The sequence below is a fragment of the Meleagris gallopavo genome, chromosome Z (assembly GCF_905368555.1).
Source record: "Meleagris gallopavo chromosome Z, MGAL_WU_HG_1.1, whole genome shotgun sequence".
NCBI lineage: Eukaryota > Metazoa > Chordata > Aves > Galliformes > Phasianidae > Meleagris > Meleagris gallopavo.
The window spans coordinates 71,131,932-71,578,386 of NC_139435.1; the positions used below are offsets into that span (position 1 = coordinate 71,131,932).

At 38.8% G+C, this 446,455-nt stretch overlaps 2 protein-coding genes across 8 annotated transcripts; one reads left to right on the top strand and one right to left on the bottom strand.

Moving 5' to 3' along the window:
- Positions 1-42,951: 42,951 nt before the first annotated feature.
- On the bottom strand, positions 42,952-441,894 carry PRR16 (proline rich 16). Of its 7 annotated transcripts, XM_085212856.1 has the most exons (5): positions 205,770-206,285; positions 106,713-106,777; position 106,167; positions 95,400-96,730; positions 42,952-44,784 (listed from the first exon to the last, which is right to left on the bottom strand). In XM_085212856.1, exons 1-4 carry the CDS (start codon positions 205,929-205,931, stop codon positions 95,987-95,989), a joined length of 972 nt encoding a protein of 323 aa, XP_085068982.1. In that variant the 5' UTR covers positions 205,932-206,285; the 3' UTR covers positions 42,952-44,784; positions 95,400-95,986. The 7 variants fall into 7 exon arrangements, 6 of the variants coding, with proteins under 6 accessions (XP_085068982.1, XP_085068981.1, XP_085068979.1 ...); XM_085212855.1 differs by lacking the exons at position 106,167; positions 106,713-106,777 and adding an exon at positions 47,727-47,895 and having other exon boundaries at positions 95,854-96,730; positions 205,770-206,523; XM_085212853.1 differs by lacking the exons at position 106,167; positions 106,713-106,777 and having other exon boundaries at positions 95,400-95,742; positions 95,854-96,730; positions 205,770-206,523.
- Positions 55,672-62,961, top strand: LOC109365015 (rho GTPase-activating protein 32-like). Its single transcript, XM_085213481.1, has 10 exons — positions 55,672-57,629; positions 58,333-58,476; positions 58,755-58,857; positions 58,951-59,083; positions 59,600-59,682; positions 60,042-60,149; positions 60,516-60,661; positions 61,153-61,348; positions 61,685-61,830; positions 62,019-62,961. Exons 1-10 carry the CDS (start codon positions 57,464-57,466, stop codon positions 62,426-62,428), a joined length of 1,635 nt encoding a protein of 544 aa, XP_085069607.1. The 5' UTR covers positions 55,672-57,463; the 3' UTR covers positions 62,429-62,961.
- Positions 441,895-446,455: the final 4,561 nt, after the last annotated feature.

Genomic DNA, 446,455 nt, shown 5'->3' on the forward strand with positions numbered 1-446,455 from the left:
CTTTCTTCTGGACTTTTATAAATTACTTCAAAATACACAGGGAGGAAAGGGCAGCTAATGGAATTGCAACCTGATGGACAACAGCAGCTTCTATTTCTTGAATGAAGAAACGTGAAGAAAATCCCTTCATTATATAGATGCCTACACAACTAGAGCTTTCATTAAAACAAACATTTTTTTTTCCCTGCTTTCCTTAGTGATACTGGACATTCATATTAAAACAAACATGCTTAGTGTAGCTGCAGGGAAAGAGCTGGAGCACAATTATTCTGAATATCGTGCTGTTTGCAGAACTCACGTAACAAAGCTTGACAGACTTGATCAGACTTAAGTCCTTTGTCACTGAGAATCTTGTCCCTGTCCACTGATAGTCCTGGTCTCCTTCTCCTCTGATAATCTTCAGATGAAGATTAGTTCAGACAGGAAAAAAAAAGCACCACAAATTAAAAAAATATATATATGCAAAAGAAGAATGCTTTTTAACACATTCATCTTTGGAAGTATCTATATTATTTAAGTATAAGGTTTTGCTGGTAGATAACTAAGGGCAAAAGAGGATGAACTGCATGAGATGAATTTCTCATTGTTATGACTGATGTCAGTAAAATTTCTTCTTTAGCATATAAAAATATGGACTTCTGCTACACTAACAGCAGAATATACTCATTTTTCAGTTGTCTTCCTTTCACTACTCATTTTTCAATTCTTTTTTTTTTTTTTTTTCAACTTAGCCTACTCTATTCTGCTCTTTTGCACATATGCTTGCCAAAATAGTTGAGAGTTAATAACTGGTGTAAAAAGCAGCTGGGCAGTTAACAGGACCACCTCCTACTTTCAAGACATCCCCTTTCTCTGGCAGCCATCCTACGAGAAATTATTTTTCCAAGATTGTTTTCTAAACATATTCACAGCCCGCTGAGTTTTCTGTGTCTCTGACATTGATGACCTGAGTATGGCAGTGGGAAATTCACATGAAACATAAGGACAGCCAGCTGTTCTCAGTTACATGAGAAACAGGAATCCGTATCATCATAGCTCTCCAATCTAATTCAAGTCATCTGCCTTTACTGACAAACAGTGCATTGAGCACCTGAACAAGAACCTAGAGCTTTAGGATTGTTCCAACCTAAGGCTTTCTTCTTCTGCACAGATATAAGAAAATCTGACAAGTTATCTAACAGGAATTAAAGCGTACTTGTTATGCTTTCTTACACTGTATCACAGGTTTCTTTCTGAGCTGACAAATCTTCTCTTTCCTTATCCAAACCTTAAAAATACATACATTTCTAGAACTCTTAAATTTTAACTACATTTCACTCATTTGACAAAAATGAGTCATTTAAGAAGCTAAAGTACCTGTTTTTTAAGATCACGTTCATTCCACTGTTACACTGCATAGCACCATACTTGATTTTGTCGTTGCTAATGTCATTTAGAAATAATAATGGGCTGGATTCAAGCCTAAAGTCTGATACGTAGATCTCTGCATTATTTTATTTAAAGTTACAGACATTCAGTGCTGCCAGAGTAAGATCTATGGGAGCACCATGGAAATTACACAGAACATGTTTACCTCGAATATACCCACGACAGCAAAAATTGGCCCTTAATCAAATGCAGAAAGGAAGGAAAGAAGGGGAGAAATTCACAAATAGACAACACGTGTAGAATCAATGATAAATCCTGCAAATGAATTTAACAAGACATTTGGAATAGTTATACATTTTACTCATGAAAACTCTGTAAGGTTTATGTGGAAAAAAAAAAACAATATTTCAGCATCTCATGCTAACTGCTAACTTACACAGGTTTATACTTTGGGGTAATTAATCTAAAATAGGATTATCAAAAGAATTCATCACCTCTTTTCATTATTTCAGCATATGAATTCCCAAATAATTAATTACTTTTTCCCCTTCTTTATGTTTTCTGTGTTGTTACCTTCAGTCTGATGAAAGTTAACAGGTACTTCTACAACCTACTGCTTACATGTTTGCTTCAGAAAATGGAACAGAAGAAGGTCTTTGAAAGCAAGATTAATTAACATACGTGAGGGCAGACGTCTTGAGCCACGTGATGATACTGGTGAGTTCTCAATTTCTCCATCCGTCCCCAGGAAGTTTGTATAAGAGAAGTGTAAGAGGCTAAAGCTCTGGCATACCCTGCCTACTCTCAGTACCTTGCCCAGACAGCTTCTGCGGAAGAACTGAGAAGGCAGACAGGTTTACAGTGAAAACAGTCCAATGACAACAACCTACAGCGGGCTGGGATATATCCTCACTCTCAGACCCTGTGAACAAGCTCTCTCCACCTGTCTTCTGCCACCACCATACTTATCTGGCCTGCGTGGAGGTGAGATCAAGAGATAAACTGGAAGGAAATCAAACCTATCATCAGCACTGAGTTACTTTCTGCTGGTTTAGCTTACTGAAATAGCTCAGCTGAATGCCACCAGCTGCAGAAAGAATTCAGCTCCCTGCACGCTCAGCCAGCCCTTCCTGCAGCTGGCATCTGAACCTGCACTCTGAGGAAGCAGTAAACTACAAAACATGCGGGACTGGCTCACTGCTGTAAGACTTCACTTGTGCAGCAGTGCTGCCAGCACGTCTCAGCGCAGTCTTTCTGACCCATCTGTGCCATCCCAAACCTTACCACACGCAGGCTCACCACTGCTGCCCTCCTCCTAGCCTAGCTACAGTTTCAAATCTCCCTCATCTTAAGCTGGAGAGTTTCAAAAATAAAGTAAATAAAGGAAAATGAAAAGTGGAGCATTAACAATTCCTTCATTTTTTTTTCTGTTTTCTATTTAAAATGACCATGTAAATCAAAGATATTATTTTCTGGAGAATTAGTGTTAGGTTTGACATTAAAACTGCGTTTGTAAGAAGTCATGAAAATCTCTTTCAGCTAATCAAAATGTTAAGCACAAGGTATTTAAAATGCTCTGATAGTAACATCCAATAACACACATATATGTAACATCCAAATCGCACACATGTATCACATAAATTCTAATAAATATGAAATGATCTGTGATGTAAGAGTCTGTGATTTTTTTCTGACATAACTTAGGACTTCATGTGACAATGAACTTGAGCAAGCTGTATCAGTTTCAAAATAATACTGAGATGTTCTTTCTACAGGGAAAAGAAATGTATCAAGGAAGAACTACAAAGCCTGGATCTGTGCACACACAGAAGCAAGGGGAAAATCTGCATCACTGCCACTCATACCTCTGATCAGTTCCAAGTCACTGCTGACTGAAAATGACAGCACGTATCACAGTGAATGACAGTGATGTGGAAATGATGAGAGGGAAAGCAGTCTGTTAAGGGAATTTTTTTCCCTTGCAGTACTAATTTCACATTTATTTGTATTTTTACGTGAGTTGGCATCCAAGCTCTCACTTCTTTTCTGATGTGTTTTGCATCACGTAAAACAAACAAACAACAAAACAAAACAGGAAAGAAACATGGGAGTGAAGGAAAAGTCTGGCTTTCTGCGATGACATTTGAAGTGTAGCACAGCATAGAACAAAGTGCTAGGAATTAATTTATGTTGAGACTCAGTGTTCTCCCAGAGACTTTTCCCCATTAAATCCTCCCAGCAGTGTGCCAATGAGCTCAGTGTTGCTGGTTCTGAGAAGTATCATTTAAACTCCCTTAAGGAGCTCAACACAGACAAGGTTTTCCATCCCATCTGTATCAGTACAGTGCTTGCTGTATTGCTCATAAAAGGCCTAACCAGAATTTTATATCTCTTTCAAAACAAAGGTATCCTTTAAAAAAATGGTTAACAAGTGTACTTTGAGCATCATAACATTGAGCTGTTTACAGAGAAATCAGGGATTGTAAAAATAGAGACCTCAGAAGAAAAACTGATGTCCATCTCATTCCCCCATCAACAAGTCGGAGGTAAAAGTACAGTAAGTTATTTAAGAGATGTAGGACCAGAGAGAAATACAGAAGAAGCAGTGCAGTAGTTCAGGCACTGAAGCAGTAGCAAGGGAGATTGGAAATGTCAGCTCTTTATTGGTCTTCTTTGTCAGACCAATCCTTTTTCTAATGAAACAGTAATGTATGAAGTTATCCTGTCCATTACAAAGCTTGTTATGGAAATCTATCAGCAAATCTTTCAATGATCACAAATATAAGAAAGTGTAATAACTCTTTACAAAAAAGAATTAAGAATTTGTTTTTCTAAGCGATAATTCTGTAATATTTGGGAGCCCCAGAAAACGCACGAGTGTTTTTACACATGTAGGCAGCAATGCATGACAGCATCCCTCAGAGAATTCGGGGCCTCCTCAGCTGTCTTTTTTAAAAGCTTAAGTTCAGAACACAGCGTATCCTTCCCCTGGAAGTTACTGTCCCTTTCCTACCTATTTTCACCGTGTTTAACAACAACAACAACAAGTCTACTTGCTTTTCCTAGTCCTTCCATTCTCTTTAATTATGAGCTTACTTTCACCGAAAAAGTTGAGCAGACTGCAGTCGAATTTGCACATCATTTTCACAGCAGCCTTCTCCCTTAAGCTTTCAGACCCAGCTGTCAGGAAAAAGGCAAACAAACATAAAGCACCTTGGGCACTAACTTGAATGAAAGGACCTAAGCTTTTGTATTGTTTTTGTTAACTGTACTTTGATTAAATATGGTTTTGTTTGTTTGCTTCTTTTTGAGCAACTGGAAACTAAGCATTGTTGTTGGACAGGAGTTTTCTAAGAGAATATGTGATCCTTTCTCTTTCAGCATAGAGCAACAAGTCGCCCAGGTTACACTGAACAGGTTGCCCAGGGAGGTGGTGAAAGCCCCATCCCTGGAGACATGCAAGGTCAGACAGGATCAGGCGCTGAGCATCTGGTGGAGCTGTAGATGTTCCTGTTGCCTGTAGAGGAGTTGGACTGGATGACCTTTAGTGGTCCCTTCCAACTCAAAGGATTCTAGGATTCTTTGTCATCAGACAAAGCAGCTGAAAGCCAACACGCACCCTGGACTGCTGTAATCTATTTCTCCAGCACATGTCAAGCAGCAGACACTGGTCAATGGTGGTAGAATTTTCAACAACAAAATTAATGTGCATTCCTATTTAGACCTCAATCAAAAGAAAATCTCCTTTCAATTCAAACAGAAGAATCTATGGATTTTGCACTGTCTGCTGTAAGTAAATTTCAATTCAGACCCAGCATGTATATATTTGTATGGTTTTGATACAGTAAACAGAAACTCACAAAAAGGGATTTCAGGGGAACCTCTATTGTAACTATAGGTAATCAATTCATGCCCTGTGGGAATAAGATACTATCCATGTGGCCAGCAGGGCAAGGGTGGTGATCCTGTCCTTTTACTCTGTGCTGGCAAGGCCTCCCCTGAAATACTGCATTTAGATATGGAGTCCTCAGTACAGGGGAGACATAGATCTGTTGGAGTATGTCCAGAGGAGGGCCACAAACGTGATCCAAGGGATGGAACACCTCTCCTATGAGGACAGGCTGGGAACTGGGGCTGTTCAGCCCCGTTTACCATTTACCATTATTTGTCACAGCTGAAACGAAACTGCAGGCTGGGCACTGGACTTTCTCCAAGTGATTCTCAGATCTAAAAAGCTCTTTCTCTCTCTCTATATGTATACATATGTATATGTTTGTACATTATACTTGTATTCCATTTGTAAGATAATTACAGTATCACAAAAAATATATTTACATTTTACAGTGATACAGTGGAAATACTGTGAAAGTTTACCTTCTCATGCTTGAAACATAAAAAGGGACCATGAGCTTCAAAAGATTTTAAAAAATAATGTGGACTTCTGGGCTAATTAGGAAGTTCAGGATCCATTCCACATCAGAATACATTTATGATAAATACTGAAGCGGTATATAAGAAGTGGTATATATTTTTCCCTCACTGTTTTCATAAAGATGTGATGAGATATATTTGCAAAGAGAAAAACAGTGTCTAGGACAAATAAGGAAAAAAATAGAAATACATGAGAATTTGTAAAAGAAGATAATTGCAGATGGTTTCAACAGTTTTACTCTAAGGTGAAAATGTGACAAAAGAGATTAGATATAAAATTAGGTTGTGATGTACAATTAGGCTGTTGTTTTATTAAAACAAAACAAAACAAAACAAACAAACAAACAAAAACACAACAGACAAATGAAGTCCTGAGCTAATGTTCACTAGTTAAAAGGAAATAGATCTTACAGAACTTGAGGATAAATAACTAATATTTTTATCAGCCAGGAGAAACAAGGTCAGCCTCAAAATGCCATAAACAACGTACAATCTCTAGCGCCATCTATTGGCAGTCCTGAGAATGTTTCTTAGCAATAAGCCTTAACCAAATACAGCTAAGATAAAAGTAGGAGAGAAATGTGGCATTTTGGCCCTAATGTGTCACTAACATCAGTGGCACCATTCACCCCTTTATTACACAGAATTATTACCTACATGGAGGGTTCGTTGAGATATGAGATACTGCAAAGGGGGAGAAGAAACCAGTGGCGCTAGTACTGGATACAGGTGAAACATTCTCACACAGAAGAGAAAAAAAAAGGCTAAAACACAGAATTGTAATTGCCTTTGCAGCTCTCTCCTTATAGCAGGGAAGATGGAAAAAGAAAGCATGCTTGAGAACTAACAGAGATGTGCTAGTGAATTGGAAAGTGGTCCAAGCTAAAATACATCACAGAGACTAGTGGCAGCAGCAAGTGTCTACCTGCAGATTTCTTTTTTTCAGCTAGACTGAAAGTGCCTCACTCTGTCCTGACAGATAGGACAGAGGTTGTAAAAAGTAAAGTAAATCTAAACTAAATTAGATTTTGGAGCCAGTGACTAGAAATTGTAAAACACTGGGCAATAAAAAGGAGAAGGCAGGCAGATAAATAGGATTATACTTATGTGGCAGTCTATCTTAATTCTATCTGTACTGCTTCTGGTAGTAGTCATGATTCTGGGCCGCTTTTGAGAGTCCCACAGATTACGAGACTTTGGTAGGGTCTTTTCAGTGCGTTACAGAATCAGCATCCTTACTGCAAAATCTCATGGGAGATGGCAGCTCTCCAACTTACTGCTCACTGAGTTTATCATGGCTCAGTGATGTTGTAAAAGAAGCCTAGGTCTTACAACTTTTTCTCATTGTTTTGTCTTTTCTTATTTAACCCATTAAATTTTATGTATTTTTTTTTTTAAATGGTGAAAAAATTAAATACAACAGTATTTTATCTTTGCCAGGAGGGGCAGCTGAGGGGTGAGACGCTCATGTGAAGTCACTGGTCCAATCAGTCCTCAGTACTTAAGCAATGTAGAGCAGTATCCAGAACACAGTGACACTGACAAAAGAGGCTGAGTAATTTATCCCAAAATAAGATCTAGTCTGGTGCTTTCAGTCCTACCTGAGTGGGCATAGGCAAGGGATAAAGACAGATCTTCCACACAGTGATCAGGTATCTTAATCCATAGAAGTTTTTTTTTCTCCTTGATTTATTTTCAGACTAATGCCTAAACATGGACCTCTCTTTTTTTGTTTTCCTTATTTTGCATTTGTTAAAATTTTCTCACTGCACTGCATTGTTTTTGGAATTACTGAAAATGTCCTTTGCATTGCAGAGGACATCTTACTACAATTGTTTTTTTTTCTGCAAGAGAAAATGGAGACTTAATCGTGACAGCTTAGAAAGAAATGAACTTCTCTACAGCCCCCAGTTTTTGGTTTGCCTTCACAGATCCATCCATGTAAACTGTCCCAGAGATCATATGAGTTATTAAACATTGTCTGCATACGTGAGATGGTTTGGATGATAAAGAAGTCTGGATGAGGGCATGCACTCTACATCCTTTCACCTTGCTGTTGAGAAGTACTATGCACAAATCAAATCCCTTTGTTCTCTTCCTTACCTGAAGCAGGACTGCATACAAATCAAAAAGAAAAAGGCTTGATTGTGTATGAAACTTGTTCATGCACTCTAATGACATTCAAAACTACTCTGATACACTTTCTTCTTTTGAGAAAATTTAACATTTTCAAATAGGTATATCCCAGTGACTAGGGCAATGAGGAGAAAGAAAATGAGACAGTGTTTAAGAGAAAGTGTAAAGTAAAATGCCATTCCCTAGACGTAAAAGCTATTCAGAAACATCATTTTTAAATACAAAAATGAGAAGGCATTAACAATAGGTCATGTGTGGAAAGAAGCCAGAAGGTCAGTAGAAGCAATAACCAAACACTTGTGTCTATAATGATGGACAACAGACTCTCTTTCTGCATTTGTTTCAGCAAGGAAATCCCCAGGCCTTTATATATTTTTAGGAGATAAAGTAAAAAATAATAAATGGATGGTTAACTGAACACATAGCAGGTCAGATACCACTAAATACAGTCACTGAGAGCTTGGCAATTACACAGCCACTGAATTTAACTTTTTTTGACAATACCACAATATTTTGCACTTTGTTAGAAACAGAAGTCCTGTTATCCTTAAATTACCTGTATGAAATAAGGAAAAAAATAAAAAATAAAAATAATGGGGTGTTCTAAACTATACTGGAGATTACTCTGGCATGCAAAAAGTGATAGTTTGCTCCACAGAAACAAGCTGCTATGAAAAGAGTTCAAGATCTTAATAAATAAATACATCACCTACAACCTTTATATCATTTCTACTGGAAGTTTCAGCAGGCTAAACACACACGCATGCACACAGAGGTTGCTCTGAAAATAACGCCTTCTATTTAGTTGTAGAAAAACTACAACAGATAAAAAGAATACAGTACTGCTGTTTGAAAGGGCAAATTCTCACTACAAAACACTATTTTTTAACATTGTCACCATCATTAGCTGTGCTTTTTTGCTAAGGACAAACGAGAGCCTGCATGCCTTGCTTGTAAGCATCTGTATGGCCATGCAGAACACGGCTTATCTTGCATGTTGCTGTTACCACTGATGAAACACACAATCCACACCTCACTTTGCTGACATCCACCGTTTGGTCTCAATAAACATTCAGTAAGCATTAATGAATGTTCACTGGGGGAAATTTTTTCCTCATCTACAAAGATAGATCTATATACATGCATGTATATTAAACACACACACACACACATATCTTTAAAACAAACTGACCTCAAATATTAAAATCCAAAATCTCTACCTTAATTTCAGTTGGGATGGAATTGTTTTCTCCAGTGTCTGGTATGATGCTCTGTTTTGGCTGTAGGAGAAAAACAATGCTGGTAACACAGATGTTTACAGCTGCTGCTAAGCAGTGTTGTACAGAGCCAAGGTCATTCACAGCAAATGGCCCATGGAGCTGGGAGGGAACAGCATTGGACAGCTGACTGAAAGTGTCTGAAGGGATGTTTCACACTATATGATGTCATATGAAAAGAGTTCTGAAGGGGGTGGGAGTTCATCTCTGCTGCTGCTCAGGGGAAACTGGGCATCAGTCAGGGAGTGGCAAGCAATTACTTGTGCATCATTTGTTATATATATACATACGTCATAATTATTACTCTTATCTCTTTCTCTATCTTAGTCAATAGTTTTATCTCAACTCACAAGTTCAGCATTTTCTTCCTGATTCTCTCTCTCCCCCATCCCACTGGGAAGTGAGGAGTAAGCAAATGACTTCCATGGTACTGAGCCACTTGTTGGGTTAAGCCAAACAATCTCTCATGAGATTTTGGGTAGAACTGTTGAAACTGCACTCTGATACTATCATGATACTATAATGTGTTCTGCCCGTGTTTTTAAGAGGGAGTTTGAAAAAATACAGCCTTTTCTCCTTCCTGGAATTTTACACCTCTATAGGTATGCCAAAACTTTGCTCAAAAAATAGTGATTAGACAACACACAGCGGCAGCACGAGTTTATGAAAGGCTGGTTCTGCTTGACCAACCCAATCTCTATTTGTGACCAGATGATCCGTCTGGTGCACGAGGGAAAGGCTGTTGATGCAGTCTACCTAGACTTCAGCAAAGCCTTTGACGCTGTCTCCCACAGCATTTTCCTGCAGAAGCTGGCAGCCCGTGGCTTGGACAGGAACACCCTGTGCTGATAAAGAACTGGCCCAGAGAGTGGTGGTGAACAGAGCTAAATCCAGCTGGCGACCGGTCACCAGTGAAGTTCCGTGGCTGTGCAGAGTTGGGGGTTGGCTTCTTTTCCCAGGTAACCAGGATTTAAAAAAAAAAAAAAGAGAAAAAATTAGTATGGTCTTGGTCTTGGGAGTTTCGCCCTCTCATATTCTGTGACTGTTTCTGTAATATTTTCATGTACCACTAAAGAAAGAAATCCCAGGTTCATCACAGTCTGTTCAACATCCCAGATCAGCTCAGCAGGACGGATCAACAAATTCCTTTTTACCCAATTAAGATCCCCTACAGCATGTTCTCCAGCTTTATTTGAGACCCAGATGTAATGAATACTAGGGTTTTAAGAAGCGGGGTTATCCCTAGATGTAAGTCCGTGACAGGGGGGGCACAGCGCCGGGAAAAGGAAAAAAAACGAAGGGCTCGGAACGGTTTGCCGCGAGCCGGCCGGGAGAAGGGGGAGGGCAGAGAGCGAGCCGATAGTTTGAACCAAGAGAAAACACAACGGCAGCGATCTGAGCAGGAGCGGCAATTCACTGCACGAACCCAACCCAACCAAACGAGAGACACGAGAGGATCCAGAATGCCAGTCAAACCACGGCAGTGGGAGGGAAGCGCGTGCTGTGCTCCGCGGCGAGCTGAGACGGCTGAGCCGGGGCCAGAGGGAGAGAGAAAGGCAGCCGCTCGGGTCCTGTGCGCAGCTCCACCCCACTGCCTCTGCCCGCCAGGTCCTCCGGGGATGCCACCTCCCCTCCCCTCCCCTCCCCTCCCCTCCCCTCCCCTCCCCTCCCCTCCCTTCCCCTCCCCTCCCCTCCCCTCCCCTCCCCTCCCCTCCCCTCCCCTTCTCTCCCCTTTTTACCTTTTTCCCTCCTTCCCCCTTTCCCCCCCCCCCCCCCCCCCGACTTGTGAATCACTCTGACCCACATGCAGGCCTTGTTGAAGCTCGTGAGGTTGGCATTGGCTCATCTCTCAAGCCTGCCCAGGTCTCTCTGGTTGGCATCCTTTCCCTATAGTGTGTCAACTGCATTACTGAGCTTGGTGTCATCTGCAAACTTGCTGAGGGTGCACTTGATCCCATGTTGCCTACAAGGATGTTAAATGGCACTGGTGCCAGTACTGATTCCTGGGAAACACCACTTGTCACCGATCTCCACTTGGTCACTGAGCCATTGACCGCAACTCTGTGAGTGGGACCATCCAGCCAATTCCTTATCCAGCAAGTCCTCCATCCATCAGATCCATTTTTCTCCAGTTTGGTGACCAGGATGTCATATGGGACGGTGTCAAACGCTTTGCACAAGTTGAGATAGATAATATCAGTTGCTCTTGCTTTATCCACTGATGCTGTAACTCCATCATAAAAGGTCAGCAAGTTTGTCAGGCATAACTTGCACTTGGTGAAGCCATGTTGGTTACCACTAATCACCTCATCTTTATTTTAATGTGTCTTGGTAGGCCTTCAGAAGGATCTACTCCATGACCTTGGCAGGCACAGAGGTGAGACTGACTGGCCTGTATTTCCCTGGATCTTCTTTTTTTTCTCGTCTTGAAAATGGGGGTAATGTTTCCCCTTTTCCAGTTCCAGCAGGAACTTTGCCAAACTGCCACGTCCTTTCAAACATGATGGATAGTAGCTTGCCAACTGTATCTACCAGTTCCCTCAGAACCCGTGGATGGACCTTGTCAGGTCCAATGGACTTGTGCACCTTCAGATTCTTTAGATGGTCTTGAACTTACAGCAGGCAGATCTTCCTTCTCCCAGTTTTTACCTTTGCTTTCTGCCACTTGGGTGGTGTGGCTAGAGCCTATACTTTTGAAGTCTGAGATAAAGAAATCATTGAGCACCTCAGCTTTCTCCATATCCCTTATGAAGTGGTCTCCAGTTCTCTTGTGGAAAGGGTCTACATCTTCTTTCACCTTCCTTTATCACTGATATGCCTGTGGGAATACAAGAAAGACTATTCAGAGCAGAAGCTGTGGAGCAAAATAAAGAGCATGAGAAAACAACACAGAGAACAAAGGACATATCCAGAAGAAGAGAAAAACAAAGTCAAGTAAGCTGCATGATGGTTGCATGATGACAACTGATTGGAGGAAGAGCGTATGGCCAGGAATGACTCGTGGCTCTGATTGGGTAAGCACCTGTGTGCACAGTTAAGGAGTGTTTGCGGAATGTTTTGCTAACATGTAAAGGTGAGTGGGAAAGTTAAAAGAGAAAGCTTGTGAATGTATATAAGGGATGTTAGAACCCGTAACAAACGATTTGGAACATTCACATCTGAGCTGGCGCCTCAGACACTGCATGTATCTGTAGAATTTCTTCTTCTTCCCCTTTGTGTCTCTGACTAGATTTAATTCTATCCAAGTTTTATCTTTCTTAACCTGAATCCTGGCTGCCCAAACAGCTTTGTAGTCCTCCCAGGTAACTTGTTTCTGTTTCCACTCCCTATCAACTTTCTTTTTGTGCTGACGTCCAGGAGCACTTGATCCACAGAGGCCTCTTGGCATTCCTGCCTACCTTCCTCTTTCTCTGCTTCTGGGCTTGGATGATATGGTCCTTGAATACTGACCAGCTTTCTCCAGCCCCTATTCCATCCATGGCTTTATCATCTGAGCAAGCAGTTCCCTGAGGAGTTCAAAGTCTGCTCTCCTGAAATCCAGAGAAACAAGCTTGCACCCTCTTTGATACCCTAAGAATCTTGAGCTCCACTGTTTCATGGTCACTGCAGCCAAATCTGTCCTTGACATTCACGTTACTCACTGTCCCCTCCTTGTTGTTGAGGACAAGGTCCAGCATAGCACTTTTTCTCCTGGCTTCCTGTATCCCTTGAAAGAGGAAAATATCACCAACACATTTCAGGAACCTTTTCAATTTTTGGTGCGCTGCTGTGTTGTCCCTCCAACAGATATTGGGGTGGTTGAAGTCCCCCATGAGGACTATGTTTTGTAAATGTGAAGCTGCTCCTACCTGTTTATAGAGGGCCTCATCCATTTGGTCTTCCTTGCTGGGAGGCTTGAGGCAAACCCATGCTACAATGTCTCCTTCCTCTATCTTCCCTTTAACTCTAACTAAGGGTTAAATTCTCTGTCAGCTCCTCATCCATCCCCAGATGGAGCTCCATAGACTGCAATTGGTTGCTGATATAGAGGGCACGACCCCCCTCCCCTTTTCCCCTGCCTGTCCTTCCTGAAGAGCTTATATCCTTCTACTCCCACATTCCAGTTGTAAGAGCCATTCCACCATGTCTCAGTGATGCCAACTCTTCTTGCTTGTTCCCTATGCACTGCGCATTACTGTACAGGCATTTGAGTTGGGCTCTTATTGAGGCTGATTTATCATTTGATCCCTTATTCTCCACTTCAGGTGCTGTCTTCCTGGCCTGTGACCAACTCTGTGCCCAAGGCATCCATTACCATCATCAGCCTCAAAACGGAATGGGTTGACGATCCTCTCCCCTAGCGACTCTAATTTAAAGCCATCCTGACTAAATTGGAAAGCTTGCTGCCAAAGGTATTCCTCATCTGAGAGATGTCTGAGAGATGAACCCCATCCGTGCTGAGATGACCAGATTTCCCAAAACAAGTTTCATGGCATAAATGCATGAAGTCCCGTCGTTACACCACTCCCTTAAACATTTACTGATTTTCTTAATTCTGTCAGTCCTTTCTCTCCCCATTCTTCTAACCTGGTAGATTTCCAAGAAGACTACCTGTGGTCCTAAGTCCTTCACTGCTGCTCCCAGCTCCTTGTAAGTCTCTCAGTCAGCCGCCATATGAGGTCCTCCACCTGGGTACATCTCATGCAGGCAAGGCTGCTGCTCTTCCCTGCTCCAGGAGCAAGTTCCAGACACTTCCTGAAGAGCAGGATCTGCATGGATGCTTCAGCATCTCTGGGTGGAGGCACTGGTCATGTCGAAGGCATGTAGGTCATACCCCCTGCCAAAGCTGCAGCCTTCTGCTGGTGTTGAGTGTTCACTGCTCTGCCTCGAGAGTCAGTTGGAATGAGAAAAGAAAAAAAAAAAATTACTAAACAGTAAATGAAAGTGAATGAATTAATTAATTTAATGATATGAAGTGTAGTATACCTGTTTTAGTTTTTTTTTTTTTAGGATGAAAGAATTTGGTTTATGGCTTGAAATTTTTCTGCAATTACTTCATAGTAACTAGTGACAAAGATATGTCCTCGTTTTTTTGGTCCTTCCCTTCAGTATTTTCCACAATAAAGACATTGAAGTTGTTTTCCCAACAATAAAGTAAACAAATGTTTTGATTTTTTGTTTATGTTTTTTTGCCAGGATGAATCTTTATCACTTTCACCTTTTCATTGGTCCACTTCTGCACTGTCCTCTAAGCAAGGAATTTTGTTCTGGTACACAAATTGACCTTTCCAGCTTGAAATTAGTAGCAATAATCCCTTTTAATGTCATCAGCCTCTACTGAGGAATGTGCCTCAAGGATTTGTAACCTGTTCCTTGCCTCAGCTTTGCCTAACCCCTGCTCCTTCAGTCTCTTTTCGAAGGTGATGTATTGAAAATCAACTTTGAGATTTACCCCATGCCCCAGACCACAGTTCACGTCTTCTGTAGCGTCAGCCAATATTCTTAATATGGTGCTGTCCATAAAGTCAATGGGAGAGTCTTCCACCTCATTTCCCGGATCACTACTGAAAACGCTGAGCAGTACAGGCTCTGTCATGGACTCTGGCACTTGTAACTGGCTGCCAACCAGTCTGGTAATCACAGGACCGAGGATTATGACCAGCTGAGCCCAGCAGACAAGCTCCATTTCAGCCTACCATCAATCCATTTCACAATTCCCTGATTTCTCAGTTTTCAGATGAGAATGCTGTGGGACATGGGCTCAAAAGCCTTTCTAATGGTAACGTATGCCCTCCTGCCTGCATAACCAATCAGTGAAGGCAATCAGACTCGTCCAGTATGATGTGCTCTTAGTAAAACCTTGCCGAGTGCAGTTCCTGATTGCATTCTGGTCCTTTGCATGTCTGAATAAGTGTCATAATAAAGTGTAAGCTGTGATGCTCCTGTTGTCTGACTGACAAGCTCATAGCTACAGGTGCTTGATTCCTGATTTGATCGCCTGTCGTTGTTTTAATTGTGTTCAAATTCATTTCTCTAAATGGAAATCTGACGACAGCGACATTTATGGAGCAGTTTATTAAGAAGACACAAACCAGACATGGAATGGAAAGGGAGACGAACTGAAGAAAGTACTTGAGATCTACCTGCAAGAGAAGGAGCAACAGACACAAAGCCCTGAGTCACTTGACATAATGACAGATGACCAATGGCTGATCAGCTTCCCACTAGCTATGGTTGATACTTATTGGTTCTGTGTGCGAGATCGTTCTGTTGCTGAATTTTCTCATTGCCTTTGGTTATTTGTAAAAGTCCATAATCTCATCATTACTTTTAAGATTGCTTTTTCTTCTGAGTTCCTCAAACTTAACCAGATTGAGGAGTCACATTTACATTGTAAGTTCTGACTGATCATCACAAAGCTCAACACTGCACCTACTGCAAGCCTCTGCTCTGCTGCACCCTCCTTGCCACTTAGTGGCATGCAGGCTGCACTCTGCTTCTGTACCCTTGTGAGCAATCTGTACCTTAATTTCCAGTGAGCAGTGCTACACCTTCAGTAATTACTCCACAAGCAGAACGCGTACTTTAAATAGTAAGCTCTGTGTGCAGAAATCCCCATTTTTTTTAGAAATGTGCCTCTAAGGAACCTCTGTCCTCTCCTGTGTACTTCAGTAACTGTAAAAGTCTATGGCCAGCCTCAGGGCTTCTCCAAAGAGCTTTCGTCCACCTGTGGGGTGGTGGATTGGAGTAGGTGTATTACTGAAACGCAGACAGCAGTGACCCACTTCTCTTGCTTCGGTTTGCACACACCAATTTGTTTTAACCAGTTGGCCTTGGGTGTCTTCATCTTCCCTGTGTGGTTCACTTCACGTTTCCTACTGAGCTTCTTCAAGTGGGAACACTGAATCTGCTTCTAACAAGGGATGAAAAGGGCCTGATTAATCAGAACAAAGATATCACCAGGGTTCTTATCTCCTCATCAGATATCTGCACAGACCCATGGCTTACCTCGGAGACCAGTTCCTTTCTCACCTTTCTGCTCAAGCTTCTCCAGACCTATATAGGTAATGAAGTGTGTCCTGCTTTAACCCAGCAGGCAGCCAAGCCCCACTCAGCTACTTGCTCACAGCCCCAGCACAGTGGGACGAGGGAAAGGATTGGAAACAAAGTGAAGCTTGCGTGATGGTTTGATGAGTGAACAGGATGGTGTTAACTTTTACGTTGCTGGGCAAATAGTGCACTGGCAAACCGATCAGCTCACAGCTTTTCCCCTTATTTTTTACAGTTTCATACTCTGTAAAGAGGGATTTCATCTGGGTGTTCTGCAGTCTGAGGAGCAGCCCTTTTTATCTTCCTGGAAAGATGAATGTCCAGAGAGAGCTGGGCCAAACTTCAGGAGTTTAAACAAAGATTCTGAATATGTTGCATCTATTAAAACGACTGTGGTCTCTTCCCTCATTAAAAGAACTAACTGCCAATAAACGGACTAGAATACGATAGCTTTTCTCTTATGAAGCTCTACTTTTTAACTGCTCCTGAAAATAATAGCAGGTCCTTTCCTTCCTCAGTCTCTCTCTCTGTAAAGTGCAATGTAAAAATACATCCAGATGAATGAGATATTACAAGTCAAATCTTTGCCAATTGATTTATGGGTCCCTAGATTGCATGGACAGACAGCAGGACAAAAGAGGAGCATGCAGGCTGTTTGGTTCTTCTGCAGTTGACTCTTGTCTATCATACCAATGACTGGCCTTTATAACACTCTCATTATTTGACTTATTTGTGGATTCCATCAGTATTTCTTCACCTTTCCCCCCTCTCCTCCCCCCTCCCCTTGGCTCTCCTCTCCTATCTGTCAAAATAAGACAGAGGACCCATTCCAACTTTTCACAAAATTCTCATCATTTCACAAGAGCAAATAAACTGGAAATCTTTATAGACTAACAGGGAGGCCAGGGTTTGGGTCTGTCATATTTTCACTTTTACTTCTGTTATCACTGAAGCTACATAAGTCTCACGAATTACTCTTTTCAGTGCCCTTGCTTGTCTCATGCATCTTCTATAAAAAGATAATTTCAGTTTTTGGACAAGCTTTACTGAAGGCATTTTCAGACAAGTCTTAGCTAGCAAGTTCGTATTTACTTAAACTTGAAAAATTAAAAATGGAAAAAGAACAAATCCAGCAGAGGAGCAACTCTTGATGAACTGCAGCACAAATCTGGGTTGGAGAGGTTTTGCTGGCTGCTTCTCACAGTGAGCGTGTTGATGGAAAAAAGGTGATGATTGATTTCTACTGTCACAAAGGAAAAACCTGCATTGCTGAAAAAATGGAAAGGGTGAAATAGTGTATAAAGCATATGTAGGAAGATGACAGGAACAGCCACAAAAAGATTATTTTAGCTACTTTTTGGGACCCATTTAAAATATTTCATACTTGTTTCAGTTTGGTGAACAATTCAGAGTGTTGTTTTGCTGTTCCCAATCAACCTGGGTTAGTAAATGTACTGCAAAACAAGAATAAACAAATATTTATTCTATTTTAAACCAATTCTGTTCAGTGTTATTTAGAAGTAACTCTTTGTCAAGAATAAGCATTTCTTCTATTTGAAGAAGGTAGCTGTTCATGTATATCTCAGTTTCCTGCTTGATCATAAGCATATAATTAGAAATTAAATTACCTCTAATCCTAGCTGATTAGTTAAAATTATGAAACAAACTATACTGGAATGGTAAAGAATTATTACATGGTTCAGTAGAATGTAGCCATTTTTCAGCAGTTTATAAATAGTAAAAAACTGTAAATTCTGAAGATAGATAAACTTTTCTCTAAGGTTTAAATGAAGGCAAGTCTTCATGTTTCTTTTCCAATTTCTGTTACAGTCTTTAATCTTGTTTGTTGGTATTCTCTACGTTGCAGGCAGAGTAATGGACCGCCTTCTGCAGATTCATTGCTTGATCCTGAAGAATCCAGACTCTCAAATCCACATAGATCAAAGTCATGCCATGCCAGATCAGACCTAAACTCAGGAAATACAGGTGAGCTTAAGAATTACATCTTAACTAATAATCCCCAGGTCTCAACAGGGCTGTAAAAACGCCCCGTGTCTGGACTCAAACCAGATTACTTCTGACAGCTCAGTACTTCTGCTTTATGTTGCTGTGCACTTCTCAGGCTAGGTTAGAGCAGATGAAGCCCATCCTCCATGGAAGTCCTCACTGACACTGTGTTGCTGTCACTAGGCTTAGTAAATCTGCCTTTCTTATTTTATTTTGGAGGACTTCTCAGCATTCAAAATCAATCACAAAGAAGAATCATTTCAACTTGCCTTGAAGCCAAATTGTAACTCACCCATTTCTCTGCTGCTAATCTTTGTATTTCGTTTTTTTTTTCCAACCCTTCCTTCAACATCTCTTTTAACAACTCTTTTATACTGCATATGTGGCAAATTACCCACCAAAATGAATATGCTTTCCCACATCTGCATTCCCACGTTTGTCATGCAAGTTCACAATTATCGTCATTACTCTTTCCCACTGATTAAATTAATCCACATTTAAGGGCCCTCTCCTCATCTTTTAAGGAGTCAGAGATATTATTTTTCTATGGGCAGTATAGTTTTAAGGCATTTTTTATACTGGTACGTATAGGCTTGCTGACTGTGTCTGTGCAGCACAGACAGTACTTTGTAAGCTGAAGCTCAGCTGTGTTTTGTGAGCCTAAACAGACTGTACAACCCTATGGAGAGTGCCCTTCTGTATTTGTGCTGTGCTACTTGTTTTGCTGGAAGTGACACTTTACAATGGACATTTTCCTTCTGGCACTTCTATTTCATGCTGCACAATTTTATTTTCTTACAGAGCAGTGAGAGATACAAAGCATTCATATATTCAGATGCTGAGTTGGTTCAATACCATTAACCAAAGGATTCTCAGTTAAACACAGTTTTTCAGCAAATTAGCTCAGGAACAAGTTTTCTCTAGAGAACTGTTGGCATCTAATTTGGTACAAATCAGTGATGCTCTGACTTCAACATTTGTATTATATTTCCTTTATCTAATAGAGTTTCCTGGAACTGCAAAGATTTTGATATAGCACTGTTTTCCTCAGTACACTGGTACTGCACCAGTGTGATTAAATACCTTCAAATATTTAATAAAACAGAGATTTGACAACATTCATCATCTTCCTTTTTCTCTCCCTTTTGGAACTAGCTCTGTTGTCTTATCCCTGGTTATTGTGTTGCTTGCTACTCGAAGTCTAGGGGCTATATGTCCCTGTTTGTTTTGTTTGCACACTTTCCTGCGCCTCGTACACTGCTGTCACTTATCATGATGGCAGTGCTAGCAGAAGATGGCCTATTTCATTTTGATGTGTCACTGCACCTCAATTTAAATTCAGAGAATATAGCTCATTTTCTTTGGGAATATGGATTTTCCTATCAGATAAATGTAGCCTGAAAATCCAGAAAGATTTATGGAAACCCGGGCTTACTATAAATACACTTTCTAGGAAAAAAAAAAATAAATCAGATTAACTCATGTAAATCAGATTAAATCATGAGTAAAACAAAAACAAAAACAAAAACACAACCGAACTCTATCAGTTTAGCCCTGTGGATCGTTCTAGTTGCAAAGTGCATAATTCTCAGTAGCACTGAGAAGTACTCAAAGTACAATTTAGGATGAGTTGAGGCACAATCCTTTGTGTATTCATTATCTCTGTACTGATTTCAAATGCTCATTACATTAAAATACACTTAAAATAAAGGAAAATTGCTATATGCATTATTTCCAGTCTTCATTCCTCTTCCCAATCATACCCAGCTTGTGACATTTCTGTACAAGGAATGTCTGAGATTTAAATAGATTTTATCAGCATTTTTTTAATGTTAACTGATTTTATGCAACTTTGCTAAAGAAGTAGAGATAGGCAATGACATAAACTGATAAGGACGTTTTGACTGGAGAGATAGGTCATTTTCCATTGAATACTGTGTTGTTTTGATAGGGAGATGTGCAAATTTGGGAAAAGTACACTGGCATCACAAAGCTTTGCATCTTTTTGGCCTTTTTTTTTCTCATGGGACAAAAGCATTTGATTCACTTGCCAGAATTTTCTCTACTTACTACTACCGTTGAAACAAGTGACTTCAGTGAATAAAAGGAAGCTAGATACTAAAATTAATTAAAAATTACAAAACATTAATTAATTAAAAATATGAGTATTGGAAAAACCACTGTGACATTCTGCTAGTTTAACTTTCTTTGGGATGAACCATTCAAATTATAGTCACGTTGAAGCTTCAAAGGTTGGGATGTCGGTGCACTAGCAAAGCGGTTGTTTCCCCATTGGAGAAACCAGCAATTCTTGCTTCCCAACCTACCTGGCAAAGTAGCTGCCGCACACACAGCATCTCAGGTGTGTGAGCAGCAACACAATTGCGGCATTTGTGCAAATGTGACATTCTGAGGCCTCGACAGACCCCAGAAACTTCACAATTTTGGGCTCCTGCCCAATGACGGGTTTGGCTGATGGTGGTCAAGAGTTCAAAAAGCGAGGCATGCAGGTAGCTAACACAGTTCCATCAGCCTTTTCTCAGCAGGGAACCAGATATGATGACACATTCAGAGTGTAAAGCTCTACAGAAATAAGCGGTGTATTTACAGAACCAGTAGAAGCTGATTCTGTGAAAACTGACTTAAAACAACAGATGAGGATATATTTTATTTTTCTTCAGGCCTTCAGGAAAAAGTAATATCTATGCTTCCTTAAAGCTACCCAGATTTGTATGTCACTTATATGACATGACATTTATATGACTAGATTTGCATTTTTCTGAATTACTAGCAGTTGCTGTTCAATCTTTGGTCTTTGAGGTAGAGATTTAACAGATGGTTTGGATTTTTTCTAAGTAAGTTCTCATGGCTGGCTGCTATATGGAAAACTAACCAAAACCTGAAATACACATGCCTTGATGATAAACATAAAACATACAGTAAATTAATCTTGAACAAACGCCTGTTTGGCTTGGCTTGCTGAAAAGCACAGAAATAATAACAAAGGACCTTTGATTAGAAGGCCATGACCAGCCACCTGACTCACCTTAATGATGCCTTCAGACTGAACTCCTGTTTCCTTAAGAACTCTCTCTCTATTGCCCATCCTCTCACATTCTGGTAAATATATGTAGGTCACTCTCATAGTAGTGCCTCCTATTTATTTTCATGGAAACTACAACAAATACAAAGGGCAGCACAGTAATACTGATAGAGCATACTCTCAGATACAAATCAATATTTTTCAACGTAGTACCACCATTAGCTCTGCATTTTCACTAGGGATGAACAAGGGCCTGAATTCTGCTCTTGTAAAAATCTGCATGGCCATCTGCAGCATGGCTTGTCTTTCATGCTGCTGTTCACTTCTGCTGAAATGCACCACCCACCACCTCACCTTGCCTACATGCACTGTTTGGTCTCCATAATCATTCAGTTAGCACCAATGAATGTCAAGGGGTACAATTATTTTCTGAAGAGTTCATTTCCACGCCTTTGCTTCACACTGACTTCCATGACAGCTGCTGTTTTGTCAGACTGCACGTGGCAACAAAATGCAATGGAATATTGGTGGGAATCTTCAGCCACACCACCAACATCCACCTCTGATGTCATGGGCCAGCATAATAAAATAGGAAGCATTGCTTTTGGAGCTGCCTTTGTAGTATATCACCTAAAACCATGAGAGAAATTCAGAGCTCTCAGCAGGATGACTATCCTCATTTTCTTGATGATAGACAATATCCTAGGTGTGAAGACAAGACAGAACCAATGACATTGCTCCTGGTTCATTCCTGCTAAACAATACTTTTCAGAAGTGATATCGTTTAAGTCTGGAAAACAGCATTCTTCACTGAAGTACACTCCATTAAAAAATAAGAAAGAAAAAAATTCTCTTTCTAGTCCTTAACACGATAAAATGAATGGTATCATTATGAGTCGCAAACACTACTTCAACACAATTAAGAGTGTAAGCGAATGAACTTATCCACTGACCTGGATTGTAAGAAGCTGTACACTGCACAAAAATGAGTGTAGATGCAATGTTTCATCTCCTCACCATAAGAAACTACTGCGTTCTATAGATACCTCAACTTTCAGATGAACATTCTGCAGGAGAATTTGTGGTCACACAATCAAAAAAAAGGTGTTCTGACTGAGACTGTACTGTGACTACTGCTTAGTTGACAAAAGGCTGAAAAGCTACGAAGTTGCAGTGTCTGTTGTCAGCTCAGCTGCTGAATATTGACTACTGACATTCAGAATAAAGTGCATAACCTCTAACCAGTTCACCATTCAGAGCTGAAACAGGGATGCAAAATTTCCTTTCTTCCAACCATAATAGTTGATGTGCCAGGGAGAACCTCCACTATAACAACACAGAAAGAGAAGTCAGTAAGAACTCGTTCCAAAGCCTACTCACAAACTGGTGGAAAATGTGTGTATGAGGATGAACCATTCATCTTTTTACAAGCCTGATAGCTATCATATGATGAACCAGATTTATTTCTTTTTAGCATTCTGCTGATAACTTCTGCTGAAGCTACTGTGCTCTAGCATAGATACATATTTTTACTGCTCAGATTCCAAAAGAGGGATTATTTGATGGACATTTATTTCCGTATTTGCATCTTCAAATTTTTTAACATGAAAAGGAATGTCAGGCAAGTATTCAAAGTTGCATAAGTTAACTTGAAGCAACATTCAGCAACTGAAATCCACAAGGCATACCAGAACCTTACAGTGAGTTAACAGTACACAAACTACCCAGAAATACTCTATGGATGTATTAGTTTCAGATGGGAGGGAATTGTTTTTTTCAGTGTCTGGAATGATGCTGTGTTTTGGCTGTAGGAAAAAAACAATGTTGGTAACACCAATGTTTATAGCAGCTGCTAAGCAGTGTTGTGCAGGGCCAAAGCTGTTTGCAGTGAAGGGTCCACAGAGCTGGGAGGGAATGGAATTAGGATAGCTGACTTAAACTGTCAAAGAGATATTACATATGCTATGACATCAGGTGGAAGGAGTTTTGAGGAGGGTGGGAGTTCATTTCTTTCTCTTTTGCTGCTTGAGGAAGCTGGGCGTTAGCTGGGGGGTCACGGGCCCCTGCTTGTGCATCACTTATTATATACTTTCATATATGTATACAGACATAAGTGTTATCCTTTTCCTTTTCTGTATTTTAGCAACTAGTTTATCTCGACCCACGAATTCTACTTTGTTTTCTTGATTCTCTCCCCCATCCCACTGGGAGAGGAGGAGTGATGAGCGACCGCATGATGCTGAGCCACCTGCTGGGATAAACCACAACAATGAACAATTTCTTTCAGATACCTCAAAAACAGTATCACTATAACATATCTACCCATCTATCTATTCTTTTGAAGAGGCAGAGTAAGTGAGCAGCATGGTGGAGCTTAGCTGTCTAACAGTGTGAAACCACAGATAAATTAATGGTCACTCAAAATGCCAGTGTTTGGAATTCCTTGAAGATGACACATATACAGTGGTGCCGCATGACTGAAGGGCTTTTGAGTTCACTTGCAACAGCTGAGGTCAAATTACTTTTACAGCTGACAAAAAATAGTGAGCTCTTATTAGAAGAGTAAAGTAAGGGAACATTCAGTGACAAAAACCAACCAACCAAATGGCAAAACTAAAGCTAGAAAGCCGGAAGGGTTTTTCTTTATCATACTGTTTCCTACACCATTTTCATCTGAGTACCTTCAAAGCTTTCCTCATTTACTCTTAAGACAGGTAGATTTTGTACCTTCCAAATAGATATCTCTTCCTGAGCTGAACTGTGGTTTATAATATAATTCTATTTGCAGGTCAAGAAAACAGTAGTGATAAAAGCAACTGTCTTTCAAAATCAGTAATCCTGATTTCTATTTCTTGATATTCTCTTACTTGCCATGTAAAAACACAGCCTTAGAGTTATATTATAAAAATAATAAAACTCAATAATAATAAAATCTGGCATCTAGCTCTCATTGCAGGAAAGTTAAATACGAGATAGCAATTAGTATTGATTTATTTCTGAATAGTAATGGCAAAGCCATCTCCATAAATGAATTTCAATATATATTGCCTTCAGTATTTATATAGTCTGATTGAGCTGAAGCCAGCAGTCTAGTTACTGAAGAATACAAATATATTTAAGCCCAATGCCAAAATAAACAGAGTAATAATTACGTTTCTTTGTTTGTTTGTTTTCAGTTTTTTGGTGGTTTTTTTTGATATATATATATATATATTTGGAATTGAGGTTCGAGAAAAGTTCTCATTGTGTGAACATGCTTGTATTCCCCTCCTGCCTCATCACTGGCATTCTGAATGAAATTCATTCATTAGTTTTTCCCACTTGACCATACATCAGTGCTGCCTAAAGCAGCCTTCATAGTCTGTTCCTGAGTGCTGTCACTGCCCTTCCATTCAGTTTCTTCTTGTGTGCAAGGGCATTATATACAGAGTGTATGAAGGCATAACCTTTTATACTTGCCTTCATTTTAGACAGACTTATTTGTTCTTCTCAATCTACCTTCAGTGAAGGCTGTTAGCACACTGGCCCCAGTAATGTTACCCTGAACTAAAATAAAGCTCAAATTTTACTCAGTGGATGCGCAGTGATGGGTTTGAGCCTTCATGATTTTCATTTGAGTATTTATTTCCATAGGAGAAGCTGGGGAAAAAAAAAAAAAAAAAAAAAAAAAAAAAGGTGAACCAGAGATATAAGAGCTGTTTGCCTGCTTTCTGTGAAACTCCCATGCTCTGGGCAGTCAGCCCACCATAATTCCAGGTGCTCATTGCAGGTACGTATGACACGTATACTTTGAGAGAAGACTCGTCTTCATCAGCAGCAGTCTTCTCTGTTAATAATAATTTGTTTCTCAAAGTAAGACAACACTTATTGCACTGCACACACCCCAAGTGCTGGCTGAAGTAGCAGTTTGCCTTTTGAGAGCAGAATGAAGGTACTGGGTGGGACATTCCATGTAGTCTCTTTTTTTTTTTTTTCCAATGAGATTCATTTTGTACGAAGAAAGGAAAAATAAAGCCAAGGTTTCTTCATCATGGACAGAGGCAAGGAGGTCTTTTCTTTGCCATAAAGAATGTCCATGTAGTTCTCAATATAAATAAGTTTTCAGGAGAGTGCCCTGATTTTCAATAAAATGTTTGAGTATAGGCAACCACTCCTTCCATCAGAATGTAGTGAGGCACCTGCAGGGCACTCCCTTGGCAAATGTTCATGATAATATGAACTCAGCTGATAAGAGAAGGATGTAAATGTAATCAGCGTCCAAGAACTGGATGCTCAAAACCAAGTCTGCCAAATGGGAAAACAGCCAGATGATAAAGAGACTGCAGGCACAAAGGAGCCAACCTGAAAAGAAGTATAAGAGAAGCACGAAAGTTGACAACCGAAAGGAGAGCTTGGGAAGAGCAGTCAAGAAAACCACACCTGGTCCTTTCACGGCCTTTGCCACAGCAGAGCAACATGTAGATGCATGTGGCACATTCTCTGCAGCTGTGTGTTAGCAGACAGCAGAAGCAGGTAGGTGTGCTTTCACCTGGGGCACCCACAACTCCCACAGAGTTTTTTCCCGTCCATGGATTCTGCTCACCCTCTGTACAAAAATATCTGTGAATAAAGTATTTCTGTTGGATTACTCCTCATTGTCTGTTCTTGTTTCTGTGTTCTCAGTCTGAAACATCAATCTTCCATATAATGTATTTATACACTAAGATGTATTTCTCAAGCAAGGGAGGTCTCTCTCTATATTAAAGGTGTTCCATAAATGCTGTCTGGGTTGAAACCAGGGCATGGTGACAGCACAGTGCAGTGTTAACTGAAAATACAGCAAATACATTTATGCATTTTGATACATTGGCTAAACACAGTCCTGTGAGCAGCAAAAATATACAGCCTTGCTTTATGCTTTGATACGGGAACTTGAGAACAGGTTTCAAGATTGCTGAAAAAATCATCAATTTTATGGTATATCTGCTACTCCATTTTCCATTGACATAAATACATTACATGAGAATTTTCAAATAGAATGTATGAAATTGCAATAGGATGTGCAACTCAACACTGTGATCACATCTCACTACCAAACTTTTATGAACCCTCTGTTAACAGAGAGAAATATCCCTCACTTCATAGCCATGCCTTATTCAAGCCATTGCTTTTTGGCAGTATGCACTGTGAACAACTGTTTTCAAGGATGAAGCACAGGAAGAGTAAAATATCCAAAATCTCTGACACTTTGGGAGCTTATTAACAATTGCAACCACTGCCATCGAACCAGCCTGATGCACTAGTTTCAAAAAAGCGAGGTCAAATATCCCATTAGTTCAGATTTGTTTCTTATTTAATCCTAAATATTAAAGTAAGTTTTGTTACATACACAGGCAAACTATACCATATATTTTATAAGGGCTGCTCTTAAAGTAATGACTCCTATTTTGTTATGTTGGCCCATGATGTCAGAGGCAAAAGTTGGTGGTATGGCAGTAGAGGTGGAAACTCTCTCAGAGTATCCCACTCCATGTTGTTGCCATGCTGCAAATGGCAGCAGAGGGGAGGGGCAGTCTGACAAAATGATATCTGATATTGAAGTGAACACGAACCAAAGGTTTAGCATTGAATTCCTCTATATGGAAAAAATGACGTGCGTTGACATTCATCAATGCTTGGAGCATGTTAATGGTGACCAAATAGCAGATGTCAGCACAGTGAGGTGATGGGTGGTGTGTTTCAGCAGTGGCAACAGAGGCAGTGGTCACCTCCACTGGTGCAGATGTTTTTGATCACAGCATGCAGGCTCTTATTCGTTGCTGGCAAACATGCATAACTAATGGTGGTGGTCATGTTCATAGAATTAGAATAAGAGAATGGCTTGGGTTGGAAGGGATCTCAAAGGTCATCTAGTTCCAACTTGTGCCCCAGACAGGGTCATTGTTACTGAAAAATAGTGTTTTGTAGCTGAGAATATGTTCTATTAAATGGTGTCATTGTGCTTTTTATATTGGTTGTAGTTTCCATGGAAATAAATAGCAAACATTACTTTTGGTGCAAGCTACATATATGCAACCCAAGACAATCCCTCTTCACTCAGTGCAGCCCAGGCAAGTCAAAAGGTTGGACACCATGAACTAAGACTTACACTCTTTATGCATAATCATCAGGTATCAGAAGATTATGTGTTCCAGTAGCAAAACAGGTTATTCCTTAATTTGGAAGTGCATACAACTGTGATGCTTGAAAATACATTCAATATTCAGTTTCAGTCCAGATGCTGTAGGACTTACGTTAGGGCTGTGTTTAACTGTTATGGGCACAATACTTGTCCCTGTAGAGCCTCTTCCCTTCCGAACTCTTTTCCTCCCCACTTCTTATATACATTTGAGAGCATAAGAATGTCCTCTGAATACCTGGACAGAATCACTCACATTGTCTGCGCAGGAAATGAAATTAATTGTAGTGATTTGCTTGTAGCAATAAAAATATCACACATCATATGAGACATCTACTCTACAATAGCCTTTTTTACAAAGATTAAGACATGGAAAGCAGAGACCTTGCAGCAAACTTAAACCAGATATTTTGTGGTAATTTCCAAAGAAATTTTTCATTTGTGAAGACACAAATCAATATTAGTATTAACAACAGACCTAAAAAAACAATACTGGTGCTTTGGGACTCACCTAGCTGCCATTATTCTCCTGTGCTTTTTCAAGGCTAAGACCTTTTGTGGTTTAGGGCTACGAAAGTCTGTGGGGAAAAAAATAGTTTTAAGTCCACTTAAGCAAGTAAGTTCTCAGTATCCATTATACTTAATTTATAGAATTTTGCAGTACTTTCATGATACCAGCATTTTGCCATTATAGGAAAAGTAAAATGTTCTCTATGTGTTCAAAAAATAAATTTTCATTTTTTGTTACATTTGCCAGCTACAACATTTTAGCTGTGCTTTATCATTGCTGCAAATGTCTTTGAGTGGTTTGAGTATGTCATTAGCTCACTAACCACATTCCTCCAAAAAGCATCATTATCACTGAAATAACTGTTATGGATTCAGAGGAATAAAAATCACAGAATCACAGAATCACAGAATCACAGAATTGTAGGGGTTGGAAGGGACCTCTAGAGATCATCGAGACCAACCCCCCTGCCAAAGCAGGTTCCCTACACCAGGTCGCACAGGTAGGCGTCCAGGCGAGACTTGAATATCTCCAGAGAAGGAGACTCCACAACCTCCCTGGGCAGCCTGTTCCAGTGCTCCGTCACCCTCACCGTGAAGAAGTTCTTACGCACATTCGTGCGAAACTTCCTATGCTGCAGCTGATGTCCGTTTCCCCTCGTCCTATCTCCACGTACCACTGAAAAGAGACTGGCCTCACCGCTATGGCCGCCACACCTCAGGTATTTATAAACCTGGATCAGGTCCCCTCTCAGTCTTCTTTTCTCAAGGCTAAACAGACCCAGTTTACTTAGCCTTTCTTCATAGGGGAGATGCTCCAGGCCCTTCACCATCTTTGTGGCCCTCCGCTGGACTCTTTCCAAGAGATCCCTGTCTTTTTTGTACTGGGGAGCCCAGAACTGGACACAGTACTCCAGATGAGGCCTTACCAGGGCAGAGTAGAGGGGGAGGATCACCTCCCTCCACCTGCTGGACACGCTCTTCTTAATGCACCCCAGAATGCCATTGGCCTTTTTGGCCACGAGGGCACACTGCTGGCTCATGGCCAACCTGTCGTCCACCAGGACGCCCAGGTCCCTCTCTGCAGAGCTCCTCTCCAGCAGCTCATCCCCCAGCCTGTATTGGTGCATGCAATTATTCCTCCCTAGGTGTAAGACCCTACACTTGCTTGTGTTGAACCTCATCTGGTTCCTTACTGCCCACCTCTCCAGCCTGTCCAGGTCTCGCTGAATGGCAGCACAGCCTTCAGGCATGTCAGCCAATCCTCCCAACTTCGGATCATCAGCAAACTTGCTGAGGGTGGCCACTATCCCCTCATCAAGGTCATTGATGAAGATGTTGAACAAGACCGGACCCAGCACAGACCCCTGGGAGACACCACTGGTTACAGGTCTCCAGCCAGACTCTGCACCACCAACGACGACCCTCTGCGCTCTGCCAGTCAGCCAGTTCTCAACCCACCTCACTGTCCACTCGTCTATCCCACACTTCCTCAGCTTTGTTATAAGGATGTCGTGGGAGACAGTATCAAACGCCTTTCTAAAATCAAGGTAGATTACATCTACCGCTCTTCCCCCATCCACCCAGCATGTGACAGCATCATAGAAGGCCACCAAGTTGGTCGAGCACGACCTCCCCTTGGTGAACCCATGCTGACTACTCCTGATAACCTCCTTTTCTCCCAGTTGTCTGGAGATGGTATCCAGCACAAGCTGTTCCATCACCTTTGCAGGGACAGAGGTGAGGCTGACAGGCCTATAATTACCTGGATCTTCCTTCTTGCCCTTTTTGAAGGCCAGAGTGACACTGGCTATCCTCCAGTCTTCAGGGACCTCCCCTGTTGTCCAAGACCTCTCAAAAATGATGGAGAGCGGTTCGGCAATGACCTCCACCAGCTCCCTCAGCACACGTGGATGCACCCCATCAGGTCCCATGGACTTGTGGACCTTAGTACTGCCTAGGCGCTCACGCACGTCCTCTTTCCTAACTAAAGGGAAGTCTCCCATTCCCCAGACCCTCTCACTAACCTCCAGGGTGTGGGATTCCTGCAGGGGAGCCTTTTCACTGAAGACAGAAGTAAAGAAGGCATTCAGTATCTCTGCCTTCTCAGCATCCCCCGTTACGAGGACCCCCCCCTCACTTAGTAAGGGGCCCACATTCTCCCTAGTTTTCCTTTTGCTATTAACATACTTGAAGAAGCCTTTTTTATTATCCTTCTAAAAAAATCTAAGGACTCAATGCTTCTTGGTTATACTGAGACTCTTAATTCTAATTGATGTTAAGCATATTCAGTCTTCAGATTATTGCAATTCATACACAAACACTCTCTAAGAAGTACTTATCTTTGGAATTGCAGTATGATCAAGTTCCAGTAAAAATCACTGGCTATATTTCCAGATTGGATATTGGAAGTAGACAAAAAAAAAAATCTTTGTATAACCTAAAGGAATATTGTTGTAACGTTTATGCTCCACAACATTATTGATTCATTAATGCTGCCTGAGGAGTGCTCCTGACTGCAGTATGTATCATGTCTAATGCTTGATTCCAGTACTTGTTGTCATTCAGCAAGATATTAAACAAAATGAATTGCTCATGGCAGTATGATAATGAAGATAAATGTCAAAACTGCTTAATTCAAAACTAAAAAACCCAGCATCTAAACATGCAAACTCTGTGCCAGCAATCTTAATGCGGCTCTGATATCATGTTATCTAAAACTTCCCAACATTAGAGCTGTATTTTTCAGCTTTACATAGATATAAATATATGTGTATGCAGCAAGATTAATTATCAGCCTGGGTACTGGGTCTGGCTGAGGTGGAATTAACATTCCTCAGAACTCGCATAGTACTTCAGACTTTTGAGTAGAAGAGTATCAGAGTGGAGGTATCAGCTACAACCCAGCAGTGCTGGCACAGCATCAAGGCTGTGACTCCCTCTGCATCCATGCATGGCCTTGGTTTTTCTCTCATTAAACTACATTTTCTCCTCCTATTTTGCCTAGGATGGGGGAGAGAAATATCTTGCTGAGCATCTGGTAGGCAACCTAAGTAAGCCCACAGCATTAGTAGCATTGTGTTGTGGTGGCCAGCTCAAAAAGGTGAAGAATATAATTTGAAATGATTGAGCAAATAAAACTTAGTTTGGTTTAAGAAGAAAATTAAAGAGCAAACGAATAAATAATACCAAAACCAACCAACCAACCAAATAAAACTGACAGAAAAAGTGAGAGAGAAAATCTAGGATCTGATTAATACCCAAACAGACAAGAACGTCTGTGGATTAGTAGCTGGTCCAAGTGACCTTTGTATCTGAGAAACAGATAACATCTCAGAGAATGAAATATTTCTATTTATTTGTATCACAGAATTAAAAGAGGATTCCACATACCAAAATAAATGGTAATTGGTAAATTCAGAACATTTTAATCCACCATAGGTGAAATTTCAAAATTCAAAATAATAAAAAGTACTTTCCTCTGGTAAACTGATTGCTTCTGTGAAGATGGAGCAGTACACGAACACACAGCAGGATAACAGCAGATGCTGGCTCTAGTCTTTTTTTCTGGTAGGTTTCTCCCTACATCCATGCAAAAACACACTTTTTATCAAAGACAAGGACCCAGAGAGTACAAGAACAGAATATATTTCCTCTGCCACTCATAAATTTGAAAACTCCCCATGTCTTTTAGGTTTCTGCCTGGAGCCCCAGTTTTCTTTCCCTAGAGACATCATTAAGTTGTACTTCCTGTTTCAATCCAAATTTAAATATCATCCATGAAGGACTACAGCGATGACCATTTTATACTAATGAGACTCTGAAAAGTCTCTGCTGAGATTTTTTTTTGCACAGAAATACAATTAAATTACATCTTCTGACTAAATACATATGTCTCTATCTCTGCTTTGTCAATAGGATTCCTCCAAGAAGAAAAAATATAACAGTTTCTAGGATGGGTTCTAGAAAGAAGACTTATTAAATATTAATGCAGGCAAGTAGAGAGGATAATAATAGTATTTGTTCAAATGCAATGTGTAATGATTATGAGAATTTGTAAAGTTGATATGTTCTATTGCTCTCAGTAGACATTTTCTTTGTAGCATCTGTGTAGTTTCAGCAAGGCAATTAGTTGTGGCAAATATGACAATAGGGCATTTGAGTGCTTTAGTAAGGAAAATAGGATTTTTTTGCTGCCTCTTACAGAAGTCTGGTATAAGACAGATTGCCCGTTGCTCTCACTGTTCATGCTTACTGAATCTCTCCATAAATTACTAAATTATTTCAAGTATGACCATTCAATATTAGCCATAACTCATTTCAGCAACCTTCTTGAATCACGAGGTTTACTGACAGTTTTCATGTCTTACATTAAAGTAGGATTCATCTCAGTTTAATATTGAATGTCTAATCTAAATCATTCACACTAGTGGAAGGAGCTACACTTAAAAGAGAATTCTAACTCTCACATAGTACATCTCAAGTAATATTTGGAAAACATTTATTGTCAGCCATTTTTGTACTTACATTTCACCAACATCGTGAGATCATGCTAGGAATTAGCCAGGCTTGTTCTTTCTTAATTCAGGACCAATCTTACATCTGACCACATAAACATTAATTACTCATTTTGCTGTTGACTAGAACAAAAGGACAGTGAAGAGGACAGAAGGTCTTCTTCTTAATTAAAGTAAATCCTTTCGCATTAAGCTGGCAACAGAAAGTAGAATTAAAGTGGGAGCAAATTATCGCTGCACTCAGAGCAGGGCATACATGCTTATTTTCACCCTTCCAGATATCCAGATTAAGTAGAAGTGATAACCAAGTCCCAAGCAATTACTTTTTTTCTGTCCTTTGTAATGATTTTGTCCACACAGATAATCATCTACTCTCCTATGTACATAGGCTCAGCACAAATGAATTAAAGTAAATCCAGACAGCGTGTCTGAACAGTTCCTTGCTTGCCTGCATGACAGACTGCTATGATCTCAGATCTTTGAGCAGATTCATCAATACTTGATGTTTCCAAATTTCACTTTCTTGTAAACTTTTCCACAGAATTTTGATTATAGCTTATATATATTTTATAAGATCTGACAACCAAATATTTTCTGCTTAATTCACCCTGTATCACCAGGTAGCTTCTTCAGTAATATTCATGTGTGCCATAATGAATACTGCACAGATCTCTGAAATCCTGACAAGAACATTGGAAGAGTAACTTTCACGTTTACTCTTGGGCTTTCACTCACCTCCCTTTACCATGTTGCTTGCTCCCAATTGATGACTGTAATATTATTATTCAAATCTGCAGCCTGATATTCCATTTGACAGCTTTCTTCCACTGTCACCCCCATAGGATGGTCACGTAGATCAGACCTCTGTGAAACAAACTTTCCTAAATCTTTCCTGACAGACGACTGTATGCTTAAAGACCTCTAAGGATGAAGATTATAAAGCCTCCAGTTCTTTCTGTTTTAAGCTCTCTCCTCATATCCAGCTTGAGCAGGTTCTTGGTGCCATTTAACAGTAGTCGTGCTCAGTTCCACGGCGACGGTGATTCCATTAGACTGAACTATTTGTCTTCACGGAATATGTTGGTAATGACTACTGAAGGAAGGTAGGCAGAAAGAAGAGGCAGGGGAGAGGAGAGGTGTGTGTTATGTAATGGAAATCCTTGACTGACCCAGTGTGAAATCAAGCAGGAATATGTGAAGATGCTCATGGTCCTTCTGATGCTGCAATAGATGTTTGCAACAGACCACCTGGCCAAGATGATGATGGTTCTGGGGCTAGGCATTTTTCATCTGAGGATATTAAACATCTGGACATTTGCTATTGCTTAAAAAGTCTCTGGCAGGGTCTGGAGGGCAGTGATGATGATTTTCACAGAATCACAGAATCACAGAATTGTAGGGGTTGGAAGGGACCTCAAGAGATCATCGAGACCAACCCCCCTGCCAAAGCAGGTTCCCTACACCAGGTCGCACAGGTAGGCGTCCAGGCGAGACTTGAATATCTCCAGAGAAGGAGACTCCACAACCTCCCTGGGCAGCCTGTTCCAGTGCTCCGTCACCCTCACCGTGAAGAAGTTCTTACGCACATTCGTGCAAAACTTCCTGTGCTGCAGCTGATGTCCGTTTCCCCTCGTCCTGTCTCCACGTACCACTGAAAAGAGACTGGCCTCACCGCTATGGCCGCCACACCTCAGATATTTATAAACCTGGATCAGGTCCCCTCTCAGTCTTCTTTTCTCAAGGCTAAACAGACCCAGTTTACTTAGCCTTTCTTCATAGGGGAGATGCTCCAGGCCCTTCACCATCTTTGTGGCCCTCCGCTGGACTCTGTCCAAGAGATCCCTGTCTTTTTTGAACTGGGGAGCCCAGAACTGGACACAGTACTCCAGATGAGGCCTTACCAGGGCAGAGTAGAGGGGGAGGATCACCTCCCTCGACCTGCTGGACACGCTCTTCTTAATGCACCCCAGAATGCCATTGGCCTTTTTGGCCACGAGGGCACACTGCTGGCTCATGGCCAACCTGTCGTCCACCAGGACGCCCAGGTCCCTCTCTGCAGAGCTCCTCTCCAGCAGCTCATCCCCCAGCCTGTATTGGTGCATGCAATTATTCCTCCCTAGGTGTAAGACCTACACTTGCTTTTGTTGAACCTCATCCGGTTTCTTACTGCCCAGCTCTCCAGCCTGTCCAGGTCTCGCTGAATGGCAGCACAGCCTTCAGGCGTGTCAGCCAATCCTCCCAACTTTGTATCATCAGCAAACTTGCTGAGGGTGGCCACTATCCCCTCATCAAGGTCATTGATGAAGATGTTGAACAAGACCGGACCCAGCACAGACCCCTGGGGGACACCACTGGTTACAGGTCTCCAGCCAGACTCTGCACCACCAACGACGACCCTCTGCGCTCTGCCACTCAGCCAGTTCTCAACCCACCTCACTGTCCACTTGTCTATCCCACACTTCCTCAGCTTTGTTATAAGGATGTCGTGGGAGACAGTATCAAAGGCCTTTCTAAAATCAAGGTAGATTACATCTACCGCTCTTCCCCCATTCACCCAGCATGTGACAGCATCATAGAAGGCCACCAAGTTGGTCGAGCACGACCTCCCCTTGGTGAACCCATGCTGACTACTCCTGATAACCTCCTTTTCTCCCAGTTGTCTGGAGATGGTATCCAGCACAAGCTGTTCCATCACCTTTCCAGGGACGGAGGTGAGGCTGACAGGCCTATAATTACCCAGATCTTCTTTCTTGCCCTTTTTGAAGACTGGAGTGACATTGGCTATCCTCCAGTCTTCAGGGACCTCCCCTGTTGTTCAAGACCTCTCAAAAATGATGGAGAGCGGTTCGGCAATGACCTCCGCGAGCTCTCTCAGCACACGTGGATGCACCCCATCAGGTCCCATGGACTTGTGGACCTTAGTACTGCCTAGGACCTTAGTACTGCCTAGAGTTTTTCTAAGTTTAGAGGAGTCCATCAGGAAATCATTCTACTACATCTGTTCAATGAGAGGTAGAAATGGTAGTGAATGTGATCACAGATGGTAGCTTGGAATGCACTGACCACAAGACTGAGACTGAGATTTGGAGGAAGGCTGAGGAAGTCAGCTGTAGACTCTGGACACCAGGCTTCAGGATAACAGATGGCGGCTTATTTGGAATGTTGCTGGGGGAAGATCTTCTCAGAGTATTCTACCAGGGTGCACGGAAGAGCTAGCTAATTTTGAAAGAAAACTTAGTTGGAGGTAAGGATCAAGCAGGAATAAAGGCCATTTAAATCAATGGCCACCATAAGTAAGCAGACAACCTGAAGAAATGCTAGAATATATCACACAAGAAGCGAGAACAAGGGCAGGAGACAAAGAAAAACTCTTAAAGTATTGCTCAGACAGCTGAGGATGAACATCGCAAAGACTAAAAAACATTTAGAACTAAAACTAGGTAGGGATAGAAAGTGTTAACAAGTAGATTCTCACAAGTATGTCAGCATCAAAAGGAAGCACAAAGAAAATAAAAGCTACTGAATAGGAAAGACAGTTGACTCACATACAGAAAACATGGATTTATTTATTTATTTTTCACGTTAGTCTTCACAGGCAAAACTTTTTAACTTCTGCATCTACCAGTCTGGTTTTGAATGGAGATAGAAAAGAAAGCAACAAGTTAGGTACAACTTAAAGAAGTTGTAACTGTTCCAGGATGGAAAATCATGTCATACCACCTGAAGTTGTTGGAGGAGCTGGATGCAATTACTGCACTGCCACATTTCATCATCTGTAAACATCTCCATAAATCAAACAGGTCCTCAGCAAATAGAAAAAGACAACCATTACATCAATGTAGAAAAGAAAGAGAGATTAAAGGAACTCTGAACTAGGCAGCCTCACCTTAGACACCAAAAAGATCACAGATGATGTTCAGCTGGAATTACATTCCAAGCACTTGGAAGACCAAACAGTGACCAGGAGCAATACACACAGATTTACCAATAGCAAATCATCATCCACCAGCCTAAACAATTTCCACAGTGACGCATAATATCAGTACTGGTTTCATATTCAACATCATAGGATACTGAATGAAAATACACAATGCAAACAACATACTTCTGGACAACACTTCACTAAAAGGATTTAAAATTCAAGTGGGATTCTAGGAAATGTACGGAGTGACCAAGAGAAACTGCATGAATTTTAGCAAGCACAAGGACCAGTCTCTGTAAGTGAAGGGGAATAGCTGTGGCTGATGCAGACTGCCTGGCCCAGCGGGCAGGAAGGTCTGGGCTCTGAGAGTTGATGGTGAATGCAAGCCAGTAGCATCCTCTTTCTTGCCTGCTGCTGGAGGAACTTTGCACAGTGCTCAGCAGAAGTCTATCCCATGGTAAGGGATGTGAAGTGGTGGATGAGAAGGGGATGGATGAGATGCGATTTTCAGTCTAGCAAAGTTAAAGCTAAAGGCCATATTTGAAGTGCAGTTATAAAAATAGCAGAGCTAGGCTCTTTGCAGCAATAGCAGACTGCTACGACATGTAGAAGACTATGCCGAGATGCTGACCTTGAACTGTGAGTTGGGTAGATCAAGCTGGATGTACGAAAAATTTCTTCACTGTGTGGGCAGTGCAGTACAGGGCTGTGATTCACATTGGAGGTGTGGGCACTTCATTTGGGGGAACTGTGAAGACAAAATTGAGCTTGATCTGCCATTCAGTTAGTGATCTCACCTCCAAAGGGAAACTGAAACTTTCATACTGAAATCCTTTTCAACTAGCATTTTTATCACCCCTCAGACTCTCTGTGGACATAGTTATGTTGACTTGCATGCCCCCTCCTCTTCTCAGAAAAATGTTTCAAGGGTTGAAGGCAGAATGACATACAATTTATCTATAGTCATTTATTAATTTGCATTTATGTAAGCCTCAGTTTCAAGAACCTAACAATGAGTTTGACGTTCCCACTGCCCTTCTCGATGTCCCAATTTAGTTCTTTTAGTTATGTGAGCCTCCCAAAGCATTTTCAAATCATTTATGACTGCACCTTTCAAAAACAAATGGAATTTCACAACTTTTTTTTTTCTTACTTTTATAAGGATTTCACTTTTGCCCCTCTACATTTTAACACTGTTTATTTCTTCTCCCCTCTGTACACTAAAAGAAAAAAGTGGATACACTTAAAATCTTAATTAGGACAGTAACAAAAGCTAATGTCCTCTCCACAGTGAGAAAAGTCAAAATTATCCAGAATAAGAACAGATTAGTTATGTAGTGGTGTTCCCCCTTCATTTCAATTCCATCCTAGTCTAATAATCACCTTGTTCATTTCAAATATACCCACAACCAGGTATGTGGAAACACTTCTAATTCATTCCCCTGGTGCTATACATCAGCTGTTATTTTTTTCTTAGGAAACTGTTTAAATTGACTACAGCAAATTTTCAGCACCTTTTCTTTGTCTTTCCAAAGAAATACAAAGAATTTACTTCTCCATGAAATAAAATTTTTACAAGCTACATTAAAGCTAGCCCATTAGAATAAAACCAGAATGCAATATCTGCTTCTCAAAGAAAGGGACAGAACATATGGTCAGCAGGTAGCAAATTGCTAGCTGATGAGTTCAGTTAGTTTTATAATGTCAGAGATGACAACTGCAGTTCGAAAAGAAAGAACAAACTAGAGGCTTCCATTAGCAATATGAAAAGAGATAGCCTTACACAGGAACGAGAAAAAAAAAAACAAACATTTTTTCTAAAGATAGATGAAAGACAGTTTTAATGCCAACTATAATGTCTTATTTCAAAAGTAGCACAACTGCAACAGTGACACACAGAAGTACTCAATATTACACTCATTAAATTATAATAAATAAATCTGATTTGTATAGTTTCTCAGCTACAAAAGTTAAGAAAAAGTCTTTGGAAAAAATTATTTTTATTACTTACAATCAATTACTAATGGGAAATCTCTCTAAATTGAGTAAAATAATAAGCGGTCAATGCAATTCAGTTGCATTACACACCGGTTAAACTTTACATTCTTTTGTCTTTTGGGAATAATTAAAAAAATTAAAGTGCATGAGTAAAGCTTACACTGTAAGGAACATATTATTTTTCTCAGCTGCTCGTAGCTAGAAATGCTTCTTCATGATATCCTTCATTACTGAGCCAGAAGAAGAATCATTTCATGTATTAGCTCCTGATGACTGCTTTCCCTCTGCTTCACACAGCCTCTCCTGAATCCCACAGACTGAGCAGATGCAATGCAAGGTGCTAAGTGACAGATTTCTATGCTTTCACTCCACATTACTTAAACAGTTCCTTCTTTCTCTTGATCCTGCAAACAGCCGACTTTGCTTGGTGCCCAGAAGCGTTCGACCTCTGATACTTGATTATCACTGTGACTCACTCTTCGAAGCTCCTTGTGTTTGATTACACTTTTTTAGGTGAGGATAAAATTGATTACATTTTTTCCAGGTGAGGGTAAAAACTGCACAAGATATTAAAAAGTTAAAATATCATGGCCAAGCATATACCTATAGATTGATGTAGTTGTGCTCGCTTCTTTTCTTTGTTGCTTTCCTAATAATTTTCAACTGTTTGCCTGTGTTTTCTGAAATCTTGTTAAGAACAGCACTAACATTTTCATTAAAAAAATAATTGCAAAATACAAATTTAAGAGAAACATGTTAAATTAATACATTTTTCATATAGATCACTTTTTACGTGTACCTTCGCTGAACTTCAATTGCCATTTTAATAACCTGACATTTAGACCACTCATACTTACCACGTTTAATAACTTAGTATGATCAGCAAATTTATGAAATAATTATTAGACTGACAGCTTATCCACATGCTCAAAAACATTTTGAAAAGCATGGATCCCAGTACATGTTCCATGTAATATCATTGGTGGCCTTTTTCCACTGTGAAAACTCATCCTTTCTTCTCCTATTATTTATTGTTTTTATCATTTTTTATGATTGCGGAAATCTCCTCTCAGTCAGCATCACTGTTTTCTCAGGAGTGTTTGGCAGATTTTGGTGTTGCTGAAAACCTTCTAGTTCTTCAAATAATGTATTACTACAGTTTCTATTGATTTGCCCAGAGCAGACTTTTTGGTCCGTATCCTTCCCTCATCTTCCCTCAAATTCACCTTAAAATTGGCACCATTATTTGCAGTCTCACATCTCTACAGCTCTCAAATTTTTAAACAATTAACTTTACCACACTTACCATTTTAATTATTTCACCTGAGTACTTTCAAAATCTGTGAGTAGATACCACCTATTTATGAAATTTCCTTCATGGTGTTCTGTACCACCTCCTAACAGCGCAAAATGAGTTTCCTCATAGCGAAACATTTCTGTTCAGCAGTTTCCCCAAACTCTTCCACCGTGAGAGCAAAACTAAAATATGAAAACAATTTTGCTGCAATAATTTCTTCTAAATGTTTCTGTTTTCCTTCATTATCTTTTGAGATTACATACTCTCTGCCAGACTTTCTGCTGCTTGTAATTGAGGGAGAGGGTTTCTTGACCTCTGTATTTCTCAAAACTGTTAACAAAAACAGATCTTTTATGCATCTTGCAATTACTTTGATGTGCCTTGCTGTGGATATTATTTTCATATTTACAGTCCTTCACATTTTCTTCGTAAGTCCCCAGCTCTCCGAAGAACACTTTTTTGCTTCAACAGCCTCTGACAGCATGCTGCCTAGACACAGTAGCTCCTTTCTGCCCTTTCTCAATCCTTTCTCACTAAGCAGGATTTATTTCTTCTGTGCCCTCAATTCAGTATTTTAAACTGCCCCATCTGTCCCATCTGCCATGACATAACTGTCAGTGAATCCTTCCAGATTCTTCCTTAGCAGGAATTCCCATTTCGATACATAACTCTGCTTTCCAAAGTTACCCACAAGTACTGGGAGATTTACTGGCTTCTGCAGTCCCATGAAGATACTGAATCTAGTTAGAGAGTCAGCTAAAGTACGCTGCACCACATCCACCTACCTTCTGCTCCTTCTTTCACCGGATCCTCAACCATCCAGTCCATAACAAAATCAATAATGCAGTCTCTGCAGCTCTCCAAGAATTGTTATTTTTTTTTCCTTTTCCTTGTTTAGAGCACTCTGTTTGTTATTCTCTGCAGACTTTTTTTTCTCTATATGAGTCAATCTTGTCCTTCCAACTTGTCCCTACAGTTTCTCCCCGATACACGTATCAGCTCCAACAGCATGCTCCACTTCATCTGTTGCTGTTTTTCCACTCTTAGACTCACTTGCGATTTTGGTTTAAAAGTCAGTCCTTCTTTACAGCCTCCTGCATTCCCGAGGTCCCTTTAGTTTCTTTTATAAGGATGAACCTCATCCTTATACCATTTTTGCCTTTACAGAAGAAAATATTCCCTCTCAGCTGCTCTGTACATCAGAGACAGTCACTGAAGAGATCCTGGGCTGCTGCACCCATGTTGTCAAACACCTGCTGTTAAATAAATCACTGTTAAACTTACAAAAGAACAATGGTAAATCAGCCAACATAAACTGTCATTTCTTCTCTCATCCACTCCATAATTTCAGTCACGTTAAGGAAGAGACTTGAACTTACTACGTCTTCCCAACATCCTTTAAATTTTCCCTTGGGCAAAAGCTCTTGCCTCCTGTCCTTGTGCCACTGGAACTCAGTGAACCCTTCTCCCCTCACTCCTCCTCACTGTGGCAGGTATGCTCCTGTACAGTCATCCCAGGCTGCCCCTGGGTCTGCCAGGTGCCTTCTGCCTTCATCCTACAGCTGCCATCCTTCCCTCCCCAGGTACCAGGGCTGCCACAGTTACCCTGAGGCACAACATCACTGGAGAGCTTCAGTGAGGATGAAACACATTTCCTCTATAGTAAAAAAATCCGTTTCCTGGTGGTATGCATGCCATGTGACATCTGGGGAGACTGCTTCGATGGGGAGGATACTTCTGTAACATCCCATCCAGCACCAGATTTATACAGTCCTTGGTTTCTGCTTTACAAAATGGTTATTTATACACAAACTTCTGTCTTTCTCATTAAGAAAAAGGAATTGATGATGGTTCTTGTGTTTAAAATAATTCAGCTGCTGAAAGAATTAGATGATCTTACTGTCATTATGAAAAAGGCCCTCAGTGGTAGCCATTTGCAAAAGCCTTCTGAAATACTGGTAGCATTTTATTTTCCTCTTTTGAACTATTGTCTCAGGGGAGCTTCTGCATAGCATGCAGGCATCGGCTCCATGTATGTCACAATACTGAAGGCTTTGTAATTTAATTTGCAAAGATCAAGAAATCTGGATTTGCCCCAGCACAACTGATAGCAAAATAAAGACATAATATGTACATGTGCATGTGCAAATGTGCTAAAAATTACTCTCCAGTAGGAAGGAGCTGAAAAGTACAACATGAGATTGATGAAAAGCACCATTTGCAGCATCTAACTGTATCTGTTTCTCAAACTGGGCCTCCATTCTCTTCTATATACACTACTTTTGCAATACATTGTGTAAAAGCTTTCCTGGGACAAGGCCACTGTTTTTCATATTTGATGCATTTTTCTGAAGAAAGTTTCAGGTGAATTTTGTACAGTGAGATTTTCACACAGGCGCTGGTCTAGAATTCAGCAGAGCAGAAAAATATTAGCGAGTAGTTATTAATTATTTCATAACATTTTTATTGGATTATTTTCAAATATGGATGAATGCATTCTGTTCAAAAAAAGGAAAAAACAAAAAATAACCAAACCAAAAAGCAGCTTTTCCAAATATTACTAGACAATAATGGAAGTGCTCAGTTCTGTCCCTTCATTAAGATATTCAGTATTAGTCTGAAAAACAAGATACCACCACCATTCTTCAACGAATACAAAGGCTGCATTTATCAACTGTACTGGTGGGAATTGACCGCTTGATTTCTTTATAAAAAGGATTCTTTAAAAACATGAGAAGAACCCAAGTTTTGCGAAATGAGACAGGCTACTATCTCCTCAATTTTTACATTTGATGATTTCAAGACCCTTCCTAAAAGCAATCTATGGCTTCATAGTCACAAAAAGAGTCTTTCTCAAATACATATAATAAAATGAGCATCTCTTGCATTAAAAGGACTGTGGGCACTTACTTCAGGAAAGCTGGCATTCATCAAAAGGCAGTTCTGTGAAAACATGCACACAAAGACACACACCTGTACACTACATATCACAGCAGAGCAATATATTTTAAAAATATTTGCCCATTACTAGTTTAAACAATGGGCCGTAAAATGGCTTGGCTATTCCATTGTTTTTTGTTCTTGAAAAGACAGCTTTCTCTTAATGAGCACTTAACAGGTTCAAATGAGCAATGGCAGTAAAGAAAACTTATTAGGACAGCTTTATGAATCAGTTACTGGATTGAAGGTGAATGTTTGAAGTGAACTGGGAACAACGTGCTTTACTGTGCTCTGAAAATCACACACAAGCTAACAGACTAAGAAAAAGGAAAATATGTACTTTTATTCAAAACAGCTCTAGCACTGAAATGTTCAATAACTTCATAGCAAAAGACCACAGTACACGGAAACAATGACAGATAACTGTGAACTGCAGATTGTTCTAAAGAACAGCCTCGTATGCCGCAACTACTTAAACTGATTAAGTGGTGTGGCCTTGCCAACGTGCTAAAACAAACGAAGAAACAAACCAAATAAAACCTAACAAAATCAAAAAACATGACAACTAAAAGCAGTTTCTGGATAAGGTGAGACGCTGGATAAAAGCTCTCTCTGTAATTTGAGAGGCCACGCTCACTAGACTACATTTCTTTCATTTTTAAACACCCAAATCTTCACTCGCGGAAACTTACTGATAATAAAAAATCTATCCCATCATATATCTATATTTCTTCGCGTGGATATTAAAATAAACTATGTTCTGAAATTAAGAGTTAAAATTCCTCCTTTTGTTTTCCATACATATTTGCCTGTATAAATATACTTCGTCATTTTACAAATTACAATATTTATATTAAAGCTTTCGGTCAGCAAACCATCACAGCTTCACATGAACAAACAATTTCTGTGTTTTGGTTCTGCCTTTACATCATTTTTGGAGATAATGAAAACCAGCCCAAATGAGTGACTGCTAACAATATAAACAACACATTTATTTAGAAAAATAAACCGAAAATGCTGCTTGTCTGTTAGAGTTCTCCATGAAGTATAGACAAATGGCTAGAAAATCTGTATGCCAAATACGTATTACAAATGACTTTGTCTCTTTAACAGTAACTGGAACAACAATGTCAGTGTTCAACAGGAACAGATAGGATGTATAATTGAATAGATTAAACTCCTTGCAACAATATGATAAAAAAAAAGGATGCTATTAAAAAAGATTATATCCCCGTTGTAGACACACCTTATCACGTTGATGATTTTTCATATATATACATATATATATGTATGTATATGTATTTATTTAAACCTAAGAAAGGACCATAGTCCTTCCAGTGAAGAGATCCCCATAGTGAAAGATCGCACAAATGTTTTTCTTCAGTTCTAACTTTTATATTCCACCTTTTGGAGCCCCGGCAAAGTACAGCTCGTTGTGGTCAAAAAGCTCCTGGGGCTGTCTGTGCAAATGGTGGCACACACCATTACCCTGATGGAAGTGACAGTGCAAAAACTTGAAGTGCATTGAGATGCAATCTTTGACACCTGAACTTTTTCAAAGTTGGGTGGAGGACAGGAGACAGCATCCTTTGAAGCAGTTTAATGTCACCGATGCCCTGTTCCTGTATGGCTTTCAATATGTACAAGGAATGACAGAGGTCTTCTTTCGCTGTAGACAACAAATTCCCCTGTTACAGTAAATGCATTTATATCCCATTATCACCTACGTGCTTCATTTCTCCTTTTGGCTACATATAGAAATATTTTTGGATGCTGGCTTGAGCCGTGAAAAGCTCATCAATTGTTACTCTGGTTGCTCAGCACAGAACTCAAATGCCAGGTTCAGAGAGCTGTTTCTGAACTGGGGTGAGATCGTTAGTCCTCTATTCTTTGCTCCCACCAAGTGGAAATTTAAGGCTGTGGCTCTTGCCGGGACTCCGCTTGCAGCTATCTGATCTGAGACAGAGGACTCAATGCAAATTTCACCCACGACTCATTGTGCTCTGACTTGAAGGGCTTTCCCATGCTCCATGGAGGGGTGGGTTCCTGGTTACTTTTCAGATCTGGCCTGCAAGAAGTCACAATGATGAATCTAATATGCAAGAAATTAGCGGACGTGCCTCCAGATATAGATATTCCTTCAAGCCTGAAGGTGCTGTGAAAAAGAAGACAAGGACAAAGTTATAAAACCACGACTTTAAAATATAAAGTTAGTAGAAAACAAAATAGTTTTGAATGATTTTTCCACTTTCCAGGAGTTCAAAGTACTGTAATATTCTGGAACTTGACCTCTTACAGTTTATTACTGATACAGGCCTTATTTCTCTGCAGCAGTCAACGGGTTTAACTTCATAACTTTATTTAGAATAACATTAATTTATAGAACCTGAGAAAACGATCATTACGGTCTTGCGTCCTGGACTATATGTGGGTGTTAAAGTGATGAATTTTTGATTATTACCTTTCTTAATCTAGCTAACCCAACAATTCAATTTAACAGTATGCCTAAGAGCTTAAAACCGAACCAGAACTACTGAGATTTTAATATACGAGGAACAAAATATCATGCATTTGAGGAACTTTTAAGACTTCAAATCTAATTTAGCCTATGAATCTGGATTCTATTTTCCATTCTCAAATTAAATAGAAAGTGAAATTCAGCAGGAGGTTATAACCTGACAGATAAGTTTCCTAATCACTAAAATACTATTCAGCATTTTGATTCAGGTCTTTCACCATCTCTTTTTCGGAAATGGCTTTAATTTATATAATGCACTAAAATGATCCTTGAGAAAGAGAATAATACTTCAATCTAATGCTGAGGCTCAGTGTATTTACTTACCAGACAACATAAAGCACTGCAAAAAAGTGGGGCCGTGGGATGCTTACCAGCTGATAGATAAGGCAGAAATTTGGATTATTTTATGAACTCACGTTGTCTGAGGGAAAGAATGAGAAATTCCTCTTCCACCTGTCGTGATTTACAGCTAGAGCTACCCTACTGTGAGGGGAATGAAAATTATTTCTTTACCATTACAAATGGATTTTATAAACCTAGCCTTTCACTCACATCTCCTCTTCTTTCATATCGACTGGACTGCTTTGTTTTGATAAGGATGGGAAAAGAGGTGAGGCAAGACAAGGTGAAGCAAGGCAAGAAAGAAAAGAAAGGAAATAAAATGCGAAGTTGGCATAAATTGAGGCTTTTTTTCCCAACAGTTGAAGCAGTTAGTCAGAAATACTGTCTGGATTGCTGCACCAGCCCAACAATCTAACGGCCACGGTATAATAAATCTATGAGAAAACTGGCTTGGGGTGGCAGAATTTTTTTCTTAATCAACTACACTTTGGCTCACATCATTAATCAAAAAGATGAATATCTTATGTATCCGCTAGCAGTGTATTTTTAAACGAAGGACTCTTCATATCAATGGAAACATATCTATCTTCAGCTATCACAATTTCTTTCTGTAATTGTATCTTGGTCGAATGATTTGTGTATGTTAAAACCTCATAAAAATCACAAAGATAATGGTATCGCCCTAGAATTCAGTTTAACATGAAACAGGATGGATACTGTACAAAAAAGCATGCATGAAAAAGCAATATTAATAATCAAAAGAAATCAATACTGCAAATATTTCTTGTTCTCTGTCAGAAGACAGTTCTTCCTCAAACTTATTTGGAACACAACACAATGCTGAGTAGTTGTAGGTGTAAAGCAATATGTATCTTTTTGCTTCTCTGGGTTGCAGTTCATGAAATTACTTAGTAACATACCCACAAAGACTGAATATTATAGCAGACGTACCTCGATTCCCGTAGGAACTTTCTAATTCAGTCGCCAAATCACATCATTCATTCCCAGTTGTACAACCGTATGACATCCACCTAAATCTCATCAATAGTCTACCAAAGAAGAAAAGTTTGCCTTTTGTTTTTTAATGGTATCTTTGCTAAACTGAACAAACGGCACTGCTAAGAAAAATGTGATGTGTGTCTTTACACAACATAAATAATATATCCAAATTAGAAGATTAAGTGAAGAATTCAGAAGCTGGGCAATGCCCGCATTAAAAATAGAAAAAGCAGTTCCTCTTGCCACCTCAGATGGATGAATGATAAATTAATTAATTAATTGTTGCCCACCATCGTGCAGATGAAGAAGCAAGGCACAGAGAAAATAGGTCAGTTATTGAAGAAATATGTTCTGTTTTTTATTGCTATAGTTTTTACTATTTCGATAGGAGGCTCTATATTCGAACACCCACATTTAATTCGTCATTACAAAATGCCTTCAGCCTTATCAGTATCCTCATGATGCAAACTACCTGACTTTACAAAAGAGCAAGGGCAGAGACAGCCTACAGGAGACTGCTTTCTCACTTGTACCCATTCTTCATCCCTTTCTTTGGCTTGTCAGTCTTAGCCTTGCATCTGCAGCTCCAATATGCAGTTCCAAAAACAGGAACTGAAAGAAATCACTGTAATTGTTTTCCTCACTTAAAACCAGATACTCATACTTCTCAAGTTTACTTTAATTCTATGCCAGTGTTACTCAAATAGTCTTTCAGTCTTCCATTGTTTGTCAGTATCCACTGTTTTTCAGTTTTCTTGAAAACTAAAAAATCACAGATGAAAATTCAGTCAAGAATTTATTCAATTTAAATTCAAGTTCAAATGAAATCCAAATAAGGTACTCAATTTTAACAGAAGAAACAACTTCAAAGTAGAAAGATAATCAAGCTCAATTTATAATATTAACGATTAATAAATGTGCTTTGATTTCGTAGTGGCAGGACAGAAATATGCCAAACAAGTGATAGAGAAGTTATTTATCAAATTTTAATTGACAAGTGCATTGGTGACTGCCAATGATGGCAGAAACTGATACTGTAAATGTGAACTTCTGTGCTATGTCTAGCCCCTTTTATTAAGAAGAAGAGAAAAGATTAGGAATCAGCTTCAAATTCAGTCGAGAGAGAGACTTAATACTAAGTTATATAAACCTCGAATCATTCTCATCTGGACTAATTAAAATCTCCATGATGTGAGCCAAACTTGCACTGACAGCATGAACTGAACATATGCTGTTACCTTGCATAAGCGTGCTGGCGCTCAGAGCACCAGCCAGTCTATGAGCTTCACTCACGTGTTGACAAGTGTGAGAAAAAGCAATCACAGAGCTACAAACCCTCCTGAGTTGCATGTATTTTCTGGATACTGGTAAGCAGTAGCAGCATCTGGTTCAGCTTCTCAGTTACACCTAAAAGATATGGAAATATTTACGTCCAGATATGGAATGTCTGATCTGTTTACATTCAGTTTTTGTTTCAGGTCAGGTGGATTACTGTGCCAATTCCTTCAAAAGAAGGAAGAATTATTGAGAGGGAACAGAATGCTTTTGTAGGCCCTTTCTTGGCTGCCCTCCATGTCCAAAACATATATTCTGTGACCTTCAGAGTATTATTTGAGGTACAAATTGAAGCAATGCATTTCAGAAGACACACATTTTCAGTCACAAGCCAGATAAAAGTGTCTGTGTTTTGTGATTACAGGAACTCTCCAAATGCCAGAACAATGTTTTCACCAGGTGTTTGCTCCTCCATCAACATTTTAACCATATAAGCCACTGTTAGTGTTTTGTTTGTTGGTTTGTTTCTTGCCTGTTTTATAGCACTCTGGAGACATCCATGACAGTAAAGTCTTTAAAACATAAAAAATGCAGAATTTCAACAACTACACCACAACACTTCTTTGTAATCCTTCCGATTTCTTTTTTTTCCCCAAAGCTTCAGAATCTGTGTGACAGAGTTATCCTCCTACCATTTCAGCCTCTAAATAATTTATTTGTCAAACAGAAAACACGAATTCCTAATTGCTGATTGGATTTCTTTTTCTCTCAAAGATTTTAAGAAGATTGTGAATGGCACGCATGCAAATGTAAAACATCTGCAATTATTCATTTCCAGTTTTTTTTCCCTAGCAAAACAGTTTTGTCCATGTTCTGACACCAGTATTAGTTTCTCCAGCAGTCTCATTCTCACTGCCTTGCTGATCTTTTCTTATGGGATTAAGTTATCAAGTCCTGGTGCTCCATCCCCAGGGCTTTCTATCAAAGCAGCTCTAGCAATAGTTCTACAGATCCAGTCCTAAAGACAGATCTGCAGACTGTGTCACAAAGTATATGACGAAGGCATCTCTTAAATGCACTCTTTGCTGAACTGAACACACACTGCTTCAGTCAAGTGTTAATGAAAGTTGGCTGTCTTTGTGTGTTTGCACAACAAAATGGCCATCAGAATATTGGCTTTGAGAGCTGCTGCTACTCAGCTACACATGTATATAACACAGGAGGGCTGCTCCAAAAGTAACGCCTCCTCTTTTACGATGCAGGCCCATGCTATCAGAGGTGACTGCTGGTGAGATGGCAGCAGAGGCTGAACCTTCCTACAAACATTCCATTGCATTTTGTTGGCAGGCCAGCAGATGGCAGCAGAGCTGCAGTTTCCATCGAAATCAGTAGCAGGCCACTGAAAAATCCATGGAAAAAGCACCATGCAAGGAATGCAAGGAGCATTGTCTTTGCCAACTACTGAACAAAACATTGCAGTGTTTTTCTCAGTAATGTCCCAGACATTTCAGATTGGAGAGAAGGAATTTGGGGGACTGACAGTGGCAAATTAAGCCTCTTTTTTTCATCCTCCACAGAGCTAAAATCGGGGTACATTAGGGTAAGCCAGGAGTTCTGCCCAAACCCCAAAGCATTAACTCCAAAGTGCTAAAGTGGAAAGACTGGAAAAGTGGAGAAACTGTTGTTCATGCATCCTGGGAAACTCTAGCAGCTTTGTGCCATGGTAAGAGGCCCTTTCTCCAGCAAGATAAGGACACATCAATTTTGCTAGAGAAGTGAGATCGTGCTTTCTTGGGAAGGAAAAGAAAAACATAAATAAAGTTAAACATTCCTCAGAAATATTTTTGGCTGAGACTTTTTCAATTCACATCTTTAACCTTTTGAAACGTTTTTATTATTTGATTTTTTTTTTTTTTTACATGACTTTTTTTCCATTTACATTCAACATTTTGGTCACTTATCTACTTATCTGTTGGTAAAATGTGTCACTGCTTCAAAACCACGTCTAAAGACAGAATCAGTTATGCCAAGGATGAAGACACAGCTAGAAAGCCTATTTCTTCTTCCATTAGTTTTGGGCTTGTTATGATACAGCCTTCCTGAGACAAGTGCTCACAAAAGAGTTCTGGGAGTGTCTGTTTCTCCATTTTCTCTCCGTTTTCTAGAACTCAGAACAGCTGTGTTCTCAAATCAGGACATTTGGACTCCATTTTCTCTTCCGTCTGACTACTATGCACTGAAAAATCAAGAGTGAATCAAGAGGAAATCAGCTTCTCCATGCTTGTGCATGATACAAGATTTGAGCTATCCTTCTCAAGACACTCACAGATGTCACTTACAGTCAGGATTCTGATGCAGACCTGCTGAAACAGCCAAAGCAAGGTGCATTAAATGCCTGCTTATCAATGCCTCTAGTAGAACGCATTCCTATATCTAAATATGCACAGAAACGTTTATGGACTTTTAATTTTTTGTATATATTCATGTATATTCCATGTATTTAAAATAGATAATTATATATGATTTATGCGATTTATATCATTATATAATTAATGTATTTATAATATGTGCATACATGTATGAATTCTGTTCTTCTTCTACTGACCAGGGTTAACCAAATGCTGGAAAACACTCCCAAGTCTGCCAACAGAGTGCTGTTCACAAGGTCCCATCCAACCCCACAGTTCAAGTGGACAATGCAGTTGTGACAACAGCAGCAGGTGAGCTGCTAAGGTGGAAACTCAACCTTTTCAATGTAACAGCTGGGTAACTTGTGTCTCTATTTTAATCATTTTGCCCTTCTTTTGGCTCTCCTTTTCATGTGAGTCAAAGTATTAGAGTTGGAATGTGTATCTGTGTCAAACGGAGGTAGAGCAGAGATCAGAAGAAGAAAGAGATGCAGAAGATGGCTAAATTCCCAGCAGAATTAACTTTCTGTTTCTAATGATCAGTGAGAAATTAGCCAGTAGCACACCTGAGGAACTGCCAATCGAGGTTTATCCAGCTAGCTTAACACAGGTGACACCAGCAAGCAAGTACTGCAATAAAAATACTAAGCATGAAGTGCCTTTTGCAAAGAGTTGCCCAAGAATTTCAGATCAGTATATACTGCTGGGAGGTTTTTGTCAGGCCTGTAGCTATTTCATCAAGGATTCATGTAAGTATGCTGCCATCATTGCCCTCCACTTCTTGAGGGTGCCTTCATACATTGCAGTTGTTGCAGACACTCAAAGATGTGCAAGGTTTGATAGGTAAAAGAGCAACTCCCTCCTTTTCTGTGACAGTGTTTTGGGTGTTCCTTAAAAAGTCACATTTAATGTGTTAGACTCTTAAGTCAGTCAAGAGAAAGTCAGGAGGGTTTTGTTTTCATTTTCAGAATGTAGATGTTGTTGGTTGTTTTCTTGTTGTTGTTGTTTTTTTTTTTTGCAAAACTAAACGTCTTAAAGAAATACAAATAGTTTGAAAACCATTCTTCCCAGAATACATCTTCCAGTTGACAGGAATAGCATTTCTTATTTAACCTGGAGCTAGAAAGGATGGATAAGGGAACAGGCAGCTCTACATTTTCTTATTTAAAAAAATATATATATGTAGCTGAAAGGAATCGTGTAGTACATAATGTAGCTGTCAATATATCTGGTTTTTTTTTTGTTGTTTTTTGGTCATTTATTGATCTTTCTTGTCTTTCAGATTAATCAAGCAAACCACCAGCTCTGCAGAATTATCCCTACTCTGCAAGCCAAAAATTCTTCAGACACATCAGAAGATATCTGTAATACCTTGGCACAGCCTTTCTCCAGATCAGCCCATGGAGGGCTGAAAAAACTCCTGATTCCAGCTGACAACGAGCTGCTTTCTCACAGACATTCTACAGGAACTGTTCTTGCCTTTGTCATTTGGCACAAGCGTTTTCCTGCAGAAAATTAAACATACATTCCACTGCCAGGAAGATGTGGAGATCACCAACACTGCGTTGCCTCTTTCTCCCCAAACCTGCTGACATGACTGAAGGTCCCAGCACTTGTATGGCATCTTGCTTGACCAATATACTCACATTCACACTCTGCACTATAAAACGAAAGAAGTTTGTGTCGTGGTGCTCGAGAGCAGAGAATCCTGTTCTCAGCTGCCACAGGATGAGGAGCTCACAGCTGAATCTTGGGCAGAAAGCCATCAGGGGAAGAAGGGCCCTGAGGCTCTGCAGCAATGAGGAGGGTGTACTGCAAGTTTGTGCACAGCTCCAGCCATGTGCAACTGCTGTTGAAAAGGCAGGTGTATCAGAGATAAGCACAGTTAATCTGTCCAGGAGGTGTTCAAAGTGGTGCCTTTTCATTTCAGGAATCCTACAAAGCAGATTTTAGAATGGAGTTACGTTGGTGTGACACAGCATGACATCTGAAACAGAACAGAACATTTCAGGGCTTCTTTGGAAGAAAAACAAAGGAAGTGAAGATGACTTCACTGTTTTTACAGGTCTTCTATGGATCACAGAATAGAATCATAGAATCTTAGAATCACTCAGCTTGGAAAAGACCTTAAAGATCATCGAATCCAAGCACGACCCAACCATCCTACCCTAACTCTAACAGCCCTCTGCTAAACCATGTCCTGAGCACCACATCCAAAGGGCTTTTAAGCACAGCCAGGGATGGTGACTCAACCACCTCCCTGTGCAGCCCATTGCAGTGCTTAGCAGCCCTTTCTGTAGAGAAGTGTCTCCTGATATCCAGCCTAACCCTCCCCTGGCACAACTCGAGGCCATTTTCCCTCGTCCTGTCACCTGTCACTGCCCGTAAGTCCAGACTTGAATGAAGCAATGTTTTTTGACAAACTTCATGATAACTTTTTTTCTAATTCATATCTCATGGCGTACAGTGTCACACACAACCAGGTGGGACAGTCAAACACAAGATGAGCAACAAGGCTTATCTCTGCTTAGCCTTTGAGGAACTTTATTTCTCTCAGTCGTCACCTAAGAAATCCCTGATAAGCTTCAGCAGGAAGAGGGGATTGTTTCACAGGCAAGAGACTACCTGAGTTTCTGATCTCGGATCATAAGAAAAATTCAAAATCCTAAAGCATCTCAGTATTAAAACCTTCATCATATCTATCAAATATGCTCAAAGTCTCGGCTCACAAGCATTTGAATCATGTGATTTAGACAAAACTCTACTGGCCATCGACAGGCCATGACCACGTATCAGCAGTTGAGAGGATAATCTCACTTGTGTTGAGTTGGCCTTCAGGAGTAAGGAAATCATCCAACGCACACAGCACTGCTGCATTAAACAGAAACGTGTCCCCTGTTAAGGACTCTGACAACACAATAGACTTGGGAGCAAAGAGAAAGTACAGCCCACCGAATCCATAATTTGGATAATCCCCTTGCAAATAGCTGACAATCAACGTTGTCCAATCACAACAGATTCTTTTTGTTGGTGCTCTGGACTGCTGGAAAGGTGAGGTACATGATTTGGAATTCTTGTCTGGTTAAAATAACAATGAAAAATACAATGGATTTCATTGCCTTTGCAAAGCCAAAAGGAACTGCTTTGGCAAGATGAAACTATTTTCTAAAGATAATGCTGAGAAACCTACTCATCCTTCATATAATTTCTACTTTATTTGAAGTTATTTAGAAGCCTTTTAACTCTTAACGCTAAAGAGGAATCAAGAGGAATGCAAAAGTTTTCAAGTGAAGAAAACTGGAATAGATTTCTTTTATTTCTTGCTTGTATTTACATTTCATGCAAAAAGTTTCCTGGGCAATTAGGTGATAATAACGCCATGACAATTTCTCCAGTAATCGGCTGAAGTAGAATTCCAACCGCCCACTGAATGATCTCTGGGGTGGCCCCTTCCAACCTTCTGTGGTTGTGTCTGCTGCTGTTGTCTCACGACCTGTTGCTCATGGGGAAGATCTGCATGTTGTGCTACCAGGATCGCACAACATTGGCTGGAATGAGGGCAGGTGCAGTGCATGAAGCGTGCCTGCATTGGAGCGCTTGGGCTTTGCCTGAGGAGGTCGCTTGTTGCACCTGTGAACCAACTGTGAAAGGGGTCCTGTGGATTTCAGATCCAACTCTGAGCCTGTGGGCATCATCCAGGAGTTGGTGTAGGGGATGAGGCAAGGGAACTCGGGGTAAGAAATTTAGAAAGCAGCCTGGTAGTATTTCTCCATCAGCAGAGGGGTGGCCAGCAGGGACAGGGAGGTGTTTCTCCCATCTCCTCCTTTATTTCCTTACAGGTGAAATAGATATGTGCTGTACCCTGCCCTTGAATTAAAAAACAAGGACTCTAGTATGGATTTTATGTAGGCCCTGCCCTGCAACGTATGCTGCAGGGAGGAAATGTCCATCCGCCCGAGAGTAGGAAGGCCCTCCAGAGGGACGGACTGAGGCCAGTTGTAGGAGGCTCAACAAGAGCAAGCGCCAGGTCCTGCGCTTTGGACACGACAACCCCGTGCCAGCTTCTCCAGGATTCGGCTGAGGTAGAATTCCAACCGCCCACTGATTCTAGAACGTTGGGGTGGGGGGTTGGAATCTTCTGGACCTGTGACCAGTGCTCTTGCCTCCCCACCCTGTCCGTCATGGTGGAGCAGCCTGGTGGCCCCTATGATGTCATAAGCGGCTGGAATGAGGGGAGGAGCAGTGCGTGCTGCGTCCCTTCATTGGAGCGCTTGAGCTCTGCCTGAGTAGCTCGCTTGTTGCACTTGTGCACCAACTGAGTACCTTTGTTTTTGCATCCTCTTGTGCAGCATCTTGTAGGTAAGCTGAGACAGTGTGGGAGAGACGGGTGGGCAGTGAGGGCTTGAGAAGTGCTGGCTGGCGGAGCTCATAGTATCGTATTGCTTACTCTGGTCCATCAGATGTAATTTTCACCCAGTCCATGCATTCCAAAACAATCCATAAAGGTGGCATTTGTCCCATGGATTTTCCCTCGTCGCCTTTGCTAAATTGTGCAAGCTCACTGACTGCCTGTTTCTCTCTCCTCTCCCCCCTCTGCCTGCTGGTTTGGTGCAGCTTTTGCTCGTGGAAGATCAGAGCAAAGTGACAAGGAACGGCTGCGGATTCAAGGAATTTATCTACCTCGTTCTGATCTCTTGCCAGGTATGTGCCATGTTTTGTCCCCCCACATGCTTTAGCAGCCTGTCGCCCCGTGTTTAGTAACACAGCCTCATCGCCCCGTGTTTAGTAACACAGCCTCATCCAGCTTTGATGGGACATGGGTCCCGTGTGGGTTTTTTGCCCTTCCCCTCCAGCTCAGCCCTCAGAAGGATGCTGTCTGTGGTGCTGTGACCAGCTGGGCTTAAGGAAAGCAATCCCTTAGGCAAAGAGTCCTAGCCCCAGTGCAGCCTTGTGCAGAGCTGCACAACGTGATCCAGGGCCACAAGCATGCGTGCTTCGGCTGTGTGAGTGTGCTGCCCGACAGCTGTGGGGAGCACAGCAGAGATGCAAGCAGAGGAAATCCACGTGCAGGGCTGCGGTGGGTGCTGGTGGTTGGGAGATGAGGGCTGGGGAGCAGATCCACCTCCAGCAATGATTCCTCTCACTGCCCTGCTACTGCGCTGTCACAGTGCCCTGGGCAAATGCACCTGCTGCTTTGTGCCAGAGTCCCCATCTGCTAGCAGAGGGATAGCACTTGGTAAAATGCTGCCTAATGGGCTGCCACGTTTGACTTGACTGAACAAAGTGGTTGTTTCTAGAACATCTGCCTATGCCAGTGGGTGACTGAGGGTAGTTCTGAAGAAGACTCTCAACACTGTGGTGTGTGAGCAGAGAAAATACAAGTGTGTTTCTTTTCAGTTCCAGCTTGTTGTGCCTGCTGGGATGGGCGTCGCGTGCAGCGAGATCAGCCGTGGGCCTGACGTGGCATAGATGGAGGTAGAGTATGAAGCTAAGGTTGCTCTTTGTTCCCTGACTTGAGCCAGCAGAGTGAGCTGTAGATGAGCTGTCCTGCTTTTCAAGAGAGAGAGAATCCTTGCGACTCTATTGGTGTCACTGAAAAGCTGCCCTCAAAGCTTTCTTTCCTGGCTACGGGCATCTAGATGGCCATGAAAGTCATAGTAGCAACAGAACCAGATCTGGCGTAACAAACATGCAGGAGCATTGTCCCCATCCTGCCTGGATTTTGTCACCCAAAGACACAGTGCTGTTCCCATTTTCACCAAGTTAAAGGAAGGTGGCACTGCTAGTGAGCCAAGGACTGGGTCGGTGGACCAGCTCCTGTGTCCAGTCCATGGCTGAGGTCTCCAGGCAATGGGTTACAGGAAGTGAGCAGACTCTTATGCTCCTCTTTGGCTTGCTTTGTGCTTGCAGTGGCACTGTTTGCACCTTGTGAACTGCAGCCGTAGCTTTGGTTTCCCTCTGAACGGTCTCCTGGCATCTTAAACAATCGACCTTCCTGGACAAAGAGCGCAGGAAAGGATGGGGCAAAATGGGCAAGGCCACCTGTCTGGGTCAGTGCCATTGCTGATCAGTCTGGGTAGGGAGAGATGCATCTTGGCATTGCCTGGCGAGCGCCTGCTGCACACCAGGAAGAGAAACAACTGTTCCTAGACTTGCCGTTCCTTCCTATGTGCCCATGATAAGGACCGAGTGCATTTCCTGCAGCTTTCTCTGCAGATGTGCTCCTCAGCCTGAAATCCTCCTCGTTTGTCCTCAGCTCCTCACCGTGGCCTGTGCTCTCTGTTGCAGACTGAGACCAAGGGGAAGCCCGTGCTGGTCCATGACGAGTCATCTGTGAATACTCCAGCTATTGCTGCTGCCCATGCCATTAAAAGATATGTCGCCCAGGCACCGGATGAACTCTCCTTTGAGGTAAGCAGTTCAAGGCGTTCCTTGATGCCATGTACAGAAGAGCATCAGGTGTGAAGGCATCAGCAATATTCTCTGACACCTTCAGAATGATTGGTGAGATGAAGCCCAGAAGATTTGGTTCCAGATTAGACTTGCAGTGGGTTGGATGCAGGGAGGAGTTCAGCCATCTCTGAAATATGGCTTTATTTGGCATTTGAATCTTCTGATCAAACAGATACTGCCCAGTATTGTAGCCTGGTCCCTGAGCAACAGCAGACCAGTGTATGGAGTGTGTAGATCTGTTCAGGAAGCCCTGCAAACTTATGTCTGCGGTTTAATTGGAACTCTTCCATACCCTGCTGCTTTAGAGAACCATTTTGTACTGAACAGCTGTATTCTGTGTGTTGTGTAAGGTAGTGACTCTCCTACCTCCACGTTCAGTTGTACAACGGTAAATGCTTTGAGAGCTGCACTGGTGCAATTGCTCTCCAGCTTGACAGCATTTGGCAGTGCAGGAGAATGCAGTCATTTGAGCTGTGCTTCCTCTCAGCCGTGCTGAAGCTGGGATTGACGTTGCAATCTCTTGCAGGTGGGTGACATCGTGTGCATTATTGATATGCCAGCAAAGGAGCTGACCCCCTGGTGGAGAGGCAAGCACGGCTTCCAGGTAGGCACGAGCTTCAGATTTGAGCATGCAACTTCAGTAAAGGCAGGAATCTCAGCTTAGAGCTGCTCTGCCTGCACAGGATGGCTTCTGCACGTCAAAGGTTTCCCTGTGTCAGTGCCAGAGGACCTTGCCTTTGGCTGCAAATGTTGAAAAATTATTATTACCTTTATGCAGGCCATTGTCTGCTGGGTAGTCTTACAGAGCAAGACTATCAGGCAAGCACGTTCCAAGGAAAATGTTGTGTTGCTTTTGGTTTAACAGTTCAGACCTGGGAAATGCTGCATGCAATAGTTGGCCTCTCTTTCTGTTCTTGTTACAGGTTGGATTTTTCCCTGGCGAGTGTGTGGAACTGATTACTAACAAAGTTCCTGAGGCTCTCGTCAACTCAGTGCCAAAGCCAGGTACGGATGTTACATTTGATGGTGCAGGGAAGCAAAGGGGAGTCTTTTTTGGGGTGTGTTCTGTGTGTAATACCTCCCTTATCCATCCCACGTTATCCTCTGTGTTGATGATCCTTCGTGCATACCACGGGGTGTATGGCAGCTGTTTTGTAGGCAGTGAGAATGAGGGAGGGCAAAGGCAGTTCTCCTGCAAGTCAGGATGAGGCTGAGAACAGCCAGCGTCCCTGGTGGACAGATAGAGGTTTGGCTGTGCTAGTGATCCACTTGATCAGAACGTGGCTTTTCAAGACGATCCTTAATCCCCAAGTAGAGCAAGCTAAGCAAGAGGAGTGCATTAAGCTCCATTGGAACGCGCAGACAGGTGGCCCAATCCTCCCGTGTTTATGACTGGACTTGGGGAAATCCTAGAAACCTCGTAGAATGTCTTGGGATGGAAGGGAATTTAAGAATCATCAAGCTCCAACCCCCCTTCCTCAGGGTGGGCTGCCAGCATCCACATTTAATGTGAGACTAGACCAGGCTGCCCAGGGCCGCGTCCAACCTGGCCTTTGGCTCCTCCAGGGATGGGGGATGGGGAAAACCCGTTTTTGTATGTACTTGTTGGTAATGTTCTTCCCGTTTTGACGTGTCGGATGTGTTGTGCTCGGCCTCGTCCAACTGAGCCAAACCTGGAATGACCTGGTTTCTCCATTTTGTTGTGCAGCGCCAAAGAAACGCGGCAAGCTCATCACCTTCCTTCGTTCCTTGGTGAAGGCCCGCCCAAAGAAGCCGAAGGAGCGGGAGGTGGAGAAGGAAGGGGTGTTTGGCTGTGACCTGGGAGAGCATCTTCTCCGCTCTGGTCGCGATGGTAAGGAACAGCCCATTGCTGAGATCTTCCTCTGCTGGGAGTCTAAAGATGAAAGGGAGATCATATCTAGCAGGGGGCAGGTTGATACCAGTGGAGAAACGAGTGGTGGGAGTTGATGGCTGAAGGATAAAGTGAGGCGAATGCTCCTAAGAGACAAGCACATTTGTATTGGCTTCACCCAAGCCTGGCTGGGCTTAGTGGATGGGACGTGACGGGAGCACAGGCTGAAGCAGGACTTGACTCAGGAGCTCCACTAAGCGCTGGCACGTGTTCTTTAGTCCCCCAGGTCCTCCAGAGCTGCGCCGAGTTCCTTGAGCAGCATGGCGTGGTGCAGGGGATATACCGCCTGTCCGGCGTCGCGTCCAACGTCCAGCGCCTCCGGTAAGAGTGCTGCGACTGACACAGCTGGACTGCAGGTGGGCTGGCTTTTACTTGCTTTCCTCTTTCTCACCCATTTTGTGTCCTCCTCTCCAGCCATGAATTTGAGACTGAGCAGATTCCTGAGCTGACCGTCCGTGACATTCACAGCGTGAGCTCCCTCTGCAAGATGTACTTCAGGGAGCTCCCGAACCCTCTGCTCACCCACCAGCTGTACGACAAGTTCTCGGTAAGCACAAGGCAACGTCTTCCCTTGACCTCTTCCCTGGGCCTCTTGGGAGATGGCTGCAGCAGTGCCCCAGCTCTGAGGCCCTTTTTCTGTTAGCCCCATCAGGTTGACTCGCATGTCTTTGCCACGTCCTGCATCGTACTGATGCCACTTTTGGTGGTCCCAGGAGGTGGTTATTTCCACATTCACACTGCTTGCGAGAATTCCCACGTGGTTTTTTTTTTTTGCTATTCCCCATCTATTTATAGAACAGGAATGGGATGAATAGCAAAGTGTACTTGGAGATGAATGCCCACTGCGAGGAGCTGAGCTGCCCACCCAGGCTGTAAAGCGGCCCAGTGCTTGGACTCCTTGGCCTCGGTGGCACCAGCTGCGTGCCGCTATGTTCCCCAGATGTCTCTTGGGAGGCATAAAATGTGCCTTGGTGCTGCCCAACAGCACACTGTCCCCATATTTCCCCACCCTGTGGCAGGTTTCTAGCCTGATTTGTCTAACTCCCTTTCTGTACTCTTCCAGGGTGCTGTTTGTGCCGCTACAGATGAGGAGCGGCTGGTGAGAATGCAGGACGTCATCCAGCAGCTGCCCGCTCCTCACTACAGGTCAGTGCTGCCCTCAGCCTGCTGAGCTCAGCCCTGCTGCACTTCAGAGGGCACTGGTGCCATTCCAGGCTTTGTGTCACGCTGCAACACGATGCCTGTGTGTGCTGAAGCGGTTGAAGGCTACACGGGGTGAATTTATTGGCTCAGTTCCTGGGCACGGGGGCACGCTTGGTGCAGCTGATGGCTGCGGCTGTGCTGTGCTGGGCCTTGGTGCTGCAGCGTGGCACTTAGTCAAGTTGGATCTACTTGGTCTTCAGTGACAGTAGCAATAACAACAACCAGCATGAATTGAGGTTTGCTTTGTGAATGGCAGCACGGCGTGCTCCTTGGTGCTGAACATTGCCTCTCTTGTTTTCCAGGACACTGGAGTACCTGATGAGACACTTGGCTCATCTAGCTGGGAGCTCCTCCATTACCAACATGCATGCTAAGAACTTAGCCATTGTGTGGGCTCCAAACCTCTTAAGGTAAACTTCTGGTTCTGTTTCAACACAACGCTTCCATCTGTTCTTCAGTTAAGAAAAGCAGTCCTCCCTTTCTCTCTGTTAAATGTGCTCTTCTCCTGTAAAATCTGTAGTAAGTGGCTGACAGCAGAGCAGGAGCCTGGACTGTTCTCCAAGCCCACGGGCACAATTTCTAGATGACCATTCCTGCTCTCTTGCTTAGATGGGACTGGTGTGTCCTTGATCAGCCAGGAGAATCTCTTCAGTGGCATCACTGCTTGCCCACTGCGGAAGTCTCCAGAGCCCACTTTGACAGCTTAGGGCTGCAGGAATTCAGTCTTAGGAAAATGATCTTGGAGAAATGACTTCTAAAAGCTGCCTTTTCTACAGATCACAGCGGAATGAGTCTGCCTGCCCCAGCGGAAGAGCTGCCTGCATGGAACTGCAGACAGAGTCGGCTGTGGTGGAATTTATCATCAACCACACTGACATCCTCTTCTGCTCCAAATCCAGCTCAGACATGGCAGATGGAGCAGGTGAGTGTCTTCCTGCATGAGCTTTATCTTGATCTGACACCCTGACCAAATGCAGGTCTTCTCCAACATTTTTGAAATATGCTTTTACTATTGAGGGGACAGCAGACTTCTGGGCTTAGATTAGAATATGGCATCCAGTTGCTGGATACTGAGAATGCGCAAACCCAACCTTGACAAGAAGAAAACCATCACTGTCATTATGTTTTGCACGCAGGAGAAGCTTGATGAAAGTGTGGCAGCGAAGCTCTCTCAGTTCCCTGCCCCCATTTTCTAGGGATTTTGTTTGCCTGTTTTGATACAGTCAGCTGCTCTTCATTATGACTGCGTCCTTTGCCATAAACACACCTCTGACCGCATGGTTATTTTGAGCTCCTCTTCTTCCAGTGGCTCGGATAAGCAAGTCTGAGAAAAATTCAGCACCTCCCCCAGCACTGTGATGGCTGTGCTGCTGCTTTCTGATCCTCGCTCTTACCTGTGCTTTTCCCTTACAGGGCATGGTTCTCTCTCAGGGCCCAAGTCTGTCTCTTCTGCTGCCACAAAGCTGCTCAGCCTGGAGGAGGCACAGGCACAGAGGCGAGGCCACAGCAGCTCTGCCATTGTGCCAGAGAGCGGGGACATAGAAGTGGAAGAAGGCCCTGCAGCTGTACAGGGCAAATTCCACACAGTCATCAGCTTTCCATCTGAAAGGTAAAGAGGACTTCCTTTTCCAGCACCTGTCATCATTGTTTGGGTGGGTTTTTATGTTTTTTTTTTTCACCATTATTTCTAGTGGCCAAACTTGCTGAAACTAAGTTACGCTAATGGTGAGGTTTTCCAGATTTCAGGGCCAGGTGCCTGACTTCAGGCTGAGCTATAGGAATGGAGCTATCCTCAACTGTTGGACACAGAGAGAGTTCCTAAGTTGTGTTTCTGCAGGAACCAGGCAGTGCTAGGAACAAACAACTGCTGCCAAGAGCTCAGTGCAGCTCTTCCCTCACCCTGTACCACGCACGACTCACAGCATTCGCTCTTTTCTCTCTCCAGACAAAATGCAGCCAGCACGAGGAAGGAATCACCAGCTGGCTGTTGGTGTTGCTGCTTCAGGCGCAGAAAACCATCCTCTGGGACCAAACGCCACCTGCAGCACAATGCCAGGGAGCCCTCAGAAACAGAAGTCGCAGTCCTGGCAGGTAAGGGTGCAAATCCAGCTTTCAAAACCCTGCTTTTCAGGAACACAGAATTCAAGCTTGCAGTGCGCTTGTATCTCCTTCTAGCGTTCAAGCCCCTGCCTAACAGCTTCAGTTCACCCCTGACCAAGAACCACTGTCATAATTCAGCTTGTGAAAGTTTGACACTAATCCTTGTGTATCCTTTCTAGGTGAATCGAGCCCTTGCCAACCCACAAGATCCAGGGCAAGTAGCATTGATGCACTGTGTGCTTCCATCAGTGGAGAGCTCCTAGGAAGCACGAATCACTGCAGTTCCAACGGCAGTCTTCTATGTAACATCAGTGATGGACAGAAGGAGCTCATCCATGTTCATGTTCTGATTTCTCCCGGCTCAGCTGAGGATGCTGACCTGAGCCTGCCAGACACCACAGTCACCAGCCTGGCTTGTAACCCAGTGCCTCTGCAAGGCAGCCCATCCCAAACAGAGGCTGAGAGCAGCCAGGAGCAGGTCAGCATCAGTGAGGAGGAGCAGAGCCTCTTGGAGGGGGACTTACCATCAGCCCTCCAGTCCCAGGCACCGGACAGCAGCACTGAGAGCTCTGAGTCGCTCTCTCCATGACAAGAGAGGATGAGTCCCATCTTTATTCTGGACCTCTCACGCCCTCCTGTCTTTTACATAATAATAAAAACACACTTATGCTCAATCATCGCCTTGACTGCCTGTGGAGTCTTCATTCACACAGATTGGGATGAATGCAACAAACAACAAGGCACCTCAGCTTGCAACGCTGAGGCTGTGGGGTGCATGAAGCAGAGCTCCAGGTTTCTTCCCATTTTGTCTGGCTTTGGGATGTCTGCAGCGAGTGCTCCGCTACCATTTGGTCTGGGAGCAAATAATCTCTAGCATCCTGGATGCTGCTCATGATAATCCCAAGCTTCCTGGCTGTGGCTTTGTGATGCTTTCCGGGCCTTCTGATGCATTTTGATGCTTTAACACCTCTCTCCTCCCACCGTGTCCATTCCTGGTTCCCAACCTACGAGCTGGCCATGCAAATCATCTCCAGACCTGTCATCTTCAGAACGCAGCAGGAGGAGCTCAACCTGACCAACATCTGCCCCTCCCCGGCTTCTCACTGCTCAGTGGCTTGTACATATATATGTATTGTATGTATATGTATGGAGGTCTCAGGGTGGAAAAGGTGTCCAAAAGAACTCACCTGAGACAGTCTCCTCTCCTCTAGGCTGAACAAACTTAGAGATTTTGCTCTCTATTCTCTTCACTATCTTTCGCACACTGTTAACTCAGATTCAATTTGCCATCAAACAGAAGCCCCAGATCCATTTCAGCAGGATGAAATCATGTGATTTAAAAAAAAAAGTTTGGTGGTTTCTTTTTTTTTCATTTGTATTTGCAAATCTCACAAGTCTTTGCAAATCTCACAAGACTCACAACTCAGTCCTGGCTGGCTAGTCCTGAGTCTGTGCTCATCTGGAGTGATTTGGTTAACAAAACAGATACTTCAGACAGTAACAGAAGCTCAAAATTCAAGTACATACCATTAAGCTCTGCTGATAATTCTGCTGAGGCAAAGGTTACTAGCAAATGTGCTGTGCAGCACTTTGCACGTTAAGCACAGGCCTCAAATACACTGCTTGCATGGCCAGTGAAACACCACCAACTACAAGGCCAGTGATTCTTTGAGCAGGTCACAAAAGGGGTTTGTCATTCTGATGGGCTGCCTTGATGTTGAAGCCAAGAATAAAGCTGGATCTACGTATCTCAGTCATATATACAAATGTCTGTTGCAAAAGTGTGATTTCAATCCAGGGTGGGAATGGGCTCTACAGATTGGAACTGTGTTTGAAGTATTGAACCTGCTGTGTGCCCACTGAGTTGGCTGAGTACCTCTCCAATGCTGTTTTCCAAGCCACAGTCCAAACCAGGGCAGCTTGCAGCACTGGAAAATGAGTTACAAATTTGAAGCATTTGAGGCCATTTGAAGCATCTCTTCAAGCACTTCTTCATCTGCCCAGAACAGAAGGCCAGAATCAGTGTTAATTCTTTTTCAGGCAGCATGGGATTTCTACCTGCCTCGGTATGCAGCAAAGACACTTGGCTTTGGTTTTATATTTAATGCATCCAGAAATGGCCTCCTCTCACTGAACCAGTCAAAATTATTCTAAGTACTTCATGTTAATAAGGATTTTCTAATCTTTCAAAGTCTCTGCTTAACAAAGTTATATATAAAAAATCCAAAACAAAACAAAACAAACTAACTAAACAAAATGTTTTCAAAATATATTTGTAAAATAGACTTTTTTTTCTACATTTTTTTTCTTTAATATTTACTATCTTTCCTATGGTTTAAAATCTATCCCTTAAGCCTTCCTTATGATTTTGTAGCATGCAGGTTATGCATTTGAAACAAAGCACATTTTCACTTGCATCATCCCAAAGGCTAATGTCAACCTGTTTGCAGCCACGATCTTGCATGGAGATGATCTCTACTCATAAGGGTCACTGGAAATCACAGCAGGAGCTGTGGGAGGTGTTTGTGTGTCCCCACTGCCTTCCATTACTCTTTTAAAGTAACGAAGAGCTAAGAAGGATAAGAGTGAGCATCAGTGCAACAAATAAAACTGAAAAAGTCCAAAGACCTCCAGAAGCTCTGTTGGCCCCTTGCATCAGAGCTAAAAAGAGTCTGGAAGACAGTAAACTGTTACCTATGCACGAGAAAGAGAAATAAAACAGCCCAGAAGAGTAGACTCTTTTGGCTATTCAGATTTATATTCTTTCTCTGCATTCCTTCTTGTCTCTTAATGCTAAAACTTTCAATAAATAAGCACTAATCTTAACTTAGACAAAACTCTACTGGCCATCGACAGGCCATGACCACGTATCAGCAATTCAGAGGATAATCTCACTTGTGTTGAGTTGGCCTTCAGGAGTAAGGAAATCATCCAACGCACACGGCACTGCTGCATTAAACAGAAACGTGTCCCCTGTTAAGGACTCTGACAACACAATAGACTTGGGAGCAAAGAGAAAGTACAGCCCACCGAATCCATAATTTGGATAATCCCCTTGCAAATAGTTGACAATCAACGTTGTCCACTCACAACACACTTCTGTGTTGATGCTTTTTTCTGGACTGCTGGAAAGGTGAGGTACTTGATTTGGAATTCTTGTCTGGTTAAAATAACAATGAAAAATACAATGGATTTCATTGCCTTTGCAAAGCCAGAAGGAGCTGCTTTGGCAAGATGAAACTATTTTCTAAAGATAATGCTGAGAAACGTACTCATCCTTCATATAATTTCTGCTTTATGTGAAGTTATTTAGGAGCCTTTTAACTCTGAATGCCTAAAGAGAAATCAAGAGGAATCCAAAAGTTTTCAAGTGAAGAAAACTGGAATAGATTGCTTTTATTTCTTGCTTTTATTTCAATTTCATATGCAAAGATGTCTTCTGGGACAATAAATAGGGATAATAAATGGAATAATTTGTATCAGTAATTAAACGTACTTGCTTACTGCTTACAAAGAAATACATAACTTATAAAGTACATTCGCTAGATGAAAAACAAGGCATCAACCCATATGCATTACTAGAAGCAAATATATTGCACTTGTAAGCCATTTTACCTGTCACACAGTGATTTTCCAATAAGAAAACAAAGAAAGAAGTATAAAAAGCTCCTTGTGCTGTTGGTATGTGATTTGCCAAAGCAATTACAATTGAAGATGAGTATGGTGAAAGCTCACTGCTGATGTCCTGATGACATGGAAGCAAGATGGGAGAAGATGGACAGAATCAAAGACTGCGGCCCTGCATGGGAACAGAAAAGCTAACTTCCAGTGCAGGACACAAGAAAAAAGGACAGAATTTGGAGATTTCTGCTTTCCATTTGGTGTTCAAATTAGAAAATAAGTGTTCAAATGCTGGCACAAAGCAGGACCAAAGTGTATGGTCATGCTTGCCGAAGCAGCAGCTCACTGCCAGGGACCCTGACAAAGAAGTTTTGGGAGGAGGCTTCGGATGTGATGCCCCCAATCACAGAGTGCCTGCAGCAGAGTCTTTGTAAATGTCAGGCAAGCTGAAGAGGGCACATGTTTTGTGGAGGCTGCAGAGAAGGAGTTCAGACTATGCTTCAGGCATAGGATGGGGTGGATGAAATAAGAATACTGTCTTCTCAGTGTGCTACTTTTTGCTTTTCCCAAACTGAAAAGAAATCCGCAGCACACCCTCCTCTCTGGGAACACCTTCATCTACCACAGTTTTGAGGAAGCTAGGGGTACAGCCATGAGCAGAAACAGGACATGCTTCATTCTCAAGGAAATCACAGAATCATGGAATCATTAATGTTGGAAAAGACCAAGTGCAACCATCAGCCCATCACAAGCACGTTTACTAACCACAACCCTCAGTGCCATACCCACATGTCCCTTGAGCACCTCCAGGCACAATGACTCCACCACCTCCCTGGCAGCCCACTCCAGCACCTCACTACTCTTTCTTAGAATTTTTCTCCTAATATCTAATCTGACTGTGTGGGTTCAAAATGCCCCAGGCAGAGGAAGAACTTAATTTGGATTCCTCTTACATTTAGTAGAAGAGGGCAAAGGAAAGGCAGTCTACAGACACTATCTCCTCCAGCAATTTGTAGATCTAGCACATCTGTCCCATGCTTTATTTATGAGTGAATGAAATAGAACATTTGGACTTGTGTCAGCTAGAGGAGCTGACTGCTGAACTGAATGGAAGATTTCAGTTTTTCATTTTAGCCACAGAGATAAGCAATCATGTCTTAATTTCAGTCTGAGTCAGAACACGCTGGTCTTCTTTTCAGAGTTACAATTAAACAATTTGGGCCCTGATGACTTCAACTGTTGAAAATAGTGCAGCCTAGTCAACTCCATGGATGGTGACAGCAGTAGAAATGTGAAATTACTACCTTCCCTTTTCTATTTAACGATTTAGACTCTAAGGTTAGTGTTGCTAGCTAGATTTGTCATGTTTCTAATTTTATTAGAAATGTAGCAGCAGAGCTCCACAGATAGCAACCAAAAGATGTGAATCTTCTATCTTGTATGTGGGCTGAATTCTTAACTGTACACTTTTTAATAAAGAAGATTATTTTGTATGCAAGGATTTTCTACAATAGAGATTAGTGATGTATAATACTTTCCACGTATCATCTTTCCTCCGTTATCACACGAATTGCTCCCCTAAACAGGGAGGTTTGATAAAGGCAAACTAAGAGTTATACCTGAAAGCTACAGTAACTGATAAGAACACATGAGCTGAACTGAAATGTGATTTCTCTTCTAGAGGTTTTATTTCAAATACAAGTATTCTGCTATTCAGATAGAAATTCCTTAATAAGTCTCTATGTAGAAGCAATTAGCAATGGCTCCATTTTACTGCTGCTATCAAATCACATAAATACAAAAACTGAGAAGGTAATGTCTTAGATTTTTTTTCCTTTAAAAAGACAAACAGTTGAACTAAATACAAATAACTGCAAGTGAAGGAGATATAATATTTAAGCCAGCATTTAGTGAAGAAATGCTTAAGGAATTTAAATTTAATTATTTTAAAGTTATTATCTATACTCCCAACTGGACTATTGAAATTCATACAATAAGATTTGCGGTACTTTCAAGAGGTATATTTTCTTTATCCTCCTACGTATTTATCACTTTATTATGATTTCAATAAAATCAGCTGAATGCACAATTTAAAGTTATACTGATTATTTTGAAGCCTTTGTGGAGTGACAACATCAGTGGGCATTGGGCAACTGCTGTGGTCTACCTGTACTTGTGGAAGGCTTTTGATATGTTCCCACACTGCATCCTTATCTCTAAAGTGGAGAGAGATGGATTTGAAAGCTGAATCATTCTGTGGATAAATAACTGGTTTGATGGTCATAGTCAGAGGGTTGTTATCAACGGTTCTGAGTCATGAGTGGTGTCCCCTAAAGGTCCATCTTGGGACTGGTGCTCTTCAACATCTTCATCAATGACACAGACAGTGGAAACAACACACAGAGGGTGGTGACGCACTGGAACAGGTTGCCCAAGGAGGCTGTGGATGCCCCAGCTCTGGAGCGTTCAAGGCCAGGCTGGATGTGGCTCTGAGCAGCCTGGTCTGGTGGTTGGTGACCCTATACACAGCAGGGGGCTGGAACTACATGATCACTGTGGTCCTTTTCAACCCATTCCATGGGTTCTGTGATTTCATGATACAAGTACCCTCAGCAAATTTGCTGATGATACCAAGCTAGGTGGTATAGTTGGCAGAATAGAAGGGAGGGATGCGATCCAGAGGGACCAGGCCACACTTGAAAAGTAGGTACATGAGAATCTAATTAGGTTTAACATGGCCAAGTGCAAGGTGTTGCACTTGGTTGGAGGCAATCCCAAAGATGAGTACAGACTAGGAGAAGAACTCATTGAGAGCAGCCATGCCAGGAAGGACTTGAGAATCCTGATGGACCAAAAGCTGGGCAAGAGCCAGCAGTGAGCTCTTGCAGACCAGAAGGGCAACTATATTCTGGGTGGCCAACAGGGCGAGGGAGGTGATTGTCCTGTACTCTGCCATTCTGGATTGAGGCCCAATCTGGAATACTGTGTCCAGGGCTGAGGCACCCAGTACAGGGGCAATGCAGAGCTGTTGTAGCAGATTCAGAGGAGTGACACAGGTCAAAGGGCTGGAGCATCTCTCCAATGAAGAAAGGCTGAGGAAGTTGGGCTTGCTTAGCTTGCCAGAAGAGAAGAGTCTGGGGAGACCCTGTTGCAGTCTTCCAGTACTTAAAGGGAGCTTACAGGCCAAACACAGATTGACTCCTTATACAGACTGATAGTGATAGGACAAGGAGGAATGGCTTAAAACTAAAAAGGGAGAGATTAGGTTAGATGTTTGGAAGGATTTTTTAATTTAGATAGCCAGGCTGGATAGGATCCTGGGCAACTTGAGACAACAGTTGGCAACCCTATGGCAGAGGAGCTGGAACTCGATGGTCTTTAAGGTCTCTTCTCACCTGAGCCATTCTATGATTTTGTGATGATGGTAGGGTAATACGAAGACAACATAAGACTTTCCAAATCAGACAGTAAAATGAGTATACGAGGGCTGCTCCAGAACTAATGCCTCCTATTTTATTATTTTGGCCCATGATATCAAAGGTGGACGTCGGGTTATAGCAGCAAAGGTTGAACCTTTAAACCAATATTGTTACATTTTGCTGCCATGTGACAGATGGCAGTCTGAGAAATGATGCCTGGCATCTAAGTGCATATGATGCAAAGGCGTGTCACTGAATTCCTTCATGCAGGAAGAAAAGACTTTCACTGATGCTTGCTGAATGTTTATAGAGACCAAACATTGCATGCCAGCACAGTTGAGGTGGTGGGTGGTGCACTCCAGCAGTGACAACAGTAACATGAAAAGCAACCCACATTCTGGATGGCCACACAGATATTTACAAGCATGGAATGCAGGCTCTTTTCCATTGGTAAGGAAAATGGATGGCTAATGGTGGTGACTATCTTGAAAAATATATAAGATTTTGCTCTACCAAATAGTGTTACTGTGTTCTTTAATCTGTTGCAGTTTGCATGGAAAGAAATAGGGGGCATTACTTTGAGCAGCCTACTTAAGTCCTTTCCCTTCACTCTATCAAAATAGCTGCTAGTCACCTTGCCTAGTTAGATTTATATTTATAGATATATTTATAGATTTATATTTAGATATTACGTCTTTCATTTTGAGTGCAACTGTAAATTTCAAGTAGATAAAGTGCCAGCAACCTGTCTGAAGATAAGAATTTCCATATTTGTTCTATTATAAAGATTACATGTACATATTAACGACTGTATTCCACTGTAAATGCAATAACTTGTGAGACCAGCAGCACAGCAATGATGAAAATTTCTGTATTAATGTTCCATCATTTATGCTTTAATAAGAAGGATTTCCTTATACAGTTCTTCTTAACTAAAATTCATAGAATTCATACAACTTGTACAATTTACAGAATTGATAAAATTCTGATCATATCAAGAGGGCTTAAGTTGGTTTGTACTTACAGTAATTCCCTGCATTTTATACAGGAATTGTGTTCACACCAGCTTCTCTTTTAGAGATGCTATGCAATACAAGTAAAGAATTTCCTCTGTCTGTATTTGAGGCACATGCAGGACAGGTAGCACCTCTCTTGTAGCTTGCTTCAAGATGAAAAGAAATAATTTACAACTATGCTCTCTGTAATTAAAAGCCTGGAATAGTTTTGTCTTACCACCTTATCTATAAGAACTCAAAATCACGGACTATCTGAAGTTCTTATTTCCTAGAATTAATTCACTTTCACCATTCAGCTTTACTCTTAAAGTGATTCTCATTAGAACCCCAAACCACTGCTTTTACTGTTTTCCACCTGACCCTGCCCATTTCCATGGGAGCAAAAGCCTATGTGCTATAGCCACTCCTACTGGTGACCCTGAAATGAGAAAACTGCTGAATTATTTACCATAGATCGGATGTGTAAGCAGGATGGAGCCATAATTTGGCCACGACACTCGTTAAAGATAATGATCCTCACCTAAGCACCATTCTTGTCTAAGCTCAGTACTTGTTGTAGGCTCAGTACTTGTTGTACTCGTGAGCCAGACCAGCAGAGATGTAATGAGATGAACACAACAATGGAAGTTGTCTCCAATACAGTGGAATTGAATGCACTTTAAAAAGCATACAGCATACAGCAAAATCGTGTTATGCTGGAGAGGGAAATGTCTAACAGTAGGGAAATGAAAATATAACAGAATATAAGATGAGAAAAACCCTGATGGGAGAAATCTTATTTTGTATTGCTTTACAACCCATTAAGACTGAACATATATTGATTATACAGATATACTGAACGTACAGATTTTGCCCAATCAAAATGAGTATTACCAAATTCCAAATGTTGAATGACAATTCATAATGATGAATAATTTCTAAAAAACCAGATTCTTTACATACTCACCATAAATTCCCAAAATGCAAGACAGTATATAAAAATAAAATGATGCATCATTATGTTGTTCTAATTTTTTATAGCCATCAACCGCCTGGAAGATATCTCTGCAATTCATGATCCATGACAACTCATTTAAACCACACTGATAAATGTTCAAGAAAAAATAACCACTTTTTCACTAAAACAGAGCAGTGAGGAGCTCTGCTCTGTCAAGATGAAGAATAGCAAGAAGGAGAACAAGAAATATTTGACTTTTTTTTTTTTTTTTTTTAATTCCTAGATGTAGTCTAGGTTTTCCAAAGTTTTATAAAATTTCTGGTCTGAATAAGGTACAGAATTACGAGTTTATCTTAGAAGGGTCCTTCAGAATTCATCTACTCATATCTTATGAACTACAGTAAAATACAGTTGCAGAAGTGACAAGAACACAACACAAAATTTAAAATTACTATCCTGAAAATCCATGTGCTCAGTAGTGAATACAGGAGATGCCTTTTTAAAAGGTGCATCTTGCAATCTATATGTTCTGGTGCATTTTTTTTTTAATTATTTTTATTTTTTTTCAGATACACAAAAGCATTTGGCCTGACATTCAGAATTGACTGGGATTCAGCAACAAACGTTTTCCCATTGGATTCCCTTGTGAGCACACCTTCTCCTAGTCATGATTGATCAGGTCGGGTCCACCTCCCAGAAAAGAAGGCAGGTAGAAGAAAGAGGGAGGAAAGAGAAAAGAAAAAGATGGAAAAATATTTTAAAATACCAATCTGCTAGTGAGAAATGCAATGTGCGTTTCCCTTTTGTGACTGGCCTTGAACTCCAGTCTTCTACTTAGAAGTGCACTATGATTACCAATCACAAATCACTCTTTAGCATGGGATTTTGCCTACTTGTTTTGCTGAATCTGTAACTTTTGGAGAAAATAACACATGAGTCATTGGAGAAGAAGGAGCATGACCGCAGCTAATGACTCACTGCAGGTGATGGAAGGATTCTGATGAAAAAGGATTATAAACAAAGAAATAAACATTGTACTAAAAGTGAATTTGCTCATTTTTATCATGATACTGTGCTACTCAAGAAGACTTTGACAGCCACCCGAGGGCACTAAGCACACAAATTATAAGCAAAAATGCTCCAGCAGGATCTGAAATAGGATGAATTTTCCAAGTGTATCTGAAAGCCTCTTCCTTATACTTAGTATACTTCAAATGCCACAAGGTCTTTGAATTTTTAAAAAGAAAATTTCAATATGACACCTGGAATAAGGTAACATATGGAAAAAGCCAAGTTGTGTGAAGGGATAAAAATGAAAATGGGTTTGAATAAATACCTTCTTCTGTGCCCCTCCAGGCTTGTTCTGCATGCGGTCTTTCTGGTGGCTTTCAAGAATTCAACAACTTTCAAAAAGCAACTTTTTTTTTTTTTTTTTTTTTTAAAACACTTGCTCCTTGGAGATCACCAGAGCAACACAGCTCTGGTGTTTTCTGCTTATTACAAGTTTTCTACCCACATAACTCAGATGTCTTGCTCTGCAATGCCCTTCACTCTTGTCCTTGGAGGCACAATCTTTACTCACTCTCTTATATTTGCAGTACCTACACAGTACCCAAAAGTAAAATAAAAATGGACAGACAGAATAACTATACTAGCTTTTACATAGATACACACAGTGCCCTAGCTCAATCACTGTAATTTATCCCATGAAAATACACAGAACAACTCTGCAGGCTCATTACAGACTTAAGTCCAAATAATTCATAGCATTGCCTCCTCATTTTGTATTCTTCTTGACTGCTTTGATTGGTAATTTCTTCAGCATTTGTAAGATACATGGAAGGTAAGCAGTTCTTGTAACCCTCAATAGGTCGTTGATTATAGTGATGCAAGACAGCAAATAATCCTATCCCTCTGGATCCTCTTCCTGAATTGATTGAACCATGAATAACTAAACAGATAGATCCATACTATATCTATAGATGCAAGCAATAGAAAATACGAGATATTCTTTGCCTCTGGTGGCTCCTTTGGATAAGTCTTCCAAGTAACTGAAACCTTGAAAAAAGATTCTGGCTTGAGGAAGCAATCAGAAAAGAGATTTCATGTCAATCAAATGCCAGTACAACGTTAGGGAATCAAGACTTGAGACTTCACAACATTTCCATCTATTTCTGTTCATCTGTATGTGTAAAGAGCCTGAGCAGCTGACCCTCGTTATTTAATCATCACAATTCACCACCTTTCACCTAATCTGAACATTTTGTGATCTGGCTTTGGAATTACCTTATGCACTTGTGCTTTTCATTCTCTGCAAGGCTAACCAGAATGAAAAGTAAATGAATAATTTCATGAAAAATTATCCTAAAGGATCTGCCATTACTTCAGAAATAAAATTACAATGATTTTGATCTGTAAAAAGAACAGATAGCATCTCCATGCTGCTCTTTTGCCTGTGGTACTCAAGACAGCAGTATCTGCTGGTGGTACTGGAATGTAGAGTTAATATACACACAGTAATTGTAAGTGTCCAGCATTTTGGAAAAATGCTGACTTGCTATAGAAAAAAAATGGACTCAAAATCACCAGCTAGAATGTGATGTTATGTGGCCACAAGTTTCCAATAAGGGCAGATACAGAGAACCCTTTTTTTTTTTAATCTGACATGATATTTTACTCAAGCCTTGAATGCTGCTGTGACAAAAGAATGCTCTTTGAAAATTTTATTGGTAATCAGAAAAAAGGAAATGTTTCTCATAAAAATATTCTGCTATAAAAGCATCTTTTTTTTGATCATGCAACTTCTTAAGTAGTAGCCATTTTTCAAAAGCCACATCTAATCAGTAACTCATCACATTACTGATGCTATGAATTCAGTGTTACAGTATGCTGTTAATTAATCCTGGAGCAACAGAATTCACATATGTAAGCTTATGCACTAAGAAATGCAAAGAAAGGCATGACTGCGCTCAGAGATATTATTATGTGAAAGCTCAAGGAATATTAAATTATAACACTGTAATTAAAACTAATGAAAATTCTGGTGGATATACTCCCTGCTCAAACTATAAACAGTGACATATGGCACAAATTACAGAGACATAAATGATAGCAGCATAGTGCTTTCATTTCAACTGACAAAAAAACAGAAGATTAGGAATGTATGCAGTGATGGGAGGACTGAAACAGGTATGAAACTAATTCAGTGAAGGGATAGACTCATACACTTAAAAGTAGTTATCCTTACAGCAGGAAAAAGAATTCTGCTAAACGTGACTTCGAACAACACTCAATGTTAAGAAAGACTGAAATAGCTTGCAAGTTTATTTTTATGAGGGAAACTCAGGCTCATAGGAAAATACACAACTTAACTTGTCACCTTTCAAGCCACTTGAGAAAGTGAAGACCACACAATCCAGATCCACTGCACACAAGGGAAGACTAATGTAGGTTTCTCCTGGTAGCCAAATCTGAAACAGCTTATGGCTTACATATGCATCAATAACTACTATTCACAGTATGCTAATCTCTGAGCATTAAAAAATAATTTACAGCAGAAGTAATGTGTTTCTATGAAAAAATGCTAAAGGTTGTTTTCATGTACTCTGCTACTACTTTTCTTCTGAAAAACAAGAAAAAAAAAAGGAAGGTGAAAGTTTGAATGTTTGTACAACACTACTGATCTAACTGATCTCATGGGTGTAACTCCCATTTTCCTCAGGTTTCCACAGATTACAAGATTGTTCTCCTTTAGATAGATGGGAAAATGTATTGATAAAGGAGCTTAATAGAAACACTGCTTTTCCTTTTGTTCGTGATAGGAAGCAACTGTTTATTTGGTGACTTCTCTGTCAATGTTAAAATGTTTGTACGAGTTACGATTGCACTTAGATTTTACCTGGCAGCACAGTGAATTGAAACACACGACATCAGTCCTTCATTTAGCTCATGCCTCTTTTCCACCTGCCCTCCATGATTTGTCAAACCATGGCTCACTGTGCTATCTACCTTCCTCATTATTTAAAACTTCTCCTGCCTTAGGTAATGGATTTAAACATCATTAGATAGTTCAGGCCTAGGGGGAAAAAAAGCAAAACAACCAACCAAAACGAAACATCCACAAGCAGAAGAAATCATTGCAAACAATACAGCACAAACATGGTTTCTTCACGATACTGCAATATTTCCTAGCTGTTCATATGCAACTTCGAGTAGAAATGAAGATTTCTGCAAAATTCACACAAGAATACAAGGAAAGAAATCTGATTAGAGAAATGTACCTTGGAAGAATTTAGTAAATGCTGAAAAATAAATAATAAATTAACTGTGAAATGCAGAATTATTTCTGGGATTTTTCAGTATTGGTGTTTGGCACAGGAAGGATTCTAGATCCCATTAACATGTTCAGCTTCAGGGATTCTTTGCAAAACAAAGCCAGTGAGTGCAATTACGCTCCTGAAATTTATACAATGCATTTTTTTCACTTTTGATACGTGTATTTATATTCAGGTCTGTGTTTTGATTATAAAGATTTTAATATATTTTTTAAAATGCCTGCCTGCTGGAAATTTTTCAGAGGATATATATGAATTTTACGTGTGAAATGGAATTAACTAAAAAACATCTACTGGTATGCATAGCAAGAAAGTAGCAGCCTGTTGTGGTGCACTGGGGCAGAAGCTCAGAGCACACAGATGGTCACCAATTCGTGAGATGAGGGAGAGGACTGGGGACAAAACAGAATGCATGGGCTGAGATAGCACCTATTTACTGAGATGGAAAGGGAAATCGAAATAAATAAGCAATAGAAACTATATAAATGTATACATACTACACAAGTATGTGGATACCAACATCTGATAAGTCATTGCATTTTTGAAGAGAACCAATGACAGAATTGCCAGAATACTTCTGGTCAGGAAAGAGCAGCAGGTAACTTTATGCAATAGATGTCAGGAGCCAGAGCCAAGCAGAGCTCACCTGCACTTCCCAATCACTTTATGGTGAAATACAGACATGCCACACTCTGAACACGGTTTCATGAGGTGCTTGCAAACTTCTGTTTCACATACAGGAACTACACTGCAGGCTTTAAGTTTTCTCCAAATAGGAAAAGATCACTCCCTTTGACAGCTCTGCCTAGGGAATCTTTCCATTAAAACAGACAACATAGTAAAAATTTAAAATTTGGACTTCAAATGTTCTGAAAGCATTTTGAAATATGTTACTTGAATGCAGCTAGTTTCAATTAATATTTATAATTAAAAATATTTATAAAAATATAATTATATTTAAAATATTTTATACCTTACCATCCTCTTCCTCAGCTGCAGAGTTTGGTCCCCTTTTCCTAATTACTATGTAAGCTCTTCCAGACAAGTCTATAAGAAACGTGTGCATTTTCAAGAGACAACTGAGTAACTGTTCTTAGCTAATGTGAGTCAACCTTCTTTAAATCTATGACTCCTTACAGTCCTACTTACTCTTTCTTCTTCCAGTGCTGGATTTGCAGGTTTAAAGTAAAAAGGTTGCCCTGAGCTACAGCTGTAACTATCTAACATGAAGACAACAGCTTGAAACCTAAAGCAGACTCTATAGCAGAAAGCATCTTCATGATGAAAGACAGTCGTTAACCTCTCTGTTCAAAGGGTGATTTAAAACAGCAGGGCATGAGGCTTCAAACTCTGGGCACCACTTACAGCAGAGCAGAGTGAATATTACATGTTCAGGCACATAGAGCAGTGTGTGAATTTGAAGTTGTGACTGTTATAAAATCAAACTATATTTTTAGAATGATTCGTGGTGGTTCAACTGTAATTTCATTACTGTTGCACATTTAACTGAAGTGTGCAATGTTTCAAGGGGAGAAAACAAACAAACAAACAAAAAAAACCCCACAAAATTCTGGATTTATTTATCACTTCCAGTCTAGCCCATTGCTTTCATGAAAAAAAAGAAAATTCCTCTTCAATCAATTAAACTTAAAGCAGATAATAACTTCATAAATTTTTCATCTGATTTATTTTACATAATGCTTCATCTATGTTTAAAATATAGAATTTGTCAATTCATATGAATGTCTACTACAAGCAGGAATCCATCACACAAAATGAAATATTAATACTCTTCATATTCCTTTCTCAAGAGCTATTTTTTATGAAAACACATAAAGGCAGTCTCAGAATGCACTTCCAAATAAAGGTTTCTCTTTTTGGGAAGAGACACAAACAATGGTAACAGTCTATGCCTAAAGCTCATAGGTGAGGAGGACCAGTTTTCTTCCACCTTATCAGTGTCAGGGTAGCATGTTGGAAAAGCAACACAAATGATGCACACACAGAACATCTGGCATTTTTGGCTTTATTTCCTCTGGATGTGAAAAAGCAGCAGGCTTTCACTCCCAGCGTATTCATAGCTTTGAGGAATTCAAATCATGCATACTATTACACTGCATGTTGTCAGTTGTGCTATCTTAATGATCAAAATGTAATTTTCCTTGCCTAATGAAAAGTAGAAATATCAGCTCAGTCAGATTACATTCTTGGTTATCTGATTGTGGTCAGTGGTAGTAGTTTCAAATGCTTGTTAAGAAAGAGTGACTTGAAATATTGTACAGCTGTCTAGGTTTCACCTTGTCAGGGATCTGTGGTCCTAATTTATACACAGACTGACCTCTCACAGAGTTTATACCCGTGATACATGTGGTACATTCATCCATCTGGTCACTGACACTACAAAAGAATCCTCATTCCCTACAGAAAATGTCTGATGTATTTCTATGACTGCTTGTCCTTCTGCTTACAATACGAATTAAGTAGTAAGAAATTTGGATACCGTTTTAAGTCTAGAGCCAGCTGCAAATTTGAAGCATTATCTAAAACAAAACAAAACAAAACAAAACAAACAAACAAAAGAAACAAACCAAAAAAACATTTCACACGTTCTCACCTGTCTTAGTTTCAGCTGGGTCAAAATTGTTTTCTTCAGGGTGTCTGGTATGATGCTATGTTTTGGTTCTAGGAGAAAACCAATGTCGATAACACACTGATGTTTATAGTTATTGCTAAGCAGTGTTGTACAGAGCCAAGGCCATTCCAGTTTCTTAGATCTTACCAGTGAAGGGCTGCGGTGACACAAACAGCTGAATTAGGGCAGCTGACTTAAACTGGTTACAGGGATGTTCCATACCATATGACATTAAGCAAAAGGAGTTTTGAAGGGCTTGGAGTGCAATCTTCCACTGCTCAGGATGTGAGCTGAGCATTGGTTGGGGGGTAGTGAGCAATTGCTTGTGCATCACTAGTTATATGCATCATATAGATGTATTTGTCATAACTGTTATCCATTTCCTTTTCACTGCCTTAGTAAATGACTTCTATTTTGCTTTTTTTAAATTCTCTCCCCTGTCCCTCTGGAAAAGGGAGAGAGAGTGAATGACTGTGTGGTGCACAGCCACCTGCTGGGTCGTACCACAGGATCACCATAAGCAGTATATAGTCTCAAATATATTTCAAAATTTCAACATTTGACATTTCGATTTATTTAAAAAAGTGATTATTTATCCAAAATGTGCCAACATCAGCAGTCAGAGAAGAAAGTCATTTTAATAAATAAAAAAGAATGAGGAATTTGCACTGGTGTAACAGGTGACCAGTAGCTACTGATCTAATCCTGGTGACAACTAATCAAGAGCTATTGGCAACAGTGACATCTGTCTATACTGGCCTTGCTACCAAAGGATAAGCTATTGCAAGCATTGAGTGTAATGATTATGAGCAGTATCACTTATATGCACGTTAGCATGAAAGAAAGCCCTTAAACCAATGTTATATAAGAAATATACTTTCCTTATATAAGAAATTTCTGAACAAGTCCCTATATCTTACTATCAAACCTCAAAATAGAACAGTAATTGAATGGACAATAAGGTCACTTAACCTTGCTTCTAGAAATACTGGTATCACAGAAACATGGAATCACAGAAGTTGGAAGGGACCTCTGGAGTTCATCTAGTCCAACACACTGCTAAAGCAGGTTACCTAGAGTAGGTTACACAGGAAAGCATCCAGGCAGGTTTTGAATACGTCCAGAGAAGGAGACTCTACAACCCCTCTGGGCAGCCTTTTCCAATGCTCTATCCCCTTTAAAGTGGAAGTGTTTATTCTTATGTCCAGATGGAACTGCCTGTATTACAGTTTGAGACTCTTGCCCCTTGTCACATAGTGAGCACCACTATTAAGAGCTTGGCCTCATCCACTTCATATAAATTTCTAAGTATTGATAAGTTATCCTCTCAGTCTTTTCTGCAGGCTGAACAGTCTCAGATATCTCAACTTTTCCTGATAAGGGAAATGCTCTGCGCCTCTCATCATCTTTGTGATCCTCTGCTGGACTCTATCTAGAAGATCTGTCTTTCTTGAACCAAGGAGGCCAGAACTGGACATGGTACTCCAGGTATTGCCTCACAAGAGCAGAGTAGAGGAGGTGAATAAAGTTCCTTGACCTGCTTGCCACACTCTTTTTAATGCACCCCAGAACCTCACTGGCCTTGCTCACAAGGACACACAACTGGTGACAATCTCCTGTCTGCCAGGACACCTAAGCCCTTTGCTGCTCAGCTACTTAGATCATCCCCTAACTTGTACTGACGTGTGTGGTTATTCTTCCCCAGGTGTAGGACTCTGCAATTACCCTTGTTGAACCTCACAAGGTTCCTCTCTGCCCAACTCTTCGGCCTATCCAGGTCTTGCCAAATGGCAGCACAGTCTTCTGGTGCATCAGCCACTCTCCCTAGCTTTTTATCACCAGCAAACTTGCAGATGGTGGACTCTATCCCTTCATCCAGGTCATTGATGAAGATGCTGAACAAGACAGAGACCAATGTTGTGTAGGGAACACCACTAGCTCCAGGCCTCCAGATATACTCTCTGCTGACCACAAGCCTCTGAGCTCTGACAATTATCCAGTTCTCAATCCACCTCGTTGTCTGCTCATTTATTCAACACTTTCCAAGCTTTCTTATGACGATGTTACGGGAGTCAGCGTCAAAAGCCTGGCTGAAGTCAAGGTACAGAAAATCCACTACTCTCCTCTCATCTATCCAGTCATGAAGGCTACCAGATTGATCAAGCAGGATTTCCCCTTGGTGAATCCATGCTGGCTGCTCCCAGTAACATTCTTTTCTTCCATATGCTTGGAGACGACATTCAGGATAAGATTTTCCACCACCCTCCTAGGGATGGAGGTGACGCTGACTGGCCTGTAGTTTCCCTAGTCCTCCTTTTTGCCCTTTCTGAAGACTGGAGCGGCTTCCTTCCACTCTTCAGGCAACTCTCTTATTTTCCATGGCCTTTCATTAATGATAGACAATCGTTCAGCAATCACTTCTGCCACAACCCTCAGCAGGCATGGATGCATCTCACCGAGGCCCATGGATTTGTGTATGCTGAGTTTGTCTAGACAATCTCTGACCAAGGAGAAGTGTTCCTTTTTCCAGACTCTCCCTGTTAGTTTGCAGTTCCCAAGGTCACTGTTAGTAGTAAAGACTGAAGCAAAGACAGTAATTTCAGTAATACTACGTTCTCAGTTTGCCCAGTGCCAGGGCACCCATCTCATTCAGCAGGAGGCATACATTTTCCACGATCTTCCTTTTGCTCTTAACATACTTAAAGGTGCCTTTCTTGCTGTCTTTGATCTCCCTTGGCAGATTTAATTCCAAGTGGGCAGTGGCCTTCCTCTTTGTATCCCTGCATGTCCTAAATTCCTTTGAGTGGCCAGACCCCTTTTTCATTTCCATTTAAAAATTTTTCATTTCCCTATCTGTTCTTTAAAATCTACTATAAATCTCTGCAGCTTCTGAGCACTCAGCACCGATTCCCACTCAAGAAACTCCTCCATTCTCTTTTAAGGTACACACGTGCTTTTTATGTACAGACATACCAGCATGTGTGCCTGCATCTATGTGTAGGATCTCTTCTAGTAAGGATCCTCCCAACACATTTTTTCAGATTGCCTGTGGGAAGTTCCACATTACTAAGTCTTGCGTTTGACTCCTACCTACGACTCAAAAGCTGGACACCTGTCTGTACCATTCATCTCATTACCAGACCTGTTGTAACAACTATCAATATGAAATGCATTATTTACTCTAGCAATTGGTAAGTGCACTTTAGAAATAATCCTATAACCTGCCTCTCAACACTGAAAACTTACTTGGGCTCAGTACACTATCTAAACACTTAGATTCCCTGAAGTCCTGTAAGCACAGTCCTCTTCAAGCTGAAGTTACAATAAGTAAACTTAATAAACTGGCACATATTCAGTGCTGGAATTGCTGTAATTCAATTGACACACAAAGCAAGACTGTAAGAAAAATTAATAAATGGGTTTCAACTCTGGCAATTCACAGCTCAGCAGGGCAGTGAATAGGAGGAACTATAAGAGACACTTGACTTCACATGCATACATCTTTTTCATCTGAAGAAGCTACTAAGAGATACCAAATCTCTCTCTTTCCCCACTCCCCCGTTGCACTGCTTCTCGTCCCCTTGTGTTCATTATCAACTGCTTTGCCCAGTAGCTACTTCATAAATGCATGCTTCTAAAAATGCTTTCTGACATCTGTTTCCAATTCATCTTTTTTCAAGCCCTTTTCAAACTCCATATCCTATCATAAGAACAGCGGGCCAGATTCATCCCTGATATAACCAATATAGCCACTAGCTCTATGAAGAGTTTTGGCCTTGTCTATTCAGAAGGTTAATGTCTGTCATTCCGAAAATTACATTTCAATGCAATTTTCTCTTAAATGTCATGTTCTACATGATGCATAAGTATTTATCCTGAAATTTGTGTTTTCTCTCAGGACTACCTCTGTGGATTTTAAAATAGGTTACCTATTTCATGCTGCACTTCCTTTATTTGAAGCAATGCTTCTAGATTATGTTAGTCAGAAAAGTTCAGAAGAAAAACTTCCTGACCAGCTACCTCAACCCACAGGCACTGTAGGCCTCCAAACATTAAAGAACAACCAAACCCATAAAACCACAACCAAACCAAAGGAAAAAAAAAAAAAAAAGCCACCAAGTAACAAACAAACAAACAAAGCTAGTGGCATGCACATCTAGATGCAGAACTAGAGCAAATGATGTGTGTTCAAAAGAAAAACAACATACAATAAATACTTGATAATCTTATACACAAAGTAGCCTTCCAGAAAGAAGTGCTGCAAAGAAAACACGTATGAATCACCTATAAAACTAGCCCAAACTGGGATCTCAGGCAGTGATTATGCAATTAGACTACCTTCTTGCTGAGCCTGCCACTTCTTCAAACTCTCTTTGTTCTTCACTTCTACTGCAGACTCCATTTTTTCCTTTGCACTGGCATTTCTTCCCTTCATGGCTTCTTGCTCCTACCTCTCCAGAGTTATCCACTTTTCAGCCCTGCAAACTCATGGCTTGAATTTAACAATGGTCATTTGGCTGTCATGACATCTGGATCTTTCACTCTTTTTCTGTGCTGTAAATCAAGTTTTGAAGCTTTTGGAAGGGCTTCTCTTGTCTGATTTGGCACTTTGTTGCAGTGAGCAGCCCCTCAACAGCTCTAATGCTTGGCAATGCCTTAAGCCCAGACAACTGGCATTTAATAACCTCTGACACGTATTAAAGAGAGTCAAATAATAATTATACAGTAAGGTCTTCTGTCTTAATAAAAGTAAAAAATAACAGCAAAAACTTGAACTTTCTTGCTCTGCACCTTTGTGTATAGATATGCACAGAAAGAAGTGCCTATAAATGTGATTATTTTAAATTTTTAATGTCTGAAACAGTAACAAGCTCTTCTATTCAAGTTGAAGCCTTGGCTTTTATAAATGAATTATTGAAGTGGCATTCTAAAATGCTGGAGAAAACAGAGGCATGCCATAATAGCTAGGGAAAAGAAAACACATTTATAATTTCAATACTGTGCCAAAATACTTGCTACTGTACATGTTGAGGAAAGCTTCTAATGTAAAATGAATGTGGCACCTGCACTGTGGAGGCTGCCAAAACACTCTCTGACAGTAAGCAAAGATGACGAATCGTGAGTAGGCAAAAATTCTTATTTTTTGATAACTCAAGTCACTTTAAACTCTTGGGCTTAGAAAGATATGAATAAATAATGAGAAATGACCAAAAAGTTCTCCAAAGAAGACAAACAAACTTTTCAATATTGTACACCACATGAAACAGATGGTTAGAGATAAACAAGTTACTGCAATAAGTGGCTCCAAACTAAGAAACCAAGCTGTAAAGTGCCCAGTTCTAGCCTGCAGCACATGAGCTGCTGTGTACTCCCAATAGCTGAGATCCTGTCTTTTTCAGGACCCTGCTGGGAGCAGGACATGACATAAGTTCTTGTCCTCACCCACTCACACTGTCATTTACCACCAGACTTTGAAAAAACAGCCAGGAAGGCTATATTCATTGTTAATTCATGCACCCAAATATTAAGTCTTAACTAATTAGCTGCAGCAACAATATAATACTGTTCATAAACTCTGTTTCTACTGTAGCATCTTTTGCAGTGCGTAACAACTGCATTTGTCTGATCTCAGTTTTACTTTGCTTGCACTTGGGAATTCCTCTGTAGATATTAAAAGAGAGCAACGACAACAACAAAAACCCTGTACAACAAAATTAAAAAAAGCAAGTTTGACCTCAGATCCCTTTTTCTGAAAGGAAAGAAGCAGCTCTAATTTGGAAAAGCCTCTGTTACTGTACCGTAAATAAAACTGTATATTTAATTTCATAATCAAGCTAGAATTAGGTTGAAAGTTTCTGAAAAAAAAAATTTCCTTTATGCCTTCTACTTAGTCCTTTAAACAGCATTAACTGAAAAGTATAACTGTGTGAAATTAAAACATGAATAAACAGCTTGTTTGATTTCACTTATAGTATATTTGAAAACAGACCCAGTATGAGCTGTTTCCCTGATCAATAGGAAATTATCCTACCAGGATAAGGGCTTGATGTTAATTTCTCCCTCATTCTGATGGAAGCATATCAGATTTACCAAAAGAAAACAAAAACAAACAACTGGAATCAGAAGTGGTCTGAAAACAGTACTAAGCATGGAATGTAGCCTGCTAGAATAGAATGCATTCACATATCAAGCACTGCCAGTGCTGATGAGATTTTGTTCCTGGTTCTACTTTGTCTATTCTAATTGCCATTCAGCTTTCATTCGTTGGAACAGGCCCAGAAAGCTCTATTTTCCTTAGATTTAGTGGTATTTAAAGAAGGAAATGTTATGTAATGCAAGAACAGTTGAAAGCACAGGTTCTACTGTGGTTACTCAATCTAAGTGTGGGGGTCTAGATGCACTCAGGGTTCACTAAACTTTGTTCCAACAGTGCCAAACCTGGGCAAAGGCCAAGAGCAAAGCAATGCAACTCCTCCTTCCATTCCTGTGCACCAGTTACACAGTGCAAGTGTTGGGTGTGTGGCTCACAGCTAACCACGAGAGAAGTCAGTGACACAGCTGTGAGACCATCTCTCACAGGAAGGCACAAACCCATAACTCTAATCTGAGGGATCAGATTGCTTTCAAGCATAGACAGTGGGATCAGATGTATTGTTCGTACTCTTTCCCATCAGTATTGACAATGTAGAGTGAGACAAGATTGGTTTATCTAATACACAATTCCCCCTTGAACACAGAATCAGTACAACAACTTCCTACCCATAATACTTTTATTTTGTATTCCAGAACCTTCTGGCAGCATTTATAATAATCTCTGCTTTTTATTTCATTTTAAGTCTTCCACACAGAGATGAGATTCTCTTTGAAAATATGTCATACAAAATGCAGTTGCTGAAAACTCATGAAGTATTCACTTGAACAAGATTTAAGACTCACTCCATGTCTGAGAGAGAAATAATTAATCTCCTGCATGTAAGGTTAATGAAAGCGATACAAACCTGTTAAAAGAGGTGCTACTATATACAAATTATTTTCTAATATTTTCCCTGCCTCAGCCTGCATGTTCACATTGTTAGACCATCACTGAAGCTTGTTAGGATGGCATTATTCTTTCCAGAAGTCAGTGAGTCATTTGTAATTTCTTTACAACTTTAATTACTGTTTCCCCAGCCTTAAAAGAAGTGACTGAAAAATATGTCTTTGTACAGCTGCAGCCAAGTATCAGTATAAAGAAGAGGGATAAAATGAACAATGCTGGTAAAATGCATTAACACTACGAAATTTATAAGTTGAGCTTTAAGTTCATATGAAGTTTTGCTTTTAAGATCTACTGTTCAGCTTTAACTTTTGCCTTGTTTAATACATCAGCACAATTCAGACTCTACAAGCTGTTTCCTGCAAGAAGAAATGGCAAACAGCTTTAATAGATTTACTCTCAAGTGTGAATGTGATCAAAATTGATCTCAGATTGGGCTGGATTCTAACTACTCGGAACAGCTGCTTTCTGTATTTTGCTCTCAGTGCTGGTATAATGGGCTTGCTGTAACTTAAAACTAAATGATAATAAAGCAAAATGTAAATATATGTTTTTTAAGTTGAAGTCAATATTAACTATTGGCATTCAGATGTAGATGCTGCATTCATATTTTTCTGGTGGCATCTCATCTCATCTGCTAGGACACAATACCATTCTCCTCTGACATTTTCATGAAAATGCATGTCGTTCAACATAATCTAGTTAAATATTTTTCCTAATGAAAATACTGCTTTGTAATATTGTAAGGAAATGGTCCTGTTAGTAAGATTGTTTCTGTAAAATCCAGTTTCAGATAGTTTTCAAACAGTACAGAGCTCATCTCCAAACAGTGTGTTATTGCAAGTCTGCAAGTTAAATGTATTGTTGAAATACTACTATTGTATTTAAAAATCAGCTCACCTCAGGGATAAAGATAAATGATCGGTCTCTAAGGTATTCAGAATCATGATTCAGCTGCTTACTCAGATTTTAAATTTATACATTAAAAACTATGAATCAGCAAATCTGATATTCACATGTTTATCACTAGGAGGTGTAACTACTGAAGAGTTTTAGAGAAATCTTTCACAGAGTGGTATTTTAATTTCTCAGCAACACATTACGACCGAGGCTGCAAAAAGTTAAAGTTTGGAAATGAATGCAACATCAGTGTTTGATGTGAGATAGCCTTAGATGTCAGCATTTAATTAAAGGGATCATTAGGTCTGTGTTTAATTTAACGTGGATGTAATCTTAGTGCCTAAAAGGAAAGGAAAAAAAAATCTTTCTCCAGTTGTCCCATTCCTGTCCATATATCCACACCCTACATTGCACCACCAGACTTGTGAAAAAACATTTTTCATGCACCCTTTGTCTCCCATATGCTTCAATGCCTCATCACCAAAATGTTTGTGGTTGATTCATTGTAGGGGCTGGCACAAGAATGAGTAGTGAAGGCAAGTTTGGACTGTTCTTATGAAACAATGCTGGGTCAAATGCATAAGCCACATCAGCAAAGGGAATTGAGGAGCATCTGTCTACGTTCACATCCACAGGCTGATTTCAAGCCCAATTCCAATGCAGCTGAATAGCACTTCTGGCTGCCAAAAGTCACTACAGTTGATATCCACTGCAGGTTTTACACAGATATCAGAAAGATGATTGGTTCTGAAGTAGCCATTCCAAAAGGTAGAGGGGATATCCATGAAGGGCATGCAACTCCTTCATTTCAAGTCACTGCACAGGTAGAAGCAATTCATTAACAATGCACTGAGTTCTGCCTGTGTTTATAATCCAAATATTCCATTGCTTCTTGCAAGCTCAACTGCATTTTTTTCATCTCTCTTGCCAACAACAAGATTGCATTGCTGTAAACATCACAAAATTACATTTTTATCTGTCTTTTAATAAAAAGCGTACCTGATTTTTTAATGGCTAACAGGGAGCATTTAAATTTCAATCTCTCTCACAAATGTATATCTCAGACATGGTGTGACTGCTTATAATAGAAGTCAAATTTTAATTTTTAAACTTCATAGTGTGAATTAACTATGTTTCTTCATAGGTTGCTCCACAGCTACATGCCTCACTGTAAAGAATGCGTAATCTGATTTGTTAACTTGGACAACAGTACCTGGATTTTTTTTATTAGACTAATGGGCCCTCTGTTGTTGGAAACCTTATTTCCATTAAGTTACTGAGACTCTTTCTAATATCTTACACTTATATTAAAAAGATTTTAATGTCCAGGAAAGTTACAAGAATACAAAACTCCCACTTCAGCTTTTTTTTTTTTTTTCCATGAGTTTTTTTTAATTACTTTTTCTGAAAATCAACTATAAGGACATCCTCCAGTAACAGCCTTGTCAGATCTTGGCACTCTCAGACACAACTTTTGCTTTTCAACTTGTTCACTATCACGTAAGTCTCTAGGAATCACTGCTTCAGTAAACAGCCATTAACGTGACCACATCTTAGCCAAAAGGCCAGGCCATATTAAATTCCAGTTCTCTGTTGAGTGAATCTTTCTCTATACTGAAACAGAACAGTTCTCTGCTGAATACATACGTTGCTTGGAAAGCAATGCTTCCTATTTATTTCCATGGAAACTACAAGGGATACAAAGAGCACAATAATGGTATTTGATAGAGCAAATTCTCATCTACAAAACATTATTTCTCAACATTGTCACCATGACTAGCTATGCATTTTTGCTAGCGATGAACAAGGGCCTGCATGACATGCATGTAACCATCCGCACAGCTGTCTGGAACGTGGCTTGTCTTTCACACCGCTGTTGCCACTGCTGAAACCACCCACGGCCTCACTGCGCTGACATCTACTGTTTGACCTCCATAAACGTTCAGAAAGTATCAATGAATGTCAATGGAAAGTAACTGAATATTGGTGGGATGGTTCAACCTTTACTACCATACTACCAACAACTGCCTATGTCACTGTGGGCTGGCATAATAAAATAGAGGGCATTACTTTCAGAGCAGCCCTTGTACTTTCTTTGATAGGCAGTAACAGAGAATGATTGCCAAATGCAAATGTTTAGTAAGCATCTACTGTAGTTACCACTCAGCATACTATTTCTAGTTTTGCTTGAAAGCCCGCAACGCTTCGATGCACATCTAGAATACTCTTATCCCTATCTTCATCTAACTCTGGTATTGTGACGTTTGCACTGCGTTAATAACTTTCTCCTAGAAGTACGTTTTGAACTAGTGAAGATGATAGAAGATTGGAGATGTTTGCAAACCAAAAGAAGTAGCTCTTCACTCATCTAAAACAGCAACATTACCAGCTACAGTAGTGCCACTCTGCAAGGACATAGCTGTGCATGTATCATGACTCTAAAAGGCCAGGCCCGTTCTGACAAGAGCCTACTTGAAAAGAAACTCTCTCTTCCCCTCTGGCATTCAAGGGATGATGTCAGAATCTTTATTTTGATACATATTTCAGGATGAAAAGCACTGGTCACACTGGCGTGAATATTTTCTTCTGTGACAGAAACATCAAGCAAGCCTTCAAAATGGTAAGATGCAACATGGATTTGATCTATGACCATTTCAATTTGTGACAACCACAAATATCTGGTTTTAATCATGTGCACAGAATTAAACTTGTTAACAGCTCAGTCAATGCATGCTAAGAAGAAGAAGATAAATTGTTTGCTCCCTTGTTCAGCTTTGACTTTTTGATCAGAAGTGTTTTCAGCTAAAATTGAGAGTATCTGGATAATAATTAGGACATACCTAATAAATTTAGCAATATTGATCAGCACTGCATTAAGAGAGGTCGACATTATCCTCGTGCTGCTATGCATTTGTGGAGAAAAAAGATGAAAGAAGAAAATGAAAAGTACAAAAGCCAAACCTTCAGATTACCTAAACACTTTGTAATCCTGTTAGAATTGAACCCGAGGCTAAGCAAACTGCAAGGTTTGTGTCTTGTAGTAAACTCAGACACTGATCTCTTATTACGCAGATCTGCAGACCCATCTGGATATACAAAGGATACTGAAATATAATGGCTCATGACTGAGACGTGTTTCTATTGTTTTGCAGTCCATTCTTCCACAAGACAGGATTTAAAGCACGTTACCACATTTGTCTCTATTTGCTATGTATTATTATATCTCATGTTTTCCATGCATTCATTGCCGAGTTCTAAATTCATTCTGCAGCTCGTAACAACTACAGCTAATTGTAAAAGTTCCATTACAGGCCACTTCACTGTTTGTGTTCTTTCTCTACCTTCAGCCCTAGCCCAGGAACAGACTTTTAATAAGGGTACCACCCTTACTGCTCACCCACGTCCTGAACAGCAAACTGACTTCTAATGCTTTCTTTGGACTGTGAGATAAACAGAGATGAATCATTTCAAACACTTTCTTTTCTAGATAATTTATCAGCAGATTTACTTATGAACATTTCAAAAAAAATGCTGTACTTTGAAACTTCTGGAAAAAAGGAACAAATGTTCAAATAGAGGTCAGCTGTGCCATTTCCAGCTTCCAAAGAACTGCCTGGCTCTGTTATTTCCAATTCTATTCGCGCTTTACTCAGCGTTCCCACTGTGCTAGGCTCAAGGACGTACATATCTCCACGTTACAGATAGACAGATAGATCTGTCAGCTTCTTACAGCTTACTTCTGTTACTTAAAAGCCCATAATGATTTGGATTTTTTTTTTTTTTTTTTAAGAACAAAGTAAATAAAAAATGCATCGAAAGAATGTAAAGCAAAATTAGTCTTTCCAATAATTGATTCAGCTGGACTGGCTTAACAGCACGGTATGAGGAAGCTGGTTCACACAGACATAGATAAACTTGGAAGCTGCGACCACTTCATCTCCTTCGTACATTTCATCACTACAAATCTATGTACTGAAAATGGGAAACAAATGTATTTTCTGCAGCAGCAATTACTAAGTAGCTGCATATATGTGCCACTTTGTATGACTTTTTATGCAATATTTTTAAAGTCCTGTTCTGTAGTTTTCTCATATGAGTAAATAATTGCTATTGTGGGAATTCGTGAGGTATTTCCTAACAGATACTTGCAAATGTAGTGTTTACCAAGGTGGATGTCACTGTGGACTGTTTTTTTTTCTTTCACACAAAGCAGAAGGAAACAGGAACATACTTACAGTGTACATAGAGCTTTTTGTGTAGTACCAGAAGACCCTGTGATGACTTCTTTTTGTTTTTCTTCAGAGGTAATGTACAAAGAGGTAATATGCAAAGAAAACAATAACAGGAGTAAACATTCGTTAGTTCTTAATGACTGCTGAACTAAGTGTTTTAACTCATGTGGGTTGGAGGCCCAAAAATAACTACACAAATCGGAACCAGGTGATCACATAGAAACTGTGAATCCAAGAGAAAACAATCATCCATTAAAATTTTAGCATATGATAGTAACTGCTTGGTAACAGAAGACAATGTAATTTGGTACTCCAATACAAAACCATACATTGTATTTGAAAAAATAGAACAAAAATAAAAAACTTGAAAGCGATAGAGATTGATGAAGAAGATATTAGATATTATTAAAACTGGAAAGGAAATAAACAACTCTATGAAAAGTCCAATCGGTGCCTGAATTTTTCTTTCTGATGATTAAAATGGTTCAAAATTGCATTTCAAGTAATAATAACCACACTTAAAAACAAACTCTGGGATTGGTGCAGTCATCGTCATGCGGACACAGCTGAAGAATGTACTTAAACATCCTTCCTTTTCTGTTCATAATTTGCATTTTATTTTTTCCTTCATATGTTAATTGCTTTTCTCCTTTTATCGCTTGTAAGATTGCAAAAGAGGTCATCCACAAATGCAGGTAAACAGCATCAAGGGATAGATCTGAGATCAGAAAACTCTTATAAAAATATAATTTCATATTATGAACATAATTCACAGCCAACTGTGAAACAGACTGTGCTCTGTTCCTTTGAGAGTCTTAGTATATGAATATTTCAGGATAACAAAAAAAAAAGAAAAAATCCATCCCTCAGCAAAGGACAACAGACAGCAATTTCTGGAACCCTTGCACCATCAGCTCTGCTCTTTGTTTTTCCCCAGTGAGGCAGCAGAAGTGTTTCTGTGAAGCACTGTTGTTGAGTGGGTGCTGGGTGTAGTTCATGACATTGAATTTCTTAGTGGATCAGACCTGATGTCTCTCCACATCTTTCTCACTACATGTCCAGCAGGAGCAGGGAAGTGACTGTCCCTCTGTACCTGGCACTGGTGAGGCTGCACCCAAGCACTGTGTTCAGGTTTGTGCCCCTCACCACACGAAATAGATTGAGGGTCTCGAGAGCGTCCAGAGCAGGGCAATGAAGCTGTGAAGGGATTGGGATTGTTCAGTCTGGAGCAGAGGAAGCTCAGGGAAGATCTCATTGCTCCCCGTAATCCCCTAAAAAAAGGCTTTGATGAGGTAGGGGTCAGCCTCTTCTCCTGGATAACAGCAATAGAACGAGAAGTAGCAGCCTCAATCTGCACCAGGTGAGGTTCAAGTAGGATATTAGGAAAAATTTCTTCTCAGAAATAATAGCAAACTCAGGCACTGGAACAGAAAGTTCCCATGGAAGTGGTGGGGTCACTGCCCTTGGAGGTTTCAAAGAAATATGGAGATGTAGCACTGAGGTTTAATAGGCATGTTTGTGATGGGTTGGCGGTCAGACTTAATCCTAGAGGTCTTTTCCAACCACAATGATTCTGTGAAAACACAGAGCAAACTAGCACAGCCACAGCCACAGCTGCTAACAAAACTAGGATAACACAGCCCAAATGACAGCTGTGTGTGTGATGCAGGTTCCTCACAAAATCTGACAGGCCCCACAGCACTGGGACTGCCACTCATGAACAACTGTGGAAACACAAAGGGAGCTGCAGAGCTGCAGAGGCTGATGTGAGCAGCAGGACATTTGGCCATTTACCCCAGCAGCTTCTGCATCAGATAACAAAATAACTAACCATATATCAAATCCCTTCAGATCAGGAACGTCAGCAACTTGCACAATCTTTGCTGAGCTCCCCCCAGATGGATTGGTGCAGGTCTCACGTACCCAATCTTACCTCATTCTAAGCTTGATGCTTTAATTATTACTACTAGTTTCAAATGTAGAAATACAACTCCAAACTATACCAGTGTTTGTTTTACCAGTGGTTAAATATTTTTCATAGGCTCTCCAACCAAGTGTGGAACACAACATGAAGAAAAGCTGGGGATGAGAAATGCAGCCTCTGAAAAAATATGTGCACAACATTCATGGCTACTTTAAAAGTATATCAGCAGAGAGAGGCAGAAATCACAGCATGGCCATATCTCCGCATGTTAAATTACTGTTTGTAGTTTCACTGAAATAAAAGCCATCATTAGAGCATGGTAACAAGGAGATCTCAGGAGGTCTAGAGGGCAAACACAACTCTCTCTGGTAATTAAAGAATTCACACTGTAATCTGCTTGCTTCAGAACCAATAATCAAGTCATGTGAAGGAAGTAACAAGAGCTGTACTCTACTGCATGTAACATTTCAACTAAAATACTGATTTTATCACCAGGAAAGGAGATTGAAACCTTGGAGGTGTTTCTTGTTTCTGTGGACAATGGACAATGATCAGCAAATCTGTGATGGAGGGGGCAACAACTCCAAAAGACAGAGAAAAGACAGAAATGTTTATAAAGTAATAAAAAGATCAGCAGTCTTTTTTAAGAGTCTTACCTGAGAGCCTTAAAATGGATTGTGTCCTTAACTTTAGTGCCCTGATGTTCCCTTCTTCCTGAGCATCCCTGTGCTAGCTGCTTGTTAATAAATGCTATTATTACAAATTAAGCCATTTACATTGCTCATTTCCATCTTTCTAAGCTTGCCACCTCAATTAAATTAATAGAAAACACTTCCTCACTCTGCCCCTGAGATACCTAAAACCAGACAATTCAGAGTTCAAAATACCACCGGGGAATCAAAGCAGAGCAGAACACTGAAATGGTGGTAAACATGGCATTAAAGATCTGAATACTGTTACTGGATTTTCAGTTCTTCAGTACATAAAGCATAAATTTCAGTACAGAAATACAAGCTACTACCATCTCTGCCGAACATTAAATATCACCCCAAAGATATTGCCTTTAAGTTTCTAAGACACGTAACTGCTGTCTGGCTCTGGTTGGTTTATTGTGTTTCTCTCAAGAGTGAAACACGGTGTGTTAGAGGTGTTTAAAGATGGTTCACAGAGATTACATTCCTAATTTAAATGCGGAAACCACTTCTAGATGAATGAAGTATTGCATTATTTCTTAAACTGTTTTAATTGGAGTTTTCCAGACAGTGCTGCGTAAGTTAAACGTTGATGCCCACGCTTTGCAAGTTTACCTGCTATAGCCTGAATTTTATTCTGCCACGTTAATGTGTTCAAATTGTTCTGCTGATAAAAATACTTCACAGTAGGACAAAGGCCAGAGATGTTCTCATTAGAACATAAGAATTGGTTCATCTCTGGCAACATGATGAACAGAAAACAGGCAACATGTTGGTTCATTAAAGAAAGACTGGATTAGTAAACATTGCAGAAAAAAACACTTTTTTTTTTTTTCCCCCCCCCTGGCCACAAGCAGCATTGCATTTGAAAAGCTGCATACTGTGTTTAGCACAGTACTCTTTTTTTTTTTTCTGTTAAAATGCACAAATAAGGGTCGTAGTTTGCAAAAGGGTACGAAGGCTGCTTGGTGAAATAGAGAACAAAGAAGGGACAAGGTGAGAGATGGAACATGCAGGAGACCAAAACTAAGCATGGAATATTTCAATCTAACCAGCAGAAAACAAAACCCAGTGCTGAAAATTAAATATCACTTAAGATTTCCTTACCTGAGGAGTGTAATCAAAACAATGCAATGAAACAGACACTTGGATGTACATCAAAGCATAGCCATACAGCACAGTACCAAATCTGGAGATACCAGAATGTTGTTTCTGATGAGCACAGGACATATCTCAGAGCAGAAATACTTGCATGGCCATCAGAGACCAGTCCATACTGTGAAACACTGAGACAAGTGAGGTAGGATGTGCAACTTACTGCCTCTCCTACGACTATTCTGTTATTTTCCCAAATTTAACATGATACAAATATTTTATATTAAATATGGAATGCTTGACTGGAATTATCCAATAAATTCTTGTATGAGATAGTTATTTTAAGAGGGAAAAAGTTATTAAACTACTTAAAAGATTTGGCATATGCTCCCCACAGGAGTGATAAAGGCATCGCAACAGCCAAAGTTTTCTTTTCAGAATAGAAACCGTAGCTCTGCGATGTAGGTACGTGGATGAGTCCCCACACTGTTCTGATGACTTCAAATGCAATATTCCAATGGGCCAGGGAAGGCATGAGCTGAATCCATGCAGCAGAACCCTCACCCAGGCAGTACAGGTCTCAAGCACACACTACAACTAGTTGCTGCTTTCTCCTGCCTGGGCTCTAGTTGGTAGCAGCTCCCGTAAGATAAAATGTTGTCAAACAATGCAGAGTGCAAAGTGCATCATGAAAAGCATGTGGGGAGCACTTGGTGAATTCATGACTAGGCACTTGCAATGATGTCCTTGTTCTGCCACTTCTATACAAATAAGGTATAGTGTCAGATCCTAGATGAGTATCCACACAACACAGAATCCTTGATCACTGTAGAAGTTTTCAAGAGGTTTCAATATGTTAACGTTTTTGTTCTGATTATTCCTATTATTCTGGCTTAAATACTGTAAAAATACTACCATCTGCACACAAGGAAACTATGCATAGCTTGATGATGGGCTTTTAGTTTAAATTCTTATTCTTTATTACCTTAAATTCTTATTACTGCATTCAAATAGAAATTTTAATTGAAAAAAAAAAAAGAAAAAAACTGTTTTCTTTCATAAGACCTTAGAGAAGCCAACCTGGATGAAGCCATAGAATATGTTTTATAATTCAATGGAAAAAAAAACATAGTGCTTTTATACAGCATCTGCTGCCAGGCCATTTGAGAGCTTAATTAGGCACAATTTTTGTACATAACAGATTTATAATCACATCTTCTTCACTGATCAGACGGGTTTTAACTTCAGGTACCAACTATTCTCTTTGTGAGAACAAAAGAATGTCCTTTCATAAAATAATTTAAAACACTGAGGAATTTTTTTTCATCTAGTAAGGATATTAATTGAGTTCACCATCAAAATGTGATGGCATGTAAAATATCTTGTTTTGCATGTTAATGCTTTGTAATTGGTATAGAGCTTTTCAACTTCAAAGCTCTTTAAACGAATTAAGTGGATGTCTCTGAAGACCTTAGGCAAAATTTTCTTTGCCTTCAAAAAGAGATTTGCACCAGACAAAAGCTTTGTAAAAAATGCAGGACACGAGCGAGATAAAATATTACGATTGCTTTGCAGATGGAAGCAGAGGAAGCACAGGGGAACTGAATGGGACAGGGACTCCTGCTCTCCTGAAAGCTCTGTCTTTCTCCTGGTTGTGGCACACTGAGCAAGTGAGAAACACAGTGCAAGATGATTTTGCTCTGCAAAGACATATCGACATACCTTTCAATTACTTCTTTACTCCCTCATCAAAGGTCAAGCTGCCTGAAATTCCGGTGATTGCTTCCTATTGAATGGCTCCACACACAATGCCTTCACTCAAGCAATGAGGCAGAGGAGAATGTCTTTGCTAGAATTCAGTCAAAAGTGTTATCTGCCACTCCACTTTGTTTTGTCAAATGGCATTTTAAAGCACAGTGGCTGGAAACAGAAAGCTTCCCAGAATTCAGCAGCAATGCTTACTCCACTAAGCTGGACAGACGAAAATCTAACAGGAATCAGCACTCTGTACTTTCAAACTGATCTTTCTTTCCACTTCCTTTTAAACGATGCTGCAGATAGGAAACTGCAACAGAAGTTTACAACCCGTCAGCTAAATCATGTGTATTTTTCAGCATCCTTTTCAGCCATAAAGGCATTTTATGGTGACCAAAAGAAAATTCTTCTCTTTACTTACCGTGTGATTTTTATGCCACTTCACTGGATACACTGGGAGTAATACACTGGGTCTTTTTATTGCTCAAGTAGAAAGTGCTTGTTACCTATCTATACATACAAAAAAAAACAAAGTTTTTTTCAAGTGGCATACATCACACTGTTGTAGTGGTCGACTTCCTCAAGATGGTCTTCTGGGGTTTTGCTGCAGTTTGTGGAGGCACAGTAACAGGTCTCGGAGGAGGAAAGCTGTTACTGGAACTTATCCCCAGCCCTCCATTTTCTAGAGGAAACGGAGGCAGCGGAGGCGGTGGGGGTGGCAGAGGAGGGCACTGATGAGGCAGCGCTCTCAGAAGATGGGCAGGCTCGCTGTGCAAGTGCACCTCCCTGTTTTTAATGTTATATCGAACGTCACAGTCTGGGCAATAGCCGTGATACTGCACTTTTTCACTAAATCGTACCCGTTCCCTCGCTCCTGCCTGAGGACACCGCTCTTTCTCAGGTCTGTGCATTAGAGGTGGAATCGCGACACTGTCCAAATTACTGTTTGGTATACAGCACAAATCCCCATTTGGGATATGGCTGGGTCCATTTCGTGGCAGGGTACCATTAGTCTTGACAGGGTTGGCCGAAGGGGGTGGCCTCAGAGGCTTTTCACACTTGACAGGTGTCAGTCGTGGAGGGGGGGGAGGCGGATTTGGCTTCCGCAGCACGGTGAGGATAGCAGAGGAATGCACAGGCGGCTTGATGAGTGGAGTACTGCCCCGCACCTTCACCTTCTCCAGGCTGGAGGCTGTTGTGCTGCTGGAGCTGCTGTTGAGTGTGTCTGTTTTGGAACTGTCTGTCATCTCATCCTCCAGCTGCAGGTCAGATGTCAACGTGTCGATCTGGTCAACCACCTACACAACAATCAGAGCAAAAACAGTGAGAAAAGTATGCCCCAGCAAAGGCACAGAAATACAGAAGCAGCCTCTGCTGCTTCTTTTTGTCCTTCCCAGATCCCAAGTAACACATTTTTTAAGCTGTTTTTATTTATTTTTTTTTCTACACATCATAACAATAATAATAAGGAGGGGTACTTTGCTAGCTCAACAACTGAATACGGAAGAAAGAAATCCTGAAACAGTCTGGAGTGAAATTCCATTTCTTTCCCTCTAGGGTTTACTTAGCAATACCGCTGCTCATGAAACGTAAACCTTCCAGTGCAAAAGAAGATTGAACGATTTAACTTCAGCTTATACATGGTGCCTTCTGAAATGAATCTGCTGCAGAGTATTTTTTTTAGCTCCAGCCTTTCTCACAATCTAGGTGTTTGCATATGCATCCCTATCTCATTGGTATTATGCAGCTACAATGTAAGGCTTGGTTAACTGTTTCCGGAATATTTTTTTTAACATAAATAAGGTAATGAGATGCAACTATCCTCCCGTATAAGATTGTGTTATCTGCTCTTATGAATTTTACTTAAAACCTGTTATGCTCTGAAGTAATCCTGAAATAGCATTTACTGCAGAAGAAAGGAAAAGTAGCTTTGTTTTCTAAGTTACAAGCATTTATTAACTCGTATGTTTTATTCTATAACCTCCTTTTACCACTAATTTTTGCACTTTGTTCACTTCTACAATGCGTATCTCTCATAGTCTTCCAAATTCCTTCTTCCACTCACTTTTATATAGGACATGCAATATAGGTAACCAAAATTTGTCAAGTGACAGTCAAAAGCCCTTCCTGAAAACTGATTTTAACTCAAAAGTTGAGTTAAAATTAAGTTGAGTGACCAGTTTTAATCTGAAGATAACTAAGGAACAGCACAAGAACTAAGTATTTCCTCAAATGATATAAATAACATAATCACAGGCGCAGAAGTGTTATTAGTTAACTCCATTTCAGTAACAAAAAGCTCACGCCATTGATCGGGGTCCCCATGGTGCATCTGTGGTGTTCTGGAGGGAGGGCCTAAGGCCTCCCACCATCCTCCTCATCCCTTTCAGTTTTTCATTTTGACTTCTTGCTATCATTAATTTTCTCATAATACTCTTGATTTCAAATTAAGCCTATTTCTGGGGAATACAGCCATACTGTAGACTAAAAAATGGCAAAAATTATTACTGGAGGCAGGAACTCCACTAGCTCAGGTCTGTATTAAGTTCTGTGCTCACATCAAAACTGTAAATAATTAATATAAAAACTCAACAGAATGAAGGACCCTTCCAGATTCCTGGCTTTATGCTGTAACTACAAGTTGGATATTTTTAAATCCGTAAAAATTTATATGCAGCAACTCACTCACTTTATAGAAAGAAGTGCACTCTTTCTTCCCATAGAGAGCAAAAACGTCTTTGAAAAAAATTCCCATTTCTATCCAAGAGACAGAATTCATTTATACAAAATTCAGAGCCCAATACCTTGTTTCATTTCATTTTCTATTTTAGCCAGATATGTAATTCACCAGATAATTAGGATTTAAAATGTTTGTCTAGAAGATGCAAAACATGGTGGAATTCTGGCTACGATCACATATCAAACACATCCTCCAGGGTATACTATGTAACTCCTTTCAGAAATTTCAAAACAAGGGCAGATAAACTAAGTCTGTGCTAAGGCAATGTAAGAATCATAGGAAGAAAGAGAGCTTAGAGGAGAAAGAACTCATCACGTTGCGTGGTATATGTAAACAAGGCATAGATAACTTTTCAAAATGAAAGGGAAAACAACAGAAAACTCATTTACTGGGCAAAAAATTCAAGCAAGTTTCTTCAAGTTTAGTATGGATCTTTGTCAGTATTATGATCTGTCTGATCTGTCTATGATATAGCCGTACATGGCTAAGTATCCTACTGAATTTTATCCTGGAGTAGGTGTGGCTTTTTCTCTTGAGAATGAGTTGATGCAATATAATCCCAAGAAAATCACTGGAAAGGAAAGAAATAAAAAAGAATCACCAAAAAGCTGTAGGAAAAGAGAGAAAGGAGAGACATACCTGTAAGGATGCTCACTAAGGAGCATTTTAAGGCTTTTACATGGGACCACAGATTGGCCTATATTACAGTATCAGATTATAAAACGTGCTAATATCTGGATTTCTTTTGCAATTAGTTATTCCAATAGAACTTTTTTCCCTCTAATTTCTGTAATGATACTTCCCTCAGAGTATGAGATTATAACCATACAGAATCACAGAAAAAAAAATTACTTATGTGAAGAAAAAGACAGCCATGGGCTGCTGATGTGGTTGATGCAATTTTAGCTTTAGATATTTCACAGAAATTATCTGGATAACAAAAAGACTCTATACTGGCTTCATGCACGATTTCCAAAATTAAATTCTCAATAAAGAAGAAAACAAAATATGAGAATTTATTTTAATTATATTTTAACAACAAATTTTTTTAATTATATTTTAACAACATTCTAATCATTTTATTTCCTGTATGCCTGTAGAACGGGTCACAAACAACAGCCTCTTTGCTTTAGAGCCTCACGTGTGCAACACTGCACAAAATAAATGCACTCCATGCAATGTAGCTCTAGAGAAATAGAAGTTAGTATTTATTATTTTGAAAAGGAGACAGTGAAGTTGCATTCCACGGTCGCTATGAGGATAGAGATTATACATCACATTTATGTGATAATAAAATGGTATAAAATGGCAGATCCCAGTGATGAGAACATTTGCATTCAAACTACTCTTCTGACAATGCAAAAAATTTTCTCAGGAGTAAGACGATAGTCTGGCCTTATGAACCATTTGTAGATTTAAATAACTGCAGACTTTATCCCCTGCCCTCTGGGCAACAGTGTAGTAGACCACAGAAATTTTCTGTCACCTATTCTTTGCAAAACATAAGAACAGCACAAAATGGCTCTGACATGATGACACAGTTTACCTGTCCAAATTATTTACCACCACAGGTTGTGATTCTGTTTACTGTTATTTCCCTTCCTTCTTCCTTCCTTCCTTCCTTCCTTCCTTCCTTCCTTCCTTCCTTCCTTCCTTCCTTCCTTCCTTCCTTCCTTCCTTCCTTCCTTCCTTCCTTCCTTCCTTTCTTCCTTCCTTCCTTCCTTCCTTCCTTCCTCCCTCCCTCCCTCCCTCCCTCCCTCCCTCCCTTCCTTCCTTCCTTCCTTCCTTCTTTCCCTTCTTCCTTCCTTCCTTCCTTCCCTCCTTCCTTCCCTTCTTCCTTCCCTCCTTCCTTCCTTCCCTCCTTCCTTCCCTCCTTCCTTCCTTCCTTCCTTCCTTCCTTCCTTCCTTCCTTCCTTCCTTCCTTCCTTCCTTCCTTTCCTTCCTCCCTTTCTTTCTTTTTCTTTCTTTCTTACTTTTTTTTTTTCTTTTTTTCTTTCTTTCTTTCTTTCTTTCTTCTTCTTTCTTTTCTTTCTTTTTCTTTCCTTTCTTCTTTCTTTCTTTCTTTCTTTCTTTCTTTCTTCTTCTTTCTTTCTTCTTCCTTCCTTTCTTCCTTCCTTCCTTCCTTCCTTCCTTCCTTCCTTCCTTCCTTCCTTCCTTCCTTCCTTTCTTCCTTCCTTCCTTCCTTTCTTTCTTTTCATCCCAGAAGGAAAATTCAAATAAGAGGAAAAAGTAACGGATGTCATATAAAACTGCAAGCTGAAAGAAAAATAGTTTCCATTTCACAACACACTTCCTATGGGAATCAGAGAGAAAATATTTAGGGAAAAAAAAAAAAAAAAGCTGCTCCAGTTGTGCAGAATCTGTTTTTCATTCTGTGATAAAACAGAACTTGATTCAGCTGTGGAAGCATGGGGAGCCATCCTTTTCTACCCGGAGGGTCTCCTCAGCCTTTAAGTGGATTTGATGCCTACGCTTGCCCTGCTGGTATTATCCTGTGGTCTCAAGCTTTGTAGGATCCCAAACTTCTGAATAAACAAGAACATCAGCTCAATCCTACTCACTTTATGTGTTTTTATTGGACAGAATTACATACTCAGTAGCATTTGAATTGGATTTCTAACTAGCTAACTCTACAAAATTGATTATTGATTATTATTGAATGGCACCAAAATATTTCACCCGAAATCTAAACTTTTAAACATGTCAAAGTCTGCTTAACAGCACCGCCTTAGAAATAGATGAGGAGTTTCTGGATATTTTTTTTCCCCATGTTTATATCTTTACCATATAATCAGCAGAAAGATCAATTGTTTGGGTGAAGCAAATTAAGGAAGATTTATCACGGAACTGCAGATTGATTTGGTTTGGAAGATTCCTCAAGGTCCATGCAGTTCCAAATCCTGTCATGGACAAGGCCACCTTACACTAGACCAGGTTGCCCAAAGCCACACCCAGCATGGCCTTGCACGCTTTTAGTTTCTCTGGGCAACCTTTTCCAGTGCTTTACTGTCCTCATTACAAAAGGTATCTTCCAGCTATCCAACCCAAATCACTGCTTTCAGCTTAAGATCACTGCACTTTGTCCTCTCACTACACACCTTAATGGTCTCTCTCCATTATTTTTATAAGCTCCCTCTAAATCTTGAAAGGTCACAATGAGGTCTCCTCAGAGCATTCTCTTCTCCAAACTGAACAAGCCAGGTCCTACAGCCTTTCTTTGTAAGAGAGGTGTTCACATTCATCTTTGTGTCCCTCTTCTAGTCCTGCTCTAACCTTCATCATCTCCTTCATCTCTAGTTTCCTGGCCATAAATTAATTTACAATAGCCACTGAGAACCAGCACTGCCTAACAGCAATTAAAAATTCACATGTTAACAAGAAAAAAACAACACCTGAGGTTTTAAGCAGATGTGGTGTAACAATCTAATTAGGAAACAGTCAAGTGCATTGATGTACCTGTGTTCCTAGTACACTTAACTTTGACGAGTAGACTAACATTTCTTTCAGGAAGGCTCTTTGCTGAATGCCTAACGAGAAGAACAGTTCCACTGTTATGGAAAATTCAGAGTTGTACAACTACAGCAAGATCATAAACCTTTGCTAAAGCAATTGGATAAAACCTCTGTTGAACTGCTTATCAGTGTATTAACTTCAAATATTTTAAAATATATTTTTAAACTTCTAAAAATACACTTTTTTAAAAGGTTGTTTTCAGAAAACCAAGCTAACAATTTGCATGCGAAAGAGTGTAGAAAAGCAATTTAAAAGATAGTAGGGTAATTTGGGGTATCATCATGATATCAACAGAAGACACTAAAGATGCTTGAGATGTTTCACAACGCAAAATACAACATTTCTTTGCTTTCAGGTTTGGATTAGATACAGAGAACTAAAGAATGAGAATTAAATGAAGCCAAAAGGAAAATAACAGACTGTGGTTGGATATGAAATTTATGCTTAATTTTACTGGAAGACTTTAGAGCCAAACATCTGCTAAGTAAATGCTATTAGTAGTATTAATTAATGATGAAAACCAAAAGAAATTTGTTAGAAGTTGATCAAAGAGGCTGTGCAGAAATTAACATGGCACTCCATAGAGGACACGAATAAAATAAATACCTGTGTAGGAACTGACAAGCAAGTATTGGGAAGAAGAAAAGCAAACACTGCTTTATACTAACAGCTTGCCAGGTGGTAGTTACTAAGAGCAGGATTATTAGATTTAAAGACAGCAATACAAAGTAAAATAATGATTGCACCATGGAAGCATTTCAGAAATACAGAACGCAACTTGAATAAGGTGCAATTAACCAGTGGGTGAATGCTGTAGATAAGAACTCTGAGTGAACCAACAGCATAAAGAAGGCCAAAGGAAGAAGAGACAGTCATTGGAAAGTTTATGTCACAAGGAGCTGCCATAAAACACTTCAGTTAATGGCCAAAGTTTTAGGGACGTTTGTGAGAAACACTGCACAAAATGCTCACGCTCGTAATTTTTACAGTTTGTACCATAGATAAAATCTATAGTAAAATAACACGATTTTATATTCCCACTTCAGTAGAATTAAATGTGAGTATGACTCATGTGACTCTTATAACACAGAATGGGACTGCAGATTACCACTTAGTGAAAACTTTCCTTCCTGCTGTCTCCCTCTTGGAGGATCTAGAATTTTAAACTACTTAGAGACTGTGCAGCAAACATCATTATATGGAGGACATACCAGTCCTATGCATGTAACTTTCACTGAAATGTTAAAACGACAAACTCCCCATCACCAAAAAATATAAGGAAAAAGAAAACCAAAACACTGAAATCACAAGGAATTTGTAGTGAAAAAATATCCAGCAGTGAACTCCCACCTGTTAAAGTTATTGAACATTTATATTAAATTGCTTTAAAATATAGAAAGCACAAAGCATAAGTTTCCCACTGAGCTAAATTGCATCCACCATTTAAAGCAACTGAAAATCTCATTCAAGAAATTGTCTTCAGATTACCAAAGCAGCCAAAGCAGCTGTTCTGGCCCAACATTTCCACTGCACAAGTTTTGTTTGGCTTTTAACTCTTATAAGTGCTAAGGAACTGAATATCCTAACTTGACTGGACCAACACTCAAAACTCTGAACTTCTTACTCAGTGCCAGTGAATTAAGGAAAGTAAGAAAGGTAAAAAGTTATGTGCCTTCATGAGGTGTTGAATTGTCAGCTGCAGATTTGACCTTGCTATGCCAGGTTCTCCCTGCTGATAATAGATGCTTTTCTACAGCCTTAGACAATTAGTGAGGACAGAAGGTCTCCTGTTCTCCAAATAATGTCGTTAGCTATCCTATCTCTGGAGTGCAAGGTAGCAGGTTTGGACAGTACGACTACAAATTAATGAAGAAGCAGCAGATTGGTGAATGGAGTTGTGGTCGATGAGACGACCAGCCAGAGCCAGCCAAGAGTCCTCCAACTCTAGTCCAAGAAAGCAACACGATGACCTTCATCAGAAAGACCACCAAGAGCTACACATGTGTAAAAGAGCTGAGACTTGGGGCGAAGGGCAGATGTCAATCATTTTGGGGATTCACTGTAATAACCCAGCCTTTTCTTGGACATCTAATGCATATGTAAGCAGCTTGCTCTTTTAAGTGTGTGCTTTTCTTGCCATCCAATATGCAGGCTAGGTGGGAATATGTCCCCTGCATCCGGCGTATGTGCAGAGCTGATGAAACATACCTGCTTTATGACTACTCTGTGGTTATATTTTCATTTCTGTACGTCAATATTCCCATTGTAAGAATCAAACTAGTTAATAAGAATAAAACACGACAGAAGACGCGTATGGTTTCATTTAATTCCTAACCTTGTATTAGAAAAGTGTATCTTCAATTAGTTACAAACTCTTTTTGCAGTGCTTCTCTCTGTGTGATTATGCAGCATGCATGCACAAATGTATATTTATCTACTCAGAACTTTATTATCTCCTCACAATAAATGTTCCACTGGGTTTGTTTGTCCTCTGATTTAAAGGCAGTTGAATGTTCAATGAATACATAAACCACAGCTGAATTCAATCCACCACTGAAAATTATTTTACTATTTTTCAACTCTTGGAAACTGCAAACTGCTTTTCAGAAAGGAAATACACCCTTAAAGATTCATAAGATCACAGAACTTCAAAATTACAGTTTTTTATAAGGCATCGAGTCTCCATTTTCACTTTTTTTGGTATATTCTTCGATGCTTCATGTGAATTTATGAGTAAGATTTCTTTTTTTAAAGATGACTTGCATGCTTACAAGCTAGAACCTAAAAAAGAAGCTGCATAAGCAAAATGGGAACGGTACTTACCTATGATATTACTTCTGAGATGGAAGAGTTGTAATCCACATATTACTATTTAATACTACACTACAGCAATATACAGCTATGATATTTAACATTTCACCATTTTCAACATTTTCGTGTTTTTAACATTTTAAAGTCTTGCAGAAAAATGAATAATTACAGATGGATACTGGTCTGGATTATAAACCAGTGCAAGACATGTTAGATCATTAGTCTAGCATAAGTTTTTATTTGCTTTCTTTGAACTAAAGGAAGATACTGGTAAACAGATCAAAATTTGGTGATATTCTTCAATTACAAACAAGTATAATCAAGATGTTTTAATTTTTATTTTTAATAACAGTGAGAGCATCAATATTTCCCTCTACTGTTTTAGCTGTGTAACATCAGAAGAACACTTCTCTGAAGTATTTGTAATTCCAGCTTCAGCCATCCATGTTCACATCTTTTGCACTTGCCACAACTAATGCCTGCCATCACCCCTAGTGAATGCAACTTCAAGCCCAAGGGGAAACTGAACCAAAATTAGAATGGAAATATATTTATGAAGTTGCATAGCAAAATAATTACAAATAGAAACTAGAAGAAGAGCCATACATGCAGAGAATGGCCTACTTAGTACAATACTTTGAAAAAATGAAAAAAAAGGAGATGTCTAGCCAAGACTACAGGAATAGAAAGTCACACAGATACATTTTTTGCAAGACCTTATCCTAGCCTTAAATTAACTTCAGTCTCAAGGAAGTCTTAACAGATTTTGCATTTGATAGATCCTGACATATTTATCTGCCATGAACACGCCTATCTGTGCTTGATCCATGTAAGCTCTTAGCATGCACAATATCCTGCAGACTTCCACCTTGATTAAAGGGACATTTCACCTATTCCTCTTTCTGCTTGAGGAAAACGCAGAGGCTTTACAGACAGTGTGCTTCATGGACTTGCATAATACTTAAACTGCATCTGTTTTGTACAAAAATCCAAAAAACAGATATGCAGGACTTCTGAATCCTAATTATTTTTTTTTCTCACGTACTAAATACTTGACAAAAACGTATCTAACACCAAACAACATAGCAAACATCTTCAGAACAAAGAGTGACAACCTTATACAAGGAAAAATAGATTCAATCAGCTGTATTCATCCAACAGTACTTCTTCAACCACTACAATATGTTATACATGAAAAGTCTTCCAGTGTATCCAGTACTTCCAGAAGTATCATAGTATCTGAAGCAGTACTAATAAATAACTGTGCTGGTTTATACTAAGATATTCTAGCATATTGCTTGGAATTAGCCTAATATTTGAGCTAATTCACACTTTTGGGAAGACTGCAGCTCCAGCTTTCAGGGGACAAGTCTTAACAGCAGCATCACAGGTACTACCACGCCTCCACTGCAGCACCAGCGAAGGGCACAGTTAGCATCACAGTCATGTTGAATATTTATCTAAAAGACCCATACCCCTCTAAGCAAACTTATATGCATCCCACCTCTACAAATAACAAAAACATTAATAATTATTTACTAAGACAGAAAAGGAGATGGAAATAGTAGCAGTGATAATTTACGTAGATACATTTACAAAATAAGTGATGCACAACACAACTGCTCACTTCCCACTAACCAGCACCCAATCAGTCACCAGGCAGCAGCTACTCTCTCTCCAGACACAGTTTTATAGTTTTCATATGATGTCATAGGTTATGGGGTATCCCTTTGACCAGTTTGAGTCAGCTGCCCCAGTTCTGCCACTGGCAGAAATAGTGTGAGAAGCTGGATCTGTGCAGTACTGCTCAGTAATAACCAAAACATCAGTGTGCCATCAACACTGTTTTTCTTCTTGAGGCAAAGCATAGCATCATACCAAGCTAGGTAGCAGTGTTAAACACAGTTTTTGAAGATCAAGTTCCAAAAGCAGCAAGTCAATCCGGCACAGCTTGCTCTGAACATCCTAATTGGATCTTCTAACTGGAAAAAAAAGGGCTTTTAAGTACTTGAGAAAGGAAACGACAGCTACGCAACAAAATAAATAAATAAATAAATAAATAAATAAATAAATAAATAAATAAATAAATATTCACAGAATCAGAGAATCACAGAATTGTAGGGGTTGGAAGGGACCTCAAGAGATCATCGAGACCAACCCCCCTGCCAAAGCAGGTTCCCTACACCAGGTCGCACAGGTAGGCGTCCAGGCGAGACTTGAATATCTCCAGAGAAGGAGACTCCACAACCTCCCTGGGCAGCCTGTTCCAGTGCTCCGTCACCTCACCGTGAAGAAGTTCTTACGCACATTCGTGCAAAACTTCCTATGCTGCAGCTGATGTCCGTTTCCCCTCGTCCTGTCTCCACGTACCACTGAAAAGAGACTGGCCTCACCGCTATGGCCGCCACACCTCAGGTATTTATAAACCTGGATCAGGTCCCCTCTCAGTCTTCTTTTCTCAAGGCTAAACAGACCCAGTTTACTCAGCCTTTCTTCATAGGGGAGATGCTCCAGGCCCTTCACCATCTTTGTGGCCCTCCGCTGGACTCTTTCCAAGAGATCCCTGTCTTTTTTGAACTGGGGAGCCCAGAACTGGACACAGTACTCCAGATGAGGCCTTACCAGGGCAGAGTAGAGGGGGAGGATCACCTCCCTCGACCTGCTGGACACGCTCTTCTTAATGCACCCCAGAATGCCATTGGCCTTTTTGGCCACGAGGGCACACTGCTGGCTCATGGCCAACCTGTCGTCCACCAGGACGCCCAGGTCCCTCTCTGCAGAGCTCCTCTCCAGCAGCTCATCCCCCAGCCTGTATTGGTGCATGCAATTATTCCTCCCTAGGTGTAAGACCCTACACTTGCTTGTGTTGAACCTCATCTGGTTTTTTACTGCCCAGCTCTCCAGCCTGTCCAGGTCTCGCTGAATGGCAGCACAGCCTTCAGGCGTGTCAGCCAATCCTCCCAACTTCGTATCATCAGCAAACTTGCTGAGGGTGGCCACTGTCCCCTCATCAAGGTCATTGATGAAGATGTTGAACAAGACCGGACCCAGCACAGACCCCTGGGGGACACCACTGGTTACAGGTCTCCAGCCAGACTCTGCACCACCAACGACGACCCTCTGCGCTCTGCCAGTCAGCCAGTTCTCAACCCACCTCACTGTCCACTCGTCTATCCCACACTTCCTCAGCTTTGTTATAAGGATGTCGTGGGAGACAGTATCAAAGGCCTTTCTAAAATCAAGGTAGATTACATCTACCGCTCTTCCCCCATCCACCCAGCATGTGACAGCATCATAGAAGGCCACCAAGTTGGTCGAGCACGACCTCCCCTTGGTGAACCCATGCTGACTACTCCTGATAACCTCCTTTTCTCCCAGTTGTCTGGAGATGGTATCCAGCACAAGCTGTTCCATCACCTTTCCAGGGACGGAGGTGAGGCTGACAGGCCTATAATTACCCGGGTCTTTCTTCTTGCCTTTTTGAAGGCCGGAGTGACATTGGCTATCCTCCAGTCTTCAGGGACCTCCCCTGTTGTCCAAGACCTCTCAAAAATGATGGAGAGCGGTTCGGCAATGACCTCCGCCAGCTCCCTCAGCACACGTGGATGCACCCCATCAGGTCCCATGGACTTGTGGACCTATTAAATTCATATGACTCACAATGAAAACTGCAAGTTAATGGAAAATCAGTAATTTTCTCTATATTGTTGTCCTGATGCTTTTTTTTTACTCTTCAAGCTTGGGGTTGACAGCACAGATAGCCTGCAAGACTATTTAAGCTCATGAAACAATGCTCTTTTTCATTCTGAGAACACAAAAATCTACCATATATTTTATCTCTAAAAATGGCTAACACAAAACCATGATAAGGAGAGTGTCAAACTACTTTAATATTTGGTTTGAGTACATTTTTTCCCTGAATTGGTGGAATTATAAATTACATTCTTAGAAAAAAAAGGATTTCATGCCTCTATTTTTACTCTCTTGAGGAAGAAAAAAAAAAAAAAAGGATGAAGCTGGATAAAATTACATACTTCACAGTGAACGTCTCCTGTTTAATATAAAGGATGCATAGGATACCAGAGCTTTAAGATTTCAGTGTGTCCTCTGAATTAAAATCATCTTTCTAAGTCAAAGTTTAGAAGGTGCTACTTACTACTTACTAATTCTCTCTAAAAACAGGCAGCAATTAAAAATGGCTAAGCGTTAACAAAAACTAAGGAATGTTTGGTCTGCACATCTGCATTACTGCTAATGTTTTCTAAATAAAAGTTTCTAAAACAGCTGGTAATGTAGCACTACAAAATATCAGAGATTTTAGTCCCTATGTAACAATCTTTGCTGTAAACATTGGTACACACTAATTACAAATACAGTGATTTGTCTACCATACATCACCCTAATTTAAATGAATGCTAAGTATTTCTTGAAGCTCATAATACTTCTCTGATCTCATGCTGCTTCTCAAAGCATGAAGCTCCTTAAATTACAAGCATTCCCAGGCTCTTAATGCTCACCATGGAGACTGAAAGGTCCTCTGTATGATTAGAAAAATGTGTCCAATAGAACACATACAACAGTTTCCTAGGTACACTATTCAGAGACTCTAATAACAGCTACTCAAACCACACTAAACAAAAACAAGCACAAAAACTTTCAGTACTACATCTACAATAAAATAATTCCAAACTTTGCCAGCTTTAAAAACCCAACAACTTACTGCCACCACCTCACCAGAAATAAATATCAAACATCCTCTTGTTCTAAAAATGAAAAAGAGGTTCCCCAAGAACAGCCTCTGTATCTTCTTGGAGAACATGTGTTAGACTCGTGGATTTTTTTGATTAAAGGATTTTATGAGCATTTTTATGAAAAACTGCTCTGAGCCTAGATGGCCTCCCTACTATAATATTTCACCAGAATTTCTGTGACAATTCCAAAGCCACACTTAAGAACAAATGCAATGTGTCATGAATTTACATTAATCTGGAAGCACTAATTCTAATCCTGTTGTACACTTATTAAAATACAGTTTCAACAGAGCTGAACAGAACTGGCAGATTCAGCTCAGTAGACGTATTTCCCACCAGTTCTTTTGGCTTAAACACTACCCAAAATTTCACAATCCAGTAAGTTCCATTCTAATTGAAAATTTGGACACATTCAAAGTTCAAAGATAATTTTAGATGAAATGACACCATCTGCTTTTTACAATGGGAGAAAAACAAAACAAAAAAAAAACCTAAAGCAGGAAGTTGAAACACTCTGTCATGTGTTACAGCAACAGAAACAGTTCCTGCTCAAGCAATAGGTTGAAGCACCTGACATGACAAAAGTAATATTACTGATGGTGATGGTGATTACTAAGAAGCTGCATAACTACAGCAGCTGAACTGTCTTGAATTGTCAAGTGGATAAGCTAGTTTTCTTTTCTTGCTTTCCCGGTGATCTACTGGCACATCTGGAATTAAATGTCTGCAGATGTTGTTCCAAGAATGAGAGAACAAGAGATATTTTAATATAGGTCCTAGTGGAGCCTTCTTGGTTCAATGGACTTTTTTTCATTTGGATGTACTAAACAGCAGGAGACTGCCCATGCTTAGCTTATGATGCTAGTAAGTAATAGCAACAGATTGGCTGAACTCTGCTACTAGCACTTGCTATAAACCACGTAGGTGTGGAATGAATACTTGGTTGCCTTTGAATTATTATTTCTTTTAAGTTAAACGATTTCTGCCAATACTGCATGTTGTGATTTAACCTGGCAGGTGCTGAGCACCACACCATCATTTGCTCCCTCCCTCTCTTCCCAGTGGGACGGGGGAGGGAATTGGAAAAAAAAAAATCCACAGTGTAGAACTCGTGGGTTGAGATAAAACTATTTACTAAAATAGAGAAAACGAAATTGTTATGAGCATGTATATATATAAATGTATATAACAGGTGATGCACAAGCAATTCTGCACCACCCCAAGACCAATACCCAGCTTGCCCCCAAGCCGTGGTGCACAAAGCGAGATGCATGCACACTCCCTTCAAAACTCCTTCTGCTTGATGGCATGGAACATCCCTCTGGTGATGGGAGGGGAAATCCCCAAGAAATCTGTAGCTTAGGCTGAAGGAGATAATTGCTTCAGTGTGCCTGCCAAATCACAATACTATGGATGCTTTTTATAGGACATGACTAATACGCTTTTGTCCATACAAGACCATTAGCTCATGTTCTTGGCTCTATTACTTGGTGTTGCAGTTCTATTTCTGGTTGAATGTCAGGTAGGTTATCACACAGAAAAACAGAAGCATTCTGCTTTTGCACAGTCTGGGAAGAAGAAAGCTCTGACAAAAGCAAGGAGTCAAATCCAGACTTACTTGACCTGTTTAAATATGAAGGGACTCCAGACAACTTCACTTTCACAAGGATTTTATGCTGTAAATTATTATAACGTTAGTAAATTCAAGTTCTGAGCAGCTGCTCCTATTGGGATGGAAGCATAGACTAAGACACACCTACATTCAAAACACTCAGAAAACAAAGATGCCATTTAACTGCTTGAAATATCTCAAATATTAAGAAGACACCAGGGCCTGTGTTATAAGAAACTCATGCTCTAAGCGGTGCTGAGCAAATAAACAAGACTTTGGCTTTTAAACATTCTCACCATTGAGGCATCACTCATTTGCTTGGCTGTTGCTCCCAGAAACACTATGCTGTTTTCACTGGTCATGCCCCTCTCTTGCATGCTTGATTCAGATGCCTCTGCATTTGAGGCACAGGGTTCCCTTGGGGGTAGACACTTTTGCTGGTTTGAATGAAAAAGAAGTGCTGCTTATTGGATATATTCATTAAAGGCTGAAGGTGAACAGGTCTGCATCCTTCTGCAGGTGAGTAGTTTCACTGCAGAGAGCTGCAGTAGTGAACTGTACTGATAAATAAAGCAGAACACCACTGCCAAGCAGATTTGACACAGTGAGTGTGCTTTGGGCTAGGGAACAACCTCTGTCCCAGACATGCAGGACAGCAAGCTGCCATCAAGATTCAGTCCAACTAATGCAGATTTCCAACAAGGATAAGGTCAGTGATGCATATCTTGGCACAGTCTTATACTTAGCCTTCGAAGACTCATTCTGTTTCTTGGCTTCTCTGCTCAGCATTTCCAGTTGAGTTAGCATATTAGTGGGTAAGCTACAGAAGATGTATCTTAAAATTATGGATAGTAATTACTTTTGCAGTGACTATCGCAATACAAGGAAAATTTTAACCAAACCTCACCGAGAAGAAAATCAAAAAGCAACTTCACTTTTCCCGTATCCTCTTTTCACATTATTTCAGGACAAATAGTTTTCCTTTTTCTCTCACTCTTTTTTAATACATAATATGCAAGTAGAACAACGATGACTCAAGTTAATTAAGCAACCCCTCAAGTACTAAATAATTTGATTGCCACCCACATTACTAATCAGTTTTGAAGAGTCCTTATGTCCAGCCTCTACGATTTCCCATTCCTTTCTGGTAATTGTAGCACTTGCAGAAAGAGGAATGAAATGTTTTGTACCTATTATGCTGAAGTGGTCCTTACATGTAAAGAGTGAGATTGTTCCAGTGCTGCTGGCAGGATACGAAAACAAGCATTAGGAAGACTGATTAAATGCTTTTTTTTTGCCACTACTCACAAAGGTCACATTGGTTTGGCTTGATTTCAAATAAAAATGGTGTCCTATTATTGAAAAGAACATGACTGGGAAGGCTGAGAAGATGTCACATACAACAGAACTTTGGTACCTGTATAAAACTCATTTGCTGTTGCTGTATGTACATAACCAGACAGCACTGAGCAAATCAGCAACTTGTTTTCTGAATTATTAGTGAAAAATTACACGAATATCCATAAGCTTTATGGCTACTATTATTATTTGACCTTGACACAGAATCTTAGTGCCCAGGTTTGCCCCTTTAGCTATGCAAATATAAGATGCAAAAGTATTCATTTGGGATTTAGTCTCAGGCTTGCATACTATGGAGTATGTGTATATAGATGTAGATATGTTCTTAATATATGTAATATAAGAAAGTGTTACAAACTCTGAAAAACACACCATCAGTACTTGAAAAATAAAGCAACCTAGAAATGGTGAAAGAAAAACTAAGTTCTGCAAATATCTCTAAATATTTAATTAAATGAGAGTTGCTGGTGTTCCTGGAATGTCAAGACAGCACTCTTGCAAACACTGATCAGCATATGGCACTTCTTAGGGTCTTATACCTTGCTGAAATTCAAGCACTGCTCATATCTGCTTAAATATTCAGGAATTGATTTAAATCACATGTCCTGCATACCAGATTTCATTAGGAAAGTGACAAGACGCATAGAGTCTAGATTGCTGTGACCCTCTGAAGCCATCACATCTCCATACCCACTTCACTGTCTATTTGCAAGGTTACTTACACTATCCACTACGAATTCTCCAGTCCTGTATGCCCTAGCTTAATTTATCTGCTGGTTCCTCTATCTCAAAAGATCCCGAGCCTTCTCTGGTAGTCGTAACAAAAGGTAAGAAAAACAAAGATCTCTTGACAAAAAATTCTTCACAAATTCTCCATAAAGTAAACTTCTTAAATTTTTATTTCCAAACCAATGTAATCTCACCTACCTGAGAATCACAGAATCACGGAATCGCAAGGTTGGAAACGACCTGCAAGATCACCTAGTCCACAAGCCTCTAAACCATAAATCACACAGCTCTTTCCAGAACTGACATCATTTAACTTCTGACACTGAGTTTCAAGATGCATGAAGATCTGCATACTCACTGGCTGCACAGCACACTGGAATCTGTGTCTAGAACTCAATTGGCTGTTTTTAAGTCATTATCGCACAATGGACTACCAGCATTTTTTCTGGTGTATGAAAATAAGGAACAGCATGGTATCTCAGTGACTAGTAGAAACAAAAATAAACTGCACAAGCGTGCCTTCATTTAAATACGGATAATGCACTGAAATAAATAAAAAATACACACCTGTTGCATCCATGGACACAACCACAGTAGAGAGATAACAAAGAAAGTGCAGCACGAGCTCAGCTTATTCCAAAGCTCACATAAGTGTGAGTTGCCCTACGAAATTCAAAAATCTAAACTTCTTGGGACAGTTTAAGAAAAACATCGGAGTGCTACTTACATTTTCTGTTATATTAAATATTAAAAAGCAATCGATAACTGGGCACTAAAAAGCATTAATTGTCACGTACTTCACTTATAAGTAGATGGATTTCATTACAGAAAGTAAAAAAAAAAATTACACTTTTGATATGGAAATGATTGAAAAAAAGGTTGGAAAGTGTCCCACTAATGGAATCACTACCACTTGAAAAGATAACAATTACACATGTGTGAGTATATGACTGATAGAAGATTATACTGTGGATCTAGACACAGTAGCATTAAAGAAGCAGTAAGACAGTTTTTGGCGATTTTTTTTTGTCCCCTTGCCACCTCTTTTTAGATAAAAAAAAGTCAGTAGTAAGGATATTCCTACTGTAGTGAGTCAGTCAATATTCAAGTTGCAGTTATGCACAGACTATCTAATTGCAGTTTATAAGCTTCCTAGAAAATTAGGATAAATTGGCCGGTACCATAGAGACGTGACAGCTAAAATATTAAATCTGTTAGCACTGCAACTCTAATATGATTTCTTTAAAAAAAAAATAAATAAAGATATGCGCATTACAGATGGTGAAATATGGACTTTGTTTTCTTCTTAACAATATCAATGTGTTTTGTTTTTTTTTCAGTTAGAACCTGATTCCACATAAAAAAAAAACTAGGATTCTCACAGCCAACAAATACAATCTGAAATGCTAGCACAGTTACCTCAAAAAAATGAAGAAAATACGGAAAACACGATGGTGGTATATAAAAAAATGCAGTAAGAATGGGAATTTAGAAGCCAAGATGTGGAGATACACAACATGCTCATTCATGCCAGTGGTTTTTACTGGTGGAGCATGAGGAGGGAACTTCAGAGCAAAAGGATTTACTTTTTTTCCCAGTGTTGTAGTCAAGGATGAAGTGTAATTGGAAGCAAACAAACAAACAAACAAAACAAAAACAAAACAACCCAGTAATACAGTTCTTCCATTCTCTTTAACTACGGTGGTAGAGCGACCTTTCATCCCTATCTAAATTCTGCTCTATGAAAACGAGAATGCACGAACATATAAACTCATAAATCCAGGCTGTGGAAATGAACCTCCTGAAAAAAAAGAATTGAAGACAAGCTGCTGTAATTAGATTCATATTTTAACCAGGAGAGTCTACTGGTTGCTGAACATACAGATGTTTGTGTGTGTGACATGATGGTGAAAATGCACAGCTAATGGTGGTGACTGTTGAAAAACAGAGTTCTGTAGCTGAGAATTTGCTCTACCAAACAGTGTTATTGTGATCCTTGTATATGATGCAGTTTCCATGGAAATAAATAGGAGGAATTGCTTTCAGAGTGACCTACACATATTTAAAAAAGAAAGTTTTACTTCTGTCCAGATTTCTGCATGGCTCAGCTCTTCCATTTGCTCAACTCTTCCTCTCATTAAAATGAAAGCATTGAAAAAAAAATACAAACAGAAAAGAGGAAAAAAGAACAGACTGGATCTTCTAAACTCTTTGCTAAACCCAGACATTATACCCCACCTTCCAATTCTACCCATTCTAACAAAAGAGGAGGTAAAAATTAGTTTTGATATTTGCAATATCAAAAGCTAGAAGAGAAATAATTTTCCTTATGAAAAATGAAGACATACAGTCTTCTCTTCATGAGCTATGAAATATTTTGATGAAAGGAGCAACATTCAATGAAAATCAAATTAAATTCTATTTTCTGCTGACCCACACTGCCTTGCCAGATCTTTTGTAATATATTACTTGCAGATACTGCAAGCCTCCATTGTACTTTTATCGCACAATTTTTAAAACCTTACTTTGTTTTGATTGACGTGTGAACAAAATTAAGCCCATATACCACGATCTCAGTTATCTGATATTTCACACAACTATTTGTTTTTCAGATCTTTCGCTGTTATCTTAGGCCAACCAATTTCTCTGCAGTTAGGGGACTACTACAAAATATTTAACATTTGAGTCAGAACAAAAGTAATACTGCATTAGTTCAAAGCATGTCTGACATTTTCATTGGCCAGCCTTTGAAACAGCTATGCTGGTTAAAAATCACTTCATGAATATACTATAATAAAAATACATTTTTCCCTTGAGCCATCATACCATTAGCTGGCACAATCTAGCGTGTTTGTAAACCATGGACACTTGCTGTTAGCTACCATTGCCAGGACATCAATATTCCAGGTCACACCACTGAGAGGTACCAAAGAAATTGCACCAATCATATTAAACTATCCATCTAAATTTTCATATTCAGTAGCACCACGCATGTGCATCATTCACATTTCCCAAAGCTTAGTAACCACTTGTTGTAAAAAACTCAAAGAAATAGGCTGTCTGTGTTTCACAACAAGGTACACAACAGACACGACCTTCAAAGTAGTCAGGGTATCATGAAATGGTAGATATTTCTTTTGCTTTCCACTGGACAGTAAGAAGCATATACATAAATGCATCCTTTTATCAGAGTGCAATATACCTCGTTGTCTTGGATGTCTGATGCCTAGGAACGCTGAAATACACAGCATGATTAGAGAAAAATGATGTACAGTTATCATAATAGTCTGAAATTAATGATACTATACATATCAGCCAGTCAACAATAAATCCATATAATTTCTTTCTTACTATTGCAAGCATATTACCAAAAGGATGATGGAGAGGAGACTTAGAACAACAAAACTCTGTGACATGTTCACCTTCAAATAAAACTTAAAAACAAAAACAAACAAAAAACAATCCTCTTCAGGTTTTTAGGAATCACAGAATGGTTTGGTTGGAAGGGATCTTTAAGATCACCAAGTTCCAATCCCCTTCTATAGGCAGGGATACTTCCCTCTATACCAGTTTGCTCACAGCCCCATTGTGTCTGGCCTTGAATGTTCTAGGTAGGGGGAATCCACAGCCTTGAATCCATTACTGTTAGAAATGTAAAGAACTGTTCACTGCCTGAAGGCAAAATGACTGCAAAATGTACTGTGCATCCCTCACAGACCAAAACCTCCACCTCACCACACTCACCTGCACCTCTACCAGCACTACATACGTCAGCCAAGTAACAGTCTGGGGAAGAATATGGCAGCCATGTCTGAGTGCCAACCCCACGCACCCTAGGGCTAATGTGGCAACATCAGACACTGAGTTTCAGACCAGTTGCATGGATCAACAGCCTGATGTAGAATTTTTTTCTGGCCTGAGCGCATTACCCAAGCCATGACCTCTTCTGCCACCCAGGCCATGAGTTAGAAGTGCTGTGCCAATTGTGCCAATGAAAGAGAAATCTTGTGGTTCCCACTCTTCTCCACAGCTAGCTTCTCTATTGAGTAAAGCTGCCACTGTACTAGCAAATCCCTTGCAGCCACTAAGACAACAGTCATAGGGAAAGCACGAAACTTTATTATAGCTTTGGAGGAACTTCAAGAAGTCATGCGTGTGAAATGACACGTAAGGCAAAATTTGCAGTCTTGCAGTTGTTGCAAACCCCGTGATGTGAGGAATACCACAGAGACCAACACTGCTCCCGCCGGAGGGAATTTTAAATACTAAAACAGAAAACTCTTCTAGCATGCCAAGCGTTTCACAACGCTCCTTTTCTTGTTCTCCAAAGCAAGTTTTAAGCCCATGCTCTGGCCACCATCCTTCACGTTCCATCAATTTTCTTTGTATATTCAGGAGGTACCAAACTGGTACCTCACTGTACTTTCTCTTGCACTGTAAATCTATCAGTTTTGGGGGACATAGCAATGCTTTTTACATCTCCATAGCTCAAGCTTAAGATTTGTTCTGAGTGAGAACTCTGTAATGGCATTTTTTACAGACTTTTGAAACCTTTAGAAAAGAATTCAGCTGCCTAAAATGAGAGAAGCATTCACTTATGGGAAAGAAAACTTCTAAAAACATGGTCTGTATTGAAGAGTAACAAGCAGATCGACTGTTTTTTTTTTGTTGTTTTTTTTTTTAATGACCTAAAAATTACTTTATTTCTAGATATACATATATATAATTACACAATTTTTATGACTAGTCATCCAAGAAATTGTACAAATTACAGCTTTGTTTTAATCTGTTTATCATATGAAATAATTTTCCCCATGAGAAGAACAGATGTATTTCCATTATCTTGGTTTACTGGGTTTAGATTCAAGATTGCTTCTGATTTTTCTGCATCTTTGTTCTAAATGCTACTTCTGATATAATTTTGTTTTGATTGACTACATGAACTTCACAGAAAGAAAAAAAAAGATGACTTCATGCTGATCATTGCTTGTAATTCTTCCTCCTGCTGCATAACTTTATTTTCAAATTTACGTCAACTTTAATGAAAATTAGTTATAATGTAACTGAAAGTGAAGTGCAAATGCATTTAAGGGAGATTTTCTGTAGACAAAAAAGACAATTCTAGAAAGTTGCATTTGGGCTTAGACTATTTTTATTCACACTCAAGAAGTGATTCCACTGCCTATAAAAGAGTCACAGATTTATGCAAGTGAAAATATTTCTATAGTCAATCTAAGCGTTTGCCCAGGCACTTTTCTTAGAGAACGACAGAAAAATGAACACCAGAATATAATACGTCTGCTTATAGAAGTGACTGCCTAATGCTATATTTGAAAATATTACAATCTAGATTTATGTCTCTGCAACGCTTCTTATCCTTCAGAGAAGTTTTACATGAAGACTAAAGAGTGCTCAGAACTATAAGGAGGGATGTTCAAACACTAATTAATTTTTTAATACACATCAATGGTCATATGGGATCTGGGATGTGGCTGAAAATGAAGCAGATTATCCCATTCACACAAAATACTACAAAAATACGTTCACTATTCATGTTTGGATTATCCAAATAGATAAAAAGAACTGGCAGCTGAGGGAAAAAAAAAAAAAAAAAAAAAAAAAACCAGTTGTTAAAAAAATAAATAAATAAGGCTTTATGCTGAGTCTTGAAATTCACAATTTCTGAAGGATCAAATACACCTAAGTATCATCTTTTATATACATATATATATTCCAAATCGGATTGCAAAATCTGCTCTATGAGGATAAGGCAGCTGAATGAATTCAAGGAGATAATCAGCAGCTTCAGAGGGAACAAGCTTGTGAGCGGGGACCCAGTAAAGGCTGCTCCAATGGATGCTCTGCAAATGAACCCGCGTCTTCACAGACACTGCCTGAACCACCAGAAGGCCTCTGAGCACTCACTGTAGTAGACAACGACCACAAACCTAAACAATCACCAGAAATCCCAAAATCCAATTCAAATATTAACAGAAGGGAAGGAAGTATGGTGGTTACTGTGACAAAATGAGAAGATTTCGGATGGCTCCAGCGCCAGAAACTGGGAAAGAGGCTTGGAAAGAGGAATGGAAGGGTCTGGGCTCTACACAGGAGCTAGAACTTTTTCAATGTTTGTCTATGTGCATCCCATCATAAAGAAAACATGGAAATGTATGCTGTGAGGTTAGCCAAGGAGAATGTAAAAAGCACTGGAAATAGGAGTTGTTTACAAAATAAGCCTGATAAAGCATTAAAAAAATCTTATGCAGTAAAGTGCATGAACATTGTGATGCAGGAACATCACAAATGACTTAAAAAAAATCTGATTTTCATAGGCTGAGGAGATAGTTCAGTGTTGATTTTTACACGATTACTTATAGCAGTATAAATTACTGCAATTTGCATGTTTAGATCAACATACTGAATTCACAAACAGGCATTTATTCATTTATAAATACTTGTGATTATATGTTACATATTTACCCATGAAAGTTCATGGAAAGAAAATTCAACAAGTTAATCTGTAGAAATGCAAAGACTATTAGTACATAATCTCTCTTGAACACTCAAGTTGCAAACGCCAGACAAAATTTCTCTGTCACTCATAGGCAATATCTGATTATTGCTCACCATGGGAAAAATAACTCAGTCTTCTTTTATTAGTTCTTGGTATTATTAGCCTTTTCAAGCTAGAATAGCAGGCTGCAACACCACCGTGTTAGAAAACAGCCAACTTCTCCACTCAGACATATCCCCATATACAACTGCAAAGCGTGTTGTGTCAGATTTCCCTGGCAGAAACTTATTGCAGGAGTAATCTTTAAAAGTTCTCTTTAAAATCTGCCTTTTTTTTCCCCCCCCAACATGCTTTTTCTCTAATCTTACATATTATAGAGAACATTACACTTTGTGAATCTTCAGTACATCAAGCTGAAATGTACACATTTACCCATTTACACTTTTCCTTTCTTCTTCCTTCTTCCTCTGCCAATGAAAAGGAGATGTTAGAAGTCCAGAGGGAGGCTTCCTCCACAGGATGAGCAAATCTCCAATCCTAATATGCTACTAAGGTAGCTTACTCCTGCTTCTTCCGAAAAGAACTAGACAAAATGAAGAAGTTCAGCAGCAAGATGAATCCAACTACTGGCAAGAGGAGACCACTGAATGAACTCCAAGTGTGCTGGGTTAATGTGCACATTTCTGGTCCTTCACTCCAAATAACACAACGGAACTAGGAGAGGTAAACAGGTAATAAACACAAAATGAACCCTTTGCACGTACACACACACACAAAAAGAAGAACAAAACCCTTGAACAGACTAAAAGATTCTTCATCTGGGAAAAGCTGAAGGAAGACACAATCACATGAAACTGCTGTTCCCCAGCACCTTTTTATGAGTGACAAATCATTTTCCTATTCATGATCACCAAAGATGAGTCATGTGCATAACACAAAATGTGAGGAACATGAAATCAGACTATTAAGACGCAATTTCAAGACACAGCATACCTGGAACTTTTGTTTTGACTAAATCATTCGTTGTTATATATGTGTTCAGCATGTTCTCCACTTTCACTAAAGAAGTCTCAGGAAAAAATAAAAAGTGACATGTAGGATGCTACAATTAAACTGTTAGCTTACCCTGTTCATTCCTGACAATCTATCATCCTCTCACCCCTCTATCCAGAAAGGAAGAATCCTGAGTTATCGAACAAAGCTTGGTTTTCAGGGTAATAATGAAGGAAATATAACCCAATGCTTGACCTGGTAGTGGGAGTCATTTCAATATGAATAAATGTAAAATCATGCAAGGGTAGGAATGAATAGCCAAAACATGAGAAGAGATGCAATTGGGACAAATGGAAGATAAGAGTATCTTCTCCAGATGACACCTCTTTGATCTCATTCACAGAAATCTAAAAAAAAAAAAAATTATTGTCAAGAGATGATAGAATGTCAGAACACTTACTGATTGAATTGATGTGTCCAGCTGCCCCTATCAACAGCACTCCTTTAGCACACGCAACCTAGAGACAGATGGCCATTAGCTTACAGGGAAAGGCATGTTTGGTTATAAATTTAAATTGTTAAAGCTGAAGAATAAAACATACTTGCATGAAATTAAAAATTACCAACTGATTCTCTGCTTCTGTTGGACATAAGACATAAGCAGCTCTTCAAGAAGAAAGTGTCATTTCAATTCATCTGCAGTATAAAGCACATTCAGAAAAAAAATCTTACTCTATGAATACTGGAACAGGCATTCAGGGCCAGGCTGGATGTGGTGCTGGGCAGCCTGGTCTGGAGGTTGGAGACCCTGCACATAGCAGGGGGTTGAAAGTAGATGATCACTGTGGTCCTTTTCAACCAAGGCCATTCTATGAGTCTATGATTCTACGAATACTCCAAAAATACTATTCAGATGCAAGAGGAAAACTACTCATAGTACACTGCTTTATTATTGTGCCTTTCATTCATACAGATTAAGTCCTGTCCTAAGGGAATGCAATTATCCTGGGTTGACACAGAGAAGTGAACATATGTTTATTTTTTTCACACACTTCCGATTGGCTGCCATCAGAATTAAGTGATCTCCTTGCACAAAACAGCTTGCCCTACTAGTTTTTTTTTTTTTCTTTCCTTAATTAAAAAGAGGAAGTTGAATGAATAAAATGGTGAAAGAGGTATTATATTCAAGTAAACCATTAAGCTGTTTAATACTAAATGCTGCACTTTGGAAGATACACTTCTGTACATGCTCCACTCATAATGTATGTGATAAGTTACTTGAATCCCTATGGCCTTTCCTTTCAGGTTTCTATCTTTTTCCCTCCAAAGGAAATTTTTTTATACAGAAAAGGGCTTGGAAATAACTGAACACTGGAAATCTAAAACCAAGTTACCATGCTCATCTCACTTACATGGTACTTATTTAAAGAAGGAAAATATTTAATAATAAAATGTCCTTACTGAACTAAGACAAATGAATCTAATTTGAGAAGCTTTAACTCTGCATAGCATACCCTTTGCCTGAAGTTCCCAGAGAAAATACGATACAGAGACTATTCTGTGCAATGCTGTCCTTTGTCCCAAGGCAATGCATACATAGAACCTTCTACCTCTGAAGATTCTTGTCTCTGTGCAACTGCCACCCCAACATTAATCTCAAACAGGGAAGCATCAGCACATTTAACAAGAAAGAGGTCCCTCCCTGTTTCTATTTAAGAAATATGAAATTACTTCTTTCTCCATAAAGAATTAAAATAACAACTGCAAGTGTGTTACAGGCTATTGCTGTTACAAGGATAGGCAACAGCTATGTGCCATTTCCCTTGTGGATTCAGTTCCAAGAAACAATTCTCTGGTACTGTTCCCTTAGTAATAACATTATTTTCGATGGAGCTCATGCACATAAAGCAATAAGGCAGAGGCCTCAGCTTTTGTTTGAAACAAATGTCAAGCTATAGCAGTTGAACCAAGGAAAAAGATTACTTAGAAATATCAAAAGGCGATGTTATATTATGGATGACTTTAAAAAGAAAACATAGGCAAAATTGTATACAAATCCACTTTTATGAATCCGCACTTTTCCTCATTTTGCACTTCCTATACCTGAAAATACATGCAGAAATACAGAAAGTATAAGAAAATATCTTGGGATTTTTAATTTGCAATCAAAAGCCATAGATACCAAGCTCCACAAATTTTCCTGAGTATAAATTCTTATATATATTGTATCGTTTTCCCCAAATCAGTATTGTTTCCCATTTAACTGATAGTAACTGCAACAGAGGGCTAGTTTCAGCTATCTAAGGGAAAGCTGAAAGGTCAGATATGCCTTTTTCTGCCTTCTCACACTAAACTCAACAGCACACCTGCCACAATGGAGCTTATAAAATGGTTTCATCAGAGAAGAGCAAAAATTTCCTCATAACCTTTTCATTTAGAATTTGTGACAGAAAGAACGTTGGTGCTCTAATTACCTACTTCCTAATGCAGCAAATGAAAATGCAAATGAAAAACAGCAGTGCTTAATAACAATGATGAGATGTCTAGGAAAGAGCATGGGAGCCTGCATACCAGTTCACTCCTCTATTTTAAAATACTAACTGAAGTTACAGGAACTGAAGTTACAAGTCCTCAGGGATCCGTCCTGTGACCAATGATCTTAAACACCTTTATCAATGACAAAGACAGTGGGACTGAGTGCACCCTCAGCAAGTTTTCTGATGGCACGAAGCTGAGTGATGTAAGAAGGGATGCCATCCAGTGGGACCTGGACACAATCAACTGGGGCCCTGAGCAGCCTGATTCAGTGCTTGGCAGCCCTGCTCCTGGCAGAGGGTTGGAATTGGATGGGCCTTGAGGTCCCTTCCAATGCAAGCCATTCTATTATTCTGTGAATGGAGGAACAGTTTGCACAGCTAAATGTGGCCTGGGATAATGCGAGACTTCTGAAACATGGCTAGAAATCTGGCATTCTATATAAAACGGTGAAACACAAGATGATGACGTGAAGAGATAAATACACTCTGAGTCTGAATTAGGTTTAATTTCCTCTCCTCGGTGTCTCTCACATTTTCTGGAAAAGCAGTAATATCAGGCCTTCATCTTACATTTGGTAAGCTTCAAGCTACTCTCTCAGTTGAACAGCAGTAGTTCTATGAACACAATTGCTGTATTTTTTCCCACTTCCCCATTGTGCAGCAGTGTGTAAGGAAAGCATTCCTTCTGAAACTTTTATTACGCATCCTTAGCAAGAGGAAAAAAAGAGAATTAGTAGTCTACTTAACGAAGCCTCTGAGTAATTCCCCTCGGCTAAGCGTAACAATTATTTTTACAATAATATGTTATTCCTTTTTTTGATGTTTCAGTTCAGTTTCAGTTCAGTTCAGCTGAGTAAATCAACTTCTAAGAGAAAATTATTCACCTGCATTTTAAATATCACAATTTAGTAATGCTATCTTATGGGTGACTTTTATGGAAAAGGAGGAACAGAGTGCCTTGTACAAATTCTCCCTGGAGATAATTCAGATTACAAACCAAATGAAAAAACATATTAGCTATGTAGTTCATTGGTATCTTACGTTGAATTAAAAACCTTTACAGTACTGTATTTTGATGCTTCTCTAGCTTGTAGTTCCCTTCACTTTTAGTTAACGTGCAGTGAGTTCCATCAATATCCCAACTATAGTTGGAAAAAAAAGCAAATACCATAGTAATTTGATGAAAAGAAACACATCTTACTCACCCGGAGACAGACATTTTGACCATTTTCATCTGTGGTAGGAAAAGCATGACATTTCCAATCATATGACGATCACTAAAGTACTCAAATCAAACAGATAAATTCAAACTGTAAAGTCTTGCTCAAATGAACTGATGATCATAAGCATCTTAGTCCTTATTCATGTGATACTGAAGGCAAGATAACAAAAGTGCTGTCTTCCAGGCTGAGAACTCCTCAGAAATACCTGCTCTTTCTATTATCCCAGTTTGCCTGTAGCGTTGCTTTCCTCAACTCTTGTGAGAAAGCAACATCTTTTTTCTCTAATCTTTTAAAAAGAATGCCCTCGAACTTGAGTTTCTAAAATAACAGATAGGATCTGGGTCTTCTCAGCCTGGGGAAAAGAAGACTGAGAGGGTATCCCTCCTTTTAGGGAGGTGGGAGGCAAATGGATGAGGCCAGGTTCATCTCGGTGGTAGCAACAGAATGAGGAGTAATGGCCTAAAACTTGAACATAGGGAATTCTGTACTAACATGTGGAATAACTTATCTATCATAAAAGTGACAGAGCACTGGAATACGTTGCTCAGAGAGGTTGTGGAGCCTCTTGCTATGGAGATATTCAAGACCTGTCTGGACATCTACCTGTGTGACCTACTGTAGGGAACCTACTTTAGCAGAGGGGTTGGATTCTCATCTCTTGGAATGGAGCTCCACTCCAACTTCTGCAATCTTGTGATTTTCTGAAGCTAGGCTAAAGAGCTTCTCAGGACTGTTGTCTCCTTTCAGAGGTTGCCTATGAATACAGAAATATGGCTATCCACATAAAGGACTATCAGACTAAACAGGAATGCAAAAATTGATAGTAAAAACTTCAGCTATATTAAGCACTGTAACTACAAAGGCCAGAAGTTTTTAGCTTGCACTAGAATCAACAATCTTTATATGCCATTGTAAAATTACCCAATTAATTTTTCATGCGCGGAAATAAAATGCCCCATGACTCTTTACTGAAAAGACATTTTTAATTTAAAAATTTCAAGTGATGTAAGTGAACACATATATTTATAAATGAGGGCTGAAGGCAATTATCATCCTTGATACGATTTATCATTTAGTATTATGTATTATTTGACCTCCACAGAGAAGTTAGCTATTCCAGTTTCTGGAATTAAAGGCATGACCTTCTAATCAAATAACATTAAACAACTTCAGTTTCTCCTCATAGCTGCAGGCTATTCTAACAAATGGATTTAGAAGACTAGCAACTAATTTCTGCCAGATGCCAGAGGAAAACAGGCTGTAATATAAATTCAGATTATTTACTATTTGCTCATGTTTACGTTTACATGAACAGGGAAGCATATTTTCAAGACACAGTAGATCTCCCTGCATCACATAGCCACTATACTGGGGCTGAATATCACTTTTTCTTCTGTTTCAGCTGATGAAATGACACAAACTTTGCCTCTCCCTCTGCTGGCTTTTGGCTTGTTGTGCAGCACTATCCACTTGAGATAGTCTCTCAATGCGTAAGTATACGCTCTGAGACTTACGCAGCAGTGTAAATACATGGACTAGAAAAGCACAGGACCAAAATGTAATTTCTTATCTCTGGTCCTATCTGTCCTGAAGTACGTTTACAGAAGGAGTTTGATACTTCCAAGCAGCCCGTGTCTTCCTATTCTTCTGGCTATTCTGCATAACTTATCTTGCAAATGAAGTCTTTCTTTCTGTTCTCTCTTCCCCACTTTGTTCTGTAGTCCATGTTCTTACGTTTCCCCCCACAAAAATGATGGAGCTCCTGTCCTCTTACTTCTACTTTTAAGAGAAATTCCTCTCATCCAATTATCTTCTACATTATTCTTCTTGGATGGGAGATTTTACATTTGAAAACCTGCTTTGCCAGCACCAGTAGTCAACACTGTGCAGCACTTCTAGCTGCACAGAAAATAAATTAAAATTAGCAGCTTTTTGTGAAAACTATAAAATTTAACACATCTAACCAAAGGCCACAGACTGACAGATGGAAAAAGTACTGAAATTGTAATGTAAACAAATGTTGCAAATATGCATTCATAATTATTAAAAAACAAAACAAACAAACAAAAAAACACCCACAAGGAAAAAAATGCAGTTAAATAGCAAAGGTAAGGAGAGAGATTTCAAGTATAAGACCTCAAACATACCCTTCACCTTTCTTCAGACTAGTATGAATTTCCAGCTCCAATCCCAGCCATTTAGGAGCCAGAGACAACAGGGAAGTTTTACCTTCAAAGTGCCTGCTAAAGACATGCACTGGTGGGCCATCTGTGCTGCGAGGTCACAGAGCCGGGGGGAAAGCAGCTCAGCAGAGGATGAATTGGAGGTTATAATGGACACCAACGTGGGCACAAACCAGCAGCATGTCCTTACATCAAAGAAATCCAGCACCTTCTGGGCTGCATGAGCTGGTGCTGCGAGCAAGTCTGGGGAGGAAATCCCTCCCCTCAGCTCAGAGTTGATACATGTGGATCCAGTGCTGGGCATTCAGTACAAAACAGCAGGTCTTGCTGTGATTTTGGCTTGATTTTTTCCTTCCTTTCTTTTTTTTTTTTTTTCCCCTGTTCCTGCAAAGTATTCTCATCAACGTGGCAGGAAATGCTGCCTGGTTGAACAGCAACTTGAAAGATGAAATTCTAAGCACTTCTTCTGCAAGAACCGAAGGATTTCAAACTAATTCTCCTAAGTGCTTTATTCTTCTAAATATAGTTTTAATGCTGTTATTAGTACTAAGTGTTCAAGAAGCAACACTGTCAAATGTAAGCCTTTCCATGTAAGTTTTGACTGAAAATACTGTGCTGTTATACTGCTAGGAGCAATGTGTCCCATGCCATTAGAGGCACAGGCTCCCTTTACATACACTGTAGTAGGCTGGAAGTGACCTAGATGCACTGTTTCACACATGGCCTTAATCAACTATGATAACCACGAGAGGATACCCCATAAACAGGGCTGGGAACAAAGTTGTGTTTTTTTTACACTGCAGAACAAGACAGGTAGAATCAGAAAACATTGAGAAGTTAAGGCATGGCTGGCAAAAAAAAAAAAATCATGCTAAATTCTAATGGTGCCACCCAACAACAGCACAAAGGCAGTGGCTATTAATTAGATATTCACTATTAACTGCCACTGGAGGCAGGTTCTTGAACTACATATGATCTTACCCACCGTACCTGTTCTTACGTAACTTACAATATATCAAATTTGAATAACATTAGAGTTGGAGAAAATTCATTAAATGCCAGCCATCTCAACAAGAACCCATGCTCTTCCACTTCATATCACATCCTCTAGATAAAAAAAATGTTAATGTTAATCTGAAAGGCACCACTGATGTGCTCTACTACTCAGCATTTTAGATTAGTCATAAATTTAATTTTCTCTAACCAACCTGAACTGACAAAATGCCTTCTGACTTACTGAAAGAAGTATTTTCCAAGGATTAGCATTGCCTAGAATCTTTTTGATACTGGACTATATGTTTATAAGACCTAATCTGACTCCTGACCTTGTTTCTTAATTTTTTAAAATAATGCTGTGTGCAGTCATCTTCACCACAAGAGAAAATTATTTTCATTTAATACTACTTTGCAGAATTCAATAGACAATCAACCTATAGTGGGACATAGAAATACTAGAAGGAGACTAAATTCTTCCAAAAAGCTGACTATTCAACCAACCTAGTTGGTTGAATAAAGGAAAATAAAAACAACAGAAACTTGAAATTTCTCTAACATCAGTGCTATTCCATTTAGCTTAAAGATAAGACACTGTATGCGACATCTAGGGATCAGACTTTATGTCTTCATTTATTCTTACTTATTTGGCCCAGCACAAAATGTGATGTAGCCTTTAAGTACAATTAAGCATTAATATGAATCTGATAATTTATTTCTCAGCTATGTATATAGAAATTCCATGTACGTGTTCAGATTTAGAGATATGGGAGTGTTATGATAGACACATTTTAGGATGATTAAAGCATCATCTTCAGCAGTATGCTTGTATTGCTATCCCTCAAAATGATCACAGTTTCTCAGTATTGAAATTTAACTCTTTACCATTTCATTTCAACAGCACAGGAACTCCTGTAGGCTGAGATATACCTGTGAGTTCTTAACACATAACCAATAGCTCTATTAGCAGATGACATGAAAATACCGTTTGGGCATACTTTCTTCCTTTCCACGTGGTCTAATTTTTTCCTTACCAGAGATCATTCAACTGACTTCCAATGTGCTTGCTTTGAAAGATCATCTTGATAATCCTGTATGAAATTCTACAGCCACTGGAAAATAATCCATCCTGATTCAAAATTACTGGACCCATCCTACTGGAAATAAAGAAGAGGTGTTCCATGAGCTGAATTAAATATCCTCAAAAAAACTATTTCCTCATGAAAATGTAAAAAAGACACAAGAGCACAGAACCAAAAAGCGGTATTGGCCCCTAAGTGTAACAGCACAGGTACAGGAAGATTTTACTGGAACTATCTTTGTTAAAGATCTTCATCGAGAATCAATTAAAAATAAATTCTGAGTAAATTTTGTTTTACGGTTATTACTTGCTTGAGATTGATTGCGATATTCCTCAGATGTTTATCACTCTAATAATTGGAGGCTTCTTTAATATGTAAATATCTCTTGCTCTCCATGTCCCTGCTCTGGTGCAGTTGCTCCAGTCCTTCCTTGTATCACATCACCTTCTGGGCCGTGCCCATTTTTTCAGTGTCTTTATCATGCTGGGATACTCAGAACTGGACACAGAAATTCCAGATGTGCTCTCGTACATGCTGCAGCACTATGACCCATTTCTAGCTTTAAGGGTGCTTCTTCATACTGATCAAAGATGCGCTTCCCTTCAGATATCTGTCTGTGACTGGAACCCAACGTTAAGTTTAAAAACAGAACTAATATGTATTACTAGGAGTAATTTGACAGAGCGAGAGAGGAGACTGGGAATTATGCCAGCTGTTGATTCTGAGAAAAATAAATCATGTCTATAGAGGAGTGATAAATACGAAGACTCTTCCTCAAGCATGCCTGCCAAACGGTATTTATCAAAGTAGGTTTGTCAAGGGAAAAAAAAAAAAAAAGAGAGAATAACAGCAGTATACACCGAGTGTTGTAGAACCGCTGTGATTTACAGAGGCAGACAGCATTACCCCTCCTCAGAAATCAAAGGCAACTGCGAGAGTACTGCTCTTATGGCTGCAAATTATTTTTGGGAGCAGAGGCCTCAAAGAGCACTGTTGACCAAACAAAAGAGCTTCAGAGGCATTATGAGCCAGCAAGTTTTTCTAACACTCTGTTAAGGTTTTTTGTCAGCAATCCACATCATAACATCACACAGTGCACCAGGAGTTAAAGAGTAAATGCTGCAGTTCCATGGATTGTTGATATTTCTGGTCTCTTGGTTCCAGAAGACTTCATTTTTCCATTTCCATTTTCCAGTAGGAGGGAAAGATAGAACTGACCGGGAGTCATGGGACTGTTCTCTTTGCTCCTTGGCCAGCTTGCCTACAGCATTAGGGTGAGGACTTTGGTTTCACAAACTCTCGTTTTATTTATAAACTTGAATTCTAATCATATTATGTTGATTATGTTGTATTATCTCACATTCTCCTACAGTATTTAGTAAATTAAGTTTTCCCTAAGGTTGTTGCTGCTGTTTTTCTCATCCAGTCCCATCTCTTTAACTTCCCCCCCTGCTTCCCAGGGTCCACGGGTCCCTTTACCCTCCTGGTCATGGAACGAGGCTAAACTATGACACACTCAGCAGCTTTCATGGTTTTTTGAAAGTGTTTTGCCATTGTTTGGTATGTATGACACGAAGGTCGCTTAGCTAAGAATCTCTGTAACTGTTAAGTACTATCATGTTCTTTCAAGGTTATGTGCTGAGTACGGTTGAGCATATGACAGCTCTGTTACAAGGGGCAGAGTTCAGGTACTGTTTTAAGAAATGCTGCAGATGGCAAAGACTTAATGGTGAGGTCTGCTATCCAGCAAGAAATCACAAGAAAAACAGAGCATCTCTGCAAAGGCACAACACAAAGGGATAATTCTCTCAGAGAGCTGTAAGTAGAGACACAAATCGTTTTCAAGAGGAGAAATTCCTGGGTAGCAATGGCACATTGACACAGTGATTTTTTAGGAATACTGTTTTTCATTTTTGAAAATATCTATTTTAATACTATGTTTTTCTGGGTTCTATATGTTCTGGAAGCATTCAGAAATTGAACTGTTCACAATTCACATCAGTAATACATCGATTATTTAAAAATATATTGTTAGTAGACTGTGTCATGTTCTGTAATTTACAGTACTTTTTGCAAGAGCAGTTGATTTGTTATTGGAATTTCAAGTACAGTTCTGTGCAGTGATGGACAAAGTACTTATAACAGCATAACAATATCCATCTGTTCTTCTTTTAGCGTCTAAAAATGTTCTTGAGGATAGAAAGAAATTTTTTTCAAGAAACTAGACCTTGGTAAGTGCCATCTCTATTGGAGATTTTAAAACATTTAGTGCTGATCAACTTTACAGCAATGACAACGTTAAGCTGTTGGCATTAAAAAAAGGAGTGACAACTTGGTGGAATAATCTTTTTTCTACATTTCAAATAGGAGTGCATGCAAGTCACTGGCACCTCTTCCATTTATGAGCACTGAGATTTAAAAATAATGAAGCAACAACAACAACAACAACAACAACAACAACAACAAACAAAACACCATACCATATTCCAGCATCTTTCATTATCTGCAAATTCAGTTTTATGCATTTAATTTTCACTTTAGTCCATTTAATATTTACACTGTTGTCATGGTTTCATGATTTTTCATTATCGGTATTCCACATCATAACATCATGCAATGCACTGGGGGTTTGACTGCTCAAGTTCCGGGTGCCTGTCCAGAGGAGAAGAGCAGCTACGTTTCCCCAGGGGGCTTTGCGGTCAGCGAGGAGATATAACTCCCGGCAAGGTCACCTGATGCTCTCTCTTCTCTGCCTGCGCTTCTCGCCTGCGCTTCTCTGCCTGCGCTTCTCATCTCAGCGTTGTGGTAAGGCCGATCCACTATCAATTTCACATTCTCTCTCCTTATAAAATTCTGTTGATACCATATTTAGTAAATTACTTTGTTTTACCTCAGATTGTTGCCACTGTTTTCAATTATTTCGGGGTCCCTTATTTTCTTTTTTTTTCCCGGGGGCGCGGATCCGCGGATCCCTCCGCCCTTCTAGTCACGGAACCGGGCCGAACCAGCCCGTAAACCGTTGACATTCTTGGTGGAGAATGCGGGCAACAGTTGCTTTTTAGCTTTTTGAACAAATCTCTCTCTCCGCTCTCAGACAGCTTCATTGGGAAAGTTTATCTGTTTCACCAGTACTGTCTGAAAGCGTGACCTTGAAAAGTCCAGGCGGACGGCCAATACTCTAGGATATTTGTAAACTTTGAGCCTTGCTATCTTGTTTCTGTAAAAGAAAAAAAATGCTTTCTCTACTGAAACTGCCTTTTAAGGGGCTGCATGCCACTGTCTCTTCTTTCTTAATGCTAAAAACATACTGGGCCTTAATTAAGTTCACCACTTTGCTCTATGGAGCAATAGGTATATATAGCCAATTGAAAACATGGATGGAAATAACTATGTGGCATCTGCATATTATGTGGCATACCATTCCAGAGGGAGCTGCTAATTTTACAGGGTTGGGGATTTTTAAGCAGGTTTCCAGCCTCTCCTTTGAATTCTTTATGCGGATTTTCAATGCTCACCTGATCACGTTATTAATCTCCGTGAATGTACTGCTCACCATTTCACTTATTATTAGTATTTATTATATTTTGAGGAAGTCTGCCCCAAAACCAGTAAATACTGAGTGGCAGGGAATGTGGAGAGGCCTGGGTGAGACTTTAGAGAGATGGAAATCTTCGGTGTCATGGAACTTTACTCCAGAACACCTGAAAGACCCTGAAAATTTAAACAGATATTTGAGACAGGAATGTCATGGCTCAGGAAGATCTGAGGAGGCCCAAATTGTTTGGGGCCTGGCTAATGCTTACCGGGCCTTATTCAATACTATCCTGGAGAGGGAGAGAGTTTGTGAAATTGAAAAGGAGAGTCTCAGGGAAACAGTGCAAAATGAGCGAGAGAGTATCCTGGTCGAGAGAAACAGCCTCCAATCTGAGAGAGATGCCCTCCGAATTGAGAGAGACTCCCTGCAATCCAAACTCAACAGTCTTCAATCTCAACAAGACACCCTCCAATCTGAGCTAGATACTCTCATAATCGAACGAGACAGGCTCCGAGCTGAACTGGAGGATGAGAGCATTGGAACTGACCAACCTGATCAACTACAGGAAGCACCACAATTGATGTCACTTGCCCCTGTAAGAGGACGGAAAATGAAACGAATCTCGACTCAGTTAGAAGAGAAGAAAGAAGAGGAGAGAGGTCCAGAGGAGTGGCTCCAAGATCCACAAGAAGCACCCCTAAGTCCAGGGGAGGGGCCCTCAGTAAGACCACGGTCACCGGCGCCAATGAGGGCAACAAGAAGTCCCGAAAGAGTAAGAGGTGAGCAAGATATCGTTACCATTGTTGATCGATCTCTGAAAATGAATGAAATTCGAAGTCTGAGAAAAGACTTTTCACGTCACCCAAATGAGCCTATTGCCACTTGGTTACTTCGATGTTGGGACAATGGGGCCAACAGTGTGTGGCTGGATAGTAGAGAAGCTCGCCAACTGGGTGGCGTTGCTAGGGACTCAGCCATTGACAGAGGTATTAGTACATGCCAGAACCAGGCCTTTACCCTCTGGAAGCGGATGTTGTTAGCTGTAAAAGAAAGATACCCCTTCAAAGATGATCTGATGCCTGAGAAAAAGAAATGGGCTGATATGGAAGAAGGCATCTGTTATTTAAGAGAATATGCTGTGGTGGAAATGCTACATAGCCCCGATTTCATTCCTGACGAGCCAGACCAAGAGCATGATCCCGAGAGAGTCAGGTGTACACCAAACATGTGGCGTACATTCACAAAGACCGCACCAGAAAGGTACGCCAGCACATTTGCAGCAATGTATGGCAGAGGGGAAAGAAGACCCCTTATAAGTGAATTGGTTAATAAACTTCAAGACTTTGAGTTACATTTAAGCCCTCTGCGAGCTTGTGTTTCAGCCATTACAAAGGTAGCTGAAAAGCTGGACAGAATGGAAAACAAACAAGAAGATATAATAGACAAACTATCAACCGTGCCTGAAGCTGATAAATCCATGGAGGTAACGGATACATCAAATGGGGACCAGAATCCCCAAAACAGCCTATTGGAGGGGCTGATCAACTTGATTTCCTCCCAGCCGGTGGCATCTAATGTCTCAGCTATCAAAAGAAGACGTTCTCCTGCTCGAGCAAGTGACAACAGTAAGACCACATCACGTTTTGCCTTGTGGCATTACCTACGTGACCATGGAGAAGATATGAAGGAGTGGCATAAACAACCTACTCCTGTACTTCAAGCACGGGTAAGAGAGTTACAAGACAAATCAACCACCAAGGTGAACTTCTCTAAAAAGGTGATTGCTCCAGTTGCTGCAGACAGTGAAGGTAACAAATAGAGGGGCCCTGCCCCCAGCCAGGGGGGGGAAAGGGATAATAGAGTTTATTGGACTGTGTGGATTAGATGGCCTGGCACATCAGAATCACGAAAATATAAGGCCCTGGTGGATACTGGTGCACAGTGCACTCTAATGCCCTCGAGTCACCAAGGGACAAAATCAATTTATATTCATGGGGTGACTGGAGGTTCCCAAGAGCTGACTATGTTGGAGGCCGAAATCAGCCTCACTGGTAAAGACTGGCAGAAACACCCTATTGTGACTGGCCCAGGGGCTCCATGCATACTTGGTATTGATTACCTCAGAAGGGGATATTTTAAGGATCCCAAAGGGTATCGATGGGCCTTTGGAATAGCTGCTGTAGACACAGAAGGTGTTAAGCAGTTGTCTATTTTGCCTGGCCTGTCAGAAGATCCATCTGCCGTGGGGTTGCTACGAGTGAAAGAGCAACAAGTACCGATTGCTACAAAAACGGTGCACAGACGGCAGTACCGCACCAACAGGGATTCCTTGCTCCCCATTCAGAAGCTGATTCACCAACTAGAGAATCAGGGAGTGATTAGCAAGACTCACTCACCTTTTAACAGCCCCATATGGCCAGTGCGTAAAGCCAGTGGAGAATGGAGGCTGACGGTGGACTACCGTGGCCTGAATGAAGTCACACCCCCATTGAGTGCTGCTGTGCCAGATATGTTAGAACTCCAATATGAATTGGAGTCAAAGGCAGCCAAATGGTACGCCACCATTGATATTGCTAACGCCTTTTTCTCCATTCCTTTGACCAAAGAATCTAGGCCACAGTTTGCTTTCACCTGGAGGGGCATTCAGTATACCTGGAATCGTTTGCCCCAGGGGTGGAAACATAGCCCAACCATTTGCCATGGGTTGATCCAAGCTGCACTGGAACAGGGAGGTGCTCCTGAGCACTTACAGTATATTGATGACATCATCGTGTGGGGCAACACAGCAAAGGAAGTTTTTGAGAAAGGAGAGCAAATAATCCAGATCCTTCTGCGTGCTGGTTTCGCTATTAAGCGAAGCAAAGTGAAAGGGCCTGCCCAGGAAATTCAGTTCCTAGGTATAAAGTGGCAAGATGGCCGTCGTCACATCCCAACAGATGTGATCAACAAAATCAGTGCCATGTCTCCACCCACTAATAAGAAAGAGACACAATCGTTCCTGGGTGTAGTGGGTTTTTGGAGAATGCATGTTCCAAACTACAGCCTCATTGTAAGCCCCCTTTATCAGGTGACACGGAAGAAGAATGATTTTATGTGGGGTCCTGAGCAGCAGCAGGCTTTTGAGCAGATTAAACAAGAGATAGCCCGTGCCGTGGCCCTGGGGCCAGTACGGATGGAACAGGATGCGAAGAACATCCTCTACACTGCTGCTGGAGAGAAAGGTCCCACTTGGAGTTTGTGGCAAAGAGCCTCAGGAGAGACCCGAGGCCGACCCCTGGGATTCTGGAGTCGGGCGTACAGAGGGTCTGAAGAGTGCTACACTCCAACTGAGAAGGAGATCTTAGCCGCGTATGAGGGGGTTCGGGCTGCTTCCGAAGTAATCGGTACAGAAACACAGCTCCTTCTGGCACCTCGACTGCCAGTGCTGAACTGGATGTTCAAGGGAAAGGGTCCCTCCACCCATCATGCTACTGATGCCACTTGGAGTAAGTGGATTGCGCTGATTACGCAGCGAGCGCGGATGGGGAATCTCAACCGTCCAGGAATCCTAGAGGTGATCATGGACTGGCCTGAAGGCAAAAAGTTTGGAACACCGCCAGCAGAAGAGATATCACGTGCTAAAGAGGCCCCACCATATAATGAACTACCCGAAAATGAGAAGACATATGCCCTATTCACAGATGGATCGTGTTGTATTGTGGGGAAACACCGCAGATGGAAAGCCGCTGTGTGGAGCCCCACACGACAAGTTGCAGAGGCCACTGAAGGAAAAGGAGAATCGAGCCAATTTGCAGAGGTAAAGGCTGTCCAACTGGCCTTGGATGTTGCTGAACGGGAGAGGTGGCCAATGCTTTATGTTTACACTGACTCGTGGATGGTGGCAAATGCTCTATGGGGGTGGTTACAGCAGTGGGAGCAAAACAACTGGCAAAGAAAGGGTAAACCTATTTGGGCTGCTGACCTGTGGAAAGATATTGCTGCCCGAATAAAGAATATGGTTATAAAGGTGCGTCACGTAGATGCCCATGTGCCCAAGAATAGGGCTACTGAAGAGCAGCAAAATAACCATCAGGTAGACAGAGCTGCCAGAATTGAGGTGGCCCAAACAGATCTGGACTGGCAGAACAAGGGTGAATTATTTCTAGCCCGATGGGCCCATGAGACCTCAGGCCATCAAGGGAGAGATGCGACATATAAGTGGGCTAGAGACCGAGGGGTGGATTTAACTATGGATGCTATTGCGCAAATCATTCACGACTGTGACACGTGTGCCACAATTAAACAAGCCAAGAGAATGAAACCTCTCTGGGAGGAAGGGCGATGGCAAAAGTACAAATATGGGGAGGCATGGCAGGTTGATTATATCACCTTGCCACGATCTCGTAATGGTAAGCGTTATGTGCTCACCATGGTGGAGGCAACAACTGGGTGGCTTGAAACCTATGCAGTACCCCACGCTACCGCCCGAAATACCATACTAGGTCTTGAGACACAAGTCCTGTGGCGACATGGTACCCCAGAAAGAATTGAGTCAGATAATGGGACTCATTTTAAAAATTCTCTTGTAGGTACCTGGGCTAAAGGTCATGGTATTGAGTGGATTTACCATATTCCCTACCATGCACCGGCCTCAGGTAAGATTGAACGATACAATGGGTTGTTAAAAACTATGCTGAAAGCAATGGGAGGCGGTACATTTAAGCACTGGGAGAAGCATTTGGCAGAAGCCACCTGGTTAGTCAATACCAGAGGATCTATCAATCGTGGTGGTCCAACCCAGTCCAGCTCCCTACATACCGTAGAGGGAGATAAAGTCCCTGTTGTACATGTAAAGAATATGTTGGGAAAGGCAGTTTGGGTTATTCCAGCCTCTGAGAAGGACAAACCTCTTCGTGGAACTGTTTTTGCCCAGGGACCTGGGTCCACTTGGTGGGTGATGCAGGAAAACGGGGATGTTCAATGTGTACCGCAAGGGAACTTGATGTTGAGGGAGTGCAGTCAGTAATTCCTAGTGCGTGTGTTTATATTTTGTTTGTATATATTAAGCATGATGTAGTGATGTGGAATAAGGGGTGGAATGTCATGGTTTCATGATTTTTCATTATCGGTATTCCACATCATAACATCATGCAATGCACTGGGGGTTTGACTGCTCAAGTTCCGGGTGCCTGTCCAGAGGAGAAGAGCAGCTACGTTTCCCCAGGGGGCTTTGCGGTCAGCGAGGAGATATAACTCCCGGCAAGGTCACCTGATGCTCTCTCTTCTTTGCCTGCGCTGCTTCGCTTGCGCTTCTCTGCCTGCGCTGCTTCGCTTGCGCTTCTCTGCCTGCGCTTCTCGCCTGCGCTTCTCTGCCTGCGCTTCTCATCTCAGCGTTGTGGTAAGGCCGATCCACTATCAATTTCACATTCTCTCTCCTTATAAAATTCTGTTGATACCATATTTAGTAAATTACTTTGTTTTACCTCAGATTGTTGCCACTGTTTTCAATTATTTCGGGGTCCCTTATTTTCTTTTTTTTCCCGGGGGCGCGGATCCGCGGATCCCTCCGCCCTTCTAGTCACGGAACCGGGCCGAACCAGCCCGTAAACCGTTGACAACTGTATTAGTTTTAATGTTTCAAGTAGTACATTAGCTTCAATGTGTCCCATGAGAGCTAGACTGACAATCAGGAAAAAGAAATTCAGACACATTTTATAAGGTCTCTAGCCATTTATATTTGCAGAAAGATCATATGAAGCACAACATACGGTTTTTCAGATGAGTTCTATTAATGTAGCTTCACAGGATGCTGATAGCCAGCACGAAATTGGCTAGTTTCAATAAGAACTATAATGCAGCATGTCAACAATAATTTCTGTGTTAAAAATAAAAAATAAATAAAACTCAAGCTAATATTGCCATATAAAATCGGTGTGGATGAGATAGGAGGCAAAACCCCAAGGTTTTAATTTGATTTACTTCCATTTTGCACTAGAAACATGCATGGTCCCTTTTTTATTTAGTCAAAGTCTCTCATAATGCTCTGATTCTGCCATGCCAATGTGATTCCCTAATTCGGTATCTCACCTCCTGAAAAGCACATCCTTCGTTTGCAACTGATGTAAGCCACAATGTGAAATGCACAGCTTTCCATCTAATTAGGCTTCCAAACTTCAGACTGTTATGGCGACTGAAATATTACCCCATTTCAGCCTTTGAAAGCCTGTCCTGGAAGATGTTAATTTAGGGGGAGAAAGTTTTTAACTGCTTTGGCACATTTATGGCTCAGCACCTCTGATTTATCCTTTTCTCACATTCTGAGTTTACTGACGTGGAAGCACTAAAGAAAAAGTCTTATGTCACATTCGCATAAAACCTGTAGGCCAGAATCCCAGAAATTAATTTCAGAGGTATTGAACAATCTGGCATCTCCACTTCTACCTTCAGCCCTGCAGTCCTCACCATTAAACCTATCACCCAGAGCCATCAGGCATGATCATACCGAAGTTTGAAATTATGTTTTAGGATTTTTAAGAAAACACATACTGTCAGATTTTAAGCGAAGTTTTGTCATGTTTCCCATAGATGCTGGTTAACTAGCAATGACAGAAAGGAAAATAACAAAGAGAACATACAGGAATCTCTGAGGAAGGCCTAGAGCTACCAGTCCTTAACTTCAAAGATAATATTTAAGAGTAAATATTTGAGAGCAAAGCTTTTTATTAACTGAACTTCGATAAGGAAACACAACTGCTACTTCTGCCTTCTGTTCCTGAAATAAATTGTGTTTTCAAAGGCAGCATCTCAGAAACTTAAAAACTATTTATCTAATCATTTGGAAGATGATTCAGTGTTACTGTCACATTGTGTTTGTTTTCTTTTAAATCTCCTCCAACATTATCCTTATATTAATATTTCAAACGAGTAAAATAAATCCTTTTAAAATAAGTATATTTTATTCCCGTTCTGCTTCCTGCTTCCTGTTTCACAGGAAATTGAGAGTCACAACAGCAAAATCCTTAACGCTGGTCTCACAAAAGCTTCAGTAAGTCAGAACAGAAGAGCTCACTCTGTAAAAACCCATGACAAACCATCTACCACACCTTCACAATTCATCCCGTTGGTACGGGAAAGTATCAAGAGACCTTAGGCTTTCCTCCACCACGAGGAGATCTAGAGCAAACAGTGTTTGTGCATTTCATTAATGACATTTTTTATCTCATACTCAAGGCTCTTTTGCCACGTAAGAGAATCCATACATTTGAAAGCCAATTTAGTTCTTGTGCGTTTCTGATAGTATGATTTGTATAATAACATCAGCTAACTTGAATAACGTTGACACATCAAAACTCAGGGTTCTGAGATAGACTTTTTCAGATATGAGAGGTGTTTTATTTTTAAGTGTTACCAACTGCCTTGTATAAGCATGCCTGCCCCATTTACACTTGGGCTAAAATGTGACTCTTTTAGAGCAGCCTGGTTAGCTGATTCTAACACATGAAGAAACTCTCTGCCTGTTTTCCCTACCCCAAGCACTTAATCTCTTTCTTCTTATATCAGTAGATCCACTGGTACAATGCAAATACAGTTTTAATGTACTGTTGGATGCAAAGCTGTTTTATAGTAACAGCCCTCCTAGGTCAGACGTGCCCTATTTTACTGAAACAGCGTTTCATTAGAAGGTTTTCAGAGAATGGTAGTTTAAACAATATGCTTTATTACTCTAGGGCACTCTCTTTAATGGCCATACTCATTTAGGAAAGAAAATTCTGGTAAAATGTGAAAAAGGAAGAGAACCAAGCAAATGGAAGGCAGAGATATCGTGGAACAAAAAATAATTCAGAAATTCCATATAGGGGAAGGAGATCTAAGTCTCATCACGTGTATGAAATCCTGGTTATGGGCAGGATGGCTGAGGAGAGACAGAATACACATGCTGGGAGTTTGTTACTAGCACAAAGAAAATGAAATACATGATATATATTATATATGCAATTAATAAACAATTTTAAAAACAGACATACATACAAAAAAAAAGAAAAAAGGAAAAAAAAAAAAAAGGAAAACAGATCCCTTGTAAGGATTACATCCAAGTACATTCCAAAACAAGCCATTCTTTGATTCTGTGCTATTGGTTTACAAAATTATTAAACCAAAGTTATACTACATTAACTTAGTGTAAGAAGCTTACAAAATTTCTTAACTACCCAGTACGAATTTTGTGTTCAATCCTCTCCCACCTCTAATCTCTTCTTTCCAAGGCTTCTCCCTCTGCACAGAGGCATAACAGCATCTGTACACTTCAGTATATAATGAGAAGTTAAGCCTACAATTACATAAGGCATGTTTAGGATTATTTAGCCTAGAGACCTACTAATTTAATTTTAGTTTAACATACTTATGAAAATACTGTAGCTGAAAATAAGTAAGAAAAATAATGTAAGTAAGATTTTAGATGTTGGAAGTCAGCATGAATGAAGATAAAAACATAAACTCATCATCAGTATTTTTAATCCCTGTAGGGTTGGGCTCATTTTCAGTTTCAGACAAACTAAAGCATTAAAAAAAAAAAAAAAAGAAATTTCACCAAGTCATAAGAATCATAAAGTCATAAAATAGCTTGAGTTGAAAACAACTTTAAAGGGCATCCACATCCAACCCCCCTGCCATGGGTTGGTTGCCCCCCACCAGCTCAGGCTGCCCAGGACCCCATAAAGCCTGGTCTTGAACACCTCCAGGGATGGGGCACCCACAGCTCTGGGCTGCTGTGCCAGCTTTTACTCTGAGTAAAGAACTTCCTCTTAATATCTAATCTAAATCTCTCCTCTTTGACTTTAAAACCATTCCCCCTTGACCTATTAAGCTTGAATTAAAAGAATATATAAATGCAATCTTCAGCTGTGGTTTGTAGCATTAGGATATCCAAATTCTTCACTTCTAAGGTCCAGCACAAGGTCTATGACTTGGTTTGCATAACTGCTAGCCTTTTCTGAATCTTCTCCTAAGCTAGCTTGGAAGCTAGCGACCTACTCCCCATTCCCTCCTGTCTGGCTTTTAAGCATTTCTAGATTCTCTCTGTTCAGTTTTTTTATTCTTCATTGTGTTTTTGTCTTTCTGCCCTACCTTGGAGCCAATATTAATAAGGGTTTTTTATATCTACTTCTTTTTACATCAAACATGCTTCTATATTCCTGTTTAATAAAAATAACACAACTTTAGTGATTCACATCTGTTGTGTCTACTGTCTTTGAAGCTGGGTTGCAAACTGGAAATTGCAAAGAGCCTTTTCTTATTACCCTACATCTACCACATTATTCAATCTCTTCACGTTTGGCTTTCATACTAATTCAGAACTTCTCCAGCAGCTAAGAATTCTTTATCACTGTCACACAACAAATTACTCATCATATGAAATATGCATTGCACATGCTTTGTATTGTTGCTCTGTAGCCCTCATGACTGCAGTACTGCCACTGTTAGTCACTGACTTTGATTCTGAAAGGCCCTAGGACTTTGCCTGAGTAAACACTGGCTTGTCTCAGGTGATTTGACTCTGAGAGCAATTTTTTTTTTGCATTGCCTAAATGCCTGCCATCTATTTTGTTTTATTTTTAATAACCTCTGCATAATAATGTAGTACAACCATAATTCTTATACAGCTATATGGAAGTAAATACTTATGACCCTGACATAACAATGTCACATATAAATAAAAAAAGAAGAAAGGAAAGTGCCTTGAAAATGCAGACACAGGATAAAATACTGAAGAGCATTGGTACTAAATGGTTAAGGGGGGGGGCACAGAATGACAGTGGAAATTGCATGGCCTAGCAATCAGCTATTGGCATTGCAAACCTGGGAACCAGGTAAAACTTTTTTTGAGAAATAACAGCAGGAAGAAAGATCAGCTACCTAGAATGTGTGAAATCCACAACAGACAGCAAATGAAGATGTACGATGAAGTTACAGATGAGTGAGAATAAGGCTGGCATTGAGGGTACTGGAAGAATCCCTTAGACCTCACCAATACCATATTTCCTGTAGTAGAAGGGAAGAACAAAACTCAGTATCCAATGTCAAACTTCTCCTAGCACAGCGTGAGGGTGCTGTCATATTGCTGCACCCTCACCATCCAGCCAGAACTGACCTTAGGAATCACCAACCCCTCATTAGCGGGTGAGCATCAAAGAGACAGGCAGGAGAAAGGGTGTCTGTAAAAATTTTAACAGCATTATTGATTGTGTTGGCCTGCTACAGAATTCAGTATTATTTCTTCAACTGAATACTTTGTTTTCCTTTTTTTAAATAGGCTAAAATAACTGCTTTTAAGACTTCGTGTGAAGTCGTTCTCTTGCTATCAGGTTCCCAAATCTTTAAACTAGGGAAGAGATTGGTACTATTTCTGAAGGATGGAAATTCCCTAGACTTTGAATAAAAATAGCAGCCATAATGGTAAGCTACTATATAAAATTTAACCACAATTCATATTGTCAGTTGCAAAAGTTAGAGTGAAAACAGTGTAAGATCTCAGCCAATATTGCTAAAATTATCCCAAATTGTTGCACTTTGTGGCAAAAACGAGGGCCTGAATGAAAATGAATGTTGAGGATGTTGATCACAGTACTAACTGCTAGCTTGTCAATGCCAAGTTTAAGGCTATCTTCTGTAAAAGGGTTTCACAAGTCATCTGACAGCTCAACAACTGAGGAGGAGGCCCTTTGACAGCTAAGAACAGCTCTGCAGCTACAGTCTAAACACAGGTGTGACCCTTGGGAAAGGAAAAGCTTATATAAAAATGCATGGTCTGGCAAACTGGCACTCCTATACTTTCCTATTCTAAGTTACAGCACAGCATGGAAAAGGTGGCAAGACTGTTTACTACTAAACAACATGGAATCCCAGAATTGTTTGGGTTCAAATGGACCTTGAAGATCATCTAATTCCAACCCCTTACCATGGGCAAAGCTGCCACCCACCAGATCAGGCTGCTCATGGACCCATCCAACCCAACCTTGAGCACCTCATGAGATAGAACATCAACAGCTTCTCTGTGTCAGAGGCTTGTCCAATTAGAACCCAACATCTAACCTAAATCTCTCCTATTTTAGTTTAAAAACAATTCTTCCTTGTCCTACCACAGACATTCAACCCTGCTCCCCCTTCCCTACCCCCTGCCCCAACTGAGAAACTCCCCTAAAGTACTGGAATTCCACCCCTGAGTCTTCTCCAGGCTGAACAAGCCCAGCTGCCTTCACAAGTGGTGTGCTCAAGACCTGTGAGCATCTTTGTGGCTCTCTTTGGATTTATTCCAACAGCTCCAAATCCTTCTCATGCTGGGGACACCAGACCTGGATGCGGCACTTCAGATGGGACTTCTAGGGCAGAGCAGATCACCCTCCTGCCCAGGATACCTCTGTCAATAAAGCTGTCCTTCTGCATGTGCACATTGCTGGCTCACACCAAGCTTTTTGGTCCACAAAACGCACAGCACATATGAATCAGTAATGAACAGAAGACTCATCCACTATCACTAATACCCAAGCAAACTTCACACAGTCCTACAGAATGAATACTCCCAAGCATGGCCTGGGATAGATAGGATAGGTAGAAGATAGAATAATCATCTCAAGGGAGCAGCTGAGGACCCAAACCCTCTAGTTGATGGCTCCAAAGCAGTCTGCAAACACATCAAAACACAGCTGAGGTCATCTCCCTTTCACGTCATACAATGTCTGGCAGTGATTAGATCTTCTGTTCTCCAGTTTCCAATAGTGCCTTTTAGATGTCTCTAAAAGGTTGTCAAGAGTTGGCAGACAATACTTGTCAGGATATTTAAAGCAGATAGAGCTGCTTTAAAGACCATCCAAGAAAGGTAGAAGTCACAATCCCTTAATGCAGAAGGAATCACCCCTTTCCAAGGATCCTTTCCAAGGATCAGGCTCATCAAACAGTCCAAAGGAGGCAACCTCCAAGTAGAGATGCTTCCCTTGTGGCTGCCAGCCCTTACATGAGGTTAGGGACAGATGGACCCTGGGTCCACCCCTCCTGGTCACAGAGGTGAATTGCTTCCATATGTGCTTCTAGGACTGGCTGTGCCCCTTCAGCAGGCACACCATCACTGGTTCAGGCTGTGAACTAACCATTCCCATACAATATCATATACAAAACATGCAAACTTACCCTCAGTATTCTACTACAGGCTATCTAAGACAGCTTTCCCTTTAAGACATAAAGAATAGTCCTACTGAAAAGGCTGGAAGTATCCCCAGGAGAGTTAAAATAGGTCACTTTCATCCCTGTATACATTTTGGCTGTAATTCAGAACAGTTCTTGGGCAGGAGTATGCTGCCTGTAAACATATGTATGACCACTGTCAGTCGTCAAATCATGTTCTACCAAGGATGGGGTGGGAATGTTAAAACACAATGCAGTAAGAATTATTTTTCATTACCATAGCTGCAGGACTCCAGGTATGTACAGGAAGCTGTGTTGCATTAAAAAGACCCAGAGGCAGAAGCAGCAGCTTGTCACCAAGAGTGGAACATGTTCACATGAAATTCCATAATTTATGGAAATACTGTTACAAGATACTTTCCACCAACATCAGCAAGAACAGATGCTAAGTGCTTTTATCACTGTCTGTTAAGCTGCTGGACAAAACTGCACTTAAGAATAATGAAAATGATAAATTCCCTCATCACTCCTTTGGGGTCTTCTTCCCTGCAGTTACTACTGCAGCTCACATGGATGTAGCCAATTCAGCTTCAAAGTAAAGTTGCTCACAAGGTCTCCATGGTAACACACAGCTTAGTTTTTGCTAACCATCTCCCATGTTAATAAGTCAGTTATATAAAACTTGGGTGGCTTTTGCACCTGCACTGTTCTGTGTGCTGGTATGGCTCCATTGTTTGCAGAACACAGACTAAAAGAAGTACAAGCCAAAAAGGTTATTAGACATTTACCAGTCTAGAACAAAGAAAAAATAGATGCTGTCTCACTTTAAACCACAATTAAGCAATTCATTAATGTCTTGCACAGTGTTTTTTGATGACACCTTGTAGCTCTGCTGTCCTGTGAAACAGGATCTGGACAGGCTGATTGCTGAGCTGAGGCTGATGGGATGAACAGTTGGTCTAGCTGATCTTGGAGGTCTTTTCCAACCTTGGCAATTCTATGATTCTATGGAACTAGTGGGGATGCAGATTCAGTGGAGGAGGATTACCACACTGCATGCTTTTCCACTGCTTGCAGATTTTATCAGAAATCAATCTGAAATTGGTCTATGCCTTCAAGTTATTCAACTTGTTATTTCCAGAAAAAAAGTTCTTTATTCTGTAGCGTAAATGCAGTAACCAGATGCTGCTGATGACTCAAACCTCATGTGCTATCAAACCACACTGTTATCTGCTTGCAGCTCCTGCAGCTTTGGCACTTACAAGATCTTCCAGTCTCCCTTGTACACTCCAGAAACCATTCACTCCCAGTACAGTATTTCAGCTTCATCTGGAGAATAAGGCCACATAAAAAGAAACTACGACATTTCACTGTCTACAGCTGTGCTACACTTGAAGGATAAAGGATGTATTTGCTCGTCTGCAGGCTTGCCATTGCAGTGGTTCCTCTCTGACTGTGTCATCTGCTAAACATTCGTACTTCTCACATCAGCCAACATATCAGTCTCTCGTAGAGGCTGGAAAAGTATAAATGATAAGCATTCAAGAATACTGATAAATATCACTTTCTGATATTTTGTACAGACAGAGGTCCTCTAGTAGAAGAGAATTTCTTAATCTACATGCAACAAGCTGCTTAATGTTAATTCAAATATTGCTTTAGATCATAGCATCTTTCAGAAGAACTGCAAAAGTTACACTGAAAGAACAACTTAAAAATCCTGAAGAATCCCCTGAAGGGAAATTTGAAGGCTGAAAAGGAGAATAAAAACAGTGATCAAATTTAACAGTCTGCCTAGCTATATCTGTTTTGTTTTGTTTTGTTTTAATTATAGTAATTGTTTTGTACAGTAAGCAGTACTCATTATTTTAGCTTCAATATTTGCTGTCAGCAATAGTACTTAGTTTTAGAGCTGGATGGGTGAAATCTAGATTTTTCTCTTTTTAAAAAGTCAAATGCCATTTTGAAAAAGTCATTACAGGAGAAAACTTTAACAGTTCCTCCTGGTTGCTTTAAAATTAATTTATATATATTTTTGGTAAGACTACCAGGTCATTTTATTTCTACTGTTCAAATGCAAGATAATAAAGGCACAAAGCTGAAAAACTGGAGCCAGACCTCTTAAATACCTGGCTGAGAGCCTAGAAACTCTTCCACTTAATTGTAGGCTTTCAGATATGAACATAAGAGTCCGCAGACTACGAATGCAAGCTGTGCCACAGCAGAGGTTACCAGGCAGCTCTTTTCAGGTACTGCCATCAACATCATGTTTGTAAATGCGCCAGCTTCCATTCTGTGCTAAAATAACTTTCGAAACACCATGCATCTATTTGGATATGAACATATTAGTCCTACAGAAAGCTATTTTCCACCTGGAAAACCTACAGTCTATTTCTCTGGTTATATTTTCATTTCAGGAGTGAAACAGTCACATGTAAACTAAGGAAACAAGAAGGAAGAACAGTATGACATCATTTCACACTACCACACTGCTGGACAGAACAGAAGAACCAGTGCTGTCCCAGCATTGCCTTGCAGTAAGCCCATCAAGTGGGGAACTGTCATACTAAAGCTTCTTCTTGAGCCACAAATAGGACATTGTGAACTGTGGGACCCAGCTTTGATCATTTATCATCCTTCTTAAAAAAAAATGTGTAAATGTGCAAGGGTTTGGCAGCATCTTCCTATCTTCCCAGTAAATTCTGAAACAAAAGATTACAAGAAATCAAATCAAAACAAACAAACAAAGAAAGGAGCAAGACTTCCTTTGCTAGATTTATTTGTGAATAAAAAGAAAGAACTTATCAAAATGCAAAAGGCTAATCGTGCCATACAGAACAGCTTATTCTTAGGAATAGAAATAATATGATCTGGCAAACCTGACTGAACTTTGAAATCAGTTCTGATTAAAGCAGGTCAGACTCAATAACCTCCCCTTTTTGTCTCCCCCTGGAGAGTAAAACATAAAGACAGTTACCTTCAGCAAACAAACTTCTATAGTCTCAAAGGACTGATAAGCAGGATCTGATGGGGTGAATGAATGAAGGAAAAAAAAAAAAATCTTTGTTTCCTAAATAACATAAAAAGTACAAGCATGTGAGTTCAAGGGAACTAATTATGAAGGCACATCAAATGAACTAGAACTCTTCCCTTATTCAGGTGGAACTCAAAAAGGAATTATTAAAGAATGAACAATAATTTAAGTGATCACGTAAGTATGTAAACAATGGCAATGGAGTTGTATATACCAAATCACAAGGGCCAAAGATTAAAAAAAAAAAAAAATCCATAATTGACAGATAGGATACAGTAAATAGAACAAAGAAAAATCTTAAAAACACTAGCATATGGAAAATCAAGGAAATAGTTGATCCATTGGCCAACAGCAAAACTTTAAAAAATGTGTAAGCTGAGAAACGTAATAAGCTTCATTCTTAACCAATGAAACAAACAATTAAAACAACGAAGAAATAAGAAGCCACTAAATATTAGCTAGTGTCTGGAATCTTCTCTGCTTATCTGCCGCTCATCAAGTTACCCAGGCCCGACGAAATATCATATTAGAACATCCAGGGAATTTCCTGCACTAATGAGGTAGACTTTTAAGAACTGTTTTGAAACCTCCCAGTGCACGGGAAAGAAAGAGATGAGTAGAACGCCTACTGTATAACTGTACAGAACTGCAAAGTAGGAAATTACTGGAAACACTTCCTTAAGACTGCTGGAAGAAACAGTCAAACCAAAGAGTTGCCAATACAGAAAGAAAACATCAGGGATATGAATAATATCCAAGGCTGACTTGTCAAGAACAATTCAAGTCAAAACAAATCTAGTTTGCTTTTGCGTCAGGGCACAAGGTATAATGGATGGGTAAGGCATAAGGATGTAATAACTCCTGGCTTTTACCTCGTACATCATCCTCCTAAGCTAGTTAGGAAAACACAATCTGGAGCAGATACAGCTAAATTTTATAATGCTTTTCTGCACATTTGCTTATTTGAGACTAAACTAGCTAGTAAAGGAACTTATTTTGCATGGCACTGTCACATTTTGCAATGGATCCAGTGGTGTGTTTACTAGGACTTGCTGGATTCTGCTTCTGTAAGCCCCAGAGTCACACTTATGCTCTTCTTCTCATCTTCCCAGGATGTTTTCACTGCAGGGCTCCCATGGCAGAAGCAGGAGACCGAAGCAAACAGTACAAGATGTCATAGAAGCTTAATGCCAGAAATACCTCTGCAATTCTAGTGCTTTCCCAAATTCTTTCTTCTGAATCCAGCTGTCCTTCAGGCTGAGGACAGAGCCTGAATACCAGACAGATAAAGCACAATACAACCTGCCACCACTTTTGAAGCATACAACCAAAGAGAGGCTTGCCTGCAGATGAAGTCATCCCAGTACGCAGTGACAGATATTTTCACCAGATATACTGTATCAAATAAAGATTTTTTTCCATGTACATTCACTGTTTATGATACTTGATAAATCAGCCTAACTGGAATAGTTCCCTTGGGTTCTGTGATACTCTCAGACTTTTGCCAAAATTACCCTACCCTGGTGGACAGATTAAAGACTTAAATTAAGATTTAATTTCTGTATTAATTGTAGGAAAGCTTTGCTTCCACACAGGATCAACTTACTTGTTGGAAATTTCAAGCCCCTATCTGACTTGGTGCCGTACAAATTTTCATAATTATATTTTTTCCTTCAATAGAAGACTTTGGAAGACTTTCAAAACATAAAAATAAAAAAAAATAATTAAAAAAAAAATCAAAACAATCTAGAAATGGCTGTCTGAATTTGGAGACCATAAGAGATGGTGCAGGAGATGTGAAGTTGGACAGACGGATAAAAAGAGCTTACTTAGGGGGTGAGAGGATGTACAAGATCAGAGCAAGGACAGACAAAAAAAAAGTACAAAAAGAAAGGATGGAAGAGCAAAACAAAGTTGCTGTTGTTGTTGCTGTTTTTCATTTGGCAGCTGTTGTTTCAATTTAAAACAGAAGATGGGAGCCTCCCTTCAAGCATGGGAGGTTCATGGGCTGCATTTTAGCCAGCTCACTCCCACCAGACAGATGGACCCCCTCAGTTCTGCTCTGTGGGACCCCCCACCCTGAGCTGATGGACTGCCCTGGATTTGTTCTGTGGGTTGAATTATTCACAGAACAGTGGCATAGCTTACATTCACTTAAAGGATTTAAAAAATTGATATACAATTTTTCTTCCTCAAACAGTCAATGCATTTGATAACCATATGCTGTCGTCAGATTAATCCATTTACTGTGAATCATTATTCCTCGTGACTGTTTTTTTAATTAACGAGATGCCAGAAGTGGTGAAATCTGAAGAGGTTTGATCCTTTCATGCACTCTAATCAGTTCTAAACATTTTGCTGCGTAAACCTGCTAGCAATTTTTTGTTTGTTTCTTTTACATCATAGAAAAATGGAACTAGCAGGGGGTGGGAAGGGTTGAAATGAAAGATCTATTAAAGATTTAGAAACACTGTCAATCAGTGATACTCTAACTGCAACAAGGAAGAAAAAAATTGTTACTCCAGATTAGAAAATCTTATAAGGCACTCCTGACACACTAGTAACATTTCAAAACTGAAATAGGATTGATTCAGAAGAGTCTCTCTTAAATTTCACTGCCTCTGTAAGACTAAGTATCAACTTTCTGCCTGATACAAGACCAACACCATCTGAAGATATGCCCTAGAAATTTCACTGCCGAAGTACTTCAACTCTTAACTGTAGAGAGGCTAATTCAGTTATTGCACTGAATTTTTTGGTCTTCATTGAAATTGCTAAACAATTTATTTTTTCCAAAAAAACGGCAAATTCTCAGATATAGCCACTAGCTCACAAGAAATTAAAAAAAAACAACAACAAAACAACAAAAAAAAAACAAGATTCATCTGGAGGTCATCCAAACTGAAATCCATGGTGGGATGAATATCAGCCAGCAATGAAAGTGAATGGGATCCTGGAATGCATCAAAAGAAGTGTGGCCAGCAGGGTGAGGGACCCTCTGCTCTGTGCTGATGAGACCTCAGCTGGAGCACTGCATCCAGATGTGGAGTCCTCAGTACAGGAGAGACATGGAGCTGTTGGAGTGCATCCAGAGCAGGGCCAGAAAAATGATCCCAGGGATGGAACACCTCTCCTACAAGGACAGGCTGAGAGCTGGGGATGTGCAGCATGAAGAAGAGAAGGCTGCAGGAGATCTGAAAGCAGCCCGTCGGTATCTAAAGGGGGGCTATAAGAAAGAAGGGGACAGATGCTTTAGCAGGGTCTGTGGTGATAGGACAAGGGGAAATGGTTTCAAAGTAAAGGAGAGGAGATTTAGATTGGATATGAGGAAGGTTTTTCTGATCAAGGTGGTGAGGTAGTGGCATGGGCTGACCAGAGATATGGTTGGATTCCCCATCCCTGGAGACATTCAAGGTCAGGATGGATGGGGCTCTGAGCACCTGATGGAGCTGTATGTGTCCTTGCTCACTGCAGGGAAGTTGGACTAGGTAAACTTTAAGGGCTCCTTCCAACTCAAATGATTCTATGATTTAAACTACCAATAAGTTATGCACAATGATCAATCACTAAATTTAATAAAATTACAATGTCTATCTCACCATCTTCTTTTTCTGCTGCCTACTTTTCTTTTCTACAGTTCTGTTTCTTATCAGAATTGTACACTGCCTAGTGCAGTAACACTGAAAAAGTCAAAGAGAGACTGGAATATTTGAAAACAGTTTTCAAAATTTTCTGCAAGGTGTCCCTGCAAAGATAACTGACTGGGCTGATCCAGTGCTCTACACGTTGAAGAAGTGGAGAGAGTAATCAGCTTAAACTACTGCAATGAAAACTCCATTAAGAAAATCTTTGTTAACAGTACAGACAACAAAAGATTATACCAACCAACAGAGAATTTTGTATAATCAAGATCATTTGAGATCTTTGTAGAGAACATAATTTCTATCCAGACTTTCAACACAAAATTGGCAAAGGGCATCTATTAAATTTCCTTTCTGTTTTCAGAATACAAAAGCTATATTACTTAGTTACCTGGGAAGAATGGATCTCCAAAAAATCATTTTCGAGTAGCAAAAGTTTGTTGTTGGTAGTTTTTTCCCCATTCTTTGTTATTGGTTTTTATAAAGATGACTTGGTTTGACTTCTTCCTAGAAGCTGGTATGGTTCTGTAGTTTGGATTTAGGATGACGCTGATAACATTCTGATGTTTTAGTTATTGCTGAGCAGAGCTGCACAGAGCCAAAGAGAGGGAGGCTAGAGGGCACAAGGAGCTTGGAGGGGACAGAGTCAGGACAGCTGACCTAAGCTGGGCAGAGGGCTGTTCCATACCATACAGCAAAGCAAGATGGCCAGAGGGTGTTGGCCATTGCTCAAGGACTGTCTGGGCATCAGTTTCCCAGGTATATGAGCAATTGCATTGTGCATCATTTGATTTATTCTTTTTCTTGATGTTGCTGATAGTTTTTCTCTTTTTTTTTTTTTTTTAACTTTCTTATTAACTTTCTTACTCTTTAACAGTATAAAACATGCTTTAGCATTTCAACATCCCTTAACTTCAGCAGGCCTACAACTCACTCAAGTTGCATACATTACTAACAGATACTATCTTGTAAATCAAATTTTTAAGCATTCTCCAGTTTGATTCTTTCAGACACTAATCCATAAAAGATGGAATAGACTGGATAGGTGTTTAGGTGGATAGCTGTCACCTTGTTACATTCATACATTCATAAGTAACTATATCATTCATAAGTAAGTACTAAGTAATGCAGATTATTCTCAACTGCATCCTATAATCCTCCAGACAGGAGGACATATTTGCTCATGTACCACAATTTTCCATCTATTCTCTTTCCAGTATTTCCAATAATCCTATCCTTAATCCCACTGTCTCTGGGGTTTTTGCACTGTATGCTGCTCAGCAGCCTCCCAGCATTGGTTGGCAAACCTCCCAGCTCAGTGGCCAGTGACAGTGACAATTTCAACGAGGAAAGACACAACTCTCTGCTAAGGCATTCTACATCAAGCATGAATGCAAGCAGTCATTAAAAATTACCTCCAGTAAGTGAGTGGGAAGACCAAATGGAGGCTGCTGAAGCCTGCTAAGCTTTCCCTTGGCTGCAGCCTATCCATTCTTTCATCCTTTTGTTGTGTTCCAAAATACTTGTAAAGCCTCCCACCAGCAGAAAGCAATTATCACTGTTATTTTTAGATAAAAACCTCCCATACACTTCCTGACGTTTTCTGAAAAAAAGAGATGCCTCTTCTGTTTATGAGAGGAAGCACTCATACTAGGAAGGAGTTGGACATCCAACCTGTGATCGGAGACAGGATTTAAATACATGCAGTATCAGAAGCATTTTCACTTCACCCATTTATCTCCCTTTGTCCTGAGTGCAAGCTGTTGCAATCCCTACCTAGATATTCCTCATTATCCCACAAAGAGCATGAGGACTCACAGCTACAGCTTCCTATTTGCTTTGTGTAGGAGAGCAGATCACGGAGATCCTGAGACTCCATGCACACATACAAGCCCTGATCCATCACTTGGCATGACAATAGCTAAGATAAAATTCACTTCAGCTAGATGAACACAAGTAAATTACCTCTAATGCTCATAGAGCATATGTACTGCACATGAGTCTCTTCATCTGTGATATCTTTGTTGGCTCTGTCCTTACCTACTGAAATTGTATTACACATCTGTGAAGGCAATGGCCTCCAGGAACAAAACATCTTGAGAGACAATAAAATGAAAAAACAACTTAAAGGTTCCATTCAAAATGAAAGACGTGAAGTTTGTTAGATGGACTTACCACCCAATAGCTCGCTCAATTTTCTGCAAAAGATTATGAAGCCAGTGGTCAATAACAAACTCACTGTGACAATAAACTGCGTCAACTTTTCACACCAGGGTCTGCAAAATCTTTTTTCCTCACCTTTATTAGTCAAACAATGCATACTACCAGTGTTCTTTAAACAGAATCAGACTAATCCAAAGCACTGAAGAAAAACAAGAAAAATCATGACTCAGTGGATGCAGAGTACTAAAAAGAGAGAGAAATATAGATCAGTGCATGTAAATCTCTTCCCCTCCTTCTGTCAAACTGGGAATCTCAAAATATTTATTTTGAAGGATAGACATCAAATATTAAGCAGCATCTTCCATCTAAAACTAAACAAAGCAAAACATAAGTAATATTTTCCCTGCAACACTTAAAGTAATAAAATCTGACTCAGCTTAATCACTGGTGTTATTTTTACAAGAGAGCAAACATTTTTAATTTCTCACCTTTAAATCTTATTCAGTAAAGGCAAGTAGGATGCTACTAACTGCTTAAGAGACCAGTCAGGGAAAGTTGCTCAATCAGGTAGAAGTGAAGCAGTGACAGACAGCAATTTTCCCTCTTGGGATAAAAATAAAGAGCAGAACTCTCCATGCCCAGCTTGAGCAAACAGCTTTTCTCCTCAGCACACTTTCCTTCTCAGCCAAATTTCCCTTCAGCTGTTTCAACATCCTTTAGTTGTCTAGCAGGAAGGGTAAATACCTCTGCTGGTACAGATAACTAAATTGGCAATCCATACAGGCTCAGGTAAAGCCACTTCCTCAGATGCATGCATTCACCAAATGCACTTATTTTCGTAAGTGCTCTAGGAAAAGCTTCAACAAGCAACAGTAAATGTTTTGGTGCTTACATTCTCCTTTCCCTCTTGCATTTGCTCTTCATAATTTATACTCTTACATACGCTGTACCTAAATACGCTGACTAGAAAAAACTGGCAAGAAAGGATTAAAAAAAAACATGTTCTGAAAATGGTTGCAAAACACAATTTGATCACTTATTCCAAAAGCTGTGCCTCTGTCACACTCCAGCAACTGATAAACATTAGGAGTTATCTAATTATTGTCTCTGTGAAAATTTCTGTTTTATTTTCTGGGGGTAGAGGGAAAGGGAAAGCATTCAATATTTTTTCAAGTATAAAACATAGATTTTCCAGAAAATGCAAGAAGAATAAAAAAAAGATTCTATTTCAACCATCATGAGTCCCAAGAGAAAGGGCATGTCTTTCTATTACACAAATGGTGGAAAAGCTTTTGCTTCAATCATAATAAAGTTCAAAATACGAAACAGATGGCATGATATTCCAGCACAGACTCGATTTAGCTATATATCTTGGCCATTCACTGGCAAAAGCGACACCTCAAAAATCAAGACTAAATAAGATAACCCAGTTTAAGAAGAAGAAAAAAAAAAAAAAAGCCCAAGAAAACAGATTTCCAACTTGCTGATCCAATTCACGATTTACTTTTTTATCACCTCCTCCACACCACAGCTATGTCTGCCTGTCCTTTGATGCTGTCCTGTTTTCATCTCTCAGTTCACGAGCTCTGTATTCTGCCCTTGTTTCCCTAAACCCAGGCTTGTTCCTATGGGGCCAATGGGGCTGCAGTTCCCCTGATTCTCTTCTAGGGATAAAGGATTGGCATGACTGCTCATAGAAGTTGTGGATACCTCCTCCTTGAAGACATTCAAAGCCAGGTTGGATGGGGCTTTGATCAACCTGATCTAGTATTAAATGTGGAGCATTGCACAGTGGGATTGGAGCTTGATGATCCTTTGGGTGCCTTCTAACCCAAGCCATTCTGTGATTCTATGACACTGGTTTGGTCAGTGACTCACATAATGGATCTGCACTCATTTTGCTCCTCTACAGGGAAGAGATTCCATGTAAGTGAGGGCTCACATCGTTTCATAAGATCTTTTCAATTTTATTACATAGAGTAATTATTTACTCTGTATAGAAAGAGCAGTCCCCAATTTCATTGGTAAGCTGCATTTTATATCTACAGGAAAAGCAAGAACTTAATCACATTTTCATATTTTTCTCACATATGCTTTTCCAATTCCATACTAACGTTTTTCACGTCATAGCAAACCTTCACTCATTTTCCACCTAGATTGCTTAAAAAGCTGAATACTGTTCTACAAATGTCACGTAATTTACTGTGATTTCAACAGGAATTCTTCATAGGAATGATTTGAAAGATAGAACTAATTAAGATTAGAAGATGTATCTATCTTTGAAACTCTAACTAGCTGAAGAATCAGACTATTCTGATTAGTAATTCTGATTACTAATCTTAGTTCAACATTCGTAATTCATTGCTAAAATACCACATGTTTATCTATTATTGAAAAACACTTAAATGTTGTACAGATATATATATACACAAGTAGAAACGTAACATGAAGAAATGACTGGAAATACAAACAATGCAGCTGACCTCCTACCAACTGTCTCCCAAATATATTAGAGTACATAAAATATAACACTCAAACTGCTTGGTTGTGGTATCAGTATATCATTTTTCAAATTCCAAATTACTCTCATCCAGGCACTATGACACCATACTCTTTTATTCCACCATATCAAATAAATATGTAAATAAATAAGTCCATCGACTCACAGTCTCCTAGGAATAGGAATAGGACTGGCAGAATTAACTAAATTGATTGCTTCTACTTTTAATGCCATCTGTAGCTGTACTAAAAGTATTGAATTGCCTTGAGAAAGCAACAAACAAAAACAATCTATATTAAACTAGTTCTTTTCTCAAAACAGCAGATCAGGCTTTCATCACTTTAAATAACAATTTTACATGTCTTATATAAATTGAAGTCTGCAAAAACAAGTTAAGGGTTTTTGTTTTATAATTTACACATCATTTGTCTTAAACATCATCAACAAAGTTAGCCTTCTCTCAAAGCAAACTTCCCTTTCTTTGATAAATCAAAGGGACAGTTTTATTCAGCTGGTGAATAATTAGGTGCCCCTCAAAAACAACTTTCTACTTTGAACATTATGATCTTAAATATACAATATGCCAACTTTCAGCTTGTTCTCCCTGAAGCTGCAAAGATTAGTCTGTCTTTTATTCACAGAATGCGAGAGCAGATAAACCAATCATCACTGTCAGCGAGTTTGTGGAGTAAAACACAACCTGAAACCTTAGCCCACCTTAGAAAACTCCCTAAACTTCTCCACTGAACAAAATGCTACAATGATGTTAGCTCTCACTTGTTGACGCTCCATAACTTTCAGCTTCTTGCCCACCAACTGAGAGAATGAAATATAACGGCCTTCCCCTAAATTACAGCACTGCATCATCCCTCTCTAGTGTGAGTTGTATCTGATTTCTGAATAAGTCACCAAGCATTCTGTTATCACATAACAGGGATTCTATCAGCCTTTTAAACTACCTAAATTATGAAGCATAAATAACTAGTTTCTCCTTTCAGAAGAACGTCTTATTTTGAACTGATGGAGCTTGACATCAGGTTTCAATCTGGTCAAAAAGAATCATACCCTAATTCTAGCAGCAACCTTATTTTGTGAAGCCCACCCTTTTCTAAAGTTTCATTAAAATGCAGAGTAGGCTATGGCTATTGGTCTCTAATCCAGTTCAGCAGAACTCAGTTGGAGCAAAATCCATTATTTGAAAACTTCCTCCCACAAACTGTTTTACCTGGCTTTTTCTGTCTGTACGGCTATGACCTGTTGTAGTTTAACCTGGTGACCTAAGAACAAGCTAAGATTAAGACCTAGAACTGGTTGTTTTTGTGTCGCCATCACAAAACATGATCAAAAGGGGAAGGGCATTCATGGCTACTCAGATGCATATTTCCCAGCTAAGATTAAAATCTTGAACCAGCTAGGTTGCACATAGAGATTGCTGAACTTTTGGAAGAAGTGCAGTACTCTAAAACCAGCTGTAGAGCTAAAAATTTCAGGTCCTGAGCCTTATTTTGTTTTATATTTTAGACATGTTTCATATCCTACAAACATCCAGACTCCTGAAATCAGGAAAAGAGTGAGTTTGTGTTTGGTGTTCATGAATTTTATTTCTGCTAACCGCTTTCCAATTATGCTCATCACCTATTTGCTGGCAGTGACCAATCTGAAAGTGCAATCTAGACGGATATAAACAGCAGTCAGCTAACACAGTATTGCATTACACGCTCTAAATCTTCTGCGAGTGATATTTGCCAGTTAGGAAACCCCTAAATCATCAACTTCCTTGCTTCTGAGAAGTATGACATCTGCTAGAGCATCTGTTCATACCAGGGCTCTAGTAGCTAAGCCTGTGTAAGCTGAGAAGGTTCTCAAAGCAATGTTTGCATGCTGCTTAACAGTTTCTCCTGGGAATTCAATCAGTTTTCTTATTGAAAATGAATTTTTTTAAGGTGAAATAATGAAGTTCATGATTAAGGAAGTAGAGGTGGAATTAAATTACTGTAGTCTTATACATGCTTTTTCAGCCCTTTATATTTTACCTAGACATGCTAGCTTTGTTACAACTTCACTAGATTCTGAGTTGAACAGGGAAGTGGAGTCATCAAACAGAGATAGGACAAAGCAGAATGGTTTTATGCTCAAGGAGGGAAGATTTAGATTAGCTGTCAGGGGGAAGTTCTTCACAGACAGAATGGTGAGTTGCTGAACAGGCTGCCCAGAGAAGCTGTAGATGCCCCGTCCATCCCTGGAGGTGTTCAAGGCTAGGTTGGATGGGGTCTAGTACCAGATCTGGAGGTTGGTGGCCCTGCATGTGGCAGAGAGGTTGGAGCTTCATGATCCTTGGGGTCCCTTCCAACCTAGGCCATTGTACAATTCAGTGATTCTCTAATTTTGTTTAGGTCTCCAGAAAAAAATAAGAACTGTCTAATGACTTCACTCAGGCCCTGCTCAGTCAACTTATTTCTTGAACACCAACGTATAGGTAAGAATTTCATAAAATAGAAGTCTCTATTGAAATACATAAAGTAGTATAGACAAAAGTATTTAAAAATCATATTGTTTAGGCATGTAAGTGAATGTTGTTCCTAATGCTGATCCATAGCAAAACTCGTGAACAACCAGATAGAGACAAAAAGGCAACTCTACACCACATAAGAAAACTCACAGATGTTTTTAAAGGCACCTGAAGAAACTGAGATCCTGAGGTACTATGAAGTCACATAACATCAGCAGAACAAAAGCAGTCCACAGTTTTGCCTTTTATGACTTCATATGATGGTATATAAACCACTCAAATGCCTACCTCCAGTTCATAATTTATATTAAACAACTTCCTACTTACCCATAACTAGTGAATATATTACTAGCTTTAGTCAAAACCTCCCACTATATATTCTCTAAATCTTTTTGTCTATTATATCAAACCATTTTTTAGGCTTTACTGGCTGTGACTGATGCACTTCAAATTTCAGGCATTAAGTTTCTGGTTTTATGAGGATGACAAAACAAAAATCTCCTCAAAGTACATGAAAAAGATAAGCTCACAAAGAGCTTTTTCATAAATCCATTTGATTTTAAGAATTTGTTTTTATTAACTGCCCAAGGAACTCAAATCTTAAGATTGAAAATGTCTAAGAATTGTCTTTAAAGGCCATGTATACTAGTGCAAGTTAAACATTCTCATAATAACTCAGCAACTACCTCAAACTGTAGCATTCAGTGCAAACAATATTTTAAATATCTTTTGAATTATGCATATGTAAGAGATGATGAGAACAAGTATCAGCATTTAGGTTTTTTCCCAAATAACACCTACAATCAGATTCATAGAGCTGATATATTACCTATCTTAGCTGTGTGCTCTGGTAATTACAGGAGCATATGCTACATTTACATAGTTTACATTCAAACTCATTTAAACTAGGTGATTTAGCACCTTGATTCTATAAGGTTACAGGGATTACAAATATCAACATAAATAAAGTTAAAACTTCCACACAGCCTTTCCCTCACTTTGTTTTGCTTAGCTACTGCAACTGTCTGAGATTATCTTAATAGGTGTTTGCTAATTATTTGTCATTCCTTTAATGAATTTAAAAGCTCTATTGCAAAAGAGACTGTGATTGAATTTCTTAATAGATCATGTGCGGCTACTTAACGGTTATGAAATACCACACAGACAATTAAGCTATGGTTTTGTTTGTTTGTTTGTTTTCAATTTGGTTACAGGCGACATCTTTTCAGTCATTCTGTACCTTTTCTCCATGGATGCAGGACGACATCTTAGCAGGATTTGACTAAGTAAAATCCATCTGCAGACTACTAACATGATGGTTCACCTGTCAACATCCTTCTGAAGTACTAAGGCCTGAACAGCAGCCTTCAAGTTGCTCCCTAGATGAATCTCACAACCCAGCATTATAAATCATCGCTACATGATCATTAGTGTAATAGGTGTATGATCATTAGAGAAATATGCCTCTTGAGCATAAACATCTCATTAGCAAGAGATGCAGCTTAGATAAAGCATTATGAGAATGTATTATGTATTCACCTTTCCTTGTTTAGAAGCATGGTGTCAAGGCCTACTAGGACACAAACTTCCTTGGTTCCTCCTGGAGCCCTGTCCAGTCTGGAGGCAGCATCCAAAGAGAGAATGTAACCAGATTTTTCTGCCTAATTGTCAAATAAATTTGTTTATACAATGACATAAAAGCTGGACCCTGTTGTAATGACTCTGGAGCCCTCACCTACAAGTGGATGCACTGCATAGGAGCTCCCAATTGCCAGGAAAGGCTCTCAAACATTCACTGCATCTGGGGCTCCCCAGTGACTGTGGATCTGGATAACGTTGAAGTATGGAGGGCAACTGGTAATGTGTCTTAATCACTGTTGCTGTCCTCGTGTAGTAATGGTTAGGTGCACTGCCTTGCTCTGTATTACTCTTGCTGTATCATTTCATTTATTATCTCATTGCTTTCAAGTTAAGTAAAGATTCTTTAACCCTGTGTCTATGAGCTTTGTGCTGACTCCATCCACCGCCAACACCAACAAGCATTGCCAGGGACTCTAAAATACAAAGACTGATGAGGCAGTTTGTGTCAATTCATACTTATGATATCAGCTTGTGCCAATTGCTTTAATCAGGATCACCAACAAAAAAAGCACTGGAGTTCCAAAATACTACTATGTTTCACTTTCCAAATGAAACATTTTCATAAACAGTAATAAAGCAGCATGATACGAAAGCACTTAATACAACACTGTCCTCTGAAACTGAGTATAGATGGTCCACGTGAAATGCCATTGCATTAATATGTATAATAAATAATTTTAGGATACAGTGAGCTTTTTTTAATGTTAAGTGATAACAGGCATGGAAATAACTCAGTTGAAGCATTTTCCAATTTACAGAAAATAATTTTATCTTTTACTACAGTAAAAGAGCAAACAATGACAACAATACAACAAATACACACACACACACAAAAACAGTTCTTGATTTAAGTACAGTAAGTTTAAAAATACGGAAATAATTACATAGTCTCTTAAAGCAATGCTCCCTACTTATATCCACAGAAACTATAAAAGTAGAATGCACAATAATACTATTTGGTTGAGCAAACTGTCAGCTACAGAACACTAGTTTTCAACACAGTCATCACTATTAGCTATGCATTTTCACCAGCAATGAAAAAGAGCCTACATGCCAAACTCGTAAAAATCTGCTCCAGTAGAGGTGACTGTTTCACAGCTGCTATGACAGCAGTCCATCTTTCATCATCCCAAACAGATGGAAGTCAGAAGAGGCCAAATCCCAAATAAACAGTGGGTGTGGTAGGACAGTGCTGCCAACACTGGCAATGTGCCACATTGTCTTCAAAGTGGTATGGGGCTTGGTGTTATCATGTTGCAGGAGAAAAGTCATCTTCTTCTCTGTTCTGACTCTGGAAGTTTTGAGTCTTCAGCTTAGTCAGTCGTGACGCAGCAGTCAAAGCTGATGGTTTGAGTGGGTTCCAGGAAAATACAGAAGGATCACCACTTTCCTGTTGAGGCACTGGCACAGCTTTCCAGAGAAGCTGTGAGTCCTATCCCTGGAAGTGCTCAAGGCCAGATTGAATGGGGGCTCTGGGCAGCCTCATCTAGTGGATGGCAACCCTGTCTGCAGCACAGGGATTGAAAATACATGATCTTTATGGTCCTTGTCAACCTAAGCCACTCTGATTCTATGACTCCTATCCCAGAAGACAGTGCACATAACTTTACCTGCTGAGAGCTGCATCTTAAACTTTTCATCTAATGGGGAATTCACGTCAGCACTCCATGGACTGCAGTTCTGACACCAGCTGTAACAGTGACACCATAACTCATTACTAGTAATGATGCAATCCAGAGAATTGTTACTTTCAGTCTCACAGTGGTTCGATAGGTCCTTACAAACCTGTATACAATGTTCTATCCATTCTTTGTGACCAGTCATATGATGCACCTAGCACATACTTTGCAATATTCCAATGCTGCCAACACTATTTCTAACATATTGAAGATTGTATTCAGCTCTATACACAGTTCTCCGATCACAATCCACCAATTCATGCAGATGAGCTGATTGAGACACTCCATGGTGCAAAAGCTGTGCGTGGCCAACCGGAAAATGGCTTTATCCCAAATGGAGCCTCTCTCCCTTTGCTGTACATAAAGCATTTCCTTTTCTCTATTATTTGAGACACACTGACCTCAGAGTTGACTCCTGTGACCCCATGATGCTTACCCATTTCTAAGGGATGCTCATGTCCATTACTTTGGTCGTCTTTATGGGCCTACTACTGAGGTGGTCAGATTTTTCTGAAAAGGTTGATTTTCTCAGACCATTTGAGACCAGCATGACCCTTTTGGGATCAGTTTGATGCCTTTGTTAGAGGTGATTTTATGAATATGTATGTATATACATATAAGTAGTATGTCCTAGTATTGATAAACTTAATAAATTTAATAAGTATAACCTATCATAAATGTACATGTCATAGCATTGATAAGTTTGTAATTCACAGTACGTTTATTTACTGCAACAGGATTATTGATAAGGTTTTCGAACCTATAAATATCAATATTTTCAACTACTTTAGAACTGAGTATTATATCCTCCTGAACACCAAAAGACTTCAGAGACTGTTATGGAAATGGTGATCTTGAGAATTTAAGATACATGATTTTCACTATGATATTTTTTTCTTAACAAATAGAAATGCAGTGCTGGTAAATGACATACAGCATTTATTTGAATCCATTGCTTTGAGAAGCTGAAAAGTAAATATTCAGCACACCACTAGGAAAGACTTCATTTCAGCAACAGCTTAGATATGAAGCCAGAACTAGTGGATGGTGAAAACTTGGTGTATGCACAGGAGGATGGCCAGAACATCAACTCCTACAAAAGAATGTTACTATTCAGCACTTACTAGAATATCTTTAATACTCTGCCCATTTGGGGGATTCTTAATGTGAAAGAAACATCAACAAACAAGAGCAGGCTCAGCAGAAAGCCCTGAGGTGACTGGGGCTGGAGTAATTGACCAGGATCTGCTGGGCCTCGTGAAGAGGCATCACTGGGAGAACCTATGAACATCCCCAGTGCTTCCGCAGGGCTGCTTTGAAGCTGAAGCCAGGACCTTCTCTGCAGGGCACAGCCAGAGGGTTGGAGCTAGCACAGGGAAGCCTTTCCCCCGAAGCAGAGGTGAACAGAGGATGTGCAGGCTCCTTCTTGTCTGCACAACCAGATCCAACCCCAGGGCTGGTCCTGTCAGCAGCAGCTCTGGGCACCAAGCCTCTCTCCAGCTGCATTCCACAGGAGTTATCCTACAAAAGGCAGCCAGACTGGTAACCAGTTCAAGCACTTGGTCACAGGCAAAGGCTGCAGCAGTGAGAGGCAGTACACAGAATTACCTTAGACTTAGCAGCTCTGAAAAACTTGGAAGAGCCCAGGAAGAGCTTTCCCTGGCAAGCCTACCATATCACCACTACAAGACACACGACTTAATGATGACCCAATAGTAAAAAACTACATTTCTGCTTTCACTTTTACAAGAAGTTACAGTGCTTATAGCACTACCTCTCTAAATTGCATTGTGCTCACCATGCTTGATTGCAGTATTTTATATGATACTCTGCTCTCAGACAAAGGCTTTGAAGACAAACAGAAGAGGAAACTTGTGTCCTTATAACACCTCAAGCACTTCAAGATCCCCCCAGAGTCCTCAGTTTATGACACAAATTATAGAAATTGAAAAACCAAGTTGTTCAACAGCTAGTCACACAGGTTAATTACAGTAATAACAAAACAGTCATAATAAAAACTGCATCCTAGTGACCAGCTGCAGCAGAAGCTGCTACATAACAGGAATGCGCATAAATAACTCTATCCTGTAATAATTTCACTGCTTTAGACAACAAAATAAATAGGAGCCGTTCATTTTCATAGGCATATAAAATCTGAATGTTTTATCCAAATCCTGATTATGTCTTTTTCATTTGCTTGTAATCTTCACTTTCACATGCGGTAAATCACACCATGCAAAAACCATCCTAATCTGTTTTACCAGATCCTATTAAGTCTGCTAATGTTTTCTCTTTGAAAAGCAACCTAAAATCAGACACAGTGTTCCAAAGGAATAATTTCTAACATATTCCTTTCATATGTTAGTTTCAAACCACCTCTTATGCATCTAAGAATTCTACTTGCATTGTCAGCTCCTGTTGCTGTGTGTAGTTAATGCTCAGATCAAGCTGTGATGTTTTCACTGCAGGAAAGAGTGTTGCTGCAAAGTACCGCAATTAAAACACTGGTATCATAGAATCACAGAATCACAGAATCCTAGAATGGCCTGGGTTGAAAAGGACCACAATGATCACGTAGTCTCAACCCCCTGCTATGTGCAGGGTCGCCAACCAGCAGACCAGGCTGCCCAGAGCCACATCCAGCCTGGCCTTGAATGCCTTTTAGGGATGGGGCATCCACAGCCTCCTTGGGCAACCTGTTCCAGTGCTTCACCACCCTCTGGGTGAAAATCATCACAGAGAACAATCCATGCCCAGATGTGGAGATGAACACATAAACACCTTTGCTGCAGAGGCAGGCTGTTTGTATTTTACCCATTTTATAAAACCTTATCACTGTGGCATTGAAATAACACTCCGGTATACTAAATAGTGTATCACCTCTGAAAACACAATTCCACAGATTTTAAATTAAAAAGAAAACAAAGAACAAACAAACAAACAAAAAATCACAACATTGGTAGGAGGGCATGAAACACTTTCAGATTTTGTACATCTATGACTACACAGATACTTGTTTGGGCTGAAGATTTCTCTTCTGCTCTTCACCTGAGGGCTTGTAGCTATTAATCTCCCTGCTACCTCAGAAGTCTCTGCACTGCACTTCTCTTTACAACACAATCTGCCAGCATCACTACAGACCCAACTATATCCCATTTCTCTCTCCGAATCAGTACTGCTTACTTACACCTCAGATTACGCCCAGTATACCTCAACATGCTCCACTCTTTGAAAAAAGAAAAAAAAAAGGTTCTTACAGTTGTATTGACTGCAATGCTTAAGACATATTACATTAGTGCTGAGACAATTTATAGAAAGCCTTTGTAGATGAGTGGAAGATAAAAAAATATATAAGTCTGAGGGGAACGCTACAAAGAGGACTGATCTATTTTAAGTAATCCACTAAAAATATCTTCAGAATGGCTGCTGACTACATGAAAGTCATTAAGTATTCAGAAGAACATAATACAGCAGTTAGAAAGGAAATATACAGTCAGTTGAATTATGATTTCCTCTGGCATGATGTTAATTAATTATCAAATAAACATCAGCACAACAGTTTGCCTTTCTTATATATTTTTTTAAAGATCAGCTTTCAAAGCTTATGACTTTTTACAAGGCATCTTCCCTAACCTTCCACTTTTAACACCAGCTTTCATCCCTTTCGAGCTCAGGTTTTTAAAGGTCACAATTCCCTATTATCAAAAATAAATAGAACTGTTATACTTTGCACAGCAAAAAGATAGGGGAGCTGGCACTGGCGTGCTGGTAATCCTCAAAATATTTCACTTTTAAATACCTTCCTTTGTATCTAGCCTAAGCACAGATAGGTTGACAGTGACCTCCCGCCTTTCAGCTAAACTGAGATCAGTACTTTACAAATTCTGTCACTCCTAACTGTCGGCTTTCCTTCTGTTTTTGTTGTTGTTGTTGTTGTTTTCTAAGTGAAAAACAAGTGACAGAGCAAGCACTTTATTCACTCTTCTCAGACACTTGCATAAACGTGCGTGACAGAAATGCACTGTCTGATTCAACTTTGAGACCCTCAAGGTTTTCACTCATGCAGAACATTCTAAAACAACCACTCAACAGGTGTCAGTATCTTGAACATCACATGCTGTGTGATATGCTTTCTTTTTCATGATGAGTTTAAGGTGCTTATGTTCTGCACAGTAAACTCAGTTATGTGCTTCAATGTAATTATTAACAAAGTATTTTTACAAGTTCCATTATAACAAAAACTTGGAAACTAACAAGCTTTGGAAATACAATGATTTCAGGCAGAACTTAGTACCTCACATATAAGTGTGCACATGTGATTGTATGATATTAGTAGATTTTACCTGAATGAGTTTCATATAGATGATTTTACACAAATGTAAATTTGTTATTAAGTTTGTAAATTTGTAATTAAAATGTAATTAATCTGATAAAACATTTAGGCAGTCCAAGAGTTTCTGTAATTATTTTGTTTGTGTAATGTCTTTGAGAGAGTCTTATAAATATGTACCAATTAATTTGTAGATCAATACTATGTCTAATCATGGGGAGTAATGATATAAAGTAGATATTCCATACACTTTACATGGACAATTCTTTTCACTGGGGCTTACTTTATGATTATTTTGTCATAATAAATGCAATTCATACTTTGCAGTGTTGAGAGTAAACATGGAAAAATAATCAACACCATAACTTGAGAACTCTGCTATTAGTAAATAAGGAAATTGCTCTGTAGTTTATAGTTGTAAATACATCCGTGCTTGGTTGTGTAACTGCAGAGCTACCGTGAGTGTCACCACTGCTGTCCGAGATATGAACAGATGTATTTGCAAATGGATAGAAACTTTCCCACCATTTTATTGAACACATAAAACATAAGCCATTAGTGTAAGAAAGAGCATTTTTTTTAAGATATGAAATGAAATACTGTTTCATATCCTTAAGAAATCAAGAAAAGGTGTGGTATATATATTAATATTCCTCCAAATTGACATTTGTTTTACAAAAGTATCACTTAAAGCACCTATTTTAGGAATTATTTTAGTAAATCAAAATCAAAACAAAATAGTGGGTGAAGCAGCTCATATAAATCCATAGTATATTTTTTAGGCTTGCCTGACATGACCCACTTTCTGTTCCTAAATCAATTTCATGCTCAAGCTGTGACACGGGTAATCCATTCAGATATCATCTACATAGCCAAAAGGTATAAAGGAATCACTTGGGAAAAAAAATCACCAGGAAAACTTTAGCATGTGGTTTGCTGCTGAACAGGCTCATAGCAGACAAGCCTAGTTTAAGCATAAAGACCTAATCTTTCTTTTTAATTTTTTTTGATCCACTGTGGGCTTGAACATCCTCATGGGTTAAGGCTCTGAAATTCATTGAATTCTTAGCACAATTTGTACACGTTGGGATGTGCAAGTTTTCCAGTTACCCCCTCACTTCCTTTCCCCTTTGTTTTATTTAAGATAAAAAGAAATACACTAGAAAACAGGACTGTGAGGTCTGATGGTATTCAGTCCCAACTTAGAAGTAAACAACAGCAAAAAAACCTGGATAAAAAGACTTTAAAGATAAGTTTCACATCAACAGAAATGACATCTATCATGGTGCAACTCTAGTTTGTCAGCTTTGAATGCATTTTATGTTATCTAATTTTAGCTTTGCAACAGTCAGTCTTTTAACTTCAAGAGGCACTCACATGTTGGAAAACAAATTAAGTTATGCTTGTTTGCCAAGCTTCCCACTGTCTTGCCTTATAAAAAACAAATGGGACTGAATATGTAAAAGGCTAGATACCTTACTGTTTCAGAGACACTCCAAAAATGCTTTTGCTTACAAGATTTTTCTACAGAGTGTAACATGGCAAGCAAGACATAAGTATGAACGGCACAGCTGATACACTGGAGGGAAGGTCCATCCAAAGAGACCTGGACCGGCTGGAGAAGTGGGCACATGAGAACCTAATGAGGTTCAATAAGGCCATGTGCAAGGTGTTGCACTTGGGTCACTGCAATCCCAGATATTTATACAAACTGGGGGAAGAACCGCTTGAGAGCAGCCCTCTGGAAAAGGACTTGGGAGTCCTGGTGGATGAGAAGCTGGACATGAGCCATCAGAGTGCACTTGCATCCTGAAGGCCAACTGTGTTCTGGGCTGCATTAAAAAAGGGGTGGCCTTTTTTGGGAGGGATTGATTTGGGAAGGGAGGTGATTGTCCCTCTCTACTCCGCTCTTGTGAGGCCCCATCTGCAGTACTGTGTCCAGGCTTGGAGATAATAAATACTGAAATCTATCAGCAAAGTTTGTTCTGGAACAGACCCTGAAAATAAAGTATTGAAATATTTTGTAAGTTGAATTTTGTTTTTCCCATTTATACTACCAAACCACCAAACCAAAACCACACAGTCTTTCCAGATGAAATAAATAGTACTTCCCTTATTCACAGATCTCATACTCTATTAAAAAGAAAAAAAAAAGAAGAAGAAAGAAAGAAAATTAAGAAGCCTGCACCCCTTTTAGAGACAGGATAGAAAAACTGTAGCTAAACAATCAAATTAGAAAATGAAATAAGCAAGTTTCAACACTGCATTATACTTATGGTTGCCTCTTAATGAGAAAACGTAAGGTCCTATCATTTTCTAAAAATATTTCCAAATAATTTCCAGTTTGCAAAAACAGCAACAACAAAAGACCAACCAAACAATCAAACAAAAGAAACTCTTCTCTTCCTTCTAATAGATAGAGAATAATGGTGCCACCAAAATCCAGGAATTAAACTTGCCAACTTGCAAACAGGTTAGAAAGTTGACATTACTTTACTGCAGCGCTGAATGCATGTTGGATTTGTCCTCCTGGCATACACACACAGGAGTTGGAGCACACAGATTACATACAATCAGTTTGTGAATATTCATACAGTTTGCACAAAGTGGCCACCTAGATTCTAATGTTACGCATGTGCTCTGTTAATACAGAGTTCTTGCAAAGGGGGGCTTTTGTGGTCATGAGGCTCCACCAGGAGGTACTATCCATGCAAAATATTGTGTGCTAAATAGGCCCATATTTAGTCAAGAACTTATTTATTTACAAAAAATTGATCCCTGAATAAGTTTCTAATTAGGATGTGATCTTGTTGTGATGCCTGTATTATCAGCCCAAGCACGGTACAGTGTTCCTCCTCCAGGCTTGTGGGATGCTGAAACTCTGCTTTCAGGCTCAGACATCCTGCTTATCTAGGATAAACAAACCTCCCCTAGACAGAATGTTATTTTCTTGAAGGCTGTGAATTAATTGCTGAAAGCTCTGTGTTTTTTGCCAGGTATCAATGGAAGGGGCAATAATGCATTTCTTGGTGGTGCTGAATGAATGGCACCTGTTGCCACAGATCTCCTCCAGGGCTTCCTATAAAACGTGACCTGCAAAACTCCTTGGGATCCTGTAGTCTGTGCAGTGCAAAGTGCCACCTTAAAAATTCACTCTCAACTTTCACACACAATGCAGTTGTGGGTTTGCTGTATCTTAGGACACCTTGTGCTAGATCAAACTGAAATCCAAAAGTGGCTCGATTCTATCCATATCTATATTTTGTATGACAGAAGAAACAAGGGTCATCAAGGCTCATCAAACAAAGATCTGAGAGTGCACAGACCACCCTGGCATGTGTGCAGTGGTGAAACGGTGAGCAAATAAATAGAAGGGAATAAAGTAATAGCAAAGGGAAGGACTGACATTTAATTTATCCAGGTTCCTTAGCTTTATATCTTTTGATAATCTGTTTTTATTTTTGTTGTTTTTGTTTTTTTTTAAGTCAGGTTTTTCTTACAAAATTATGACAACAAAGATGATTCATAGACAACTCACTGAAAGAAATCTCAAATTTCTCAATTAGTTCCTCACAATAAAACCCACGCAGCAATCAAGCATTAGCCCTAAATATTTATTACTCTCAAGAAAAATAATTTCTTCTAAAAAATTATCATTAATAGTTCTATATCAGAAGCATGTATACGTGCATCAAAAAAGGAAATCAAATGATGCATGAGAAATACTAAATGCCTCCCTAGAGCTTAATAGGTAGCTGAAGATACTTACCATCCCTGAGAAAAGGTCAAAAGGGAAGGAAATGAGGAAATACAAGTAATGTTAGGAAAATAAATATATTTTAATTATTGTTGCTATCCTTTTCTTCTCTTTCTTAAAGTAGCACTGAACATCTCCGAGTAAGACATGCTAAGGAATACATGGCTACAGATAGGTGTCCTTCAATTTGTATCTGCTATTCTGCCTCTAGTAATATTTCTTCTACATAAATACATGTGTAAACACATTTTCCTTCACTACCATCTCACCCATATGTATCCTACATCAATGAATTATCAATATCATCTTGGATCTTTGTCATTTTTATTCTACTTCATTCTCTCCTTCGCTGAGAAAGCAGTGGGCATGGCACAGCTGCCTAGGGCAGAGCTAAATGAGCATTTGGGCAATGCTCTAAGACTTAGGGTTTGGATTTTGGCTGGTCCTGCGTGGATCCAGAAGTTGGACTCCATGATCCTTATGGGTCCCTTCAGGATATTCTATGGTACTGAAGAAAAAAAAAAAAAGAAAAAAAAAAAATACCATGCAAGAACCCAGCACTCCACACTGCTAAGACAACATGCTACTTCAGGATCCATATGGACACCTACCTGTATCACCTACTGTAAGGAACCTCCTTTAGCAGTGGAGGTCCCTTCCAACCCCTGCAATTCTGTGATTCTTCATTTGTGGCATTTCAATAGAGCTGAGGAGGAGGCAGTTTTCAGCTAATTAAAACAAAACTGTCATCATCACCTTCTAACCCCTTTCTGCACTGGACAGAACTATGACCTTTTGAAATTTTTCAGGAAAATGCAAAGTGCAGGATACTCAAAGAGGAAACAGAAGGGGCAGAACGTTTCCATTGAGACCCTCCAGTCAGGCCTACTTCAAGTATGGAGTCCATTTTCCTAACACTTCAGTCAAAGGATTAAAAAATTACCCTGTGCTGTACACAAGTACCACGATCAATAAATTATTCTGAATTTTGCATAATTACAAGGTATTCCACCTCAGACATAATCACATTTCTTGAAGGAGTGTCGAAATTTGTTTATTATTCTCAAATGTGTTTTCAGAGGGCAGAAGTTTTAGAGGGTGGGAAAAAAAAATAAAAAAAAAATAAAGAAAACCCAAAAGAATTCAAATTCATAGCTCCAAGGTGATATCCTTTCACCAAGATTATGTGACCACCAGAGAAGTTGCCTTAATGCTTCCCCTGTCTGAGATAGCATCTACTTCTAGTTTCATTCAAAAATGAAGAAGGAAACAATTTTTCTGACAGTTCTTTCTCCGACAGTAATGATCCAAACCCCTGCACTCATGCAACTTCTGAGCCAGAAATTGGGTCACTGTACCTCCTTGAACCAAGTATTTCTGTGATTTAAAAGTGGCTTATTTCTGTGTTTTCAAAAATTCTGATTCTTCTTTCCAGGTAGTATCAGAAAAGCATCCATTCAAAAATAAACAAACGAACAAACATTAAAAAACAACTCTCTTTTGCTTACAAATTAGAACACGTTTGAAGAAACACCTTGGTGTTTTCCTTATTTTCTTCCTCTCAAATAACACTCTCCTTTTGTTTTAACTACTCACCTACCTCATATAAGTTTGGAAATATTTCACCTGTAGTACTTAAAAAGAACACTTGCATAAGGATGTTTGCCTCAAGATAACCAATTTAACTGCAGTCATAATTTGTTGGTTTTCTTTTTCTTTTTTTTTCTTTAAAAAAAAAAAAAGAGAAGTAGAAAGTTTTTTAACCTTTAATTTTTTAAATATATTTAGATTAAATTTAGTTCAAAGAAAACGCCAACCATATCATTATCAAAAAAGAGCAATGAAGTACCTCAACATGCCAGAGGAGGAATTGTCTGTCTCTTAAAGAAAAAAATAAATGTGACCTAGAACTGTCAGTTACGTAAATAATAATAATAAATGCATGGAAGAGATTTGTTAAGTGCTCCCAAGAGATAGTATATTTCCTAAATCATCCTGGATTGATATGAAGGCAAGAAAGAAAACCCGAATGGAAATGGGGAAGCGCCAAACATAAGACAGTGGTTTAAATTACTAAGGTCAATGGCATCTGAGACTATTTAGCCACACTGTCTGACAATAAATGGCAAACTTGCAGATGGTGCCTAAATTGAAGCTTCGAACACCACTTACAACACTATCATCATTTCCAAACCACTCCAGAAAGCTGAAAAATATTTCAGAAATGAATGTTTCTTCTACAATTGCAAGCTGGACAGGAAATGGGAGGAAAAGAAATGTAAGCCACATGCTAACACATATTAACTCTAGACAAGTAGTGAGAGGTTTATGTCTCCAAAATCATCTGGGCCAGTGAGGCCACCAAAGTTGTTTGCAAAGCTGTGTTTGCACTTTAATCATGTTCTTCCTTTTCCCGTTTTTGTTTATCCCCACCTCAAGCTAGATGAAACCTTTGAGGGGGTGGAAAAAAAAGCCATTTTCCACAATATACTCTGCACAGAACCAAACCACGATCTGGAAAAGAACAATTGCATTTCAAAATAGTTGAAAAGCAAGTATTTCTAGATGACATATTTTTATTGGTTTATGCCATTAATAGAGTTCTTAAAGGTATTTTTTCTTCAGGAGTCACCCTGAGATGCCAGCGAGCGCTCAGAAAGGAACAAGTTCATCAGGGTGAAGAGTACCTGCCTGGATTTTCTGAGCGGACAACTACAAACAAACAGCAACACGAGCAAAATAAAACATATCATCCAGCTTCAAAAATGACAAAAATTGACTGTAATACTGAAAATGAAACAAAGCAGTGGGGTTTTTCTATTTATTTAATTTTTTAAGTATGATCTGATAACACACTCAATGCGAGACTCCTCTCCGGGCTTCTAATAAACAAGAAAATTCACTCACACAACATCAGCATGCTATTTGTTTTGCTTCCTCAACTCCAAAATTGTTGTAAATAATGTTTTTTCGTACGTAAATTTGTGTTAGGATAATTTTCCATGTCATTATACACGATAGCCTAAACTTCAGCCAAAATGCATCCTATTCTACTTATGCGGTCCGGTTAGATTTCAGGAGCTGACATGCAGCACCTGCAGTATGTAAGCCAAAGGACAGCAGTCTAAAAGCTATTCTTAGTGTCACTAAGTCCAATTAAAGCTTCAAGTCAACCCTTAGACATTTATAGCTACAGCTCCTTAAAAATGACAAGTAGCTAGAAGCTGTCACTATCAGAAAATATGGTTACAAAACAGGTAGCACTTTTTCACTATGAATCATAGGCCTTTATGTGAAGCTCACTTCAAGTTATTTCAGAAAGGAATATAAAATAGTATTAAGCCGAATGGTTTTAATTCCCTTAACTAGTAAATGACACATTTGAATTACAGCACAGAATGGAAACTGAATTGAAACATTCTTTAATATAGTCTCTTCTGGTAAGCTATGTTGTAAGTTTCCTGCTCTTCGGCCTCTAAATGAATGATATATAATAAATTTTATAAGGCTTATACACTATATCACAAAGTTTACAATTAGATAACATTGGAGAATGCTATAACAAAGACATTTTTCTTTCAATTCATACTATTAAAGTTCAAGCACAAGATTTTATTAAAATATACTCACACATACAAAAAAAAAAAAAAAAGAAACAAAATTTCCCTTCAAATGATAATAAATTTATAAGGGATGACAGAATGGCTGAGGTTGGCTGAGACTTCTGGATCAACCTCATCCTGTCCAGAATCACTGCATGTTGGCCACACCGCACAGCTTGGTGCCATCCCCAAACTCGCTGAGTGTGCACTCCTCCCCACTGTCAGTGTCACTGATAAAGATATTGAAGAGCACTGATCCCAGCACTGGCCCTGAGGGATACCACTGGTTGCTGATCTCCATCCAGACACTGAGCCAGATTTACACTACATCACTCTGTGCCTCTTTTGCAGCAGTTTGAATTTCCACTGGTAGATTTGGAGACTCAGGATTTTCTCTACATTCTCTTCTCAATCCTGAACTGACAGTATCTTGCTAAAATAACATAGTATTCACTTTAAAGAGCTGCTATCAGCGTATGTTAGTGGTCCCTAAAAATACAAGAATGTCACATTAGTTCTCTAATTTGAATGTGAAGTCAAAATAGAAACTGAGAAAAATTATATTGAGAACTAAGGCACAGGCTTTGTGCAGAAACATGAAAATAGATTTTGTTGATTATTACTGCATTAAAATTCCTCTCCATAAACACACTGATGCATTACAATAACTTCAGAAATGTCTCCAATTTAATTCCACAACTCATTCTTATCAAATGAAAAAAGGTACTAGGCTGTAGTTAGTAGTCCTTACATCATTGTTTTCTCACCTTGCCATATAAGTTCTTAACCAGCCTCAGTAAGACATCAATGCTCCTCAGTGTATTTACACATATAATGCTCAAATGCCTCTATTCAGATATGGAGAACATTCAGATCTGTGCACCGTTTTTGACTTTCATAAGTATTTATTAGTTGGAAAAGAAGAGCCATAAGAGCGGAAACATAGAAAAGGAGTTATTAAAAATTAGCATAACTTACCACTGACACTATGGCAGAATTCAAAATCTGTAATGTTCAGCTATTTTACTAATTACTGCCCTCCTCCAATATTAGGAGTCTAGTGACAAAAGAAAAAAGAGAGGGAGAAGGAAAGGGAAGAGAGAGATGAAGAGTCAGAGAATGCAACATACTCTTTTATTTTTTTTCCCAGATCATTAGAAAGCCGCCTTCAAATCCAGGACCTTATTGTAACAGTTACTACTTGCCAAGTTTCTATGAACCACTCTCTTTAAGTGGAAAGGGAATAAGGAGGAAGAAAGAAACCATTCTTAGAAGTATGCTCTACCCTTTAACACAGGTCTTCTTGACATTAGCTGCCAGGAACTTGCTTTTGTTTCCTCAGCTTTTTACAAATAACAAGTTATGTCATGATAAATCATATCAGCCTGCATCAGTCATTCAGTAAATGCACTGAAAATCTGAAAAAGACTTTTGCCCTTAAACCTATGATCAGAGAAGTAAAGAATTCAAAACACATTTCGCAGTAAGCAAAATTAAAAATGAAAATGAAAATCACACCTGCTTTGTCCTGGAAAAAAAAAAAAAAATCTACTGCATTATCGACCAAATTAATTCCTGGGATAATTTTGGTTATTTACTAGTGCAGAGCATAATTCGTGATGATTGTCCAAGAAGGAAATTTCAATGTTTTTCTTCTTCTTTTTAGTCTTCTGATAAGGAGGAAGTGCCTCAAAACTCGTCTACAAAAGCAATAGATTTCATCAACCAATCAGTGCACAGATAGAAAGAAAACATATTGTTCTGTGTACTACATGCTCTAAAACATTCTTCCCACCAGCTTTCTAATTAACACCCCACTACAACCTACTCTAAGAGTATTGCTTTCAAAGCTTAACTAGAAACTTTGCCTAAAAAACCTGGCATGCCATTGGCATAAAAGATACATTTCAGCTTGGAGAACCATAAACAGGAGCAGCTTTAGAATAGATAAGAGTGTAATAACATCTTTAGGATCTACACCTGGAAAGGGAGAAGGCAAGGCTAACTAAACTAAGCTCTCATCACCAGAATCTTCAGATACTTCCTATGAGACATGATATGATCACAGGTCCACATTCTTCTCTTGACAGATCTCATGAGGTCAACTCTGACAACTTCATCCAGATGACACTGCTTTAAAACTCTTAATCCTGACAGATGCTCTTAAGTTCACCTTCCTCCATGAAAACTCAATGCAAGCACTTGGAATTATTTATTTGCAAGGCAGGGGGGCATGAGAGATCAGTACCCAAAATACTCAGTGTGGTACTAAATTAGAAGAGGGACTGAGAAGACTACTGCAAAAATTTGCTACCTGTTCTAACATATGGGATGTCACAGGGGAGTTCTGGTAAGCACATAACAAATAAGGAGCTCAAATAAATCCTTCAAACCAAGAAACCAGGCTCCCAAAAGTCACAGTACCTTAAATATTAGTTTGATTGTTAGTTTTCTGCTCTTTATGCCATTCTAAGTATTGCTCAGTTAGACAGTAGAGAGACTGCTATTGCAGTTTAACTCAGCAGGCAGAGCTGGGTTAACACCACAGAGCTACAATAATTCATGGGATGATACAAGGACAGCTTAATAAGAAAGGCAGGGGGGAAAAAAAAAGGAAAAAGAAAACAAAACCACCAACAAAAATAACAATAAGAATAAATCAATCAAGTGATGCACAATGCAATTGCTCATATACCCACTGACTGATACCCAACTAGTCCCCAAGCAATGGGTAACAGACCCCTCTCTGGCCAGCTCCCTATTGTTTATTGCTCAGCTGTGCCATATAGACCATCCCTTTGGCCAATGTGGGTCAGTTGTCCTGGGTCTGTGCCCTCCCAGCTTCTTGTGCACCCTCAGCTCCCATGCTGATGGGACAGTACATGAAGAAAAAACAGTCCTTGGCTCTGTGCAGCCCTGCTCAGCAACAGCTAAAACACTGGTGTGTTACCAGTGTTATTCTGTATCTGAAACACAGAAGGATACCTGCTACTAGAAAGAAAATTAACTCTATCCTAGCTGAAATCAGGAGAGCTGCTTATAAGAAGGTTCTGTAGTTTATAGTATTTTGGTAGGTACATAATAGGGGAAAAAAGGAAAGATAGATGGGTGTCACCTGTCCGCTAAGATTTCTGGCTTTGCTGGAGAAGGCTGTAATTAAACAGAAGGAGGTGAGCCTTCAGTACCATTTCTAACGTAGAGTTCTTGTCATGTTGCAATCACTTGTACTCAGAGGCACATTTTGCTGCCACTGACAAATACTGGTTTCCACTTTTCAAGACGAAACGATCAATGATGGAGAAAGGGCCACAGTACAAGAAGGTAGCTACTGCATACTTTGTGTGTTTCACTCTGAAAGTAATGCCTTTTATTTCCATGGAAACTGTAACAAAGTGCACAGTAAGCAAATTCTCAGCTATGAAACACCGTTTTTCAACTTAGTTACCGCCCTTAGGCAGAGATGAAAGAAAGCCTGCATGCCATGCTCATAGAAATCTGCATGGCCATCTGGGACAGGGCTTGTCTTTCCCGTTGCTGTTACCACAGATGGAACGCACCACCCACTGCACCACTGTGCTCATGTCCACCGTTTGGTTTCCATAAACCTTCAGCAAGTGTCAATGAATGTCAGTGCATACTATTTTTTCTGCGTGGAGAAATTCAATCCCACACCTTGCTCCATATGCACTTCCATGCCAGACACCATTCTGTCAAACTGCCCCTCTGCTGCTGTCTGTCACACAGCATGGAATGGAATGCTGACAGGAAGGTTGAACTTCTGCTGTCACACCACAAACATCTGCCTCTGACATCACAGAACAACATAATAAAACTGGAGGCACCAATTTTGCAGAAGCCCTTGTGTAGCATTTGTTCACTGTGCAGTGCACTCTGAGTCTCACATCCTACTGAGCAGTTTTCATAATCACTATAGACAAAAAAAAAAAAAAAAAAACTGTTATGTTCTGAATGTAGAAAACTTGTGAAAGACACTGCTGACTGCAAGGGGTGAAGACAGTTAACAGCAGCTGTACATAATATTACAAACATCCTTTTCTGAGTCATTGAAGAGGAAAAACTTGCCTCATCTAGGATTTTCCAAAGTACTGTTGCAAAGAATTCTCATCTGCCACGTCTTTTCAAAAGAGGTTCCTCTTTGTATGCCTCCACTGGAATTGCTTTTTCAAGTAGCACTTCTTTTATGTTCCCATCTAAGTCAACCACTGACTAATTTCAGTTAGGAAGTCCTGGAAGCAGGAGTGGCAATAGCAAGGTTTCTGTAATTAACTTAAAAGAGTATATTTACAAGTAAGAATTTATAGGCTTTCTACAATTATATCTCACAAACATAGAGTTCTAATTAAAGTCATTCTCTTCCTACTGTCTCCTGCAAAATATGTGAAAGGCTGAACTAATCATGTGGAGTAAAACTGTTTTCTTGTGCTTCCAATTAATACTCACCCATTGACACTGGTCTTAACCTGATACTCACAGGCCACTGGGGAACGTTCTGCAGTACCTGGTGCAATATGGTCCAAAGAAAAGATTGAATAATACAAGTCATTTTGGATCACAAAGTATTTCTGGGAGTAGCCTGTAAATTTCTTTATCTGGTTACTGAGAGAGTCTATTCCACTTTCCAGCCTGATTTTTTTTTTTTTTTAAGTAGAAATGCAAATACTTGCACGAAATCTAGAAAGACTATGGTTGTTCCTGATGCAAAACTAGGCAGCTGTGCACAGACTCTCAGCTGTTGTTTACAGTTTTGTTCTTCTTTCTCAACTAAAATATTTTGCATAAAGAGCTTAACCAGGTGGAGTCAGGTTCAGTTCTCACCCCCATGCCATTCAGTCCCTGCAGTACTCCAGGTCAGCACTTCCCCTGAGAACACACACTGTATCATTCCCCTCACCACAATATAAGGAATTCAGTGAATGCAAAAACAAAACAGTGTATTTGTTCAAAATAAAATACTTTGTGTGTATTTCTCAAGTGAATGGGGCTCAAGGACTTTCATATTAAGGTTTGTAATTATAATTGCTTAACTATTTCTGAACTTTCATTATCATGCTCTGACTTTGCCTTAGCTGTAGCATCTCCCCTTTTCCATTACCCTAGGAATTTGTCTCTTACAATGATGATTTTAGGTCTTTAAGATCAGTGCACTATCAAATTCGCACCAGGTAAAAAAATAATAATAATTAAAAATAATTTTTAAGAAGTAATACGCCATCTTGGAAACAAGCATGACATTACTGCTCTTCTACCTTTTATTTTCAGCTCTTTTCCTGTTAAGACTTTGAATATAATATCATTAAGGAGGTTCATATTGAGAGCTTTTTATGTTCAGCCTGGTTGAAAGAGTAATTTTGTACTAATCACTACAATCTTCCATCTCTGCAGATTTCATTACGTCTCAGGAGAGTGAGAATAAACTTCACGATCCAGTAAAATCTCTTGGCTCCCAGGGTAAATGCCATCACAATACACTGGCAACTCAGCGACCTTACTGAGTATAAAAAAAAACGAAGAAGTGTTGCAGGAAAGTTTGAGTTGTCCTTCTGAAGCTGCACCAAAGCACTTACCCAAATCTACCCCTTACAATGGCAAATTAAAACCAAATCCCTCTTGAACCCAGCATAACTCAATAATAATAATAATAATAATAATAATAATAATAATAATAATTTTTAAAAAGCACTTTGCATTAAAAGAAGTAAAATTCATAGCACTGCTAACTTTTTAATTAAAAAAATCATTTGCTCACTATGTAAAACTTCAAGAAAAATTATTGATGGAACAATTATCCTGTTAGCGAATGCCAACGTAAAGACAGGAGGCAGCAGAAAAACACATGAATCTCACAAAAAAGAAAAATGTCAAGTATCAGCCCGATTAAGTATTGAACCTGTGCAATTCAGCTACTCACTCAGTACAATTTTCATTAGAAATGAAAAGCAAAGGAAATATCCCGTGGTCTCTATTTTGCTTTGGACTGGATTTAAAATATATTCCATTAATGCTAACAAAGAAGCGCCTCTTTCATAAGATATTTGATATTTTTTACACATAAGGAGAATCCTTTCCCCTCCAAGCAAAGAAATAAACAAATAAACAACAACAAAACCCAGCTTTATCTATTCTGAAGTCATCCAGGAGATCTAAGTACCTGAATATGGTTACAGGTTTCCTTGGACAGGACAAGGACTTTGCACTACACCTTGCTCCCTGTTGTTCTCTACATGTCTCATTGTTTCCATGGAAATCAATTGGAGGTATTACTTTCAGAGTGACCCACATAGTTGAAAATAAGGTAAAACTTTACAATTTACTAAATGCAAGTTTACCTTTACACTAATTAATTAATTTATTTTTTTTTTAAAAAAAGGAGAATGTAGTTCCTCTATCAGTAGGAATCAAGTCAATTCTAGCAGTAGATTTAAACTCTTTCTTCAGCCATTCCTTTGCTGGTTGGATCTATCAGCTTCTGTAGATTTAGATTTAGGAAGCTGTGCCAAATACTGAAACATACCCCGTGTCCTTACTTTAATTTTGTCCATGCAATTCCGCAGAACAAACTGCAGCACTTCATACTTGAAATGAATAATTTCTCCTAAGAGCCATAAGCCATTTCATAACTTAATTTGAATTATGAATGAACTGCCTTTGAAACCAGCCCTAAACGAATTACACTGTGTGGGCCGTGGTGTAGAATTAAGACCCTTCCGCACATTTGCTTTAGAACAGAATCATGCTTTCCACACAAAATCCTTTGTTTTCTAATGGCAAGTATAATATCTTAAGTAACTGTGAAGAGAATTTCCTGACGTACTCTGCTCCTACACTGCAGAGGTAGGAGCATTACAGCAACACCGGCAGATCTCATCACATGCAAGAGGTAGGCTCCGACATTTAATGAAGGCTATGAAGCAAGAACTTAAAACTGAAAGAAGTGACTTGGACTGCATCAAACTTCCAACAACTACCATGCACTCAGGATTTTGTTCTGAAAAATGAACAACATGTATCAGCTTTCTGCAGTATTTTCTTAATGAATGAGCAGTTACAACCACGGGAGGGGGTTGAGGACAATCTCATTACTGCCACTTGCTACAGCCATTTAACCCACTAGCCAGAAATTAATGGGAGTGACGGATTAAACTGTTAGATGTCTAGAGACATACAAAAAGAACCGTGCATTGTCCTCACTGCTGGTCAAATTTATTGCATCTAACTGTTCTGATAGTTGTTGGCTGCCTCCTCCTCTATTTCTTTTTTATGTACCCAGTCTCAGAAAATGATACTTTTTCGATTTAAATCTCTTCCCAACAGTTTTGTACAGGCCTTCTGTTTCAATCACCTCTAGCAGTTTCTACAAGTAGAAGACCAGACAACTAGGTTACGCCTAACACTGAAGTTAACTTCACACAGATGATATTTTTGTCATCCTCCATCTACTCCAACTATTAAGAGAGTTCTTTCTAGAGAAGCTCCTTTCTCCCAGTGCTGCTCCTGCTTTCTCTCATCCGTTTGTGCTTGTAGCAATTACCACGAAACATGAACAGTGACACATTTTAATACAAGCTCATTGAAGCACCACTTTGGAAAAGAGCTCAGAAGGTGCAGCAGACCTATTTTGTTTAAAATCTGGGAGAACAAGATTTTTTCATCTGGAGTAAAGCAGTCACAGAGCAGCCATTTTAAGCCATTTGGAGTATGTTGGGTAGGTTTGTAACTCTGACTTCCCAGTCTCCAAGCGGGAAAGACCGTTGGAAAGAAATGGCTTAGGAAGGAAAGGAAATTCTGGCAAGGGGAAAAGTCTTTTGTTTAGTTTTTTGCTTGTTTGTTTTTTCTGCATTGAAAAGCATAAACAAAGGAAGAAAGAAGTAGTAGGGAGCAATTAATGCAAGCCAACTGAATGGCTCTAGAGAATTCAATAATCATGAACTACATTGTAAATACATTATCCTTATGTACACAAATACTAAAAAGATCTTTTTAATGGGTTCTCTAAGTGACCGTCACTTCAACCTAGTTTAGCAACTGCATATGTTTAAAGTACGTTTTAAATTGAAAGTCAGTTTTCTAACTGTGTAATTATCATTTTATATCATGATGTAATTCGTAATTTCAGGTAAACGGGTTCAAATTATTATATCTAATACAACATTAAGAACAAAATCCTTATGTATAATACTTTAAATGCAAACATTCTCCCCCTGCCGCTCTTTTTTTCCTTATGGTTAAATACTTACTCCAGGAAACACTTTAAGAACAAACTCAACAAAAAAAATTTTGTCCAAATTCTGGCAATCTTTTACACAGGACCAGATTTGCCAGAGGAGTGTTTTCGAGCAAAAAGCAGGACAAAAGGGAATGTAGGGGTCACACATCCCCAGAGATCAGTCTCCAAAAAGGGACTGCCTGGGAGAGATTGCTCCTGCTTGCCCACCAGAACACCCTTGCTTTTCCACGTATCTGTTATCTTACGGACAATTTCATTCAGTATCAGTATGTAATCACCATGATCCCTTGCCCTTTTTTAAGCTGTACCAGCGTTCAGCCCAACTCTACTGGCACAGAAGACACAGCGTATTGGCTTATGAAATGTTATTAACAGTGTTACTTTAAAATCACAGTGAACTGTTGCTCCCTCTTGACAGGAATGTGGTATAAGGTGATGCCAACCTTGTTTCAGCCCAACTGCAATGACGCATTCATCTTTTAAAATGATTTAAATTTTATCACCTTACACAGATTTCATCCTTATTGCTCCTGTTCATACATCAATGTTTTCTTTTTCAGCACAACACGACTACTAAATTAGAGAATGAGAAACTGAAAAAGTAAATCCTGGCAGCCTTTTGCAATCAACACTAGCAATTCTAGTGCCTTAAATCCTAGTATTCCTGCATATTTATTCAGCACAGTCACCAGGCTTCATTTCAGTAGCTCAGAGTACAGCGGACAATCCCAACAGATATGTCAGATATGTAACACGTTGTAGAAGCAAGACACATTTGAATACAGCAAAGCAATTTGTTAATGTATTATTTGTAGAAACTACCCACTCACTGAGAATACCGTTTAAATGGCACCATTTAAAAAGCAGACAGTGATTTTATTTGGTAGCTTCCCACCATCTTGTTGTAATGCAACCATCTATTTGGAAGACAGATCTGATAGATGTTCTGAGTTTAAGATTTCAAGCTCCTGAAAAGGAAAAAAAAAAAAATTGCAATAATTACACGTAAAAGCATAGGGAATTTTTTTTTTTCCATTGGTTCTATTAAAATGTAATTAGTGCCTGTGCAACCGCCAAAAAAACAGCAATTAGCATTGTCGTGTAAGAGACCACTGGCACTTAATCTGGTTCATGAAAACCTCCGATGCACTGCTGCTATCGGCCTGTCTACCTACCTGAGGAACTCCATTAACACAATACATAGGCATTTTACCATCTTCAGGGCAATTATTTTTAAAACACCCTGGTGAGTTCATGGAACAAATGCACAGATGAGGAGCTAAGGTTAGGCTATAATGTTAGACAGCATTTCATTTTCCAAATTCTTTGTAAGGAGGTATTTCCAGATGCACTACATTTTTAATAAAACCTACAACTAGGTCAACCAAGAAAAAATAATTAACTTCTGGGTTTCTTTTCCAGAATTAAACCCATTTTACACATCAAAATGGTTTTCAAAAAATACCTATTACAGTCATAAAGGCTGAACCAAGGCTTGTTTTGGAATGCTTGCTCCAAAAATTCCCACTTACAGTTGTATGTAAAACTAATTCTCCTTCAGCTATTACAACTTCATAGACTGTCTTTTTAACACCTGAACAGACTCAATAGGACGGCAAAGGTGGAAAAAGAAAGTAGAAAAATTGATGGTGAGCACATCAAAGAGTGCCACAATGCTTATCTACAGGTGACTGGAAGCTCAGAAAGAAACCATATTAAAAAAGAAAAGCCAGTAAGACAGAACATCTGTATTTGTGCGTGGTTGTGTAGAGGAAGAAGAGAGAGCAATTCACTCAAGTCATTATTATGCCAAATGCTGTTTTGCTTTTAGAAGTCTAAAGTTGAACCACTTTTGCGATGCAAAATAAACAAAAAACTGGTATAAACTTTTTCAGTTTCAACTACTGACTACGGAATAATCATGACCCGGTGATAAGTGGCACAGAGTCTAGACAGAAGCCAAGATAGTCATTAGCAGTCTACTCCAGGAGTCAGCGTGGTGTGTTTGACATTTCCATTAACAATCCAGAAGATGGGGCAGAGTGTATCCTTTCCAAGACTGCAAATGACACAAAAGCAGAAATAGCTGACGCACCAGAGGGGCTCACTGCCATCCAGAAGGACCTGGAAGGCTGGGGAAACAGGCCTGCTTTTGAGGAAAAAGAGCCCCAGGCTCTTCTCTTCCACCAGCTTATCATGGTAGCAGCTCTTGGTGCCTTGTTCTTGCAGCCACTGCTTGTGTTCCATGAGGCCTGCCTAGCTCAGGCACCTGGGGACCCTGCAGGCCACGCTCACAGCAGTAGAAGTCAGCAATGGGGGGACATGTCCTCCTGGGATGACTGTAGGGCAAGAACTGGACCTTGAAGAGCCGCCAGGGCTGTGGCCACAGCCTGGCCCTGTGTTGGCATGGAGCACAAGTCAGCCCAGCCACAGAGCTGGGAGTGCTCATCACTGAGGGACTGGGGTGTTTCTTCAGCCCCTTGTTCCACCAGCAAAAGATTGTGGCTGATCTCTATCTTCCAGTGTGTGACACGCTTTTCCAGTTGAAGCCTCAGCACAGGAGAGCAGCTCCTCACTGTCAGCTCCCCAGGCCTCCACGTTGCTCACTGTTCATGGCCAAGCCATCAGATGGAAGTTGTCTCATTTGCAATGACACCTGGGGTGGCTTGCCCATTGCCTTAACATGTCACAATCAGTTCTGTTTTGAATGTCTGATCCTGTGGGTATCAGGTTCCACCACCTTCCCAGGGATGCTGGTGAGGCTGAATGGCCTGCAGTTGCTCAGGTCCTGCTTCTTGTCCTTTTTGAAGTATGGAGTGATAATGGCTTTCCTCCAGTTTTCAAGAACTTCTCCTGTACTCTATGATCATAGATGACAGACAGTGGTTTGGCAAATACTTATGCCCACTCTCAGCACTCTCAGATGAAACTTGCTGGTGCCCATGGATTCATGGGCATTGGTTTTGGTTAGACAGTCTCTGACCAGGCTCCTTCTCAACCATGTGGAAGTCATCCATTCTCCAGACTGTCCATTTTAACCTTCAAGGCCTGGGACTTTCAGGAGGTACTCTTATCAATAAAGACTGAAGCAAAGGCGGCATTCAACAAGTCTGCCTTCTAAGTGTTTTCTGTTACCAAGGGCACTCACCTCATTCAGCAGTGGGCTCACATTCTCCCTGGTGTTCCTTTTGCTTGATACACTTAAAGAATCTCTTTTTATTGTTAACCTCCTTTATCAGATTTAATTCCAAAAGGGCTTTAGCTTTCCATGTAGTCCCCTACCATGCTCTGACAATGTTTCTATATTCCTCCCAAGCGGCCAGACCCTTTTTCCACATTCCAGAAACCTACTTCTTCCATTTGAGTTTTCCATGAGTTTCTAGCTTGTCCATGCAGGTCTCCTGATGTTTTTGGTTAGTTTCTTGTTCTCAGGTATGCACCAATCTCAAACTTGTAGAAAATGGCACTTCAGTGTTAACCAGTGCTCTTGGGCCCCCTTACCTTCTAATGCTTGAAGGACAAAGTTGGCTCTCCTGAAGTGTGTGCCTAGCAGTGCTGCTTTCCCAACAAATATTAGGGTGGTTGAAATGCTCTATGAGAACCAGTGCCTGTGAGGCTACTTATAGCTGTGTGTTAGAAGGCTTCATCAACTTTCCCCACCTGATCAGGAAGCCTGTAGCAAATACCCAATACTGTCATTCTCATTGGCCTGCCCTTTAATTCTCATCCAAAAGCTCTCCGCTCATTCATCACTCATTCCTAGGTAGAGCTCAATACATTCCAGTTGTTGTCTCCCAAAAAGAGCACTCCACTGCCTTGCCTTGCTGTCCTACCCTGTCCTGCCTTTCCTAAATTGTATATAGCCATCTATGACAGCATTCCAGTCATGTGAGCTGCCCCATCACATTTCCAAGATGACAAGAAGATCATGGCCTTGCAACTGTACACAGATAGCTATTTTTTTTTTAATTTCTCATACTGGGTATGTTGGTACATAGGCACTTCAGAGAAGAAAATGGAGCAGAAGATGCAGGCTTCCCTAGAGGGATGCAAGGGGAACCCCTATAGCAATACACACCCTTGAGGCGTCTGGCCTTCTGTCTCTTGCCATGGAGGGCAGCTAAGGAACATTTACCACTGTTCTGGTTGGCCTGGATAATTTCCCAGTCATTTGCAATGGCATGAGCATGGCCACTGTGGACCCTGCCCTCAAGCCCCTCAGTTTAAAGCTTGTCTGGCAGCTCCTGACAGCTCGCCCTGTGGTCTCTGATTTCAGGATCTCTCTCACACATCCCCCACATGCCGCAAAACACACCTGCACTGGAGCTAAGCACCTCAGAATGAGAGAGAACAATATCCTTGATGGCTTTACTTAATTTAAATTCCAGTGAAAAAATATAACCAGTCTGTTTTCAAAATGTTTTCAAAACCCTTTCTTATGAAATGTCTACAGTGTGCCCAGGATCAACCACAATGAGGGAATAAAAGATTTACTTTGAGTGTCAGAGTACCTTAAAAAGCTATCATTGATCAAAGTTAACATTGGAAAAAGACTGCAAATTTCTTCAAGAGCATGACTAATTTTTTTAGTGGAAAGAATTTAGATTATCTTTGAGCAATAAGATAAAAAAAAGGATTGAGATTTAAGCATCATCTCAACAGTACAAATCAGTTGATTTAGACCATTTAAAATTGATGTTCACAGCAACTTTAATCGATCATAATTGAAAATAAACTCATTAGATTCCACATACTCTGAAATACCTTTAAATAATTAGCTGCATATATCTGATGCCTTTGTGATCAGAGAGCATTATGTGAGCACTGGAAGATCCTTCTACAAAAGATAGTGCAGAATGAATTATGTGAACATAGAATAATGAAAATACAATGTCAAAATAACTTCCTGGATATACAGTCAGCTTTTTGGTGATATTTTCTCCTTCGATGCATGCAGATTATGACCGTGGTTCAACTGAAAACAGTTTACAGACACACACTGTTCCACTTCCCCACAACTCAGATGGTTAATTTTAGCTAGCTGTTGATTCATTTTGGAATCACAGAATCCTTAGGGTTGTCCAGCTCTCCTACAATAAGCAGGGACACCTACAGGTAGATCAGGTGCTCAGAGCCCAATCCAGCCTCACCCTGAGTGTCTCCAGGGATGGCGCATCCACCACATACCTGGGCAACCTATGCCAGTGCCTCACCGCCCTCACTGTGGAAGACTTTTACCTTACATCAAACCTAAATCTATCCTCCTTAGATCTGAAACCATTTCCCCATGTCCTATCAAAACAAACCCTGCTAAAGAGTCTGTCCACTTCTTTCTTACACGCTCCCCTGTAGACACTGTGGCCGCTGTCAGGACTCTCAGAGCTTTCTCTTCTCCAAAGTGTACAGCCCAGCTCCTTCAGCTTGTCCTCATAAGGGAGCTGTTCCAATAGGTCTGTGTCACTCCTGTACTGAGGATACCACATCTGGACACAGTACTCCAGGTTAGGTTTCACAGAGCAAAGTGGCAGGATCACTTCCCTCACCCTGCTGGCATTCGACCCCACAGTTGACGTCATGTGCAAAGATTTTAGAGAATCGGTCCCCGCACTGACCCCTGGGATACAGCACTTCTCACTGATCTCCGTCCAGATATTGAGAAATTTTACACAAAGCATCTCAGAACATATCATTTTAATACCCTATTTCAGGGATTCCTTTCCAGATGTTGGTTTCAATACAAATTATGCAGTTCTCTTGGACAAACTAATGTAAAGGTTCCAGCTCTTTAGTGTTCTTTCCACCAAAAACTACCACTTAAAACTTCAAGTTGAAACCATTCCAGTTTTGGTTGGAACTCCTAGAACATACGCCTTATAGTCCAGGTCTGGATGGCACAGTACTTCCAACGTAATCCCCACCTTAAGAGAGAAAGAAGAACAGTAAGAAGATCCGGTAGCTAATTCAATGGAAGAGTTTCAAAAATAATCTGGCTCTCTACCTGTGCCTCTAACACATAGTCTCATGATACTGTATGAAATCTGTAGTATCAGAACTGTATCTGTCTTGCAGCTGTGTATTCCTTAATTTTCTGGAATCTGACTTGAAACGCTCTTGAATATCTTACGTGCCAAAGACAAAGCAATTACAGCTTTAGTCAGTACTCTTAAAAATGAGGTCAGTAGTATTTCACATTTGGTGCCTTTCAGTCTTTTATTTGTGAACTGGAGGTATTGCCCACTTTAACAATGTGTTGTGAAAATAAATTTGTTAAATACATATGATAATGATGCTTATTATCTGTTAACCCAACAGGAACTTAATCCTCCAATCAAAAAGCCCTGAACATCATGCAGTGCAGAAGGCAGGGGCAACTACACTACTACACCAAGTAATTATAATGACACTGTATCACACAGCCACATATAACAAGCATGAACTATCATTAAGCACTGTCACTAAGGCAGGGTCTCACAGTAAGGGAATGCAATTGAAAACTGCATCAACTCCAATAAAGAGGCCATTTTGAAGATAAATTCCTTTTTTTTTTTTTTTAATGTGTTTTATCTCCTAGTTTAAAAGCAAACCAAAAGGGAAAAGATAAATAAGATAAATCTCATTTGAGACCTTCCTGATAGCTGAGTCACGCAGATCAATATAAGACTGCCAATAGACCAGGGGACAAGAAAAATGACAGCCATAATATGTAGGATCTTACACAGCAGTTGGATCCTTTACTAGAGGGTTTTGCACATTCATGTATAGAGAGACGCTAAGATCCCAGGAGCCTTTTCACTCTGTGGTCAAAGAAAAGAGACCTTAATACACGATTCTACACAAATATCTCCAATTTGATACCATCCTTCCAGACCCCTCAAACATGCACCTGGCTGGTCATAGCCTTGTCAGGCTCTCCGTTTTTCATTCATGGCCATTTTCCCATTCCCCCATGCCAAGCTTTCCTTTACACATTAAAAGAAAGTCTGCTTATGTGCACTGTAGCATCCTCACCTCAGATTACTCTCAACCTGCTGGCAAACCTTCTCCTTTCAATTTAGGTGTGTGCATTTCTGCCAACTTACCTCAACAGAGTATCATTACTTATCTGTGAGTGGGAAAAAGAAAAAACGTCTCTGACTTACAAACATGAGTCATAAACTCAGACTTGTTACTGCAAATCAGAGGGGGCACTTACATGCCCTGGTCATGTCATCCAGGCTTCCATGATTAAAAACATAGGATACAATTCTTAACAAATACATGAAAGGTCAAAATAACTTTCAAGCATGACCAAAACAATGATTTTTTTCCCTATGCTTATTCATCTGAACAATATAAACCACTTAGTCTAAAATAAAGTTTGAAAAAAATACCAGCATGATGCAGAACTCAGCAAAGAACATTTCTCTCTGAACTATTTGGCAATAACAAAAAAGTTACAACCAACCAAAGATGGTATTTTATAATAGGAAGCACCTGGAAATCTAGTAATATATTACACTATCTCAAATGAAGACAAATTAAAAATAATTCATCAAACCAAGTAAATTATTTAAAATACCATCTTATACCCTTGAGAAAGTATCCAGACATTTTAAATAGTGCTCCTTTCACATAAATATATGCCATAGCAAATCAGTCCTTCAGACATTATCTTACTTCACTAACAGAGTATGTAATAGCATGCAAAGACAAACATTTAATGTTACTTCCTCTCACTTAAATCACTAGCTTGACCTACTAGCCCTCTTGCTTTTGTCTTAGTATAACATTCCTCAGAGCTTGAAGAACATTACCATAAGTCTACTGTCAGAAGAGAGGAGAAAGAAAAAAATCTGCAGGAGATAACATCCCAAGTCAGCCAAGGTGTTACTCTAGCTGTAATTTCTCAACAGATGAAACCTAACATTTTCTAGTCAAGAAAGACAAGAAACATTAAGATAGTTATCTCCTCTGCTGAGGGAAATATATATCTGCCATAAGACAAACTAGGCCAGGGCACCTAACATTAATTAAATAGGAGCATCACTCTGTTTTAAAACAAAAGGAGAATGTAAGTGATGTAAACAGCTTCTGTTTCCTTTACAATATGATAACACAGGAAAAAAAAAAAGGAAAAGATCTTTTGAAATATGGTTTTGCAAAATAATTAAGTTCTCAGAAAACAGTCAGAAAATGTAGATCTAAAGAATATGAAAGATAAGAAAGACTAATTTCAATCAAAACAGGGATAGGAAGGTTATATTTCCTCAAAAGAAGGAAGAGTCTAAATTGATAAACAAATCTAATCCATGTTATTGATGTACAAAATAAGTTCATGCAGAAGAAGAGATATTCAAGAACTATTTCTGATGAATGATGATGCCAGGGAAAAAAAAAAGTATGAAAGAAAAAGATAAAACAGGTGGGAAAAAAAAAAAAAGGATTATTAGGTATTACATCAAGTTTTATAAAATCACCTTCCAATGGGAAGAGTAATAAGAAAAAAAAAAAAAAAAGCTACAAGAGCTGCTCCAAACGTAATGCCTCCAGTTTTATTATGTTAGCCCACTTCAGGTGTGGATGCTGGTGGTATGGCAGTAGAGATTGAATCTTCAGCTGATATACCATTCCATGTTGTTGCCACGTGACAGATGGCAGCAGAGGGGTAGTCTGACAGAATGGAGTCAGAATGGAAGTGCATGCAAAACAAAGGTGTGGAATTGAATTTCTCCATGTGGAAAATATGGCACCCACTGACACTCATGGGTGCTTGGTGACTGAACTGTTGAGGTGAGTGCAGTGAGGCAGTGGGTGGTGCATTTCGGCAGAGGTGACGGTGATGTGAAAGACAAGCCACATTCCAGATGGCCATGAACAGCTGTCACATTATGAAACAAAGAGAGTCTCAATCAAGATGTAGATCTCAGCTTGTAAAGTGATGTACACTGTCTTTTGGGATAGGAAAGGGGTGATCCTTTTGGGTTCCCTGGAGCCCACACAAACCATCAACTCTGACCACTGCAATGAGACACTGTGAAGCTGAAGGCTCCAGCTTCCAGTGTCAGAACGGAGAAGAACAGTTTTCTCCTGCAACACGGTAACACCAGGCCTGTACCAGTATGAAGGCCAGGGGGCACACTGCCAATGTTGGCTCACTGTCCTACCACACCCACTGTTTAGCTGGAATTTATCCCCTTCTGACTTCCATCTGTTTGGGATGCTGCTGCTTCTGTCAAATTGTGATCACCTCCACTCGTGCAGATTTTCAGGAGCGTGGCATGCAGGCCGGTGAAAATGCAGAGTTACTGCTGGTACAGGTATTGAAAAACAAGTGCTATGCAGCTGGCAACCTGCTTTATCAAATAGCATTATTGTGCTCTTTGTATCTGTTGTAGTTTCCATAGAAAAAAATTGGGGACATTAATTTCAGAGCAACCTACATAGATCTACTTAAAATGGAGTTAGATAAACCTTAAGAAACACTATGTGATCTGCCTGCAACAGAATGATCCTATATTCAGAAACTGTTCTTAAAAAATATATATAGAACAGCATGGAAAGTCATGACATTTTAGATAACATGATAAACTGAGTTTACGGCTCCAACTTCATCTCACCATTCTAACTGGAAAAAACAGTCAATAATGCCTTTTTTTTCCCTCATCTACCTTCTTTGCTGTCAGCATCCCTCTCTTTTCTGCCTTTCATTCTTTCTACATTTTATGAGTCCTTCATTCTAGCTCAGCAGTTCAAGCATCTCAGACAGTTAGACGAAGAAGGAACAAAACTCACAAATAATTCTTATTCCTACTCCTTATAGATATGGTAATTTTCACTACAAATGTGCAGGAGTAAATCTTGGTAAGCGAAGCAAGCACGAGCCGCAGAGCCCCAAAAGCAGACTGCAAATCAAGCTGATAATACTGTGTCAACATGCATTCAGACATATTTGTAGAACACTGCAAAACTTAATAGAACTGTTAAAATCTTGCTGAACTTAAAGCAAATGTTAGCCTTCTCATTTGGGAAGTGGACAACTCACTTTCAAAATTTCTTCCCCAAAAATGTACAGATTGCAATTTCTTTTCCAATAGCATGCATAACGCAATGATTCAGCAGACCACACAACTTGTCTTGCAAATACTTTCACTTAGCCTGTGACTCTCTACGGAGCTTTTACAGAGTCGTTATCCCTCAGATATGGTTCAGAAATAACTAAGATAATTTGTTCTCTTTGATGTCCTTAAAAACAATCATTCTTTCAAAGAAATCTCTTTCTGTGGAAACAGAACCAGGATGTGCTGTCTTAAAAAAAGGAATTTTTTTAGGAAAACACCTTGTGTATTATCTGCAGCCGCTTTACCAGAGGATGTACATGCATGAACAGAGAAAATTATGTATAGCACATGCTCAGCTCACAACAGTAAAGTTTTGTAAGTAGTTGAAACAGAATATCACAGTGCTCTGTGTATGTTAATTTCTCATACACATAGAATCATAGAATTGTTTGAGTTGGAAGGCACTTCAAAGGTCATCTAGTCCAACCTCCATCCAATGAAGAGGGTACTCAGAGCCCAATCCAGGCTGACCTTGAATGCCAGGGATGGTGCATCAACCACATCCCTGGACAACCTGTGCCAGTGCCTCACCATCCTTTAGATACTGACAGGCTGTTCTCAGGACAACTCACAGCCTTCTCTTCTCCAGACTGCACAGCCCCAGCCCTCACAGCCTGTCCTTGTAGGAGAGGTGTTCCATCCCTGGGATCATTTCTGTGGCCCTCCGCTGAACATGTTCCGACAGCTTCATGTCTCTTCTGTACTGAGGACTTCCCATGCAATACACCAGGTGAGGTCTCACTAGTGCAGAATAGAGGGGCAGGATCACCTCCCTTGCCCTGCTGGCCACATTTCTTTTAATGCAGCCCAGGATATGGTTGGCTTACTGGACCACAGTTTGGTGTCATCTGCAGGTGTACTGAGGGTGCACTTGGTCAATAGGAATGCAATAGGGTGCACTCTGCCAAACAGGAATGTCAAATGCAACACAATAATCAGAAACAGAAATAAAAAAAAGGGTACAGCCAAAGGGAAAGGATTTTGTTATAAATCTCCTTAAATCTCCTATAAATCTCCTATAAATCTCTTATAAATCTCTGCTATTACTAAAATTTTAGCAAAATTTTATTGTCATTGTTTGTTTGCCTATTTGAGGATTTTTATCCAGACTAAATAGTTCAAATTCACAAAAAAACACTGTTCTGTTGCTTCCTAAATCTGTATTGCATTGCAGACTACAAAAACATCACCTTCATTGGAAGAAAACTTTAAAGGTCACACATTAGCTACTAATCTATATTAGAAGAAAGTAAGATGCTAATAAGGTCTTGTCCTCATGCTACGTGCAAAGTATAAAACAAAGTTCTTCCAAGAACAATTACTTCATGGCATTTTGCTGGACTGTAGTTACTCTACAGAAACCCAGTTAGCAAATAATTCTATTGGAAACAGACATTTAAGACATTTAGTTACTGTAAAATCCAGTGGTTATTTCCATTTGATCAAGATGTAATCGGAGTAAATCAGCATTCCAGTAATTTGCTTTTTATGCCTAAGAAACCATACATAGAAGGAAAGCATATCAGATCTGTAATTCGCACTGATAACAATGATGCCTTATTTTACATTAATTTAAATAAATTAAGCTGAGAATTATTGAGCTACTGAAGTATTGAAGTACTGAGGCATCGAAGTACTGAATTATTGAAGTACTTTTCCCAAGCGTGAACCTGGGAGAAGTATTTTGCCTGTAAGAACAAACTAGTTATTAAAATAAGAATTTGATTTTTAGAAAGTTAAGTCTCACTCCCAATTCCCTATAAGCCTTGCCACTTTTACAAGGGGTAGCTATAAAAGAAATCAAAATCATTTGAGAATGGCTGTCACAAACTACTATGATATTAATACCGTACCAAGAGAAGTTACTGTCAGAAGTGGTGAAAACTAAACAGAAGCATGCTTCATGTTTACCAAATGAACCACAAGATCTTCAAAAACATTTTTTAAAAAGGCAAAATCCGTAAGTTTATTATAACTACACCTAACCTCAAAGCACAAAGTATCAAGAGGGTTGTTTATATATTTGCTGAAGAAAGAATTTTTCCAAGGGGTTATTTATTAGCTTTTGCTGTTAGTACTCTTCACTGTCTAACATTTGTTAAACAATCAATCTCCAGAATAACTCTTATTCTAATGCAATTGTAGGTTTGCAGCAGACTACCAAATTATGGAGGAAGTAACTTTCCATGCATGCTACACATTCTGTTGAACTATTAAAAAAGTGGTATTCTTTCTTTCTTTTTTATTATTTTTAAGAAACTTGAAGTAAAGATTCAAGATATTAGATAAGTTGCAGCTCCTAAAAATGGTACTCTGCAGCCATTCTTAAGATGCAGGTTTACCATTAGGTTTCTTATTCTTATAGACTTAGAATCTTGCAACTGATACTAGTCAACAGAAGAATCCAGAAGACCTTTTAAAGCTTTTTTAGGTTTTAAGGGACTGATTTTCTTGAAGATTTTGAAAAACGTTTCCATATGCTACCCAGCATGTAAATGTAAAATTACTACCTGTGTAGTTTTACACTACAATTCCTTGGTGAATGAAGAATTTCAGCCTTAGATAAAAGACCTGTAACCTTGCAATACTTACGGATTATTATCCTTACAAGTACTATGGTTTTACCTTCTCCTGACATAAAGAACATTCTGAACCCTTGAATCAAACACCAACTTCTCACACATACACTTGGAAACCCCCAGAATGACTGGCACTAGTTAAGGACAAAAGGCTAGTGACTGAGTTAATACGAGGTGGCACAGCTTTATTAAGATCTAATTAACTTTACTCAGTATAGACCACCTTAGGGACAGTGAAAAAAAAAGTTCCTCAAGACAATCTGAAAAAAAGAGGCAGTGTATGTACAGTCTGTTTTAAGTAAAAAGCTCTCACAGTGCACTTTGCATAGTTTTTTTTCTAGCTTAACCTCCTCAGCACCTAAACTATTCTGATTTTTACTGCAGAAAGTATCCATCCATCCAATTCTACTTTAAAGATTGCTCTGTGTAATAATATAGCTTGGGGTTTTTTGCATGTGTAATTTTTACTGTGAGTTTTATTTTTATTTGTTTTCCTTTGTGCAGCTGTATTGTCTCATAAACTTTTCATTTACACTTTATTTTATATTACACTAATCACGCTAAGTTAACATCACAGCTCAGACAACTACGCAGTATCACACCACAGAAGATTCTGCTTTTAGATTTATGATAGCTAATGAAACTAATTATTTACTGATGTATTTTCACATGATTTGAAGTGCTTGCAATCCAACCATAAAAAAATGTATGAAATTTGCTATCATCTAAGCACTATCTGAAAAATAAGTGAATCCAAATCACTTGTCAGCAGGTAAAAACAAAAATTAGTAATCCCAAATTCCTCATTCTCTTGCCTCAACATAGTCTGGTCCAATCCAGACTCCCAGTCTGGTCAAACCATCCATTTTCTGTAAGCCTTACAGGACCATAATACCATTTGCACTTGAATTTCAAGAAACAGAAATTACTTCATTGGCTAAGGTAAATAAGTTCGTATAGTTTCCTACGCTAAATAAAAGATACGAGCTACCAGACACCATGATCACGCACAGGACATTTCTTTATCCAAATGCCACTGCTTCAATAAACCTCTAACTTCCCATAAAATGATTGTCCTTCAAGCAATCCAAGTCCAATAAGACTTGATTGTACCAATGGTACAGATAGTATTACAGATAAAGCTCAATAGCACTATAGTAGACTATAAGCTCTTGTAAACTTAGCCCAGTCAAATTGCCTCTGAAACTACCAGGAAAAACATCAGGACCATATTCTAGTTGGAAACTGAAAATCATTTATTACACAAAATAGCACTACAGTGTTTTGAGGAAGGATGTGGTGAATTTTAAATATTCTGGATGCTGAACTAGGAAGCTGGAAAACTATTAGCTGAGACTAACATTCACTTCAAATTAGAAGTTTTTTGCTTGTAGTAACAATCTAACAGCAGAGCTTTCTGTTGCTATACTTTATTGGAAATTGAGTCAAAAGTAGGACTAACACCTCTTTGAAGTCCTGCACAGGACAATCTCCTACTAGCATGCAAAGGATGCATGAGGAGAACCATCTTGTTAGTATGTTAAAGAATCATCTGAAGTTTTTAAGACCATCGTTAGGATTTCAATATTCCTGAGCCTGTTTTCAAGAACAGACAGACCAGCATGCTCATTTTTGACAGCCTACACGTGTCACGTCCTTCCTGTAAAGAACTAACATGTCATTTTGATAGCTGATGACAGTGACATGGATAAAGGGCAGAAGTTGCAGCAACGCCAGAAACTGCAATGATGGAAAAGCGAAAAGGGGCTAATTAAAGAAAAGGAAGAGTTCTGTGGAAATGGAAGAACTAGTATGATGCACAGAATTTGAGAAATCAAAGCAAAAATTCACATATGCAGAAGCTGGAGAAGAGGAACAACAATAACCTGGATGGTTCACATCATTTGAGTAATTACACTGGGTTTTCCAGGACAATCTAATCTGGAGGTGGGGAAAGGGACATATCATAGTCTCATGCAAGGATTTGACAGATTAGTATTCTTGTAAGAGCTGCAGCCCTTACTTCCTTTCACAAATGCCCAATGATATACATAGCAGCCACAAAATCATTAAAGTTCAAAAATCATCAAGTCCAACCCTCAGCCCACCAAACCCCATTAAACCATATACCTCAGTGCCACATCTCCGTGTTTCTTGAACACCTCCAGGGATGGTGACTCTATCACTTCACTAGGCAGCCTATTCCAGTGCTCCACCACTCTTCATATAATTTTTCCTAGTATCCAACCTGAATCTCCCCTGGCGCAGATTGAGGCCATTCCCTCTCATTCTATTGCTAGTTACCTGGGAGAAAAGGTTGATCCCCACCTCACTACAGCCTCCTTTCAAGTAGTTGTAGAAAGCAGCAAGGTCACCTCTGACCTCCTCTTCTCGAGACTAAACAGTCCCAGTTCTCTCAGCTGTTCTCCGTAACATCTGTGCTCCAGACCCTTCACCAATTTCATTGCCCATTTCTTGACACACTCCAAGTCCTCAAATGTCTCGTAGCGATAAGCCCTGAACACAGTACTGGAAGTCTCACCAATGCTAGGGACGATCACTTCCCTAGTTCTTCTGCACTAGTTCTGCTACAATAGTTCTGATCACACTATTTCTGATACAAGCCAAGATGCCTCAGCTCAGCAATCAGCCTATCCAGATCCCTCTGTAGGGCCTTCGTACCTTCAAGCAGATCAATACTTCCTTCCAACCTAGTGTCATCTGCAAACTTATTGAGGGTGCACTCAATGCCCTCATTCAGATCATCAGTAAAGATAATAAATAGGGATAACCCCAATACCGACCCCAGGGAGAACACCACTAGAGACCATCTGCCCGCTGGTTTTAATTTCATTCACCACCATTCTCTGGGCCCGAACATACAGTGAAGAATAAACCTGCCCAAGCCATGCGCTGCTGGCTTCTCCAGGAGAATACTGTGGGAGGCAGATTTAAAGTCTTTGTTAAAGTCCAGATAGATTTCCTTCATCCACCAGGCAGGTCACTTCGTCATAGAAGATGATCGCATTAGTCTCTTGGTGTCTGCATCCACTGTATCCATACATGGACTCACACTGCAAATTTGTTATTTATTGTTGGTTTTGAAAGCAAGTAAAATGCAGATTCAAATCACAGACAATGATAAGTGAATAATCTTTTACTACTGCAATTTAAATGAAGAAACATAGTATGTATATCACCTTATCACCTTACTTTATATTTTCACATTAAGAAATGTTTATTAAGGGAAGCTAATGTTAACATAGCACTTTAATTCAATATATATCTGAGTATTTGACACCACATTTGGAGTACAAGATAGATATGAACTCACTAAAACAAAAAGGAAAACACTGGGAAGATGATCAAGAGACTGGCGCATCCAACCTGAGGCTTATTTCAATGTATATAATTCTTATTTCAGTGTATATAAACAGTTGATAGGAGGAAGCAAGAAGACAAAGACTGACTCCTCCTCTAAATGAGAGAAGAACAGGCAACAGGCACATCTTGAAACACACTGTTCCTGTGAAGGTGATTCAACACAAGCACAGGTTGCCCAGAGAGTTCCATTCATGGCAATATTCAACAGTTAACCAAAAAAGATCTCAAGCAATCTGCTCTAGTTGTCTCTAGACTGGCTTGGATGATTTCCAGAGGTCCTCTTTCAACATCAACACTCTCCAATAAGTAGTGAACTGTATTATTTTAGATGGACAATTACTATTCCATTAGTATATGCACTTATAAGAAATTAGAGAATTAATGCTGTGAACATATTATTTTCACCCATTTCTAACAAAACAGAAGAATCTCAATGAGAAAACATGCAAAAAAAGAATTATTCTTTGTTTTTCTTATGCCACAGTAAAGAAATAAATATACTGATTTTGATTTTTCATAATAATTGATACAGGCGGGACAGTGAATGACACGAGTGCACACCAATCACCTGTTATAGAGATGCAAGCTCAACATGTTTTATTAATGTTTTCAGTTTGGGTTTATTTCCTTAAGTTGCCTGTTTTAATACACTTTCCATTAAAGTAATTTACAAAAACAGGGTAAGATGTTATTAGATATCAAAACATGACTTCAAGCATAATACTTCAAGCTCACTTTCTGTAGTTCACTGGAAAGGATAAACCTTCCTCCTCATTGGGAAGGCTTTGTCTCCCCATATAGGTTCTAGAACCCTGTGCAGATAGTCGCACTTTAACCAAATGATCAACTTCTGTCTTTGTTCTAGGAAGTACAAAAATTGTCTTACTTACAACAAAAACCACTACAGTGAAAGTAAGGATGTCCTACTCTGCGTCCACCTTGGAGCAATTCACTGAAAGATCTGTGGACACTCTGTGGCTGAGAAGAGTATAATACCATCACAGATGAAAGACTAGGATTGCACTGCATTGCTATCAAAAAAGTTTTGCAGGAGAAAAAAAAAAAAAAGAAAGGCGTTTCAACAATGGATGATTTTTCAGATTACTGAGAAAAAAAAAACTACAATGAAATCTGGAAGGGATTCAACACCAGTGCCCTCAGTCTTCATGATGCGATGTGGCACATGCTGCATGAAACAATGGATGGATGAGTTTGTTAACCTTTAAAGACATATGAACATACCATTATTTTTGCAAAAGCAGCAACTGACAGTACTGCTTCTATAATTTCTTGTCACCACTGCAATCAGTTGTAGTACAGGAATTTCAGATCAACAGGAATGCCGACGGCTCAGCCACCCACCCGCCCCACTCCAAGCATCCAACATGAGCACAGCAGCCAGAAAGATGCTGCAGGATTTTCTCAACCCTTTCACAAGTAGCAGAATAAAACAAAGACTCATGTAGGTACAGTGTCATGGTTCTATGAATTTGTTATCAGTATTCCACACCGTAACATCATGTAGAGCACTGGGAGTTAAAGAGTTTATTCACCAGTCACACGGACTGCTGATTTTCTGGGTACCTGGTTCTCAGAAAAGAAGAACTACATATCCCAGAGAACTTTTCACTCTTTCCATCTTCTGTTCAGAGGGAAATATTGAACTGCTCACAAGTCACAAGATGTTCCTCTCTCCTTTTGCTGCTTGCCTGTAGTGCATGCTCCCTAGCCATCTTGCCCTCAGCATTAGAGTAAGGCCTTTGGTTTTGGACACTCTCTCTCTCATCTTAGTTGATTTATGAGCCTCAATTCCAATTATATTCTATTATATCGTGTTATCTTGCATTTCTGTATCTTCTTTAGTAAATTAGTTTTCCTTCTCAGATCATTGCCACTGTTTTGTTTTTAGGCCCATCTCCCTATCGACTTTTCCCCTTTTTCCCCTTCTCCCTTTCCTGGGGTGTGGGTCCATGGATCCCCACACCCCATTAGTCATAGAACTAGGCCAAACTGGCCTGCAAACTGTTGACATACACATAAGATAGCTGGTATTATCTTGACGTTACCTGCTGCTGCTGCAGTTTATTTGACAAGAACAGCAGCACATGTGCAAAATAGACACATTTGCTCTTCCTGTCTGACTACAATAATCCCCTTGAATATTTCAGTATGGCAACACCCAAACACGATATGCATGAGTTACTTGTGAGGCTTCTCAGCATTCACTTCGCTGTCCTTCCAAAGAACAGGGCTAGCAAGAACTATAAGCCACCAACATTTTGCAGTTCTAAATGAGATGAAAACTAGAAGAGGACAGTGATGCAGTTCACAAAGATACTACGAATTAGGCACCAAGGGAAAGTACTCCTTAAACTCAAGGACATGCGCATTTCTCTCCCACTTCCCCCATAAGGAGAATACATTTGTTGAGTACGAAGTGACTGGAAGAAGTAACTTGGCTATAACCTCCTGACTCAGAAGTGGGAAGAGTGTTCCAGAACTTGTTCCAAAATGTGAGTAATGGGAACAGAAGTATTGTTTAATTTTCAGAGGCAAATGGCAAAAGTCTGCAAAATGTCAATGACAGTACTCAACGAAAACACTGTTTTTGCGTGACACTTATAAATAAATAAATATATATATATGGCAGCAACTGATTCTTCTGAATTCTGAACTTTTAATAAAAATGAAGAAGACTGAAATTAAATTCTGCTTCCCCAAGACTTGTTTTTGTTCCCACTGAAGTCAGTCTCAAAAGCCTGGCTGCAACAGACCAGACTTCCTGCCTTACTACTTATGTTTTCTGTATCATGGTCAGTAGTGCCCAGATTGGGTGAAGTTCATATTTCAGCACAAAGATACACGTTTTCACTGTGGTACTGTTTTTATTTGAAAACTGGATTTATATATGCTCTATTTAGCTCATGGTTGCACAATACCCATTACTATCAGGAGCTTAGTATTGCATAAAGGGAACGAAGTAGCTGACATGAGTGTTTAGGAAAACAAAACAGCTAGCACAAATTGACAGCATGCCCTCTGTCAAGCCTCTTGATATTAATAAGTGCTCTATATTTATGCTGGTTATTCCTTTCATTGTGGTACACAAAAGCTTATTGGTACCTTTGATTACAGACACAAAGCAATTTCACAAAGTACCAAATCATCTAGTCAGGTTCTGGCAAGCTTAAAACACTTTTAAAGTTAGATAGTTACCTTTTAGCGCTATTAACTTTATTGACACTGTTTACAAAATAATCTTACATAAAAACAGCCTGCTTTCCTCTATTTTGTGTAACTGCAGAAATGGTTCACAGAGCACAAGAAATGAAAGGAAGGGAAAATTATGATTCATTTACCTGCAGTGAGTATTTATGGCCCTGTATGGACCCCTGGGCAGATCACAACAAAGCTGTGTGCAGTGCTTTCTTTACATAATGAATCTTACTCTGTACTTACAATAAACATCCAGCTAGGATTCGTGGCTGCATCAGTCACCAAAGACTGCAATGAGAAATCAGAAAAAGAGTCTGATGCTGAAAAGAAAAGCAAGGTTTGGATTAGGCAATGCCAAATGACAGAAGGTGCCTTGGTCCTGGTCTATGAACTGGACCATAACTCCAGCTACAGGCATGGAAATACTAAGAGAGCTTCAGTGTCTCCCATAGATACTGCCCCATACAGAGCATGTGTCTACCGGAGGAGGGCACACTCCATTTAAGAGTGCTGGCATCCAGAAGCTGTATTTAAGAAGGGCATTTTCTGGATTCCTAACAGTAGGAAGAAACACGCTTAACAACCTCTGCCTTCAGCTACCAGCAAAAGAAGCTGTAGCACCATGACAAAACATAAACAGCTGTTTACAAGGATGGATAGTGACAGGACCAGGGGGAATGGTTTTAAACTGAGACAGGGGAGGTTTAGGTTAGATATCAGGAGGAAGTTTTTCACCCAGAGGGTGGTGAGGCACTGGAACAGGTTGCCCAAGGAGGTTGTGGATGCCCCATCCCTGGAGGCATTCAAGGCCAGGCTGGATGTGGCTCTGGGCAGCCTGGTCTGCTGGTTGGCGACCCTGCACATAGCAGGGGTTGGAACTAGATGAGCATTGAGGTCCTCTTCAACCCAGGCCATTCTAGGAGTCTACAATTCTACGACATCTGTAGAGATTCCAAAGAAGAGATGAAGCAGGGATGAGCCTCAAAAGAAGGAAGGGATTGAAGTGTTTTGCCACTGCTCTGCCTACCCCCAGGCATCTATGCAGTATGTTCCCTACCTATGGGTAACCCCTCCCACTTCATGCTGCAATACGAATCCAACACCTTTTTCATAACACTGCTTATATTTCTGCCTGTGGATCAGAGATACTGGGACAGCATTGACTGTCACTGCTCTAACCCTCTTGCAGCTTTCTAGATTCCCAAAAAACATGCAACAACCTGAACTGCCTTACTGCCATTTGGATCATAAGCTAAGACTAGAAAGGAATGGAAAACACTGGTTTAACATGCTCAATATAGACGAGATGTAGTACTGCAGATCTTGCTGGAAGTGGATATTACCAACGCCTCCAAACACCTAAAACCATTATAACTGGCCTGATTATAGAAACAGGTCATCTACCCCTGTAACAAACTTTGTGTGTCTTTCTGGTTTTGTTTTTCATCTGTTAGTTCCATCGTCATTTGGAAAACACTGTCTGTTAAGTCACGCTCAAGTTTTATATATCACATATTTATGGCAAATAAAAGCAGCAGTAAAGCGAGGGAGGATTATTCATTCATTCCTTCAGCAAGACATTTTGGAAGGATTTAGAGCTGAGGAGGTAGCCTAAGAGAGACTGGAAATTTACTGATGCGTGTGCAATGCCTTCTGCTTCTCCCGAAACTCCATTTTGGATTATCCTAAACATTGTCAATAGCTACACAGCTGCTACCCTTTGATAAAAGACTGGAGGAGCACATTTAGCCACTTAAAAGCTATGCAAATGTTTCACACATAACTTCCAGAAATTTGCTTTGCATGATGAGTTTTTACTACAATTAGAAGTATTTATCACATTATTTAGGAAATACTTCATTAATGTAAACAAACAAGTACAAGGCTTCAGAAATGTCTGACATTATCCAACGTGAAAGCAGCGAAGACTTAAAAATGTGGATCTCCGTGCCCCACCATCCAAGTACACAAGCACACCCTTATGCACAATGCTTCTCAAGTCAGTCAAGAGAACTAGAGCTTCCCTGAGCATTCTGCATTCAAAATACTTCAGACTAGCCCAGTCCTCCAGTTTCCCATAGAGCTCATCACCTCATTACAGAGTAGTTGATGGATAAATTTTACTTGCGAACACTTAGTAACAATCATCTTCCTAAACCCACTGCAGAGAAAAAAGGTCTTTTATTCAATACCCTGGGGAAGGTTTCACAATTTAATTATGCAATAGCCTGGACTAAAGAAATATTCAGAGTTACTCAATCTTTTGGCACTCCTTTGATTTTTCTTTGGAATATTCATCAAATAATGGCTACTCAAATCCATTTGGAATAGTAATCCCTTCCAGCACAAAGCCAGGTACACACACTTCTAGCAAGAAGACACAAGTGGCTGAGCCTCTTCCTACTGCACCCTAGCAAAGGCCATAGGTGAACTCAAAGTCTGCACTTGGATCACCCCACCCAACATGCCTCCCAGTCACTCCTTCTCCAGCCCCAATCCCTGTGCTCCTGTTGGACCTAAGCAGACGAAAAATAAGGAGAGAAGGAGGAGATGTTCTGCTTCCAAGAGATATGGAGCTCCTGGCACGTGCGTGTTTTAATACACATGGTTTTGTCGTGTTTTTGCAGAAAATGTACAAAATGGATTTAACAGCCCATCTTCTCCCTAATTTCTTACCGATTGCCTGTTTAAACCAAAAAGCTGTTACAGCATCCATTAAAAGAGGCTTTGGAACAAAGGACAGACACAAAAACATTCCTGTAAGTAAACAATAGAAAGTTAAATGTAAGAACATTTAGCATTTAACGTATCTGATAAGCCAAACCATTAAAAAACTGTCTACTTAGAAGCAAGGAAACAACAATATTTGATAGTATTTTTAATATAAAACTTTACAAAGGGATGCTGAAGGATACTATGAGAAAACATCCAGTCTGCCCCAATACTTAAACTGCTATAATAAATACTATGTAATAAATAATTACTGGTAATTAAGAGTAACAAGGAGGTGGACACAAACAGAGAAAAAAAAAAAGCAACATTCTATAAGTGACAAATTTTCAGTACTGTGAGTAAACATTACCACAACTGAGCAAAAAAAAAAAAAAAAAAAAAAAGACAAGGAAAAAAATAACCCTCATAACCTTCCACTAATGCAGAATGTAAGTCTTATTTATCGTAACAGTGATATAAACAGAGTGTTTTCAGAATGCTTTACACTCAAAGCAGGGGGAAAAAAAAAAAAAAGAACAAACGTAGGAACAACAGAAAAGGGAGCACAAAAGCCTGAATGCAGCAAACAGACAGCGAAGATAAAGAGTTGTCAAAACATTTTTGGAAAAACACAATCTGCAGTGAAACAGGGAAATGCAAACTTACATCCGCTGGTTTAACACCTGGCATGGTCCTGCAAGAAGGAAGCACTGACCAAGGACAGATACACTTCTGAGCATAATACACCAAAACTGACCTGTTGGACCAGAGTCCTCCGTGCTTTAATGAAACACCTGCCCGTGCATCCTATCGCCCATAAGAAAGCATAATTATTAATTTATAAGATCAATTATCTCACTTTGACATTAAAAAGTATACACTGCAGATGCATCAAGAGGCCTTGTACAGATTTTAGTCCTACTATAAAAGGCAAACAACCTGAGGTGCTCATATGGCAGTCTTCTGTCAACTTTTCAAAATGAATGCCGTGCAAAGCATTTAACACAACTATAATGCTGTAAAAAAGCAGGTAACTGCATATCAACCCTCACTTGTCAGAGTATCAGAGATATCATCTTTGTAAGATATTTAAAGAAAAACATTATTCAGGAACTCATGTGTGATTATGAATAAGAGTTCACTACCCTTTTTAGATATATGCATATGTATTTTCTCTCAAAAGAGGTGTTTTTGCAATCCTATCACCTTTCAACGCACACACCACACTTCATAAGTGAAGTTACAGGACCATTCTCCTACAACTTTCTTTTTACATTTCACTTCTGTTTGGGAAAATAAGTTCTACACAAGCAAGAGGTAAATCCCATTCTCTTTGACAAACGCAGTCAGACAGAATAGACCTGTTTGCTTAGATAAAACATGCCACAGTAAATGATGACACATGACCTCCACCAACAGAGATCTTGTTTGCTAACTGGAGGAAAGCTGGGAGTATGCTGTGCAGAGAATGATTTACATTCACAGGACATCCTTTCCAGGTCCTGAAAAATGTGCTTCTGCACCAACAGGAGCCCGTTTGCTCTATCAGTCTGTGAACATTTGCCGAGCAGTCCTACAGACAGTGTTTGCTTACACTTTAAAATATCCAAACTAAAGCTAAAGAAGCACAGACAGTTGCATTTTAAGGAAAAGAGAAACTGTTTTCTTAAAATCTGGGAGTTGTGAGTGAGATGCCCAGCAGCTATGAGCAGTGTGTTGATGCACACATCAACCTCATACAAAGCACTGGGTGAATTTCAGACTGCCTATGATGGCCAAAGCCCGTTGTATAAAACTTGTTGACAATGTTATTAAAATAGAAAACTAATATTTAATAGCAAAAGACACAGCCTCTTAAAAATGTCAAATCCAGGATTATACAGCAATGCACTGAGATCCTGGATTTGAACTCGGAGCATAATCCAACCATCTGTCGACCAGTTGTGTTGCAAAATCAAGATAACAAACAGGAGTTTTTCTTCAGCTAGAACATTTCCCAGCTCCCGCAGTCACCGCGCTCCGCCTGCAGATTAATGGAACAGAGGTGACACTCGCCACCGGCAATAGGAAGACAGCGAGGGAAATCCTGCCCGGCCTCGGTACAGGCTGGAGAGGCAGGTAGGCAGATTCCGTCCGTCGCGCTGCTGCGCCAAGCCGACAAGGGACGAGCGTCCGGACTGCGGGACCCTCGGCCCTTACCAACACTGGAGGGAGCGAGAGGCGGGGAGCCCCGACAGCCGCCCGGCCGCCGAACCGCAGGGCGAACCCCTCGGCGCCGCCGCGCTCCATCCGCGTCGCCCGTCCCGGAGCGCTGCGCGCCGCAGGCAGACGCAGTCCCCCCTGCCTCGGGGCACGGGCCACCAGTTGCTGGGACCACCGCCCCGAAGTGGTGGAAGAGCGGAGGCGGCAGCGGAGCCCCGATGGGAGCGGGACACCCAGCCTACGGGCGGGGATGCTCGACCCCGGGGGGCAGACCGAGGACCGGCCACGAAGCTCTCCGCTCCTGGCGCTTCTCACCTCCTTAAGTTCCTTGGCCACGTCTTTCAGGTCCCCCAGGACTAATTCCAAATCCTCCACGATTATCTTGATCTGCTCCTTCACCTTCGTTTTAGAGGCTGCCGGCGGCCCCTCGGACGGCGACGAGGAAGAGGATGCGGTCCCCTTGGACTGGGCGGACATCCTTCGGGACAGCCCGGCGCAGCCAGGATGGAGGGGCACGCAGGTCAGGCGAGCCGCCCGGCCGCGTCCCTCCGCTTCCCAGAGCTGCCGCAGCCGCCGCCGCCGCCGCCGCCCGCCCGCCCGCGCATCGCGCTCCGCCGGGGGCGCCGCGTTGCGCCGCGCTCCGCCGGGCGGCCGCGCTGTGCAGCTGCCATCGGCTCCCGGGAGCGGCGCGGGGCTCAGCTGCAACACGCCGCGCCTGCGCCTCGCCCCTCCCGCACCGCCTCCCGGCCCCGGCCCCGCTCGCTCCGCTCCGAGTCCGGAGAGGGAGCGGGGGAGGAGCGCCCGCCGCCGCGTCACCCCCGCCGCGTCTCCCCCGCCGCGCTCCCGGAGCGGGAGAGGCTGCCGGCTGCTCCGGAAGAGGCGCTCCTTCCCCCGTCGCTGCCCGGAGTGCGCGACGCTGCATCAGCCGGCGCACGCGGGGCGCGGGGTGCGCGTTCCGGTACCACTGGACAGAAACGCCTGTCCGGAGCAGCGCTCCGCGGGGAAGCGCTCCTCACGGCATCGTTCTCGTCCGAGGGGACGGCGGTAGTGCCGAGTTTTGGTGCGGAAAGTCAGCGCTTGGCGCTACCGGCCACGCTACACTGCCGTGGGAGGAGGCCGCGCTGGCTCCTGCTTGGTTGGACGGTGCTGCCGTGAGGACCCTGTGAGGAGAGTGTTCGTACATGCCACCCATTGGTAAAAGTTTCTCACTAGTCTGTTCCGACCGCTGCTTGCTGCCTAGCAAACACACGGGAGATTATATCTTAATCGAGAAGTAAAAGTTCTTCATTTGATCTGATTGACGCTAAAAAAATGCACGTGTGCCAGAAGTGTTTGGTGGGATGCTGCCCAACTCTGCCTGGCTCTGAAGTGGGAGCCCGTGCTGAGTATGAGCACGCATTCTTTCCAGCAGCATTCTGAGATGAGTCTGTGGGGTACGAGAAAACAGCTGCCAGAAATCCCTCACCCGGTGGCTTTTCTTGTGACTGTGAACAGGTGGCACATTCGGGTGGTAGGACCTGTGCTGGGTACCTCTACCTCCCACTGGCTGCGAGCTGCACGGGGAGGGCACACAGCCAAACACAGCTCCAGGACTGCCTGCCTGGCTGCAACTGACTGGTGCTGTGAATACTCTGAGGGTTTTGGCAACCTATGATGTTTCAAGATAGATAAAGCAGGGCAGGGGAAGCAGAAACCTCGCCCGGAGCCGTGTGTCTGTATGTGGTATAAAGTCTCATGTAGTGGTGAACAGTTTGCTCCTGGAGAGGGTGTGGGACTGGGATATGAATAGACAGGCTGACAGCATGCTTTTTCTTGTCTTGATTTACGTGTAGTTATCTGTGCACTTTTTACCTCTACAAAACCTGCAGTGTTCGGCTGAAATCATTTGCTAGTGCGCATATACATATATATATTTTTTATGTGGCATCTCTCAGAACTTTCAAACAATTTCAAGGAAGCCATTTTCCAGAAGAGCCCATGTCCTTCCTCTTGACTTTCCTCACATCTCTTGACATGTTATTTTCATCTCACTAAAGCAGAAGCTCTCCTAACAATGATGTTTAAAAGCATCCCTGCTGGTGATTTTTGCTTAGCAGTTTCTGTATGAGCAGCGGCATCATATGATTTTTGAAGATGGCAAAGTAATGCAGAATCTCCAGGCGAGTCACCACCAAACAAGGAAGAAAGAAATACAGAAGTTGTTGAATAAGTTTAAAGTTAATAATGTGTTCAGCTGCTGTTCATCAATGACGTTATTTGAACAGCTATAAATAAAATAGATGAATAGTTACAATAAGCTATTAGTGAAATTATTCATGTAGAACCCTGCATGTACCCAATTTAAAATTATGAAAGCAGTCTGTTTTCTGACAGAAATGAAGGATACTGCGTAACAGAATGCTGCATACACCTTGACATAGCATAGCTCAAATACTTACGGGATGATTTCTAATATGTTTCTGAGGAAATCATCAACATTGTCGCAAAATTACTGCTAGATTTCCTACAAGCCCTCTAACTATTTTTAATCAAGTCATGATTAGCCCTACTTTTCTAACAGCGACCTACTGGTTATCTTCTAGGTGTAAAGTCCTGGCACCTCCTACTGCTAATAATTTCATGAGAAAAAATTGATTCAACTAATGAGATGTCATTAGTTGAAGTCATGACAAGGCTTTACCCATATGTCTTAGTTTCAGCTGGGATGGAATCATGTACTCTAATGCCATCAAGTTATAAAGGGCCAAAAGCCATTTGCATTTCTGCAGTGATAGGGATCCAAAGACTTAAGTGCTTTGGAGACTGAAGTGAGCCTTACCAGAGTTGAGTGACAAAAGCACCGCATTGCAAACAGCCTTGAGACCTCAGTGTAGATTATCTCTGGAAAGGGTACTTCAAGGGCCCTCTCTCACAGGACCCTTCTGTTGTGGAATTTTGAAGAATAAAAGGACAGCAGGAGGCAACTGCTACTACACTGGTGCACCAGCAGCAGTATCACACCATCAAGGACTCCCTAATTCCCATGCACCAGCTGATTCACCAACTGGAAAACCATGGAGTAATCAGAAAGACACACTCACCCTTCAATAGTCCCATATGACAAGTGCAAAAGTCCAATGGAGAGTGGGGGATAACAGTGGCCTGAATAAAGTCACACCACTGCTAAGCATTGCTGTGCCAGACGTGCTAGAACTTCAGTAGGAACTGAGTCAATGGCAGCCAAGTGATATGCCACAACTGGCATCACCAATGCATTTTTCTCAGTTCCTCTGGCAGCAGAGTGCAGGACACAGTTTGCTTGTACTTGGGAGGCATCCAATGCACCTGGAATAGACTGCTCCAGGGGTGGAAACACAGCCCTGTCATTTGTCATGGGCTGATCTGGGGTGAGCTGCAACAGTGGGGAGCTCCTGAACACCTGCAATACATGGATGGCATCATCGTGTGGGCAACACAGCAAAAGAAGTTTTTGAGAAAGGCAGGATTGCCTTTTAGTGGCATCCCACTAAAAATCCATTTTGCCATAAGGTAAGGTAGTTGCTTGTATGCACAATGGCCAAAAACTCAGTAATGTCCCTTTAGTGCTACTGACCCATTTTCAAAAGGTCCATTCCATTTTGCAGCAGGTTAATTTACATGTTCCTTAGCATGTATGTATGTGGTGCTGAGAGATCCAAAAGGATGTCCTGCTGCATTACAGTTCCAGCCTTTACCAGTATCACTTTTTTCTCTGCACCACCTACACCTCCAAGCCCCAGCATGGAGTTCCCAGCAATACATACCTCCAGCTTCAGGGAACAGAGTGTTTGTGTAGGAACAAAAATTAGGAAATCCTTCCCCTATATAAAATGATATTATTAATTTATAATAAGTGCGGTTTCCTGTCTCATAGCTCATTGTATGATAAACTCAAGTGCAATTGCTAGTCCCAACATAGATACCACCTGGCTGAGTTTGATTCAGACAATACATTTCCTAGTGGGATATTGGTTTAGCCATGGAGACATATTCTTATCTTCCCAGTCGGTGCTGCAACCAATTCTGCTGTAATTACTTGCCCACCACTTGGGAGCAACCAAGGCCAGGTTTTAATCCCATAGGTCTTCCACAGACCCTGTAGTTTCTTAGGTTATAAATGTTTGCTACTTGCTCAGCCATTTGGATAAAAGAGTTCTTTATACCACTCCCTTCATTCCCAAATTCTTGAAGGAGATAACTGATAGTTCCAAGTATTGTGACCCATGGATTACACCAAAACAACAAAATTGACATTTTACTCTACAAACCCAGCCTAAATTTTTGAATGTTACAAAGATAATAAACGAAATATAAATGATTAAAATCAACTGTCTGCCTTTCTGCATTCAATCAGGGTCACATAGAGGTCTTCTGTAAAATAAAAGCAGACACTGAGTTGCCCTCTTTGGGCTTCATCTGTGTGGTTAAAACAAGGGATCAATCCAGCAAGTGTTGATTTTATATTCTTTTTCCTCAACATCCTTAGCCTTCCAAGTATATTTATTCAGGGATTCCATTAAAGTTAGAGAGACAGACTTCACATTAGGCAAGTCGACCAATACAGGCTGGCCAGAGATATTAGAGGGTTTCTCCAGCTCATCTGCATCTGGATTGAGAGTAATGGGCAAGAGTGATGGGGCCTTGGGACAGAAAGCATGAAATCAGAGACAACCATTAATTCCCCAGCAATCACTGATTCTTTTGACCACATCAGTGACATGGGTGGCCCAATTGGATTTTCCCAGTTTCAGAAATTTCTTAAGGAGGCCATTGGCTCATTCCACAATGCCTGTTAGCCTGACCTCGGTGCCAGGGAAGATTACGGAGCAGATTGTCTTGAAGGAGATCACACGGCATGTGCAGGACAACCAGGGGATCAGGCCTAGCCAGCATGGGTTGATGAAGGGCAGGTCCTGCTTCACCAAGCTGATCTCCTTCTATGATCTAGTGACCCACCTGGTAGACAAAGAAAAGGCTGTTGATGTAGTCTGCCTAGACTTCAGCAAAGCCTTTGACACTCTGTCTCCCACTTCTCCTGCAGAAACTGGCAGCCCATGGCTTGGACAGGTGCACTCCTTGGATGAGGCTGGAGGGCTGGGCATAGACGGTGGTGAATGGAGCTAAATCCAGCTGGTGACATGTCACAAGTGGTGTTCCCCAGGGGTCGGTGCTGGAGCCTGTCCTCTTCAATATCTTTATTGATGACCTGGATGAGGGCATTGAATGCACTCTCAGTAAGTTTGCGGATGACACCAAGTTGGCTGGAAGTGTGGATCTGTCTGGGCCCTACAGAGGGATCTGGACAGGCTGCAAAGCTGGGCTGGAGCCAATGGGATGAGGTTCAGCAAGGCCAAATGCTGGGTCCTGCACTTTGGCCACAACAACCCCAGCCAACACTACAGGCTTGGGGCTGAGTGGCTGGAAGACTGCATAGAGGAAATGGACCTGGGGGTATTGATTGATGCTCGGCTGAACATAAGCCAGCAGTGTGCCCAGGTGGCCAAGAAGGCCAATGGCATCCTGGCTTGCATCAGAAACAGTGTTGCCAGCAGAACAGGGAACTAATTGTCCCCCTGTACCCAGCTCTGATGAGGCCGCACCTCGAGTACGGTGTCCAGTTTTGGGCCTCTCACTGCAAGAAAGACATTGAGGCCGTGGAGCGTGTTCAAAGAAGGGCAACAAAGCTGGTGAGGGGTCTGGAGCACAGGCCTTATGAGGAGTGGCTGAGGGAGTTGGGATTGTTCAGCCTGGAGAAGACGAGGCTCAGGGGAGACCTCATTGCTCTCTCTAACTACCTGAAGGGAGGTTGTAGTGGAAATACTACTTCTCTGAAAGAGAGGTCAGGCACTGCAATGGGCTGCCCAGGGAGGTGGTGGAGTCACCGACCCTGAAGGTGTTCAAGCAACATTTGGATATTGTATTGAGGGATATGGTTCAATGAGAACTGTTGATAATAGTATGATGGTTGGACTGGATGGTCTTGTAGGTCTTTTCCAACCTTGGTGTTTCTGTGATTCCGTGATTCTGTGATTCCTGTTACCTATTGAAGGTATTTGTTTTGTGTTTTGTTCCAGTTATCAAATGTAGTAATAGAAAAAACTGCCAAGCAAAACATATATTCTGATTTATTTAAAACATTTTCACATTTTCCAAACAAAATTAGAGGGCTTAGCAGACATAAAGCTACTTTGCAGAATTAATGAGCTTTGAAAACAATTAAATGAAACCTTGATTTATTTTATATCCTCCTTCTGAGTTTGTCTGCAAAGGAAATACTCCGTGTAAATGACAAGAGAGCACTGAAATATTAAACCTGTATTTTTTTTCCTAAATGGAATTATAAAAGAAAGCTTCAATTGCCACCAGCTATCATTCTGGACAGGTACTAACTAAAATATTCATTGAAAAATTCTGAATTAGTCATGCATTAGTGTGACAGGTCATACTACCCTATAATAAAAAGCTGCAGTACAAAGCCACTGACTTCCACTCCAAGCCCTTGTTAACCATAGTTTTTGATCTGTTATCTTTTCTGTCCTAGAAGAGTAGTGAGCTAGAGGGCTAATCTTTCCCCAAAATGGGAAAATGGTACCCTATTTAGCTTTATGCCTCCTATTTGTTTGTTTTCGTACACAATCCTTTTACTGTTACGCTGAAGAGTGGCTGTTTTACATTCCTGATCATAATAGTTCATCTGAGTAGAGGCTGAAAGGCTGCCTTCAGTTAAAGAATAAAAATTAAGTATGCTTTCCTGAAACAGAAAATCCGGATCACAAAAAAAAAAAAAAAAAAAAAAAAAAAAAAGTGCACAGTTCTGAGTTTAACTGTATTACTTACAAATAATAAATAGCAAATATAATAGAAATCAGGATAAAAGTAGAGTGCACCACTTTCTTGCCTTACTCCTCTAACTCTTCTCTTTTTAATATTGATTAAAAGTAGATGAGCCATGTGTATAGCCTGAAACTTGTTGTCCTGTGCTTTTAGTCAAGTGCTCAACCCACATATATTTCAAATTATGGTTTTCCGTATTTTTAAAAACGTTATAGCTCTGATTATTTATAGTAGAGAACTGTAAGATGGAGCTAAGTGCTTAAGAAGCAAAATGGACATCTTAGAGTGTGTGCTTCTCATTTGAAGGTAAATGGCATACAAATTTATGTTGTTTGCAGTGTGTATGGGTGGCAACACAAGTTACTTTCTTATCTGGCAAGTCCATTGTTGAGTGATGTGGTGGCAAAAACTGCAGAAGTATTTTGAACCAGCATAAGGAATTATATGCAAGAGCTTCTCTAGTAAATCTGAACAAAATGTCTCCCATGCATGACTCATGTTTGGTTCCATCAATTTGCTCAGGATGGAGTGTCACATTACTTAACAAAGTCCAAAGAGAAACCTGTATAAATGTCTCTGGACCAGAATATCAGCTCCCAAAATTTATTACCTCTTTGCGAGGAAGTAAGAAATATTACCCTGCTGGAAGATAAACTTCCTGAAACCAGTGCTCTTTGAGGTGGTAGTGTTCCATCAGGCCTCTTGAAAAGCTGTAAAACAATGACAGCAAGTGAACCATCCTTTGTCTGGAACATTCCCCAATACTACACTGCACTGGGCTTTGTTCAGCCAAACTTCAGCTATTGATGTTTCTCTGAAAATGTGAAAAACTATGAAAAGTATGCCAAAGAAGAGTTATGAATAGCTTGGTTCCTGAAAATTTGTCTTTCTGTACCTAGATGTAGATGATCTTATTTTAAAAATATGTCTCAGTTGTATCTGTGAGTTTTTTTAATTCAACGAAGATCCATTTTTCAAAGTGAATCTCATCCAATTAATTTATATGGAGTTGGTAAAACATGATAATAAACCCAAATTCAGTTGGATTATGGTACCTATGTGACAGTATGAGCTTGGTTTGACAATAAGCCAGAGGATAGGCAGAGACAAAATAAAAATACTATTAGTTTAATCTGGGGGAATAAGACATCAAAAGCCAACATGTCAGCATGTCTTTGAAGAATGCAGACATGTATTTTTGTTCTCACAATAAATGCTCAGTTCAATATCCACTTTTTTGGTGGAGAGAATTATCAAAAATGTCTGACTTAATGTGACTCAGTACAGTGTTAAATGTGACAAAATATGAATACGAAATAGGTCAGGAGAAGGAAAACATGATTATACCATCTTTCTTGCACATATACACCCCAATGTTTTTTAAAGTATAAGAAAAATGGTGATTTTTTTCCTTTGTTGAACACATTCTGTATAACTTTTTGGAAAGAGTAGAATTTTCTTTTTTTTTCTCTGTTAAAAACAGAAACTCAGGTTGTAAGACTAAAAGTAGAACTGTGGCTGAATATGTCTTAGCAACAATCCAGCAATCCTAGAGCAATATTTTATGTTAGTCATTTATTGTACTTGTTCTTCGAAATCAGTTACTGGAAGTTTTGTCCTTACTCTGATTTTACCAAGATGTTTTTGTTTGTGTTTGTTTCTTCTTACTAGCTAACTGTCAGTTGACAAATCTGTAACTTCTTCTCCCCTAGAGACACACTGGTTGGTGTCAGATGCAAAGTATTTCCTGTTCGAGCAGTGTCCCTTTATTGCTGGCATTCAGCTCAGTAGTATGTTATTGCAAACATCTGGAGCATGCAAAAAAACGCTGTCTGGCTTCTTTCCTAAAGTGCCTCCATCAGAATAGTCCAAGCAAGACAAATGGCAGATTAAATGAATAACTCAAACACAGAAAAGCAAGTAGCAAGAATACAAAAGAAAAAAATTGAAATTCTTTACTTGGCAAGCCAACAGAGGATATACACCACCTCTGTCTCAAAGGCAACTCTAGCTACTGCGATTAAAAAACTATAATATTTTTTATTTCATATGCAGCAAAACAAGCATTCAGGTTTTCATTTTAGATTGATCTTTTGGCTGGCAGTGAATCTATATCAATTCCTCCCCTACTCTCCAGATTCAAATTATATTAAAAACCGTACTACCAGCTAGGAGAGGAAAGCCAGCAATGTAAATGGTAAGGCTCCATTACTGTGGTGAGCATAAGACTGGATTATGTGAGTGCCACGTTGTCCCATGAGGTAGTGACACGCTGCTTCTGCCTGTGCCTGACTGAACAGGCACATAACATGACAACTTCACACACCAAGGGGCACCACCCCAAATTTTTCATGCTATTGAGAGATATTCCTGTATTCTACTTCTTAATTCAGACAGTTACAAATGAAGAGATGTCATGTTTTCACTATTTGTTCTCTAATTATTACATAATGTTATTGTTATCTGTTATTAATGTGTCCATTTATGCTTTTCCACTATGCTTTTTTTTTTTTTTTTTTTTTTTTTTTTCATTTTAAACAATGCTTTCTATAAAAGAATTGCCTTGCAAAGTCCTATAGTCAGTTTCTCTGGAATCAGTCAGATCATTACTAGCAGTCTGTTGGATCCTATGTCCTATCTTTAAAATATAAATTACAGACTGATGCATCCTAGTATATACAATTTCTCAAATATTTCTTTACAAAGCAAGACCAGTTGTTTTGAAAGAATTTTTCAATATTTACAACAGTTATCCAAAAGTCTCATTCACTAGTCATTCAAAGTGGCCATACTTGCCTACCTCAGCTCTGAATCAGTTCCAGAGAGCTTGCAAATCTTTGTGGCTGTGTTAGGAAGACTCAGAACTCCCCTTCGCCCTATGTATATCTGTTCCTAGGATAAACTTTTAGAGTCAAGTCCCATGAGTGCATTATGTTACAACTGTCACTACCATTTTTAGCTACAGGTTCCCAAAAATAAAGATTCTATAGCCTATGTGCCCTTATTTCAAATCCCAGCTGAAAGACACAGGAGCAACACAGCTTTAACTTTTTCATAACCAAGAATCTTCTTTTTTGCAAGAAACGGGAGAAATGGGAAATGAAACAGCAGAAAGCATTTCTACATTACACACATATGTATGTATATATGTATATTTATGTATATATGTATGTTTACGTATATTTGTGCTTATGAGTTTGTATTTGTGAACACTTCCGTGCCATCAGTAGCTGTACCTAAATTTCTCTCACTGCAGATGTCAAGTGAGTTGCTATATAAATCACTCATACTGCTTTTTTTTTTTTTTTTCACTGAAAAATGCAAAGTTTGATTAGTATTGATTTCTGGCTCTGAAAGATCTCGCACATAATAAATCTACTAAGAAAAAGCTTTCAAAAGTGTACGTGAAAAAAATAAAAAGAAATTGCCTCATATCATTTACAGTGTAAGAGATAGAAAACATGCCACAGTTTAATCAAAATGTGTATTGTTTGTGTATAGAAACAGCAAAGCTGGGCTGTTCTGGTATCAAGGGATTAGTTAAAGAAAGCACTCTTGCCACAGGTCAAGTATTTGAAATCCAAAGATACCTAATTTACGTTATCAGCATAACTTCTCAGTTTCTTACACTAATTCAGACTTCACCTAGACATGAAATAATATAGATTAGAAGACTTGATGGAAACATGTTCATCTATGCCTGATGATTTCTCTTCTTTATTCTTCACTTTAAATCATTGCATCAGTAGTCAGCCTGACACAATAAACCCCATTTAACATAAATTACCTTGTTTTTTTTGGAATTTGACAAGCTTATAAATATTTCAATTAAAAAAGGAACATAAAAACAAAACAACAAAACAGAACTACAGAGGACGCCAGGAACAGCTTATTAAAATTCTGCTCAATTCTGCTGTTTAGGTCAAAAGGTTGATTAAAATTTGCATAAATATCTCAGAGTGATGACCTTCTATTTTGCTTTAACAGTCCTAAACCTGTGTCATCTGATAAAGTAACATTTCAGTGAAACACTTCATCCAGTTTATATCTAACTTTCCTGGCTCAGCCTACTGTTGAATGCATCTCTTCTTTCTCTTTGACATTCAAATGAGATTTAATTAGAATCTAAAATCCAGTTCTTAAATTTTGTGGGATCATACCTTTCCTAAATTCACAGTTAGACTGACTTCTTGTATGTGCAACTTTGGGATCCAAACTTCTAATGGTTTCTTAGTAGTTTGCTGCTGCATAAAGCAAATAACCCAGGTACAAAAGAGAGATTCTTTTAAAAATGTGCTTTGTTTTAGGATCCAAAGTGTTATCAGAACTCCCAGAGTTCACAGAATCACACACAGAATCACAGAATGGCCCGAGGTGGAAGGGACCTCAAGGATCATGAATCTCCAACCCCCCACCACTGGCAGGGCCACCAACCTCCATATTTAATACTAGACCCAGATGTATGGATGGAGCATACTCAAATACTGCTTTGTTCTCACTGGGCATCCTCACCTGAAGATAGAAATATTTCTGTTGTTGCCCAAGTTGCACAATGGGCTTAATCCAAGTAATTTGGGGCTGTAGAGTGAGAAACAGAGATTTGTAATGCTTGCATTGCTTAACGTTTTTGACATTGACTTCTTGCCATTGGAAAGGTGTAATTATTGAGTATGATCACTCAAGAACTGAGGGAAAACGCATGCCCATTTCCAGAACTCTATCCAATGATCGTTTATGGAATGTTGAAATTTTTATCAAACCTCTTCTTTTATGTGATGCCTTTTGAAGCTGGTAGACTTTCTGACTACTTAAAGTCTGCTGTTGCTACACAGTGGTTATTGTATTTGAAATGCTTTTTGCATGTCAGAGATTCTAATTCATTGCACTCTCTTAGCTAAGAAGTAGATGAGCATAAGCTATACTTAGACTATGTAGTAATGCTAATATGTACTGTATATTTCTATATATATTATATATCATACTTAGCTATATACCCAATATCAGAGATAAATGCAAAAAAAACCCACCCTGCTTTGTTTATCTTTCCCTTATGCAATACATTATACAAAAGAAGATAACCACGTCAAGAATCTCGAGGAATGGCACAAAAGGGATCTGTGCAGAATTCATTTATGTGTCCTTTTTGTGTATCCTTTAGAGTGAGTCAGCTTTGTTTTCCCACCGCACTCTGTGGGGTAGGCAGTTCAGTGCCTGCTTACTTTTTTATTTTAGGGCAGACACATGATAAGCCATGTGATTCACATTTTTAAGTTCTTGTATTTACTGTTGCTTTTACTTAGTAGTTGCTAAAAATACTTACTATCACAACTATGTTTTAAACATTAGATTCCTCCCTGTTCCTATGACACTCAGACACCAGAGAAGAGATTGATACCTGTCCGTAAATTCAATTCAGGGCTTTCAGCAATTAGTTCAAATGCCTCAGCTGAACAATTCCCTTGGGATTATTATTATTATTTTTTTTTTTTCCCACTAGATAAATCTGTTATCTGGAGCCTAAAAAGCAGATACTCAACATTCTCAGTTCAGAGTAGGAGGTAAATGGTACCCTGCTCGGGCTGGCAATATGAGACATAACAGGGTAGGAGTGCCAATTAAAAACCTAGTCAACAGCCCAATTTTGCATAAGTAAGTTTCTAATCCTATGTGGGACCTGGTTTACGTAACATGCAGCCTTTTGCCCAGATACGACCACCAAAGTCTCCCTAACCAGAACCCCAAGATCAGAGCCCAGATTTTGCCCCTGTTAAGAAAACCCTGAGTTATAGGATCAAACTCACACAAGCTCTCAGTGATGATTTCGCTGATATTTGCAAACTGCAATTTGATACTTCCATTTTCAAGAGTGCTCGAATGCCTCCCCAACCCCCCTAGCCCCCAAGGTACTGAAAATAACCCTATGGTCTAGTTAATGTGCCTTATCATACAAGCCAGTGCCACACAGTAGTAAATCCAGTGGGACAGAAATGAGGATCAACTCTAGCACTCTTACTGTTGTTTAAAACCAACAGTGGAAGGAAGGGGTACTCCTTTATTGGTAAGTGTATGATGATACACAGATATAATGTTTTTTGGGTTTTTTTTGGTCATTTGTTAAGACTTTCAGATGCTATTATCACACTGATAGGTTTGAAAGATGAGTGAAATAGTCTCTAACATGAGAAAAAAGTCTGTCAACCCAATCAACATTCTGAAAAATTTGGGTCACACTCTTAATAGTAAGTAGTAGGAATCATGTGAGGACTTAAACAAATACACATCACTCATTATCTTTTGGCAAAGTCCAGACTCGTTTCCCTTCTGGTACTTCTTTTTCTTTACAGAATGGTGGCTTTAGGGGAAGAATTGTCGGCTCACCTGTGTGACGTGATGGGGTACTTGGAGCTTTCCATATCCTGGCAGGTAACTCTTTCAAAGGTGTTGAAAGTACTTATGTACATTCAACTAATATAACTTAATTCCTGCCGCAGTCAAGACGTAAGAAGGTTTACTCAGTATGCATACAAAGCATCACACACAGTCATGTGTTTTTTAGCTTTGACGTGAGTGGCTCCCAAACTTGTTTTATTAATCCATTTTTGTTTGACTCAACTCTTATTCAGATGGAATTTTCTTCCGTTATGGAGTTCAATAAACCTTGAAGTTGTGTAATAATCATTTTTGACACTTCTGGACATTAACTTTAGTTGAAATCAGATAATGTATGAAGAAAAAATTAAGATTGATCACAGGTATAAATTTTAATCTATGATAAAAATTGAATTCATACACCCACAATGACTAAACTGTAATCTTTAACAGCTTTACTGAATAAAATTATACACATTAAATCAAAATTACAGGCAATTTATGAAAATACTATTTCAAATATTGAATAATATTCAGATATAGTCTTTTGACAAAGAGAAGTAGGCCATTCCCTTACTCTTCAGGCTATAAAATCACCTTATATAAAACCACCTCATTATGAATCTTGTATCCTATGACACTCCCTTTTTCTCTAATTTTCTAGGAAATATGAGGAAAAACATAAGTATCTGAATTTAGTTAGGAAGATGTTGGGGTCTCCAACATGCTGAGTTCTCTGATCACTCATAGCCAAAACGTGCAGTGGCTCACCGCCTGAAACAATTCAGTTCTAATAATCCTGTGTTGCTCTTGTGAAGTGGCACAATGGAATGACTTCTGGTTGTTCATCCATCATTTCTCCAGAAAATAGAACTCAACTTGTTTTTTCTTAGACAAACCTTAGATTACCAGGTAGAATGGGATTTAAGCCTGATCCTTACTATTTCCTTTGGATTAGTCCTAAACAGTTCTCTGGGTAGTGTGCTCTGTTTATTTGTGTGCTTTTTCTCTGTGCACACAAGAGAGCCCTCCCCACACCTCACAGTGACTTCTGGCCTCCCTGGAAGGTCAAGTACCTTGGAGACATCAACACAGTGCTCAAACAGAGCCAACAACATTTTTGCTCCTTAACTTCTCATCCTGTCCTGCTGATGAGGAGGGCAGATGGGGCTGGAAGAGGACAGCTGACCTAAGCTGGACAAAGGAATATCCCTTACCACATGGCATCCATGCAGAAAGAAAGCTTACAAACAGGGGGAGTTCATTGGGTGGCCTGCCATCTTGGGGGCATCGGTAGGCAAGTGGTGAGCAGTTGCTTCTGCATCCCTTGTTTCATACCCTATGTATATTTTTTTCTCTTCTTTTTCTCTATCTTAGCGAATATTTTTTGCTCTCAACCAATGAATTCTACTTTGTAATGATCTCACCTCTCAGCATCTTCTTCTCTGGACCAAACAACCCTAGTGTCCTCAGCCACTCTTCCCTCGACACACCTCCCAATCCTGCCACTAGCTTTGTCACACTCCTCTGGACACTTCCAAGTCCTTTAATATTCCTTCTGAATTTTGGAGCCCAGAATTGCACTAGGTATTGGAGGTGATATGGTATCCATGTTGTGTTTAAGTAGCCCTAGGTGCTGCTTGGGCTCCTGGCCGCCAGGGCACACTGAGCCTGCTGCCACCAGCACTGCCAGGCCCCTTTCTGCAGGGCTGCCCCCCAGCTGCTCATCTGTAGCTGTGTCCATCACTACTTCATCCCAGGTTAATTCTTAAATTACTGAGGCAAAGTCCTTTATATTTGAAAACCACCAGTTGTTTCCTTCAGTTAAAATGTTTGATGCTGTATTATGTGACATTTATTTTATTTGAAATGATCTTCAACGTACTGAATATATTCCTTGTAAACATCTATTACCAGTGCAAATATTTAAACAAACAAGAACTTTATTCTCTTCTTACAAAACAGCGGGTTCCAAGAACTCCATCTTTCCTAAATCACACTTACTATGATTGAAACTATCTAATTTGGACAAAAGAGCAATGGAAAATTAACTTAAGAACACATTTGGCTTAACATATGTTTGCAATAAAACTTTTGTTTTAGATGACTTAATTAGAACTGTTTTCCATACTTACTGGAAACTGGCACAATAGCATCATCATTGCCACCAGTAAAGTCAGGAAGGGAGTGAAAGGATTGGGAGTGGAAGGAGGAGAGCAAGCATTTTTATATTCTCTGGAAGCTTAACAGTACCAGAAAACTAAAATCTCAGTTCTCAGCTCCAGTCACACACCTCTGTGTGATCACACATGTTTTTTTCTCTTCTTTATCTTAGCAAATATTTTTTAATCTCAACCAATGAATTCTGCTTTGTAACAATCTCACCTCTCAGCCTCTTCTTCTCTGGACCAGACAACCCCTGGTTGTAATTGCAAGGGGAGCCTTGCAATTACGTTTTCTGTAACATGTTTCATTCTTACTGTGTTCCCAAAGTCTAGCTTACACTGTTCTACATATCTCCTAGTGACAGCACACAGAACAAAGGGAAACTAAAGGCTGACACTGACTTTGTTTTTCGTCCACAGGATTTTCCACTTAGCAGCTTTAGTTACTGAATGCGTTCCTCAGAAATTCTTCTTATACATCATGGAAGGAAGGCTGATGGAACATCATGGTGCAGCAACCATCAGTAGAGACACTGAGCAGAAGTTTCTTGGATGAAAATTCATTTATTTTGATATCTTCTGATGTCGCCAGGGAAGGTTTCTCCTTCTATCCCTGAGCTCTCAATCCCTGCTCCACCTGCAAGCTCTTTGTTCACTAAGACAATGACTGTAAAAGCTTGCCAGGCATAATTTTCTTTACACACAAGCTTTATTCTAATGCTTCATGTCATCTATTCCTGCTCCAGGTAAATTTCCATTGTATCAGCATTGATCTGGCAACACCACAGAGCTCAGCTTCTTCAGGCAACCCCATTTAAATTTACTCTTTGCATTACAGCTCTATCTTCTCCTTTAAAGTAACTCTAGAATGTGAATATTACTTGACTCAACTTGTGAACAAGAAAAATACATTAGCCTTCTCCTTGCTTTTGGGTAGAGCAAAGGGGTACCTTTCACCAGCTCATACTCCGGCAGTAGCAGCTGCCACCCTTCTAGATCATTATTAATGGCTTCTGTCAAGACTGTTCACTTCAAACGCTGTCACATATGCAGCATCCCATACTATTTTTGTAATGTTTTTTGTCATAGTTCTTTGTGTTCCACAGAAATCTAATACTGTGAACTGAATTTGGGAATTTAATCACTCTGATAAGAGAGAGCCAAATAAAGCACGGCACTTCCAGGTCTTCTAAACATAAGGGAAAATTCATGGTAACATCTACTATTGGGACTGTTTTAAAACATATCTAGATATTTTAGAAGTATATTTATGTCTCAAGAGATGTTAACATATATTGGGAAAACTAATTAACACTGCAGTAAACAAAAAATTAGAAGTGAAAGTATCTTAAAGTTTCTAGAAGCACTCAGTGTGACTGAAAAATGGGAAATCTTCCTGTTATAAGTTTCATTAAAAAAAAAAAAAAAAAAACACAAAAACAAAAGCTGGCAAGAAAAAAGAAATGGAAGCCACAAATTTCATTGTTGTTTTCCCAAACTGTCTCTTCAATACCACAAATTAAAAGCAGATTCTACCTCTTTCACCCTTTTCAGTTTCATTATCTTCCAAGTTCATCAGCTTGTCTGAGGACCGTCGCAGTGTTTCAGCAATTCATTGGGTAGCAGATCGACAGCTGGGAAAAATCAGACTTGGTTATCAGTTAGAACAAATCCTGCATGCTTTCCTTGCTGCTAGGTACATAGATGGAGAAAAAGGGTGAAAAATTTCTTGTTAAGGCCTTGATTAAAAATGAGCAAAAAATTCACGTTCAGATGCAAGCTGTTTCCATTATGCACTGGTGATGGTAAATTTCATGTTTTGGGGCATGATAAATCATAGAATCATAGAATCATAGTACGGCCTGGGTTGAGAAGGACCTTAAAGATCACCTAGTTTCAAACCTCTGCTGTGGGCAGGGTCACCTACTAGACCAGGCTGTTCTGGTCTAAGAGCTTAAGTTTGGTTTTAAGCTTATAAAGCTTAGTTTTATCTTCTAATTACAGGTTATGCAAGTTTTCTGTATCATCAAAACCACTGCAATTCATAATTTGATTTGATTTTCCCTCTGAGTGTATCTTCAAGAATATGCAGTAATATATGAAAGTTATAGCAATGTTTAGCCACGCGTATTATTGTCATTAGTGTAGTCCACATCCTTGAAATGAAATAGAAAAAAATGCATTTGGAAGGGAAGAGCCAATATCAGCCTCAGTCTGCTGGCCCTGTCTCCATGCTTTGTACAATACATTAAAACATATGAAGTGCTTTTTGCACACTCCTTAGAAGGAGCAATAAGTTTGAATCACAGATGGAGTGAAACAGAGAGCTCTTGTCTCTGTCTTACTTACATATGTCTTTGCTCAATAAGAAATTATGGTTACCAAGCCTGTAGTGTGGCTTTTTCTTTCTCATCAGTAGTCTTTAGAATTAAGCTCTTACGTGCTGTTGCACTATTCCTTTCTTTCATTTCCTTTTTAGCCTAAATTCCATTAAAAAATCTTTCTAATGCTTTGGTTTCTACAACCTCTAGAGAGAAGAGGAATTATACTAGAATTTAAGCGATGGAGAGCACCAATAAGATTAAATCTTATCCAAAAGGAGGACGCTCAGGAGAAAAATGCTTACAAGGTAACAACGACAACAGTGACAACAATAAAGGTGCTCAAATTTTCAGGATAAGTTTTGAATTCTTGCAAGGGAATGCCCATTTTTTTTTTGTCTTTAAGGAATGTGTTCTGCCAAATGAATTATTTGTTTCTGCTTTGGAGCAGAAAACACAATTCACTGTTTGATGGCTGAGTATGAAAAGGCAAACAGCAGCAGCCCCTTGCAGAGAGATGATGTCAAACCTGGGCCTGAGTAATAGGGAAATTATAGAATGAGGAAGAAAAATAAACTTGTTCACCTGTCAGCAGGTTGTATAATCTGTTATAGTTATTTTTCTTAACAAATGTACTCATGTTGTTCCAAGTATCCCAAGCAATGGCACTGGTAAAACACAACATGTTATGAAGATGCAATTATATTCTGTTCAATGTGCGTTTCAAGTTTATGAATCTTTGGCAAGACATTAGCTGGCAGGACACTCAGCAAATAGTCCAGCAGGATTAGTGAATAATTGTGTCAATAAGGACTATTTGTACAATTAGAGATTAGATGGGCTGTTCTGATCCCCATTATCGCATGCCAATATTGTAGTCTTTCCAAGTCTTTTATTTTTCACTTGATGCTGACCTAAGAGACATTGTATTAGCATGCTGTTTTTGCATATAAGCTAGGCAAGTTTCAGCAGTACTCTATTCCCACGAAACCTTAACTCTATCTCCATGAAACAGATGAGATTTCACTCACTGATCTGAAGGACTTTGGTCCTTTCTCCTGGATTAGTATGCTTTCAGACTCAGAGTTGCTAGAAAGGCAGAAGCATGATGTGATACTAACATTTTAGGTTTATGGCTAGCAGAATAATAAAAGTAACATGAATTTTTTTTTTCCCCTGGAGTGATGGCAGTTTGGCACAGGACATACTTAAAGCTGTAGATAGATTTCTAGTCACCTAAAACACAAAATAATATTTTTAAATTATTATGCAACAATATATTTACTGAGGACTCCGACATCCAGTTCTCTTATTATTGCTTGCTATAAAATTGTTGAAATTTAAATTGAAATTTAGTAGGAAATACATCTTTTTGCTGAATAATAATTATTTAGAATGGAAGAATCATAGTGTAACAAAATGGCTTGTGTTGGAAGGGACTCAAAGATCATGAAGCTCCAATCCCCCCACTGCAGGCAGGGCCACCAGCCTCCCCATTTAATACTATACCAGGCTGCCCAGAGCCCCATCCAATCTGGCCTTGAACACCTCCAGGGACGGGACATCCACAACCTCTCTGAACAGCATGTTCCAGCTAGAGATTAGTAGGAGTCTTTTACTGAAAGGATACAAAAGATTTTTTTGGCAAAACATTACTGCAATGTAGAAATCAGATAGGCCATGGAGTATTTATATCTTCTCAGAATGGGCTCTGAGTAGTTTATCACTGGCTTTTAGAGAGGAAGTTCAGGGCCTCTGAAAGAGTGCTCTAGGTGTCTCTTGAAGGAATGGATGATGAGCTCCAAGTCACTTCTGACTGAGCACTGAAAAAGGAAAAACTCAGCTAATCATGATCATATGCTATGCCTTCAAAAATACACATAGCATCTCGGTCTGACAAGAGAACAAATTAGGGTCAAATATTCTACTGATGACTGAAGACTTTGTAGTAGAGATGTGGTAGTAGATTAGTTAATGATTATGTATGGATAGTTTTTTTTAACTATTTTATTTTCAGAGAAGACAAAAAAAAGCAAAAAGGGGAGGATATATATATAAATGAAGCTATGTTGGACAGATGCCACAGCTATCCAGAACAAAATGTTTTGAGGATCTTGGAGAGATGTAAATAATTTTGGAGAAGAGTTAGATTTATAGGCTTTTTCTAGCCTGCTAGATGTTGTTGAATTTTGCCTACAAAAAAAGCAGATAAGTAGCTGTAAAAGTAAATCAAATTTTGTTTTCCTGATAATAGAATATTAGAGATGTACTTTCCAGGCACTTCTCACATTAAGAAACACTGTTCAGGAAACGGTACTTTACGCTAAGAACTAGCCAGACTTCATTACCACAATTACTGGTGAAACTGTATTTTAACAGTGAAAAAGAATGGTAATTAAGCTGCCATCCAATTATTTTTTTCTGATGCATATAGGAAGAAGTAACCTATGTTCTCCAAACTACAGTGCAACTGCTATCAAGAAAATGACTCTATTTAGCTTGCATCTTCTTGCATCTCCTGGATGGGAAATTTTAGTCTTTGTTGCCCACAGAATGTGAATATGAAATATTTCAGTTCTGCAGTGAATCATATTCAGCACCTGTCTTCATCACTGATGATATGTTTCAGTTCAGATGATGGACTTATGGTTAGCAGCACCAGCACCATGCAGAAGTTTCTTTGAAGGATGGGATAAAACCAACCAACAACTGCAGGCCGAAGATGTTATTATAGACAATACGCTGATGAAGGTTTTGCAAATTGTAAAATCCTATTGGACTATTAGTGCCTGGCACTATCTTTCAGATAACATTGGAAGATCTCCTATGAAGGATATCTTTTTCTTCTGGTGGAAAATGCTTGCTTTGTTGAAAACAATATTTTTCACACTAACAGCATACCTATGTTTGAAACTGTATAACATTTGGAGAAAAAAAAAAACCCACATTGTATGGCTTTCTCCCTTACACTGTATGAAGCCACTGCCAAATGATTAATAACTGATCACGTATGGCAGCAGAGTCCTACCATCTTAGATATGATAATGCATTATTTTAGGGGTATTCAAATCAAGCATGAGGGAGAGCTAATAAACAGAAAGGGATGGTGAAAGGTATAGTGGTAGTTTCCCTCAGGTCAGACATGCAATTTGGCTTCATGTGGTACTGAAGATATCAAGATAAAAGTAAAAATGTGGTATTGGAGCTTTTACCAACCAATCATTTGAGTATAACCACAGAGACATGAGTCAATTTGTCTCATTTTATTCCCAGAAGAAATCAAAGGAATCTACATCATGGGAAAAACACTTTATTATCGACTGATATATCATCAAGTCCTCTGAACAGTTGCAATCTCACATGTTTAGCTGCATCCCTTCACAAGTTATGTTTAAACTTGCAGAAATCATGCAGCTGGATGTGTATGCTGCGTGAGCACTATGGTGTGCACTAGCTCACAGTGCTGCAGAGGAACCACAGTTGGGTTATTCCCCATTTTAAACACATTGAACCAGATTGTGATTAAGCCTCAATTCTGTAAACTCGCCATAAAATAATATATCACAGATTTAAAGTATCTTCAGATTAGACAACGCAAGCACTCATAAACAATCACCCTCATCAAACAGGATTAGCTTGCCTTCCAGGCTGCAGAGCAGAAAGGAGAGCACAGTGCAAAATTCTGGTCCAGGGCACAGAACTGCACTGCTGTTCCTGTGAACTGCATTCTCAAGACCTATTTTCCTGATGTATTTTGATGGTTATGTCTGCTTTCTACTGTTAGCACAAGTTTCATTTCCTTATAGAGGAATAGCATTAGAGAATCCTTATCAATCAGCTGACTTTATTTACTAGATTTTTCTTTAAAAGATCTAGATGGTGAAAACATAAAAACAACTGTTTTTAATTGTTACTTTAAAAAAGATCATTCTGTAAATAAAGTATGATTCAGTCTAATAAACGAAATGGTTTATAGTTATCTATATTTGGAATTAGGAGGTTAGTGTAGACTTAATTTCAAAGTCTCTCCTGTGGGTTATATGAAGTATCACATAGTATAGTAAACTCAGACAAGGCATGGTTGTAGGGTTCTTTGGGAAACTTCCAAGTACTTTTTAAAGGGATCAAAAAGCCATCAAAGAGGATGTTTACAGGAAAAAAAAAAAAAAAAAAAAAAGGATTTCAGCTGCCAGACTAAAAGAAGGGAAAATGAGAATATGAAATAACAATTTATATTTAGTAATATTGAAAAAAAATAGACTTGGAAAGATTTATGTTCTGCATAGGATTAGAAATGGCTTTTGATGGCCATCTTTGTTCTTTTATAATACAAAATTCAGTCAGCTGCAATAAAGGTAAATGAAGCAGGTAAATGCACTCCTATTTGTTTTCCACAAAAATGTATAGAGCTCAATGAGTTTTACTGAATGGCATTATCTCAGATGCGTGTCATGGGAAAGGTGTGTGTGAGAGGTATGTGCCCCAATATCTTTGGTCATCAGAGTCATTAAATAAACAAATGACAAAATCAGCTTCCAGTTTCTAGGACCTACCAGTGAACCACTTACGAATAAACAATTATTTCAATCACACTGTTTGAGCATTGAGAAATTTCAGGGGTACTCACTTTCATAAAACCTTGAAAACTGAAAATGGAAGGAAGGCTTAATCTGGAATACACATTTGTTGAATGAATTCACAGGCCTCAATTTCCAGGGTTTGCAGGATCAGAAAAACATCTTGCTCTGTACTGGGAAAGGTTCACAGAATCACAGAATTGTTTGAGTTGGAAGAGACCCTAAAAGGTCGTCCTGTCCAACTCCCCTACAATGAGCAGAGGCACCTACAGCTCCAGCAGCTGCTCAGGATCTGGACCAGCCGACTTTGAATGTCTCCAGGTACTGGGAATCATCCTCTTCTCGGGGCAGCCTGTTCCAGGCCTTCTCCACTCTTATTGGAAAAACTTTCTTCCTTATACCCAACATAAATCTCCCCTCCTTTAATTTGATACCATTTCCTCTTGTCCTGTCACCACAGACCCTGCTGAAGTGTCTGTCCTCTTCCTTCTCATTGCCCCCTGTAGATATTGAAAGGCTGCTCTCAGGTCACCTCGCAGCCTTCTCTCTGCTGGACTGCACAGCCTCAGCTCTCTCAGCCTGTCATCTTAGGGGATATGTTCCATCCCTGGGATCACCTTTGTGGCCCTCCTCTGGTTGCACTCCAACAGCTCCCTGTACTGAAGACCCCCATGCAATACTCCAGGTGAGTCTCACCAGCACAGAGCAGAAGGGTAGGATCATCTCCCTCGTCCTGCTTCTTTTGATGCAGCCCAAGGTACTGTTGGCTTTCTGGGCTGCAAGGGCACATCCCTGCCAAAAAGGAGTTGGAGGTACTGGTGGATAGCAGGCTGGACATGAGTCAGCTTCCCACAGGGAGGCAGCACGCTTCCCTACAGGTAGGGTCTGGCTGACACACGGGGCTCTGTGCTCCTTTCAGAAGGGAGTAACCCACAGTGATCCTCAAGTATGAGGGGATTTGCCAGGAAATGTCTACAGTCCTCTGGTACAATCCTCAGAGACAGGCAGTCTCAGATACATCTGCCAAGAAGAACTCTGCTCATATATAATTCAGAGGTTGAGAAGATCTTGTAATAATAAGGATCCTATTCCTTAAGTTTTAACGTTGTAAAATGTTTTCCTTAGCATCTCTATTCATCAGTTGTGCAGATCAGCCATTAATTTTGTCTGTTGGCTTCATCCTCTCCTTTGTGAAACAAAACAATCTTATCAAATCTGCCAGTTTCTTCAGCACTTCTGTTGGATTTTCCATAGTTATTAGCTGTTCTGCTAGTCACAGAATCACAGAAACACCAAGGTTGGAAAAAATCATCCAGTCCAACCATCCACCTATCACCAATAGTTCTCACTAAACCATGTCCCTCAACACAAAATCCAACCATTCCTTGAACACCTCCAGGGTCAGTGACTCCACCACCTCCGTGGGTAAGACATTCCAGTGCCCTGACCACTCTTTCAAAGAAGTAATATTTCCTAACACCCAGCTTAAATCTCCCTTGGTGCACTTGAAGCCATTCCCTCTAGTCCTAGTCTTTTTTTTTAAAAAACTTTCCTACCTGCTTCATTTTTCTTCCACTCACACAAAATGCGTTTTAATCAAAGAAATCTTTATCAGTTGTATCTCCTGTAATTCTGTACTCACCCTATACTCTATTTGGCCTTCTATCTTTTAACTATCTTATGACTCACAGTGTTTTTCCTGCCTTGATTGCATTACTTAAAGGCCTTCTACTTATTGCTTATACTAATTTTTTTATATCCTCCTAACCACATGACTTCTGTTTCCCCTTTTCCTTTTAAGTTTGAAAACAATCAGTTTCCATTATTGCCTGTCCAGTTTTTTTTTTTTCTGTGTTTTCCCAGTGGTCTGGTGAGGGCTGAACAAACAGTAAAAGACTTGTGCTCTTGTTGTGAAAAACACAATAATATATTCAAATAGAATTCACCTGGTGAATTTATCACCTTCAAGGTAAAGCATCCTGAGTATTTCGTACATAAAGTGGATTTCACTTCAGCTCAGATGCCAAGGAGAGGACATTTTCACTAGACTCCTGTGCAAATCCTTAAGCAACAGAAGCCCACTGCTATGGGCCGTATCCCCACCTTTATTGTATAGCTTGACAGCACATGGTATGGGTCATCCCTATGGCTAGTTTATGTCAGGTGTCCTGGCCCCTTCCCAGCAGCTTGTGCCCCCTCAATCCCCTTGAACACTGGACAGTGTGAGAAGGTGAAAAACTGGAATCTCCTTGGCTTGGTGCAGCACTGTTCAGCAACAGCTAAAACATCAGTGTGTTGTCAACACTGTTTATCTCCTAAAGCCAAAAGACAGCACCATAACAGATACTATGGAGTAAAAATTCAGCTGTCTCAGCTGAAACCAGGACATCAAGGAGTCAGTGTTGGAGAGTGAAGATCATCCAGTAATGGTGAAACTCTATATCTTCAGACATCTCTCTTCTTGAGATGTCTGCATGTAATTCTGTAAATTCACTACAAATAATATTAATCTGCTTTGTATTTTGAGAACACCATTTCAACATATCGGAATAATGTCAATATTAACAAAGCTGGGGCTTTAGACCCTACTTTTTGTCATATAAATTTAATATTCTGCTGTGGAATAAATGGCAAAGTCTCTTCCTTTTTCTCCTGTTTGTCAACACCTGGTTGGAACATTTTCTGAACATCCTTTCTCTGATAGCACTGGCATGTACCGATGAGAAAAAAAGGGGAAAAAAATCATCTGTTTAAAAAGGAATCCTCTCTGCCAGTGTCTGAATAGTTGGTAAATTGAAGACTGGTAGAACTGTATTTCCCAGAGGATGAATCTCACACATCACAAAAAAAGTTGGGAGTTTAAATAGAAGTTTCTAGTTAAGAGCAGCTTCCTTATTGATCAAAACCATCTCCCTGTCTCATTAAACCTGTTGGGCTTGAAAAGCTCAACAGTCCTCTGTTTTACAAGTAACATCTGATTTTTTTGTTAAAAGAGCTGTCAGAAACAACCACAATCCTTAATTTGCAAAAATGTGCTCATCCACACAGATTTCTGTTCTTACACCCTGGGGTCAATTACATGAGTATACTCTTAATATCAGGATGAAAACAAAAAACAAAGCAAGAATTCCCTATTTATTAAAAGCTGTATGTATCTTTTTCTTTCCTGCAAACAAGATATCACAAGCCAAAGACAAAGAATCAGATATTGTATTTGTTTCAGAGTTTTTATGTCAATCTGGCAGTTGACAGAGATGAATAAGATAAAAATATTTGTAAGGCATACACACTAAAGAGCCATTTCTTGGTATAAGAATAATTATTTATAAAATATATTTTTCTTGAAGAAAACAACAAGATTTTCATCACATCTCTGCTCCCCCTCTGCTCTGCCCCCGTGAGGCCCCATCCACAGCACTGCATCCAGGCTTGGGATCCCCAGCACAGGAAGGATGCAGAGCTGTTGCTGTGGGCCCAAAGTAGGGTGATGAGGATGATCAGAGTGCTGAAGCACCTCTTCTATGGAGAAAGGCTGAGGGAGCTGGGCTTGTTCAGATTGGAGAAGAGCAGGCTCCCAGGAAACTTCACTGCAGCTTTCCAGTACTCATGGGGAGAAAGCCACACATTCTTCAGTAGTACTCACAACAGTTATGGTGTCATTCTTATCCAATAATGAGAATCTGAGAGGAAGAAGATTAAAAAAAAACCTAATTCTAATGCATATCTGTACTATGTATATCAAAGGCTAGGCTTGTGTAGCTGTAAGAGTACTGTGAATTACCCATTGAATATCACCTGTAAATCTATTTGCTATAGTAGTTAGCATGTACTTTCAAAACTCTTGAGAACTTATACCATTTGGAGCTTAGAGAAATCTGGAGACATTTCAAGAGTCAGACATGTGATCCCATTCAGATCTTTTTCCTTTCTTCATCTGTCTTCAAAAAAGACAGATAATAATGCTTCCAGACTTATAAACTTAATACCAGTATAAAATTTTCTTTTGTATAATCTCTAGCCTCTAGCCCGAATCTCAGTAGACATATAATATCAGACCTAACTAAATAAATTCTACATCAAGGAAAATGTTATAAATCAGGTAGCAAAGTTAGAATAGTTCAATCTAAGGATTAGTTCAGCATGTCTCATTCCAAGATGTAGGGAAACAAAAAGAGGTTCAGTGTGCAGTGATGGATTTCATTGAAGTGCCATAGCTAGATATGATGAAATACTAGTGATCAGAACAGCCACAATCAAGATGAGGCTGGATCAGGCTCTGGGCAACCTGATTTAGCTGTGCATGTCCCTGTTTTTTGCAGGGGAGTTGGAGCTGATGACCTTTAAAGTTCCACTCCAACTTTAAGGATTCTATGATTCCATATTATGATTGTATAATATTATGACTCAGTGACCAGATACAGCATCTCCCTGTTTCTATTTCAGAATGGATTTCCACTAGGGCCAAAATCAACAGCTGACAGAGTAATTGAATTAGACAAACTAGATAATTTAGTTTTCCATCCACTTGGCAAGACCCTTAAATCAAATTTTAATTCAAAGCTATTTTGACAATTCTTATCTAATTCAAAATTCTGATTTTTAAACTCTTTGCTGATTAAGTATTCTTCAGTAAAGAAGAGTAACAGTTGGAATACTTTAACAGTCTTAAGAAGCATTCCCAAAGATTTTATCTCTACACTGTTTTATGAGATTTTATTCTTTAGATAACTGGCTAACTTCCAACATTATCTCAGGAACCTCATGAGGTTCAATAAATACAAGTGCAAGATCTTGCACATGGGCTTTGGCAATTCCTGTTATCAGTACAAGATGGGGGTGTAAGGTGAGAACACAGCTCTGCCAAAAAGGAGTTGGGTGTACTGGTGGATGGAAAGCTGGATATGAGCATGCAATGAGCCCTTGAAGCCCAGAAAGCCAACAGTACCTTGGGCTGCATCAAAAGAAGTGTGGCCAGCAGGGTGAGGGAGGTGATCCTGCCCCTCTGCTCTGTGCTGGTGAGACTCACCTGGAGTATTGCATGGGGGTCTTCAGTACAGGGAGCTGTTGGAGTGCAACCAGAGGAGGGCCACAAAGGTGATCCCAGGGATGGAACATATCCCCTAAGATGACAGGCTGAGAGAGCTGAGGCTGTGCAGTCCAGCAGAGAGAAGGCTGCGAGGTGACCTGAGAGCAGCCTTTCAATATCTACAGGGGGCAATGAGAAGGAAGAGGACAGACACTTCAGCAGGGTCTGTGGTGACAGGACAAGAGGAAATGGTATCAAATTAAAGGAGGGGAGATTTATGTTGGGTATAAGGAAGAAAGTTTTTCCAATAAGAGTGGAGAAGGCCTGGAACAGGCTGCCCCGAGAAGAGGATGATTCCCAGTACCTGGAGACTTTCAAAGTCGGCTGGTCCAGATCCTGAGCAGCTGCTGGAGCTGTAGGTGCCTCTGCTCATTGTAAGGGAGTTGGACAGGACAACCTTTTAGGGTCTTTTTCAGCTCAAAAAATTCTATGATTCTAAAAGTCTGAAACATATATAAGACTTCTTTTTTTTATTATTTTTGTTTTTTTTTGTTTTGTTTTGTTTTGTATACCAAACAAAAGGCTCGTAGCTAGAGAGAACTAGAAACTGAACTTCAAATCTAAACTGGACCAAATTAACAGTGCAGCAATGCGGAGGATAACAAGTCTTAAAAAAAAAAAAGAGAAGAAAAAAAAGAAAAACATGAATTGTTTACATTCAGGAGACTACAGATAGCAATGATGCTGTGGCTCACAATAAGAAATAATGGCAGCTGCCAATAACATATTGATGTATTTTATAGGATCATGAAAGAAAGCTTTCAGGAAAAAGGGAAGGTCTCTGACCAGCTCACTCATACTTTGCAAGGGTTCCATAGAGTCTACATGATTGTTTAGCAGAAAGATAGACAGGGATGTTGCTTAATGTCATTTTCTCAGTGAAGACATGCACCTCCAGTGAGAAGCACTCACCTGACCAGCAGAGCCCTGTAGGGTCTGTATTGATCCTAAAGCCAACATTCTTAATTACCTGTGTGTAACAAACTTATCTGATTGGCAATGCGTACGTATAAAAGAAGAATACACTGGCAAATACTTCAAAATTTCTCATTTTTGACTTGCACTTAAACACATTTTTTAAACTGCACTGGTTTTACAAATACAGTTAGATACTTTGAGCTACAGAATAGAGCCAGAGTGATCTAATTAAATACAATCTTTCACTTGCAAATGCTTCAAAGTCAAGACAGAAGTATCAGTAATGTAATGTTCTTGGAACTGAATAGTGAGTGAAAAGCCAAACAATGTACTATATTATGAAGGTTGATATTTTGAATTCATAAATATTCAGATGTTCTCGGAGTTATTTTTTTCCTTAGCTATATCACTGTAACCTGTTAATTTGAATTGGGACTTAGTGTAGTGAAACAGGAGAGGTTCATTTACATAAAAAACAGTCAACTAGAGAGAGAGAATGCATTTTATCTCAAAACAGGTAAGTATTTGAAAAAAAAAAAAATCTGGAAGAAAAAATGCTAATGCTCACAAAAGTAGTCTTCATAATATTCTTTTAAACAATATTGTTATGCATGCTGTTTGTACGATGGTAATACTGCAGAAGTTTCAAACATTATTTTGTGAGTATCATAAAATATTTACTTGTTATTTTGAGAGTAAAGCACAGTTTTAGGCAGGGCTAATTGGACGGCTTTTTTTTTTTTTTTTTTTTTTTCTCCACTAAGCATGATTCTGAAGGGTATATTTAAAGAGAAGAAGAGGAAAACAGAGATATGCCAGAAGAAGGGATGAGAGGATCTGATATTATGGGCTAAGTGGAATAAAGACCTGATGAAAGTGATAGTTAATGAAAATGGAAATAGAAAATGGGAATAGAAAGTGGGAATTGCAGATACTGGAGCTCAGAAATGAAGGCAAGTAGATTACAGAGGTTGAATAGGTACGACAGATATTACAGGGTGAAAATGAAAGGCTAAGAAACTGATTCTTGTAGGAGAATTCTGAGTCATATGAGCAAAGCTGCCAAAAAGGGTGCTGCAGCAACTGAAATATAATATGATAAAAGCCTGGAGGAGAAAGATTTAGCCATATGGCTTCTCGGGAAAGAAATAACCGTCACACCCACACCATAAGGTATTATTCACAAAAGCAACAGAATTTTAGATGTATTTAGGATCAGGAAATTTAGAAATTGAAGAGGAATATCACAACCACGTTATAGATTTGAGTGATAGGCTGAATGGCAGTACTGTTAATATCAATCAAGAAATACAGAGAGAAAGGGAGATAGGCAAACAGAGGTTTTAGATAAGATAAGAAAGGAGAGGAAAAGCAAGGCTGATCTGCAAGTTGTTGTCATAGAAATCAGGCTTATGATTTAATTTAGAGAGAAAAATTAAGAGAGTTGCCTAAAGAGCCATTAAAATTACCTTCTGATACTGCACATGTAAAAGGAAAAGCTACAGAGATTGAAGAAGGATCAGCAGGTGACAGAGTAGTGTCAAGATAATAAAATACAAATCATATCAGGAGGAGTGTAAATGATTTTCAATGAAGATTAGCAAAGGAAAAAATGTTTGGAAACATGAAAAAAAGTGATTAATGAGAACCAAGCCAGGAGATGTCAAAAAAACACTGGGAGATAAATAGAAGTTCTACAATGGAGATGAGAATCTTGAAAAATATACCAGAGAGGGTTTAAAATCATCTGGCAGTTTATATCAAATATATGCATTAAGTGAAAGAAAGTAAAGACACAGTATGTCTTGACAATGGTTTCTTAGTTAATAACCCACCTGAACGATGTGTACAAAAGATGCTATTTTCTAAGATCCTGTACGTTGATACATCTCTGAAAAATGTTATTACGTGTTTGGCAGCAGACAAGTGTACACAAAATATTGCACATTACTGCATAAGATATGGAGAAAAAGATGGAGAACAATGTTGTACACCTAAAGAAGACCTCGCTGCACCAACATTTTAACTGCTGTTCTGATTTCTAAATCTCAAGAAGGACACTGGTCATTGAGAAAATGAGAGAGAGAGAGAAGCAAAATGATCACAGAATAGAGCAGTCACAATTTGGAACTGAAAATCCTGGTATTCTTCGTTTGAAGAGGGGAGTGAAGTGTAATATGTTCAACATTTATGGAATCATGGAGGGGGTACATCTGTTTACAAAGGTGGATAGTGATAAGACAAGGAGGTATAGTCTTAAACTGAGACAGGGGAGGTTTAGGTTAGATATTAGGAAGAAGTTTTTCACTTGTAGAGTGGTGAGGCATTGGAACAGGTTGCCCAAGGAGGTTGTGGATGCCCCATCCCTAAAAGGCATTCAAGGCTAGGCTGGATGTGGCTCTGGGCAGCCTGGTCTGCTGGTTGGTGACCCTGCACATAGCAGGGGGTTGGAACTAGATGATCATTGTGGTCCTTTTCAACCCAGGTCATTCTAGGATTCCGTGATTCTATAATTATGAAAGTAGAAGAAATGATGAATAACGTTCACTGAATTTTAGGAAACCCAAAGTTTAACCACTGAAATTCAAAGCAGATCGTTTTGAAGCAGTTAAAGAAAGTACTTTTTTTAACAGAACCTAACTAACTTCCAGTATTTGTTTCTAAACAAAATTGTAGAGGAAGTATCACTGTATTCAAGCACACATTAGACCAGCACTTGGAAAATAAGTCTGTAAGATATACGCAGAGTTATGCACTATGACATCTATAATGCAATAACTGTGGATTCTGGCCAAGACAAGGACTATGGCCCATGGAAATTGGCTTGGGTTGAGAGCTCTTGCGAAGAAACATCTCCCACTGTCACTGAAGCCCAGAGGTATTTCTAATGCTCTCATGTTTAAACAGAATTTTCTTATAAACTTTTTAATTTGCTCTCGTCAAATTAAACACACACAGATGGTATCACTGAAATCTACAAACTGACAAATTTTTCTACTGCCAGCTGAGTGTTCTTACAACTCCAGTGTCTTTTCTTTCTGACGTGGAGGAAACTAGACACATCCAAACCTATTCATCTGGCTTTTCTGATTAATACCAACATTAGTATTAGTATAATCTAACTCCTTTTTTTTTTTTTTTTTTTTTTTTTTCCCTTTTCTAACATTGTCTTCTTCCTCTTGACTTGATTTCTTGTGGTACAATTTATGGTAGGTGTATGCAAAGTGACATTAGCAGAATAAGCCTTTGTTTAGCTGACTCTCTGTTACAAACTCATTCTGCAGCTCTTACTGCACAGAAATGTTACCATCAGCACTGCTTAGAAATTCCACACCATTTCTGTTTATTACACAGTTCTTTTAGTAAACAAGAATGGAGGCAAGCATTCCTGAAATATTTTGAATCCAAACTATTGAATACACACAAAGAATATTCTGCTCCTGCTGGGAGTAGGTCTGTTTGCTTTGTTGTTTTTTCAGAACAATTATTATTATTATTATTATTATTATTATTATTATTATTATTATTTCAGACCATATTTCTGCCTGGTTTAGTTAGGTTTTTTGTTTAGCCAGCTGGAAAACAGAACATGGTTTGAATCCTTGTTAAAAAGAATTTTCTCCTAACACCTGTCTATTCTCCCTATTTCATTCCTGATAATTTTTGTCTAGAATTTAAATAAGCCAGTTTGCAGTACTTCTCTCTCCAGCAGTTTGGAAATCACAATGCACAAGCTCTATAAATGAGCCCATACATTGTACTGATTCTACAGTTTAACATCTTTATATATCCATATACAAATAGCAATAGTTTGTTTTTAAAAATTGTGCAATAAATAAAACTTTCACATTTGACATCTGTAACTGCACACTGAAATTTTTTGTTCTGTCATTAGTGGCTCCACTCACCTTAATCTGACAGAAAAAGAGGGAATGAATTTAGCTAACTGGCCTTGATATGATGTGCTAAAGTTTGAAAAGCTTTAAAACAAACAAATAAAAAAAAAAATCTATGTTTAAATCTTTAAATGACATTATATCGCATACAGCACTCTCTACTTGATTCTGGTGTTGTGCATGTGACAGTTTGATGATTCTCCATAGAGATCAGAAAAAATACATAAACATGCATGGAGGAAATATTTCTATCTTTCTCAATTTTAGAGCAAATGCCGTCTAGACTAATTTGTGGATCCAGCAGCAGTACTTTGTTTGAATTCAATAGTCAGGGGAAAGTCTGAGTGGGACTATGTTTATGAAGAAAAGAGCTATTTACTTCCCACAAATTTGCATACTTCAAGAATACTCTAGTGTTTTTTAGGAGATTCTCTTCAGTGGGTTACAGCCAATAGTGCGATACAAAACATTTTCACAGCGTTTATATCACTGAAAGTTAAGTATTATCTGTAAACAAATAATACATATCCATTTGGCTGCTGGTTTCAGGCACAGAGAACAGTTCAGTGCTCTTGGCTGTGCAAATTTCATTACCTGTTTATCACATGTATGTGAGCATATTTTGGCTTTGCTTGGATGCTGTTACAATCCCTTTAAAATATTGCTTTTTACAGACTGTCCTTACTAATCTTTACACCACAGCCTGAATTTTCTAAACAAAGTATGAAGTCAAAGCTTTCTGGATCCTGGGAAACAGCTATCCTCTTCTTATCACCATCTGCTGATTTTGGACACAGTGCATCACGTAATTATGGCTTCAGTTGGAAGGGAATTTAAAACCACTTAGCTCCAACCCCCTGCCATGGACAGATCTGCCAACCACCAGATCAACTTTGTTCAGTGCTGAGCCTTGAGCTCCTACAGGGATGGGGCACCCAGAGCTTCACTGAGCAGCATATGCCAGCACCTCACCATTTTCTGAGTAAAGAATTTCCTCTTAATATCTATCCTACATCTTCCCTCTTTCAGTTTAAAATTTTTCCCCTTGCCCTATCACTATCAGATCATGTACAAGGTCATTCTTCCTCCTTTTTATAAGCTTCCTGGAAGATCATAAAGAAGTCTCTCTGGATCCTTCTCCGGGCTGAACAGGCCCAAGAGGAAGGAGCACCAGCCCTTTGATAATTTTGTCTCACATCTGCTTTAACGTGTCTTCCCGGAGGGTCAGTTCCACGATTCCATGAAGGCACACAGGTGAGGCTTACTAGTCTGTAGTTCCCTGGGTCCTCTTACCTCTCTTCCTTAAAAATGGAGTGATGTTTCCCTTTTTCCAATCATCAGGGACTTCACTTGACAACCATGACTTTCGGAGTATGGTGCAGAGGGGCTTGGCAACTACATCAGTCAGTTCCTACACAACCGTGGGATGGATGTTATCTGATCCTATAGACTTGCACACATTCAGTCTCATCAGGTGGTCTTGAACTTGCTCTTCTCTTACAGTGGGAGGATTTTGCTCCTCCAACTCACATTTAGATTTTCAGGGATATGAGAGATATGGGAAGCCCGACTGCAAGTTAGGACTAAGGAAAAGAGTTCATTGACTACTTCAGTCTTCTCCATGTCTATTGAAACTACTTTTCCCTTCTCATTTACAAGGGAGGGTACACTCTCCTTGGCCTTTATATTCTCACTAGTATATGTTTAGAATCCTTTCTTGTTCTTTTTCACACTCCTTGAAAAGTTAAGTTTCAGATGCACAGGCTTTCACAATCCTTAACCTCCTTAATGAGTTCTTCTGCATTGATGAGCACCCTGTTCAGTAATGGTTCTCTTCTGGTTGTTTTGTCTAATTCACGGTGGAATAGAATTTGTCCACCATGGACTCCAGAATTCTCCTGGATTTCTTAAGCCTTCCCTATTGCTGTTCCAGCATACATCCAGTTGGCTGAAATCTCTTATCAGGATGAGAATCTGCAAGCATGATGCCTCTTGTGGTTGAAGCAAGAAGGCCGTGTCAATGGGTTCCCCTTGATTTTGGGACACTGGCCATCAGATGTCCTTTATCAGTTCAGCCTCTAGTTTTAACTCAGAAGTGCTCAGCCTGATTATAGCTGATTTTTAGAGGCAGCTCTTCACAATCCAACGACTTCTTGATACAGTGAGCATCTCATCTGCCTTTCCATCCCCTCCCCTCCCTGTTGCCTATCCCTTTTGAAAAGCTTTTAGCCTTCAGTCATAATGTTCTAGTTGTGTGATGCATCCCAACACATTTCTATGAGAGTTTTCTTATTGCCATGCTTCTCCTGTTCATTTCTCATGCTGTGTACTTTGGTGTAGAGGCACTTTGGGCTACTAGATATCTTCTTCTGGAACCCTCCCAGATATATCTGGGATAGATCCGAAGTTTTCCCCTGCTGTTTCCTAACAAGACAGTACTTTCTAGAACGTTCTTGCCCCTTCTAGCCAGTTGCATTCCATCCTACATCAGCAGGCCCAGTTTCTCAAAGTGCCTGTCCAAGATCATAGTAACCATAACCTTGAGCACAACACCATGCACACAGCAATTCACATCATCCATTTTCCTCCTTCCTGAGTCCCAGCCTTCAAATGGGAGGATAGAGGAGAACACTACCCATACACCCAACTCATTCAATAGCCTCCCAAGGGACATAAAGCCACTTTTAATGTCATGCAGTTTCCTTCTTGCAGCCTCATGTGATCCAACGTGAATGAGTAAGAGTGGATACTACCAGCAAGTCACGTGTGCTTCCACTAACAATCCTGAGCATACTAAATTGTTCCTACAGTTCTATCTAATGAAACATCCAAAGATACAGGTATATTTGTTGTCTTTGTTTAATATAATTATTAGTTACATTTTTTTAAAAAAACAAATGGGAATATTCAGATGAACAGCTTATTGTGGCATTAGTTTTGATTGTTTCTAATATGTAAAATATTGTGATGATTGAAAGGAAAAAAAAAGAAAGCTCATTTCTTTTAAAAGAAAAATAGTCTGAATAATTCAGATAAGATGCAGTTTCTTGCTGGTTATTTCTTATGCAAAAAATGAATCTTGGCTACTTACAAATATGAATCAAACAAAATACATTGTTACTTTTCTTCTTTGCCAATTGGAAAAGATCATACTTAGCAGAAGTCACTAAAACTAGATTTTCATTAACAATGTAAATAGCAGCAATGCCCAGAGGAGAACTAAAAAACTTATATGCATGGATCTCACTATGATCTTGTTCTTAAGTCAGATAACAAATTCTGATCTTAATTACTGCAAAGAAGCAAATGAAATCAGATTTCACATGTTGCAATTGGAGTTTTACTCACATTGTGCCATGAATAGCAGTAGCTGATCCAAAATGGAAGATTGGTAACACAAAGACAATGCTTTTGAAGGTATTTAGTGGTTTGCTATGTCCGTGGGCACCTAAATATCTTTAAAAGTCTGTATTCCATCACATTTTATTGCTGTAGAACTGATTTAATTGACTCCTCGATTCCAGTCAGTAATAAAACTTGACAAGGCTCCTGGAAAGGCTTTGACAAACTACACATTTCATTAGCTGTTTCATGTGGGAATGTAAACTTTTTTTTACTGAAAATTAAAATGAATTGCTGCAAGACCAATTTTAGAGATTGCTTGGGAGTGAAAAGATGCACTTTAAACATGTACTCAGAAAGTAGCCATCTATGAGGTCTGCACTCAAAGTAATGCCTCCTATATTATTATGTTGACCCACGATGTCAGATGCAGATGTTATACCTTCCCACCAATATTCCATTCCTTTTGTTGCCAGGTGACAGATTGCAGCAGAGGGGCAGTCTGACAAAATGGCATCTGACATGGAAGTGCATATGGAGCAAAGTTATATGACTGAATTCCTTAATGTGGAAAAAATTGCACCCATCAACATTCATCAGTGCTTGCTGAATGTTGATGAAGACCAGATAGTGGATGTCAGCACAGTGAGGCAGTGGGTGGTGTTTCAGGAAAGGTGATGGCACTGTGGAAGACAAGCCATGTTCCAGATGGCCATGCACAGCTGATGCACCACAAAATGTAGAGTATCTCAATCAGCTCATCTGTCTGAACTGGCTAATAGTGATGACCATGTTGAAAAATAGGAATTCCCAGGAGAAAAGACTGGAGTAAGAAAGACTTACTATCAGTGGTGTAGGAGTAGGTTAGGTAAAGTTTAAGTAAATATGACATTTGATATATAATATATACATATAGTGTTTAAGTAAGTTTGACCAGGACCTGGTCAGCTGCACCCACAAGTGCTGGCAAAATGGTCAGTGTACTTCAGAGGCAATTCTCAAAAAAAAACAAAGGACAGGAAATAGCAGGGATTTATGAAAAAGAAATTTTCCTTAACCAGCCTGATAAATTATGTTTTGGAATGACTAGCTGAGTGCACGATGGAGAACTGTGGATTTTTATCTTGACTTTAGCAACTCTTTAAACACAGTTTTGTTTGTTTAGCACTCATAAACACAGTATTAATGTCTGCATAAGTTGGCAGTGAAGTGGACTGAAAATTGACTGAACTGCCAGACTCTAAGGATGGTGATCTGTGGCAGTGTACCTCTAGCTGTAGGCTAGTCCTTAATGGTGTACTCCAGGGACTGATACTGGAGCCAACATTGCTGAACATTCATAATGATGCTGATTATGGGACTGCACGAACCCTCAGCAAGTCTGTTGACAATATGAAGCAGAAAAGATTGGCTGATAGTCTTTTAACTGTAAAGTTTGTCATTTAGAGAGACTCCTACAGGCTGGAGGGATGAGCACAGAGGTGTCTGACTAAGGACAAAAATGGCATAAGAAACCATACTGGATAAGTACAAAAAAGGATCAAAAATGTGACTATGAGCTTTGATTGTCTGGCACAGGTCAGAGAAAGAGGACTCAATTGTAACTGTTCAGCAGGGAGAAGAAATGGTGTAGGGATCTTAAAAATGTTAACAACTATGTAGGAGGTAGAAGTAAAGATGAAGCCAGACTCTACTCAGTGGCACCCAGTGAAGCAAAACAAGTGAAATGAAATACATGAAATTATGTTCAAACATAAGAAACATACTCCCACCCCTTCACCCCCATTCCCACCCTTTTTTTTTTTTAATATTATGAAGGTTGTAAAATACTGAATTGGCTACCCAGGGAGGATGTGGAATTTCTACCCTTGGATATATATAAAATCAGGTTTCATCTCTATGTAGCTGATTCTACTTGAGCAGAGGGGACTGGAGATTCCACTTTTTCAAATTCTGGCCTTGAGCATATGAAATAATTATTGAAATGATAAAAGCACTCTCCAATTTTGTAAAAAATAAAAATGAAAATAAAAAATAGCATAACTGTATCATCAAAATAAATCAAACCATAGGTTTGATTGATAGGATATTGTAACTAATGCAAAAAATACTTGTGCAACTTTCATTCTGCTGTTACACATCAAAGCCATACTCTGAAGGATGTAAAAGTCTCTTAGGAAAAAGAAGGGTTGTGGATCAATAAAAAAAGATCATCAAGGACCATTTCTTTTGATTGGATATCCACGGAGAGGTACAAGCACAAAATGAAACATCCATATTGACCACTTACAAAAGGAAACTGGAGTCAGTAGCCATTGATAACATCTTGCTGTTATTCATGAAGCTGTACAGTGTACTTCAATCACTCATTTGCCAACATGTGCCTATCTTTGAGCATTACGATCTTCAACAAATTTTGGTTAGATCAATTGTTTGGTTAATTTCCCCCATGTTGGACTGTATTAATGGTAAGCCCACTTCCTCTTCAAGAGCATTTATTTGCAGGAGGTAGCTTAAGGTAACTGCTGCCACATTATGGAAAGAAAGGCAGCCATGCATCCTAAAATGAGGCATTTGACAAGAGATTCTCCTGAGAAGCCTCTTGTTGATCCGCCGGGTTCATCAGCAGTGTCTAAACTGAGATTTATTATAATCTCTGAACAACTGAAATACTAATCAATGCAACAACAGGAATCTTGCAGCTGATGCACAGAGGCACTAATTCTTCCTCTACAGTAAAGCAGCATTAGTTATGATATGAATAATAGAGTTCCCCTCAGACTTCTGGTGGTAATCATGACAAGGCCCTAATTAAAAGATGAAACTTTCATCTACTTCTGTAATTTGCACAGTAACATGTTAAACAGAAGAGAGAAAACAGGAAGATCTTAGTCATAAAAAAAACTATCTAGGGCCTGGACTCTAATGATGCAATTTATATTGCAATACGAATGTTTGTATTGTTCATTTTTACAAGGTTCTATTCCAGAATTTCTGCTTTTGTGTGCCAGACAGCTTTGTATCCCAGGATAGACAATTCATAAATATCCCAATTCACATCCTATGTCTTTGCTTTGCTTTGTCTTGTTGTAGCAACTTGAGACCATTTCCAACGATGCACACAAAATAATAATAATAAAAATATAATTATATATTTGCAGAATGCCTAACATAAACTGGCATAATGTCCTGACATTCAAAAACCAGCAATTTTTTCACTGGTGAAATGTTGTTATATAGTGGCATACAGTGTGCGTTCCACAGAGCTGAAAACAGGTTTTGTTCATGAATTTACTAAGATATTTCACATCACGAAAGGACTGAAGGTTTGGTTACTTTTAAATGTTGTTTCTAGACATGCGTTCTTCCTGTTCCAGTTCTGGCCTTAACCACCAAAAGCAATCACTTTCTGTTTTCAGTGGGCATTCCACTTCGAAACATTAAGTACTCTGAATAAAGCTCACAGTAATGAACAGCTCCTGTAGAAAGATCAGTATATTCAACATCAATTAAGCTGGCAGTTCTTGTTTATCTTTTACTTTTGCTTTTATTTCTACTTTTTCTTCTATTTCTATTTACAAACTGAATTCTGACTGGATCTTCTTGGCTGGATTATTTATTTACCCTTTCACAGGCGAGTTTAAGTTAAAAAAAACCCTATATTTATATTATAGGATATATTCATCCTATGACTTTTCATACATTTGGTAGGACAAACAAACTGATAGAATGCGTCAAGAATCAAGAATGCCAATCATTTTCCAAGACTTGCTGGATTTGAAATACTGTTCAACATAATCTTGTACCTAGTCAGAAACTGCAAGGGATTTGTAATTTTTTCTAAGGCGTATAAAATATATCACTTTCATCACAACACTCAAGTTATCAGATGATGAGGGAATAAGTTTTAATTCTAAAATCAGACTCCTTCTCTTGAGCATATTGACATATACATTTTAAATTACTCATAGGGTAAAGACTGAAATTTTAAAGAACGCAGATAAAAACAATGAAGTAAACAAAAGAAAAAAGAAAGTAAGTACTACTAGTAGGAATTGAAATTTACTGGGTAGCTTATGTGTAATGTTTTACAGTAAACACCATGGGCCCACGTTCAATGAAACGCGTGGAAGACCTGCAAGACAAAATGAAATCGGAAGCACATTGCAGTTGCTTATTTGTGTGCAATAATCATTTACTCCCTTATGCTGGAATTCTTTGTTTGAAGCGCTGTTTTATATTGTTTATGTTTGTAGTATTTTTATGTGGTGAGGTATGTGGGGCAGCAGGAGGGCCAGCTAGCTGCTGCCCTTTTGGAGATCCACACTGGAGCCTTTTCTCGTCATATTTTCTCCCATTGTTCTTCTGTGTGAAAGAGCAGTGTGGTGATGCTTGGCTGCCAGTCAGTACGAAACCACATTGTTCCATGAAATAAACCAGATGATTTTACAGAGACAAATTAATTAGCAATTAAAACGTTAGCGTGAAATAATACCATCTAAAAGACTCTGATCCCTCATTAGCAGACCCAACACTCCGTTACAGCACAGATAGTCCTCGTTCCTCACTTGATTGATTAACTCTTCAATAGAGTCTGACTCCAAGTGAGTAAGATTTGTGTATTTGACCCTGTTGCTTGGATGGAAAGAGGGCTAATAAAATATAAGATAGTTCAGTATTTTAAACATAAATTTGTTGACCTAACATAGTCACTTCAGTGAGAAGATAATATAGTAATTTCAGTGAGCTAGAATTCTCCATCACTTATGTTCTTTTCATCCACATTCTGGTACAGGAATCAGGAAAGTTAAAATAAAGGGGAAAAATCACCTTGAGCACCACTGGAAATAGATAGTTTAAAAAGACTGAAGAAACAAAAGAAAGAACAATAAATAAGGAATAAAGGAAGGATTCTTACAGTTCTTTGTTTTCAGAGAGCATACACTGTAAGGTGCATGGAAGTGAAGCTTTCAGTGGTGTGCTCCATTGTGGAGATCACCATTTGATTGTATTGACCCCTTACAGAGCATCAGACGGTGAACATGGAGAATTCCTTAATGATATCAGCAGATATCAATATTTTAAACAACCTTAAAGAGTACCATTTTATTATGTGAAGACAACCCATGTCAAAGCTTCCTCCTTTACCAAATAACAGAAACATTTTCATTCTCATGAACTTTGGGTACCCGTATGCAAAATGCCCTTCATTCCATCCACACAGATTCAGAACAAACCATCTTCCCACTGTGGACTTTGCACTTGTATCCCATTACTTTTTTTTTTTTTTTTTCCCCTCCTGGAAATCCTGTGGGATTTATTCTTTTCCTTCCACAGATTGATTAATTCTTTCTAGGAATTAATATTTTTGAACTCATGAAGGAAGAATCACTTACTTAATTATTTATTAATGACAAAGTAAAGCAGTGTTTGAGGGGGGTGCAGAATGACCTTACTTTCCCGGGGCTGAACCTCTTTCACTGCAAAATCACCTTGGGAGAAATAAAATATCTGTTTCCTTAACAGAGAAACAAAGTGCAAAACTCTGTCTGAGGCTTTCAGAATTGATGGCGGCTCTTACCTGGTGTAGGGAACCTGCTTTGGCAGGGGGTTGGTCTCGATGATCTCTAGAGGTCCCTTCCAACCCCTACAATTCTGTGATTCTGTGATTCTATCTGCTAGTAATATTCTTCAATCATTAGTTAAACCTGACATGTAGGAAACACAGACTCTGTGGATCCCTGTATGCATCTAAATATGTTTTTCCAGCAAGTATGAAGCTATGAATTCATCTTACACAGGCCATGATTTGTCTGTGCGTTATAAAAGAAAGTGAATGTTATCTGGCATCCACAATGCAGTCATCCTCTGAGGATACTTCTTTCCACCTGCATGCTAACTACCCACTCTTAACTCGTTAATAACCACAGGACAGATTATGTCTGCAGGAGCAGTGCGGCCAACAGCTGCATAATTGTAATCATCACAGAAACAACCAGAAGGATAAATTCTAGTAAAAATTTGAGGGAAATTGACAGTTTGGTTCTTTGTAGCAATGAGAGTAGCAGGAATACATAGATTTCCAAGGGGGCATTTTTTAAGAGTCTGGAGCACGATTGGAAAAATGTATTTGTTGAATACTGAAAGCACATAATGGAAGAAGTATCACACTACATATCCCCACGTTTTAATATTCTGAACTAAGGAGTAAGTGATTGTCAGAGAAACAATACACGAATAGGCAGATTTTCGTAAGGATTGAAAGACTTCCTTCTGCTCCTAGATAGGGCAATCATATCTTGGTAGCATATTAGATATGAGGCACAGTTGAAATTTACTTTACACTGCTCAGTTTGAATGATGTGCCCAGCCAGTGGTCACCGATGTGGAACCAAATTCTAAACTGAACAAGCATGTAAGGCTGAGTGCTTTCCTGCATGCAGCCTTTACAGACTGCAGTCAGCTTTGACTTTATTTTGAATGCAGCTGCTATGAGCTGTTTGCAAGAGATCACAGCCCTGGTGGAAAAAAATCTCTCAGGGTCAGTTCAACAGAAAAAAATGTCCAGCTTTATTTTGTGTTTACATAGATATTTACAGATTGTTCCTGCCCTTAAAATGTGTATACAGTCTATACAGCTGTCTTATAAGGCCCATTTTGAATGCAAAGCAGAGCAAAAGAGTAATAGTTACTTAAAGCCAAGAGTAAATGAACACACACAGACTATTCTCAATGCTTTGATGACTTCTATAGCCAAATTCTGTTTTCAACTACAATAACATACGCTTAAATAATAGTTAGCTTTACTGTATATTTACTGCAGGTGTTTACCCATGGAATGCTGCATACTCACATCACAGATTTTGCTTAAATTCATTCAACTTCAGACTAGTTTCTGTGATGCTTCCTTACTTATTGAAATGCAGTGAAATCATTTCTATTCTTAGGAATGAGAATACTAATTCAGACTACTGATTTTTTCTTACATAATGCAAAGATAAGGCGTGATCCACAAAGATAAGAAAACGTATTTTCATTTGATCATCATCTAAGAAGGGGAAAATTATAGGATTGCATTTTATACTACAAAAATTCAAAACTGAAGTGTCCTTCAGTTACCACAGATCTGGTTAGGAAGAGTAGAAAGATCAGGTGATATTTTTTATACTGGAAAAGTCAAAAAGTTTATCCATCCAGGCCCTTCTGAGGTCTCTAACGAATTATGTTTTTCAAATGTTTCTAAAGGGTAGAAAAAGCAGGATGAGGCAAATTAGAAGGGTACCATTCAAAATACAGCAGAACAGACATTCTACATACCCTAAGTTAGGCATATAGTAGAACTCTGATGAAAATGATTTGATGAATGTACTCACCAAGGGCATCTACTTATCTGGAAGCCCAAATACTTTCCTGAAAAGCTCAGCCAGAACTTCCTCGGAGAAATGTACTTGGCAGGACTTTGTTGGGTGCAAAACAAATTATAAAACCAGCTGTCCTTCTGGGAAAGCAGGTATCAGCAAGGACTCAACAGTTCTGTGGCCATTTGTGCATCTACACCAGAATGGTTTAAAAATGATCTCCCTATCTGTCCGAAATGAACTCCTCTATTAGAGCTTCTTCACTTGAGATCTCCTGGACAGGCCAGACCCTCTTAGGGGACACTAGGCCCACTCCAGATTCTGTAGCAAAGAGCATCTACGAAGACAGGCTTTTCCACTGTCAGTTAGCCCCACTCCTGGAAGTGATTTGGTCATCCTCATACCAAGCAACAATTCAATAATATATATAGGTGTGCATAAGTATATATACTTGATTTACTAATGGGAACAATGTAGTAACTTGTAGAACGTATTTGTTTCGCTAGTAGCTCTTTGTAGTAATTTATGGTAGAGAAATTCATGTATACCAAGCCCTCACATCTTTGTGTATTTATAATCTAAGGAAAAATTGCTGTGCCCTCTACGCATCTTCAGGTCAGGTAACCCTCATAATGTCATGTCTAGAGCAGCACATATACTGCATTTTTGTAAATAGCTGAAGCTTACGTCCATCTACTGTTGTCATATTTTGTGCTTAGCTCTTGGTAGTAACATCATGCCTGTCTAAGAGAAACCCTATTGGACTGTGTGACACAAATATTCTTCCACAGTTTTACTACATTTCTTTAAGTGATGATCAGTCCTTGTCATGCTACCTGATCTTCATACCAGATATTAAAAAATTTAGAATATTATTTTATCTTTTTTTCTTTTTCTTTTTAAAAATAGTCTATACTTCTGTGTTTCATAATGTTTGACACTTTTTACATCAATTGGTACTGTCTTACAATGGAGGTAAAGAAAAGAACTGATTTATCATCTACTGAATGAAAAGAGTAAAAGAAACATAATTCTTTGTCTTAATAAAGTAATGGTGCTCCATTTTTGTGAAAGACCACAAGAATTAATGCAAAATTCACCTCTTCTTAAATTTCATTTTTTTAATAGTTCCATTTTCCTACCTGTAAACAGAATAATGTTCTACTTAATTAACATGATCTTCTATGACAATATCACTACCTCAGTAGATAAAGGAGAGGCTGCAGATGTTGTTTACTTGGATTTTAGCAAACTGTTTAACACTGACTCCCACACTGTTTTGTCAGAGAAAATGGCTGCTCATGGCTTGTATACAAGTGTATAATTTTCTGGGTGAAGTACTGGCTGGATGACCAGACTCAGACAGTCCTAGTGAATGGAATTCAGTTTAGTTGGCAGCTGGTCGCTAGTGTTGTCCCACAGGGCTCAGCCTTGTGGACAATTTTGTTTGACATTATCAATAATCTGGATGACAGGATTGCATGCACCCTTAGTAAGTCTGCAGAAGATATCAAGTTAGGCAGGGTTGTTGATATGCTTGAGGGTATGGAGGCTTTGTCAAGGGTTTTGAGAAGGCTGGATCACTTGATTGGCCTCATCCAATCAAGTGATATTCTACAAAGCTAAGTATCAGGTCCTGTATCTGGATCATAAAAGCCCCATGCAGAGATACAGAATTGGCAAAGTGTGACTGGAATGGTGCCCAGCAGAAAAGGATCTGAAGGAACTAGTTGAAAGACAATGAACATGAGCCTACAGTGTGCCCAGGTGACTGAGAATGGCACTCTTGCCTTTATCAGTAGCAGTGATGTGAAAGGACTAGGGAAGTGATCATCTCCCAGTATGTGATACTGGTGAGACCACACTTCAAATACTGTGTTCAATTTCAGGCCCCTCACTACAAGACAGATAATGAGTTGCTTGAGCATATGCTGCAAAGAGCAGTGAAGCTAGTGAAGGTACAGAAAAAAATCATGAGAGGTAAATGAGGGAACTGGGGTTGTTTCATCTGGAGGGGGCTAAAGGCTGATGTTATTGCTCTCTGTGATTTCCTGAAAAGAAGCTGCAGTGGATTGGGTCTCTTTTCTCAGGTGACATTTCTCACAAGGAGAAGTCCTCAGCTTGCACAAGAAGAAGTTTAGATTGGATATCAAGATGATTTTCTTTACAGGGAGTGCTCAAGCTGCTCAAGGAACTGGTGACCTCCTCACTCCTGGAGACATTTAAGATACCTGTGGACTTGGCACTAAAAGATACAGTTTAATGATAGCATGTGATAAATCAAGTTGACGGCTGGACATGATGACCTCAAATCCTTCCAACCTGAAGGATTCAATAATACTAAGAATTTATTAATTCAAGCTCTCTTTCTGAGCATCAGGCCACATTAATTCTAAAAGTCACTGACACTGACCAAACAGATTAAGCAAAGATTTGTTTGAGCTTATCTAGGATGTCAGGGAAGAAAATGAAAGGTTTTATGAGCAGTGAAGAACAATTTTGAGATTTTTTTTAGTTAGGAAAACTCCTTGTGCTATCCCCACACACATAAATATAATACCAATGCAAAGATAGCAGGTCAAAATAGGACTATGCATACATGCAGAAAAAGTCATGAATTTCAGTGTTATATTATCTTAAAGTCATGATGAAATTAAGGCGAGAATACTGCACATTTGAATAAAAAATATTACTTTTTAAATGATTATAAACTGCATTTCAAGGAAATCAATAGGAGGTTATTACAGAATCATAGAACATACCACGGTGGAAGGGACCCATAACGATCATCAAGTTCAATAATTCCCACTGTGCCTTACCAAAAAACAAATGGAGAGAGTATACTTTGTGTACACATTTATAACTGAATGACAAACATAAATAAACATTAAAAAAATATGTTTGGGTGTACAAGTTTTATCCTGACAGAACCTTGAGTAGGAGTGTTTACAATACAAAGTTAAAGAAAAGCCCTTTATCAGCCTGCTTTTTCTATTTAGTTGAGGAGCTTTCACACTGCTTCATAACCAATATGTTGCTGAACAAACATGAAAGAAGAGCGAAGGACAGAATTTTATGTTCTTTTCCTGGTTGTGATAAAGATTCTAACTTTTGACGGGCTAAATCCATAATATTCAGAATTAGTATGGTTTCCCAAACTGTACTAAACACCCCTCTTTTAGTTTAAAACCATTCCCCTTGTCCTACCAAATCACACTGTGTAAAAAGTAGGTCTCCGTCCTGATTATAAACTCCTTTCATTCACAGGAAGACCACAATGAGGTTTCCCCTGAGCCTTCTCTTCTCCAAGCTAAACAAACCGTATTCCCTCAACCTTTCATTGTGAAAGAGATGCTCCATGCCTCTCATCATCTTCCTGGCCCTCCTCAGGACCAGATTCAACTGAACTGCATCTTTCTATTGCTGAGGGCCCCCAGCCTGAACTCAGTATTTCAGGTGGAGCCTCACAAAGCTAGAGCAGAGAGGAACAATTACCTCCCTTACCTTGTTGGCCACCCTTCTGTACCCTTCTGTAGTTGCAGCCCAGGATACAGTTGACCTTCCAGACTGCAAGGAACATGGCTGGCTGATGTCCAGCTTTTCATCCACCAGAACCTCTTGCTGAACCTCATTAGGTTCACATTAACCCACTTCTCAAGTCTGTACAGGTCTCTTTGAATGACATTCCTTCCTTCTGTTGTGTCAACTGCCGCACACAACTCAGTGTGGTCAGCAAACTTGCTGAGTGTGCACTCGATCCCACTGTCTATGTCACTGATAAAGATGTTGAAGAGTGCCAGTCCCAAGACAGATCCCTGGGCACACCAGTTATTGCTGACCTCCACCTGAATCATAGAATCGCAGAATCACAGAATGGCCAGGGTTGGCAGGGACCTCAAGGATCATGAATCTCCAACCCCCTTGCCACATGCAGGGCCACCAACCTCCACATTTAATACCAGACCAGGCTGCCCAGGGCCCCATCCAACCTGGCCTTGAACACCTCCAGGGATGGACGGGGCATCCACAGCCTCTTTGGGCAGCTGTTCCAGCACCTCACCACTCTCTCTGTAAAGAACTTCCCACTGACATCCAACCTAAATCTTCCCTCCCTCAACTTAAAACCATTTCCCCTTGTCCTGCTATTACCTACCCTTTCAAAGACAGTAGATGTACATAGATCTGCTTGCCACAACCCCCTGATTATAACCATCCATACAATTTTTTGTCCACCACTTCTAGATAACTAAAGAATTAGGACAGAGAGTGTCATTATTTTTTTCTGATGCAGTCAACTTTATCATGAGTCATGTGAGCTGAAAGGGAAGATAATCCTTAGATAAGCCTACCATTTTCACAGAATCACAGAATCAGAGAATCACAGAATTGTAGGGGTTGGAAGGGACCTCTAGAGATCATCGAGACCAACCCCCCTGCCAAAGCAGGTTCCCTACACCACATCGCACAGGTAGGCGTCCAGGCGAGACTTGAATATCTCCAGAGAAGGAGACTCCACAACCTCCCTGGGCAGCCTGTTCCAGTGCTCCGTCACCCTCACCGTGAAGAAGTTCTTACACACATTCGTGCGAAACTTCCTATGCTGCAGCTGATGTCCGTTTCCCCTCGTCCTGTCTCCACGTACCACTGAAAAGAGACTGGCCTCACCGCTATGGCCGCCACACCTCAGATATTTATAAACCTGGATCAGGTCCCCTCTCAGTCTTCTTTTCTCAAGGCTAAACAGACCCAGTTCACTCAGCCTTTCTTCATAGGGGAGATGCTCCAGGCCCTTCACCATCTTTGTGGCCCTCCGCTGGACTCTTTCCAAGAGATCCCTGTCTTTTTTGAACTGGGGAGCCCAGAACTGGACATAGTACTCCAGATGAGGCCTTACCAGGGCAGAGTAGAGGGGGAGGATCACCTCCCTCGACCTGCTGGACACGCTCTTCTTAATGCACTCCAGAATGCCATTGGCCTTTTTGGCCACGAGGGCACACTGCTGGCTCATGGCCAACCTGTCGTCCACCAGGACGCCCAGGTCCCTCTCTGCAGAGCTCCTCTCCAGCAGCTCATCCCCCAGCCTGTAATGGTGCATGCAATTATTCCTCCCTAGGTGTAAGACCCTACGCTTGCTTGTGTTGAACTTCATCCTGTTTCTTACTGCCCAGCTTTCCAGCCTGTCCAGGTCTCGCTGAATGGCAGCACAGCCTTCAGGCGTGTCAGCCAATCCTCCCAACTTCGTATCATCAGCAAACTTGCTGAGGGTGGCCACTATCCCCTCATCAAGGTCATTGATGAAGATGTTGAACAAGACCGGACCAGCACAGGTGACCCCCGGGGGACACCACTGGTTACAGGTCTCCAGCCAGACTCTGTACCACCAACGATGACCCTCTGCGCTCTGCCAGTCAGCCAGTTCTCAACCCACCTCACTGTCCACTCGTCTATCCCACACTTCCTCAGCTTTGTTATAAGGATGTCGTGGGAGACAGTATCAAATGCCTTTCTAAAATCAAGGTAGATTACATCTACCGCTCTTCCCCCATCCACCCAGCATGTGACAGCATCATAGAAGGCCACCAAGTTGGTCGAGCACGACTTCCCCTTGGTGAACCCATGCTGACTACTCCTGATAACCTCCTTTTCTCCCAGTTGTCTGGAGATGGTATCCAGCACAAGCTGTTCCATCACCTTTCCAGGGACGGAGGTGAGGCTGACAGGCCTATAATTACCCGGATCTTCCTTCTTGCCCTTTTTGAAGACCGGAGTGACACTGGCTATCCTCCAGTCTTCAGGGACCTCCCCTGTTGTCCAAGACCTCTCAAAAATGATGGAGAGCGGTTCGGCAATGACCTCCGCCAGCTCCCTCAGCACACGTGGATGCACCCCATCAGGTCCCATGGACTTGTGGACCTTAGTACTGCCTAGGCGCTCACGCACGTCCTCTTTCCTGACTAAAGGGAAGTCTCCCATTCCCCAGACCCTCTCACTAACTTCCAGGGTGTGGGATACCTGCGGGAGAGCCTTTTCACTGAAGACGGAAGTAAAGAAGGCATTCAGTATCTCTTCTCAGCATCCCCCGTTACCAGAACCCCCCCTCACTTAGTAAGGGACCCACATTCTCTCTAGTTTTCCTTTTGCTGTTAACATACTTGAAGAAGCCTTTTTTATTATCCTTTATCACTTTAGCTAGATTCAATTCTAGACGGGCTTTAGCCTTCCTCGTTGCATCCCTGCAAGCCCTGACTACATTCCTATATTCTTCCCAAGTGGTCAGACCCTTTTTCCACATTTCATGGACCTTCTTCTTTCCTTTGAGCTTGCACATGAGCTCCTTGCTCATCCACAAACGTCTCCTGCCACCTTTTCCTGATTTCTTGCTCACAGGGACGCACCGATCCTGAGCTTGGAAGAAGAGCTGTTTAAATGCTGACCAGCTCTCAGAGGCCCCCTTACCTTCTAACACCCAAGCCCACGGGATAGCTCCAAGTAGGTCCCAGAAGAGATCGAAGTTGGCTCTCCTAAAGTCCAGGGTAGCAATCCTACTTTTTGCTTTGTTTCTTCCACTCAGGATCTTGAACTCCAAATTTTACCATTCAAGATTTTGTTGTTGTTTTGTTTGTTTGTTTTTAATGCAGGAGAAAAATTGTCACAAGGATATTAAGTTTCAGAATTAATATTATGGTTCCAGTTCTGTTATAGTGAATTCTGTGAGGAATCAAAACAGAAAAACTTGAAAATGATCTGCAAACCCTAATTCTTACTTTTAATCTTTGTAGACTTTCAAAAACATTTTACCTTCAGACTAATTTTGTACAGTGATTACAGGAACACCACCTACCTCTGATTCTTCTCTAGTTTTACAGGCTGTAAGAGCAGAGATTTTGTTTGACTTATGTGAAGGAGACTTCTCTGATATCACTTCCCTGAGAGATACTGAAAATATAATATAGTACAGAAGAAGCAATGTGGAAGGTTTCTAGAGTGTGTGGAAGATATTTTCCTGATGTAGCTGGTAAGTGAGCCTACCAGGGGAAATGGCTTGCTAGACCTGCAGCTCACAGAGAAGCACTGGTATGAGATGTCGAGGCTGGGAGCTGTCTTGGGCAGTGATTATGAAATGGTAGAGTTTTTAATTCTTGGTGAAGCTGGGAGGGGGGCAGCAAAACAGCTGCCCTGGATTTCCAGAGGGTGGACTTTGAACTGTTCACAACCCTGCTAGGAAGAGTCCCTTGGGATTCATTCCTGAAAGGTAAAAGGAAAGCTGGTCACTTCTCTAGAAGAAAGCTGTAGAAGTGTAGATGCATGCTGTCCATATGTACCATAAGATGAGCAGTTCAGGATGTAGACTGGCATGGGTGAAAAGGGAAATTTTTTTGATGCTCCAGGAGAAAAAGAGCATCTACATCCTGTGGAAGAAGGAATGGGGAGCTCAGGGAGTTGTTAGCAAATGTAGGGAGAAAAGGAGAAAGGCAAAAGCCAAGCTTGAAGTCAACCTAGCCATTGGAGTAGAAGAGAACAAAAAAAAATTTTTTTTTTTACAAATATATTAATAAGAGAATCTTCGGCTTTTACTGAATTCATGGGGGAACATGGCACAGTATTCTCCTGGGGAGGCTAACAGAATATGTCCTGAACAGGAACAAGCTTTGCTGGGTAAAGAACTTGCTGGAGGACTGGGCCCAGATTGTGGGTGTGAATGGAGTCACATCCAGATGCTGACTGGTCTCCATTGTTGTTCCCCGGGGTCGGTACTGGCGCCCGTTCTGTTCAATGTCTTTACTGACAAAATGGACAAGAGTACTGAATGAACCCTCAAGTGCATACAGTTCCTGTCTCAACACCCCCATGCATCACTACAGGCTTGGGGCAGAGTGGCTGGAACACTGTGTGGAATCATAGAATGGCTTGCATTGAAAGGGACCTCAAAGACCACCTAGCCTCAACCTCTCTGTCATGAGCAGGGTTGATCACCACCAGAACTGCACAGGAACCCTGCGCTTCAGCCTGGCTCTGAAGTGTGTCCAGGGATGGAGCATCCATAACTTCTCTGTATAGCCTGTTCCAGTGCCTTGCCATTTTCTGATTGAAGAATTTCTTCCTAATATCTAACTAAAATCTTCCCTCTTTCAGTTTTAATCCATTCCCCCTGTCCCATCCTTATTTACCTGCATGAAAAGTTGGTTGTCCTCCTACTTCTAGGCTCCTTTTGTGTACTGGAAGATTGCATTGAGATCTCCCACACACCTTGTATTCCCCAAGCTAAACAATCCCAGCTGTCTCAATCTTTCATCATAGGAGAGGTGCTCCTGTCCTGTGATCATCTTTCTGGCCCTCCTCTAGACCCACTCCAACAGCTCCACATCCTTGTTGTGCTGGAAGCCTCAGGCCTGGACACACTACTTTAAATGGGATCTCAAAAGGGCAGAGTAGAGGGCGATCATCAGAGTAGAAGAGGACAGTGGAAGAAATAGACTCAGGGTTGGTGGGCAATGCTTGGCTGAACATGAGCTGACAGTGTGCCCAGGTAGTCAAGCGGGCTAATGGCCTCCTGGCTTGTATCAGAAATACTGTTGTCAGCAAGAGGAGGAGGAATCATTCCCCTGAACTCAGCTCTGGTGAGGACACACCTCGAGTGTCCAGTTTTGGGCCACACTCTGTAAGAAAAACTTCGAGGCCTTGGAACATGTCCAGAGAAGGACAGTGAAGATGGTGAGGGTTCTGAAGCACAGATATTATAAGGAACAGCTGAGGGAACTGAAATTGTTTAGTCTGAAGAAGAAGAGGCTCAAGGGAGACCTTACAGACTTTTACAACTCCCTGCAATGAAGTTGTGGTGAGGTGGGGATTGGCTTCTTCAGGGTAACCAACAATAGGACTAGAAGGAATGGCCTCAAGTTATGCTCAAGGAGATACAGTTTGGATATTATGAAAAAAATACTTCTCAGAAAGAATGATCAGGCACTGGAACAGGCTGCTCAGGGATGTGGTGGAGTCACTGTCCCTGGAGGTGTTCAAGAAATATGTAGATGTTTTACTCAGGAATATGGTTTAGTGGGGAAACATTTATGGTAGGTGTATGGTTGGACTGGATGATCTTGGAGTTCTTTTCCAATCTTGTTGATTCTATGATTCTGTGAACAAAATATGGTATACAATAGAATTGGTCAGGCTTCATATTTAAAGTAGCATTTTCATTCATTGCTCACAAAATTTAATCCTTATTGGTTTTTGCCTTTGTTGTGTATGTAATAATTGACAGTGCAGAGTCAGGGATCAGCAGAAAGCATTGCAAACTAATTAGAAAAACTCCATGGGAATATTTTCAGCTATATTCAATGTTATCACTATAATTACAAAATAATAATTTTGAAGAGGAAGTTGTTTTTATAGTATGGTCTGTTAAGCTGATAATACACTGAGTATTTTTCTTGTAAGTGGCTTATTTTATGGTACAGTGATTTGATTAAGAAGGCTTAATGTTGACCCAAAATTAATCATGTTGAGACAACTGCAGGGTTACAAATCTGACATTATTAATTAAAATGAAGTATTTTATTTACTTGCAAGTTTGCTAACATTGGCCTGAGGTCCTACCTCCTTTTCCCAGCTGGACGGCTAAAAAATATTTTCATTTGTTATCTTGTAGTCTGATTTAAATCAGAATTCTGTAATTCATTTAAAATAAAAGGAACTAAATGTAAAGCCGAAAATTCTGTTTATTTTAAACAGTCCTCTACAAAGAAAAGCATATTTCTTTGATCCTTACGTAGTATCTGTGTGTTCACTGCTAATTTGAACTCTGTACAGGGAACCTTGCTGATGATAATTTAGGAGCTGATTAATACTGGGCATTGAATGCTCCTATTCAGAGTATTAGCTCAGTGTGTTTAATCGTTTTTATTTCACCCTACAAGTTCTACATTTTTTTCAGTTCTTTCCCCTATCCCAGTGGGAGGAGGAGGAGAAAGCAAAAGACTGTGTAGTGATTAGCTATTTGCCAGGTTAAAGCACACATCCTTTATAAAAATATTTAATGCAGAAAAAGAAAAGCCATATGTTTTGGAGGTGGGAAATCTCCAGTTCTGTAGACTGTACTGTCAAGGAAAGTTTGGTGATGGTTGTTTGGGTTAATGGAATCAAGAATGGATCTATACTCAAAAGCAATAAACTAGAAAAGAACAAAGAAAAGAATACTTAAGTACTGCTTTTCTGTCCAAATATTATGTTATGCAATTCATTACAGACAAATAAATGCATGGAAAAGACCAGTCAATTTGTCCATGTACAAGGGATCTTTAGAACAGGATAGTTCAATTGGAAGGGACCTACAAATATCTTCAAATCCTACTTCTCAACCGCTTCAGGGTCAACCAGATGTTAAACCGTATTAATTAAGTATTTTGCAGATGCTTCCTGAACACTAATAGTCTTGGGCATTAATCAATTTGGTAGGAAGGGTTGATGATTGCCCAATGCTCCCTGTAGCCTCTCTCACTACAGACCTATGTTCTCTACCATTCAGCCAGGTCATCAGGCAGTATAGCATGAACCTGTTTATTTCACACCTGGACAATTTGTCCACAACAGTGCCATGAGGGACAACATTAAAAGCCTTACTGAAACCTAGCAAGACCATATCCATTGCCTTCTGATAAGTGGATGGTTGGACTGGATGATCTTGTAGGTCTTTTCCAACCTTGGTGTTTCTGTGATTCTGTAATTCCGTGATTCTTTTCAACTACTAGGCAGATGACATGCTAACAGCACCACCCGAAGGAGAGCCAGACTGTCATCCTCAGCAGAGGAGGCAACCAGTTCAGACCTCTGGCTGTGTAGAGTGCATGAGCCTCTCCTTGGTTTCATGGGGTGCAGTCAGAACAGCTGTGTGAGGTGTGAGCAGGTAGATATCTGCTCTGCCTTGTGGCCAGGCTACAGGATGAAATACATCAACTAAAAAGTGTCACTGGGGACAAAAAGAAGGAGCAGGGAAACTACAGTCCACCCATGCACAAATAGATTATTTCAAAGGAAAAAAAGCTAACCTAAGGCAGCCTGTATCACATCGGGTTGAGGAAAAGAATTGCAAGGCTGGAGGCAAGAACACAAAGGAACAGAGTAGATGGAGGCAAGTCTGTTCTTGGAGCTACAAATGAAAAACCTCGTTGCCTGCTCCACTCCCCCCCCCCAGGTGCCTCTCTGCAGTAGGTATGAGGCCCTGGAGTAGAAGGCCCATCTGACGGTGGTAACTGCCCACTCAATCCTGACGTGCTAACAAAACCACACCAGGAAAAGTCATCCTCCAACACCAAGGCTACTTCATTGAAGAAGAGACGAGTGTTGGTCATCAGTGATTCCTCCCTACTGAAGTCTACTGAATTCCTGGGGCTTGGGTGAGGGACATCACCAGGAAACTAGCTAGCCTGGCATGGACAACAGACCACAGCCCCTTGGCCATACAGGGAGAGAAGATGCAGCTACATGTGGGTCAAGGGCATAGCTAGATTAGAGAGACAGGGTACTGGGTGGGAGCCTTGAAGGACCCACTGCCTTGAGAGGTGCTGGCAAGACTGCAGCACATGCAAAACACTATGAAGATGAGGCAGTGACTGCTGGAGTAACAGAAGTCAATGGGGAAAATCAAGGGCCTAAAAGGAATGAAGGAGTTATGCTTTAAGGAGGTGACAAGACCAGCTGCCCAGCTGAAGTGCCTGTACACCAATGCACGCAGATTGAGAAACAAACAGGAAGATCTGGAAGCTACTGTGATGCTTGAAAATCACAATACAGTTGTCATCTCCGAAACCTGGTGGGATGATTCCCACTACAGGAGTGTGGATATTGATGGCTACAGGCTGTTTAGAAGGGACAGGTGAAGAATGAGGCAAGGGCAGGCTGGTAAGAACTGATAAGAAGACTGAGGTGCTTAACAACATCTTGCCTTGGTCTTCTCTGATAAATGCTCACCACACAGCCCTCAAATGTTTTGTTTAGTAGGAAGGGATTGAAGAAGCAATGTCCCTCCCACTGTAAACAAAGATCAGGTTCATGACCACCTCAGAAACCTTAACATCCACAAGTCTGTGTGTCCCAATGAGATGCATCCCACAGTCCTAATGGAATTGGCTGATAGAGTTGCCAAGCAACTCTCTATGATATTTTAAAATCATTCATGTCGTGGCAATCAGGTGAAGTGCCTGGTGACTGGGAAAAAGGAAATATCTCACCCGTTCTTAAAAAGGATAAACAGGATCACCCTGGGAACAACTGATCTGTCAGTCTCACCTCTCTGCTGGGGAAGATCATGGAAAACATCCTTCTGGAAGCGATGCTAAGGCACATGGAAGACAGGGAGCAGATACAAGAGAAACAGTGTGGCTTCACCAAGAGCAAATCCTGTTTAACCAACCTAGAGGCATTCTATGATGAGTTCCCTGCATCAACGAACAAGGGAAGAGCTACTGATGTCATTTATCTGGACTCTGTAAGGGCTCTGACATGGGACTCCACAGCATCCTTTTCCCCAAGTTGGAAAGAGATGGATTTGATGGGTGGGCTGTTTGATAGATGAAGAACTGGCTGCAGGATCAAGTCCAGAGAGTGATGGTCAATGGCTCAGTGTCTGTATGGAGATCAGTGATGAGTGGAGTCTGTATGAGTTGGTGCCAGGGCTGATATTCTTTATCTTCATGAGTGACATTGGCAGTGGGGTCGAGTGCAGCCTCAGCAAGTTTGTTGATGACACCAAGCTGTGGGGTTGGGTGATACACCAGAGGGTATGGCCTCCATCCATGGGATCCAGAGGGAACTAGACAGGCTTGAGTAGTGAGCCCAGGAGAATTTCATGAGGTTCTATAAATCCAAGTGCAAGATCTTGTACTTGGGTTGTGGCAGCCCCCATTACCAATACAGGCTGGAGGATGAAAGGAATGAGTGCAACCCTGCTGAAAAAGACCTGGTGGTGCTGGTGGATGGGAAGCCAGATATGAGCCAGCTCTGTGCCCTTGCAGACCAAAAAGCCAACCATACCCTGGGATGCATCAAAAGAAGCATGGCTAACAGGGCAAGGGCAGTGATCCTGACCCTGTGCTCTGTGCTGTTGAACTCTCACCTGGAGTCCTCAGCAAAGGAGGGACATAGAATTATTGGAGTGCATCCAGAGAAGAGCCACAAAAATGAAAATTTGCCAGAAAGTAGTTTCACCAGTTTCAGTAAGTGTAGTTTACAGTTACAAAATAAGTGAGTTGAATTCATGCAAGTGAGGAACAAAATGGAAGTAGTGATACCCCAACACACCTAATATACTTCTGGAAAAAATAAAAACTAGAAGAAAAACTCCTTCTTCTATGTAAAGATTTCTTCTGAATATCTGTGTGCTGCTTTTACTGATTTGTCAGAAAAATAAAAAAAGGATAATGTTAATTTATTCATGAGCTGGAATTTATATAATAAATCAAGCTTGGAGCAAAGAATTTATTGAATGTTATCAGTTGTCAAAATTGGAGGGGCCCTGAAAAAGAAATCTATATTACCACATAGTGGCATGAAACAGTCATCTGTGTTTTACACACTGTACATCTGGAAGTCATGGGCCAGGGTACTACTTTATCCAGCTATATTTTTCTTATGAAATGTATTACTGATTACTGTTAGAAAGTGAAGCAAAATCGTATTAAGTCCAAATAATGTGGTTAAAATTGAATACCTCTTTTGGATTAATAAAAAAAAAAAAAGATGTGAAAAATTTTTCAAGATAGATTGGACTTTCTTCTTGGTCTTGTGTTCTCTTTCTGCTCTTTTTATTTCTCCCCATTCTACTGAGGCAGCTTAAGAAGATCTCAAATTTCATAGATATTATCAATATACATGCACTCTGTCCAAGAGAGGGATTGTAGAACTATAATCATAAACAAGATATGACTTACTGTAGTTTGGTAGACACTGTTTGTGTTGCTGAGGCTTCCAGGAGTGAGGAGGAGGAAGACTACACACCTTTTACAACCATTAGCTGAGAGTTAGGTCCCTCTTAGGCTTAAAAATAATTATTGTTTTCTCGTTGTGCTCAGATGTCCTGTTCAAAAATCAGATCTCAGCAGAAATAGAAGGATGAAAATTCTTCATATAAGTAGGATACACAACTAAAAGAGCAAGCTAATAATCCTCAGAAAAGAAATAGACGTTCACATCATTTCTAGAAACTAAAAATGTTAATCAGTACTACCAATACCCTCAAGCAAAGAAGATTTTAAGGGGAAGAAAAAGTGTACTATTATCTTTACTATAATTGAAAACTACTTGTAATGGTGTCCGTGGTAGTTGGAGGCACACTTTTAGAAAGGTGTTTCTTGAAAGTTCTAAGGAATATGTGAAACACCGAGCAAGTATTTTGCAAAAATACTATGAAAAATGAGGATGTATCTTTTATTAGTTTAGTGTCTTCCAGAGAATAATTTGGATAGCTCTTAATGCCATTATATTTCATTTTTTTCTGATGGCATTCCAAAGGATATAATAGAATAATACCTGATTTATAGTTTATAAGAGATAGTTATTACATGGCATATAGTTCCCAGTGCTTTAAATGCATGGGAGTGAAGCTGAAGCCAAACTCATGTGAAGGAAACACTGCATAAAGCCCTTTCTTTCCATGCCAGAATTGTGAATGATCTCCTTGAAAGGTGACACAGAGCTCAAGGAATTCATTGTCTCTGTTGAGTATCTCTGGATACTGCCCCTGGATAGGGGCAAGGAGAAAAGGAGGAAGGAGCAACAGCCAGGGAGAAATTCTGTGGTAAAAAATAAACATTATTTTTAATAATAACACTCTAAAATAATGTGATAATTTGCTTGTCAAAATATTAACACTAACTAAATATGCAGTAGATCCTGATGAAATTAATTAGGCCATTCTAGTTAAAAACTCATTTTCCAGTATGACTATGCACATCACAGCCTTGTCAACCAGATGCTGAGTCCATAATTAGAAAGTCTATGTTAAGATCTTGCAAAGTCTGTCTCAAAGTTGACAACACAGAAGACAAAAATTAAAACATTTTTACTGATACTCTGATAAACTCATCATATAAAAATAATATAATAACAACAACTAGAATATAATATCTAGGACATAAACTTCATGGGAAACTTCAGTATTTGAGTAAAAGGAAGATCTGCCAGTGGTTTAGTGTGTCCTTAAACTAGAGAGAAAATGAAGATAGTCTATTGTTTAATAAACATTGAGAGTATCAACCCATTAAATCAAGAATTCCTCAGAAAAAAAAGGCAAAAAATAATCACATTTACCTAAGATCCACCCAGTGACATCAAATGGTATATGTGATACATCAACAGTATAAATTAAAGGACACAGGAGCATGGATGGAACAGATACTGTCAGGACCTGCATCTGAATTATTTTTAACTATTGGTATAGATGGAAAGAAAGCTTTCTGTTCAACAACCAAATCCAGTCAAAGAAGGAACACAGAGGGAGAAGATCTATGAGTTCAACTTAGCAAACAATGTTACTGAAAAAAGAAATACTTTGAATTGTTAACTAGTCATTTGTAGTGATAAAGATCAAATCACTGGCATAGTCTGTAAAACTTCCCTTGTCACTTTTAAAAAGATATTACTCAATGAGCTCAAGCATTCTTAAAAAAAAAAAAAGAAAAAGAACATCTATTTTCTCATACAGTTTTTCAAGCAGAACACCAATCTCCAATTCAAATTTAGGCATACATGATATCACCCTTCCTTGACTAAGTCAAGAAGGCAATCAAAATGTGAAATTTTGATCTCAATATCATCATGCTGCTCACCAATAAAACAAAGAGCTTGCTCTAGATACATTTTTCATAATGTGGAAATAAGAAGTGTTGAAACTATTGGAAGATTTTTAGGCAAATGGGAGGTCTTCTGTAGCAAAAACTTACAGGTAAAAGTACAGTAAAAGAATGCCAGTCACTAATTATTGGCCTTAGATATCTTTATTGTAAATAGGCATGAAGTCATTATGAACCTGAAAAAATCTGATGTAATAGATAAGCTTTCACCAGGCAAAGTTTTAACAGTGCCATTCAGAAAATATCAAATACTTTGGTCAGCTTAAAGATGTATCAGATGACACCTTTTTGTACCAGGGCCGCAGAATGCACCACATTTTTTGATCAGATTGACAGGAAGAGCTGGGAAACAGCAAAGCCGAAAATATCAGACTAAAGAAAATATCTACATAGTGGCAGCAATATCCATTTTGCTATATCAGTGTGAAACATTGCCCTGCTGTAGATAACATATACATCTTCTAGATGGATTTCAGTCTGCACCATCTGTGTGCCATGTTGTGCATGATAAAGCAGAATAACACTTTTACCAACAAACTTTTGGAACACACTTGTCTTCAAGGGAATAAAACAACAGTCATCACAGAATAGCTGCACTGTGCTGATCATCCAACTAGAGTGGAAAGAAAACAAAAAATGCTGAATGGTGAGCCATAGGAGTAGGTGTGGTGGAGAAGCAACACAGAGGTTCAGGAGCGCAGCCTGGGCAATGTGAATTTTATGTCAGGTGTAATCATTTGTGGTCAGTACACAAATCATATCAACATATGTTGGCCCGAGTTTGAGTGTCTCAGTTTGAGAAGCTCCACACACAAAAAAATTCAGTTTCCAAAGCAGGAATGTGTGCAACAAGGTGTGCCAGTGTAGGTAGGGGAGGCTTCATCTCACATTCCTTCATCAAGCTTTCTGTTAAAGCACATATGCAGAAGGCACTGCTCTTAAAACCTAAGTGAAGATTACTTTACAGGGATGATGAGGTTCAATATGAACCACAACAAATTACTCCCACTTCTAATCATTTTTGGTGGGAATTACAATCTCTAAGCACATAGTGAGTTTCAAGTCTTTAATGACTGAAGGTCTTATTTTCTATGTATTACAAGTGTACCAAAGGTAGCCATAAGCCTTTTAAAATAAGTGCTTCAACAAGATCTGAAGACTGTCAAAGAGCAAGAGTAATTACTGAATGTAAATCACTTATTTCAGCCTTAAAGGATATAAGATATTTTAATAAAGTCCTACAAGTTATAGGAAGCATGCAGTCTCAAAAGGAAGGCATCATTAAACACAGGCTTTTTCTAACCTTATCATAGTTTTATGTGGGTTAATTTGAAAACAGATTGGCAGAGAAGCTGGAGTCTTTGACTGATCATGCTTTCCTCTCAATAAATTATGATCTCAACTGAACACTCCATTTATTACGCAGTCCTTCTGAGTGCCAGATCACTAACTCATTGTAAATTAGAAGATTTAATTTTTTACAGACCACTAGTAGTGCTGGTTGAAGTCTCACTTGATGTAATTTGGAAAAATAGAGCCTGAAACTGCTACTGTGAGATCGTTATCTGAACAAAAATGGAATCATGGCAGAGAGAGACCTCTTGCAAAATTCTTTTGATCTGAAACTGAAAGTATCTAGCAAAATTCTATGTTCCCTGAAGAGAAGGTCACAGCATACTGTCGTCAAAGACATTACATTGCTGACTGATCCAATCTGTTTTAACAGTGATCATCTGGACAAAGAAAACAACCTCTGTCAAGACTTACTAAATTAATACACAGAGGCCTAAAATTTAGGAACTCTTACCAAGTGGGGACAGTGATGTCTAGAAGTGAACCCTTCACCAAGCTCACAAATCCATTTGCAAGTATATGGTGAGAATATTTATCTTCAAAATGAAAACTTAGATTCTAATTTCATTTCTGGATTTCTTACCTAAGTATTCCTGGTGAATAACGTATTTTTGCAATATCTATGAATTTTTCTGAACTCCAAGTTTCATGTTCTTTTAATAAAGAGGTACATATTAATGTTCTATATGTCCTCACCAAGAAGAGAAAATTATTTTCTCTGCATTAAGAAAGTAAAAGATTAGCTCTTTTATAACACCTGTGATAATACTAATAAAATTTGAATATTCGGCATGTTAAACGTTTAAGTCCTTTACACAGGTTTGTGTTTGTCAAATTTCAAGTCACCATTTTAGAAAGAAAACCAAGCAATGAAAAAAAATGCTATTATGAATTCTCCAAGCAAGCTAAATTAGTTTCCATGGCAAAAATGAATCTAGTGATGATTGGTACAACACTAATGAGGTTATTACAGTGTAAAGTAGAACATGCTGGTTTCAAAAAGCTTTTATAATTCCCTTGATAATGCAACATAACATGCAAATAACCACTACTCCAGCACAAGTTAATCACTGCAATGCAAAAGGTTCAGATCGAAAATTCTGGAAATCCTTGTAGCTGCCTTAAAGTCATTTGTTTATCACAACTTTCAGAAGCTGTCAGCCACTTTCTCAAATGTTGATCTCTTTCCTCTCTCATGAATTGTACCTAAAAACTATCCAGTTCAGAAAAGCCACTTCTCTTCTGCACAGTTGTTGGTTGTTTGTTTTTTTTTTTAATAGGATCAGCTTCAAAAAGAGAATTGTAACTGAAATTTTCAAAGACTAAAGAAGCTCAAGCATTTCTTACTCTTGTTTGTTTAGAAGATATATTCCTTTGTTTGTTTCTTAGCTACACTTTTTACTTTCTATTACATGGGATTTTGTTTAGAAATAACAAGTTTGATACTTTTCAGCACATAGGCATTATTTCAAAGGAAAATATAAAGGGAAGATGACAGATCACCTATTGGTCCGTGTACTTTGCAGACAGTACTACTTTCATTTAATGTAACTCTAGTCTGTGGGACAGCCAAATCACAAAGAATATTTTGCAGATTCCTTGATAGAGTGCACTCATCTGTACAGCAAGCCTATGCTTTCTGAGGTGCTGACTTCTTCTCAAGTGATCTTAATTTACTTGTTAGTAACTGCAGATCAGCCAGTCTTAACAATTTCACCCCAAACAAGGCCAATTTCGAGAACTTAAATACAGAAGCTGAAGAATTTGGAGCATAAAAGACGAAACTCCTCTCCTCTGTAATGTTCTAAAGAAATCACTATCAGCAGCATTATTTTTTTGTTGCCTTCTAGTGTTACTCATACTTGCCACAGAGGTAAAGTATGTATACAAAACACGGTAAACAAATAGTAACACATTTAAGAAGATGTTTTTTCAACAGACAACAGAGTCTTGTTTCTAAGATAATTCTCCTCAGTATCAGATCCTAGAGGAGTACTGGATCCTGCTGTTGTTCAGTTAAACTATGCTTCTGCCTGACCACACAGACCTTATGGGATCTGAAGACCTTTCTAATGTCTTCAATTACCAGCTGGACGAAAGACCATGGCTCATGCAGTTGATCATGAGCCAGTAGTGATGTGTGCTTGTGGCCAAGAAAGCCATTGGTATCCTGGGGTGCATGAAAAAGTGTGGCAGCAGGTTGAAGGAGGTGATCTTCTCCCTCTACTCTGCCCTGCTGAGGCCACCTTTAGAATACAGTGTCCAGTTCTGAGCTCCCCAGAACAAAAACACATGGATTCCCTAGAAGGAGTCAAGCAGAGGGTCACAAAGATGATGAAGGTCCTGGAGCATCTTGCTTATGAGGAAAGGCTGAGAGACCTGGGTCTGTTCAGCCTGGAGAAATGAAGACTGAGGGGGGATCTGATAGATGTTTATAACTCTCTAAAGGGAGATGGGGGGCAAATGGATGAGGCCAGGCTCAGGAAAACATCATGGCTTTGAAAGAATCTTCTGGTCAAACTGAGGAAAGATACAGGCAGCAGAAAAAGGAATGAGTAGCCTGGGAAGAGCCCAGGGATGCTGTCTGGACATGCCAAGATGGGATCAGAAAGCCAAGGTGCTGACAGAATTCAGCTTGGTGAGGGATGTGAAAAAATATAAGAAGGGATTCAATAGTACACTGGTCAGAAGAGACAGACAAAGGAGAGTGGTGCTCCCTTTGATAAATGAGAAGGGAGAACTGGCTTCAGCAGACACAGAGAAGGTGGATGTACTTGAGGAGTTCTTTCCCTCCGTCTCCTAGATGGTCTTTAAGGTCCTTTCCAAACCATCTATGATTCTATGATTCTATAAAATGACTTAGAGAATTAAACTATGTCTTACTGCAAAATATTATCTATCTCAATTCAAATACGAAATTTCTCATCTGGAAATCCTCTCAAACATTCTAAGTCAAAAGTCTTATCTTATGTAGCAGAGCAGAGCACAATCTGGCCTTAATTACATAGTGTATTTTGCAAGCTAAATCTTAGACCACAGTTTAATGTAGCACAAGCTGTGGATTACATGGGTTTTTCCGGAAGCAATACTTTCTATTTATTTCCATGAAAACAACAACGTATACAAAGAGCATAATAAAACTGTTTAATAGTGCATATTCCCAGGTTAAAAAAGAAGTTTTTCAACATGCTCATTGCAATTAGCTATGTATTTTCATCAGCCATGCAAGCTCGGCTTGTAAAAATCTGCACCAGCAGAGGTGATGCATTATTTCACAGTTACTATGATTATCATAGTCTAGGGATAGTCATCTACTATGATTATCATTTCTAGGGAAATGTTACCTATGCAGACCAACTTTTGCTATGCTCACATCAACTGTATGGTCTCCATGAATGTTCAGCAAGAATCAATGAATGTCAATGCGTGCATTTTTTCCACATGGGGGAATTCAGTTCCACACCTTTGTTTTGTATACACCTCCATGTAAGACGTCATTTTGTCAGACTGTCCCCTTGTTGCCATCTGTTGCACAGCAACAAAACATAATGAAATACTGGTGGGAAGGTTCAACCTCTACTCCCATACCACCACTACTGCCTCATGTTGTGGGTTAATTTAGGAGGCATTACTTTATAAAATGCATTAATCTTAACCAGAAATCTAAAGCTTATATGAACATTTGAGTTTCATAAAGCCCTTATAACATCTCAGAAATCTTTTATCTGGAAAGATCTAAGTGTGATATTAACTCTACATTTTAACCTGGATTTACACTAAAAGGTTCCTTCTCAGGTAATTTGTTCTGTAATTGAACGATTCAGTGGTAGATATCCACTTGTAGATTGTAGCAGGATATAAACTAAGCAACTAGTGTTGAAAAGCAAGTTTACACTTGGCTAGTTGTTTATATTTGATTTCTTCTTGTGTTTGCCTCAGTATTCAGAATAATGAATAGGAAAAAAAAAAAAAAGAAGAAGAGTGATTTTAAGTGGGTGTAACATTCCATACAGTACAAGAAACTTGTTTATAGTCCCTTGGCTAGAAAAGACCAAGATAATTTTTTTATGACTGTAGACAATTACTTTGCAGAAAGCAAAGATATCATTAAAAAAAAAGGCTTTACAACATCAAATAATTTCCTACAATTCAGAAAAAGGGTGAGACAAAGCCAGGAGGATGGATGAAGTCCTAACTTTTTCTTCAAACTGTTCTTCAGCTTTGGGAAAGACAGACTTTCAAATCATCAGTACCACAGTATCAATTCTACTGGAGATCAAGAAATGATTAGGCAACACTCTCAGATATTGTTTCATTTTTGGGTGGTCCTATGTTGATCCTTGAGATGGACTCAGTGATCTATGATGGTATGATTTTTAACCTCAGATACAGTAAAAATAAAAGATCTTAAAGTTATATGTTGGCTTAGATACTGTTTCATGAGGGAAATACTAGGACATGAATGACATAGCAAAACCAAAGCAAGATGTTAGCATGCTTTTCTTTCCTTCTTTCCTTCCAGGTTCGCTTTCTTTGCTCAGGCTTTCCTGGCACAATGTGCTTCCCATATGTCTCTAAAATATATGGCATGCAGTATATGACGACATGCATTAGTGAGTAGTGAGCATTGAAAGAAATTGTAATTAAAACAAGGTACAATGATTTTTCTATTTTCAGATTTCTGAGTCATACTTTGGGAAAAAAGGATCACTCTTCTGTCAGTGAACACCATGTTTTCCAGTTGATTTTTAGATTGATTGCAGTTTACTAAATTTAGATCAACATATTGCCTCTGCAAAGAAATACAATTGTAAATGAAAAGTAATTTTCCGTTCTCATATGAACATGCATTTCTAAGGCCATTCAAAACAATGAAACAGGAATATTAGTAAAATCTCCCTAAATATTATGGTGGACAGTTAAGGAGGAAAAAAATGTTGAAAACTTAAAAGTTTTCCAGAAATCAGAACAACATGAGAAAATGTGACTATTACAGATACCATGTGATAGAAGCTCAAAAATGCAGCACAGCAAACCCGGAACCTGATAGCTACTTTACTGTGTCATTTCATTTATGAAATTGTGAATTTCTGTACTGCATTCAGTTTCCACTGGCATACTTCCTCCACAGGCTTGTTTTAGCAACATCTTTTTCATTCTTAGTCTGTTATACAATAGCCTTCTGATCCCTTATCAACTGAAGGACAGAAGAAGCCACTCAGGATGGGGCAGAGGGAGAGTGGAAGGGAGATTTTAGTTTGCTTTTAATTGCTTTTTAACTGCTCTAGTCTGTTATTAATTTGCAAAAAACTGAATTAGTTTTTCTTGCGCTGAGTCTATTTTTCCCATAATGGTAATGAATGATTTTTCCCATAATGGTAACTAATGAATGATGTCTCTATCTTTATGTCACCTAAGGAGTTTTTAAATAATATTTTCTCCACCTGACATTCTGAGGAGAGTGAGTGAGAGTGGCAAAGTGGGCAACTGACTGCTACCCAAGAGCAACGTGTTGCAGATATTCATTGCAATTTTTTTCTATATTATTTATTTATATACTTCTCTGATTCTCTTTGGCTCTTTTACTAAAAAGATACAAGTCAAAGGGTAGTGTATTCTCTTTGGCTCTTTTACTAAAAAGATACAAGTCAAAGGGTAGTGTTTGCTAGAAGTCATATGATAAATGTGCACACTTGGCTCTTTCACACTTCTTTGAAAAAAAACTATAAGAGCTACACTGGAATTTTTAGTTATCTTTTTAATTTTTTTTTTCTTTGATTGAGAAATAAATTAAGTTTATTTGTTTGCACCAAAATACTCATGTGAAAAAAGCCTATATTTTTGACCCATTTTGCTAGGCTACTTGATTTAATTTAGTAAACTTAGTAGAGATGTACAGCTTCGAGTCTGAAAATTGGACAAATGGTAATGACTACTGCACCAGTAAAAGTACCATTACAAGATGTTCCTCCCAGAATAACTGATAGATGCCGCTTACATTTATTCATTCCATCCTACATTTAGAGCAATAAATGAAGAATGGACAATGTTAATAAAATGTTTGGGTGTATCACATATGATTTGGCATTTTTCTGTGCCATGTGCCTTTCTAGCATTCAAGAATGGAAAGAAAGATTTGTTATCTTTTCTTCTTCTTGTTATCAGTGCTTTAATGTTTGATTGAATCTTGCTCACCATTAAAAATGAAGACTACCTTATAAACTACACAACAGTATATTTTTAATGATCATTCCTCTTCCGTATGTGGATGAAACAGAGAAATTAAATTCCTAGTATAACTATTGATATAGGTGCTAAAAAAATTAAAATAAAACAAAAAACACCAACATTAGAAAGAATAATTCTTAGGAACATGTGCTACATAATTATTGCTATACAATTAATGTTCTTTAATCTTATAATTAATTCTTATTTATATACATAAGAAAACTTGATATTAAGTTGACATGAGGGAATTAGGAGCCATTGAAGTAAAGCTGCACAATGTAGAAAGTAAAACTGTAAGGACGTTGAGTCTTTCTCAGTTTTTGTCATAATCTTCAATATTCTCAAAGTACTTGAGTAACTTCTCTCAATATTTTCTCCCCAGAACACTTCTTTTCATAATTAAACCACAAAGAATATCTGTATTTCTCAACAACTAAGTAGGATTTACTACATCATTTTATATTATTTTTCTTGTAAACTGTGTGTTATATGTGTAGCTAATAGTGATGACTGAATTTGAGAAATATAAATAAATTTTTCACTACTATATTTCTTGATTTGACAACATACGAGTCTACTTAGGATATGAAAATTATTGTTTTCCACTGACTTCGACATATTAGAATGACGTTCCAATTAATTTTAAATACCCTGCTGAATCTTTACTCTTTATGAAAATAAAAATTTAACTGTTTTTAAAGTGCCTACTGCAATAAGCAAAAGGTTTCTACTGCAGTAATAGTCAGTTTCAGACTGTTGAGACTGTTGAATCAGATCAGAACGGTCGACATAGTCCACATTAGCATTTAATAAACATTTTATGAACATGAAACTTGATAAACTATGCTGATAAAAATAGTCTCAGAATTTAAGGCCGCTAAGGACCTGAAAATAGATCCAGGTTCAATAAAAATTTTGTTAGGATATATTTCTTTCTGGCCATAACTCTGCTCTTTAGCAATCTCCCATAAGGTAAACTCTGAGCATGTATGAACTGGACTATAAAACATATGAGCCCAAGGAGCTGTGTGTGCACTTTTCTTTTACCTCATCCTTTTATTATTTCTTTCTCTCTTTCCTGTATGTTCTATTGCTCTTGCACAGCCCTACAGTTATATTTATTGTTATGGTTAAAATTGAACTTTGTTCACATGTTCTGATGCTCTGTTAATTCTCTTTTCCTTGAGTATTCTATTGCTCTCATATAATCTTAGAGTTACAACTGAACTTGGTTTGTATGTCCTGCCACACCATTCAGTCCACTGCAGACAACTATGTTGAAATATTTTCTACCAAAATAGCTTCTGCCATTAATAAATCTTTTAAATCAATCATCTGGTGTCATGTCCTGCCCAAAGGTATCTTGAACATCAGTTGTCTCTATAGCAGTCATCAAGATCGGCTCCTCTACAGGTCCCCACACTTACAAAGATCATCATATCCAACTCCTGACTCCAGAGAGTGCAGTTTAAGTGTCAAACCTATGTCTGAGAGCATTGTCCAAACACTTCTTGAATTCTGGCAGGTTCATGACCACTCCCTGGGGAGCCTGTTCCAGTGCCACTTCTCAGTGAAGAACTTGAAAAGATTGTTCTAAGATGTATTCAAATAAAGAGCCTCTTAGTTTTGTCCTAAAGAAAGAAATGTTTTGTTTCGTAAAATAATAAAGTCAGTATCTATCTGTGCAGTCTTTCTTCTTTACTATGTAATTCTTGGAAGCATTAAAAATCAGATAATAATGTAAAACACCTTTGACAATGTTCATTTTCTCATTTTGTTATTAAAAAAAGACCAAGAGTTTACAGTTGATCTTATATTTTAATTCTTACTACTTCTTTTTAAAGAGAAGGATTATGTACAGAGCTAATCATACTTGTGCATGGAATTATTATGACGTGATACAGGAATCATTTCAAGAAAATCATACCAATTATAATAACGCTCTGATTATAGATATATTTGTACCTTTGTGTACTCATTAAGCTCAAGATTATGTCGAATAGGGCATGTCACAGTCTGCTGAAGAGTATTCTCTCTACTTGATTTTATCTATAATAACATTATTTCAATTAAATTAATTTGAAACAACCTGAGCTAAAGATCATCAACTCTTGAAACATAGGATAAAATGATGAATTAAAAGAAAAGTTGGGATCCTATCATCACTGGCTGGGCAAATGAGGGGAGAGTAGTGGATGTTGTGTACCTTGACTTCAGGAAGGCTTTTAACACTGTCTTCCACAACATCCTTCTAATGAAGCTTGGTAAATGTGGGACAGAATAGCAGACAGTGAGGTGGATTGAGAACTGACTGACTAGAAGAGCTAAGAGAGTTGTGATCAATGGTACAGAGTCAAATTGCAGGCTGTAACAAATGGTGCTACCCAGGGGTCAGTACTGGGTTAGATCTTGTTCAAAATCATTGTCAATGACCTTCATGAGACGATAGAGTCCACCCTCAGCATGTTTGTTGATGATACACAGCCTGGAGGAGTAACTGACACACCAGAAGGCTGTGCTGCCATTCAAATCTACGACAGGCTGTCAACTTGGAGAGGGAGGAACCAGATGAACTTCAACAAGAGTATGTGTAGGGTCCTGAACCTGGGGAGGAATGCACCAGTACATATTAGGGATGAGGTGCTGGAAAGAAGCTCTGAAGATAAGGACGTGGGTGCCCTTGTGTATAACAGGCTATCCATGAGCCAGTAGTGTGCCCTTGTGGCCAAGAAGGCCTATGGTATCCTGGTGTGCATCAAGAAGAGCATGGCCAGCAGGTCAAGAGATTTTCTTTTTTTTTTTTTTTTGCTCTTCTTAACAGTGGGAGGGATTTGCTCTTACTGGCCTTTCTCTTCACAGCAATTCATCTAATGGATCCTTTTTTCTTATTCTTTGCATCCATTGCCAAGTTATGCCCTGAACTGTTTGTGTGTTGGCTTTCCTTATCCCATCTCGACACATCCAGATGGGCACATGTCCCTGCTTCAACTGCCTCTGCATTTTTTTCCTACATCCCAGTTTAACCAGCAGGTCCTTGCTCATCTATGACTGCATCCTGCCTGTTGTGCTTGATTTCTTACAAACGGGAATGGAGAGCTCTTCTGTTCTCAGAAGGGTGTGCTTAAGAATTGCAACCTCTGTTTTATTCCTTTATCCCTAACAGTTTTCCTTTAATGAGCTCATCTGTATGGGTGAGCTCCATGTCCAGTAACAGTTTTCTTCTGATTGCTTTGTCTAAACCCTGGACCAGGAAGTTGCTTTCATTACTTTCTGCCTTTCTTCTTCTTTTTCTTTTTCTTTTTTCTTTTTCCCCCTGTCAATTCTAATATATTTGGCCCTGTTCCAATGTATCTTTTAATTTTTCAACAATACAGATTTTGTTTCATCCCACTTGTGATTTACTTTTCCATATAAATGTCTGCAAAAATTCAAATAATGCTGCACATGGTATTACATTTCTTTGGAAAGACTTCAGTAGATCATATTCTAAAACGTTTCAAGGACACTTCCACAATTAGTTATCTCAGAGTTCATACAGGGGAATTTATTTTTCTTTGTCTGTGTATGCCAACTAACCATATTTTCCATTACAGTTTGAGCTTTTACTTCATGCTGGGTAGAAAGACCAGATGTTAGTGCATGTTAGGTATTAATTAGTGTATGTGAATTAAATCTATTTGGGAATTTTACAGTTAGATTCTGTTTCTAACTTGCAGTGTTTCTGTGAAGGAAAATTGCATTTCACCACTTTGCTTTAAATGGAATTGGTGAGAGAAAACAACGTAATTTATTTACGCTTCCAAAAGACAACATCCTTGACATGAAATCACCAAAGAAAATGTGCAGGCATTGTATGAGATGCAACGAATTGATACAGATAAAAAACTAAGCTAGAGACAGAAACCTAATGTAAAACGACATATTTCCACTGAAAAATATTAGGGTTAATCAATAAGGTAACAAAAATTTCACATTTATTACTTTGGCCACGTTCAGAGAGCAATGTAGGAAAATGCTGTGAATTTTATTCAAAATCAAATGCATCAATAAACTGATTTTAAGTAACATTAGAAGTTGATAAAAGCGGTTAAATTATCAGCGAAGAAGAGAAAACATCTTCTGTGGTTTTAAGTTAACTTTACCACTGAAGAAAAGTGTTTTAAAAGTCACCATTCAACAAAGACCTCAATTTCACTACCTAGTTACAGTCAAAAACTAATCAGCATATTAAATGCAGTATATGGAATGAAATAAAGGGTATAGAAAATATTCATATGTACATCAGTAATGCATAAAATTATCTGCATAGATTTTTCATTTAAAAAAGACTACTAGATGTAAATTGACTATTGGAAGATCTCAAAAGAAAAAATACTGAAAAGATTAATGTTGATTTTATCTATGAATTATGCTCGATATTCAGAAGGTAAATGAAAACATTCTGGTCCAAGGCAAAGTTCATATTCAAATCTAATTTCAAATTTAAATGTTTTGTTCAATAAGCCATGGAAGTCATTGTTCAAATATGTTATGAAGCTTAAGAATACAACAAACTCCAAAAAGAGAATTTTTACACACACACACACACACACACACACACACACACACATACACAAAAAAATTAACCAAAAGTATAGTGCTTTAGACAACATCAAGATTTGTAGAATATATCGATTTTTGTGGAAATTTTAATTACAACCTCATTGTAAACAGTTAGAGAAAGACCGAATCACAGGAAGGATTATCCTTGAATACTTCACTGAATCAACTTTATATTGTGTTCAGAATGGCAAATCCCTTTTTACCAGCAATCTAGATCTAATTGTGACTGAAGAAATTTTATCCATATAAAATAGAGCAACAAATTTCATTAACTGCCACTTAAGAAGTAAAAATCTTCCACAGCAGACTGGGAGCTGGATTCAGGTTTCTCAGATAAGCGTTCTGAGATAAACACATTTTTGGGAGGGAAAAGAAATGACACACTTCCAATTATTTCAGTTCCGATCGTTTTTCCCTAGACAATTAAAAGAGGGAGGCAGTGAAATTCTTAATAAGCAGACAAATGATAAAACAGCTCAGAATAAACTGCTAGAATTTAACATAGAGGCAGAATAGTAAGAGGAATCTGTTCAGTCCAGAAGAATCTGTCATAGGGAAGGAAGTAGAGGACAAAGATTACATCATTTTATCTAAACAGATTCAATCTTCTTCTAATGAAAGGAAACTAATAATTTTCCTTTCCTTCAAAAGAGAGGAAAAGGAGGGAGGTTAACTACTTTGGGCAGTGGAAATACTGTACAAAAAAGTACTCCAGGTGAGGTCTCAGCAGCAGAGCAGAAGGGCAGGATCACCTCCTTCATCCTGCTGGCCACAAATCTTTTGATGCAGCCCAGAACACAGTTGGCTTTCTGGGCTGTGAGGGCACCTAGCTGGCTCATGTCCATCCATCCACAATGAAACCCATGTCCTTTCCAGTGGGGCTGTGCTCTATTAGCTCATCCAACAGTTTGTATTGATAGTGGGAATTGCTATAACTCCGGTGTAAGATCTTGGCTTTGCTGAATGTCATGAAGTTTTCCTTGGCCCACTGTTCAAACCTGTGTAGGTCTCCCTGGATGGCATCCCATCCCTTCTGCATGTCAACTGCACCACACAACTTTCTGTCATCCATAGGCTTGCTGAGGGTGCACGAATCATCACTGAAGTTCACAAGGTTGGTCAGGCAAGACCTATCTTTGGTGAAGTCATGCTGGTTGTCTCATATGGCTGTCCTCCTGTCTTCATTATAGTTTCATGAGAGGATCTGCTCTATGATCTTTCCTAGCACAGAGGTGAGGCTGTTAGGTTGGTAGTTCCCTGGGTAACCTTTTTAAGGATAGCCACCTTAGAAATGGGTGTGGCATTACCTTTTTCCAGTCATCAGGGTCTTCACCTGCATACCATGACTTTTCAAATATCACTGAGAATGTCAAGAACTTCCAGAAGAACTTCCAGAAGTTTTTGTTTGGATAATAAACTTATATTTGGTAATTTGATGTTCAAAGTACAGAAGTAATAAAGGGGAATAAAAATAATTACACGTGGCAGTAAAGTATTCCAGATTATCCATTTACATTGAGGAAATAGATCTTTAGAATTGTGGTGAACAGCTTACTTGAAAATACTCTGATTTCTTTGCTTGATGCAGTACACACACAGGGTGGATGTTATATTGTTGTTACTAACGCAATATGGTGTAAATTGATGAAAAAAAGGAAATATCCAGTTGTTTTCTTAGATGTTTCTGCATTTTTATGAATAATTTTAGGTACTCTTGTCATCTAGATTCTACATATGTAGAGGTAGCATTTAGATCACCATTAATTAGTGCTTGATTCTTCTACAAAGTTTTCCAATGTTTTTTAACCCATTGACACGCAAAGAAGTCTGATAATTGAGAAAGGAGAACTAGCTTCATTGGACATGTAGAAAGTTGAGGTACTTAATGAATTTTTTACCCTGATCTTCACAGTCAGGCTTCCCATGCATGTCATGTCCCTGAACCTCTAGGTGGAGTTTGGGGGAGTGAAATCCCTCACGCTCAAGAGTGGGGGACTGATGCTCTTCAACATCTTTATAATGAACTAGACATTGGGTTCAAGTACATCCTCAGCAGGTTTGCTGTTGACACCAAGCTGAGTGGTGCAGTTGACACAATAAAAGAAAGTGATCACAGAATCACAGAACTGGAGGGAACCTCTAGAGTTGCTAGCCAGAGGGACATTGAAGAGGCTTAAAAAGAGGGTACCTGAGAATCTAAATAAATTCAACAACGCCAAATGCAAGACTGGAGAAGAAGGTCTTGAGAGCAGCTCTGAAGAGATGGACATGGAGGTCCTGATGGATGAGAGGCTTGATATGAGTCAAACATGCATCCTGGGCTACATCAAAAGTGAGGTGGCAAGCAGGGTGAAGGAGGTGATCGTTCCTCTCTAATCTGCACTCATGAGGCCACATTTGAAGTACTGCATTCAGATCTACAGCCCCCAGAATGGAAAGAACACAGATGTATATTACAATGCTGTCATGAATAAACTCTTGATACCTGCATGAGAACAAAAAAGAAAATAAGAATTCCTAGTTTATAAAAATCTGCATATATATTTTTCTCTCCTGGATACAATGATATTGCAAGCCAAAGACAAAGAATCAGATATCATAATTCACAATAAATCTGATGGTTAACAGAGATTAATAGGATAAAAATATTAGTGAGGTGCAAAGGTTAGTGATGTTCCTTTGTATAAGAATAATTACTTAAAAATATATTTTCTTTAAGGAAAACATAAGATTCTCTACATATGTCTGCTCCCTCCATGTTCTACGTTTGTGGTGCCTCATTTGAATCACAGCAGTGAAATCTGGGGCCCCCCAGCACAAGAAAGATGTGGAACTATTGGAGCAGATCCAGAGGAGGGCTGTGAAGATGATCAGAGGGCTGAAGGAGATAGGCTTGTTCAGGCTGGAGAAGAGAAAGGTCTGGGTAGACATCATTGTGGTATTCTAGTACTTACAGCTTATAAGCAGGAGGTTGACAACCTTTTTATATGGTCCTATAGTGATAGGACAAGGGAGAATGGTTTTAAACTAAAAGAGTGAAAATTTAGATTACGTATTAGGAGGAAATTCTTTTCTCAGAGGACACAAATGACTCAGAGAAGCTGTGAATGCTCCATCCCTGGTGACATTCAAGTTCAGGTTGGATGAGGCCCTGGGCAGCCGGATCTAGTGTTTGCCAATCCTGTCCATGGCATGAGGATTGGAACTGGATGATTTCTAAGGTCCTTTCCAACTTAAGCCATTCTATGAGTCTGTGATAGGATGACATAATGTTGATTGATATTAGGTCGTTGAATTACTGCATGGCAACAATTCTTTTTTATATAAAGGGTGAATAAGGATTGTTGTTTCATTACTTTTAGTCTTTTTTTTTTTTCTCACTTTCTCAACTCATTATGTAGTTTTTCCTTATTTCTCTTCTCCAGTTTATTTTACATAACATGGTTGTACAGAAAAAAATCCATCCAAGCTATTTGGATAGCTTGTTCAAATGTACAAGAAGGTAAGAATCATAGTATATGAAATCATTAAAACCACTCAGGAGATGAAAAATAACTGATTTGCATCTTGAAGTATTCTACATATGCAACATCATCCAAGCACTATCTTTTTTAGAATTTTTCAGAAATTCAGCCTGGAAATTCAAAAAGAATATGTTCGTGAATCTTTTTGTAAGAAATAATTTAAGCTAATTGTTACTGGATAACTTGATTTTTTTTTGCATGTTTTATGTAGGCAAGAGACTTACATAGCAACCAAGGTTTGTGCTGGGCAACTTATTCTGTGACACTAGGTCTAGAACTGTACACTAAAGGTCACAAATGACAGAGAAAAGATGTGAAGATGCCAATCCAGTTGCTGCATATCAAGACTTACACTCAGGGACTTTGATAGATATTGCACTGTATGGGAGCACAAGTTAATTTACAGGGACAGATCTCTGCCAGAATGAAATGTCACAGTTCTACCCTCTGGTTCTCTGAGTCTACTTCAAACATCAGCATCCAGAAATTCAAGAACAGTACACACAGAGGATGATCATTTAGGACATTTTTTTTGTTAGCTATAATGAGAGTAGCAAGACATTTATCTATGAATCTATTATTAATGAAGAAATAATCTTTAACTCCACTTATATTATAACTTAATAAACATACTAGCAAGTATTCATTAATAGTCTTTAAGACTTTCACCATCAGATTGCAATTATTCTATTAATGAAAGATAAAGATTTTGAGGAAGATGTCATACATAGAAAAAAATAATACAAGTTTCTCAGTGCTGTTTATTTATGCCAGTATGTTCTTATATACAACCTTCTCACTCATTAAGGAAATTATTTCATGCACATGGTCAAGTTCTCTACAAAAGCCACTATTCATTCTAGTATGGTATCTATGACATGTTTATCCTGGGACTTGATAATCCTGACATGGTTTGGATAGTGCTGATATCTGCTTCTGGAATGAATGATATCTGCTCTTAGCAGAAATAAACGATCATCATAAAATCAGTTTACTATTTAACATCTTGTGCAAGGAAGAAAAACATAATACTTTCAGTTCTTATGGCTTAGGGTAGTGTTAAGCATCTTTGTTAAGCTTAGTAAGCAAAGGACAAATATAACTGATGTTATAACTGAACAGGGAATTCAGTACCAGGAAGAATACAAGATAGCCCCCCAAAAGAGTATAATTAAAATTATATGTAGTTATTGTTTATCTCTTCCCAAAAAATGAAATGAGAATCAGTGAAGAAAAAGGGCTTTCATACTCTAGGACGAGGAATTCAGCAATTTGATTTTCACTATATGTCTCAAAGCTATATTATTACATGTTTTTTGGAGAAAATACTTCAACAGAATTTAAGTGCAAAAGTGTTTACCCTATCAAACTACTACTTTCTTGATGCCTTTGATAAAGTCTGTACCTATATTCTTACTGTGGGAATAATCACTGTCCTTACAAGAAGCCAAGGTTCACTTGATTGCAGAGAGATAGTGTATATTTTTCATGTTGATAACATGCTGACCAGAAGGTATTTTCTATCCAACATATAATTGGTATTTGAGGATAATTGGTATAGTTTACATGAAAAAATCCCTGACTTAGTGTTTAGAACTTGAAAATACTTTGGTATGCTCTTCACTTACTGCAACAGCTGTACGCTTTCCTACAGGCTACTTTCATAACATTCATAACAAGAAGACTCATATTTTGGGATCATTTGTAGCATGCCTTTTGGGCGCTGTGTTCCACCAGAAAAATCTTCTTACTCTTCTTCTCTCCACATTCCTTTCCCTTTTATTTATTTATGTACTTTATTTATCTGAAGAGCGAAAGTTTCTGGTAGTTTTAATTGTTATGGTTTCTTTTTCTCCTCTGAAGAAGTTCTATTATGAAATTGTTTTATGGAATTTCAAATCACCACATTTTTTTTTCTTTTTTTTCCATAGAAACATAAAATGGCTCTGCTAGGAAGGGACGTTAAAATCCATCTAATTGCAATCCCCCTGCAGTGGGCAAGGTTACCAGCCACCAGGCTGCTCAGAGTGCCATCCAATGCTGCAATGGATTTCTCCAGGGATGGCATATTCACAGCTTGTCTGGACAACCTGTTCCAATGCCTCACCATCCAATGAGTAGAGAAATTTCTCCTAATATATAATCTAGTTATCTCTTTTAGTTTAAAACATTTCCCATATGTTTTACTCCAGAAAAAAAAAATGGTAAAATATGATTTCTATGATCAAGAGAGAGTACAATGTTTCAAACACATGATGTGCAGTAGTAAAGAGACATCTTATTAGACTTGTATGATAAATCAGTCATCTCATCAGTGCACCTCTATTGATGCAAAATTTATCTTTACAACACCCATAGCAAATAAAGTCTTCAGAACCTTTACCGTTTGGGTGCGTCATTTTAAAATCCCAAGACTCATCTACTGTTCTCTTTCCATCTCTTAGATCATGTTTCATTGCACGGTTTGAAGTCGCAAGGGAGACTTATATCAAAATTCCAAAAAAAATCAAAAAAAAAAAAGGAAACTGAATCACTCAAAGGTCTGGATGTAATGCATCAGAACTGCACATACATCTGAGCAGCACATAAGCTAAGACTGTACTGAGGTTGGCACTTAGTGAGAGGGACAAAGGCTTCTTTCTAAACTTCAAAGTTTGAATTCAAGATCAGAATATTCTCTAAACCAGCAGCAGATCTCTTCACAACATTGTTGTCTCCTCTGACTTTTTTTTTTTTTTTTAAAAAGGTCATAATTGCTTTGCACAAATCTATTTTCTTCAACATTCTTGTTAACTGGTATTTCTGAAACTTAAATAATCACAGCGCTACAAAACTCCAAGCGTATGTCTTAGTTGGAGTATCTACTGTAACTGTGAGACATTTTTCTCATTAAATTCATAATTATTCACATTTTTCTCACTGCTTTAACAAATTGATAGACATGGAATAATCGGATCTACAATATTTCTCCCTTCTACATCTAAGCATAACAATTCTGTAGTAGAAGCACAAAGTCCACTACCTCACTCCAGTCACTCGTACTTGTTCTCTTTTCTTTTTTGGGACATTTTCCCAATCTTTGTATATATCGAGTGAGAGTGCAGGGGTAGCAAAATACAAGGGAAATTGAAATTTGCATTGACAGGGTTACAGAGCTGTAAGAAGAAAAGGCTGCTTGTCCTATGATTCATCAGGAAGGAGTACTGACTTAGCAGATATAAATAATCCCAGCACTCAGGGCCACAGCTCTTGTGATTAGCAGATAGCAGGGTGAGAATCCTTCAGTGTCAAGGACATAGTGGAAACAGAAATGGAAGAGGGTCCATGAAATGAGCATAAAGCTGGCCTATTCTTTTTTTAACACGCTGCACAACTCAGGCTGATTATGGGAGAAAAGGCAGAAAATTCATAGATATGATGAATTAACCAACAATGAGAAGAGCAATCATTTATCCTTTCACAAAACAGGAATTTTCATCTTCTAGTTCAATAATCTCAAGTAAGGGAGAATGACTAATTTTGACTTGCAGTGATTTTTTCCAAGCCTTTTATCTGTCCCAAGTCCTGTATTTATCCAAAAAATGTTGGTGCCTTCATTACAGGTGAGGAAACAAGCATATCAGTTTGTATGAAAGAGGATGAAATGTTTAAAGAAGACATATATGAGAGGAATCAAAACAACAATCATGGAGAAAAATGATATTTTTATTTATCTCTGAATTGTGCAAGGTAAAAGACAGTATTGGTGAATTCCACTTATGTCTAAATGGCAGGAGTTTGGTGATCAGTAATCAGCATCTCAAGTTCATTCACACATAGCAATGTGAACTTCACACAGTTCAGAATGAGTGGAAATAAACTTTCTAAATGTATTTCAAAAAGATCAAAATTCAGAAAAGATTCTCCTCAAAAAAACAAAAAAAGTATCAAGGAATATAACATACATAATTCTGAGCCGCAGCTTAATGAACGTTTCAAAATCATTTGTTAATTCTGTTGTTCCCTTATTACACGTCATTTTATCAATTATCACCCCATATGTTGATAAAATAAGCCTTTAAATGTCAAACCTGTAAAGTCTTGTTATCCCTCTACATTCTACTTCAGTTAGGAACAAAATTTGTTATTGCATTTCTGGAGGAAGCGTTGCTAAATTGTTTTTCCCGTGGAGAATAAAGGAATTTGTAAGTGTGCACAGAAGAGAATCAAATAACCATGGGAGTAAAAGAAATAGAAATGAAAGAGCACTGTAAAATCCATTTCCTGTATAGCCTGAATCTTATCAGCTCAAAAGGATGATTTTTTATTTTTTTTTTTCAATTTGAAGAAAGGCTTGGACCAAAATCATAAGCTCACTATTGTGTTATCTCCAGTTTGTAACCCCAAATCTCCTTAAGCTATACCGTCATGAAATAAGGCAGTTCTTGGCAGTGTAAATTATTTTCATCAGCAATGCTGTAAAAACAAAACAAAACAACAACAACAACAAAATCAACCAAAGGAAATTTATTTCTGTTATAAGGAAGAGTCTTGTATTATTTAAGCACTAATTATTTAAACAGCACTACAAGTCATTTTATTGTTTATGTTGCTGTCTCACTAAGCTGAGAGAAAGAGCATAGTTCAACCTGTGTTTGTCAAAGCTAAGAACAGGTAATTTCAGTCAAACATTTGCTTTATTGTCTACTCTATGAAAAATAACAACAACAAAAGCAAAAAGCACATCATCTAACCTTGCTTAGATGTACTAATTTCATTATATGCAGATTAAAAATAACAAAAAACATGTTTTGTTGTATTAGCTACAGTATCACATATAAAAGAATATATCTGTCTCAGAAGTATATACAATTTTGTTCAGTACAGACAGCAAGAGCTAGAGTGAGGTATAAATTTCTTTAATTATTTCATGTTTTTCTGACTTCATCATATTTCTGTCACACTTAAATAAAAGTTATGAAGGTAAAAATAACGTATGAACCTTTCTGTGATGTTCCACAACAATTAGAAAGAGGTGTCCCTTGTCACAATCATTAAAGAGAATGGAAAATTATATGTTAATTTACACAGATAGTTCTTGAGTTGTGGCTCTAATTATTCTGAAAATGAAAATAGTGTTATTTTAAAGCTATGCTTATTTATGTAACAAAATACAAATCAAACATGTCAAATCTGTATGGATCTGACAGGCATGGAGAGATGTCGTAAAAGAGTATCTTGTAGTGTGCCAGTCTTGCAACTTATTTAGAGTTATTGAGGTGGTTCTTGTCTGTTCTCTTTCCCATTTGCTTCCCTGCTATGGCATTGGCTAAGTCAGTGGCATACATTGAGAAATCTTTGATCACTTGGAAAGATAAAATGAGCCAAGTGGATCAACCAAACTCTTTTTAGGAAGTGTAAATATAATTCATTAATGATGTGGAGAAATACTGGAAATTGATAAATCGAGAAATAAAATTGATAGATCAAGAAATATTGGTAAGAAGTACACAGAGTTGTTTGCAAAAGAGTGGGAATTGTCACCAACCAGCTCCCATGTTCTTGTTCAGTTGCATTGCAGTAATCACACTGGCCTACAGCCAGAGACTGCAACACATCACATCAGGAAAAACTATCTAAGAGCTCCCCTCACAATCTGTCATTTTTTTTGTTCTTTCTGGTCAAGATTTAAACAACAAAAAATAGGCACATTTTCCCTGCTCTGTGTGGGGTGTTTTTTTTTTCAGTTTTCTTCTTAGAGGAAATGTTGTTTGGAGTTGAAATGCTGTTTCGACACTGATTATTAAAAGAAACTTTCAGAATGATAGGCGCAATAAATGTAATTGAAGGAGATGAAGAAATTCCACTACAGGAGTGAAATAATTTCTGATATTAAAACAGCAGTTGACTACAAGATTGTTTAATATGTCTTCCATAATTTATAAAGGAAAATTTTTCTGGATTACAGTCCCAGATCCTTACCATTTTAATCTAGTTTTATGGTGTTGTTTGCCTGTGTTATGATAAAGTAGTGAAGTTGTTAGTTGAAGACAATAAACTTTTCTGTGCTGGCATCTAGGCTCTTCATTAGTTTGCCTTGCTGCAGTTCACGTTCATATCTTCAGCGTGAACGCTGTACATGTAACCCACATTTTTGAGAAAGATAACACTGTCAGGAGAAAACTTTACCCACCCATCCATAAGAAATAACACTGTATGCAATTTAAAGGTAGACAAACTAAGCTTCAAGAGTCTCATTTTCTGTCAAGTATTTTTTACATCTTTATATTTCTCTTAAACTTTTGCCTGACTTAAAAATATGTTTCCTCTTGAAAAGATAGCTAAAATTGTCATTAAAGACAGAATATATTTCTGATCATTCTGGAAGTGGAAAGCACTCGTTTCACAGAGCATTGATTTTTTATAAGATGCTTGCGAGCCTTGCAAGCAGAAAGATATTTGTATGTCTTGTCAGAATAACTCCACTTTCCTATTAATCAGGATGATTTTTTACTGAACATCATCAGATATGCATACCAAATCCATTCATTTTGTGTGTGTTTTGAGAGCTATTTATTGCATTTTATACCTCTCACTTTATAAATATATCAGCTGCCTTCTTTTTTTTTTTTTTTTTTTCTTTGAATGATTCTGAACACTTCTAATAAGTGGCAATTTTAGTTTCCCAAATGCTTTTTGACATCCAATCACTCAGAACCTGACTCTGGGCACATTTGTAATTTTCATTGTAGATCAGTGCCCCAAAATATAATCTCTAACCTGGTTAGATGTAAGCAAAATCAAAGTCTTGGAGATAGAGCTCTGATGGCTTTTTTCAGGGATTTTTTTCTTTTAGTGAAGGATCTAGTCAATATAATTGACTTTTCAAAACATAAAATAACAAAGCTTTGTGAAAAGTGTTGCCAGGTAGTCACAGCTAGAAAGTGTGCTACAATTTATTTTCCAAGCAAATTACATCATGCCAATAATTCTTCTTCACCTTCTACTGCAAGCCTAAGTCTATTTAAAAACACCCAAATTTTGAAGGGTGTTTAACATTATATAATATATATACATATATACATTAAATTACACCGTATTGTATTATATTAACTATATTACAATAACATGAAGGGACTGCCAAGGGACTTTTCATGGTTCAAAATAACAGCCTGAACTATTGCACACAGATCACAAAACCAGCATATCCTACTACTTCTTTGCATCTACAAAAGGTAGGAAGAGATATGCTGAGGTAAGCTAGTGAATTCAAGCAGTTTGAATAACAGATGTAACTCAGTAGAATGTTAAAAGGGTGACATGAGCTCTTAAAATTGTTTACACTTAGTAAAATTTGGAAAGGAAAACACAGCTGGATTTCAATCTATATGCTGTCTCTTTTTATCTCCACTGTGAGTGCCAATGTAACATTCAGACAGAAAAAAAAAAAAAAGCCAGATAAACAAAACAGAGATAGATAGAGCAACAGAACTTCTAAGAGAAGCACTTAGGAGGTATCTCCAGAGAATCTTGAGACACTGACCCCACTGCCTCTTTTCCCAGAGGAGCAAAAAGCATTTTAGAGAGAAATTTGTGGACTCAGGATAGGATGGAGGATAGACGCTTCTCCAGCTCTTTAAACCAGTGCTTAAGTTTCTTAAATGAAACTATGGAAAATATTGTGCCAAAATTTGTTATGGATGGATATTTTGGCATGCAGGATTGACTTACAGAAGAGGTAGCAAGTTACAGACTACATGTGGGAATATGGTTGTTTGGGAACAAAAGTACTTCCATCAGAAGGTTCTGCAGCACAGATAAGAAATAGTTTCTGATCATGTGATGATAAAAAACTAAACGCTTTTTGTTTCAAAATTGATTTTCTGTAAAAAAAAAAAATCAGCTGTAAGAAAATGAATTCTTGTAGTTAATATTCTTTTCTTATATGCTTTTTCTCAGAAAATGTAAAAAATGATATAGAATGCCATGATGCTTTGCAACGTGTTGATGCCTTTAAAAATTGGTTTTTCAAATTGATCCTGCCTAATAGTCTAGTTCTATTTCTTGCTAGTACCAGAAACTAGAATACACTCTGACAAAAGCAGACACAATCTATCTGAAAAGACTGAGCACATCTGTTCTGGAGGAAAATGATTGCCTGAGCTAATAGTTGATATAAAATGAATTAGAACATCTCAAGTAAATTAGACATTCAAGGAAAGAGCAGAACAAGAAAAAGTAATTTATTCAGATCCAATCTGTAGTGAGTAATGGGGCTACATTTGCACAATTCTTACTCCCTTCTTTGTCTTATGAACATACATATGTTCTGTTTAGCATTTATGCTCTGATGACTGTTTATGCTTCTACTAATTTCCATTCTTTATGATTTCTCTCCCATGATTAACTGGACATTTGTCACTACTTTTAGCCAATGGGTTCTTGAGAATGAAACAGTTACAGGCCTCAGCTTCATTCTAATCATGCAACAAAAAGGGCAGTTGTTGATGTAATGGCTCTGGGCATGCACCACTGCCAGGTATAAGGCTAGCAGGCCTGCTATTAATTTGCCAGCTCATCTTTCAATCTTGACCATGGCCCAATCCCATCATCCCATCCCAATGGGCAGATCCTGGCTGGCAAAACGCTACCTTGTCAGTCCTGGTATCCCAGACTGTCCTACATTCTGACTATCTCTTGCTGCAGCCCTTATGTGTCTACATACTAGGGCCTGAAATGAACAGTTTTTAGCCTATACTTATTCACTTCCAGCAGTATTTCTGACATGCCCTTGCAGCACTTCCAAAAATTAAGATAGCCAATATTATAATAATATATTTGCATATATTAAAAAAACGCAGGGGGATTGGGGGTGGGCGGGAGGGAGGTGTGGAATAAGAAAAATAAGAACAGTTTCTATTTACGTTGGCCAGAGTACACATGTGGAATTGTCCCCACAAAAATCCATCTTGAAAAGTAGTTGCATTCTTGCTTGCTACATTTATTAACCTTCTCCCCCTACTCCACACACCCCAGACCTCCCAAAAATTAGAACTATCCTCCTGAACTTATCTCAATTTACATTGTCTCTTAAATTTTTTTTCTCTAAAATTATTATTTACAATATTACTGTGTTGCTGGCACTCCAAGAGCCCAGAATTCAAATCTGTAAATTTGCTGGAGGGTGAAGCAATTTAAAAAATGTTTATGGTTGTTTCTTTCATACCTAGAAATGTTTTTTCTTCTGTCAGGAACATCTTTTGTAGTACATCTAATATGTTTCATTCTAATCCAATCAACATCCAAACACAGGCAATTTACATTTAATGGTCAATGAAATTACTACTGTTTACTTCTACTGTGGTTATGTCAGGCTTCAATTCAGATATCTGTTGGATCCACAACATGGATCCTGTGCTTAAAATTATATGCATGTTTACAGATATTCTTAACTTGAAGACCTGGAGATACATAAAGTATTCTGACATATGCAGTGAGAAATACAGGATAATTTTGCACTGGTTAAAAATAGCAAAAAATAAAATTTTCTGTGGAGTGTGTATTAAAATGATGTTTTGTTTTTATTGGAATTCCAAATCAATGAAACTATTTTCATTGATAGAAAAAGATTAGCTAGTAGAACATACTGATTAGCAATTGTAATGTTAGTATCTCCCTAAAATGATCAGTTCTTATTGATCACTTGGCTGCTTGGCTGTTTACTGGACTCTTTCAATCAGAATAATCAATTTCATATTAGTGCAATTAGAAATTCCCAGGTAACAACCATAAATATTTACAAACTTGAAAAATCTAGAAGGAACTCATCAGCTTCTAATGTTCCTTGGCTTAATTAACAGATGTTTCATCCTCAGAGCAATGTGAAAATATATAGTGCCGAGCTGGATGGTAGTTCAATAAATACGATGGTATAACTGTGCTATGTCCAGCATTTTTCATAAATCTGCAAGGTGTGCAGAAAATCTGTTATAAAATTATGGAATAAGAATATCTGCATTAAAAGAGAGAGATTAACACAAGCTTTGAACATTAGTTTCATGCATAACTTGTTCACCTTTTTTAGTATACAACATAATGTGTTTTTATCAGTCATATAGACAGAAGATCATGTATAGATCGAAGGCTAAACATTTTTTAACCTGCTAGCAAATATGAATCAGTCATAGATTTAAACTAGTAAAATGATATATATATATTCACTGTAGAAGGGAGCCTTATCCAATGCTGAAATGAAGTTGATTGCAGTTTTGTTTTTTTTTCCTTTTGAAGTTATACCTCCATTCTGTGGTTCCATGTTTGTTTTACATTGACTTTGGTAAAATTTGATTCGTTAAAGAGTACAAATAGTCATCTATCTGAAATTCTGCAAGGCCTTTGACATGGTTCCACACAGTATCCTTATCTCTAAGCTGGATAGGCGAAAAGCGGACTAGATAATGGATAATTAATTGCTTGGACATCCACAGCCAGGCAATTGTGATAAACATCTTTATGTACAGGTGAGGGCCAGTGATGAGTGGTGAATGATGTCCCTCAGGTGTTCATCTTGGGACCAGAGCTCTTCAAAATGATATAGACAGTGGAACTGAATGCACTCTCAGCAAGTTTGCAAACTACACCAAACTGATAAAATAGAGTAGTGAGAGATACCACCCAAAGGGACCTGAACAGACTTGAGAAGAGTTCCCATGTGATCCTAATGAGATGTTGCACTTGAGTCGGGGCAATCCTAGATATGTGTGCAGACTGGGAGAAGAGCTCCTCAACAGAAGCTCTGAGAAGGACCTGGGGGTTCTGGTGCAAGAGAAGCTGGGCATAAGTCTGCAGTGTGCACTTGCAGCCTGAAAGACCAACTGTATGTTAGGCTGCTTCAAAAGAGTAGTGAAAATCAGGGTAATGAAGGCGATTGTCCCCATTTGCTTTTCCCTCTTAAGGTCCCATCTGCTGTACTGTATCCAGGTGTGAGGCCCCTAGGACAAGAAAAATGTGGAGTGTTGGAGTGGATCCAGAGAAACCAATAAGTTGATCAGAGTGCTGAAGCACTTCTCCTGTGAAGAAAGAGGGAGCTATGCTTGTTCATCCTGGAGAAGACTCAGGGAAGATTCACTATGGCCTTCCAATACTTGAGTGGAGCTTATAAGCAGGAGGGAAAACATATTTTTACATCTGATATTGATAGGACATGAGAGACTGACTTTAAACTGAAAGAGTGGAGAATTAGTCTTGATGCTAAGTGGAAAATTTTTACTGAACTGTACCATAAAGTGCTCAGAGAAGTTGTGGAAGTCCCATCCCTGGAGGTGTTCATCGGGTTGGATGGGGACTTGGGCAAACAAGCCTGCCTACAGCAGAAGCACTGGAACCAAATGACCTTTAAGATCTCTTCCTAACTAATCCATTCTCTGATTGTTTCAATGATTCTAAGATTCTATGGTTCTGTGAGTCTGTGATTTCACGATTCTGTGAATGTATAGTTCTATGATATAATACAGAAGTAAGTTTCCACGTTACACAGATCAAATTCATTTTAAAATAAGAAGGAAAAATTATGGATGAATGACAGAACTCCTGCCATTTTTAGGATCTCCAGTGCTGCTGAGAAGTGGAACTTTTTATTTCTGAAGAGCAGTGCAGGTGACAAACATTTCTTTTATTGCCAAGCTCAAAGATAGATATTTCAGCAGGAAGAAGGTGATCTAAAATGAAATATTCCAAGAAAAGTTTTTTAATCCAAAGCAATTGCTATTTCAAAATCATTTAAAAATAAACATATCAACAGATACTTATTTTAGAGACAGTAAAGTATTACTGCTACTTCAGTCAACTATAACTGCTTCTTCATGATTTTTTTTTTCCTTCAAAAATTATGGAGACAAAATGAAGTTGGAGAGAGTTTTCATACTTCAGTTTGAAATGAGTGTTCTTTCCTCAATGAGAACACATCACTTTCACTAATGCAAGGAATCAGTCACAGAATTGTGAAACAGAAGTTCTTCAGGCTACACAGATATAAATGTAGGTATGGAGGACAACAGCTGACAGTGGACTGTTTTATTTCATTCTTGAATTTGATTCATACCTGCTAATGTTCCTATACTGGACTAATTTTATGCTCAGAGTAAATTGTTACTAAATGTCTATCAGTCTTTACTGCACATAAAAAATGTCTTAGAAAATGCAAGAAACTATTCATACTTCAATGAAGTATGCCAAAACTGTATTTCTTAGAATCAGTGAATCATTAAGGTTGGAAAAGATCTCTAAGATCATCTACTCAAAGGGTCAACACTTCACTAGTGTTGCCCATTAAACCATGTACCTCAGTGACACATCTACACATTTCTTAAGCACCTCCTGGGATGGTGATGCCACCAGAATCCTGGGCAGCTCATTCCAATACTTCACCACTCTTTCAGAGAAAAATTTTTTCTTAATATCCAACCTGAACATTCCCTGGCACAACTTGAGGCCATTTCCTCTCATCCTATTGCTAGTTACCTGGAAAAGAGGCCAATACCCACTTCCCTACAGCCTCCCTTCAGGTAGTTGTACATAGCAATAAATTCTCCCCTGAGTCTCCTCTTCTCCAGACTAAACATTCCCAGTTTCCTCAACCACTCCATATAAGACTTGTTCTCCAGACTCTTCACCAGTTTCATTGCCCTTATTTGGGCCAAATCTTCAGTGTTTTTGTTCTAGTGAAGGGCCCAGAATTGAACACATTACTTGAGTTGTGGTCTCACCAATGCCAAGTGCAGAGGGACGATCAGCTCCCTAGTCATGCTGAATGCACTATTTGTTGATACAAGCCACGATGCCATTGGCCTTCTTGGTCACTTGTATCACTCCCAGATCCTTCTTCTCTGTGCAGATTTCCAACCACTCAGCTCCAAGCCTATAACATTGCCCAGGGTTTTTGACCAAAGCACAGGACCTGACTCACGGTCTTATTGAACTTCATCCCACTGGCCTCAGCCCAGTGACCCAGATCATCTAGGTCCCTCTGTAGGGTCTCTTACTCTCAGGCAGATTGACACTTTGTCCGTACTTGGTGTCATCTGCAGACTTACTAAGGGTGCACTCAATTTCCTCATCTAAATGATCAATGAAGACAGTAAACAGAATAGGCCTCCCTACAGACCACTGAGGAGCACCACTAGTGACAAGTTATCAGTTGTATTTACCTCAGTTTTATCACTCTTTGGACCCAGATGCACAGCCAGTTTTTTACCCACCAAAGATTACGTATGTCCAAACTCTTGCTTAGTGACCCTAATAATAAGTAAAATAATAAGTAATAGCAATTCACGAGTGCTGGAGCAAATAATTGTATAAGAAAAGACATGTTTACAGAATAGGAAAATAAGGAGAAGTAGTATTAGTTTTAAGAAGGAGAAATAGTATCTCTTCTTCTTCACAGAGTTTCTCTTTTTTCAGTTCTAACTCATGACATGCATGTTTATAGAACCTAATGAAGTAGTAATAACAGAATTCACGATATAATGGGAGAAATAACGATTTTTAAAGTCACTAGAATCACAGAATGGTTTGAATTGGAAGAGACCTTAAACATAATATTGTTCCAATCCCACTGCTGCAGGCAGGGACACATCCCTCTAGCCCAGGTTTCTCACAGCTCATCCAGCCTGGCCTTGAGTGCTTCCAGGGAGGGGGCATCCATAACCTCTCTGGGCAATCTGTTCCAATGTCTCACCACCCTCACAGTAAACTATTTCTTCCTATTGTCTAGTCTGAATCTATCGTCTTTTACTTAAAAGCCATTTCCCCTCATTCTGTCACTACATGCCCTCATAAAAAGTTGCTCCTCGAGTTGCTGGATAAGAGTCTGAATCTACTGTAGTGTAAATGAATTTTGCTTCTTTTACTGATAAGAGACATGAGATGAAATTCAAGCTGCTTGTGCACTGAGAAGACATTTGTTACCTGTCCTTTAAATTTGTCTCAGTGCTAGTTCCTTGCTTTGCCTAAATGTCTTTCAATCCCAAATTAGCTCCCTAGAGTAAAAAGCAACAAAGGAAGTTGTTCTCCAATAACCTAACTTTGACAAATCACTAGTATACACTTCACCTGGGGAGAAAATATCTCTGTTTGAATTCTTTATTTTCAGCCCAATTACAATCTTCTGTTCTCGTGCACTTTTACAACTGTAATTCCTTTAATTTTTTTTTTTAATATTAATACTAAGATTATCTCTGCCAAAATATTTAGATGGCTGAACATTCATAGTTGATTATTCTCACAGCCACTTTCTTAATGAGGAAATTAAACACTTGGGAAGAAACACTGTCATGATTTTGTACGGGACAGAGTTAATTAGGGTTGGTCTCTTCTCACTGGCGACAGGAGACAGGATGAAGGGAAATGGCCTTAAGTTGCACCAGGGTAAGTTTAGATTGGATATTAGAAAAGACTTCTTTACAGAAAGGGTTGTTACCTGGATGTGTTTAAAAACCATTTGGATGTGGTGCTCAGGGACATAATTTAGTGGAGGGTTGTTAGGGGTAGTATAGCTAGCTTGTGGTTGGACTCGATGATCTCTAAGGTCTTTTCCAAGCTGGGTGATTCTATGATTCTATGATTCTAATTGTCTTTGATTAAAATAATCTTAATAACACACTGATGTTTCAACAGTGCTTATCCAGAGCAAGAAGGCTTTAGGTGCATAAGATGCTGGAAAGGAACACAGCTGGGAAAGCAGACCCAAACTCACTAAGGGATATCCCATCCCACATAGTGTCTTGCTTAGCAATAAAATCTGGGATAAAAGAGGAGGAAGAAGAGAATGTTTGAAATGATGGCATTTGTCTTTCCAAGAAACAGTTAAGCAAGATGAGCCCGGCTATTCTGGAAGTCACCGAACATCAGTCTACTGACAGGAAGTAGCAAAAAATTCCTTGTTTTACTCTGCACATGAATATAGCTTTTACTTTTCTAAGTAAATTGTACCTTAATGCATGATTGCTTACATTTTTACCTTTACAATTCTTTCTCCCATCCCACCTGTAGAGAATGAGCGACTGGCTGGATGGTGATGAGCTGCCTGCCAGGCTTAAGCCACAACTACCACAGAAAAGTATGATAAAGAGAAGGCGTCATTAAAATAAATTTGAGAGTGAATTTTTTTCTTGGAAAGTAAATGAGTAAATCTGAATTTAATGAGTGGCTGCTTTAAGAACATTTCAGGATTTCAGCTATAGAATTAATCTGACAACTAGTGGTGCCTTGCAGGTAATACCTTTATTTTTCTGGCATCCAGAAAATATTACTAATGTTTTCCCAGGCTTTTTCAACTCTCATCCTTGTTACTTGCAGTTAACTGAGATAAAAATGAGGTTGGTATTTTATTTTACAGAGTTGTAGTTTTCATATCCTTGCTAAAGGACAACATCTGGTCATGTAGTCACTATGTAAGATAGGATAGAAAACACAGGTATAGATTTTCCTAGTGAAAGCATCAAGGAATTCCATATATACTCATTCTGAATAAGGGCTCAAAGCATAACATTTATTATTTACAAATAGAACTAGGCCCAAACCAGAATACATTTGCTGTTTTACAAAATACATCAATAAAAATAGTTATTCAGGAGCTTCATGCAAAGAGAAGAGAAATGAAAAATTTGAAATAAGCAGTGACACAGGGAGGGATTAGTAGCACTCAGATAAGAAATAAACAAGGATTTGGTGAAGATTTACTATTTAACAGAAACTGCCTGAACGGTAGTTGATATCATCAACTTTTTGATAGGGCTCATCATATTTTTTTTCAATATAGCAATGTGATTTTTGTTGTATGTAAATGTAGCTTTTCCTGCATAGGAAAAAAAAAAAAAAGGATATTACAGTCATCTTTTTTATCATATTTAGTCTGATAAATGGTCTTTATCTTTAGCTGTATCCCAAACCATGCATTCCAAATTATATGAGGAGAGTAACATCACATCCTCCCACGCATGTTAGGAGCTTTGCTATGTCTAACTGAGTGATACCATAGCTAGCCCACAGTCTCCAAAGGAACACACACATAGTTGATATTATATGCACATTTGGAATAAATGTAGTTATGTTACTTATAGCTCCTTTTTCAGACAGGGTACACAAAATTAATACATCTTTTGGAAGTTGAAAATACATCCCAATACTGATAAGAAATAATTCTGCAGGGAATAAAACATGACTCGCAACAACTGCATGTTTTCAATAGTTAAAAGAAACCTCAGTGTATTTTTCATCCAAATTTTTTCATATTCAAAAAGTAGAAGCAGCGAGAAAAGAGACTATGCATGAGGAAGTTTTGGTATTGAATTGATTGTTTCCATAGGGAAAAAAGAAAATGAAGTTACAATCACTACACATCTAAAAATAAAATCATATCTTGCTGCCATAGATGGACCTGTCAATAGACTCTAAGTGATCAAAGAAAACATGGCTTGCCTTCTATCTTACCCCATAATCTTAGCAACTACTATTTAAAAGTGACAGCTTGCCCAAGCTAACCTATGCAAGGAGTGCTAGTGATGTGGGTTATGTTTCCATATATTTTGATTTTATTTGTTTTGATTTTATTTTATTTGATAATATTTTGACTTTTTCAGTGTCAGTGATATGACACAAATTTATTAAAACTCAGAGTATATGTTATCATTAACGGAGAATATATTTTAAAGTTATAGATCCATAATTATTGAAAAAAATCTTCAAATACTTCCACATATACTGTTTAAGTCACACTGCTCACAAATATTAAACCATAGATTTAGGGTCAAATTCCACTGTAAGCTAACCTGTAACAGAATCTGCAAGAATATTCCCAGATAGTTTTCATAATCTTAGATTACAAATTCATCAAAGCCATAAAAAGAGTCAACCTTTGGATCACATTCATTTTCTAACATTCCCTTCCATTTCCATGAGTGGCAAATATTAGGTGATTATGACAGATGTTAAATTGCTCTGAAAATTTAATGCTGATTTGACTGCTGGGATTCTCACTGTATTGATGTATACTTTGCCACTTAAAATTAACAAGAAGCTGAAATATAAACAAGATGAGAAAATATGTCAAAATAGCATAGTTCTTTTTACTATATGAGAAGTTTGTCATGATATCATGAAGACTCGTGGAGTCAGATGAGGAGGGTGAGGAGTTAGCAAAGTGCTAAAGGAATAAATACAAGAAAACACAAGATCATCCATTACAAAAAAGAAGGCAATTCCTGAGATCACGAAAACTTACCTGACAGAGATACGTACAGGCTTTTAAGGAAGATATCTAACGTTCACCTGGAAGGGCTTTAAAACAGATACATTCAAGTACACAGTTTTCAGTGTTTTACTTGCACTTGATTTCACTCTTACTGTTGACAAAAATTTCATTTCACAAACTCAGCATTAGCTAGTAGTAACAAAATTCCCAAAGAAGAGCTCACGTATGCTGATCTCAGTTCAGCATGCTTGGTACCATACCTCACAAAGTAAGTGACAGAGCAGGTAGCAGCAATGAAGGTATTCCTCTGAAAGTATTGGAGAACTCAACGGGAAAATTCATCAGAAATATTCTAAGATATGTAAAGGTAAGAGACAAACGTTGAGTCTATTTGATTAAGTATTTAGGTCTTAACAGATGTTTACGGCTTCGGACAGGAATTCTAATCCATCAGGCCACAGGATATTTGAAAGTCAGACTGCTGTTATCTGGTATCTTTTTGCACATTAAGTATTTAATTACTGGGACACAGACAGTGACTCCATAGGTGGCAGCTGGGCCTGCCTTTTTTCTAATCCTGATTTAATGTCTGTATGTTGGTACAGAACAGAAAGACGTTAGCAGAACAGATGCAATAGAGGTGTAAACTCTATCAAATTGTTTAATTTACTCTTTCACTTTAAGGCCCAGTTTCACAATTGTTAACAGTATCTTTCTTTGCTCTTTGATTCCACTGTGGATCCAGTCACCTATTACTTCTCTTTTACTTGATTGTGGAGCACAGGATAATTCATTAGGTATATATAAATCACAGTATGCTGATTAGTCCACACAATATAGCCAAGGGACTGCATCTCTGCAGTTCATTAAAAAAAAAAAAAAAAAAAGACAAATATTTTGAAAAATTCTCTACAAGACCTATTATAAATTAGTGCATGAATGTTAGAACCTTTAGAACAAAAGAAAATAGGAATGGCTCCAGATTTCTTCTACCAAAGTATAGTTGAATTCTTTATGCCCTCCTTGCTTATTTCAAGACAATGCTAGTTCTTTATACTAAGTGTACATGTAGACCATTCAAATAGCTTTTCTACATATACGTACTTGACAAGCTTGGCAAACACTAGAAGAAATTTGGAAGTGGAAGTGTTTTGTCTGGAGGAGACTCAAGGGAGATCACATTGCTTTCTACAGCTACCTGAATGGAGGTTGCGGTGAGGTGGGTGTTGTCCTCTTCTCCTGGGTAACAGCAATAGCATGAGATGGAATGACCTCGAGTTGTATCAGGGGAGGTTCAGGTTGGACATTAGGAAAAAAACCTTTGCTGAAAGAGTGGTGAAATATTGGAACAGACTGCCCAGAAATGGTGGCATCACTATCCCAGGAGGTGTTTAAGAAATGTGTCAGTGAGGAACATGGTTTAATGGACTATAATAATGGCAGGTGATGGTTGTTCTAGACAGTCTTCGAGGTCTTTTCCAAACGTAATGATTCTATGAACACACTATATTAAAAATAATATTTAATTCTTTGTATCAGATTTAATGCAGGAAGCACTTTCTACACCAGCATCTCCCCCAAAATATTTTATAACACGTCCTGAATATTTACCCTGAAGAAAAGACATCATCTGTTTTTGATGCTTTTCTATCACACAAACTCAGCTCATAGGTGTCAAAGGTGGCTTTGACTTACTGATTAGTTATGGTACTTTTTAGGACTTAATTATTAAATAATTTAAAACTAATTTATATGTCCTTAGTCTCCAGCTGCTTGCAACACCCAAAAAATTACTGGAACTGCCTGGAAGATGATAGTTCATTTACACTTGAATTTTTAAGAATGCAATGCTTTCATTTCTCACAGGAGCAACAGCAGTAGGAAATCTTTTGAACACACATAACACAGCTTTTTTTAAATAAAACTGTTTAAAAATCAAGCCATCAATTTTTAGCTCATTTTTTGGGAGGGTCAGACCACCCACTGGTTTATGGAACACAAAAATATTTCCAAGTGTACAACAACTTGTTACCACTTGACACAAGTTTTTTCAGTGATCTCTCTTAGCTTAGAATCTAAAGTTCAGAGTTCATCTATTCCATCTCACAGCAAGACACTGTAAACCAAACTCACTGTTGCATTTTCCATATATATGTGGTTCCTGGGTCAGCTGTCATGTGCTTGGCTTTCGCAAGGACACACTAAGCTGATACGAAGATGGCATTTACCTACAGAACAGCATGTGGTAATACCTAACAAAAGACAAACACACCTTTTCTCTCTATAGCATAGTAAGGCACTGTCCTGATAAGAGACTTTAATATATGCACAATTTCTGTCTGATTTGAATTTTTCCCCATTGGAAAATTCTGACCTGGTTCCAGACTTAAAACTCACAGTTTCTTTACAGTCTTTAGATTCTGGAAGCATTTTACAAACTGACATCAAGGTAGACTCTAGACTTTACCTGTACTTTAGTAATGAGTCTGTAGTGATGTAATTGTCTTTCTTTTTTCTTCCATTGTTAAAGAAACTCTGTAGAACTGGTGTAAACAATTTGTAGGCTCTCTGCTCGTTCTGCAAAGGAAAGGGTCAGCTGAGATCTGTCAGGAAACATGCCCATATTATTAGCTTGCACATTGAGCTGTGCAGCATCTGGGCTGGCATGGCTTACATTCATCAATCCTAAGGACAGTGTAATCAACATCTAGCTGTGGATGTGGATATTTATGGAAATATGGAGAAGTCGGCAATTACAAATATGGTTAATATTCATGATATTAGCAGTTTATAGTTCTAATCCAATCTTTAAGGCAGACCTAATAACCACCAACAATGTTACTGGGCATGTTCCAGGCTGAGAGCCTAAGCTTTTGATCAAAAAGACATTTCAGCAAAGACAAAAATAACTTCAGAGTAGAGAACAAGAATGGGTATGGGTACATTTACTGGCTGAAGGCAAGCAGGGACGTCAAATTTTTTGCTTCAGGCCCATTTCAGGTGACTGTCCTTCATCAAACAAAAGCCAATCTATGCTATTTCTGGCGAACAAAATGTTTGAGTGGAGAAATGGCCTCTTCAAACTCTGGACAAGCACGTGTTTTATATGTGCTGCTGGCTCACTTCATAGTCTTCCAACCTGCAGAATCCCAGCCTAGCAACCTCAAACACTTCCACACTTCTCAAAGTGTGGAATGAAGAGATGATTTGATATGGGATTTTGTATCATTTTTGTTTGCTTTATAGAACTTACTACTTCACCAATTCAAGGACAACTCTTAACAGTGAATCTTTTATTTACACAAGGCAACTTAGTACTCCAAAGCAGGGAGCGATTACAGGATAAAAATTTCAGCTAAAATGAAAGTTCTTAGTGGAGAACATCTGCTAACACAAAGAAAGGATGCTTCTTGTTTTCATCCAGGGACCCTGACAAATATTACTGGAGAACGAAAGTACTGACATGAAAGATTAATGGGTCTGCTGAGGAGCTGGTGATCTGTCTTACAAATAAACACTATTGTTCATTGTGCAAGAAAATAAATACACCAATAAAACCCCACACATTAAGATTTACTGCCTCACATTTAAATAAATAAATAACTGAAGAAACTTATTATGTCCCTCTTGGAGGCCAACATAAAGGAAAATGCAAAGATTTTACTGCAAGGCAGCTTGTAATTTAACTATCCATAGTATTTTAAGTTTTTGAAAGTATTTTTATATATTGGGCAGCACACACTGTATCTTATATAAATGAAGTAGCTCAAATTGCTGTCTGTCAGAGCACTGCAGAACCAGCACAAAAAGATGGATGGGTGAGTGCTGTCAGTAATCATAGCTTCCTTTACCAAATTCTGCATAATTTTGTTGATCAAACGTTAACATTTATTTTCAGTAAGATGCTGCCAAAACAGTATCTTATTTTCTGACATTGACTTAAAAAGAAAGAATTTTACAGATAACTTTCTATAGACATAAACCAGATGCCATCAAAATTAAATCCTTATTTTCTGACTGAGATGAAAACAAACTTTGTAGAAAATCTTCTGTGGATATAAAGTAATCTGATAGGCATTAGGAGAGTCTTTCCATTCAGTGAACCTGGGTAGGACAAATCCAGAATGAATTAGAAAATTCACAGCATACTATAGTGAACTGATGAGAAATAATGATATTTGTCTCCTAGCAATTATTTGCTGGAAGCAGAAGGGGTGTGGAAAACAAAAAATAAAGTTTGAACCTTACACTGATCATTCTCCTGCATCCCACAACTGACCGTCTGAAGTTCAGATCGCTATAAAATTTAACTAATTATCCCAGGAGCATGCAGCGATTATCCTTAGCTTATATTTTGTGTGTATTCATATTTACTTGCCAGCAGCAGCAGAGAAAATACGTGGGAAATTGGCAGTGCTGACATTTCAGACAATTTGGAATGAAGGAGAAATGACATTTGAGAGCAAGCAGGGCACACATCTAACGGCTACTCATACAGAAGCAATAGTGATATAATCAACAGAATGTTTCCAGCTGCAGGTTGGAAATAAGTCCTGCATATGTACAATTTAGTATTGTTTAGTCAAGAGTCTTGTTACAATCAGGTCCTGTTTTGTTTGCAAAGATCAGATCCTGTCAGTTAGAATAGAAATATCTTTCCAGTTAGTTGTAAGGAATATCTTACATACAAGAATTATTCATAGCCTTATTACACTTTGGCAACACAGAATGCAAGGAGAAATTAATGTCTCAAAGAACTCTAATCAAACAGCAGGACCTGAAGCAATGTTCAAAGGCAGTAATAAATGGAAACAATAATAACAGAATGTTTTGCTTTTAAGCTCTGAGTTGGAGAGTTCTTGTTTCCTTATGCTTGACATACTACCATTGCAATTTAGAATTCCTGTAGACTGCTGCCAGATTTAAAAAACACAGGAGATGCAGAAAACACTTTGAAACTAGATTTCTTGATCCAGAAAATCTATATCCAAAATTTCCTAACTGTACCCAAACTGCAAGCCTGAAATGAAGTGCAGAAGGAATAATAATTGATAGAAACTAAATTTAGGAGCCTTGAAAGAAGACGTGTTTGTTTATACCTAATGGCCACTGATAAAGTATGCCAGCTGGTGGCTGTGGCTTCCTTGCTTAGGAGTTCTGCAGTGCAATGAACCATACACTGAGATGACTCACTGCCCACAGGCAGGGCCTGGTGTTAAAGAAGTAGAACTAACAAGAACAGTGGGGCTTTGACAAGGCAAACAGAACTGGCAATGCCCTTTGGATAGAGCCGAAACATAGCAGTAGAATTCTTGTGTGCAAACGAAGTGACAGAATCAGCATAGAATGTGCTCTCTCTTCCATTTGCTGCTTTTGTATTATTATTTACTGTGTGTACAGGCACATTTAAATTATTTGCCACCTACTATAGCCTTAAGCATTGTTCTCTCTGTTGTGCTTTTGAGTGTATCTGTGTTTTTAATTACCATTCTGCGACTTGGAACTGCATTCTTGTCAACAAAAATTACTGAACTTTCCTTTCAGATGAATCACACTCACATTTATTCACTTATTCATTTGACAGTCAAAACAGAAATACTCTGTACACCAGAGTTCCCCATACTCTATTCTACTGCAAATATTTGGCAAGGGATTTAAAAACTAACAAGAAGGGATTCTGTGGGTACACTGGCCAGAAGAGAGAGACAAAGGAGAGTTTGCCTCTGTTAAATGAAAGGGGAAAGTGGCAATAGCAAACATGAAGAGGACTGAGGTACTCAGTGAGTTTTTTGTTCTTTGATCTTCACTGGCAGTCAGGATTCTTACATCTCTCACATCTTCAGGAGTTGGGGAAGAAAAATCCCTGATTCAGTAAGAGCAAGGCAAGTCTACATTTGCCTCATGACACTGAATGTTTACAAGTCTATGAAGCCCAAAAGCATGCATCACAGGATCCTGAAGGAAGTAGATGATATGATTGCGAAGTCACCATCCAACATATTTGAAAAGTCATGGAAGTCCCTGGTGACTGGAGAAAGGGAAGTATTAATCCCATTTTTAAGAAAGGGAGAAAAGAAGACCCAAGGAACTACAGGCCAGTGAGCCTCATGTTTATGTCTGAGAAGATCATGGAACAGATTCTTCTGGGAGAAATTTTAAAGCACAAATGAGATGAGGAGGTGATCTGAGTTCAGCAAGTGATCTGTTTTCATCAAGTTTTCAGCAGATCATGCCTGATCAATCCAGTGACCTTCTATGATGGAATGCTAATAGCAGTAGAAAAAGGAACTCTTCCCATAGAGCTCAAGATCTATTTATAGTAGCTCTTGAGATCTTGGGATCTTCAAACCAGCATGTTCCTATTGCTATGTGTCGTGAATATGTTTCAGGTTATGTTTAGGATTAAACAAGTATTTAAGAATATCACCCTGAGATCTGCCTCAAGGTGGGATAGTTTTGATTGTCAGGGAGTGTGGGATAGTGTGCAGGTGCCTAGAGCAGTGGGCACCTCCAGTGGTTTAGAACCTCACCTCTGAACAATTGCAAAATCCTGAAGAACTAGTAGAATATTTGGAAAAGGCCTGCTGTTGCCCTGTCAGTCCTAAAGAAGCACAGATCTCTGCCACAAGCTGGGGCATAACGTATGCCTACTGAGCTCTGTTCAACACTATTCAGCATCCTCAAGAAGAGAATACTTCTGGATCTGATGACAATGCACCAGACCTGTGCACCAACTCCTGTGAAATGCCCTGCTAGCAGCTCCAGTTTCTGAACAGGTCCTGTGATTGCTGGGAGCATTATGACAGACCCAGCTGTCACTCCAGCCCTCAAAATGAGCCCCATGGTTGCTTTTGCTATGAGTCCTGAGGCTGTTCCAAGTACTATGACAAGAAAAAGAATAAAATTCTTCTCAAAGAAGGTGCACTGTACCCAGAGGCACAGCCCTATGCTTGCTCCAACTCCTGTGATGAGTCCTGTGGTCACTGCAACTCCCACGATGGACCCTACAGCTGCTCCAAACCTCACAATGGCTTCTGTGGCTTCTCCAGCTCCTGCAATGGATCTTGCAGTTGTTCTGACAATTTTCATAGACCATGTGATTACTGTAAAACTTCGTATGGGCCATGCACGTACCACGATCCTCACAACCAGTCTCAGGGTAAATGCCATCAATGCCATCAAATTATAGAGGAGCAAAACCCATTTTTCTTTCTAGAGTGACATGGAGATCTAAAGATTTAAGTGTGTTGGAGGCTGAAGTGAGCCTAACCAGAACTGACTGACAAAATCACTCCATTGTGACTGGCCCAGATGCTCTGTGCATCCTTGGTGTAGATTATCTCTGGAGAGGGTTCTTCAAGCACTCAAAAGGGGATCAGTGGGCTTTCAATATAGCTGAGCTGGAGATGGAGGAAATTCAGCAGCTCTCTACCTTGCCTGGTCTCTCACAGGACCCTTCTGTTGTGGGACTGCAAAGAGAAGAACAACAGGAGCCAACTGCTTCTACAAAAGTGCACCAGCAGCAATATCAGACCATCAAGGACTCCCTAATTCCCATGTGCCAGCTGATTCACTAACTGGAAGACCATGGAGTAATCAGCAAGACTTACCCTTCAATAGTGTTATATGATGAGCGCAAAAGTCCAATGGAGAGTGAGGGATAACAGTGGGCTACTGTGGCCTGAATAAAGTCACACCACTGCTAAGCACTGCTGTGCCAGACAGGCTAGAACTTCAGTAGGAACTGGAGTCAGAGGCAGCCAAGTGATATGCCACAACACCAATGCATTTTTCTCAGTCCCTCTGGCAGCAGAGTGCAGGACACAGTTTGCTTGTACTTCGGGGGCATCCAATGCACCTGGAATCGACTGCCTCAAGGGGTAGAAACACAGCCCTGCCATTTGTCATGGGCTGATCTGGGGTGAGCTGCAACAGTGGGAAGCTTCTGAACACCTGCAATACATGGATGGCATCATCGTGTGGGCAACACAGCAGGAGAAGTTTTTGAGAAAGGCAAGAAAGTAATTCAAATCCCACTAAAAATCCATTTTGCCATTTTTGTGGGAGGTGGAAGGTCGTGGTCTGGAGTCCTACATGACGAATTGCAGAATCTACAGAAGGAAAGGGGGAATTGAGCCAATTCGCAGAAGTGAAGGACGTCCAGCTCTTCAGACATTGCTGAACAAGAGAGGTGGCCAGTGCTCTACCTCTACACTGACTGCTGGAAGATGACAGATGCCCTATGGGGGTGGTTACAGCAACGCAAGCAGAACAGCTGGCAGCATAGACGCAAACCCAAGCCATTCTAAGGTTCTGTGAAACACAACAGCTGTGAGAATATGTGATGAACTAATTTATCTTTCTAGTCTGACCTCATGGCTCATGCTACTTTCAGTGAGTGAGAAATAAGACTAGAGAACTCCTAAGGACTTTTCTATTCTGAATAGTTGTATTAACCTGTGATTACAGATAATTTCCTTTTTGTCACAAACATAGTCCTGTCACTGTTTACATCTGAGTTTATTCCATTAAATCAAGTTTACAATTTTTTTCTTTGGTAATGCTTCAGTATTTGGGCATAAATATGGATAGGCTTCTAGAGGCGCATCCAAAGTCAATTTATGCCTTAATCTTGCCTAAAGTGTAGATCCTCTTGCAGAGGTAAATATTAAGCACAATTAAAGACACATTTTAAGGTGATTTCTAATATATCTTATTGACATATTATCTGTATGTAATATAATTATTAACAAAAACTGAGAAGCTTAGAAATCTTTCCTAATTATTAAGAATGCTTTAATAGCAGATAAAATGTTTACCTCCTTTTACCTTGTTGGCTTTCTTATTAAAGATATTCCAATTATATGAGTTCTTCTATGTGCTTTTACGTTCCTCCCATTATTGGAAAACACTGGATATCATAATGAAGAATTATAGAATGTAGAATTATACATCTGTTTCTGGAAACAGTGTTGATACTACTGTTGTTGACAGATTTTGTCTGTAAGCCCATTCCTTGGTGATTCACCAGGGCTTAAGAAAGGACCAAAGAACTTTGAATTCAAGCTTTCAGATGTCGCTAAGTAACAGCGTAGTTGCTCTTTCTCTCAGTTCCTTCAGAAGGAAAGTATCTCCAATATTTTCACAAAGAGCTCTACTGTGTACCACCGTGCCAGCAGAATTAAAATCAGGATTTTTTTCCCCTGAAAATCTAAGCTCAGAGACAACATGAGGAAAATCAGTTAGCTCTACTTTGCAGGTAATCTTACCAGTTCTCTGTATACAGTAAATAAGTGGGACCATCATGTCTAGATGCTTTACATGCAGAAAACATGAATTAGAAGGAGGAAAGTTGAATACCATTTAGCAAAGCAATTAGATAATCCCACGAAAAGTTTTCTTTCAGCATTTACCTGTGGTATGTATGACTTTGTGAAGTGAAAACTATTGATGACCTTTTGAGAATAGAAACATGAGGGGAGATCTCAGTGCTCTCCACAGTTATGTGAAGTGAGGCTACACTGAGTTGGGTATCAGTTTCTTTTCTCAGGTGAGAAGTGATAAGATGTGAAGATGTGAGGAAACAACCTCAAGCTGAGACAGAGAACGTTAAGATTATACGTCAGGAAAAGTTCTGCATTAGAACAGGCTGCCCAGGGAAGTGATAGAATTTCCATCTGTTCAGGTGTTTAGAAGACATTTAGACATGGCACTTCATAACATGGTTTAGTAGTGGAATTTATAGTGATTAATCTTTAGGGTCCAATGTAAATGATTCTATAGTTCCATGGTTCGTGTATTATTAGTGTATTACAGGATTTGTGTGTTCCAGGAAACTAACCTGAATGTCATTCTACTGCTTAAATTTCACGTGTCAAATCTTCCAGACTTCAGAAGAAAGGTTTTCAGCAGTACACATTCATGCAAAATTTCACTACGTTTGTTTGTACAAATATATTTTTAAAGGCATCACGTGAAATTCAGCTATCTCAACACACTTATCTACAGCAATTTTACATGCCTTCGCATATCCTGTGTAGATACTCGTGTTACTCCACTCAGACATAGGGGATCTCACACAGACCTAATTACATCTGCCAGCCTCTGGCATTTATGCTCACATAAACTCTCTTAGGTAAAAGAAAATACCCACACGCAGGTGTCTAAGTCCAGAGGCTGGTAAACATCCTGGACTGGAGTTATGCTCCCATGAGGAAGCTGTCATTTATCTTTCTCTGATATACATTTTGTTAATTGATCATCTTGCCTCATTTGGGAGGCTGCAGACACCAGACTTGCTGAGAGGTTGCAACTGCCTGCAGTCTCACTCTTTTGTTCTTTTACAGAAAGAAATGTGCGTTGATCTCAGGTGAGATTTGCGTTTGTTTTTTTTTCTTATCTTAAGCCTTTTTTTTTTTTCCTAAATTACACAGGCATAGTGAAGACACAGGATTTGGTACTGGCTTTTGTCAAACAAGTGTTTGCTGTCACATTTCTTGTAACTGAAAACAATTGGGAATTGAAAGGTAGAGTCTGGTAGTATACTCACACGGTAAATCATTTGCAATAGTATCCATTTCATGCCAGTCAATACACCCAGCAGCCACTGAATACAACTCATCATACATAATGTACATATTTTAAAGACACTTTCGTAGTCATTGTGACTGAAATGTCCTCTTGCATGTCTGGATACACTCAGGCCACTTCCCTTTCTCTAACACTCTGTGATAGCACTCTGACTCAATTTTTGTACTCCTGTAGCGGAAAATTGCAGCCCTTTCTGTACGCAGCTCAAAATTCTACTTATTAGCCAAACATTGCTTTTGAGTCTGCAACTCAGTACTTCATGTTAAAGCTTCTAGACAGACAGATCATATACATTAACTAAAGAAAAATTTACCCCTCCAACTGTCAGCCTTTCCCAGCTTCCTGTTTTATTTTTCAGCTCTCAGACTCAATATGAGAACTTCTCCTCCTGCAGTGTATCAAATGAGTTCTAGATAACATCCATTCCAGAGGTTTGTCTCTACCTCTCTGACATCCAAGTGGCTTTTATCCAGATAAAATACATCCATCCCAGAACCTAAGTGTCTTACCTTTAGTCCTACCTTCAGCATCAGTTTCTGAAAGTGGAATCTGGTGCCAGCAAGCACTTAGTTGCTGTCACAAAGCTTGATTGATGAACACAAGCAAGACAAGCAACCAGCTCTTGTCTTTAGCTTATGTCAAGACAAACCTGGCATGTTGCCGTGCTGCTGTCAGCTGCTTTAGTTTTTATGCTTCCATGATACTGTTCTTCTTCTGCTTAAGAAATCAAATGTGCATCACTCACATGAAATTTCTGTACAGCACAGGAAACATGAAAGTGTGCAGACAAAAGTTGTGTCAATTGAACAGGACAAAAGAAATTTCTAAATATTTTACCTGCTTGTTTGTTGTTGTAGTTTTTTAATATGTCAAAATAACCTGTGGAATTCTAGTTTGGTATGCAATTTATGGAAGGACAATTGTCTTTTTCTTGTTGTAGTATTCTTTGCTGACTGCATTCAGTATCTGAAACACTACCAAAGCACTTACGTGAAAAATGATTCATTCAGGTGTCCTTCCAAATTGTATTAGACAAGGTAATTGACTTCCATAAATTCAGAAAAATGGAAATATGTTTCTTGATTCAGACTACATTTGTTTTTAAAGCCATTTGATTTCCATTTTAGAAAAAAATAACATGAAGGTTAAACATATCATTATGTTATCCTGCTTAAAGTTTGGTTGCAAGTTCCCTGTTTTATTTAAGATGATATCTTCATGTCAAGTTTCAATACAGATATGTTCAGAAGTAAGTATTTCTGAACATTAAGCACAGAATGTGTTTACAACCACAAGGTGAGTGAAGAATTTAACAAAAATCATTGTAAAATGGTGATGAGATCAGAGTAGAAGACTGGAAATCAGTTAAAATCTGAAATCTCTACTTGGATGAATCAAGCATATCAAATGCTTATCATTTGAGAAAAAAAGCTTTTATCATATATTCTTTTTTCTTAATGATCCTTCATTGTTGTCCTTGCTGTTATTAAGTTCAGTAGATTTGATGAAACTCATATTCTAGACAGAATTAAATCTAGCCAGGGAAAGGAACAAGAAGAAATTCTGCAGGTGTATCAGTGATAAAAAAGAATGCTAGGGAAGATGTGGGCAGTTTCCAGAAGGAAACTGGAGATCCTAGAGGGAAGGGATGTCAACCTGGACAGGCTTCAGAGGTGGGACCATGCCATCCTCATGAAGTTCAAAACGGCATGTGCAAGGTCCTGCATCTGGGTCAGCGCAATCCCAAGCACAGATACAGGCTGATGAAAGACTCAACCTGAGCTGGGAATGTGCACTTGCAGTCCAGAAGACCAGTTGTTTCCTGAGTTGCACCAAGAGAAGTGTAATCAGGTCAAGGGAGGTGATTCTGCCCCTCTACTATGCCATTATGAGATCCCACCTGCAGTACTGCATCCAGCTCTGGAGCACAACACAAGAAAGACATGGAGCTGTTGGAGCAGGTCCAGAGGAGGGCCACAAAGATGGTCAGAGGGCTGGAGGACCTCTCCTATGGGGAGGGGCTGAGAGAACTGGGATTCTTCATCTTGGAGAAGAGAAAGCCCTGGGCGGACCTTATAGTGGCCTTTCAGTGCTTGAAGGGGCCTACACGAAAGGTGGGGAGGGACCTTTTATAAGGGCATATAGTGACAGAATGAGCCGAAATGGTTTTAAACTGGAAGAGCATAGATTAGACTAGGTGTTGGGAAGAAATTCTTTACTGTGAGGATGGTGAGACACTGGAACAGGTTGCCCAGTGGATGCCCTCTCCCTAGAGGCATTCAAGGCCAGGCTGGATGGGGCTGTGAGCAACCTGACCAGTCAAACCCCAGAATTTACAGGGAAGCACTGACTTGCTTACTGTGGGCGTTTTTAGGGTCTTTTACACTTAAACTTAAATTTAAAATTTGTAATACCATTTGTAGTGCAAAAGAACAAGTAAAGGAAATAATTTCATCCTTTAAAATTTCACTTAGATGTCAATAAATTTTTTTCCAGAATTCATAAAAATAAGATTCCTTTTTTTCTTCAGAAATTGAATTTTGCTTTTTAATATAATGGTGCTACTACACGGCCACATGTATGAATGTTGAAACATCTTCAGTTCAGTAAGAATTTTTTCTTTTTTTTAAATATTCCAAGGGTAGCTTCTGTTATTGTGTGACAAGCATGGTTCATTGTTCGTGTGGAGACTGTTGCTTCTGAAATATTTCTGTTGAAAACCAGAGAACAAAGGAGGATCATTTATTTAAAAAAAAAAAAAAAGTCACAAAGAGAAATTGTTGAACTTTCACTGTGCAGTCCTCATCATAAAGCATGAAATAGGTTTTTACTTTATCAGTAGGAATAAAGCTGAGGGTAGTGACTTCTTAAAGTAATGGAAATCTGCTTTGTGTTTATTTTGTAGCTATATCAAAAGAGAATATAACTGAGAATTTTCTGCTTTTTTTTCAAAATTTGAAATCCAAATCTTTTTTAACTGAAAGGCCTGCAATTATATCTACTGGAACTTGGGGTGACAAAGAATTCACGATCTGTGCTGAAGTGTAATTGCTCTGAGGACAGGTGAAAAATTTAGCAGCTACTTTCAGAATTGTGCCCACCTAATACTACATTACCACGCTTTCTATTATTTATCCTTATTAATCAAATTCATTACATTACATGTCATGCTTGAAATTGTTGCCAGAATTTAGTTACTTATTGCTTTCTTTTTCAGTTGGAAAATTCTGTACCTGGAAAAATTCTGTGTAATTAACTGACAGTAGTTTTGATATTGTTTTCTAAATTTGTTATCACTGTATGATGAAAGTTTATATCTTGCCTACTGTGTATCACATACTCTTTGGACATGCAGTATTTCAAATCTGGTACAAACCTATTATTACCTCTCTGCTATAAGGGACAGCATAATGTACAAGAAAATATGCTACAATGAGAGAAATTGTTAAAAGAAATAGGCATTCATTGCTATAAATTAATAGATATTTTTGTATATAGATTGTGTATTTTATCTTATTACTCTAAGGAAAAATCAAAGGTGTCCACACATTCTTTAATAGAGGTTTAGCTTATAAAAAAAAAAATTCCTCAGCCCTTGTAGATAGCTAATTCCAGCCTTTCATTACATGAGAAGTTCTGAAGTTGTATTCAGTAATGCTCCAATCTTAGTGCTTAAATATCAAATAAAAAGTGATGATTCCTCAGTTCTGTATGTTGGAAAGACTTGAATTTGAGCATCCATAAGGGATTCAAAAATAATTTAAGTGCATGCAGCTGGCAAAGATGAATAGCACTCCAAGAGAAAAACAGTTCTGTCCACCACCTTCCACAATATATTGCAGCTGATGAGGAAACTTACATTGAGATTCAGAAGTGAATAAATGAACAAATGAACAGTTTTAACCATGGTGATCAGGTTTTCTGCACTACGACATCTTCAGGACCGTTTATATAAATATAGAGGGGAAAAAAAAAGATAATAGATGCAAAACATTTAATAAAATTAGTTCTACAGAGTCCTTAATTTGTTAAAGGAAAAGCCTACAGTCAGGGGATATTAAGATTCAATTTGCAGTTCACAGGAGGGTCAGAAGGTTTTTTCTAAGCCTGTACAGCTACCAGCACTATGCACACAGAATTCATGTTAGCTTGTGCAAAGTAAGTTAGGATCAATAGGTGTATTTAGGGAGTGATTCTCTTTTAGTTGATTTAGTCTACACCCGAAAAAAAAATGCTTTCTTCTTTTTTTCCAACCACTTTTATTTCTATGCCTAAGTGGAACAGAAATGCCCTATGACAAAATAAGAATTTGATTTTTGCTGGCACAATCTGAATGAACAAAGAAAAAAATATAAAACTTTTTGCAGGATACATATGCTATTAAAAATATTACTGAGATTATTAATGCTAATATACCTAATATTAAAAAAAATCTTATAAATAAACTCAGAAGCAGGAGAATTATCTTATCTTTGGATTCAATTTGAATATTTTTTCTGAGTAGCCTTCTGATATATTTATCCAAATCTAGATGCTATTTGCAACCCACATTATGTGCTGTTACATACCATAAGGGCACATTTATTTTAAGCAGTAAATAATGGCTCTCATGGAATGTTGTCACTATTGCAAAACAGCTTTTAGAAGATAACCTATTTTTACAGTGTACACAGTGTGATGTTAGCTGTCAAATTACAGAAATTTGGAGGAAGAAAATCGGCTTCTTCCCTGGTGTGAACGTAGTGATTTCTAAAGCATTACCATATGGACTATTAAGACTAACAGTAAAACACTTTCTTTGTAACTGTTTACTTTCTTTTAATACTTTACAGAGTTGTTGTACTATCTCATTACTGGAAAAAGTTTATGCTGTGATGTGTGTCATCTTTATTCTTTCACAATCCCTTCCCATCCCAGAAGACTGCAATGTGTTTTTTCTGCCCTCTTTTATTGAACAGTTCATAGAACATTCTGCAGTTCTGCAGTCATCGTGTAGATGCTTCCCTCTGGCTCCATGCGCTGTAGACTACATGAAGATAGCACTAGAGATGTGTCATCCCAAGGCTCTTTGACTGACACCTGACCTACATTAAAGTCTTTGTTGGTAATCCTTTCTCTGTTCTGTTTTCACATGTATTACTAGAGTTTGTTGCCCAATGTTCCTCCTACTGTGCAGCATGATTGTTTTAAGTGAATTTCTTGGAACAGATGTTGTCTTACAAGCATTTCATTTTCTCTAGTTATTACAGACTAAGAGCTGAAAGCTAATTCCTGCTTAAATTAAGGACAAACGCCCATCAGGGAATCCCACCGAGGCTGTGGGCCATCATGTTTAGTAATTAAAGCTAGCTCAGGATGATACAGTCTATCAGAATACACTGATGTATCAATAATGAAAAGAAAGAAGAGTAAGAAATAGATAAATCTATGGAAAACCATCAAGCTCAGGTGATACCAAGTCCCAGTGCAAACATAAATGTCCTGCAACCTCATCAAATCATGTCAACAGTTCTTCTCATAGCAAAGTTCAGAAAAAATCAGGACCATTAAAGATCCTGAAATGTGAAAACAGGCAGATGTAGAGAAGAAATGCGTGGATCAGATAAAAAAAAAAGTATATCTGCAACATGCATCTGATAGGAATCATGCTATTAGGCATAACAGTACACAGTATTTCTGGTGACAGCTGGTTCAGCCACTACAAAGCAGCTGCTGAAGAGTCAAAGAACCCAAGGGAGATCAACAGTTAAACTCTTTGGTGGAAGCTACCACAGGCCCAGTCATGCAGTGAGTCTGTTTATAGGGAAATACTGAGAAATGTTTCACTTAGGAAGAAATTGCTTGTCAGCAAGGATGACAAAATAAGCCCATTTTGATTTCTGGCATTGGAAGAAAAATAAAAAGGATAAATTTTCTAAGGTTTCCGATGTATAAAGTGGAAACTAATAGTAAAATGATAGTTTAAATGTCAGGTAAGATGCTTAGGTAGAAATCTGTTGCTGATTTATCTGCTCCAATTTACCCATCTGCAATACATAGGTAGAGTAAACTTCATAAGTATTACCAGACTTCATCTGCACAGTTCCCTGATAGATGTATCTTGTTGACTTAGAAAAAAAATTATTAGAATCTTATGTCACATTAGGGATCTGAACACTGACAAATCCAGCGGCATCTTGCAAGCAATGTGTGATCAAATCCCTCAGCAACAGAATGTTTTAAAAGGTATTCTTTCTTGGGATCTAGAAAAGGGGAATAAATATGTTTATATTCAAACTTTAAGGAACACAGTTGTTCAGTGGAGGCACTTGTGCAGTGAGTCAGTTCCTGGTTAAGGGAAAAACAACTTTCTTTAGGATGATTCAACAGTTTTATGATAGCTCGTCATTCCAAGAGTTCTGTATGTTTACATTAGTAGCACATGTGAATGTGCTATAGCACAGGTTGTCCATTGCCACCGTGGAATCTTGCAAACATTAGTACCACAAACCCAGAAACATCCAGGTGGTAGAATGGTAGGCCACAAGCCCTTGTTCTATTCTATCAAAATTCAAATTACTTGGGTGAAATTACAAAAACTTGGGTGTTACTGTGATTTTAGATTTAAGACTGCCAGTCTTCTTCATTTCTCACGTACTCTGGGGCATCGTAATGTACCATGAGACTTTGTCATATAAACCTCCTTTGAGATGTTGTTGATAATATGGTGTAATGGGGAATAAGTGTGCCAAATTATGCTTCGGGGACAGTGATTGCTTTTCCATCCCTGGGATGAAGGAGCGAGCATTATTGTAATTATTAGACATGCAATCATTGTGTATGTAAAATAATGATTGTAAGTGGGAAGGAAATTGCTCACGATGTTTTTATTTCATGTCAATTTTCCAGTCAGTCGCTACAGTTAATAAGATAGGACCATGATCCAAGCCCAAATCATTTGGGCTTTTGGTTGCTGATGTAGCAGTGATCTGGAAAGAAAAAAAAAACACCACAACCAAACCAAACAGCAACAAAAACCAACACAGAAATCACTTTATTTCCATTGTATATTAGGTAATTTTAATATCCATAAAAAATTAGATGTTGGTTGTAATAGTGGTCAAGCATCTTCATTTGATTTTCCGCGTTTCTGCTTCCCAGTACAGGAGCCCTTGTCCGTACCATGTAAGTATATATTGTAATAGCATCTTGATAGGCAGCCAGTCAGTTAAAATTCTCTCTCTACCTCTTGTGTTTCAGATTCCCATCCAAATGCCCCAAGAGGGATTCCTACCATTTCATTACCTTAGAACTTTGAGCAGATCCAACTGTAAACAAAGTATACAAAGTTTTGGTGTCTTTGTGAAGAACCAGACTAAGTGGTACCTTCTAATTGGCTGAACATAACACAACAAGAGGTGGTTCAGCACCCCTTTGCAATTAAATATTACATGCTGCTAATTTTTCTGTAATTTCAGACTTCCTCACAATCCGGTGATGTTATATATGCATTACCACCTTCTGAACTGTACTGGAGAGTGCAATGCCCTGTAGACGATGGCACTGTAGTCTACAGGAGTAGACATTCTAATACTTTGAGGAATAGAAAACAATATTTGTATTTCTAAGGGCACATCTAATGTGACCTAATAGGACTGGCTATTGATTTTTGTGATGATTTTTGCCAAGGTAAATATTTTGCCATGGGACAATACCACCCCTTTGATCAAAACTTTAAAAGAGATAATTGAATTTTGTCAGAGCCTGATGCAGCCCCTGCTGATATTTTGTTCTTATGAGTCCCATATGTAGGCTTAAAGGAGACGCTGGTATGATTGGACCTATAGCATGGGATTTTGAAATATTGTTTATTAATAAAAATAATGCCTCTTCATGAATAATTGCCGAGTCACAATGAAGCATGTTTCTTTAACAGGTTGCTTAAGAGTTGAACGATTATACTAAACACTGGAATGAAAGCTTACCAGAATGCTAAGTTTCTTAAAGCTTTAAAGAACTCAGACCGTGATTCTAACTCAAATATTTGCTGTAAAATATAAAAAAAAAAAATACGTTATCTGCCACCATGCCAAATTCTGCTTCGTGAGGCTTCCAAGCTGATATGGAAGTGTCATATGTGAGTCAAAATAATTCAATAATTTAGGTGTGGACTGTCATAGGAAAGTAGTACATCTCAGCATTTCATTTATAGTTACTACAAAGGCCTGAGTTTGATAGTTTGGCATCCAAGAGAGTAAAGAAACCTTAAGCGCCTGAGACATTAAACTATACGTACCCTATAGGCAAAGGGGTCCTATGTTACTGTGGGTCTAAGTGAACTCTTCCACTTCCACTTCCACAGAGTCAATTTTATTGTGGGTACAGGGATCTCATGCCTTTTTTCAGCAGTCTCTCCTAGAAATACTTTATTGAATTTTTTTCATTAATCCAAAGATGTCCTCATTTTAACAGTTTGATTTTGAGGATTCAGTATGCATAAGGAGAACAGACTGAATATTATTATTTACTGTTTATGCCATGTAAGGGATTATGTTAATATTAATTCCAAAAACAGTGGACACTTGGGATGAGTCATCCAGATCATCAAAACTTCCTGGGTCAGAAGCTGGGAGTTCTGCTATTGGTCTTCTAATAGGACTGGTGAAACAGACAGAATCTTTTTTATGGAGTGTTATTCCAGAGAATATCCTTATAAGTACTGAAACATTATGGTGTTCACAGGCTCCACCGTGTAATATTATGATTAGGTTCTTTGCTTTCCTGGGCACTGCATTTTGCAATAGCTCTGTTATCATTATTGTTGCTGTTACATACTTGAAGTCCCAGACTATAGAACCTTGTGCTTTAAGGAGATCTTGAACAGCCATTTTCAAAGAATTTCCTTGAATCCTTTATATCATAGGTATCCAATCTTTAGGCTTATCTGGAACGTTTTGAGTGAAAAGAAATTGTCTTGGACTGTATATAAAATAAATAACGTAATTAATGTATATAAGTAACAAAATTACTTAAAAATATATATTATTTAAACATATTTAAAAAGAAGAAGGCAACAAAGACATAAAACTAATTGATTGAACATTTATGTTCTATATCTTGTTCTCTGATTTTCCTTATTTCTGCATAACTTTAACAGCTAATGCAAATTTCTGATAGCAATGATGCTCACTCGTTTCTTTTATTTTCCAGTGGAATGATGTCATCTTAAGTTGAAATAACCATTTCAGTCTTTCTCAGGGCTTAACCCTCCTAACTCTTCAGGGTGATGCACTATAACATCACTCTCCCATCTATATGTCAGCTCTAATTTCTGGGTGCCATTTAGGCTCAAAACTCTTTGCATGTCCTGTGTCCTGATACATCTAAATAATTATGGTGCCACAGAACAGGTCTGACATTGAGTGTTTTCTTTCCCTTGTCAGGACAAAACATGCCAAAGCTCACAGAATCTTTTGTCTCAGAGACTTTACAACAGGCAAGACAAATGCAAAATTTTCCTTATGATCTTCTGTATTGCATACAACATAATATATTATTAACGACTTTCAGACTTTTTTTTTTTCCCAATCCTCATTTTTTATGTCATTTTTATGTTATTTCTTTACGACAGTCTTGTTCCCTAATGTGCTACATATTCAGAGTCGTCTCCATTCTTTTTCCTTAGTAACTCGTCTGTACTTTGAAGGACACCCTGGAAACTTCTGTAAAGCTACATCTGTAAAGCTACATCTGTAAAACCAGGAAATTTCTTTCTTTTTCTTCTTTCAGATCATGCTATGTCTGAGTTTCTCATTTCCCAACTGTCGTCTCAGCATGAAAATACACGTGATGTTTCCTTGCTTTCTTAGAAGAATACCAACCATGGTGTGACTTTGTTGCCTAAACAACATAATTCATATGGTTATTATTAATATATTATGAATAAGTATTAACACTTTATTGACCAAAAATCCCCACCATCTTCAAGGAAAACAAAGCTACCTAAATGTTTAAGAAAGCTAAGTTTTGTCTCTGAGTAAGAAATGGCAAGAAATAGTTCTCAAGCAAATGAGAGAAAATCACGATGTCATATAACATAGCAGCCCTATTAAATATTTTAAAGGCTGTTTGAATAAAATACCCAACTTTTACATCAAAACAGAGCAGCGCCTGGTAGGAAATGTAAGCTAGATCACTTGGTTAGTATGCTGACTAAACTGTCACCTACTGACTAAGCAATCTATTTCAGGTACATTGAGCAATCAGTGTATTTCGGAGATTCTGAGTCACAGACAGCTGAGTGATTTCAGCTCTAGCATGACATATAGATTTTTTAAAAGCAATTGTCTGCTAGCGTTGTAGCAATGCATTGTGATGCAACATAATAGGTGGTACAATGAGAATTTTCACTAATTCAGCATTATGAGACATTATTATCTCAATCTGTTCTTTCACAGGAGCTGTCTATTGACTCATTGACAAGCTTTGAAAACATGCATGTTCTTTTGTCTTACAACTCAGTGACAGAGCTAAATGTCTTCTTATTACTTTTAATATTATTTCCTTCTTCTTCTTAATATTATTACTTTATATGATAAAGATTTTTCTATTTAATTCTCATGAACTATCACATTCACAATTTCTCCATCTATTCCCCCACCCCCCCAAAAAAAAAGAAACAAATACACATTTTATATTAAAAAGTATATATATATATATATATATATAAAAATTATGGAAAATCCAATCTTTTCACTATAAAGGATTTTCCTTGTAGCTGTTTTATTTTCTTTGAGAATAAGTTCTGGGGTGAAGAACAGAAATTTTCCTTTCTGCCTTTTCCTATCTTCATTTTTCAGATTTATTATTTTTCTAATGATTTCCATCTATCCCATTGACACAGTTCCTCGTATTTTATTTAATTATGGAACTTCAGAGTACTGAACCTCTACGTTGATTGAAAGGCCTTTTCCTCATTCCTTTCCGCTGCTTTTTAATGTCAGTGATTTTTAGATACTTTTTTTTCTGTAATTTTATTTTTATATTTAATCTGTTTGGGGTTTTTGTTTGTTTTCTCTATGTATTCATAATTATGGTTTCTAACAGCATAAAAGCCAGTGGGATAACGTTTCTTGAGAAAAAGTTCTTCCTCTAACAGCAAGTCCAATTTCCAGTCTAGAAATCTGTTGATTGTAGGAGTTGATATTGTGAGGTAAGGTGTAAAATTAAGTACTAAGACTTGGAAAATTCAAAACTAACGGATATCAAATGCTCAGAGTTGAATTCAGCAAATGTAAATGAATAATAAGTAAAGCATATCAAAGTCATTAACTGGTCGTGACACTGTATGTGCTACTTCTCTGCTGGCTTTTCTCTAACAGGGTTTCAGATCTTTTAGCTATAAAAGAGTGTTTATAAGTCACCCTTAAATTTTGTTATACGTGTACTCTCACTGTATGTTAGCATCAAAGACGTCTCTTGGATGTTTTAATTATTTGTGGTTCAGAATGCTTGTGCCCATGCATATTACCAAGTGACATGTCCTTGTGGGTCCCAGTGCATAGTGAAGTCTACTATTCACTCTACTATGCACTCAGATGAAGAATCACACAAAATCACAGAATGGCCAGGGTTGGAAGGGACCTCAAAGATCATGAATCTCCAACCACCCTCCAACATGCAGGGCCACCAACCTCCCCATTTAATACTAGACCAGGCTGCCCAGGGCCCCATTCAATCTGGCCTTGAACACCTCCAGGGATGGACGGGGCACCCACAGCCTCTTTGGGCAGCTGTTCCAGCACCTCACCCTCAGCTGTTCCCCCTGACATCCAACCTCAATCTTCCCTCCCTCAACTTCAAACCATTTCCCCTTGTCCTGCTGTTATCTACCCTTTCAAAGAGTTGATTCCCCTCGTGTTTGTAGGCTCCCTTGAGGCACTGAAAGGCTGCAATGAGGTCACCCCACAGCCTTCTCTTCTCCAGGCTGAATAAGCCCAGCTCCCTCAGCCTGTCTTTATAGGGGAGGTGCTCCAGCCCCCTGATCATCTTTGTGGCCCTCCTTTGGACCCTCTCCAATAGCTCGCTGTCTTTCTTGTACTGGGAGCTCCAGACCTGGACGCAGTACTCCAGATAGGGCCTCACAAGAGCAGAGTAGAGGGAGACAATCACCTCCCTGTCCCTGCTGGCCACCCCTCTTTTGATGGAGCCATACCAGTTATGTACTGTGACCCCCGGCTCTTGATCCTGGTGCTATGGTTGGCATAACTAACAACAAAGTAATTATTCATAAAATATAAACATGCATTTAATGTATACCCCTGCCCCTGCCCCCTTTCTATTCATCTCTGTTCCCAAGGTGTGAGGTCATTCATTGTCAGTGCAACAAAGGGCATTACTGATATCAAGACTCAAGTGTCTTATACCCAAGGGGGAATGAACACTGACTGTCAGGGAAGCTAAGCCTATCTGTATTATCAATGCCCAGGTGCCTCAAGGCTGAAACAGATTAGCATAAGAGCACAGGGAGCATGCCTACAAAACCAACCAGCAGCAAGTCCTTAGTAGGGTTTAGCCCAGAACATAGGTATACTTGACAGTACCTCTTCCTTTATGCTTCTTACTCATCTTCTAACTCACTGTCTTTAAATTTGAGCTAAATTTCTGTCTTGTATCTTGTGATTAATTATTTTTAGTTGGACTTCTTTGGTTTTTGGAAAGTGTGGATGTACTGATAATATGATTTTCACTGATTCAATAGCTGTCATCAGTCAGAAAAATAACTAAACAGAATATCATCTACTCCTGAAAGTACAGTCAGTTAAAATAAGACTTTACTTGCTGGACCAGTGAACAGATACAAGCAAGCATATATTGAATTAATTAATGAGCTGACATTTCACAATTATCTGAATTTATATAAATTTGTCTCCAAATAAGCAGCCATGATTCTAAACCTTCATTCAAAATGATGGTTCCTTAATGGTAAAGCTAGAGATAACTCTGTCTGATGATCTAATTTTGAATCTTCCTGAAAACCTCAAAATTCAATGACTTAGAAACTGTTGAGTAGATATACTGTTATATTTATGATGTTTATTCAAATAAACTTTTATGTTGCTGTAGATCTAAATGTTAATTAAATATATATTAGGACTGGGTCTTAAAAAGACTTAGTCTTCAGATCCTAAATTCAATTAAATTAAAAACTTCCATGTCATGAACAAAAAATATTAGGGATCACATAGCTCTTAAATTCAGACGAACAAATTTTCAGCCTAATTGAATGAGCACTGAATAATGTTAATTACCACAGACTTTATTTATAATGGAATATCTTAAAATTAAAGTTAATATAGAGTCAGAAATTCTCTTGCAGTTTATTACTAGAAATAATACATTTTCACATTTACATTCTTCTGTGTGTCTTTGTTTGAAATATAGTTTTCTTATTTTGGAAGTATATCTACAGTGTAGAATGTTTGAAAATAATACTGTGTGGATACTAATGTTATTTTCTTGCTTTGGAAAAGGGATTTTGAAATATCAGGGCAATCAGTACAAATGCCAGGAGAATATCCATCTAAAACTTGTCATGGTTAAAATATTGTCAACAATTCTACACCTTGACTTCTAATACATATAACAAAAATGGTCCTGCCAGTCCTAGCACAAAGCTGAAGATTTTACTGGGAAATGCACATACTTTTCAAATCGTTCCATCCCTTTTCCACATTGTAGTAAGTCTCAAACAACTTCTTTATGCACATTTTAAATACCATCTTCATTTCTATTTAATTGAATATCAATTGTTCAAAGAACACTTTCTGAAATTTACTAGGATGCAAGAGATAAGCAAAGTTGCTAACTCATTTATTACAAAATTACAAAAATACATGTATTTTTATATATATAACTATATTCTTATTGTTTGAGTGAACTCTTGCTGTTTCTTGAAAGGATGTTTAGCTTTTTAATTGGTAGTAATAAAGCCAATAAGAGTTTCTTGGTTATTCCTGAATGTAAGCTGTTCCTCCCTTGAATCCAAAGTGTGGAAATATGAATCTAAATCCAGTAATCTTAGGGGATATTGTTCTGCTATTCCACGTATAAAATTGGCAGCCTGAGTTAAATACTGACACTGTAGCTATTCTGCAAGAAAAAGTATCTTAGATGAATCTGCCTTTGAAATACATTACTGGAGAATATACTAACTCCTTCCAAGTCAGAAAATGATGGAATATTTACTCCAAATACAAGTTTTGTCCCCACAAATACTTGTACAAGAGAAACTCTCCAAGAGGACATTTAAAAAAAATCATTCTCTTATTCTCCTCTTCTTGAAAAATTAAAATAGAGAAAGTAAGATGGTGAATGTAGGAGAATCTACATATTCCATTATGCCTATTTTATTATCAGCAGTGAGCAAATACATGGTGGGTTTTAAATGCCATTTCTATCATCTTAATGCAGAAAGGTCTCCTCTAACCAAAATGAAGATGAAATTATGTAAGTAAACTGTACTATCTTGTTCAGATGTGCTGGATTACTTCTGTAGTCATTTGACTTAAGATGTTGGGTGCTACAGTCAGACATCAATAACTTATATTCTATTGAAAGAAAGAAATTGGATTTTTTTTCTATTTTTTTTATGTTTCACTGAGACTTCTGTAGATGAAACTTTTCCATGTCAATTCCAGTAATTTACTCCAACTGAGCTGCAGTGGGTCGTTCCATATGTCTCCTGTAGTTTCTTAGACCTTTTTTGAGTTGGAATATGCCAAAAACGTGGGATTTTTCGTTTGAGATTTGTTGTTTGTTTTTTTGTTTGTTTGTTTTATTTCGTTTTGTTGTTTGTTTTGCGTCTTTTTTTTTTTTTAGCACACAAAAGATAATTTACTAGGATTACTAGGAGATAAAAGTGGTATCTAGGCATCTGCTCTGCTTGTTTTATCTGTTGGACAACAGAGTTGGATGGATCTTACACTAAGTACTATTTGACTGTGCAATTTCTTAAAAGCCAGCAGCCGAGACAAGAAAAGAATAGCAGACTAATTTACAACTGCAGAAGTGTTCAGTTACTTATCCATTCAAACTTACACATTTGATCTGCAAATGCTCTCTAACCTCTGCTTTCCGTCTGCAGAAGTTGAGTGAATCATCAATCTATATTTAATTCAGTTTTGTTCTATAGCTTTCTTTAAAAACACATAGATATAACTGAAATAAAGATTTTTTCATCTCTATGTATATGAATTAGATTTAAAGTAAAACTAGAGCCTGTGCAATGATGACAATTCCAGATTATAAAAGGAGGCAACTGATGAAGAGACAGACAAAATGACTGTGCCTTTATTCATATAGGCTGAGAGGCAGATCATGCTGATCAAAGACAAGCATCATAACTGGTCTCGTGTGCAGGAGGCAGTCCACAGAACAGCTCTCTACAAACTTATATTATGTTGCATCTAAGACTGCAAAATCTTTAGCAAATAAAGGTTGAATTAATTTTCTATGTCTTATATAGTGTATAGTTTGGACAAACGCATAGATCTGGTCATATTTTGTTAATCCACTTGTATTTTGAAGCAGCTGAAGAAGTAGAGCTATGTAAGCTTTCCCATCACTACCTCAGAAACATAGCTTTGAATTCTTTCTGTTCTGAGGAAAGTCACTAAAACAGGGAGACAACAACAAAGGACAGAAATATGTATGAGGAGAATTAAAATAACAAAACATACCTTAAGTCAGTGTTGTTGTTAAGTAACTGGAGAGAGACTCATGGATAAAAGACATTATTTTAGTCAGCTAGAAGTGTGTATTTAGGAGTCAGAGGATAAATCTGAGCAAAAAGAAATTAAGGTGAAAAAATGAAAGAAAGATTACCAGTAGTAAGATCAGTTAAGTGTATAAAATAATGTTTCTGAAGTAACCACAAATTTGAATAAACTGGGGGAAGCAGAAATTCTAATTGAGAGTTATATGTAGGTCATCCTGAAAGTAACGCCTCCTATTTATTTCCGTGGAAACCACAACAGGTACAAAGAACACAACAACGCTGTTAGAGCACATTCTGAGCTACAAAAGGCTAGCTAAGACTAATGGTAACTACCATTAACTGTGCTTTTTTTGCCAGTGATAAACAAGAGCCTGCATGCTGCACTCATTAAAATATGCACCAGCTAAGGTGACCCAATGTTTCACAGCTGTTGTGATGGTACAATTGCTAGGAAAATGTTGCTCGTGTAATTTGCCTTTCACAGCCCAAAAAGATGGAAGTCAGAAGGCACCAAAACCAGACTCTATGATGGTTGTGGTAGGGCATTCCAGCCAAGATTGGCTCTACAGTCTTCAAACTGACATGAAGCCTGACATTATCATGTTGCAAAAGGTTTTCTTCTTATCTGGCCTGTCTGAAAGTTTAAGCCTTCAGCTTACTTGCCATCATGATGGAGTAGTCTGAATTGTCTATTTGTCCCGATTCCAGGGAACAAGGAAGGGGATCATCCCTTTCCTGTCCCAAAAGTCAGTGAAAACCACTTACCCCCAGACGGCTGCATTTTGAACTTTTTCTTCAGTGGGGATTTCACAAGTGGGCACTCCATCGACTACTTCAGTGATTCCAGTTCACTGAAGTGACATCGTGTCTCATCACCAGTAATGATGAGATCTGGATCACCTTCAGCCTCATGTTGGTTCAGTAGGTCCTGACGAACTTGTGTACGATGTTCTTTCTGATCCCATGTGAGCATTCTTGATGCAAACCTTGTGATACGCCAATACTGCTACCATCATTTCCACTCGTTGAAGCTGATATTCAGTTCTGTACACAGTTCCCAGGTCATACTCTTTGCATGGGTGAGCCAACTGAGATGCTCTTCATTTCATGGTGTGACAGCTATGTATGGTCATCCAAAATATTGCTTGTCTTTCACTTCACTGTCACACTGATGGATGTCATTTTTTTCCTGTATGGAGGAATTCAATTACACATCTTTTATTCATATGTAGTTCCATGTTAGGCACCATTCTGTTCAACTGCCCCTCTGCTGCCATCTGTTACTTAATTGTAAATTGGTGAAATAAAACAAATGGATCCTTTGTCATAGCTTTTCCTTTAAGGCTCCAGAGTTACCCAGCATGTCAGAAAAACCTTTGCAAAAGAGTTATTTTTGCAAAAAAAATCCCCTTGTTCTAACACCTCCCCATCCTGCCCCCTGCTCCAAAAAGAAATATATATGCCTCAGCACCAAGCCCTGATGACTGTGTCACGCTACTCCTGCTCACAAGGATCGTGCCCACATCTTGTGCCCTGGGCTCAATACTGCCCCAGTAGTGGTGGTAGTCATCCCTGGCACTTGGCTCAGAAAATCAGCACAGATTACACTTAATTCCTACGTTATCTGAGGCTTTCACTCTTCAGCTTTACAGTTTTCTGATCACTTAATGTAATTATTCAACAGATCACCTGTTTATTGCAGCTGCTAGAGGCTTGAGTATGTGCTGATGAGAAATACAAGCTCTTCCAGGAAGAGCAGAGCTCAAGGATAGGACAAATGAAAATCATCACTTGCTTCTTGCTGCAGGGAAGCATGAAGCTACCGGAACTTGGAAGCGGCCAAATCTAGCAATGCTTTGGCCTCATTTTCTTCAACATATCTTTTGTAAAATGACATTATTTAAAACTACACATAGATTACAGTAGTAGAGAAATACACAGACAGTATGTCTATTTTGGTTAAAACAGTAAATGTTACCTGACTCTCCTATCCATAACACTAACTAGATACATACTCCAGTACTCAAAGGCCACCTATTTGTGTAATTATCCAGTCTCTGGTAAGAAAAGAAGACAAATATTTTCTCTTCCTTTTCTCCTAAAGGGTGTAGAGAATGCAGTCAGTCTTACCTAAGAATCATTAAACCAGCCTCACAGTCATAGGCTATTGAGAAGAAAACACATTTTTGGTCAATATGCACACATGTGCTAAGCTGTTTTTATATTGCAAATATCTCTTTGTTCTTGCAGTATGTTAGTCCCTTATCATTTCTTTCTTCTTCCACAGAGTCTTACAGTTCTTGAATTTATCACGAGTACTTCCTGAGTCCTCTCAGAAACTATGGGCAGAATCTATGTTCCAAAGATTTACCCCCCCACATACTCACAGATACCTGACTTACATGGTTGTTTATGAGACTGGAAATCTTTAGTCAGGAAAGAAAGGAATACATAGTGAAAAAATGATCATTGCTGCTGATTGCTGCATGCACCTGTCTTCCTGACATTTCAAGAAGAGTTCCTTTGAAAACAAACAGATGCAGCAAAATAAAACACCCAAAGTCCTCCACAGGAGGATCATCATCATTTCCTTTTATGTCCTTTTTTTATCTTCTGTTATCTCTGGAAAACTCCAGGTTTAACGTGGGGCAAAGCCAGTCAGAGTTTCTTTCAGGGTTCTCCTTCAGAATCTTTATTTGTGTCCCAAAAAATATTTAAAAAAAAATTTTTTTTCTTTCTTTTTTACTATAAAGCAGTGCTTTATTTGCAAGAGTACTTCTCCCCACCTCTGGAATGCAGTATGCTTCAGCCAATACGGATTCAAAACATAGAGTTTGAACATATCAAATGAATACCATATATTCTCCAATGTCTAGCCAATATCTTTCATATGAACTTCATACTGACAGCATCATGTGATCACCAACCAGGCACGGAGGAACCCACACTTTTCATTCCTGATTATCAAGCAAATTCAAGCCAGTTATTCTAGAAGTATTGTACTAAGAGGACTGCTTAAACTCAGCTTTACCAAACATTTTGTACCTTCAGAACATCACATTTCCTTTTCAGGCCTGGCACAACCTAGGATTCAGGTGGATGCAATAGTCTGTCCTTGTGATAATTCTACAGGGTTATGTAAGCAAATGGTTAAGTGTTTCACTGTGCCCTGTCAGTTCCCAGTGCTAATTGCAGAAGCTCATTCTTCTTTCTTTTATAGACTTTTACAAGAGTGCATATCATGAATGTCAGTTGGCAGAACAATCTAAACTGCTATGCTCAATACTTGAAAAAAAAAAATGCTGCTAATAACAGTTACTTAAACAGCACTTAGTTAAACATAGTCTGTTGATTTTTATTGCTTCCTTCTTAGCTTTAAAGTTTGGGATTTTTTTTATCTCCCCCCAGTTACCATCTCTAAAAACGTGTGCATGACAATACACATATTGCATCTTCAGCTTTTGCATAGGTAAACTAAATCCTAAACATCAGATTATTTCCTTGGTAATATCTCAAGTCTTATGCAGCAAACTTTTCTGTAATGGTTTTCTTTGCAGTCTAACATTAAACTGGGAAACACTTTGGGACAGACACTCATTTAAAATAAGATGGACACATGGATCAGAATTAGAATAAACCATATAATTGAGCACAGATTTCTTGTCCCATGTCAAAAAATAACAGCTTTGAAATAATCTAAGAAGAGCCATGACTAGGAAAAGCCATTCCTTGGAGCTGAGAAGATATAAAGAGAATAACCCGGTGAAGAGCATCTTGCATATTACATGAAGATGAAAATGAAGTGCTTTTCTTTTTAACTTCTCACTTTTACTAATATGCCACTGTCGGGTATGAAATCACACTTTTATATAAAAGCAATTTATGAAACAAGTCTTGTCATATTTTCACTCTTTTTTTCCCTTTTCTGAGCTTTTGTGCGGGAATGTGAATTGCAAATGAGAATATCAGTGAAAAGCATGTCCAATAGAAAACACTTTCAGCAGTTTTGCAGTTGTTTTTGAAAGATTGCAAAGATGGGAGCACATGAGTTTTTTTATGTTTTCCCCTTGGTAGCAACAGAATAATATAATCCCATATGCCTTTCTTACCATGGACAGGGTTTATTTTCATTTTTATTTTTTATTTTATATATTATTTTTATAGAAGTATTTATATCCAAATGATTGCACAGATCACATCTAGACTCACATCACTGCAAACTCATGGACACAGGTATTTAACAAAGTCAAAGCAAGCTAGCTTGTCACTGGATGTTTCAGATGCACCCCATCTGCTCTGCAAATGAAATGTCTCACTCAGCCACACTTATTTAATATTTAAATTCATTCATTCCTGCAGAAGTGCAAATGGAGAATGTAATTTCTAACCTTAAAAATACAGACTTTCTACATGGAAATATGGAGCTTCTTTAGGTATTTCTATTTATTATCAGAGAATCACAGGAAAGTGTAAGATGGAAGGGCCCATAAAAGTTATCTAATTCCATCAGTCCCTGCCATGGGCAGGGACACCTTCCACTAAATTGAGTTGCTCAAAGCCCCATCCAACCTGGCCTTGAACACCTCCAGGAATGGAGCAACCACAGCTTCTCTGGGCAGCCTGCTCTACTGCCTTAGCAGCAAAGAGTTTCCTCCTAATAATTAGTCTAAAACGACCCTTTTCTAGTTTATCACTATTACTTCTTGTCCTGTCACTATGTTCTCTGTAGACAGTTTTTAAGTCCTGGAAAGATACTTTAAGGTCTCCTTGGAGGCTTCTCTCCTCTAGGCTAAACAACTCCAACTCTTTTAGCCTATCTTTGTAGGAGAGGTGCTCCAGATACAACTACTATTCTATCTGCTACATGGAAGTACTAACAGAATTATCATGATATTATATAAGTAACAGTTTGAGAAGTAATCTGGAAACTTCCTGAAAACAAATAAATGTTACCTAAAATCATTATCCACAGTAGGATGCACCTGAGGACCCATGAGGTGTATGTCAGATAAGCACTGAATTCACATTGAATCAGCTCTCTAACCTCAAATGGCTGTTACTAAAGGAAAACAAGCAAACAAAGAATATAAAAAGCCCTCCATAAAACAATGCTGCATTGCTCAGCTGTGTTTGCAGGGTTTTATGCATACTGCAAGATCTTCTTTCAGTCACTGTTTCAATTGTTATAGTTATCCCTTATGAAAAACAAGGTTAAAATGTCCTACTAAAAAGAAGTAGTGTAAAAATTATGACAAGCAAAAATTGTGGACATCAGTTAGCAATGAAATTTTCTCCTTAGAAATGGCTGAAACTTAATCTTTTAAGATTTCAAGTTTTAAATTATCTATTGTACTAAGCAATTTGAGGCATGGAAAATGTGGAAAATGTCATTTTCAGAACAAGTAGAAATGGTACACTACTAGTTGATACATCTACATTTAGTGGTAACAGAAAGTGAATCATATCTTCTATTGAATTTGGCTCGAATTGTTATATATATGAGAGCAGCTCTGAAAGTAATGCCTCCTATTTTATTATGTTGGCCCATGAGATCAGAGGTGGTTGTTGGTGGTATAGCAGTAGGGGTTGAATCTTAGCACCAACACTCTGTTGTGCAACAGAAGGCAGAAGAGAGGTGGTCTGACAGAACGGTGTCTGACATGTAAGTGTGTATGGAGCAAAGGGGTGTCACTGAGTTCCTCTGTGTGGAGATAATTGAATCCATTGGCATTCATCAATGCTTGCTGAATGTCAGTGGAAACCAAACAAACAGTGGATGTGAGCACAGTGAGGCAGTGGGTGGTGCATTTCAGATGGTGACAGAAATGTGAAAGAAAAGTAATGTTTTAGTTGACCATGCAGATACAGTATGTATGCTCTGGGAAGCAAAATAGAAAAAAATCTTTTCTTTGAGTAAATCTAATCTATTCACAGCCACGTCATTAATCTGTGATAAATTCAGTCACACAGATAGTATGGCTAGTCATTATTCTGAGGTCATACTTAGAGGAAAAAGAATGCATTTGTGTTTTTAGCATTGTATTAAAAAGTACTTTAATTTTCTTTTCAAGAATTAGATGATCAGAAGTCATCACAAATGCAGTGTATGCTATGTAGTCCCCCGATAATTTTTTTAGTTTAGCATTAATAGTGCAATGGGACCATGAACACAAGTAGATGAAATTCACTTATACAGGATACAATGCAAGTGCTGTTACAAAAGCTATTTATCTTCTCAAAATTGAGACAGCTTGGATCAAGGTATGGTGTAATTTTCAGATTACTTACATTACAAAAATAACTATGGCCCAAACTTATTTTTGTTTCCCTTAAAATATATTTAGTGCATAATAGAACCAGAAAACAGTAAAACTGCTGTTCAATGTTTACAGCACTGCATCATTCTTCTGTGGAATGGCAAAATATATACTGCTAAGGAGTCTGATGTTCTAAAAAGATTTAAAAGCAAGTCTTAATCTCAAGGATGTCGTTTTATGCATTGCTGGCAAGAATAGCAAATTTTGAGTCATTGCCCTTTTTTTGAAATTATTGACTCACTTCTGTGCCTTTCTTTTTGCCATTGAACTTGCAATACCATCTGCTTTCAACCTTCAATGACTTTCTGCATTTGCCATCAGCTAAGACTGAAGTCATGAATATTTAACACCCGTAAAGAGAAGCAGTACTTCTTTCAGTACCAGAATTTTATCTTAGTGGACACCTGAATACTTGGAAGTTCAGTATTTATTCCTAGACATTCAAATGTCAGTATGACAGATTCATTAAACATGGAAATAGATCGCAGTTATTTCCTGAGTCTCAGGATAACAGTCAGTGTTTGGTAGTAGTAGTTTAGAAGACGCTTGCATTTTCCACTCTTGTCTTTAACACAATTCTTTGATGGACTCCTTTGGTCATTCAGCTTTAGCACTAATACAGCTGAAATAGAAAAGAGGGAAAGAAAGGAAAAAAATGCTTGTGTTCCTTCTGGCCCCTTACGTACATCCAAGAAAGGCTCTACAGACAGCAGTATAAGGGAGTATAGGGAGGGACAGAGCAGCAGCAGGTCAAAAGTGAGAAATAATAATCCTTAAGCCAGAGCTCTTGCCCCAGTTGCTTTGATTCTACTTGAACCTTTGAGTCCAGACAGAGAGAAAAAGGCATGAAACAGCCAGTGATAAGAGACAAACAAAAATAATAAAATAATTACAGGGTTTGAATGTTATGTATAATTTTTAATTTCTCTCAGTTGTGTTGTGCCCTGACTTGAAGAGGAATAGATCTGATTTTCTTCCTGGTAGCTGTTTTGGTGCTGTGTTTTGGATTTAGGATAAGAATACTGTTGATAAAACTGCAGTGTTTTAGTTGTTGCTGATCAGTGCTTACACAGATCCAAGAATTTTTCATCTTGTGCTGCCCTCCTAGTGATGGATTTGGGGTGCACAAGAAGCAGGGAAAGAGCACAGTCAGGATAGCTGACCTGAAACAACCAAAAGGTAATATGCCCTTTTGGCATCATGCTGAATAATTAACAGCATGGAATTCTCGTGGAAGGCATCCACTAGCTGGGGAATAGCTGGACATCAGTCAGAGGGCTGTGGGCAAATGCATTCTGCATCACTTGCTTTGTGTATTGTTTTATAATTCTTGATATTATTTACCATTTTTATTCTGTCTTATTAAGTCTTATTAAGTTCTCAGTATCTCATATCACAAGCTTTATCTTATTTTAGTTCCCTCCCCCATTCCACTGAAGGTGCCGTGGGCAAATGGTTATGAGGTGTGAGCTGCCTGCCAGGTAAAAGCACAGTTGTGTCATATGCTAACTCTATGAAACACACAGTAAAATCATAAATCTTTCTGATTAGTAACGTTATCTCTCTGAATTGCAAGATTCCCAAAACCAAGATTCTTCTAAAAGTATGTTCATTTTTTTCCACAATATCTCTTGCAAATATGCAAGCAAATAGCACAGCTGTATGGGCTCAGTCTAAGCTCACTGCCTCCCTTGCCTCACTTTTGTTACTGTGAAAAATAGCAAAAGAGGAAATTTCATACTTGCAGACGCAAAAGAAGAAAATAATTTCCTAGTTTGTATTGAGAGTATAGATACTTACAGGGATGATCTTTTAAAATAATATAATAATTGAAAATATTTTGAAATAAGAAAATATTAATGTTTATTCTAGTATATATTTGCTCTTTTAACAAAAGCATTTACTGTAGACGGAGGAGTAAAAAAAAAAACTTTATAAGAGCTTCTCTAATACTTCAAAATGCTTAATGTGTTTTCTTAACAGTTCACAGACATTACCTAGAGCAATTAAGGAAGAGTTTCTGAGTCTGCTCAGTAAAAGCAGGGACCTGGGTAATATTTACAAAGAGAATCAAAACCTCTTTTACTTGTTCTATAGACCTCTCTTGATAGAATAATATGTCAGGGAAAGAGGGTGCCCTGCTGTATTGAGACATCTACCAACAATTGAAAAAAAAGCCCCATCTAACATTGTTCATAAATATGAGTGATGTATGCAAAGCCATAGTTTTAATGCAATCAAAAAACTAGTCATCCAGCATTTGAAAATGCTCACAGGTTAATATTTATTTAATTTACTTTTAAATTAATTTGGTCTCTAGTACAATTAGTGTAAAGAGTTAGAAGTACCACTCTTTCCCCCAGGATCTGTGTGTGTAGTATTTGAAATTCAGCAAATTCTATAAAACCCCCAGGATAATACATCCACAAGTCTATTACAGCCTAACTGAGCTGTTAGAGTAATTTCCATTTATTCTCTTGCACTGTGAACAGTTTGATGACTTAGGGCTGAAATTAAAACATTGCTTTTTCATCGCTATGACTTTAATTCTTGTGTTTATTATTTTCTTTTAAACGATGTAACTGCTTAGAATTTTACAAGATTTTATTATCTGGGGCTAAAACTTCCATGCTCATTGGTTTTATTTTCCTGGCTCTAATAAATGAAATGATTTTTCCAACCTCTAACACTAGCTCCAACTCCTCCCCAGTGCTGTCTGCCTCTGTAATAATCAGGAACAGAACAAGACAGAGTTGTATTTCCATGATGCTTTTGGTGTGGCTTCAGATCCCCCACATTTATGCTATCCTGATCCCACATGCTGGGTTTTTAATAAAGACAATCAACAAGGATAAAGCAGCATTTGTCAAAAAGGAAAAAAATTCCCCAACACTGATGAAACTGGAGCTGTTTACGGCACACTGCAACGTGCTACAAACTCACCACTAAGAAGGACTGGTGGAGGAAGAAAACACAAGAGTATTTTCCACATTTTTGTTTTTATTCAAAACTAATGTTTTCATTTATATTTCTTGTTACAAGGAGATTTTTTTCCACTTCACGTTTTCAATGTCAACATACTGAAGCTCTAGCAGCATTTTCCCAATTACGCTCCTTTCTCAAGAACATAGATTAAATACTGAAGGAAATATATCATGCTGATGTCTACAATTTTTTATCAAAAACACTTGTACACTGCAGTTTTTGAGGTAACATATTGGTTTGTTGACTATTTCAGCAGGTAAAAGTAGAGAAGAGTATCCTCCTTTTGGTTTTCAGTTTCCTGCTTAAAGGAGTGGGTCCTTTACTTAGAAATTATTATGGTTCAGTAAAAGTGGGATGTCACAGTGGCATCATTCCTTCAACTTTTAAATGTTGTTGGTTTTTTTTGTTTGTTTGTTTGTTTTTAATCTCAACCCAGTCATATTCAAAATTAAAAATAACTGCTCTGAAAGTAATGCCTCCTGTTTTGTATGTTCACTCATAATGTGAGAGGGGGGTGTCAGTGGTATAGCAGTAGAGGCTGAACCTTCCCACCAGTGTTCTGTTCCATGTTGTTGCCATGGGACAGACACCAGCAGAGCGTCAGGCTGACAGAATGGTGCCTGGCATGGAAGTGTGGATGAAGCAAAGGTGTCTCAGTGAATTCCTACGTTCCGAAAAATTTACACCCATTTAAAACTATTTAAAAAATGAAGCAAGGCTGCTGCTATTTTTCATATGTATTTTTGTTTTAACTTGATCATATTGCTACCATCTTGACATGTTCAGCTGCTAAAAAATAAGAAATTTTCTTTCTGAACCAGCACATCGTCTGTATTTCAAAAACTTGGAAAACTTTCATTACCATACAAATAAATGGAAATATCTGTAGAGCTGTGACAATAACTAAACCACTTGTAACACTGTGATGAGGTACCATTAATGTGCAAGTTACACAACCAGAGAATACAGCTGTCTAACCAGCCTTTTTTTTTTCTTTTCTTTCCTCCCATATTTCTTGTTGTTTCTGATATCTGGTTTAGAAAATAAATCAATGTGAAATCTTGGAATAATTAAGAATGATCTCCCAGCAATATATGAGATCTGTTTTAAGATAATAAACAGACAATGAGATAACAGTTACTTACTATTCATCTTCATTTTATAATGTCCCATTTTCTTCCATACAAAGGCTTCTTGCATACATCAAGATGAGAGAAATCTGTGTTTTATCATCTGGGTGTATGATGTGTATTTGACATATGCAGAGGCCGGGTATCATATATCCAATATGCTGATCTGTCTGAAAAAGACAAGAAATTGAATTTTTCCTCTTAAAATTATTCCATTTATTCACCAATTTTAAGATGAAAAATACTCTGTTTCTTTGAATGCTTGACACAGTAAAAATCACATTGCCAGTATCAATTATTTATTGGTATTTCTTGGTCAGCTTTACAAAAATATTATTTTTAGTTAAAACACAAAGTACTTCAGTAGAAATATTCACTCTTGCACTAGGGTTCTTCTTGTTCTATCGCACACTCTGCAGATTACAAATATTTTTTCTCCTTGCATAACTACAAAATGGCTTTCAAAAATATAGATTTTGGTGAGCTCTCTACTTCAGAGCAATTTATAGTTAAGAAATAATGCTTAGTTTTTCTGCAAGTGAGACTAGCAGATGATTACAGCAAGTAGTATGTAGGTTGCTCTGAATGTAATGCCTCCAATTTATTTCCATGGAAACTTCAACAGATATAAAAAGCACAATAACACTATTTGATAGAGAAAATTCTCCACTACAAAAAACTTATTCAATATAGTCACCAACATTAGCTGTGCATTTTTGCCAGTGATGAACATGTTCAGTAGGCCAGGCTCAGGCTGAATTCCCAATGAATCACAATTTATTTCACAGTTTTGCAGTAGCAAGGCAACCTTGGGAACAGGCACTTGGAGCAGAGAGACACCACAATTTATATTTCCTACTTCCTGGAGTGAATTCCCTCCTGTCTCCTCATTGGTTGAGTACTCCAGAGTTCACAGCCTATACGATGCTTCCAGTTCTCTCAGATTCCCCTGTTTGCTGCTTGATTAACCCTCCCCTATTCTCATTCTATTCTTGTATAGTTTTTACGTAGTATGGTATGCTGGGATAACTTCTCATAGTTAACATTCTCCTCTGGCTAGCAACTACAGAACAAGTTTGTACCCGTACATCTGCTGATGCTACACAAAAATGCAGGTCTTTTTTTCAGCAAGCAGAAACGAATATTTATCAGAGTTCCTTGGCTCCTCCTTGGATCTCTTTAAATTCATGACATCTTATTGTTATGCAAAAACAGCATTGTTTTCCCCACACACATTCTCATGCCAGCCGCCATTTAGTCAGACTGTCCCTCTGCTTCCATCCATCACACAGCAACAAAATGTAATGGAATACTGTCAGGAAGGTTCCATCTCTACTCTTATATCACCAACATCCACCTCTGACACCATGAGTCAACATAATAAAATAGAAAGCATTACTTTCAGAGCAGCCCTCATATTTGAAATAATAAAATTGAAGAGATTTCTGTTGCATAGAATGTATTCCATCTATAAGTCTGCATTTGAAGTGCCTAACTATGCTTCAAGACTTGCTAGTGGACATAAAATGTGCACATCTCCAACCTACAGAAAATGAAAATGGAATATACATTTTTGATGCAGACAAAGATAGTGAAGCTATTAGTGTTCTCACAAGCTATCTGATGAAAATGCCTGCTCAAAAATCCATTTTTGATGCCATACATCCATTTCAAATAAATTTTTTGTTGCTATTCTTCGTCTTTTTCATTTTCCAGCTTATAAATATTTCCAAGGACTGCAAATGCAGTCTGTCTGAGTAAAGATGATTATATGGAAAATTGCTTACAACAAAGAAGTAGTGTCATCCTATTAATACAAACTTACCACAGTAAAGTATACATATGAAGATTACACAGAGAGGAAAAGCATCTTAAGTGACTCTTACTTAGCTGGTACAATAAGCACTTCTGTACGGTTTGGGAATACGCTCATAGGTCTCCAAATGTCTTTCTGTATTACTCCTTCCAATAGCTAAAAAGTAACTCAGACTAGCATTTTGATTTAAAATTTAATGTAAGCCCAAAAAAGTGGACCTTGAAAGATGATGGTATCTGGCTATAAAACAGATAAAACCTTAACACTTTTATCATTTAATTTCCTTTTAACTATTTCATCATCTATCTGTCAATCATATTCCTTGCACGGTAACAGGGAGCAATTTTTTTTCCATTGGTTTACGTAACAGATATTAAAAGTGCAGAAGAACAGATTATTACTTTTTGCAGGAAAGGAAGTTACCTACAAAAGGCAAGTAATAAAAAAGAAAACTTCAAATCTTGTTGTCTAGCATGCCAACAATGTTGTGGATTCTTTTTATAAACTGTAGTGCAAATAAAGCACGAAGGATCCAGAGGTAAAGAAATGGCATTCAACAATGAGATCACACTGTTGTTATCAACCTGAGGTCTAGTAGAGTTCAGTACTTCACCATAACAGAGTCCGGTGTTGGTCTATTTTATGGTCTGGTGCCATAAAATACGCATCCCAACTGTAAATATTACAACCACTGGTATATTTGATTAGAAGTCTTGTTATCACTGATTTTATTTTATTTTTTTTATTTTATTATTTTCTTCTGCAGCAGATCCAAATAGGTTTGCTCACGGCTTGGTGAGTAGGAAGTATGCAACACAAAACTAAATCAATGACATGAGTGGTCAAACAACATATGATTAAAGTGACAGAAAACAAACCTTTCAGACGTGCAAATCAAAGAAATGTGAATACCTGAAAAACATCAGTGAGACAGGAATATGTACAAAATATTCTGTTTAGCAGTGTCTCCTGATTTCTTGTGGATACAGTTTCATACCAAACCAGGGGAAAGCCACTGATCTGATTATCAAATAAATTAGGATAGATTGATTTGCATTATCAAAAATCATGTCTAGTATTCATCAGTCACCTGAGTACAAAAGCTGTGCAGAGATAAAAAACAGTTTATTTCTGCGCTGAGAAAAATGGAAATATGTCATCTTGTTATGCTCAGCTGGACTCTCTCAGGGTTGTCTGATGCCTTCTGAAATAGTGTTTATATATAGCAAGTTTCTGAGCAGTATCAGTTGCATTCTAAATAACATTCTTATTGCTACATCTCCAAAATATTTGCTGCCACTTCAGCGTACCAGACCACAGGAACAACATTACTTCTGCTTTTTTTTTTTTCCCCTGTTTTTCTGGAAAAATTAAGTTAAATAATCCTTCTTCTCACCTCCTCCCAAGCAGCACTGACATGGAGAGAAAAATATTTAAAGAGGCTTAAAGTTAAACTAGACAGCGGCAACTTGTTCTGAAAATATTAACAGTTTTAGCAGTCTGAATTCTGTCAGAAAATTCAGCGACAGGAGGCACTTGATATCAATATCAATGTAAACTTTGTAACAAATTAGAATAAAAGTGTTTTGAGTGCTTATTTTGAATAGGAAACATTGCTACTCTGCCTAGACTCCACACATCCTAGTACCTTGGCTTGATATTACTAAATTATGTCACAATGGGAAAATATTTTCAAGTCATTCTGAAATTGCAGAAGTAAGAGTTTCTCATCACAAGATCATTTTTAATCCAGATCACTTACGTCTGGTTTTCTGGTTCTGCAATATAATTCCAGAAACAATGGGAGAACAAAGAAACAACTGAAGAACAGGTAGCAAGTAGACGCAATTCCCTTAATTCCACCTTTACTGAGTTAAATCCTCCAGCAGCTAAGTCAACAACACTGATTGCAAAGGAGGATTCATTTCAGGTTGAAGCTTTAAATGTCCACTTATCTCTGAGGCCTTGATGTGGGAAAACAACAATAACACGTTCTTTGTTTCTGATTTTTCTCTGGCCTGACTAGGTTATCTCATCATTGTGAAGGAAGAAGAGCAAAAAGCTCAGAATGGGAAAAACCTAAAAATCAGAAAGATATTCCTGAAATCTTCTCCTGGTGTGACCAGGAGACAATGAGTTATCAGGTATTTAGACCTTATCCCAAAATTCCTTTGGGATAAAATTGTATACCTATGGCAATAGGTCATGATCTTACACAAGGTTATCACTTATAATAGTAAATATCTGCTATTCTCTGTGATAAATATTAGCTGTATAACAGTAAATGGCACTGTAAAGTGTATAACTGTAAGATGGTAAAGGTATAGCAATAAAATATAACAAAAGAAAATACGCATTCTTTGTGTCCTAAAATACTGCAGCCTCTTAGAACATCAACAGTTCAAAACACTTGGAAGCCTGAATCTTAGGCAATGTACTGTTTCACAAAGGGCAGATCATTCTGACCGATGTGGTGGGCAGCATCAGTGGACAAAGGAAGAGCAGCTGATGTCATCTGCCTGCAGACTTGTGCAAGGCTATCGATGTGGTCTCAAGCTTGTGTGCTTGAACTGAGACAATCCCTGATATAAGTACAGACTGGCAGAAAAATTCTTTGAGCTCAGCCCTTCAGAGAAGGACTTGGGGGTTCCGGAGGTTGAGAAGAGAACATGAGCCAGCAGCATGTGCTTGCAGCCTGGAAGGAGTGGCCAGCAGGGCAAGCTGATTGTCCCCATCCGCTCTGCCCTCCTAAGGCCCCATCTAGAACACTGTGTCCAGGCCTGGGGACCCCCAGCACAACAAGGATGTGTTGGAGTGGGCCTAGAGGTAGAACACAAAGATGATCAGAGGGCTGAGCACCTCTCCTATGAAGAAAGGCTGAGGTCTTGGTCTGCCTGGAGAAGGTTCGGGGGAGATCTCATTGGAGCCTTCAAGTGATGGAGGGGGGAGGCCAACTCTTTATGCACTCTGAAGGTGATAAGAAAAGGGGGAATGGCTTTAAACCAACAGAGGTCACTTGCACTTTAAGGTCACTCACTTCCAACCTAAGCCATTCCGCAATTCTATGATTCTATACTGTGGGCAATGAAGCAGGCTGCATAATAGGCATAGGTGAAAATGTTTACTGGCATTTATTGTCAAATAATTCCCTCCAGGGTCATTTAGCCCTGTTTTAAGCCTAAAGAACAGATTTGAGAAAGATCTGTCAGACTGAAGATGTACAATGCCACCTTATATTAACATTAGAAAAAGATAGTAAATCTCTAGCTATTAAAAAGCATAAGTGGAAGTATAAAGCCTAAGGTGTTCTATAATTTCTAACAATAAGGCTTTAAAAAGTATTTAACTAGTGCTAGAGAGACAGATAGGTGTTGCTGAGGTAAACACAAAGGAAAAATGCCCAGAAGATCCATATCAAACTTGAAGTATTAGGAAAGAAAATGACAACTCAGAGTGTCAACAAGGGGTGAAAATTAAGAAGGATCAGAAATAGAATTGCTATTATGCTAAAATATATCTAATAGTAGACAAGAATTTCCAGGAATGCCTGTTGGTCTCATAAGTCCATCATGAAATTCATAAAAAAATATTTTTAAATTTGCATGTTTTCTTTTATAATGTTTTGTTTTCTTCTAAAAATATGTCAGCAAAAGAAGAGAGTATCTTATGCGATATGGAGATGACTGGAGACTCAGTAAGTCCAACTAGGGTGCCTAGTCACTTGCTATGTTTTCTCAGAGAAATTGTCTGCTAACAGCTGTCACAACTTCTCCTCTTGACACTGGTAATATTCACTTGAATGACAGAGTCCTGTAAGTTGCATTACAGCTACCAACACATCCCTAGATCTGAAATTTTCAAGAAAAGCAGAGGAAGAAATAATTGTATGGAGCTGAGTTACAGAATCTTTTCAGCAGTTGTACAAATGCATTTATTATTAAATGAAAAAAAGAAAAAAACAAACATCATATTAAATCCCAATGCATGCAATCCAGTTCACAGCAGCAATCCTGATTTTGAGTTCCTTTACACATCTTAATTTCATCCTGAACAGTGTGTGTATTTTTGGTAGGACCAGCATATGCTCTCAGATAATCCGAAAGGCACACAACTGGAAAAGGTCCTTTTCTGGACTGTATTCCTTTAAATTCTAATCTAATGAAATAGATGAGCATGAATAGTCACACTGACTTCAGACTGTCCATCCACCTACTCAAAGGCTTTGTTGTAATAGAAGCTGTGACTTAAAAGGAAATTCTTAAAGATAAAGGAAAACAGATGATTGATAGGATGGGTTGTAACTTCGGTAAAGTTGTAATATGTTCAGTGCTTTATAAAGTGTGGCACATTGAATATTTTGTCCTTGATATGTACAAGTAGAATAGGAGTAGATTAACACTTTTGCTGAGATTAAGACAACAAAATGGAGCACATCGTCAGATACTTTATTTCTTCATTCATTTCTATCATAGGCTTCCATTTTGTTCTTTGTAGTAAGAACTTCACAATATGTGTGCAATTCTCAAGATCTGAAAATCTAGAATATTACCTAGAAATTATAGAATGAACTGAAAACTTTAACAGTTACTAGGGGACTATTCTGGAATACAGTTTGTTATTCTGGAGAGCTCTGTAAGTGGGCTCCCTAATAGACATTGACCCAGATCACTGAAATAGCAACAAAGTTGAGTTAGGGTTCAAGGGAAAAAAATACTTTTTTAGATACCATATGCCAATGATGCATACTAATCTATTACTGGGCTTTTTTTTAATCTCATAAAATTGCTTTATTAACATATAGCTAAACGTTGATTTTTTTTTTCCCCTTCTTTGTTTTGACAGGCTAAAATGTCTATAAATCTGACATTTATAAATTCACATTTCATTAATATGCTGCTAGCATATTCTATTAACATAGAAGTTTTCTCTAAGAATAATTGCATCACCTTCCATTCTAACGAACAAAGCAGAGGAGTTCATCTTGAAACTTTCCTGTTTCTGAATTAATACAATGACATTCACTTTCTGAAGGTATTAAGTATGACAGTAGATGGATTATATTGCTTCTATACATAAGACTTTTTTTTCTTTTTTTTCCATTTATGTGTTCAGCTGTAGTTGTCAGTCAATTTTGGCCACACATCTAATAGTATTCTATGGAAAAAGGCTGGATAATATCTCAGCAGTGAATGCTACAGGCTTTTCTAAATATGATAATATTGCACAGACAGCCAATAAAAGAATAAAATTAAAACGTAAATCAAATTTTATGAGGGCGAATTCCATAGCAAAGTCTACATCTACCAAATTACACTGAACAGAGGGCTTCATACATTGATTATCTTGGTTTCTGAAGCATTTTCTATTCATTTATTTAATATAATTAATATACTGTGTACTGAAAAAATGCTGAGCTGCTTCACTTCGTGAAGCGATATTTTGAATAGAAGTTCAGTTTAGAGTCATTTGTTTACTTGTGCAGAGGGATTCAGCTATTGAATTTATTGCACTCAGCATACTGGGAACATTTATCAAGTTATTGAATGTTATCTCCTTCTATACTTGAGACTAACTGTCTCCAGCTGTTCTGATATAGATTGCAGAACTGTAGTTGGAAATTTCTCTCCTATTTCATTATTGTGGACTAGAAAATATGGAAACTTAATTTAAAGCATCTATATGATTCACCAAATGTTTATACTTTATTAATCCAGCTAAGGGAATTTTGAGAATTGCATTTAGGAAAGAATGATCTTGATTTTGCCTCTCATTATTCTATATTGCTGTCTAGACCTGCTGAGACACCAAATTCATCACCTAGGTCTGGGTGACAAGGAATCATACCTGTATTTTAAAATTAAAAAAAAAAAAGTCACTCAAATGAATTACACATTCAAGCACAAGGTAGCAAAAAGACTAAGGCTCAGCAATAGTTTGCGTTCATACCTTACATCAGTATAAAACCTTTTTTCCTTAGCAATCCTGGTATCACTGGTATGAAACACTTTCAAGTTTCCGAGAGGGAAGGACCATCTGTACGACCGCTAGAAATCCAGCTGCTTATCAGGATGAGTGATGTAGCTGAGGCTCATCGGATGGTATGGCACCAAAGTTTTGGGAACAAGCAAGAGAAGTACTGGTTGTACACTTGCTGAATCTCAAATGAAATGACCAGAAGCAGAGATACATACTACATCATACTTACTTTAAAGATTTAAAAATATTTGCCCACAAGATTATTCCTGTGAACTCTTGACGGAAAACTAAACCTAAAGCCTAAGCTAGAAGTAAAAATCCAAAATAAATATAAAAATCACAAGAAGTAAAGAGCTGAATTTAAACTCGAATGTTAAGATATTCATCTCAACAGCAATTGATTTATTAAGCACATGTAATAGCCATCCAGGCAGTAGTAGTAAATAGAGTCTTCACTTGCAATTCACAAGCTGAGGTACACTATAAGAAGCCTACATACACAGAACTAATTCTGCTATAGAAGATATCACTTCAGATGGTTTTACCTTGTATTCAGGCTGGTGGTTTGAGATTTTTATTATTATCTTACCTAGCACTTGATGTAGTTAATACAACCGGACATTCTTCTGTGAATTATTTCTTCTCAAATTAGAGGCAAAACTGAGCTGATACAGGTCCAAAACCTCACGTCATCCTTAATTCCGCTGCCTAAGAATCTTACTTTATTGGCACAAACACTTCACACATGTATACAAAATGATATTATTTTCCCCAGGGTTATTTCAGTCCACTTGCTTTTTCCTTCCTCCTTCTTCTCTCTCTCTCTCTTTTTTTTTTTAACCTATTCTGTTCCTTTCTAGGCAGATGCATGCTGCAGTTTTACTGTCCTGCATCTTGAGAAAGGAAAGTGTTTCAATTCCTTAATCTAACATTTCAAGCTGAATGTTTTTCTTAGCCACACTGAATTGTCCTTGGAAAATGAACAGATTTTGATCCCTTGTTTGGGATCCTTTGTATGGTACATAAAACCACATTCCAACCATGGTATATGTGGCACACTAGGGATAACGCAGCTGTACTGCTATCATGTTGAGGAGCCCGATGAACAATTCGTACTACTTTCAACTGTTTTAATTCTATCATTGCAGCTGCTGTGTCAGGTATGCTGAATTCTTCCACACAAATGCAAGACAGAAGATGAAACTTCAGAGGGAATCAAATCAGTAAGTGCACTTGCTAACACAGATGTCTCTTGATATAACTCAAGAACTACAAAAGATTGGTGTGCTGTTCAGCATGATAATTCTTTTTACTGACATAAAGATACACATACATTTTAAGTATTTGACTTAATGGCATTACATTTATTTCTCCAGTAGGGTGTTTTACAGACTTATCACTGGACCCTGGAAACTAAATCAATATGGTCACAGTAAAGTTTTTTTCACTTTCAAAGTACTGTATTATGGGTAGAATGGATGTGGTCAGTCTGTAGCTGTTCTCTAGAAATAACTGACATCTTTGTTTTTCAAAAGAACAAAAATAAGATACTTGTGGGTAGTGAGAAAATAAATGGAATTTACACGCATTGTTCATTGCTGTAAGTGTTCTCAACATCTTCTTCATAAGAAAACAGAAAATTCCAACCTCAAGAAACACTATTTTCAACTGTAAAAATCTGCAGTATGCACTACAACGTGCATATTGGCAATGAGAGCAGCTGTATGCTATGTTGTATTTATACATCTACTGGCAGAGTATAAATCTGTATTTTAGAGTTCTTCTACTCAGACACTGACCTCATCTTCATCTATTTAGGTCTCATGCATAAACATGTAAACCTACTAAAAATACAGGAGTAGGCTAGAAGAGATGGCACTGGCAGGCTACAGATTCTGTAAGCTGTAGTGAGAGGCAATGTGGGAAGAGGCTTTTGAGGACACCTGCTAGCCCAGTGCCTGCAGAAGCATACAGTGTTGGAGGAGGTAGGGCAACAACTGGGTGTGTAAGGTTCCTTGAATAATACCTTTCTTTCTCAGAAGTGTATCTTGCTGCAGTCACCAACATCATTGTCATTACATGCAGCTCATGTTCTCTATTGCATCAGATACATCAGAATGTATCTGATTATGAACTTACTTCTTGGAAATTGAGAGTACACAGCTCTCAGAGAAACAATGTGCCATCAGCAACTCCAGGCAGGCCACCTTAGTAGCTGTAATCCATGAATAAACATGTCTTATAGGAGACAACCAGGGAATCCAGAGAGCACTAAGCAATGCCAGTTTTTATGGATTACAAAGCCTTAATGCAGGATTATGCAGGATAAGTAACCAATTTCAAGTCAAATTTAAATCTGCTTCAACACATTAACACCAAGGGCCTATTAGGAAATAATTTCTAAGCAACATGACCTCTGAAGCAAAAGCAAGTTTTATGAGCATGGCTCAACAGAACAAAAAAAATTCATTTCATTCTCAGCCACTTAGTATAGAATCATAGAAATACAGAATGGTTTGATATCGTCCAGCTCACCTGCCATGGGCAGGAACATCTCTCACTAGATCAGGTTGCTCAAAGACCCATCTAGCCTAATCTTGAACCCTTCCCACAATCCTTCCTTACATCTAGTATAAATCTCTTTTAATTTAAATTCATTTCCTTTTGTCCTGTCAATGCTGACAGGTGAAAAGTCTTTCCCTTTCTTATAACCTCCTGGTAAATACTGATTCCTGAGTAACACTGCTAGTAACCAGTCACTAGCTGGATTTAATTCTATATATCACCACTCTCTGGGCCCAGTAAAGACTGCAGTGACACTGGCTATCCTCCAGTCTTCAGGCACCTCTCTCATTCCCCAAGACTTTTCAAAGATCAAAGAGATCTTTGGCAATCACTTCTGCCATCTCTCTCAACGCATTTCAGTGAAACCCATCAAGACCCTCAATTTTTTACTGCTCAACCATGCAGAAAACATCCTTTCTCCAGATCCTCTCTCTTACCTCCAGGGTCTGAGACTTCCAAGGTGCAATCTTATCAGTAAAGACTGGAGAAAATAAAGTTTTCAGCATCAAGTTCATGAAGCAGTGAACCCACATTTTTGCTAGTCTTCCTTCTTTGTTGACATACTTAAAGAAACTTTTCTTATTATCCTTCTCCTCACTTGCCAGACTCAACTCTAAGTTGGCTTTAGCCTTCCTCTTTGCATAAAGTTCCAGTGGCTGAAGTTCACCATAAGAGCCAATTCCTGCAACTATGAGGCTACTTTCAGCTCTGTGTAGAAGGCCTCATAATCTTCCTACACCTGATCAGGCAGCCTGTAGTAAACACCCACAGTGATGTCACACATATTAGCCTGCTTCTAAATTCTCACCCAAAAGCACTCCACTCATTCATCCTTCATCCCTAGGTGAAGCTCAATTCATTCCAATTGTGGTCTCACTTAAAGAGCAACTCCACTACTTTGCCTTGCTGACTTGTCTTTCCTAAAAATGACATAGCCATCCATGACAGCATTCCAGTCATGTGAGCTGTCCCACCGTATCTCTGTGATTACAATGAGATCATGGTCCTGCAATTGCACACAGATCTCTAGTCCTTCTGGTTTATTCTCCATGTGGTGTGCATTGGTACACAGGTACTTTAGAGAAGAAAAGGAAGCAGAGATTGTCAGTATCATTAAAAGCATGCAAGAGGATCCCCCATGGCTATACTCACTCATGAGCTGTCTGGCCTTCTGGCTTCTGTCATGGAAAGCATCTTTGAAACATTTATCCCTGTTCTGATTGCCCTGGCTTATTCACCTGTCAACTGCAATAGCGTAAGTGTTGCCATTATGGACTATGCCCCACAAGACTTTCAGTTTAAAGCTCACTTTTTGAGGTTAACAGGCCTGCTGCCAAAGATTGTCCTTCCTCTTCTAGACAGGGAGATTCTATCCTTTCCTAACAGACTATAATTTTCATAGAAAATCCTATCATTGTAAAGACCAAAACACGCAAGTACTGAACGCATACTCAGGTGCTGATGTGAAATATATGCCTATTTCTAGCTTCCTTCTTTCCTCCACCTGGCAAAATTGAGAAAATAACATGAGCTCCAATATTTTTCACTTGTGCTCCCAAGGCTTTGTAGTCTTCTTTGGTTCGGCCAATGTTCTGCCTACCTGCTTCATTTGTGCCTACATGAAAGAGCACTGGAGATCGTAGTCCATGCACCTGACAATCTATGGTACCCTCTCAGCAATGATCTTGGCTACTCGGAGGAAGCAGACCTCTCAAGACTCCCTGTCAGGATGGCAGAGGGGAGCCTTGATACCTATTAATAGGGAGTGTCCCACTATGAGCATGCAGCCTTTCTTTTTATGATATTCACTGCAGGCTGCCAGAGTGATTTCTTCCTGAAGATGTAGGTCCTTGGTGTTAGGCATCCCTATAGCTGCAACGGTTTTGTATCTATTTTGGTAGTGAAGCTGGAGGTCGGGGATCAAAGTGAAGCCCTGCTTTTGTGCAGTAGCAGGGACCAATGTGCCTCCTTCTCAATATTCTACCCTACTGGAACATAACTATTAAACAGCCTATCAATCACCTGAATCAAAGTCTCCTTTCTTTACAGTTCTGTCTGGGTGGATGCATTAGTCACCCCTGGGATTTCCCTGTAGGGCCACTGCTCTTAGCCCTCAGAGGAGTGCCCTGCACCATAATGATAGAAATGAAGGACATTTCCCCTGGTTCCAAATATGTAAGCTAGCTGCTGCAATGTAATGCTGTCTCAAGCAGATCTCAAGCAGGATCCCTGCTCACCCTGCCTGTGCAGACCGCCATGCAAACTGCTGCACCACTCTCTCATGAGAGTTTAATCTCTCCCAAGTCTGGCTGCTTGTTGGTGAAGACCCTCCTGCTCCCGTTCATAAGGGGAATTCCATCAGTTCCCAGAAAACCTGGCTTTGCAAGGGTAGATCCGTGAATACAGAAACCAAAACTTTGAGTTAGTACACAGCCAGACATTCACCTGATCAATGCATCTCCTCCTGATTCATCTCCGACTTCCCAAACTCATTCCTCTGACTATGAAAATAGAAGAGAACACCATCTGTGCTCTTGAGTCTTTAAGCAGTGTTTCAAGGGACATATAGTTGTCTTGTCACAGTATAATTACAACCTACATGGAAAAACAGGAGCAGATGATAATCTGCAGGACTCACTAGGCTGATGGCCTTTCAGTGATATGAGCTCCTGGTAGACAGCAAGCTCCTCTAGACAAACTGTCTCACCAGTATGAAAGAGAACAAGCTAGAAGAACAAAGTCATCCCTTGGCCTCACCTTGTCAAAGGTGTCCATCTGTTGCTGAATTCCTAAGGTCAGTCACTGAAGGCCTTGTTATCAGAAGAACTGGTCTGTAGTTCTCAATGGAGCTAAATATCAATCCAAATTATATCTTTATAGAAGTCAAGCCTAGCTTTTAGAACACAGGGAATGAAAGATGCTGACAACTACTGAATGTCTGCAAAAATAGAATAATTCAAAATATACTGAAATCCAAGCTTGTCTCCTTCTGTCAATACAAACATTGCTTCTGAAGTGTCATAAGAGGAAAAAGAGAATTGTTGTGGAAAAAAGCTTGTGATTTAACTACACTCCACTCATGTCAATCTCACTGATGGTGGAGATGCTTGCTTTCTCTGACTTTACCAATATATTTTTTTAAACTATTTTTTTTTTCGTCTTTTTTAAGGAGTAAGAGGACAGGAAGCACAAGCAAATGTACCATGTTTGGATTTTTGGCCAGGATGGTAACACTTCTACTGTGCTGAAGGGATTAATTTGGAGTACTCCTAGCAGTAAAAATGACATATAAATGCTTGAAAGAGTGGACACGCTTTTCACATCAGATGCACACATCAGTACTAGCTAAGCTTCAAATTTGTCATGCAGTGCAGATCAAGTCTAACCCTTGCAAAATACAACTGCTGCTACTTTCCAACTTCATATACTGTCATTTGACAACTTAATGCTGTTCCTTGAATACCATTTCATTCAGGCAGTTCTAAAAGTCAGCAATATGGAGAGTGAAACACTGCCAGCAAGCTAGAGGAAACTAAATAACTCACAAGATACTTTAGTATATTATTTAAATTCAGCATCTATGGAAATGTCACATTATTCCATGAGAAATTACCATGGTGATAAGAAAGAGAAAGAGAAAAAAACACGGCATGCAATTTATTAAAATCTTCGGAGGATAAACTTCAGGAAATTAACTGAAAATGTTGGGGAAAAAAAAAAGGCAAAACAAGTCCATATTTTCTTTTATTTACCTAATACCTATGATCCTACAAAACGCATAAAAAACAGCCATGGAGGGGATTATCTGTCCATCTGTAAAATAAGTGCTGTACTTATAAGAGTCAAAAGCACTTATCACTACATGCAGTTTCAGCCAAGATTTCACAAAGGACCTCCCCGATGAATTGAGCTGCTTCTACAAGGTAAAGGAAGCACTGTTAGGAAGAGTGCACATTATCTGCCAATAGGTGGTTTAGAAATGCATACAATCTGCATATTTCAGTAGCAGTATGTATTATTTCATTAACATAATTTTTGAAGTATTCATCCTCTTCTAAGAAAATATTTATTGATATTCTTTGCTTTTGTTTCTTTTCTTTTTCCATTAGAATCTTTAACCTGTAAGGACTATGAAAATAAACTGTCATTCATAATTTAAAATTATGAATAAATAATGTAGTTTAAAAAAATTTAAAATAAATATATGTACAGGTATGGCCAATTGATCCTAAATATATTTACAATTTTACATAAAATATTTAACAGAGAATCATACCATAGAATCATAGAATCATAGAACCATAGAATCATAGAATCATAGAATCATAGAAACATAGAATGGCCCAGGTTGAAAGACACCTCAAGGATCATGAAGCTCCGACCCCCCTGCCACATGCAGGGCCACCTACCTCCACATTTAATACCAGACGAGGCTGCCCAGGGCCCCATCCAATCTGGCCTTGAACACCTCCAAGGACAGGGCATAGATAAAATTAATCTTATAAGATTGGTTTATCCTTTGTTTCATTGCATTTTATTTTTTAGTTTTAACTTTGGCTTCCAACTGAGAAAGAATATGTAAAAGTCCAGATGAAGGTTTTGCCAATATGTTTGACATAAAAACTTTTCCTCAGTCTTTGTGGGATCGAGAGAAAGAAAACAAAATATGTGCAATGATTATTCTCTATACTTAATTACCAAAATTTAGGTCAGTAACAAGCAGCATAAGGAAGCTAACCTTCCTCCTTTCAAGTGATATATTTCTTAAGAATGCAATGCATAACAGCCTTCTTATGAGTCTCCCTTTTCACTGTCAAGGAAGGGTTTTTTACTCACATCATTACCTTTATTTAGATTCTGAGCTGTTAAAATCAGGTATCACTTCTATTTTGTGTTAGAACATCAGAAAATACAATGAAATCCTAGTCACATTGGTAATGTTTTGCACTGATAAAGTAGATGTACTACAAAGGAATTACAAGTGTTAAAATGCTTAATACATTTACATTTTCACAAATTAATATATGTTATTAAATGCATTTATGGACAGGATGACTTGATCCAAAGCATATTTACGATTTAACATTACAAATTCCAGATGGAAATATGTATAAATTATAACATTTTTTACATATGTGCTGGTCCATTAAAAAGTTCCTTTAAATACCAGCAATGTTGAAATCAATGTGTTCTACTAAGAAAATAAATGTGCCACCAAAGGCTTTATTAACCCTTTCTTAGTTCCAGTACCTTTTATATGGTGCCAGATCTTTTTTGAAATGTGTAATGAATATTCTTCTGCTTTTGAAATAACTGATTCAAGACAAGACTACTCTTCTAGATGCTTTTCCTGAAATATATTTTATGGCTTTGTCATATCTAGGCTGGATAAACAAATAAGTCAAATCATATCATTCTTACACTAAGAAATGACTCTGGGTTATTACAATATGATTTTCTCTAGTTAAAACTGTGCTACAGAACTTAAGCAAAACAGAAAAGAGGATACTTCTATTTTAAGGATGTTAGCTACTGTATGAACAGACAGATCTTTCCCTTTCAACTTGCAGGTAACTTGCATATTTGTACATCAGATAGAAATCAAAGAATCTAATCAGCTTTCACTTCAGTTACTCTTCACAGTAGAGATACTTTCCTGAATCAAGTCCATGTTATAAGTCAGGATACTTGAATCTAAAGAAAAGGAAATTATTTTGAAATGAGTTTGGTACCAATTCAATTATGTCCTAAAATCATGGTATGTACACTTAACGACAAAGCCAAAGAACTAAATGGTGTGTTATTACAATTCAAATGACCTTTTATCCAGATGAATTTAATTACATTAACTCAAATAAGATTTTATGCTGTTTGGTTTAATTTCTCAAGATCAGAAGCTTACAAAAGGAGAAGAAATTGTACAAGATAATATAGTGACTTCTTCTTCAGAGACACCCCAAATCAAATAAATATTTACTAGAATATTTATAGATAGAAATTTAATTTTACTATAAATGCAGTTATCAGCTCCAAAATCATGACCTGAATATCATATCCATCCTCAGAATTCCATTCAGGAATTCCACAAAGATAGTTTTCTCTCATATTACTCATGTTTCAGTCCACACTCAAAATAACTTGTCATTTTCTCTGTCATTGGTTTGCAGATATAAATTCACCTTTCGTCAACATGAAAGCAGCTCTTGACTAACATTTTTCTGCTGTGGTCTTACCAGCAGACTCACTCTGTAGGGATATTTGCCGTGTGACCACTCTACTTCTCTACCAACCAAATCAATTTACCTTAGACATGATGGAATTTCCTAATGGAGCCTGTATAGAGAGATTTTTATCTCTCTATACAGTCAGGAACAGTGATGCTTCACCTCATTGTTCCAGATAACAACACAATCATATGGGTCATGTCATATTAGAAATAGGGGAGGGAAAATGCAAGACGATGCTGACAGATGGCATGGGAAGGATAGAAGCTAATAAGATACTTTTCCTACTGAAACACATTATTTTTAAGAACAGTTAACTTGTAAGTAACGCATTATGATATTGATATGAGGAAAATCTACATTCCCTTAAAATTATGGCACAAAGCACATTTTTTATTATGATGGGAAATTGTGGCCCATTTTAAATTGCTTAGAGCTTACATAACCTGGGGGATATTCCTAAATTGCATGAGGGGACACACCTTATTTTGACCATATAAGATCATGACTTTACAGACAATATTCACCATCATTTTTCATAGAATCATAGAACTACTAAGGTTGGAAAAGATCAGTCAGATCCTCTAGTCCAACCCTCAGTGCATCATCACCGTTCCCTAAACCATGTCTCCCAGTGCCACATCTACAGGTTTCTTGAATACCTTCAGAGACAACGACTGCATCACTTCCCTGGTCAGCCTATTCCAATGCTTGACAACTCCTTCAGAGGAAAAAATTTCCTAATATCCAACCTGAATTTCCCCTGACACACATGATAACAATCTCCACTGTATCCTATAAAGGTGAGAGATTCTCCTTGGCCCTCCCCTTCTGGTTAATATATTGTAAAAAAATTTTATTATTTTTAACAATGGTGGCCAGATTAAATTCTTGCTTTTGCCTTTCTAATTTCCCCTCTGCATACTCTGGTGACATCCTTGAACTCTTCCTGATTTCCTGACTCTTCTTCCAAAAATGATAAAGGTGGTGTTTTGGTTTTTTTTGGAATTTCAGTGGAAGTTCCCTGTTCACCCTCACTGGTTTTCTTCCTCACAGATTTATCTTATGGCTCAAGGGGCAGCCTGTTCCTGCACCTTTAATATTTCCTTCTTCAGGAATGTCCAGACTTCTTGGACCCCATTATCTTTCAGGACTGACTTCCAAGGGACTTTCATTTTAAGATAGCTTTAGGGCAATTATTTCTGACTCTGGCTTGGCATAAAAAAATAACATTATGTCCCAAACTCTTGTTTTTCTTCTGAAAAAAGTCTAAGGCAAGTATAAGCCACTGAAGTGCTAAATAGGGCAACAGGTAAATTAATCTCCCCTTCATACAGACCTATTCATGTATTTTCTCTCCTAGTTTTTAAGAGTCAAAGAATATCTGAAGTTGAAATGGACCCAAAGGATCACTGAGTCCAACTGCTAATTAATTTGATCCCTGTTGAGCTTGTTCAGAGCTTAAGCAATTACCCAGTAGTGATGTTTTCTGTCTCAATTCCAGCCATTGCAATTTTCCTGCAAGTCACTATAAATGGAAGCTGTTGACTTTCCCGATTAATTTTCACCCTTCATTTTCACTACAATGTTGTACCTTAATGATGTTCCACAGAACTTCCTGCTGCTTTAAGCACCAGGCTCCTTTTGATAACATGGAATTAAGCCAGCTGAAGAATGTCAAGTGACTTTACTTTTGTTCAAAATTCTGTGCTTGTTAAGAACTATTTTCCTTTTGTTTTTCCTTTCTTTTTTTCCTTCTGAAGATAAATTCAACCCATTCTGCTCAGAATATTAATCTTAGAGCAGTACATATTTTCTCACTTTTTAATGAGGACCATGTTAATATTTCACATGAATATGATCTCTTCGACGTTTATACTTTCTGAAAATTTAAAACAATCCATTAATCTCTATTTCCATTAAGATACAAATAAAAGGAACCATTTTCTAGCATACATACATAAAAGATCTATTTAATCTATGTAAGGTTTACTTCGTTATCTCTTTTTAAATTTAATGATATCAGAGACACATAAGTCTAAAAGTAAATTTTCTTGTTTATTGATTTATATATTTATTGATTTATTTATTTATATATTTATTGTAAGCTGACCTGAAGGAAGCACTTGAGTGAAGGAAGTAGAAGTCTGAGAGCAAAAAGAATAAACATGTTTTAGTCTCTAAAGATCGTTTCCATCTCCCAGTGTCATAAATTCTCCAAAGGCAAATTACAAAATACTTCTTCTTTCTGAAGAAAGGAGAGAGCACAGGAAAGCTTTTCATATCTTCCACTGTATCACCTTATGTTCCATACACAAAGATACTATAGAGAATAATATAATTCTTAACCTCAAATATTTCAGAATCAATTTTCCTTCATAAAAGCTTCTGTACAATAATGCTTCTGCTTCATTAAATGATGTGCCTCTAGACATTGAAGACAACATAGAAAATACATTTATTTGTGTTGTGGTTTAACCCAGCAGGTGTCTATGTATCACACAGTCCTTCTCCCACTTCCAAGTGGGATGGGGGAGAGAACCCAGGCAAAAAAAAAAAAAAAAAAAAAAAACGACAGAGTAGAACTACTAAGATAGAGAAAAAGAAAATAATAGTAGTTATGACTATATTTGTATATGTACATGAATGTATCTAATAAGTGCATTAGCAATTGCTTACCCCCCCCCCAGCTCAGCCCTTGAGCAGTGGGAGAGTGAGATGAACTCCCATCCCATTCAAAACTCCTTCTGCGTAATATCGTATGCAATAAAATTATTAATTGTAATAAGAATACATTGATGCCCTACTGAATGGCAATGTAGGTTTAGATAGAAGAGTGTTATTTAATCCAAGTATTTTCTATGGCTAGTTGGTACACTTTTTCAAGTACATGAGGTTTAAAAGGTAGATTGTTCTTTACAAAAAGTTGACAATAACATGATACAAAGCAGAAAAAGACTTCTCAGATCTATAAAGTGCTGAAGTCTAACTCCACAATTTTATATCAATCCTTAGATACTTCACAATATTCAAATCAAATAGTGGGCCTCTTCAAATTCAATGACTTGCTTCCACTCTTACAAATTATATTTTGCTGATAAAGAAACTCTGTTTGATGAGTGTAGTTAGCAGGCTAGGAGGTTACTAAGAGACAGTGCATTATCTAATTAACAAAATGAACATTTTATTTTCCCTTTTAAAAAGCCTTTTTTTTTTCTTCTTTTCTTTCATTGTGATTTGGATCACTTGTTTAACTTCAAGCCTGTGCAAAGGATGCCAAGCAAGAAAAATTGCATGTAGCTTTTAAGTGAAAAAATAATTTGTGAAATAATAGCTAGAAAAATAATCTGCAAAACATTATTTGAATGATGATTCCAATGTTCTATGAATACCAGCTTTTGTAAATCATAACAATAGAAGTTACTAAGGAATTAATCCTCCCTATAGCTAAAATAATGAAAAAATTATGTTCAATCTATACTCCCATTATGACCAAATTTGCTGTAACAAAAACTTCAGATCACATTAAAAGTGATATTAACACAGGAAAGAAAAATTCTGGATATATTTATGACAGAGACTATTCAACATAGTACCACTCTGTATTTTATTCTCCAAAGTAAGTTGATTTAGAAGCAAAATCTTGCACCATGACTTCAGATCTACTGAGAAAATAAGTAAGAAGATGTCAAAGAAGCACAGTTTATATATGTCCTTTTAAGATAAGACTTGGAAAAGCCAGCATCTGAAGAAAGGGGGTAATATGCATACACACGAAGGAGATTTTGCCCATATGGTCTTGAAAGGACATTTAAAGTTTACTGCAATGAGTAAGTCAAAAGGAAATTTCTTAGATTGAAACATACGTGATTTGGGTTGGAAGAGATCCTTACAATCATCTATTTTCAATGCTCCTGCTGTAGGGTTGGCCTTCTGGGCTGGAAATTCACATTGCTGGCTCGTGTTCTGTCTTTCATCAACCAACACTCCCAAATCCTTCTTCTCAGGGCTGCTCTCACACCATTCTCTGTCCAACATGTATTTATGCTTGGGATTGCCTCCACCCAAGTTCAGGGCCTTGCACGTGGCCTTGCTGAACTTCATGAGGGTGGTATGGATCCACCTCTCAAGCTGTCCAGGACTCTCTGGATGACATCCCTTCCCTCTAGCACCTCAACTGCATCACTCAGCTTGGTGTAATCTGCAAGCTTGCTGAGGATGCACTTGATCCTACTGTCCATGTTGCCTACAAAAATGCTAAATAGCGTCAATCCCTGAGAAAAGCTACTCATCACTGGTCTCAGTTTGGATGTTGAGCTGTTGACCACAACCTTCTGAGTGCAACTATCCAGCCAACTCCTTATGCAGTGATTGGTCCACCCATCAAATCCATTTTTCTCCAATTTGATGACTAGGATGTCATGTGAAACAGTATCAAACGCTTTGCTAGGTAGATGATGTCAGTTGCTCTTTATCCACTGATGACGTAACTTTTCATTATCAGGTTTTTTAAAAGTTTAAGTCAGTGTTTCTAGAGTTTGAAGCAAGATGTAATGAATTCAGTAAGAAAATATTCATCTGTTAACTACATAAACGAAAATATTGTCAGTAGATTCCCTTCTTGTTGGTGCCATCGTCAAACGTATCTTAGAAACATAGAATCATAGATTCATGGAATGGCAGTGGTTAGAAGGGACCTCAAAAATCATCTTCTTCCAAGCCACCTAACATATCAACTGCACCACTCAACTTGGTGTTGTCTGCAATGTTGATGAGAATGCATCTCTAACCCATCTCTATGACAAAGATGTTACAGCTGTACATAGAGCCATTGACAGCAACCCTCTAGCAGCAACCTTCTAACTAATTCCTTATTCACCAAATAGTCCACTCTTTGAACCCGTATCTCTCCAATTTAGAGATAAGGATGTGATGTGGGACCATGTCAAAAGCTTTGCACAACTGTGTAGACAATATAAGCTGCCCTTCCTCTGTTCACCAATGCTGTTACTGTATCATAGAGAAACTTCAGATAAATCAGGCATGCTCTGCCCTTGGTGAAGGCTGTCTAGGATCATCTGCTCATCCATCACATGCCTCAGTGTGTACAAGGAGGATTTATTCCATGCTGTTCCCAGGCACAGACACAGTGCTCACTGGCCTGCATTTCACCTGGTCTTTCTTTCTCCCTTTCTTGAAAATGAGAGTGATGTTTACCATTTCCCATTCTCTGGGGATTTTGCCTGACAGCCATGACTTTTTGAGTATGATGGAGAGTGGCTTGGCAACCACATCAACCAGCTCCTTAGGGACCCTGGGATGCACTGTCATTGGGCCCCGTAGACTTGTGCAAGTTCATTCCTCTTGACGCGATCTCTGACTTTCTCTCAGTGAGAGGGTTTTCTTCTCCTAGCATCTACCTAAAGGTTGAGAGTGTGAGGTTCAAGGAAGAGAGAGACCTAAGAAGCCTGCCTGACAGTGAAGACTGAGGCAAGAATTCCTTGAGCACTTCAGCAAGGGATGATAATGAAATCAGAGAGTTTATCTTCCTCTATTTGTGTAAGATGCAAAATGGCTTCTTACAAACTTTCTGAAAAAACTGTTTCATAACAGAGTCTGATAACCTACATGCTATCAACAGTAGGAAACGCAACACCACCAAAATAGCATAGAGAATCTTGAAAACTATATAACATGACCTCAATTCATTTCAAACTTATGTCCAGTGTGCATGCCCGGATTGGAAGTATTTGCGAGAAGAAAAAGAGCATTTGGAAATTACTTCAGCATCAAGTGCTTGAGTCATCATCCCTGGATTTGTTTAAAAACCATTTGGATGTGGTGCTCAGGGACATGATTTAGTGGAGGGTTGTTAGAGTTAAGGCAGTACAGTTAGGTCGAGGTTGGCCTCAATGATCTTTACGGTCTTTTCCAACCTGAGTGATTCTATGATTTTATGATTCTATGATTTATAATTTATGGTTATGATTTATAATCAAGTCCCACAGGATTTCTGTGATTTGTTATTCATTTTTCTCATGAAAATTCTTAGTTCTCATCTTTGTATCTTATTTAATCCCCGCTGTTTATAATAGTAGATCTACTCAAAGAAAAATCATGTTTGTTTGTTTGTTTTGCTCTTAGATTACTGAAAGAGAACTAGACAATGTCAAAGTGTCTACAGTATTTCAAAATCAGTGAGACAGCTCAGAATATAAACAGAGTTATTCACATCAGATAAATTTATTTGGCAGAATCAGGTGCTGTAAAACTAACTGGAGAGGAATACGATAAGTGCCAAGTATAAGTTCACTTACAGGACAAGATTTTCAATAGCCTTGAGTTCCGAAGGGAGCTTGTTATATTCAGATGGGTGCTAAAAAGTACTGGATGGTCTTGAATAACCTATTTCATATTGATTATATAAGTCAGGAGGGAAAGATAATGGATTTTCTCAAATGCCATGCAGATCTGGATAACAAGGTTATTGAAATGCCAGTCAATCATATAAAAACCAAGCCAGCACTAGTAAAGTGATGCCTACCCTTCATATGTTTATAAAACAGAATTTGTCTTTCTAGGAAAATAAATGGTGTAGGAACATCATAAATTGAAAATAAAGAAAATTTTCACATAGGATAAGTATTGCATCTTCTATTATCCTTGAGTGTTTAGAGAACCAACTCTACCACATCTTCTCAGCTTCTTCTTTGTGTCACTAAGTCTCCTTGGTGAAAGCCTGGGCCAGAATTTGGAAGTTAGTATATAAAAAATGTAGCAAAAACACGTATATAAACATTTGTACTTCACATAAACACTTATACTAGCCTGAGTAACCAATATACTGCATTATAGTGGTAGACTTTGAAGCTTATCAGTTAGATTAAGTAACTATGGTCACAGAATTTTCAAAAAGCTAAATACATACATTATTGTCCATCTGCTATTCCTTCCTGGAATTCAAGATTCACACAAATGTATGACAAACTAGAAGCTCTCTTGTCTTACTACATAAATTATCAAAATTATCATATTGATACAAATTAATTGTGCAAAATTCTGTTTTTCTTATAGCATAAATTAATTTTAAAAGAACAAGAAAATCAAGTAACGTATATATTTTTAACCAAAACAAAGCAGAACTGGAAGAGTACCAGACCTACCTTTTCTCCCTAAAACAAACTTATATTACTATTTTGGGCATTAAAGTAACATATAAGCCAGTAATTAAACTGGAATTTCTGCGATTACAGATCAGATGCATGCCTAAAGTGGATCTGAGAAGTAAAAGATGGCACTGCTAGTTCCTCAGCATAAACTATCCACCTCGTATGTTGATGATCTTAATGTGCATGCTTATAGACTCATGATGTTAGAGGGTTAGTACATCTCTGGATTAAAATCTCACTTTTGAAAAGCTCTGAAAATCCAGAAGTTGGAGGTCTTTTCCTAAATTACGGTAAGATTTCTTTTTAATGGAAAAATAGATTAAACTCATTATCAGTAATCAAAGCATAAAAGATCTCCATCCAGTCCAAATCCAACAGCATTATATCCAACATTCCAGAAGAAAAGGATTCTAATATCTTTTCATTTCCCTTATATCTTCTCAACACTTGTCAGCTTTCTGTGCTCAGAAATGCAGTCTCAAAGTTAAGGAAACTTCAAGGCAATGTTTATTGTGACATAAAATAAATAAAAGAAATACAAATCCAGCCCTGTAAATGCTCTAACAATTCTAGCTGCTACATGGTTTGATGTAAATACAAAATAGAATAGAAATACAAAATGGAGATTTAATAGCTTCTGAATTCTATCTATCAGATATCAAGGCCAGTACTTCTTCCTGGCTGTAGTAAACTGTAAGACTTCCAACTCATGAGGTAGGTTTTGTCAGATTTATCCAATAATGAATGACAAAACCAGTCCATGCTGATTCTGTAATTGTCTATGGATTGACGAACAATTACTCTGACCTTCTTACGGCCACTGCTTTGTGTGAGAAAATACAGAATAGAAAAGGAAGGCAAAACCATATATTTTAAAATATTATTTTAGTATAAAATCATAATATTTTAAAAACATTTTTTAAAATTATATTATTTTTTAAAGAGTATACAAAACAAATTACACATAACACAATTGCTCAACAGATAGCAAACAATGCCCAGACAGTCCCCAAGTGCCCACTCCCACCACCAAGCACTAGTTAACTCCCTCCACTTTTATTATTCAGCACGATGCCACATGGTATGGAACATCCCTTTGGCTAGTCTGGGTCAGCAGATTGTCCCTCTCTAGCTCCTTGTGCACCTTGCCTCACCTCCCCTCCCGTCCCATCCCCTTCCTTCCCGACCCCTCCCACTCCCAGCTGCCCCTCCCCCTCTCCTTTCTCCTTCTCCTCCCCCTTCCCCTCCCCCTTCCCCTACATCTTCCTCTTCTAAACCCATTTTAGAAAAGTGTTGTTTTAATTAACAAAGCAAGAAAAATTGTGTAATGTTCAACTCATACATACTCCTTATCCCTTCCATGGTGGCAGGATTCCCATTATCCAGTCTATAAGACATTGTAACAACTTGCTGACTTAAAGTTTAATATACTTGATAATGCCTAAGTATAACTATAATTATATTTAATTAGTTGCACAGCCCCAAGTATTTTCTCCACATTATATAGAAGAGAAATATTTTGCATCATAGTAGCTTTCAGTTCCACAGAACCAAACCCACAGCTGTAGATAATTTTGGAAATCACAGTCTTTCAACAAGCAGGTTGAAGCTGCTTTTCTGTTCACTCTCCTAAGAGCAAATATCTGTTAATATTTAAAATTTCAAAAAATATTAATGATTTATTGGGTGCAGAAGAGAGAGAATGACTCCAAAGCTTGATGCTTACAGTATTACCTTGGAGTCACAGCTTCAGTCCCAACATCAATAAATAAATCAAGGTTTTACAGCAGGTAGAAATAGGTTAAGAAAAGAAAGTCACAGCCATTTTCCTGAACATATTGTAATTTACTGTGTTACGAACCTCCTCCAGGTGGTAGGAGACTGGTTTAAAACCCAGGAGAGACAGAAGAGATCTCAAGTCAGGGTACCTGCATACCAATGAATATAACAGTATTCACAGTATCCACAGAAAGAGGCAAGGATCATCCTGCTAGTATGGTGGTTTTGTTTCTTCAGAAAATTTACTCCCTTTGTAAGAAAACACCAGGATATTCTGGAAAAACATTACTCCATTAAAAACCCTAAAAAATGTTATTCACACAACCCTGCAGCATACGTAGATCATTTACATATAAATTTTACTTACATAGGTATTTATATTTTACATTTTTATATAAATAGTAAGATTTTTTTTTAAGTGATGTCCCAGGATAAATATTCAAGAGAGAAACTTTGACAGGAGAGTTGCAGTTAAAAACAAATGTTGAATGTGAACCGATCAGGATGAGGGTGGGGAAAGGAGGGAAGGAGGGAAGGAGGGAAGGAAAGAAAGAAGGGAAAGTCTTTTTGACAACAGAGAACACTTCTGCTCTGAGCATATTCACTGCTGGATTCAGTCTCCTGTTCTACCTTCATCTTCGCAGAGTAGTATACAGCTCTGCTTGAAAACATACAAACAAAAGTAATATTTCTCTTCTAGCTCACAAAATGCTATAAAAGAAAAGTCAAAGTCTGTCCAAGAGCCAAGAACCTAGAGATCAGATAACTCAAATAATTTGACTGAAATTTGAGGTGTCCATTCATGTTTTGCAAAGAACGGAACATACTTAATCTACTTTTCCCAGAATCACAGAACTGTAGGGGTTGGAAGGGATCTCTAGAAATCATCAAGCCCAATCCATCTGCTTAAGCAGGTTTCCTACAGCAGGTTGTGCAATTACCTCTCTCTTTTCAATGACTGGGACAGTGTTCATCTTCAATTTATTTTTCATGTGATCTGATGAGTAGCTGTGTCTGTGTGCTCAAATATCATGCAACATGTGCTGTGTTCTGAATGAAAAAGGAAAGTAGCTTGAAATGCACTTGCATTTTCCAGCACCAGATATAATACATTAAATATGTGTCATGCAGTGCATAAATGAGTAGCTGTTACATCAAAGAGAAAGATGGCCAAGCCTACAAATGCTAGAGACCTGTCTATATGAGTGTGCAGTAAGGACCAAAGGGCCATACCACCTACCTTGGTATGCTTGCTGGATTTCTAAAAAATGAGTGTTTTAAGAAGTATTAAATGTGGAAAAATCATTATCAAGAGCCCAAGCTGGATTCCTCTCTTTCTCTAAAAGAGGTAAACAATCATCTTTCCCCAGATATGGAATTTCTGTTTTGACACCAGGCACAGATCATGTCAATGAAGCATGAAGCATTCTCTGAGAGCAATTTGAAGCTGCAGCTATTGCCAGCTATGTGGGGAGTAGTATTCCCAATACAATGAACAATGAGAGAACAGAACAGTATCCTGTGAGTTAGGAAACAGGATCACATTTTATGGATAAAAGCATCTGAGAATCACCATCGTAGAACCATAGTATATATTGGGTTGGAAGGGACACTCAAAGATTACGGAATTACAGAACTGTAGGTGTTGGAAGGGACCTCCAGAAATGATCGATTCCAACCCCCTGCAAAGCAGGCTCCCTACAATAGGTCACATAGCTAGGTAGATCTTGAACATCTCAAGAGAAGGAGACTCCACAACTGCTCTGAGCAGCCCATTCCAGGATCATGAATTCCAACTCTTGGTTCCAGAAAGAACGACACAAAATCCAAACCCTGTGCCTGAGAGCGGTGCCCAAACACTCCTCAAAATCCAGCAGCTTGATGCTGTGAGCACAGTCCTGGGCAATCTGCTCCATGCCCACCTTCCTTTGATGAAGAACCAATTCCTAGCTCCTAACCTGCCCTTGCCTTGAAACAGCTCCCTGTGGATATTTTCCTTACAGCTGGGGATGTATACTGTGGTACCTGATTGCAGACTGTTTAAAATGTTCTGTGTAATAATCAACAGCAAAAAATAATCAATATGATACATATGTGTGTGCAATATACTACATATTACATAACATTTATGTCATTTAATAATAAAAAGTTAAATACTAAGTGCAATCAACAGACTATATTTGAACATACATAGACATATATGTGGTGTATATATTTCAAGTTTCATTGTTGAGCCTTAAAATGTCTTGATTTCAAGTTCCTAAGTTATTATCTTTCCATAACCTGCCAGTCTCTGTAAGATAACAAAGTTTTGTTTCTGCTTTTTCTGAAGACTAGCCATTTCTTCTTCTTCTTCTTTTTTTTTTTCTGCATGTGGGATTCACCATAATTTTTATTCATTATCTTGCTTTCAGACATATTCCACAGTCTCAGTGATCTCAGTGATTTATCACGTATAATGTACTCTATTTTTTCAAAATCTTTGCAAATATATGGCATTTCTTACTTCTTCTGGTCATATATTTCTTTCATAACAATATACCATAGTTTCTTAATACTCAGTTTTTATTACCAAAGTAATAGCTAACACTGGAATATTTGATATTTCTTGAGGACTGCTAACTGAACAAGGAAAACTTTATATCAAAGGTGTCAAATTAATTTCTTTTGACAGTTAAACATAAAAAATGAATCCCCCCCAAATATTCATACCAAGATAATTATTATTTTAATGCTTTTAAAATAATTAGTAAAATTTTGTAAGAAATGTCCTTAACAGTGTTGATTTTGGTGAGTTTGCTTTCAGCACAGTGTTGACTTTCACAGTGAAGACTCTTGAAGCAGGTATTCCAGTGGAGTGATATGAAATTCCCCTCGAAGTTAAAAAATTGCATTATCTTTGAGAAATCTATAGTAATTGATACTGGGAACCCTACACTTCTACCTCTCTATGTTTTATTGTAGATTTTGACTACACAATTTTACAGTATACACCATCTGAAATAAAATGTATTGGAGTGATTAATTGAATTAATCTCCTCTATTTTTTCCAGCAGGGAAGGTCATCCATATTTCTTCAAGATCTCCTTTGGATGTCTGTCAAAATACTGCTCTGCTTATAAACTCCTATACTTTGATTTTCATACAAAAGAAAATGCTTTTTGTTTAGATATTGAATGATTAACAATATAGAAATTACAGAATAATTGGAAATTGTACAATACACTGTGGAGGACTTCTCCAAGGCATAGTGCCTCAAGAGGCACTTGACAAGACTGGGTTGAAAGCATCACACACAAGTGGGGAAAAAAATCCCTAAGACTTCTATATGGCAGAGGTACATAACTGTAAAAGAACAAATATGTTCAGAAGATCTGGGTTCAAAATGAAAGACAGAAAGTGAAATCAGGCAGTGCTTATGCTTTCAGTGAAAATGTTTTCCCAGGCAAACCTCCTGCATGTAGGAAAAGGAAGCATTTTTTGTTTCATTTTTTGTTGTTTTATAGAAGTAGAAGTCTTATGAGGAACAACAGAGGGAAATGGGATTGTACAGTCTGGAGAATAGGGAGATCAGGAAAGACCTTATCACTCTCTGCAACTACCTGGAGGAGGTGGTAGTGATGTGGGGGTCAGCCTGTTCTCCCAGGTAACTTGTGATACAATGGGAGGTAACGCCCCCAGGTTGTGCCAGGGGAAATTCAGATTGGATATTATTATTACAAAAATTTCTTCTCTGAAAGAATGGTGAAGCATTGGAGCAGGCTGCCCAGGGAGGTGGTGCTCTTAACATCCATGGAGGTGTTCAATAAACATGTAAATACGGCACTGAGGGACGTGGTTTTATAAGCATGGTTGTGATGGGCTGACGGTTGGACTAGATGATTTCAGAGGTCTTTTCCAACCTTGGTGATCCTCTGATTCTATAAAAAAAGATGGTAAATATTATCTGTAAGTTCATAATATTCTATGGTCAGAAGACGTATGTCCCATTACACACTTCAGGATTATCCCCACAGGTTATGTAAGCTTTAAAAGTTTTTGAAATACAGAAGTCACACAAACTTCAGAATTAGAGTTTCATCATTTCTATGTCAGGACATACGTGGGAAAGGCTGTTTGCAGCAAATTCTTTTTTCCTTATAGCATTTTGTTTTCTGTTGTTGAGCAAAGAACCTGTTTTCTCTGCAGCATCCTTGAACACCTATATACTTACCATAAGGACAGATGTCTTGGCTGCCTTTTCAGATACTGAGATACACACTGTCAACATGGTAAGCATGATCTGAAAATTGTCTAAATACTAATAAATTCCTGATTTATAAAACTATATAATTTGGTATCTGATTATAAATAAAATCAAATTAATAAATTTAACTTTTAAAAATTTTGGATGTTATTTCTACAAAATTTTTCCATATTAGCTATATTGCAATTAAACACAAACAGAATCAAATATGTTGTTTTAAACAGGGTGTAAGTGAATGGGAAAATACATAAACATGTAACTGATGGCAGAGAAAAAATAACAGCCAAGTGGAAAAACATCTATTTTAAAGAGAAATCAGCACTTCCAGAAAGTGCTGCTTTTGTTTCTATATCTAAGATAATACAAAACACGTATTGACTGACTTCAGCTGGGATAGAGTTAATTTTCTTCCTGATAACTGGTACGGTTCTGTGTTTTAGAGTGAAGATGAGAACAACATTGATTACTGTGATGGTGTGCTCCTCTCTAGCCCCAGACTTGCATCTTTGATCTGGCCATTATGCCCAAGCCTTGTTCAGGGCTAGTAACACTCTCTTACTAAGAGAGATAATGACCACAAATCTGTCTCAGAATGGGGATGCTGAAAGAACTGATAACAAACACCCGAAGACCAATTTAGCATGCACTAAATATTATGATCTTATATATCACTTTATCCATAACTGGTGAGCAACCCAAGAACCCCTTGAGCTCTTCTTCACAGCAGTGGGCTGCATGACAAGATGTCCCCATGAGGGACACTTCTCAACGTTATGCCTGTGCAGAGATTCTTCAGGTCTTGACATCAAGATGCCTAGCTGATATAAATCACTGGTAAGTAACCAATAGCTCATTTTCATCCATGTTTGAATTGCTATGGTAATTTCTTGGATTGATTGTGCATATACAATCCCTTAGAGATACATGTTGACTAAGTCTGGGACTAGCGGATCCAGGACACCTAGGCTCCTTACCTCTCTGTTTCAAGGGGTTTAGAAAACAAGGGAGTCCACTCTGAACCTCATGACTCAGTGAGAGGGTCTCCTGGATGCTCTATGCTGTAAATAGTCAAGTGTATCTTACCATCTCAATTCTTGTTACACTGTTCTTTAATTTATGATTAAAGTTAGTTAAATTACTGTATTCTATCAATAAATACATTCCTGACTCTCACTTACATGCGAAATGTAGTTTCCATCCATGACCATAGCACACTGATTTTGATCATTTCTTCAAATTGAATAGTGCTTACCCTGAGTCAGAGACCTTTGACTTTTTGCATTGCCCTGCCAGTGATTAAGACGGAGGTCCAGAAGAAATTGGAAGAGAACAGCTAGCAGAGCTGAACCAAACTGACCAAAGGAACATGCTAAGGCATGTGGTGTCATGCTGAAAAGTGAAACTGGGGGGAGCTGGTAAGGAGGGGCTGCTATTTCTCAGGAATTGGCTGATCATCAGTTGGTAGGTACATCATTTCGTGCATCACTTGTTTTTGTTTTTGTTTTTTTAATTATTGAGTTCTGGGTTTTTTCTCCCTTTCTTGTTAAACTGCACATATATCATAAATTCTTGTACTTTTTCGTTGGTTTTTGTTTTGTTTTGTTTTGTTTCTGTCCTGCATTCCATGGATTTCTCTTGAGAATTTGCTATATGGAATGAATGAAGCATGAACTGGATATGATACACAAGCTGAGAGAAAAGCACAATTCTGGCAAGATCTAGCTGAGCTTAAGTGCTCCTATCCCACTAGACAAGCATAAGACGTTGTCATAAGATGTTTTCCCAGTTGCGAACAAGACAACCTTCCCTAACAGCAGCAAAAGGTAAAGCTGAGTTTTGATTTGGAATTAGTCTGGTGGCAGATAAGCCAGCTGCAAATCATATCAATAATTGTTACTGTGTGAGAGGGAGATAAAAGACAAATTTATGAGATAAGGTTTTCTACTAAAAAACAGATACTTTCATTTGGACAGATGAAGAAAAGCCAAGACCATGATAAGAATACAGAAGACAATTCCCTCTAAGAAGAACATGGAAAATGAGACCATTTCCCTCGTTCTTATTACTAGTAAGATTCTCTTTAAAGTTCTAGCAGCAACAAACAACATAACTGAAAGTCTTTCCAGTAAAGATCCCTTAAATTCCTGCTCCGGTGAGGCAACATTTAGAATATGTCCAGTTCTGGGATCCCCAATTCAAAAAAGACAGGAATCCTTTAGATGAGTCTAGTGAAAGGCCACAAAGATGATTAAGGGCCTGGAGCACATCCCATATAAAGAAAGGCTGAGTGACCCAAGCCTGTTCAGCCTGAAGAAGGCTAAGGAAGGATCTCATTAATGTTTATGAATACCTCAAGGGAAGTAGGAGGTAAATGGATGAGGCCAGGCTCTTCTCGGAAGAGTGTAGTGATAAGCCAAGGAGCAACTTGAACATAGGAAGTTCCATACAGACACGTGGAAGAAATTCTTTACAGTAAGGTTGATGGAGCACTGCAACAGGCTGCCCAGAGGGATTGCAGTCTCCTTCAATGGAGATATTTGAGACCCACCTGGACACCTACCTTTGTGACCTATTGTAGGGAACCTGCTTTAGCAGAAGAGTTGAATTTGATGATATCTTGAGGTCTCTTCCAATACCTCCAATTCTGTGATTCCATGATGACTAATTCTTTCAGCTCCCTGCATCTCTTACAGGCCACAGATGGGACCATGAAGCTGTTCATGTTCCGAGTATTGCTTCACTTCAGAAAAACAAAGCCTCTGCAGCTTTGCAGCTGTCTACTAGGCCTCCTGCTGCAGGATATGTGCTGAGAATGTAGGAAATACCTGTTCATCTTGTTTTTTGATACTAATGACTTATCCTTGTGACTTACATAGCAGGGAAAATATTAGTGTTAGGAAATCTAGTGCCATAAGGGCTACAGCAGCAGAAACAGTCCAGTTATCTCATAGTAGAAGATACTGATCCTAGACTTTATAAATACTGCTGATATTTCAGGGAGAGAGACTACAAGAGGAAAGTACAACAGCGCAGAAAATAAAAACCATTTCAGTGTTGTTCTCTAACACTCACCTGCAAAAATGTCTTTTTTACAAATTGACTAACAACATTTTTTGTTGAACTTGAGCATAACTGAGACTTCATTTGGATGCTGTAAAGTAAAATACAGGAACAGATGTATGTTCATATGTGTTCATCTAGCATGGGCAATTGGTTGGCAACAAAGACTTAATACATTTATTCTGGCATTTAATAAGATCTCTTTGTATTTGCCACTTTCCACTGAGATTATATCTTCCCAAAAATGTTTCTTCAAGACGTGAAGAACACAATCTGATCCTCAGACAGCAGCAAGATCTTCAGCTATCTATACAACAAAAAAAGATGTTCAGGAAGCTAACTGCAATGCAGATGCACTTGGTCCTCCAAAACTTCCACCACTTCCCCAAATGTTTTACCATCTTATGTATTTTCCCAACTTTTCTTTCCTACCTCCTCCTGTTTTCTTGTTTTCTTGCTGCGAAAGTCCTTCCACAGTCAAAGACACAAAGGTTCAGGACAATTACTTTGCTTCCAGTTCCATTTAAAACCCTTAGGGTCATTGCTATTTTTTCTTGCACATTGAATATAGTGTAATCCATCAAATACTACCCATAAAAATATAGCGCTATTTATTTTCCTAAACACTAAAACACCAGAACATATAAGTTAAGTGGCACTGTTTTCTAAATTCCAGTAAAACAGAAAGAAATCAAGTACATAAAATCTCACTAGGTTTAATGCAATTTTTTTAATTCAACCTGAATTCTAGTGCTTCTTAGCATTTTTAGGAAAAAAAAAAGAATGCAGACTTCCTTTAAAAAATATAATACAAAATAAAAATATATATTAATGAAATCAGAAGGGAAAAAACACGATATTATATCTATGCCAAATAATAAATAATATTTAAATACTTTGTCATCTCACAGAGCAAAAGCCTTCCTAGTGCTAAGAGGAAAGCTGAATAAAGTGGTTTTGCCACCACTTCAGTCACTTGAAAAGTCTATGTCTGTTTCATAGAATAATCATCTGCCTATATTTTTTCATTTGAAAGAACTAGCCAGGAAACTTATGTCATTTGCAGTGCAGTACACCACTTTATATATGCAGATAATATATGCTTTCAGTTGAATGCCAATGAAAGCTGATGAATTCCAAGGAAGGGTTTGTTTAACTTCATATATTTTTCAGGGAAAATGTGTAATCATTATACCAGCTGCTACTGGTACTAATAGGAAGATGGATAAGTACGTTTTTAAAAAAGATATTAGAAGTTCTCAATTTTCTGTTCACAAATTACCAATTAAGGTAGAATTTCTGTGGCCCTAATCTTCATTTTTTTATTTCAAAATCTCTTTTGATTCAGAAACACTGAGATTTAAGCAACAGGTCTAATGCTCTGTCTCTTTGGTCTTATGGAAAGGTTGATAGCTCATGGGGAAAAAGGTCACTGAGAATAAGAAACAACTTCCAATGGCTTTAATGTATGCTGAGTACATCCATTTCTGTTTGAATATGTCCTTTCAGCACTGATAGATAAGATCTTACAAACTTGCAAGAAAATTTAAATATTCCACATCCCCTTTGAAACTTTTACAATTTTTATTTTCACATGTGGTTGTAAAACCCAACGATTTGGTCAAACTTTGAATTACCACTGATTGGAGCTCTCCTACTCTATCACTCTCCAACTTCAAATGGCTGAATGAAGAGCACTTATCTTCTGGAGGAGAAAAAATGTCAAGGATTAGTTTTCAACACTCTGTCTCTCTTTTGCTGCTCTTTGGTGACTGCATATCATCTTATGCAAGTATTCCCAATCTAGATACACAGAGTTTAAGTACTTCGAGTACCTTCCATTAAGTCCACGACTGGAATTCCATTAGTCCAGTGTGCTAGCCATAGTAATAGCTGAAAAGTAGTACTTATCATTACACTTATATGTAAGGATAAAATATACATCCCACTGTGGGGGAATGAGTGAACAACTGTGTGATGTTGAACTGTCAGATGGGATAAACCACAATGGTAAAATAGTTCCGAATTGAGAAAAGAGATGCCTTAAAAGCAAATCCCTGTCTAGAGCAGGAGAAGCACCACTAAGTAAGGGTGTGGGAAAAATTCTGCTGTAGAGAATTGCAATGGCACAGAGGTAGACAGTAAAAAGCATTAACATCAGATGGGAGATTCTAAGTTTGACAAGCAAGTAATAACCCCTTGGGTTAATTTCTTCTCTCAACATTTTCGTATTTAGGGAGTGAGGAAATAGACTGAAAAAATGAGATTTTATGAATTCAGCCAGAATTCTGAATTTTAACAAGTCATCTACAACTTTGAGACTTGTCTTATTAGTATTCATTTCATATTCAGATTAACTAATGAAAAAGTCTGACAACTAAGCTACTTTATCTAATATACTTTTACTACAGTATTTAAGCATGTAAGATTTACAGTTGGTCTAATAGATACAGAATCATAGAATAGTTAAATTTGGAAAAGACCTCTAAGATCGTCCAACCTTCAACCGACCACCACCATGCCCACTAAAAGCAATTCCCTCAGTGCCACATCTACACATATATTGAACTCATCCAGGGACAATGGCTGCACAACTTCCCTGGACAATGTGTTCCAATGCTTCACTACCCTTTCAGAGAAGAAATTTTTCCTAATATTCAACCTGAATCTGCCTTGGTGCATTTTGAGGCTATTACCTGTAGTCCTGTTTCAATAACAGCCACATTTTTCTTATTATTTTAATAAAATCACATGCCATTGAGAAAGGTAGATTATTATCAGAGACAGATGAGGAACAGAAAATATACAGACCATGTGAAAAATCTTTATTTTCAGATAGTACTATTTAGTTCTGTTTAAGAGCACTCTATGTGTTGGATACAAGTAGTCAGAGGAACAGACTAATTTTTGTTAAAATTAGTAGTGCCTTTCATCCTAATAATTCTTATGTCTAAAGTTATATTCCTCAAGGTAAGTAAAACTCAAGTGTTGTTTTTTTTTCTCCATTACTAGCAAAAGGAAGCCCTACTAACCTGCCTATTTGTGTTTAAATTACATTGACTCTCCTTATTCTGATCTTCAATCAAAGTGGAAGTTCTTTCATGATTTCTCCATTGTCACTCTTGTTTGTAAATGGAGGGAACTTGACATTTTTTCATTTCTCCAAATCTCTTCACCTTTTTCCACATTCAGTTTATTGACGGGAATATCCTGAACATCCTGACATAATTTCTACTATTTTGACCTCCACTTTCTCCAGGCTAGTGTGAAGCACTTTCTATTTCTTTGTTACAGCAATGATCAAGGCGGATTTTTTTCCTACCTTCCTTTACCATTGCAAGCCTCAGATGTTCTTGGCTTCTGTAGGGCAATTAAAATCATTAAGTACAATTTTGATGAAGTCATCTAATAGCTGAGACTTCATACTTCTGCTTTCACTAGCAGAGTAACTAGCAGCATCAATGACACACCAAAATTTTGTTTGAGTACTATAAGGCAGGAGAAGTTTATGTCACTCTTATATCTGAAAAATTACGCTATGAAAACTCTTGCCTGTTTATACTTTCTTAGAAGACCTGTCTCAAACAGGTCCTCAGCATCTAACACCATGTTTCTGTTGATATAAACAGTTCAGAATACAGCTGCATTCTCATGGGGCTTGTTTCTTCTGCTTTTGGTTCTTACAGTGAGACATGTATGGGGTACAGTGAAGCTTCATCCTAATCATTTGGGGCTTTTTATCATTTGGTATTACTAATACTAGCAAATATTATATTCAAATAATTCCACGTGGTGTCTGAAGTTTGCATTGAAATTATATTCCCAAATTAGTGATATCTATCCCATACTTGCTGTTTCTTTTCCAGTGATAAAAGATATTTCAGAACTTAATTTCACAATATGTTAAATTTAATGGAAAGATGCAGTAGGAGCACTCTTCCATGTAATTAGACAATAATGTCTATAATTAGATTTCATCACATTTTCTTAGGCAGAAAAATGCAAAGTTCACTTGAATCCTAATACAGTATTCTGCAAACATAAATCAAGGTAAGATGAAATATTCAAAGTAATATGAAATATTCAATGTAATAAAAATGAAAGAGGAAACTGTTGTGTCACGTCTCTTAATCTCCCATCAGTTAATCAAATTGAGTAATAGAGACAAATTACAGCAGAATATCTACTCAAATAAATATGAAATCAGTGGATAAAAGTCATTATGCTGAGCGTAAGACTGAATGCCTTCTTGAAACACAGTGACAGGCTACAAAAAAAAAAAATGTACTAGAACTCTGTATAGAGACTGACACGTTTTGGCTCTAAGTATATAAAATAAAGAAGGCTTGACAAATGTCACACTCAAAGGTATCCTGAATCTTCCTCACTCAGGAAATACCAAATGCAGTGGTCCCCAAACCTCATTTTAATACTACATGGTAAGGGTTTACATCCCTCCCAATATCCTGATATGCATAGTCCAACAGGAATAAGCAGTATTCAGCTATTCTCAAAAAGACTTGACAAAGCTTTTCAGACTAACATAAGGGCATAAGGTAGATAACCATGTATACTTGCCTGATAATTGCAGAGGGGGAGATTTAGAGTCAAATATCTCAATTTGAGCAGAGGGTGAATGAATTAAGGGGAGCAAAGCTTAATGGTAGCAAATGGAAACCACCAAAAATTTCAATGGTTGACCAAATTCTGGCTATTTGTTTGTATACTTAGAAAAGAAGAGATAAAAAGGTACTAAATCAGCCTCAGAAATGCCATTTTACTCCTAGTATGTCAAATAGTATATGAACAATGCTGGGAATTTAAGAATGCAAAATAAGTTTGGTTTGGTTTAATTACGGGAAATTTTAGAAAATTGTTTGCTCTACCAGATAATTACAGCCTCTTAGAATGTCTATGTACACTGCCTTCCCTTTCATATTAATGAGTACCAACATGACTTCTGTACCTGCTTGTTTGATTAATTTTCCCAAAAATTCACAGTATGAAGAAAAGCTAAGTTCCTGTGCCAATCCATTTTTTTCCTGATGTGCCCCAGTGATGGCAAATATTGCCTGGAGAGAAAGAAAGTTATTTTCATTGAGAAGTAAGTAAAAGTGAAGAAAGCAGACTCAGAAGTGTTGGATCTAATATTAGGAATGCAAGTACATCAGCCGTGGACTCTGCAGAGAAGGAACTTGATCATCAAAAGAATCAGAAACTTAGAAGTAGAATATAAGTAATAAAGCATTTTAATTTTCCATATATTTATTAAAACATTTATTTAAAGGAGCAACAACAACATAAAACTGGTGGCTGATGTTTGATCTTGTTTTTGTGACTCTAATTCATCCATCTGTTTTGATGGCATTGACTGCAATTCTTAGTGAGGTCTCACTCTGTTCATCAGAGATTTTTGATGAAATTTCCTTTTCATGTGCTTCATCCCTGAAAACACGTGTTGACAAATGTGCATACCGCAAAAAAGCAATGACATTTTTCTATGGTGAGAGGGTTCCTATGAAAGTGGTGAAGAGACATGATCAGATTTTTGAGTTGAATATCTGATGATCCTCATGCCCTGGTTTCAGCCCAGACAGAGTTGATAGGACACCAGTGTGTGGTTGTTGTTGAGCAATGGGTGTGAGCCTGGCCCAGGCCAAGCCACAGAGCAGAGCAGCCACCACTTTTACAGGGGACAGCTGCATTGCATCGCAGCCCATGGGCCATGAGTTGTACACACCTGACCTAATCTTGAATTACATAAAGAATACTAACCAGAAAAGTTTAATTTTTTACTTCACTTAAACTATTGATTTCAGCTTTCTGGACTGAGATTGTTACTGAGTAGTTCACAGGCTTCTTTTCTGACTGATTAGAATTCAGAGCTAAGGAACTTTAAAAAGTTCATTATGTTTTCCCCAATCTACATGCAAATGGAGGTATTTGCTAGTGATAGATTTCATCTGCCATAATTAGTTGTAACTTCTAACTTTTTTGGTGTACTGATTTTCTTGTACTGTTTAGCTGAATAATAAAAGCCCAGTGACAAAAATTTCTGGTGTGAAGGCATTAAAAAAGCAAAAGGCTTAGGAGCCAGAATGTGTTCACAAAGTATGGGTAACTCCTACTCAGAATCAATAATATGGCACAGAGTGTAAAAAATCTACATGTGTGACTGTACTTAGATCATAGATAATATAATCCGTAATTACAAACAATAAAACATTACAATAAATCATCTCTTCACCTAAAAGAAAATAGAATTCTAACAAGACTAAAATCCTATGATGTTGCAAATTACTTCTTAAAGTAATTGCTGCAACAGAATTCTGATAGTATGTAGTTGATTGATATCCAGCAAATGTATTTGCTCACTCCAATAAACAATAGTTTATTAGGAAATGCTTTTTATATGAATTACTTTCCTGTATCTACAGAGAAGCATATCATTTTCATTATCTGAAACTGCTTTAACTATTAACAGCTTCTGGAATTTATTTCCAAACACACATGCTGTGACAGCTAAGAAGAAAAGGAAAAAGTAAAAAAGCACTGGGCAATAAATAGTGCTCCAAGTCACCTTCCAGCTCTTCATGTTTTTGCTAGCAATCTCATACATGCAGCCATACCCCAAGTCCACAGCTTTAACATCCCACCAGCTTGTGCCTGCTCCTCTGCCCTCAGCGAACAGAAAGTGATGTTCTCCAACAGCTTGGTCGCAGAAAACCTTATTCTTGATTCTGTTGTTCCATTCTACAACCTTTATGATAACTTCTGGCGAATTACACACAGGAAAAAGAAAGCATTTCAATAAGCAGTTCAATAATAGATTGTTACTCTTTGGGTCCAAATAAGCCTACTCCAAAATCTGGGTATCATATAAAAAATTAGTCCAAAGCTTAAAACTTTACAGACTTCCTTATCAGGAAAAGCAATGATCCGCATGCATTTAGGAGTGCAGTTAGGAGGTAGGCTTTGACAAAGAAAAGTGCTAAAGGTAAAAATATTTCACTTTTGTTGTGATGTTTTTTAATTCTTAGTACTGAAGGAAAAGTCTGAAATATAAGGAGTCACTCAGAACCTAAGAGAACAACAGTACCTAAGCTTTAATGCCACTGTTTTAATCAAAATTAATTTAATCTTAAATCTGATCTAGTGAAATCAAGTCAATAGCTGGCTGTCATTTGTATTCAAAAACTATGTATTGCTTCACACAGTGTTTGTCAGAATAAGTCATGTCAATGAAAACTGCCCTTTTCACGTGTAGCTGCAAAAACATAAAAGGTTGCAGGGAAGAAATCATGTGGCATACTATACTCATCATCTGAAAGGTACTAATAATCCTTGGGGTTATTGAATAATTAGGGTTCGTCAATCCTAATCAACTTCACCACTAAAAACCCCCAAGGTCAGAATGGATAACAGCAAGGTAAGGTTACTTCATCAGAAAGATATTTCAGGGAAAGAATCAGAGCAGCTATATATGAGGAGCAGTGCTAGGTTGACATGCCATAGGCTACCATACAGACTGAGAAATACATAATCAAGAGACACAAGTTTGCCATAGCTTGGAGGCATCACATTGCTGGAACAGAGGTGGAGGGCAAAGGGATCCTCCTCTATGCCCACGTGAATTGTGCTACTGCTACAGAACGTGCCCTAGAATGAGCAGCAGAGTGCTAGCTGGCAGGCTGGAATAGTCAGCTACGTCTCACAAAAAGGAGAAGGATTAAGGCTGCTTCCTTCTGCCTGGGAGCACTGGCAGCCAGTATTTATATGTCTCCTTTTTTGACCTGAGGCAGTGTCTCTGCATGGCTCCTGAGCTCAACAAGGCATAGCTAAGGTCAGGATTTTAAAAGGTCATGTTTAATAGAATATGAAACGTGCGTAGCATTGAGCACTGGCTCAGTTATTATGTGCTCCAGAGATATTTCTAGTGCAATGTCCAAAGGAATAATGGCAGCGAAGAGAGTGAACAGGCCCGATAGAGTAGAATATTTTGTAAAACTCTAAATGCTGGGCACGCAAGAGGAAAATTGGCTTTCAGTGGTTGTTTGTAAACACCAATTTGCCTTTGCACTCAACCGATAACCCTGGAAATAGAAAGAGAAAGTAAATGTGATGCAAAGATCTTCAAGAATATTATTTTTGTGGGATACATTTGCAAAATAACCTAACATGATCACACTAAATAATTTCTAAATATTTTTTATATTTTAGAAGCAACATCAAAACCTAATAAATCTAAAGCTGGTATTTGTAATCAGAGATTACCTAACACCATGTTATCTCTGGAGGCAGTACAGGGAGAGAAAGTGAGAGGTGGTATTGTTCTTTATTCCTTTTTTCTTAAGGGAGTTTTCTTTTCCATGTCATATTTCACTGCACTGCAACTTGCTTCACTTCCAGAGTTGTATTAATGCATTAAGCAGTAGAAAATCAGGGCCCTGTTCAAGATAAATGATTCAAATGAAAATAAACACGTTCATTTTAGTTAAGAAATTTACTTTCAGACTGGCAAGTCTAAAAAAGTTTACAAACTGATAAGTACTTCTTGCCAGTTAGAAGCTATGAAAAATGATTAGAAATTAGTTTTTATTTAAGGCTGGCCTTTTGTAGCATACCGAGGCTAATGTTCCTCTCACTAAAAAATTGAACTTGGAAAAATATTTATTTCATAATAAATAATGTATCCCTTGAGACTTACTCTTCTTTCATTTTTTTAATCTACATGTCCTGTCATTTTCTACAGACCAATGACATTTTGGTCTGATTATCATTCAAAATCATCTGTCCATTTTCTGCTTTAACATTTATTTGTCACTTTACAGGTCTTTTAACTAAGACTCACTTTCTGCAAGTGTTGTAATGCAGACAGTATTTCAAGCAGATTGTAGCCATTTGTAAACCCTTCATTAACACATTTCCTGTCTAGTTGATTGTGCACTTAAGACACAAAGAGCAAACATTCCCATAGCTATCCCTGCCCCATAGTAGGGGACAAGGGCAAGACTTCACATAATTTCCACATCTGATACCTCACGGATGATGCAGGCACATTTGGCTACAGCTTAGCCAAGGGATCAGGGATAGCTCTTTGTTTTGAAAATCACAATTGAAGACGTAACACATTTTGCAAATGAGCAATTTAATCTTGTACAGAATAATTTTGTGTTTCTGTGACTCTAAGCAGTTCATTTGACATTCAGAAGAGAAGCGCTAATGTAGAGACTGTATTTGAAGACCCTGCAGTCCAAATGTTCATTCTGCCCTCAGGAGCACTGGCACTGCAATCCTCACAAGTAAAAGCTAGGTTCTCCCAGCCATCCCAGCTCAGCTGGCCATCATCCTCGTTCACTGCCAGGACTACACTGATGGCCAGTCTCTGCCTAGATACAGCATTCATTGCATTGCCCTTCCTCTTCTGGTGTTCACTGACATTGTGAATGCATGGAATATGCTATGTGGCATAATTACAGCTTCATTTCTTCTAGGATTTTATATTTTTGTTAGCTGTTTCATGACTCATTTTGCAAACGGTAACCATCAAAAAATTACAGTCCTGTAATTCTCCTGATACTCAGAACAGCCTCTAATGATTACTGTTTGATTTAGATAATACAGATTATAACATACAAATAAGATGATAAATCTGCAACACAGTAAAACATTGTGTAAAAGTGCTTATTTTTGTAAAAATAGGCTTGCCTGAATAGACTTTAAAAAGCAAGACTTTCAGTTTCTTATGGAATGTGGAACTTAAGAAAGAATCAGTTTCATGATTGCTTCTTGTTGCAGTTCTGTGTTGAACTTGTGGAAAAATTATTGAAATTCTACTGCTGTTTCAGTATCGAATCAAAGCACCCTCACTTAAAAAAAAAAAAAAAAAGGAAAAAAAAAAAAAGAAAAAAAAGTGCATTATCTCAAAGAAATCACAGATGCAAGAAGCTCCCAATAGCAAATAATGAATAAGATGGAACAGGCTGACCAGGGAGGTGGTGGAGTCACTGTCCTTGGAGGGGTTCAAGAAATGTTTAGATGTTGTTCTGAGGGACAAGGTTAGTGGGAAATATTGGTGATTGCTGGGTGGTTGGACTGGATGACCTTAAAGATCTTTCCCAATCTTGGTGATTCTATGATTCTGTGAAAGAAGGTATCCACTTCATAAAGAATCAAGAAAGAAAGACGTCAGTTGCAGGAATCTGGAAGAAACACCTCTTATTCTTACCATATGCCTTGCACTGAGAGCTTCCTCCAACACAATCCACAAGGACGTGCACTTTTATCATCACAGATGCACCCTCAGCTAGCGCACATAGTTCTGGCAAACTCTAATCTCAGTGTAAAATCTCCTTGAGCTACACTTTATGTAGGAAATTGAGTATTTTAGTGTAAAAATAAACACTTAGCAGCTTAACACATTGAAACCTGCATCTCCAGCAATTACAGAGAAATTTTCTGGTCAAATACCCCGTTTTGATGAGACTTTCTACCACAGAACTACTCCATAAGCTCTGCCCTACTCTGGTCACCCACTGTTGAAAAACTGAACACAAAAGGCATAAGTAATCTGAAATTTGCTGTTAAATTTCATCCTTGCACTGACTGTAGTGTTAGTTCACTTTATTTTGAAATTATTCAGACTACCTATCTTCTGGAGAAATGTGAAACACTGGACTATGTATCTTCTTTATATTTTTTATACAGGGATATTCTTGACTCATTTAGAAATCCTGCATAAATTCTCCCTTCTTTCAATATCTGAAAGAGTTGTCATAATGCTTTACTTAAGATCATCAGCTCTGACAAGCATTATGTATCCATCTTTATACTGTGTTACAAGAACCGAGCTTGTTTAAATGTAATCAGACAGTATTCTTTCCACAATTTTAAATAAACCATGGTTAGTATTTACTGCTGTTTTAAAGATTTATGTTTTTTTTTTCAAAAAGTGAAATGTTTTTATAGTTAGAAACATCCATTAGAATGTTTATGCTAAAAAGTGTGTAGATTTCACTAACCAGTAATCAGAACTGATTTGGCAATTAGCAACTAAGTTACTAATTATATAGCAGCACATTTGCATGGAAATCTTAACTGCATTACTGATAAGACTGACTGGCTTAATTTTCCCCTTCACATTTGATCCATTTTTACATATTCACAATAGGCATTAGCTGAGTGACATAAGTGGTGTTGGAATAGATTTTGTAAGGCACAAACAGTATTCTAACACAAGAATTTGGTTTGTTCTTTTATATGTAATAGCTGTAACAACACTGTGAGCTCTAAATGGGAAACTGGTTCAGGTTTCATACATGAAAAAAAGGCTAAGCTGTACTAGCTATGTGTAGATAGGTTTGTATTTCAGATGGTTTTTTGAAATCAACAGGGCAAACTTTTTTAGTCCTTCAGCTCACCCATGGTCAAGTGACACTGTAAATGAGTCCTACTTTTGTGTCCGTATTAAAACCACTAATGATTTCTTATGATCTTTTAGAACTCAAATTAATCATGCTCACACATACAGCTTTGAAAAAACAAGCTCTTAGGAAAGTCAGACTTCTTTATCATAGGTTATGAACTTGGATTGAAAGACAAATGTTTTTCACACACTGTCTGAACTGATAATGGATACAGAGGGATGCTATTTACAAGCATTTTAGCTCTGAGTTAGTGAGAAACAGAATGGCCATTATAGGCCATTCTATTTGCCTCATTAATGTTTGACTGTGCAAGACCAGAATAACCTTGAGTTCAGGACCTGAGCCCTTTCTCCATTATCAAAGCTCTGTACAGAGTGTTAAAATTTTAGACATTTGGCCATCTGCAAATATCGGGTCGATACCCACAATCAGACACTTCCCTCAGTCTTATACTTCCAGAAAACCAAAGTTCTGAAACTCTTACAAGCATTGTTTTTGAAAGCCAGAGGCTGTTGCAGACATTCACTCACTGTTCTGTAGTAATTCAGGTATTTGCAGGCAGAGAAGACCTGCCTTTGAACTTAGAGCAGCTTGGTACTTTTTTATAGCTGCAAAGCTAAGATAATTACCTTCCACTGTAACCTCTGGGGACAAGCTTGACACTGCAATAAAGTTTCATCAGTCTAAACTAGCTCTTGGAAGCATACAACTAAGGTGGCATAATTGTTTAACAACTTCAATCCAGTGAGCAACTCAAAATTTATCCTCAACAGTGTAAAACTGGAACAAAAAGCTTTGCACAGAAATCTTTATTATTATTATTATTATTATTATTGAAGTATTTTTCAGAACAGTCTAGCAGAAATATTACTAGTCTCGTTATAAATTCTGTCACCAGAGAAAAATATGCAAAAATAAATAAATAAATAAATAAGTATATATCACATACATAAGTAACTCCTGATGTTTTGTTGATAGTAACGTCAGAGTTGCCAAGATCACCCACTTTCTTCTCTTTTCTTTTAACCTATCCCTCTACTCCATCTGCTTTACTTACATAATAATAGCTAATTGTTCTCCACTTCTCTGAGGCCCGTTGCATATCTGTTTAACCAAGAACATATTTATTCTTAAAATGGCCGAAGTCTGTCACTCTTTTGTGTCACTCCAGCAACATCAGCTTTCACAAGTTGTTACAGGTATATGTTCTCAAATGCAATTCACAGCCTTATGGTATATTCCCAACAGCCAGGAATGTTTCTGCAAACTGCGGTCCTGTCTTAACACTTCCCACTTCCAGTGCTAACATGAAATTATATTCTACTATTCAATCCATTGTTACTTATGGAGGTTTCTGGGACAAGTTTCTTTTTATTTAACCACATGAAAATGCTTCTAAATGATTCGTTTTGCTGCATATGATTTCCTGGATTGCTTTGCCTTCTGCTCACCCTATACCACCACCACCCATTTCACTCATTTGCACCTTGTTTAAAAATTTAAAAAAATGTATTTAAGAGTGAGCTTAAGTTCCTTAGAGTAGCAAATCACAGAATCACAGAATGGCCAGGGTTGGAAGGGACATCAAGGATCATGAATCTCCAAACACCCTACAACATGCAGGGCCACCAATCTCCCCATTTAATACTAGACGAGGCTGCCCAGGGCCTCATCCAACCTGGCCTTGAACACCTCCAGGGATGGATGGGGCATCCACAACCTCTCTGGGCAGCTGTTCCAGCACCTCACCACTCTCTCTGTCAAGAATTTCCCCCTGACATCCAACCTCAATCTTCCCTTCCTCAACTTCAAACCATTTCCCCTTGTCCTGCTGTTATCTATCCTTTCAAAGAGTTGATTCCCCTCATGTTTGTAGTCTCCCTTTAGGTACTGAAAGGCTGCAATGAGGTCACCCCGCAGCCTTCTCTTCTCCAGGCTGAATAAGCCCAGCTCCCTCAGCCTGTCTTTACAGGGGAGGTACTCCAGTCCCCTGATCATCTTTGTGGCTCTCCTCTGGACCCTCTCCAACAGCTCCCTGTCTCTCTTATACTGGGGGCTCCAGACCTGGATGCAGTACTCCAGATGGGGCCACACTAGAGCAGAGTAAATGGGGACAATCACCTCCCTGTCCCTGCTGACCACCCCTCTTCTGAGGGAGCCCAAGATACCATACCAATATGTCTACTTACATGATCGTTCATATTTGCTCTACCTATATGCTCTTTCAAAGGTGATTAAAATTTTAAGCCTTTAGATATTACAAGAATAGAAGCGTAACATCAAAGCTCTGTTTTGTTTTCTCACAAGAATGCTTGATAAGCTGATCATGAAATTGAATGATTTTTCAGAGCTTCTGGCAATGTTATGAGTCATCTGTTTGTTCTCCTCTTGTTCTTTTTCCAAGAGTAGTAATTCACTGTTGTGAATCACCATTCAGGATTTAGATGTTTCTGATGAGTCATACTTAATCTAATAGAAAGAAGGATGTTTAGACTACATAAATTGTGCACTTTAACCATGGTATGTTTAGAAATCCTTGATTGGAACACAAAATTACTTACTTCGGTGACAGAAGAAAATCAAATGCTGAACTGTTTCCTCTGCTTTAAACTCTGCACAAGCAAATTCATCCCCATGCTGTTGATTCACTTAAAAAAAAAAACAGTGGTCAAAGTATATGTGAGACAGAACTCCATCACAATTTTTTTCCATCTCTGCACTCAACTATAAACAAAATTTTTAGCATCATGTTGTCCATCTGAAAAGCCTGAAAATATAAATAAATCTCATCCAAGAAACACCAGAATTTGTATCCTGAGATTAAAAATGCATGAAGGGCTGCATTTTAGAAATCAAACACACTTAGATCCACTATTCAGGAAAATTTATTGCATTACATTACCTTTCATCTGCTTTTCTTTGCAGTGTGTTATTCAGTGCTAACAGTCTGTCTTCTGTTCCAGAAATTCCCTGTGAGGAAAAGATATTCATGATCAACATTCACTCCCACCTGACTGCACGGAGTACCTGGAGTAAATGAGAAAACAGAATTGTCTTCTCTGTTTTTAAAATTCCACTCAGATTTGGGAAAAGGTCTTGCTTTTCTGAACAATGAGCGTCATAGAGCCTGAGATGTGCAAATGGAAAAAAAGTTGGTTTGCTGGAAGCATGTTCTCAAAGTCATTTGTTAGCTCCAAGTGGAGATACTGAACTGAAGCTACACCTGTATACAACAAATACAATCTTGATTTGTCAGCAAGAGGACTACGGCTGCTCTCAGAAGCTCCTGACATTTTATCTAGCTGGATTCCTGATGAACCGTTCTTCTCCAGTACTGACACATCAACAGCAAGTTTTGTCTAAGTCCTCAGTCACTGAGAAAGGGACAGCTGAAAATTTACAGAATCATAAAATCATGGAATGGCTTGAGTTGGAGGGAACCTTAAAGACAGTGTAGTTCCAAACCAGTTCTGTTGGCAGGGTTGTTTTCCACTTGTTCAGGCTGCCCAGGACTGCATTCACTCTGGCCTTTTATGAAAAAAAGAATGACATAAAAAAACAATGTGAGGGTTGGGTAAGCTTTAGTTTCATTTGTTGTTATAAAACTTCATAGAGAACTAACAAATACTTTCTAAGGTATCTCTAATAAAAGCAATTTATAGTTATGTTAAAATATAGTTTTCTTCCTTTAAATCTCTACAGGGATGTAAAGAGAGGTCACTGAATTTTCTTCACATACTGCAGGATGTCTGAATTAGCAAAGTACAGAATGAGTAACATTCAAGCATGTTCACATAAAATAATTAAGAATCTATCTTAGTAATTCGTGATTTAGTTAAAATTTTAGATCCCTTTATTAAGACTTGGCTGAAAGAAAACCTTATGCATTTACGTTGAGGTGAAATTTACCACTAAAAACGTAATATGGATAGAGGTTTCAGGTATGTCTGATGCAAAACACTACTGGTTTAAAGACCCTGCAAAAACACTTCATTTGCTCATTTAGATTCTGAGACGAGTCTGGACAGAATGGCAACATGTTGTACCCTAAGCTGCATCTGCAAAATGAACAAAGCGAAAATGGGATTAGTGAGTCCTCTGTATTCAAATCTAAGTCTACTAACAGTTTTAAATATTGGGTAGATCACCACATGCATGAAAATGCATAATTTATTGTCATTGCATGAAACAGTGTTTTCTAATTCCGCAATATTTCAACCTCAAGTAGAATACAATCATTCCAAGGCTGGTAGGGTCCATGCTACAGTATGATAGGTCACTACTCGGTGTGTTGGGTACTGCAGTGCACACCTGAAATAGGCAGAGGAAAGAAAAGGAAAAATTAAGAGTTACACCAGACACTGATGTGACGGCTGGAAGTGCTCCTGTTTCAGAATTCCTGCAGAAAAGCATTCTTCTCACTGTTATATCTAGCAAGTGAAAGACTGATTCTAAACCAAAGTCTGGCCAGCAACAAAACTGGAACTGTGAACTGTGTCTTCCATGTTTTGCATTAGTGCCCAAAGCCTTTAGAAAATTATCCTCAACCTGAAAAGTGTGAAAAACCAACAGAAGTGATCATCAGCAGTACCTTTAAGAAGATAAATCATGTGTAATTGAAAAGTGTGGCCACAGTGTGATAATTACGCAATCTACATAATCATACATGCATCATGAACTAAATAATCTGGAAAATATCTCCAATTATCTTTTGAGTCAAATCACAACAAAGAAAGCAGAGGTTTATTACTTGACAGGAAATGCTCTAATAAGGCCCATGTCTATTCCATGTCAGTATGGTATTATAGCTTAATCTGCTTTTTGTAAATATATCCAGATTTATAACAGAAGTAAATGGCATTGAATTGTGGCATTATTTCACATTAGCATATGATATAAAATGGGGCATACCGCTGAACATATGATTTCCACAGATCTGCCTTCTCTCCATATTTCATCACTTCGTTTATTGAATGTGCTTCCAGAGGGCAAAACTGGCTCCCTATCTATTCTGAGTTGCTTTTCATCTCTAAAAGAAGAAGCTGATATGGGTCCCACAAAATTATTCCCAAGTTACATCCTTCATTTTCAGAACATTTTTAGGACCAAATATTGGAGATACTGAAAAGCAAACTCAGCCACTGCATAACAGTGCTCTAATCTTCTATCATTAGACACACAAAATAATAGTGTGTCAAGAAAAATAAATAGAAATCGAACAGAAGAACTCACACAGCATTTCAAGCATGCTCAAAGATGGATACATACCTTGAGCACACTGAATTTGAAAGGTTTTTAAGTCAAAAGACAATAATGAGCCTCATTTTAATATACTATCTCTCATGTTCATATTATTATAGTTGTAATTAGATCATTCAACATAATACAGTTGGCTTTATGTTCTCATGACTTTAATTAGAAGAAATGAAACGAAGACCAAAGAAATTACTGAATCTTACATCCATTACAGACTTCAAGGTAAGAACATCAGCAAAGAAAAGAGGAAGGAAAAGCAAATGCACAAGTTAAAGCCGAGGCCAAAGCAAAAGAAAACATGAAGACAAACAGACTGGGAGGAAAAAAATAGCTTTTGTTATCAGTTTATGTATCCAAAACAACACACTGAAATAGTGCAAAACCACTTAAAAGACATACTGAACAGTGAATATAGCTTGAACAAAAATCTTTTCTTCCCATTCAACTAACAGCACTACCTATTGTTTTGTTTGTTTGTTTGTTTGTTTGTTTTTAAGATAAATAACCAATTGATTTTCTGATCAAGCTCAGCAGCTGCAGAAGGGCTCTGTACACTCAAGGGACTGCCACCTCCTCATCTGCCACACTTGCAGTGGGCAGCCAGAGCAGAACTGCACCAGTGGGACAGAAATCTTGAGATCTACCTATCAGACAGGATAGGTAAGGCAGAGGTTCCTGTCCTGTGACCCTCTGGGCACTCACATCAAAACCCAGCCTGCTGGCCAGGTCATCCCAGCACCACAGGCATGCTGCACCACACGGGTGTTCCCCCCAGGATGCAAGGGGCTGTTGTTTTCAGTGTTTTAATTGTGTTTTGTTTTTTGATGGGAATGGTTCACATAAACCAGCAATAGTCTTTGATGTTCTCTATTTGTAAAGCTAATTAGCAGCTGTTACCTGAGTTACTTTATTAGTGCTTGCTGGCTTCCTCTGCAAACATGTTTCAAAGATGTTAAGTAGTTAAAAGTTAATTGGTGTTTCACTGTTGTATTTCTCCCCTGAAATCCCTAAGATTTTAAACAGAGCTGGTAGGGTCCAGGTCTAAGCTAGGAGTGGTTTCAAGTAGGTTTCCATTCTGCCAAGTGTCAGTGCTTTGTTTTTCCAGTATATTCCAGAACTAGGTTATCACTGATGTGTATAGTTCAAGATGTATCCAGCTTGAAATGCGCTTTCAGGTAGGATCTTTCAACCCATGATACTTAGAAAAATCTGAAATGACAGTCTTTCTCATCTTGAAATGAGTTGAACTCTGCAGCTGAAAGCTATCTTTCCATCACATAAGCCTCCTTGTTTATTTGCTCTACAACTGATTTCATTTCCTATATCAAGCAAATCAGCTATATTGCAGAAGGACTTAGTCATCTAATTCTGGGAGAGAAGTCACAGCCACGAATCCCTATGTTGCTTACTGGTCACATGCCACCATGGGAACAGACCTTGCACTGATCTCCAAGCTGGAATTTCAGGGTCAGTTTCACACTGAGACAAGCAGATAAGTGGCTTCTAGCACTGTATGAGCTCAGCTGCCAACACCTGAGAGCTTTACATGGCATTTTCTGCTGGGCTGCATAAAAGCATCCTAAGGTTGGAAGGGGCAGAGTGTAAGCAACACGTGACACCTATTGGCCATTCTTGTGCTGAGGTCCTCGTGTGTGCTAACTGGTGAATTCTTTTAGAAAAGGATTTGTAGTTTAGTTTTCATTTCAGATCAAACTGTAATGCTTACTACAGGAAGACTTTGGGCTATGGGTTTCACTGGTTAAAAAGGTGCCTCAGGTTACATATGTCATGTTGCGATCTGTAAATCTCTTCTTGATCCTAGTACCTTTTTTCCCCATAAGGACATATTTCACGGTATTCTGCTCTTTATTTCTTCTGAGATTTCACGTGCCTGTAAGGAAATAATTCTTCAAACAGATATAGACCTTTCCCCCCCGCATCTTAGCCCCCTTCTGGCTGAAAAATTATTGTTCTCTGCATGTAGCACTTCTAAGTTAATATCACAACACACAGCCCAAAATACTGTTACCCAAAGCATTGAATTCTAACTGCAACACTTGGAACAATTATAGGTAATTTGAAACCTTTAATTTTACAATTGCCTAGCTAAATCCTGTAAAATGATAAGTTTCTTTTTGCAAAGGATTCTGAAATTCATTCTGTTGTGGTTGTTAATGTTTAAGGTTGTGGGCCCCACTAGCATTAATAACCACACACAGAACGAGTGGTTGTGCGTTTACTCTTTTTTTATTTGAAGTTATTTGTAACTAACAAATCTTTTGGACAAAGCTCTGTAATTTTATTTTCTCCAATTTAGTTGAATTCTGTTGCTCATAAATAGTACTACAATTAGTCATAGTTAAAAAATATGCAAAGCCTTTCATTTTCTTGTCCATTAAATAAAGTCAAAAGAGGAGCTTGCCAAGGTTGAAAGAGAAAAACTGCGTAGCTCGTGTATTTTCCCAAACCTGCTAACTAGAATCCAGCTAAAGCAAGCTGTGATTCAGAAATATGTGCGTACTTTGTATGATGACCAATTTATTTTTTTTTTAATCATAAAGCATTTGACATCTGTCAGGAAATACTGGACAGCGGCCATATGAAATCAGCTTAATGATGAGAAGTTTTCTCATCCCATGGGGATATTCTTCTGGAGAGATTTCTTTGGTATTTGAATAGTTTAGATCACAACTTTACTGGGAGTCTTCATTCAAAATTTTATCTTTCACAAGCCCATTTTGTGCCAAGCTACAAAATGAGCAAATAGTATGAGAGCAGTAAGTTGTCCACTGAGCCTCCTCTTCTCCAGACTGAACAATCCCATCTCCCTCAGCTGCTCCTCATAAGATTTGTGCTCCAGACCCCTCAAAGCTCCACTACCCTTCTCTGAACACGTTCCATGGCCTCTATATTTTTCCTGTAGTGAGGGGCCCAAAACTGAACACAGCACTAGAGGTGCAGCCTCATCAGAGCTGACTACAGATGGACAATCACTTCCCTGCTCCTGCTGGCTGCACTATTTCTGTTAGAAGCCAGGATGCCATTGGCCTTCTTGGCCACCTGGGCACACTGCTGGCTCGTGTTCAGCTGAACATTGACCAATACTCCCAGATTTGTTTCCTCTACAAAGTCTTCCAGCGACTCTGCCCCAAGACTGTAGTGTTGCCTGGGGTTGTTGTGGCCAAAGTGCAGGACCTGGCACTTGGTCTTGTTGAACTGCATCCTATTGGCCTCAGCAAAATTACCCAATGTGTCCAGATGGCTCTGTAGGGCCTTCCTACTCCCAGGCAGATCAACACTTCCTCCCAGTTTGGTGTCATCAGCAAACTCACTGAGGGGTGCATTCAATGCCTTCGTCCAGATCAGCAGTAAAGGTATTGAACAGGACAGATCCCTGTACTGATCCCTGGGGAGAACCATTTGTGATTTGTGAAGCTAGATAACTTATTGAAGAAGCATTACAGAATCCAACATGGAGAGATGGGAAGGCTCATGCTCCAGCTACCCACTAGCCTGCTTCTTCATCAGCCAGCTTCAGAAAAACTAGTTATGAACACCTCAATGACAGCTTCAGTCTCCTTTCTGAGCTTGGAGAGCATAGACAAGTGTATTTCAGTTAGCCAACTGCTCAGAATTTGCCCCTGCAGGGAAAAGTGCAGGAGCATCTTCTAATGGACGGCAGGCCAGTTCTCACCTTCTGACTGCACAACTGGAGGAGAATTCCTAATGAGTCGGGTGACAGGGCATCAATTGCAGTTCCAGAACTTTGGCTAACTCTGAGCATTATGGATTGCACTTCAGAAATGTCGCTGTGAGCTGCAAGTTGTTGTTTAGAAATACATTTTCACTTGAAAAAAGTCGAAAAATCAGAAGATTTTTAAGAGCAGTAACTTATAAACACGATAAGATAAAAACTACTATCTTAATGTTTATTTTTTTTCTTCACTATAAAAAGTAAAATGCTGCTTGATAAAGTGAATTATATCCCTTGTCCCTAAGAAGTGATAAATTAGTGAATGAAAGCAATGCTGTAGATTTAATAAATTTTAATTTTAATGGAGCAATTAGCTTCTATTAAAAACATCTTACAGCATTAGCATGAAAAACTCTGACCAGCATCTGCATGTATTACATATTGCTCATAGTGCCCAAGCATTTCAGTGGTTTCTCATCTCAATTTTTATAAATGAAAATTCTTCCCTAAAATTACAGTGGCCTACATTGCTTTTCTTTTCTCTGTGCACTATGCCATCAGAATTAGCAACTCATTAGTCCACCTTTGGGATCCTTCTTGGGATATTCACAGAAGAGCAATCACAGTCCAGCTACAGTTTTCAGTTTTTCTTAGTTCTTCAGTTGTTACATAATCCCCAGGGTTGAGTTACAGCATTTCCCCTGCTCATCAGGCTCTCTTCTGAGGTTTTCTCCTCCACAAGATAGCAAATTCCTTTGTGACCTGCAATCCACACAATCTGCCTGAAGCATTTTGCTTCATCTCCTGTTAATTTCCAGCTTTCTGCCTGCCACATCTATCTATCTCATCTCCTTCCTGCTGGATAGGGCAGAATCTGCTCTGCTGCTGGGTACAGAACGTTGCTCACACAGCTCCCCCAGGCAGGGTTCCCTAAGGTTCAGGTGCTGACTAAAAATTCTCCTAGATCTTGCCTGCAATACAGATAAGAGAGAAAAAAAGAGAGAGAGATTGTAGAGGGAAAAAGCAAACGATGTTTCCAAAAGTGAAGATTAAACAGATGTAATTTATAACCATTAACAACATAGCTGTATTCTGGGAATAGCTATGAATTTCCTTCATGAACAAAGTAAACTCTATCCCAGATACTAGATGTCATATGTTCAGAGACCCCCACAGGTGGTAGCAAATATACAATCAACCTTATTGTCACAAACCTCTGTATTGAAGAGATCTGGAGGCAATGAAAAATCCCTAACGTAGCAAGTGATATGGAATAAAATAAATAAAGTTGATTAAATGAGGTTTCAGCAGAAGAAAAAGCAGGATTAGGATGATGGATAATTAGAATTTTCTTTAATTATTGTAGGGTACAAAGCTTCTCAACAGTGAAATAAATGAGCAATTGTAAATAAAAAAATAATAAATTGCAAAAAGATGAGCAGTCTACAAACATTAAGAGCAATGTGTTGCTACAATAAGCAATTTGATGACTCTAGTGAGCGTGTGCATAAACACAGATATGTTCTAATCAAGGCAGCACAGCTACAGTAACATTCTGGGTGTTTCATTACTCATACAATGGAAGAGCATCTTTCCATCAGGAGTTTTTTCCACACTGCCCAAGCATTTCATTCACAGGCAGTGAAATTCCAGCAATGGCTACATCTTCTGGAACAAATAGAAAAGAAATGGAGCGCTGTTTGCTATATATTCCCACATCTAGCAGCTAAATTAAGGGGAAAGAAGAATTAAAACTTTCTACAACTGAATTTTCCATCATGGGCTGAGCTGCCTGAAAATTCCCTCAGAATACTCTCACAGTGTTGATTCTAGGAAGCTGAAACAATTTTTTCAGGGAAATGCAGGCTTCATTGAAGTGTTCACTGAATAGTCACTGGATTATTTGCCCTTTCCACAGTGGCAGTGCCCCATCCCTGGAGGTGTTCAATGCCAGGTTGGATGGGGCCCTGGGCAGCCTGCTCTAGTATTAAATGTGGAGGTTGGTAGCCCTTTCTGTGGTGAAGGGTTGGAGCTTGGTGATCCTTGTGGTGCCTTCCAACCCAAACCGTTCTGATTCTATATGATTCTGTGATTCTATGACATAGTCACACCAGAATGAAATAGTATCAGAACATAATATTGATGCTTTTCCAGAAGTAAATATTAGACATTAAAGAAATAGAATATTTTGATAGGGTTAGAAATAATTCTTGGTACATTTTATTTCATACTGTAAGTCAGAAACTTTTCATCCCTACTAATGTAAAACTGAGTGTGTTTCTCTCCAAACAAAAAGAAATAATTCATTGGTCTCATAATATGGAGGACTGATAAGAATGGACAATACAAGATCTCTCAAAAAAGATGAATCTACAGCAAATCAGGGCGTAAGAAATATTTTCTGGAAGCTCTTCTGCAATCAGGCCTGTCAGCAATGACAAGAAAGGTTATCCCACTGACAATAGGAAACTATTAGGGAGAGGAGGAAATAAATTACCTGAAAATATGTTAATGGTGGTATTAAGCCCTCACCTCACCCACCTAGAGAGTATACAGGAAAACCTGGCTAAAAAGAAGCAGTTACCTCCAAGGCAGTAGAAACTCAGCTGAAGTGGGACACATCGATATCAAGGCACAAATCTTTACTCTTTTGAGGGACTGAGGAGATCTGTGGCAGTCATCTGTTCCTTCAATGCAAAGGGAAATCTGTGTCAAGAAACAGTGCACTGCAAACTGTAAAAAAGTATAGCTGACGTAATGGTCATCTAAGCTGATTTTTTTCTACACTCCAAAGTTGTGTAACTACTTGTTTCTCTGTGCTGAAGTCTAGACAAAGAAACACAAATCAGGACTGGAAAATAAAATGTCCAGTAAGAAACTATTACAAAGCAATAGTAAAGAAACAAATTTGAACTATAAAAATGTTTATTGTATAAGAATGTAACAACTGAGTAAACAAACAAGACAACAGTGAAGTTTTTAATTATGAGGAATGAATATAAATGAATTCTCTTTTTTATCTTCCCACTGCCTCTTTGTTTGTGAATTATTGAGTTGTAATGGAGAGGAAGGGAGGGGGAAGGTAGATGGTGACATTTTATACACAGTATAATAGGATATATGTAAATAACTTTCTGTTGTCTCTTGAATCATTGTCATAAGACTTCATACAGTGATAAATGGGTAATTAAGTCAGAGGAAAAGAAGCTATCAGTTACTGTAGGAGGCAGAAAAAATAAATGCAAATGGAATAGTGGGTTGGAAAGCAGAAAGACAAAAAGTCAATATTGAAGGTAATGTCTGAGGAGTCTTTCCTGATGAAAGGACAGGCTTGCAAAGTTAAACCTGAAGGACACAAAGTATTAGAAGAACCCAGGTAAATAAGCTACTAGTAACTCATATCCTTTCATATATAAATCATATGAAAGGTCTTGGGCTCTGGACAAGACAAAAAAATTAATATTGGTAATATGCAAAGAAATATTAATAGCAAAATCAAATCTTGATTCATAGTACTCATCCATAAGGTTAATGTGGATATGTATAATAAATGAAACTTTACAATCTCTAGGACTTTCTAATTATATTTTGAATTAAATGTGGTATAGAATCAGTACATATGTATGCTCTCTGTTTTGTTTTCTTTTTATATTTTTTTTTATTACTCTCAGTTATCTATAAAGTGATGGAAAATATCAATACAAATATAATTTCTGATTGATCTGTGATCCTCTCTTTGTATTTTATATGGCTTGAGATGCAGACAGGAGGTAAGATCAAATTAAGGGGAAAATTCCAGATCTGGAGATCCTGCTTGAGTTCCTAAAGGACAGCCTAAATTGCAGAGGCTTTCCAAATAACCAGGTTTAGCTCTGGCAGGGAATTTACAACTGGTTGTAGACTTGCTTGCATAAAATCTATTTGCTTCTTCATCAGCACAACATAAACAGCCTCCTAAACAGACTCATCATTCCCCTAGCTAAATGAAGGCTTGTCCTATGGAGACATCTGCATCTGTCTTTCTTTCCTAAGGCTCCTCAGCAGCCAGTGGAGATCTACTCAGGCTGATCAACAGGGATTGAGATACTGTCATCTTAAAAAAGGACATGTGAAGCGGATCAGCTAAATTAAAATTACTTTATTAATAAAGCAAGCAATTACACGATGACAAGTCTATTTGCAAACATCTACATAGCAGAATTGGCTGAATCCATGTGATGTTCTGAGTTCAAGAAAATGCCAATTTGCAGCACACAACATCTCTGCTTTGTTATCTGGAACAATCAGATATCTCAACAATTGTTAATGTTTTTCCCCACTTGAGCTCTCTGTTCTGCTCCAAGGCAGACTCCTTTGTTAGCAGTTCTGTACAGGCAGAATGGCAGAAAGGCGAGTTGAGCCTTTCACCCCATTAACATTACCTGTATTCTTTTTAGTTGTTGGCCATTTTCTTTAGTAATTTCAATAAGTGAACAGTTGTGTTTGTCGTTTTACTGCTGACACACACGCAGACAGACTATATGTAAGCGTACCTCAACATCTCCTTGTTACTGCTGTAGCAACTTTTTCTGAAATTTAATAACTGACGTAGTTGCACGTGTGAATGTATAAGAAAATATCACCAAATTCCTTAAAATTCAATTTGCAAGATAAAACATTTGAAATATACAGTAAAGAAATAAAAAAGAAACTGGAGAAAACTTAAAAAACAATACCATAAATAAAGAAATTCTATATGGTCACCTTTTGTTGTTAGCATACTAATGTCACACTTCATCTGTTCTTGTATTACTATGCAAGCTAAATAAAATCTGCTTCATCTTTTTTTTTTTTTTTTAACTTTTCTGCTTTAACACCGACGTGAATTGTCTATAAAGGGAAAAAAGAAAGTTCTAAAGTTGTAAGAAAAAGGAAACCCCTGTTATGCTTCAACATTTTTATCGGGGGCATAAGCAGTGAGACTGAGTGCATCAACAAGTTTATGGGTGATACCAAGCTGAGTGGTGCAGTTGCAACAATAGAAGGAAGTGATGACATCCAGAGGGATCTTGATGAGCTCAAGAAGTGGGCTGAAGTGGACCTAATGAGGTGCAATAAGCCCAAGTGAAAGATCTTGCCCTTGGTTTGGGGTAATCCTAGATATGTGTATGGGCTCGGAGAGCAGATCTGAGAAGGACTCGGGGGTCCTGGTGAGCAAAAAGCTGGATAAGAGCCAGCAGCATGCTCTTGCAGCCCAGAAGGCCAACAGTATCCTGTGCTGTAACAGAAGAGGGGTGGCCAGCAGGGACAGGGAGATGATTGTTCCTCTCTGTTCTGCCTTTGTGAGGCTCCATCTGCAGTACTGCATCCAGATTTGGGGTTCCCAATACAGGAAAAATGTGGAGCTCTTGAAGAAAGTCTCCATTGCCCCAGAGGAGGGCCATTAAGATGATCAAGGGCTGGAGCACCTCTCCTATGAAGAAAAGTTGGCAAGCTGGGCTTGTTCAGCCTGGAAATCAGAAGGCTGTGTGGTGACTTCCAGTACCTAAAATGTGTTTCTGAACAAGATGGAGACCAACATTTTACATGGTCTGACAGCGATGTGACAAGGGAAAATAGTTTTAAACTAAAAGAAGGCAGATTTAGATGGCATGTTCGAAGAAAATTCTTTATTGAGAGGGTGATGAGGCACTGGAACAAGTTGCCTGGAGAAGCTGTGTTTTTCCCATCCCTGAAGGCACTCAAGGCCAGGCTGGATTGGGGCCTGGCCAGCACAATCTAATGCTCGGTAACATATTCCATGGCAGGAGAGTGGAACCAGATGATGTCCATTTCAACTGGAGCAATTTTATTGTCATGTGACTTAATGACATGCATATGAAGAAGATGAAGATTTTGGATTTCTGAAAAATAATTTTTCTAACAGTCAAATATCTTTCATGACACGGAGTAAACCACAATGTTAAAACAATATAATTACTGGTGGTTTCATTGTCTCCGGTCTTTATTGACACCATCTGGGACAAATTCACAGTTAATAGTTGCAGTACCTCTCCCCATTGCTGCTGAGAATTTTCTTGTCTTTGTTCATGTTGTAGTTTGACAATGCTCAAAAATGCTCCTACCGTGAAGGTTAAGTACATTGTAACCATCATGTTGAGAAAAAATTACGGTCTGACTACATGTGCAAGGGCAGATGGTCTGTTCATGAGCTGAAACCATTGAAGCAACAATTCATGAAGGAGCTGATCCTGTAGCAAAAAATGTTAACTGTTCATTTCAATCCACAATTTTTTTTTTCTCTTATTTTTTTTCTCTTTTTCATGAGGTTATGGAAAAATGAAGCAAGGAGTAGTTAAGCCTGAACAACAGAGCATACTCACCACTCTGGATCATATTATGACTTCAAACTTTCTAGTTTAGGATCTGCTCAGTTTGGCCTGGCACCACACTGCTTCCCTTCCCCTGTGCCTTGACTTCACTCCCAAGAGCTGTTAAACTACATGTCATCATCACCTATCATGATCAGAATGGGTACTGAATGTGCACACTGCTTGATTCTCCACTTACACAGACCTCAAAAGACTTTTGAAATAGAGGCTGAGCTTGCCATGTGTGTTGAGGGAAAGAACAAAACATCCTAGCAATGCAGGTAGTTTCCAGAGACGTTTTTAATATTATATGCTGTCCATAAAGGAATATTTATTAATATCACTGATAGCTGTGTTCTTCAAATCTATCTATAGACTCACATTTTCTTTCTGGTGACTATGCTTAGGACTAATATCAGTTCTTATGAATAACTAACTAGTCCATCCTTATCCAAATTGTGTTTGCTGCTTTTTTATTTATTGACAATCTCACTAGAAAGTGAAACCTTCCAAACATTCCAAGGCTCATTGGAAAACAGCCAGCCAAATCTCAGCCAGTTCTTTTAGAATATCCTCTAAATTCAGATGCATCAAGTGAAAACAGTATTCAATGACTTCCAAGATACCAGGGACTAGAATTACATTACAGATATCCTCTGATCTTTTTCAAGCAGAAAAGACATATTTGATGAAATCTTTTTTTTTCTTTTTCTTTTCTTTTCTTTTTTTTTTTTTTTTTTTTTTTTTTGCCTAGAAACATAGGAGGACAAAATTTGTTATGTTGTATAAATTTATTAAATCCAATTCCATCATTAAAGTAAATATATCACAGTCTTACATAACAATTTGTCCACACAATGAGAGTGAATATTTGTAGATGCTTACTGTTTCTGCCATTTCTTTTGAGCACCTCTATATTTTTTCTTCCTTTTTCCTTCTTTCTTCCTTTCCTGGCCTCTGTTACTATCCTATCTGATGTTCATTTTCTCTTTTATTAATCAGCTTCTTGAAGTTTCTCTCTCTTCTCCTTAGTTCCTTACTCTTCTTCTGAAGGACATCATCTCACCTGTTGTTCCCTTCTCTCCCACTTTGTGCTCTCCTATCATTTGTAAGACAACAGTTCTGCTGTTTTCTCTCTTTGACAAATTTTTCCTGAGAAAAGCTTTGGGGAATTTTGTGCCCTTCCTATTAAAGGCAGACACTTCTCAACGTTTCCATGAAAGCAGTTCCAGTAAAAGCAAATGAATAAAAACCTGAGCGCTTATACTTTAACTACCTTTCCTCTTTTTCTGTTTGGAAGTAGGAAGGTTATAGAGGTTTATCTTTCAAGTCTTTCAAATTTCTACTAATGTAAAATGACATAATATTTTATAATCCTGCCAAAACTTAAATTCTTCAATCTATTAAAGACTGAGAATTTCATCTGCATAAAAATGACAAAATATACATCACACTGAAATTGACAGAAGAGCTATAATGCAAAGGAGATGTGGCTTAATTAGAGTGAGTTCTGTCTAGATAGACTGAAATTGCCTATGTAATTTTAATTATTTCTCTCCATTAAATCTATGATCATCTATTATTATTGCTATGTAACACATCAGAAAAGTACTCCCTCGAGGAATACATTGCCATCTTTAACAAGAAAATATTGCAATTTCAACATATATTTCTTTGTCATTTAAATGACTGTCAATAAGTTAAATTTAAAAATTTTTACCATGCAGAAATTTACATCCAGTAGAGTGTCAGAAATGATTAAGGTAAGAAATAACTAGCTTCTGGAAGTGACAGATCAGACACTCTGTGCTCCAGATAAAAAAAATTGTGTTGCCTATACTTTTAACCAGTGAAGTGTCTGACTCAGTGCCTTTGTTTTCTGGCTCATCTTTTCTCATATGCCATGTGGAGGGTGATGCCTTCATGTAAGATTATGGGTGGGTGATGCCACTTTATACATTTCCTTTTCTGCTAATTTAATAGGCATATTTAAAAATCAGTTTGTTTTCTGTTTCTACACTTCTAACTGCAAATATTCATATAGTATTAAACTTTATAAATAAAATCAGTGCCAAAGATTACTATTAAGGACAGTCAAATTCAATTGCTATGATTATAATTCAAAGGACTGAGAGAATTTGTGCTTCATAAATGGCTTGTTGGCTTTGTATCCCATAATCAAACAATGCTTAAGTGTTATTTCAGTCCTCTATTTACACAATCATTTAGTTATGCACACCTTTTTTCAAGTTGCCATATATTTGTCAAAAATTCAAATGTGAAAGAGAGAAAGAGAGACAGACAGAGAAAGAGGCAGAGAGACAGAGAGGAAGGGAGGGAGAGAGAGAGGAAGGGAGGGAAGGGAGGGAAGGGAAAAAGGGAGGGAGGGAGGAAGGGAGGAAGGGAGGAAGGGAGGAAGGAAGAGAGGAAGGGAGGAAGGAAGGAAGGAAGGAAGGAAGGAAGGAAGGAAGGAAGGAAGGAAGGAAGGAAGGAAAGGAGGAAGGAAGGAAGGAGAGAAGGAAGGAAGGAAGGAAGGAAGGAAGGAAGGAAGGAAGGAAGGAAGGAAGAAGGGAAGGAAGGAAGGAAGGAAGGAAGGAAGGAAGGAAGGAAGGAAGGAAGGAAGGGAAGGAAGAAAGGAAGGGAGGGAGGAAGGGAGGAAGGGAGGAAGGGAGGAAGGGAGGAAGGGAGGAAGAATACTCCAAGTCTATGTTAAAAATGCTCTGAAAAAACAGCATCCATAATTATGAACCATTTTATTGAAGGCTGAGTAGATGAAATAATTGTTTTTTAAGGGTCTTTCAAAGTCTTAATTAAATCCCCTAGTAAAACTCAATTAAAACCTAAAGATCCTACTAACATCCAATTACTAATTGATGGTCAAGACTGGGGAAGTATAGAGAAGCCGAGGAAGAAGATCTGTGTATTCTAAAATGGCAATTGATACTTGCCAATAGTAATTTACAACATCTAACTGCTAATCCTGGATTTCTGCAAAGGCTTAAATAGAATTTAGACACAGGAAGTTAGCCTCTGCACCTGTAAGGCTACTTGTGTTCCATGTAAAACTTCTTCTGCTGTAGTATAAAATCATATTTTGGAGACATGGGGCTTGCTATTATTTATAAATACCACACATTCATAGCCAATATACTGCAATGATTTCTTACCCCAAGTAATACAAAGCAGAAATACAGGCTTTTTTATTAGTAAATATCAAGGCTTGAGGTGCCACCACCATGCTTTGTGAGAATATGCATTTTCTCATACAGTTGAACCATTATTTGCTACATAAATTTTTATTTTCCAGAAATGCATATTATCAAGAATTTTGATCTCCTACATTGCCTCTGGTCGGTGCGAACAGCTCTCACTCTAGGAAACAAAATTGTTTGCCCTTCCCTGTGTGGAAGCTATCTTACAAACCTTCAGAGGCACAGGAAGATTAATAGCTTAGTTATACCATAAGCATTATATGTTTTTAAGGCCTGATCAAGTACCTCCAGAGGTGGCTTTACAAGGTATTAAGGCAGAGGGGAAATAGGCAGAATCATTAAAACTAGAAACCTCTGGCATGATAGCTCATACAAGAAGGCCTAAAGGACCTTACTAAGGAGAGGACTCTGTGAAATTCTGTCATTTGCAGCTGCATACACCACATTAATCTTAATTGAATAAGTCAAATCAATTAAATAGTTACATTAATTATATGTTTCTTAAGTGCAATTCTGATTTGCAGTCTCAGATGTTCTGTCTGTCTGCACAGAAATACTCTCCACATTAAACATAGCAGCTTTTTGGGAAACACACACCACAGAAGATGGGTTAGAAGAGGATAAGCTTCTACTGCTGATTTTTTGTAACTATACTTCCAGACATTAACAATGTATTCTGGGCAACTGAATTTAAACTACAAATACAAAGTACGTTAGGGCAGATTTTACTAAACGAAGCTGTGTATAGAACTGCAGTGATATTAGGATGGAAAATACTGAACACCAGAAATGACATTTTAATGTCCATAAGTAATAGAAACTGAACGCCACAGGCACACACACACACAGATATTTCCCAGCCCAGCAATCATGCAACTTTCTGCTTAGCAAATATTATACAACTAATATTTCATTTTTTAAAAAAGGATTTACTTGTTAGCATTTAATATTACAAAAAAAAAAAAAAGAAAAAAAAAGATTTGAGGATTTCTTGAAGGTATCTACTTAATGTAGTCACAGAAATTGCAGCAGAAACATGGAGAATTTTTATCTCAATTTTTGAAAAAAAAAAAAAAGAAAGAAAGAAAGAAAAGAAATTGTAGAAATTTTTTTCATTTGCAACCGACTTTTCCCAAGGTGTAGATACATTTTTTTCTGACCAATGGTTGATTTCTAAAGCATTTTTTTCCTAGAAAAATTGGGCAAAAATATACAATTATCTTATTAATATCTGTATGAGCTGTATTGCCAGAGAGATTGCAAAAACTCTTTGAAAATAATGGCATGACAGGTAAATCAGAGGTTCCATCTTCCCATATATCTACATCAAAGAACTAGTAGTATTTCAGATAAGTTTTTCCAACAGCCATACAGTAAACATTAAATTAAAACCCAGCTGTATGTTGATGCTGTTGTGTAACCCAGCAGGCTGCTCAGCACTACACCAAGCCTCTGACTTACACTCTCCACCTGGGATGAGGGAGAGAATACATATGTAATAGCTTGAGAACTTGTGGTTTGAGATAAAGACAGGTTACTGGGTAAAACCAAAACCTGCATGCACAAAGCAAAGCAGAACAGGAATTCATTCTCTGCTCCACAGCAGCAAACATGTTCAGCTACTCTCAGGAAAACAGGGCTCATCACATATAGTGGTTTCTTGGGAAGACAAATATTATAATGCTAAACATGTCCCCTCTCCTCCTTCTTTACTCCGGCTTCTATTGCTGAGGATGCCAATTCATTGCATGGGACATCCCTCTTACACCAGTATGTCAGCTGTCCTGGGTCTGCCTCCTCCCAGCTGCTCATGCACCTCCAGCTCCTCGAAGGCAGGGCTGAGTGAGAAGCTGAAATGTCCTTGGTTCTGTGCAGCACTGCTCTGCAACAATCAAAACAGTTGTGTTTTATTACTGCTGTTTCATCACAGATCTGAAACACAGCATCATACAAAACTCTGTGAAGGTTAATACAATCTCAGCCAAAGTCATGATAGTGCACTGTGATGTAACCCTCCTATTTCAGTCAGCTGTGCTGATCAGGGCCATCAGAAGTGGCTGACAATCTCCTTACTTTAAAAAAAAAGAATAAGTTGAAAATCTATTAGAGATTAGTGATAATTGTCTAAGATATTATTGTGATTCCAGGTGCAAAAGATAACAACAAGATAACTGTCTGAGCTAAAATCTTCTAAACATTATGGTAAGACGTTCATCCAGACCAAAACAATCAAACTTAGCCTAGGTCTGAAGATTTAAAACAGTTTTTTTCTTAACATTAGGAGCAACAAAACCCTGACCAACTTGACTTTGCATTATTTATTCTTCCAGTTTAGATATGTAAAATTAACAGCAAAAGGAAAACTAGAGAGAATGTGGGCCCCTTACTAAGTGAGGGGGGGTTCTGGTAACGGGGGATGCTGAGAAGGCAGAGATGCTGAATGCCTTCTTTACTTCTGTCTTCAGTGAAAAGGCTCTCCCTCAGGTTTCCCACACCCTGCAGGTTAGTGAGAGGGTCTGGGGAATGGGAAACTTCCCTTTAGTCAGGAAAGAGGACGTGTGTGAGCGCCTAGGCAGTACTAAGGTCCACAAGTCCATGGGACCTGATGGGGTGCATCCACGTGTGCTGAGGGAGCTGGCGGAGGTCATTGCCAAACTGCTCTCCATCATTTTTGAGAGGTCTTGGATAACAGGGGAGGTCCCTGAAGACTGGAGGATAGCCAATGTCACTCCGGTCTTCAAAAAGGGCAAGAAGGAAGACCCGGGTAATTATAGGCCTGTCAGCCTCACCTCTGTCCCTGGAAAGGTGATGGAACAGCTTGTGCTGGATACCATCTCCAGACAACTGGGAGAAAAGGAGGTTATCAGGAGTAGTCAGCATGGGTTCACCAAGGGGAGGTCGTGCTCGACCAACTTGGTGGCTTCTATGATGCTGTCACATGCTGGGTGGATGGGGGAAGAGCGGTAGATGTAGTCTACCTTGATTTTAGAAAGGCATTTGATACTGTCTCCTACGACATCCTTATAACAAAGCTGAGGAAGTGTGGGATAGACGAGTGGACAGTGAGGTGGGTTGAGAACTGGCTGACTGGCAGAGCGCAGAGGGTCGTCGTTGGTGGTGCAGAGTCTGGCTGGAGACCTGTGACCAGTGGTGTCCCCCAGGGGTCTGTGCTGGGTCCGGTCTTGTTCAACATCTTCATCAATGACCTTGATGAGGGGATAGTGGCCACCCTCAGCAAGTTTGCTGATGATACGAAGTTGGGAGGATTGGCTGACACGCCTGAAGGCTGTGCTGCCATTCAGCGAGACCTGGACAGGAGCTGGGCAGTAAGAAACCGGATGAGGTTCAACAAAAGCAAGTGTAGGGTCTTACACCTAGGGAGGAATAATTGCATGCACCAATTCAGTCTGGGGGATGAGCTGCTGGAGAGGAGCTCTGCAGAGAGGGACCTGGGCGTCCTGGTGGACGACAGGTTGGCCATGAGCCAGCAGTGTGCCCTCGTGGCCAAAAAGGCCAATGGCATTCTGGGGTGCATTAAGAAGAGCGTGTCCAGCAGGTCGAGGGAGGTGATCCTCCCCCTCTACTCTGAGGGAGGCCCTGGTAAGGCCTCATCTGGAGTACTGTGTCCAGTTCTGGGCTCCCCAGTACAAAAAAGACAGGGATCTCTTGGAAAGAGTCCAGCGGAGGGCCACAAAGATGGTGAAGGGCCTGGAGCATCTCCCCTATGAAGAAAGGCTGAGTGAACTGGGTCTGTTTAGCCTTGAGAAAAGACGACTGAGAGGGGACCTGATCCAGGTTTATAAATATCTGAGGTGTGGCGGCCATAGCGGTGAGGCCAGTCTCTTTTCAGTGGTACGTGGAGACAGGACGAGGGGAAACGGACATCAGCTGCAGCATAGGAAGTTTTGCACGAATGTGCGTAAGAACTTCTTCACGGTGAGGTGACGGAGCACTGGAACAGGCTGCCCAGGGAGGTTGTGGAGTCTCCTTCTCTGGAGATATTCAAGTCTCGCCTGGACGCCTACCTGTGCGACCTGGTGTAGGGAACCTGCTTTGGCAGGGGGGTTGGTCTCGATGATCTCTAGAGGTCCCTTCCAACCCCTACAATTCTGTGAAAATACTGTAAGCTAACTGACTTGAATATATTCCAGATCTGCTTTATACCTCATTCTCACCATTGTTTTCCAGTTGTCAGAAGTAATTGCAGGTATGAATACATACTCCCAACTGTTCCATTTTTTTCAAGTTGCTGCTGCCTCATCACTTGTGAAATCCAGAGTTGAGCTTTTTCCACAGGAGGATTCCAGTGTCTGCAGATCACAATATTTATACAGACAAAAAGGAAACTGCTATCTTGTGTACCAGCAGCAGTAACCAAATAAACAAAATTATTAAAAGTGCAAGCATAATGCTGACAGTAGCTACTGATAATTCAGCACATACTACTGCCACAGACACCCAAATAAAAGAAACAAACTTCATAATAAATGAAAGTGAAAACATCAATAATTTACAAGCATTGTGGAATAAAACAAACCCCAAAGACAGTATCTTCATTCAAATTACCATAACAGGAATGGAGATATTGTAAGTACTGTTGCTATACAGGTGCAGGTGCATTCCTAGCAGGTGAAAGCAGTGGGTTGCTCTCTTCACATGCTCCATAGAAGAATGGGGTGAGCGTGCACAACCACTTCTGAAACCATTCTGTGAAATATCAGCACACTCAGGTGAAAACAGCCAATGCTCTCTGCTACCAGATTGCCAGTACTGTGCAACAGCAAGTATTGCTGGCTGTGTGTTTTGAACTGTGGCAATCTCTTCACTCTGAGTTCCCAGCTGCTATACTGCAATGATATACTGCATGTTTCTACATGTATGGTCTCTGGTATGAGCTCAGTAATCCTACCAGTTTGGGTACCAGATCTGATATTCATTTGTACATCATGGATATGCACAAACTCTTTCTAACACTCATTTCCGATTACAAGACTGCTCAGTAAGTTGACAGTGCAAATAAGGCATTTTATGTGATAAAGGGAATTGAGCAGCAATTTCTGAAGTTAACTGTTGGAAAAATGTTAATGAATTCCTGGTGTGATATATCTACTAAGACTATACAATGTCCAGTAGGCATCAGCAATGCATCCATCAGCTAAAATTTATGGGAATATAAAACAGAGAGCAGTAGCAGCTGGCAAAGACTGTAAGAATGAATGAAAGTTGTGATCTTACCATGCCAGATGGTAAAGATTAAACAACATGTGGAGAAGCAGTGGGTATTTGAACAGAGCAATGGGCGTTCACTACTGACATCACTTTCTTAGCACCGACACTCAGATTCTCAAAGTCAATTTCATTCTACGAAGAAAAGTTGCTCGTAAATGTTGGCGACCCATTCTTCTTCTCATCAGTTCAGACTGGTTTTAACACTGTTGTTACCTTTCACAATGCACATTTATTGTGGCACCCCTGTTCTACTACGTGAGTTTGCAGACTTCCTTGACCCTCCTCTTGAATTCTACCTTTAGGAACCTCAAAGAATATTCCCGAGGATGTTAATCATCAGCACTGTTGAAAACACCAAGTTAGTCTTGAACTGTAATATAAAGGCTAAAGAGCTAGCTTTGAAGAAATATCTTTTTCTCACTTTGTCAGCTTTGTAGCAGTTTCTTTCCCCAAATGCAGACCTGATCCTTCATGCTGCAGCTGTATTGCTGCAAACAAACGGAACAATAAATCTCTAAACCCTCAGCTTGTACATGGCGAATGATGGAAGAAACTGCTCCAAATTATGTTTCTGGCTGGAGTTCAACTGCCAAGAATGAACTGGAAAGGTGCTTATTTTACAAAGAAAACAGGACAATAAAGCAGCAAGCAGCAGTACATTTGAAAAGCCTACTAAAACCATGAAAACAAAGTACATTCTTTGCTAATCTGATTTGAAGTGTTGCGTGTAGCTGTATGCAGGCACATCATCTGAAGAGGAAGGAAATCCTGTAAAAATTCAGTTTCTGAAATAGAAGTTGGAGTTGGACACGGCCAAAAGAAGGTCACCTGGCTGACAATCCTTTGCAAACGGAGCTTTCTAAAGCACTTTGCAATTTGATTATTTCCTTCCTTTTTTCTTTCCAGCTCCTAGAAGGGATGTGTCAAAAAAAAAATTGATTAATACTTCTGAAAATATTGGAGTGATCTGTTACTTTACATTTGCAAAAATACTGATGACACCCATGGAAACTTTTCCAGATACACATGCAATGGACAGGATTTGAGTTGCTTTAAACTGTTGGCAGTCTTCTGAAGCCATTACAGCTAAAGGGACTCAACACCAGACAGAAAGCTGGTCATGATATTGGCATGCTTGCACAGCAGGCATAGTGTAATACCCATACAGAGAAAATCCTGCCTCATGTAACACTGGAGGGAAAATGTGAGGTTTACAAAAGAGTTTCCAACCTATTCTCATGTTCTGAAGGTCAGAAATTTCTAATTTCTGACATGCAATCACAGAACTTGGCTGTCAGTGGGCTATATTTTCTCTCTCTCCACACAATACCTTATGAATTCCAACCTAACATATGGGCCATATGCAGGCCCAGCAGACTTACAATCATGGACTAGTTTAGCACTCTTGCTTCTTATTCAAATTGAAAGCATACATGTATATATGTGCCCAGCTGTTACTCCAAGCCAAACCAGAAAAAGGCATTTTATTCAATCCCTATGCAAATTTAGAGTAATAAAAATTGGAATACAACAGGTTTGATTAAAATAATTTTAACTAATGCTGGCTTAGAAGAACAACAGCATGTTATCAATACTGTTTTTCTCCTTAAGCTTAAACATACCAGATGCTGTGAACAAAATCATCTCTGTCCCAGCTGAAACCAGGACAAAAATGTACCTCATTGCATACATTGCCATGAGAAGATAAACTGTGTACCACCTTGGCTGTAATGGTTGTCTTTTTCACTTCAATCTTGGGGCTAAGGATATTTTCCAATGCATCTCCTGAAAGAAAAAAAAAAAATAATGGGCATATCTTCAGCATTAGCATGCAGCATACCACCAATTTGTTTCAGTTCATCGAGAAGCAGTATCTCAGCTTCTAGTTCATTAGGGGCAACCATCAACCATGCTCTGACTTAGAATATTACCTAGGACAGAAAACTATAAGGATTCTATTGGTAAAGTATCATTTAAACACAAAGATAACAATAATAATTGTATTTAATGTCTAGAATTGTTTAACTTCAGAGCTGAGGTTTTTCTTGTACCTGTATAAATATTGTGCACATATATATTTCATGTCTCATTTTAAGAGAAAATTCATCTTCTTCCAGCACCTATGTTCTTCAGTGACATACTGGGATACAAGTTCTTTCTTATCTCAAAGGGATCCACAACTTTTAATATTCTGCATCCCAAAAGAGATGTGATAATAAAACTTCTAGTTATACATTTCACACCTTTCATGCTGCCAGAGAAATTACTGGAGCTTAGAGTTAATAAGCAATGTTCTAGGTGTAAAGTCATTGCAGTGAAGAGTTCTGTTAACATAACAAAATGCAAAGTGGCCATTTCATCAGAGAACACCTCTATGACTCCAACCACTCATGCTGTCAATTAAAACATTGTTTTACTGCATAACTGACACCAAGTTCATAGCAAAGAATTCAGATTCATTCTATTAAAAAAAAAAAAAAAAAAAAGTTGCTGGGTGATATCATAACAAAGAGAATAATCTGGCAAATGTATATTATTATCTTCAATAGCTAATTGCAAAGTGCTGCACCAAAGGTGCTGATATGTTCTGGTCACAATAAAAAAAAAACAAAACAAGAGCTGCTCACTGCTCAGCTTAGACAGAGCTCTTGTTCTTGATAAATGTAATAGTGCCTGAACACATCTGGAAATATAGCCCACATTCAGTAACTCACTTTCTCACAAGAAACAACCAGGATGTGAATTTATTAGACTAATCCTGCTCTAAATTATACAAACCTCCTATATGACTTGTCTCTGAGCTAGGATTGGCTGGCTAAATAAATTGAACAATGGCTTTGTCCTTAGTTTAACACTTGGGTTGAACAGGAGGCAAGCTGTTGTCAGTTTTGTTGGGATAAAAGACCACTTGTGTTGCCTAGCTATCAATCTCAACCATTTTGCCCCAAGGAATTTGCCTTCTCAAAGACGATTTCAGGAAAAAAACATTGACCAGATAAAAAAATCAGATATGCATAATGTAATTATGTACTGTAATTATACAGTAAAACTACAAAACAAAGTCCATATTTTAATACATCATTGATTTCATCTCTCATACCATTCTAATAAATTAATGAATTTGTGCATCTTTCAGCTAACCCTTAAAAATACAGAATTTGTCTATTACAAATTATAAAAGCTCTCTTAATGTGGAAATTAAGCATTAACATCAGGATACGTTTGATTTTCTTGAGAATTACTGGAAAAAAATATGAACTTTTTCAAGTAGATCTAGTTCTACATTACACAGGCAAATTATAAATATTCACTCTGCAAAATATTTTTTAAAAGAATAAGCCACAGACTAAGTGATCAATATGCCCAACTCTCTTATAGGCATATATGCCAGTGATTTGCCAAGGAAACAAGCCTACAGAAGCCCGCACTCCATTTTTAATCTGATCATATTAACATTTTTGAAAACATATCGTGGTTACAGAGGCAAAAAATATAGTACTTTTCCTTAATAAGGGGAACTGCATTTCTTGTGGAATCAAACAAAGCTAGGAAATGTTGTATAAGACTTCAAAATTATATTTAACCAATTGAAAAAGAAAAGAAAAAGAGAAATTCTTAAATATCCTCAAATAATTATTTCCAATAACTACAGTGTTAAGATTCCTTTACAATCTTTTATGAAAGTTTCCTGTCTCTTTGTTAATAGACTTTTTCCAAGTAACTTAAGCTCAGTATTGGCTACAGATGAAGTCATTAACACACACAAAAGTCATTTAGAGTATGCCCCTACCTAGACTTTAGAGTATGCTGCAAAAATACATTTTCAGAAAATGATGCTCAGAGATCAGTGCATCAGATGCTCAAGATGAATACACGCTAATACAAGGAAGGCAATTTAGCTAATTAGGCACTATGGTGTTCTGGGAAAAGCTCTCTGGTGGAAGTTCATTCAGTGGAGAAAACAAATCCTAAAGCAGCAAGGTTTTGATTTAAACAATGATAAGAAATGCCAAGACCCATCATTCAGAAAGAATGGAACCAGAAAGGCTCCTTCTCTTAAGGTTTTTCTGCAAGATGTAAGAACCTGCAGTCGCAGAAGGATGAGACGTATAAATTTTAACCTGAAGGAAAATTATTTTCACTACACGATAATGACTACTATGCATGATGGACTTCACAGGTGAATAGTAGTAGAAACTGTAAAAAAACTATGTGGACAGCAATGAAAATTTTTGGCATGCAAAATCCCATCAGTACACCTTAAATTTCAAAAAGGAGAAAAACGTTTCTCAAACATAAGCCACTGAGATTTTCTATTGAGAAGCTCAAAAAAGTGCCTTCAAAATGCATGAAGGTCTGGGCCTCGCTAATTGAAAACAATGTCACATAAACAAGAAATAAAAGTTCTCCTTTCTGTCTCATATGTCTTCACAAGAGAGAAATCAATATTCTTGACATGAGTGCACTGATGTAATTGAAAAAAGGTTAAGCTGGTGTACTTCACCATATGTGCTACTTGGATCTGGCCCAGTTACATCTGCAATGAAACTATAAAAGCCGTATTCTGCCAAGGCTGCAATGGGCTGGCAAGTTCTAGGGCATTCTGCAGAGTTCTTTTGGTGAATCTCTGTATGACTGTGAGCCAAAAATTTGCACTGTAACACTGAGTGTTTCCTCCAAGCTCTGTCAGCAGCACAGTTTATGGCATCCAGCAAAGAAATAGGGAGTAACACATTCTCACTTCTGAGCACTAAGTACCATGGGTGCTGACAGAAAGGATCTTACCATGAATTACCCATACAGCTGAGGGGAAAAAATAAAGTAATCTGCCAGAAAACATTACAACAGCTGCAGGTTGATATGTGCACACTTCATTCAAATCAGGACTACAGGAACTCTTCAGGGATCCATTCCTTCATACTTCTTTTGCAGCTGTCAGCTCTCAGTCCATCTCTGCAAACCACCAGTGCCGATTTTGACCAGTCTTACCTTCCCCACCATCTCATATGCTCTTGGTACTTCATGGTACAGTGATGATTTTTAACAAGGATAGGAATAAAAGTAAAGAATAGTTTAAACAGAACAGGGCAAATAGATGCCATGCAGATAATTACTGGTGTGTATTCCTTGACTGAGTACGCTGTACAGATTGTAATAAATCCTGACCAGTCTACCAATTGTGACTAACTATACTTCACAGGAAAAAAAAATGTTGGAAAAACAGAAATCCAGTACCGTTTAATTGATTTAAAACGAGGAGTTGTGTCCCAAGTTGCCATGTAAGTGAAGAAACAGAATACAGTTTCCCTGCATATTCTCCCTTTTCAATTCCTTGCTTCAAATGCAGCTAACTTGGCCCTATTTCTCTTAGTCTCAATTAAAATGAAGAAGCTCAACATTTCTGCTTCCTTCCACCAAATTATCACCATATTATCTGTTTTCTTCAGTCTGCCACCAGTTGGTAGTGGTTCCCTGTTTTGTTATTAACACACCTCTGCTTTAGCTGATGGGATTACAGAGTAACCTAGAAAACCCTTTGCTAACCAGAATTTTTTTTTTTTAAAGCAATTGATTGTAGTTTCTTCTTTTATGTTTTGAATTAAAAATCACTCACATCTTCACTGCCAGTTCTGCCAGAGAATGACACAATGCCAAAAGCAGTCCTCTATTATTTAGGCAATGATAAGCTTTTAACTTGGAGAATCTGAGTAAGTTTGTGTCAATAGCACAATCGTCATGGAAACCCGATGTTGTTCTCATTTAAAGATATAAATCTGTCCTCATTTTAAATAAAAGTTTGAACATCTATTTTGAGGATTTTATATAACTTCTCATGAACAATAAATAACTCACGTCCAGCAGAACATGTCAACAAGAGAGTCAGCTAAGGATAAGTCAAATATCTACCCATCATATTTATATCATACGACGTTCCTAACAATATACCAGCTGCTAGACGTGTATCTTACTTCGTACCAATCACATTTCCACACAGACAACTGTGATGCACTCAGCAGATAATGCAATGCTGAAGACAATGTCAAATGTTGTGTCTAGAAATTTTGCTTGACTAACCAATTATAGTATATTCATACTATAATAATATAATGTGCAACTGCTGTTTTGAAATTCATACGTTACTTTGAATCGAGAAATAGTATAATTTCTAAGAGTAAAATGAAACCTGATGCATTGATTTTGATTCTCTTATTTATGAAGAATCAATACTTAGCACAGAGAAATAGGAGTTTAAAACAGTTGGATTTTAAACTAAAGAGTAGATTTGTGTATTTAAAGAGAAAACATTACTAAGTATTTAATGGAAGCTGAACTCACTTCTCCTCCCACCATGTGAACCCTAGCATCCTTTCTTATTGGGATATTACACAAACAAGGATTACAGCGTATAGGAAGATGCAGTGTCATGGATTTCACTCAAAAGGAAATGCTGTGCAATTCACATCTCAGCAAGTATTGTGGATGATCTGTTAATAACCACAATATCCTTCTGCAGCTTCAACAGAATAACCCTGCCTCTTTCTCCACTGCAGCTTACCTCTTCTTTCCTGTCAACTTCTGAATGAGGGCAAAGATAAAGAAGAGCTCCACAGGCTGTTTCTGGTCTCAGCTCCTTTTCCTCTTAACTTTGCAAAGATTTGTGTCAACAGCTACAGATTCTTCCTAAAAACAAGTCCAGAGTATCTTGGACACTAGGGATGTGAATAGCAACCTTTATCTTGGAAGGGTCATTGAAACAAAATATTCCCTTTGACTGAATTTTTCTACTTCCTGGGCTTGATATCATATGAACAGAGCAACCAAGATCTCTAGAAAAGGAACAGAACAGAAGAAAATGGGGGAAAAAATATTTTCCTGAGACTTCATTGGTCTAACATATTCTAACCTTATTTTCCTTGTCTAAGACTACTACTGTAAAGATGAGCCTACTGAAAAATAAATTACTTCCAATGAATTTTTGTACTAGATAAGACTGAGTAAATATGCTAGACCAATGACACCCCTCATTTCTCTCTTAGAAAACGGATGGCTGAAGTTTACTAGGACAGGAAAAGCCAGTTTTTCTCAGAGTGGCTCCTTGAAGTTTATAGACTTCCTGAGCCAAAAGTCATGTAGTATTGTGTTAATAGATCTTAATGAACTGACTTTCCTATCAGTAGAAATAAGAATCCATTTTTTAGTTTGGTTTGTTTTCATTTTTTATTTTCCTTTATAAATCAGCATAATTTTGCATCTTGGTCTTCTGGAATACTTTGAAAAACCGTTCTCACTCAACTTTCCAGGTCTTCTCAAAAACTGAGCTTTTCCTCCGTTTAATTTCTGCTTACTTTTTAATCATCCCTGTTGAACAATTTAATTTTGCATCAATACATAAACTGAATTGCTAGCAACACGTGTTAAAAAAGGAAGCAAATTTAGTGCCAACCTATGGCATTGTAATGGGTTGGCCCCAGCCTGCAGCCAAGCATCCAAATGAATGGGACAAGGAGAAAATGAGAATGAGAACAAGGACCGAAAAAGTAATGAGTTTTACAATCATAGGCAAAACAGATTCTGTTTTAGGGATTTAACTTAATTTTAAGCATTTAACTACTGAATTGGATACTGAGGGACAAGACAAGCATTTAAATACCTCAAGAAGACACCTTACCTCCTCCGTTCCCAGGCTCAGTCTCAATCCTGGCAGTTCCTTGGGGAGTGCCTATTCTACCACTTCTATGGTCTTGCTTTTCCTTTCTTGGAGTTTATCAGCATTCCTTGAATGAGTTTTCACAGAGGTGCTACACATTTAGCTAATAGCAGTAAAAGCTGTGTCTGGTGCAGATCTCTTGCTGGGCCAGCTGGAATGGGATGCCCTATAAACACAGAACTTGAGGAGGACATCTCAAAAATTACCTCCATCATACTTAATTATTACAGCACCTACCTAATTAAATAATTACTCCTCCCTGGTCAGGGAATTTTTACCAGTATATTTTCAGGTAGTTTCTAAATCAAACGTTCTGAGCTATGTCTGCAACTTCACCTTGTTGCATCAGCTTTGTGGGCTCTGATGGTAACCATCAAAATTTTGACAGCATTCTCACTAAAACAACCCTTTGATTTTCCCCATACCCATATACTTTAAATAATGCAAATGAAAAGAAAGACATCTTTGGAACAAATGATTCTGCCTTCACTGCAATGATCCGTATGACAATCTATCTTTTAGATATGCAAACTCTAAGCATACAAAACACAGGAGACTATATAAAAAATTAAACTAAATTACATAAATACACGCTTCAGTAGATATTTCAGCAGATGCTGGCTTTTTTCTAGTACATACATACAATGCTGAAGAACACGTCAGATGGATTCTCAGATTCCCAACATGCCTACATTCCATTTTGTATTTGACAAGGTGTCATGAAAAATGCTACATTTTTGCAACATGCTGTTTCTTAGGTCTTTTATACTACCAGCATGCATTTTCATTATTTCCTATTATCAAACAGGTACCATCAGTACTTGCTGCAGCATAACCATCTGGTCTTTCAACCACTAAGAATGAAGATAGGCAACTTTGGTCTCAGAATATACCAAACAAATCACTGAAGGTCTGTTTTGTGAGATGAATTTGGACTACAGCATATTTAAGCACAACCTGAAACTTTTCAATACACCACAAAAACCTGAGTTCAACCTGCTTATTGTTTGTGCCCAAAGAAACTTTGATTTTAGAACAACTGGATAGTTATTACTGGAAGGTTATTACAGTCCAGCAGTGCTTTCCTTCTTAACAACATCGCATGTCAGATGATCAGTAACTGGTGTTTATGTTGCTCAGTATAGAATCTTTAGATAATAATTGTTATTATATGATTTTTTTCACACAGCTTGTTATTTTTCAAGGGGAACGAAGCATGTTTCATTTTTAAACTAAAACCAAATAGAATGCAACTGCTCATCCTTGTCTATTTTTTTTAATCTATGAGCTTATTCTAATCCTTTCTTTTCATAAACAACTCGTAGAAGGAGGAAAATTGCACTGTTGCTACAGCATAAGGAGGCCTATGCTTAAGATAACACAGCCCTAGACTTTGGTGAGAACACAGTATAGAGTTATTATTTATTTTAAATTAAATAAAAAATATTATTAATCCCAGTGTTCTCTTATGAAAATTAACATCAGCAGACAGTATTATTATAAGAAAATTTAAAATATGTAGGGATTAAAGTTTAAAAGACAAATTGTTACAAATTTTACAAATTTATAATCAGACTATTATTGCTACAGGTACTGATATTATAGAAGGTCTTTAACTGCATGTGTACGTTTGAACAGTGGAGTAAGAGAGTTTGTTCATTTTTCCTTTGTCTGAACCAAGTTTTCTCATTCTGGTAAATTATTTAAGGAATCTTGGCAGCACTACACATAGCAAGGTAAAATATATTTGTGGCCTGTAAGGTATCCAGGTTAGTGGATTTATACAGTATTTACCAGGAATAACATACAGAGGAGGGTCACTAAGATGATCAGAGGGCTGGAGCACCTTTCCTATGAGGAAAGGTTGAGGGAACTGGGCTTGTTTAGCTTGGAGAAGGCTCCAAGGAGACCTCACTGTGGCCTTCCAACTCTTGAAGGGAGCGTATAAACAGGAGGGGGGATGGCTGTTTACAAGTGTGGATAGTGATAGGGCAAGGGGGAATGGTTTTAAACTGAGACAAGGGAGATTTAGGTTAGATATTAGGAGAAAGTTTTTCACACAGAGGGTGGTGAGGCACTGGAACAGGTTGCCCAAGGAGGTTATAGATGCCCCATCCCTGCAGGCATTCAAGGCCAGGCTGGATGTGGCTCTGGGCAGCTGGTTCTGCACATAGCAAAGGGATTGAATCTAGATGATCATTATGGTCTTTTTCAACTCAGGCCATTCTATGATTGCATGATTCTTTGATATAGACAATTTAACTACAGCAAAACTAACAAATTTGAACATCCAAAATAAACCAACCCAAAGCAATTATTGTAAAATAGCCTATACATCATTAAGAAGCTCCTTAACATTGCTTATTAAACAAAGCCTCGTGTCTTACAGAAGTTGATTTGAGAAATACTGTAAATGCTTCCAACTTTCCCACTCTCTGCAGATATTCTCCAAGTAACAGAACATAACCAACTTTTGAATGACACAGCTATCACCCTAGTTAAATGTCTATCTATCTTAATCATAAACAAAGTTCTTGCAGTATTTACATTTATCAGAAAACGAGCTCTATGAGCACGATCTCACATGAAGGCATCTTCATGCCTTTCTTCAGTATTTGCTGTGCAAATCCTTCTCACTGGAAAATTTCATGACATATACCTTTGCTTTCAAACAATCAGTTGCTTAAACAAAGCCTTGCTCATTTAGCTCACTGAAGTAACTGCATACAAAACACCCAAATCCTGAGCTTGAGCAAGCTAAGAGCTGGAAAGTAGATCTAAAAAACTGAAGATAGTGCATCAAAAAATGTTTTACTTTTAAAAATCAAAGTCTTTCCAACATACAATAGTTTTCACTTTTTCTTTTTTTCAATACACAACCTCATGCCCCAACAATCAGTTCCTCAAAGAACACTATTCACTTCCTCTTCACATATTTCAGCCACTTGTAACATTCATAACAGCCATTTCTCTTCACAACCAAATCAATGAAAGAAGACATGAAGTGAAAATCTTAAATATTGCATTTAGAGGATCAGTATATATTTTTGGGGGAGGAGATAGTGGGGGGTCTTTTGGTGATTTTATTGGTTAGTTGGTTCTTCTACATTCTGTTATGATTCAGTCAATCAAAAATGTAAAAATATGCATATTTTTGACAAGAAAAAATTTATTCTATTTCAGATTATAAAAAGTAAAATGGAGAAGAAGGGCAAGGGGAATAAATCAGGATTTTTGAAAAAAAAAAAATGAAATCTTCCAATTTGAACGTACTAAAAGTATCTCTTAGATGACTAAAACATGTACTATTTATACTTATTTTTTACATATGTTTCTATGCTTTTTCACGGAATAATTTAAAACCTGTATATCCCCCTTAGGTAAAATCTTTAATTCCTTGATGAATATGTAGTTGCCAACTACTTTCTTTTCTGTCCAATTTCTCTAGTTTTCTCAAAAAAATTAGCCGACATGTCTTCAGTTGCCTGCTCATATTTCAACAGCTTTTATTTTTGAATAGGTGAAAACTATCACTCCCAAAGACTTCATCAAGTCCTTAAACGTCTGATTAGAGGAAGCCAAGAAATTCTGTCCTAAGCAATCTAACTAAATACTTCCTCATTTCTCCACTGAAGCCATATCAACACATTGAGGTCATATTATTTTATGGTTGCCCAATAATGTAAACAAATTTCCAATCATAAATATTTAGTATATTTCTAAAGACGTAAACATTCACGGTCCATAAGGTATACTTGTGGTCATATGGTCAGCCAGTATTATCAATGATGAAACACCTGGAAGTCTAAAATTAACAAAACATATCTGTTTCCTCTCTCTATTGAGATATCTGCTATTACACCCCAGAGAAAGCTTTTTTAAACCAAAGTTCACACTAGAAAAACATATTTTGCTGATGATAAACACAGTCATAAATGTGAGTTAGAAAGTGAAATACTAAACAGGAATCAAACCAAGAATATTCATACCACAGCTCACATTCCCACAAGAAACAAATAGTTTTGAAAAACAAAAACATGTCAGGAAAGCAAATGAATTATTGTTTTAACACAGCTCATCAATGTCTGCCCTACAGAGATCATTACAAAAAATTGTAATATGTGAAGATCATTTCCCTATCATTAAATTTCTCCTTATGCAGAATATGACAAAATATGTACTGTGATTAACAAATATTTAATTTTACAGGCTAGAAGCTCAGATTTAATTGCTCTACATCAGATTTACATTTTCATTGTTGATGTTGAATTTTTAATAATGAGAAAACATGTCACATGAGTTACATTAAAATCTATGACCTACATCAGTAAATGAATGCAACTGCTGGTCTGATTTCCTAAGTATCAGAAACTTAATAAATATAATGGAAAGAGTGCAAACTTCAAAAAATAAGGCTAAAATTATAACACTTGTCACGCAAAGAAGATACTCAAAAATAAAACTTCACAGTTATTCATGGTGTCTTTATGACATAAATTTGTTGAACACACAGCGTGTTTATAAAAAGAACCTTCAGAAAGCTCGCACTCCATCTTTATATCTCTGTATCTGCAGAGCACATACTTTGACTGAACAAGTTATTCTTTCATTTCATTTCAGATGACTGTAAGGTGCCTTCAAGATTCCGTTCTACTACTTCTATTTTCTCTACAGAAGATCTCATTGTTGTATTTTGCTGTTGGCTTTACTGTCAATGTTTTAACTTTCATACAAACACTTGTATTTTCCCATCTTTTTACTAGCTATGCTGTAGCTCTTAACGTTTTACAAGCAATTGCTTGAGTAGATCAATAGTTTTAAAGCAGGGTTTGGTACTGGGGCTGCTTCTATTTAACATGTTTATTTATGATCTTGATGAGGGGATTGAGTGCACCCTCAGTAAATTTGCAGATGATACCAAGTTGGGAGGGAGTGTTGATCTGCCCGAGGGGAGAAAGGCACTACAGAATAGACTGGATTGATGGGCCAAGGTTAACTGTATGAGTTTTAATAGGGCCAAGTGTCAGATCCTGCATTTTGGTCACAGCAACCCCAGGCAGTCCTACAGGGAGGAGTGGCTGGAAAGCTGCCTGATGGAAAGGGACCTTGGTGTCCTGATAGACAGCTGGCTGAATATGAGCTAGCAGTGTGCCCAGGTGGCCAAGAAGGTCAGTGGCATCCTGGCTTGGATCAGGAATGGTGTGGTGACAGAACTAGGGAAGTCATCCTGCCACTGTACTCGGCATTGGTGAAGCCTCACCTCAAGTACTGCGTTCAGTTTTGGGCACCTCAGTACAGAAAGGACATGGAGGTGCTGGAGCAGGTCCAAAGAAGGCAACAAGGTTTGTGAAGAGCTTGGATAATGTGCCCTATGAAGAGAGACTGAAGGAACTGGGGATATTTAGTCTGGGGAAAATGAGGCTGAGGGGAGACCTTATTGCTCTCTTCCAATATCTGAAAGGTGCTTACAGCAGAGCAGGGCTGATCTCTTCTCACTGGTGACAAGTGACAGGACGAGGGGAAATGGCCTCAAGTTGTGCCACGGTAAGTTTAGGTTGGATATCAGGAGACACTTCTTTACAGAAGGGTTGTTAAGCCCTGGAATAGACTCCCCAGGGAGGTGGTTGAATCACCATCCCTGGGTGTGTTTAGAAACCATTTGGATGTGGTGCTCAGGGACATGATTTAGTGGAGAGTTGTCAGAGTTAGGGTAGTGTGGTTAGGTCGTGGTTGAAGTTGATGATCTTTAAGGTCTGTTCCAACCTGGGTGATTCTGTGATTCTATGATTCTACGATTCCATGATTCTATGATTCTATGATTCTGTATCTCCAATGGGTCTACGCGTTCCATCATCAAAAACTGACTTAGGGTGCTGAGCACTCTGAGATTCAATGAGAGACAAGAGACCGGGGATCTTCAGACACTGAGATCTGTAGGTTGATTTGTCACTTCTGCCCTATAATTCTATGCTAGACTATATGTTCTGCTATGAATTGAAGGGGAAGAGTTTCTGAGTTTCTGCAGCAAGAAATATGGCCAGTCTTAGTTCTGCTGTGGATTCATAATTTCAAACCTTTACATGGAAATGGAGATCTATGATCTCCTACGCAGAAGGCAGAGCAGAGCGCTGCAAAGTGGAGGACTTGGTGCTGCCAGAGAGAGAGTAAGAGAGAGTAAAACCTTCACAAAACCCTCTGCTGCATCATTCCCCTGGGACACTATGTGGGCTCAGCCCTCCTAGAAATAACAAAAGACAAAGTGGATGCCATCTTTGGCAAAATAAGCTGAAAACATTGTTGGAGAAGTCTGAAGAATGAATGTTCTTTATGTTTTTCATATTGTTGATGAGATAGCCCACTTTCTGAAACCTGATATTCTACTTGAGGACACATGAATGCAACCAAAACATTCATGAACACACTGCCACTACAGTACTGGAGTGGAATAAATGTAATTGGTCAATCTTCTATACACATTTTGTCAAATTCTGTAATTTTAAAGCCTAAAAAAATTCCTGTAAAGTATAAAATAATTTGCTATGTGTTTTTAATTAGTTATGTGATGTGTATTCGATTAATACTTATGTTGTTCTAGTGAACTGGGGTCAAAACTGTCTAAAGAACACATGCCAATTTACTAATCCAAGAATGCTAAAAGTGAGGTTACAGAGGATACACACATTATAGCTACATTTATCCACTTTGAGAATTTGTAAAGATGACAAATTTTGCGTTTAACAGCCTCTTTTTTCATGTAAAAATAATGTTAATTAAATGTCACATGATGAAATTAAAAAAAAAAAAACAGACAAAAGTATGTATTTCAAAGTGTTAGAATTAGAATAAAGATACATTTCAAAATTAGGGGAAATTTCAGTATGTTTTCCTGTAAGACCAGCTTTATAGTCATGAAGGTGGTAGCAGAATAAAATTGTCAATAAAATAAATTATCAATAAGATTTCTGAAGGGAAACTAATAAAGTATTATCTACATATAACAAATGAAATGCATGGTGTGCAGCACAAAAATTTTTAAACATAATTCTTGGAGAGGCAAAACTGTCCACAAGGTCTCCAGTGTCTGCACCTCTGTACAGAAGAAGTGACTGCAATGGTTATAGTCTCCACAGTCAACAAATTAAAATAGATTTTCAACAGCTATGGTAAAATACTCCACTAGTTTTATGTTTTTGTTGACTTCTTTTTCTAATGTTTTAATAAAAAGATATTAAAATATAAAAGGAATTTTGTTTCAAAGATAAAATATATTTTTTTATCTAGATACATTAGCTGTACTATATACTGTATGTGCAGCCCAAGACAACTGCTCTTCACTCACTGTGGCCTGCAAAGCTGACATGCCAAAGTCTGGACTGCCTTGCTTACAGCCTTGAATACTTAGCAATCATCTACTCATCATCACCATTATCATCATCACTGTCATAATTCCTACTATTATATTTCAGTTTTTGTTCACTTGGGCCTTTGTCTTCCAAGTCCAGAAAAATGTTACCATTGTTATCCTTTACACACGGACAACTGAACACATTTTCCATTTGGAAGGTATAAATAAAGATCAGAGAAGATCTGATCAAAATCTGCTTCTAGAAAGAAATTTGCGTCTAAGCATCAGCTGCTTAGTGAAGGACAGACATTAGAAGTATTGTAGCTCTTTGAGTATTGAAAAAAAAAAAATTATTACAAGTGACCCCAAAATGCTTTTGAAATTCTTTGAGCATATCTTAATGAAAAATCTATTAAAAAAAGATTTAAAATTCCACATCTTTTCCTACTTTACTGCATTCAAAGAAGAATCTGTATTCCCTCATTACTTCAGCTACTACAGAACATCATTTTTCAAGAGATAAATGACTAATCAAAAGTATTGATATGTTATCAACTTCATGCTGAGGAAATACTAACCACCTTCCAAAGACAGAATACGTTAAACATGAATATGAGATGAGGATGTTTTCCAGCTGAGCACATATGAATTTTTATTTTACTTACATGTTCAGCTCTACTTGTGATGTTCTTAATTTTTCTATCTAGCATGATTCTTTCAGGCACAAACTCAAAATTTTGTCTAACACTTGCAACATTGAGGATAGTAAATTATGATTTCTCAAAATGTTTGTAGATTATAAATAAACCCAGAGTGCAGGTAAACCTAGATTTTATGGCAAAGATATTCATTCAACTGAATTCTTGAAATGGTAGAATGAAAATGAAAAAAAAATGAAGTTTTATGGGAACCTCTTTGTCCTGAAAGAAGGAATTATCAAGTTTTTAATTCAGTGTTGAAATCCAATTTTTCTTGGGCTTCATATATATTCAGCAAAATGATCTTTTTTACTTTAGATCCTTGTAAGTCAGCCTCTGTTTTGTGATAGCTATAAAGCTGGCACTGTGGGCTCCCACATCTACATTTTAATTTGTTCTTATTTCAACGGCAAGTAAACAGTATCATAACTGGAAAACTGTTTTCTTCTGCCAGCTCAGCAAACACAACCAGCTATACTGTTTTTCCTCACCGTGGGCACAAATGAACATGCTGCCTTGCTTACAGGACGGCCATAGCCAGGGTGTGCACATGCCATGATCTTGCAGAAGTACAAAGTCCCTTTGTGTTCAGAGCACAGCCATAACAGATGAAAACCCAGAAAAAAACACTAAGCTGTTGGAGATGTGCAAGGTTACGGGCTAGAATCCAACTAATTTTCTCCTGACAATCCTTGGTCTGTCTTATCAGCTTGAGTAATTGCAGTAAACCTTACTTTCATAACTCATATTGGCAGATATGTCAATGAATACACAAAAAGACACATTTGTTAAATAATAAAAGTGCATCTCTTATAGTCACTTTACACAGTTGTGCCACGTGTTAAATATAGATACTGAACTTGAAGGATTTTCTGGTAAAAATCAGCCATGAAGGCTGTTGAACTTGAAGGATGTAGTCACTAATTCAAAGCCAGAACATATAGACTCAGGAACAGCTTGAGGATTTTGTATTTGAGCCCAAATTAAAACCTGTTTTTTCTTGTTTCTCTTTCGTCTACACTTCTTGCTTGTCATTTCTCAGATAACTCATCATCACTAAGAGGAAAATAACTCTCAGTATGGAAATATTCAGCATAGGCCATGTAATATAATCCTGTCTTTCAACTGCAAGTTCCCGTTACAGGAATACTACAATGAAAAACTGCCTTTGAGAAAAGGATGAATACATAAAGCTATGACCAATGAAGCTCGAAAAGGTCAGGTGTGCTGAAAAAAATGAGTACATATCAGTAAAATTACCAGCTACAAATCAACAGCAAGTGCTGCAAATGGGTTAAAAACTCAGCTCTCCCTTTAATCTATCAACAACTAGACAGCCAATGTTAGCAGCCTTCATGGGGACATGAGGGAATCTCATAGATGTGTCAGTTCTACACCGGCATACAAAATCTTACACATCAGGCAAACAGAGAGAAACCTTTCATACTGTGAAGGTTCTATTTAGCATGACTTCCATTCTTTTCCAAGTTACTTCCAATTTTCAGTGTGCAAGCAAGCTACATCAAAGCCTGCAATAAAAACAAGTAACTTCCAAAGACATAACTGAGACATTACTAACTTGTTTAAGGACATTTTCTTACCTTCTATAGATGGGCAACTGAAGAAAAGAATAACCATAACTGCATATATTATATATACATCACATTATGTATACATGATAGCTATATTCAAGTGATATAGTTGATGAATGTGAAGAATTGATCATTACTAACAAATTGTCAATGTATAAATTGTACATATACAGTTTGCACAGAGAATGAAGTTTAAGACATACGTAATAGCTTGTATTTTCATTGAATGAAGTCAGAAATGGAAAGAATGTTATAACCAATAGGAACAGAAGTCAGATTTTCAAAATCTAACTCAAGTAAAAGTGTTAAAGTAACTAACAGAAAACTTTCAAGTGGTAGTAAAGAATTTTAAATATGCAGGAAAATATATATATATATATTTTTTTTTTTTTCACATATTAAAGAGGAATGGAAATATAAAGAGAAAATGCAGACAGGGTTAAGATGCAAAGTAACTCCTTTCTTCGTTTTTTTTCCCCCAAAATGTGAATTGCAACCTAGATTTAGAAATTAAATCTGGATGTAAGTCTGACTTTTGTTTAAAAAGCCAAAAGTGAGGTTTACAGTAAAGAACAATGGCTATTAAAGAAATACAGCATCATCTTTATGAATAAACATTCAAAGAGATTATTGAATATTGCACTTCTTACGGTTTCAAAACTGCAGAAAATAAAATCAAGAGTTTTTTGCAGGAGCTATTAGAAGATATTTAATTACATATTAGATGTGGGAGATATTTGGTAATGAGATCTCCAAGAAATATCACTTGCCTTTTACCTCTTCCAGCCCCTTAACCTTCCTGCTAAAATAAATGATCTGCAGGGAGCTAGTTAGCCAATATTGGCTAGTCAGTCTGTCTTAAAACATAGCTTGATTGATAACCAAAGCAAATTCCATGAAATGTCATACTTTGTAGTGGTATGCTATATCCATATATATACATAATATACATATATGTGTAAACACAATTAAAACATTTTGGTGACATCAGTTTTTGTTGTTTCCTAACACTGAATTTTCTGACAAAAACAAACAAATATACAGAAAACTATTTGAGGAAGATTAAAATGAAAAAATGAACAGTTTATCATGCCATGAGCATCAACAAACCTAGACAGAATTAATCCTGTGTTTTCCACGTCCCTTTTATAACATGAACATCCTAACACTGCTGAAACTAAGAACTGTAGGAGCAAGAAATTTGTCCAGACTTAATTGAAGACATGCTGTGATAATCAGACAAAGTTTAAAATTACAGTCATGCATAGGGATTGTTTTAAGTATTTCAGAAACAAGAATGAGCAAGAGTTTGGTTGCTGGTTTTGTGTATCTGAAGGATTTACAGATTTTTTTGCGATGCTCTTATCAAGTCCCCAAAGATCCCACAAAGTCAGAAGTTAATCCTAGTGTCTAGAAACTTCAAGGGTCTAAAATCATTTTGCTCTCTACCTGTCTCTGAGATATCATCCGGAATACCATGTACTTCTTTTATGCTTTTGTGCCTCTCAGTAAGCACCAGCTGAGCTAATTGGATTTTATTAATCACCAGGCTGACAGCATCCTTCCACTTTTCATCCTGCCCTAACAAAAAATAAAAAATGCATGCTTGAGCATTTTCCAGGATAAAGCAATTTTCTGGTCCATCAGCAATAAAGATGTGATTAGTTGCAGTAGAGCCCACTCTGGGGAGAACTGCTGCAAACTGCTGCACAAATCAAAGTAAAAGAAATACACCCAACTGCTTCAACAAGTCTCAGCAGGCATGCCGACTTCTTCAGTAAAGACAAGGTTACTGAAGAGCACTCTTCAGGATGGTTCTGCCACAGGAAGACATTTAGAAGTGTTTCCTAGAGTGTTGCAGCTAACTGGGAACTGTCTTCAAAAGAAGTTTGAAATAATGGATGGGTCTCAGACCAAAATGCTTGCCTGCCAGTCCCACCTGAACTACGTCAAACACAGTAATAAAGGCTAAATATCAAAGTGTGACATACTCTCTAGACAGAAAGAGGAGAGGGGAAAAAATAAAGAAAGAAAAGGACACCTACAACCATCAAAAATAACAATGCTAACCTATAATGAGAGTCTGTTCTAGCTATTTACCTCAAAAGTCAGAATGTTTGGGTTTTTCTTTTATTGTTGTTGGGTTTTTTTCCTAGGCTTTAGAAATGATAAAATTTGGACTTTTAGAATGGAGACATTTAGATAAAGAAATTGCCTTTAACAGAGTTATCAGACCAGGATGAAGAGAAAAAAAAATTACTAAGCAAATGACAGCCCTCGGTATCTTATTTTAGGAGAAACATCTGCTTTTGTATCCAATTCCCACTAAAAGAGTAGGGATGGGAGAAGGAAGAGGACAAAGGACAAAGATATCATTAAATTTCTCATGGTAGGTACTAACAGATTTACACAATACCAATGTGAATTCTCTTTAAATATAAAAATTATGTTGTTATCTAACCACAAAAGAACAGCGATTTAATTCACTTGAGAATAGCAATAGCACAGAAGCAACAGGAGTAATGCAGGCTGCCTTTGAGGACAGGAATAAATCACCCAACTCAACGTTGTGCGAGATCTGGTGGTGATCTGAACAGCTAGCACAGCTTCACCAAAGGCAGATTATGCCTGACCAATCTGGCGGCCTTCTGTGATGGAGTGACAGCTCTGGCGGACAAAGGAAGGGCAGCTGATGTCATTTATCTGGACTTATGCAAGGCCTTCGACATTGTCCTGCACCACATCCTTATGACCAAATTGTAGCAGTTTGCATTTGATGGATGGACCATTCATGAATAAATTATTGGTTGCATGGTCACAGCCAGAGGGTTGTGGTCGATGGCCCTACGTCCAGGTGGAAGCCAATAATGAAATTCCCCAAGGTTCATCTTGGGATCAGTGCCCTCAACACAATTATTAAGGAACTAGACACTGGGTTCAAGTATACCCTCAGCAAGTTTGAAGATGACACCAAGCTGATAAAACAGAAGGAAGGGATGCCAAACAGAAGGACCTCTTCAGGATTGAAACATGAACCCACAAAGCTAAGTGCAAGATGGGTGGGACCCTGGGCAGCCTGAGCTGGCAACCCTGCCCATGGCAGAGGGCTGGAACTAGTCCTTGTGGTCTCTTCCAAACCAAGACATTCTGTGATTCTCACAATATCAGTACAAAGTACTAACTTTCCACTTATGGAGATAGTTCTCAGTACCTGTGATACAATTTTTTTATGATGCGATTGCGACTGCTATGAAAATGTGAACAGGGCTTGATTTGCATTCTCAATCCTTCACCTGTTTTGCCTTCCTGATGAAAATACATCATCTTCTTCATGCCAGTAATGTGAGGAAACAGTCCAGCTGGAACGCATGTACAATCAATATTAAGAATATTGAACTTACTCAGAATAAATTGGTAACATAATAGTTCCTGTTTCATTTGTTCCCCCCAAAGAGTTACAGATTTAAGATGTATTTGACATGTTGAAATTTCCTAAATCCAATACTTAAAATACTAAATAACAAGTTTTCTTTAGGCTGATTCAAACTCTTATTTTTGGGGGGAACCAGTGTATTTACATAATATATGTCTCACTGAAATTTATAACTATTAAGAAGCCAAATCTTAACCAAAACCATTTCTTGGAAAGCAGAAAACTTGGACAACTTTTTTTCTTTCTTTTTTTTTTTTTTTAATAAAAAAACTACTGGAAAAAAAAAAAAAACAAAAAACAAAAAACAAACAAACAAAAAAGATATTCTCTGTCAGAAAAGTTTTATTTCAGTACAGAAATGATGAAGTATGAACAGTATGAGAAATTTCAGGCCATTTCCCAGAGAATATACATCATCATTCTAGCTTAGAGGAAGTAATGTGAAAACAAACCACATACAGGTTGTATAATGTATTAAATACCTTGGCCATGATAAGAAACAGCATAATTGCACAACAGTTGTATATTTGATCTTAACCTGCAGAATAATGAATGGCAGGTCCAAATAACAGACCACCACAGAGATTAACTCCTAGGATACAAGGCTGGTCTGGAAGTTACGAATCCTATTTTATTATGTTGGTCCATGAACTCAGAGGTGGATGCTGGAGGTTGAAGTTGAATTTTCTCATTAATATCCCATTCATTTTGTTGCCATGTGCCAGAGGGACAGTCTGACAGAATGACATCAGACATGGAAATGTATGTGGAGCAAAGGTGTGGAATTGAATTTTTCCATGCAGAAAAAAAAATGGCACCCATTGACATTAATTGATGCTTGCCAAACTTCTATAGGCACCATAGAGTGGATGTGAGGTGGTCAATGTTGCATTCAGCAGTAGCGACGGCAATGTGAAAAACAAGCCACGTCCCATATGGCCATGCAGATTTTTAAGAGGAGGGTGACTATGCTGAAAAATAGTATTTTATAGCTGAGAATTTTCTCTGTGAAATAGTGTTATCAAGCTTTTTGTATCTGTTGTAGTTTACATGGAAATAAACAGGAGGCATTACTTTCTGAGTGACCTACCTATATGGAAATCCACTTTCAGGTGAGTTGGTATTTTCCTTGATTTTCTGCACAATTTTCTAAACATAGACAGTAAGTATAAAATGTTTCTAGTAAGTCCCATGCTAATTAAGCAAGGCTCATCAGTACTTCAAAAATGTAATCTGACATCCTGCAGCATATTGATTTTTCTTTCAAGGCACTTCTGATATAAAACAATGGAACGTAATCACTTAATTATGTCAGTTATGTAGAAAAAAAAGTTGTATCTCCCAGCAGAGCAAGATTATGAAGTTTTCCATAATGCAAACAGGTTATCTTCTTTTAAACACAGCACTAACATTTTTATTGAAAGCCACAACAGTGACCCAACATAAACTTATGGATTTCCTGTAACATTCCAAGAGCAAATGTAAGAACTAAAAAACTGGGCTTTGATAGGCTGGTTTTCACAACTTCTTTCACTAGATAGAAACTTGCTCCTGACACAAGTCTGAACCTACTCTGGTAGATAGGTAGTGAGCAGATAGATAGACATATGTGGTAATTCCAGGAAAATTAAAGTCTCATCTGTTTATTTACTTTACTTTTAGATGCTGGGATTTATATTGGCTGGACAGAGGGCAAAGGAAAAAGGAAACAGATTGAGAAATCTGTTGATGAAAAAAAAGAAAACTGGTAAATTTTATTTCATTTTTTAAAATGTAAGAATGTCTTATATAATGTGACTTACTTAGGACAGATCAAACATGCAATTCCCAGCCAGTGTTATTTCCAGGGACAAGATGTTAAAACAATAATTTAATTATTTCATTAATTTGGTCTGCATTTGATGTCTAGAAAACCACAATGACAGGCAGTGTTTGTCCAAGGCTTCAAGGCAAGGAGTCAAGATTTTACCAAGTATTCAGATCACTGATAAACACTAGAACAGGACCAAAGTACAGTTTCTTCAGCAGCAGGCATTCTACAAAATGCAAAATCTCAAGAGGCTACTAACAACATACCCAAAAGTGCCTTGGCCAGAACATGGAAACCTAATTTTAATGTTAGAAGGATTTTTCAGTAGTTTCAAAACATGACCCAGTATCTGATGGCACAGAGCTTCTTCAGTTCACCGAATGTTGTAGAACTCACAATGCAAACACAGAATGTAATAAGCATACATTAATTCTAACAGATAAACAAATCTATATCTCTTCATGGCTCATATGTTTTCTTCTACTCTTTCTAAAGTAACAGCCTGTCCTTTCCCCAAGCTGGTTGTATTACAGACTTCCATCTTACTCACTAATGATTTCTCTTTTTCCTTCCATTTTCACGATTACTTTTTGAAATCGCCATTTTTCTTCAAATGTCACTGAATCTATTACTTTCATCCTGTCTGTTAGGGAGAGCTTAGAAGTGTCACGAGCTTTTTCTTGATTTTTCCATGACTTTTCAGAAGAATGTTAACAAAATGAGACTTTCCAATTACGTTCAGTTGCAGTGTGGAGCAGAATATAAAACAGCAGAAATATTACGTTATTCAATTTTCAATAGGCTGTAATATTAGAGAATAGAAGAGGATATAATAGATACATAGCCCAACCTGGAGAAGAGCACAACAACACTTAAAAGTGACCAGTACGTTCTGCAAAAGGACATTCTCCTTTCAGCAGAAGCATTTGTTCACAACAACTACCCAGAGACTTGATCATTTTGTGCCAGAAAATGGATCAGCTCTACTTTTACATCTGTAATTTCACTCCCCATGGAATCATCAGTGACTGATTTTCACTAAAATGGCTTTTCTTTTACTGACTACCAGGGTAAAGAAAACTCCCCTTAAAATGAATTTACTCCTCTGCTTCTTCAGGACCCTGCACAAATTGTTAACAAAGTAAATTCTGTGTGTTGAGGATTGGGGGCTGATTGGAGGGTAATGTCTAATATACCAGTCTTAAATCCTTTCTTTCTTCTTTGCAGCACAGTGAGCTGCCAGTTTCACAAAGAAGCAAGAGATCTGAATTTGAACAGTGTTGTGCTCAGAGCAGCTGAGCCCTCCACTTCAAATGCTCACAAGCTAAAACTACTTCTTTTCATATCACCATTTCCACAGCTGTTTTTCCTCCCTGGAGAATACATACTCTTTTGTTCCCAGTCTGAAATGTGGAGTATATTCCCAAATATCTCCAGATTGGTTTTCTTCCTAATTGTCCTAAGTACCCTTTAACTTAGACAATATTTTTTTTCTCCTTTCTAGACCAGTCTCTAGATTCTTTACTCTAGCCTGCTCCTTTCTTAGCAATAATTTTCTTCTCTTTGTTTCCTTCTCTCTTGAGCCTGGATACCAAACCTTGTTTCACCCTGTGCAGTAGGAAAGGGTTTTTGGTAAGGTCCCAGTTCTCTTTATTCTGGTAGTTGTTTAGGGAAAAGCACTTCAATGAAAATCAGTCATAGTTTGCTGACAGCACTAGGATACTCTAGAAAATACTGATAACTAGGAAAATTGTTCAGTGAACAAAATTTCCAAGTCAATGTTGAAAAAGATAATTTGTGGTTTTTAAGATAATTCTGGACAGATTTTTACCTCTTTGGTACACAACATCTGCAAATTTGTCATGCCTGGTATGTCTGTCAGGCATACAGTTATGCCTGACAAAGCCACATGAACACAGTTCAGATTCCCAGCACAAAGTCTGGAGGTGCAGTATTATTTTCACCTGCATTGTGAAATGAAAACAAAACATACCAACAACAGATGCATTTGTTTGTGTTTAAATGGAGAATGACAAACAGTATTTATTTGTATTCTTCTGGTGTGAAACAATATAGTCATTTGGGTTTTCCAGAACAAACCAAGAACAAACACATATGTACTGTACAAAACCATAGTCTAACCAAGACAGATAAGAAAATTCTAATCAAACAAAACAGTTTTGCAAGATGCTAAGCAGTTATAATGATTCTAAGAATTTTCATTCCCAACAGCAAATGCAGTGAGCATGTTTCATACATTGAAAGAGCTCAATGGCATAGCAGGATACTTCCATACTGAGACTAGATCCTGAGACAAAAAAGCTGAACCAACAAAACACTCAAATCTCTGCCCTGCTTTCCTGAATCACGTACTGAGGTTTCCTCAAGCAAGTTCCCACAGTGCCACACATACACCCAACCACAGCCAAGTAGTTCATCTGGAAATTGATACAATGCATAGAATCATAGAGTCATAGAATCACCAAGGTTGGAAAAGATCTCTAAGGTCATCCAGTTCAACCATTCATGTATCACCAATATCTGTGTGTTTGTGTATGCTCCCTAGCTAAGTGCTGAAGCAGTATCAGTTTGTCCAAAGTGAATGGGACTTTGCATGTGGAAAGACAGGTAATGACAGCCAACTAGTGGCACTCTCCTGGCCTGCCCATTCCTCCTGTGGGCAACCAGATGCCCTGGCTGCCAGCAGAACAAGTCATTATCTACCATTGTGCCTGCCTCTTTATCAGCAACGTAGCATAGTGGCATTATTTATAACTGGTTCTTTTCCTGTTCTTCAGCATGGATTCTCCTATGAGACAGTTCTCAGTCCTCTTAATCATCTTGCCTAAAAGCTCAGACTTTCCCCAGGCTAGAATACCATGGACTCAAAGGCTGGTAGGAGGGCACGATGTAGCTTCAAAAAGCTTGATTCACTACCAGCCTGCTCTTCCAGCACGACACAGAAGACAGGTCCTTGCACACCTGTCTGCTCATTTTCAGTAACACAAAAACAGAAGAAATTCCTTCATTAATCATTATGCCTTTAAAATTTCATTTCTCGTATCAGTTTATTACGAGTTGTTTCCTGTGTTCTAAGCATATAGCAAAAGAACATGATTATTTACATTATAAAATTAGCCTTATTTCCATTAATGAAAAAAAATAATAAAACAGCTGTTTAATATGATTTGTTACATATGAGCATAACAAAAACCTAAAACAAAATGAGGTAACAGATTAAAGCAGCACATTGCATTGACAAATTTGCTAGACAATAATGACAATTAATATTAACTTGACATTTTAACTTTTTTAAGTAATTTAATTAGTATTCTAAACTGCACTGTTTGCCTTAACATAATATTTATTAAAGAAAGAAATATCAGTAACAGTAAAAGCATGCAGTTTCACGCTATTTTCAAGGTTCTCAAGTTCAGTAAATTTTAGCATCTCAAGAAGACACTATGTCCTTTGGTCTTCAAAAATGAAGGAGTTCGTGTTTATAAGATTGTTCTGGCTTTATATATATATATCTTTTTAATTAGGATAAAACTGTGTGGCTACCGGGCAGTGTCTGCTAAGCTGCTTATGCACAGCACAGTTTGTAATGGGTACACAATCCAAGGGCAGTGTAAACTAACCTACAGTTACTTTGCTTTTCAGCATGGAACTGACCTGAATGGGTTTCTATAGAAGAGGAAGAAAAGCAGATAATACTAATACATTTTCTACAACCTCATCCAGGGTGAAGTAAAAATTATTTCTCGCATACATTTTAATGAGTGCTCTTTGATTGCTCAGTAAACGCATAAAATGTTAGGTGTTATTCAGAGAAACTGATTTAGGATAAGTAAAATTTCCTAAAATTACATGTAGGAAAACCACATACTATAATTAGAAATCAAGTTATGCGGAACTATCACACAGCACCAGCAATTTTCTGTGCATATATGTGGTTTAAGAGGAAATTTTCAGCAAGTAATACAGTAATTGAGCTCATCTGAGAATCTAGCTTCTTTCCATGATTTAAATTTCCTTCTTATGCTGAGCATTCACTCAAATCCAGCACATTCCATTCTTGGATTAGCAGCTAAGAATTCATAACCTTCCACTAAACAAAATCATTTTTTGTTCTTACTTCTTATTTCTTACTTCTTAGTTTTCTTAGAACTGGAAATAAAACAGTACTGCGGAAGTGCTCTCCCCAGGATCCTTTTCCTTTCTTAAAAGTCACATACGTACGTGTCACTTAAATCTTTCCACAACAGCTGTATAACCAGCACTGCCTGTTCAATTCTCAGTCTTCAGTTTTAGAAACTACTGACAGTAGCAGTATTGTGGTTGGGAGAAACCTTTCATCTGAACCCAAGAGAGCAGCAAGGTGTCCCTCTGATTAGAGATGTTGAAACAATGATTGCTACCACGGAAACTGTGTGCTACCCTGGAGGTCCTTCAGGAACTTGAACTGCGCAGACTGATGTTAAATACCAAAATAAGAGAACCACATTGGCAGCAACTTCAATACTTGTGCACATGCTCAAAGCAAATAAGAGCTGTGGTAAGGAAAGAATAAAGCACAAAACCTGTCAGAAAAAAAAAGAAAAAAAAAAAAAAAGAAATAGAAATAGAGTTCTGCTGCTGAATACCCATCATCTTTAAGATCCTCTCTGTGACAAAGTGAAGGTCAGGTCATACAAAGCATCCATGGCCACGCAGCCAGCTCTTTGGTGTCTGTGAGACAGAAGCAATGCTATGAAGAACACAGCAGAAAGTGCCAATGTGGAAATGGGAAACTCTCTAGACAGACGAGTGCTTCTCCACAATAACTGGCTGGAATTAACAAACCAGAAGTAACAGGATGTGATTTTTCACTTTTTCACATTCTCACAAATTCAAAAGTATGAAATTATCCCATTAGGGAAAGAAAGAAAAAAAAGAAAAAATAAAAAAAAGCAGTGCAATGTAATCCAAAGAGAAAACCAAACCAAGCCTCCATGGGTGAGCTGGGTCAGAGCATTTAGCTAATGGCACATGGTCTTTGTGGTCTCTGTATTCTTTCCCACCAGGATCTTTGCTCAGTTCTCTAGCTCCTCTACACTGCAGGCTTTTTTGTCTGTCATACTGACATTTTGACACAGTCAGTATGATTTTCCCTTTTGCTGGTGTCTGTCCTTCATCAGGAGCTCCTCCACCCTGCTGATTTTCAGCCATCTCACTCCCACATACACACACAGCGTATACTTTTCCAGAAGATGACAGTAGCATGACTCAAGCAGTCTCCTCCCTATTAGAAATTCCTCTTTGAAACAGAAATGCTGAATACTCTTCGTAAAAGGACAGTGAATCCTAAGTGATGAGTTCTTAAGTAGTCAGCATGGGTTCACCAAGGGGAGGTCGTGCTCGACCAACTTGGTGGCTTCTATGATGCTGTCACATGCTGGGTGGATGGGGGAAGAGTGGTAGATGTAGTCTACCTTGATTTTAGAAAGGCATTTGATACTGTCTCCCACGACATCCTTATAACAAAGCTGAGGAAGTGTGGGATAGACGAGTGGACAGTGAGGTGGGTTGAGAACTGGCTGACTGGCAGAGCGCAGAGGGTCATCGTTGGTGGTGCAGAGACTGACTGGAGACCTGTGACCAGTGGTGTCCCCCAGGGGTCTGTGCTGGGTCCGGTCTTGTTCAACATCTTCATCAATGACCTTGATGAGGGGATAGTGGCCACCCTCAGCAAGTTTGCTGATGATACGAAGTTGGGAGGATTGGCTGACACGCCTGAAGGCTGTGCTGCCATTCAGCGAGACCTGGACAGGCTGGAAAGCTGGGCAGTAAGAAACCGGATGAGGTTCAACAAAGGCAAGCGTAGGGTCTTACACCGAGGGAGGAATAATTGCATGCACCAATACAGGCTGGGGGATGAGCTGCTGGAGAGGAGCTCTGCAGAGAGGGACCTGGGCATCCTGGTGGACGACAGGTTGGCCATGAGCCAGCAGTGTGCCCTCGTGGCCAAGAAGGCCAATGGCATTCTGGGGTGCATTAAGAAGAGCGTGTCCAGCAGGTCGAGGGAGGTGATCCTCCCCCTCTACTCTGCCCTGGTAAGGCCTCATCTGGAGTACTGTGTCCAGTTCTGGGCTCCCCAGTACAAAAAAGACAGGGATCTCTTGGAAAGAGTCCAGCGGAGGGCCACAAAGATGGTGAAGGGCCTGGAGCATCTCCCCTATGAAGAAAGGCTGAGTGAACTGGGTCTGTTTAGCCTTGAGAAAAGACGACTGAGAGGAGACCTGATCCAGGTTTAGAAATACCTGAGGTGTGGCGGCCATAGCGGTGAGGCCAGTCTCTTTTCAGTGGTACGTGGAGACAGGACGAGGGGAAACGGACATCAGCTGCAGCATAGGAAGTTTCGCACGAATGTGCGTAAGAACTTCTTCACGGTGAGGTGACGGAGCACTGGAACAGGCTGCCCAGGGAGGTTGTGGAGTCTCCTTCTCTGGAGATATTCAAGTCTCGCCTGGACGCCTACCTGTGCGACCTGGTGTAGGGAACCTGCTTTGGCAGGGGGGTTGGTCTCGATGATCTCTAGAGGTCCCTTCCAACCCCTACAATTCTGTGATTCTGTGATTAAGTACATGGAAAAAAAAAATACTGTTATGGAAATGTCTGTCTGATGTTCTTCAGGCCGTGGCTGTGTCTAAGATGAAAAGCAGATAATCACTTGTGATTCAGTAAGCATGACTTAAGAAGGCCATTACTTGACAAAAATCATATATTGCTGACCTAATCAGTATAAATCAAGTGCTAAATTGGTGTGAACTCTCTGTATGCCTGTTTGATCAGAACTTTTTGAAGGAGTTTCAACAGAATGGTTTCTTGATAAGTGCTTTCTTCCATCACTTTCCTCCCACAAGTGTCGTGGTGTTACTGGCATTCCTGCATGTCTGACAGGAAGAAAGGCATGGCCTTATGGCGCCTGACAGCAACTTCATTGTCACAGCAGGTGGATTACTTCTCTACATTCATAAGCATTACCAAAAAATAAGATACCTTCAATTTTGCACTGTAAATAGAGCTGAAACATATGTTTTGAAAGAAGATTAGAAAAATGTGTTGAGACTAAAAACATTTTGGTGCATTTGCTGGTGTCAGATTGCATCCAGAGCAGAGCAGCAGCAGAACATGACACGCAGCACCTGATCCATCCCAGAAAGTTGGCCACCTTTGCTTATCATTTTCTATCAGATCAGGCACATCTTCTCCTCAGTTCTGTGCCTATGCTCACTTCCTCTTTTTGGCATAGCATCAACTCAGCTGCTCACTTGGACCACTCTTTGTCACTGTATGAGGAAAAGAAGCAAACAGAAAAGTATTGTATTCCCTCAGGAAGTTTTGTTGAGCCTTGCTTTATAACTGCAGAGCTTTGCTTCAAGATCAGCAAAAACTGCAAATGGAACAAATAGTATTCAGCCCTGTGAATGTATACATTAAAGCAAAATACGCTTTGATGAACTTGCATAATGTAACATCCTCAAGAAAATGTTTTATGAGGATTCTTGAAACAAATAGCTTTTTTCTTAGCATATGTTTTCACTTTGGAAGGAATTTAAACAAAGTTCCAAAGCTGCCATGAAGTTAATATGGAGAACTTACCATCTGAAGAACCTTGGGAAATTTGATTTTTTAGTCACTATTGACCAAAATAATGTTCTGATTTAGAATTTAAATATTAGGTTAAAAGGCCTGCTGATGATTTAAAAATGGCCAGTTGTGGAGATTCTGCTATGATTTGTTACTTAGTTTTGTTTCAAGCTTACATCCACTTGATGCTGTTACACTGATGTCTCTTGGAGATTATGCAAGTTTTGGTATGTACTGCACTTTTCTGTTTCAGATGTTGTACAGTTGTACAGACTGAAGTTGTGCAGCTTCCTATGTAGCATGCTTTAAAATTGCATTGTTTGTTGATAGCTTTTTCGAATTCTCACTGACCTGTCAATTTTCATCCCAAGGTATTGGAACCAAACTTAATGTGTTTGCCAATTGTCACCTCAAAGTATTGGCACCGAATTTAATGTAATTTTAGAACGTTAGTGGTGAGTGATAGAAGTCCCCAGTTAAGATTTCTCTGTTAAATCGGTCACAAAGAGTACATCTCCTCCAACTTTTTGCCTACCACGATGCCCGAGTTTTTTCTGAAGCTACATCTTCCCAAATCAACAAATCATTGATAAAATGTTAACTGGCTTTACTTAGACCAGGTTGATTTTTTACAAACTTTGGTAAATTAGACTTACTGTTCTTCCTTCTTCCTCTTCCTAAATCAGTTTAAGTGAGTCCAAGTTTAGCCAGTCTGTGACTTTTTACTTCAGTGACATTTCTAACCTGTATGAAGTATAATGTGCTTCCAAACTTGCAGAAGAATATCCATAATCAGAACATTTGAGTCCATTTGGGAAAATAAAAATAGATGTTGTATTTTGGAGGTTTATCCTCCTGTCTGCGTCCTTACCTTCAGAGCTGCTTGGCATCCCCTGTCTAAGCCATCCTATTGCTATTTATGCATCTTCAGTAACAGATGACTTATATTATCACATTATTACCTTAACAGCCATCCATTTTTCTGCTCCGTTTTGTCTGAGCTCTGTGACAAATACTCAGGCCACAGTTTGTACTAGGAGCATGGAAATCTATATTTTAATAGTCGGGATACTAACGACTTATATTTGATGTAGAAGCAGAACAATTTGTTGCTTTGGTTCCTTGTTAGTAGTACACAGTGAATTCCTTCAAGTTTATTAGTTTCTTTCCTGAATACGTATTCTTTTTTTAATCTAAGGGCAGATAAAACAATGCAATTTGAATGAAAATAAGTACAATCTAACAATATTCACCTCTAGCATCAACCTATGCATCAATGAGTCTTCTCTGCGAGGCAAGATATTTTCCTTGCTTTTTAAAAAAATGTTGAGTTCTTTTAGTTCCTTTTTCATACTTTTAATGTGCTTAAATTTCCACCATAAGCCTTCGATCTTCATTTTAAAGCTACAATGTAAATTATGAAGTAGAAGAATGCCTTCCCAATGGAAGAGAATCCTTAGGAGAATTTGGTGTTGATCTTGCAGCTAAGCAAAAGGCAAATTTATAATAGCTCTCCTATTGTTAGAGTTAGCATACAAAATGAAACAAGTTCTGCTTGGTCTCAGGAGTTCTGAAGAGAAATATGACAAGGATAAAAGCACTGGTAGGTCAAACCTCTGCCCAACTTCCACCCCCTTCTGACCTTCTGCTGATGCTTAGATGATCCTCAAAGCTCTGCTAAGATCACAGTACACAGTATCCTACTGGGTAGTGTAAGGATTTTTTTTCCCTGCTTGTTATACTGATATTATATTTATGTCATCTGGAGGGAACACGTTGTAAGCCTACTAATGCTAACAAACCAACTTTGAATGAACTATTCACATGAATAAGAATATTCACGAGCACTGCAAGATATGGCAGAAAGTGAGTATTGAAACAGGAGAGATCTCAAGCTGGTGAAGGATACAATTTTTATAGACAAGCTAGAAAATAGAGACTGTACAGAGAGAAGACCAATGCCTACTGAATAAAAGTGAAAACTGAAGAAAATTTTAAGTCTTAGCAAGAAACCGTGACTAAAGTAAATTTTTTTAAGATTCCAAAGAGCCAATAGAACACAGATTAAAATGTTTGGAAGGAGATCAAATTTCATTTGCACAGTGAAGTCACTTTCATTTTAGCTCCAAAGGCAAAAAATGAAATAGGATAGGATAGGATAGGATGGGATAGGATAGGATAGGATAGGATAGGATAGGATAGGATAGGATAGGATAGGATAGGATAGGATAGGATAGGATGGGATGGGATGGGATGGGATGGGATGGGATGGGATGGGATGGGATGGGATGGGATGGGATGGAATCGTGGAGGCTCTAGACTCCTAAAATATTTTTTGTAGTTCAGGGAGGTTATCCTTCCTGTAGTCTCCACTCTGCCATTGATCAAAAGCTGTATGCACATCTACTGTTAAATTTGACATGTAGAGGGTTACTGGGCTACAACTGATTGATAGTCTTCACTCTCTCCTCTAAATCTCCCCAGAAAAACATGGCTGACATTTGGAGTATACATTGCAGAGGTATTTGCTAAAGCTTTAAAGAGTTATGAGTCTTAAATTCAGAGATGGCTTTTTCCTGAATGCTTGATTAGTAGAGAGATGAAAAGCCATACTCTGAAATTTTCTGGACAGAGCTGACATGATATATTCCAGGCCTCACCTGCTTTACAAAGAAAACTCATTCCTGCAGACTTCAAGCTCGGAGCCACCTCTTTCCCAGTCTGCATAGCAGCCTGAAAGGGCAGTTTTTGAGTAGTTTTAACCCAGGGACTTGATTGGAATATCTAAGATATGCTAAGGAGCCAGCCTAGTGGTAAAGTGGAAAGATATTGCATGTTTAAGGTTACTACTTATGTTTTAAGGAAAATTGTTTTTTCTTTCATGTAACTTCTAGTGCCTCTCATGTAGGATGCATGCAATAGAAAGTTCAGAGTTTCTCTTACAGCACTTGCATTAATAAAAATATATTTAGACAGTAAAAATTGTTTTCCTTCAGGGAATATATATTTTATACAGCACAGAAGGCATCTTAAATCTCTTTCAAGAAAGTCTTCAATAAGAAGATCTCAAGCTTCACAAATGGTGTTCCCCACAGGTTGGTACAGGGACCTTTCCTGCTCAATACTATTGCTGATTACCTGGATGAGGGGATTGAGTGCACCCTCAGTAAGTTTGCAGATAACACCAAGTTGGATGGAAGTGTCGATCTGCCTGGGGGTAGGAAGGCCCTACCGAGGGACCTGGGCAGGCTGGATAGCTGGACTGAAGCCAATGGGATGAGGTTCAACAAGTCCAATTGCTGGGTCCTGCACTTTGGCCACAACAACCCCAGGCAACGCTGCAGGCTTTGGGCAAAGTGGCTGGAGGATTGTGTAGAAGAAATGGACCTGGGGGTCTTTGTCAACAATCATCTGAGAATGAGCCAGCAGAGTGCCCGAGTGGCCAAGAAGGCCAATGGCATCTTGGCTTGTATCAGCCAGCAGAAGCAGGGAAGTTATCATCCATCTGTAGTCAGCACTGGTGAAGCCACACCTCAAGTGCTGTGTTCAGTGTTGGGCCCCTCACTACCAGAAAGACATGGAAGCCATGGAATGTGTCCAGAGAAGGGCAGAGGAGCTTTGAGGGGTTTGGAGCACAAATCTTATGAGGAGCAGCTGAGGGAGCAGGGATTGTTCAGTCTGGAGACCTTTTCTACAACTACCTGAAGGGACGTTGTGGCGAGGTGGGGATTGGCCTCTTCTCCCATGTAACTCTTGATAAGACCAGAGGAAACTGTGCCAGAGAGATTCAGGCTGGACGTTAGGAAATACTTCTCTGAGAGAGTGGTCAGGCACTGCAATGGGCTGCCCAGGGAGGTCACGGAGTCATCATCCCTGGAGGTGTTCAAGAAATGTTCAGATGTTGTAATGAGAGACCTGGTTTAGTGGGAAATATTGGTGATAGGTGGATGGTTGGACTGGATGACATTTGATGTCTTTTCCAATCTTGGTAATGCTATGATTTTATGGTTCTAATCAGTGCCCTTTGTTAAGCTGAGCTGTATGAAAGTAGCTATTGAACGTAACTGTCAATGCGAAGCAGTAAGTGATGTAAATTTAACCTCTCTAAGTGTGAAAGGTAGAAGTTACTGGACTACCTGCTTCAGTTCTGCTTAGGGTACAGCAAGCACAGCATTGCAGGGAGATATCAGAGAGAGAGCTTGTTTTGAATGAATAAATGTGGCCATTTTTCTTCTCCAAACTCTTCAACAGTTTTCCTCTTTGCCCCATCTGTTTTTTTTATTATTCTTTTTAACCACTTTACTATCTCTCATGCCACTTTCAACCCTATTTCCTATCTACTTATTCTGATTATTTTGTTTCAGATCATTTAAGTAAAAGGCTATAACTGCAACATAGACATGGAGCTCCCCATTAAAAAGCTGCAAACTAAAATTGATTGACATCCTTATACTTATAAATCTAAGGAAATACTGTGTTTAACATCCCCAGATAGTTTTGCAATAATTTCAGCATAGAAGAACATATACATCAAGACTATAAACCTTCTGCTGAATTATAGGTTGAAATTGATCAAGGAATGTCTAAAACCTGAAGGCAGTTTCTGATTTACAACATTTCTAAAGCTCTGCTGAATTCCCCGTCTTATCCATGTTCTTTTACAGAATGATCATTTATACAGAATGCAAGAGCAGAGACATCTTGTGGTGTAATAACTAGAGGTATGCAAACAAAAGACTTTTAGATACTGAAAGCACTATTTAGGTAAATGGGATACAAGTAGTAAATTCATGAACTCAAAAAAAAAAAAAATTAAAAATATTCAAATACTTCACTGATTTTAAAACATATATTACTTATTTGAAGGGTTTTTTGGTTGAAACAATGCTATTCAAATTTTATCTCTGGTTAAAAACAAATCCAATAAAAAAAGATTTAGCTCTGATTGCAGTAAACATAAAAGGATAGTATAATTTACATTTACAGGCAAAATAAATTTAAGAAAACAAATATAAGTGAAATCACTGTCAATCTGGCTGAACCAGCAGGTCCCAGTTCAGCCATGCCTGTCTCTTGCCTTCCTTTCCCTACTTGCTGCTCCTAGAGATGGAGAGCTCTAGTTCCCTGAGGAAAGCTTCCTTAAACATCTGCCAGCTCTGCTCTGCATCCTTGCCATGAGGACCGTTTACGAGGAAGTGTTGTTCAGTAACTCCCTGAAGAGCTGGACATTAGCTTTCCTAAAATTTATCTCCACTTGATCAGGTGGCCTGCAGTAGACACTGATCACGAGGCTCCCTTTGCTGTCCTGGTCTCTACCTGTCATCCACAGGTTTTCAACTTGCTCATGTGTATTCACTAGGGACAGCTCTCCATATTTTGCTTCTTTCCTGATGTAGATAGCCTGATGTAGAACACACCCTCCCCTCTTTCCTTGCCTATCCCTTCTGAACTGCTTGTAGATGTCAATAGCCACACTCCAGTCATGGGAATCATCCCACCAGCTTTCAGTGATGACAACTATATTGTGATCTCGTATCACAGTAGTTTCCAGCTCCTTCTTTTTGTTTCCCAAGCTGCGTACACTGGTGTAGAGGAACTTCAGCTGGGAAACTGGCCTTGTCACTTTCTTGGAGGATAACTCCTTCACTCCTTTCAAGTGTATCCCTTAGTTTTCCCCACTGCCTTCTCCTATTGCCCCTGCAGCCACTGGATCACCATCATAGAGTTTTGTATGTGCTGCAGTGTTGCCAGGATCTCTCAAAGTAAAAGGTCCCTCCAGGCCCCTGCCAGCATCCTGTCCCTCAAATCTAGCTATGCCTTATCATGGGAAGGCTCACTATCCCACCCATCCCCTCCAAACCTAATTTAAAGCCCTCCCAATGAGCCAACCAACTTTTCCCCAAGGACCCCTCTCCCTCTTTGAGAAAAGCAAACCCCATCCTGTGCCCACAAACCTAGTGCCATATAAGTGATATTCTGATTTTACCAGCAGCTGACAGTCTTTCACAGGCATACCATTCACATTTTGTTCATTGGCTTAACATTATGCATGCAGGACAAGCTGATTTTTACAAGTCATCATTAAAACAGATAGGACCAGATCCAAAGAAAGAATTTGAAAACATTGAACTATGTTGACTGCTGGAATGTAATAAAAATGCATAGTTTTTTCAAACAGAACACTAAATTCCTGAAAGTGAGATAACCACACTCTGCATGAGATTAGAGGATCTCATGCACAATAACAGATTAGTGTAGTGAAGAACTGCATTGGCTGTGAACTGGTGGATTGAAGAGTATTAACAGAGGAGATTGCTATTAACTGACCTGTAAAACAGCACAGGCTATTTTGACAGTCTTCTAGGCAGTCACACCTTTATAGGAGAGACAAGATATTGCTGAGGAAGCATGCTGCTCCTATTGCCATTATTTATTAATAATAATATTTCCTTTGTTTCTGAAGACCTAACATTTCAGTTCAGTGTAGCTTCCCACAGGCTGCAGAGCAGGAAGAAAACAGACAAGATCAAGATCACTTATTTTTGTTTTCATTAATTTTTCATATCTACAACTTGATAGTTTAAATCCAGCTCCCAGTGATGAGTACAGCTTCAAGTCAGAACACACAAACAGACTGTTTTAAAACCAGATGTATCATCTTTAAAACAGGTAAAATTTTGTAAAGGAGAGGCAATCATCCTGTCAGGAGGCAGTCAGCCCTCTTCACACTGTCAGTTGCAGTAAAAAGGAAGAATAAAACATGACAGAATGCTCTACGATCCACCATTGAAGAGATAAGGCATGTTTAGATCTAAGCACTCCTTTTCTCTCACAGTTGTTTTCAGCTAAAACACATGTGCTTAAGGAGGGGGTAGGGTAAGACAGAAGATCCTGGGGAGCCCTGACTGTAATTGCTGTCCATGGATGAGGAAACTAGAAGGATTCAAAGCTTTAACAAGGGAGCTCTGAAAGAGTGATTGATGAGTGATAATGAGCTTTTTGACCAGCACGAGTCTAAGTCAAAGCAAAGTTTCAGCTAAGCAGAGCAAGAATAACCATGCTGCTGCTAGGGCTAGATGCAGTAGAAGTGTGCCACATGGGGAGGTACACACCTGGCCACCTTTCTAGCACAATGTTGGTGACCTGAACATGGTACCCTGAGGGCAGCTGAGGCGTGGAAGTCTCTTATCCCTCCTCTCTCACTGGAAAAGCCCTTTTCTTTGTCTTCTTTGGGATGGTGTAAATTAACCAGAGGAATAGATGTTCCTTCAGCAGCACAACAGCAGAGTACAAATTCTCAGCCTGCGAGAGATCAGACCTGAACAGGGAACACTCTGGTGAATATTCTTCTCAGCAGAGTGAAGACATCGCTGCCCATTCCTGCATGCACCAGGTGAGCAGAGCCAGCAGCCCCTGCAGGTTTGCTCCCCCACAATGCTGGAGGACCACTGGCTGTGCCAGAACACCAGGGAGGGTGAAATAACACTTCTTGCCCTCACTTGCCAGGGTCATCCTGTAAAGCAAAGAATGACTGCACATTCTGTCACTTCTAGGTAAGACGGGGATTCTGAATGACTCTGTGCATGAAATAGATTGATTCTAACAATCCATAATGATTTTGGAGAGTGAGCAGTGAGAAGACAATAACAATCAGAGTGGATTTCATCTGCAGCAGATGCGCAGCTGGAGAGAGCTACAAATGTACCTGCTAGCTCAGTTGTAAGTCATTGCAAATAACTCCTTCTGCCTCAGCAACTGCACTGTAACTCCAAGATTTTGCAGGAGTTACACCACCTGAGCTTTGAACGTACAGCTCTGAATCTCAGAAAAGGAAGAGCAATTGCTCAGGAAAGCACCTTGCTCTGTACTTGATCTATCTTGTGATCTGAAATGTTCTGTTTCACTGTTGGCTGCATATATTGAAAGAGATTTGGCACAGAACTGAACTAGAAAAACTACCTCTCGGATTGTGAATGAAGTGATACACTGACAGCAGGCTCCAGGCTGATTTTCCTCCACTAATGACGTTTCTCCTGCCCCTAAACGTTGAATCTTTTGCATGGTATATCAGCCATTCACTGTCAGATACTATTTATTAAAGAAAAAAATCTAGAGAAAATCATATCTGTAAAAGCTGCCTATTCTCACGTGAGAAAATTAAAGGATATCTGCAGAAATTCTTCCTGGTCATTCGAACTGGTTTTGAGAAGTTCACATTAGGCACCAGAAGTTAGCATTAGCCAATGTTCATCACTCCAAATTTCTTTTCAAGTACTTTGAAACCATCAGTTGCCTAACAAATGCATTTGCCTTGTAAACAATTACCACAGTCCAGGCAGTTCTTAAGTATTTTTGTCAGAGCAGTAAAGTGTTTGTCTCAATTGACACATTTTTACAGGCTCCTCTATAGTCAAGGACCTATATTAAACTGCTGTTTAAACCTTACAGTGTCAAAAAGCATGAGTTCAGTGTGGGTTTTTAATACACTTATGCACAGAGTAATGTATGATTAACAATCCCTTACACAAATGCATTTATTTTTTACTCGGGCAAATATAACAGATAAACTATTCAGTTTTCTTTTATCAGAAAGATATTGTTCATATTGTTTTGCATACACCGTTGAGATGATGCATAAAGTTATACTTAATTGTCTGAAGATTTGCACATGAATACTCAAATAAATACCAATCGTTCACTAGGCTTTAATTTTCAAGGATTATTTGAAGTGATTTCTTAGTGTTCGTTTAACTGCAAGAGCAGAGTTCTGTGATCTAAATTATCTACAATGCCTTTCTCCAAATGAACAAAGAGGCATGTTGGGAGAACACCAGCTTGGAAAACTAGAAGAGAAAGCGAACAACTGTGTCAGAACTTTCAAAATGAAGCAGGAGATGACTACCATTTTGGGTTGTGTTGGGTTTCAAGAAGTCCCAGAGTATGAGCAACAGTGAACAGAGAACACGCAGAGGTGTTCAGAAGTCTCTAGAGAACAAAATAACCTAATACTATAACCACACCTAATGCTCAGTCATGAGGTTTATCTGGACTTACCCAGAAGTAAGATACGGCCACACAGGCAACGGATAGCAAACAGATCCTGTAAAAATGAGTGGAGAGGAACTGGCAGTCCTGCTAAGGAGATGGATGGCACCAGGTGTGGCTGCCAGCTCTCTGCTCTACTTCCCACACATGGAAGTGGATGAGGTCTTTGATCAGACTACCTGCAAGGCAGTAATCTGTCTGTAAACCAAGATGTCACTTAGATTCTTAGTTTGCTCTTTGGTTATGTGAGCAAGTGAAGTCTAGTTCAGTTCATCAATTGAAAAGCAATAAAATAGGTGTATTATTGCAGCTGTTATATGAAATGTTTTTAATTGTTTCTAAAACAAGACATTGCATAAGTTTATGAAAAAGTAAGATGTCACGGAGTTAACTAGAACAATTTATGCCCGTGACAGGGGGGCAGTAGGCCCCTGACCTCCCCTCCCCAGCCCACAAAATGGGAAGGAAGGAAGGAAGGAAGGGAGGAAGGAAAAAAAACAATCGGCAACAATCTATGGAGGAAAACTTATTTTACTAACTATGATACCGGAACGCAAGATAACACAATATAATACAATCTGATTGAAATTGAGACTAAGATCTGAGATAGGAGAGAGAGAGTTCCCGAGACCGAGTCACACCTGAAAAGCTTGGAACGGCCAGGAAAGCACCTCCAGCACCCACTGCCAGGCAGGAAGAGACCGCCCCACCCGGAAGGGCCAGATCCCAGGACTTCCATAATGTATAGGGATAGGTGCCTGGAATTAGAGTTAACTGGAGTGCCTGGAATAATTGGAGTTAACACTTGAACTCCCAGTACACTACTTGATGTTTTGATTCGGAATACTGAGAACCAAAAACAAAAAAACATAAAACCATGACATAAGATTAATGCATACTGCTTGCTGCTATTAAGTGTTTTCAACCTAGGTACATTAAACTCAGTATGCTTTCATTTGTTTAATCTGGAGGCAAAACTTAGCCAAACATAATTGATACAGATCTGCATTAATCTGAGTAATATTCAATAGGCAGTGTCTACAACCCGACCAGTGGTGAGTTGGTCATTATGTCTGCTTGGCATGTTCTAGATCACTTGACCAGAGCGCTGGTTGCTCTGGAAGTAATGCTTCCTATTTATTTGCATGGAAACTACAACAAAGAGCACAACAACACTTGCTTGATAGGACAAATTCACACTTACAAAAACACAGCGTTACATGTTTTGCTCCTAAAAATCTGCACGGCTCTCTTACTGCTGAAACACAGCATCCACCACTCACTGTGCTCACACCCACTCTTTGGTTCTCCATAAATGTTCTGCAAGCATCGGTGAGTGTCAATGGGTATAAATTTTCCACATGGAGGAATTCATGTCCACGCCTTTGCTTCATTCTGACTTCCATGCCAGGCATCATTCCGTCAGCCTGCCCTTCTGCTGCCATCTGTCACACAGCAACAACATGAAATGGAATGCTGGCAGGAAGGTTCAACCTCTACTGCCATACCATCAGCATCTGTGATGCTGTGGGCCAACAGAATAAACTAAGAGGCATTAATTTCAGAGCAGCCCTCATATATCAGCATCTTGCAGAGCGTCATGCCAGTGTCGGACACTTTCTTTCTTGACAGTGCTCTGGGTTTGTAAGACTTCTCTCATCAGCAGTGCTGTTGGAACATTTTATAAATATTGGTCTGTCTTTAAGAAGTGGTCACTCTGTGGAGGCTCAGTAACAGAGCTCAGACTGTGCCTGGTCCTTCTGTAAGCATAGTAGTACAAACCTAATGGTATCAGAAGACATAAAGAGGCCTAGGGCAGCCGGCTCCACTCACTAAGGCCCTCCCTTAATATCAAATAGAATTAACATTTCAAAGAGATTCTGTGCACATTCCCTAAGTCAAATTCCAAAGTTCCCTCCTATATAGTGAGTTAAGTGAGACTGAAGTAATTCACTCTGAGTCATCTTTGATGCAAATACCAACAACCAGACTCCCTGGCAGAAATTAGATGCGAGAGAAATGCGTTTCACAGGCTGAGATGTCTCTTCAGATTTAGACTGCAGAACAGAAGAAGATGACACATGAAAGTCACTCAGAATGCTGGCTGTACATACAGAGCTACAATGGCAGGCAGGAAGGAGACACAGAAGGCAGCACTAAAGGAGCAGAGCAGGGCAGGTTCCTTTGTAGTGGGTCTAGCTCAGCAAGGAGTGTGGAACTGCAGAGGTTGGTGCTAGATCTTGACATAAGTGCCTTGACAAGAAAGAACAGCAGAAATTGACACCAACTGCTGCTGGATGTCAGATGTTATTTCCAGACAGCTGCCAGTGATGCTAGAATAGCACTGCATTTATTTTGCCTCTCTGTTAATTCATCTGCCTCCACTTCAATGTTGAGATCATATGGGTGCATGTAAGAAACTTTTGTTTTTAAAATGATTTCTCAGCTAGTTTTAAGTCAGCCTTCCCACATCCAGAAAATGTAATAAGGAAGAAGGAAAGAAAGCTTACTAATGAAGAGAGACTTTGTTATCTTACAAAGCTGGGAACTTTCATTTTGCAATAAGATTTTAAAATATCTGTTAATTTTAACACAATCAGTAAGATTGATAGGCCTGATTTCTTCACATTAAGATGTGAACACAATCATAAAACACTGAATAAGTGTCATTAAAAAAACAATGCATAATCCAGGTCAATATGTCAAAAAAATTGTGTTATCTTCCAAATTTCTCATTAAGCTAGTATTCAGATGCTAGAAATATCTCTTTGCATTTGGAAATGAGTCTTTCATAAAGACAATCAGTTTATATATTTTAAAAGATTCTGGCACTGAGTACAAAAGATCTATTACTCACAAGTTTCGAAAAGACAGCAAGAAGAGCATATTGCAATAAGAATATCTAAAGACTTTAAGATCCTCTTCATGGCTTCTTGGATTTTCACAGCAGTGATGAATTGCACCCATTCTCCAAAATCAAAAGCAGAAAATGTTCCTTTAGATGTTAGGAGCCCAGACATATCTGCTATCAAACTAGCCAGTACACGATGCACAAATAAATCTGGCTTTGTCCTGTGTAAATGTGTTCACCATGACTATCCAGGGTGCACCTCGTGTAATCCTTCACATAAAAAGTTCAAATCCCTATTGAAAGTTTTTAAGATATGAAGAGGAAGGACATTGAAATAGACAGTATAATTTTCAGTGTTTCTTACTACTTCACATAAGTACCTTTTCTTTCAAGCAAGGATGATTCAAAAAAATTAAATATTTAACTTGAAAGTAAGGTTCCATAGGTCACTTTAGAAAGGAGATGGAAAAGTATAACTGTTTATCTTCCTGTATGGTTGGATGTGGGAACTGTGTTTCTGTAGTAAATTTGATTATAACAAAACAGGGGATGATAATAGCACAGGTATTGTTTGTACAAAGCCACACAAAGGTTTTAACTTGTTTTCATTTGCTCCATAGATAAATCAATTCAATGGATGTTACTGGAGCCTGATAATATGAATACCTGCCGAGTCAGAAGGAAAGCACTGTTTGCAGATAGAAACAGTAGGATGTGGCTGCACCTGACCATCAAATCCAACCAGAAGACAGCTTATTTTGTTATATTCTCCTCCATTTCATTTTGTGATTTTACTAATTTGAGGCAAAATTGTATTTCCCTTCCCTTCTTATTTAATGCCTTGGTTTGGCACAGACCTTTGGAAGGCATGAACTTTCATCAATGTATTGCTTAAAAATATAATTACTCAAAAGGTTAAATGCAGCTTTGTGAGTCTGAGAATTACCAGCCCAAGTTTTGCTCTGAAGACACCTCAATAGGTCAGAAAAGTGCATCATTATCTCTCTTATAAAAAAAAAAAGAAAAAGAAGAAGAAGAAAAAGGAAAAAAGAATAAATACCACTTTAAAGGGCAAGGTTAAATGTTATTAAGATTACATTCAAGTGGTGAAGCTTCTCAGGGGAGGCAAAGAACCAGTATGTGATTTGCAGCATTCCCTCTCAGAATAGCAGAGACATCCCTCTAGTTCCTGGGTAGGTGGCAAAAGAGGGAAGAACTCAGTCCCACTCTGCAGTTTAAAATACAGCACATCTTTAGTTGTTGCTACCCTCCACACAATTCCAGCCCAGCTAACAACACCCTATCAGCCCCCTCTCATCTGTACCCTACCCAGCACAGGGACACGAGAGACACACGCCATAGGGTACAGCTCAAGTGCCCATTTAATGCTGCACAACAACTACTTATATACCGTGACATACAACCACCCCGTGACCCATCCAAGTACCACCCAGAACCACCCCCTATAACTACCACCCACCTGAGCCCAAGTACCACCCACACCGAGTACCGCCCACATTAGTAAAAGATACATGATTCTGCAACAGAAAGGAAAGTTGTTATTTACACTGAATATTTGGAAAAGCATAAGGTTAGATGGTTGTTTGTTTTCAGGGCAACATTACTTACTCCTCAGTGAAACCTTTACCTCGCTCAATTTAGTGCAATAAAATTATAGCCTGGTTACAAGCAGATTTCTCTCATGCAGGCACTGATTCTTAAATAAGCAAAATCAGATGTCTAAAAAGACAAGATGGAATGCCATGAACTTTGGGAATATCTTCCCTCTGACCCACAGAGCCTTTATGTTGATGCTGATCAACTTTTACCAAAATGTAACAAGGAATTTTCTTGAGTTTAGAAGCATGCTAGCTTCAAACTGTTCTGGTGATCTGGTTTTTATTTGACTGACTTATGGATACGGGCAGTGGCAGCACACTGCTTTTGTTCTCTGAAGTCTGAGTTAATGTTTGGAAATGTCAAATTTCCTGTTAATATACACGGAATTTGCACATCTGAGTGCACCATTATTTACCTAATGGAAAAAGAAAAAAATAAATGATTGCTTCAGTGAGAAACTAAGAAAACAGAATAAGCTGTCCTTGCTATGATTGGTTCCTGTGACTCTACTTGTGCTCAACGGAGAATCCAGCATTGTGCATGCAGCAGGATTAAATTCCAGAGCATGTCAGCACCAAGACAGATGAGTCATCTGTACCAATACATATAGGTTACTGCACATTTATTTGTCATTTGAACTACCCCAACATTTTTAACAAATTGATTTTTCCAGCAATGCATCTGTCATCTTTTCCTTTGCTAAGTAATAAGGGAATTCCCATTTTAGATCCTTGAGATCTAAATTGTTTGTCTTATTGATGATTTACAAAGCTTTCCCTCAGATTCCATTCATTCTACTGCTGAAGATTTGTTTTTAAATTAG

Bases quoted from the DNA above. Each gene is read 5' to 3' on its own strand.
- PRR16 (XM_085212856.1), bottom strand. From the start codon at position 205,931: ATGTCCGCCCAGTCCAAGGGGACCGCATCCTCTTCCTCGTCGCCGTCC. The intron at 106,778-205,769 runs GTGAGAAGCGCC...CTTCACGGTGAG, and splicing joins TGGCCAAGGAACTTAAGGAG to GTGACGGAGCACTGGAACAG.
- LOC109365015 (XM_085213481.1), top strand. From the start codon at position 57,464: ATGTTGTGTTGCTTTTGGTTTAACAGTTCAGACCTGGGAAATGCTGCA. The intron at 58,858-58,950 runs GTAAGAGTGCTG...CCTCCTCTCCAG, and splicing joins TCCAACGTCCAGCGCCTCCG to CCATGAATTTGAGACTGAGC. The intron at 59,683-60,041 runs GTCAGTGCTGCC...CTTGTTTTCCAG, and splicing joins CTGCCCGCTCCTCACTACAG to GACACTGGAGTACCTGATGA.